A 538,376-nucleotide genomic window follows, 5' to 3' on the forward strand; every position below is an offset into this window, starting at 1 on the left:
TGCATGAAGTTTATCCATATCAATACTTTTTTAATTGATCACAAAGTAGTTAATTGAGATGATTTATTGGGCGCTGTCACAGGTACAGGAATGAAGGCGATGATTTAAACAAATTATAATGGTTATAACAAATCCAATGCATTTCCAGGATGATCAGTCCTCTTCATCGAGCATGATAAAACAAGAACTTAAATACGATTTAAAGCACATACATTGGGTGAGGTACAGGAATCAAATTGACCCTTTCAGGCCATGTACCAATACCATTCTTTACTATACACCTATTCACATAGAGATATAAGCACACACAATGGGTGTGGTACAGGGATCAAATCAACCCAGAGCATATATAAATACCATTCATACCATCTAGTCTCATGGGAATTCAAACAAACTGTAGGTTTTCTTTTAAAAAAAATAAATCTAAGAATAAAATAAAAATTTAAATGATTAAAGTTGCTTACTGGATATTTTTTGAAAAAACTTATGGCACCAGAGATCCTGACGTTAAAAAGTGGAATCAAATCCACAAGTTCAGGGAGTAACAATTAATTTGTGTTGTCTATGCATTCATTAACCCCTTCACGACCAAGTACGTCCTTGTCTTTCCGTTTAATGTGGGTTTGTGATGCAAGCCCGCATTAAGGTATGTCCGCATGCTGCAGTTTTGTCGTAACCACAAAAATGCACCCAGTGGCCAAAAAAGCATCTTGTGCCAAAAAAACGCATGGTGCGCTTTTGATGCGTTTTTTGACCATGCGTTTTTTTTTATCTCTTAATGGGTGAAAACTGCAGGTAAAAATGCATAAATAAAAGAATTGACATGCTGCATTTTTGTGATCACTACAAAAATGTAGCCAAAAAGAGAAATAACGTGCACACTGCAAATCTGAAATCTCAGATTTTTCTGGGGAACGAAAAGCATGCAGTTTGTGGTAACTAAAAAGTCACCACAAACTGCACCAAAAACTTATCAAAAACTGCATAGTGCGCATGGGGCCTTATTCTCCGTAGATATCTGCTGATCCATTCAGCAGACGTGTGCAGCTAACAGGCTGTTAACCCCTTAGATCGTGCTGTCAAACTCTCACAGCGCATTCTAAAGTGCTCCCACTTGAATTGCTGACATGACGTGTTTTCTGTGAATGCCGGCAGAGCGCCGGCAGTCATAGTAAGGCCCCCTTCACACATCAGTGATTCTGGAACCTATGTTGTAGTTTTAATACGTACCAGAATCACTGACATACATAGACCCATGAAAATCAATGGGTCTGCGCACACATCAGTGATTTCTCACAGATGTGTTTCCGTGTGGCACACACGCGTGTCCGTGTGTTCTCCACGGAGACAAGTCCATTTTTCTCCAGCATCACTTACACTACAGTTCAAAAGTTTAAGGTCACTTACAGTGCCTTGCGAAAGTATTCGGCCCCCTTGAACTTTTCAACCGTTTCCCACATTTCAGGCTTCAAACATAAAGATAAAACATTTTATTTTTTTGTTGAAGAATCAACAACAAGTGGGACATAATTGTGAGGTAGAACGAAAATTATTGCTTATGTTAAAGCTTTGTAAAAAATAAATAACTGAAAATTGGGGCGTGCAATATTATTCATCCCCTTTACTTTCAGTGCAGCAAACTCACTCCAGAAGTTTATTGAGAATCTCTGAATGATCCAATGTTGTCCTAAGGCTATATGCGCACTTTGCGTTTTTATCTGCGTTTCAGCAGCGTTTTGAACTGAAACGTTTTCATGCCAAAATGCATGCGTTTTGATTTTCAAGCAAAGTCTATGGGAAATGGGGATTACTTGTGTGCACTTTGTTGTTCAAAACGCTGCGTTTAATTTGCAAAATTTTGGGCAAAAACTCTGCGTTCAAACAAGCAGCATGTCAATTGTTTTTGCCATTTGGGCTGCGTTTTGGTAATATTGAAGTCAATGAGAAGTAGCAAAAAGCAACAAACATCAAAATTCCAGTGTTTTACCTGCTTTTTAGCTGCAGAAAGCATGCGTTTTGGACAACATAAACGCATGCGTTTCTGACATCAAAATAATGGAATGATATGTCCCTTTACAAAAACAGAGTCCGACAATTAAATTAATGAAAAATATTAATTTATTGTTAATTTAGCGATAAATAGTATAAAACCCGCTATAATTATATTAAATATAACTATTTTCGTTATGATTTAATTAATTATATTTGTTTTATTTTTTTTCCCCTTTTTTCAGTGTTTGACTGTTTAAACTTTATTTAGCAGTGTCTTTATGTTCAAAACGCATCTGTCTTTAAGCAATGGAAAAGCATGTAAAAAGCGGTAAAAACGCACACGTACTATCGCGTTTCTGTGCTCAAAAGCAACTTTGGCAAAAGCAATTTCTGCCAGAGGATGCGTTTAGAACTGCAACTTCGACGACGCAAAGTGCAAACATAGCCTAAATGACTGATGATAAATATAAGCCACCTGTGTGTAATCTAGTCTCCGTATAAATGCACCTGCTCTGTGATAGTCGCAGGGTTCTGTTTAAGGTGCAGATAGCTTCACGAAGACCAAGGAACACAACAGACAAATCCATGAAGTTTAAAGCCAGATTTGGTTACAAAAAGATTTCAAAAAATTTAAACATCCCAAGAAGCACTGTGCAAGCGATCATATTGAAATGGAAGAAGTATCCAAGATCCGGCCGTCCATCCAAACTTTCATCTCAAACAGGGTTCCCCAACTCCAGTCCTCAAGGGCCGCCAAAAGCAACTTGTTTTCAGGATTTCCTTAGTATTGCACATGTGATAATTTAATCACCTGCACAGTTGATGATTCCAACACCCATGCAATGCTAAGGAAATCCTCAAAACAGGCACTGATGGCGGCCCTCGAGGACTGAAGTTGGGGAACCTTGATCTCAAACAAGGAGAAGACTGATCAGAGATGCAGCCAAGAGGCCCATGATCACTCTGGATGAACTGCAGAGATCTACAGCTGAGGTGGGTGAGTTTCTCCATAGGACAACAATCAGTTGTTCACTGCACAAATCTGGCCTTTATGTAAGAGTGGCAAGAAGAAAGCCATTTCTCAAAGATATCCATAAAAAGTGTTGTTTAAAGTTTGCCACAAACCTCCTGGGAGACACACCAAACATGTGGAAGAAGGTGCTCTGGTCAGTTGAAACCGAAATTGAACTTTTTGGGCACAATGCAAAAAGATATGTTTGGCGCAAAAGCAACACAGCTCATCACCCTAAACACACCATCCCCACTGTCAAACATGGTGGTGGCAGCATCATGGTTTGGGCCTGCTTTTCTTCAGCAGGGACGGGGAAGATGGTAAAATTGATGGGAAGATGGATGGAGCCAAATACAGAACCATTCTTGAAGAAAACCTGTTGGGAGTCTGCAAAAGACCTGAGACTGGGACCGAGATTTGTGTTCCAACAAGACAATGATCCCAAACATAAAGCAAAATCTACAATGGAATGGTTCACAAATAAATGTATCCAGGTGTTAGAATGGCCAAGTCAAAGTCCAGACCTGAATCTAATCAAGAATCTGTTGAAAGTGCTGAAAACTGCTGTTCACAAACACTCTCCATCCAACCTCACTCAGCTCGAGCTATTTGCAAAGGAAGAATGGGCAAGAATTTCAGTCTCTCGATGTGCAAAACTGATAGACACATGCTCCAAGCGCCTTGCAGCTGTAATCGCAGCAAAAGGTGGCGCTACAAAGTATTAATTTAAAGGGGCCGAATAATATTGCACGCCCCAATTTTCAGTTTTTTATTTTTTACAAAAGTTTAAAATAAGCAATAAATTTCGTTCTACTTCACAGTTGTGTCCCACTTGTTGTTGATTCTTGTTCAAGGGGACTGAATACTTTCGCAAGGCACTGTATATACACTACAGTTCAAAAGTTAGGGTCACTTAGATATTTCCTTATTTTTGAAAGAAAAGCGCATTTTTTTTAATGAAGCTAACATTAAATGCAATAATGGGCAATCAAAATCTGTGCAAAATGGTTCCATTAAAAACGTCAGCTCGAGGCCCAAAAAATAAGCCATCACTGAGCCATAGATACCGAAAAATGAGAACGCTACGGGTTTCGGAAAATGGCACAAAACGTGCGCCACTTTTTTTGGACAGTCTTGTGAATTTTTTTAACCCCTTAGATACAAGTAAACCTATACGTTTGGTGTCTACAAACTCACACCAACCTGAGGCATCACACCGACACATCAGTTTTACCATATAGTGAACATGGTGAAAAAAAATCCCAAAAACTATTGTGCGATCACACTTTTTTTGCAGTTTTTCCACAGCTGGAATTTTTTTGCTGTTTTCCAGTACACTATATGATAAAACTTATTATTTCATTTAAAAGTACAACTTTTGCCGCAAAAAACAAGCCCTCATATGGCAAGATTGACAGAAAAATAAAAAAGTTACGGCTCTCGGAAAAAGGGGAGCAAAAAAACAAACAAACAGAAAAACGGAAAATGCCCGGGGGCTGAAGGGGTTAATACAATATCTACATAGGTGCATAGAGGCCCATTTCCAGCAACCACCACTCCAGTGTTCTAATGGTACATTGTGTTTGCTAACTGTGTTAGAAGGCTAATGGATGTTTAAAATCCCTTGAAAACCTTTGTGCAAGTATGTTAGCACAGCTGAAAACAGTTTTGCTGATTAGAGAAGCTATAAAACTGATGTTCCTTTGAGCTAGTTGAGAATCTGGAGCATTACATTTGTTGGTTTGAGAGGGAGGTAAGCACATCTGAGAGTGGCATGCATCAAATAAAGAGTAAATTCACAGATTTATTCCAACTGTACTATAATACAAAGTGAGATCTGTGAATTTACACTTTTATTTGATGCACGCCACTCTCAGATGTGCTGGCTCCCATCTCTCTAACCGGAGAAGAAAAAAAAGTGGGAGGCCCCGCTGCACAACTGAGCAACAAGACAAGTACATTAGAGTCTCTAGTTTGAGAAATTGACGCCTCACAGGTCCTCAACCGGCAGCTTCATTAAATAGTACCTGCAAAACGCCAGTGTCAACGTCTACAGTGAAGAGACGACTCCGGGATGCTGGCCTTCAGGGCAGAGTGGCAAAGAAAAAGCTTTACCTGAGATTGGCTAATAAAAGGAAAAGATTAATATGGGCAAAGGAACAGACATTGGACAGAGGAAGATTGGAAAAAAGTGTTATGGACAGACAAATTGAAGCTTGAGGTGTTTGGATCACACAGAAGAACATTTGGGGTGAAATATCTCCAGATCACCTCAGCAAATTAATAGCTAAAATGCCAAAGGTTTGCAAAGCTGGAGGTGCTGCAAAGGGAGCATTCTTTGACGAAAGCAAAGTTTGAAGGAGAAAATTATTATTTCAAGTAAAAATCATTATTTCTAACCTGTCAATGTCTGGACTATATTTTCTATTCATTATGCAACTCATTTGATAAATAAAAGCATGATTTTTCATGGAAAAGACAAAATTGTCTGGGTGACCCCAAACGTTTGAACTGTAGTGTGTATATAAGGGGTCTATAGACCTGTGGTGCGCAAGAAGCACTTCTCCATGGTCGCATCCCATACATGGGGCCGCTGATGGCACCGCAAAGCTTTCAACTGCAGTAAAGCCATGACGGCAGACAGCAGCCCCGTGTGTCAGATGCTATCACGAAGGGGTCTATGTGCCTTGAGGTCTACAAAAAGCAACTGAGGTCACTGAGGGAATGGAGGAGAGGTAAGAATAATGTTTATTGTGTGTAAACAACGGCATAATAGGGGACAAGAAGGGAACCGGTAGGAGGGCAATGCTAAACAATTGGTTCATTACTACAGGGGGGGACAGGGATGGGCACATTACTAAACAAAGGGGTCATTACTGCAGGGGACATTACTAAACAATGGGCACATTACTTAGGTCAGCTTACACTCGATTATATACAGTATATCCCAAACTCAATATTTTAACTGGAAAAGTTGGGGGTCGTCTTATACTCCCAGTCGTCTTATACGCCAGGCAATATGGTATATATATATATCTATATATATATATCTATATATATAGATATATATATATAGATATATATATATATAGTCATATGAAAAAGTTTGGGCACCCCTATTAATGTTAACCTTTTTTCTTTATAACAATTTGGGTTTTTGCAACAGCTATTTCAGTTTCATATATTCTAATAACTTATGGACTGAGTAATATTTCTGGATTGAAATGAGGTTTATTGTACTAACAGAAAATGTGCAATCCGCATTTAAACAAAATGTGACCGGTGCAAAAGTATGGGCACCCTTATCAATTTCTTGATTTGAACACTCCTAACTACTTTTTACTGACTTACTAAACCACTAAATTGGTTTTGTAACCTCATTGAGCTTTGAACTTCATAGGCAGGTGTATCCAATCATGAGAAAAGGTATTTAAGGTGGCCACTTGCAAGTTGTTCTACTATTTGAATTTCCTATGAAGAGTGGCATCATGGGCTCCTCAAAACAACTCTCAAATGATCTGAAAACAAAGATTATTCAACATAGTTGTTCAGGTTAAGGATACAAAAATTTGTCTCAGAGATTTAAACTGTCAATTTCCACTGTGAGGAACATAGTAAGGAAATGGAAGAACACAGGTACAGTTCTTGTTAAGCTCAGAAGTGGCAGGCCAAGAAAAATATCAGAAAGGCAAAGAAGAAGAATGGTGAGAACAGTCAAGGACAATCCACAGACCACCTCCAAAGACCTGCAGCATCATCTTGCTGCAGATGGTGTCAATGTGCATCGGTCAACAATACAGCGCACGTTGCACAAGGAGAAGCTGTATGGGAGAGTGATGTGAAAGAAGCCGTTTCTGCAAGCACGCCACAAACAGAGTCGCCTGAGGTATGCAAAAGCACATTTGGACAAGCCAGTTACATTTTGGAAGAAGGTCCTGTGGACTGATGAAACAAAGATTGAGTTGTTTGGTCATACAAAAAGGCGTTACGCATGGAGGCAAAATAACACAGCATTCCAAGAAAAGCACTTGCTACCCACAGTAAAATTTTGTGGAGGTTCCATCATGCTTTGGGGCTGTGTGGCCAATGCCGGCACCGGGAATCTTGTTAAAGTTGAGGGTCGCATGGATTCAACTCAGTATCAGCAGATTCTTGACAATAATGTGCAAGAATCAGTGTCGAAGTTGAAGTTACGCAGGGGATGGATATTTCAGCAAGACAATGATCCAAAACACCGCTCCAAATCTACTCAGGCATTCATGCAGAGGAACAATTACAATGTTCTGGAATGACCATCCCAGTCACCAGACCTGAATATCATTGAAAATCTGTGGGATAATTTAAAGCGTGCTGTCCATGCTCGGCGACCATCAAACTTAACTGAACTGGAATTGTTTTGTAAACAGGAATGGTCAAAGGTCCTTCATCCAGGATCCAGGAACTCATTAAAAGCTACAGGAAGCGACTAGAGGCTGTTATTTTTGCAAAAGGAGGATCTACAAAATATTAATGTCACTTTTATGTTGAGGTGCCCATACTTTTGCACTGGTCAAATTTTGTTTAAATGCGGATTGCACATTTTCTGTTAGTACAATAAACCTCATTTCAATACAGAAATATTACTGAGTCCATCAGTTATTAGATATATGAAACTGAAATAGCTGTTGTAAAAACCCAAATTGTTATAAAGAAAAAAGGTTAACATTAATAGGGGTGCCCAAACTTTTTCATATGACTGTATATATATATATATATATATTTATATTTATACCGTATATATTGTCTTACCTGTTCCTGGAGGTCCTTGAATGATAGAAAGCTCACTTGTTAGAGCCATTTGAAATGCCCTAAACTGAGATTGGTCAAGCTGCAGTTCTTCTTTTGTCGGCCAAGCACTGGAATCAAGGACATTAAATTGCTTTTTTAAAAACATGTTAAAAAACGGACGACGTGATTGATGTATAAGGTCTCTTGTATTATGATACTGTTGTACTGTAGAGTTGTCATTTTTAAGTAGCTCTTCCAAGGTGTACTCAGCAGGATTCTGAGAGATATATAAAGGTGGGGATATTTCTGTGTTACAGAAAACAATGTAATTCTTAAATGGAATTTCACTCTCTACCATTTCCTTCAAACCTTCCAACACATGACGATATGCTTCAAAGTAGGTTGTGGCTTCAACGATGAGAAAATTATCATCTACTGCATATTGAGCCAGCTGCTGACGACTTTCTTCTGTAAAGGTAAGGGATATTACTCCATTTTGGAGATCGGAAACACTTCTGTCCGCCACGGTGGCAAAAAGCATATTTTTGAAATTGTCATTAGAAAGGCAAACAAGAGATCCAAAAAGAAGACGCTTTGAGATTTCCCAACGAACATGTTTTAAATTTTTGGTACTGAAATGGACCTCGTGAACTATCCCCACACGAGTGCACAATGGAGATAAGATCTTAGCATCAAAATAAATTCGAATATCATCAAGTTTTGCTTTATTTAGTTCCTTTTTGTTCAGTGTAACAAGTCCAGAAATTCCATCTCTTAGAGGACGAATGAAATCTTCTCGCATTAGTCGGAAATGTGTCTCTAGGTAAGACCTAGCATCAGCATAGGATCCATCAATGATGTTTGGTCGCATTGAAGGCTTTTCAGACAAGCAGATGTCTTCATAGGTTGGATAAACTGATAGCTGTCTAAAGTCACTTTCTATGCTCTCCTTGTTTCCTACAATGTAAATGTAATTGTCTGATTTCAAAGTTCCTTCAGCTTTTTTTTCTTGCAGGTGTTGAAGGAACTTATCCAGATCCATCAAATTCTTCTTGATTTCTGTAGGCACGATATTCCCATTAACTGTCATGTCGAGGAATGCGTTTTGCAGAAGAGTCTTAATTATGGTTACTTCCATGAAAGAACTGGATGGGAAGATACTTGCCAGTTCCACAGCCAAGGTAATAATATGTTCAAAAAATAAGTATTTTCTGTGCTGCTGTGTTATAGTTTTATAACTCTCCAACATGTGAAAAGGAAGAACTTGCTTCAGGAAACCAGATCCTTGGACTTGACTAAGGATATATATTAAGTTTTGTCGATTTGTTGTATTTCTGATAATTGTATTCAAGATATTCAGAAAACCTTCAGCTATTTGAAAATCTATTGTATTTTCATTAAGAAATTCACTAAGTCCACTTCCCGGAGCAGCCAGTTTCATTATGATTTCAGATGGTTCCAATGTGGTTAGTCTGGAAATTGTTTGTAAATCGATTTTTTTGTTCTTGCCAGTTTTTTGGCTTATGGGCATGTCATGCATATTCATTCTATAGTTCTCTGTTTTGGACTCCATGGATGACTCTGATAGATTTTGCACACTTTTAGCTCTCACAGAAAATCCAGTGTTATTTGTCTGGAAGGCACTACGTGTATCCGACACTACAAGGAAAGACAAAAATAGAAAATCTAATTAATAGTTAATTAAAGGGAACCTGGCAGCTTCCTTATTCTGCCACTAGGTAGTAAAGAAACAAAATCATTTTAACAGTCTGCTACTGAAGGGTGAGTGAATTTTAGTTTTAGAGAACTTATAAATCAATCTCTGCAGTGCAAGGCCAGAAAAGAGTCCCTACTATGTTGCATTATTAAATGGTGAACTAGCGGTTCAGAAGCAGATTTCTACCGATTATATCCAGAGGGAGAAACTGCAATTATCATCTGAAGGGGTGTCCACAGCTCCTTTCCTTACAATAGGCTCCTTACTGCAGAGATTAATATGTAACACTGCTAAAGCTGCAACATCGAAACACTAAGATGGGTGTTTCAGGATCAGAATACTGATGACATTAGTATAGCCTAGCCATATAAGATTGGTGTCCAAGTTTCATCAGCACCAATGATAAGCTCTGTGAAGGGGCAGCAGTCCTCATGTTATCACCTCAGCCTCTCTAATGTTTACAGAGCTGTTCTACCTCCATATAGTTACTAACGGTAGCATTGCAATATATAGTCCTATATATTCATCACAATGAAAGCAAGATCAGCAGGAATCTGACATTGATGACCTTACAGTACCTTGTAAACTATTAACCCCCCCCCCCCCCCCCGGCATTTTTTATCTTTTGCTACCTCGCAACCAGGAACTTTACAGGGTTTTCTAAGAGTTTGCATCAGTTCCTGTTAAGAACTTGCCTACAAATGTGAAGATGTGGCTTTCATCTTATTATGAAGCAAACAACAAATAGGACAAAATAACTGAAAACGTCAGTATGCATACCTATTCACCCCAATACAATCAGTGCTTTATAACATCTCCTTTTGTGGCAATTACAGCTGAAAGTCGCTTTGGATAAGGCTCTATGAGCTTTCCACATCTTGTCAATCGGATTTTTGGAGATTCCTCAAGGCAAAACTACTCCAGCTCCTTCAAGTTAGATGGTTTCCACTAATGAACAGCAATCTTCAAGTCTAACCACAGATTCTCAATTGTATTAAGGTCTGGGCTTTGACTAGACTACTCCAATATATTTATATGTTTTCACTTAAACCACTCAAGTGTTGCTGTAGCAGTATGCTTTGGGTACTTGTCTTGTTGGCAGTTGAACCTCCAACCAAGTCACAAATCACTGATAGACTGAAACAGGTTTTGCTCAAGAATATCAGTATATTTTGCACCATCCATCTCCCCCTTGAATCAAACAATTTTCCCAGTTGCTGCTGCCGAAAAACCTCCCCATAGCATGATGCTGCCACCATGTATCACCATAGAGATTTTGTTTTTGGGGTGATTAGCTGTGTTGCTTTGGTGGCATACATAATGTTTACCTTGGTGGCCAAAAAGTTAAATTTTGATCTCATCTGACCACAGCACCTTCCTCCATACATTTGGGGAGTCTCCTACATGTCTTTTGGCAAAACAAAATTAATCCTTTCAAGTTTTGGCTGTAAGTAAAGGCTTTTTTCTTGCCTCTGTTCCATAAAGGCCAGAGCAATAGAGTGTAAAGCCTGCTTTACACGGGACGACCGATCGTGTGATTTCATGATCGATTGTACCCGCCCCCGTCATTTGTGCGTCACAGGCAAATCACTGCCCGTCTCGCACAAAGTCGTGAAACCCCCGTCACACATACTTACCTGTTGAGCGACCTCGCTGTGAGCGGCGAACGTCCCCTTCCTGAATGGGGAGGGACTTTCGGCGTCACAGCGACGTCATACAGCCGTGGGACGCAGGTAAGCAGAGTTCATCGCTCCCGTGGTGTCACACGGAGTGACATGTGACACCAACGACATGCCGTTGCGTGTGACACCAACGAGCGTCCGTTAACGATGGAAAATTCTCACCAAATCATCCATCGTTGACACGTCGTTCATTTTCAAAAAATCGTTGATTGTTGAGGACGCAGGTTGTTCGTCGTTCCCAAGGCAGCACACATCGCTATGTGTGACACCTCGGGAACGATGAACTACAGCTTACCTGTGGCCGCCGGCAATGAGGAAGGAAGGAGGTGGGCGGGATGTTACGGTCGCTTATCTCCGCCCCTCCGCTTCTATTGGGCGGCCGCTTAGTGACACCGCTGTGACGCCGCACGAACCGCCCCCCTTAGAAAGGAGGCAGTTTTCCGGCCACAGCGACGTCACTAGGCAGTTAAGTCCGTGTGACGGCTCCTAACGATATTGTGCACCACGGGCAGCGATTTGCCAGTGACGCACAAACGACGGGGGCGAGTACGCTCGCTAGCGATATCGCGTGTAAAGGGGGCTGCGTGTAAAGCCCCCTTAAGGGGACCTGCGGTCAGTACCAGCCTTCCTTGGGTGACCAGTTTCCAGCTTACTGTGGGCGGGGTGGTGCAGACCGGTCGGATAGGTGTCTCCGTTCTCCGGTGCCGGCGCCTCCTCTTTCGGCCATCTTTGTCCTCCTAATTCTGAAGCCTGGGTGCATGACACGTCTTACGTCATGTACACTAGCCGGCATTGAGGTCTTGTGCAAGCGTAGTACAATACTTTGATCTGGCTTGCTCAGGGCAGATCAAAGTGCACCTTTGTCTGGGCTCAGGGGTTTTTGTGGGCAGTCCTCTCTTGGCAGGTTTGTTGTGGTTCCATGTTCTTTCCATTTGATGATAATGGATTTGATGGTGCTCCGGAGGATCATCAGAGATTAGGATATTTAGTTTTAGAACTCAACCTTGACTTATATTTCTGAACAACTTTATCTTTGACTTTTTTGGAGATCTCCTTGGTCTTCTTGATGTTGTTTGGTTAGTGGCGCCTCTTGATTAATCTTGTTGCAGCCTCTGTGGCCTTTCAGAAAAGGTGACTATATACTGACAGACCCAGGGACACTTAGATTGCACACAGGTGGACTTCCTGTCAGTAAGCATGTGACTTATGAAGGTAACTGCCTTCACCTCAAATTTTTAGGGTCTTCATAGCAAAAGGGGTTAATACATATGCACATGGCAATTTTTATTTATTTTATCCCATAAATGTCATTTTTGCCTATGTTTTTCTCACTTCACTTTTCCAACTTACACTAGTTTGTGCTGATGCATCACACAAAATCAGAGTACAAAAATATGTAAACACAAGTTGTAATGTAACAAAATAAGTAAAAAGCCAAGGGGGTGAATACTTTCACAAGCCACCTTTAAGTGACAGAATTCTAATATCATTATGTCCATGATTACTTTATGGAAGTTGACAGAAGAACATGAACAATTAAGGGTACTTTACACGCTGCTATATCAGTACCGATATCACTAGCGAGCGTACCCGCCCCCGTCGGTTGTGCGTCACGGGCAAATCGCTGTCCATTGTGCACAACATCGCTAACACCCGTCACACGGACTTACCTTCCCTGCGACATCGCTCTGGCCGGCGAACCGCCTCCTTTCTAAGGGGGCGGTTAGTGCGGCGTCACAGCGACGTCACACGGCAGCCGTCCAATAGCAGAGGAGGGGCGAAGATGAGTGGCTGGAACATGCCGCCCACCTGCTTCCTTCCGCATTGCCGGTGTACGCAGGTAAGGAGATGTTCCTTGTTCCTGCGGTGACACATGCAGCGATGTGCGCTGCCGCAGGAACGACGAACAACATCGTACCTGCAGCAGAAACGATATTAAGGAAATGAACGACGTGTCAACGAGCAACGATTTTTCACGTTTTTGCGTTCGTTGATTGTCACTCATTGGTGTCACACGCTGTGATGTCGCTAACTGCGCCGGATGTGCGTCACTAACGACGTGAGCCCGACGATATATCGTTAGCGATGTCGCAGCGTGTAAAGTACCTTTTAGTTATAAGCATGCATTGCACATTGTGGTCAACAGTTGGAAGTTACTCAGAAAAACAAAGTTAATGCTGTTTATAGCATTTATACAATTATATGTTAATACCGATCAAATGACAGTCTTTGTCTTAGTAAATCAACAACTAAGCGCAATGTTGCATATTCTCAAAAAACTTAATTACTACCTATTTTATACTATTATGAACAAAGAGAAAAGAAGAAAAATGGCACAGAGACGTAATGCAAAAAATATTAAATTTTATTCACACCAATATACAAAGATGTAAGATAGCAAATGGTCGTAAAAAGGGCGAGGAACCTTGGAGATCTTCTCGTCAATAGTCACTACATCCCCCCCGTCTTAATCCATTTTGCTCCGGTGGTCCGATTCGTGGTTGCTATCCATGTGGCCATTGCGTGGCATGCCCTAATATCTTACGGACCTCTTCTTTTGTTTGTTCTAAGGGGAAGAGGACATTCTCCATTGACCAACGTATCACGTGTGCGTCTACGCACGTGGTATATTATGCGACCTGTCCGTGCTCCCTGATTTATATCGGTCTCACTTCACGCGAGTTGCGCGTACGAGTCAGGGAGCACGTCAGGGACATAACTGCAGCTGCGTCCGTGGAGGATGTTTCTCTTCTTAAAACCCTTCCCCGTCATTTCCGTAAATTTCACGGCTGTGATGCGAGGTCCTTAAGCGTACGTGGCATAGATATAATTCACGCGGGTGTTCGGGAAGGCAATCTGCGCAAGACTCTCGCACAGCGGGAGTCCAGGTGGATTGTCTCCCTCAACACTTTGGTCCCCCATGGTCTCAACGAGACAGTCAGCTACTCCCCATTTTTGTAGAGATCACGCATTTTCCACCTCCACACCTTTGTGTGGTGCATTTGGACCTCTTCCTGACGGTCCCTTTTCCCCTTCCCCTCCCTTTTACTGGTACATGTTGTTACATGGACCGCCTTTTCTTGTGCATTGGTCCATGCCGTTGGACTTCCAAGGGGCACAATTCCATATGAACACAATTAGTCTTTTACATTGTTTTTAATCTTTATCTGGTTTTTGTTTTTACTCATTTTTTCTTTCTTTATTTTTGTGCATGTTTTTTATATAGGTATTAGGTTGCTGTGGATTCGTATCTCCTTCATCTCTTCTCCATTTTTCTTTCATTGGTGGACAACTTGGATAGTGCAGAATGCCCGGATCGAAATATATTGGAAATCTGCATTCATTATTTTGCACATTTGTCTGTGTCTTTATCAAGGTATCTGTGCTATCCATCTGTTATATAAACTCACCCCCTTTTTCATTTTATTTTTCATTTTTTATTTTTCATTTATTTTTTCTTCATGCAATTTAATGTGCCTTATTGATTTATGTATTTCTATGTGCCATCATAATTGTTATATATTCTCCTCACTTTCCTTTCTATTATATCTGGTGTCCTTGCGCGTCTGCCGGTTTGCCGACTGCTGGCGTGGTGTTGCTTGGCCGTGTCCGCCTTGTGCGCATGCGCGGGAGTCATGGAGACGTCCGTTCTCCCGCGCATGCGCACTATTTCCGGCGGTCTCGGCCCGCTCCGCCCGCTGGCCTCGACTTCCGGCGCATGCGCAGTTCCGGACACTGTTCCCATCTGATTGAAAACATATGTGCTGACCCTTTATATAGTGGTCAGCCTCACTCCACTTTTCACTTCCCTCGTAAAAGCGTCCAGGCGAAACAGCTGTTGGGACCGTCCTCCTGCCGCCACCTTCCTCCACTCCTTCAGGTATTACTTGGTTTTTCATTCCCATTTACCAGCCATGCTTTACATAGCGTGTTAGCTCTTTTTGCTGGCATATCTCTATCATTTCTTTCTTCTGTCCATTTACCGTTCATACTTGCCTTCTTTCTACTGCCGTTGCCCGGTATCCTCTGCCCTGGGTTTACACTTCGGCACCGCTTCCTTTTCTCCACCTCTCTTTGGCTCCACGACTAGTCTGGGCATTGGGACTTAATTTCTTTTATTGGCCGCTATTGTGCTAATTGGCACCTCTCGGCTCCACGACTATATTTGTCTATCATACTTACCATTCCAGTCTCCTCTCCTTGCTCCACGACTAGCCCTTTCTACACTAGGGACCGTTCTAGGTACCTTCTTTCCTCTGTCCGTTCATACCTCCCCGTACAGGGGTTTGGGTTGTAATTTGTCCTTAACCAACTGTTTACACTTGCCTTCTCTTCACTGCCGTTGCCCGGTACTCTCTGCCCTGGGATTACACCTCGGCATCGTCCCCTTTTTCTCTACTTCTCTTTTGCTCCACGACTAGTCTGGGCATTGGGACTTGATTTCTTTTATTGGCCGCTATTGTGCTACTTGGCACCTCTCGGCTCCACGACTATATTTGTCTATTATATTTACCATTTCAGTCTCCTCTCTTTGCCCTACGACTAGTCCTTTTCACAATACTTTCTTGCACCTTTTTTTAATGACTACTGTTTACTCGTTACGTTCAGGTGTACCACTGTCAGTCCTCACCATCTACAATTATTCAATTGTTTTCACCATGGACTGCCACTGATACACCTGTTCTCTCTCCTTTCATCATTATTTCCTTCTCACCATTTGATTGGTGCTCTTCCCCAGCCCTTGTCCAGTCATTCAATTCCTGACTACAATTATTTGTGGAGGGAGCTCTGGTTATTTACTACCTTTTGAGGCTCAGGGGCTCTTTCTTGGACCTACATATTTTGGTGATATACCACCTTTAAACACCAGTTTTAACATCATTCTTGGGCCCTTTTCCTCCCCTCTAGGTTTTCTCTATAGCGGCGGTTAGGACTGTTTTTATACTTTTTGTGTTCTACATACACTTGCATCCATTGCCCTTAGGTGACTTCATCCCCCCTCTTCCTCAATTTTTTGTCTAAATTGACAATATATAACAAAATTTTTACGACCATTTGCTATCTTACATCTTTGTATATTGGTGTGAATAAAATTTAATATTTTTTGCATTACGTCTCTGTGCCATTTTTCTTCTTTTCTCTTTGTTCATAATGTTTTTTGAAGTAGGCACCTTTCCTGTGGGAACCTCAGGTTTGTTTCCCTCAGTGAACACATATTTATAGCCATGCAATTGTTGTTTACTATTTTATACTATAAGTTTCTTTCCCTTTTCAGTGCTGATATGCTAGCAAATAAGTAATACCCGATATTGTTGTGCCACTCCAACTGCACTATGAGCAGCAAAATTTCATTATATAAATTTTCACTTGGCAATCAGAAAATATTGTTTTATTTTAAAGCATCACTCCAGCGGGGATTTTTTTTTGGTGGTGCACTCAGGAAGTGGTGTTTTAAATACAGTCCCCTGCATCTACCCTTATAGTCACCCTCATCTGTAATCCGTGCAGATCCTGTCATTCTTCTCCAGTTTGTAACCTCCCAGCTGCTCCAGTGATTCATGGAGCGAGCAAGAAGTCACAACTCAATATTAGTCTATGAGAGCTTTGTTCTGGTTCTCATAGACTTGCAGTGACAGTTTGTGACATAACTTCTGACTTCCGGCCATATAGAAGTTGTGATCACAAGATGGCACCACGGGACTGGAGCGATTCTGAAAACAGATGTACAGTCATATGAAAAAGTTTGGGCGCCCCTATTAATCATAACCTTTTGTCTTTATAACAATCTGGGTTTTTGCAACAGCTATTTCAGTTTCATATATCTAATAACTGATGGACTCAGTAATATTTCTGGATTGAAATGAGGTTTATTGTACTAACAGAAAATGTGCAATCTGCATTTAAACAAAATTTGACCGGTGCAAAAGTATGGGCACCTCAACATAAAAGTGACATTAATATTTTGTAGTTCCTCCTTTTGCAAAAATAACAGCCTCTAGTCACTTCCTGTAGCTTTTAATGAGTTCCTGGATCCTGGATGAAGGTATATTTGACCATTCCTGTTTACAAAACAATTCCAGTTCAGTTAAGTTTGATGGTCGCCGAGCATGGACAGCACGCTTCAAATCATCCCACAGATGTTCAATGATATTCAGGTCTGGGGATGGGATGGCCATTCCAGAACATTGTAATTGTTCCTCTGCATGAATGCCTGAGTAGATTTGGAGCGGTGTTTTGGATCATTGTCTTGCTGAAATATCTATCCCCTGTGTAACTTCAACTTCGCCACTGATTCTTGCACATTATTGTCAAGAATCTGCTGATACTGAGTTGAATCCATGAGACCCTCAACTTTAACAAGATTCCCGGTGCCGGCATTGGCCACACAGCCCCAAAGCATGATGGAACCTCCACCAAATTTTACTGTGGGTAACAAGTGCTTTTCTTATAATGCCGTGTTTTTTTGCCTCCATGCATAACGCCTTTTTGTATGACCAAACAACTCAATCTTTGTTTCATCAGTCCACAGGACCTTCTTTCAAAATGTAACTGGCTTGTCCAAATGTGCTTTTGCATACCTCAGGCGACTCTGTTTGTGGCGTGCTTGCAGAAACGGCTTCTTTTGCATCACTCTCCCATACAGCTTCTCCTTGTGCAAAGTGCGCTGTATTGTTAACCGATGCACATTGACACCATCTGCAGCAAGATGATGCTGCAGGTCTTTGGAGGTGGTCTGTGGATTGTCCTTGACTGTTCTCACCATTCTTCTTCTCTGCCTTTCTAATATTTTTCTTGGCCTGCCACTTCTGGGCTTAACAGGAACTGTACCTGTGTTCTTCCATTTCCTTACTATGTTCCTCACAGTGGGAAACTGACAGTTTAAATCTCTGAGACAACTTTTTGTATCCTTCCCCTGAACAACTATGTTGAATAATCTTTGTTTTCAGATCCTTTGAGAGTTGTTTTGAGGAGCCCATGATGCCACTCTTCATAGGAGATTCAAATAGGAGAACAACTTGCAAGTGGCCACCTTAAATACCTTTTCTCATGATTGGATACCCCTGCCTATGAAGTTCAAAGCTCATTGAGGTTACAAAACCAATTTAGTGCTTTAGTAAGTCAGTGAACAGTAGTTAGGAGTGTTCAAATCAAGAAAATTGATAAGGGTGTCCATACTTTTGCACCAGTCAAATTTTGTTTACATGCAGATTGCACATTTTCTGTTAGTACAATAAACCTCATTTCAATCCAGAAATATTACTGAGTCCATCAGTTATTAGATATATGAAACTGAAATAGCTGCTGCAAAAACCCAATTGTTATAAAGAAAAAAGGTTAACATTAATGGGGGTGCCCAAACTTTTTCATATGGCAGTAAATGCTGGAGGGTGAGTATCCTACTACTGGCAGGGACCTTAGGCGAAAGTCACCACTCTAGCACTTTAAAAAAAACAGCAAAAACGTTTCTGCATATCTACATAACGTACCTTTCATCCCCATCCTAAACGATGCTGACAAGTTTTGGCTACCATATCTCAGAGGACTTTTGTGACGATTTGATAGACTCCCTGGTTGGCCATAATGCTGTTGCTGGCTTCTATGGCCTGATGTCTGACCTTGTGGACTCCCATTTCTTCTACCACCAGTTGTGTCATTCTGCTTTGTTCTATGTCTGTTATCTCCTTTAGCTGCACCTGAAAGATATATTATAGCACATTTTACATGTAACCATCGTCTTAATTTTTATTTCATAAATAGAGATGGGTGAGCACTAAAATGCTCGAGTGCGCAGTCCTTGAGTTGAGCAGGTCAGACGCTCTGAAAGGGCTCAACTAGAGTAAGGAGTATAATGGAAGTCAGTGATTGAGCAGTTCAGTTCTCTGCCCACATACAGCCAGTCATCAAAAGAGCATTTCCAAGGCAGGGAGGGTGTTGTTATTTTTTTCTTTTGATACAATACATCCAAAAATGTTGTTTCGACCCCATTGAGAGCCATTCAGAGACTGCAAATGGCTCTCCCAAGGGTGTCTGTGTGAGATGGTGAAAAAGCCCCCATTGTTCATGGCCAGAAATATGTACCCGGTTAAAGATGCGAATGGCAAGCCCCTGTACCACCTCACAAGCATAGTTTAAATGTACATATTCGTGTTGCATAAATGTGAACATTGTATTTATTGTAAGTAAATTTACCACCTCCTTGCTGTCTGTAAAGACATGATAATGCTTTATTAGGGACTAAAAATGTGGTTATTCAGCCATAAGAGGCCGCTGTTTCCCAGCACAGATGAAAGACTGCAATACATAACTCAAGATGGGGGCGGAGCTGATATAAAATGTACATCACAGGAAGTAAAGCAGCGGCCATCTTCGGAGCAGTGGACAGTTGGCAGTGACTAAACTAAACACAGAGACAGAGGACGTGCAGGACAGACTCAATAATATCTGCACATAAAAATGTATTATCTTGACCAGAGTCAGGACAGAGTGGAGTTGACCCTGTACCTATCCAAATCCTTACCAGATAAGAGAAAATTGCTGATAGGATGTTGCCGAGGAGTCAAGCCACAGTTACCAGCAGTATTGCTCACCTGTTGCAGAGGTTAGTCATCCATCTACGTACTTCAGCCGTATTGTTCAGAGGAGACCCGGGTCGTTAAGATAACTAAGGCCCAGTGCGCCATCGCAGTGGGTAACCATGCACGCACCTCACAACAGTTTGGCATCAAAAAGTTGAGACTGAGTCAGGGCCTGTAGCTAGTTTTGGTAGGCATTGTTACTGTGTCAGGCCGCAGTTACTGCCATGATGACCGTTTGGGATCACTGTTTCGACTACTACGTCATCTAACTCTTCGCCATTGAGGCTTCTGTGTGGACCACAATGATCTCGCCTAGGTGTTGCTAAGGCCTTACTTTTTGGCCATATTTGAGCTCATCCACGAGGGAGTTTGTGAAGAACATTATAAGTATATGCTATTTATTTATGTTTTTATACCTTGTTTCTGGCTAAGCAACCATTACATGTAGTCAGTTGTTTAGTCATTCCAGGTGAATCTCCGGAAGGCTTCTCAATTAAAGGAGTTGTCCGACAAACTTCAAAAATAATGTTAAGCTAATCTGTGCTGTATTGTCATATAAAACACCCCTACATTATTTTTTTTGTTTTCTAACTTTTGCTTCTCTTGAATTTATTTTAAGTTTGTAAGCTGTTGTGCTGTACCACAGGCGGCTTGTATTACACACCCATCCAATTGTTTCAGGTTCAAGGATATTAATAGGTAATTGGCGGTTGGCCTATCCAGGCATACCTGTAGGTAAGGTATAGTGTATATACTATAGCTGACCCATATTGTAAGGTGCCACGCTGTACAGCACAAGGGTCTCGGTCTCTTGGCTGAGTGTCTGTGGATTTTCCCTTAATGTTTTCCTTTATCCTAGTTTTGCTCTTATATATTGAAGTAGTTGATTGATCTAGTGTTGGAGCCGTTTATTTCCTGTTCGTGACTTTGCTGTCTTTGTCTGCCAGTACACTGACCAATTCTTGCAGAGAAAAAAGAAAATTTGCCCGATAAGATATAGCACAAAGTTGCTTTTTTTCATGTTTACTATTGATTTATAAAATAAAAAATTAAAACGACAGCTATGCTTTAATATATTTTCTTATCACAAACAAAACAAACGTTTTTTTAAATTTTCCATCCAGAACAATAAATACAAATATTCATGTAAAAAATTACCAGGCCTGGCTATATATTGCAGTGCAACTGTGCTAGAATGACGACCAGAGTCTTGCTTTGGACTACAGCTATAGCTTACTGCAAACATTTTTATTATAGCCCAGGCTGAAAATATACACAGTGCTCAGCATTAGTGAATACATCTCCTTTGAAAAGTAAGTTTTAATTAATGTCTCACAGAACACAACAATAATTTCCAAAATTTTGACGGGACCAAGTTTCATAGAACATTTTTTAACCCTTGACATGAAAGTAAGGTTAATAATATAACTCTCATTGCAAAATCTTAGGTTTTACTCAAATTAGTTAATCCAAAAATGAAAATATCCCACATCAAAACCAACTTCAAATAATATTTTGTATGATCTCCATAATTTTTAAAAACAGCACTAAGTCTTCTAGGCATGGAATGTACAAATTGGCGACATATTACAACATCAATCTTTTTCCATTCTTCAAGAACGACCTCTTGTAGAGTCTGAATGTTGGATGGAGAGTGCTGCTCAACTTGTCTCTTCAGTCTCCCCATAGGTGTTCAGGTGGATTCAGATTAGGAGACATACTTGGGCAGTGAATCACTTTTACCCTGTTCTTCAGAAATGCAAGAATAGCTGTAAGAGTGCAGTCATATTGCCAAAATACTTGCATGAGGATTGCATTGCAATCCTCAGACTGGCCATCTGCTCTCCTGAACTGAAATACATGCTCTCACACTCAGGACAGAAGAGTACATGGCCGAGCATTACAATGCGATTCTCGAACGAGTAATACGGCAGTCAGACTGCACCCAATACGTGTGTCTTGGATCATTGTCATTTTTCAAAAGTGAACAGCTACCAAAAGTACAGAGTGATGATAACATCTTCTTTTTCAATATACAGCAGTACATCTGTGAACTTATGATACTACCAATGAAATGTAGACACCTCCACTACCATGTTTCACTGTAGGCACCACACGTTTTTCTTTATACTCCACGCCTTTCTAATGTAATACAGTTTTGAAGCCATGAGTTCCAAAAACATTTATCTTAGTCTCATCACTCCAGTGTATAGACTCCCAGTAGTGCCCATATATTTCAGTATGGGCTTTGGCAAATTGTTGTTGGGCTTTTTTGTGAATGGGCTTTAGGAGAGACTACCTTCGTGGACAACACCCGTGCATGTCATTCACATATGAGTACCACATATTGAGTCACAGGAAACACACTGGTTTGGCTTTCTACTTCTTTAGCAAATTGCAGTGAACTTGTTTGTCAATTTTATTACCCTTCTCATCAAAAGATGTGCTCCTGCTTACCGTGTTTCCCCGAAAATATGACCTGACCCAAAAATTAGACCTAGCTGGAGTTTTCAGCGAGGCTTAAATATAAGACATCCCCTGAAAATAAGACCTAGTCGCGGTTCAATAATGAAGTGTCCATGCAGCGTTAAAAAAGTTAAAGAATCCTGCAGGACACTTCATTATAGAAAGCAGACACCCCCAAAATAAAGAAGAGAGAAGATCCCGCGATCATACTCACCAGATGCCGACCGGGAGCAGTGGAGCGCACCAAGGTCCTGCGGCTGAACACACACATCAGAACACATATACACACACACTACAGATCGCATCCACATACTCACATATCGCTTGCTTCTCTGTGCACGTAAGGACCTGCGACGCTGTGCACTGTGCAGTGAGCTTCTAGGACCTTGCATCACATGGCCGGAAGCACGTGGTATGTCCGGATGTTGTGAGTGTGTGCGCGCGATTGTACAGGTATGTGCGATTTTGTGAGTGTGTGTGAGTGTATGCGATCAGATGTGAGTGTGTGCTGTCTCATGTGTGAGTGTGTGTTCTGATGTGTGAGTGTCGGCAAGAGGCAGATAAGCACGGCGTGCAGCACACTGCCTGGAGCGCCCACCGGACATCACAGGGAGGTATGATGTGAAATCTGATGTGTGTGTGTATGTGTGTGTGCGTGTGTATACTATCTGATGTGTGTCTGTCAGTCAGATGCAGGGGAGGACAGAGTGCTGCACAGAGATCACAGGGAGGAATGATATGGAATCTGTTGTGTGTGTGTGTGTGTGTGTGTGTGTGTCTATATGAGTGCATGCTATCTGATGTGTGAGTGTGTGATCTGAAGTATGTGTGTCGGCCAGACGCAGGGGAGGCATGCAGCATACCTGCTGGGAGATCACGGGAGATCTGGGAGCAATGCAGACGCCCGTGGCTGGTAAGTATGACGATCCTGGGAAGGGGGAAGTTCTGCTTTTTATGGGGGGTAAACTTACCCCCAACCATGTCTCCTCGAGAATAAGACACCCCCTGTAAATAAGACCTAGTGCTTTTTTCGGGGCAAAAAAAATATAAGAAGGTGTCTTATTTTCGAGGAAACGGGGTAGGTGTTAAGTTCAGTAGTATGCCTTGATAACTCTGTGAGATAGTTGCGCCACTGGCTACAATGCCAGATTACCCTTTCCAACTTGGTTTGATGATTTTGATAATTCAGCTGCTCACCTGAAAACATTTGGCTGTGCTGGGCTGCTGTGGTATGATGTACCTCTGTTCCACCTCGGCACTCGGAATGTGCTCTTCCTCTTTGATTTTTATGTCCTTTGTTTTCCATACTTGAAATACCAGAAACGCCTCCAATTGCACCCAATAACTTAAATGGGTCATCTAAATGAAAATGTAATAAAAACAAGCAGTGTTACAGTCTTTGTCAGTCTAACTAGAGAGGCTACATGAAGAACATTTCAAATTGTTAATGCAAAAAATCTTATGATCACTTTGATCCTATTTAGGGAATTCTCTAACTGCATCACTCTGCTCCATTTGCTGCTTTGTTTTTGTGACACACCTTATATTACAATGATAGAGAAATATACAACACTCCGCTAAAAAATAGAGTATAGTGCTCGAGCAGGGGTCCAGTTCGTACAATGATGTGAAAATAAATGTGACACTCGAAGGACAGTGAATGAATGATTTTATTGGCAATCAAAGATAAAATCCTTACATTTTGGTCCTTAACCCCTTCAGCCCCCAGGCGCTTTCCGTTTCTTTTTTTTTATTCCCTTCTTACGAGAGCCATAACTTTTTTATTTTTCCATCAATCTTGCCATATGAGGGCTTGTTTTTTGCGGGATGAGTTGTACTTTTAAATGAAACCATACGTTTTACCATATAGTGTACTGGAAAACAGCAAAAAAAATCCAAGTGTGGAAAAACTGCAAAAAAAGTGTGATCGCACAATAGTTTTTGAGATATTTTATTCACCATGTTCACTATATGGTAAAACTGATGTGTTGTTGTGATGCCTGATCGGTGCGAGTTTGTAGACACCAAACATGTATAGGTTTACTTTTATATAAGGGGTTAAAAAAAAATCACAAGCTTGTCCAATAAAAGTGGCGTACATTTTGCGCCATTTTACAAAACCCGTGGCGTTCTCATTTTTTGGGATCTATGGCTCAGTGATGGCTTATTTTTTGCGTCTCGAGCTGACATTTTTCATGGTATCATTTTTGCGCAGATGCTACGTTTTGATTGCCTGTAATTGCATTTTGCGCAAAACTTGCGGCAACCAAAAAACGTAATTTTGGCGTTTGGAATTTTTTTGCTGCCATGCCATTTACCAATCAGATTAATTGATTTTATATTTTGATAGATCGGGCATTTCTGAACACTAATATGTGTATGTTTTATTTTTTTTTTAACCCTTTAATTTTCAATGGGGTGAAAGGGGGGTGATTTGAACTTTTAGGTTTTTGGGTTTTTTTATTTTTTAAAACTTAGGAGGAGGAGGGAGAGGAACACCAACGGCAGCCTGAGCAGTATGTCGATGCAGGAGGCCAGGATAACAAAAGAACCCAGAGAAATTAAAAGCGGTACAGAGACACTTTGCCTAGGGGGAGGGGGTGAGATCAATTACCCTAGGCTGACAAAAGAAGTGTCAGACCATCTGGCTGCAGATATACGGGAGGTACTAGCAGTCTCAGTGAAGGAGGCTATGGTGATGCTGCAGGAGGATGTGGATCATCATGACATGAGGCTAACAGAGGTAGAACAAAGAGTCTCTGATGCTGAAGAGAATCTGACAAGACTGGAGGGCAGATTTATGGAGCTAGATACTAATGCTCAGCTCATGAAGGATAAAACAGACAACCTTGAAAATAGGTCTATAAGGAATAACCTAAAGATGGTGGGCCTGCCAGAGTCAGTGATGGCAAGATATCTGGACTCAATCTGTGAAAAAGAATTACCCCAGGCTCTAGGTCTTCCCCACAGCTGCCATGTAGATAGAGTGGGACCCATGAGGGAGGAAGGAGAAGGAAACAGTAATAATGATAATACCTCCAGGCAAAGTGAAATATCCAAAGCAAGACAGGTTATTATTAAATACCTGGAATATAAAGATAAAGAAGAGATCCTATGGGCCTTCAGGAATAGGAGACAGAATCTACATATTCAGGGACACAAGATACTACTATTTGGTGATTATTCGGCAGAAGTCATACGAAAAAGAAAAGCTTTTAGCCAGATCTGCACTGCCCTCTATCACAAAAACATTAAATTTCAGCTTTTATACCCAGCAATACTAATAGTAAAGGGTGCTTTACACGCTGCGACATCTTTAACGATATATCGTCGGGATCACGTCGTTAGTGACGCACATCCGGCGCCGTTAGCGACATCGAAGAGTGTGACACCAAGGAGCGACGATTGCAAAAACGTCAAAAATTGTTGATCGTTCAAACGTCGCTCCTTTACATATTATTGTTGCTGCTGTAGGTACGATGTTATTCGTCGTTCCTGCGGCACTACACATCGCTACGTGTGACACCGCAGGAACGGCGAACATCTCCTACCTGCATCCACCGGAAAAGAAGCAAGTAAGGAGGTGGGCGGGATCTTCCGCCCGCTCATCTCCGCCCCTCCGCTTCTATTGGACGGCTGCCGTGTGATGTCGCTGTGATGCCGCACGAACCACCCCCTTAGAAAGGAGGCGGTTCACCAGCCACAGCGACGTCACTAGGAAGGTAAGTCCGTGTGACGGGTGTAAGCGATCTTGTGCGTCATGGGAAGCGATTTGCCCATGTCGCACAACCGACGGGGGCGGGTACGCTGCTAGTGATATCTATACCGATATTGCAGCGTGTAAAGTACCCTTTAGAGGAGCAGATGGGGTCACAAAGACTTTCCGGGATCCTTCGGAAGCGGAGAAGGGGATGCTACAGGAGGAGAGCACATGGAGACAGGAAAGAAATGGAAAAGAAGGGACTTCTACTGATCCGAAACATGCAGATTCTGCAAACATAACACCTGCAGGTAGACCCGACCACGAGTCAGAGTGGAGTCAAGTGGGAACCAGACCAACCAGTCTGAAGGAAAAGCGACAGGTGGCGACTTCAGCTGGAAAGAGAGGAGGAAGAGGTAGCGGCTTGTGAGCAAGCAGGACAAGAAGAAGACTTAATTTGGGATTGCTGAAGGGAGCCGTATGGTGATAAATGTGCCTTAAATCTCTAAAGTCTCACCTGTCTCCCTCTCTCTATCTCTTTTTCTTCTTTTTTCTTTTTCTACTTTTTCTCTCTTTCTTTTTCATGCATACTATTTTTTCCTTTCGATCATTCTCTAATGCTCTTTTTCTACCTCCCTTCTATTTCTTTTCTCCTGCGCCCCTCTTTAACATTTCACGTTTCCCCCTCTTGCCATCATCCTTTTTATTCTCTCAACTTCTTTTATCCACTCTTGCCCTTCTCTTGTACCTTTCCTTTTCTGACTCACTACTTTTTTTTTCCGACTGGTGTAAACGGTTTTAGGGATTTGATAAATTTATAAAGGTTGTATGTGGACAAGGAGCTGATGGCTGATAGAGGGGGAGGGATGACATAGTGGGGTGGCAACATGGAGAACTCGACCTGAAGCAGGGGTTTGAAAGGAGTTTAAATCATCTCAGAAAAATGGAAGACGTTAATGGTGTTTGTAAAGTTAGGGAAGGGAGAGGTTATATATAGTTGGATAGGGATATAGAAGAGAAAAGTCGGGCACTGCAGCGCTTAAGCCAGTCAGTGGAGCCGTACTCACAGTTCAGAGGCAGTCAGCTGTTTCAGCTGTTCCAGGACTTAACTATTCCCAGGCTAATGGTGCCGTGCTGGGTGGCGATCTGCTAGTAGCATGATCAAGATTACAAAGTCCAGGAGTAAAAAGAAAGCGGCAGCTCACTCAGCGTATGGCAAACATAAATCCTTTATTCTGCTATCGCAGACATAGACGCAGGAATAGTGGGGAGAGGAAGGAGTGCGGGGACAGAAGACGGACGACAGCCGTTTCGCGCTGTGGGTAGCGCTTTAACAAGTAGTTGATTGAATTAGACCAGGGGTGGGGAACCTGTTTTCTGCCGAGGTGCCATTTGGAATTTTCTTCGGGGGCCGCAAAAAATTATCAACTTGAAAATTACCCTGCTATGTTTGGTCAAACAATTAACTCACTGTGGCGGCTGGAGTTTCTACTCTTTGGTGCAGCTGTAATATTAGGTGATATTCATCTTGTTGCTTTTCACAACTGCTTTTCCAGGTTTGAGTTGGCTGGGACTGCTGTATATACATCACAGGAGGAGATAGGGGTATATACATCACAGGGGAGGGTTGGGAGGAATATAGATCATTGGGGAGGCTGGGGGGCATAGACATGACTAGGGAGGCTGGGGGCATAGACATGAAAGAAGATGCTGAGTGCAACTACATCACTTGGGAGGAGTATATATCGCTAGAGAAGCTGCAGGACATAGACATGGCTGTGGGCATTGACATCACTGGAGGGTACATACATCATTGATGGGGAGTACAGACATAGGTGGGGGGGGGCATAAACATTGCTGGGGAGGGCTGGGAAGAATATACATCACTAGAGGCGCAGTGGGGAATAGACGTCACTGGGGGTACATACATCACTGGGCGGCACAGACATCACTGGGGGTATATACACATCACTGGGTTGCACAGACATAGCTTTGGGGCACAAACATTGCTGTGGGCATAGACATCACTGGGGGGTACATACATCATTGATGGGGAGTACAGACATAGGTGGGGCATAAACATTGCTGGGGAGGGCTGGGAAGAATATACATCACTAGAGGCGCAGTGGGGAATAGACGTCACTGGGGGTACATACATCACTGGGCGGCACAGACATCACTGGGGGTATATACACATCACTGGGTTGCACAGACATAGCCTTGGGGCACAAACATTGCTAGGGTTATATACATAGCTGGGGACACAGACAGCCCTGGGGGATGCCAGAGGGGCACAGACAGCCCTGGGAAATGCCGGAGGGGCACAGACAGCCCTTGGGGATGCCGGAGGGGCACAGAAAGCCCTGGGGGATGCTGGAGGGGTACAGACAGCCCTGGGGAACGCTGGGAGCACAGACAGCCGTGGGGGCACAGAAAACAATGAGAGAGGCTGGAGGCACAGACAGACCTGGGGGAGGCTGGGGGCATAGAGAGCGCTGGGGAAAGCTAGGGGCACAGAGAGCACTTGGTGCACAGAGATCACTGGGGAAGGTTCGGGCACAGAGATCACTGGGTGCACAGAGATCACTGGGGAGACTGGGGGCACAGAAAGCGATGGGGACACAGAGAGCGCTGGATGCACAGACAGACGTGGGGGAGGCTGGGGACACAGACAGACCTGGGGGAGGCTGGGGACACAGACAGACCTGGGGGAGGCGGGGAGCACAGGCAGACCTGGGGGAGGCTGGGGACACAGGCAGATCTGGGGGAGGCTGGGGACACAGGCAGATCTGGGGGAGACTGCGAGCACAGTCACACCTGGGAGAGGCTGGGGACACAGACAGACATGATGGAGGCTGGGAGCACAGGCAGAGCTGGGGGGAGGCTGGGCGCACAGGAAGACCTGGGGGGGAGGCTGGGGACACAGGCAGACCTGGGGAAGGCTGGGGACACAGACAGACATGAGGGAGGCTGGGAGCACAGGCAAACCTGAAGGGAGGCTGAGAGCACAGGCAGACCTGGGGGAGGCTGGGGACACAGACAGACATGAGGGCGGTTGGGAGCACAGGCAGACCTGGGAGCACAGGGAGACCTGGGGGGAGGCTTGGATCACTGCCACCAGGCATAGACAGCGCTGCCGCCAGGCACACACAGCGCTGCCGCCGGGCACAGTAGGACCTTGGGGATGATGAGGGGCAGTCACTCTTCTGTTGGATTTTAGCGCACCTCTACCCCGCCTACAAAGTACGTCCTCACGTAGCCAGTGCCAGCGTGGGGACGTAGTCCTTCAGGTGCGTTCAGCATTGAACATGCTGTGCGGGGTTTTAAAGGGCCAGCAGCCGGGAACATGTGGTCCCCGGGAATTATCCCGGGGGCTGCAGAAAAAGTCTTTGCGGGCCACATACGGCCCGCGGGCCGGAGGTTCCCCACCCCTGGATTAGACGAGCAAACAGGTACTCTGACTGGGCTATATAAGCCGAATTTTGTAAGCCTTGGGACATGAGTTCAATTCTACTTACGTCCGTACCATATTTGCCATCTAACATTAAACACTCACTGATTTGTACAGACACAGTGATGACATGGAAGGCGGTTAGGAAAAAGTTCGGGTTAGCCTGGAACATCTCTAAATTCCTTAATATGTGGGCCTGTCCAGACTTTCCACAGGGAAGGGAAAATGATCTTTTTAAGGAATGGAGGGAGAAAGGGATTAGAGCTCTAAAAAAGCTGATGCATGATACAGAACGGAGATTGATGACATGTGAGGAGTTGAGAGCGAAGTATGAGTTATGTCCATTCCAGACTCTCCAGTTTGAACAGGTGAAACATGGGATAATGAAGAAACTACACCACATAAATAACGAATATAAGGCAAACCAGATAGATGCAATCATTTTAAGGGATATCAATGCCACAAATATTTCAAGTCTCTATGGGAATATAAGAGAAGTGTTAGTCCCTAACATATCAGGAAATACTTTGGAAGGGTGGTGGGCAAGGCAGTTGGGAGATCAAGAGGGGGAGGAGAAGATTTTGAAAGAATGTATGGTGTTGAGGAAGAAGATTGTGAATGAGAATTTAAGGGATACCCAATTCAGGATCATACATAGAGCTATCTATGGATTCAACTTATTGAACGCTAGACATCCAGACAAATTGATGAGCTGTCCAAAATGTAGTGTGGAGAAAACAGATTTATATCATGGGTTATGGCAGTGCGGGAGGATTGAAAGATTTTGGAAGCAAGTCCAGGGGGAGTGAGGAAAATCTGGAACAGAAACGTGGAGATAGATCCAATGGTTTGGGTATTTCACTATCAGCACCAGGAAGAGGGAGAGGAAGGGGGAGACAAGTTACCAAGTCTTTTCCATGATATAGCAATGGTAAGTAAATGGGCAATTCTTCGGAAGTGGCTGGTGAAGGAAATACCAACGAAAGAAGAACTGGTTAGTCAATTGAAAAAAAAAACCCACTTATGTTGGAGAAGGTGTTGGTGGAGAGGTGTAAAGAGAGGATGACAGGAATTTTTTTTAGTAAATGGAGAAAGTTTATAAGTGTTATATGTTCTAGAGAAGAAATAATACAAATAAAGTCCACAAGGCAGCACAGCAGGCCACGACACAGCGGAGTTCCCCAGCACAGAAGGTGCCAGTCGTAGCCGGCACAGGGGAACTCCGGCTGGGCCCAACCCCTGCGCAGAGGGAGCAAGAAGACGCTCCATACTGGGAGAGGCAGCAAAACCCGCTGGGCCGGGAGATCACGGCCCGTGAGAGACAGAAGGTGGAGGTGCTGGCCCGGACCATTAAGGAGAAGGAGAACCTCCGCAGCGCCACCTATCGGGTGCGGGGCCCGACCCGGGAAGGCCAAGTACGTCAGTTTGACCCCCGCCGTGGATGGGGGTTCATTTTCGAGCCCGGCCTGGAGGCCGAGATCTTTGTCTCCAGGAGGGATGTCTACCCTCACCTTCCTATGGGTCACCCGGACCGTGACCTAGTACCCGGTGAGCTGATCACGTACACCCGGCATTGTGGGGAGAGGGGCTGGTTCGCCCTTGACGTGAAGAGGAGGGAGATCCGCAGTGTTCCCAGGCGGCCCCAGTCCCCTCCCTCACCGTACAGCTCTGAAGTCACCGTGGAGGAGGAATATGAAGATGATGAGTAAGGGTAGCGGATTTCAGCTACCAAGTTGAAAAGTCCCCGTTGGGACCATACTGCCCGTCCCCGTTGGGACTTTGTTTTGCCCCGTTTTAAAAAAAGGACACGGCTGAGAACTTGCAGGCCACCCAAAAACTTTTGGGCTTGTAAATAATTACTGGACCGGCCTGTTGCGCTTCATAACCTCCGGAGAGGCGGATTGGAGGATGGGCCTGCGGGAAAGTGATGGCCGAGGCCCCATCACCAATGCAACCGGTGGCGATCCTCCGGGTCCGGGGGTCCCCTGGACGTGGGGCCCCTGAGAGACAGCCGAGTGTGGAACTCTGTACCCGTCCCGTAAAGCACAACTTGGGCCCGTTCCTGGACTGGGGAAAAGGGGTGCTGCCCGTTTCTTAGGGGCAGCATCAAGGCTAGGTTTGTTTGGGTGGGTGACTGAAGGACCCGGTCCCATTCCCGTTATTAATAAAACTGTTTTTTTTTTATGTTTGCAACAGTTAAAGAATGTGCCTCCTGTAAGGGAAGATTTGAAAACATGCTTGTATTGTACAAAGTTTATTATGCTTGTAAAAAATGTTTTATCTTTTTCAATTTAAAGCAACAAAAATAAACAGATGGTGGACGGGCAGCCCGCGGACAGTCTGCATTAAACCAAGGGAGAATGTGACACCCTGGACTAGCGAGGTGGTCACAGGTAGGCCCTTACACAAACAAATCCCCCCCTTAATAAGGTGACAGCAGCCAACCTTCAAAACCCTTGTCACCTCCCTCAGGGTTTGATGTACACACCAGGGGGCGGAGCCAGGCGGTTGGCCCTGCCCACCGAGGAGTGCGCAGGCCCTGAGGCAGGAAAAACAGTGTAGTTCCCCGTGGGGAGCAGAGAGTGAGCACAGTGTTAGATCAGTCTGTGTAGTACAGTGGAGTGGAGTTCAAGTGCAGACCTGTATCCAGGTCTGCCACAGTCTAACACCAGGTGTCTGGGTTGGAGCCCAGTCACCTGTGGCAAGGAGGCAGACGGTGGTGGCCGCCTGCAGGAGCTGGGATTACAGCCGGTGGAACTGTAAGGGACCGGGACTGGTTAGTGGCCCGCCGGTACCGAACTGGGGAACCGATTGGAAACCGGAGCACCAGGAATGGTACTCAGACCCAGTACGAGGCCCAGAAACCACTGGACCGAGTCGAATCAACTGATTGAGGACTGGACTTTAGGCCCTTTCCCACCTAAGACCTGACTGAAGACAGCAGCCCAACCATAGGGATAGAAAGCCACCACCCAGGCATCGAGATCCCACGGGCCAGCGTCTGCGGGCAACCAGGCTCTACCGACACACACAAGGCTGGGGAGCGGACTACCGTTGCTCAGGCATAGGAGTCATCATTTCTACCAAATGTGAGGTGCAGGAGAAAGGCGGAAACCACCAACCTGAAAAGGGAAAATGCGCAGCCGGCTGCGGGCACCGTCCACCATCTTGTTTGGTTTACCAGAGACTCCAGCGTTTTTGTAATAGTGAGTACAACAGTCCCTTCGGGCCGCGCACTGCGCCGCACCGTACCTACATGCCAGCACGCATCCATTCCCCCGCCTCAGCACCTCCCTCGGGTCCCCGGGACCATCATCCCCCTACCCATGGAGGGGTCAACACCAAGCTGCGCAACACCGTCTCCGGGAGCCTAGTCAACGGCAGCGGTGGTGTCCATTCATTCACTAAAAACCCCGTGGGTGGCGCCACGAACTTAATCCCCAAACAACCGCGGCCCCAGCCGTGGACATCGCCACTGAACACCACCCCTACACGTAGCGCCAGCTTCCCTTCAGAGCGACGTGACCCCCAGGTCCGGGAGGAGCTCGAGCCACCCACCGACGAGCACGGATCTGAGCGGCTCGGCAGTCGGCCGAGCCCCGGGGCGGTACAATACAATGAGTGACTGTACTTGGTTTGAAGAATCTTTATGTGTTGGCTCTTTAACACATATATTGCTTTGTTTCACACATCTTTTACTCCTTCTTTACTCGTGGAATTGCTGCCTTCAATCTGAATCCACAACGTTCATATTCAATATGCAATATTAGAGTACAATTACTCATCTCATAAAGTAGGTTTCCAGATTCCATGATAATGCTATTAGAGCCGTGTAATTGTATTGTAATGAAGAGAGGCAACTGCCATGTATCTTGGTAGAGTCAACCCCTTCTCTGTTTCCAACCTCTTAAATGCTGCTATCACAATTCCCAGTGGCATCTAAGGCTATGTGCGCACGTTGCGTACTGTCAGTGCAGAAATCCCTGCGCTTCAAATCCCTGCAGAAACAGTCCGTAATGAAAAAAAAAAAAGCCGATTCCATGCGCTCTGACTGCAGCCCCTCCCATAGACAGGGCGGGGGATGCAGGCAAAGCGCAGGAAAGAAGTGACATGTCACTTCTTAGAACGCGCACTTCAGGCTGCGCTCTAAGACGCCACGTACGCATGGCTCCTGCACATGGGATTGCAGACGCCATAGACACCCCTTATACAGCTGAATATAACTTAACAATAAAAACACAAAAAAAGCAACAATAAGAGGATAATGTCCTCCAAAAATCAAGTATTACTCACAGCAAGTTGGGCTGCAGTGTGTACATCGCCCTGGCCATATTTAGTGTAGGGACCTACAGACATGAGGTCCCTTGACGAGGGTGTAGGCTTACGTTTTATGGCCATAAATACCAACAAAAACCTCATATTTTTTTGTTTGTACAGGATACAGCCAGGCCCCTTTCTGTTGGGCCTTGCACTGTAGAGTGTCTGTCCGTGCATGATATACAGTGGAGTACGGCTTGGCAGCCCGCCTGATCTAATAGAAGGGCGTTACCTAATAGGCTGCGGGTTTGTGACTGTGTCATCTGCATGTGAACAGCGCTCTATGCAAGCCACTTGTGTGCAGTTTTATCATCTAGCAGTCACCTCCCCTCCATTCCATGAAGGTGTGTGTGTGATCTGCTTCTCCTGCACCTGTGATGCCTTCACTTAGTGGGGGTTTAGCTGTATCCTGCTAGAGCATCAGTTTTTGGCCAGGGCGATGTACACACTGCAGCCCAACTTGCTGTGAGTAATACTTGATTTTTGGAGGACATTATCCTCTTATTGTTGCTTTTTTTATATTTAGTGTAGGGACCTACAGACATGAGGTCCCTTGACGAGGGTGTAGGCTTACGTTTTATGGCCATAAATACCAACAAAAACCTCATATTTTTTTGTTTGTACAGGATACAGCCAGGCCCCTTTCTGTTGGGCCTTGCACTGTAGAGTGTCTGTCCGTGCATGATATACAGTGGAGTACGGCTTGGCAGCCCGCCTGATCTAATAGAAGGGCGTTACCTAATAGGCTGCGGGTTTGTGACTGTGTCATCTGCATGTGAACAGCGCTCTATGCAAGCCACTTGTGTGCAGTTTTATCATCTAGCAGTCACCTCCCCTCCATTCCATGAAGGTGTGTGTGTGATCTGCTTCTCCTGCACCTGTGATGCCTTCACTTAGTGGGGGTTTAGCTGTATCCTGCTAGAGCATCAGTTTTTGGCCAGGGCGATGTACACACTGCAGCCCAACTTGCTGTGAGTAACAATAAAAACACAGAAAACATATCTTGGTGAATAAAGGCCGCGGTGTTTATTAATGGGTTACATAATAATTTAACCATTAAAGTAGGATTTTTGTGTACTCACCGTAAAATCTCTTTCTCTGAGTCTTCATTGGGGGACACAGGACCATGGGTTATGCTGCTGTCACTAGGAGGCTGACACTAAGTAAACATAAAAAGTTAGCTCCTCCCTAGCAGTATACACCCCGAGCCGGAGGCGGGCTCAGATCAGTTTGGTGCACAAGCAGTAGGAGGAGTACCAGAATCACCATACATAAAACAAGTTATAACTAAAATAATGCAGCCGTGCGAACAAGAGGTCTATGAACATAAGACCGCTGAAAATAGCAGGCAAATGCAATTAAACAACCAAAAAACCAAGCAGGGTGGGTGCTGTGTCCCCAATGAAGACTCAGAGAAAGAGATTTTACGGTGAGTACACAAAAATCCTACTTTCTCTATCGTTTCATTGGGGGACACAGGACCATGGGACGTCCAAAAGCAGTCCCTGGGTGGGAATACCGAAGCCCGCAGATAGGAAGAAAACAACAACCTCCCTCGGCGGGCTTGTACTATAATTGAATGCTGTCACCCTATTACAGGTGTGCAACTGCTGCCTGCAAGACCTTTCTCCCAAAACTAGCATCTGCCGATGCTTGGGTGTGAACCTGGTAGAACCTAGTAAAGGTATGCAGGCTAGACCAGGTGGCGGCCTTGCAGACCTGGTCGGCCGACGCCTGATGCCTAATCGCCCAAGAGGCTCCCACTGCACGGGTAGAGTGCGCCCTTACCCCCCGCGGCGGAGACTTGTCCCGAATCCGATAGGCCTCTGATATGGCGGAACGGATCCATCTGGCAATTGTGGCTTTGGATGCCGATTCACCCCTCTTGGGACCAGAAGGAAGGACAAACAGACCATCCGACTTACGGAACGGCGCGGTTCTGGAGACATAAATTCTAAGGGCGCGCACCAGGTCCAGGGTGTGCAAGGACCTCTCCAAGCTGTGAGAGGGGCCAGGACAGAAGGACGGAAGAACGATTTCTTCGTTAAGATGGAACGGGGAGACCACCTTTGGGAGAAAGGCGGGATCTGGCCGGAGAACCGCTTTGTCCTGGTGAAAAATCAAAAAGGGAGCACGACAAGAGAGAGCTGCCAGCTCTGACGTCCTGCGAATAGAAGTGATGGCAACGAGGAACACCACCTTCCAAGACAGGTGAGAAAGGGAAGAATCCCGCAAGGGCTCAAATGGGGGACCCTGAAGCGACCCTAGGACTAGATTAAGGTCCCACGGTTCTAGAGGCCGACGATACGGCGGGGCCAGGTGGGCCACTCCCTGGATGAAGGTCTTAACCTGTGGACGAGAGGCCAGTGGCTTCTGAAACAGGATTGACAACGCCGATACCTGGCCCTTTAGTGTTGCGAGCGAGAGACCCGCATCTAGGCCTGACTGCAAGAATGCCAATAGGGAAGGAAGGGAGAAGGCGAGAGGAGAAGAAATACTGTGCTCTTCACACCACCTGAAGAAGACCTTCCACGTGCGGTAGTATATTCTTGATGAAGATGGCTTCCTGGCCCTAATCATTGTCTGTATCACTCTTGAAGAAAAACCAGCCTGAGCTAGAACCCAGGATTCAATGGCCAGGCCGTCAAATTTAGGACCTGTGAGTTCTGATGGAAAAGAGGTCCCTGCTGCAGGAGATCTGGACGGTCTGGAAGACGCCACGGAGCGTCTGCGAGGAGCTGAGTGAGTTCCGCGAACCATGCTCGCCTGGGCCAGTCCGGAGCCACTAGGATGACTGGTATTCCTTCTGCCTTGATCTTCTTGAGGACCCTCGGGATCAGAGGGAGCGGAGGGAAGATGTACGGGAGACTGAACTGGCTCCATGACAGGGTGAGGGCGTCGACTCCTAAAGCCAAGCGGTCGCGGCACCGCGCTACAAATTGCGGAACCTGACAGTTGAACCGGGAGGCCATTAGGTCCACATCCGGAACTCCCCATCTGTCGCAGATCTGGTTGAAGACTTCCCGGTTGAGGGACCATTCTCCGGAGGCGAGGCCTTCCCTGCTGAGGAAGTCCGCCGCCCAATTGTCCACGCCTGGGATGTGTACCGCTGAGATCAGGGAGTGATGACACTCGGCCCAGTGCAAAATCTTCTTGACTTCTCGTATCGCCCCGACACTTCTTGTGCCGCCTTGGTGGTTGATGTACGCCACCGCCGTCGCATTGTCCGACTGGATCCTGACCGGGCAACCCTGTACTAGGTGCCGAAACTGCTGCAAGGCTAGCCGGATGGCTCTTATCTCCAGAATGTTGATCGGGAGACAACTCTCCCGCGGTGTCCATCGGCCTTGCGCTGTGTGATGCCGAAACACTGCCCCCCAGCCCTGGAGACTGGCGTCGGTGGTCACTATCTTCCAGTGGAGCGGGAGGAATGACCTTCCTGATGCGAGGTTGCGTTGATTGAGCCACCAACGGAGGGAGTGGCGGGTCTCCGGCGAAAGATGAAACCTGCGGTCCAGAGAAAAGGGAGATCTGTCCCACTTCTTCAGCAAGGCCAGCTGGAGGGGCCGGAGGTGGAACTGTGCAAAGGGTACCGCTTCCATCGCCGCCACCATACGACCGAGGACTCACATGCCGAACCTGATGGAAACTTGGCGCTGACGCCGGAGAGCGCGGAGGCTTCGTTGCAGGGAGGACATCTTCTCCTGTGTGAGGAAAACTCGCCCTTGGGTGGTATCGAATACCATGCCTAAAAAGGTGATCCGACGGGCCGGGGTCAGAGAGGATTTCTTCCGATTGATCAGCCACCCTAACCGTGAAAGGGTGTCGATCGTGACCTGAACCCCAAGACGACAGTCCTCGAAAGAAGAACCTTTTATCAACATATCGTCCAAGTACGGGATGACCATAACACCCCTGGAATGTAGGACGGACATGACAGCCGCCATGATCTTCGCAAAGACCCTGGGGGCGGATGCGAGGCCGAAAGGAAGAGCCGTGAACTGGAAGTGATCTTCCGCTATCGCAAAGCGGAGGAACTGTTGGTGAGAGGTGGCTATAGGGACGTGAAGACAGGCGTCTTGAATATCCAGCGATGCCAGGAATTCGCCGACCTCCATGGACGCGATCACGGACCGGAGTGACTCCATTCGAAACGGCCGAGGCCTCACCGACCTGTTTAGAAGCTTTAGGTCGAGGACGGAGCGGACAGAGCCGTCCTTCTTGGGGACCACGAAAAGGTTGGAATAGAACCCCTTGAAACGTTCTGCGGGAGTGGAACCACGACTCCGGCTCGGAGGAGGGAGTCTATGGAGTGAAAGAACGAGCGAGCCCGCGCGGGAGACTCGGGAGGGCGAGATAGGAAAAAACGTCTCGGTGGCTTTGACTCGAACTCTATTTTGTAGCCTGATGTGATGATCTCTCTGACCCAGGCATCGGCGGTCAGGGGGGTCCACACATGCTGGAAACGAGACAGACGCCCTCCCACGAGTCTGGCGCTGTTGTGCGCCGACCGCGAGTCACTTGGAGGAACGTCGGCGGTAACCGGAAGAGGATTTCGTGGACTGGCGGGGATGTGAACGCCAGGCGGGATTGGTCTTGAATGACGGGGTCCTCCTGTCTCTCGGAGGAGAGCGGCTTTTTCGCGGCTGGGGAGTGGAGTTGAAGCTGCGAAAGGGCCGGAAACGAGCGGTGGGGCGCCGATTCTGGAAGCGCTTGGGGCGCAATTGGGGGAGAGATGTACTCTTTCCTCCCGTTGCATCGGAGATCAACTGGTCCAGCTTATCTCCGAAAAGACGTTCCCCTAGGAAGGGCAGGGAAGTTAGTGACTTCTTAGAGGCCGCATCCGCGTTCCAGGACCGGAGCCAGAGGGCTCGATGGATGGCCACATTGTTGCTGGCGGCCTGGGCCGCGCAATTTGCAGACGCCAGGGCTGCATTGAGCAGGTACTCACCCGCGAGGGAAATCTGCGAGGCGATGAGGACCAGGTCCGGATTGGCAGGAATGGCGTGGAGACCGCAGCGTAGCGTGTCCGCCCAGGACATCAGAGCCTTCGCAACCCAAACCGAGGCAAAGGCCGGTGAGGGGGATGTGCCCACTGCCTCGAAGGCGGAACGGGCCAACCTGTCAATAGTACGGTCCGTGGGGTCCTTGAGAGACGTACCGTTAGTGAGTGGAAGGACTGTGTGAGAAGACAGGCGGGAGATTGGGCGGTCGACCACAGGGGAGCCTGCCCAATCCTTTCGAAGACCCTCAGGAAAGGGATAATGCAAATCAATGGACTTACCGCTGGTAAATACCTTTTCCGACTGTTGCCTGTGGCTGCGCAGTAACTCAGCGAATTCTGGATGTCCGCTGAATGCGCTCTGGGCCCGCCTCATCCGCTTAAACGAGACCTGGGTGCTCTGGGAGGAGACGGGGTCCACCTGTACCTTTAGGGTATGGTTTACTGCTTCTATCAGGCTATGCACCATGCGCCGAACATCAGCCGCCTGCTCTGAGTCCAGCAGGGGTGCTGCATCGGAATCATCATCGGAGCGGTCAGAAGACTCCCTGGAGGACTGATGGTCTGGACCTGGGGATGAAGGTGAAACCTGGGAAGAGGCTGAAGACGAGACCTGGCGGGTCCGCTTCTGAGCAGTAGAGGAGGTCCCTGCGACGGGGCTCACCTGCTCCGGAGGCGATTGCGTCGGGTCTGCGGGAATCTGGGCGAGCGACGGCAGCAGGCGCAGTGCTTGCGCGATGGTCCGAGAAGCCTCAGAGAGGGAATCTACGGACTGGGACAGGGACGCTAGCCAGTCGGGGGGGGCGGGACGCAGGGCCCTGTAGCATCTGGCGCTGTGGCGTCTGCGGTATCAGAAGCGTCGGCCGCGGAGTCCTGCGGAGGCTGCGCGTCTGTAGAACAGACGGAGCATAGTGGGGCGTCCTGGCCCTGGGAAAATTTGGTCTTGCAGGAGGAGCATGCAAAAAATAAGGCAAAGGGGGCCTGCTTGGGTCGGGTGGACTTAGCATTAGGCATGGTGAAAACAAGTACTCTCCCTGGTGGCTGCTAGGAAGGAGACAGGAGAGGGTTAACTCGTCCCTAAACTCAGAGAACGATACCTAGTGAGGGCTACTCCTTAGGAGCAGAGCTTACCCAGGTCCTGCGTGCTGCCCACCAGTCCAGAAGAGGGAGTCCAGGAGTGAGCTGGCCAGAGAGAGAGAGAGAGAACGCTGGCGCGCTGCAGCCTCAGGGGACCAGAGACAGGCTAAAATGGCGAGGGGACGCTGGAGGAGGCTGGGGGAGGAGCAGCATTCCGGCGCGAAAAACCGGAGGATCCACAGCCCCCACCATAAGCCAGGAGGCTGAGCGGTGGGAGGAGACTGGGCCAGATGACCGGCGGCCAATAGCGCTGCAGCGGGGGCGTGGCTAGGACACAGGAGCGACTTGGCCGAGACCGGGGCCTAAATTTTGGAGAGGGCCGGGGGAAAGTGAAGGAGAGGAGCGGTCCTACCTGTTCTCGGCGGCGCCGGCCCAGCGATGGATGCGGTGCAGGCAGGGCGCCCTGCCCTTGCCTGTGCGCAGTGCCCTCAACCAGGAAGACTGAGGACTTCGGGGGAGAGCGTGCTGAGGCAGGGAAGTGGACATCATGATGGGGGAAGCAGCCCCCCTGCAGGTGAAGGCAGCGTGACAGGGCCCCATCGATTACACACGCGCTGCGGAGGTCCAATTCCTGCTGTACTCCCCTGTACGCCCTTTGGGGTGATACCGCAGGGCGAATCAGGGGTGCCCACAACAACCTGCCCACACGCGCAACCCCGGGAGTGGTACCACAGGGATGGACGGGGAGAGGGCCCGAAATCTCAAGCCCCTGCGACCCTGGGGAGTGGTACCCACAGGGCTGCGGAGGATGAGTGAAGCGAATACCTGCAGAGAAAAAGAAGACAGGTATGAGAGCGATGAGTGGCGCCGAAATAAAAGAAAAAAGCGAAAAACACAAATGGCTGAGGGGGGCCGAGACGGCCCACATCAGCCTCCTACGACACTAAGCTAAAACTGATCTGAGCCCGCCTCCGGCTCGGGGTGTATACTGCTAGGGAGGAGCTAACTTTTTATGTTTACTTAGTGTCAGCCTCCTAGTGACAGCAGCATAACCCATGGTCCTGTGTCCCCCAATGAAACGATAGAGAAATAATAATTTTAACCATTAAATAAATTAGACCAAAAAATAACCTCTTGTATAAATAATTAATCTTACAATATTTTAGAAAAAACACTGTCCACCCAGGCTTAGCTGGGTGACTACCCACAAGCCATGGATGCCTCAGGCATATATGGGCCCCCAAACCACCGCAGCCTTTTCAATGACATTCATTAATCCAACATTAAAAATATAAATGCCCTTATCAGACAAATGAACAATATCCTGCCTATACAACCCTCCGTCAAAACCTTCTAAGTTTACATGTTTATAAGAAACACCATTCATAGAAAACAAAAACTTTACCAAGCTCCTATTAATCCATTTACGAATCCTATCCAAGAAAGAAACTTGCTTGCTAGCCTAAACTAAACGAGGAATTATCTCAGAAAAACAGAACACATTGAGGAAAAAGGCTCCTTAACATCAAAAAACTGCTCTTCATATCTGCCAATAATGCTAATGTTTGCCTTCGCCCAAGATCATTTCCACCTAAATGAATCAGTATAATATCTGTTTTTTCCACAAAGTTGACTCAGTTGCCATACTACCTCACCCAGTTGATTCCATTTCATACCTCGAACACCCCACCATAATAAATGAAATGCCCAAGCATTCAAGGATAAATTCTCAGTATAGATTCAACTGGAAGCTCTTCTCTTGGCCCAAAAAACAAATGAGTGTCCTATTATCCAAACAACCTTCCTCTTGACACCTAAAAATAATCAAATACTTAGGTCTCACATAAACATTATAACGCTTAGAATGCCACATGCCAATGCCTTTGATAACACGGTCATCCAAACCCAACCTAGCTGCCTCAGTGGCGGCGCCAATCCTGAAAGAGTGCACTGTAAATCTCAAGTGATGCAGATGTAAATAAAATAAACATTTCTTCAACACTGCATCAAATTGATAAACAGTAAGAGAAGAACCATCCATATGCACCAACAATGGACCAAAAACGTTAGGCCTAACACGCATGAACAACCCAGTTTGAACCACAGGACAATAACGCTCATCCTTGAAAGCATTCAAACGAACATAACAACCCCTACCCAATTGATCAGTTTTTGACCGTTTCACATGAAAAACAACACAAACATCATCAAATTTAACGTTTTCAAAACCCAAATTGGAAAGCTTGCTATTACTTGCCGAAACTACTTCACCAATCCTAAATGCACTGAAGAAACTGATTATCAAGGCCACCTGGAATAACGGACATTCATAATAAGAAGAACATATAGCCAGGCAAGAATCAATCAGCTTATTCAAAAGGGAAAAGGAAATAGGATGACGCGAATCAGGTACACTGCTAACCTTACCGTAACCTTTCAATACTTGCTTTACCTGAAAAGAAGGGAATTTTGTTTACTTACCGTAAATTCCTTTTCTTCTAGCTCCAATTGGGAGACCCAGACAATTGGGTGTATAGGCTATGCCTCCGGAGGCCGCACAAAGTATTACACCAAAAGTGTAAAGCCCCTCCCCTTCTGCCTATACACCCCCCGTGCTCCCACGGGCTCCTCAGTTTTGGTGCAAAAGCAAGAAGGAGGAAAAGAATTATAAACTGGTTTAAAGTAAATTCAATCCGAAGGAAAATCGGAGAACTGAAACCATTCAACATGAACAACATGTGTACACACAAAAAAACAGGGGCGGGTGCTGGGTCTCCCAATTGGAGCTAGAAGAAAAGGAATTTACGGTAAGTAAACAAAATTCCCTTCTTCTTTGTCGCTCCATTGGGAGACCCAGACAATTGGGACGTCCAAAAGCAGTCCCTGGGTGGGTAAAATAATACCTCGTGATAGAGCCGTAAAACGGCCCCTTCCTACAGGTGGGCAACCGCCGCCTGAAGGACTCGTGTACCTAGGCTGGCATCCGCCGAAGCATAGGTATGCACCTGATAGTGTTTCGTGAAAGTGTACAGGCTCGACCAGGTAGCTGCCTGACACACCTGCTGAGCCGTAGCCTGGTGCCTCAAAGCCCAGGACGCGCCCACGGCTCTGGTAGAATGGGCCTTCAGCCCTGAGGGAACCGGAAGCCCAGCAGAACGGTAAGCTTCGAGAATTGGTTCCTTGATCCACCGAGCCAGGGTTGATTTGGAAGCCTGTGACCCTTTACGCTGGCCAGCGACAAGGACAAAGAGTGCATCCGAGCGGCGCAGGGGCGCCGTCCGAGAAATGTAGAGCCTGAGTGCTCGCCTCTCACCAGATCTAACAAGTGCAAATCCTTTTCACATTGGTGAACCGGATGAGGACAAAAAGAAGGTAAGGAGATATCCTGATTGAGATGAAAGGGGGATACCACTTTAGGGAGAAATTCCGGAACCGGACGCAGAACCACCTTGCCCTGGTGAAACACCAGGAAAGGGGCTTTGCATGACAGCGCTGCTAGCTCAGACACTCTCCGAAGTGAAGTGACTGCTACTAGAAAAACCACTTTCTGCGAAAGGCGTGAGAAAGAAATATCTCTCATTGGCTCGAATGGTGGTTTCTGAAGAACCATCAGCACCCTGTTCAGATCCCAGGGTTCTAACGGCCGCTTGTAAGGAGGAACGATGTGACAAACCCCCTGCAGGAACGTGCGTACCTGTGGAAGTCTGGCTAGGCGCTTCTGGAAAAACACAGAGAGCGCTGAGACTTGTCCCTTAAGGGAGCCGAGCGACAAACCCTTTTCCAGTCCAGATTGAAGGAAGGACAGAAAAGTGGGCAAGGCAAAAGGCCAGGGAGAAAAACCCTGAGCAGAGCACCACGACAGGAAAATTTTCCACGTCCTGTGGTAGATCTTGGCGGACGTTGGTTTCCTAGCCTGTCTCATAGTGGCAATGACGTCTTGAGATAACCCTGAAGACGCTAGGATCCAGGACTCAATGGCCACACAGTCAGGTTGAGGGCCGCAGAATTCAGATGGAAAAACGGCCCTTGAGATAGCAAGTCTGGTCGGTCTGGTAGTGCCCACGGTTGGCCGACCGTGAGATGCCACAGATCCGGGTACCACGACCGCCTCGGCCAGTCTGGAGCGACGAGGATGACGCGGCGGCAGTCGGCCCTGATCTTGCGTAACACTCTGGGCAACACTGCCAACGGAGGAAACACATAAGGGAGCTGAAACTGCGACCAATCCTGAACTAAGGCGTCTGCCGCCAGAGCTCTGGGATCTTGAGACCGTGCCATGAACGTCGGTACCTTGTTGTTGTGCCGGGACGCCATGAGGTCGACGTCCGGCACCCCCCAGCGGCAACAGATCTCCTGAAACACGTCCGGGTGAAGGGACCATTCCCCTGCGTCCATGCCCTGGCGACTGAGATAATCTGCTTCCCAGTTTTCCACGCCTGGGATGTGAACTGCAGAGATGGTGGAGGCCGTGGCTTCCACCCACATCAAAATCCGCCGGACTTCCTGGAAGGCTTGCCGACTGCGTGTGCCGCCTTGGTGGTTGATGTATGCCACCGCTGTGGAATTGTCCGACTGAATTCGGATCTGCTTGCCTTCCAGCCACTGCTGGAACGCTTTCAGGGCAAGATACACTGCCCGTATTTCCAGAACATTGATCTGAAGCGAGGACTCTTGCTGGGTCCACGTACCCTGAGCCCTGTGGTGGAGAAAAACCGCTTCCCACCCTGACAGACTCGCGTCCGTCGTGACCACCTCCCAGGATGGGGGTAGGAAGGATTTCCCCTTCGATAATGAAGTGGGAAGAAGCCACCACCGAAGGGAAGCTTTGGTCGCCTGAGAGAGGGAGACGTTCCTGTCGAGGGACGTCGGCTTCCTGTCCCATTTGCGTAGGATGTCCCATTGAAGAGGACGCAGGTGAAACTGCGCGAAAGGGACTGCCTCCATTGCTGCCACCATCTTCCCCAGGAAGTGCATGAGGCGCCTCAAGGGGTGTGACTGGCCTTGAAGGAGAGATTGTACCCCTTTCTGTAGTGACCGCTGCTTGATCAGCGGAAGCTTCACTATCGCTGAGAGGGTATGAAACTCCATGCCAAGGTATGTCAGCGATTGGGCCGGTGTCAGATTTGACTTTGGCAAATTGATGATCCACCCGAAACTCTGGAGAGTCTCTAGGGTAGCGTCGAGGCTGTGTTGGCGTGCCTCTTGAGAGGGTGCCTTGATCAACAGATCGTCCAAGTACGGGATCACCGAGTGACCCTGAGAGTGGAGGACCGCTACTACAGTAGCCATAACCTTGGTGAAAACCCGTGGGGCTGTTGCCAGGCCGAACGGCAGTGCCACGAACTGCAGGTGTTCGTTTTCTATGGCGAAGCGCAAGAAGCGCTGGTGCTCTGGAGCAATCGGTACGTGGAGATAAGCATCTTTGATATCGATCGATGCAAGGAAATCTCCTTGGGACATTGAGGCGATGACGGAGCGGAGGGATTCCATCCGCAACCGCCTGGTCTTTACGTGTTTGTTGAGAAGTTTCAGGTCCAGGACAGGACGGAAAGACCCGTCCTTCTTTGGGACCACAAACAAGTTGGAGTAAAAACCGTGGCCCTGTTGCTGAAGAGGAACAGGGACCACCACTCCTTCTGCCTTCAGAGTGCCCAGCGCCTGCAGAAGAGCCTCGGCTCGCTCGGGAGGCGGGGATGACCTGAAGAATCGAGTTGGGGGACGAGAGCTGAACTCTATCCTGTAACCGTGAGACAGAATGTCTCTCACCCAACGGTCTTTTACCCGTGGCAGCCAGGTGTCGCAAAAGCGGGAGAGCCTGCCACCGACCGAGGATGCGGAGTGAGGAGGCCGAAAGTCATGAGGAAGCCGCTTTGGTAGCGGCACCTCCGGTGGTCTTTTTAGGACGTGACTTAGACCGCCATGCATCAGAGTTCCTTTGATCTTTCTGAGGCCTTTTGGACGAGGAGAATTGGGACCTGCCCGCGCCCCGAAAGGACCGAAACCTCGACTGCCCCCTCCTCTGTTGGGGTATGTTCGGTTTGGGCTGGGGTAAGGATGTATCCTTTCCCTTGGATTGTTTGATGATTTCATCCAAACGCTCGCCAAACAATCGGTCGCCAGAAATTGGCAAACTGGTTAAGCGCTTTTTGGAAGCAGAATCTGCCTTCCATTCCCGTAGCCACAAGGCCCTGCGTAGTACCACTGAATTGGCGGCTGCAACCGCCGTACGGCTCGCAGAGTCCAGGACAGCATTAATAGCGTAAGACGCAAATGCCGACGTCTGAGTGGTTATGGACGCCACCTGTGGCGCGGACGTGCGTGTGGCTGCGTCAATTTGCGCTTGACCTGCTGAGATAGCTTGTAGCGCCCATACGGCTGCGAATGCTGGGGCAAAAGAAGCGCCGATAGCTTCATAGATGGATTTCAACCAGAGCTCCATCTGCCTGTCAGTGGCATCTTTGAGTGAAGCCCCATCTTCCACTGCAACTATGGATCTAGCTGCCAGTCTGGAGATTGGAGGATCCACTTTGGGACACTGAGCCCAACTTTTGACCACGTCAGGGGGAAAGGGATAACGTGTATCCTTAAGGCGCTTAGAAAAACACTTATCTGGACAAGCATGGTGATTCTGGACTGCCTCTCTGAAATCAGAGTGGTCCAGAAACATACTCGGTGTACGCTTGGGAAACCTGAAACGGAATTTCTCCTGCTGAGAAGCCGACTCCTCCGCCGGAGGAGCTGAGGGAGAAATATCCAGCATTAGATTGATGGACGCAATAAGATCGTTCACTATGGCGTCCCCGTCAGGAGTATCAAGATTGAGAGCGGCCTCAGGATCAGAATCCTGATCAACTGTCTCCGCTTCATCAACCAGAGATTCCCCCCTCTGAGACCCTGCACAATATGATGATGTCGAGGGAAATTCTAAGCGAGCTCGCTTAGTCGGTCTGGGGCTGGGGTCTGTGTCAGAACCCTCAGCCTGGAACCCATGAGATACCCCGGGAGGACATTGTTGGTCCAACTGAGGGGGGCCAGGGAACAAAGATTCAACAGAGTCCCTGTGCTGAGATACCGGCCTGGACTGCAAGGCTTCTAGTATCTTAGCCATAGTCTCAGAGAGTTTTGCAAACTCCGTCCCCGTCACCTGGACAGTGTCAGCAGGTGGCTCCCCCTGGGCCCCTCTTAGCAGAGGCTCTGGCTGAGTAAGTGCCCCAGGGGCCGAACAGTGCACACAATGAGGGTCAGGGGAACCTGCCGGTAGCGGGGTCGTACATGCGGCGCAGGCAGCATAAAAAGCCTGTGTTTTGGCACCCCTGCCTTTCGTGGGCGCCATGCTATTATCTTCCCTGAGCAACACAATAGGGTATATAGCCAGAAATCAACTGTGCACCATACAGTGTAAAATATATATACCATAAACATATGATGTTACACTACTGCACAATGGGGCTAGCACCACAGGTGCTGCTTACCACCCGCTTAAAGCGGTTGTGAGGCCACCAGAGTCCCTGCCTAGGTCTCCCAGACTTTGTCCCCCTCTGCAGCGTCCGAGGAGCTGACAGGAATGGCTGCCGGCGTCCTGAGGAGAGGAGGGAGCCGTGGGCGTGACCCAGAAAGTGCGGGAACTGGTGCCCGCACTGTGCACAGTGAGGGGGGTGGAGTATGCAAAGCATGCTCCAGCCCTCAGTGCTGCTCGTTCTGTGCAGCGTCCCGCCCTTCCCCTGCCTGTCAGGGCTGGGGGTGGGAAGAAAGGAAACTAGGCCGCAAAAAGCCGGGGACTCTAGTAATAAACGCGGCCGCCGTAAAAGCGCGGCCGGCGTGAAAGTCCCCGGCGCACTACAAGTCCCAGCCGCGCCGCGGTGTTTCCATGGCAGCGGCGGTCAGTGCGGCAGTCCCTATATATAAACACACTCAGCAGCGCTGAGTGTGTAATGGCACATATTAACCCGGTCAGCGCCGCGGTCCCCGGTGCACTAGCACACCCAGCAAAGCTGGAGTGTTGCTGTGTGCTGTCCCCACAGGGATACAGAGTACCTCCAAGTAGCAGGGCCATGTCCCTGAACGATACCCGGCTCCTATCCAGCAGGCTCCACAGGAGTTGTGGATGAAGCACGGTCTCAGTGCCTGGAGACCGATAGGATCCCACTTCACCCAGAGCCCGAAGGGGGATGGGGAAGGAAAACAGCATGTGGGCTCCAGCCTCCGTACCCGCAATGGATACCTCAACCTTAACCACACCGCCGACAAGAGTGGGGTGAGAAGGGAGCATGCTGGGGGCCCTATATGGGCCCACTTTTCTTCCATCCGATATAGTCAGCAGCTGCTGCTGACCAATCTGTGGAGCTGTGCGTGCATGTCTGCCTCCTTCGCACAAAGCAAAAAACTGAGGAGCCCGTGGGAGCACGGGGGGTGTATAGGCAGAAGGGGAGGGGCTTTACACTTTTGGTGTAATACTTTGTGCGGCCTCCGGAGGCATAGCCTATACACCCAATTGTCTGGGTCTCCCAATGGAGCGACAAAGAAAAGGAATTCACTGGTATCATGTTGAACCATTTTTGAAAAAAGGAAATTCCTGCTAACAACTCCCGTACATGACTAGCTGAAAGCCCTTCCTGACATAAACTAATCACAAAATCCTAAGCCACAATACTATCGTATTCATTCAGATTGATATCTTTTCTGTCACAACAAATGCACCAACTCCGCCATGCTGCTGAACAGCTCCTCCATGTCTTCTCTACCAGTGACTTCTTCAAAAATACCGAAGCTAGTCCCATACCAAGTCCCATTGATGCTTCGGGCATTCCAAGCCTTCTTCGTCGGCCGTCGGAACAAAAAACCGAAATCTCTCCATCTGGTGATGTGAGAGAGAATCAGCAATATCATTATGGATCACTTTTACTTGCCTAGCCTTAATTCATATGTTAAAACGCAACGACACTAACACCAAATGACGCAGAAGCTTAACAACCATCTCAGATTTCGAGGACAGATAATTAATCGCAAATACAACACCCATATTATCAGAATTAATAATTATGCGTTTATTCTTAAAAAACTGGCCCCATAACACTAAAGCCACGACCACTGGAAATAGCTCCAGTAAAGTAATATTTTTAGTCAAACCATTAACTATCCTTCCACTGCCCTGCACACCAATATAAAATTCCAGAAAAACTCCAAAGCCTGTTGCACCCAATGCATCAGAATAAAGACCAAGTGTCTCCGACTCCACAAAATCATCCTGAAAAATACTACTCAGCCAGTCCCCTCCCCCACTCTCCTCTGCTCTGGCAGCAATAAGGTGCAACAAATCCTCCATCCTGGTCCTGTGAGGAGCTGCTTGAATCCGCTTCCTGTCAGAACTGACACCTGACACCAGATGACAGTCTATATATAATTCACTTTTCCCGCCAAAAGCCAACAGCCAATCCTGTATCTGTTGCTCAAATCTGCCCAGTCAGCTGACTGGCTACAGAAGCACCTAGAAGGTAAGTACCATAAAACATAACAAAAACGGGGGGGGGGGGGGGGGGGAAGAAATAGTGCAGAACAGACCATACCAACCACAATTAATGTATAAATTAATGAATACAAAACCATTAAAAAACAAGCATTAACGTGTCAGGCGACGCAAACCCATGAGTCCCCCCACGCTAAACGCTCTAAAGGGGGGGCCTTTTCAATCTCCATAGATTGTGCAGGGGACGCAGGACGCATGCAGTTACGCTGCGGTGCAGATCGCAGCGTAACTGCATGCAATTACGCAACGTGCGCACATAGCCTAAGGGTTTATAGTACTGTGATTGGAGCTAGCTTAGATTACAACAGTTAGTTTTGTATGCCAACTGTACAATATCACTCCATGCAAGCAATATCCATATACATGTATAGTATCAAGTCACCCGGGGTTCAAAAGAATCTGGTCTGGAGATTCAAGCTGCATGAACTGTCTACACCACATCAAACAGACAGGCTCCTTCATCACAGGCAGCTGCTGGGTTTCTGAGGCTGCATAATTTTAATGACGAGCTGGGTGGGGGCGGTTTCTGAAGGGAAAACAATGCACTCTATGTACTAGATCCAACAATCACAGACAATCAATAAATGTGCAGAACAAAGATTATTTCACTTGAGGAACGAGCATTTGCTAATTTTTTGGTTAATAAACAGCCTATTTAAAGTGCAAGATTATAGTGAAACAAGTGTTCATCTGAACTCTCATTCAAGATCATTTTTCAGAGTAAATGCACTCTTTTTTTAATCAGCTAATTTTTCTTAAACTTTTTAAACATACAAAAATGTCAAGAAAATAAACAATCCACCCCTCCCATCCCACCAAACAGAAAAACAAATATAAGAGCTTAACTGTTTACGAGGTCATAGCTACAGATTTAGATTTTAGTACAAATTGAAATATTCAAATAACATCTGTTTTAGAATCATATCATGGAACAAACTTAGCAGTTGGGTTTTATGATTCGGAGTGAACAAAAGAGAGAATAGAGAGCCACCGTCTAGATAATAAGATTCCATTCTTTTTAGCTTAAATCAGCCATGAGGCTTCTTGACAACATTAGGGTCAGTGGGGCCAAATTTGGACTATATAACCATGGAGCCCATAAAGCTTCAGATTTCCTATAGGCCGTTCTTTTTTGATAAGTGTGTTTCTCCAATTTATGGCCTGTTTCACATGTCAGTGATTCTGATACACATGTGCTAGTTTTTATATGTACCAGAATCACGGACATACGCAGACCCATTATAATCAATGGGTCTGTGCACACATCAGTGATTTTTCACTGACCATGTCTCCGTGCGGCGTACACTCGTGTCCGTGATTTCCGCACGGAGACAAGTCCGTTTTTTCTGGGATCACTGATGTCTCACGGACTACATTATGGTGTGATCCGTGAAACACGTACCAGAAAAACACGGACATTGAAAATAAAAAAGCATTTTTAACTCACCTTCTCCAGCGCTGCTTGTCTCCTGCCTCTGCTGGCTGCTGCTTCAGAGCCGGCTGCTTATTCTCATACATATTCATGTATGCAGGCACAGCCGACCCGGAAGTAGCTGCTGCGGGGGCGGAAACACAGCAGAGCCGAAGAGTTCAGCACCACGGACAGCAGGAGCAGGGACAGGTGAGTTTATCACCATATGCAATCATGGATGACAGATCACATTTCACGGATTGCACATCGACAACCCACGTGTGCCATGAATGGCACATGGAGATACATATGCATTTTTAACACGTCAGTGAAAAACGTCTGTGTTTTTCACTGACGTGTGAAACAGGCCTAAAAAGTGTTATTGAAAATATCAATCACTTCCTTAATCACAGGAGATTTAGAGTTTTTTTCAGTATAGAGCTATAATTTTCCGTGCTTGATATAGAATACATGCAATGGTTAGTTTGTGGCTCTTTTGTACAGAAATTTCAACAGTGTAGCTCAGAACACATATCAGAGGGCTAGGAGCCAGCTGACACATATATACAGAGATTATCAGGCCAAATACATCTGTCCTATATCTCCTATGGCAAAGGCAGATCCATATTAAGTTCATCAGGTCTGCGTCACCGCATGTCACAGCCAGCGGCTCTCGCGCTACTTTGAGTGAGAACCGCGCGGACACTGACCTGTGGCAAACTCATGATGTCAAGTCAATGCCCTCGACGGGTCACACGCTACTATGTGAGCCACATGCTGTGATCTGGGGTGACCTCATGAGGTAATCGCAGTTCACAGCTGTGTTTCTCACACAGCGGTCTGTGGGAGCTGGCAGTGGCTGCTATTCCAAAATCTATAAGGAACATTCTGCTCTTCAGAAGCTGGAACAGTGAGTCTGCGGATGACGTGGGACCCCCCTTTTAGTGGATTACAGCGGACCTGGATTAGGGTTTTGAAAGGTAATAAATTGGTGAATGAGGGTATCTCTTGTCTTTTTTTCTTTAATAGTTCTCTCTTTTTATGTCTTTCAGGTTTGCTTTGGAGGAACGTTGTGGGACCTCGCTACGGATTACAGTGGACCTTAAAGGATTTCTTTTTTTTCTAATAAATTGGTGAATGAGGTCTGGTATCGGGGGTTTTATTACAAATAAAATATTTTGGTGTATTTTTTTAAATTTACAAATATTGGATTAGTAATGGGGGTGTATGATAGACGCCCACCCATTACTAATACCAGGGCTTGATGCCAGCTGGCAATTTGCCACTGCACCAGGTCAATGGGATGAGCCGAGGAGAAGTCCAGGAATGGCACATCTAATGGATGTGCCCCTTCTGAGGGGCTGCGGCCTGCTACTTTAAGGCTGGGGAGGGCCCAATAACCATGGGCCTTCCAAGCCTGAGAATAGATCCTCTCTGTCCACTTTATTTTGGTTGGTGATCCAATTTGGGGGAATCTTACGGGTATTATTATTATTATTTTTATTTAATTTTAAATAAATCATTTAAAACAACAGCATGGTGTGACCTCTGTTTTGGATTGCCAGCCAAGCTAAAGCTGCCAGCTACAGTCTGTATGCTTTAACTTGGTTGGCTATCAAAAATATTGTGGACCCCACGTTATTTTTATTTATTTATACTTTTTTTTTTTAAATTATTGATTATGGGCCTAAAACAAAGCTAAACACCCTTCAGTGCTACATGAAAGGCATTAAAGGGTGCAAGCTTACAATATGCACATCAAATATGTGTCCTCTATATGCCTATGTAATGTCTGTCCACTGCCTGGGTTATGATATAAATATTTGAATATATATTTACAGCGACTAGAAAAAAACCAAAGAGAAAATTGCATGAAAAATACCCTGACTATAAATAAATAAATTGCAAGTGCTTAATAACAGGGTACTTAGTGTATACATTTTTGCAAAAAGGTAAAAAGCTGTCTCACCTCGTCAAGGTGTACCCATCTGAGACAGTCCCTAACCTACTGAAGTTAAAAACATTATCAATGCCTGACTTGTGTCATGTCAAACTCCAATATGAATGGTGGCAAGTGGTCAGCTGTGTCCCAGATTAAATACACAGTGAAGTGAGACGCAATTAGTTGTTCAGTCTCAGTATTAGGAGGGCTGCGCCCCCAACTTGCAAAAAAGCAAGATAACATACAAAAAACACAAAAAACCTGAGCTGAAACAGTTGCTGAAAGTTTGACATGACACAAGTCAGGCATTGATAATGTTTTTAACTTCAGTGGGTTAGGGACTGTCTCAGATGGGTACACCTTGACGAGGTGAGACAGCTTTTTACCTTTTTGCAAAAATGTATACACTAAGTACCCTGTTATTAAGCACTTGCAATTTATTTATTTATAGTCAGGGTATTTTTCATGCAATTTTCTCTTTGGTTTTTTTCTAGTCTTAAGGCTGCAATTCACATGCTTAATGTTGCATGTTTACTGAACATTGTTTCAGCTCAGTTTTTTTGTGTTTTTTGTATGTTATCTTGCTTTTTTGCAAGTTGGGGGCGCAGCCCTCCTAATACTGAGACTGAACAACTAATTGCGTCTCACTTCACTGTGTATTTAATCTGGGACACAGCTAACCACTTGCCACCATTCATATTGGAGTTCTGACATGACACAAGTCAGGTATTGATAATGTTTTTAACTTCAGTAGGTTAGGGACTGTCTCAGATGGGTACACCTTGACGAGGTGAGACAGCTTTTTACCTTTTTGCAAAAATGTATACACTAAGTACCCTGTTATTAAGCACTTGCAATTTATTTATTTATAGTCAGGGTATTTTTCATGCAATTTTCTCTTTGGTTTTTTTCTAGTCTTAATATTTACAGCGACTGCAGGAAATTGTCCCCGAATTGAAGATATAATTGTAGCTGCCATCTTTAACTAATGTATTAGTGTCCCTATGCTTCACACATATATATATATATATATATATATATATATGCAATTTTGTATATATATATATTTTTTTCATTGCTTGACATGTGCGATATCCAGCAGGATATGATTATTGTTCATCACTCCACTGATTTTTATTGTGTGTATTCACCTACTGCTCTATATGAAATGATTCATTAAAAATAAAAAATATTAATATAATAAATACTGTTTTGCATGGAAATTGAACCTTGTTCGCCTTTTCCTTTTTCTTTTCACATCAAATATGTGTTGTAGATCTATCTATCTAAAGTATCTATCTAAAGTACTATCCATTCATGTATCTAGCTTTTGACAGTGTGTAAAACTCTATGTGAAAAACGCACGTCACACAGATGTCACACATACATCACACAGATAACACGGACGTCACATGGATGACACATGGATATTCACACGGAGACTAGGCGAGGGCGAAAAATGCACTTGCACATGACTTGCATGACATAAGTAATCACACTCGCAAGTCACTCACATCTCACTCCAAGATAATTCAGGAGCAACAAGGAAGCTATATTTTACACACAGATATGAGTGAATCCTAACACTGTGAAATGTTTACATCTAGTTTGAAAAAGATTTTAGCCTGCTAGCATAAAAGGTTGTAAAGGTTTGTCATCTGTGGGGTGTAGCTTTAGTCAAAATGCCTTACAAGTGTAAAAACTATGACAGATGGCCATGTTCCTGCTACAACCAGGATCAAACGATTATAGAGAATCCTATAACCCTGGTTGTTACCTCTTAGTTGCGATCAATAGCGACTACAGTACTGCAATCACAGGACACCAATGGAAAGATTCATTGTAGTATCACAAGACTTTTGATTTTAATCCTTTATGGTAGAATGATGTTTATGGACATGGTCTGTGGGGTGAGTCTACATTAAAATGCAAAACAAGATGATTGTGCAGGTACAGCTCCTGCTGTCCCAAATGGAATTAAAGAAACCTATGATTCTGACTGTTAACCCCTTAGATGCTCTCAATAGTGGCTGCAGCCGTCAATGGGTGGCCATATTTCAAGCATTTACTTATTACAGAAGACATGGTTCATACATTTTGAACATACAAACAAGCTTAGTTATAGTATTACAATGTTGTGAGGAGCCAAGGAACAAACACCTAATGAAAAAAGTGGAGCACTATACTCACCATGTACTCCCCTTCCTCCTGCACTTTGGCCTTGATTATGGGTGTTCTGACCACCTGCAGAGAATAGAGCCTGTTTTGTATGGGGTGTTTTTTTTTTTACATAGTTTAATGTTAATTTACTGCAAAATCACGTATATGAACATCAACTGTGGAGTGTAAATTCTGTTGAATTTCATGCACAAAAGTGACTGCTGGCCAGGCTTCTTCTGTCATAGATGGATTTCAGAGAAACTTTTGATTTTGCTCTTTACCTCCTAAGATGCTGAGATCAAGAGCGACCACAGCATCACAATAAAGAGCAGCCATTGTCATAAATATATAATATGCAAATATGTTTACACTGCTCCAAGACCTAGGACTGACCGCTTCCCTCTTAGGAACTGTAGGCACCAACGAATGTTCACCTAGTAGACATGTGATCAATGTAATTAAGGAAGCAAGTCTCATTGAAGCTCAGGACTCCTTGTGTCCACAAGTAAATTAAAACTGCTAACAAAGACAGTTAGGCTGGAGTTTGTGTATATGAAGTAGTGGCTTCCTTCAGAAATATAGATGCTGGGATGAAAACAGTTTTCACAGTAGATTTGGCACCTATGAAAAGGTATTAATATTGAGTCGTACATAAATAACAACAAATATGATGGGCACACTATCGGCCTCAGAATTTCGCCCGTAAGATATTTTAAATTAGTTGTGGAACGTATTTAAGAGCCCCAAATTAATATCTGCCAACTCGAAAATACCAGCCATATGATGTTTACTATCATTGATCTGCTAAAATCATCATAGGAAATATGACGGCAATATCTTCTGCGTAAGACACTCAGAGGTAGAGTTATGAGAACAGTAAGGCTTTCCTATTTCTCTGGAACCTGAAGCCACATCCCCTGCCCAGCCCTGTCATAGTTCAACAGAGGATGGGGTTCTGTGGGCGTGACATGGTGAATAAAAGCACATGCCACATTAGAATCTCTGTCAATGCCCAGAGGAATACATAGCTGTGTATAGGATTGTCCACAATTTTCTGGGGTGCTTCTCCCCCTATATGTGAGCCATATTCGTGACCAGGTATAGTAATTTTCTAAAATTTTTCCCTTTTATTTTATGTGATTGTCTATGTATATTGTAATGTTCCCTTTTGTAAAATAATGTATATTTTTATAAACACTGCCTATTCTTTTGGATTAAATCTATAAGATTTAATAGGTTTGTTCCTTTTGCTCTATATAAACCAAGAATCTGAACACAACTTATGCTATGTCCAGTGTCCAGTATACCTATAAACGATTGGTGGTGGCAGCAAGTATTTTGCCTGGGATTATTGTGGGGCTACCAGTGACTGTACCATGGTATATATATATATATATATATATATATATATATATATATATATATATATATATATATATATATATATTACAGACCAAAAGTTTGGACACACCTCATTCAAAGAGTTTTCTTTATTTTCATGACTCTGAAAATTGTAGATTCACAATGAAGGCATCAAAACTATGAATTAACACATGTGGAATGAAATACTTAACAAAAAAGTGTAAAACAACTGAAAACATGTCTTATATTCTAGGTTCTTCAAAGTAGCCACCTTTTGCTTTGATTACTGCATTGCACACTCTTGGCATTCTCTTGATGAGCTTCAAGAGGTAGTCACCGGAAATGATTTTCACTTAACAGGTGTGCCCTGTCAGGTTTAATAAGTGGGATGTCTTGCCTTATAAATGGGGTTGGGACCATCGGTTGTGTTGTGCAGACGTCTTGTGGACATACAGCTGATAGTCCTTCTGAATAGACTGTTAGAATTTGTATTATGGCAAGAAAAAAGCAGCTAAGTAAAGAAAAACGAGTGGCCATCATTACTTTAAGAAATGAAGGTCAGTCACTCCGGAAAATTGGGAAAACTTTGAAAGTGTCCCCAAAGTGCAGTGACAAAAACCTTGAAACGCTACAAAGAAACTGGCTCACATGAGGACCGACCCAAAAAGGAAGACCAAGAGTCACCTCTGCTGCGGAGGATAAGTTTATCCGAGTCACCAGCCTCAGAAATCGCAAGTTAACAGCAACTCAGATTAGAGACCAGGTCAATGCCACACAGAGTTCTAGCAGCAGACACAACTCTAGAACAACTGTTAAGAGGAGACTGTGCAGCAGACCTTCATGGTAAAATAGCTGCTAGGAAACCACTGCTAAGGACAGGCAATAAGCAAAAGAGACTTGTTTGGGCTAAAGAACACAAGGAAAGGACATTAGACCAGTGAAAATCTGTGCGTCGGTCTGATGAGTCCAAATTTGAGATCTTTGGATCCAACCACCATGTCTTTGTGCAACACAGAAAAGGTGAACGGATGGACTCTACATGCCTGGTTCCCACCATGAAGCATGGAGGCATGGAGGAGGAGGTGTGATGGTGTGGTGGTGCTTTCCTGGTGACACTATTGGGGATTTATTCAAAATTAAGGCATACTGAACCAGCATGGCTACCACAGCATCTTGCAGCGGCATGTTATTCCATGCGGTTCGCGTTTGTTTGGACCATCATTTATTTTTCAATAGGACAATGACCCCAAACACACCTCCAGGCTGTGTAAGGGCTATTTGACTAGGAAGGAGATTGATGGGGTGCTATGCCAGATGACCTTGCCTCCACAGTCACCAGACCTGAACCCAATCGAGATGGTTTGGGGTGAGCTGGACATCAAAGAGTGAAGGCAAGAGGGCCAACAAGTGCTAAGCATCTCTGGGAACTCCTTCAAGACTGTTGGAAAACCATTTCCGGTGACTACCTCTTGAAGCTCATCAAGAGAATGCCAAGAGTGTGCAAAGCAGTAATCAAAGCAAAAGGTGGCTACTTTGAAGAACCTAGAATATAAGACATATTTTCATTTGTTTCACACTTTTTTAAGTATTTCATTCTACATTTGTTAATTGATAGTTTTAATGCCTTCAATGTGAATCTACCGTTTTCAGAGTCATGAAAATAAAGAAAAATCTTTGAATGAGAAGGTGTGTCCAAAGTTTTGGTCTGTACTGTATATATATATATATATATATATATATATACATATATATATATACATACACACACACACACACACACACACACACACACACACACACACAAATTACAGTCACTGTGAGCACCTCCATAATTGATAAAGCCAAGTAGCCATGGTCTTATTTACTTATTTTAGCCAGAGGGCTGATTTCCTGACAACCATATTTATAGGAGATTCACTATTACAGACAGGATGGGTCATACATTTTTAACACACATAGAAGCTCAGTTATAGTATTTCAATGATGTGAGGATCTAAGGAGCCATCAGCCAATGAAAATAATTAGGAGCTATAACTCACCATACTCTCTCCTTCCTCCTGCACTTTGGCCTTGATGATGGGCATTCTGACCACCTGCAGAGAATAAATCCTGTACTGTGAGATTTTGTAGGGTTTTTTTTTACATAGTTTAAAAGGTATCTTTATTTTAACCCTTTAGTGTAAAATTAAACACATGAACATTATTGTTAGGTGTAAATTCACTTGAATGCTACACGTATTCAGAAAATGTGTATCACAGCCAAGCTCCAGCTGTTATGGCTAGAATTTCAGAAAAAACTTTTGATTCGGCTGTTACCCCCTGGATGCTGTGGTCATTAACACTAGAACTACTGAGGTAGTCATTTTGACTACTTTGCACCATGTATTTCTATATAGGTGTCACGAGTCCAGTAGTTCTAGTAATCACAGTATCACAATAATGAACTGCCAATAGGTGGCCATATTTAAAGGAGGTTCATTAGTAAAAAAGACATGATTCCTTGTTTATTAACATACATAGAAGCTCAGTTCTAACATTATAATGCTGTGAGTAGCCAAGGAGCCAACAGCCAATGAAAAAAGTGGAGCACTATACGCACCATGCCCTCCCCTTCCTCCTGCATTTTGGCTTTGATGATGGACGTTCTGACCACCTGCAGAGAAAAAAGTCTGAACTGTAAGATTTTGTAATTTTTTTAACATGGTTTAAAAAGTCTCTTCAATGTAAACATTTAGAGCAGAATGTCACACATTTATATCAACTTTGGAGTGTAAATTCAGTTGAACTCCACACATGCACAAATCTGAGTTATAGCGAAAATTTAAGAGAAACTTTTTCAGGGGGTTAGACATGGCTTAGTGAAGACGTGTGTCCCCTGAGCTCTTCAGCACCATGCACATAACCATCACCATCCACAATATAACATGGGTAAATAAACTGCAAAAAAGACCAGGACCCAGTCCCCCACCCGCTCTGTGTCCCTGTAAGGGGATATTGGATTATATATTGCCCACTCATAGAAGCCGACACAGACCTCCTCCTTATCAGCACCAATAGAGACGATGTGATGCATCTAACGAGCCCTTGGCATCAGAGCTTGTGAAGGAGACATTGCAGCATCAGGTAACCAGGTGGTCAGATGGGGAGGCTTCACAGAATTTTAACCATGGCAGGGACACCCAGAGAATCATGGCAGAGGAAAGATCTGAAGCAGCGGCTCCATTGCAAAATGGGGACTGCATAATGACAGCAGAAAAAGAGAGGCAGCAGCTAGGACCTCTCACCACTCCTACATCACTCTCTCCCAACGCTCCTTCTGGACAGCCTGACGAGCATTTGAGAGATGAGAGCCAGTTGAACAGGAGACTCCATGTATCATCAACAGAACTCGTGGGGTACTTCCCCACTCCAGCCTTCACTGAATTAGGTCCATAAAGAATCCTCACAGCCACCTGTAGGTTCCACTTTAATTAAAGGGAAGGTCACTGTGTACAAAATAAGAACCCCACAACCTGGTTCCCTCATACAGTCCCCTGATACGAACAGTGGTGGGTGTCCTCCACTCCATGTAAAAGGAGAGGAACAGCCCTGGACATTACCTTTTGTGTGGACTCAGCCCACATCACCATCCAGTTGGTCCACAGGCTCTTCATGGGCTTTCCCGCATTTATCACATTTATCGTTAAGTCCATATTGATTCTAGACACATCTCATAGTGCAAGCAGTATATTTGTATCCGCACCATCACAACCCACCATTGTTGAAGCAGCAGGAAAAGGGATCCCTTTGCTATCTATATAGTATATTACAGTATAGTATAGTATACCTATAATAGTGCCCTGCAGGGACAACACTGCATGGGAGGACCTTTGTCTCTGACATTTTGCTATATGGATGATGACACACAAGCCTTTCTGACTGACCTATCAGCTCTCCAACAAACAACACCTACCATAAGTGATATAACTGCCCTAGCTAACCAAGTGGTGGCATAATGTAAACAAGAATTTTCTCAGTTTTGATCTGATCTTTCTTCACTAGCTACAAGTGATGAAACTAGAAAAGAGAAGCGCTGATAGGGTCTTACCAGATAAACAGAGGGGTAATGTATAACAGTATACACTCACCTAATGTGGTTGTGAGAATCCCAACAACCACAGATAGCATAAGATAGCCCGACGTGGATATGTCTTCAAAGCAGGAGAGAGAGGGGGTTAACGCCGAGCATTTGGCAGAAAAAGATGAAGGTTTGTTGATTAATTCATATATCTTTTATTCCATAGGTCTACAAGTTTCGAGGTATGCAACCTCTTCCTCAGGACCAGAATATCAACAATGCATGATACAAAGAGAGATGACACACATATACATATGGTATATAAAGAAGACCACCCTCTGACCGTTTGAAAAAAATCGGAGGGCAAACAACATCTGCTTACATGACACAGCACTTCCCAGTAAAATAACAAATAATTGTCTAATGTTCACAATATAGATTATATTTATAATTGCATCTGAAGAAAAACTTATAAAAAGTTAAAATGAAAAAAAAAAAACAGGAAAGAAAAGAGAAAAAATATATATCTGTGAAGGGGCTAGAACCCCAAAGAAGTGGATATTTTTAGCCCAGAGGCATCAACACCTCAATGATCGACGCCATCGCAGAACATTGTGTATGTGCAGGTAACTAAAGGTGATATGTGTCCATATAAATAAAGATGAAAGCATATAATTGATTTTTTTTTCATCTTTATGTATATGGACACATATCACACTTTATTTACCTGTATATATACAATGTTGTGCAATGGCGTTGATCATTGAGGTGTTAATGCCTCTGGACATATAAAAATATCCACTTCTTTGGGGTTCTAGCCCCTTCACAGATATATATATATTTTTTCTCTTTTATTTCCTGTTTTTTCACTTTTTTTCATTTTTCAATTTTTATAAGTTTTCTTCAGATACAATTATAAATATAATCTATATTATGAACATTAGACAATTATTTGTTATTTTACTGGGAAGTGCTGTGTCATGTAAGCAGATGTTGTTTGCCCACCCATTTTTTTTCAAACGGTCAGTGGGCGGTCTTCTTTATATACCATATGTATATAAGTGTGTCATCTCTCTCTGTTTCATGCATTGTTGATATTCTGGTCCTGAGGAAGAGTTTGGATACCTCGAAACGCGTAGACCTATGGAATAAAAGATATATGAATTAATCAACAAATCTACATCTTTTTCTGGCGAATGCGCAGCGTTACCCCCTCTTTCTCCTGCTATGAAGACATATCCACGTCGGGCTATCTTATGCTATCTGTGGTTGTTGGGACTCTCACAACCACATTAGGTGAGTGTATACTGTTATACATTACCCCTCTGTTTATCTGGTAAGACTATCAGCTATGAAGTTCACTCGCTACAAGGGTAGACTAAAGGCCGCTTTACACGGTGCGATATCGGTACTGATATCGCTAGCGTAGGTACCCGCCCCCATCTGTTGTGCGACACGGGCAAATCGCTGCCCGTGCCACACAACATCGCCCAGACCCATCACACTACTTACCTGTCCGGCGACGTCGCTGTGACCGGCGAACCACCTCCTTTCTAAGCGTTTAGCGTCACAGCGACGTCACAGCTGCGTCACTGAACCGCCGCCCAATAGAAGCGGAGGGGCGGAGATGAGCGGGACGTAACATCCCGCCCACCTCTTTCCTTCCGCATTGTGGCCGGGAGGCAGGTAAGGAGAACTTCCTCGTTCCTGCGGTGTCACACGGAGCGATGTGTGCTGCCACAGGAACGAGGAACAACTTCGTTACTGCTGCAGTAACGATTTTTGAGAATGGACCCCCATGTCACCGATGAGCGATTTTGCACATTTTTGCAACGATGCGAAATCGCTCATAGGTGTCACACGCAACGGCATCGCTAATGCGGCCGGATGTGCGGCACCAATTCCGTGACCCCAATGAGTTCGCATTAGCGATGTCGTAGCGTGTAAAGCCCCCTTAACTATCCAAGATGCAAGAAACCAATGTATCTAACCTTCAGACTTTTCAAGATGCTATACGTAATCTTTCCACATACTCTACTTGCTCCAGCTAAACCTGGATTAATTAGAAACTAGAAATAAAAGGAATACCATCCACATTAGAGGCTTGCTCAAATCAATTAACACTACTAAATCGCTTTTGTCCTCCTAACCATTTTCAATAACCTTCTCAAGCTCCCCCCTGGCGATCACAATAAAAATCGCATAGAGCTTTTCACCTCCTGCACTAGATGATCCCCGCCCTCGGGATGTTATCTGCCATATTCATTTTTATGCCATCAAGGAGTCTATTTTTCAGGCAGCTTGTAAAAAAACAAAACTTTATGTACAACAACAGACAAAATTATGCCACATCTTTCCCACAATACTTTAGTGCAACCTCTACTGGACAGCCAGTGAGACAAAGGAATTCCCTTTCACTGGGGCTTCCTCTTATTTTTGTCAGTCCGTAAGGGATCATAGACCTTCATTATATGAGAGAACGTAGGCTGCTTTCACACTATGTTTTTTTAACATGCGTTATGAACGTTTTTTAACGCAAAAACGGATCCAGTGCAAATGCGTTTTCATTTCAATGCATTTGCAATGGACTCGCGTCAACATGCGTTCACATGCGTTTGCATGCGTTATAGTGAAGATCCAGCGACTTGCAGTTTTTTAACTTTTTTCAAAAACGCTACTTGTAGCGTTTTTAAGCTGCGTCCAAATACTGTTTTTCACTGGATCCTGACTATACTGCACGCAAACGCATGTGAACGCTGGCATGCTGATAGACAGGATCCTGCTTGCTCTACTGAGCATGCCCAGAAACCAGCCTGGCGTGATCAGTCTCTCTTCCCCTCCCTCTCTCTCCTCTCTCTCTCCCCCACCTGAGAGCGGCAGATGCTTGTAACCAAGGTAAATATCGGGTAACCAAGCAAAGCGCTTCGCTTAGTTACCCGATGTTTACCTTGGTTACGTGTGCAGGGAGCAGGCAGCCCGGCTCCTAGCAGCTTCGGACGCTTGTAACCAAGGTAAATATCGGGTATCCAAACAAAGTACTTCGCTTAGTTACCCGATGTTTACCTTGGTTACCAGTGTCTGCAGCTGTCAGATGCCGGCTCCCAGTCTATCACGTTCAGTTCCCCTCACTCCCAATCACATGACTTCAAAGCCCGCCCATAAACTTCAAGTGGCAGGATCCTGCAAAATAACACATGCGTTTGCATGCGTTTTTCTTTGTAAAAACAGGATCCACTTTCACAGCAAAAAAAAGTTCATGATGCATGTTAAAAAAACGTAGTGTGAAAGCAGCCTTACCAGCATTCCTATCTGGCTTGGAACTACAGGGGGTTTCTCTGACTCAACAGCCTAACTCATCACTACAAACACAGGTCCTTGGAAACTTCTCTGCCCCCTATACATGTTCACCTACTGTAGGTCTCCCTCTGAGAAAAGAACGTCAAAGAAGCAGGAGACATCCACATCCTACATCCCAGAGTCTGAAAGAGGTTTCCTGACTCTAGACTATACCCACCCAGGAATTCTTCAATTATTGTAGAGCTCTGATTAGACTCTTTATTAGAGTTGAGCGCGGTTCGTGGTTCGTGGTTCTCCAGTTCTAGGCTCGAGTGATTTTGGGGCCTGTTCTAGATCGAACTAGAACTCGAGCTTTTTGCAAAAGCTCGATAGTTCTAGAAACGTTCGAGAACGGTTCTAGCAGCCAAAAAACAGCTAAATCATAGCTTGGTTTCTGCTGTAATAGTGTAAGTCACTCTGTGAATCACACTATTATGACATTTCAGTGTATAGTGTGCGTGAACAGCGCCTTCAGATCACTGCTGTTTCTATAATCGCCATTTTTTTTTTTTTCCTTGTCTTCCTTCCCTAAGCGCGCGCGTCTTGTGGGGCGGGCGAGCATGTCAGCCAATCCCAGACACACACACAGCTAAGTGGACTTTTAGCCAGAGAAGCAACGGCATGTGTGATAGGATGTCCATGTCACATGTCCCTGCATTATAAAAACGGACATTTTCTTCCAGGACGCCATTATCTGCCTTCTGCGTCTTTGGTGTCAGACATCACTGTCGCAGCTCCGTCCTCCTCCTGAGTCCTATCGCCGATACAGCTGTATGCGCTGCATACACAGCGTTAGACAGCTTAGGGAGAGCACTTTATAGCAGTCCTTTTAAGGGCTCAAACCGGCAGGGTCAGAGAGCCATAGGTGACAGGTCCTGCAAACAGCAACAGCGTCTGTGTAGCCAAGGTCAGGGATTTCCTCCCTGCATTTCACCATTAGGAGGGAATAGAAAGGCAGGCTTCCATTCCTCTACCCAGAGCACCACAATCCTGCCACTGTACCCTCTTGTCCTCTGCACACTCCAACTCATTATAACTAAGCCATTATATTAGCAAACACTCAGTGTACCTAGTGGCATCCTATCTGTGGCTATTGGACTTTGCTATAGTCCCACTAGTGCAAAGACATTTGCAGAGCGCGTCTGCCTGCATTGCACACTCCAACTTTTTTAAACTAAGCAATTTTACTAGCAAACACTCAGTGTACCTAGTGGCATCCTATACGTGGCTATTGGACTTTGCTATAGTCCCACTAGTGCAAAGACATTTGCAGAGCACGTCTGCCTGCATTGCACACTCCAACTTTTTTAAACTAAGCAATTTAACTAGCAAACACTCAGTGTACCTAGTGGCATCCTAAACGTGGCTATTGGACTTTGCTATAGTCCCACTAGTGCAAAGACATTTGCAGAGCACGTCTGCCTGCATTGCACACTCCAACTTTTTTAAACTAAGCAATTTTACTAGCAAACACTCAGTGTACCTAGTGGCATCCTAAACGTGGCTATTGGACTTTGCTATAGTCCCACTAGTGCAAAGACATTTGCAGAGCACGTCTGCCTGCATTGCAGACTCCAACTCTTTTTAACTAAGCCATTATACTAGCAAACAGTCAGTGTACCTAGTGGCATCCTAAACGTGGCTATTGGACTTTGCTATAGTCCCACTAGTGCAAAGACATTTGCAGAGCACGTCTGCCTGCATTGCACACTCCAACTCATTATAACTAAGCCATTATACTAGCAAACAGTCAGTGTACCTAGTGGCATCCTAAACGTGGCTATTGGACTTTGCTATAGTCCCACTAGTGCAAAGACATTTGCAGAGCACGTCTGCCTGCATTGCACACTCAAACTTTTTTAAACTCAGCCATTATACTAGCAAACACTCAGTGTACCTAGTGGCATCCTAAACGTGGCTATTGTACTTTTGTCTATTCACACTATTGTAAACATATTTGCAGCACGTCTGCCTGCATTGCACACTCAAACTTTTTTAAACTCAGCCATTATACTAGCAAACACTCAGTGTACCTATTGGCATCCTAAACGTGGCTATTGTACTTTTGTCTATTCACACTATTGGAACGATATTTGCAGCACGTCTGCCTGCATTGCACACTCAAACTTTTTTAAACTCAGCCATTATACTAGCAAACACTCAGTGTACCTAGTGGCATCCTAAACGTGGCTATTGTACTTTTGTCTATTCACACTATTGTAAACATATTTGCAGCACGTCTGCCTGCATTGCACACTCAAACTTTTTTAAACTCAGCCATTATACTAGCAAACACTCAGTGTACATAGTGGCATCCTAAACGTGGCTATTGTACTTTTGTCTATTCACACTATTGTAAACATATTTGCAGCCCGTCTGCCTGCATTGCACACTCAAACTTTTTTAAACTCAGCCATTATACTAGCAAACACTCAGTGTACCTATTGGCATCCTAAACGTGGCTATTGTACTTTTGTCTATTCACACTATTGGAACGATATTTGCAGCACGTCTGCCTGCATTGCACACTCAAACTTTTTTAAACTCAGCCATTATACTAGCAAATACTCAGTGTACCTAGTGGCATCCTAAACGTGGCTATTGTACTTTTGTCTATTCACACTATTGTAAACATATTTGCAGCACGTCTGCCTGCATTGCACACTCAAACTTTTTTAAACTCAGCCATTATACTAGCAAACACTCAGTGTACCTATTGGCATCCTAAACGTGGCTATTGTACTTTTGTCTATTCACACTATTGGAACGATATTTGCAGCCCGTCTGCCTGCATTGCACACTCAAACTTTTTTAAACTCAGCCATTATACTAGCAAACACTCAGTGTACCTAGTGGCATCCTAAACGTGGCTATTGGACTTTGCTATAGTCCCACTAGTGCAAAGACATTTGCAGAGCACGTCTGCCTGCATTGCACACTCCAACTTTTTTAAACTAAGCAATTTAACTAGCAAACACTCAGTGTACCTAGTGGCATCCTAAACGTGGCTATTGGACTTTGCTATAGTCCCACTAGTGCAAAGACATTTGCAGAGCACGTCTGCCTGCATTGCACACTCCAACTTTTTTAAACTAAGCAATTTTACTAGCAAACACTCAGTGTACCTAGTGGCATCCTAAACGTGGCTATTGGACTTTGCTATAGTCCCACTAGTGCAAAGACATTTGCAGAGCACGTCTGCCTGCATTGCAGACTCCAACTCTTTTTAACTAAGCCATTATACTAGCAAACAGTCAGTGTACCTAGTGGCATCCTAAACGTGGCTATTGGACTTTGCTATAGTCCCACTAGTGCAAAGACATTTGCAGAGCACGTCTGCCTGCATTGCACACTCCAACTCATTATAACTAAGCCATTATACTAGCAAACAGTCAGTGTACCTAGTGGCATCCTAAACGTGGCTATTGGACTTTGCTATAGTCCCACTAGTGCAAAGACATTTGCAGAGCACGTCTGCCTGCATTGCACACTCAAACTTTTTTAAACTCAGCCATTATACTAGCAAACACTCAGTGTACCTAGTGGCATCCTAAACGTGGCTATTGTACTTTTGTCTATTCACACTATTGTAAACATATTTGCAGCACGTCTGCCTGCATTGCACACTCAAACTTTTTTAAACTCAGCCATTATACTAGCAAACACTCAGTGTACCTATTGGCATCCTAAACGTGGCTATTGTACTTTTGTCTATTCACACTATTGGAACGATATTTGCAGCACGTCTGCCTGCATTGCACACTCAAACTTTTTTAAACTCAGCCATTATACTAGCAAACACTCAGTGTACCTAGTGGCATCCTAAACGTGGCTATTGTACTTTTGTCTATTCACACTATTGTAAACATATTTGCAGCACGTCTGCCTGCATTGCACACTCAAACTTTTTTAAACTCAGCCATTATACTAGCAAACACTCAGTGTACATAGTGGCATCCTAAACGTGGCTATTGTACTTTTGTCTATTCACACTATTGTAAACATATTTGCAGCCCGTCTGCCTGCATTGCACACTCAAACTTTTTTAAACTCAGCCATTATACTAGCAAACACTCAGTGTACCTATTGGCATCCTAAACGTGGCTATTGTACTTTTGTCTATTCACACTATTGGAACGATATTTGCAGCACGTCTGCCTGCATTGCACACTCAAACTTTTTTAAACTCAGCCATTATACTAGCAAATACTCAGTGTACCTAGTGGCATCCTAAACGTGGCTATTGTACTTTTGTCTATTCACACTATTGTAAACATATTTGCAGCACGTCTGCCTGCATTGCACACTCAAACTTTTTTAAACTCAGCCATTATACTAGCAAACACTCAGTGTACCTATTGGCATCCTAAACGTGGCTATTGTACTTTTGTCTATTCACACTATTGGAACGATATTTGCAGCCCGTCTGCCTGCATTGCACACTCAAACTTTTTTAAACTCAGCCATTATACTAGCAAACACTCAGTGTACCTAGTGGCATCCTAAACGTGGCTATTGGACTTTGCTATAGTCCCACTAGTGCAAAGACATTTGCAGAGCACGTCTGCCTGCATTGCACACTCCAACTTTTTTAAACTAAGCAATTTAACTAGCAAACACTCAGTGTACCTAGTGGCATCCTAAACGTGGCTATTGGACTTTGCTATAGTCCCACTAGTGCAAAGACATTTGCAGAGCACGTCTGCCTGCATTGCACACTCCAACTTTTTTAAACTAAGCAATTTTACTAGCAAACACTCAGTGTACCTAGTGGCATCCTAAACGTGGCTATTGGACTTTGCTATAGTCCCACTAGTGCAAAGACATTTGCAGAGCACGTCTGCCTGCATTGCAGACTCCAACTCTTTTTAACTAAGCCATTATACTAGCAAACAGTCAGTGTACCTAGTGGCATCCTAAACGTGGCTATTGGACTTTGCTATAGTCCCACTAGTGCAAAGACATTTGCAGAGCACGTCTGCCTGCATTGCACACTCCAACTCATTATAACTAAGCCATTATACTAGCAAACAGTCAGTGTACCTAGTGGCATCCTAAACGTGGCTATTGGACTTTGCTATAGTCCCACTAGTGCAAAGACATTTGCAGAGCACGTCTGCCTGCATTGCACACTCAAACTTTTTTAAACTCAGCCATTATACTAGCAAACACTCAGTGTACCTAGTGGCATCCTAAACGTGGCTATTGTACTTTTGTCTATTCACACTATTGTAAACATATTTGCAGCACGTCTGCCTGCATTGCACACTCAAACTTTTTTAAACTCAGCCATTATACTAGCAAACACTCAGTGTACCTATTGGCATCCTAAACGTGGCTATTGTACTTTTGTCTATTCACACTATTGGAACGATATTTGCAGCACGTCTGCCTGCATTGCACACTCAAACTTTTTTAAACTCAGCCATTATACTAGCAAACACTCAGTGTACCTAGTGGCATCCTAAACGTGGCTATTGTACTTTTGTCTATTCACACTATTGTAAACATATTTGCAGCACGTCTGCCTGCATTGCACACTCAAACTTTTTTAAACTCAGCCATTATACTAGCAAACACTCAGTGTACCTATTGGCATCCTAAACGTGGCTATTGTACTTTTGTCTATTCACACTATTGGAACGATATTTGCAGCACGTCTGCCTGCATTGCACACTCAAACTTTTTTAAACTCAGCCATTATACTAGCAAATACTCAGTGTACCTAGTGGCATCCTAAACGTGGCTATTGTACTTTTGTCTATTCACACTATTGTAAACATATTTGCAGCACGTCTGCCTGCATTGCACACTCAAACTTTTTTAAACTCAGCCATTATACTAGCAAACACTCAGTGTACCTATTGGCATCCTAAACGTGGCTATTGTACTTTTGTCTATTCACACTATTGGAACGATATTTGCAGCACGTCTGCCTGCATTGCACACTCAAACTTTTTTAAACTCAGCCATTAAACTAGCAAACACTCAGTGTACCTAGTGGCATCCTAAACGTGGCTATTGTACTTTTGTCTATTCACACTATTGTAAACATATTTGCAGCACGTCTGCCTGCATTGCACACTCAAACTTTTTTAAACTCAGCCATTATACTAGCAAACACTCAGTGTACCTAGTGGCATCCTAAACGTGGCTATTGTACTTTTGTCTATTCACACTATTGTAAACATATTTGCAGCACGTCTGCCTGCATTGCACACTCAAACTTTTTTAAACTCATCCATTATACTAGCAAACACTCATTGTACCTATTGGCATCCTAAACTTGGCTATTGTGCTTTTGTCTATTCACACTATTGTAAAGATATTTGCAGCACGTCTGCCTGCATTGCACACTCCAACTTTTTTAAACTAAGCCATTATACTAGCAAACACTCAGTGTACCTAGTGGCATCCTAAACGTGGCTATTGTATTTTTGTCTATTCACACTATTGTAAACATATTTGCAGCACGTCTGCCTGCATTGCACACTCCAACTTTTTTAAACTAAGCCATTAAACTAGCAAACACTCAGTGTACCTAGTGGCATCCTAAACGTGGCTATTGTACTTTTGTCTATTCACACTATTGTAAACATATTTGCAGCACGTCTGCCTGCATTGCACACTCCAACTTTTTTAAACTAAGCCATTAAACTAGCAAACACTCAGTGTACCTAGTGGCATCCTAAACGTGGCTATTGTATTTTTGTCTATTCACACTATTGTAAAGATATTTGCAGCACGTCTGCCTGCATTGCACACTCCAACTTTTTTAAACTAAGCCATTATACTAGCAAACAGTCAGTGTACCTAGTGGCATCCTAAACGTGGCTATTGTATTTTTGTCTATTCACACTATTGTAAACATATTTGCAGCACGTCTGCCTGCATTGCACACTCAAACTTTTTTAAACTAAGCCATTAAACTAGCAAACACTCAGTGTACCTAGTGGCATCCTAAACGTGGCTATTGTACTTTTGTCTATTCACACTATTGTAAACATATTTGCAGCCCGTCTGCCTGCATTGCACACTCAAACTTTTTTAAACTCAGCCATTATACTAGCAAACACTCAGTGTACCTATTGGCATCCTAAACGTGGCTATTGTACTTTTGTCTATTCACACTATTGGAACGATATTTGCAGCACGTCTGCCTGCATTGCACACTCAAACTTTTTTAAACTCAGCCATTATACTAGCAAACACTCAGTGTACCTATTGGCATCCTAAACGTGGCTATTGTACTTTTGTCTATTCACACTACTGCAAATCTATGTGCAGCACCTCTGCATGACAACCTCCTGCTCTGTTTTTAATAAGCTATAATGATAGCACAAAATACTGCCATTTAGTGGCATCATAGAACTGGCTGTTGTATTCCATTAGTGCCCCACTGGTGACAAGCTATTTCTAGCACCTCTACATCACACCCTCATGCACATTTTGCTACGCTAATGTTATAGCAAACTCATGGAATTCATTGCTGCATTTCATAATTCGGAGGGATAGAAAGTCAGGCTTCCTTTAGCTTTTCCTTCTGTTCATAGACAGCATCTCCAAGAGCAATTTCCCCTCCACGTCTAAGTGTGGAGAGGCAGCTAGTGCGCATGCGTGTGCCGATGTACCCCAGCTGCAGCATAATTACAGTGTTTCGCGTAGTGAGTATGCTCAGCCTGACTGTGTTATTCCTGACGCTAAGTCTTCTTTTCGGGATACAGCGCATGCTCCCACACTAAGTGTGAAAAGCCTCTTTGCACAGGTGCTTGCATTCCGTGCCGGGTCTAAGTCCTGTTTTGTGCCTAGACACCATGCTAAAGCTGATAGTCTTTTTTCAGAGACTGTATTTCATGCTACTGAGCATGCTCAGGCACTTCCTGCATGTGAGACTAGGTCCGGTAATGAACTCTTTGGCCCTGGCCCTGATGTGGGGGTCCCATATAGACCACAGGGCATCAGGTGTCCTCCCAAATGGCTTGCAGAGGCCCACACCTATGACTTGTCACCGCATTATTGATGGTCAGACGATGACTGGTGAGGTGTTTGGGTCATGGCAGCCATGAGGTCATCATTGAAATTGCGGTTCCAAATAGGACGCTAGTTATGCCACTCATGACGTGTCACTCTACTTTTGTCTCCAGGAGGTGCATTGTGGTTCACCCTGGTTTGGGGCGGACCCAGGTTATAAAAGGGGCTGGAGCCAACAAGGAGGTGCGCAGTTTTCTATTATGCTCCGAAAGAGCACACCTCCATGTGTTGAACCCATTGCGGCTTTAGGCCAGAGGTAGGCAGGGATAGGGTGGTGGATGCAGGCCACCACCACAGTTGGTAACGCAGAACGGTTAAGACCAGCTCCTGTCCTACCAGTCCTGCTTGTGCAGCCCAGTGGCATTAACAGGCCTGCTGCTGCTGATGCGCCTGCTGTCCACAGGTGTGGCCCCTACGCACACGGTCAGCGTACTCAATGGCCCCTGTGTTGTTAACAGTGAGTTCCTGGGCTGGGTGGGCATGTGGACCCTGTGACGCTAACAGGGCTCACAGTCTCCAGATCCGAATGGCGTCTAACTCGGTTCAGGCTACTATTAGTTTCATAGCCACACAGCTCTGTATCCTCCACCAAACCTTCCAGTTGCCAACCTCTCCTTTTCCAACTGGGAGCACGGTGGACACTGACTGCTGATGGGGATATATACCTTTCTCTTTCTTTTCTTATTAATTTTCGTTATATAGCGGTCACAGATTATATACCACTTTATCCAAATCTGCCAGTCCCACTGTAACCGATGGTGTTTCTTCAGCAAATGTTACAGTTGCTTAACCACCAAATCCACGGACCAAAACTTTTTTCCCCTTTCCAACACACCTGTTCCCCTTTCCAACAGCATCTGTCCTTTTTCAACTCATTTTGGGATATGACCAAAAGTGCAACTGTGCAGGGACACCGTACTCAACGCCATCTCAGCACAGCAGCCATCCCTCGGTCCCTCCGATGTGGACAAGTAAAAGACCATTTCCTCCTATCCATGACAAAGCGTTGTGATTCACTCTGTGCAGCACTGGTGTTTAGTGGAAAAGTAGATCTAAGATTGCGTACCACATTCTGCAGATACTCCTGTATACGTGCGTACATTTCTATGGCAGGAATTAGTTCGCCAAATTTTGTCTTGTACCGGGGATCTAACAGTGTGGCAACCCAGTATTCAGGATTACTTCAAATTCATACAATCCGAGGGTCATGTAGGTAGTGCAGCAAGAAGGCGCTCATGTGTCTTGTGCATCCAGGAGGACCAAGTCCTTGGTGTGTTGGTGGCAGAGAGGTGAGAATCGTGCCTCCTTCCTCTGCCCTCTCCCCACAACCTCGCACAACCGAAATGTGAGCAAGCTCTCACTCATCTGCTGAGTCTTCCATGCCCATCGCCAGTTCGTCCTCCATTTCTTCATGGGCTCCTGCACTTTCATCAACACTTTTTGCTGATACTATGCGCCCTTGTTAATCCCTCTACCTCACCATGACTGCCGCATAGGTGCCGCTGACCATCTGGACCTCGTAGATCTTGTTATCCCTTCCGCATATGACTCCTCCTGTACTTCCTCCCCTTCCTCTTGTCCCAACACCTGACTCCGAATAATAATTACAGTGTGCTCCATCATGTAGATGACCAGAATTGTCACGCTGAGAATGACATTGCCAGTGCTAAACATCTTCGTCGACATTTGTGAACTGTGTAGCAGGGTGCATAGGTCCTTGATCTGACACCACTCCAGCAGCGTGATCTGCACCACCTCTTGATCAAGTTATCCCAGGCTATATGTCATAACGTATTGCAGCAGGGTTCGGCGGTGCTGCCACAAACGCTGCAACATGTGCAGATTCAAATTCCTGCGTGTGGGCACATCGCATTTCAGGCGTTTAACCACCAGACCTAAAGACTTCTGTAGCGACGAAATTTGTTGAGCTGCTGTGTGCGCACGATGGAAGTGAGCACATAGCGAGCGTGCCCGCTGCACAAGGCCATGTAGGCCGTGATGGTGTTTTAAAAATTGCTGGAGAATTCGGTTCAACACGTGAGCCATACAAGGCACGTGTGTCACATTGCCCTGAGGATGGCCCCCAGCCAGGTTTGCATCATTGCCGCACACGGCTGTTAAGTCACCAACGGAGTCCGCTCCGTCAATTTGTACTCCGGTCGCCAGGTGACAACGTGTTCCTTTCATGAATCGTGCTGATGATGGGAGAGTAGTCGATGCCAGCGGCGCAGGTGGACGCAGGTTATGCTCACCCACTGGGCTGCATTACCTTGACAGATGCAGAATCTCTGGCTGAATGTAGCTGGTGGGTATCTCACAGATGAAATACCATCATTCAGCTACAACCAATGGGAAGACACCACACCCTTTTTTATGCCCATCCTGTCTGCAGACCACTGCCAGACATAGCTATGAACCTCTGGTTAATTTTACCCCCAGTTCAGTTTTATGATTTTGTGTGCTTGTTACCTGACTACTTTTCCTGCTTGCTGTTTATGTACCTTGTTGGCCGATCCGCATTTCACCTCTGCTTGTTTTCTGATTAAGTCCTGGCCGTCCCATTCTGTTCCTGTTCCTCAATTAATGTTTTGACCCTGCCTGACTACTATTCTCTGGAATAGCGGTGTGACTCACATTTCCCATACATTTCAAAGTAAAACTTTGACCGCCTGATGGCATTGAGCTCTGCTGCCAGCATAGTAAGGAGGTGTGTGGTAGTCCTTGTGCGCAGTTGCAAGGAAGGGTGGCCTGACCACACAGGGTTTGCGCCAAGGTGGAGGACCCACACGAGGTTGAAGAGGCAGAAGCAGTGTATTAACTTCTACATACAGAAGAAGGATTGAAACAACTCGTGGGGACGGCAAGACTTGTACAGCAGACCCTTCTCCATCTCTCACCATAGTTTGCCAGTGCCCAGTCAGTGACATGTAATGACCCTGTCTATGCTTACTGGTCCAAGTATCTGTGTTGAAATGCACCCTGTCGCACACAGATTTTCTCAAGGAAGTGGTGATGTTGTGTGCGACATGCTGGTGTAGCGCGGGCATGCTTTTCTTGGAGAAGCAGTGGTGATTGGGCATCTGGTACTGGGGCACAGCGACAGACATAAGGTCTGTAAAATCCTGTGTGTCCACTAGGCGTAAAGGCTGCATTTCGGTAGCCAACAGCTTACAGAGTGATAGAGTCAACCACTTAGCTTTGTCATGGGTCGCAGTAAGTGGCCTTTTATTTGACCACATCTGAGGGACAGAGATCTGGCTGCTGTCTGTAGACGGTGTTGAGTAGGGTGTCCCTGGAAAAATCCAGGTTTGTGAGGAAAGTGCAGGCGGAGACATGATGTTGCCTTCATCTTGCCTTCAGATCTGTTCATCTTGTATCATTTTTAAAAAACACAGCAAAAAATTGGGCACACAGACACCCCATCAGTGGCAGCACTTGTGCCCTAGTTGCAAACAGGATGTTTTGATTTGCATCAAGCACATTCAAAAATACGCCATAATTAACCGTCCCCAGCATGACACCGGGGTAGGTAGATAAAGTCTTTGCTGAACCATGACTTGGTCATCTTGGCTCCTTTTAAAAACAATGTAAGCAAGGGTTACTCCAAGCGGAGCCTCCCTTTTTTCCAAAAATTGTGCCCCACACACACCCACCCATTCAGTGGCAGCAGTTGTGCCATAGTTGTACACTTCACAGCTAGATTTGCATCAAGCACATTCCAAATCCACAAGCATTTACTCTCCCCAGGATGACACAGGGGTTGTAAATTCCTTCTGGATCCATGACTTGTTAATTTTGATGAACGTCAATCTGTCCACATTGTCACTGGACAGACGCGTGCGCTTATCTGTCAGCACACACCCAGCAGCACTGAAGACACGTTCAGAGACAACGCTGGCAGCTGGACACGACAAAATCTCCAAGGCGTAACTGGATAGCTCTGGCCATTTTTCTAGATTTGAAGCCCAAAATGAGCAAGGCTCTATTTGCAAAGTCATGGCATCGATGTTCATTTGTAGATACTCCTGTATCATCCTCTCCAGCCGTTGACTATGTGTCAGACTTGTTGTCTCTGGTGGCCTTGCAAAGGAGGGTCTAAAAAAATTATGAAAAGATTCCATAAAATTGCTGTTACCAGCACCAGATACGGTCCTACTGGTACGTGTAGACTGTTGAAGATGACGAGACCGTCCCATGTTTGTCAAGTTACAACTGGGAGATTCCCTCCCTGCACCTGCACGATTGTTTGGTGGAAAAGCGGATCTAAGATCGAGTAACAGCTTCTGCTGATACTCCTGCATAAGTGCGTCCCTTTCTATGGCTGGAATTATGTCACAAAATTTGGACTTGTACCGGGGATCTAATAGTGTGGCAAGCCAGTAGTCATCATCACTTCTAATTTTGAGAATACGAGGGTCATGTTGGAGGTAGTGCAACAAGAAGGCACTCATGTGTCTTGCGCAGCCATGCGGACCATGTCCACGCTGTGTTTGTGGCATAGAGGTGCTAACCATTCTTTCTTCCTCTGACATCTCCCCCCAACCTCTTTCAACTGAAATTTGACCAAGGTCTCCCTCATCCGCTGAGTCTTCCATGTCCATGGACAGTTCGTCCTCCATTTCTTCATGTTCTCCTGCACCTTCCTCAACATTTCGCCTGCTACCATGCGCCCTTGTTGATCCCTGTCCCCCATGGTCCCATGCCTGCCGCGTTGGTGATGATGAATGTCTGGACCTTGGTGATGTTGTTGTCCCTTGCGCATATGAATCCTCCTGTAGTTCCTCCCCTTCCTGTTGTCCCACACCCTGACTCCGAATAGTGTTTAGCGTGTGCTCCAGCATGTAAATGACTGGAATCGTCATGCTGATAATGCCATTGTCAGCGCTAAACATATTCGTCGCCATGTCGAAACTGTGCAGAAGTGTGCCTAGGTCCTTGATCTGAGACCACTCCATCAGGGTGATCTGCCCCACCTCTGCATCTCGTTGGCCCAGGCTATACGTCATGACGTATTGCACCAGGGCTCTGCGGTGCTGCCACAGTCGCTGTAACATGTGGAGAGTTGAATTCCAGCGTGTCGCCACATCGCATTTCAGGCGATGAACCGGCAGGCCGAAAGACTTCTGGAGCGATGCAAGTCGCTCAGCTGCGGCGCTTGAACGGCGGAAGTGAGCAGACAGTTTTCGTGCCCTGTTCAGAAGGCCATCTAGGCCGGGATAGTGTGTTAAAAATTGCTGGACGACAAGGTTCAACACGTGAGCCATACAAGGTACGTGTGTCACCTTGCCCAGGCGAAGGGCCGCACCCAGGTTTGCAGCATTGTCGCACACGGCCTTACCAGGCTGCAGGTTGAGTGGAGACAACCATTTATTAAACTCGGACCGCAGAGCTGACCACAACTCCTCAGCTGTGTGACTCTTATTCCCAAGACATGTCAAGCTAAAGACCGCCTGATGCCGTTGCGCTCTGCTGCCAGCATAGTAATGAGGGGTGCGTGATTCCTTCTGCGCAGTGAGAACGCTGGTGGCCTGACCAGGCAGGCTTGGGGCGGAGGTGGAGGACCCAGATGAGGTGGAGGATGCAGAAGCAGTGGCGGAACTTGGACAGACAGAGGATTGACACACAAGTCGTGGGGACGGCAAGACTTGTGCAGCAGACCCTTCACCATCTATCACCATAGTTACCCAGTGGCCAGTCAGCGACATGTAACGTCCCTGTCCATGCTTACTGGTCCAAGTATCGGTGGTGAAATGCACCCGTTCACACACAGAGTTTCTCAAGGAAGCTGTGATGTTGTGTGTGACATGCTGGTGTAGCGCGGGCACATCTTTCTTAGAGAAGTAGTGGCGACTAGGCATCTGGTACTGGGGCACAGCGACAGACATAAGGTCTCTAAAATCCTGTGTGTCCACTAGGCGGAAAGGCAGCATTTCGGTAGCCAACAGCTTACAGAGGGATAGAGTCCACCTCTTAGCTTTGTCATGGGTCGCAGGAAGTGGCCTTTTATTTGACCACATCTGAGGGACAGAGATCTGGCTGCTGTGTGTAGACGGTGTTGAGTAGGGTGTCCCTGGAAAAATGCAGGTTTGTGAGGAAAGTGCAGGCGGAGACATGATGTTGCCTTCATCCAACGTTGGTGCTATCGATGTTTGAGAGAGCTGTACACAATCACTTGTTTCCCCTTCCAAACCAACTGACGACCTACCAAGCAAACTGCCTGTTGCGGTTACAGTGGTGGAAGTTGTGGGTGGAAAAACAGGTGTGACAGCTGTCCCCACAGTCCTAGAAGATGACGAGCACGCGGATGCACTGGAAGGGGGAGGCGGTGGATGGTTGGCTCCGCTAGGCCGCATTGCAGCACGGTGAGCTTCCCACCAGGCCATATGATATTTATTCATGTGACGATTCATGGAAGAAGTTGTCAAACTGCTGAGGTTTTGACCTCTACTAAGAGAACCATGACAAATGTTACAGATCACATAATTTGGGCGATCTTTTTTTATGTCAAAAAAGGACCAGGCTAGGCAAGGCTTAGAGGCCATGCGACCTGTTGATCCACCCCGAATAATGCTCAGAGGCAGAGTGGTGGCTGAGGATGCAGTTGTAGACGTGCTACCAGTGCTCCGACTGTGTCCAGGAAGGCGCAAGGTTACTTCGTCGTCGGTTGCATCCTCCTCCACCGCCTCTGTTGACCTCCTCGAGTGTCTGACTGTGGGTTGACAGTAGGTGGGATCTAGAACTTCATCATCAATTGTTGTGTTTGCACTCCCCTCCCCCTCAGACCGAGCCTCTTCTTGCCCTGACCGAATATTTAAGTTGTCATCCCAATCGGGTATCTGCGTCTCATCTTCATCAGTATGTTCCTCATTGTCTATAACCACAGTTGTTGGAAAGGCAGCATTTTGGTAGCCAACAGTTTGCAGATGATGAAAGTCAACCTCCAAGCCATGTCATGCCTTTCTAAAAGCATGTAAAACACAGCGAGGGGACTCCAACCACAGTCTCCCTCGTTTCCACTAACTGGGCCACACACACCCCACTTGACTGGCATCAGTTGACCCAATTTTCAAGATGAAAAAGATGCTTTGCATGAAGCACTCTCAAAAATACGCTTGCCTTTCCCGTCCCCTGGCTGACCCAGGGGAAGAAAAGTCATCTGAGAGCCATGATTTGTTCATTTTGGTTCTTTTAGAAACACAGCGAGGGGACTCCAACCACAGTCTCCCTCGTTGCCACTAATTGGGCCACACACACCCCACTTGACTGGCATCGGTTGAGCCCCCTTTTGAAAAAGAAAAAGATGCTTTGCATGAAGCACTCTCAAAAATACGCGTGCCTTTCCCGTCCCCTGGCTGACCCAGGGGAAGAAAAGTCATCTGAGAGCCATGATTTGTTCATTTTGGTTCTTTTAGAAACACAGCGAGGGGACTCCAACCACAGTCTCCCTCGTTTCCACTAACTGGGCCACACACACCCCACTTGACTGGCATCGGTTGAGCCCCCTTTTGAAAAAGAAAAAGATGCTTTGCATGAAGCACTCTCAAAAATACGCGTGCCTTTCCCGTGCCCTGGCTGACCCAGGGGAAGAAAAGTCCTCAGAGCCATGACTTGTTCATCTTGGTTCTTTTAGAGACACAGTGAGGGGACTCCAACCACAGTCTCCCTCGTTTCCACTAACTGGGCCACACACACCCCACTTGACTGGCATCGGTTGAGCCCCCTTTTGAAAAAGAAAAAGATGCTTTGCATGAAGCACTCTCAAAAATACGCGTGCCTTTCCCGTCCCCTGGCTGACCCAGGGGAAGAAAAGTCCTCTGAGAGCCATGACTTGTTCATCTTGGTTCTTTTAGAGACACAGCGAGGGGACTCCAACCACAGTCTCCCTCGTTTCCACTAACTGGGCCACACACACCCCACTTGACTGGCATCGGTTGAGCCCCCTTTTGAAAAAGAAAAAGATGCTTTGCATGAAGCACTCTCAAAAATACGCTTGCCTTTCCCGTCCCCTGGCTGACCCAGGGGAAGAAAAGTCCTCAGAGCCATGACTTGTTCATCTTGGTTCTTTTAGAGACACAGCGAGGGGACTCCAACCACAGTCTCCCTCGTTTCCACTAACTGGGCCACACACACCCCACTTGACTGGCATCGGTTGAGCCCCCTTTTGAAAAAGAAAAAGATGCTTTGCATGAAGCACTCTCAAAAATACGCGTGCCTTTCCCGTCCCCTGGCTGACCCAGGGGAAGAAAAGTCCTCTGAGAGCCATGACTTGTTCATCTTGGTTCTTTTAGAGACACAGCGAGGGGACTCCAACCACAGTCTCCTTCGTTTCCACTAACTGGGCCACACACACCCCACTTGACTGGCATCGGTTGAGCCCCCTTTTGAAAAAGAAAAAGATGCTTTGCATGAAGCACTCTCAAAAATACGCTTGCCTTTCCAGTCCCCTGGCTGACCCAGGGGAAGAAAAGTCCTCAGAGCCATGACTTGTTCATCTTGGTTCTTTTAGAGACACAGCGAGGGGACTCCAACCACAGTCTCCCTCGTTTCCACTAACTGGGCCACACACACCCCACTTGACTGGCATCGGTTGAGCCCCCTTTTGAAAAAGAAAAAGATGCTTTGCATGAAGCACTCTCAAAAATACGCGTGCCTTTCCCGTCCCCTGGCTGACCCAGGGGAAGAAAAGTCCTCTGAGAGCCATGACTTGTTCATCTTGGTTCTTTTAGAGACACAGCGAGGGGACTCCAACCACAGTCTCCTTCGTTTCCACTAACTGGGCCACACACACCCCACTTGACTGGCATCGGTTGAGCCCCCTTTTGAAAAAGAAAAAGATGCTTTGCATGAAGCACTCTCAAAAATACGCTTGCCTTTCCCGTCCCCTGGCTGACCCAGGGGAAGAAAAGTCCTCAGAGCCATGACTTGTTCATCTTGGTTCTTTTAGAGACACAGCGAGGGGACTCCAACCACAGTCTCCCTCGTTGCCACTAACTGGGCCACACACACCCCACTTGACTGGCATCGGTTGAGCCCCCTTTTGAAAAAGAAAAAGATGCTTTGCATGAAGCACTCTCAAAAATACGCTTGCCTTTCCCGTCCCCTGGCTGACCCAGGGGAAGAAAAGTCCTCAGAGCCATGACTTGTTCATCTTGGTTCTTTTAGAAACACAGCGAGGGGACTCCAACCACAGTCTCCCTCGTTGCCACTAACTGGGCCACACACACCCCACTTGACTGGCATCGGTTGAGCCCCCTTTTGAAAAAGAAAAAGATGCTTTGCATGAAGCACTCTCAAAAATACGCGTGCCTTTCCCGTCCCCTGGCTGACCCAGGGGAAGAAAAGTCCTCTGAGAGCCATGTCCACATTGTCAGTGGACAGACATGTGTGCTTATCTGCCAGCAGACCCCCAGCAGCACTGAAGACAGGTTACGAGAGAACGCTGGCTGCAGGACACGACAAGATCCCCAAGGCGTACGTGGCGAGCTCAGGCAATTTATCAAGATTGGAAGCCTAAAATGAGCAGGGCTCAAGTTGCACAATAATGGAATCGATGTTTCCTTGCATATACTCATATATCTGTGTCTCCTCCTCTTTTTCCTTGTCCAGCTCTTTTGTTTTCACATGAGTATATGTCCTTGTCACTTTCCCATGTGTTGTGAGTTGTTTGTGACCTTTTGGACACCTTTGAGGGTGTTTTCTAGGTGTTTTTCTGTGTTTGTGATTGCCTGCCATTGTTTCCTATGCAGTTCGAGTACGGTTCGTCGAACGTTCGACGAGCCGAACTCGAACGGGACACCCGTTCGGCGAGCCGACCTCGAGCCGAACCGGGACCGGTTCGCTCATCTCTACTCTTTATGTTTTTCTTTATAAATCGGGTTAAGAGAATACTTTCAGAAAGTTTAGTATTTTGATTAATCAAGTTTTATTAAATGATTAAATTATAATAATATAAGAAAATAATCAAGTAGGAAAATAAGGCTTGGACCGAGCAGGGTCCAGAAACAAATGATATATTGAAAAGTTGACATAGCTATTTCTACTTATTCATACCAGGCCGGTTCATACAATATCTATAATACAATGTAAAGAGATATGCAAGAATTTTGTAGCTTATGATCCTAACCAAACAAAGAAAGTGTCATAAAATCAACTTGGATATCCTCAGACAATGAGCAACAATTTATGTAACCTATCAGTCATGTTTTGAGTGTCACCAGAATAGTTTCCTTGTATTTGGAGAGTAGTGGATAAAAGATGGAAAAAGGAAGAAATGAGAGAAGAGAGAAAAGGGGAGAGAGATGAGAGAAGAGAGAAAAGGGGAGAGAGATGAGAGAAGAGTGAATAGGGGGAGAGAGAGAGAGGTTGGGAAAAGAGTAAAGGGAAGTATGGTTATAGATGGTATATGGATCACAAAAATAGTGATCCATATAATAGGGTGAATCTCTAAAGAGTATCCAGGGTTGCCATATTTTAACAAAGTTCTCATTAGTATCGCTAACTTTTGCAGAGAGATCTTCAATATTACATACAGTATATGGGAGAATTGTTTTTGACACTCTGCGAAAGGAGGAGTTTTAGTTGTACGCCAGTGAGAGAGAGTTTAGTTTCAATCTGTTTGTAGTCCTAAATATAGTTTAGGTTCTTTGTATATTAGAGTTCTGTTAGTACCCACATCCAATATCCATAAAATATTTCCTTAACATTGGGATGCCAATGACTATTATTATGAGTTTTCTTTGTTTAGGAGCTATTTTCAAACATGTCTTTTCTCTTTTTCCCCCAAATAGTATGGGAGCTTTTGTTGTGTCCCTTGAAGAAAAGCATACTCCTAAAATGTGATTATGTTTCAAAAGTTTCCTTTGCAGAAGCTGTCCCTCTGCTTTTGTTTACTCTGTAATCTTGAGGTTTTTCTCTTTTTTTAAGCTTTCTTTTTTGATTCATTCTTGACCATAAGGACCACAAAGTCTGAACACAGTCTACTGTAATCCTCTCTGAAGAATTTCTAATGAGACACAAATGGGGATCTAAATAACAATTCCTTCAATGCGAAAAAGAGAATTTTGTTACTTACCGTAAATTCTTTTTCTTATAGTTCCGTCATGGGAGACCCAGACCATGGGTGTATAGCTACTGCCCCCGGAGGACACACAAAGTTACTACACTCAAAACGTGTAGCTCCTCCCTCCTAGCATATACACCCCCTGCTAGCCAGTCCTAGCCAGTTTAGTGCAAAAGCTGAAGGAGGACATCCACCCACAAGAAGAGACAGAGTAAAATCCGGAAGAACCGGAACCTCTGTCTACAACAATAACAGCCGGTGAAGACACACGGAACAAGAAACCTGCCAACAGGCAATAGGGAGGGTGCTGGGTCTCCCATGACGGAACTATAAGAAAAAGAATTTACGGTAAGTAACAAAATTCTCTTTTTCTTTATCGTTCCTATGGGAGACCCAGACCATGGGACGTTCTAAAGCAGTCCATGGGTGGGAAAAAACAGACAACTGAGAAGCAGGCAAAACCTAACTTCACAAATGGGCGACAGACGCCGGAAAGATGCGTCTGCCCAAGCCCGCGTCTGCCAAAGCATGAGCATGCCTTGGGTAGTGCTTCGAAAAAGTATGCAGACTAATTCGAGCTGCAGTCTGACAGACCTACTGAGCCGTAGCCTGGTGCCTGAAAGCCCAAAAGGCGCCGACAGGTCTGATCAAATGTGCTCTGATCCCCGGCGGGGAAGGCACTTGAGTACACTTGTAGGTCTCGGAAATGGCCGACCTAAGCCAACGAACCAGGGTCGGCTTAGATGCCGAGAGACCGCTACGCTGACTAGCAGTCAGCACCAGAGAGAGGTGCACCGCCTAATAACGGCGGTGCGAGACACATAGATCCGGAGCGCCCGCACCAGATCCAGGATATGCAACGCTTCCTCAAAGCGATGAACAGGAGCCGGACAAAAGGAAGGCAGGAAAATTGCCCCGGATAAGGTGGAAGCAGTAACCACCTTAGGGAAAAAAGTCCGGAGTCGGACGGAGACCACCTTGTCTTGATGCAAAAGAGCAAAAAGGGGGGTGACTCCGAGAGAGCCAGAACTCTCTGACGGGAAATTATAGCCACTAGAAAGACTACTTTCTGTGAAAGATGAAACAAAGAAACCTCCCTAAGAGGCGCAAAGGGGGGTTCCCGGGAACCGGGAGGACCGGATTAAGGTCCCAGGGCTCCATAGGCCGCCGGAAAGGCGGAATGATGTGAGATGCGCCCTTAAAGGAGCGCACCGGAGCCAGCCGGACGATACGCCGCTGGCACATACTGACAGAGCCGAGACCTGTCCCTTAATGAGGGATAGTCCTAGCTGTAGACCGGACTGTGGAAGGGACAGGAGGGTCGGCAAGGCCAAAAAGGTCAAAGGACACTTTGGAGCTCGAGTCATAGCGGAGATGACTTCAGGAAGGATACCAGAAGTCGCCAAGATCCAGGACTCAAGAGCTACGCCGTCAATCTGAGAATCCAGAATTCTGACGGAAAAAACGGACCTTTTGAGAAAAGGTCTGGACGGTCCGGAAGATGCCATGGCAATCCAACGGACAGAAGGAGCAGGTCAGAGTACCAAGCCTGCCTGGGTCAGTCTGGAGTATGAGAATGACCCGACGGCCCCCTTTACTGATCTTGCGCAGGACTCTGGACAAGAGGTAGAGGGTGAAATACGTAAAGAGACGAAGCTGGGATCAAACATGAACCAGAGTGTCTACCGCAAAACCTGAGGATTGTGGACCACGGTTGGACAGCTGAAATAGTCTGCCTCGCAGTTTTCACATCTGGGATGTGGGCTGCGGATACGGTGGACTAGGAGTCCCTTGTCCACTGAAGAATGTTGAGCCGCCAAGATTGCCAGGCGGCTGAGTGTCCCGCCCTGGAAGCTGATGTAGGAAAACGCTGTCACGTTGTCCGACTGGACTCGAATGTGCCTAGCCGCCAACAGATGGTGAAGGCTTAGAGAGCTAGAAATACAGCTCTGATTTCCAGCACATTGATCCAGAGGGCTGTTTCGGACAGAGTCCAAGCGCCCTGCGCTCCACAGTGGAGATATACTGCTCCCAAGGCGGATAGACTAGCATCCTGGTGAGGATCACCCGGGACGGGGCCAGGAAGGAGCGTCCCTGAGACAGAGTGGCCGAAGCCACCACTGAAACGAGCCCCTGGTCAGTGGCGAAGCCACCACCCCGTGGAAGGAGGGAGTTCGCTTGTACAGCGGAAAACATCCAGTCTCAGAGGACGCAGGAGAAACTGGGCAAGGAATCGCTTCCATTGACGCCACCGTCTGAGCAGCACCTGTATATGGTGTCTGATAGAACGACGTCGACCGCCAGCGGAGGGACTACTGATCGACTAAGAGCAGCTTCACAAGTGCCGACAGAGTCTCGAATTGCGTCCCTGAGAACCTCTGGTTCGAAGTCAGAGTGGACTTGGACAGAATGACAAGCCACCCGAATAGGTTAGAGTGGCGAGAGTGAGCGAAGCACTCTGCTAAGAGTCAGCACTGGATGAAGCCCCGACAAGAAGGCCGTCCAGGGCAAAAGATCACTGCCAATCCCTAGGGGTGCAGGACCCTATCACAGCTGCCCCAATGAGAATACTCGAGGGGCCGTGGCTAACCCCAAGGGAAGAGCCACGAATTGGACCACTCCGATTGTCAAAACGTAGTCAACGCTGGTGTGAAACTGCGATTGACCCCTGCAGATAGGCATCTCTGATTCCGATGGCTGCTAGGGAATCTCCTTGGGTTCTTGATTGACCCGGTGAAAAACACACGGAACAAGACCGAGACTCCATGTGAAAACGCCACACCTGACCATGCTTGAAAAGCTAAAGATCCAGGTCGGAAGGCACCGCCCTCTTCGGGGACTAGGAATAGATTTAAGCAAAAATCTCAGAAACGTTCCCAGTCGGGAACCGGTACAATTACTCCATTGGCCTGCAAGAAATGCCACGGCCTGTGAGAAGGCGGCGGCCTTGGAGCCGGGAGGAGTTGACAGAAAAAATCTGTTTGGCGGGTGGACAGAATTCCATCCTGTAGCCATGGGAGATATAATCCCGCCCCCACTGAACGGAGACGTGTTAGAACCATACGTCGCCAAGTGGAGAGAGCCTGCTACCGACCAAGGAGGTTGTTGGCGTGGCTAGATAGCTCGGAGGAAGCTGACTCAGTGGCAGCATCTCCTGCGGTCTTCTGAAGACGCAGTTTCGAGCCATTTGGTTCTATGAACCTGGGCCGAGCTAGAGGACGATCAGATGGAGGAACGGAAACCACCGAAACCTCAACTGATTCCTGCCCTGGACAGGTTCCCTGGTTTAGGTTTGTGGCAAGGAAGAACACTCCCCGCCAAGAGCTTCCTTAATTTCATCCAGTTGGTTCCGAAGAAACTGGTCCCACCAAAGGGGAGCCCAGCAAGGAACCTCTATAGAGGCATCTGCCTTCCATTTCCGAAGCCACAGGAGCCTGCGGATAGCGAGGAAAATAGCCAAGACCACCGCCGTGCGGTGTCCAGCATGGCAGACCTGGCATAGGATGAAAAAACTGAAGTCTGGAAGTTCAGGCAACCGTTTTGGGCATAGAGTCCCTGAGAGGGAATGCATCTCCTCCAGAGAAGCAGAGAAAGTACAAAAAAAACGCACTGCTGTAAAGCTGAGGAGAACGAAGCTCCTGCCGCCCCCATACCGACTTGGCCAAAAGGACAACCGGGCGGACCGCAAAACCTTAAGTGAGGAGCCATCAGCCACTGACATAACGGTCCGGGCTGAGCCACCTGAGGTGAAAGAGCCCACTTCTTGACCACCCTTGGTGGACAGGGGAAACACAGTCCTCAGAATCACGCTTCATGGGAAGCGACTGTCAGAGCGGACCGTGAGCTTGGTCACAGGGGCCTGAAAACTGGAGTGGTTAAGGAACACACGTTGTGTTCTCTTAGGTAAGGTAACTCCGGCGGATTGAGGTCCAGTACAAAATTAATGTACCGTGGGATCCTTATAGAGGTGCCGTCAGCCACTGATACAACTATCCGGGCTGAAAGACTAGACACCGGAGTGGCCACCCTTGGCGAATGAGTACACTCCTTGACCACCTCTGATGGGAGGGGGAAACAGGCAGCAGAACCCCGCTGTGGGGTCTGCAGGACAGGCTGTGGGCTTGGACGCAGCGGGTTGAAAACTGGAGTGGTTAAGGAACACACTCCTCGTCCTGTTAAAAGTATACTGATGCCTTTCTGCCAACGGGGAATACTCCCCTGATACAGGCGGATGGAGGTCCAGTACAAGTATAATGGACGCAATCCAATCATTAGCATCTGCGTCACCTACGGACAGATCAGTGGTACATGAAGTAGCGTCCGAGCCCCTGGTAGAGACATCCTCCTCGTCCAGTGAGTCAGCTTGTAATCGGAGCTGCGGGACGGGGAGGACAGGGGACCCTGCGACTCCCTGTCAGGAGGACGGGGTCTGAGCCCAGAAGGAGAGTCCCTTGTGAGCTTTGCTGAGCGAGCTGAAGCAGAAAACGCCCTGAGAAGGGGGCTGCATGCTCAGCAGATGCCGGAACAGCCGACCCCTGGAAATAGGATTCCCCCAGGGGTCAGCCACCGAAACCGGAGCAGCTGGAGGGGCCACTAATGAGCCTCCAAGCTGAGGGGCCACAGTGGTTAAGAGCTCGGTACAGCCGTACGAGACTACCTGCAGTGGAATAATAAAAACAGCCTGCAGCCTCGCTCTGTGAGACATAATGCAGAGGTGGGGGCTCTGTCTAGAATGGCCCCCAGCATATATAAACGGATAAAATAAGCAGCTGCACAAACCGGAGGTCGTGGCTGCAGATCGTTTAAACAGACATGTCTGTGCCCTCTAGTCCCTCAGCCCCAGCCCCCACTTGTCACAATGTGGAATCTCTGTGCCTATGCAGGCACAGAGAACGCTGAGAAAATGGCGACCGGAGCGAAGAGAGGGGGCGGGGCCTACTCTGAGAGCGGCAAATGAGGTGGCCAGGGGAGGGAATCTTTCCTCAGTGAGGAGTGTCCCTTCCCTTGTGCTGCACAGCCGCTGGGCGGAGCCACACTGTCCCTCTTCTGACTGACATGCAGAGACAGTGGAAACCGAAACTAGGCCTCAGGCGAAGCCGGGGCCTAGAGTAAAACATGCGGCCGGCGTGCAGGCACCATCGGCGCGGTTCTCCAGTGAAAACTGGAGAACCGGCCGGAAACGTTAACACCAAACATAAAAACACACTCCCCCAATAATAAACATAAAGGACCCCTGGAAAGACCACTTTCTGTGGTAATAACGTCTCATATACTTAGCTTGTGAGACGCAGGTTGCCAGGTCCCTGGGGGGTGATAGCTCCTTCCAGCAGGATCCTGCAAAAGGGCTGCGGATGGAGACCGGTCTCCTGCAAAGCAGTGAGAATCGTGTTGGCTCCCACTTCAAGCCAGAGCCCCAGCATGGGATGGTGAAGGAGCGCGGCATGAGAAGGCTCTAGCCTTGGAAAATCAACCTTAACAGCACCGCCGACACAGTGGAGTGAGAAGGGACATGCCGGGAGTCCAGCTGGACCCGCTTTTCTTCCAAATCTTTGATCCAGAAGGAAAAAAATCAAAAATCAAAATCAGAGATGCATGTGTGTGTGATCCTCCTGAAACACAAAGCAATGAACTGGCTAGGACTGGCTAGCAGGGGGTGTATATGCTAGGAGGGAGGAGCTACACGTTTTGAGTGTAGTAACTTTGTGTGTCCTCCGGGGGCAGTAGCTATACACCCGTGGTCTGGGTCTCCCATAGGAACGATAAAGAAAGAACTCAACACCCCTGAGAAGCATGCACAGATCTTTCTCCATTTTCATAGGCGTAAGGTACATATTATCTGTTTTCAGGAGGCACATTTCAAAACTAATCATTCGCCAACAATAAGGAATAAGTATTACACAAACTTGTACTTTGCCCACAACCCCGACTCAGTCTAAAGGAGTAGCAATCACCATTTACAAATTACTGACACCTCAGATAACTGATTGAACGATAGATACTTATGCCAGATACATAATTCTTTCACTGTCCATAAGTGGTCAAATATTTATAATTATTAATGCATATGCCCCAATCAAGATCAGGCTAACTTCACTGTTAAGTTGGTAGATATTGCCCTCCCTTTGGTTCAGGGAAAAGTATTGCATTGTGGGGACTTGAATGCCACCTTTGATCCAGAGTTAGATCATTCCAAATGTCACTCTTGTCACTCCTACGCAATTATGAAATTAATTAAAAAAGCATAATTTCAATTACACTACTCTTGGAGAATTTAATATCCTCAGATAGGGACTACAGTTTTTATTCCCATCCACAGGAATCATATAGTCACCTGGATTATATTCTTCTTTAACATAGTGCGTTACCCTGGCTCACTAGTACTACGGTAGTATCAGAAATATTCTCTGGTCAGACCATGCTCCAGTATTTTGCGCCCTCAGGGTACCCTCCCTTACTTAAATAGCATGGTACTGGTGAATCAATGAATCTCTGCTTCTGGACATGCTATGTACCTCTAACATACAGCATAAATTAATAGTAAATTAATAGTAGCCAAAAAAATCTCAGGAAACAAGCTATATAATTGTTTCAAGGTGGTGTCGAGTCACCTCCGCCCTACACAGGTGGTGTCGTGAAGTCCATTGGGAAGTACACAAGCACACAATGTCTCACATTTAGGGATCCTGTCCAATTTAAGGGGCCTTTGGGGATGTAGTCCTCAAGGCCACCAGGAGATGACAGGGGTCATAATCCCCAAATGCCCTGAAGCTACTTTGTTATATATGTTTCCCATGTCTACAAATGCCTACAAAAAATTATTGTTAAGACACCTTCTTCAGGTGACCAAGACGGTGATTGCACACCACTGGAAGTCGGTGGACCCCCCCATCTTTGGAAAAATAGTTTGCAGAGATAGGCACAATTTACCTCATGGAAAGACTGATAGCCCAATCACAGACTGAAATTACTGTAACTGCTACCAAATGGTTCCACTAGGAATCCTTTCTGCCTATTTTGAGATAACCCTTATTACATTCTCCATTCGCACCCAACCTCGCCTTTACTTTTCTCTCAATGCTGTTAGTGGTCTAGATTGGTCCCAATGGTCCCTAAATGCTATAGCTCATCACTTTGTGCTTTCTACTCTTTCAGTCTTTCTTATCTTTTCTTTCTCATAAGTACATTGCTTCATGCTTAAATGATGAGATATAATTTCTTGTAATTGACATATTATTATTGATATCTCTAATTGGGGAAAAAAAAAGAAGAAAAAAAAAAAGAAGAAAACTTTGATTGTGGCTACTGCCCTCTTCGATTGTGCAGTCAATAGTGACCAGAGCGTAGCAATAATAACTTTCTAATATTATTATTGATTTTAATTCTTTAGTGTGGAATGACATACATGAATATAATTTGTGGAGTGTAATCTCAATGCCACACGTGCATAGAGAATAAGACTGACAGCCAGGCTCCTGCTGCAATGGCTGGAATTTCAGAGAAACTTTTGATTCTCGCTGTTACCCGTTTAGATGCTGTAGTCAATAGCGACTAAAGCAACTAAAACAATAATGGGCTGCCAATAGGTGGCCATAATTAAATAAGATGCATTATTAGAAAGACATGGTTCATAATTTTTAAGACACATAGAAGCTCGGTTATAGGAATACAATGTCGCGAGGAGCCAAAGAGCCAGCAGCCAATGGAAAAAATAGAGCGCTATAATCACCATGCACTCCCCTTCCTCCTGTACTTTGGCCTTGATGATTAGTGTTCTTACCACTTGCATAGCATAAAGCCTGTATTGTAAAACTTTGTAATTTTTATACACAATGTTTAATAAGATTTTAACCATTTAGTGAAGAATGCCATGAAAATATGACTGACAGACAGGATCCTGCTGCAATGGCTGGAATTTTGGAGAAACTTGATTCTGGGCCATTACTCCTGTAGATTCTGCAGTCAATAGTGACCACAGCATCACGATAATGGGTTGCCAATAGGTGGCCACATTTAAAGGATATTCATTATTAAAAACATAGTTCATATGCTTTTAACACACATAGAATCTGAGTTATAGCATTATAATTAGGGATGATCGAATACTTCGATTATTCGGCTTCGCGGATATTTCCCGAATACCTCGACGCTATTCGGCCATTCGATGCGCAATGTAAAGGGTACTTTACACGCTGCGATCTCGCTAGCGAGATTGCAAGCAATCGTACCCGCCCCCGTCGGTTGTGCAACACGGGCAAATCGTTGCCTGTGGCACACAACCTCGCTTACCCCCGTCACACGCACTTACCTGCCCTGCGACGTCGCTCTGGCCGGCGATCCGCCTCCTTTCTAAGGGGGCGGTTCATGCGGCGTCATAGCGACGTCACACGGCAGCCGTCCAATAGCAGAGGAGGGGCGGAGATGAGCGGGACGAACATCACACCCACCTCCTTCCTTCCTCATTGCCGGTGGAGGCAGGTAAGGAGATGTTCGTCGTTCCTGCGCTGTCACACATAGCGATGTGTGGTGCCACAGGAACGAGGAACAACATCGCTAATAAGCAGAGAACGATTTTTTGTTTCAGGACGACCTCTCCGCGGCAAACGATTTTGACCGCTTTTGTGATCGTTTAAGGTTGCTCAAACACTGTGACCCCGACGATAATTCATTAACGATATCGCAGCGTGTAAAGCCCCCTTAAGTCTATGGTAAGCCAGAATAGTTCTGAATAGTTGTTATTCGGGTTTCCCATAGACTTACATTGGGCATTGAATATTCGCAAATAGTTGAATAGCGGCGAGGTATTCGGAAAATATTTGCGAAGCCGAAAAATCAAAGTATTCGATCATCTCTAATTATAATATTTTGAGGAGACAGCAGCCAATGAAAAAAGTGGAGCACTATACGCACCATGCACACCCCTTCCTCCCGTACTTTGGCCATGATGATGGGCATTCTGACCACCTGCAGAAAGAAAGCCTGTACTGTAAGATTTTGCAGTTTTTTTTACTTTGTTTAAAAAGTCACTTAATTTTAAGGCTTTAATGATAAATGACATACATTAACATCAACCGTCGGGAATAAATTCAGTTGAATTCCACACATGTACAAAAGTGACTCATGATCAGGCACCTGCTGCCATGGTTAGACTTTCAGTGAAATATAGTTTTGTGAGAAAAGACTCAGTATACCCTTTTTTTAGTCATTGTGTCCTCTGCGCTTTTTGGATTTTTGATGCAGTACACAGGCCTATCAGTGACTGACAGCTTTCATTCTATAAGTATACACACATAGATAGCTGTCAATCAGTGATAGGACCACCCACTGGACTGAAAATCCCACAAAGAGCAGAGGTTTAAATTATTAAAACAGGTTATACAGAATCTTTACTTACAAAACTAAATAGCAATGTACTCACCTCCTCCTGCTCTATAACATGCTGCCTGCAGATAGCACTGCATTTTCATGATGTGGATAAAGATAGGAGGATATGCGTTTGATGATGACAGCGCTGCTGATGTGACGCCCTGGACTATTCAGGTCGTCACAGGGTTCTGCACAATCTGCCCTTCCCGTGCAGGACTTAAACCCCCATGGTTCTGGGAAACTAATCTGCAGTAATGCCTCCACCAGCATTCACAAATCCTAGATACACTTTGCACCACACCTGTCAAGCACACCAGTGGGATGCTTAAGCAGGAATAGGGCCGCCCACCTAGGGGTCAGGCAGGGAGGTGGGAGGTGTCAAGTGAGTCGAGTGGTTGCCCTCGAGCTGTGAGGAGCTCTGAAGAAGCTGGGAGTTGTAGCTCCCAGGGGAGAAGCAGACTAGGTCGCAGACGGTGGTCTGGACCTAGAGGAGTCGGAGCCCCGGTAGCAGGGGATTGAGGCTAGGTGCTTGGAGCCTGTCAAGGAGGACGGTCAGCAGCCTGGTCCTATCACCGGTCTGGGACCGAAGGCACGTCAGGGTACACGGACCCTTGGTTGGGGAGAAGCTTCAGGGACCTGGCAATTAACCTGAGGAGGACAGGGCCTTTATGGACTGTTCCAACCAAGCTCAGAGATCGGGTGCACTAGCGCAACGAGGGGGATAGGGCTTTCCAAACAAGCGTCCCACTGAAATCCCAAGCATGAGCTCTTGAGAGCAGACTCCTTCGCTTAGCCACAGTGGGGAGCAGGGCCCAGAAAGCTCCAAGCTACCGGGCCACAACGGACAATCTAAACTTTTGTGCAAGGAGGCAGGTTATGGACCACCAGGCAGTGCCGCAGGGGACGAGACCCGGACGAGCTCCCCCAAGTTTACCCTGTTGTCAGCGTCTGCTTCATTGCTGAGTGAGTACCCGAATGACCCCTGCACTGCAACCCCTCATCCCTATCCAGAGTCCCGGGGCCTACCCCTACCTGTGGATGGTAACGTCATCTTGCTGCCCCACTCCTTCGCCCCGGGAACTCCCAACGGCAGCGGCGGTACTCCCAATTACCTTACACCATGTGTGGCGTCACGAACTATACCTCTCCCCTGTAAATAACCCCTTTTTACATTTGAATGTGGCCCCTGGCCTCCGGGTCTGGAGACCCTTGAGCCATGAGTAATCCGGATCCGAGCGGTTCGATCCGCTGCAGGGGAGGCACACTGAGAGGTTCCACATTCTTGGTAAATTCGAGTAGTTTAGATTACGTGTTTAGATTACGTGTTTCTGGCTCGAGCCCAGCACTTTTCCAAACCAAACTACAGATATGGACTAGTACAGATAGATGGGGGTTTAAATACTGAAAAAGAGTGCCAATAAGTGAGGTAACGCATCTCTGGGCATGATTAGGGTGTGAAATGAAAAGGAACGGAAGGAATAAAAGATAGCATATAGCCTATGTGATCAATAATTATGTACTAGTGATCGATAAAAAGTTATCTTTTATTCTTTCCATTCCTTTTCATATCAGGGAAATAGCACCAGTGAGATTATATTAAAATGTAACCTTTATTTAATTCCTTAAAACACACAAAAAGCAATATTAAAATACCAAAGGTTTGACCATGCAGGTCACAAATCACACACTGCCCAGAGCTGTATATAAAGCTCAAAAGGGCTATAGATATGTCCCTTGGGCAAGGTAAACAATGGGACAGCTAAATCATGTGTTGAGAGCAAAGCGGGTTAACACTATCAGTGGATAGCACATAATCAAACGACAGTAGTTCCATTATGTTTAGACCAGGGTCATAAAATAACACAGGCAAAAGGATATATATCTACTTCCACTTCACTGAAGGTACGAAAAATATATACACACACCTATCACCTTTTGACTGTAGTCAACACACAAGTTAGGCAAAAAACAGGGAAGATCTCACCCATTCAGATGATCTTCTGTTGCATTTGCTGCATTTGGTGTGTGTGGACCTTGCAGGCATTACACCAGCACTGGCCCTGATACTTCTAACCCATGCTTGGTCCCCTGAGGAGTCACTAAAACGTGACGAAACGCGTAGGGAGGCATGTGGGGCTTTTTTGTACAAGGACATCAATAGGTTCAGTTGTGGACCGTCCTTGTAAGGACGGGAGTCAATGGGGTTTAGGGTGAGTTACATCAACCTGGAATCCAAGCCCCATCCTGGCCCTGTCAGCAAGAGATGCTGTGATAAGCAACAGAAGATCATCTTTGATCTAAGCAGCAACTGAGGTGAGTAGCGCGATCGGCTGAGCTGTCACTGTTGGAGGATCCAGCGGTGGCCGCGATTAACCTCAGTGACAGCTCAGCTGATCGCGCTACTCACCTCAGTTGCTGCTTGGAGGTGACCGGAGCGGCGGTGTCTTCTGCAGCTCCTGTCACCTTCATGCTGGAAGCGACGCTGGAGGTCCGTGGAGTACGCCGGATATGGAGGGCTTTTTGGGGCTTATTAAATTGGTAATGAGGGAATGTGTTTGTGTTTTTTATTTCTAATAAAGGATTTTTTCATGTGTGTGTGTGTTTATTTACTGTCACTTACAGATTAATCATGGAGGGTGTCTCATAGACGCCTGACATGATTAATCTAGGATTTAGTGGCAGCTATGGGCTGCCATTAACTCCTTATTACCCCGATTTGCCAACGCACCAGGGCAAATCGGGAAGAGTCGGGTACAGTCCCAGAACTGTCGCATATAATGTATGCGGCAATTCTGGGCGGCTGCTGGCTGATATTGTTAGGCTGGGGGGCTCCCCATAACATGGAGCTCCCCATCCTGAGAATACCAGCCTTCAGCCGTATGGCTTTATCTGGCTGGTATTAAAATTGGGGGGGACCGCACGCCATTTTTTTAAATTATTTAATTATTTATTTCACTGCACAGTATAGACCCGCCCACCGGCTGCTGTGATTGGGTGCAGTGTGACACCTGTCACTCAGCGTGGGGGCGTGTCTCACTGCAACCAATCATAGGCGCCTGTGGGCGGGGAAAGCAGGGAATACGAGATTGTTTAATGAGCGGCCGGCATTTTCAAAATAGTAAAAGCCGCCGGAGCAGTGTGAATGCCGTGCAGCGCGGCGCCGGGGATCGGTGAGTATGAGAGAGGGCTGCTAACTTCAGTCACTCGGGGGATTAGTGGTCACCGGTGAGCCCTTCACTGGTGACCGCTAATCAGGACGCGGCACAGACAGAGCCGCAGCATGACAATGAAGTCGGGTTAAGTTCACCCGAGTTCATTCTGATTGTGCGGCTCTGTCTGTGTCTGCTGTCATCTGCCATTCAGCTCTGCTACATGGCTGTCTGTGTCTGCTGTCAGCGGCCATGTAGCAGCGCTGAATGGCAGATGACATAGTAAAAAATACGCATTACACACGCATTACACACGCATTACACACGCTAGTAAAATCATTAATTTATTCAGAAATAGCATCGCACTTGCGTTGCACTCGCACCTAACGTGAACTAAAATCAGCCGAGTTTTTTTCAGCCCAGTCGGACCGATTTTTACTCGCATAGATGTGTTTCCAGCCTTAGGTAAGTAACATCTCACCGCCCCACCCTTCTTCTATCACAAAGTGTCACCTTATGGGTGGTAGTGTTTTTTTCTCTATTTTTTATGAGTTTTATGATGAAATTTTCCCTTTGAAGAAGACATGATTTACCGTATATGTTTTTAACACACATAGAAGTTCGGTTATAGTATTACAATGTTGTGAAGCGCCCAGGAGCCAGCAGCCAATGAAAATCTGGAGCATTATACTCACCATGCCTTCCCCTTCCTCCCGCACTTTGACCATCATGCTGGCTGTTCTGACCACCTGCATTCAATAAAGAAAGTACTGTAAGATTTAGCTATTTTTGCACATAGTTTTAACCCCTTCACCACCCAGCTTGTTTTCACCTTCATGACCAGGCCATTTTTTTTCAATTCTGACCAGCATTGAGTACCAGTTAGTATTGAGTTTTGTTTACTTCGGGTGTATGCGTCCTGGCTTCAAAGAGACTCACTGCCCATGATCGAAAGTCATACGAACTTATGGTCATGCGCACTATGCCTCTCTGAAGCCGGGGCGCATATACCGGGCTTCAGAGGAGTGCGTATGACCGAAAGTTCAGACGACTTCCAATCATGGTAAGCCAAAAAAGGAATTTCTGTGCAAACTCAGTTTTTGGGTTAATAGGTTTGAATCTGCATAACCATGGTGGTTTTTTGATGTTTATTAATTTCTGTGCAGACTCAGTTTTTGGGTTAATAGACGTCCGATCATGGGCAGTGAGCATCTCTGAGGCCGGGATGCATACACCCGACGTCAAGGGAACTCAATGCTGATGGATACAATGTCGTGCAAATGCATGGCTTTGTATCATGCTGCCATGACCCTGGGCATTGTAAAGCATGTTATCATGCCGACATGGGCATGATAACATGCTAAGTGGTCAGATTAGCTAGGGTACTAACACCCCTGCAACCACTCATTGCCTAAATGACCATCTCATAAACTATCTTTAGAAATACTTTTTCTAAAGATCTGTTTATAGATGCTGGGACTGTTAGAGAGAAATCCTAGATATACACCCAGAACTGCAAGTGGTCCTGACAGGTTTCCTTTAATAAATAACATCTCCCACATGTCCGCTTTACATCAGCACAATTTTTGAAAAATATTTTTTTCTGTTAGGAAGTTAAAAGGGTTCAATATTTCTCAGCAATTTCTCGTTTTCCAACAAAATTTATCAAACCATATTTTTAGGGACCACATCACATTTGAAGTAACTCTGAGAGACCTAGGTGGCAGAAAATAGCCAAAAATGACAATATTCTAAAAATTGCACCCCTTCAAATTGCTTAAAACCACACCCAAGTTTATTAATCCTTTTGTTAACAAGAACTAAAGCAACGCGGAAGGAAAAAATGAAATTGTCACTTTTTTCTCACAAAAATTTTATCTTAGCCCCAAATTTTGCATTTTCAAAAGAGTAACAAGAGTAAATGTACCATATAATTTGTTGCTAAATTTCTCCTGAGTACACTGATACCCTATGTGTGGTGGAAATCTACTGTTTGAGAACACAGCAACGCTCAGAAGAGAAGGAGTGCTATTTGAATTTTAGAACACAAAAATAGCTGGAATCGCTAGCGAGCGCCATGTCGCATTTGCAGATCCCCTGATGTGCCTAAACAGTGGAACTCCACCACAAGTGACCCCATTTTGGAAACTAGACCTCTAAAGAAATTTATCTAGATGTTTGGTGAGCAGCAGGTGCTTCACAGAATTTTATAACATTGAGCTGTGAAAAAGAAAACTACATTTTTCAATATTGCTTTAACCCAAATCTTTCATTTCACAAGGATGACAGGAAAAATGTGCAGTACAGTTTGTTGTGAAATTTCTGAGTAAGCTGATACCTATAATGCATGAAACCTATCCTCTAAAACAATTTTTATTAATGATTATTATTAAAACCACCAACCAAAGTGCATATGACCTAGTGCATATAAACTAGAGTGCACAGGTGAAAGAAGATTGCTGTCCCTGATTTAGATTCTGCCTCCTGTGCACTGCCTAACAGCGGAGGTCGGCACCCTAGTAATGATGTGGCACCCCCACTCACCTTAGGCTGTCCCTGCCTGACCCTGGAGTACCTGCCAGAAATAGTGCAAGTGCCTAGATAAAGTGCAGAGTGCAAGAAATCAAACAGAGGTTGGCAGATACAGAGTAGCAAACTGAATTAGGCTGTGTGCACACGTTGCGTTTTTTACCGCGGAAACGCTGCGTTTAGAACCGCAGCGTTTCAGTGGCAAATTGCATGCGTTCAGCTTTCCCAGCAAAGTGTATGAGAAAGCCGAAAAATCAGTGCACACGCTGCGTTTCTAAACGCAGTGTTTTGGATGTCAAAAATCGGTGCGGAAAGAAAAGCAGCATGTCACTTCTTTTGTGTGTTGTGGCTGCGTTCTCTCCCCCATTGAATCAATGATGTGGGGTCAGAACGCAGCTAAACCGCAGTGAGCTGCTTTTTTGTTGCGGTCCGCGGCCTTTGTCGGCACGCCAGAACGCAGGCATTTACCTGGAAGTGAGGTCAAGAGGTTTCCTGTTGACCTCACTTCCTGGCAAAGTCCTGGGAAGCCCCCGGTGTCGCCGAAGTGCCCGCCCCGACCCCCGACCCCCCTCCCGAAAATCCAACATGGCCGCGCGCACAGTAGCGCACTGGCCGCCCTGCTCCTATGATTTCTGTCGCATGTGCCTTGAGACATGCAACAGAAAAATGCCCCCCAGGCCCTGCTATTCCCCCCGGTATTCCCCCTTACCTGTCCGGTCGCAGCGCTGATCCCCCGCGGCCCCCTCCTCCTTCACAGCAGACGCCGGCCGGTCACATGTGCAGAGCAGCTGACAGCCAGCACAGTGTTCAGTGTGAGCTGTGCTGGCTGCTCGCACTCTGCAGCTGTGACCCGGGGAGAGTGGGTGCAGATTTTTGGCACCCACTCTCCTCAAATGGAGGGTCTGCCCTCCTAGAAAATGGGGGATACGTTCCCTGAACGTGCCCCCATATTCTAGAAGGTCCAGAGGCGACGTGGGACGTCCAAATGGATTTCTGCTGGCCCATTTTTTTCAAATTTTTTTATTAAATTGGAGAACAAGGGAATGATTTGGGGAGTGTTTTTTCTAATAAAAAATTTTGTCATTTTTTTTTTGCTTTTGTTTACTGTCAATTAGTTATGTCTGGTATCTGATAGACGCCGTGACATCACTAATTGCTGGGCTTGATGCCAGGTGACATTACACATCTGGTATCAACCCCATTTATTACCCCGTTTGCCAACGCACCAGGGCGCGGGATGAGTTGGGGCGAAGCGCCAGGATTGGCGCATCTAATGGATGCGCCACTTCTGGGGCGGCTGCGGCCTGCTATTTTTAGGCTGGGAAGAGTCCAATAACCATGGCTCTTCCCACCCTGAGAATACCAGACCCCAGCTGTCAGCTTCACCTTGGCTGGTGATCTAATTTGGGGGGACCCCACGTTATTTTTTTTTTAACTCTTTATTTATAAATAAAAAAAAAAGCCTGGGGAGCCCTCCAAATTGATCACCAGCCAAGATGAAGCTGCCAGCTGTGGTTTGCAGGCTACAGCTGTCTGCTTTACCCTGACTGGCTATCAAAAATAGGGGGGACCCCACGCCATTTTTATCTTTGTTTTTTTTTTTAAAACAAAGGTGCCAGCTTAGAATATGCAGGCGGGGGTGGGACGTTATATATATTTGACATCCCTTCATCCATTGACGCTTTTTAGGCTGTGTGCCCACAATCAGGGTTTGCAGCGTTATGGGCGCTGAGTGTTTTCCCTGCGTCCATAACGCTGCGTTGTGCAGTAGGAGCACAGTGGAAGGATTTTTGGAGATCCCATGCCCACTGTGCTTCTTTTCTCTGCAGCATAAACTGACCGGTGGCGTGGCTTCCCGAGCCTCAGCATGTCAATTTATGCTGCGGAGACGAGAGTGTTCTCTGCAGGTAGCATAGAGCTCCACAGCAGCCTGAACCCAAATCGTGGGCATGGGCAGCTGCAGGAAGGCTGACACTGTGTACTAGACGCCGTGTCGCTGGATCATGGCCACATAGCCTTAGGCCCCTTTCACACGTCAGTGATTCTGGTACGTTTGTGCTTTTTTTTAAACGTACCAGAATCACTGACATACGCAGACCCATTATAATGAATGGGTCTGCTCACATGTCAGTGATTTTTCACTGCACGTGTCTCCGTGCGACGTACCCGCGTGTGCGTGATTGCTGCACGGAGACATGTCCATTTTTTTCTGGCATCACTGATGTTCCACGGACCACGCAGTGGTGTGGTCCGTGAAACACGTGCCAGAAAAAAACGTGCTTTTAAAATAAAAATCATTTTAACTCACCCGGCGTCCAGCGATGTCCTCTGCAGCCCGTTGCAGCCTGCTGCTTCTGAGCCGGCTCATTATTGTCGCGCATATTCATGATGCGCGACACAGCCGACCCAGGAAGCAGCTGCTGCAGGGGTCACCGCCGGCCGGATGCTGCACCGCGGGAGCGATCAGCACCATGGAGAGCGGCAGCGGGCGCAGGTGAGATGATTACTGAGTGCAATCACGGGCCACGGAGAACGGAGCCCGGATTGCACTTAGACAACCCACGTGTGCCGTGATTCACGGCACACGGAGGGACATGTGCGTGTTTTACACGCCAGTGAAAAACGTCAGTGTTTTTCACTGACGTGTGAAACGGGCCTAAAAGTGAGAATATTGTTGCTACAGCAACATTTTGGGGGAAGTAGCTGTGGATTCAAAATGCTTAATATACTCCTGAATAAAATCCTTGAGGGGTGCAGATTCCAAAATGGGGTCACTTGTGGGGGTTTTCTGACGTATAGGTACCCAAGGGGCCCTGCTAATGTGACATGGTGCGCGCAATTTATTTCAACTTTTCCAAAATTCAAATGGTGCTCCTTCCATTCCAAGCCCTCCCATTTATCCAAACAGAATGTGGAGACGGAAATGACATCACAGGGTTTTTTTTCCAAAGGTCTGTGTTCAACCAACTTTATTAACACTGACAAGTCTTAAAAAACGCACCTAAAAAAAGCATGAAAACTGCATGAAAAACGCATGAAAAACGCATGCATTTTCGATGCGTTTTTCTCAAAAAAGCATTGTTTACAATTCTCCCCTCTGCCAGAGGGTGCGTTTTTTTCCGCGCTGAAAAAAAAGCAACGTGTGCACATAGCCTTAACCTATCTTGCTAAATAATGTAAGCAACTCAATAACAGTCATTGTATCAACAACATGAACTCTACTACCATATGGGAAACCAAAGGCAAATGAAGAAAAGTAAAATGCACTTTCACATTATTTATCATTCCATATTATCACTAACCTGTATTATATCTGTAGTTGCCATATGAATTTGATCTATGCGTCCTGTCCATTGTTACTTTGGTGGGTGGCGTTTTCACACTTGAAAACTGCTGGTAAAAGTTAACATTAAAAGTAAAAAATTACATTTATTTAATTACATTTATTTATTTTTTAAGTATTTAATTGAAGTTTCGTTAACTTTTTTTGACTTGTAATTTATTTTTATATAAATTTAAATCAAGGCACATACACATAAACAGTTAAAATTCAGTAATATTGGACATCCAAATGAATGAGCTCTGTAATATACAGTTGAAACCACAAGTTTACATACACTATTTAAAACACACATATACATGTTTTTCTCATTATCTGAAATCAGAATAAACCTTTCCTCTTTTAGGTCAATTAGGAACCAAAATTATTTATATTTTCCAAATGCCAGAATAATGAGAAAGAGAGAGAGGGAGAGAATGTTTTAAGACATTTTTATTACTTTCTGCAAAGACAAAAGTTTACATACACTTAAGGCCGCTTTACACGCAACAACATCGCTAACGAGATATCGCTGGGGTCACGGAATTCGTGACGCACATCCGGCCTCATTAGCGGCGTCGTTGCGTGTGCTGTGACACGTACGAGCGACCGCTAACAATCCCAAATCGTTGATTGTTGACACGTCGTTCATTTTCAAAATATCGTTGCTCGTTTGGGACGCAGGTTGTTCGTCGTTCCTGAGGCAGCACACATCGCTACGTGTGACAAACCAGGAACGACGAACAGCTTACCTGCGTCCTCCGGCAATGAGATGGGAGTGACGTTCATGCGGCTGCTTTCCGCCCTCCGCTTTTATTGGTGGCCTGTTGTGTGACATGGCTGTGACGCCGCACGCACCGCCCCCTTAGAAAAGAGGTTCGTGTGACGCGCAATACCGATATTGTTCGCCACTGGTTGCGATTTGCCTGTGACACACAAATGACGGGGATGGGTGCGATCGCTAGCGACATCGCTAGCAATGTCGTAGTATGTAAAGCGGCCTTTAGAGTACTATACCTTTAAACAATATGGGACAGCCCATAAGATGATGATATATCTTTGGAAGCTTCTGATTTATTGGTAACATCTGAGTTAATTAGAGACACACCTTGTGAGGTTCTAAGTGTATGTGCCCACGATCAGGACTAACTGCGTCCTTGACACAGCGGGTCCTGACCTGCGGGGTCACGAGTCTCCTCCACAGGAGAACGCAGGAGACCGCAGCTGCTCAAACCCATGATCGGGGTCAGTGCGCTGCGATCTTTCGCTTGTGTTATTCCTACGGAGGACACATGCGAATCCACAGCAAACAATTAACATGCTGCGGCTTGAAAAGACACACTGCAGGTCAGTATTTGCTGTGGAAAAAAATAAGCACAGTGGGCACAGGATTTCTAGATATCCATCCACTATGCTTGTACTGTACACCGCAGCGTTTTGGACGCAGCAAAAACACGCTACATCCAAAACGCTGCAAACACTGATTGTGGGCAAGCACATTAAGACTTTTTACCATGTCTGTTGTCATTTTTGTTTGAATCTGTTTTTCTCCGTTGGCCATCTTGTTTCCTAATAAACAGGAGTAAATTTCAGCCTAGCCGTAGCTTTTCGGCAGCATTTTGGAATGCACATGCAGTGACAAAATGCTGAGGAATATTTATCACGGTAGATCGCAGATATGCGCACATAGCCTTAAGGGGGCTTTACACGCTGCAACATCGCTAATGCGGAGTCGTTGGGGTCATGGAATTTGTGACGCACATCCGGCCGCATTAGCGATGTTCCTGCGTGTGACACCGATGAGCGATTTTGCATCGTTGCAAAAACGTGCAAAATCGCTCATCGGTGACATGGGGGTCCATATTCGATTATCGTTACTGCAGCAGTAACAATGTAGTTCGTCGCTCCTGCGGCAGCACACATCGCTCCGTGTGACGCAACAGGAACGAGGAAGCTCTCCTTACCTGCCTCCCGGCCGCTATGAGGAAGGAAGGAGGTGGGCGGGATGTTATGTCCCGCTCATCTCCGCCCCTCCGCTGCTATTGGGCGGCCGCTCAGTGACGTCGCTGTGACGCCGCACGGACCGCCCCCTTAGAAAGGAGGCGGTTCGCCGGTCACAGCGACGTCGCCGGGCAGGTAAGTATGTGTGACGGGTATGGGCGATGTTGTGCGGCACGGGCAGCGATTTGCCCGTGTCGCGCAACAGATGGCGGCGGGTACCCACGCTAGCGATATCGGAGCCGATATCGCAGTGTGTAAAGCGGCCTTTAGCCTATTGTCCTGCAGCCCATCCCAGCCTTGTGCAGGTCTACAATTTTGTCCCTAGTATCCTTAAACAGCTATTTGGTATTTTTTAGCATAGGCCCTGGCAAATTGTAGGCAGGGATTTATGTGCATTAGCTTTAGGAGATGCTTCCTTTGTGGACGACACCCAAATATGCCATTCCTTTGCAGTGTACGCCATATTTTGTCATAGGAAATACTCTAGTTTGGCTTTCTACTTCTCCAGCTGCAGCGAACATGCATGAAAATGTTCTTCAACCGTTCTCATTATAAGATGCTCCTTTTTAGGTGTTAACTTCCATGGTCAGCCTGGACGTCTCAGTGAGATGGTTGCAGTTCCATCTACGAGTATGTTGAATTTTGTATCGCTTTTACTTCAGTATCCTATTGTAGCCTTCACTATTCTTATGTAAAGAAATGATTTTATTTTTTTTTATTATTTTATTTCTCAGGTCTTGTGACATTTCTCTTCCATGTAGTTCCATTGCTGACAGCATGAAATGGGAAGTTTACTATGTATACTTTATTCAATTTTAAGGGGTTTACAATAACAGGGGAGGGGGTAATTGAAGTATTTAAAATGCATTCTTAAAAATATTGTTGAAATAACAAAGAAGGGGAAGAGGAAGGGAAGAAAGGGTAGGCTAAAAGTGGATGGGAAGGGGTATTGGAGGGGAAGTGGGAATGGAAGGAGTTAGGGAATATAAAGGGGGAGGAAGTTTACTTTGAAACTGATACGATTTTATCTCACTTGTCATCCATATGCAATCTGTGTGCAATCCGTTTTTTTACCCAGCGGCTATTAATCATGTACAGGTGCACTTACAGTTTCCTATTCTACCTACTCTGTAGTATTCTCGTGTATCCCTAAAAATTGGATGCCATACTTTGGAATCCAATTTTATTCTTGCACCCATAAACGTGAATGGGTGAGTCTCATTCAATTTCAGTGTCAAATCACACCATGATGTAATTATTTTCAGAGAGATTCTGGCAGTGAAAATAAGGCTATGTGTCCACGTTGCTTTTTACCTGCTTTTTACCTGCTTTTTTGCTGCTTTTTCAACTGCAGCGTTTAATGCCGAAATGGATGTGTTCTGCTTTTAAATCAAAGTCTATGGGAATTTGGGTTTCTTGTCCGCACTATGCAGTTCAAACTGCAGCCTTTTTCTGGCAGAAATTTGGGCAAAAACTCTGCTTTGCAGTTCAAAACGCAAATGGCGAAAACAATTGACATGTGTGTAAGGGGGGGACCGCACGCCATTTTTTTAAATTATTTATTTATTTCACTGCACAGTATAGACACGCCCACCGGCTGCTGTGATTGGGTGCAGTGAGACACCTGTCACTCAGAGTGGGGGCGTGTCTCACTGCAACCAATCATAGGTGCCTGTGGGCGGGGAAAGCAGGGAATACGAGATTGTTTAATGAGCGGCCGGCTTTTTCAAAATAGTAAAAGCCGCCGGAGCAGTGAGAAAGCCGTGCAGCGCCGCGCCGGAGATCGGGGAACGGTGAGTATGAGAGAGGAGGGGAAAATGACCGACAGACTGTGAGAGAGGGACAGAGATAGTGACGGACCGACGGAGAGAGAATAGAGACCGAGAGGGAGAGACCGACTGACAGAGAATAGTGATTGACAGACATTGTGAGACATTGCTCGTTTCCAGTGTTTTAGGAAACATGCGAGAAATGTATTTAGAAAATCGGATGACACTAGGATGGTGTGAGTGCCGTCCCGTGACATCCGATTATTTACACGCTCCCATAGACTTGCATTGGAGAGACTCGCAGTAGAAACCCGCAAAAAAGCAGCATGCTGCGATTTTTTTTTCTCAGTCCGATTTGGACTGAGAAAAAAAATCGCAGATGAGAGCTGAATCATTCACTAACATGTGTCCGATTCCAATGCGAGATTTTCTCGCATTGCTCTACTGCGAGAAACTCGCAAGTGAGAAGCAGCCCTTAAACATCCTTCTGCACTGCCTCTTTGAATAACATGGGTCAGGGTGCGTTCCGATCAGAAATCACATCTCTAATTTATACGCTTGTGTGCTTGAGTCCTTATAGTGAACTCGTTGCTGGACATATGTGTAATGAATAATTAGACTTAGGCTATGTGCGCACATGTGCGTAATTCATGCGGTTACGCTGCGCTTTATAGCGCAGCGTAACTGCATGCGTCCTGTGTCCCCTGCACAATCTATGGAGATTGTGCAGGAGCCGTGCGCACGTATCCTATTAGAGCGCAGCGCTTCGGCCGCTGCCCGAATCGCTGCGTTCTAAGAAGTGACATGTGACTTCTTCCGTGCGCTTTGCCGGCAGCTCCTGCTCTGTCTATGGCAGGAGCTGCAGGCAGAATGTGGCGCCCCTGACCTGGTCAGGCACCACTGGGTACTGCACCCGTGCTGGGGACAGTACAATACAGGTAATCCAGAAGGCTGACCGGGGTGTGGAACACAGGCGCATAGTGATCAGGTCTCACACATGTACCCATGAGAGGACCCCTGGGGGTCCCAGGAGGGGGCAAAGCCTATACCTCCACTGGAATAGTGGCAGGGGGTCAAAAGCCTCCATCTCCTCTCAAGGGGTGTGGTGGAGAGTCTGGTTGCTAGGTGGCGTAGGCAAGAACAGGAGAGGAGGAGCAGTGAGTCAGTTAGAGCAGAACTCCATAGGGCTCAGTGAGGAGCAGACCTGTGGGGCTGTTGCTGTCTAACAGCGCCCGCGCAGTGGCTACTGACGGGGGAGAACGGTCAACTAGGAGGGCTACCCGAAATCCATCTTCAGCTAAAGAGAGAGCACGGAGTGGGAAGTAAGGAGACTGCTAGAGAGCACCAGGCCCAACCGGGCGGCAGATCCCGAAGCGGAGATAGATCCAGCTTTCTTTTGCTAAACCTGCCGGTGTGGGGCTCTCAAAGCCCACGCCACAACACCACAAAAAGCCGCAGCCACGTAGCCACAGTTAGGGCCCATAGCTCACAGGAGGCAAGAAGCTGGAGTGATCTGGCCCAGGCGACAAGCACACGGCGAACGAAGGGGAGAGAGGCTGCAGCATCTTCCCTGGGTGACCCCCATAGGGACTCAAAGTCGGGGTTACCCCAAACCACCAAGGGCTAAGGAAGGCGAGTTGGTAGTCACCCTCATAAAGTCAGCCTGAAGGACACCTGGTTCCCACCTGGTTCATCCCAGCTACGCCCGGGTTACTCACCCTGCCACCTGAAGTGAGTAAAAACCCTGAAAGACATTCTGCCTGTGTGGAGTTATTCTGCGCCTTGTGGTACTACGCACCTACACAGGGCCCTGGGGCTTGCCTCACTCTCAGGAGGCTATTCCAACTAACTGCACTCACCATCAGCCCCAGGCGACCCTCAACCTGCAGTGGCGGTCCCTACTGGCCGCAATACTGAGAGTGGCGTCACGACAAGAAGAAGATCTCCTACCTGTGACCAGATCCAGCTGAGTGGAGTCCCTGAAGGTAATGCACCGACACAACACCGGTGGGGCTTCACATCTGGCGTCACGAACAGGATAAGGACTAGACCTGTTCAGACAGGTGACCATGTGCCTAGGCGGTCCGCTTGAAAAATTGGAAGCGCCGCCATATTGCCACCATGAAAAGCGCGCTGAAAAACAACAGCAGCCCGCGCTGGGAGAAGTTACCGCCCACGAAGAGGTGTGGCTACCCAGAGATCCCCTGCAGAGTTCTGACCTTGCCAGCTATGAGAGTGGAAGCGTCCAGAGACGTCGGGACAGAAAGGAAGCCAGAAGCCTGCTGCTGGGAGAGGAGCTGCTGAAAGAGGCAGAGCAGAAACTGAACAGCTTGCTATCAGAGGCAACAGCGAGTCCACAGCTGGAGAGTCGTGCAGAAGAGGGCGCAGAAGAAATGGCGTCTGACCGCAGAAATCCAGAACCGGGCTCCGCTGCCTGGTGGTATCGGGAGCTGGCCCAGTTCTGCGACCGACTGGAGACCCGGGTTGTGGAGCAGATCCGGGAAGAACGAATGGAAATGCTGGAGATGACCGCGGCGGTTCGGGCCTATGAAAGGAGAGCCGCGCGCCGAGTGCCAGACAGGACGGTGATGACGCAGACCCCGATGCTGCCACCGGTGGGTGAGTCGAGTGATGCCCCGGCCAGCGCCAGTGCCCCGACCCCTGCTGCCACGCCCGCGGTCCCTGAAGAGGCGTCCGGTGCGGCGACGCTGAAGCAGGCCGCCGCCACGCCAGGTGCGGCCTTCCAAGTCCCAGCGGCCGCAGCGATGCCCTGCTCGGCCCACCAAGACCCGGTCCCTGCAGCAACGCCCAGTCCGGCCCGCAAAGAACCGGCTGCCACCGCGACCCTCATCCGCGCCGCAGGCGTAACGCTGACCCAGGCCGCCGCCCTGCTAGGCCCGGCCCGCCGAGACCCCACCGCCGCAGCAACGCTCGTCCGCGCCGCAAGTGAGGTGCTGAACCAGGCCGCAGCCACGCCAGGCGCGGCCCGCCAAGCCCCGGCCGCCGCAGCGATGCCCTGCTCGGCCCACCAAGACCCGGTCCCTGCAGCGACGCCCAGCCCAGCCTGCACCGATTCCATCGCGACAGCGACGCCGATCCAGGCCGCCGCCATGCCAGGCGCGGCCCGCCAAGACCAGGCCGCCGCCATGCCGGGCGCGGCCCGCCAAGACCAGGCCGCCGCCATGCCGGGCGCGGCCCGCCAAGACCAGGCCGCCGCCATGCCGGGCGCGGCCCGCCAAGACCAGGCCGCCGCCATACAGGGCGCGGCCCGCAAAGAGATTGCATCACCGTTTACCCCGGCCTGCAAGGCCAGAGCAGACACCGCTCCCCAGTCCAAAGAGGTCCCTGCTAGGAAGACCCTGATAGGAGAGGACCCCGAATACTGGAAGCTGAAGGCTGACCTAGAGGCCCAGTTCCCACAAGAGATGGTGGATCGGTATCTGCTCCCTCCGCATACCCCCAAGGAGATTCAGGCAACCCCTGCAGCCGCGCCAGAGAGTCCACCGCCCAGACCAGCTGAAGAAAGCCCATCCCCAGCACTGCCACCAAAGGAGTGCCAAGAAGAACTAAGGGGGAGAGGAGGCCAGGAAGCTGAGGAGCTGACTCCGGAGCCACCGGCAGTGGAGCAATACTCAGAGCCGGAGATGTTACCCTATTCCCGTTGGGATGAGGAGGACTTGACACCGTCTGTTGATGAAGACCAGCCCAGAAACCTCACCTGGGGCCCTGCAGGCATTGAGGTAACAGCCCAGCAGAACCCAGCCCGCAAGACAAGGCGTCGCAACAGAACAACGCTGTCCCCTGCACCACAGTCTCCAGAGCAGAGAGAAGTCACAGCCAGAGACCTACAAGAAAAACGAGCCCTGAGAAGGTCCAAAGCCCAGGCCAGAGGACCCCTTTTCAGAGGAGTAGTGGAGGATTTTAATCTGAGAAGTGGATATGGATTCATCGTAGCACCTGGTATCAAAGAAGGGATATTTGTCAACAGAAGAGATGTGAGAGCTCATCTGCCTAGAGGACACCCTGGCAGAAATCTAAAGATGGGAGATTCAGTCCAGTTTACTATGCATCAAGGCGAAAGAGGATTGTATGCCCTGGACGTAACACAAAGTCCTAAAGAAAGAGAAGGAAGACAAAGCAGAGAAAAAGAACCTACGGATGAGACGACCACAGACGACGACAGAGATCAAGAAACCAGCAGGTGCCACCGCCATACAGGCTCAAGCCCTGGTAAAGAGGAGTAGAGTAAAGTAAAGTAAAGTAAAGAAAGAAGTACAGAAGTTAAAGTTTTGAAAAAGTTTGTTTTGCAACGTTCTCAAGTTCAAGTAATGTGCCCACAAAAACTATTGTGAGAAAACCGTAAACCTTAAGGCTATGAACTGGCTATAGCCACAAACTCTCGCAGTGTAAATAGTTACACCAAAAAGGCACCACCACCACCAGAGTCAGCCTGTTTAGGGGCTTGGCTCGTCTGCAACCAGGAGGAGCCCGTCCGTATATAGGGCCTTGGCTCACCTGCGACCAGAGAGCATGCCTGTTTATGGGGCCTGGCTCTCCACCACAAAGAGGGTACCTGGTCAGCACCAACTGTGGAGGCCGCCTCTGCATCCTGCCAGAAGAGGCTGAAGGCGCGGATCCACCAGGCCAGGTATACCCTGAAAACCACCAGCCCATGTAAGCCGCCTCTACATCCTGCCAGAAGTGGCTGAAGCCGCGGCCAACGTGAAAGGGTTTTGGGTGGGTTAACGGACTTGTGGGTGGAGGGTGGTGATGTATGGTACCTGGTGCTTTTAAAAATGTTTTTACATGTTTTAATGTTTTATGCATTTTAAAATGTTGTCTTGCAGCCCGAGGACGTGCTGGTGATAACTAAGGGGGAATGTGGCGCCCCTGACCTGGTCAGGCACCACTGGGTACTGCACCCGTGCTGGGGACAGTACAATACAGGTAATCCAGAAGGCTGACCGGGGTGTGGAACACAGGCGCATAGTGATCAGGTCTCACACATGTACCCATGAGAGGACCCCTGGGGGTCCCAGGAGGGGGCAAAGCCTATACCTCCACTGGAATAGTGGCAGGGGGTCAAAAGCCTCCATCTCCTCTCAAGGGGTGTGGTGGAGAGTCTGGTTGCTAGGTGGCGTAGGCAAGAACAGGAGAGGAGGAGCAGTGAGTCAGTTAGAGCAGAACTCCATAGGGCTCAGTGAGGAGCAGACCTGTGGGGCTGTTGCTGTCTAACAGCGCCCGCGCAGTGGCTACTGACGGGGGAGAACGGTCAACTAGGAGGGCTACCCGAAATCCATCTTCAGCTAAAGAGAGAGCACGGAGTGGGAAGTAAGGAGACTGCTAGAGAGCACCAGGCCCAACCGGGCGGCAGATCCCGAAGCGGAGATAGATCCAGCTTTCTTTTGCTAAACCTGCCGGTGTGGGGCTCTCAAAGCCCACGCCACAACACCACAAAAAGCCGCAGCCACGTAGCCACAGTTAGGGCCCATAGCTCACAGGAGGCAAGAAGCTGGAGTGATCTGGCCCAGGCGACAAGCACACGGCGAACGAAGGGGAGAGAGGCTGCAGCATCTTCCCTGGGTGACCCCCATAGGGACTCAAAGTCGGGGTTACCCCAAACCACCAAGGGCTAAGGAAGGCGAGTTGGTAGTCACCCTCATAAAGTCAGCCTGAAGGACACCTGGTTCCCACCTGGTTCATCCCAGCTACGCCCGGGTTACTCACCCTGCCACCTGAAGTGAGTAAAAACCCTGAAAGACATTCTGCCTGTGTGGAGTTATTCTGCGCCTTGTGGTACTACGCACCTACACAGGGCCCTGGGGCTTGCCTCACTCTCAGGAGGCTATTCCAACTAACTGCACTCACCATCAGCCCCAGGCGACCCTCAACCTGCAGTGGCGGTCCCTACTGGCCGCAATACTGAGAGTGGCGTCACGACAAGAAGAAGATCTCCTACCTGTGACCAGATCCAGCTGAGTGGAGTCCCTGAAGGTAATGCACCGACACAACACCGGTGGGGCTTCACAAGAGCGCACATTCTCGCCGGCACCATGCGCTTCAGAACGCAGCTTTTCAGCTGCGCTCTGAAGCGCACCTTTTCGGTGCGGTGCAGAGCGCACACGTGCGCACATAGCCTTACTTGTGGTTAAATTCTTGTTAAATTGGTCTAAACTTTAGCTTTGCTCCTAAGGCCATGTGCACACATTTAATATTTGGTGAGGCTTTTTTTTACCTGAGTATTTGTAAGCCAAAACTAGGAGTGGGTAAAAAATACAGAAGAGGTAGCATGTTTCCACTGTACTTTTTCTCTGATTGTTCCACTCCTGGTTTTGGCTACAAATACTGAGGTAAAAAACAAAACAAAAACTAAACTCAACGTGTGCACGTGGCCTCAGACTTTCATTGGGGTGTACTCCTTTTTCCCTCATGGTCTTGAATGAATTTGGTAAGAAAATGATTTGGGTGTGCAAAAAAACAAATCTTGTTTGCAATCAATGGCCCAGATTTGTGGGAATATTTTGTATCCCACCAAAAATGTTGATTCTGAAAGGAAACTAAAGTTCTTTTTCCAAATCTATTGAGGGTGTCTTCACTTATGCATTGTACATACTATTACACACAAATAAAGCCACACATAGAAATGTTCCTATATAATAATGATCCCTTACCTAGAAGCAAAGGAACAATTATGTTGCTAAGCTTGGGTAAATTCACAAAATTTCCCAGTACAAAATTTTATTATAGCAAAATATTAAAATTAAACGTTACCGTGCAAGAACACACTAAAACATATATAGACAAAACAGTGCAATCCTTATTTAATAATATGCAAAGGGTTCAGCTTATCAATTCATAGAAATTCAATAGTATATGGAAAACCCTATTAAGTCCAACCTTCCATCATATAGATTCCAATACCTATAACAACCAATATAACCAGATGGATAAAAATTATACTTGTATTGGTTATCCCGGCTTGGGTAGCCTGTGGATACTATGACTATTATTACCCAAGACACTGTTTATAGCTAGTGATGAGCAAATACCGTACTTTGTAATATTTGTGTATTGATTACTAATAGCGAGTATAATGCAAGTCAATGGGAAATGCGAGTAATTTTCCGCTGGACCCAACAAATAAGTCTGGGGGATGGGAAAGTGATGAAACTGAATGGGCAGAGCCTGAAGAACTCTCTCGATCTCGCTCCCGCACTGGTGAACAATAAGTATGAAGCGCGGCCAGCCAATTAAAGTAATGCAACTACCAACATGGCTGCGGCATTACTGTGATTGGTTAAGAAGCCCAGCATGTTTATTGGCTGCAAATCAGGCGCCAAACCTGCTGGGCGGGACATACGAATATAACGAGGTGAGTACTCAAAAACTTGCAATGTAACGAGTAACCCGAGTACCGTACTATCCGTGCGAGTAGCGAATAGTAATTATTACATTCGCTCATCACTATTTATAGCATTTAACAGGACACACCTGGTTAACAGCTGTATAAATCCCATAGCGCTCACTTAATGGTAATGTGTAATCTGGCCATCTGCACAGTTTCCAGTTCTCAGATGACGTCTTACCGCGTAGACATGTTGCCTGAACAGACACAAGCCTAGGTTCCCACGATGAGTATGTGCTGAGTATTTGATGCTGCAGATTTTCTACAGCATTTCCGCACCCACTGGCCAATTTATGTCGCTGTGGTTTTGAGTGGGTTTTTTTACATTTAGTTTTTTTTATGCTGCAGTTTTTGTCTCTTTATGATGTCATGTTTTAAATAAAGCTGTTTTGTTTTTGATACTTCCTTATATTTGGCATTGACAAACTTTACTGATAGTTATGTGCAGATTACATGCACTCTTAGGGCTATGTGCGCACACTGCGGGTTTTTTTTTTGTTTTTGTTTTTGTTTTTTTTTACTTTCTGCAGCGTTTTAAGCTGCAGTGTCACATTGTCAAAGTGCATGCGTTCTGCTTCCCTAGCAAAGTCTATGAGAATCATGCAACATCTGTGCGCACGTTGCTTTTTTGACCAAATCTCTGCGTTTAAAAAAGCAGCATGTCAATTCTTTTGTCCGTTTTGGCAGCGTTCTACACACATTGAAATCTATGAGTTGTAGAAAAACGCTACCAAAATGCTAGGCAGTGCGTTTCCACTGCATTTTTGTTGCGATCCGCATGTTTATTTGACATAATAAACGCAGGTCTCTCGGTCTCTCTCTGTGTCCATGTTGGCCTCTCCCTCTCCCCCCCTCTCTCATACTCACCGATCCCTGATCACCGACATGGCGCTGCACTTCGTTCACACTATGGCGGCTTCTCCTCTTTTGAAAATGACGGCCGCTCATTATTCCATCTCGTATTCCCTGCTTCTCCCGCCCATTGGCGCCTATGATTGGTTGCAGTCAGACTCGCCCCCATGCTGAGTGACAGCTGTCTCACTGCAACCAATCACAGCCGCCGGTGGGCATGTCTATATCGCGCAGTAAAATAAATAAATAACTAAAAAAAAAAACAACGTGCGGTCCCCTCCCAAATGATACCCAGCCAAGATAAAGCCACACGGCTGAAGGCTGGTATTGTCAGGATGGGGAGCGCCATGTTATGGGGAGCTCTCCATCCTAAAAATATCAGCCAGCAGCTGCCTGCAATAGCCGCATCCATTAGATGCGACAGTTCCGGGACTCTACCCGGCTCATCCCGAATTGCCCTGGTGCAGTGGCAATTGGGGTAATAAGGAATTAATGGCAGGCATCACTGAGACACCCCCATCACTAAACTGTAGAGAAAGTAAATAAACACAAACACCGAAAGACAAAAAAGCACCCTCTATCACCACTTTATTAACCCCTGAAAAACACCTCCAGGTCCGACATAATCCATACAAGGTCCTGCGACGCTTTCAGCTCTGCTACATTGGAAGCTGACAGCGAGCAGCCATAGAGAAGGACCGCTAGCTGTGAGCTCCACGCAGCAACTGAAGTGAGTCGCATGATGTCAGTGAACTTGGGTGAAGCTCTGACATCACTGCTGCGGACTCCTGTGTCCTTGCACAGACCTCGGAGGTGCATCTGAGTTCATTACAGCACACATGGACAGAGCCGCGGGATGACAATGAAGTTGGGTGAAGTTCATCCGAGTTCATTCTCATCGCCCGGTTCTGTCTGTGTCTGCTGTCAGCGGGCATGTAGCAGAGCTGAATTGCCGGGGGACCAGACGGACAAAAATGCATCCAAAACGCATGTAAAATGCATCCAAAATACATGCGTTTTGGATGCATTCTTTTTGTCAAAACGCAGCGCCAAGTCTGCCAGAGGGTGCATTTATTTCTGCACTGGTCAGGACGCAGTGTGCGCATCAGCCCTTAGTGTGTCTCCACAGCAGAAATGTACTAAAACAGATGTATGTGGTACTTACCGGTAAATTTCCCATATCTAGTGCAACTTTATGGGGAAAATGTGCACATAAAACTCGGCATACTCACAAATTGACATGTTGCGGATTTCAAAGCAGCTCCGCAAGTCAAAGCACATGAGCAGTATGTCAATTCCTTCAGCGTTGTGGCAGGTTTTGGTACAGAACAAAAGCAGCAAAACAGTAATGTGTGAACATACACTCAAGGCCCTGTCACACATAGAGATAAATCTGTGGCAGATCTGTGGCAGATCTGTGGCAGATCTGTGGCAGATCTGTGGTGATCTGTGGCAGATCTGTGGCAGATCTGTGGCAGATCTGTGGCAGATCTGTGGCAGATCTGTGGCAGATCTGTGGCAGATCTGTGGCAGATCTGTGGCAGATCTGTGGCTGCAGTGAAATTGTGGACAATCAGTGCCAGGTTTGTGGCTGTGTACAAATGGAACAATATGTCCATGATTTCACTGAACCACAGATCTGCCAAAGATTTATCTCTGTGTGTGACGGGGCTTTAAGTCTATGTTCACACGTTGTGTTTTTGCTATGTTTTTTTTTTTCTGCAGCAAAACCTGATCTCCTGGCAGTAAAAAAGCTGCATTTTGCCATGTTTTTGGTGTGTCACTTGTCTACAGTAAATATTTAAATTAAGTTACCATAGTTTCATTCACCACAAAAGCTCAAAAACACACCAAAAAAAAAAAATGCTGCTTTTTTGCACTTTTATTGCTCTAAATGGTGAAAAAAGCAGCAAAAATGCTGAAAAAATTGACACACTGCTTTTTTCAAAAACGCAGTAAAAAAACGCAGCAGTGTTCCAATAAAGTCAGGAATAAAAAACCAAGTGTATGTGTGTGCATGAGATTTCTGGAATCTGATAGGTTTTACTGACACTGTAAAAAGAAGCTGTTTATTTGCATGTATTTTCATAAACCCAATGAAAAAAACAGCAAAAACGCAACGTGTGAATATAACCTAAGATGCTGCATTTTGTGTCAAATACCAAAACTCGTTATTTGAACGTACCTTAAGGGCTCATGCGAACGTTGCGTACTTACATGCATTTACGCTGCGTATTGCACTGCAGCGTAAATGCATGCGTCCCCTGCTCAATCTATGAAGATTCTGCATGATACATGCACACGTTGCTTTTATGAATGCAGCGATTTGGGTGCTAAAATTTAGACCCAAAGCCGTGCATTCATAAAATGAGCATGTCAATTATTCCGTGCGCTATGGATGCAGCTACCACTGTCTATGGTGGGGGCAGCAGCCATAGCGCATGAAATCTGCTTTTTTTTTAACAAAAAAACTGCATCCATTACGCAGTCTTTCTGCAGCGATTTGACGCGCACATGTGCTGTCAAATCGCTGCAGAAATTTCAGCAGTTACGTGCGCATGAACCCTAAGGCCTTTATTCAGACATCCATTTTTATATACCTGTTTTATCTGTGTTTTTTATGGCTAGAACACATACCCAGTATAATCTATGGATATGGAAAAAAAAATTACAGACGTGTCCATTTTGATCTACGATACGGATCAAATTTGCCCATACAAGTCTGAATACCTGAATATCATGGACAGCATCCATGAGCAATCCATATGCGGATAAGAGGACTGCAATTTATTTTTTCATGAGTGAAAATCACTTACGGTAAAAACTGAAAGTCTAAATGAGGACAAAGCAGAGAGGTTTTGGCCATATTCCCAAGTGCAAAATCACTGCTTTATTTCCACTGCATGTTTTTTGCAAGTGATCATACAAAAATATGCAGTAAGAATCTGCTCTGATTATATCCTTTTTTCAAGCTGACACTCAGGGTACGGGATAGTGACGCTGACACTTGGTTCTTTCCCTCAACACTCAGGTTTCCCATGATCTGAAATCCCTCTATCAGCACCCAGCTTTCTAATGTTCTGATACCCATCTTGTCCTCAGCACCCAGCTTCCTCATGTTCTGCTATACATCTTTCCCTCAGCTTTCCCATGCTCTATTATACATCTTTCCCTCAGCACCCAGCTTTCCCATATCAAAGCATGGGAAAGCTGGGTGCTGAGGGAAAGAGCATTTTTCCTCAGCACAAACTTTCCAATCCCATACTTGTATTGTTGTCCCCTCTCGTATGTAGTTCTCTAAATACTATAATGGCCCCCACATAGCCTTCCATATAGTATAATAGGTCTCACATGACCCTTCAGAATGCACCCCCATAGTCCTCCATGTATTATAATGCATTTCCCGTAGTCCTCCATATATAAGGTAGTCCTCATAGCCCTCCAATTATTATAATGCAACTACCATAGTCCTCAGTGTATTATAATTCACCCCATAGTCCTCCATATATTATAATTCACCCCATAGCCCGCTATACATACACGCACACACACATTATGCTCACCTTACCTTCCGTTCCATCACCGGCCTCCTGGGACTTGCAGTTTGCCACTACAGGATGTGTATCGGGTAACCATCGAGACCGATGCCGGAACTTCCGCTGCCAGAGCGCTGATGTCAAAGGCAGGAGCCGCATGCCTCTGATTGGCCAGCGCGCTGCCTTTGAGTAGCGTCTGACAGGAAATTCCTCCCTCGTCGCGATGGTTACCTGATACATGTAGTTCGCCGCTACGTCGGAGTTGGCACCTGCGCATAGTGCTTATATCCGGCGCCATGCTTTTGAAGCCCGCATACAGTGTTTGGTGTCTGAGAGGGCGGCGCATGCGCCCTCGCTTCTTCGGATCAAGTTGTGACTGCGCGCGCTCCCATGGTCACAACAGGACTGGAGAACAGCTGATCTTATCGATTAGCTGCAGCAGTCTGCTACGATATCGTCTGCTGCAGCTAATTGGTAAGATCAGCTGTTCTCCAGTCCTGTTGTGACACCGCGCGCGCTCCCGTTGTCACAACTAGATATTAAGAAGCGAGGGCGCATGTGCCGCCCTCTCAGACACCAAACACTGTATGCGGGCTTCAAAAACATGGCGCCGGAGATAAGCGCTATGCACAGGCGCCAACTCTGACGCCGTGTAACTGAACATTAGAAATTTGCATACAGCCAGCGAGAGGGAGGAACAGGCGGCGGGGGGGGGCGGGAATCATGTGCACAACCCGCCCAGATATTATTACGAGCGCCCGTGGGCACATAGCCTAAACATCCGAGCTGCCCACTAATGGTATCTACAGCCTGTGCCTGATAGTGCCAGTACTGCACAGGCTTTACCTTATATACCAAAATCCTGATGTTTGGTTCCCTTTAACAAAACGTGCTAAGAAGGTGGCAAAAAAGCGGTAAAAAAGCAGCAAAATCGCATGCGTTTTTACAGCTTTTTTTGTCAAATGCAATGTTTACAGTTGTCAAAGTCTGCCAGAGAGTGCAGTTTTATTGTCAAACAAAAAATGCAGTGTGTGCACATACCCTAAAAAACCAGGATAATTGTGGTATACTCCGCGCTGCTGTACAAAGAATCACTCCAAGTAATAAAAGCTATGTGGATGGTTTATTCTACGCGTTTCGAAGAGATATCCCCTCTTCTTCCTCAGGAAAATCCACCGTTGTTATCGGTGGATTTTCCTAAGAAGAAGAGGGGATATCTCTTCGAAATGCGTAGAATAAACCATCCACATAGCTTTTATTAGGTGGAGTGATTCTTTGTACAGCAGCGCGGAGTATACCACAATTATCCTGGTTTTTGTTTTGCTTCTGCCTTTGGCACGTGGGATGGGCTGCAGCTGTTATATGTCTCTATACTGGTTGTGAGTCTCACAACCATTCCAGGTGAGCGGTTTTCCTATTAAAAAGTCATCATATTTTACACTGGTAAGACCCTATCGCGCTCCTTATATCCACAGCTTTTTCCTGTCCACATACCCTAAAAGCATAATGGCAAAGACTAATAACATGTACAAAAAAAGTAGCAGTGCATAGAAATGGCCAGTAGATGGCACCAAAATATCACAGATAAATATACCAGTGCAGTAATGAAAAATAATATTAACTAAGTGCTACATATTTATAATATTAAAATTATGGCAAAATCGCCCAAAAAATATAAGCATGGCTTATAAACAAAATTATCAATGGAGTCTCCCCTAGGAAGAAGGCAAGTGTTAGGAGAGAGGCACAACTACAAGTGGATCAGAGAATACTCCAAATAGTCTGCTTGGGGTATTTAGTTGTGGGCATGGAAAGTGCTTATGTTGTAAAATCATCCTGAATCGCAGTAAAACTTTCAAGTCCAAGGCTATGTGCCCACGGGCGCTCGTACCTGCGATTGTATCCGCTGGTACGAGCGCATGTTTCCCGCAGCTGCCCGCCGGCGTCTGCAGCTATTTTTAGCTGCTAGATTACAGCGGAATAGCTGCGGGAAACATGCGGAGATTCACGCGGCTTACCTGCGGACGTCCCGGCCTCTTATCTCCATAGCGGAGGTCCGGGACATCCACAGGTAATTCCGCATGAATAATTGACATGCAATTAAACATGCAGATGCCTACATCCGCAGCATGGTCGGCAGCCGCACTTTCCGCAGCGTGGACACAGCACTCCCCATGTCCCATAGGATAACATGGGGAGTGACTGTACATGTTAAAACCTGCGGATTTATCTGGAAAATCCAGAAAAATCTGCAGGTTTTCCGCGGCAAAATCCGCAGAAACAAGGTCCCGTGGGCACATAGCCAAACACCACAGGAGAAACATTTCATGTTAGTCAGTTTTTAAATTGCAATTCCACTTATATTATTTATATGTTGGAATGCAGGTTTGACCTACAATATGTAGGCCACACTATTCGAACTATGCATATATTCATGAACACGCATAGGCATAATATTAGGTATGGCATTATTACACATCCTAGAGCATAATAAAGATGCAGATTATTTGCAGCTCATGATACTAGATCCAATCCCCGAATTCCAACCTGAGCAGTTTAAAAGACTATAAAGAGAGTCACATTGGATTTAACTGGATACTTTGGTACCTGAAGGTTTTAACAGAAATACTGAATAAATAAAATAAAATAAAATGATTGCTCTGTATATATTTTTTAGATAAGATACATGATCCTGTGTAACCTCTAGATATGGTTTATGATCCTGTGGTGTTACATTTTGCATCCACATAGTATTAATTTTATTTCATTGACGTTTTGTAGTTTCTTGTAGTCTTTATTGATTGGTTATTTTTACTGTTTTTAATTGTCTACAATCTGTTTGTAATTTACTTGGTGTATATACAGTATAAGGCTCTGTGCGCACTGGGAAATGGAATTTTCTTGTGAAAATTCCGCATGCTCTCAAAGATTACCGCACCCGCGGTAAAAAAACGCGGGGAAACCGCACCCGAAAACCGCATGCGGTTTGCTGCGGTTTTACCGCGGTATTATTCGCGGTATTGCCGCGGTTTTGCCGCGTGCGGGTTGGGATGTGCTTTATTGCATTCAATGCAATAAAGCACATTGAAAAAAAAAAAAAAAGTCATTTAATTCTGAGATAGTAGATAGACAGAAGAATAGATAGAGGGATAGATAGAGAGATAGAGGACAGATCGCTGCATTTCCCACGGTCGGCAGTGAGTTCACATTACCGGCCGTGGGAAATGACCGGTAATTACCTCTGCTGTCTGCTGCTTTCATTCAGCGCTGTGTCTGTGACAGTCGCAGCTGGATGTAAGCAGCGCAGGACCTGTGGATTACGCCGGAGCGGTGGATTACGCCGGAGCTTTGGTGCGGGAGGGGTTAATAAAATGGTGAACGAGGCTTGTTTGTTTTATTTAAAATAAAGGATTTTTCTGTGTGTTTTTTTCACTTTACTTACGGGTTGATCATGTCAGCTGTCACATAGACGCTGCCATGATCAAGCCTGGAGTTAATGGCGGTGGTCCCCCACCATCATTAACCCCTTGTATTACCTTGCTGCCACTGCTACACGGCGTCAAGAAGAGCCGGGGACACGCCGGTACTGCCGCATAATGGATGCGACAGTGCCGGGGCAGCTGCGGCTGATATTCTCGGCTGCCGGAGGGGGAGTGAGGCGGGGGACATTATCCCTGCCCCTCTCCCTCCCCAGCCTGAAAATACCGGGCCGCCGCTGTGTGCTTACATCGGCTGGACGGTAAATATGCAGCGGAGCCCACGTTCTTTGTTTTCTATATTTCCGTTTTCTTTCTATGTGTGTTCTATATGTCTATGTCTATGTGTTCTGTGTCTGTGATGTCTGTGTGTGTGTGATCTGTGTTTGTGTTTACTCTCTGCACGGCTTCCTCTTCCTGTAATGACATCACTTCCCTGCAAACCGCAGATAAGCGATGCACATTACCGGAGGTAAACCGCGAAATGCCGCAGGGAATAACGCAGGAAAACGCAGTGAACCGCACAGAATTTGCTGCCTGCGTTATTCCCTGCGGGATTTCATGATTAACATTGGAGTCAATGGAGTGAAATCCCGCAGCGATGTGCGGAAAAGAAGTGACATGCACTTGTTTTTGCTGCGGGATTTTTGCAGCTGTTAAATTCCGCCCAGTGCGCACAGGATTTTTTTTCTCCATAGGATTTGCTGGTGATTCACTGCAGAGATGTTATGAACATTTTCTGCAGCGAAACATGCAGCAAATCCGCGGAAAATCCGCGGCAAAATCCGGTAAGTGCGCACATAGCCTAAGGCCTCTTTCACACATACGTGCCTCCGATACGTGTTTGGCAGTTTTCTCACGTACCGGAGACACATACAAACGTAAACCTAGGTATTCCTATGGTTTTGGACACACGTAAGTATTTGCGCACGGAACGTGTGTCCGTTCTGTACTTACGTGTGTCCGTTCTGTACTTACGTGTGTCCGTGTGTTTCTCACGCCGACATGTCCGTTTTCTCCGGCATCACGGGTGTCACACGGAACGCAAACGTGTCACATGTAATGCAAACGGACCACACGGATGTGTTCCGTGTGACACACACCGGAGAGAAGACATGTGTCTGTGAGAAAAAAAAAAAAAACTTTACTCACCTTCCCCAGCCCTCCTGTCTCTGCCGCTGCTGTCACTTGCTGCCAACCGCCACTCATTATGCTAATTGAATATTCACTTCACTGCGACCAGAAGCTGCAGCAGTGGGGAGTCAGCAGGACCAGAGACCGAAGATCAGCACCACGGACAGCGATGCCAGGGACAGGTGAGTACAAAGTTCCCGTTCTCCGTGTGTAATCACGGATAACACACGGATAACACACGTAGCCCATAAACACTGCTCATGGAGGGCAAAACGCACCTCTGGCACGTCCGTGAAAAACGTGCGTGGTTTTTCACGAACGTGTGAATGAGGCCTAAATTTAAGAGGGTCCATTAATCTACACTGGCACCTGAGGAAGGAGGCAGTGAACGATACACCTGAGTGGAATTCTTGTAGTAGTGTTCAGTATCAGGTTGGTGATCAGGTTGGTCAGCGCCCTGTTACAGCACAATTACTTTTTCTTTGCTTGATTTGTAATCCTAGGGGAGCGTGTGGCTGGAGAAGTGGCGATCCCACCTGTAACTGCACCACACCGGAGTAACGTCTCTACAGCCGCAAAGAGATCATTGTCGTACGGTGAGTCGCCGTGTGCAGGATCTTCCGATTAACCCACACTAGGATATAAGCATTCATTGCAAGCTGTCACAGAATGTAACAGGCTGGGGAGCGCTTACCTGGTCCGGCCATCTACCAGGTAGAGAAGCGGATGAACGGCTGCCAACCTTATTGGGAATGGCAATACTGAAGCAACATCTCAAGACATCAGCCAGGAACTTAAAGCTTGGGCGGAAATGGTTCTTCCTGAAGGATAACAAAGTCAATGTTTTGGAGTGGCCATCACAAAACCCTGATCGCCTTCCTATTGAAAATGTATGGTCAAAGCTGAAAAGGCCGTTGCCAGCAAGGCGACCTAAAAACATAGCTCAGTTACACCAGCTCTGTCAGGAGGAATGGGCCCAAATTCCTACCAACTATTGTGAGACGCTTGTAAAAGGATATCCAAAATGTGTGCCCCAAGTCATACAGTTTAAGGGCAATGGTACCAAATAATAATGAGTGTATGTAAACTTCTGGTTTCAACTGTACATAGTGATACCCCACATCAAACTTAGGACCCTCCAGGCTGGCACAAACTGGTTCTGAGCATCAGAACTGGCATCAAAGTGGGGAAATAGCCGATTTTCACAGATTTGAATAAGTAACGGGTGTCTTTAGGGGGTTAAATGACTTTGAGCCACTGATCTCTAACCACCAGTACACAAATAGTGATGCTCCGCATCAAACTCGGGTCACTTCAACTTGGTCCAAACGGGTTCTGGGCATCAGTGCTTCAAAGTGCGCAAATACTTATGCAAATCCTTGAAAATTGGCTGGGGTATTTTTAAGGGGTTAAATAACTTAAGCAGGTTAGGGGCAGACATATTATTGGTGCAACCTGTATAGCCGCACAGGTGCTCAAGAGGGCAATGGGCTCATTCCTATCTCCAAAGAAGGTGGAATTGTGTATTTTGTCGAGTTATTGGGGTGAAAAGGGCCCTTACATTTTTCCTGCCAAGAGATGCAGAAATGTATACACCAAATACTCAACGTGTGCACGTAACCTTAGTATAAGTGAAATCTGCAGCAAAAAAGAATTGACATGCTGTAGATTTAAATCTGCACCAAATCTGCACATCAAAAATAACCAACATGTGCATGACACTTCAGGATTCTCATTCACTTCGGTGCATCAGGAAACCCTTCAGGTTTTTGGACAAATCTGAGCAGAAAAAGATACATATCTGCGTCAAATCTGCAATGTGTGCACAGGTTCAAAATCTTCACAATAACAATAGCGCTACAGACCCCTATTCCCACTGTCAGATGTGACTGGAATATGGAATAGGAAATTGGACACTAATGTAAACAGTATCACTAAAGGCCCAGTCACACACAACGACTTACCAGCGATCCCGAAAACGATGCGACCTGATAGGGATCGCAGGTAAGTCGCTGGGAGGTCGCAGGTGAGATGTCACACAGCCAGATCTTACCAGCGATGCAGGAACGATACAGGTGGCAGTAGCGACCTGTATAACGATCTCAGCAGTCACTGTGACCCTGTCACACAGTGTCAAACACAGCGATGTGTCCTGCCCAGCAAGACATCACCTTTGAAGAAAATGGCCTGGACCATTCTGCAACGACCAGAGATCTCACAGCAGGGGCCTGATCGCTGGTAGATGTCACACATAACGAGATCGCAAACGGGATCGCTACTGCGTCACAGAAACCGTGACTCAGCAGCAATCTCGCTAGCGATCTCGTAATGTGTGACGGTACCTTAACACTTCAAATCTTCAGACCATAGTGGGACCCCAGCAACCAGAGGTGAGACCCCAAACGATAATGAAGTAAGGTGCTGCAGTAAGATTTCCGGTGTACCGTATTACACAGCTTGTGATAAATCAGAAAACCTTTGGCGTCGCGCCCCTATTCCTCACTGGAGTTGCAGCTTTAAAGAATCAAGAGTCAAGATATATTACAATCAATAAACAATGGTCGTTGCACATTTTGACGCCAGGTTAGTGCCAGGAGCTGATTTTTATACAAGGAATCTGTTTTTTGGCAAAGTTAAATCAGTAGCCCAAAGTCATTTAAAGGGGTTGTCCCGCCTTTGGCTACAAGTCTACAATCACCCTATGCATCTCCAGCCTTGTGAATCCTCACATCACACGCACTGCCACTGTGAGGATTGACGTGCATGTGACCACAACATTGTGATTTGCATAATTCCGGCCACATTCTGACGAGACAGGTCTGGCATCGCTCAATACTTTTGTATTGATCAAAGCTGCACCCATTTAGTTGGCACGTGACAGCATGTATGCAAATCATTACTTACGGTCACTCGCCAGCCGCGCCCTGCATTGGCACTGGAGAATCCTCACAGCGCTCAGTGCGTGAAATGTGAAGATTCACAGTTTCACAGTCACATAGACTGATTGCATAACATTTAGCTTAAGACCCTTTTAACCCTTAAAACATTTCAGTAACTTATTCAAATAAATACAAAGTTACAATTTGCTCACTTAGATCCCAGCTTTTTTGATCATTCACCCCTCCGGCCAGTCTGAAAAAAAACTACGGTAATTTTGATCTGGATGTTTGTGTTTGGTGCTATAACACCAGTGGCAGAATCTAATTTAACCCTTTAAAAATCCCATTTTATTCAGATCTGTTAAAATTAGCTATTTCCTCACTTTGATGCCACTTCTGATGCCCAGAACCTATTTGGGCCAGGCTGAAGTGACTCGTTTGATGCACAGAATCACCATATATGTAATGCTGATGTTAGATCAGTGGCCCAAAGTCATTTAATCCCTGAAAAACACAAGTTACTTATTCAAATCTGTGAAAATTGCCTATTTACCCACTTTGATGCCAGTTCTGAGGCCCAGAACCCTTTTGGGCCAGGCTGGAGTGACTTTCGTTTGATATGAGGCATTATTATTTATGTATTGGTGGTGTGAGATCAGTGGCTCAAAGTCATTTAACCCTCTAAAAACACCAGTTTGTTATTCAAATCCTGGAGAACTGGCAATGTGGCCACTTTGATGCCATTTGTGATGCCCAGAAGCCAATTGTGCCAGGCTGGAGTGATTCGTGTTTGATGCAGGGCACTTTGTATGGTGTGGGATCAGAGGCACAAAGTTATTTAACCCCTGAAAAACACCAGTTACTTATTCAAATCTGTGGAAATTGACTATTTCCACACACTGATGCCAGTTCTGATGCCCAAAACTTATTTGAACCAGGCCCGGAGTGACCACAATTAGATGTATGGAATCACTATCTGTGTGTCTGCATTGTGAGATCAATAACCAATAACCCAAAGTCATTTAACCCTTTCAATAACATACTTCAGTGCCCATTTTGATGCCCATTTTTGTGCAAGTTTTATAATTTTGTAGCTGCTTTTAAAGGGAACCTGTCAGGTCCAATTTGCATCCAGAACCACGAGCAGTCCTGGGTGGATATTTCTAATCTCTGTCTAACCGTCCTTGTATACACTAGCATAGATAAAGAGATCTTTAGACAAAGTATTTCTAAAGATCCCATATGATATGCTAATGAGGCCAGGGACTAGTCGCAAGGGTTTAAGTTCATTTGGCTAGTCGGCCCACAAAGCATGTAAGCACACCCCTGTGGGTGTGCTAACATGCTAATAAATGTGCAGCGTCAGAGGATGGTAGCGCTCACCTTTCTGCTGCCATCATGTCCAACTCCTGGATTTCGGCTCAGTGCGCATGATCCCAGACTTTCGGTCATGAGCACTATGAAGCTGGGTGTACATGTCCTGGCTTCAAACTCGTGCAGTGTGCATAACCAAAAGTCGGGGATCATGTGCACTGAGCCGAAATCCAGCCTCAGACGCGATGGCAGCAAGCAGAGAGGTGAGTGCGACCATCCTCTGACACTGCACATTCATTATCATGTTAGCAGGCCCCCAGGCGTGTACTAGCATGCTAATTGAACCGACTAGCCAAAGGAAGTAATTGCCTTGCGACTAGTAGCTGACCTCATTAGCATATCATATGGGATCTTTACAAATACTTTTTTTTAATTATCTATGCTACTAGATACAGGGACAGTTAGGCAGGGATTAGCAATATACACCCAGATCTGCTTGTGAGTGAGTGTAATAAAGGTGTTTTTCACATTATACAGAGCCTGGGCACTTATATACAGTAGTCTGGAATGCTGTGTATAAGAGCTTAGTGGTTGTGGCTGCAGTTTATAAGGGAAAATCCTGGTGACAAGTTCCCTTTAACTATGACGGGTTCATGTTTTATTCGGGAAAAACAGGATATATCACGCTCATGAAAAACAGATGTCGGAATAAAGCCTAAGGCTATGTCCGCATGCTGCGTTCTGGCTTGACAGCTAACCTGCACACTTTTGATAAATGTAAACATTGCGTTTGACAAAAAGAACATGGTCAAAACACATGCATTTTGACCTCGTTTTCATTGCGTTTTGGACAGTGCGTTTTGAGATTGAGAAGTCAATAGGTGGAAAATCTTCACAAAATGCAATGAAGAAGTGACATGCTGATTTTTTTAGGCAAACATATTGACAAATATTTGTCAAACAAAATGCTGCTGAACAAAAAGCGATGTGCACATGGAAATTTAGATTTCTCATAGACTTTGCTGGGGAAGCAAAACGCATGCATTTTGTCATTGACACAGTGCAGTTTAAAACGCAACCAAAACGCAAGAAAAACCGCAACGTGCGCACACAGCCTAAAGTAGACCTGTTTATTAGTATTTACATGTTTCTTGTTTAAATGATTTTTATTAGGTTTTGTAGTTAACAAATCTTGAAATCATGTGTTAGAAAATTTAAGGACATATAGATAGTAATAACAAGGCTAAGGGCGGCTTTGCACGTTGCGATATTGCATGTGCGATGTCGATGGGGTCAAATCGAAAGTGACGCACATCCAGCGTCGCAGTCGATATTGTAGTGTGTAAAACCTTTTTGATACGATGAACGAGCGCAAAAGCGTCGTTATCGTATCATCGCTGCAGCCTCCGACATTTCCATAATGCCGGTGCAGCGACAGGTACGATGTTGTTCCTCGCTCCTGCGGCAGCACACATCGCTGTGTGTGAAGCCGCAGGAGCGAGGAACTTCACCTTACCTGCCGCCGGCTGCAATGAGAAGGACGGAGGTGGGTGGGATGTTTACATCCTGCTCATCTCCGCCCCTCCGCTTCAATTGGCCACCTGCCGTGTGACGTCACTGTGACGCCGCACGACCCGCCCCCTAAGGAAGGAGGCGGGTCGCCGGCCAGAGGGACATCGCACGGCAGGTATGTGCGTGTAAAGCTGCCGTAGCGATAATAATCGCTACGGCAGCTTTCACTAGATATTGCACGTGCGACAGGGGCGGGACTATCGCTGCAGCATCGGTAACACATTGTTACCGATGTCGCAACGTGCAAAGCCCGCCTAAGATAATTCATATATTTTGACCCCCCAGTTTGTTAAGCGGGCTTTACACACTACAATATATCTAATGATGTGTCGTCGGGGTCACGTCGTAAGTGACGCACATCCGGCATCGTTAGTGACGTAGTTGCATGTGACAGCTACGTGCGATTCGGATTGTGCGAAAAAATGTTGATCGCATACACGTCGTTCATTTGCTAAAAATCGCACGTCCGGTTGTTCAATGTTCCCGAGGCAGCAAACATCGCAGTGTGTGACACCCCGGGAACGATGAACACAGCTTACCTGCGTCCTGCCTGTAATGCGGAAGAAAGAAGGTGGGCGGGATGTTACGTCCCGCTCAGCTCCGCCCCTCCGCTTCTATTGGCCGGCCGCTGTGTGACGTCGCTGTGACGCCGAACGTCCCTCCCCCTTCAGGCAGTGGATGTTCACTGCCCACATTGAGGTCGTATGGAAGGGTAAGTACGTGTGACGGCGTTTAATCGCTTGTGCAACACGGGCAACAAATTGAACGTGCCGCACATACAATGGGGGCGGGTACGATCGCATACGAGATCGCATATGTGATTGCAACGTGTAAAGCAGCCTTTAGTGTTGATACAGCAAGCAGTAAACAGTATGTTGTTAGTCAAATCCATTGCTTAAGAGTTAACCTTTTGTAACAAATAACTATATAACAAATAAAATTAACAACTTCCTGACATGGATTCCGTAGACAGTCCAGCAAATTTGTGAGATCAAAAACATATCATTCTATTGAGCTTTAGATCTAGAAGATATCAGACTAGAGCTTCAAGCCTGGAATTCTTGGAATGGAGTGAGCTTGTATGTCTCGGATATAGTCAGTGTTTCCCTATCGTCAGTTGGGCAGTATTTACATGTTTCTGCTGCTGGAACATTATAATATTACAGAATAAAGCCTCCCGCTCGTGAAGATGTAGGTTACAGCAAATTATCAATTTTGGTCACTTTTTATAGAACAAAAAAACCACAAGAGCCACAGTGAGATAATCAGGCTTCCAAGAAAGGTCCAACCGCTGAGTCCCCAAAGATAAGCACAGGACACATATTAACTCACATAATATTGGTTTTGTATTGCTGTGTAACATGTGTTTGATGAAGGCGTAAGAGAACATTGTGAGGCATACCAGGAAGATCTGGGCACAGCGGCCACCTCTGCATGTCCTACAGCTACAGCCCTGATCTAGAATAACAATGTAACCCTAAATAACTTCATATCAGTGATACTGTTACTTATACCTACCTACAAGCCTACAAGGTACAAGCCTACAAGCTTATGCCATACACAGAGGACTATGGGAAACTTCCCACCTCTTCTGCATGTTAGGGGCAAGTGCACACACAGCAGTACAGCCTGGCATTGGCTACTCTGTCCTCACCTTCCTCTTCACCAGTTCCTCGGTGTTTCCTGCACCAGCTGCTTGTACTTTGCAGTCACCTCCTGTGGATTTGGTCCTTTCATGAGCAGAATGTACACTAGCTGCGTCCTCATAGGACTTATAGCTGGAAACCTCCAGGAATATTGCCTGCACCCGCCATTGCTCCTGCAGACATGTTACTTTGCAGTTTTCTTCTTGTGTTTATGTCCTTACCTTACATATGCAGAGCTCCGGCTGCTTCTATCAGAGATGTCTGCGCAGTCACATCCTCCCTTGTACTGAGCTAAGTTTCATTTCTTGCTCAGGCCACTCCTCACCACGTCAGTATCTGGTCATGTCAGAAACCCAACAGCCTGGAAATGAATGCAGCCTTCTGGGCTCATGTCCCTGCTGCTGCAGGACTCGGTGCAGATGGAAAGCAGCCACTAGTGACAGTGTCACTCCAGTGTATTATAGATGGATTTAGCAGATGGAAAGCAGCCACTAGTGACAGTGTCACTCCAGTGTATTATAGATGGATTTAGCAGATGGAAAGCAGCCACTAGTGACAGTGTCACTCCAGTGTATTATAGATGGATTTAGCAGATGGAAAGCAGCCACTAGTGACAGTGGCACTCCGGCGTATTATAGATGGATTTAGCAGATGGAAAGCAGCCACTAGTGACAGTGTCACTCCAGTGTATTATAGATGGATTTAGCAGATGGAAAGCAGCCACTAGTGACAGTGTCACTCCAGTGTATTATAGATGGATTTAGCAGATGGAAAGCAGCCACTAGTGACAGTGTCACTCCAGTGTATTATAGATGGATTTAGCAGATGGAAAGCAGCCACTAGTGACAGTGGCACTCCGGCGTATTATAGATGGATTTAGCAGATGGAAAGCAGCCACTAGTGACAGTGTCACTCCAGTGTATTATAGATGGATTTAGCAGATGGAAAGCAGCCACTAGTGACAGTGTCACTCCAGTGTATTATAGATGGATTTAGCAGATGGAAAGCAGCCACTAGTGACAGTGGCACTCCGGCGTATTATAGATGGATTTAGCAGATGGAAAGCAGCCACTAGTGACAGTGTCACTCCAGTGTATTATAGATGGATTTAGCAGATGGAAAGCAGCCACTAGTGACAGTGTCACTCCAGTGTATTATAGATGGATTTAGCAGATGGAAAGCAGCCACTAGTGACAGTGGCACTCCGGCGTATTATAGATGGATTTAGCAGATGGAAAGCAGCCACTAGTGACAGTGTCACTCCGGCGTATTATAGATGGATTTAGCAGATGGAAAGCAGCCACTAGTGACAGTGTCACTCCAGTGTATTATAGATGGATTTAGCAGATGGAAAGCAGCCACTAGTGACAGTGGCACTCCGGCGTATTATAGATGGATTTAGCAGATGGAAAGCAGCCACTAGTGACAGTGGCACTCCGGCATATTATAGATGGATTTAGCAGATGGAAAGCAGCCACTAGTGACAGTGTCACTCCGGTGTATTATAGATGGATTTAGCAGATGGAAAGCAGCCACTAGTGACAGTGTCACTCCGGCGTATTATAGATGGATTTAGCAGATGGAAAGCAGCCACTAGTGACAGTGGCACTCCGGCGTATTATAGATGGATTTAGCAGATGGAAAGCAGCCACTAGTGACAGTGGCACTCCGGCGTATTATAGATGGATTTAGCAGATGGAAAGCAGCCACTAGTGACAGTGGCACTCCGGCATATTATAGATGGATTTAGCAGATGGAAAGCAGCCACTAGTGACAGTGTCACTCCGGCGTATTATAGATGGATTTAGTAGATGGAAAGCAGCCACTAGTGACAGTGGCACTCCGGCGTATTATAGATGGATTTAGCAGATGGAAAGCAGCCACTAGTGACAGTGGCACTCCGGCATATTATAGATGGATTTAGCAGATGGACTAGCAGCCACTAGTGACAGTGGCACTCCGGCGTATTATAGATGGATTTAGCAGATGGAAAGCAGCCACTAGTGACAGTGGCACTCCGGCGTATTATAGATGGATTTAGCAGATGGAAAGCAGCCACTAGTGACAGTGGCACTCCGGCATATTATAGATGGATTTAGCAGATGGAAAGCAGCCACTAGTGACAGTGTCACTCCGGCGTATTATAGATGGATTTAGTAGATGGAAAGCAGCCACTAGTGACAGTGGCACTCCGGCGTATTATAGATGGATTTAGCAGATGGAAAGCAGCCACTAGTGACAGTGGCACTCCGGCATATTATAGATGGATTTAGCAGATGGACTAGCAGCCACTAGTGACAGTGGCACTCCGGCATATTATAGATGGATTTAGCAGATGGACTAGCAGCCACTAGTGACAGTGGCACTCCGGCGTATTATAGATGGATTTAGGAGATGGAAAGCAGCCACTAGTGACAGTGGCACTCCGGCGTATTATAGATGGATTTAGCAGATGGAAAGCAGCCACTAGTGACAGTGGCACTCCGGCATATTATAGATGGATTTAGCAGATGGAAAGCAGCCACTAGTGACAGTGGCACTCCGGCATATTATAGATGGATTTAGCAGATGGAAAGCAGCCACTAGTGACAGTGGCACTCCGGCGTATTATAGATGGATTTAGCAGATGGAAAGCAGCCACTAGTGACAGTGGCACTCCGGCGTATTATAGATGGATTTAGCAGATGGAAAGCAGCCACTAGTGACAGTGGCACTCCGGCGTATTATAGATGGATTTAGCAGATGGAAAGCAGCCACTAGTGACAGTGGCACTCCGGCATATTATAGATGGATTTAGCAGATGGAAAGCAGCCACTAGTGACAGTGGCACTCCGGCGTATTATAGATGGATTTAGCAGATGGAAAGCAGCCACTAGTGACAGTGGCACTCCGGCGTATTATAGATGGATTTAGCAGATGGAAAGCAGCCACTAGTGACAGTGGCACTCCGGCGTATTATAGATGGATTTAGCAGATGGAAAGCAGCCACTAGTGACAGTGTCACTCCGGCGTATTATAGATGGATTTAGCAGATGGAAAGCAGCCACTAGTGACAGTGGCACTCCGGCGTATTATAGATGGATTTAGCAGATGGAAAGCAGCCACTAGTGACAGTGGCAGTCCGGCGTATTATAGATGGATTTAGCAGATGGAAAGCAGCCACTAGTGACAGTGGCACTCCGGCATATTATAGATGGATTTAGCAGATGGAAAGCAGCCACTAGTGACAGTGGCACTCCGGCATATTATAGATGGATTTAGCAGATGGAAAGCAGCCACTAGTGACAGTGGCACTCCGGCGTATTATAGATGGATTTAGCAGATGGAAAGCAGCCACTAGTGACAGTGGCACTCCGGCGTATTATAGATGGATTTAGCAGATGGAAAGCAGCCACTAGTGACAGTGGCACTCCGGCGTATTATAGATGGATTTAGCAGATGGAAAGCAGCCACTAGTGACAGTGGCACTCCGGCGTATTATAGATGGATTTAGCAGATGGAAAGCAGCCACTAGTGACAGTGGCACTCCGGCGTATTATAGATGGATTTAGCAGATGGAAAGCAGCCACTAGTGACAGTGGCACTCCGGCGTATTATAGATGGATTTAGCAGATGGAAAGCAGCCACTAGTGACAGTGGCACTCCGGCATATTATAGATGGATTTAGCAGATGGACTAGCAGCCACTAGTGACAGTGTCACTCCGGCGTATTATAGATGGATTTAGCAGATGGAAAGCAGCCACTAGTGACAGTGGCACTCCGGCGTATTATAGATGGATTTAGCAGATGGACTAGCAGCCACTAGTGACAGTGTCACTCCGGTGTATTATAGATGGATTTAGCAGATGGAAAGCAGCCACTAGTGACAGTGGCACTCCGGCGTATTATAGATGGATTTAGCAGATGGACTAGCAGCCACTAGTGACAGTGTCACTCCGGCATATTATAGATGGATTTAGCAGATGGACTAGCAGCCACTAGTGACAGTGGCACTCCGGCGTATTATAGATGGATTTAGCAGATGGACTAGCAGCCACTAGTGACAGTGGCACTCCGGCATATTATAGATGGATTTAGCAGATGGACTAGCAGCCACTAGTGACAGTGTCACTCCGGCATATTATAGATGGATTTAGCAGATGGAAAGCAGCCACTAGTGACAGTGTCACTCCGGCATATTATAGATGGATTTAGCAGATGGACTAGCAGCCACTAGTGACAGTGGCACTCCGGCATATTATAGATGGATTTAGCAGATGGAAAGCAGCCACTAGTGACAGTGGCACTCCGGCATATTATAGATGGATTTAGCAGATGGACTAGCAGCCACTAGTGACAGTGGCACTCCGGCATATTATAGATGGATTTAGCAGATGGAAAGCAGCCACTAGTGACAGTGGCACTCCGGCGTATTATAGATGGATTTAGCAGATGGACTAGCAGCCACTAGTGACAGTGGCACTCCGGCATATTATAGATGGATTTAGCAGATGGAAAGCAGCCACTAGTGACAGTGGCACTCCGGCATATTATAGATGGATTTAGCAGATGGACTAGCAGCCACTAGTGACAGTGGCACTCCGGCATATTATAGATGGATTTAGCAGATGGAAAGCAGCCACTAGTGACAGTGGCACTCCGGCGTATTATAGATGGATTTAGCAGATGGACTAGCAGCCACTAGTGACAGTGGCACTCCGGCATATTATAGATGGATTTAGCAGATGGACTAGCAGCCACTAGTGACAGTGGCACTCCGGCATATTATAGATGGATTTAGCAGATGGAAAGCAGCCACTAGTGACAGTGGCACTCCGGCGTATTATAGATGGATTTAGCAGATGGACTAGCAGCCACTAGTGACAGTGGCACTCCGGCATATTATAGATGGATTTAGCAGATGGAAAGCAGCCACTAGTGACAGTGGCACTCCGGCATATTATAGATGGATTTAGCAGATGGACTAGCAGCCACTAGTGACAGTGGCACTCCGGCATATTATAGATGGATTTAGCAGATGGAAAGCAGCCACTAGTGACAGTGGCACTCCGGCGTATTATAGATGGATTTAGCAGATGGACTAGCAGCCACTAGTGACAGTGGCACTCCGGCATATTATAGATGGATTTAGCAGATGGAAAGCAGCCACTAGTGACAGTGGCACTCCGGCGTATTATAGATGGATTTAGCAGATGGAAAGCAGCCACTAGTGACAGTGTCACTCCAGTGTATTATAGATGGATTTAGCAGATGGAAAGCAGCCACTAGTGACAGTGTCACTCCAGTGTATTATAGATGGATTTAGCAGATGGAAAGCAGCCACTAGTGACAGTGTCACTCCAGTGTATTATAGATGGATTTAGCAGATGGAAAGCAGCCACTAGTGACAGTGGCACTCCGGCGTATTATAGATGGATTTAGCAGATGGAAAGCAGCCACTAGTGACAGTGTCACTCCAGTGTATTATAGATGGATTTAGCAGATGGAAAGCAGCCACTAGTGACAGTGTCACTCCAGTGTATTATAGATGGATTTAGCAGATGGAAAGCAGCCACTAGTGACAGTGGCACTCCGGCGTATTATAGATGGATTTAGCAGATGGAAAGCAGCCACTAGTGACAGTGTCACTCCAGTGTATTATAGATGGATTTAGCAGATGGAAAGCAGCCACTAGTGACAGTGTCACTCCAGTGTATTATAGATGGATTTAGCAGATGGAAAGCAGCCACTAGTGACAGTGGCACTCCGGCGTATTATAGATGGATTTAGCAGATGGAAAGCAGCCACTAGTGACAGTGTCACTCCGGCGTATTATAGATGGATTTAGCAGATGGAAAGCAGCCACTAGTGACAGTGTCACTCCAGTGTATTATAGATGGATTTAGCAGATGGAAAGCAGCCACTAGTGACAGTGGCACTCCGGCGTATTATAGATGGATTTAGCAGATGGAAAGCAGCCACTAGTGACAGTGGCACTCCGGCATATTATAGATGGATTTAGCAGATGGAAAGCAGCCACTAGTGACAGTGTCACTCCGGTGTATTATAGATGGATTTAGCAGATGGAAAGCAGCCACTAGTGACAGTGTCACTCCGGCGTATTATAGATGGATTTAGCAGATGGAAAGCAGCCACTAGTGACAGTGGCACTCCGGCGTATTATAGATGGATTTAGCAGATGGAAAGCAGCCACTAGTGACAGTGGCACTCCGGCGTATTATAGATGGATTTAGCAGATGGAAAGCAGCCACTAGTGACAGTGGCACTCCGGCATATTATAGATGGATTTAGCAGATGGAAAGCAGCCACTAGTGACAGTGTCACTCCGGCGTATTATAGATGGATTTAGTAGATGGAAAGCAGCCACTAGTGACAGTGGCACTCCGGCGTATTATAGATGGATTTAGCAGATGGAAAGCAGCCACTAGTGACAGTGGCACTCCGGCATATTATAGATGGATTTAGCAGATGGACTAGCAGCCACTAGTGACAGTGGCACTCCGGCGTATTATAGATGGATTTAGCAGATGGAAAGCAGCCACTAGTGACAGTGGCACTCCGGCGTATTATAGATGGATTTAGCAGATGGAAAGCAGCCACTAGTGACAGTGGCACTCCGGCATATTATAGATGGATTTAGCAGATGGAAAGCAGCCACTAGTGACAGTGTCACTCCGGCGTATTATAGATGGATTTAGTAGATGGAAAGCAGCCACTAGTGACAGTGGCACTCCGGCGTATTATAGATGGATTTAGCAGATGGAAAGCAGCCACTAGTGACAGTGGCACTCCGGCATATTATAGATGGATTTAGCAGATGGACTAGCAGCCACTAGTGACAGTGTCACTCCGGCGTATTATAGATGGATTTAGCAGATGGACTAGCAGCCACTAGTGACAGTGTCACTCCGGCATATTATAGATGGATTTAGCAGATGGACTAGCAGCCACTAGTGACAGTGGCACTCCGGCATATTATAGATGGATTTAGCAGATGGACTAGCAGCCACTAGTGACAGTGGCACTCCGGCATATTATAGATGGATTTAGCAGATGGACTAGCAGCCACTAGTGACAGTGGCACTCCGGCGTATTATAGATGGATTTAGCAGATGGAAAGCAGCCACTAGTGACAGTGGCACTCCGGCGTATTATAGATGGATTTAGCAGATGGAAAGCAGCCACTAGTGACAGTGGCACTCCGGCATATTATAGATGGATTTAGCAGATGGAAAGCAGCCACTAGTGACAGTGGCACTCCGGCATATTATAGATGGATTTAGCAGATGGAAAGCAGCCACTAGTGACAGTGGCACTCCGGCGTATTATAGATGGATTTAGCAGATGGAAAGCAGCCACTAGTGACAGTGGCACTCCGGCGTATTATAGATGGATTTAGCAGATGGAAAGCAGCCACTAGTGACAGTGGCACTCCGGCGTATTATAGATGGATTTAGCAGATGGAAAGCAGCCACTAGTGACAGTGGCACTCCGGCATATTATAGATGGATTTAGCAGATGGAAAGCAGCCACTAGTGACAGTGGCACTCCGGCGTATTATAGATGGATTTAGCAGATGGAAAGCAGCCACTAGTGACAGTGGCACTCCGGCGTATTATAGATGGATTTAGCAGATGGAAAGCAGCCACTAGTGACAGTGGCACTCCGGCGTATTATAGATGGATTTAGCAGATGGAAAGCAGCCACTAGTGACAGTGTCACTCCGGCGTATTATAGATGGATTTAGCAGATGGAAAGCAGCCACTAGTGACAGTGGCACTCCGGCGTATTATAGATGGATTTAGCAGATGGAAAGCAGCCACTAGTGACAGTGGCAGTCCGGCGTATTATAGATGGATTTAGCAGATGGAAAGCAGCCACTAGTGACAGTGGCACTCCGGCATATTATAGATGGATTTAGCAGATGGAAAGCAGCCACTAGTGACAGTGGCACTCCGGCATATTATAGATGGATTTAGCAGATGGAAAGCAGCCACTAGTGACAGTGGCACTCCGGCGTATTATAGATGGATTTAGCAGATGGAAAGCAGCCACTAGTGACAGTGGCACTCCGGCGTATTATAGATGGATTTAGCAGATGGAAAGCAGCCACTAGTGACAGTGGCACTCCGGCGTATTATAGATGGATTTAGCAGATGGAAAGCAGCCACTAGTGACAGTGGCACTCCGGCGTATTATAGATGGATTTAGCAGATGGAAAGCAGCCACTAGTGACAGTGGCACTCCGGCGTATTATAGATGGATTTAGCAGATGGAAAGCAGCCACTAGTGACAGTGGCACTCCGGCGTATTATAGATGGATTTAGCAGATGGAAAGCAGCCACTAGTGACAGTGGCACTCCGGCATATTATAGATGGATTTAGCAGATGGACTAGCAGCCACTAGTGACAGTGTCACTCCGGCGTATTATAGATGGATTTAGCAGATGGAAAGCAGCCACTAGTGACAGTGGCACTCCGGCGTATTATAGATGGATTTAGCAGATGGACTAGCAGCCACTAGTGACAGTGTCACTCCGGTGTATTATAGATGGATTTAGCAGATGGAAAGCAGCCACTAGTGACAGTGGCACTCCGGCGTATTATAGATGGATTTAGCAGATGGACTAGCAGCCACTAGTGACAGTGTCACTCCGGCATATTATAGATGGATTTAGCAGATGGACTAGCAGCCACTAGTGACAGTGGCACTCCGGCGTATTATAGATGGATTTAGCAGATGGACTAGCAGCCACTAGTGACAGTGGCACTCCGGCATATTATAGATGGATTTAGCAGATGGACTAGCAGCCACTAGTGACAGTGTCACTCCGGCATATTATAGATGGATTTAGCAGATGGAAAGCAGCCACTAGTGACAGTGTCACTCCGGCATATTATAGATGGATTTAGCAGATGGACTAGCAGCCACTAGTGACAGTGGCACTCCGGCATATTATAGATGGATTTAGCAGATGGAAAGCAGCCACTAGTGACAGTGGCACTCCGGCATATTATAGATGGATTTAGCAGATGGACTAGCAGCCACTAGTGACAGTGGCACTCCGGCATATTATAGATGGATTTAGCAGATGGAAAGCAGCCACTAGTGACAGTGGCACTCCGGCGTATTATAGATGGATTTAGCAGATGGACTAGCAGCCACTAGTGACAGTGGCACTCCGGCATATTATAGATGGATTTAGCAGATGGAAAGCAGCCACTAGTGACAGTGGCACTCCGGCATATTATAGATGGATTTAGCAGATGGACTAGCAGCCACTAGTGACAGTGGCACTCCGGCATATTATAGATGGATTTAGCAGATGGAAAGCAGCCACTAGTGACAGTGGCACTCCGGCGTATTATAGATGGATTTAGCAGATGGACTAGCAGCCACTAGTGACAGTGGCACTCCGGCATATTATAGATGGATTTAGCAGATGGACTAGCAGCCACTAGTGACAGTGGCACTCCGGCATATTATAGATGGATTTAGCAGATGGAAAGCAGCCACTAGTGACAGTGGCACTCCGGCGTATTATAGATGGATTTAGCAGATGGACTAGCAGCCACTAGTGACAGTGGCACTCCGGCATATTATAGATGGATTTAGCAGATGGAAAGCAGCCACTAGTGACAGTGGCACTCCGGCATATTATAGATGGATTTAGCAGATGGACTAGCAGCCACTAGTGACAGTGGCACTCCGGCATATTATAGATGGATTTAGCAGATGGAAAGCAGCCACTAGTGACAGTGGCACTCCGGCGTATTATAGATGGATTTAGCAGATGGACTAGCAGCCACTAGTGACAGTGGCACTCCGGCATATTATAGATGGATTTAGCAGATGGAAAGCAGCCACTAGTGACAGTGGCACTCCGGCATATTATAGATGGATTTAGCAGATGGACTAGCAGCCACTAGTGACAGTGGCACTCCGGCATATTATAGATGGATTTAGCAGATGGACTAGCAGCCACTAGTGACAGTGGCACTCCGGCATATTATAGATGGATTTAGCAGATGGAAAGCAGCCACTAGTGACAGTGGCACTCCGGCGTATTATAGATGGATTTAGCAGATGGAAAGCAGCCACTAGTGACAGTGGCACTCCGGCGTATTATAGATGGATTTAGCAGATGGAAAGCAGCCACTAGTGACAGTGGCACTCCGGCATATTATAGATGGATTTAGCAGATGGACTAGCAGCCACTAGTGACAGTGGCACTCCGGCATATTATAGATGGATTTAGCAGATGGACTAGCAGCCACTAGTGACAGTGGCACTCCGGCGTATTATAGATGGATTTAGCAGATGGAAAGCAGCCACTAGTGACAGTGGCACTCCGGCGTATTATAGATGGATTTAGCAGATGGAAAGCAGCCACTAGTGACAGTGTCACTCCGGCGTATTATAGATGGATTTAGCAGATGGACTAGCAGCCACTAGTGACAGTGTCACTCCGGCATATTATAGATGGATTTAGCAGATGGAAAGCAGCCACTAGTGACAGTGTCACTCCGGCATATTATAGATGGATTTAGCAGATGGACTAGCAGCCACTAGTGACAGTGGCACTCCGGCATATTATAGATGGATTTAGCAGATGGACTAGCAGCCACTAGTGACAGTGGCACTCCGGCGTATTATAGATGGATTTAGCAGATGGAAAGCAGCCACTAGTGACAGTGGCACTCCGGCGTATTATAGATGGATTTAGCAGATGGAAAGCAGCCACTAGTGACAGTGTCACTCCGGCATATTATAGATGGATTTAGCAGATGGACTAGCAGCCACTAGTGACAGTGGCACTCCGGCATATTATAGATGGATTTAGCAGATGGACTAGCAGCCACTAGTGACAGTGGCACTCCGGCGTATTATAGATGGATTTAGCAGATGGAAAGCAGCCACTAGTGACAGTGGCACTCCGGCGTATTATAGATGGATTTAGCAGATGGACTAGCAGCCACTAGTGACAGTGTCACTCCGGCATATTATAGATGGATTTAGCAGATGGACTAGCAGCCATTAGTGACAGTGGCACTCCGGCATATTATAGATGGATTTAGCAGATGGACTAGCAGCCACTAGTGACAGTGGCACTCCGGCATATTATAGATGGATTTAGCAGATGGACTAGTGTCACGCTCCCCGGGTCCCCTGCGCTGCTCCCCGGCTCACCTGTCACGCTCCACGGCTCCCCTGCTTCGCCCCCCGGTTCTTCAGTCCGGTCTCCGCCGCTCCCCGCTCTCCAGCATCCATTGCCGGCGCTTCCCAGGCGTCCTGGTCCCCGCTCCCGGCGCCCGTCGGCGTCTCAGCCCCAGCCTGGCTCTGCTGCTTCCTCCTCTCAGCTTCCTGCTCTGGCTTCTGGCACCCGGGCCGCGCGCATGCGCATTAGGGCGCGCGCGCGGTCATTGACCCTTTCTTAAAGGGCCAGCGTCCATTGACAGGAAATGAAGCACACAGGTACAGGGTATAAAGGGGTTTAATGTTCAAGTGGGCGGGGCCTGATCTTCGTGTTTCTCAAGCTAGGAGTCAGGTCTCCTTGTGTTCCTGTGAGATACTCACCTCTCTCTCTTCTAGAGCCGATCCTGCCTCGCCATCCGGTCCTGCCGAATCCCGTACCCCGAACGCTGTCTATCTGCCATCCTGACAGTCCGTACCATCTCGGATCCCTGCGGTGACCCGTCATCTCGCTCCAAAGGTTCCGGACTCCGCCTGACATCATCTCGGCTTCCGAACCTGAGCTCCATCACCCGGACTACCATCAGTGACTCCGTGGTCCCAGGGACTTCTCCATTATACTCTTGTGCACGGACTGCTCTGCTACCTATAGTGCTCCAGCTACCGGACCCCTTACCATCATCAAGGAGTTCGGCCCAGTGGATCCACCTCCTGGGTCTACCCGTCCACCTGGCCCTAACAGTAAGATCAGGCCATGGATCCCGCTGAAGCACTAGCAGCCGTACAGGAGGAACTCACACGCCAGCGTGAGACTCAGACTCGCATGCTGCAATTCATGTCTTCTGTGGACGCCCGCCTGAACACGCTACAAGCGTCAGTTACGTCTTCAGCATCCCGGGCTTCCACTAGACAATCCACGGCTCCAGCTCCCGTGGCGGCTTCTTCGGATGCTTCCCGACTTCGTTTGGCCTCACCACCCCGGTACGCCAGAGATCCCAAGACCTGCAGGGGATTCATAAACCAATGCTCCCTCCATTTCACGCAGCTGCCGCATTTGTTTGCCTCCGACCAAGCCAAGGTCGCCTTCATCATGTCCCATCTAGAGGGTGAGGCACTGGCGTGGATGAACCCCTTGTGGGAGAAGGAGGATCCTGTGACCACGAACATCCAGGAGTTCCTGCAGGCATTCCGTGGCACCTTTGACGAGCCCGGACGCGCCTCCGCGTCTGCTTCATCTCTTCTCCGGTTACGTCAGGGGACTCTGACGGTGGGTCAATACGCAATCCGTTTTCGCACCTTAGCTTCGGAACTCGGCTGGAACAACGAGGCCCTGACCGCCGCCTTCTGGGAAGGACTCTCGGGTCGAATTAAAGATGAGCTGGCTGGTCGTGACGTACCGTCCACCCTGGATGCCCTGATTACCCTAGCGACTCGAGTGGACATTCGCTTTCAGGAGCGATCCAAAGAGGTGTCCCGTGAGAGACGTCCAGTACGGCATTCCTCTCCTCCGCAGAAGCCCGCCGTACTACAGTCAACGGCATCTGGTGTCTCCGTCCACGAGCCCATGCAGATCGACCGTGTGCGGCAGTCCGAACAACGTCGAGCAGAGCGGCTCGCCAAGGGCCTCTGCTTCTACTGCAGAGAGGGCACACACCTGTTACGCTCCTGTCCAGAGAGGCCGGGAAACTCCAAAGCCTAGGGTTGGTAGGAGAGGCCACCCTAGGTGCTGGGACTCTCTCAGACCCGGTTACGTGGACTGTGCAAGTGACAACGGGAGAGACGCGGTTCACGGCTGAGGCGTACCTCGATTCTGGGGCAGCAGGCAATTTCATCCAGCAGGCCACGGTGGACAAGTACCAGGTGCCTGTTACTCCACTCGACAAACCCCTCGTGATTGCCTCTGTGGATGGGAGACCCCTTTCTGACACCATCTCCTGGATCACCAGGCCGGTCGAACTGCGTATCGGTGCCCTGCACACCGAGAACATCGCTCTCTACGTCCTCCCACACATGTCCCATCAAATCCTGCTGGGACTTCCCTGGTTACGGACACACGAACCATCAGTCAGCTGGGGCACTGGTGAAATCACCCGATGGGGCTCTTCGTGCCATGAGAACTGTCTGAAGACCATACAACCCATCCGACGACCTCCGGTTCCAGAGAACCTACCGGGACTGCCCTCGGCCTATTGGTCCTTCGTGGACGTCTTTGATAAAAAGGAATCTGAGGTACTTCCGCCACATCGTCCGTACGATTGTGCCATCGACCTGCTCCCGGGAACAACACCACCTCGAGGACGGATATATCCATTGTCTCCAGCCGAAACAAGGGCCATGTCTACTTACATCACAGAGAGCCTGGCAAGGGGATTCATTCGGAGATCCTCCTCTCCTGCTGGAGCAGGCTTCTTCTTCGTTAAGAAGAAAGAAGGCGACTTACGCCCATGTATAGACTACCGGGGATTGAACCAAATCACCGTGAAAAACAAGTACCGTCTGCCGCTCATCCCCGAATTGTTTGACCGGCTTAGAGGAGCTCGTGTGTTCACCAAATTGGACCTTCGGGGTGCCTACAACCTGGTCCGCATCCGCTCTGGGGACGAATGGAAGACCGCGTTCAATACTCGCGATGGGCACTATGAATACTGCGTGATGCCCTTCGGCCTGTGTAACGCACCAGCAGTCTTTCAAGAATTGGTGAACGACGTTTTCCGGGACCTTCTTTACGTCTGTGTGGTGGTGTATCTGGATGATATCCTTGTCTTCTCTCCGGACCTCCAGACCCACAGAGAGAACGTGCAGCTGGTTCTACAAAGACTGAGAGAGAATCGTCTGTACGCCAAGTACGAGAAGTGTGTCTTTGAGCAATCTTCTCTCCCCTTCCTGGGTTACATCATCTCCGATACCGGACTGCAGATGGATCCAAAGAAGGTCTCCTCCATTCTCAACTGGCCTCCTCCTTCTGGACTGAAGGCAATCCAACGCTTTCTGGGATTCGCCAACTACTACCGCCAGTTCATCCCTCACTTCTCTGCTCTGACTGCTCCTCTCTCCGCCTTGACCAAGAAGGAGGCCAATCCAAAGGACTGGTCACCTGCGGCCGACGCCGCGTTTGGCTCTCTGAAGCGGGCATTTGCCTCCTCTCCAGTGCTCCACCGTCCGGAGTTAAACCGCCAGTTCACCTTGGAGGTGGATGCCTCCTCCTCGGGAGCCGGAGCAGTGCTCATGCAGAAGTCCTCCTCCGGGAAGATGGTGACTTGCGGTTTCTTCTCCAAGAGCTTCTCAGCGCCTGAACGCAACTACACCATCGGTGACCGAGAGCTATTGGCAGTAAAACTGGCTCTGGAGGAATGGCGCTACCTTCTGGAAGGAGCAGTGTACCCCGTAATCATTTACACGGACCACAAGAACCTGGAATACCTGCGGTCCGCTCAGCGACTGAACCCACGGCAAGCCAGGTGGTCCTTGTTCTTTGCCAGGTTCGATTTCCAGCTCCATTTCCGACCCGCGGACAAGAATGTACGCGCTGATGCCTTGTCCAGGTCTTTCATGCCCATGGAGCAGGAGGAGGAGACATCCCAACCCATCATCTGTCCTAGTAATATCATTCCGGTGGCCCCTGTCACCCTGGCCCAGATACCGCCCGGGAAGACCTATGTCCCTGAGACTGACAGGCAAAAAGTGTTACACTGGGGCCATGCCTCGAAAACAGCCGGTCATGCTGGTCAGAAGAGAACATGGAGTGCGATTGTACGTCATTACTGGTGGCCATCCCTTCGCACGGACGTCGCTGCTTTTGTCTCTGCCTGCTCCTCTTGTGCCAGGAACAAGACGCCCAAACACCTGCCATATGGCCGTCTTCTGCCTCTACCTATACCCTCAGTTCCATGGCAACACATTGCGATGAACTTTATTACGGACTTGCCATTGTCCTCCGGACACACAGTCATATGGGTCGTGGTGGATCGGTTCTCTAAAATGGCTCATTTCGTCCCTATGGCTGGACTGCCCTCTGCTCAGGAACTCGCGGACGCCTATATACATCACATCTTCCGCTTGCATGGCTTTCCATCACACATCGTGTCCGACAGAGGAACTCAGTTCACCTCCCGCTTCTGGAGGGCTCTCTGCAAACATCTGGGAGTGACTCTGGACTTTTCTTCTGCCTACCATCCTCAGTCTAATGGCCAAGTGGAACGAGTCAATCAGATCTTGACCTCCTTCTTACGACACTACATCAACGCCCATCACGACGACTGGTCCACGCTTCTTCCTTGGGCTGAATTCTCACATAACCACCACGTCAGTGAGTCCTCTTCCAGCTCTCCCTTCCATGTCGTTTACGGACTTCAGCCCTCCGTCCCATTGCCTGTATCTCCTTCTTCGAATGTCCCTGCTGCTGATGCTGTAGCCCGTGACTTTGTAACCATTTGGGACTCTGTCAAGGCGTCCCTTGGGCGTGCTTCCCTGCGGATGAAGAGACACGCAGACAAGAGACGTCTGGACCCTCCGTGTTTCTCTCCTGGAGATCTAGTCTGGCTTGCTTCCAAGTACGTCCGATTGAAGATACCTTCCTACAAGCTGGGTCCTCGCTACATCGGGCCGTTTAAAGTCCTCAGCAAGATCAATGAGGTCTCCTACAAGCTACAGCTCCCGGCCACGATGAGGATACCCAACTCCTTCCACGTCTCCCTGCTCAAGCCGGTTGTCCTTGGTCCCTTCTCCGCTGCTGCCAGTTCGGCTCCTCCTCCTATTGCCGATGACGACATCTATGCGGTAAGAGATATCGTGGCCATGAAAACCATACGGGGTCGACAGTTCTTCCTGGTGGACTGGGCAGGGTATGGTCCTGAGGATAGGTCCTGGGAGCCCCGGGAGAATGTGGGCACTCCGCTGATCCGTGCCTTCCTGTCCCGGTTGCGGGGAGGGGGGCGTGGGGGGGGGGGGTACTGTCACGCTCCCCGGGTCCCCTGCGCTGCTCCCCGGCTCACCTGTCACGCTCCACGGCTCCCCTGCTTCGCCCCCCGGTTCTTCAGTCCGGTCTCCGCCGCTCCCCGCTCTCCAGCATCCATTGCCGGCGCTTCCCAGGCGTCCTGGTCCCCGCTCCCGGCGCCCGTCGGCGTCTCAGCCCCAGCCTGGCTCTGCTGCTTCCTCCTCTCAGCTTCCTGCTCTGGCTTCTGGCACCCGGGCCGCGCGCATGCGCATTAGGGCGCGCGCGCGGTCATTGACCCTTTCTTAAAGGGCCAGCGTCCATTGACAGGAAATGAAGCACACAGGTACAGGGTATAAAGGGGTTTAATGTCCAAGTGGGCGGGGCCTGATCTTCGTGTTTCTCAAGCTAGGAGTCAGGTCTCCTTGTGTTCCTGTGAGATACTCACCTCTCTCTCTTCTAGAGCCGATCCTGCCTCGCCATCCGGTCCTGCCGAATCCCGTACCCCGAACGCTGTCTATCTGCCATCCTGACAGTCCGTACCATCTCGGATCCCTGCGGTGACCCGTCATCTCGCTCCAAAGGTTCCGGACTCCGCCTGACATCATCTCGGCTTCCGAACCTGAGCTCCGTCACCCGGACTACCATCAGTGACTCCGTGGTCCCAGGGACTTCTCCATTATACTCTTGTGCACGGACTGCTCTGCTACCTATAGTGCTCCAGCTACCGGACCCCTTACCATCATCAAGGAGTTCGGCCCAGTGGATCCACCTCCTGGGTCTACCCGTCCACCTGGCCCTAACAACTAGCAGCCACTAGTGACAGTGGCACTCCGGCGTATTATAGATGGATTTAGCAGATGGAAAGCAGCCACTAGTGACAGTGGCACTCCGGCGTATTATAGATGGATTTAGCAGATGGAAAGCAGCCACTAGTGACAGTGTCACTCCGGCATATTATAGATGGATTTAGCAGATGGACTAGCAGCCACTAGTGACAGTGGCACTCCGGCATATTATAGATGGATTTAGCAGATGGACTAGCAGCCACTAGTGACAGTGGCACTCCGGCGTATTATAGATGGATTTAGCAGATGGAAAGCAGCCACTAGTGACAGTGGCACTCCGGCGTATTATAGATGGATTTAGCAGATGGAAAGCAGCCACTAGTGACAGTGGCACTCCGGCGTATTATAGATGGATTTAGCAGATGGACTAGCAGCCACTAGTGACAGTGGCACTCCGGCATATTATAGATGGATTTAGCAGATGGAAAGCAGCCACTAGTGACAGTGGCACTCCGGCATATTATAGATGGATTTAGCAGATGGAAAGCAGCCACTAGTGACAGTGGCACTCCGGCGTATTATAGATGGATTTAGCAGATGGAAAGCAGCCACTAGTGACAGTGGCACTCCGGCATATTATAGATGGATTTAGCAGATGGAAAGCAGCATTTGATGCAACGTTGCAACATTGACTCATGCGTGATATATACAGTGCCTTGCGAACGTATTCAGCTCCTTTTAATTTTTAAACCTTTTCCCACTTTTCAGGCTTCAAACATAAAGATAAAAATTTTTAAATTAATGGTGAAGAATCAACAACAAGTGGGACACAATTGTGAAGTTGAACGACATTTTTGGCTTATTTTTTATCCTTTTTTAAAAATAAAAACTGAAAAGTGGGGCATGCAATAGGCTAAGTTCACACATCCGTTTTTTCCAATCAGGCACGGTTTGTGCCTGATGCAACGGATCCGTCTCAGATTGTGTAACAACTGATGCGACGGATCCAGTAAAAAAACATCCATTTTTTTTTTGGGGGGGGAGGTTTATGCTGAGAGAGAGACCCCATCATCACCGCACAAACACCGGCACTACCGCCCCGACCATCACCGCACACGCAGGCACTACCGCACACATCATCCCCGCAGACGCAGGCACTACCGCCCCCACCATCACCGCACACGCAGGCACTTCCGCCCCCACCACACACGCAGGCACTACCGCATGCATCATCACCGCACACGCAGGCACTACCGCACGCATCATCACCGCACAAACACCGGCACTACCGCACACATCATCACCGCACAAACACCGGCACTACACAGGCACTACCGCACAAATTATCACCGCACACGCAGGCACTACCGCACGCATCATCACCGCACACGCAGGCACTACCGCACGCATCATCACCGCACCAACACCGGCACTACCGCACGCATCATCACCGCACAAACACCGGCACTACCGCATGCATCATCACCGCACATGCCCCGGCACTACCTCAGCGACGTCACCGCTGACAGCGCGATTCACTTCAGTTGCTGCGTGGAGTGTCAGCTTCATGTAGCAGAGCTGAAACGTCCTGGGACCTCTGGATTACGTCGGACCTGGAGGGGTATTTGGGGATTTTAATAAAATGGTGAAAGAGGGTGTTTTTTTTTTCTTTTATTCCAAATAAAGTATTTTTTCAGTGTATCTGTTTATTTACTTTCACTTACAGGTTAATCATTGGGGGTGTCTCATAGACGCCTGCCATAATTAACCCCTTATTACCCTGATTGCCACCGCACCAGGGCAATTCGGGATGAGCCGAGTAGTGTCCCAGCATGGGGGCGTGTCTGACTGCAACCAATCATAGGCGCCAGTGGGCGGGGGAAGCAGTGAATTCAAGATTGAATAATGGGCGGCCGGCATTTTCAAATCAGGAGAAGCCGCCAGAGCTTTGTGACAGCCGTGCAGCGCCGCGCCGGTGATCGGTGAGTAGGTGAGAGTGAGTGAATGAGTCAGTGAGTCAATGAGTGAGTCAGTGAGTGAGAGAGTTTAAGAGAGTGAGTGAGTGATTGATTTTCTGACAAGCAATGAATTTATATCACTTCTGGGCATGCTCAGAAGTAAAAACCGGATCCGATACATGCTTCCGGCATTTGACGCATGCCACCAGATCCGGCGCGCATAGACTTTCATTATGCACCATGCCGCATAGCGCTGCACCCGGCGCTATGCAGTTTTTTGCGGCCGCCGGAGTGACAATTTTTTGCCGCATTCGGCAAAAACCGGATCAAATGCAAGTACATGCGGCACAATTCGGCGCTAATAAAAGTCTATGAGGAAAAATCGCACCCGGCGGCAAAGAAAACGGATGCGTTTTTCCCGCAAAGCGCCGGATTGTGCCGCACATCAAAAACCTGATGTGTGAACATAACCTTAGGGGTACTTTGCACACTACGACATCGCATGTGCGATGTCGGTGGGGTCAAATTGAAAGTGACGCACATCCGGCATCGCAGGCGACATTGTAGTGTGTAAAGCCTAGATGATACGATTAACGAGCGCAAAAGCGTCGTAATCGTATCATCGGTGTAGCGTCGGCGTAATACATAATTACGCTCATGCGATGCTCCGATTTTGTTCCTTTCCAGCAGCAGCACACATCGCTGTGTGTGAAGCCGCAAGAGCGAGGAACATCTACCGGCGTCACCATGCACAACCTGTCTCCCCCCTACATCTGTGACCTAGTCTCCCGGTACCTACCTGCACGCAACCTCAGATCCTCACAAGATCTCCTTCTCTGCTCCTCTCTTATCTCCTCTTCCCACAATCGCATACAAGATTTCTCCCGTGCCTCCCCTATACTCTGGAATGCTCTACCTCAGCATATCAGACTCTCACCTATCGTGGAAAGCTTCAAGAGGAACCTCAAGACCCACCTCTTCCAACAAGCCTACAACCTACAATAGCCCTCAGTCCAGTAGACCACTGCGCAACCAGCTCTGTCCTCACCTATTGTACCATCACCCATTCCCTGTAGACTGTGAGCCCTCGCGGGCAGGGTCCTCTCTCCTCCTATACCAGTCTGTTTTGTACTGTTAATGATTGTTGTACGTATACCCTCTTTCACTTGTAAAGCGCCAAGGCATAAATGGCGCTATAATAATAAATAATAATAATAATATGGGGTACTCGGTTCCAGGCAGTGTCCCTATTGGGAGTGTCACGGTGGTGGCCGTTCCCGGATCCGTGCACTGGGCCATTTTTGTAACGGGGGATATTTACAGGGGATTTGTGAATAAAGTTATTTGTGACGCCCCTTGCGGTGTTGCGGTTAAGTGTAGGGAGCCGCCGCTGCAGGTTTTGCTGGAGCTGATGGAATGTGCAGCTCTGATGACTTGGGCCCTCCGCAAGTAGGGTATTACCCCAGCAGGTGTTTGGTGCAGTGAGCGTTGGAAGAAGGAGTCCAGACAGGTATTCAGTGCAACTGGTTTACTCACTTTAGTTGTTAACTGGTTGCCCAAGGCCGGCTGGTTTCGCCTCCAGGTCCCCGTCGTCCCAGTGCCAGTCTGGTTCTCTGGTACCTTCTTCCCCTGCACCTGTCTCTAGTAAGTGGGTCCCCATGGTATGGAACACTGGGAGTCCCCAGTCTGTGGTTTGTCCACCTCTGTCCACCTGAGTGTAGTGTGAACCCTGTGGCATTGGAGTCTCTGGTCCTGTCCCCAGCTCTCTCTTTGCTACTGAGTCTTCAGATTCTTTAGGGTCAGCAAGGTCCTTGATGGCCCCCTTTGCTGTGCAGGTGTTAACAGGTTGGTTTGAAGCTCTTTCCTGTACTAGGGTACTGTACCCAGTCGGTGCGTAGTTCCGGGAGTACTCCACCGTACTCCACCGGCAACTACCTCTCCTGGGTACCAGGTCACCGTCAACCTGAGTCAGTGAGTAACTTCACTTCCACCTTTACACTGCGGCTGTCAACTCTAGACTGACTACTCTCCACAGTCTGCCCTTCCCACCTGGTCAACTAGTGGATTGGAGTGGCTCCACCTCTAGGCGGCCATCCATGGTCCCACCCTACTTAGGTACCATTGTATGGGGGGTTGTTAGGAAAAACTGGGGTTACCTGGGTTTTTGTTGGTACCAGCACCTGGGTTCTGGGTCCCGAAGGGGTAGGCCCTGCATCCTGGTGGGGATGCAGAACCTTGTAGCACCCTGATGGTCTCAGGGGTGCTACAATAGTCTGTGTTCTGTTTAAAGCACAGAGAGCATCATGAAGACCAAGGAACACAACAGGCAGGTCCGTGATACTTTTGTGGAGAAGTTTAAGCCAGATTTGGTTACAAAAAGATTAAACTTTACAAGGAGCACTGTGCAAGCAATCATATTGAAATGGAAGAAGTATCATACCACTGCAAATCTACCAAGACCCGGCCGTCCCTCAAAACTTTCATCTCAAACAAGGAGAAGACTGATCAGAGATGCAGCCAAGAGGCCCATGATCACTCTGGATGAACTGCAGAGATCTACAGCTGAGGTGGGAGAGTCTGTTCATAGGACAACAATAGTCGTACACTGCACAAATCTGGCCTTTATGGAAGAGTGGCAAGAAGAAAGCAATTTCTCAAAGATATCCATAAAAAGTGTTGTTTACAGTTTGCTACAAGCCACCTGGGAGACACATCAAACATGTGGAAGAGGGTGTGGAATGTTTAAAGTTGTGACATCTTTTTGTAACCAAATCCGGCTTTAAACTTCTCCACAACAGTATCAGGGACCTGCCTGTTGTGTTCCTTGGTCTTCATGATGCTATTTGCACTTTAAACAAAGCACTGAGACTATCACAGAGCAGGTGAATTTATATGGAGATTAGATTACACACAGGTGCCTTATATCTATCATCATCAGTCATTTAGGACAACATTGGATCATTTAGAGATCCTAAATGAATTTCTGGAGTGAGTTTGCTGCACTGAAAGTAAAGGGGCCAAATATTATTGCACGCCACACTTTTCAGTTTATTCTTTTTTACAAAAGCTTAAAATAAGCAATAAATTTTGTTCAACTTCACAATTGTGTCCCACTGTTGTTGATTCTTCACCATAACATTAAAGTTTTTATCTATATGTTTGAAGCCTGAAATGTGGGAAAAGTTTTAAAAATTTAAGGGGGCCGAATACTTTCACAAGGCACTGTATGTATTAACGCCCGGGATAGTAACTGTCTCTCTGTTTCTCTCCCATTCTCTGTCTGTCTCCCCCTCTGTATATATCTCTCTGTCTCTCTCTCTCTATCTTTGTCTGTCTGTCTCTTTCCCTGTCTGTCTCTGACTGTCTCGGTCTCTTTCTCCGTCTGTCTCAATCTCTTTCCTTGTCTGTCTATCTATCTATCTCTGTCACTTTCCCTGTCTGTCTCTTTCCCTCTCTTTCCCTGTCTCTTTGTCTGTGTCTGTCTCTTAACTTCTCTCTCTTTCCCTCTCTTTCTCTGTCTCTTTCACTTTCTTTCCCTGTCTGTCTCTTTGTCTGTGTCTATCTCTTTCCCTGTCAGTCTGTCTCTTTGTCTGTGTCTGTCTCTTTGTGTCTGTCTCTTACCCCATCTATTTCTTACCCTGTCTGTGTCTGTCTTTCCCTGGCTGCATTGTGACACGCCAACATTGCATATAAGGGCGTGGCTGCGCATTCTTCTGAAGTTCTGGCTGCACTGTGGCTCCCAGCTCCATTCGCTTTAATGGAGGCAGGTTTTTTGGCGATTAACTGTAAAGAGTGGGGTTAAGACTTCGTTGTGTATAGCACTGGTATTTAAAATTTAACCTTTATTAATTTCTCTATTAAAATTATAGGACCAATCAGGTGATACCACAAGGTAAAAAAAAAAAAAACACAAAATACAGATTGGATGCATACAATATATCAACAGGAGTTATATCCAATTCCCTCACGGTCCTCCCGGTTCAGATATATACATCCAAATGATTAAAGTGACATTGTGCAAAAAACCGTGATCCTCCCAGAATTGCACTCTTGCCCTTAGATTAACTCTCTTTTTAAAGTGGCTACGTGCAAATGCAAAGATTATCCACAGATCACAGAAAACACTGGGGTATAATCAGGGAGGAAAAACAATGGTTTTTGTAAAACTGGTGCTCAAAAAGTGCAAAATAGTGCAATCATTGGTGGTAGTGGGACTTATGCTCACCGTCTATCCCACTATTCACCAATGAAACCATATGTTACCTTACAATATACGTGGGGGGTGACTCACTAACGCACCACACAGTACCCCTAAGGTAACAAACTCAACGTCCTCCTTCCCGACGCGTTTCCTCAAAAGCGATTCATCAGGGGATAGGGAGGCTGTGTTGTCAGAGGCACATTGAGCTAAGAAATGAGAAACCAAGTGATAGCTTGGAGGTGTGAGACTTATAAAGTGCCTTGTGCCGCCCACTGCATCAATCATGCCACACCTGTGAGTCAGGTGAGCTTTAGATAACATGACGTCTATGTTAAACCTTAATTGAAAAGGGTGGAGCTAGCTCTATAGTGCTTGCATGATGCTCACATCCACATAAAGGGGTGGGGGCGTTTCACCCGGTCATGTGACCAAAACAAAACAACACGTCATCATTCCCTTCATCAAAGATTATCCATAATCATGTGAGCGAATGCTGTTCTGCGGGCGTATGAATAAATCAACAGCGGGATCAACGCTAGGTCACCCAGACAGAACATATCCTCATAGAGTAGGCAGGTAGAGGTAAAGACCCAGTGGTCACATGACCAAAACACGGACGCGTGTTATCGCCACACCCCAACCTGTTATTCATCACAATGCGGCCAATTACCGATTACTACCGCATGACGTACAGGGAGGAGAGGGGCGTCTCCAACGATCATGTGTTAGTGCGTCATCGTCACGTGACCCTATATGCCACACCATACATGGTGGCGTAGCTTAATAGGATATAATATAGAAGGGACATTCCATGCCATTAGGTGACCGGCAGACGACAATGCATCATTATCACATAACTGGTCGTACATTAGCCTTGCAAAAGACGTCCTCATATGGGGGGCAGTTAGGAGCGCACCACGCGGCCACGTGATCGGACAAGGAAGCACGTGACCGCCACATCCATCAGCCCGTCACTCATCACAATGCGACCAATCAGCAGTTCTCTACTGCGTGACGTGCAAAGAAGAAGAGAGCGTCCCCACCGGTCAGATGACCGACATGTATTAGCACACATAAAAACGCTGCCTATCACTCATTCTCCGCCGGCCCATCTTGCTCTAGCAAACAGGTTCCTTAAATTGATGATAGGTATATGTATATTGTTTATATATGCAGTGTTGTCAATAAGGAGATGATTACTAAGGTACGATAGAACCCCATAAAAAAGGGATCCATAAGTCTCACATCATGGTCAGGATTAATGTTAGAAGGACGGAATTTTACCGTCTGACTGACTGTTCTTATCAAAAGAACAGGATATTTTAGTATTTTTTGGTATTTTTGGCAGGATCTGACACGGGTTGGTGCCAAAAGAAGGCATCCAGAGATTTCGGAGCGTATATCATGTATTTACAAATGTAAATGGTCTATCCGAAAATGGAACATCGAGTAAGGGGATCTGATAGTCGATAGAAAGAAGGGGGGTGGGGGGGGGGAGGTTGGGGGGGGTTTCGAAGTCATCTCTTCCCAGCTATCCTTCCATACGCCCTACCTTGCCCTGCCTGACCGCGGAGGTTGGCACCCTACCGTCACGTCATGGCGCCCCCACTCGTCGTTGTCTTCCCCTATGTCACCCTATCTTGCCCTATCACAAGAAACACCCATAAGTGAGTGTTTCATTCAGACCCATAGGGGCCTGAGTTTTTAGAGTGAAAATCCAGTAGGCCTCCCTCTGCAAAAGGCGCTTATCCCAATTCCCGCCTCGGGCGGGAGGTGTGATGGATTCTATGCCGATAAAGGTCAGGCCTTTCGTGTTTCCCCCATGGATGGAATTAATATGTCTTGAGAGGGGGGTGTCCTTTTTGTTTACAATATCTCGTAGATGTTCCCCCACTCTGCGTCTCAGTTCGCGTTTAGTTTTCCCCACGTACTCAATAGAGCAAGAGCATGTAGCTTTATAGATCACTCCGATAGTGCGACAGTTAATGAACGATCTAATAGTGAAGGTCTTCTTCAGGTTGGTGCTTGCAAAATTCTTTCCAGTAAGTATTACGGGGCAAGCCACACAACCGCTACATCTGAAAGACCCCATGATTTTTGAGGTGAGCCAAGTAGTGGTTTTTGGTGGATCAAAATGGCTGTGTACGAGTCTATCTTGCAAAGACCTATTCCGACGATAAGTACAGTGGGGAAAATCGCCAACCAGATCACCAATGTCAGAGTCCATTTGTAGGATAGACCAATGTTTTTTCAGAATTTTGAATAAGGTGTGGGACCCATTGCTAAAGGTGGTAATGAAGCGAAACTGTGCTTCATCTGTTTTTTGGAGGGAAGGAATCAATAGGCTCGTCCTATCCCTTCTACTTGCCTCCTGGTAGGCCTTCCTCAGGATACTGTCAGGGTACCCCCTCTCTCTGAACCTTCTCTGCAGATCTGCTGATTGTTCCCTAAAATCTCTATCCGTGGAGCAGTTACGTCTTAACCTAAGGTACTGGCCTTTTGGGATACCACGTTTTAGAGGGACGGGATGGTTACTCTCCCACCGTAAGAGCGAGTTCGTGGCGGTTGGTTTTCTGTAGGTTTTCGTGCTGATGCCGCCAATTTCATCTCTGGAGATAAGAACATCCAGAAACGGGAGTTGATTAATATTACTCTCACTTGTAAAAGACAAGCCGATAGCATTATCGTTAAGACATGCGACGAAGTCCTCGAAACTCTGTACATCACCTTTCCATATCACAAAAACGTCGTCGATATATCTTGACCAAAATGTGATATTGTCGCAACCCGGTGGACCATTCTCGCCGAACACGCATGTCTCCTCCCACCAGCCCAGGAGCAAGTTAGCATACGTGGGGGCACAGGGGCTCCCCATCGCGGTGCCCCTGAGCTGGTGGTATACGCGTCCGTCAAAGAGAAAATAGTTGCGAGTGAGACAGAATTCGAGGATCTGCATCACAAACTCATTATGTTGCCGAAATTGGCATCCACGTGTTCCCAAGAAATAGCCAACCGCCTGCAGTCCCATTGAGTGTATGATGGAGGAATACAGGGACTCCACATCTATACTACAGAGAATGGTATCAGAGTCAAGGGTGATCCCTTCTAATTTACGCAATAGGTCCGTAGTATCTCGTGTGTAAGAATTGAGAGAGCTCACAAAAGGGCTAAGGACCTTATGGAGATATATACCTACATTTTGGCAAAGACTGTCCACCCCTGACACAATTGGCCTCCCTTTAAAAGGGTCAAGCCCCTGAACTTCCGGTTCCGGTCCTGGCTGCGGTGGAGGCTTGAGGGAGAAGCTCCTGCCACCCCCTGGAAAAACCAGTCTGAAAGAAGCCCCCCGCCTCCGGGAACAAGACAAAAATCACTCAGCAGGAAAGCGGAGGCCAGCAGCGATGGATCGCTACCTGCTGAGAAGCGCTGGCTGCAATGAAGGATCCGGGAGGAACGGCGACGCTGCGGCTGGGAGAGATGTGAATGCACTGATCATGGCGCCGGCAAGCATGTCGGGGGCGGAGCCAGAGGTGCAGGGGAGAGACGAGACGGATCCATGCTGGAAAGGCAGAGTAATGGAGGACACGGCTGAGGAGACAGAGGAATCTGGAGCTGGAGAGAGGTGGATGCAGGGGCCAGAGGAGGGCAGCTCACAGTGGGAGGATGAGGGAGACATGGAGGGTGGGCTGAGAGAGGAGGAGGCTGGCGATATGGAGGGGGGCAGTGGAGGATCAGGAGGGCCGGAGGAAGATGCATGCCAGCAGAGGAGGGAGAGAGGAGGCAAATGGGGGCAATCTCATTACAGGAGGAGATCATCCTCTGCCATTCCTGGTAAAGGAAGTAAAAAACAGCAAGACTCACTACCATCTCAGCCCTATAAGGCGACAGAGGGAGGCAGAGGCTCCACACTAACAAGAAGGTCTATGAAAACAGCACCACCTGCTGGTCACAATAAGCAAGTACAAGAGATACATGTGGACTATAAAAAATTGGCAATAGAAGTGACATCTCATCTATCTAAGGAGATAAAAATAGCCATAGAGGCAGCCATACAATCTTCACTAGCCGTCATGCAGAAGCAATTGACTGATCACTCAAATAGACTGACAGAAACAGAGCAGAGAATCTCTAATTCTGAGGAGGCAATCTCGACCATGCAAGATCAAATAGCAACTTTAATAAAATCTAATGAATACCTGAAAGACAAGGCAGAGGACCTAGAAAACAGATCGAGACGAAACAATCTACGTATTGTGGGGCTGCCAGAATCGGTATCATTGGGACAGCTAGACAACATCTGCGAGGTGGAACTACCACAGGCGTTGGGTATAAAAGCGAAATTCAGAGTGGAAAGGGCCCACAGAGTGGGACCATTGAGGCAACAAGAGATGAACAAAGGAGAAAAGAGCAGTAAATACCCGCCAAGAGCCAGACAAGTGATAGTCAAATACCTCGACTACAAGCACAAAGAAGAAATATTGAAGGCCTTTAGAGAACGTAAACGGCCCCTACAATACCAAGGAAATAGACTGCTGATCTTTGGGGACTATTCGGTTGATGTATCCAAGCGGAGGAAGGACTTCAGCAAGCTGTGCACATTTCTGTACAACAAAAGAGTAAAATGCCAACTACTTTACCCAGCCATACTAAAGGTCAGGAACTCCAATGGAACATTCTCATATTATAAAGACCACAAGGAAGCGGAAAACATCCTTATGTCAGATCACGACAGAAGTCGGGCAGAGGCTCTGGAGAGGAGATCTAATGAAGGAGGAAATTACAGAAAAGGCTCCTCTACAGGTTCAGGAAGAGGGGACGGACAACACAGCAGGCAAACACAACCTGAGACCAACGGAGAGGGGAATCGGAGTCCAGCTCAGCAACCCAGCCCCAGACCGGACTTCAGGGAGCAGCACTCTTGAGAGCCACCAAGACACGTGATGACTCTTGAACTGATTTTTACTGGTTTTTCTCTGAACCCCTTGACCAAAGAGGGGGAGCGGGCCGAGAGGGGGGGGTCGGTGTGAGGGGGACGGAGAGGGAATCAATCGTTTTTCCTACCTTCGGTGGCGGGGGAGAGGAGAAGATGAGAGGTCCTTTTTCTGCTTCCTCTCTCTCTTCTCCTTCCTCTTCTCCTTCTTTTTCTTTTCCTTCTTCTTCTACCTTCTACTTCTCCTTCTGCTTTTCTTTCTCCTTATACTTCTTCTCCTCCTCCCCTTTTTTTTTTTTCCTCCTCTTCTCTCTTTTTCCTCCCCTTTCTCTTCCTCTTTTTCTCTCTCTTCTTCTTCTCTCTCTTTTTCTTCTCTTCTCTCCTCTTCTTCTTCTCCTTTCTCTTCTTCTTCTTCTTCTCTTTCTCCTTCTTTTTCTCCCCTCTTCCTCTTTTCTCTCTCTCTCCTTCCTTTTCTCCTCTCTCTTCTTCTTCTCCTCTCTTTTTCTTCTGCTCTTTCCCCTCTTTTGTCCTCCTCTTCTTCTTCTTCTCTCTTTTCTTCCTCACCTTTCTCTTTTTCATCTTCACTCTCTTCTTTTTCTCTCTTTTCTAGGCTCTGCTTCTCTCTCTCTGGATTGTCTTTCAGATCTCAATACAGTGGATCCGACCGGGTTGAAAGGAAGGTCCCACAAAATCAGGACTAAGCCAGCGGAAGAACTCTCGCTAAGGTTCTACTATATATGACATATTGTTTTATTCCTTGCATAATACCTAAGGTTGTTGTGCGATACTCGGGGGAAAGAAACATAGAATTTGTTTATCAGGGGGGTGATTAGGGAGACTCATAATTTGGCCAGGAAGAAGGGAAGTCACTAACATGGCAAAAAGAGCCGAAAGTCCCTTTAAAGGGAAAACCTGTTTGATCGTTATAGGATTTATATTTTTCATATGTTGTATAGGGGTTTATTTACGAGTTGGGGAAAAGAAATGCCATTCTGTAGGAACCACTTGTGAGTGCATTGTCGACAGTCGTGTCTCTCTTACAGTCGAGGTCTTGAAGGACAGTATCACCAAGAGCAAACCGTTCAGACAAACATGGTGCAACTAATAACGTGGAATGTTAAGGGCCTTAGATCACCTAACAAGCGAGCAATGATACTAAGACACTTGAAAAGACTAAAAACTGATATTGCACTTCTACAAGAAACCCACTTAGGGAGGGAAGATTTTTTCCGCATGAAAAAATACTGGGTGGGTTCAGTATATGGGGCAGCGGCACAGGGAAGGAAGGCGGGCACAATGATTTTGATAAACAAACAGCTTAGCCATGAAGTGGTGGCTCAGGAAGAGGATGATCAAGGAAGATGGCAGCATTTAACAATTACCAGTCCAGCGGGAACACTCAGTATATATAATGTGTATGGCCCAAACTCGAAACAGAATCAGTTCCATGACACCATAAAATCCATAATTCTCTCAGATAGGGAACCTAACATCATAGTGGCGGGGGACTTTAATGCAGTGCCAGACTCAGCGGAGGACAGAAGCAAGGGAGAGGGTGTGGTGGGACACGGGGACAAGGGCTCAGCCCACAGAGAGGTTTCTTTGGAGGATGTAGGACTAAAAGACATTTGGAGATTAACTCACCCACATGACAGAGAGTATACGCACTTCTCTCACCCACATAACAGTTGGTCTCGTATAGATCAGATTTGGTTGTCTTTGGAACTGGCAAATGGTGTGCAGAACTGCATGATTGAGAGTATGGTGATCTCAGACCACAGTCCGGTGAGAGTGGGTCTTAGAGAGAAATTCAAGAGAGGATCAGACATTATATGGAGATTCCCGTCGTTTCTCCTAAGACAGGACAATTTTCACAAGATAATAAAGGAATGGTGGGAAGAGTTCTCAGAAAATAATAAGGAACATAGGGCGACGCCAGTATTATTCTGGGAAACGGCGAAAGCGGTCTTGAGAGGACGCTTGGTGGGGTATGCGGCCATGGTTAAACGAAAGACGAACGTGAAATACAATTTTCACAGCGAGGCAGTGCGACTAGCGTATACTAACTATCTGACAGACAGGTCTATCACGGCAAAAGATAGGTGGATGGCGGCCAAGAGAGACTTTGACGAGTGGGCAAAAAAAAAGGAACAACTATTCTGGTCACATAAAGAGGCGGATCTTCATAGATTTGGGAATAAGGCGGGGAGGATGTTGGCAAATTTAGCAAGGGGCAACAGAAAGATGACGGTAATCTCTAAAATGAAAATAAAGGGTGGAGGGGTGACATCGGATCCCAAGGAAATTAACAAGGTCCTGGAAGAATATTACAGAAAGTTGTACGGGCCAGGACATAACGACATGACTGAGGAGGCGGAGTGGCTAAGGCAAGCCCAACTATCTAGCTTAACGGGGGAGGAACTGGAAGTCTTAAACGCAGATATCACAGAGGAGGAGGTTTCAAAAACAATTGGGGAACTTAGTACTGATAAGGCTCCAGGGCCCGATGGTTTCAACAGCGAATTTTATAAAGTCCTCAAGGATCTGATTTCTCCGGACCTAACTTCAGTCTTTAACGCAATTCTGGGGGGAACAGAAATCCCTAAAAATGCCAATATAGCATACATCAAATTAATACCCAAGGGAACCAAGGACCTGGACGACCCTTCGAGTTATCGGCCCATCTCGCTCATCAACCAGGACTTAAAAATAATGTCTAAAATCATGGCGGACAGATTGGCCACGGTCTTACCTAGGTTAATTTCAGAACATCAGGTAGGGTTCATAAAAGGGAGAAATGCGGTGACCAAAATTAGGAAGACGATTCTAGTGGTAGACGCAGTGAGATTGGGGCGCACGAAGGGGGGGGCAAGTCCTGCATTAGTCACACTCGACGCCGAGAAAGCGTTCGACAATGTTAACTGGAGCTGGTTAGACAAGGTGATGGAGGCCGCGGGGATCCTGGGTAAGATGAGACTCTATATTAACAATCTATATGCCAACTCAGGAGCAAGGATCCACACCCCGGGTTTTTTGTCCGACGTGTTCCCCCTGAAGAAAGGGACGAGGCAAGGATGCCCGCTATCCCCATTGTTATTTAACCTGGCAATTGAACCCCTATCAAGAGTGCTGCAGGGTCATAATAGTTTTAAAGGGATCAACATAAGGGGTACAGAAATGAAGATAGCGCTTTTTGCTGATGACGTGATTCTATTTATGGGGGATCCTGGTGCGGACCTGCCCCGGACACTTAGCATGATAGAAAAATTTGGCACCTTTTCAGGTTTTAAATTAAATAAAAAGAAATGTGAGCTGCTATTCCTGAGCGGGGACCAAGGGCCAGCTGGGGGTATCTTAAGCGATGGGCATGTGAATGGAATTCCGGTAGCACAAACATCAGTCAAATACCTGGGAGTACATGTAGGAAGGACGGTGCAATCAATTTATAAAATGAACTATGGTCCACTGATCAGAAAAATCATAAATCAATTGAAGGGCTGGAAGGGACTACCCCTGCCATCACTGGCAAGATGTCACCTCATAAAAATGATGAGCTTCCCTAGACTGCTGTACCCCTTCCAAACGATTCCATTATTGTTAACACTAAGGGATGTCAACAGACTCAACTCAGCGTATGCAGATTTTATTTGGAGGGGAAGGAAACCCAGAATAAAGCTGCGCACGCTGATGAAGTCTGTGGAGGAGGGAGGGATAAATTTTCCGGACGTCAGAGGGTATAACGTAGTGTGCATCATGAGACACGTGATCGATTGGCTGAGAGGAACGAGTAGGCACTCGGATTATGGTATGGAACTCAAGTACGTTGAGCCATGGGATCTGACGTCTATTCTTCACTCCCCATTGTCCAAGGTTGAAGGTCACATAAGAAACTCCGTTATATTCCGAGACACCATGTTGGCCTGGAGATTGGTAAGACGGAAATTGGGACTTTCATGGAAGGTATCAAAATACCTAAATCCGTGGGCATCACCAAACTTCCCCCAGGGGAGAGAGAATAGACTATTCCTCAAATGGAAAGAGAAGGGTGTTAGGAGAATGACAGATGTAATGAATGTGGAAGAGAGAAGGTGGATGACAGGTCGGGAAGTGCTTGATAAATACAACCTCAATGGCTTCCACATTATTCAGTACGAACAATTGAAACATGGAATAATGAGAGAGCTGGGTGAGATTGGTAGGGAACTGAACAAGAGTATGATTGACGAGCTTATGGAAGGCAATGTAACAAATTTGAATGTCTCTCGAATATACCGAACATTTAGAGGTGTGCTAATATCCCGGGAAGATAGTCGTACACTTTTAGCATGGAAAAAACAACTGAAAGGGCAAGAAGTGGTGGAGGTCATATTGAAAGGATGGGTTCAGATGCGGAAACAAGTCACCAATGAGAGCTGGAGAGACACCCAATTTAGGATATTACACAGGGCAGTTTTGGGTTTCAACATACCGGGCAGGGAGGCACGGTGTCCTAAGTGCCATAAAGAAAAAACAGACATGTTACATGGCCTGTGGGAATGCAGGATGATAAAGAGGTTCTGGAATCAGGTCGGAACACTAGCCCAGACAACATGGAAAATTTCCTGCAAACCAGAGCTAATGGTGTGGATTTTTCACTTCTTTGAGGGCGGAGTGAGAGGGGGACTGAATTCTCGGGACAAAAAGACATTTGCAATCATACATGACATAGCTATGATAGCTAAAAGGTGCATCCTAAAGCACTGGATACAGGAGGAGGCTCCATCCACAGGGGAAGTCATCGGGGAATTACATAATCTTTTGAGGATGGAGAAACTAGAAGCAGAAAGGGACAAAGACAATAAGACTACCAAGTTTTTTAGTAGGTGGAAAACTTTTATTGAAGTTTATCTTAAACAGGAAGAAATAGATCATTTAGTGGCACCTTTTAGGAATACGGAGTGGTAGCTTCTGAGTGAAATCCAGGGCAGCTTGGGAAAATTGAGGATTACTTAGCGGGGACTAAGGTGAAGGACAAGGGTAAGATGGTATGACATGACCAAGGCACGGCGTCAACAGTAGAAATATTAAAGAGTGGCACAGGGACTTAAGGGTTTGTTTCATGTAAGTTAAGTTTGGATTCTATAATTTTGACTTATTTTATGTCAATGTAACCTGATAATACTTCGTATGATACGATATTGTGTAGAATATGTAAAATCAATAAAAACTGTTTGGAAAAAAAAAAAAAAGGGTCAAGCCCCTTATGAATTTTGGGAAGGCAGTAAAAAGTCGCTGTAACTGGATGGGTGGGTAACAAAAAATCATATTCACTCTTACTGATGAGATTATCAGCCAGACCATTTGAAAGCAGGGTTTTCAGTTCGCCCAGAAATAGTCTGCTGGGATTCGAATTCAGTTTGGTATACCCTGTACTATCACTAAGTAGAGCATAACACATGTCTCTATATTGTGTCCAATCCATGATCACGACATTGCCTCCCTTGTCAAGGTAGGGCGTATGGAGGGATAGCTGGGAAGAGATGACTTCGAAACCCCCCCCCCCACCCTCTCCCCCCCCCGCCCCCCTTCTTTCTATCGACTATCAGATCCCCTTACTCGATGTTCCATTTTCGGATAGACCATTTACATTTGTAAATACATGATATACGCTCCGAAATCTCTGGATGCCTTCTTTTGGCACCAACCCGTGTCAGATCCTGCCAAAAATACCAAAAAATACTAAAATATCCTGTTCTTTTGATAAGAACAGTCGGTCAGACGGTAAAATTCCGTCCTTCTAACATTAATCCTGACTATGATGTGAGACTTATGGATCCCTTTTTTATGGGGTTCTATCGTGCCTTAGTAATCATCTCCTTATTGACAACACTGCATATATAAACAATATACATATACCCATCATCAATTTAAGGAACCTGTTTGCTAGAGCAAGATGGGCCGGCGGAGAATGAGTGATAGGCAGCGTTTTTATGTGTGCTAATACATGTCGGTCATCTGACCGGTGGGGACGCTCTCTTCTTCTTTGCACGTCACGCAGTAGAGAACTGCTGATTGGTCGCATTGTGATGAGTGACGGGCTGATGGATGTGGCGGTCACGTGCTTCCTTGTCCGATCACGTGGCCGCGTGGTGCGCTCCTAACTGCCCCCCATATGAGGACGTCTTTTGCAAGGCTAATGTACGACCAGTTATGTGATAATGATGCATTGTCGTCTGCCGGTCACCTAATGGCATGGAATGTCCCTTCTATATTATATCCTATTAAGCTACGCCACCATGTATGGTGTGGCATATAGGGTCACGTGACGATGACGCACTAACACATGATCGTTGGAGACGCCCCTCTCCTCCCTGTACGTCATGCAGTAGTAATCGGTAATTGGCCGCATTGTGATGAATAAAGGCCCTGTCACACACAGAGATAAATCTTTGGCAGATCTGTGGTTGCAGTGAAATCATGGACATATTGTTCCATTTGTACACAGCCACAAACCTGGCACTGATTGTCCACAATTTTACTGCAACCGCAGATCTGCCAAAGATTTATCTGTGTGTGTGACAGGGCCTTAACAGGTTGGGGTGTGGCGATAACACGCGTCCGTGTTTTGGTCATGTGACCACTTGGTCTTTACCTCTACCTGCCTACTATATGAGGATATGTTCTGTCTGGGTGACCTAGCGTTGATCCCGCTGTTGATTTATTCATACGCCCGCAGAACACCATTCGCTCACATGATTATGGATAATCTTTGATGAAGGGAATGATGACGTGTTGTTTTGTTTTGGTCACATGACCGGGTGAAACGCCCCCACCCCTTTATGTGGATGTGAGCATCATGCAAGCACTATAGAGCTAGCTCCACCCTTTTCAATTAAGGTTTAACATAGACGTCATGTTATCTAAAGCTCACCTGACTCACAGGTGTGGCATGATTGATGCAGTGGGCGGCACAAGGCACTTTATAAGTCTCACACCTCCAAGCTATCACTTGGTTTCTCATTTCTTAGCTCAATGTGCCTCTGACAACACAGCCTCCCTATCCCCTGATGAATCGCTTTTGAGGAAACGCGTCGGGAAGGAGGACGTTGAGTTTGTTACCTTAGGGGTACTGTGTGGTGCGTTAGTGAGTCGCCCCCCCCGTATATTGTAAGGTAACATATGGTTCCATTGGTGAATAGTGGGATAGACGGTGAGCATAAGTCCCACTACCACCAATGACTGCACTATTTTGCACTTTTTGAGCACCAGTTTTACAAAAACCATTGTTTTTCCTCCCTGATTATACCCCAGTGTTTTCTGTGATCTGTGGATAATCTTTGCATTTGCACGTAGCCACTTTAAAAAGAGAGTTAATCTAAGGGCAAGAGTGCAATTCTGGGAGGATCACGGTTTTTTGCACAATGTCACTTTAATCATTTGGATGTATATATCTGAACCGGGAGGACCGTGAGGGAATTGGATATAACTGTTGATATATTGTATGCATCCAATCTGTATTTTGTGTTTTTTTTTTTTACCTTGTGGTATCACCTGATTGGTCCTATAATTTTAATAGAGAAATTAATAAAGGTTAAATTTTAAATACCAGTGCTATACACAACTTCTCATATTGGTATTACCCCCTCATGGGGTTAAGACTTCCCCTCAAAACATAGCCTATGACGCTCTCGGGGTCCAGAAGTGTGAGTGTGCAAAATTTTGTGGCTGTAGCTGCGACGGTGCAGATGCCAATCCCGGACATACACTTCGCCCGGGTTAATAACTGCTGTTAACAAAATAGAATGTATTAACAAAAATTTATTCTGCACACAAACACCACAAAACAAATAGATAGAAATTTAATTATTAAAAGGCAAAAACTAAGCTAATAGAAGCATTTCACAACATATATTTCAACACCACAGATATTCCACACAGATTTAACATCCTATGATCTCACACATACTGAGAATGTCCTTTGTTGCCTATATTAACCAATCAGAGCTCAGATTAATTAACTGTAGCAAAATAGAAGCTAAACTGTGATTGGTTGCTATTGGCAGTCTGATAAATCTCCAGTCAACAGAAAGCTCTCCTCCTGACAGTATATATTAGAAGCTAAACTGTGATTGGTTGCTATTGGCAGCCTGATAAATCTCCAGGCAACAGAAAGCCCTCCTCCTGACAGTATATATTAGCTCACACATACACATATAGACAGGTCATGTGACTGACAGCTGCCGTATTTCCTATATGGTACATTTGTTGTTCTTGTAGTTTGGCTGCTTATTAATCAGATTTTTATTTTTGAAGGATAATACCAGACTTGTGTGTGTTTAGGGCGATTATGTGGCGAGGTTGGTGTATGTGTGGTGAGATGTGTGCTGAGGGTGGTATGTGTGTTCAAGCACGTGGTAGTGTGTGGCGCATTTTGTGTGTGTGTTCATATCCCCGAGTGTGGTGAGTATCCCATGTCAGGGCCCCACCTTAGACACTGTACGGTATATACTCTTTGGCGCCATCACTCTCATTCTTTAAGTCCCCCTTGTTCACATCTGGCCGCTGTCAATTTTCCCCCAACACTTTTCGTTTCACTTTTTCCCCAATATGTAGATAGGGGCAAATTGCTTGGTAAATTGGAACGCGCGGGGTTTAAATTTTGCCTCACAACATAGCACCCAGCGCTGCCCGGGATAGTAACTGTCTCTCTGTTTCTCTCCCATTCTCTGTCTGTCTCCCCTCTGTATATATCTCTCTGTCTCTCTCTCTCTTTGTCTGTCTCTTTCTCCGTCTGTCTCAATCACTTTCCCTGTCTGTCACTTTCCCTGTCTGTCACTTTCCCTGTCTGTCACTTTCCCTCTGTTTCCCTGTCAGTCTGTCTCTTTGTCTGTGTCTGTCTCTTTGTGTCTGTTTCTTACCCTGTCTGTGTCTGCCTCTTTCCCTGTCTGTGTCTGTCTCTTTCCCTGGCTGCATTGTGACACGCCAACATTCCATATAAAGGCGTGGCTGCACATTCTTCTAAAGTTCTGGCTGCACTGTGGCTCCCAGCTCCATTCGCTTTAATGGAGGCAGGTTTTTTGGTGAATAACTGTAAAGAGCAGGGTTAAAATTTGCCCTCGAAACATAGCCTATGACGCTCTCGGGGTCCAGAAGTGTTAGTGTGCAAAATTTTGTGGCTGTAGCTGCGACGGTGCGGATACCAATCCCGGACATACACACACACATTCAGCTTTATATATTAGATAAAAAGGCCACGCCCTTATATGGAATGTTGGCGTGTCACAATGCAGCCAGGGAAAGAGACAGACACAGACAGGGAAAGAGGCAGACACAGACAGGGTAAGAAACAGACACAAAGAGACAGACACAGACAAAGAGACAGACTGACAGGGAAACAGAGGGAAAGTGACAGACAGGGAAAGTGACAGACAGGGAAAGTGACAGACAGGGAAAGTGACAGACAGAGAAAGTGATTGAGACAGACGAAGAAAGAGACAGACAAAGAGAGAGAGAGACAGAGAGATATATACAGAGTGGAGACAGACAGAGAATGGGAGAGAAACAGAGAGACAGTTACTATCCCGGGCAGCGCCGGGTGCTGTGTTGTGAGGCAAAATTTAAACCCCGCGCGTTCCAATTTACCAAGCAATTTGCCCCTATCTACATATTGGGGAAAAAGTGAAACGAAAAGTGTTGGGGGCAAATTGACAGCGGCCAGATGTGAACAAGGGGGACTTAAAGAATGAGAGCGATGGCGCCAAAGAGTATATACCGTACAGTGTCTAAGGTGGGGCCCTGACATGGGATACTCACCACACTCGGGGATATGAACACACACACAAAATGCGCCACACACTACCACGTGCTTGAACACACATACCAACCTCAGCACACATCTCACCACACATACACCAACCTCGCCACATAATCGCCCTAAACACACACAAGTCTGGTATTATCCTTCAAAAATAAAAATCTGATTAATAAGCAGCCAAACTACAAGAACAACAAATGTACCATATAGGAAATACGGCAGCTGTCAGTCACATGACCTGTCTATATGTGTATGTGTGAGCTAATATATACTGTCAGGAGGAGGGCTTTCTGTTGCCTGGAGATTTATCAGGCTGCCAATAGCAACCAATCACAGTTTAGCTTCTAATATATACTGTCAGGAGGAGGGCTTTCTGTTGACTGGAGATTTATCAGACTGCCAATAGCAACCAATCACAGTTTAGCTTCTATTTTGCTACAGTTAATTAATCTGAGCTCTGATTGGTTAATATAGGCAACAAAGGACATTCTCAGTATGTGTGAGATCATAGGATGTTAAATCTGTGTGGAATATCTGTGGTGTTGAAATATATGTTGTGAAATGCTTCTATTAGCTTAGTTTTTGCCTTTTAATAATTAAATTTCTATCTATTTGTTTTGTGGTGTTTGTGTGCAGAATAAATTTTTGTTAATACATTCTATTTTGTTAACAGCAGTTATTAACCCGGGCGAAGTGTATGTCCGGGATTGGCATCTGCACCGTCGCAGCTACAGCCACAAAATTTTGCACACTCACACTTCTGGACCCCGAGAGCGTCATAGGCTATGTTTTGAGGGGAAGTCTTAACCCCACTCTTAACAGTTAATCGCCAAAATACCTGCCTCCATTAAAGCGAATGGAGCTGGGAGCCACAGTGCAGCCAGAACTTCAGAAGAATGTGCAGCCACGCCCTTATATGGAATGTTGGCGTGTCACAATGCAGCCAGGGAAAGACAGACACAGACAGGATAAGAAATAGACGGGGTAAGAGACAGACACGAAGAGACAGACACAGACAAAGAGACAGAGACAGACACAGGGAAACAGACAGACAGGGAAAGAAAGTGAAAGAGACAGACAGAGAAAGAGAGGGAAAGAGAGAGAGGTTAAGAGACAGACACAGACAAAGAGACAGGGAAAGAGAGGGAAAGAGACAGACAGGGAAAGTGACAGAGATAGATAGACAGACAAGGAAAGAGATTGAGACAGACGGAGAAAGAGACCGAGACAGTCAGAGACAGACAGGGAAAGAGACAGACAGACAGACAAAGATAGAGAGAGAGACAGAGAGATATATACAGAGGGGGAGACAGACAGAGAATGGGAGAGAAACAGAGAGACAGTTACTATCCCGGGCGTTAATACATTCTATTTATACATTCTATCCCGGGAATGTTAATACATTCTATTTTGTTAACAGCAGTTATATATATACTAGCTGTAGTACCCGGCGTTGCCCGGGATAGTAACAGTCTCTCTGTCTCTCTCCCAGTCTCTTTCTGTCTGTCTCTGATGTCTGTCTCTGTCTGTCTGTATCAGTCTCTGTATGGAAAAAAACTCCGGCACTCATGATAGGTGAAAAAATGTTTTTGTTTTATTTTAATCAAGCATTCATATTCAGTAATTTATGTTGTGGCTGATGCCTTCTTCAAAAACATACAATTAATACCTTGGATATCCATATATATTATTTCATATCGTTATCCATATCAATATATACGTGTAATATCAAATGATAATATGATTACCAAGAGTGATGATTTGTTAAAGGGAACCTGTCATCAGAAATTTTGCTTTAACCTAAAAGTTTCCCCCTCTGCAGCTCCTGGGCTGCATTCTAGCAAGGTTCCTGTACTTTTTGTGGCCCCTTTTAAACCAAATTAAATACTTTATAAACTTGTACCTTTTGCTATGTAAATTTTGTAAATCGTCCATGATGGCGGGCTCTCTGCTGACCGTTGCTGTTCCTCCAGCAGATTTACGCCGCCCCCCAATGCTGAATTTCATATCTCAGGACGCCGCCCCTGGGTGCCCGTGGTCCCGCGCATGCACTGTGCGACTGTAGCGGGACTGTGCACTGTGTGTACGTGTGACCGCTGGTGACGTTTTGCGCAGGCACGAGGTTATGGGCGGCGCTGTGAGTGTCATCAGCAAGTGCCGCCCATAACCTCATGACCGCACTTTCTCCTCTTCCTCCAGCGTTCTGCGCAAGCGCTTGCTGGCCAGGTGACCCGACGTCACCTCTTTCCCATATTGCCCTGCTGCAAGGTCAGGTCATTTGGCCGGCGAGCGCTTGCGCAGAACGCTGGAGGCAGTGGGGGAAAGCGCGTCCACAAGATTATGGGCGGGCACTTGCGATGCAATCACAGCGCCGCCCATAATCTCGTGCTTGTGACACACTTCACCAGCGATCCTGGCGTGGGCGGCACCTTGGGCGCAGTGGGCGGCGCCCTGATGGATGAAATGGAGCGTGGGGGGATGGCGTCAATGTGCTGGAGGAACAGCAATGGTCAGCAGAGAGCCCGCCCCCATGGACGATTTACAAAATTTACATAGCAAAAGGTACAAGTTTATAAAGTATTTAATTTGGTTTAAAAGGGGCCACAAAAAGTACAGGAACCTTGCTAGAATGCAGCCCAGGAGCTGCAGAGGGGGAAGCTTTTAGGTTTCAAGTTAAATTTCTGAAGACAGGTTCCCTTTAAATACAAGAAGAACATCAGGCGTACTTCAAATCAGGATATATCTATAAGAATGATGCCCACATATAAAGATCAAAGCTATCATGTGTATAAAAGAGAACTGAAATGGTAATAACATACCTATTAGATGTTCTTTTGGGCAAAAGGCTCCGTTTTAATAAAGAAACACAAGACTATTCATTGGATTGCAGTATCTAGTCCTATGGGAAACAATCCATGTGTATATGAAAATAAATAAAACATCATGCAACAATAAAAATCATAGAAGTTCTTTTGTATAAAGATTACTTGCCTACCTCTAATGAAAGAGATAAAACTGACAATTTGTTTAAGGGATTCCAAAAAGGGGAGTGTTGTTAATGGAAACCGCTATAAGAGGCTAGTAGTAGAAGAAAATAAACATAGGATTATACCTCACTTTTTATATATAAAAAAGGGATCAGGAAGAGATGTCATATTTACCCATAGAATAAGATCTTGGTTTCAGACTGAAAAGGTATATATATTAATAACATACCATTAACGTGTCTAGTAATCAAGGAGAAAAGATAAAGATGAATCGAAAGCATTACCTGTGTGGCCGGTGATCAGCGGTGAAGTGTGCGAGTATGTGAACGTGGTGGGGTTTAAATGCTGAGGATGGGCGGGCATTACTAACGATTTCCTGCTATTTGGACCGCAAGTTGCTAGAGTGTATGGAACGCACGCTACGCGCGGGCAGTGACACCCGGAAGTGCGCGCATGCGCTGTCACAGTTTCTGTGTGCTAGTGAATTAGAACTGCAGAGGCTCTGGTGAGAAGCGGTGCTTTTTGTCACTGTGTCTGAAAAGAGAAAGGGGGAGAACTTATCAACATATGAGCGTATTGAGAAGTTTCCTACATTATAAAATCACTCTATAATCATGACTATTAATACAAGAATTATCGTAATAAGGTATCTACACATAAATCGTATCTCCTTTTGCCAACATTGTCCTAACCATTTATCAAGCATAATATGATTAATGAATTTAAATGTATACATACAGTCATATGAAAAAGTTTGGGCACCCCTATTAATGTTAACCTTTTTTCTTTATAACAATTTAGGGTTTTGCAACAGCTATTTCAGTTTCATATAGCTAACAACTGATGGACTGAGTAATATTTCTGGATTGAAATGAGGTTTATTGTACAAACAGAAAACGTGCAATCCGCATTTAAACAAAATTTGACCGGTGCAAAAGTATGGGCACCTCAACATAAAAGTGACATTAATATTTTGTAGATCCTCCTTTTGCAAAAATAACAGCATCTAGTTGCTTCCTGTAGCTTTTAATGAGTTCCTGGATCCTGGATGAAGGTATATTTGACCAGTCCTGTTTACAAAACAATTCCAGTTCAGTTAAGTTTGATGGTCGCCGAGCATGGACAGCACACTTCAAATCATCCCACAGATTTTCAATGATATTCAGGTCTGGGGACTGGGATGGCTATTCCAGAACATTGTAATTGTTCCTCTGCATGAATGCTTGAGTAGATTTGGAGCGGTGTTTTGGATCATTTTCTTACTGAAATATCCATCCCCTGCGTAACTTCAACTTCGTCACTGATTCTTGCACATTATTGTTAAGAATCTGCTGATACTGAGTTGAATCCATGCGACCCTCAACTTTAACAAGATTCCCGGTGCCGGCATTGGCCACACAGTCCCAAAGCATGATGGAACTTCCACCAAATTTTACTGTGGGTAGCAATGTGCTTTTCTTGGAATGCCGTGGTTTTTTTGCCTCCATGCATAACGCCTTTTTGTATGACCAAACAACTCAATCTTTGTTTCATCAGTTCACAGGACCTTCTTCCAAAATGTAACTGGCTTGTCCAAATGTGCTTTTGCATACCTCAGGCAACTCTGTTTGTGGCGTGCTTGCAGAAACAGCTTATTTCGCATCACTCTCCCATGTAGCTTCTCCTTGTGCAACGTGCGCTGTATTGTTGACTGATGCACATTGACACCATCTGCAGCAAGATGATGCTGCAGGTCTTTGGAGGTGGTCTGTGGATTGTCCTTGACTGTTCTCACCATTCTTCTTCTCTGCCTTTCTGATATTTTCTTGGCCTGCCACTTCTGGGCTTAACAAGAACTGTACCTGTGTTCTTCCATTTCCTTACTATGTTCCTCACAGTGGAAACTGACAGTTTAAATCTCTGAGACAGCTTTTTGTATGCTTCCCCTGAACAACTATGTTGAATAATTTTGTTTTCAGATCATTTGAGAGTTGTTTTGAGGAGCCCATGATGCCACTCTTCATAGGAGATTCAAATAGGAGAACTACTTGCAAGTGGCCACCTTAAATACCTTTTCTCATGATTGTATACACCTACCTATGAAGTTCAAAGCTCAATGAGGTTACAAAACCAATTTAGTGCTTTATTAAGTCAGTAAAAAGTAGTTAGGAGTGTTCAAATCAAGAAATTGATAAGGGTGCCCATACTTTTGCACCGGTCAAATTTTGTTTAAATGCGGAAAGCACATTTTCTGTTAGTACAATAAACCTCATTTCAATCCAGAAATATTACTGAGTCCATCAGTTATTAGATATATGAAACTGAAATAGCTGTTGCAAAAACCCAAATTGATATAAAGAAAAAAGGTTAACATTAATAGGGGTGCCCAAACTTTTTCATATGACTGTAAATATATCATTAAGAAAGGTAAGGATGATGGACCTCATAATCTCCACATCCTATCTAAAAGATATCATATTCTCTGTTGAGACCGTAAGGGGAGAGGGTGTTAAGTGTGTGAATCCAAAAGGATTCCCTTTCTTTGAGTTTTTTAACCGTATCCCCTCCACGTCTCAACGGTGGAATGTGCTCTAAAACTTGAAATCTCAGTTGGGAAATCATATGTCCACACTTAATGAAATGTTGGGGAATGGGTAACATGACCAATTTACATCTAATCATAGACTTATGTTTTCCAATGCGGTCTCGGATATGTTGCCCTGGTCTCGCCAACATACCCGAGACCGCACGGACACTTAATCAGATAGATAACATATGAAGTATCCCATTGTGAAAAAAATCCTTTATGTAAAAAAACTTTCTGGTTCTTGGATATGTAAATTGGTTTCCCTTGATTATATTGGAACAGTGAGGACAATGGAGACATGGATAATTTCCTTGTTTTGGTGTGGATAAAAATGTTTGTCTAGATTTAAGGGCCGTCGACCCAATATCAGCCCTCACCAATAAATCTCTAAGATTTGGAGATCTTTTGTGACTAAAGAGGGGAGGAGAGGCAAATTCTTATATATGAGGATAGGATCTATGTAGTACCTGCCAATGTTTCAGGATGATACCTTTTATAATAGGATGATAAGGATGATAGGTGTTTACACAGGTAATGAATGGTCCTTCTCTTTTGTTCTTATGAGAGATCCATTGATTTTTATAATAGGCAGAATTAACTACAGGTAAAGGATAACCTCACTCTAGAAATTTATCAGTCATTTTTTTATGTCTTAATTCACGTTGATCATATCTGGAAACTAACCTTCTTACCTGTTTATGTTGGGAAATAGGCAATGAGTTCTTCAAGTGCTGCGGATGGCTACTCGTGTAGTGCAGTAAACTATTCCTGTCCGTCGGTTTAACGTATAGATCAGAAGTAACGTTCCCTAAGGGGTCTATCTTTATAAGCGTGTCTAAAAATCTTATACTGAAAGTGTCAATATGTTGGGTGACGGTTAAACCTTCTACCCTAGTGTTCATGTAATGAAATAAATCATTAAATACTGTCTGAGATCCTGTAAAAATTATAAAAATGTCATCTAAGAACCTTTTATACATCAAAATGTGATTCTGAAAAGTGAAATGAGTATATACGTGCACCGATTCGAAATACGTCATAAAAATATTCGCATAAGGTGGTGCGACATTTGAGCCCATCACTGTGCCCTTTTTCTGGATATAAAATTGATCTTAAAACATGAAAAAATTATAATGTAACACTACGTTCAATAAATCCAGACAAAATTTCTTTTGCATCGATGAAAAATCACTGTATGTGTCAAGGAACCAGGCAACACTAAACAAGAAAATTGGAATGCACAGCTGATATAACCATTATATGGCAATCAGTGAGGGCGCTAGTCCATAATGGCATAACAATCAAGAAGAAAAAGCATGGACCCAAAAGCACTCAACTCACAGAATATTAATAAAAATTACAAAATGTTATTGATTTTAAGCATAAAAACATTTAAAATCAGAAAAGCCACCCTCACAATAATATTGTGCACAAAAATGTTAAATCTCATATCAAGGCATACAAGTGCAAAATTAGTGCAGGTTTTCAATCCGCAAAAATATCCTAGTGTTGAGCGGACCCAGACCGGCAAAATCCGGATCTGCGCGGTTTGAGCGGCAGATCCGAGTCCGACCCAGACACGATGCCGGACCCGGATTATTGGCAGTCCGTTCAACACTAATCCTAATCCAAATACCTTAGTTGCTGCAAAGAAATATGCCCTTGTGCACTATGCAGACCTGGCCAGGGTATAGAAATATAGCAGCAATCAAATAGCAGCAAAATGCATAAGAATAATCAATTCCAATAAGGTTATATATAGAATACATCAGTATATACATCAGTAGATACAGCAACCCTATCCAAAAATATACCTGGGAGGAGATAACCCATAGAAAGCAGCCATATATTCTCAGCTATTAAATCACCCAGGATAAACAGAGCCTGCAAATAGTGGTGGTGATTAAAACACCAAGCCCTACGCATGTCGTTCAATAAAGAACTTCATCAGGGGATGGAGGTGTATAGAGCAGTTACTGACATACATATATATAGACAGAAAAATCAAAAGTTTAAACAATACCGGTGTGTAATGCTGTCCTCCAGCTAATCGGCGTCAGGAAATCCCCCATACACATGTGTTGGAAACATCTACCTACTGCGCATGCGTGTATCTACGCAATATGATTAATAGTGGAATTCACAAAGGTACTTTACATTCACAATATCCAGACGAGTACTAAGCAGCGCTCTTTTCCTTTCACTTTAATTTCCTCTATTTACAGCCCCGTGTGCCCATACACTTATATCCAGATCAACATGTAAAGAGTAATACAGGATATTTTACAAAGTATTTCACCTTAGATGTTTATATTTTAGATTATTAGAAATATAATTTAAATCATCTCATTTGTGTTTATATCACTGAAACCATGGTAATACTTATTATGAACACATGGTGGCGATCAAGGAAGTCCTCAAATACACCCACTTATATATACAGTAAATAGATGTAAATATACGTTCACCATATATCAGAGCATGAAACCCCAAGATAAAAGATTCACATTATCTTATTGAATAGAGCTCTTTTACAAAATTTTCAGAACAGACACCTTCAATTTTAACATTCTTAAACCAACTTAACAATTATAGAAGATATGCAGATATTAATCTATGAAGTAAAGGGGGCTTTACACGCTACGATATCGTTAATGTTTGGTCGCCGGGGTCAAGTTGTTAGTGACGCACATCCGGCGTCATTAACGATATCGCAGCGTGTAATACTTACCAGCGACCTTAGGCGACCTCAAAAATGGTGAAAATCGTTCACCATGGAGAGGTCGTCCCAAAGTCAAAAATCGGTAAGGGTTGTTTAGCGTTGTGGTTCATCGCTCATGCGACAGCACACATCGCTATGTGTGACACCGCATGAGCGAGGAACGTCTCCTTACCTGCCGCCGGCCGCAATGAGGAAGGAAGGAGGTGGGCGGGATGTTACGTCCTGCTCATCTCCGCCCCTCTGCTTTGATTGGCCGGCCGCTTAGTGACGTTGCGGTGACGTTGCTGTGATGCCGAACGTCCCTCCCCCTTGAAGGAGGGATTGTTCGGCAGTCACAGCGCCGACGCCGACCAGGTAAGTATGTGTGACGCTGCGTAGCGATAATGTTCGCTACGGCAGCGATCACAAACAATCGCATGCGCGACGGGGGCGGGTACTTACACGCTCGCTATCGCTAGAAATTGCTAGCGATATCGCTACCGTGTAAAGCCCCCTTTAGTACCGTAGTTCCATATATTTTTTTTTTCAATCATCCAAAAGAACCTCCTGCCTGTCATGACGTAAAAACTAAATTAGTATTAGTATTTTTCTACCTTTTTATATGTACATATAGATATGAAAAGATTGTAATTATTCAAAAGGTTTTGAATTTTTAAATTTTATTAGTTTTTCCGTATAAGACCTCTATTTATAGATATCATGAAACATCATAAAGAGAAAGATTTTTTCTATGAAACCTCATAAATAAGAAGATTTTTTCTATTGTTACCCCTATATATGTATAATCCACCAAGACAATAAATTGTTATTGTTACAAGAAATTTATATAAATTAGTGTATACAAGAATAGATGATTATTATCAATCGAGATACGAATAATTGTTGTTGGTTATACGTAATAAACCATTTTTTAAAGATGACTTCCAAAAGGGGAGGTTCCCATCTTCTCCCAGTAATATTTTTTATATATGTATACATACATATCAAGGGGTCAGACATATATATCTAATAAACAGACATGTATTAAATCAGAGTTGGTTTTTGTAGACGGAAGTGTCTTTTGTTCCATCAAATTCTGTGCGAATCTTCCATCCCAGAGGTCTCATCCTCAAAATATACCTCTTCACTTATTTTCTTATGTAGGTTTTTCACTGTAGGAAAAAAGAGGGAGGGGGGAGGAAAATGGGGGGATTTTTAGAGAAAAAGATTGGAGAAAAGACGTCATCACCAAGAAAGATATAGGGCGAATCAAATTCATCATCCCAAAAAGCCTGTGAATAACAATTCTTCATTCAGGCCGCTTGGTGAAACACTATTTAAACCCCAAATCCAGCGGGATTCTAGTCTAAGTATATAACGAGGCGAACAACTCTCACTGTGTTGTGGCTGAAAAAGACATGGAGACTGATATTACACAGGATGGTGCTGCCACCTTGTGGACAAGTGCTGAAATTGCTCGAGGGGCGGACGCTGTAAAATCTGATCCCCCTCCCACAGGGACTGGTTGTACAGGAAAAAAGTGCGGGGAAAAAGACACTGAGCTACTGGAGCTGTACCTGAACAGACCTGCCTCGGACTGCCCTCATCGCTGACGTGTGAGGGATTGCCAGAACTGCTGCAGAGGTGATCCTGGACTCAAGGGACCTCTGGACCATCTCCTTCCTCCATAACAAGAGACTGTAAGCTAGTCCTCTGGCGAGAGGGCTGAAGATTTCCCCATCTCTGCTCCTTGGAGTCGCCGCTGTTTACCCGGAGTCCAGGCCTGCTACGTGGGAGCCCTCCCTCCTTGTGTTTTGGACTGGTAATATAACCCATAGGGCAAGTCAGGGACAGAATTCTTGGTTACCATTGCTGTTTTTTTTGTGTTCTGTGCCGTGTGTCCGAAGTTAGAGACCCGTATAGCAAACTCTGATTATGTGTGCTGCTAAGCCAGCTGCGTGTGTCATTGAAATGTTTACCAGTAAAGAAATGTACCCTTGCATAAAATCTGAGCGTGGGTATTTTGTTGGCGCAGATTATGGGAACTCAGCTGCGGTCAGACCTGCGGCCACTTCATCTGGCGTAGTCGGCAGGATCTGTGACCAGCAAAATCCCCTTCCGGTGGTAGCTTATAGTCAGACAGCTCCTCTGGCGTCTATTGTAAATCAAGTGAGAAAGTTTAATGGACGGAATTACCCTGTACCTGAATGGGCGGAACAACTTAGGTTAGTGGGGGAAATGTATAATGTTGATCCTAAGACCTTAGCAGAAATGGCTATGCTAACGCTGGAGGGGGAGGCATGGACGACGGTCAGACTGGAGACGGTTAGGGGCCAGCGTACATTAGATGACTTGGTGCGGGTGCTAGAGAACACCTATGGGACGACCAGATACCTGGGAACACTGCGCTACATGTTCTTCCAGCGTACACACTCGAGTGGGAGGACATTCCCGATATGCGAACGCCCTCCAAGTACTGCTGGAACAAGCCTGCAAAAATGGAGAAAATCTAGCTGGTACATCCTCCCGCGACCTGGTGCTGAGGGACCAATTCGTAATAGGACTGAGAGATCCGTATCTCAACCGCTCATTGCAGGACTTACTCCGGATAAATTCAGCCCTTACGTTTGCTGAGGTTAAACAAGAAGCCATAGAACGTTCTAGGGGACCTGTTATGGGAACAGAGACTTATACCGCTACTTGCAGATCCATGTACAGTACAAATACTCCGAACAGCGACACGGAGGAACTGAAGCAGATGGTGGCGGATTTACAGAAGCAGGTGCTGCAGCTCACATTAGACCAACAGGCGGATAGGCAAGTGAGACGGCAACCTAGCCGGCCTATGGGAAAGTGCTGGACATGTGGTGACCCCCATCACAGAGCAAACCGTTGCCCCCAGAACTCCTTCCAACCCGACCCGCAGCCGTTCCATCGAATGGACTCTCAAACACCCCAGCAAGTGGAGTTTCACTCGAAACAGCGGATGGAACCCCAGGCCTATTCACTAGAACCGCCAAGCCATGCCTCTCAACAGCGGGCACCTTTAAACTAGACACCCCGGCTGAGGAGGCTCACTCGACCGGGAAGACCACGGAGAAAAGGAGCCAACAAAAGGAGCAAGCTTGCATCAAACAGCCCTACACTGAAATCAATGCTAGAGGGGGTTGCCGAGCAAGGACTAATGGATACTGGATCCCAGGTGTCCACCATCTCTAATCTACCCATTCCAGTAACGGGAGTAGCTTGGATGAGCACCGAAATGTGTGGACAGGACACGGGAAGAGGGGGATAATCGTGGTCAAAGAAGGCTTCGGTTCGGAAACGCCCATGATTATTGGGATGAACATCCTGAAAGACCTGGACCTGGTATTGTTTACCAAGCGGGGACCCAAGTACTGGCAGGAAGTTACCACACACGGGGCCACCCGCCGAGCATTCCGAAGAGTGGTTCGGGCCTGCAGCCTACAGCAAATGGCAGAGGAACAACGGCCCATAGCCACTATCACCGTGCCTCGCCACACTAGGATCACCTTACCGGCTGAAAAGGAGACAATTATCTCGCTACCCCTTAGCACCACAAGACCGCTTGAAGGCGTGGAGGTACTGATTGAGCCGCAAACCCCGAGGGAGGGAAAACTGAACCCATTAGTCGCTCGCACTCTGGCTGTCGTGAAGAGGGGAAGGATCCCTGTCCGTCTGAGCAATACGGCTAGAGTAGGCGTCGACCTAGAAGCAGGGACACAGCTCGCCAGAGTCTACGCCCTACCTACAGAGGTGAATCCCAGGGGCCCCCTCCAGTTTGCCCCATCGACAGAGGGAGACTGGACAGTGACTGTCTCCGCCATGGCCACCACCACAGATGACACTGAAGCTGGAAAGGAGCTGCTAGAGAAGTGTCAGCTGGATACATCCCAATACTCTAAACAGGAAGTGTCACAGGTGGAAAAACTACTACAGGAACATCAGGCGTCCTTTGCCCGGCATGACACCGACTTTGGATGCACCACCAGTATCCAACATGAGATCCCTACGGGTAACGCTTCTCCTGTCCGTGAGAGATACTCGCAGATACCACCCCAGCAATACCAAGAAGTGAAAAGCCTCCTGAATTCCATGCTCCATGCCGGAGTGGTACGAGAGAGCCAGAGCCCCTGGGCTGCACCGGTGGTAATAGTTAAAAAGAAAGACGGATCCCTGAGGTTCTGTGTGGACTACCGCCGCCTGAATGCTTGCACCACCCGGGACTCATACCCTTTGCCGAGGATCGAAGAATCCCTGACTGCTCTGAAGAAAGCCAAGTACTTTTCCTCCCTGGATCTGGCCAGCGGCTATCGGCAGGTACCCATGAGCGAAAAGGACAGAGAAAAGACCGCTTTCATCCTACCCATGGGCCTGTACGAGTTTGACAGGATGCCCTTCGGCCTGAACAACGCGCCGGGAACTTTCCAGAGGCTGATGGAGCGCTGCTTGGGAGACTTCAATTTCGACTTCACCCTCATCTACCTTGATGACATTGTGGTCTATTCAGCAACGTTCGAAGAACATCTACAGAACCTGAGCCGCGTGTTCCAGAGGTTAAGGGAACATGGCTTGAAGTTGAAACCCAGCAAGTGCCGTCCTCTACAGCAGGAGATTGATTACCTGGGCCACAGGATCTCGGCCGAAGGTGTACAACCATCGCCGGAAAAAATAGCCGCCGTACGGGACTGACCCCAGCCCACAACTGTCAAGGAGGTCAGGGCTTTCCTGGGACTGGCAGGCTACTACCGTCGGTTCGTCAAGAACTTCGCCCGGCTTGCCGCACCACTGCACGACCTGCTTCGAGGGACCACCAACAGTCCCAGAGGACGCCGCATCAATTGGGGGCCTACCCAAGAAGAGTCCTTCCAAGCTCTAAAGGGTGCCTTGACGTCATCCCCCATCCTGGCATATGCAGATTACACCCTGCCCTTTCAATTACATACTGACGCCAGCCTACAGGGTCTGGGGGCAGTACTCTCACAGGTACAAGAAGGCAAGGAACGCATTGTAGCCTATGCCAGTAGGTCCCTACATGAAGGTGAAAAGAATCCCACCAATTACAGTTCATTCCGGCTGGAGCTGTTGGCCTTGATGTGGGCAATGACTGAGAAATTTGCCGGATATCTGACGGGGACAGAAGTACTAGTCCTGACGGACAACAACCCTTTGGCCCACTTAGAAAATGCGAAACTTGGGGCTATAGAGCAGCGATGGGTGGCTCGGCTCTCCAAGTTTAACTACAAAATTAAATATAGAGCTGGGGCTGAAAATCAGAATGCGGACAGCCTGTCCAGAAGGACATCCCCCTCGCCCACTTAGGACCGGGACGAAGAGCTGGAAGGAGACGAGATGCCTGACTTCGCAAGATTAGCCCGGCAGATGATGGATTGCCGCCAGTGTGCTGTGGATGAGGCTGGCACTCCAGTAGGGTCCCCACTGTACCCACAGGAATGGTGCAGAATCCAGGACCGGAATGCTGAATGTGCCCTACTCAAACAATGGGTGAAGCAGCAGCAGAAGCCGTCCTCTGACACGTGGTCACGACTGTCCACCAGTACCCTGACCCTGCTCAGCCAATGGGATCATCTGATTCTGAGGGAAGGAGTGCTATACCGGAGGATCTTCCTATCCCACATGCTGGCGGAGTGCCTACAGGTTGTAGTGCCGGCCCAAATGGCCCGTGAGATGGTGGGAGAAGCACACAAGAGGAACGGCCACTTTGGAATAGACAAGACCTTCCGGTGGGTCCAACAGTCCATCTACTGTCCGGGACTCCGCAAGCTGGTTGAAGATGTCTGCCAAGCCTGTCGCACCTGTGAGCTTTACAAGTCCGCTGAACAGCGTGCACCTGTCCAAACAGTTGAGACATCCCGGCCCCTTGAGCTGTTGATGGTGGACTACCTGTCAATTGGGACGGCGAGTGGTGGCTGCCAATACTGTCTGGTTATGGTAGACCATTTCACAAAATTCGCAGTTGCTGTTGCTACCAAAGATCAGACTGCCGAGTCAGCTGCGCGGGCCATCTGTCGACAGTTCATCCAGGTCTATGGGTGTCCGGAGAGGTTGCACTCTGATCAGGGGGCTTGTTTTGAAGGTCAAATTATCGAGGAGCTGCATCGGATGTATGGGATCCAGAAGTCCAGAACCACCCCTTACCACCCACAGGGGAATGGTGCGTGTGAGCGCTTTAACCGGACTCTACTCCAGTTGATCTGCACCTTAGCCGATGACAAGAAAGACCAATGGCCCCAATTCCTCCCGGATCTAGTGTGGGCCTACAACAATCAAGTCCACTCCGTGACGGGTTTTACCCCACACACCCTTCTCTTTGGCTGCCCAGGAAAAGGGGTCCACGACCTAAACCTGACCAGTCCTGAAAAAAATACCGGCGGTACCTATCCATCCTGGCTACACACTCATCGTCAGAAGATGGAAACTGTATACCGACTGGTAGGCCAACAAATCCGGGGCCAGAGACATGCTGACCCGCTCTCCGTACAGGAAGAACCCTTAGAAGTAGGACAGCTAGTCCTGGTTCGTATTAAGAAGCCTCAAGGAAAACTCCGAGCTAAGTGGGAAGCTGAAGTCTATCGGGTAGTTGAGCGCCCCTACCCTGATGGTCATGTGTACAGAGTCTGTGGCGAAGATAGCGGCAACTCTCGCACCTTGCACCGGAATATGTTGCGCCCCTGCCGATCCCAGCCTGACTCCCTGACCACAGTACCCGGTGAGGACGACACTGCTGACATGACTGACACCATTGACATTACTCAGCATAGTGACCTTGTTGACTCCGGGACTGGTTACCCGCCTGCGCAGACTGGCCCTCTCTCTAGGGAACTGACGGAGGTAGAGAGTGTAACCGGTGATAGAGTGGAGGGAAATCAACCTCTGCGGCGTACTACCCACACCACTGCCGGGGTTCCTCCTGGGCAGTCTTATAGGGACCAGTATGTATGGCCCGCTTCTCAGCCTCCCCCTGCCACAGCCTCAGTCCTCGCTGCCCTGGAGCCTGTAAATGTTGACAGGGACTGCCAACCTTTCAGTGGGGGGATATGTAACGAGGCGAACAACTCTCACTGTGTTGTGGCTGAAAAAGACATGGAGACTGACATTACACAGGATGATGCTGCCACCTTGTGGACAAGTGCTGAAATTGCTCGAGGGGCGGACGCTGTAAAATCTGATCCCCCTCCCACAGGGACTGGTTGTACAGGAAAAAAGTGCGGGGAAAAAGACACTGAGCTACTGGAGCTGTACCTGAACAGACATGCCTCGGACTGCCCTCATCGCTGACGTGTGAGGGATTGCCAGAACTGCTGCAGAGGTGATCCTGGACTCAAGGGACCTCTGGACCGTCTCCTTCCTCCATAACAAGAGACTGTAAGCTAGTCCTCTGGCGAGAGGGCTGAAGATTTCCCCATCTCTGCTCCTTGGAGTCGCCGCTGTTTACCCGGAGCCCAGGCCTGCTACGTGGGAGCCCTCCCTCCTTGTGTTTTGGACTGGTAATATAACCCATAGGGCAAGTCAGGGACAGAACTCTTGGTTACCATTGCTGTTTTTTTTGTGTTCTGTGCCGTGTGTCCGAAGTTAGAGACCCGTATAGCAAACTCTGATTATGTGTGCTGCTAAGCCAGCTGCGTGTGTTATTGAAATGTTTACCAGTAAAGAAATGTACCCTTGCATAAAATCTGAGCATGGGGATTTTGTTGGCGCAGATTATGGGAACTCAGCCGCGGTCAGACCTGCGGCCACTTCAAGTATTTGCTTTGTTATGTTCCCTCCCCTAATGTCCGGTTTTATCCAATCCAATCCAATCACCCTCAGCCCATTTGGTTTACCCCGATGACAGGAGAGAAAATGTGAAGCAATGGGCGTGATCTTTTTGCCTTTCAAAAGGTCAGTTGAGGCTAAATTAATTGTTGAGATGTGTTTTTGTATGCGTTTTCTTAACTCCTGTGTCATTTCTCCCACATAGATATTATGACAGGAGCATATGATCGCATAAATTACACATGTCATCTTACAATTAATAAAAAACCTCAACCTATGTTCACTTCCATTATTCGGGTGATTGAATGTTTCTCGGGTAGGGGGCATATAGGGGCAGACATTGCACTCACCGGATGGAAATGAGCCTTTTGTGGTAAATCCTCATCCCAAACAATGGGTAGGCCTGACAAAATGGCTGTTCACCAAGCGGTCTCTGAGGTTCGGTATTTTTTTCGCCGTGATTAATGCTCGATCGCCCACAATGTCGCGTGTCCTAGGGTCTACTTTAAGGATCTTCCAATGGTTCATGACAATATTGCCAAACTCCTTCCATTGGTTATGGAAATTGGTTGTTATCCTGATTTCTTGGTCCTCTCGTCATGTCCTGGGAATAAGCAAAGACTCCTGTGAGTGACCTCTAGCACCCTCATATGCACGTGACAGAGTTTTCCTGGGATAACCACGTTGGATAAATCGGTTTGTAAGTTTACGGGCCTGTATTTGGAAATTTTGTTCTGATGTACAATTACACCTAACCCGTAAATATTGCCCCACAGGGATACCTTTTTAAGATGTTACGGGTGAAAACTTGTAAAATTTAACAATCCATTTGTCGCTGTGGGCTTCCGGTAGAGATCTGTTTGCAATTGTCCATTATTGACAGTTAAATTTAAATCCAAAAAAGTTCCACCTGTTGACAAAATTGTAAAGGTAAGAAAGATGTTATATGGGTTGTTATTTAAGGACAACAGAAATTCTCTACACTCTTCCTCAGTACCACGCCATAAAAAAGCCACGTCATCTATGAATCTCAGCCATCCTAGTATGTTATTGGAGAATTGCGCCAAGGGGTAGACAATTTTAGCTTCCCACCATCCAAGGAATAAATTTGCCACTGAAGGTGTGCATCGCGCACCCATGGCCATGCCGATACCTGTCGATAGAACGTTCCATCAAATACAAAATAGTTGTGTAGAAGCACAAAATTCAGAAGATCCACTAGGAACGAGTCATGTAGTCTGTCCGAATTTACCTGAAGATCTAAGAAATATTCCACCGCTTTAATCCCATCCTGATGTGAAATATTTGAGTAAAGGGACTCCACATCACATGTAACAACTCCAGAAGGTTGATGTTTTTAATACTCTGGATAAAGTGTGTTGTGTCTCTAGTGTGTGATGGGAGCCCCTGTACTAGAGGTTGCAGGAAATAGTCCAGGTAAGCTCCAGCTTTTTCGCACAAACTACCAATGCCTGAAACTATCGGGCGCCCAGGTGGATGGTGCAGGTCTTTTATGTACCTTGGGTAAGAGGTAAAATGTTGCCACGATTGGTTTAGGGACCCAGAGAAACTCCTTTTCTTTCTTCGTGATAGTGCCCATCTCCATAGCTGCGTCCAATAATTTCACAAATTTTGTCTGGAATACTGAGGTAGGATCAGAAGGTAGTTTGCAATAAAAGCTTGTATTTGTCAGTTGTTTTTTGCCTCATCAAGATACATTTCCATGGGCCACAATACAACATTACCACCCTTGTCCGCTTCTTTGATTACAATTGTTCTATTTTCACTCAATTCTGTTATAGCTCTTCTTTCACCAGCACTTAAATTGTGGCCCATATGTGCTCCATCGGGCAGTTTCATTATATCTGCCTTGATCAATTTAAAGAACAATTGTACAGATGGTATCATGGACAAGGGTGGCGAAGTTGTGGACTTGTTTCTGAGTGGGCAAGGTTTCATACCTGAAGATGGTTCAGCTTCATTCAGCAGATCCAGGAGATCCTCCAGGACCTGACAGTCCAGATCATCAAAAGTACCCATTATTTTTCGTTGTTGATACATTACCCGAAACACAAGCCTTCAACAAAACAAATACACATCTTTTATAAGCATACATTTATCAACTTTATTGGTTGGTGAAAATGTTGCTCCTTTTTCTAGTACCGATTTTTGATCTTTGGTGAGTGAGATGTCAGATAAGTTAATGACACATAACCTACCTTCCGACTTGTTGACCATACCACCATCAATCACTTCAGTTTCCCCTTGTTGATATTCCTCCAGGCTGGATTCCTGTATCCTCGTCCTGTTCTCATTGGATTTCTTCTTACTCCGTCTGATGCGACGTCGGTGTCGCTGTTGTCCGATACTAAAAAAATCGCTATCACTAGTAGTAGCACTGCTAATATGACCTGTGGTAGTTCTTTTTGGACAAGTACCCCTTTTATTACCCTTATGTCTCCACTTAAAGGCAGTCTGGTTATTAAAGTCTTCTTGATCTCTATGAATTTTTTTCTTTTTGCCCTCAATTACTTCTGTGACGCCCTGGCCGGGTCAGGTAGTCACAGGTAGGCCCCACACAACACCATTCCCTCACTAGGTGACAGCAGCCGAATATAAAACCCTAGTCACCCCCCCTTGGGGACAGATAGACACACCAGTGGGCATGACCAGGCGGTTGGTGAACGCCCACCCAGGGGTCTGGACAGCCCAGGGCGGGACAAGCAGCAGATAGCTTGAGAGTCAAGTTCAGTGAGGATTGGAGAGAGGAGCAGGCCTGTTTGTCAGGCCTGAAGCTGACTGACCGATACCAGGGTAGGAGCCCTGGTGCCACTGGCTAGGAGGCAGACGGCGGTCTCCGTCTGCTGGAGCCGGGAAGACGGCTCGGTGTAACCGAGGTGGACCAGGACAGGGTTGTAGCCCACAGGTACTGACCCGGGGAACCGACTCGGAAATCGGAGCACACAGGGGGTACTCAGACCCTGAAGCCAGGACCAGAAGCAACTGGAACTGGTTAATTAACCGATTGAGGCCAGGACTAGAGGTCCCAAAGTCCCTCATAGAAGACAACAGCCCACCGATTCGGGATAGAAGGTCACCGCCAGGGCCTATAGATCCCACGGGCCAGCATCTGCGAGCACGGCTCCTTAGCCAACATCCAGCCGGGAGTGGACTCCTGAAGTTTCACACACAGGAAATCCACCTTACTCAAGCAGTGCAGGAGAAAGACAGAGACCACCAGCCGGGTGGGGGACCAGAACGCAGCCGGCTGCGGGCACCGACCACCATCAGCTTGGTTTACCAGAGACTTGTTTGTTTTCTTAAAATTGAGTACACCAGCACCCTCTGCGGTCGCCCTTCTCCCTGCATCAACCCATCAGGTCCCGGGGCCACCATCCCTGCCCACGGAGGGGTTAACAACTTGCTGCACAACATCTCCCCCCTGGGTGCCCCGTAAGAGCAGCGGTGGTGTCCAACCTCACCACACACCGTGGGTGGCGTCACGAACTTAATACGGCTCAGCCCGTACAAATGCGTCCTATCCCCTCATTTCATTCGTAGTGTCCGCAGGACGCCCAGGTCCGGAGACCCTCGAGCCACCACCCCGGAAGGCCCGGATCCGAGCAGCGGCGGCTGCTGGCACGGGGGCAGCACACTTCTCTTTCAAATTTATCTAAATCAGTGTTCAATTTTTCTTGAAAGGGCCGTACTTGTTGTTCTAGATCAAAATCCACCAATTTGGATTCCAGAGTTTTGATGTTAGTTCGGACTTTATCTAATTAAAGTTCTATCATGTTCTAGAAGCATTGCAATGATAATCTTAGAGAATTGTATAAGGCCCTTCTCCCAGGTATCCTTAAAGCCTCCCTCTGGTTCCCAAGCTGAGAAAATCTGAACCCTGAGACCTCTTGGGACTAGTGACTAGAGATGAGCGAACCGGTCGCGGTTCGGCTCGAGTTCGGTTCGCCGAACGGAGGTCTTGTTCGGCGAACCACTCGAACCGCATAGGAAACAATGGGAGGCAATCACAAACACATAAAAACACCTAGAAAACACCCTCAAAGGTGTCCAAAAAGTGACAAACAACTCACAACACAACACAAACACATGGGAAAGTGACAAGAACAAATTTTCATGTGAAAACAAAACAGCGTTACAAGGAAAAGAGGATGAGACACAGATATAGGCATGGCATGCCCTTCTAAAATCATGTAAAACACCGCAAGGTTACTCCAAGCGGAGTCTCCCTTTTTTCCAAAAATTGGGCCACACACACACCCACCCCTTCAGTGGCAGCACTTGTGCCCCAGTTGTACACTTCACAGGTAGATTTGCATCAAGCACATTCAAAAATATGCCATACTTAACCGTCCCCAGGATGACACCGGGGTAGGTAGCTAAGTCTTTCCTGATCCCAGCTCTGTTCATCTTGAATCATTTTTAAAAACAATGTAAGCAAGGGTTACTCCAAGCGGAGTCTCCCTTTTTTCCAAAAATAGGGCCCCACACACACACCCACCCCTTCAGTGGCAGCACTTGTGCCCCAGTTGTACACTTCACAGATTTGCATCAAGCACATTCAAAATCCACAAGCATTTACTCTCCCCAGGATGACACAGGGGTAGTAAATTCCTTGTGGATCCATGACTTGTTCATTTTGATGAATGTTAGTCTGTCCACATTGTAACTGGACAGATGCGTGCGATTATCTGTCAGCACACACCCAGCAGCACTGAAGACACGTTCAGAGACAACGCTGGCAGCTGGACACGACAACATCTCCAAGGCGTAAGTGGAGAGCTCTGGCCATTTTTCAAGATTTGAAGCCCAAAATGAGCAAGGCTCTATTTGCAAAGTAATGGCATTGATGTTCATTTGGAGATACTCCTGTATCATCTTCTCCAGCCGTTGACTATGTGTCAGACTTGTTGTCTCTGGTGGCCTTGCAAAGGATGGTCTAAAAAAATTATGAAAAGATTCAATAAAATTGCTGTTACCAGCACCAGATACGGTGCTACCGGTATGGGTAGATGTTGAAGATGACGAGACCGTCCCATGTTTGTCAAGTTACAACTGGGAGATTCCCTCCCTGCACCACGGTTGTTTGGTGGAAAAGCCGAGCTAAGATCGAGTAACAGCTTCTGCTGATACTCCTGCATATGTGCATCCCTTTCTATGGCTGGAATTATGTCACAAAATTTGGACTTGTACGGGGATCTAATAGTGTGGCAAGCCAGTACGCATCATCACTTCTAATTTTGACAATACGAGGGTCATGTTGGAGGTAGTGCAGCAAGAAGGCACTCATGTGTCTTGCGCAGCCATGCGGACCAAGTCCACGCTGTGTTTGTGGCATAGAGGTGCTAACCGTTCTTTCTTCCTCTGACATCTCCCCCCAACCTCTTTCAATAGAAATTTGACCAAGGTCTCCCTCATCCGCTGAGTCTTTCATGTCCATGGACAGTTCGTCCTCCATTTCTTCATGTTCTCCTGCACCTTCCTCAACATTTCACCTGCTACTATGCGCCCTTGTTGATCCCTGTCCCCCATGGTCCCATGCCTGCCGCGTTGGTGATGATGAACGTCTGGACCTTGGTGATGTTGTTGTGTCTTGCACATATGAATCCTCCTGTAGTTCCTCCCCTTCCTGTTGTCCCACCCCCTGACTCCGAATAGTGTTTAACATGTGCTCCAGCATGTAAATGACTGGAATTGTCATGCTGATAATGGCATTGTCAGCGCTAATCATATTCGTCGCCATGTTGAAACTGTGCAGAAGGGTGCATAGGTCCTTGATCTGAGACCACTCCATCAGGGTGATCTGCCCCACCTCTGCATCTCGTTGGCCCAGGCTATACGTCATGACGTATTGTACCAGGGCTCGACGGTGCTGCCACAGTCGCTCTAACATGTGGAGAGTCGAATTCCAGCGTCTCGGCACATCGCATTTCAGGCGATGAACCGGCAGGCTGAAAGACTTCTGGAGCGATGCAAGTCACTCAGCAGCGGTGGTTGAACGGCGGAAGTGAGCAGACAGTTTTCGTGCCCTGTTCAGAAGGCCATCTAGGCCGGGATAGTGTGTTAAAAATTGCTGGACAACAAGGTTCAACACGGGAGCCATACAAGGCACGTGTGTCACCTTGCCCAGGTGAAGGGCCAAACCCAGGTTTGCAGCATTGTCGCACACGGCCTTACCAGGCTGCAGGTTGAGTGGAGACAACCATTTATTAAACTCAGTCTCCAGAGCTGCCCACAACTCAGCCGCTGTGTGACTCTTATTTCCAAGACATTTCAAGCTAAAGACCGCCTGATGCCGTTGCGCTCTGCTGCCAGCATAGTAATGAGGGGTGCGTGATTCCTTCTGCGCAGTTACAACGCTGGTGGCCTGACCAGGCAAGCTTGGGGTGGAGGAGGAGGACCCAGACGAGGTGGAGGAGGCAGAAGCAGTGGCGGAACTTGGACAGACAGAGGATTGACACACAAGTCGTGGGGATGGCATGACTTGTGCAGCAGACCCTTCACCATCTATCACCATAGTTACCTGTCAGACTTCCGGGATTTCCAGTTCTCTTTTGAAAGAGCTTGCCCTCGGTTAACATGGAGTTTGCTGTTCTGTTGCCCTACTTCCTGTCCAGCTGTTTAAAAGGCCGCCTCTAAGCTTAGTCCAGTGCCTGAGTATACTGCTTGCTGTGTACTCCTGCTTTGCTGCTCTTGGTTCCTGATTGACATTTTGGATCCTCCCGAAAAACAACCGACACCGACTTTGGACTTCACTCGGACTCATCAAGCTGTGCCCGGACTCCGTCTGCCGTCTTTGGTCAGCACTTCTGCCCGGTTCCTTCCGGTTCGTAACCACTCTGGACTCTCATCTCGTGCGGACATTTTTGGACTATACCTCTGGCCCTTTGTGTCCCGGCTGCTGCGCATTTAGGCCTTCTGGGGTGATTGCCAGACAGTCCCCATATAGGGGTTCGCTCTTGGTGGTCTCCCTGGGGGAGTCCGGTGCGTGGCCCCGGGAATTCCCTTCGCTCCGATCCTGGAAGGTATTTCCGGTGTTTATTGTTCTACTGTGTTTTGTTCCGTTTATGTACATATCGTTGGTTACCTGTTATATACATTTCTGCACCAAGAACTCGTCTCTGATTGTCATTGCCCTAACGCAATCGAAATCCTCAGTACATACAATAGTATTACATTATACTCAGGCCATAAAAGGATTTCGCTGGGGCAATGACTGAGACACGAGTAGATCAGCTTTTTTCCATGATTAACTCCTTGCAGCAGGAGATGGAGGCGGTGCAGACTAAACTTAGAGATGTGGAGGCACAGCTGGGCCATGATCACCAGGTACTGGCTATTCAGGATTTGCAAGTCAGAGTGGAGGCTCAGGAAGCCGTCCCCACTACGTCCGTATCAGCTGCCGGTATGCCTAGGTTACCCCCATTTCGTTTCAGTGGTGATCGTAGTCAGTTTCGTGGATTTGTTAACCAGTGTATACTGTTTTTTGATGTACATGCTGATTATTACCGTTCTGACCGGTCAAAAGTGTTATGTATAATCATGTTATTAACCTCACGAGCACTGGCTTGGGCTAATCCTATGATAGAGAATCGGATATCCGTTTAAATCACCTGGATGACTTTCTGACCGCAATGGCGCAAATGTTTGATGATCCGAATCGCCGTGCTACCGCTGAATCGGCTCTCCTTTCCTTACGTCAGGGAAAGCGGTCTGTCGTTGAATACGCCACTGAGTTCAAGAGGTTAGTGGTAGACACCGACTGGGGAAACAATGCGTTATTGTCAGTTTTCAGAAAAGGTTTGTCCGGTACCATCAAGGACGAGTTAGCTCGTTCCGAATCTCCAGGGGATTTTGAACTGTTTCTCCAACACTGTGTGCGTATTGATACCCGCTTGACGGAACGTAGACAGGAAAAATGGGCAGCTGTAAACCGGGTAACCAACTTTGCGTTTCCTTCCAGAGAACCCGCTCTCAGGACGCCACGGGAGGCCGAGGACATTCCTATGCAAGTGGACTCTCTGCAAAAGCGAGAGACCAACGAACGTCGTGAACACCGGCTCCGTGAGCTTTTGTGTTTCTATTGCGGTCAATCGGACCATTTCTTGATTGACTGCCTGAGACGTCCAAATCGGCCAAATAAGGTATTGGCAGCCATGGCAGAGTGTGACAACACGGACGCAGAGTCCGATATCTCTGAGGCAAGTGGACACCTGGATGCGGTATTTCCCTTGACTGTAATGTCAACATCACCTAAGGACTCAGAAGGGAAATACACCCATTGCTCGCTTCCCATTCAGATTCGGTGGGAGGGACAGTTAATACCTACATCTGCTATGATAGACTCTGGGGCAGGGGGTAATTTCATGGACTCTTCTTTTGCCAGGAAACACGGTATCCGGACTCAACAAAGATCCTCACCGGTTACCATGGAGACGGTAGACGGATCTCCGTTAGTTTCTGGACCAGTTGATCGGGAAACAGTACCCCTAGAATGTGTGATGAAGCCAGGTCAGCAGGAGACCCTTGTTTTCATGTTGATTTATTCTCCCCATTTTCCGATTATTTTAGGAATTCCGTGGCTACGGTCTACAAATCCAGTCATCGATTGGGAGACTAAGGAAATATCCTTCCCACCGCAGAGTGGTCCGACCATTAGTCCAACTGTACCGGTTCCAGTAACACCGAATGCGGAGGGCACTGTACAGGTACCTGTTCTACCCCCGGTTTATCATGACTTCGCTGATATATGCGACAAAAGAAAAGCAGATCGGCTTCCCCCGCATAGACCGTATGATTGTCCCATAGACTTACTCCCAGCGGCGGAGATCCCGTTTGGTCATGTCTACCCGTTGGCGGCACCTGAGCTAGAAGCACTAAAGGATTACATCGATGAAAGTCTAGCCAAGGGATTTATTCGCCCTTCTACCTCACCAGCAGGGGCACCCATCTTTTTTGTGAAAAAGAAAGAGGGGACTCTGAGACCTTGTATTGACTACCGGGAACTCAATAAGATAACCATCCGGAACCGGTATCCGTTACCGTTGATTCCTGAGCTATTGGAGAGAGTCCAACAGGCAAAGATATTCACTAAATTGGATCTCCGTGGGGCATATAATCTACTCCGCATACGTCCCGGAGACGAGTGGAAGACAGCGTTCAGATGTCGGTATGGACATTATGAGTATCTAGTGATGCCTTTTGGACTTTGTAACGCTCCTGCGGCTTTCCAACACCTAGTCAACGATATTTTTAGGGATATAATGGACCAATTCATGGTGATTTACCTGGATGATATCTTGATCTTTTCTGATTCTCTACAGGAACACCAGGAGCACGTCAAGACAGTACTTACCCGTCTGAGGGATAACCACCTGTACATTAAACTGGAGAAGTGCGAATTCCATTGCTCACAAATACAATTTTTAGGATATGTCATCTCTCCTCAGGGACTGAACATGGAGTCTGGCAAGATACAAGCAATTCTAGACTGGCCGGAACCGGGAAACATCAAGGAGGTACAATGCTTTGTCGGTTTTGCCAACTTTTACCGACGCTTTATCCGTAACTTTTCAGAGATCGTCCGTCCCATCACTCTGTTAACCAAGAAAGGACAGACGTTTGTGTGGTCCGCCCAGGCCCAGGAAGCTTTCAATCATCTCAAGGTTTGCTTTACCTCAGCGCCAATACTAGTACACCCGAATCCCGCACTCCCCTTTATTGTGGAAGTCGATGCTTCCGATTATGCATTAGGGGCTATCCTTTCCCAAAGGACTGGGGACAAGAGTCTCTTGCATCCGTGTGCTTTCTTTTCTCGCCGGTTGTCCCCTGCAGAAAGGAACTATGACATTGCGGACAAGGAATTGTTGGCGATTATTTCAGATTTTAAGGAATGGAGACACCTCTTACAGGGAGCTGCGCAGCAAGTGATAGTACTCACAGATCATCGTAACCTGGAATTTCTTAAGTCTGCCAGGTGCCTGTCTCCACGGCAAGCCCGTTGGAGCTTATTCCTTAATCAGTTCAATTTTATCGTTACATACCGTCCAGGTTCACGTAATGGGAAAGCCGATGCCTTGTCCCGAATCCACGCCATGGACTCCGTGCCTGGAACCCCGTCTCAGACCGTGTTATCAGATGCCAATTTCGTTGGAGTAATCCAGGACCAGGACTTGTGGAAGGACATCAAGCTGGCCTATGATGGTGACGTATTTCTTGCTGCCCCCCCGAATGATGTGACTCTTGTTCTTCGGAATGGTGTGTGGTTGAGAGAGCGACGTATTTATGTCCCGGAGGCCGTAAGACTTCGGGTTCTCAAGTTGGTCCATGACTCCGTGTTGGCTGGTCATAGGGGGGTACAGAAGACGCAGGAATTTCTGAGTCGTTTTTTCTGGTGGCCTACCTGTTTAAAGGATGTAAAAGACTATGTCCACTCATGTGTGGTTTGTGCCCGGTGCAAGGTCCCTCGTGTGGCTCCTACGGGACTCCTCCAACCGTTACCCGTTCCATCTCGCCCTTGGGGATGCTTCTCAATGGATTTTATTGTGGAGTTGCCAGTCTCAGGCGGTCACAATACCATTTTAGTGGTGGTGGATCGGTTGACAAAAGCTGCTCACTTTATTCCGTGTACCGGTCTTCCCTCAGCCGCAGAGACAGTGGATTTGGTTATCCAGAATATCTTCCGATTGCATGGGGTACCAGATGAGATCATCTCTGACCGGGGCGTGCAGTTCACGTCTAAGTTCTGGAAGGGGTTTTGTTCGGCACTCCAGATTGATGTCTGTTTATCTTCTGCATACCATCCTCAGACAAATGGGCAAACCGAACGGACTAATCAAACCCTGGAACAGTACCTCCGATGTTATGTCAGCCATCTGCAGGACGATTGGTTGAAGATGCTTCCTTTGGCGGAGTTCTCGTATAACAACACTCAGAGCAGCTCCACTAAGGTAACGCCCTTTTTCGCTAACTTGGGTTACCATCCGAATGTTTTGCCTAGGTCACCGGTTTCGGTGCCAGCGGTGGAGGACCGATTGACGGAGCTACGACAGAATCTGGAGGTTCTAAAGGACACTGTGGCTTCGGCTCAGGAGCGTTACAAGAGGTCGGCAGACACTCACCGGAAACAGGCACCCATGTATAAGGTAGGGGACTCGGTGTGGTTATCCACCAAAAACCTGAGATTGGGTGTTCCTTCGCAGAAGCTGGGACAGAAATTCATCGGTCCGTTTAAGATCACCGGGATCGTGAGCCCTGTGGCCTGTCGGCTGCGGTTGCCGCACCATTTAAAGGTACACCCGGTCTTTCATGTTTCTCTCCTCAAACCCGTTTCCCCTAATATGTTTCATGGTCGTGTCGTGCCTCCTCCTCCGCCTGTGATGGTTGACGGCGAGGAGCAGTTCGTGGTTGAGGACATTATTGACTCCCGGCTCCATCGTCATCGGCTTCAGTATCTGGTACGTTGGCAGGGTTACTCCCCCGAGGACGATTCCTGGGAACCCGCGGGTAACATTCGTGCGCCCCGGAAGGTTGCTCAGTTTCATCGGCGGTACCCGGACAAGCCAGGCCCTGATCCGTCCTGAGGCCGTTTCTGGGGGGGGAGTACTGTCAGACTTCCGGGATTTCCAGTTCTCTTTTGAAAGAGCTTGCCCTCGGTTAACATGGAGTTTGCTGTTCTGTTGCCCTACTTCCTGTCCAGCTGTTTAAAAGGCCGCCTCTAAGCTTAGTCCAGTGCCTGAGTATACTGCTTGCTGTGTACTCCTGCTTTGCTGCTCTTGGTTCCTGATTGACATTTTGGATCCTCCCGAAAAACAACCGACACCGACTTTGGACTTCACTCGGACTCATCAAGCTGTGCCCGGACTCCGTCTGCCGTCTTTGGTCAGCACTTCTGCCCGGTTCCTTCCGGTTCGTAACCACTCTGGACTCTCATCTCGTGCGGACATTTTTGGACTATACCTCTGGCCCTTTGTGTCCCGGCTGCTGCGCATTTAGGCCTTCTGGGGTGATTGCCAGACAGTCCCCGTATAGGGGTTCGCTCTTGGTGGTCTCCCTGGGGGAGTCCGGTGCGTGGCCCCGGGAATTCCCTTCGCTCCGATCCTGGAAGGTATTTCCGGTGTTTATTGTTCTACTGTGTTTTGTTCCGTTTATGTACATATCGTTGGTTACCTGTTATAAACATTTCTGCACCAAGAACTCGTCTCTGATTGTCATTGCCCTAACGCAATCGAAATCCTCAGTACATACAATAGTATTACATTACCCAGCGCCCAGTCAGCGACATGTAACGTCCCTGTCCATGCTTACTGGTCCAAGTATCGGTGGTGAAATGCACCCGTTCACACACAGAGTTTCTCAAGGAAGCGGTGATGTTGTGTGCGACATGCTGGTGTAGTGCAGGCACACCTTTCTTAGAGAAGTAGTGGCGACTGGGCATCTGGTACTGGGGCACAGCGACAGACATAAGGTCTCTAAAATCCTGTGTGTCCACCAGGTGGAAAGGCAGCATTTCGGTAGCCAAGAGCTTACAGAGGGATAAAGTCAACCTCTTAGCTTTGTCATGGGTCGCAGGAAATAGCCTTTTATTTGTCCACATCTGAGGGACAGAGATCTGGCTGCTGTGTGTAGATGGTGGTGAGTAGGGTGTCCGTGGAAAAATGCAGGTTTGTGAGGAAAGTGCAGGCGTAGACATGATGTTGCCTTCATCCAACGTTGATGCTCCATGCCGGAGTGGTACGAGAGAGCCAGAGCCCCTGGGCTGCACCGGTGGTAATAGTTAAAAAGAAAGACGGATCCCTGAGGTTCCATGTTGACTACCGCCGCCTGAATGCTTGCACCACCCGGGACTCATACCCTTTGCCGAGGATCGAAGAATCCCTGACTACTCTGAAGAAAGCCAAGTACTTTTCCTCCCTGGATCTGGCCAGCGGCTATTGGCAGGTACCCATGAGCGAAAAGGACAGAGAAAAGACCGCTTTCATCCTACCCATGGGCCTGTACGAGTTTGACAGGATGCCCTTCGGCCTGAACAACGCGCCGGGAACTTTCCAGAGGCTGATGGAGCGCTGCTTGGGAGACTTCAATTTCGACTTCACCCTCATCTACCTTGATGACATTGTGGTCTATTCAGCCACGTTCGAAGAACATCTACAGAACCTGAGCCGCGTGTTCCAGAGGTTAAGGGAACATGGCTTGAAGTTGAAACCCAGCAAGTGCCGTCCTCTACAGCAGGAGATTGATTACCTGGGCCACAGGATCTCGGCCGAAGGTGTACAACCATCTCCGGAAAAAATAGCCGCCGTACGGGACTGACCCCAGCCCACAACTGTCAAGGAGGTCAGGGCTTTCCTGGGAATGGCAGGCTACTACCGTCGGTTCGTCAAGAACTTCGCCCGGCTTGCCGCACCACTGCACGACCTGCTTCGAGGGACCACCAACAGTCCCAGAGGACGCCGCATCAATTGGGGGCCTACCCAAGAAGAGTCCTTCCAAGCTCTAAAGGGTGCCTTGACGTCATCCCCCATCCTGGCATATGCAGATTACACCCTGCCCTTTCAATTACATACTGACGCCAGCCTACAGGGTCTGGGGGCAGTACTCTCACAGGTACAAGAAGGCAAGGAACGCATTGTAGCCTATGCCAGTAGGTCCCTACATGAAGGTGAAAAGAATCCCACCAATTATAGTTCATTCCGGCTGGAGCTGTTGGCCTTGATGTGGGCAATGACTGAGAAATTTGCCGGATATCTGACGGGGACAGAAGTACTAGTCCTGACGGACAACAACCCTTTGGCCCACTTAGAAAATGCGAAACGTGGGGCTATAGAGCAGCGATGGATGGCTCGGCTCTCCAAGTTTAACTACAAAATTAAATATAGAGCTGGGGCTGAAAATCAGAATGCGGACAGCCTGTCCAGAAGGACATCCCCCTCGCCCACTTAGGACCGGGACGAAGAGCTGGAAGGAGACGAGATGCCTGACTTCGCAAAATTAGCCCGGCAGATGATGGATTGCCGCCAGTGTGCTGTGGATGAGGCTGGCACTCCAGTAGGGTCCCCACTGTACCCACAGGAATGGTGCAGAATCCAGGACCGGAATGCTGAATGTGCCCTACTCAAACAATGGGTGAAGCAGCAGCAGAAGCCGTCCTCTGACACGCGGTCACGACTGTCCACCAGTACCCTGACCCTGCTCAGCCAATGGGATCATCTGATTCTGAGGGAAGGAGTGCTATACCGGAGGATCTTCCTATCCCACATGCTAGCGGAGTGCCTACAGGTTGTAGTGCCGGCCCAAATGGCCCGTGAGATGGTGGGAGAAGCACACAAGAGGAACGGCCACTTTGGAATAGACAAGACCTTCCGGTGGGTCCAACAGTCCATCTACTGTCCGGGACTCCGCAAGCTGGTTGAAGATGTCTGCCAAGCCTGTCGCACCTGTGAGCTTTACAAGTCCGCTGAACAGCGTGCACCTGTCCAAACAGTTGAGACATCCCGGCCCCTTGAGCTGTTGATGGTGGACTACCTGTCAATTGGGACGGCGAGTGGTGGCTGCCAATACTGTCTGGTTATGGTAGACCATTTCACAAAATTCGCAGTTGCTGTTGCTACCAAAGATCAGACTGCCGAGTCAGCTGCGCGGGCCATCTGTCGACAGTTCATCCAGGTCTATGGGTGTCCGGAGAGGTTGCACTCTGATCAGGGGGCTTGTTTTGAAGGTCAAATTATCGAGGAGCTGCATCGGATGTATGGGATCCAGAAGTCCAGAACCACCCCTTACCACCCACAGGGGAATGGTGCGTGTGAGCGCTTTAACCGGACTCTACTCCAGTTGATCCGCACCTTAGCCGATGACAAGAAAGACCAATGGCCCCAATTCCTCCCGGATCTAGTGTGGGCCTACAACAATCAAGTCCACTCCGTGACGGGTTTTACCCCACACACCCTTCTCTTTGGCTGCCCAGGAAAAGGGGTCCACGACCTAAACCTGACCAGTCCTGAAAAAAATACCGGCGGTACCTATCCATCCTGGCTACACACTCATCGTCAGAAGATGGAAACTGTATACCGACTGGTAGGCCAACAAATCCGGGGCCAGAGACATGCTGACCCGCTCTCCGTACAGGAAGAACCCTTAGAAGTAGGACAGCTAGTCCTGGTTCGTATTAAGAAGCCTCAAGGAAAACTCCGAGCTAAGTGGGAAGCTGAAGTCTATCGGGTAGTTGAGCGCCCCTACCCTGATGGTCATGTGTACAGAGTCCGGGGCGAAGATAGCGGCAACTCTCGCACCTTGCACCGGAATATGTTGCGCCCCTGCCGATCCCAGCCTGACTCCCTGACCACAGTACCCGGTGAGGACGACACTGCTGACATGACTGACATCATTGACATTACTCAGCATAGTGACCTTGTTGACTCCGGGACTGGTTACCCGCCTGCGCAGACTGGCCCTCCCTCTAGGGAACTGACGGAGGTAGAGAGTGTAACCGGTGATAGAGTGGAGGGAAATCAACCTCTGCGGCGTACTACCCACACCACTGCCGGGGTTCCTCCTGGGCAGTCTTATAGGGACCAGTATGTATGGCCCGCTTCTCAGCCTCCCCCTGCCACAGCCTCAGTCCTCGCTGCCCTGGAGCCTGTAAATGTTGACAGGGACTGCCAACCTTTCAGTGGGGGGATATGTAACGAGGCGAACAACTCTCACTGTGTTGTGGCTGAAAAAGACATGGAGACTGACATTACACAGGATGATGCTGCCACCTTGTGGACAAGTGCTGAAATTGCTCGAGGGGCGGACGCTGTAAAATCTGATCCCCCTCCCACAGGGACTGGTTGTACAGGAAAAAAGTGCGGGGAAAAAGACACTGAGCTACTGGAGCTGTACCTGAACAGACCTGCCTCAGACTGCCCTCATCGCTGACGTGTGAGGGATTGCCAGAACTGCTGCAGAGGTGATCCTGGATTCAAGGGACCTCTGGACCGTCTCCTTCCTCCATAACAAGAGACTGTAAGCTAGTCCTCTGGCGAGAGGGCTGAAGATTTCCCCATCTCTGCTCCTTGGAGTCGCCACTGTTTACCCGGAGCCCAGGCCTGCTACGTGGGAGCCCTCCCTCCTTGTGTTTTGGACTGGTAATATAACCCATAGGGCAAGTCAGGGACAGAACTCTTGGTTACCATTGCTGTTTTTTTTGTGTTCTGTGCCGTGTGTCCGAAGTTAGAGACCCGTATAGCAAACTCTGATTATGTGTGCTGCTAAGCCAGCTGCGTGTGTTATTGAAATGTTTACCAGTAAAGAAATGTACCCTTGCATAAAATCTGAGCATGGGGATTTTGTTGGCGCAGATTATGGGAACTCAGCCGCGGTCAGACCTGTGGCCACTTCAAGTATTTGCTTTGTTATGTTCCCTCCCCTAATGTCCGGTTTTATCCAATCCAATCCAATCACCCTCAGCCCATTTGGTTTACCCCGATGACAGGAGAGAAAATGTGAAGCAATGGGCGTGATCTTTTTGCCTTTCAAAAGGTCAGTTGAGGCTAAATTAATTGTTGAGATGTGTTTTTGTATGCGTTTTCTTAACTCCTGTGTCATTTCTCCCACATAGATATTATGACAGGAGCATATGATCGCATAAATTACACATGTCATCTTACAATTAATAAAAAACCTCAACCTATGTTCACTTCCATTGCTCAGGTGATTGAATGTTTCTCGGGTAGGGGACATATAGGGGCAGACATTGCACTCACCGGATGGAAATGAGCCTCTTGTGGTAAATCCTCATCCCAAACAATGGGTAGGCCTGACAAAATGGCTGTTCACCAAGCGGTCTCTGAGGTTCGGTATTTTTTTCGCCGTGATTAATGCTCGATCGCCCACAATGTCGCGTGTCCTAGGGTCTACTTTAAGGATCTTCCAATGGTTCATGACAATATTGCCAAACTCCTTCCATTGGTTATGGAAATTGGTTGTTATCCTGATTTCTTGGTCCTCTCGTCATGTCCTGGGAATAAGCAAAGACTCCTGTGAGTGACCTCTAGCACCCTCATATGCACGTGACAGAGTTTTCCTGGGATAACCACGTTGGATAAATCGGTTTGTAAGTTTACGGGCCTGTATTTGGAAATTTTGTTCTGATGTACAATTACACCTAACCCGTAAATATTGCCCCACAGGGATACCTTTTTAAGATGTTACGGGTGAAAACTTGTAAAATTTAACAATCCATTTGTCGCTGTGGGCTTCCGGTAGAGATCTGTTTGCAATTGTCCATTATTGACAGTTAAATTTAAATCCAAAAAAGTTCCACCTGTTGACAAAATTGTAAAGGTAAGAAAGATGTTATATGGGTTGTTATTTAAGGACAACAGAAATTCTCTACACTCTTCCTCAGTACCACGCCATAAAAAAGCCACGTCATCTATGAATCTCAGCCATCTTAGTATGTTATTGGAGAATTGCGCCAAGGGGTAGACAATTTTAGCTTCCCACCATCCAAGGAATAAATTTGCCACTGAAGGTGTGCATCGCGCACCCATGGCCCTGCCGATACCTGTCGATAGAACGTTCCATCAAATACAAAATAGTTGTGTAGAAGCACAAAATTCAGAAGATCCACTAGGAACGAGTCATGTAGTCTGTCCGAATTTACCTGAAGATCTAAGAAATATTCCACCGCTTTAATCCCATCCTGATGTGAAATATTTGAGTAAAGGGACTCCACATCACATGTAACAACTAGATCCCCCTCCAGAAGGTTGATGTTTTTAATACTCTGGATAAAGTGTGTTGTGTCTCTAGTGTGTGATGGGAGCCCCTGTACTAGAGGTTGCAGGAAATAGTCCAGGTAAGCTCCAGCTTTTTCGCACAAACTACCAATGCCTGAAACTATCGGGCGCCCAGGTGGATGGTGCAGGTCTTTTATGTACCTTGGGTAAGAGGTAAAATGTTGCCACGATTGGTTTAGGGACCCAGAGAAACTCCTTTTCTTTCTTCGTGATAGTGCCCATCTCCATAGCTGCGTCCAATAATTTCACAAATTTTGTCTGGAATACTGAGGTAGGATCAGAAGGTAGTTTGCAATAAAAGCTTGTATTTGTCAGTTGTTTTTTGCCTCATCAAGATACATTTCCATGGGCCACAATACAACATTACCACCCTTGTCCGCTTCTTTGATTACAATTGTTCTATTTTCAGTCAATTCTGTTATAGCTCTTCTTTCACCAGCACTTAAATTGTGGCCCATATGTGCTCCATCGGGCAGTTTCATTATATCTGCCTTGATCAATTTAAAGAACAATTGTACAGATGGTATCATGGACAAGGGTGGCGAAGTTGTGGACTTGTTTCTGAGTGGGCAAGGTTTCATACCTGAAGATGGTTCAGCTTCATTCAGCAGATCCAGGAGATCCTCCAGGACCTGACAGTCCAGATCATCAAAAGTATCCATTATTTTTGGTTGTTGATACATTACCCGAAACACAAGCCTTCAACAAAACAAATACACATCTTTTATAAGCATACATTTATCAACTTTATTGGTTGGTGAAAATGTTGGTCCTTTTTCTAGTACCGATTTTTGATCTTTGGTGAGTGAGATGTCAGATAAGTTAATGACACATAACCTACCTTCCGACTTGTTGACCATACCACCATCAATCACTTCAGTTTCCCCTTGTTGATATTCCTCCAGGCTGGATTCCTGTATCCTCGTCCTGTTCTCATTGGATTTCTTCTTACTCCGTCGGTGTCGCTGTTGTCCGATACTAAAAAAATCGCTATCACTAGTAGTAGCACTGCTAATATGACCTGTGGTAGTTCTTTTTGGACAAGTACCCCTTTTATTACCCTTATGTCTCCACTTAAAGGCAGTCTGGTTATTAAAGTCTTCTTGATCTCTATTAATTTTTTTCTTTTTGCCCTCAATTACTTCTGTGACGCCCTGGCCGGGCCAGGTAGTCACAGGTAGGCCCCACACAACACCATTCCCTCACTAGGTGACAGCAGCCGAATATAAAACCCTAGTCACCCCCCCTTGGGGACAGATAGACACACCAGTGGGCATGACCAGGCGGTTGGTGCACGCCCACCCAGGGGTCTGGACAGCCCAGGGCGGGACAAGCAGCAGATAGCTTGAGAGTCAAGTTCAGTGAGGATTGGAGAGAGAAGCAGGCCTGTTTGTCAGGCCTGAAGCTGACTGACCGATACCAGGGTAGGAGCCCTGGTGCCACTGGCTAGGAGGCAGACGGCGGTCTCCGTCTGCTGGAGCCGGGAAGACGGCTCGGTGTAACCGAGGTGGACCAGGACAGGGTTGTAGCCCACAGGTACTGACCCGGGGAACCGACTCGGAAATTGGAGCACACAGGGGGTACTCAGACCCTGAAGCCAGGACCAGAAGCAACTGGAACTGGTTAATTAACCGATTGAGGCCAGGACTAGAGGTCCCAAAGTCCCTCATAGAAGACAACAGCCCACCGATTCGGGATAGAAGGTCACCGCCAGGGCCTATAGATCCCACGGGCCAGCATCTGCGAGCACGGCTCCTTAGCCAACATCCAGCCGGGAGTGGACTCCTGAAGTTTCACACACAGGAAATCCACCTTACTCAAGCAGTGCAGGAGAAAGACAGAGACCACCAGCCGGGTGGGGGACCAGAACGCAGCCGGCTGCGGGCACCGACCACCATCAGCTTGGTTTACCAGAGACTTGTTTGTTTTCTTAACATTGAGTACACCAGCACCCTCTGCGGTCGCCCTTCTCCCTGCATCAACCCATCAGGTCCCGGGGCCACCATCCCTGCCCACGGAGGGGTTAAAAACTTGCTGCACAACATCTCCCCCCTGGGTGCCCCGTAAGAGCAGCGGTGGTGTCCAACCTCACAACACACCGTGGGTGGCGTCACGAACTTAATACGGCTCAGCCCGTACAAATGCGTCCTATCCCCTCATTTCATTCGTAGTGTCCGCAGGACGCCCAGGTCCGGAGACCCTCGAGCCACCACCCCGGAAGGCCCGGATCCGAGCACACTTCTCGTTCAAATTTATCTAAATCAGTGTTCAATTTTTCTTGAAAGGGCCGTACTTGTTGTTCTAGATCAAAATCCACCAATTTGGATTCCAGAGTTTTGATGTTAGTTCGGACTTTATCTAATTAAAGTTCTATCATGTTCTAGAAGCATTGCAATGATAATCTTAGAGAATTGTATAAGGCCCTTCTCCCAGGTATCCTTAAAGCCTCCCTCTGGTTCCCAAGCTGGGAAAATCTGAACCCTGAGACCTCTTGGGACTAGTGACTAGAGATGAGCGAACCGGTCGCGGTTCGGCTCGAGTTCGGTTCGCCGAACGGAGGTCTTGTTCGGCGAACCACTCGAACCGCATAGGAAACAATGGGAGGCAATCACAAACACATAAAATCACCTAGAAAACACCCTCAAAGGTGTCCAAAAGGTGACAAACAACTCACAACACAACACAAACACATGGGAAAGTGACAAGAACAAATTTTCATGTGAAAACAAAACAGCGTTACAAGGAAAAGAGGATGAGACACAGATATAGGCATGGCATGCCCTTCTAAAATCATGTAAAACACCGCAAGGTTACTCCAAGTGGAGTCTCCCTTTTTTCCAAAAATTGGGCCACACACACACCCACCCCTTCAGTGGCAGCACTTGTGCCCCAGTTGTACACTTCACAGGTAGATTTGTATCAAGCACATTCAAAAATATGCCATACTTAACCGTCCCCAGGATGACACCGGGGTAGATAGCTAAGTCTTTCCTGATCCCAGCTCTGTTCATCTTGAATCATTTTTAAAAACAATGTAAGCAAGGGTTACTCCAAGCGGAGTCTCCCTTTTTTCCAAAAATTGGGCCCCACACACACACCCACCCCTTCAGTGGCAGCACTTGTGCCCCAGTTGTACACTTCACAGATTTGCATCAAGCACATTCAAAATCCACAAGCATTTACTCTCCCCAGGATGACACAGGGGTAGTAAATTCCTTGTGGATCCATGACTTGTTCATTTTGATGAATGTTAGTCTGTCCACATTGTAACTGGACAGATGCGTGCGATTATCTGTCAGCACACACCCAGCAGCACTGAAGACACGTTCAGAGACAATGCTGGCAGCTGGACACGACAACATCTCCAAGGCGTAAGTGGAGAGCTCTGGCCATTTTTCAAGATTTGAAGCCCAAAATGAGCAAGGCTCTATTTGCAAAGTAATGGCATTGATGTTCATTTGGAGATACTCCTGTATCATTTTCTCCAGCCGTTGACTATGTGTCAGACTTGTTGTCTCTGGTGGCCTTGCAAAGGATGGTCTAAAAAAATTATGAAAAGATTCAATAAAATTGCTGTTACCAGCACCAGATACGGTGCTACTGGTATGGGTAGACTGTTGAAGATGACGAGACCGTCCCATGTTTGTCAAGTTACAACTGGGAGATTCACTCCCTGCACCACGGTTGTTTGGTGGAAAAGCCGAGCTAAGATCGAGTAACAGCTTCTGCTGATACTCCTGCATATCTGCATCCCTTTCTATGGCTGGAATTATGTCACAAAATTTGGACTTGTACGGGGATCTAATAGTGTGGCAAGCCAGTACGCATCATCACTTCTAATTTTGACAATACGAGGGTCATGTTGGAGGTAGTGCAGCAAGAAGGCACTCATGTGTCTTGCGCAGCCATGCGGACCAAGTCCACGCTGTGTTTGTGGCATAGAGGTGCTAACCGTTCTTTCTTCCTCTGACATCTCCCCCCAACCTCTTTCAATAGAAATTTGACCAAGGTCTCCCTCATCTGCTGAGTCTTTCATGTCCATGGACAGTTCGTCCTCCATTTCTTCATGTTCTCCTGCACCTTCCTCAACATTTCACCTGCTACTATGCGCCCTTGTTGATCCCTGTCCCCCATGGTCCCATGCCTGCCGCGTTGGTGATGATGAACGTCTGGACCTTGGTGATGTTGTTGTGTCTTGCACATATGAATCCTCCTGTAGTTCCTCCCCTTCCTGTTGTCCCACCCCCTGACTCCGAATAGTGTTTAACATGTGCTCCAGCATGTAAATGACTGGAATTGTCATGCTGATAATGGCATTGTCAGCGCTAAACATATTCGTCGCCATGTTGAAACTGTGCAGAAGGGTGCATAGGTCCTTGATCTGAGACCACTCCATCAGGGTGATCTGCCCCACCTCTGCATCTCGTTGGCCCAGGCTATACGTCATGACGTATTGTACCAGGGCTCGACGGTGCTGCCACAGTCGCTCTAACATGTGGAGAGTCGAATTCCAGCGTCTCGGCACATCGCATTTCAGGCGATGAACCGGCAGGCTGAAAGACTTCTGGAGCGATGCAAGTCACTCAGCAGCGGTGGTTGAACGGCGGAAGTGAGCAGACAGTTTTCGTGCCCTGTTCAGAAGGCCATCTAGGCCGGGATAGTGTGTTAAAAATTGCTGGACAACAAGGTTCAACACGGGAGCCATACAAGGCACGTGTGTCACCTTGCCCAGGTGAAGGGCCAAACCCAGGTTTGCAGCATTGTCGCACACGGCCTTACCAGGCTGCAGGTTGAGTGGAGACAACCATTTATTAAACTCAGTCTCCAGAGCTGCCCACAACTCAGCCGCTGTGTGACTCTTATTTCCAAGACATTTCAAGCTAAAGACCGCCTGATGCCGTTGCGCTCTGCTGCCAGCATAGTAATGAGGGGTGCGTGATTCCTTCTGCGCAGTTACAACGCTGGTGGCCTGACCAGGCAAGCTTGGGGTGGAGGTGGAGGACCCAGACGAGGTGGAGGAGGCAGAAGCAGTGGCGGAACTTGGACAGACAGAGGATTGACACACAAGTCGTGGGGATGGCATGACTTGTGCAGCAGACCCTTCACCATCTATCACCATAGTTACCCAGTGCCCAGTCAGCGACATGTAACATCCCTGTCCATGCTTACTGGTCCAAGTATCGGTGGTGAAATGCACCCGTTCACACACAGAGTTTCTCAAGGAAGCGGTGATGTTGTGTGCGACATGCTGGTGTAGCGCAGGCACACCTTTCTTAGAGAAGTAGTGGCGACTGGGCATCTGGTACTGGGGCACAGCGACAGACATAAGGTCTCTAAAATCCTGTGTGTCCACCAGGTGGAAAGGCAGCATTTCGGTAGCCAAGAGCTTACAGAGGGATAAAGTCAACCTCTTAGCTTTGTCATGGGTCGCAGGAAATGGCCTTTTATTTGTCCACATCTGAGGGACAGAAATCTGGCTGCTGTGTGTAGACGGTGGTGAGTAGGGTGTCCGTGGAAAAATTCAGGTTTGTGAGGAAAGTGCAGGCGTAGACATGATGTTGCCTTCATCCAACGTTGATGCTATCGATGTCTGAGAGAACTGTACACACGCACTTGTTTCCCCTTCCAAACCAAATGAGGACCTACCAAGCAAACTGCCTGTTGCGGTTACAGTGGTGGAAGTTGTGCGTGGAAAAACAGCTCTGCAGACTCAGCCATCTCAGTTCCACCATATTGTGCAGGGCGGATGGAGACTTCAGAGCTGGGAGAAAGCAAGTGTGATTGGGTTGACAACTCAGAGGACTGGTGTTTTTTGGATGCGGTAGTTGAGGTGGCAGAGAGGGCACTTGTTGGACAACTTGAGATCCATTCAAGCATTTTCTTTTTTTGGCCATCATCTACCTTTGTTCCAGTTGTTCGTGTCCGTAAAAAAGGGAGCACATCGGATTGTCCACGGTAAGTAGTAGACATCTTACTTTTGCTGGAAGATGGTCTATCTTCAGCAGATGTTAATGGAGCTTTGCCACCTTCCCCATGGACAAACCCTTTTTTTCCTTTTCCAACACGCCTCTTCCCCTTTCCACCAGCATCTGTCATTTTGCCACTCATTTTGATTGCGACAAGATTGTGCACTTAAAATGTGGTAGTAAAAATTAAGAGGTGGTGTAGATTGCAGAGGTGGTCTAGCTTTATTAACAGCAGAATAAACAACAATAACTATCCCTTACAATGCAACTATGGCCCTTAAACTGGCAGCATAGTTTGCTAGTATAATGGCTTAGTAACAATGAGTTTGAGTGTGCAATGCAGAGGTACTGCAAATAGATTTGCACTAGTGGGACACTAATGAAAGTCCAACAGCCACTTTTAGGATTCCACTAAGTTTACTCAGTGTTTGCTAGGATAATGGCTTAGTAACAATGAGCTTGAGTGTGCAATGCAGTGGTGCTGCAAATAGATTTGCACTAATGGGACACTAATGGAAGTCCAACAGCCACTTTTAGGATGCCACTAAGTTTACTCAGTGTTTGCTAGTATAATGGCATAGTAACAATGAGCTTGAGTGTGCAAAGGGCAGGAGGGTACAGTGGCAGGGTTGTGGGTCAGTGTACAGGAAAGGAAGCCTCACTTTCTATCCCTCCTAGTGGGGAAATGCAGCGAGGAAGTCCCTGACCTTAGCTACACAGACGCTGTTATCTGTAGCTTTTAAAATCTGTTTCCACGGACCTGACTGTCACCTATGGCTCTGAGCCTGCTGTTATTAGCCCTTACAAGGGCTAATAGAAACTTCTATCACACATGCCGTTGCTTCTCTGGCTAAAAGTCCACTTAGCTGTGTGTGTGTCTGGGATTGGCTGACATGCTGGCCCGCCCCACTACACGAGCACGCTTAGGGAAGGAAGACAAGGAAAAAAAAAAAATGACGATCGCCATTATCCCAGCAGCAGTGATCTGAATGCGCTGTTCCCGCACACTATACGCTGAAATTTCATAATAGTGTGAGTCACAGAGTGACTTACACTATTACAGTGGAAAGCCAGCTAGTAATTAGCTTGCTTTTTGCTGCTGGAACCGTTCTCGAATGTAACTAGAACTATCAAGCTTTAGCAAAAAGCTCGAGTTCTAGTTCGATCTAGAACAGCCCCCAAAATCACTCGAACCGCGAACTGGAGAACCGCAAACCGCGCTCAACTCTACTAGTCACAGTTTAAGACCCACAACACACATCCGTTTTTTTTTATACGTGTGCGGTACGTATTTGCACGTACCGGAGACACAGAGACACGGAGACCCATGTTATTCAATGGTAGATGGCACACACACGTAAAATCACACGGAACGTGTGTTCGTGTGGTAAGTACGTGTGTGCGCTTTTCTACACGGACGACATGTCCGTTTTTGGTCGGCAGCACGCAGGCACGGACCCGCTTTAGTCTATGGGTCCATGCCTGCACGGACCGCACACGGAGTATGTCCGTGTTCAGTATGTATCGTCTGTGTCCGTTTTTCATCACAAAATCTGAAACACTTGTTACCAATCTATCAGGTCAATTGATGGCCATTAATTCTGGCGCCAAACATACATTTCCTGTCTCATTTGTACGCCAGACAGCAGCTGGGCACCTGTCCTCTTACTGCAGGGGAACTTTGAGCACAGAGAACAACACAGGTACTGAGCATGGCGCCCAGAATCGATACAGAGAGGCTGATTGGAGGAGTAGAGAGGCATCCAGAGCTGGGGGACACACGTGTTGATGGCTACCATGACAGGTTAATGGTGGAACGAGCATGGATGTCTGTGGCAGAGCTAGTCTACCCTAGGAATGGATGGTCTCAATGTACCCCTGGAAAGAAAAATAGATATGGTGAGTACAGATATTTGCATTGCTTCTGTCTTTACCTACATGTGCTCATTCTGTAGGCAGATTATATCCATATTTGTATAGTTTGTTTGGCATGTATTAATGGGCCTGACTCATTTTGAGCTACACTGGAGACTCACAAACAGGAGAGTGTAGTTTTTTGGCCTTTTGAACTATTCATTGCAGTTTTCTAGTAATGTCAGCATGTGTATATGTGGTCTGCAAAGCATTTTATGCATGTACAAAAGGCATTTCAGGGTGGTCAAGCAACAATTAAACATATATATGTATATTTCTTTATATTCTATTCCATTTTTATATTGGTGTTCATCTGACTGCCACATTGCAGGATGATGGTGCCGAATCTGCAGCGGCTGTTGTACGTTCGCGTTTTCGTGCCTGTGGGCCGCTGACCGGCTAGTGGCGTCTGATTGAGTCACCTGACAGGGAGTTTCTTGGTCATGTGGCTCTGACGCGGCCGCCGCTTGGCGTCCCGCTGTGTCGCGGCAGCGCGAACGTCATCACGCAGTCCGCTTCTGATTGGTCGCCATATGGGTTATAAACCTGTCACTTCCTTACCTTATCACCGCCCTGTGACAAAGGTGTTCGAAACGGCCATTGGGCTGTCTCCTGCCGCATATCTGCCATGTGTTTGTTCAGCTATCTAGGTATGATGATTATGACACTCTGTTTAGCTATATAATTATAGTATCTTGGGATGCAGTAATTCTTGGGAAGTCCTTATTCAGCTCCCTGCTAATCTTGTTTGCCAATTAGCTGTTCAGCCATTGTATGCTAATTATTTGAAGCTAGGGATCACTTTAAGGCCCCGTCACACTAAGCAACATCGCTAGCAACATCGCTGGTAACGAACAACTTTTGTGACGTTGCTAGCGATGTTGCTGTGTGTGACATCCAGCAACAACCTGGCCCCTGCTGTGAGGTCGTTGGTTGTTGCTGAATGTCCTGGGCCATTTTTTAGTTGTTGCTGTCCTGCTGTGAAGCACAGATCGCTGTGTGTGACAGCGAGACAGCAACAACTAATGTGCAGTGAGCAGGGAGCCAGCTTCTGCTGAGGCTGGTAACTAATGTAAACATCGGGTAACCAAGAAGCCCTGTCCTTGGTTACCCGATATTTACCTTTGATACCAGCCTCCTCCGCTCTCACTGCCTGTGCTGCCGGCTCCTGCTCTGTGCACAGATAGCTGCAGCACACATCAGGCAATTAACCCGATGTGTGCTGTAACTAGGAGAGCAAGGAGCCAGCACTAAGCATTGTGCGCTGCTCCCTGCTCTGTGCACATTTAGCTGCAGCACACATCAGGCAATTAACCCGATGTGTGCTGTAACTAGGAGAGCAAGGAGCCAGCGCTCAGTGTGCGCTGCTCCCTGCTCTGTGCACATTTAGCTGCAGCACACATCGGGTTAATTAACCTGATGTGTGCTGTAACTAGGAGACTGGGGGCTGGTCACTGGTTGCTGGTGAGCTCACCAGCAACTCGTGTAGCCACGCTCCAGCGATCCCTGCCAGGTCAGGTTGCTGGTGGGATCGCTGGAGCGTCGCAGTGTGACATCTCACCAGCAACCTCCTAGCAACTTACCAGCGATCCCTATCGTTGTTGGGATCGCTGGTAAGTTGCTTAGTGTGACTGGACCTTTACTATGCAATTCAGGCTGTAGTATCTTTGTAGTTTCTGTATGTTATTGTTATCCAGGTTGTGGGTGGTTGTCCATTTAAATTTAATGGGTCATTGTACCAATAAATCAGATGCTAGTGGTTTGTGTAATATACGTATGTAGTGTAATGTATGCTGATAATTGTGTACACTTATTGTATATGGGCATCCATTAGACCTTGCTACCACACTAATATGGTTAGTCATGTATCATTATATCCAAATTGACCTTACTGATTATATTAATTAGCATTATATGCCCCATATTGGTGGTTACAATAGTCTTCTGTATGCCTATGCAACTTCTGTCCATTGCCTGGATACTGATACATATATCTGACTATATACTTATAGCGACTGCAAGGATTTTGTCCCTGAACTTGAGATACAATTGTGGCTGCTATTTTTAATCACTGAATTCTATTAGTGTCCCTATGCTCTACACATATATATAAATATATACATTTTTCATTGCTTGACACGTGCGATACTTAGCAGGATATGATTATTGTGCATCACTGATCTTTATTGTGTGTATTCACCTACTGCTCTATATGAAATCATCTCTATATAAAATATACTATTATAATAATTACTGTTTTGTATGGAAATTGGACTTTGTTCGCCTTCTTCCTTTTCTTCTTTTAACAATTAAACATGTATGAAATATATTTGTGTTTTCAATTTTGTGCTTTTTCTATTGTAAATGTGCTGTGAAATGTCTATACATTTTGAGTTGTATTTCTATGTTTGGTTTATTATGCATGTCCCTTGGTGTCACCATGTCTGGAATGGTAACAGTAATGTGTAGTGTATAATGGTAAATCTTTGAGGAACATATGGCACTTCATGGGTTTATAGACATTTTGTTTATCATGGCTTCCTGAAGGTTTTTTTTATTTTTGTAAGTAAAAAAGGAGATAAATGATTATACAGTGGTTTAATCTTTTTACTGGAGATCTTGTTTATTTTGTCATGCTTATTGTGTTATTATGTCACTATATGAGTGTCATGGCTTGTTGTTTTCATACACATGGATGTGTGTTCCAATTTATTTAAATTGCTGCAATACAAGAATAATGTGTTTGTTTTTATTGTTCAATTGTTATAATTTGTGACCTTATTATATTTGTTTTTAAACAGTGGATCTTGTTAAACGGCAATGGCGCTCAGCACGTGACCAGTTCAGAAGAGAATATAACCCAGTGGCCACCACAGCTGCCGCAGCCAAAAAGAAAAAATATGTCCATTATGAAAGACTCAGATTCCTCATGCCCATTATGGAAGTACCAAAGTAAGTTTAAACCATTACATCACATGGCGGTTTTTTTTTAAATGCACACATTAATTGTTTTTTTTTTCTTTCTTCAAAGTACAGAGGATAATCTAGAAGATAGTGAGAAAGCCCAGTCAGCAGTATTAACAGCGACCTCTGCTTCCGAGATGGAGCCTACCTCATATCAACCACCAACAATCCCCAACACCAGCCAGCCAGACGCAGAAGAAATGTCCTCTGATTTGGGTTTGGGAACAAGTCAATCCACTAATGTAATTCCAGGCCAGTCTACAGGTCAACAAAGTGGTCCTTCACCAGTTCTTGCAGAGAGTAGTCCACAGCAACATGCAGGCACACAGCCAAGAATATCAACTAATACCATGCGCACAGTAGCACAATCTATCCGTGGTCGCAGACATAGGCGTTATGAAGATTTACGTTCCCTGCCAGATATCATTGATACCAGAATTATACACATGATGAATTCACTGATACCAGAGAGTGATGGAGAGAGATTTTGCCGCTCCCTTTCTCCCTCTCTTGCATTGGTTGCACCTGATAGGCAGGACAGATTGAGGGCGTCCTTAATAACACTAATATCTGCTACCCAACGTGAGCCAGAACCCATATATTGTTTTGAAGTGATAGAGCAATGGAGAGCTAATCCACGTGGTCCACACACAAACACAACCCAACAAACTGTGGGAACCCAAACTGATGAACATTACTCTAATTTTCAACTAAATCCTGTAGTGTTACTCACAGCAAGTTGGGCTGCAGTGTGTACATCGCCCTGGCCAAAAACTGATGCTCTAGCAGGATACAGCTAAACCCCCACTAAGTGAAGGCATCACAGGTGCAGGAGAAGCAGATCACACACACACCTTCATGGAATGGAGGGGAGGTGACTGCTAGATGATAAAACTGCACACAAGTGGCTTGCATAGAGCGCTGTTCACATGCAGATGACACAGTCACAAACCCGCAGCCTATTAGGTAACGCCCTTCTATTAGATCAGGCGGGCTGCCAAGCCGTACTCCACTGTATATCATGCACGGACAGACACTCTACAATGCAAGGCCCAACAGAAAGGGGCCTGGCTGTATCCTGTACAAACAAAAAAATATGAGGTTTTTGTTGGTATTTATGGCCATAAAACGTAAGCCTACACCCTCGTCAAGGGACCTCATGTCTGTAGGTCCCTACACTAAATATAAAAAAAGCAACAATAAGAGGATAATGTCCTCCAAAAATCAAGTATTACTCACAGCAAGTTGGGCTGCAGTGTGTACATCGCCCTGGCCAAAAACTGATGCTCTAGCAGGATACAGCTAAACCCCCACTAAGTGAAGGCATCACAGGTGCAGGAGAAGCAGATCACACACACACCTTCATGGAATGGAGGGGAGGTGACTGCTAGATGATAAAACTGCACACAAGTGGCTTGCATAGAGCGCTGTTCACATGCAGATGACACAGTCACAAACCCGCAGCCTATTAGGTAACGCCCTTCTATTAGATCAGGCGGGCTGCCAAGCCGTACTCCACTGTATATCATGCACGGACAGACACTCTACAATGCAAGGCCCAACAGAAAGGGGCCTGGCTGTATCCTGTACAAACAAAAAAATATGAGGTTTTTGTTGGTATTTATGGCCATAAAACGTAAGCCTACACCCTCGTCAAGGGACCTCATGTCTGTAGGTCCCTACACTAAATATAAATATATTTTTTTGTTTGTACAGGATACAGCCAGGCCCCTTTCTGTTGGGCCTTGCATTGTAGAGTGTCTGTCCGTGCATGATATACAGTGGAGTACGGCTTGGCAGCCCGCCTGATCTAATAGAAGGGCGTTACCTAATAGGCTGCGGGTTTGTGACTGTGTCATCTGCATGTGAACAGCGCTCTATGCAAGCCACTTGTGTGCAGTTTTATCATCTAGCAGTCACCTCCCCTCCATTCCATGAAGGTGTGTGTGTGATCTGCTTCTCCTGCACCTGTGATGCCTTCACTTAGTGGGGGTTTAGCTGTATCCTGCTAGAGCATCAGTTTTTGGCCAGGGCGATGTACACACTGCAGCCCAACTTGCTGTGAGTAATACTTGATTTTTGGAGGACATTATCCTCTTATTGTTGCTTTTTTATATTTAGTGTAGGGACCTACAGACATGAGGTCCCTTGACGAGGGTGTAGGCTTACGTTTTATGGCCATAAATACCAACAAAAACCTCATATTTTTTTGTTTGTACAGGATACAGCCAGGCCCCTTTCTGTTGGGCCTTGCATTGTAGAGTGTCTGTCCGTGCATGATATACAGTGGAGTACGGCTTGGCAGCCCGCCTGATCTAATAGAAGGGCGTTACCTAATAGGCTGCGGGTTTGTGACTGTGTCATCTGCATGTGAACAGCGCTCTATGCAAGCCACTTGTGTGCAGTTTTATCATCTAGCAGTCACCTCCCCTCCATTCCATGAAGGTGTGTGTGTGATCTGCTTCTCCTGCACCTGTGATGCCTTCACTTAGTGGGGGTTTAGCTGTATCCTGCTAGAGCATCAGTTTTTGGCCAGGGCGATGTACACACTGCAGCCCAACTTGCTGTGAGTAATACTTGATTTTTGGAGGACATTATCCTCTTATTGTTGCTTTTTTTATATTTAGTGTAGGGACCTACAGACATGAGGTCCCTTGACGAGGGTGTAGGCTTACGTTTTATGGCCATAAATACCAACAAAAACCTCATATTTTTTTGTTTGTACAGGATACAGCCAGGCCCCTTTCTGTTGGGCCTTGCATTGTAGAGTGTCTGTCCGTGCATGATATACAGTGGAGTACGGCTTGGCAGCCCGCCTGATCTAATAGAAGGGCGTTACCTAATAGGCTGCGGGTTTGTGACTGTGTCATCTGCATGTGAACAGCGCTCTATGCAAGCCACTTGTGTGCAGTTTTATCATCTAGCAGTCACCTCCCCTCCATTCCATGAAGGTGTGTGTGTGATCTGCTTCTCCTGCACCTGTGATGCCTTCACTTAGTGGGGGTTTAGCTGTATCCTGCTAGAGCATCAGTTTTTGGCCAGGGCGATGTACACACTGCAGCCCAACTTGCTGTGAGTAATACTTGATTTTTGGAGGACATTATCCTCTTATTGTTGCTTTTTTTTAAATCCTGTAGTGCAACAAACACATATACAGTGTCCATCTTCTTCTATGGGAAGTGATGTACAAATTAGGCCAACAATTGTCCCACACCAAACAGGTACATTAATGACACAAAGGCCATCTCAACAGCCATCATTTGTCCCACAAGTACCCCAACAAACACCAATGCAAACCTCTTTTAACTATCCTAGTATTGTTAGTAATGTTCATAGACTACCTCAAATGTTTCAACAACCAACATCCTACCAGGTTCCTAATAATCCACAACAACAGTACTTTCAACAACAGACTTACCCAACTAACTTCACATACACACATACTCAGCCTCTTCCAACACATCAATATGTACCACCTACACTTGGTCTTCCAGCTGCTCAAACAATTGCATCAATATTTGTTCCAAGTACAACAACTGTTACTAGTGGAAACACTGATCAGACACTCACTACAACATCTAGTGTTGTGCAGCAAACATATTCTGTAGGTGTCAATGCAATGGAGACTACACAGGAAAGCATCAGTAGCCTAGGGGATTTAGTTGAATCATAATGTAATATTGTATGTATCACTTTACATTTTGGTATGTTTTCTAGGGTATTGCTGGTCGGAAAACATTTCAAAATGTAACACATTACATACTCTATATGCATGGGGTCATATTTGTGTTTTCCTTTCCAAAGATTCAATAGAAATTACTCTATCACTTCAAAAACATTACCTGCCTGTTAGAATGTTGCCTTGCTCTGGACATGTTGTTTGGACCATCCATTAGAAAAAAACTGGATTTAGGGAAAAAATGCATGCACATAAACTACTACACTAACATTCAGACACCTTTATTATTAAAAATCCAGCCACTATGCAGTATCTGCATATGGTCTGGTCCCATACTTGTATTCCAATAGTGTCAAACAAATTATGTTTGCGTGACATTATTGCATAATAAAGTATGGTGTTTTGTATGGGCTAATGTCCCTGACAAAATTCTTAAAAAAAAAAAAAAAGAATACAGGGTGTTTTGCAAAAGATAACAGACATACATAGGTTCAATAAAAAATCTGGACTAATTTTTTCACATCCAATTTGCCATATTTTTATTAGTCATGTTTATTCAGTAGTACTGTTACTTGCAAAACAAAAATTCCTGATTTTATAGCAATAAATTTAAATCCCAATAGCTTATTGGGACCACAAACACAACCAACCAACCAAAAAAAACACAAAGTATATCTATGTATGGTCATTTTCTCTTTTGTATTACATATGTGTTTGTGCTTATGTAACCAAGTGATAAAAAACTATAACAATGTCAAATTTATACATGACTATGGCAATTTAAACGAAAATAATCTTTAAACTGATTCCTCACTTGTAGACCAGAAGTGGACACATTGGTTCTAAGACTACCATTCTCTACAAATGGTGCATTTAAAGCTGACAACTCCTCAATGTCTTCGTCATTGCTTTCATGTAATCTACAGTAATTATGTAACACTACTGTAGCTTTAATGACAGCCTTGATGGTGGTTGGTTGGAGTTGGATGGTGGTTTGATAAATGCGCCATCTTGAGGCCAAAATGCCAAAGGCACGTTCAACATAGCAATGTGCTCTGGCCAATTTGCTATTAAATAGGGCTTTTGATCTGTCCATCCCTCTTCTGGGATATGAACACATCAAATGCCTAGACAATGCAAACCCCTGATCTGCAACCATGACAAAAGGAACAATAGGGCCATTATTACCAGGCAATGGTCTTGGTGCAGGCAAACTTAAACTATCAGACATTAATCGTCTTGCTAAACGTGAGCTTCTGAAAATGTGTACATCTGAGGCACTGCCATAGGCCCCAATATCAGCAAATAAAAAGCAGTAGTTTGTATCTACCATGGCCAAAATAACTACAGAAAAAAACTTATGATAATTAAAATATCTTGATGCAGAGTTAGGTGGTTTCTATACTCTAATGTGCTTTCCGTCAATGGCGCCAATACAATTAGGGAAAGCTGTTTTCTCAAAAAATTCATCTGAAATGTGCATCCATTCCTGTGTTGAAGGCAGCTGCATGACATGATGTCTAAGGGTCTCCCATAGCACAGTGCAGGTATGCAGGATAATCTTGCCAATTGTAGACCTTCCCAATAAGAATTCGAAATGTAGACTGCTGATGGATTGCCCAGTTGCAAGGTAACTGAAATATAAAAAAAACATGACCTTACTTTGACTATTCATGAAAGGTTTTTTTTCAAAACAAATATTTGTGTCATCCAATGACTGGCGAGATGCTGTGTATGACTATTATTTTATTGCTTTTGTTGGAAAAACATATGTGTTGATATTTACTTTCCATATTGGAAAAATAATTACTTTTCTGTTTAATAAACAAGATTGTTTGATTTATGACTCTTGTTTCTTTAATTTTGGTAGAGATAGAATGGTAGATGTGAGCACTCAGATCATATTTTAAGATTACAATGAGGTTATGTGATCTATATAAGTTTTCAACAAATACCTACATTTAAAATTACATAATTTCTACAAAATGATGCCTTTGAGATTTAACATGTATTTCAAAATAACAGATAAAGCATGAGTATACATGACAACACCTACCGTAAAGTCACCAACAGTCGTTCCTCAGGGGAGATGCTGAGGCGCATACAGGTGTCCTGATGCTTCAAACTAAGGTACACAAGGCCAAGGATGTTGTCAAATGAATTCATGGTGAGATGGCAGTAGGCTTGGAATTTGGGTGGAAATTTCCGCATTTCGCCATAGAGAATATTAAAATGCCCATGTGTTTTCCTGAGCTTCACAAGGGGGTGAATCCACATCCTTCTCTCCAGTAGTGGCTCAATCATATGTCGCCTAACCCCAAATCTCTTAGATATCAACCAGAGCAAATACATGGTTGCTTCGTTGGAGATAGACATTTTGGAGTGTGTATAATGTGAGAATTAGCTCAGAAGCCATGTTTTTAAAGTTTTTTTAAGCAAACTAACCAAATTGGGTAGTTAATTGACCAATTTAACACACCAGGCACACATTATGATGGTCTAACAAGGTTATTTGTGTGAAAATACGGATCCAGAAAAACGGACGGCACACGTACGTATTTTATGTCAATACGGACATTCCACACGTGCACACGGCTCGCATACGCCATCACACGGATGCCATACGTACCGGAGAAACGCCCCTAAAAAACGGAACACGGACCCGAAAAACGGACCGTGAGACACGTATTTTTTTTTGCGGAAGTGTGTTTTAGGCCTAAGATATTCTTTCAGACTTCTGATATTCCACCAGAGTCGTATTCCTTGCTTCTGAGTAGAAACAATATCATTAGCCAACTGTGTAAAATTCATATCCTCAGGGTTCTTATATGTAGATCCAAAAACATTAATGGATTCATTATTCCAGGATGCAACTCGTGCATCCCAACCCGAGGCCATATTATAGGAAAAAAACAAAACACACCAGTATTTAAAATAATCAAGAGTAATCAGATCAATATATTTATATCAGAACCGCAATGCGTGCGTGCAAATTCCAAGAAACCCGACTAAAGGCCGCTTTACACGCTGCGATTTCGTGACCGATATCGCTAGCGTGCATACCTGCCCCCATCGGTTGTGCGACATGGGCAAATCGCTGCCCGTGGCGCACAACATCGCGCAGACCCGTCACACTACTTACCTGCCTACCGACGTCGCTGTGACCGGCGAACCGCCTCCTTTCTAAACGACGTCACAGCAGCCTCACTGAACCGCCGCCCAATTGAAGCGGAGGGGCGGAGATGAGCAGGACGTAACATCCCGCCCACCTCCTTCCTTCTTCAAACAGCAAACTGTTTCTGTTATAGATCCACTGGGACCCTCCTGGTGGACCTGGTTGGGAGTGTCCTTCTCTAGCCTTTGCTGACCTGACCCTGTGGAGCTAGGCCATCTAGAGGCGAAGATCTGGGCCTTTTGAGAAACCAATCCGAGACCCATGAGATCTTTCTTGTTTTTTGCATATTACTAGAATGTACAACCACAAAAAGGTGGGGAGAAAGATGACCGTGATTGGATGCAGGGCTCGCGTGATGTCCCAATGTCACATAAGCCCTGAACAACGGTTACTGACAGCGCTAGAACTGCACCAGAACAGGAGGTGAGTACAGGCCCAAAAAATGTAATTCTGGCTTTTTGATTTTTTTTTTCTCATTACACCATTTGCCAATCAAATTAATTTATTATATATTTTGATAGATTGGACATTTATGAATGCAGCTATATCAAATATGTGTATTTTTTATTTCTTTTAATTGCTTTATTTATAATGGGTCAAAGGGGTAGTGAGTTGAACTTTTTTGTTCAAGTCAAAGTTTATTAGAATAACAGAAGAGAATCAAACAATTGCACAGCGCACAGGCTGAGGGTATATGTTCCAGGCTAGCTGCTGAAAAATCACAGTTCCGTGTCTACACCTGCGCCACTGGCGACCAAAAATAACAAGTACAATTCGTATTTATGTGGAATAGGAAGAACAAGTTGAAAAATAAAGAGATAAAGAAGAAGAGCTGGAAGAAGGATTTAGAGACAGTAAAGACAACAGAAACGTGGGAAAGTAAGATGAAAGGGGAAGGGTACAAAGTGTTCCCACCCGAACGGACTCACCCCCCTACATCAAAACCACAATTTCAAGGTTAGCCTTCCAGGTACAGAAATAAGAGAATTAATAGAAGATTACCCAGATACCTGCCTCCCGTGAATCCATAGACCCATATCCGTTGAGTCCCTGAACATAATCCAAGGGGCCCACGTGGTATCAACTTTGTCCTTGTTGCCGAGTGTCTGACCTATCAAGGTCTCCATCCTGAGGATTTTGTTGCACTCTACTATGAATTCATCCCATGACGGAATTCTAGTTTGCTTCCAATATCTTGGAATTAGGTTTCTGGCAGCTGTTAAAAAATGTCTTAATAAACCTTTCCTAAACCCTGAAGCAGAGACATCCCCGAGGGACAGGAGAGCTAACTCTTTTGTGGGCTGGATCTGCCTGAAGGATAGTTTATTGAGTAACTGGAAGATGCTCTCCCAGAATGATCTCACTGGGTATATGACCACCAGATATGAGTGAGGGTTCCCCTCTCCTTTTGGCATCTCCAGCACACATCAGAGGCTGATGGAAAGGCAGCATGGATACTCACAGGACACCTATACCACCTAGATAGAACCTTGTAGCACCTCTCCTGTGATATCACATTCAGCAAAGATTTACCAATAAATAGAAGGATTTTTGTCCACTCCTCAGCCGAGAATGACCTCCCCCACTCTCTTTCCCACTTGCCAAAGTACCCAGGCAAGCCATCCCTCGCACCTCTGCCTCTGAGAAACAAGTCATACAAGGTTGAGACGGTATGACCTGGAGGATCCTTCTCTAGGCAAAGGGTCTCAAAGGGAGTGAGTGTCCTATAGATGTGTACTCTCCTAGCCATAGACACTATAAAACTTTTCAGCTGTTCATAGAAGAACCACATATCTTGAGAGCTGTTCATATCTGAGTAATTATGTAGGGGTGTAATACCTGTATCTGAGATAAAGTCACAAATAATAGGATAGTCACTCTTCCTTTTATGGAGAAATATCGATCTATGGAAACCCTCCTGAAAATCTGGATTACTATGGGCTGGTGTCAATGGGCCTGGGATGGAGGATAAGTCAAGTTAAGATATTTATTACCTCGGGACATAAAATTCTGAAATTGCTTAGTGATAAAGGGTACTGTGATGGAGCTGGAGCTAGAGCTGGGTGGTGCTCTGGTCCAAATAACTACCTTCGGATCAACATCAGATTGCGTGCTTTCGGCTTCCACCCATCTTTTTGTTTCCCCTGAATGAAATAAATCCAGAACACACGTCCCCAGAGAGGCATAGCTATACAAAAGGAGATTAGGGAGTCCAGTTCCTCCCATATCTCTTGGTCTACTCAATATTTTGTGGAAAATACGTGGGCGTTTATGTGACCAGACAAATTTGGTTATACTAGATTTCGGACGTGATAAGAAAGAGGTCGGCGACACTAAGGGGATGATTTGGAAGTAATAAAGCAGCCTTGGTAACAGGTCCATTTATCCTGCCAAACCATGAAAGCTGGAGTTTGTTCCAGCTATTGAGGTCTAATTCTAACTTCCTGGAGATGGGATGGTGATTTGATTTAAAGAGGTCAAGGGGATCTGCCATAAGTTTAATTCCTAGGTATGTCAATGAATCCACCTGCTATTTGAAGGGGAGAGAGGCTTTGAGCTGAGTCACCAGCATTGGAGGAAGAGATATACCATATTTTTGGCGTTATAAGACGCACCGGATTATAAGACGCACCCCAAATTTAGACATAAAAAAGGTAAAAAAAATAAAAATGGGGTCCGTCTTATACTCCGATGTTGTCTTACCAGAGGGGGGCAGCAGTGGTGGTGAAGCGAGGTCACAGGAGGCAGAGTTGTGCTAGGAGGCAGAGGTTGTGCTGGCAGGCACGGTGGGTCAGTGGCGGCGGGGTCCGTGGTGGCAGGCGCGGCGGGTCAGTGGTGGCGAGGTCCGTGGTGGCAGGCGCGGCGGGTCAGTGGCGGCGGGGTCCGTGGTGGCAGGCGCAGAGGGTCAGTGACAGCGGGGTCCGTGGTGGCAGGCGCGGCGGGGTACCTGGTGCCTCCGTGGTGGCGGCAGCAGCGGCGGCGGGTGAGTCGTGCAGCAGGCCAGTGTGGTGAGTGTCCCAGTGTCCACAGTCCCGGTTCAAATGATGGCACCTGGAGCGGCGCATGCGCAGATGTCTCGTTCCCCCTCTGTCTATTTCCCCCTCTGTCCCTGTCTCTTTCCCCCTGTCTCTTTCCCCCTCTGTCTCTTTTCCCCCGTCTCTTTTCGCCCGTGTCTCTTATCCACCTCTGTCTCTTTTCCCCCTCTGTCTCTTTTCCCCCTCTCTCTCTTTCGCCCTCTGTCTCTTTCCCATTCTGTCTCTTCCCCCCTCTGTCTCTTTCCCCCTCTATGTCTTTCCCGTCTGTCTCTTTCCCAGTCTGTCTCTTTCCCAGTCTGTCTCTTTCCCAGTCTGTCTCTTTCCCCCTCTGTCTCTTTCCCCCTCTGTCTCTTTCCCCCTCTGTCTCCGTCTCTTTCCCAGTCTGTTTCTTTCCCCCTCTGTCTCTTTTCCCCCTGTCTCTTTTCCCCCTCTGTCTCTTTTTCCCCTCTGTCTCTTTCCCCCTCTGTCTCTTTTCCACCTCTGTCTCTTTTCCCCCTCTGTCTATTTTCTCCCTCTGTCTATTTCCCCCCTCTGTCTCTTTCGCCCTCTGTCTCTGTGTCTTTCCCACCCTGTCTCTTTCCCCCTCTGTCTCTTTCCCAGTCTGTCTTTTTCCCTTTGTCTGTTTTCCCCCTCTGTCTCTTTCCCCCTCTGTCTCTTTTCCCCCTCTGTCTCTTTTCCCCCTCTGTCTTTTTCCCCCTCTGTCTTTTTCCCCCCTCTGTCTCTTTCCCCCTCTGTCTCTTTCCCCCTCTGTCTCTGTCTCTTTCCTAGTCTGTCTCTTTCCCAGTCTGTCTCTTTCCCCCTCTGTCTCTGTCTCTTTCATAGTCTGTCTCTTTCCCCCTCTGTCTCTTTCCCCCTCTGACTCTTTCCCCCTGTCTCTTTTCTCCTTTTGTCTCTTTCCCCCTCTGTCTCTTTTCCCCTCTGTCTCCTTTTCTTTTCCAGTCTGTCTCTTACCCCCTCTGTCTCTTTCTCCTCTGTCTCCGTCTCTTTCCAAGTCTGTTTCTTTCCCCCTCTGTCTCTTTCCCCCTGTCTCTTTTCCCCTGTCTCTTTTCCCCTCCTGTCTCTTTTCCCCCTCTGTCTATTTTCCCCCTCTGTCTCTTTTGCCCTCTGTCTCTTTCCCAGTCTGTCTCTTCTCTCCTCTGTCTCTTTCCCCCTCTGTCTCTTTCCCCATCTGTCTCCGTATCTTTCCCAGTCTGTCTCTTTCCCCCTCTGTCTCTGTCTCTTTCCCTTTCTGTCTCTTACCCCCTCTGTCTCTTACCCCCTCTGTCTCTTTTCCCCCTCTATCTCTTTCCCCCTCTGTGTCCGTCTCTTTCCCCCTGTCTCTTTTCCCCCTGTCTCTTTTCCCCCTGTCTCTTTCCCCCTCTGTCTCTTTCCCCCTCTGTCTCTTTTCTCCCCTGTCTATTTTCTCCCTCTGTCTCTTTCTCCCTCTGTCTCTTTCGTTCTCTGTCTCTTTCCCCATCTGTCTCTTTCCCCATCTGTCTATTTCACCCTCTGTCTCTTTTGCCCTCTGTCTCTTTCCCAGTCTGTCTATTCCCCCTCTGTCTCCGTATCTTTCCCAGTCTGTCTCTTTCCCCCTCTGTCTGTCTCTTACCCCCTCTGTCTCTTTCCCCCTCTGTCTCCATCTCTTTCCCAGTCTGTTTCTTACCCCCTCTGTCTCTTTTCCCCCTCTGTCTATTTTCCCCCTCTGTCTATTTTCCCCCTCTGTCTATTTTCCCCACTCTGTCTCTTTCCCCCTCTGTCTCTTTCACCATCTGTCTCTTTCCCAGTCTGTTTCTTTCCCCCTCTGTCTCTTTCCCCCTCTGTCTCTTCCCCCCCCTCTGTCTCTTTTCCCCCTTTGTCACTTTCCCCCTTTGTCACTTTTCCCCCTTTGTCACTTTTCCTACTCTGTCTCTTTTTCCCCTCTGTCTCTTTCCCCCTCTGTCTCTTTTCCCCCTTTGAATATTTTCCCCCTCTGTCTCTTCCCCCCTCTGTCTCTTTCCCAGTCTGTCTCTTTCCCTCTCGGTCTCTTTTCCCCCTCTGTCTCTTTCCTCCTCTGTCTCTTTCCCAGTCTGTCTCTTTCCCCCTGTCTCTTTTTTACCCTCTGTCTCTCTCCACCTCTGTCTCTTTTCCCCCTCTTCCTCTTTTCCCCCTCTGTCTATCTCTTTCCCTGTCTTTCTGTCTCTATCCGTCTCCCCACCAACATCATATTACCTCACACAGAAGCTTCTTATACTAACAATTTATTTAGTTCCTATAGCAACCAATTACAGCTCTTATTAATAACCTGTAGCTCCTATCTCCATTGACTTTAATGGAGACAGGATTTTTGGAGTGTAACTGTAAAGCGCGGTGTTAAAGTTTCCTGTCAAAACATAGTCTATGATGTTCCCTGAGTCACATGGGGTGTCTGTGTGAAACATTTGTGATTGTAAATGCGACGGTGCGGATTCCTATAGCGGACATACACATATATACACACATACATACACTCAGCTTTATATATTATATGCGCAGGGAACAGCAGCCAAGAATGATTTGACTGTTATGCTCTGCACACTGTAAGTAGTGTTGAGCAGTCGCAGCAGGTTGGGCAACAGAGCTGTGGTGATGACTTTATCCATTAGTGAGAATAAGATGGACAGAATGCCATTGTACTACTAATGCAAGAGTGCCCAACGTGTCCTCACAGCTGAAGGAAGTAACCACTGCAATCCTGGTACCCAACCTGTCACCACTACTTTAGTCTGCAGAGCGCAGCAGCTATTGTGGATTTAATTGTTGCACTCTGAACACTGTAAGTAGAAGAGGGAAATTGCTGGTCAGTGCATAGTGCTGGGCTAGAATAATATGGTGCTTGGCTCCAAAAACAGCTGGGAACTACTGATGACAGGGGGGATGCACAGCTAATGGTGCCACGGCAATGGACATTGGGTCGGAGACTGAGGGGCACTTTGCACACTGCGACATCGCAGGTGCGATGTCGGTGGGGTCAAATTGAAAATGACGCACTTCCGGCATCGCATGCGACATCGCAGTGTGTAAAGGCTGGATGATACGATTAACGAGCGCAAAAGCGTCGTAATCGTATCATCGGTACAGCGTCGGCGTAATCCATGATTACGCTGACACGACGGTCCGATGTTGTTCCTCGCTCCTGCGGCCGCACACATCGCTGTGTGTGAAGTCGCAGGAGCGAGGAACGTCTCCTACCGGCCTCACTGCGGCTTCCGTAGGATATGCGGAAGGAAGGAGGTAGGCAGGATGTTTACATCCTGCTCATCTCCGCCCCTCCGCTCTGATTGGCCGCCTGCCGTGTGACGTCGCAGTGACGCCGCACGACCCGCCCCCTTAACAAGGAGGCGGGTCGCCGGCCACAGGGACGTCGCACGGCAGGTGAGTGTGTGTGTGAAGCTGGCGTAGCGATAACTTTCGCTACGCCAGCTATCACCACATATCGCTGCTGCGACGGGGGCGGGCACTATCGCACTCGGCATCGCAGCATCGGCCTGCGATGTCGTAGTGTGCAAAGCCCGCCTGAGTCTACTCGCCTGTGGCCTGCTTCCGAACCAGTCTATTCTAAAAAGTGAGGGGAGCAAAAAGAGATGTGGCCAACTTCTGTTTCATAAATTTTATATTATGTATGATATCAACTCACATAAATTATTCATTTTCTGATGAAAAGGCTGCCAAACTACATGGGACATTTATTGTCAAAGGGCAATATCTCATGAACTGTGAGCCAAAAACAGATTGGACATTGATTTTGTTGTAGAGGAGTTGAAAAAGGAAAAATGACAGAAATAACATGGAACAGGAAATTTTTTAAGCAAAACAATGTTTATTACATAAAGTTAGTATACAATGTTTATAATTATGGTGAATACAATGGTGGCTATTTGAGTAGAGTTTAATTTCTTACAATGAAAGATAGAAAACTTAGCACCCCAATATGTAATACTGTACCATAGTATTTTTCCTAAATCAAGAGAAAGAAGGAATCTATTGAACAGCATTACATATTGGAAGCCATTACTTTGTATTAGCATTTGTATTCAAAATATATGTACTCAAACTGAGAACAACTGAGACTAATTGAGTAAATAACTTGCTGCAGAATGCAAACTAATGCGAGCTTTACACGAGACGAGCTATCGTGAGATGCATCGTCAAGGTCACGGTTTTCATGACGCACATCCGGCATCGTGCCCGACATAGTTTCGTGTGACACCTCCGAGCGACGCTGAATCGCTCACAAATTGTGAGTCGTGTACTCGTCGCTAAGTTTTAAAAAATTGTTTATTTAACATGGCGCCGGATGTTCATCGTACCCGGGGCAGCACACTTCGCTCCGTGTGACACCCCGGGAACGATGAACACAGCTTACCTACGTCCCGCGGCTCCCGCCGGTAATGCGAAAGGAAGGAGGTGGGCGGGATGTTTACGTCCCGCTCATCTCCGCCCCTCCGTTTGTATTGGCCGGCGACTGTGGGACGTCGCTGTGACACCGAACGTCCCACCCCCTTCAGGAAGAGGATGTTCGCCGCCCACAGCGAGGACGCTCAGCAGGTAAGTACGTGTGATGGCGGTTTAACGACTTTGTGCAACACGGGCAGCGATTTGCCCGTGACGCACAAACGACAGGGGCGGGTACGATCGATCGTGCAATCACACGATAGATCGTACCGTGTAAAGCCTGCATAAATTGAAGAGAAAGAAGGAATCTATTGAACAGCGTTACATATTGGAAGCCATTACTTTATATTAGCATTTGTATTCAAAATATATGTACTCAAACTGAGAACAAGTGAGACTAATTGAGTAAATAACTTGCTACAGAATGCAAACAGTTGCTATTTACACGACATTGAGATTCACAGAGTCAGTACTGGGCTTATTTGATGCAAGATGTATACTATTCATGATCCTGTAGAAGTGTTCTGGATTATTGCACTAACTGCGGCTTATACTAAACTGGTAAGGAATTAGAGGCTATCTGCCAGCAAGTTTTACCTTCCAACTTGTAATAATTTTTAATTAGAAGACCTGGAAAGCTGTTTAAAAGGAACATTGTTATGTCTAAAAACACAAAAACACAGTTTCTTGCAGATATAGGGTTAATCTGCAGGTAGTGTTAAAATGATAGATTGCCTTACTAGGACAGAGGCAATGGGGAATAATAAACTGATACCCTCCCTGCGGCTGCTCGTTTACAGTCAATAGGCGGTAGAAGGAGCGATTACAGTCACTACTTACTATACAGTGAGCACACGGTTATCACTGACATTTGATTGACAGCCTGCTATGTACACACTGTAGAGCACAATGTCAATCAATGTGTAGTAAGCAGTATAGTTCTGCACCGTCACTGTAACTGAAAGCATAATATAATATAATACAGGAAAAAAGAAATCATGCTCATGCTTTTTCCTAAGGAGACGGAGATGTCTCTAAAATGCGTGGAACTGTAAAAATAAAAGGAAATCTTTTTAATCTACAGCATCTGTGGTCTTTAGCGTGGCATTAAACCCGTTCCCTTTTACCTATATATTATATTATCTCTACGGGGCCGCTGCTAAACCACCAGACACTGACAAGTGTAAGAAAGGGGTTGTGACTGGCACAACCTCACCAGGTGAGTGCATTTCTCTCTTGTCTCTCTACCCTCATACCGGGTAAGACCCTATTTGTGCTTTTTCCCTCCTACAGTGTGACTGAAAGCAAGCAGCTGCAGGGAGGATACAAGTTTATTTTTTACCCTGTATCTTCTGCTTATAATTTTAACACTAGAACTACTGAGGTAGTCATTTTGACTACTTTGCACTATGTATTTCTATATAGGTGTCACGAGTCCAGTAGTTCTAGTGTTAATGCAGATTAACCCTATAAATATAAATAGCATTTTTTTTGTTCCCTGTAAGCATACCTGTATGTGGAGTTTAGCAGCAGCATGACGAAGAAAGTGAATTATTATTTCAGTATGCCTAACTACCCTGCATACACAATGGAAATAGTCAAAATTGCTGATAACACAGACGTTGACTTTGCTATTGATAGATAGATAGATGGGTTTGGAGAAACTGAAAAGTAGTATATACTGTTTAACTCAGATAAAAGTAAGAATGGAATCTGAGATAAGAATACATAAGTTGCCATTATATACTAAGTAGGCAAAAACTACATAAATTTGACAATCACCCCTGGAAGAAGCAGTGGCCAAATACTCACTAACACGAAGGTATTCTATAGGATGCTATCATTATGGGTGGTTTTTTTTACATATATTTCATACATTTGTCAGCTCTGGACTTGTGACGCCCCAGGGCTGTGGGGTACTCGGTCCCAGGCATGTGGTGCGCAGGGGGAATAGTCATGGTCGCGGCCGATGCCCGGTTTCGTGACCCTGGGGATCGCTCCAACAAAAGGGGTGAAAAATGGAAAAAATAAAAGAAAATAAAATGAAAGAGTTTTCGACTTTGCCACTTATTGAAGCTGCAGGGTCCTGCTGGGGCTGGTAGAGTAATGCAGCTTAGGTGTTTTGGGCCCTCCGCTAGCAGGGCTAGGGCCCAGCAGTGGATGATAAGGGGGCTATAGTAAGGGACAGTCAGTGTATGTGTACGGAGGCGAGAAAGAAACAGTCCACACCGGTATTGCAGTTTCAACTTGCCTTTTTACTTTGGCTTGGTACCTGGACCCACTGGTGCTGGTTTCAGGTGTTCCCACTCCCCTTTTTCTCCGTGCCAGTTGTGACCTGAGGTAGCTGTCCTCCGTGAACACTTGTTGATATTAGGCTCCCGTAGCTTAGAGCTTATGGGGAAGCCCCTCCGTTTCAGTCTTGGTCCTATTGCAGGCAGCCTGGACTATTTAGTGGGTGGACCTCTGTCTCTGATCCCAGGTCCCCATTTTGCTGCTGATGCTTTAGACTCTTTGGTTGGTGAGGGACCCTGGAGATCCCCTCACCTGGCAGATTTAAAATTTGACCATAAAGTATCCCGCTGTCCTAGGGTCTGCACCTCGCCTTGTGCTGAGTCCTGTGAGCCTAGGTTCCGTACTTCCACTGGCGTCTCGAGGTTCTTGGAGTCCTATACTTCCACAGGTAACCCACGGTTCCTGGAGTCCCGGTTCTTTACTCCACAGTCCTTGTCTCCTTTACAGCGTCCCGTTCTTACTTTAGGTCTTTACACCTTTCCTTCACTCCTCACTCTCACTCCTTCACTTCCTCCCGCCAACTTCCCAACTGACCACTCACCCCTCCCCCTTGCTGGGTCTCTCCCTACAGATTGGGTGGCAATTTGCCAATAAGTGCCCATCCCTTTTACCTGTTGCTAGGCAGTCTCCCAGTCTGGAATTGGGGTTTTGTATGTGGCCTGAGAGTGCTGGTGTGTTGATTGGCATGGATAGATTGGCATGGATATTCCGGGTTTGGGTTTTCACAGGTTACATTTTGTGGCACCTGATACCTCAGGGGTGCTACAGACTTATGAGTATATATTGCACAAAAAGTTGATGTTTTGCATCTTATACTACAATATAAGATTAGACGCACAATGCAGAGTATGATTTTAGTCTAGAGGAATAACTGAATAACCTATATAATCATTTGCACGCAACACTTAGGATTAATATAAATATATGAATAAATCTAATTTATCATCATTTCATGATTTTTTTACATTTGTCACATTAATAACTTAATAATTGTCTCTGTCTTGGTTTGATATCACTTATACCCAGACAGCCTGTTTAGGCCTTGTATACTCATCTATGGGCACACTACTACTGTAATATTATGGAATAATGAGCTAGAATTTACTTGAAAATAGTTGCATGCCCTAATATTTCTCTATGAAGGATTAATCTGGATGTGATTTATGTATTTTTGATGTTACCTTCATCCTCCTTAACCCCTTAACGACCCATGACGTACTGGGTACGTCATGGATCGTGTGCCGGTAAGCCCCGCCCCCTGCAGGCGGCCGCGATCCGCGCACATATCAGCTGTTATCAACAGCTGACATGTGTGCCTGCTAGCCGCGGCCATTAACCCCTTACATTTCGCTGCCAAAATCTGGCAGCGATATGTATATGGGCGCTGCCATGACAGTCACTTACCCCGCCCCCACCGGAAGTCACGTGACATGATCACGTGACTTTCGGCAGTTGCCATGGTAGCACAGGGTCATATGATGACGCCTGTAGCTAACATGACTCACTTCCTCTCAATGCCGGAATACAGTCGGCATTGAAAGTGAAGCAGCAAATCTGCAGTTCTCAGCTCTGTAGCTGAGATCTGCAGATAGTGCAAAGCGATCGGAATGCTGATCTCAATAGCCCCCTAGGGGGACTAGTAAAAAAAAAAAAAAAGTAAAAAAAAAAAGTTTTAAAAAATTAAAAAGGCAACTACCGTCCAGTAAGCCTGACATCAGTAGTATGCAAAGTTTTTGAGGGCATTTTAAGGGATGACATGCAAAAATATATTGCAGAAAATAATATGATAACTGACACAAAGCATGGATTCATGAAAGATAAGTCGTGTCTAACCAACCTGTTGGGGTTCTATGAGGGGGTAAGTTCAAACCTGGATATTGGTAATGCAGCTGATGTGATTTATTTGGACTTTGCAAAGGCATTTGATACTGTACCACATAATAGCCTTATACTAAAGCTCCAGAAGCAAGGACTAGGGGACACAATATGCAACTGGGTAAGGAATTGGCTAAGAGATAGGAAACAAAGAGTAGTCATAAATGGTACATTCTCTAAATGGGCTATAGTCAGCAGTGGGGTGCCGCAGGGATCTGTGCTTGGACCGATTCTTTTTACTCTCTTTATTAATGACCTTGTGGATGGGGTTGATAGTACAGTGTCAGTCTTTGCCGATGACACCAAACTATGTAGGATATTAAAAACTGACCTGGATAGTACAATATTACAAAAAGATCTAGATAAGATGTCAGAATGGGCAGATACTTGGCAAATGAGATTTAATGTTGATAAATGTAAAGTAATGCACCTAGGACGGAGTAATCCTATAGCTGCGTATACATTAAATGGAAGTAAACTCGGGACTACAGAACAGGAGAAGGACTTGGGTATTCTCATTACAAATAAGCTGAGCAGCAGCACTCAATGTCAAGCAGCAGCTGCTAAAGCAAACAAGATTTTAGGGTGTATAAAAAGAGAGATTAGATCCCGTGATCCCAACGTATTGTTACCCCTCTATAAATCACTTGTAAGGCCACATCTGGAATACGGGATCCAGTTTTGGGCTCCACATTTTAAAAAGGACATTCAGAAGTTAGAGTCAGTTCAAAGGCGGGCAACTAGACTATTACAAGGAATGGAAGGCCTCCCATATGATGGCAGGTTGAAAAAGTTAGATATGTTTAGCTTAGAAAAAAGACGTCTCAGAGGAGATCTCATTTATATGTATAAATACATGTGTGGTCAATATAAAGGACTGGCACATGACTTATTTCTTCCAAAAACAATACTAAGGACCAGGGGGCACTCACTGCGAGTGGAAGAAAAGCGATTCCGACACCTAAATAGGAAAGGGTTCTTTACAGTTAGACCGGTCAGACTGTGGAATACACTACCACAAGAGGTTGTAATGGCAGATACTATAACAGCTTTTAAAAAAGGGCTGGATGATTTCCTCAGTACACAAAACATTGTTGGTTATAAATGACTTAGTGACTAAATGTAGAACTGGTGGAGGAAGGTTGAACTAGATGGACCTAGGTCTTTTTTCAACCTAAGTAACTTTGTAACTATGTAAAAAAAATAAAAAAACCTAAAAGTTCAAATCACCCCCCTTTCACCCCATTGAAAATTAAAGGGTTAAAAAAATAAAAAATACACACATATTTGGTATCGCCACGTTCAGAAATGCCCGATCTATCAAAATATAAAATCAATGAATCTGATCAGTAAACGGCGTAGCGGCAAAAAAATTCCAAACGCCAAAATTACGTATTTTGGTCGCCGCAAATTTTGCGCAAAATGCAATAACAGGCGATCAAAACGTAGCATCTGCGCAAAAATGGTACCTATAAAAACGTCAGGTCGAGACGCAAAAAATAAGCCATCACTGAGCCTCAGATCCTAAAAAATGAGAATGCTACGGGTTTTGGAAAATGGCGCAAAACGTGCGCCACGTTTTTTGGACAAGCTTGTGAATTTTTTTTAACCCCTTAGATACAAGTAAACCTATACATGTTTGCTGTCTACAAACTCGCACCGACCTGAGGCATCACATAGATACCTCAGTTTAACCATATAGTGAACACAGTGAATAAAATATCCCAAAAACTATTGTACGGTCACACTTTTTTTGCAATTTTTCCGCACTTGGAATTTGTTTGCCGTTTTCCAGTACACTATATGGTAAAACTTATGATTTCATTTAAAAGTACAACTCGTCCCGCAAAAAACAAGCCCTCATATGGCAAGATTGATGGAAAAATAAAAACGTTACGCCTCTCGGAAGAAGGGGAGCAAAAAACAAAAACGCAAAAACGGAAAGTTCCCGGGGGCTGAAGGGGTTAATATCTTCTTTGATATTTTATATGGAATAGCCCACTTTTTAAATTTACTGTTTTTATCATGTATACTTTAATTTTGTGATTAAAGCATGACTCCAGTGGTTTTCTTTTTTTAATTGTGTCACTGGAGTGGTGATTTAAATGTAAGTCCCCTGACTCCTGGCTTACCTTTTCATCTTTTTTAGAGCATCGTTACGGCCAGACTATAGCGATTTGTGACTTTCTGGCTGCGCCAGTGCTTCATGGAGTGCGTCGTAGGTCACAACTCAATACAAGTCTATTAGACCCTTGTTCTGGCTCTCATAGAGATGCATTGGGAGCCTGTGATGTAACTTCTGACGTCCGATCCACCCTTGCCTGTTAGCTGTAGATGTCGGCTGATCAGATCAGCCAACATGTGCGGGGGACTGTGGGTTCGCGGACAGCCACGGCCTTGGATATACAGGTACGTCAAAAGTCGTAAAGAGGTTAATAAAATATATTGCTATCTTACACATTTTTAAGTCATTTTTTGCAGGTTTAGGTAGGTAAATCTGATAAGTAAAAGGACTTGAGTTATTAGTGAAAAGTGAACTGTAGCAACCTGTGTCAGGCAGCTGCTGTCAAAGCAAATATCAAGTATGCACTAAAAGGGGTTAAAATGGATCAAAACATGCTTCCACCTCCACAAAAATCACTAATGAGATCAAACACTTTCTCATGTACAGTTTTGCACCAGTGTAGAATAAGGAAATGTCAGTGTCTAAATATGAATAGCCTAATTACTATAAATAAATATTTCAAAAGTTAACACAGTAATGTCTCTCATGGTCTGTTTATTCTGTAAGTTTACATCTGCCACATCTAGAGGAAAGAGTTTCTGTAACAAAGGTATTCTTTACAGTAACTGCAGTGTGGCTCTGGATCTCGCTGCAAGAAACTGCGGTGAAGGTGAAATTGTTGGGAGAATTCTGAATCCCTTTCTCGAAAACAATAATATTGCAAGCTATATGTACTAGATTACTGCAGAGGGGTAGACAGGGAGTACAGATTTTAAGAGAGCCCCTAGTTTTTACCCTGAACTTTTGAAATCAAGCATTACTTTTGACACAGAAAAATTTCGAGGTTGCGGTCCCCAGAATGGTCCCCAGAATGGCACATCAGAAGTGAAAAAAACGTTTTTTGTGCCTTCGATTTAAGTGAAGAAAAAATGAAGCTGATGGCCTAGAACGAACCCAGCGGTCGGAGTCATGGCTGATCGGGGGAGGGTCTGGGGTGCGGTGAAGAACAAGCCTGTCCATGGTAAGAATACTGCTTTCATTGCTTAATATAGAAATAAGCTCCTTGTTTCCTGCTACCACCTCAATCTTTTTCATTTTGACATAGTCCTTTATTATTTGATAATTTTTGTAATCACTGTATGTAAATGTGGGCACATGAGCATGTGACACATCCAGACTGAGATCTGTAAGTCTGCCGTCACAAGCTCCGATTTTAAATAAAAGTTTGAGTTTTTCACCTGCGACTATCATCTGTGCAATGGTCTTGGGCATGCGCTCAATTGCATTTATCATTTGTTTGGAATCACATACCCGAGAAAATATATCTCCATTTGTTTGGACAAAATCTTTCAACTCAGGCTGCCATTTATCAACTACATCAGATTCCTCTTTGTGCAGGCAACATTTCGTATGCTGGTAAGAGCTGGAAAATCTGGTTACACCAAGTCTGCCTTCAAAACACGTAACATGGGGTTCCTTATTACGCAGTAGATTTACATACACACTTTTTTCTATAGTTATTCCAAGGCATGTATTGCAGGGTCCAACAAATAAATTATCTTCTTCTAAGCCTTCAATTTTTACAAAAATATTAGATTTCAGAAAGCATTCACTCCTGAATGTGTGACCACAAATGAGAGTTATAGGGACATCTGTAATGCACCTTACAGGACAGGGAGTCCCACAAAAACTGCTACAGGGATGGCCGCAAGGAAAGGTTTTAGCCTTACAAGGTTCTCTGCAATCTCTTTTTAGTGGTATCTCTGAACATGCTAGATCTCGAGTGTGTCCACATACAGGAATTGTTTTTGGCACCAATTCCTGACAGTCCCCACATGGCTCACTACATATTTTCTTACACTTATGACCTTTCTTACAAGGAGTCTTGAGACAAGGTTTTTCACACTTAATTTGTAAATGTTTAGGATCATAAGGATGGCAATAAAGGGCACAAACATGCCCACAGTCTAAACGATAATCACAAGGAACCATGCATCCACCTTCTGGGACATTAGCAAAGTCTTCAGAAGACGACAAGTAAGTTGTGGTGTTTGGATGATTGACACATTGCACCTTAAGTTCTTTCCCAATTTGTCCATTTTCCGTTAACACATCATGGATTTTTTTCCAGAGGGGAACTTTCGATAGCATCTGCATGTTTCCTATACAATATAACCCTATTCTTGCTCTTGATAAAGCAACACAAACCCGGTTTGGGATTTTAAGGAAACCAACATTGCCAACCAAGTTACTTCTTACGAGTGAGAGGATGATGATATCATTTTCTTCGCCTTGGTATTTATCAACCACACATACCCTGACACCCTGAAACTGAGCTTTGGGCATCATTTTCTGTAAACAATGAAGCTGTCCAGAATAAGTAGTGAGTATTGTTATCTGGGATGGAGAGTAGCCTTGTTGTATAAAATACAGGCAAAGTGACTTCGCAAAAGCAGCTTCATGGACATTCTGACGACTCTTGCCTTCACTGATGTGGTGCTCAGGATGGCTGTGATCCACAAAAAAAAGATTTTGGCAAACACCCTATTAAAGATAAAAAATGGGTAAGTGATTGTAAGTATCTTGAAAAGATAATTGTGCATGTGAAAAATAAACTATACACTATTAACATGTAAAAGAACTGAAAATGAATTTGCCAAATTGTAAGTACTTTTGCCACCAAAACCCAATTTTTACGATATGTTCTGACCTATCCAGGTCTGATAGTACTAACTTATCATTTACTGATTGCTATGGCTTCAGGTACCGTCACACATAACGAGATCGCTAGCGAGATCACTGCTGAGTCACGGTTTCTGTGACGCAGTAGCGATCCCGTTTGCGATCTCGTTATGTGTGACATCTACCAGCGATCAGGCCCCTGCTGTGAGATCTCTAGTCGTTGCAGAATGACCCAGGTCATTTTCTTCAAAGGCGATGTCTTGCTGGGCAGGACACATTGCTGTGTTTGACACTGTGTGACAGGGTCACAGTGACTGCTGAGATCGTTATACAGGTTGCTACTGCGACCTGTATCGTTCCTGCATCGCTGGTAAGGTCTGACTGTGTGACATCTCATCTGCGACCTCCCAGCGACTTACCAGCGATCCCTATCAGGTCGCATCATTTTCGGGATCGCTGGTAAGTCGTTGTGTGTGACTGGGCCTTTACCATGGAGCCTTTTGTGGTAACTGATTGGTTGTCATACTAATGTCATACTGTGTTATCACGTGCTATGCAATATATAGACTACAACATGAATATAATATGAATGACTAGAACAATGAAGGCCCCTCGTCAGTCACAATATATGTTAAGTATTTTACATGTGACTGCATTGATCAGTACTGTTTATCCTTGTATAGCTTGACGATAGAGAAAAACTGGTAACAGACCACTATAGGGTCACTGTGAGATAGTATTATTCGACACATAGCTCTATCTATAGTGATATCATATATTTGTTCCTGATTGGAAGAGTAATTGTATTCCTGTCTCTGAGATTGTGATTAGATTTTTGCTTTCCAGTCCTGCCACTCCACTTTTTTTCTGTCGTAAAACCCCTAGATTCCAAGCCTTTATCTGTCCTTGAGTCTAAAGGTAGCTGAGAAACTGTGGAAAAGAAGCGCACATAGGGTTTTACCCGATATAGGGTTAACGCAGGGAATGGGACAGGTACTCACCTGCTGTAGTTGTCACAGGCACAACTACTTAAAGGCACAATAGGAATAGAACGGTGGTAAGCAGCAGCCCCGATGCAAGCGGTGAAATATAAAAACTGGTTTTAAGAGAAAACGGGTTAAATGCTGCGCTAAAAAACACAGATCCAGGATATATGGTGAATTCTTTTTTCTTATTTTCATAGGTCAACGCGTTTCAAAGACATATCCGTCTTCTTCATCAGGACAAACATAAAAGGAACGACATCTTACGACATTTTATGTTTATCCTGATGAAGAAGACGGAGATGTCTTTGAAAGCGTTGACCTGTGAAAATATAGAAAAAGGAATTCACCATATATCCTGGATCTGTGGTTTTTAGCGCAGCATTTAACTTGTTTTCTCTTAAAACCAGTTTTTATATTTCTTGAGTCTAAAGGGCACAGCGTTAAGCAAGAGCTTTAAAGACTGCAACTTTTATTGATTATTAGGAAAAAATATTACCTTTACGTTGTCATATTTATATACGGATTCATGATTCTCCAGTTTGTCATAAATGTGTGGTGTTAGTAGCTTTGCTATTTCTGGCCTCATTCGATGCTACAAAAAGAGAAAAATGAATAGTTTGAGAGACGCATAAAATAGAACAGAATTGCTACTTTTCTCTTAGGCTTCAGTCACAAGGTAGTAGATTTTCTCATGCGATATGTTAATGACACTCGGCTCAAATTCTACTGTGAGCGTGATCCAAGTGTCATCTACTGTGCTCCGATTCTCTCATATGGAAGAATGAGTGGGCTCACACTGCATAGAGGGCTATATGAGGGCTCATACTGTATATAGAGAGGTTATGTGGGGGCACACACTGTATATATGGAGCTATGTAAGGGCTTATACTTTATATAGAGGTCTCACACTGTATATAGCGGGGCTATCTGAGCACTCATATGGTATATAGGGGAACTGTGGTGGCTTCTATCTGTATATAATGGGGCTCTCTGTGGACTCAGATTTTATATTGGGGTTGCTCCATTCACTCAAAGAATAACCATCAATTACATTTTTATTTAAAAAAACAAAAAAAAAACCAATAGTACACATGAAAAGTGGCAACTTTGTAATATATATCATCAGAGAAATTTGCATCTTTCATGTCCTGGACTGTTCTTTCACTCTCAATTCATAGGTAAAATCTGTATTCAGTGAATAAAACAAATTTACAAGCACCAACTGTCATCTATGGAAAGCGGAAAAGGAAGAAAAGCTAGAAGCAGCCAGCCATTCTACTAAAAGTTCTCTTGCAACGCATGTTACAGTTCTCCATAGACCATTATAAGCACCAACTGTTATTTCTTATCTTAGTAATAGGAAATTCTGAGCTTACCCTTGAATTGAGAATTTTGAGACTGAATGATCAGTTCAGGAGTCACATGTACTATTGATTCATGAGAAAAATTAAAACAACGGTCACTTTTTTTTATAGGGCCAACAGAGATAGTCTTTGGATCTGCCATATGAATTAATAAGCCGCAGTACGCATGATTGACCATTGCGCCATTCACATGGGCTCTGTATAGGCAGAGTTGTCAGAATCTGTGGAGGTCCCTGCGATCGGATAGGGAATAACTTACTAACTTGGGAAAACCTCTTTAAGTTATCATACGCTACCCCATATTGTCACATAGAACTTACTTGATAGTTCAGGCGCACGTATGGTATGTTCATTCTTATCAGCCTCTCAAACATTGAAACTTCCAAATTAAAATGTTTTGCCAGTTCGTACACGGTTGTTGCTGGACGGAGCTGCATAGAAAAACATTTCATAATGAAAAAATGATGCATATAATATATTATACCGTTACTATTATGGAAAGTGTGCCTCTTTTTGATCCAAGTGATGACGAGAGGCCAACATTCTCACTACTATTCTATTACGATTGTGAGCCCCAATGGGGACAGTGATGATAATGTCAGTAAAGCGCTACAGAATATGATGTATGTAAGCAAAGCATAGTGAATATATATAGACCTACATTAAAATTAATTTTAATGAATATAGCTGAAGAGTCAAAAAATGTAGCTCCCAATTACTCTGTCATTACTCTGACCTTTCAAGCTGATATTCATTTTCCAAAAGGCTGCAAAAATTAAGCCTTCTGAAGCCTCTTCCTCGGAAATCTAATTAAGAATTGGCTGTACTGTTTGAGGAGCATGCAGTGTAATATACAACTTACTGCCCATATCAGTTCTTTAAAAAATGTATAATCATAAAGAGTCTACTGTGCTCCAGACCGACTGATGAAACCTGGAAAAGCATTTGTGAGAGGCAACATCTTCAATACCACCAAACATCACACGTCACGCCAAATAGAAGCAGTTCTGACATCACATTAAGGGTGAGTTCATTAAATGTTTGACCAAATATAGCAGGATCATAAATTGTAAGTTGATAATTTTGCATCATGTTATAAATATTCCTTGGAAAAAAAAGATTAATCTAATCACCAATAAGATTTTTAGTTTTCTTATTTCTTTTCCCTTATATAACAATGACATTTAAAGGGGTTGTCCACTACTAGGACAAGAAGTTCTAATTCCACTTCTTTCTTCCAGTTAAAATAAAAGACCCTGTACTCACGTTCTGGCACTGTTCGAGTGCTGTCAGTAACCGCGGTATGAAGTTCATGTGATATTGTGATGTCACGAGAGCCCGGCATCCAATCACTGCCAGCTTCTTTCTCCTCACCTTTGGATCAAATGAGGAAGTATGAGGAAGTGACTCTGTGGCTGCAACTCACTTCCTGTTGATTGCTCATTTGGTCTCAGGCGGGCTTTGCACGTTGCGACATCGCAAGCCGATGCTGCGATGTCGAATGCGATAGTCCCCGCCCCAGTCGCATATCGAAAATTATCGCTACACCAGCTTCACATGCACTTACCTGCCCTGCAACGGTCACTCTGGCCGGTGACCCGCCTCCTTCCTAAGGGGGCGGGTCGTGCGGCGTCATAGCGACGTCACACGGCAGGCAGCCAATAGCGGCGGAGGGGCGGAGATGAGCATGATGTAAACATCACGCCCACCTCCTTCCTTCCGTAGAGCCGCCGGCGGCAGGTAAGGAGATGTTCCTCGCTCCTGCGGCGTAACACACAGCAATGTGTGCTGACACAGGAACGAGGAACAGCATCGTACCTGTCGTAGCAGGATAATTATGGAAAAGTCGGAGCCCCGATGATACAATAGCGACGCTTTTGCGCTCGTTAATCGTATCATCTAGAATTTACACACAACGATGTCGAAAGTGACGCCGGATGTGCGTCACTTTCGATTTGACCCCACCGACATCGCACGTGCGATGTTGCAACGTGCAAAGCCGCCCTAAAGGCATGTAGAGATAAGCTGGTGGACACGGGGCTCCTGTGACGTCACTGACTCGCCCACCCCAGGGCTTTGGGACACCCGGTGCCGGGCCGCACTAGTCCGGGGGTAGTCAGTGGTGGCGGGGCCCGACTCCGTGACCCTGGCGGGGTCAACTAATATGGCTTCAATGGGGGTGGTGATTATTAAAGTTTGTATGTGTGACGCCACCTGTGGTTTGCGGCTATTAAGCCGCCGCTGCTGTATGGGGCCTCCGGGGCTGGTGGAATGGCAGCTTGGATGGTCCTGCTCCCCACAGGTGGAGCGGTACCCCGGGGCAACCGTTGGTGCTTGTAAGAGTCTATGATGGTTTTGTGTGAATGATACGGTGCAGGGCCGACAGGGCAGTGAAAGAAACAGACACAAACAGTAGTCTCTTTACCTTCTTTTCTTTTACTTGGCAAAACAGTCCAGTCCTGGGAGACCGTCACAGGTGGTGAAGGGGATCCGGTCGGCCTGGAAGTAACTGGGGTGATCTTCTTGGCCAGTCGAGTATTGAGGCCTACTCCTGTTCTTCCTTCACTTCTACAGGACCCTGCACTTTGGGTTTAGCAATGGCCCTCTTGCTGCTGGGACCGGTGGTTCGTCCCTTTCTCCTAGGATAGGCTGCGCAGGCCCTCTCTGATGCTCCCCTGCGGGGGTCCACACCGGGCCCTGGTGATGCAGCTGTACCTTCGGATGGTTTTAGGGGCCAGGAGACTTGCAGTCCTCCTGCTCTTTGGATTCGGCTACCAGGAAAGGGTTTTACACCCTGGCAACCACAGACTCCGATGTCTAAATCTTCTTCTGTGCCTCTTTACAGCTCTTGCTTTCCTGGGTTGAGCTAACCTAGCTCCAACCCCAGCTCACAAGACTGCACTACTCCACGTCCTCTCTCTCCAAACTTCCCTAACAGACTGAACACTAACTCCTCCCTCAGGTCAGACTTAAGGAAGTGCTCCCTGGAGCTCCAGGTTCAGAGCTCCCTCTGCTGGCCTGAGAGAGGAACGGCATTGGATGTTGGTACTTATAGAATAAGGGGGCACCTTTCCCCTATTGGGATCACCATCAGCAAAATTGGGGCAAATTAAGACAGGAGAAAAAGAGTTGCTGTATATAGGGATCAACCAATGCGTTTTTGTTCAATTCAAAAAATTATTTTATTGGTACAAAAATTTGTGCATACATAGAATCCACACAAGACAGTGAAAGGGTTAAAAACATTAAAAATATGTATAATTAACGAACACCCCAATACAAGGTTCCATGTCAGGAACCTGACGCCGAAATTCCGAATACCACTATACTAGATGTACCATATAATAATAAATCCAGGTGGGATACAGATCATAAATGTCATCAGTTACTGCAATCATATACCCAATAGTACATAAAAGTATAGCATACTATCTGACACCACCATTGTTAAATACAATGTAATAATTATAGACCACCAGCAGGACAAAAAAACCTTATATAAAGGAAATCAGCGTACAACAGACACCGATTTAAGTAAGGTAAAACACCAGCTAACCAAAGGCGTCCGAGATGAAACACCAGGTTATATTACCACCTGCTGAGGTCCGAATTTAAAGCAGTGCAAGGTCCCAGGATCGGTGTGGGTATGGGGTGTTTCCCCACGCGTATCGCCACAGAGAATGTGGCTTCCTCAAGAGCCAAAAAATAAATGATACCATCACTGATCGTAGTGCAATTTATCCCCTGAGCTGAGCACTTACCAGCTGTGTCTAATCCTGCTGGAATGCCATGTGAGGCATTACATCAGGGTCCAGAAGCAACTGGATGTAGGTACTTACTGACCAATGGACCTCCCAATTACCTCCAATTTCTGCATTAACCCTTTGGAGGGGCAATGCCGTTGTGGCAACCAGATCCTGGGGCGCCACACTCCCCCTTAGTTAAAACCAGTACTCCCGAACTGAGGAAAAACATAAACAAGACATAACATTTTAACATTTCATCCCATTATGGGAGGCGCATTACTTAAACGTTACAAACTTAAATAATAACTATTATGAGTCTAGTGTGGCTCCCTGCCGGGTGTCCATTACACTGCTCCATGGGGGACCCGCCGCGATAAAACCCCCAACGTAGGCTCTGGGCGTGCGTCAGAGCATTGATGACCCCAATGTATGCACGCCGGACGGGTTTTTCTTCTGGGGTGGTGAGCACACTGGTGCTAACTATATACAATTAAAGTTTTGGCCACTCATAGTCCGGTGACCCAGTTGTCCATATACTTAATCACCTAAAACAAAAAGCATTTTTATACAAGACATTTTCACATAACTATATACACTCTGATTGGTACTTTTTCTTTCTGATCTCTATACTTTGGAGGGGGCTGTCCCCGTGTGCTACGTTGGGACCTGCATAGTACCGGTGTTTGTTCCTGACTACTTGGAGTGTCTGCTACCTCAGTGTTACTGGTAGGCCTAACCCTGATAGGTATGCGTGATTGCTGCCTACGGGGTCTGAGATTCACCAAGGGTACGACAGGTTCACCACTTGCAGGGGGTTGATTTTCCTGTTCCACTGCTGGCGTGACATCTTGTGTTGGGACTGATAGTTCTTCAGGTGGATCTGGAACCTCTTCTGTTTCTGGTACGACTACTTGCGGGAATGTCGATACTGGCACCACTATAGCCTTATTTACTTGGGTCCATGTTTTGGGGAATTTTCCTAGTATTGTTTGGATCATTTCTTCTCCTTTTTCTTGAGGTTGGGGACTTTCTTGAACTTCTTCTTGGATTTTACACCATTCAGGGCATACCTTCAGACGATCTCTGGAAACTGCTTGATATGTTTTGCCTCTTTACTTATTAGGCATACTTTTCTGTTGTCAAAATTTGAGGGAATAATTGTGTAGGGCTCATTTTCCCACTGGTCATCTAATTTGTGCATTTTCCGCTTTTTCTTGAGGACCTGTTCTCCAGGTGCTAAGGGAGTTGCTGGGCCTGTTTGATTGTAGTTCTTTTCTTGTCTCATTCTGGCTTGCAACAGGTTCTTTTCCACACATTCTTGAACTTGGCGGTATTGTTGTTGTCACTCTGTATTCCAATCTTCTGTCTGTTGAACCACTTCAGGTGACACAGTTCCCATTTCAAAGTCTACAGGTAACTTGCCAGGTCTGGCTCGCATCAAGTAAGCGGGGCTGCAGTTGGTGGAATTTACTGGAATATGATTGTACAAATCCACTAGATCTGGCAACTTCTCTGGCCATTGGTTTCTTTCTTCTAGAGGTAGAGTCTTGAGCAAATCAATAACCACATGGTTCATCTTCTCGCACAATCCTTTGGTTTGAGGGTGGTACGGTGTTGTTCTTATTTTATTACAGCCGTACATGTTACAGAATTCTTGGAACACTTCTGCCTCGAATGCAGGGCCTTGATCAGTCAGTACTCTTTCAGGATAACCGTGGGGGTCGACAAAAGTATGCTTGAAAGGCCCTAGCTGCTTTTCTGGCTGTCTGGTCTTTCACAGGCACTACTACCAGGAAACGAGAGTAATGGTCCACTATGGTAAGGGCGTAGACATAGCCTGACCGGCTTGGTGTTAGTTTCCCGTGGTCCATGGCCACTAATTCAAGGGGTTGCTTCATGATGATTGGCTGCAGGGGCAACCTTTGGCTAGTATCATCTTTTCGCCTCAGGTTACAAGGACCACAGTCTCGGCACCACTTCTCGATGGCCTTTCTCATGTGTACCCAGTAGAACCGATCACGGAGTAGGACCTCCAACTTCTTCCACCCGAAGTGTCCTGCTTTACCGTGGTAAGCGGCTAGGACCATAGGGGCATCCCTCTGTGGAACCACTATCTGCCAGTCGAGTTCATTGGTACGCCAGTTAACATATCTCTTGCATAACTTGCCTTTGTAGAGAAACAGTCGTTCCCTCTCCTTCCACAGCTGTTGGGCTTCTTGTGGAGCATCTGGACCAAGATGGGTTTCAGCTTGTGCTAGCTTTTCTTTGACTAATCGGATGGCTGGGTCACTGTTCTGGGTTTCTTCCCATTTATGGTGGAGTAATGGGTTGACCGAGACCTTGTGCTGGCTCGAGTGCTTCCCTCTTACATCATGCTCACACTGGGAGACACCTTGGTGATGGAAAGCTGGTAACTCTATCTCTTCGAGTTCATCCAGGTCTTCTCCAGACTCAGGTAAGTGAGGCATTCTGGACAGCGCATCAGCATTGTTATTCTTTCGGCCAGCCCGGTACTTGATGGTAAAGTCAAAGTTGGACAGTCGAGCCATCCATCGCTGTTCTAGCGCACCTAGCTTGGCTGTTGCCAGGTGGGTCAACGGATTGTTGTCCGTGAAGATGGTAAACTTGGCCGACGCCAGATAGTGCTTGAAGCGTTCAGTCACTGCCCAGACAATGGCGAGGAACTCCAGCTTAAAGGAACTGTAGTTTTCTGGATTCCTTTCTGTGGGACGAAGTTTTCTACTGAGAAATAAAGAAAAAAGTTCAGCTCACCGAGTTGCTGTTCACCGCTGTCTTTGTGGACCTGGCGCAGGGAAAGCTTGGCAGCCAATTGTACGATGTAGGAAAGAAATCCAGCACAGTCCTCAGGATGTAGGCTTTAAAATCATCAATATTTATTTGTGAAATCCGATAAAATCCATAAAGTATAAAGCGGTCAGCAAATAATACTGGGGATACAGATATGGAGACCCCACCTGGGGTCTCCATATCTGTATCCTCTGTATTATTTGATGACCGCTTTATACTTTATGGATTTTATTGAAGTTTTCTACTGGCATAGGCTATCACCTTCTCTCTGCCTTCTTGTACCTGGGACAGAACTGCGCCCAATCCCACATTGCTGGCATCCGTGTACAGTACAAACGGTTGGCCGTAGTCAGGGTAAGCCGGAATTTCCTCTCCAGTGAGGGCCATCTTCAACCAGACAAAGGATGTTTCTACTTGACTGTTCCATTCGAATGGAGGACTCTGCTTCTTAGCCTTCTTTGGCTGACCCACCAGGAGATCTTGAAGAGGCGCTGCTATTTTCGTGAAACCGTCAATGAACCTTCGGTAGTAGCCCACCAGTCCAAGGAACTGCTGCACCTCCTTTATCGTGGTGGGTCTTGTCCAGTCCTTGATTACTGTGACTTTCTCTGGATCAGGTGCCACACCTTCTGCGCTGACTACATGACCCAGGTACTGTACCTTTGGCTTCAAGAGGTGGCATGTTAACGGCTTTATCTTCAGGCCATACTTGGACAAGGACTCAAACACTTCTGCCAAGTGCCTCAGGTGGTCTTCATAGGTCTTCGAGTAGACTATGACGTCATCCAGGTACAATAGCACTGTTTCAAAGTTGTAATGGCCCAAGCAGCACTCCATCAATCTTTGGAATGTTCCTGGGGCGTTGCAGAGCCCGAATGGCATACAGTTGAACTCGCAGAGGCCCATTGGTGTAGTAAATGCAGTCTTCTCCTTGTCCGCCTCTGCCACGGGAACCTGCCAATACCCACTGGTGAGATCCAAGGTGGAGAAATAGTTAGCTGATTTTAAAGCTGCTAATGACTCTTCTATTCTGGGTAGTGGATAAGCATCTTTATGTGTAATGCAGGTAATTTGCCTGTAATCAATACACATTCTCATTGTGCCATCTTTTTTTTTTACGAGCTCTAGGGGAGCTGCCCAGGGGCTACAACTATCTCTGATCACCCCAGCCTCCTTCATGTCCGTAATATTTCTTTGGCACACTGATATTGAGCTGGGGGTACAGGGCGGTATCTCTCTTTAATGGGATGATGGTCACCAGTGGGGATTTGATGTTTAACCCCTTTTACCTGCTAAAGTCTAGAGGGTGTTTGCTGAAGACCCGCTCGTATTCCTGTACCACCCGGTAAACTCCATGCTTTTGGTGGGAAGGGGTGGAGTCGGTGCCCACATGTAATCTTTGGCACCAATCCTCCAGCTGTCCCTTGGAGCCATTGTCTTCCGCCTGGTCGGATGGGATCAAGGGTTCCATGGCTCTTATGGTATTATTACTGACAGTGTACAGCTTAGCTACAGTGGCGTACCGGGGCAATTTGGCTTCCTCCTCCCCACAATTCAGGACGCGGACGGGTACTCTTCCCTTGCGGACGTCTGCTACCCCCCCTGGCTATCAGGACTCCAGGCCTACTGTCTGAATACACAGGTTCTACCAGGGCCTGGTAATCTTGACACCTGAGGCCTATTGCTGCCCGACACCATATCAACATTTCACTTCTTGGGGGTATTGCAATAGGGAGGGGGTCATTTACCCTCACACTGCCAATTTCTCCTCCGGCCAGCTCTACCTGCTGCCTCCTCATCAGGGCTCTAATCTCCCTCTGTAGGGCACGCTGCTGCCCGGAGCTGGCAGTTTCAGCCACCTGCTGCAACAAAATTATCACTTCGGCAAGACAATTTTCCATTACATTTGTACCGATTGTTAGCAGTGGGTTAGATTCTTTGCGATCAATATCCACAATTATCATCCCCTGAGATGGCAATTCTACCCTCCCCACTTTAATGGTTACTTCTTTATACCCAATTTGAGGCACGGGTTGGCCATTACTGGCTACAATCATTAAATCATCATCTGGGCCTCGCGCAATGTCTGAATCAGCCCAGTATCTTTTGTATAGTATATAAGGTATGGTTGTTACCTGGGACCCTGTATCCAGTAAGGCAAACAAAGGGATCCTGTCCAGCACAACAGGAAGGACCGGTCGTCTCCCCACAAACTTGTTGCACCAGTCAGTCGAGCCGGGATTTCTTACACCTGGCGGTTGGCTCCTGGCCCCAGGTTCGGCCCGTTTTTACTGGACAGTGCCATGCGTAGTGGCCCGCCTGGCTGCAGCGGCGGAAGATCGGTTGTCCAGCTGAATCATACCGGTCTGTGTCTTTTCCTCGGGTCGGCTGAATCCTCCTCTGTCGCATCCATGGGACGTCATCTGGACTGGAGGCCAACTCTATTCTCGCCGGCGATGGGGTCACTTGTAGAGACTGCACTGTTTTTGCGAGGGCAGCCACAGTCATGGTCAGTTCTTGGACCTGATGTCTGAGATCTGCAGAGGAGTCATTATCTAGAGTCTGCGCCTCAGCCCCTGCAGTGGCTCGGGTTGCAGGCACCACCTCTGGGTATGTGATAGCAAGGGGCCGGAGGGGTACTGTGTCATTTGGTGTAGATTCTCTCAGTACCCGAATGGCCTGGTCCTTAAACTTTGCAAAGTCCAGGGCAGGATTCTGCAGGACCAGGATACACAGCTGTGTCCTGTGAGCATCTGACAGGAGCGTTTCTATAAATTGCTCAGTCAGTAGCTTATCTTCACCACGCACACTCTTTGGGTCCACCTGTTTAACTGCTTTCAGGGCTTCCTGCAAGTTTAAGGCATAGTCCCGTATGCTGTCTTTAGCCCTTTGTTTGCACCCAAAGAATTTATTTTTTATCTCTGCTGCAGTGCGGGTGTCAAAAGTACTCTTCAACTTAGCCAGTATCTGAGTTACTGTCCCTTTATCTGTATCAGGCCAGGACTTTACTTCACGCTGGGCTGCGCCAGTTAACTGTCCTATTATTATGCCCACTTTCTGGCTCTCAGTTAGAGGATACACTTTAAACAAGCTATGCAGTCTTTCTCTGAAGTCGCTCAGGGTATGTGATTCCCCGGAGTACTGCGGTAACTAGTCCGCTCCCGGGAGGTATGGCATGGTGAGCAGCATTACGGGCGCTGCAACGGGAGCTGGGGCGACGGGGATTACATTTGCCGCTGCTGCTGCGTCTTGGGCTATAGCAGCCCCCTGTTCTCCCTCGGTGTCGGACATCTTCCTTCCCCCTTAGTGGACCTTACCAGGCTCCGCTCCCTTTTCAAAATCTCTTCAGAGGTGCGCGGGGTTAACGAACCTCCACTCTGATGGCGCGCTCTCTTTGCGCTCTTTTCCGGACACGCCCCCTTTCTTCCTGCGCTCAGCAAGCTAATGGCGGCGGCAGCTTTTTCACACAAGTTAATCACAGTCTTATTAAATGAAGTTCTTTCAGGCACACAGTACCCGGTGGGACCGGGCACGAAATCCTGTTCGTGACGCCAAGGTTGACTCGCCCACCCCAGGGCTTTGGGACACCCGGTGCCTGGCCGGACTAGTCCGGGGGTAGTCAGTGGTGGCGGGGCCCGACTCCGTGACCCTGGCGGGGTCAACTAATATGGCTTCAATGGGGGTGGTGATTATTAAAGTTTGTATGTGTGACGCCACCTGTGGTTTGCGGCTATTAAGCCGCCGCTGCTGTATGGGGCCTCCGGGGCTGGTGGAATGGCAGCTTGGATGGTCCTGCTCCCCACAGGTGGAGCGGTACCCCGGGGCAACCGTTGGTGATTGTAAGAGTCTATGATGGTTTTGTGTGAATGATACGGTGCAGGGCTGACAGGGCAGTGAAAGAAACAGACACAAACAGTAGTCTCTTTACCTTCTTTTCTTTTACTTGGCAAAACAGTCCAGTCCTGGGAGACCGTCACAGGTGGTGAAGGGGATCCGGTCGGCCTGGAAGTAACTGGGGTGATCTTCTTGGCCAGTCAAGTATTGAGGCCTACTCCTGTTCTTCCTTCACTTCTACAGGACCCTGCACTTTGGGTTTAGCAATGGCCCTCTTGCTGCTGGGACCGGTGGTTCGTCCCTTTCTCCTAGGATAGGCTGCGCAGGCCCTCTCTGATGCTCCCCTGCGGGGGTCCACACCGGGCCCTGGTGATGCAGCTGTACCTTCGGATGGTTTTGGGGGCCAGGAGACCTACAGTCCTCCTGCCCTTCGGATTCGGCTACCAGGAAAGGGTTTTACACCCTGGCAACCACAGACTCCGATGTCTAAATCTTTTTCTGTGCCTCTTTACAGCTCTTGCTTTCCTGGGTTGAGCTAACCTAGCTCCAACCCCAGCTCACAAGACTGCACTACTCCACGTCCTCTCTCTCTCCAAACTTCCCTAACAGACTGAACACTAACTCCTCCCACAGGTCAGACTTAAGGAAGTGTTCCCTGGAACTCCAGGTTCAGAGCTCCCTCTGTTGGCCTGAGAGAGGAACGGCGTTGGATGTTGGTACTTACTGGCCAATGAACCTCCCAATTACCTCCAGGCTCAGCATTAACCCTTTGGAGGGGTAATGCCGTTGTGGCAACTAGATCCTGGGGCGCCACATCACAATGTCACATGAGCCCCATAACACGGTTACCGACAGCACTGGAACAGCACCAGAATGGGAGGTAAGTACAGTACCTTTTATTTTAATTGGGGTAAACAAGTGGAGTCAGATGGTATTGTCCTAGAAGTTGACAACCCCTTTAAGGAGTTTAACATTCCTTATAATTTTGTTTCTAGAGCAGCTGAGCTGCAAGTTACTTCTCTCACTGTTATTTACAATGTGCAGAGAACAGCAGCCAGCAATGGACCACATGAGCAATCAACAAGAAGTGAGTGTCAGCTCAAAAGGCAGGGAGAAAGAAGCCGGCGGTGATTGTGACGTCATGGGTGCCCAGATAACGATAGTGCTCTAATGGTGCCAGAACGGGAGGTGATTACAGGTTTTTTTTATTTTAACTGGGGGAAACAAGTGGAATCAGAAAGGGTTGTCCTAGTAGTGGACAACCCCTTTAAACTGGTAGTCTGCTGTTATATCCCATTCATGGTAAGGAACAACAACTTATGGATTCAACACTTTTGGAGAACCAGCACTGTATACAGTGGAACCTTGGATTACGAGCATAATTGGTACTGGGAGTCTGCTCTTAAACCAAGTTACTCTTATATTAAAGCAAATTTCCCCATAGGAAATAATTGAAACACAGATAATTCGTTCCACAACTCAAAAATATTTACTGTATTTATACAAACTTATTACAGTAATACAATATAATTTCTTGTATTCATATAAAATCATTACAGTACACTAATACAAAATACTGTACAGTACAGCAAAATCATATAAAACAAATTAAACTGTACGTTAGCTTATAATAGTAGTGTTGGTGTGCGGGAGGTACAATACAAGCAATGTGCTGCACTGGTTATCAATAAGAAAGTACAATACTATATCCACAAATGCAAATTAATAGATATGCTGTATAGTATATACTGTACTGTACAATGGTATACAGTGTACAGTATACAGTACATATATATAGAAAGTTACCTCTAGAGCAGGTCGGAGTGGGGTGAAAGGACAGAAGCGGAAGTGTGCATGGTGAGTATTTGCTCTTATTGCAAAGCATTGCTCTTAAACCAAGTTACACATTTTTAGAAAGCTTTGCTTGTCTTGCAAAACGCTCTCAAACCAAGTTACTCTTAAACCAAGGTTCCACTGTACAACTGACATTTACTTCACTTTTCTTCAGAATGATTCTTGACATCCACCTCTGACTGTGAGGTCTTTATGTCCACAGGAAGCCTTTTCTCTATATGTTATCAATCATGCAATTCTTATTATGTTTGACACAGATGCGTGAGAAATCCCCTCTAGGTGGCAGTATTTGAAACACTGTCACTGTCTAGTCTAGAACTTGACCATGCCTTGTTTGGAGACACTCTGATCTTGATTTTACATTTGGTCTTATGTGTCTTGTTCCCATGGGCATAACTCCAATACTGAAAGAGCTGACGTCTTCAATAAACTGGCTATTCAGTGTATACATTGACAAACACTGATTCATTTTAAGAATATCTTGAACATGTTCTTCAATTGGTTAAATATTAAAACATTGCTATCCTGTTGTGCAGTGCTGTACATTAGCAAATGACAAGTTGCAGTTAATACACTTGAAAACATACTTGCTGATGGTCTCCAATTAGGATAAGGTGTTGGCAACTGCGGCTCAGCGTTGTTATAATGTGTGCTTCCAAAACCTCAGCCGCCTCTTCAACAACGACAATCTTTGGTTGAACAACTTGTAGAAGTTTCCTGTATTTTGCTGCACCTATACATTTTTATATTTCAAAAAGAAACACATTAATGGCCTTATTTTAGTCGACTATGTAATTACTAGTAAGGTGGAACGTACATTCAGTTTTACATTTACAAACTAATAAATTGCACAAAGTCTCTAAAATTTCTTAAACCATATCTGATGAAGAGCCCGTCCCCTGGGCAGTTTCTAAACCTTGTTATTTATTACCATCTTCTCAGTCAACCATTAAGAGGTATCAACCACTGAGGACTCACAAAATGTAATAATGTTGAAGTGTATGAAGAATATGTATTTCATTATCACATAGGACCATATGGTATTTTCTGTTATTTGCAAACTCTTCTTCCTAACATTTATAGCCAAAAGCAGATCTGGCCAAACGTATGCCCATACAGAGACAAAAATCATCACTCAACTGCCTCTATGAAATACACAAGAACGTTAGGAAGTACACCTATAAAAAATGCTAGACACATTGTCCCCAAGAATGGTTAGTCACACTGTCCCACAACAGGGGTCACATACAGCCATGGCCAAAGTGGTTGTCAACCTTGAAATTGTTCAAGAAAATTAAGTATTTTTCCCAGAAAATTATTGCAATTACACGTTTTGTTAAGCACATGTTTATTTCCTTTGTGTATATTGGAACAACACAAAAATCAGGAAAAAGGCAAATTGGAGATAATGTCACACAAAACCCCCAAAATGGGCCAGACAAAATTGTTGGCACCGTCAACTTAATATTTGGTTGCACCTTTAGTATAAATAACTGCAATCAATCGCTTCCTATAACAATCGATAGGCTTCTTTCTCCTCTCAATTGGAATTTTAGACAACTCTTCTTTTGCAAACTGCTCCAGGTCTCATATTTGAAAGGTGCCTTCTCCCAATAGCAATTTTAATATCTCTCCATATGTGATCAATGGGGTTTAGATCCGGACTCATTACTGCCACTTCAGAACTCTTTAGTGCTTTGTTTCCATTTACTTCTAGGTGCTTATTAAAGTATGATTGGAGTCGTTGTTCTGCTGGAAGGCCCATGACCTAGGATGCAAACCCAGCTTTCTGACACTGGGCATTAAACTGCCACCCAAAATCCTTTTGTAATCTTCAGATTTCATTATGCTTGGCACACCACTATCATAGCACCCATGGCCAGAGGCAGCAAAACAACAAAAAAATATATTTGAACCTCCACCATCTTTGACTGTATGTACTATGTTCTTTTCTTTGTAGGCCTCTTTTTGTTTTCGGTAAACAGTAAAATGATGTGCTTTACCAAAAAGCTCTATCTTGGTCTCATTTGTCCACAAGGTGCTTTCCCAGAAGGATTTTGGCTTACTCATGTATATTTTGGCAAACTGCAGTATAGCATTTTTATGTCTCTGTGTCAGCAGTGGGGTCCTCCTGGGTTTCCTGCCATAGCATTTCATTTAATTCAAATGTCGACAGATAGTTTGTGCTGAAACGAATGCACCCTGAGCCTCCAAGACAGCTTGAATATCTTTAGAACTTGATTGGGGGCTTATCCACTGTTAGGGCTATCCTGCTTTGCAACTTTTCATCAATTTTTCTATGCCAACGACATCCAGGGAGATTAGCTACAGTGCCATGGGTTGTAAACATCTCAATTATGTTGTGTACCATGGACAAAGGAACATCGAGATCTCTGGAAATGGACTTGTAACCTTGAGATTGTTGATATTTTTCAACCATTTTGGTTCTCAAGTCATCAGACAGTTCTATTCTCTTCATTCTGTTTTCCATGCTTAGTGTGGTACCCACAGCATACAATGCAAAAATTAAGTTAAACTTCTCTCCTTTATATTTGGTTTCAGATGTGATTTTCATATTGCCCACCTGTTATTTGGCACACGTGAGTTTGAACGAGCATCACATGCTCGAAAAAAAAGGTTCTTTACCCCCAATTTTGGAAGGTGCCAACAATTTTGTTTGGCCCATTTTTGGAAATTTGTGTGAAATTATTAGCCTCTTTTTCTCACACACAAAGGAAATAAACGAGTAAAACAAAATGTGAAATTTTAATACAGTTCAGGGAGAAATACTTAATTTTCTGAAACAATTTCAATGGTGCCAACACTTTCAGCCATGAATGTATAGTATACCTGTAGGTGACGAATAAGGTCATTTTTCCCCCCACACTCAGTGAGAGCCATTCAAAAATTGTAAGTAACTCTTACTGGAATGCCTGCTCCCATAATTTACACAAAGGACCCCTCTTTTGTAATGGATTGGTTGCAGACGAATTATAACTAGCACTTTAGAATGTTTAAAGTATACTTACTACTTGTATGTAATGAGAATTTGTCATGTTTAAAATGGCGTCTGATCCTCAGGCAGGATGTTATAGAGCAGGAGAAGCTGATCAACAAGCATTTTATTTATTGGTGTTTATATGAATAAAGGGGGCTTTACACACTACGATATCATTAATGTTTTATCGTCGGGGTCACGTTGTTAGTGACGCACATCCGGCGTCATTGACGATATCGCAGCGTGTGACACTGACCAGCGACCTAAAAAATGGTGAAAATCGTTCACCATGGAGAGGTCGTCCCAAACTCAAAAATCGGTAAGGGTTGTTTATCCATGTTGTTCATCGCTCATGTGGCAGCACACATCGCTATGTGTGACACCGCAGGAGCGAGAAACGTCTCCTTACCTGTCGCCGGCCCCAATGCGGAAGGAAGGAGGTGGGCGGGATGCTACGTCTTGATCATCTCCGCCCCTCCTCTTTGATTGGCCGGCTGCTTAGTGACGTTGCGGTGACGTCGCTGTGATGCCGAACGTCCCTCCCCCTTGAAGGAGGGATTGTTCGGCAGTCACAGCGACGACGACGACCAGGTAAGTATGTGTGACACTGCCGTAGCGATAATGTTCGCTACGGCAGCGATCACAAAAAATCGCATTCGCGCGACGGGGGCGGGTACTTACCCGCTCGATATCGCTAGAAATTGCTAGCGATATCGCTACCGTGTAAAGCCCCCTTAAGAGTCCATTGAATGATCGCTGTATGACTGTGCATGTAGTGATAGCTGTGATTCACTAGTTGGACTGCCCGCTGGACATTTGTTGAGTGACTTACAAGTTATACTAAGTTCTTTCCCATCAACCTATATATCATTCTGCTCTGCTTCTCCTTTTCTATACCATATTGTCCACAGATTGGTCTGCATGTACAATGTGACAGGTTCCCCTTAAGAATATAGGAGTCTGTGTTAGGCTATGTGCACACGCTGTGTTTTTTTCTGACCACAAAGATGCAGCGTTTTTGGCCCCAAAAAAACGCACAAAAACGCACCCACAGAAAAACCGCATAAAAAAATGCATTCGTTTTTGTGCGTTTTTTGCTGCATTTTGATGCTTTTTTTGCTACATTTTTGTCCAATGCATTCAATGGGTGAAAAACCCAGTGAAAAACACAAAAAGAATGGACATGCTGCATCTTTGTGGTCACCACAAAGACGCAGCCAAAAAACCTGCACTGGGGAGACAGCCAAAATAAATTTCATAGACTTTGTTGGGGAAGGAAATTCATGCAGTTTTGAGACCAAAACTGCACCCAAAAAACATGCAAAAACGCGACAAAAAACTCAGCGTGTGCACATAGCCTTACATATCTTTCTTGTTGCAGCTTTCCAGCAGCATGTACTGTAGATAATTCGCCTTCCACTGCCACCAGGCTTTCAGGAAATGTTCAGGAAAAAACTTACTCAATTTATCCTTCTAGTGTTAAGTATCGAAAGGAGATATGAAAGAGGCACATCTAGCTCCACTTTATAGTTCTCAATGTTTTCTTTTCAGCTGGAGGATAAGAAGGGAGTTTGGAACAGCAGGCGGCAACTTAAAAAACAGGATGAGCCTGCCCATTCAGCCAGTATGGAAAGCGGACATATGCAGAAAGGGTTGTCCCATGAACAAAGTTAATTTTAATCAATAGATCTTGGAATAATGAAAAGTTCTACAATTGGATGTTTTTAAAGAGACTGTCACCAGATTTTTGCCACCTAATCTTAGAGCAGCATAATGAAGGAGCAGAGATCCTGATTCCAGCGATATGTGACTTACTGGACTGCTTAGTGTAGTCTGGATAAAATTTAATCAGCAGTAGATTATCATTAGAGGACTACTTGGTCTGCTGCCACTATGCTGTTCTCAAATGAGGTAACAAAAACCTGGTGACAAATTCCCTTTAAAAAATTGTCTCTATGCTGAGATAATCTTATAAATGTGCCCCTGCTATGTACTGTGTAATGGCTGTGTCTGACCGTACAGGGACATGGTCTGATCATACCACATCTCCTGGGCAGGGGAGGAAGTAAAAAAATGTATACAAACATTACAGCACAGGACAGAAAATAATTATTTTTTTGTGGTAAAACATTTTTAACCCCTTCAGCCCCCGGGCACTTTCCGTTTTTGCGTTTTTGTTTTTTGCTCCCCTTCTTCTGAGAGGCGTAACATTTTTATTTTTCCATCAATCTTGCCATATGAGGGCTTGTTTTTTGCGGGACGAGTTGTACTTTTAAATGAAACCATAAGTTTTACCATATAGTGTACTGGAAAACGGCAAAAAAATTCCAAGTGCGGAAAAATTGCAAAAAAAGTGTGATCGTACAATAGTTTTTGGGATATTTTATTCACCGTGTTCACTATATGGTAAAACTGAGGTATCTATGTGATGCCTCAGGTCGGTGCGAGTTTGTAGACACCAAACATGTATAGGTTTACTTGTATCTAAGGGGTTAAAAAAAATTCACAAGTTTGTCCAATAAAAGTGGCGCACGTTTTGCGCCATTTTCCGAAACACGTAGCATTCTTATTTTTAAGGATCTATGCCTCAGTGATGGCTTATTTTTTGCGTCTCGAGCTGACGTTTATAATGGTACCATTTTTGCGCAGATACTACGTTTTGATCGCCTGTTATTGCATTTTGCGTAAAACTTGCGGCGACCAAAAAACGTAATTTTGGCGTTTGGAATTTTTTTGCGACTACGCCGTTTACCAATCAGATTAATTGATTTTATATTTTGATAGATCGGGCATTTCTGAACGCGGCGATACCAAATATGTGTATATTTATTTATTTTTTAACCCTTTAATTTTCAATGGGGGGAAAGGGGGGTGATTTGAACTTTTAGGTTTTTTGTTTTTTTTTTTATTTTTTAAAACTTTTTTTTTTACTTTTTTATTTTATTTTACTAGTCCCCCTAGGGGGCTATAGCGATCAGCAATCCGATTGCTGATCGCTATCTGCTGATCACAGCAATACCGCTGTAATCAGCAGATTCAGTCACTTTGGTTTTCCCTCTGTTCTCGGCCGAGGGAAAATGAAAGTGAAACATCGTAGCAGCAGGCGTCATCACATGACCCTGTGCTACGATGGCAACCACCGATAGTCACGTGATAACACACGTGACTTCCGGTGGGGGCGGCGGTGAGTAACAAACATGGCCGCGTGCATTTAAATCTTGCTGCCAGACTTTGGCAGCAAGATTTAAGGGGTTAATGGCCGCGGGTGGAAGCGATTCCACCCGCGGCTAGCAGGCACACATGTCAGCTGTTGAAAACAGCTGATATGTGTGCCGATCCACGCCGCCTGCCCGCGGCAGGGGGCGGGGCTTAACGGGACACGATCTATGACGGATAGATCCGTCCAAGGTCGTGAAGGGGTTAAAAATAGGAAGGGAAAAGTTTTACCTCACAGAAAGAATCAGTTATGATCCTGTTCTGTAATGTTGTCACGTTTCCCAGTCCCCGTGCCCCGCTCTCCGGTCCCCATGGCCCGCTCACCGCTCCCCGGCGGCGTCCCCTGCTCACCACTCTGGTCCCGGCCTCCTCTTCCTCGCCGGCGCCCTCCATGCGTCCAGCTCCCCGCTCCCGGCGCTCCTCTGCGACGTGGGACACCCAGCCGGGCACTCCTGCTTCCTCTGCACCGCTCCCTAGACTGGCTTCTGGTACACGGGCCTCGCGCATGCGCATTAGGGCGCGCGCGCGGTCATTGACCCTTTCTTAAAGGGCCAGCACCTAGAAACAGGAAATTGCATAGACAGGTACAGGGTATATTAGGATTCTCTTTCCTGGTGGGCGGGGCCTGTTCTACGTGTTTGATAGACTAGGAGTTCCGGTCCCCATATTGCTTTGCTCTGTATTAACCCTGTCCTGTCTCGTAGAGCCTGTCCTGCCACGCCAGCCGCTCCGAACCACGTCCATTACAGTACCCTGACGGTGACTTCGGCGGATGTTCCACCACCTCTGCAGCTCCGCCAGTCTCCAGTCCCTGGCTCCGTTGGGTGACCTGTCCCATCGCTCAGCAGGTTCCGGATCCCGCCTGACCCTTCAACCCGGCCTTGGACCCTGAGCCTCGTCACCCGGACTACCGTCCAGGACTCCGTGTGTTCAGCAACGCCCGTCTTTCCAGCTCCCCTACGGACTGTCTGACTACCAATAGTGCTTCGGCTGCCGTGCATCAAGACCCTCTGGCGGGGTGACCAGCCTGGCTGCCTCCTCAAGGGAAACCGGTGTACGGTCCAGAGTTTCCACCACCCGGACGTAACAAATGTCTTTATACTCCGTCTCTGTCCAGGAGCTGTGGTATGATCAGATCATGTTCCTGTATGGTCATACATGGGCATTACACAGTAATGCACAGAAGATTATCTCAACACAAGAACATTTTTTTTTTAAACACATCCCATTGTGGAATTTATTTTTATTCCAAGATCTTTTCATTAAAATTAACTTTATTCATGGGAAAACCCCTTTAATCTCTTCATGACCAATTATATATACACATATACACACGTCATTGGTCATGTATGGCCCCTTAGTGCGGGCTCGCATTATTCCCCACACACGTGAACTAGTCTGTTCAGGGTCAAGTTTGGCTGCCACTTGATTTTTTTGTGATCCGTGCTGGTTTGGTGAACCCGAATATCAAAGATTCGCTCATTACTAGTCAGGATTCTTCAGTGCCAGCACTGGGAGCAGGCCACATACCGACCAAATGACTGCCAGGTCTCACAGTCCGCACCAGAGAATCCTGACAAACTGCGCTGGGTGTGCTGTGAGGATTCACAAGTCTGCAGTCATATAGCATGGCTGCAGTCTTTTGTGCCAAACCTGGACAATCCTTTCAATGGTTGATATTGGCTTTTAGGATTGCTACTTCCAATAGGTGGCACTAGAGCTCCTGTTCTCATCCTTGCTGAAGTGGATGTCAATATTTAAATTAGGCTGCTTTCACACATCCGGCTTGAGCTGTGCGGCCCAATCCAGCTGTCCAAGCTATACAACGGATGCGGTGAAAACACCGCATCCTTTGCATAAGTTTTTCCCATGCGGCCCGTCCGTTTTTTGCCGCTTGCGGCATGCTATTGAGCATGCGCAGTGGCAAAAACCGCATGCGGCGGCCGGATGCAGTTTGTGCCGCATCGCGCCGCATACGGCCGCCATAGGCATGCATTGAAAAATGCGCCGCATCGGCCGAATGCGGCGCGATGCAGTTTTTTTTGCCGCACGAAAAAACGTGCCAGGCAACGTTACATCCGGCCTCCGCATCGGCTAAATCTGCCACATGCGGCAAAAACCGGATGGAACGCAAGGCCATGCGGCACAATGCGGCACTAATTAAAGTCTATGCAGAAAAACCGCAACCAGCAGCAAAAAAAAAACGGTTGCGATTTTCCTGCAAAGTGCCGGATTGTGCCGCATTGCAGAAACCGGAGGTGTGAAAGCAGCCTTACCAGGGGAGAATCTCATGGCCTACCTATGCCAACTTGGAACACTCCACAAGGAGAAACTTTACCCCTTAGAACCTCTAACAGGAACTTGTGAACAGATAGAAAAATACACTCAACACAATTCATGGATGTACTGGATCTACTAAATAAATATACTTCTACATATTTCTATATAACGCACACCAAGGTTTGAAAATCCAATACAGCCCCTACTAGAGATATAAAATTCAACTTCTGAAATGATAACAAACACATACACTAAATTATATTGACGTAACCGGGAGGAGAGTGTGAGACTGTATGCTGAAAGTAACTGTGAATCACCTGTTGTGGTCATCCCTATGACATCAGCTCGTTGCAGTATAGCACAATCCGTCTGATTTCTTACTTCAGCCAGCCGGTTGATTAGTATTTGGTAGTCATCTTCTAGTTTAAAGATCTCTGAGGGAATTGCTTCCATGACTTTCTGTCTCCACATTCTAAAGGAGAAATAAAACATGACTGATGCAATCAAACTGAAAATATAGTTAGCTCTAATTAGAATTATGGTTAGAAGTTCTACATTGGGGCATTTACAAACCCCAGCCTAAATAATGAATGCAGGAAGGTCTTAATTACAACAGTCTAATGCTGGTCATAAACATTTAATGGCCATCGGCCGAACCCGTCTAATGCTGGCTGTACACATTTAACCCCTTCAGCCCCCAGCCTATTTTGACCCTAAAGACCAGGCCATTTTTTGCAATTTTGACCAGTGTCACTTTATGAGGTTATAACTCTGGAACGCTTCAACGGATCCCGGTGATTCTGAGATTGTTTTCTCGTGACATATTGGGCTTCATGTTAATGGTAAATTTATGCCAATATTTTTTGCGTTTCTTTTTGAAAAAAATGGAAAATTTGCGAAAATGTTGAAAATTTTGTAATTTTCAAACTTTTAATTTTTATGCTCGTAAACCAGCGAGACATATGACACAAAATAATTAATAAATTACATTTCCCACATGTCTACTTTTTACATCAGCACAATTTTGGAAAAAAAAAAATTTCATAAGGAAGTTATAGGGGTTCAAAGTTTATAAGCAATTTCTCATTTTTACAATAAAATTTTCAAAGCCACTTTTTTTAGGGACCACATCACATTTGAATTGATTTTGAGGGGCCTACATGAAAGAAAACACCGAAAAGTGAACCATTCCAAAAACGGCACCCCTCAGACTACTCAAAACCACATTCAAGAAGGTTATTAACCCTTCAGGTGTTTCACATGACCTAAAGCAATGTGTAAGGAAAAAATGAACATTTTACTTTTTGCTACAAAAATGCAAATTTAGCCTCAAATATTGAATTTTCACAACGGTAGCAGGATTAAATGGACCCTAACATTTGTTGTGCAATTTCATCCGAGCACACCGATACCTCATATGTGGCGGAAAACCACTGTTTGGGCACACGGCAAGGCTACGAAGGGAAGGCACGTCATTTGACTTTTTGAACGGAAAATTAGATGAAATTGTTAGCCGCACCATGTTGCGTTTGGAGAGCCTCTGATGTGCCAAAACAGTGGAAAATCCCCACATGTGACCCCATTTTGGAAACTAGACCCCCCAAGGCATAAATATAGATGGGCAATGAGCACTTATAACCCTCATGTGCTTCATACATTGAGCTGAAAAAACAAAAAAGTACTTTTTTTTCCACAAAAATGTTATTTTGGGCTCAATTTTTCATTTTTACATGGGGAACAGGATAAAATAGACGCTAAAATTTGTTGGGAAATGTGTCCTGAGTAAGCCGATACTTCATATATGGCGAAAAAACACTGTTTGGGCGCACAGCAGGGCTTCGAAGGGAAGGCACGTCATTTGTCTTTTTGAATGGAAAATTAGATGAAATTGTTAGCCGCATCATGTTGCGTTTGGAGAGCCTCTGATGTGCCGAAACAGTGGAAAATCCCCACATCTGACCCGATTTTGGAAACTAGACCCCCCAAGGCATAATTATAGATGGGCAATGAGCACTTATAACCCTCATGTGCTTCATACATTGAGCCGGAAAAAAATAAAAAAGTACTTTTTTTTCCACAAAAATGTTATTTTGGGCTCAATTTTTTATTTTTTACATGGGGAACAGGATAAAATAGACCCTAAAATTTGTTGGGAAATTTGTCCTGAGTAAGCCGATACTTCATATATGGCGAAAAAACACTGTTTGGGCGCACAGCAGGGCTTCGAATGGAAGGCACGTCATTTGTCTTTTTGAACGGAAAATTAGATGAAATTGTTAGCCGCACCATGTTGCGTTTGGAGAGCCTCTGATGTGCCGAAACAGTGGAAAATCCCCACATGTGACCCCATTTTGGAAACTAGAGCCCCCAAGGCATAAATATAGATGGGCAATGAGCACTTATAACCCTCATGTGCTTCATACATTGAGCCGAAAAAACAAAAAAGTACTTTTTTTTCCACAAAATGTTATTTTGGGCTCAATTTTTTCATTTTTACATGGGGAACAGGATAAAATAGACCCTAAAATTTGTTGGGAAATTTGTTCTGAGTAAGCCGATACTTCATATATGGCGAAAAAACACTGTTTGGGCACACAGCAGGGCTCCGAATGGAATGAGCGATGTATTTTATCAGGGACCTGGTATGTCAATTTTATTTGTGTTGTGTAGGTTTTGTCAAGTCGCCGTCTTTTCAATAAAGATAGCTCTGGCACACTAAAAATTGATAACACGGAGAAATAATTCTTCAACTGTTGAATATTCTTTTATTAGTGCGAAAGGACAAATGATAAATCATCCAACGTTTCGACCATTTAGGTCTTTGTCAAGGATAATGTTATCTATGACAACAAAAAAATATTGTTTTGTTACAGAAATTAGAAAGACACAACTTAGTACATGATATCACATCATCAATGTCAAACAAAATATCTTACTTCCACATCGTGCAATCGGTCAGTCGACCTTACAATGTCGCACATAATATCAAAACGGAACAAATTTCACGTAATGTTTTACATAATAATCACATAACATTCACCTATCTGAAGAACAGAGTCCAGAGGAGATACATATGAGAACCATCAAGAAAAAATAAAAATAAGTCAAACAGATAGATACCCACCTATATGAGTATCAGGATAATGTGCATTCAGTTGTATAAGGTCATCACCAACATGAATAAATAGATGAAAATGTAGTCCTAAATCATAAACAAAATATATGAGTATCTTATCAAAAAATCACATGAACATGCGTATGAGAGAAAAACACCTCACGCATCACCTAGATGATCACGTAACCTTCGTGATCATCTAGTCAGAGCGGATATTGGTTCCAATAAAATCATTCAGAGGCAGACTTTCTTAGGTACTCCAAAAAAGGGCAATTTCCCATGTCATCACTGTGTGCAGTGTAATAATCTTACCAAGGGGGACACCTTCACCCACCCTTTGTCAGGCCGTGTTTTTCCCATTCATGGGTTTTTTACTTGTGATTCTTCATTTGTTGTTTACCTGATCAAATGCCCCTGCGGTCTCGGATATGTTGGGGAAACTACTCAGCATATCCGGGACCGCATTAGTAAACACAAGTCGACAATAGGATGCAAGCAGATTCTATTACCCATTCCATACCACTTTATTACATACGGTCATACAATTGCCCAGTTAAAGTATCAAATATTAGAACATGTCCCTCTTCCCCGACGGGGTGGTAACCGAATATGTACTCTTAAAGAAAGAGAATCCTACTGGATTTTCACCTTGAACACACTGGAACCCAGAGGCCTCAACAGGGAACATGACATGTGTTTATAACATCTCCCTTGGAAGGGTAGCTTATATGTACGGTCTGATTTATCCTTATGGTTTTATGGATGTATTAAAAGGGTCTAACATCTATGATTTCTTGGGGTCCAGCTGTTTGTTTCATAAAGGCATATTATATCTTTCATAATGATATTGCATTTCTTCCATATATGTGATTGTACAACTCCAGTATAAGGACTAGTGGGGTTTTAACCTTGATTTCATTTTGTTCTAATCAATTCTCTTTTTGCTTTTAGGCACTTTCCTCCACTTGATCCCTTCACCACCTTGCACTGACGTGACCACTCATCAGCAGTTTGCCACGCTCTTGAAACAGGATTTTCACCTGGCATGTTAATTACCTCACTGTATTGACCGTAGATCTCACTGTATATTATCACTTTTTTTACACACTGGCTTGTGTTCTGTGCCCGGCTCGTGCGTCATGCAAATAGCTGTGCACGGCGCGCGTGCTACGTGCAATTCACAGTCCAGTTGTTAGTATGGTCTCACCCATCGTATTCACATAAGCCCTCGACATCCAATCACAGCACCTTACGTCACTGTGCTGGTGTCTCCCCGCGCCTGCGCAGTCCATGCAATGGTACTGCGCATGCGCGGCGTGCGCTCCACCAGCCCCACACTGCGTTCCACCGTCCAGGAAGACAGACGGTGCACGCCTATCGGGATGGGATATAAATAATACCACCACTGTAGCAGGACGCACTTCTCCCTGGGGCCTTTACCCTGAATCACCATTGAGAGGTACGTGTATTCACTTGGTCCCTGCCGATCTCTTAGCAGATCACCACTCATCATCCTCCTTTATGTCTTTCACTAGATTTCCATCACAGTATTTTCCTATTGTGTGACCCCATATTATCACTACTACATACCAGGTATGTCAGCCCACCCATGTTGGTTAAATCAATTTGTGCACTGGGTACAAGGTGACTGATTATTCACTTTTTACAGGGTCCCATATAGAGCCCTATTGGGACAAGTCGCTTTCCCTGCTCATTGCATCAGTGCCTATATGATATGTTCTCAGATTTTATGAAGGTAATACATATAGGATAGGTCATATATTAGATGTGCCTTATACTGGTGTTATTCCCCTATGTATGATTACTCTTTATTCCGGTATCATTTATCCATAGTACATTCATATGATCCCATAACGTGTTGGGACCCTCCAGTGAAGGAATTGCCTCTCCTCCTTTAAACTTCTATTTTGATTATCGTATAACAACTCAGGTAGTATTTGCTTTTGTCTGGTTGAAAGCCCAGTATAATATTGATGTAACACCGTTTATAACATATGTACCCTATATGGTTGATATATTTTTTTGTATATAAGTATCACTGATCCTGGTATCATTTGTTTATAGTACATCTGAGATTTTGAGGCAACTGAGAGCCCTTCAGTGAGGACATCACATTCTCTTCACTTAGTTCAGGGTAATATTGATATGATACACCCAATATCGTATATATCATCAGAGCTTCTCTTCCTGCTCATGTACACGTCCTTTACTTCTATGTCATTTTTTCTATAGTTTTAAGGGATCCTGAGGCAATCCAGAACCCCACAGCAAAGGAATTGCATCATCTCCTTTAAAAACCTTGAAAAGTATTTTTCTGATTAATTTTGGTGAGGACCTTGTTCTTGTTTATTGTCCATCTTGTTATAATCCGTAAGTGATGTTGATACATGCTCTCATATTAATTTCATATCTAGAATCAGTCATTTACTGCCTTCAGTTCTGGAGTAGATCTCCGCCATCTCTCTACTATTACTGATAAAGTGCATAAGGTACAGATATTGAGTTATGTCTATACTACCGCAGTGTATAAGTGGAGAATATAGAAAGAGGTGTTTTTCTCTCATACGCATGTTCATGTGATTTTTTGATAAGATACTCATATATTTTGTTTATGATTTAGGACTACATTTTCATCTATTTATTCATGTTGGTGATGACCTTATACAACTGAATGCACATTATCCTGATACTCATATAGGTGGGTATCTATCTGTTTGACTTATTTTTATTTTTTCTTGATGGTTCTCATATGTATCTCCTCTGGACTCTGTTCTTCAGATAGGTGAATGTTATGTGATTATTATGTAAAACATTACGTGAAATTTGTTCCGTTTTGATATTATGTGCGACATTGTAAGGTCGACTGACCGATTGCACGATGTGGAAGTAAGATATTTTGTTTGACATTGATGATGTGATATCATGTACTAAGTTGTGTCTTTCTAATTTCTGTAACAAAACAATATTTTTTTGTTGTCATAGATAACATTATCCTTGACAAAGACCTAAATGGTCGAAACGTTGGATGATTTATCATTTGTCCTTTCGCACTAATAAAAGACTATTCAACAGTTGAAGAATTATTTCTCCGTGTTATCAATTTTTAGTGTGCCAGAGCTATCTTTATTGAATTGACTACTTCATTTTTCTGTGCACCTACTATATACACAGTGAGCCAGACATATTCATTTGCCAAGTCGCCGTCTTTGTCATGTAGTGTGCCTCAGGTCACCGTCTTTGTTGTGTAGTGTGTATCAGGTTACCGTCTTTGTTGTGTAGTGTGTGTCAGGTCACAGTCTGTTGTGTAGTGTGAATCAGGTCAGTCTTTGTTGTGTAGTGTGTGTCAGGTCACCGTCTTTGTTGTGTAGTGTGTCAAGTCACCGTCTTTGTTGTGTAGTGTGTGTCAGGTAACCGTCTCTGTTGTGTAGTGTGTGTCAGGTCAGTCTGTCGTGTAGTGTGAATCAGGTCAGTCTTTGTTGTGTAGTGTGTGTCAGGTCACAGTCTGTCGTGTAGTGTGAATCAGGTCAGTCTTTGTTGTGTAGTGTGTGTCAGGTCACCGTCTTTGTTGTGTAGTGTGTGTCAGGTCACAGTCTTTGTTGTGTAGTGTGTCAGGTCACAGTCTTTGTCGTGTAGTGTGAATCAGCTCAGTCTTTGTCGTGTAGTGTGAATCAGGTCACCGTCTTTGTCGTGTAGTGTGTGTCAGGTCACCGTCTTTGTTGTGTAGTGTGTGTCAGGTCACAGTCTTGAGGCTATGTGCCCACGGGAGCTTGCTTCTGCGGAATTTGCAGTGGAAAACCTGCGGATTTATCTGGATTTTCTAGATAAATCCGCAGGTTTTACCATGTACAGACACTCCCCATGTTATCCTATGGGACATGGGGAATGTCTGTGTCCACTATGCGGCTGCGGAACATGCTGCGGATGTCCCGCAGCCGCACGTAATTGAATGGCAATTCTTCCTGCGGAATTACCTGTGGAATCCCCGGCCCTCCGCTATGGAGATATAGGCAGGGAGATCCGCAGGTAATTCGCAGGTATGGCCGCATGTTTCCCGCAGCTATTTCGCTGGAATCTTGCAGCTAAAAATAGCTGCGGATGTCGGCGGGCAGCTGCGGGAAATATGCGGCCGTACCTGCGAATATATCCGAAGGTACGTGCTCCCGTGGGCACATAGCCTTAGGGTGCTTTACACGCTGCGACATCGCTAGCGATCTCGTTAGCGATGTAACACGCCAGATCGCACATGCAACCTGCCGAGATCGCACATGTGACCGCGCTACAAAAAAAATGACCTATGTATGATCTCGGCAGATCGCATGTGCGATCTGGCGTGTTACATCGCTAGCGATGTCGCAGCGTGTAAAGCAGCCTTTTGTCGTGTAGTGTGCCTCAGGAATTTTAGGTTGGCATATATCAATTTAGTACCCGGACGAATGATAGACTTTGAAGCAGTCACTCATACAAAGTCCGGGTTTGTCGGGACAGGTATCGCATTGATACTTGCTTTCCCGCCTCACCCCTTTTTTATAGCACACCCGACACCTTTTCTGCGTTGTTCCTCTTCCGGTGGTTTGTGGTACCTCACCAGGAAAATGTTGCCCTGGTACCACACGGGAACCTTCAGTTCTAGAGGTAGTAGGAACTGCTGCTGCTTCTTCTTCTCCTCCTCTTCCAAAGATCATGGTCTTGATTACTACCTCCTGGAACTGAAGGAAGGTGTTGGTCTGGCCTCCACATCGTCAGAGCACGAAGGCATTGTATAGTGCCATCTGCACGATGTGCACGGCCAGCTTTTTGTACCACACCTTAACCTTCCGCATGGCACTATAGGGTTGGAGGACTTGATGAGAAAGATCAACTCCTCCCATATGTTTGTTGTACGCCAAGCCACAGTCCGGTTTGCGAACCTGTGCTGATGTACCTCGAACATTGGTTGCAGAGGTGCCGGGACCATGTATTGTGGTTAAGAAAAGGACATCCCTTTTGTCCTTGAACTTAACTACAACCATGTTGTCGCTACATTGGGCTCTGCTCTCACCTTTTTGGAGCAGCTGCCCAATTAGCGTAACAGGGAGGCCCTTCTGGTTTTTCTGGATCGTACCGCAAGCTGCGGTACCTCTGGAAGAGAGGGATTGGAAAAGTGAGATGCTTGAATAGACGTTATCAACATACAGATGATAACCTTTATCAAGCAGTGGGTGGATCAAACTCCACACAATTTTCCCACTCACCCCCAGAGTAGGTGGGCATTCTGGGGGTTGGATCCGCGTGTCCTTGCCTTCGTAAACACTAAAGCTGTGAGTGTACCCTGAGGTACTCTCGCACAGCTTGTAGAGTTTAATGCCGTACCTTGCCCTTTTACTGGGCAAGTACTGGCGGAACTTCAGTCTCCCCTTGAAGTGGATGAGGGACTCCATGGGGGATGGGGAAGGGGAAGCAGGCACTGGCCTGCGATTACAGGCAGCCAGCGGAGCGGGGCAGCGGCGGAGTGGTGGCAGTGATGGAGCGGGGGCTGCGGCAGAGCGTTGCGGGGGCAGCGGCGGAGCGTGGGCAGCGGCGGAGCAGCGATGGAGCCTGGGGAGCGGCGATGGAGCGGGGGCAGCAGTGGGGGCAGCGATGGAGCGGGGGCAGTGGCAGAGCAGCGATGGAGCGGGGGCAGCGGCGATAGAGCGGTGTGGGGGCAGCGATGGAGCGGGGGCAGTGGCGGGGTGGTGCAGAGATGGATGGGGGAGGGGAAGCAGGCACTGGCCTGCGATTACAGGCAGTCAGCGGAGCGGGGCAGCGGCGGAGCGGTGGCAGTGATGGAGCGGGGGCAGCGGTGCGGAGGCAGCGGCGGAGCGGTGCGGGGGCAGCAATGGAGCGTGGGCAGTGGCGATCGAGCGGGGGCAGCGGAGGAGCAGCGATGGAGCGTGGGCAGCGATGGAGCGGGGCAGCGGCGATGGAGCGTGGGCAGCGGTGGAGTGGTGCGGGAGCAGAGATGGAGCATGGGCAGCGGTGGAGTGGGGGCAGCGGCGATGGAGCGTGGGCAGCGGCGGGGTGGTGCGGGAGCAGTGATGGTGTGGGGTCAGTGATGGAGCGTGGGCAGCGGCGGTGCGGGGACAGCGGCGGAGCGGTGCGGGGGTGGGGGGAACAGCAGTGGATGAGTTGGGCAGCAGCAGATGGGGGGCGGGGTAGCAATACTTACAGAGGATCGCAGGCTGGCTCGGCGAGGATCACGGCGGCAGGCACGGCTATGATCACGGCGGCAGGCACGGCGAGGATCACGGCGGCAGGCACGGCGAGGATCACGGCAGCAGGCACGGCGAGGATCACGGCGGCAGGCACGGCGAGGATCACGACGGCAGGATCGCTCTCCTCAGTTTCCACGGATGGAATGAACCGGAGGTGAGCGGTCACCGGCAGTTCACCGGAACCCGATTCACGGTGATTGGAGGGTTCGATCACGAGGACGATCCCTCCAATCAGAGTTTGGGGGGTTGAAACAAAGGTCAGCCAATGAGCAGTGCTAGAGAAGCACCGATCAGGGCTGGATTGCAATGTTTCAGCTATGTTTATTAGCTGAAACATTACAATGCCTGTGATTGGCTCATTGTCACAAATCAGCCAATCACAGGCACCATAGGTCCGGGGTGGAGAAACCACGCCTTGGGAGGTCAAGCAGAGGTCCCCTCCTTCTAGGATACATCCGTCATGGGTCTTTAAGTACCAGGGCACCATGACGGCTAGATCCGTCCAAGGTCGTGAAGGATGGCTATCGGCAGAACGATGCTTCTGTTGATCATTTGGCCGATAACATCTCAGCCAATATACTCATATACTGGAGCATTGGTTCAACTGAGCCCTTCTGTGTTTTTTATGAGAAAGCCACCAAATGGGACGTCAATCTACGTTTGATCCTTAGGAGAACAACAAGTGATCGGCATTCCAAAATCGAACACACATTTGCTATCTCCCCCGGCTGTTAGTCGTCCGGCGCTCGGACAAACTTTAGACTGTCGGTCAAACCTATTGGTGGGTTTGGCAGACATTGGGTACATGTTAGCATTTTGAATTTCAATATTCTGTTCCATATTAGGAAGAGAGTAATAAACTTTATCCCTGAGATGGAACTGCCACATAGTAGACACCAATGGACTCCATTCCTTTATAATGTGGGCTTTCAGATTTTAGTCATGAATGATACCTATAATTAAAAATAACACAGCATTATGCACTATTAGCTCTAATGAGTATGTTGAGTCTCTTAACAGACACTATCATGAGTCAATGCTGCACTGTTTATTACAGTAAAAATACAATCTACTTTTGCACCTGTAAAGGCCGCTTTACACACAACGATATTGCTAGCGTTCTCGTTAGCGATGTGACACGCCCAGATCGTTGTTACGATTTGCCGAGATCGCACATAGGTGGTTTTGTAGCGGTCACACGTACACATCTCACAAACGACGCTACATCGTTCAACGATATATTGTTTGACCAAGGTGGTCGTGTGGATGTTGTTTGTCGTTGGCAGGGTGTCAAAAGTAGCAATATGTCTGCTGCGTTCCAAACGACAAACAATATTTTGAAACTGAACGACGTGTCAACGATCAACGATTTTTACCCTATTTGCGATCGTTCGGAGTCGCACATAGGTGTCACACGCAACGACGTCGCTAACGATGACGGAAGTGCGTCACGAAAACCGTGACCCCAACAACATATCGTCAGATAAATCATAGCGTGTAAAGCGGCCTTAACTTTCAGAGTGTTCTAGATATTACCAGAAATGGCCCTTGCTGTGTAACCCCCTAACATCTTCTGTGTTGGTGTCGCTAACTGAATAAGTTCACAAAACAGTAATTTTTAGGCTATGTTCCCGTGCTGCCTTTTTGTGTTAGCTGACTACACCAACATATGCAAAACTGATTATCTTGGTGAGGCCTGAAACACACTTCCGTTTAAAACACGCACGTTTTGCGAGACACGTATTTACCCTGCGTGTTGTGTGTGGTAAGTACGTGTCTCTGGTACATGTGGTCCACGTGTGTTCTACGTGTGCTATCCGCGATAGCACACGTAGAACCGGTAATTTGCATACTCACGTGGTCCGCGCTGCTGTCCGTGGTGCTGATCTTCGGTCTCCAGCCCTGCCATCTCCCCGCTGCTGCTGCTGCCGGCCGCAGTGAAGTGAATATTAAATGAGCATAATGAGCGATGGTCGGCAGCAAGTGGCAGCAGCGGTAGAGACAGGAGGGCTGGAGAAGGTGAGTAAATGTTTTGGGGTTTTTTCACTGACACGTGTGTGTTCTCCGGCGCGTGTCACACGGGACCGCATCCACACTACATCCATGTGGTACGGGTGCGGGCCGTGTGACACCCGTGCTGCCGGAGAAAACGTGGACATGTCAGCGTGCAGAAAAACGCACACACGTACAAACGCACACGGACACACATTCCGTGCGGTTTTACGTGTGTGTGCCTGCTACCATAGGGTAGCATTGGTGTACGTGTATCCGTGCCGCCGGGACATGCAAAAAATGGCAAACACGTACCGGCGGCATGGATGTGTGTCGGAGGCCTGAGATAGAGTATTTTTATGCATTCTTAATTGCAGAAACGTTGGGATTCTGAAAAAAAGAAAATGTCTATAGGGGAAAAAGGCACCAAAAATGTTCAATATCCTCTTTTCTGCACAGCCGGCAGATCGAGTTTTCACTCAAAGTGTCTGGGTTTGATTACAACCGTGCTCCGGTATACTGAGCGGTGACATAATCACTCCCCTGATCCGCCTAGTGCCATTATACGAAGAACACAACGTTATTACAAATTCAATTTCTTTGTGTAGCCGCACTTTAAGTCAGCCTGCTACCCATTGCTTTAACAATATTTACCTGAAGAGTAACCCAATATCTGCATGTTTGATTATATAGTAACATATTAATCAGCCCATTCAAATAATTGATTATTAATTCCAGCAGCTACAATGAAAAAATAATTGTCTTCTTCCCAACTTCTTCTACTTTAGAATATTTGATGCCCTTAAATGTTTCAGATTATCAGACTACCTTTAGTAATACATAAAGATTGCCCAAGTAAGTACAAAATAATTTAATTTATTGAAGGAAAATGCTGTTAACCCTATGGGAAGAAGTTAGTGGCTGGGACATGTGTAAAAATGATAAAATTTGGCACAATTTCCAGTTGTGCCCAAATTTTGTGACATTTTAAGCAGTTTTACGCCAGAATTCTGACAAAAACTGCTTGATGAATGTGCCCCTATACACTATACACTAATATTGCTTCATACAAATTGGTGTTAGAACCAAATCAGTCAAACCTGTAAATTTTCCAACGCTTATAAATCGGAATAACATAAATATCTGAGATGTTTTTATATTCCTCTTCACTCATGTAATCCATTTTTTGTAGCTCTTTATTCATTATTTCACGGAGTTTCTTTTGTTCTTTCTTTCGTACCTAAAAGAGAAAGGTAGATTAATTGGATTTAATAAAAAATAAATATTATTAGACCATTAAGCACAGGGCAGTGGGGATTTTTCCACATTACTGTCAGAAGCTGACAAATATAGGCTTTGTGCACCAATACAGTATATTGCCCATTAACATTTGCCAAGGAGTGTTTTAATAAAAGGTATGTCATAAAGTCAACCCCTGTCCATTTGCCTTATTAACCGCATAGTAACAGAACCAATTTATGGCTTTATGGCCAAATCCCATTTTTCAAATCTGACGTGTCGCTTCATATGGTAATGACATCTACATACCCCTGTGATTCTGACACTATTTTATTCCTGACCTTGTATTAGTGATACATTTAGGTTGATATATTTTGCTTGTTAATAAATGAAAATATCTGAAATTAGACATCACACAAAAAAGTTAATAAATACTATTTACTGATTCACTGAAAAGATTAAAAGGGGATATCTCCAAAGTAGATAAATTATTAATCCTCAATGACTAATCCAATTGGATTAAAAATTACTGTGAAAAATTATTTTGAAACGTAATCTTTATTGGGTTTACTAACAAATAATGTGAAAATAGTGATCACCTACAAACAATATGTACATATCACTTAAAATACTAAACAAACTAACAATTTCATGCTGTTACGCATTAAATGATCAGATATTTCTCTAACTTAATGTTTTCTAACTTATATCGCTGTGCCTTATTAATTCTGTATGTGTTCTTTGGAATCCTTATTGACACTGCTGGTTTGGTAACATTTATCTTCTATCTAATCTTTCTCTAGATTAAATGTGTGAATTGTTGTTCCTTCTTGTCCATTATTATTTTTTATTATTATTAAAGAAGTGTCTGGACCTATATTTCACCTCAGTTATTATTGGAACTCTTTATTGTCATTTATTAATTCTTTAAACAGATCATGATTTTATTTATATATTGCAATGAATCATTAATTAGTCATTGTTTCTTTATTGATTATGCGAATTATCCCATGGTATTATACGACCTGTATGCAGTAATCATCTATTATTTGATTATAAATATACTAGAAGGTGGCCCGATTCTAGCTTATCGGGTAGTCTAGAATGTGTATGTAGGTTAGCAGATTGAATAATAAGGTAATGAATGGACTGGATGGGTTAGATTTAATTTAGTATTCTTATAATTGTTTATTGGTTTTAAAATGACAAACAACAGAAGGAGCAGTTTTAATAGATGAGTCTAATGGCTTGTAATGAAAGAAGGCCATGAACAGTGTAAAGTTAAGTAAAAATATTTTTGTACACAAACAGGGCCATGTTTGCGGGTGGGGCGGAGCCAAGTGGGGCCATGGCGCTGGGGACGTCAATGCCGGGGACTGCATGGCTGGGGACAGGTCACTATCCAGGTGTGTGTGTGTATGTATGTGTTCAGTGTATACATGCAGAGGGTGGAGTGTGGGGGGGAGGTGGAGCCGAGCGGTGGGTATGTGTCGGCTGGGTTCCCGGTGTGTGCTCCCGGGGGTGCAGCACTCACCGGGAAGTCGGGGCTCCGTGTTGGTGCAGGGGAAAGTGTCAGGCGTCATCCTGTCGGCTCATAGTTTGGACTGTTCAGTTAGCTGAGCCGTTGGTCGCAGGCTCTTTAGCGCGCACGGTGTGGCGACGGTTGTCACTGTAATGACGTCATTTTGGAGCAAGACAGACAGACAGAGAGATAAACAGAATAAGGCAATTATATATATAGATTCCCTTATCAGTAATAGATATATATATATATTTTTTTTTTGCTAGATGTTTAATATAGTTATTCAGCTCACATTGCCTCTATCATATTTTCTGTGAGCTCATTTTTAGACACATTCAATATAAACTTCCCTATTGTTTAGCTAAGGTATTGGCTGCTAATTCTATTATGAAATTGATGTACTGTATTTTCTGGCATATAAGACGATTTTTTAACCCCTGAAAATCTTCTCAAAAGTCGCGGGTCATCTTATATGCCAGGTGTCGCCTTATACGGCGGTGCACGGCGCCATCATGGCTTTACACATAATAAAAGATATTCTCACCTCTCCTCCATGCCCGCAGTGCCTCCAGCTGTTTCTTGCAGTCCACAGGCACACAGACCCCTCCTTGATAGCGTCCGTTGTACGGGGTGGTCGCTGCAGGATGTCATCATGGTTTTACTACAGTTGAATGCTTTACAGCGCCACAAAGCATTCAACTGCAGTAAAGCGCTGACAGTACCAGCGGACCTGTGTATTGGATGTGCTTTACTGCAGTTGAATGCTTTGTAGCACCATAAAGCATTCAACTGTAGTAAAGCCATGACGACATCCTGCAGCGGACACTCCGTTCACGCTATCACGGAGGGGTCTATGGGCCTGCGGACTGCAAGAAGCAGCTGGAGGCACTGCGGGCATGGAGGACAGGTGAGAATATCTTTTATTGTGTGTAAACAACTGCATGATAGGGAACAGAAGGGAACCATGGGCTCATTAATGCATGGGACATTATAGCAGGGAATATTACAGCAGGGTACATTACTAAACAATGGGGACATTACTGCAGGGAACATCACTAAACAATAATAATAATAATAATTTTATTCATTTATATAGCGCTGTTAATTCCACAGTGCTTTATATACATTGGTCAATGAGGACATTACTCGGGTCGGCTTATACGATATATGCCAAACTCTATATTTTAACTGGAAAAGTTGGGGGTTGTCTTATACGCTCAGTTTTATTCGTCGGAAAATACGGTACCTTCTTTGTGAAAAGGGTGTTCTGTGTAACTATTCAGCTGTTTACACAACTGATGTGGATTTCAGTGAGCTCTGTAGCACTGTGGCATATGAAGATTTATTCTCTTAATAGAGTTGAACCTGGATAGCGGGCAGCTATTTCCACTTGGATGCCATCCGTACGTATCTCTCTGCTAGGGCTCGGTTCCACTTGCGTTTTGCATTGACGAATGCAATCCGATAAAACATCAGATTGCATTTGCACCAGTATAAAACTATGGGGCAGTGCCTATCTGCAATTGATTTCTCATACCATATCGGCATGAGCAATAAATCGCAGCATGCTGTGTTTGGCAGTGAATCTCGGTTCACATGCACCCATCCAAGTGTATGGGAGCATGTGAAACATCGCACTGCAGTCACATGGCATCCAAGTGCAGTGCAATGTACGCAGAGACAGGCTGCGGAAGAGGGGGAGAGAGTGTTTCCCCTGTTCTCCTCAGCTGTGATCAGATTGCAAGATTGGATCACAGTCCCATGACCGTTGTGTCACACTCGCAGCAGAGGGTCATTAGCATATTGCTTCCAATGCTCTCACATCACAAGCTATGCACAAGTGGAATCGAGCCCCTAAGCAGTGACTATGTGAGGCATTCTAAGGATGTTGCCAATATCACTGTCACCTGTGTCGGCTGCAGTTAAGGAATTACATTTACATTTGTTAAAATAACTGTTAATTGTATATTTTCAAGACAACCGCTATGAATGTTATCAAAGTATGTTAGTGATGTGCCGGTAATTACCCTGGCTCTAATAAAATCCTAGCGTGCTAACCATTCAGCATTGTTACTGAGTAGAGAGAAATAGCTTGATTGTCGCTTTCATTCATCTATCTGCACTGTCATAAGGCACTTATATGCGATATTATTTTATTTTGGCCCTACGTGTTTCATCTTTGTCATTTATTATCCGCTGCCCAGATTCATTAGAGGCCGACAGTGTGTAGTTTGTAGTGCTATCTCAGTTTTTCATGTCTATAGATGTTGCAAAATGCATGATTGCTAGCCGCTGGTGGCGGCCACACTAGTCTCTTTTTATAAGTCCTAATACTCCTTCTCCCCCTTTTTTTATTTTTTCCTCTATTTTCTTTCTAGTATGCATAATCTCTAATCAGAAGTCACCATTTACAGAGGATATAATGTCTATTCTAAATAATACAGTACATCCATACATCAGATGATTTGATCGTAATGTTACCCAGGCAATCAAAATATAGATCGAAAGCAGGAGTACCCATGCAATTTCTCATGATGGAGAATATAATTTAGTAGCCATCAGTGACAGCTCCTGTCGCTATATATGTAACATAATTTGTTCATTTTAATGTTACTCATGCCAGGTTATCAAGGACTGGGGTATTTAAACATTAGTCTCCTATTTTGTCCATTCATTGTAATGCTCCCAATAAAAAAATATGCATTTATCTTTTCACTTCTCGCCTTCTCCTCCCCGGCCTGTCTCTGCATACATAGCACTGCTGTCGGATGACATACGAGGGCAGTGCGATGTTTCACACACTCCCATAGACCTGTATGGGGGTGTGTGAGCTGAGATTCACTGCCAAATGCAGCATGCTGCGATTTATTGCTCATGCTGATATGGCATGAGAAATCAATTGCTGATGGACACTTCCCCATAGTTTTACACTGATGTTTTATTGGATTGCACTCGTCATCTGTGCAAAATGCAAGTGGAACCGAGCCCTAGCAGTGAGATACATACGGAGGGCATCCAAGTGGAAATAGCTGCCCGCTATCCAGGCTCGACTCTATTAAGAGAATAAATCTTCATAAGCTACAGTGCTACCGAGCTCACTGAAATCTACATCAGTTGTGTAAACAGCTGAATACACAGAACACGCCTTTCACAAAGAAGGTCCATTCATTTCATAATAGAATTAGCAACCAATACCTTAGCTAAACAATAGGGAAGTTTGTATTGAATGGGTCCAAAAATGAGCTCACAACAAATATGAAAGGGGCAATGTGATCTGAATAATTTTACTAAACATCTAACAAAATATATATATATATATATATATCTATATATATATCTATATATAGATATATATATAGATATATATATATATATATATCTATATATATATATCTATATATATATATAACTGATAAGGGAATATCTTTATAATCAAATAATAGATGATTACTGCATACAGGTCGTATAATACCATGGGATAACTCGCATAATCAATAAGAAATAATGACTAATTAATGATTAATTGCAATATATAAATATAATCACGATCTGGTTAAAGAATTAATAAATCACAATCAAGAGTTCCAATAATAACTGAGGTGAAATATAGGTCCAGATAATACCTACCGAAATAATAATAAAAAAATAAAAAATAATAATAGACAAGAAGGAACAACAATTCACAAATTTAATCTACAGAAAGATTAGATAGAAACTAAGGCCCTGTGTGCACTAGGAAATGGAATTTTCTTAAGAAAATTCCACACCCTCTGAAAGATTACCATACCTGCCGTAAAAAAAACCACAGCAAACCGCACTCAAAAACTGCATGCAGTTTTACCGCGATTTGCCACGGGTTTTACCTCGGTTTCACCGTGGTATTGCTGCAAATTTTCCGCAGTTGTGCAATTTTTTACCATTATCTATGGCAAAAAGAAGTGACATGCACATTATTTTTGCTGCAGAAAACATGCTGCAAAACCTGTAGGTGAAAAAAACCGCAGTTTGCGCACAGCATTTTTTTTTTACCATAGGTTTTGCTGGGGAAGGACTGCAGAAAGGTTATGAACATTTTCTGCAGCAAAACCGCGGTAAAAAACGTAGTGTGCACACAGGGCCTAAATGTTACCAAACCAGCAGTGTCAATAAGGATTTCAAAGAACACATAAAGAATTAATAAGACCCGCAACACACATCCGTTTTTTTTGTACGTGTGCGGTACGTATTTGCACGTACCGGAGACACGTACACACGGAGACCCATGTTAATCAATGGTAGATGGCACACGCACGTAAAATCACACGGAACGTGTGTCCGTGTCGTAAGTACGTGTGTGCACTTTTCTACACGGACGACATGTCCGTTTTTTGCCGGCAGCACGCAGGCACGGACCCGCTTTAGTCTATGGGTCCGTGCCTGCACGGACCGCACACGGAGTATGTCCGTGTTCAGCACAAAATCTGAAACACTTGTTTCCAATCTATCAGGTCATTTGAAAGCAAATAACAACACCAGGATCTCATGATGAATGATTAACAACGTTAATTGGGTAAGAATGCGGGCCTTTAAAAACGGACAGCACACCGACAGCACACGTACGTATTTTATGTCAATACGGACATTTCACACGCACACACGGCTCACATACGCCATCACACGGATGCCATACGTACTGAAGAAACGCCCCAAAAAAACGGAACACGGACCCGAAAAACGGACCGTGTCATACGGACGTTTTTTTTGCGGAAGTGTGTTTTAGGCCTAAGGCACAGCGATATAAGATAGAAAATATTAAGATAGAGAAATATCTGATCATTTCATGCGTAACAGCATGAAATTGTTAGTTTATTTAGGATTTTAAGTGATATGTACATATTGTTTGTAGGTGATCACTATTTTCACATTATTTATTAATAAACCCAATAAAGATTATGTTTTAAAATAGTTTTGCACAATAATTTTTACGCCAATTGGATTAGTCAGTGAGGATTACTAAATACTATTTACCTCTATTTACATACAGTATATCTACTATTCAAAAGAATCATTTTTCAAATATCCTTTTATTTTCTTAAGATGTTAAAAATTTAACACAAATTTTATTTTTTTCAACAAATTTTACAAAACCTTCCAATTGTATGGATATGCTTACTTTTGAAGAGACTTTAAAGAGGCCAGTGAAGAAGCATGTTTTCCCCGGGTGCAGCCAGCAAAGAGGCGCAATTGTTAATAAACAGTGTGGTGGTTATAGCTAATGTGAGACAGTGTGATGATTACACTGACAAGCAAAAGGGTAACAATATTTTGAACTTTTGACTTTCAGGCTCTATATTTCACCATCCACTACAGCTTCGAACATGGACTACCTTCATTTTATAGCCAATCATTCTGGCTATCTCTTACAGTAATTAAACTTGCAACTATTAAGAATATGATTTGTCATGCAGATTCTTGTAATGTCACTGCATTGTTACTGTTTTGCTCATTGTGGTGTTCCCACATTCCCTAAAAGCTCAGAGTGTTATTGGGTTGATTCCCAATCAAAAGGTCAATGGTTCAAATTGAAGAGCAGCCATGAAGAAGATTTCTCAAGTAAAGAGAAACAGCATCATCCAGCTAATCAATATTGGTCTGTCAGCCAAGAAAATTACCAAACTGTATTATGTGAGTGCCATGACAGTTAGAAGAATACAAATTGAAATCTGTCCATTCATTCAAAATTCAAAAGGTTGACGTCTAGGCAAAATAACGGAGTCAATAAATCGGCTCATCACAAGGACTATCAGTTCTGGTGCGACAAATATGGCAGTGGAGGTGGCTCATATGCTTCGTAATAGTGAGATGACAGATGTCCATGCAAGCGCTGTGTGACGCATGTTGCACAAGTCTGAAATGGTGTCCCAAAAAAGTGAAGAACCCTCAACTTCTATATCATCATAAGAAGTGTTGGCTCGAGTGTGTAAAAAATTACAAAACGTGGACAGTAGAAGATTGGAAATGGGTGATTTGGAGAGATGAGATGAAAGTTAATAGACTAGGCTCTGAAGGGTGCAAAAGGGTCTGGAAGAAACAAGGGAAAAATGGGCTAATGGACTGAAGCATCACTCTAATCAGAAGAAGCCATCAGAGTGTAAGGCATAAAGTCACCTAGGTGGACTAGTGAAATCATTAAAAAAAAGTTTTAAAAAATCTAAAATAAAACAAAAAACCTAAAAGTTCAAATCATCCTGTTTTTGCCCCCTTGAAAATAAAAATAAAATAACAAAAAATACACAGATTTGATATCATCGCTTTCAGAAATGCCCGATCTGTCAAAATATAAAATCAATTAATCTGATCAGTAAACAGTGTAGTGAGAAAAAAAATCAAAACACCAGAATTAAATTTTTTTGTTTCCGCAACATTGCATTAAAATGCAATAACAGACAATCAAAACATCGTATCTACCCAAAAATGGTATAATTAAAAACATCAGCTCAAGGCGCAAAAAATAAGCTGTCACTGAGCCCTAGATCCCAAAAAATTAGAACGTTAGGGGTCTCAGAAACTGGCGTCAAAAGCACAATTATTCTTTTCAGTATAACATGGGGCGCAATGAATGGTGTCTTTCAAAAGTTCAACTCGTCTCACAAAAAACAAGCCCTCATATATCTATATTGATGGAAAAATAAAAAAGTTATGGCTCTTGAAAGAAGAGGAGGAAAAATCTAGAATGAAAAATGGAAAATCCCTGGGTGTGAAGGGGTTAAGGCCTGCGTTCTTTTCTTGAAAAATATAATATTAAAAGTTACGGTATGTGTACTAGATTCTGTGATTGGGAGTTGATCCTAGGAGCTAGGAGTCGAAAAGGAATTTTTCCCATAATATGGAGCCATTAGTGTCTGCCCCATGAGGTTTTTGCCTTCCTCTGGATCAACATGTTAGGCTATGGGTTGAACTCAATGGACTTAAGTCTGCCTTAAAAACTATGAAAACAATCAATATTGGATGCTTGTGATCTATTAAAAACAGGCATGATTCAGTTGTGCAAATTCACTGCTTGCGTTCAGGAAGATTTCCAGAAATCATTGTGTGAATACAATTTGCCATGCAATCTACAAATATAAAGCCCGCTTTACACGCTACAATATATCTTACGATGTGTCGGCGGGGTCACGTTGTAAGTGACGCACATCCGGCATCGTAAGGTACATTGTAGTGTGTGACAGGTACGTGCGATTGCGATTGAACGTTAAAACGTTCATCGCATGCACGTCGTTCAATTCCTAAAAATTGAACGTCAGATTGTTCATCGTACCCGGGGTAGCACACCGGCATTGTGTGACACCCTGGGAACGATGAACAGATCTCACCTGCGTCCTGCGGCTCCCGGCCAGCAATGCGGAAGGAAGGAGGTGGGCGGGATGTTTACGTCCCGCTCAGCTCCGCCCCTCCGCTTCTATTGGACACCTGCTGTGTGACGTCGATGTGACGCCGAACGTCCCTCCCACTCCGGAGAGTGGACGTTCGCCGCCCACATCGAGGTCGTATGGACGGGTAAGTACGTGTGACGGGGGTAAATCGTTTGTGCGGCACATTCAACAAATTGAACGTGCCACACATACGATGGGGGCGGTTACGATTGCATACGATATCGTATGCGAAATCGTAACATGTAAAGCAGGCTTTAGTTAAAGATCTATTATGCAAAGAATCCACATATCAACACAACCCAGAAACTCTCTGGGTCGAAGCTCATTTACAATGGACTGAGACAAAAGGAAACAGCGACTGTGGTCAGATGAATCTAAATTTGAAATTCTTTATGAAAACCATGGATGCTGTGTCCTGTGTCCTCTAGAGGATAGGGAACCAGCTTATCAGCACCCACATGAAATTATTTATTTTCTCTTATGATATGGGGTTGTATTAGTGCCTACAGCATAGCAGCTTACATATCTTGAAGGGCACTTTCAAAGCTGAGCATTTTATAGAGGGTTTAAAAAAAACACATGCGCCCATTTAGACAATGTCTATTTCATGGGATCCATCACAACAGCATTTTTGCGCAAAAGAAGAGTTTGGATGATGAACCTTTCACCAATAGAAAACATTTTGAGCATTATGAAACGACAAAAGAGCCAGGACTGTTGAGCGTCTGATATCCGACATCAAACAAGCATAAGACAACATTCCTCTCCCAAAATTCCAGTAACGGTTCTCTTCACTTCCAGGAAATTTACAGACATTGAAGAGAGGATGCTCCATGACGGTAGACATGCTCCCATCAAAACCTTTTTGATTTGTGTTGCTGCCATCAATTTTTTTATGAGCAAATTTTTTTAAATGAAGTGAAAAAATGTTTACCATATTTTTCGGACTATTAGACGCACTTTTCCCCCCCAAATGTTGGGGGAAAGTAGGGAGTGTGTCCTATAGTCCAAATGTATGTTACAGGGAATGAGGGTGTTGCGGTGGAGTGGGTCATCGGCAGCATGAGCAGGCTGTAGCAGAACTATCATGACCACGTGGGTCCACTCATTAGCCTCTTTTCATATGCACTGCTGGATGATGGGCGGGGGATGCGAGCATAATTAACAGCCGGCCCGCATGATCATCCCTGGCAACTACAGCCTGGAGTGATCATATGTGGCTATATTAACTGCCCCTTGCGCATCATCATCAGAGTGGGGGGGGCAGTGAATAAGTATACTCACCGGCCACCGATACCTGCAGCATTGCGATGTCCTCCTGTCTGCTGGCCGCGGCTGTGTGTGGAGAGCAGTGTGCACAGCGATGACGTTATCGCTGTGCGCACAGCTCCACACAGGTCAGCGGCACTGCTGCTGGCATAGACAGGAAGACGAGCGATGCTGTGTGGAGCGACGAAAGGTGACTATAAACGTGTATTTTTTGTGTGCCACAGGATACAGGCCATATACGAGGATGAGGGCATATTCCAGGATGGGGGTATTTATCAGGATGGGGGCACATATCAGGATGTGGGCATATACCTGGATGGGAGCATATAAGGTACCTGGATGTGGGCATATACAAGCATGGGGATCATATACAAGGCAGGAGGATCATTACCAGGATGGGGTACCTTAGTAGAGAATTTGGGGACATTACCCCCATAAGAGTGTCAGCAGCAGATCCTCGCCCCATAACAGTGTGTCATGACCCCATTTTTTGCTTAAAATTTTATTTTTCTATTTTCCTCCTCTAAAACCAGGGTGCGTCTTATGGTCCGGTGCGTCTTATAGTCCAAAAAATACTTTAATTTATAACATCTGATCTGTGTTCTGTTATAAATAAAATATGGCTATAGTGGATTTCCAAATCATTGCATTCTTTTCTTTGCATTGTACACTGTATCTCAGCTTTTTTGCAATTTGCGTTATACAGTAGATCATAAAAGTGAGTACACTTCACATTTTTGTAAATATTTTATTTGATCTTTTCATGGGACATTACTGAACAAATGATACTTTGAAACAATGTAAATAAGTCAGTGTGCATCTTGTATACCAGTGTAAATTTGGTGTGCCCTCTAAATAACTCAACACATAGCCATTAATGTCTAAACTGCAGGTAACAAAAGTGAGCACACCCCTTATTAAAAATGGCCAAATTGTGTCCAATTAGTCATTTTCACTTCCCGGTGTCATGAGACCTATTAGTGTTACAAGGTCTCAGTTGTGAATGGGGAGCAGGTGTGCTAAAGTTGGTGCTATCGTTCAGAGTTCACACACTCTCTCATACTGGTCACTGGAAGTTCAACCTGGCACCTTAGGGCAAAGAATTCTCTGAGAATCTGAAAAAATGAAAAAATGAAGATTGTCAACAACCTGAAACAGAGCTGCAGCATGGTGGCCAAGCCCATATAGTGGTTTGTGCAAGACAAGTTCATCTCAAAATAGGCCTCGCAATGGTCGATCAAAGAAGTTGAGTGCACGTGATCAGTGTCATATCCAGAGGTTGTCTTTTCAAGAAACAAGCAGAAGTGTTGCCAACATTGCTACAGAGGTTAAAGAGGTGGGGGTCAGCCTGTCAATGCACAGACCATTTGCAGCACACTGCATCAAATTAGTTTGCATGGCTGTTGTCCCAGAAGGAAGACTTATCTAAAGATGATGTACAAGACAAACAGTTTGCTGAAAACAAGCATACTAAAGCTGGTGTCACACATAACGACGACGACAACGACGTCGCTGCTACGTCACCATTTTCTGTGACGTTGCAGCGACGTCCCGTCGCTGTCGCTGTGTGTGACATCCAGCAACGACCTGGCCCCTGCTGTGAGGTCGCCGGTCGTTGCTGAATGTCCAGCTTCATTTTTTGGTCATCACTCTCCCGCTGTGACACACACATCGCTGTGTGTGACAGCGAGAGAGCGACGAAATGAAGCGATCAGGAGCCGGCACTGGCAGCTGCGGTAAGCTGTAACCAGCGTAAACATCGGGTAACCAAGGGAAGACCTTTCCCTGGTTACCCGATGTTTACGCTGGTTACCAGTGTCCGTCGCTCTCGCTGCCAGTGCCGGCTCCTGCACTGTGACATGTGGCTGCAGTATGCATCGGGTAATTAACCCGATGTATACTGTAGCAAGGAGAGCAAGGAGCCAGCGCTAAGCAGTGCGCGCGGCTCCTTGCTCTCTGCACTGTGACATGTAGCTGCAGCACACATCGGGTTAATTAACCCGATGTGTACTGTACCTAGGAGAGCAAGGAGCCAGCGCTAAGCGCGGCTCCCTGCTCTCTGCACATGTAGCACAGCGACGTTATGATCGCTGCTTCTGCTGTGTTTGACAGCTAAGCAGCGATCATAACAGCGACTTACAAGGTCGCTGTTACGTCACCGAAAATGGTGACGTAACAGCGACGTCGTTGTCGCTGTCGCTTAGTGTGACACCAGCTTAAGGACATGGATTGCTGGAACCATGTCCTGTGGTCTGATGAGATCAAGATAAACTTATTTGGTTCAGCTAGTGTAAAGGGTGTGTGGCGGCAACCAAGTGAGGAGTTTAAAGAAATGTGTCTTCCCTATAGTCAAGCATGGTGGTGACAGTGTCATGGTGTGAGGCTGCATGAGTGTTGATGGCTGTGGGGAGCTACAGCTCATTGAGGAACCATGAGTGCCATCATGCACTGTGACATACTGAAGCATGATCCATTCCCTTTGGAAACTGTGCTGTAGGGCAGTATCTATATATATAATTGCCTTATTCTGTCTGTCTGTCTGTCTATCTGTCTGTCTGTCTGTCTGTCTTGCTCCAAAATTGTGTCCTTACGGTGACACAAAGCTGATTGGCTGCTGGGCTCGCCATGGCCCCGCCCCCCCGCACGGATTGGCCGATCGCCTTGCCTCCGCCCCCCCACGGATTGGTCGCTCGCCTCGGCCTGGCCCCGCCCTCCGCATGGATTGCCCGCTCGCCTCGGCCCTCCGCACGCATCGCCAGACATAACCTTGCGCTGCTGGGATCGTGACGGAGCCGGTGTACGCTGGTAACCATTATACACATCGGGTAACTAAGGTCCCTTGGTTACCCGATGTGTATCATAGTTACCAGTGTACACCGGCTCCGTCACGATCCCAGCATCGCCAGACATAACCTTGCGATGCTGGGATCGTGACGGAGCCGGTGAACGCTGGTAACCATTATATACATCGGGTAACTAAGGTCCCTTGGTTACCCGATGTATATCATAGTTACCAGTGTACACCGGCTCCCGGTACACATGTGCAGGGAGCCGGCATTATACTCCTCTCCCCCCAGGACTACTCCTCCTATTATAGTCCTCCTAATAGACTCCTCTCTGAGTATAATAGAAGAACTATTATAGCATGGGGGATGGAGCACGATGGGGGGTGCGCAGCATGGGGGATGGAGCACGATGGGGAGTGCGCAGCATGGAGGATGGAGCACGATGGGGAGTGCGCAGCATGGGGGATGGAGCACGATGGGGAGTGCGCAGCATGGGGGATGGATCACGATGGGGGGTGCGCATCATCGAGGATGGAGCACGATGGGGAGTGCGCAGCATGGGGGATGGAGCACAATGGGGGGTGCGCAGCATCGGGGATGGAGTACGATGGGGAATGCGCAGCATAGGGGATGGAGCATGATGGGGGTTGGGCAGCATGGGGGATGGGGCATGATGGGGGATGCGCAGCATGGGGGATGGAGCACAATGGGAGGTGCACACCTCCCCCCAACACACACACACACAACACACCACACACACACTGGGAACCTCAAACACCGCCCTACACAGACACCCACACACACAGACAACACCCAACACACAAACACCGCGGCATACATAAATATACGCACATACCGCCCAACACACACATTGCACAAAACATACCTCCCCCCAAAACACACCACACCCACACAAACCGCGCAACACACACACAACGCGACAGACACACAGCGCTCCACAAACAACGCAACACACGCAACACACATACAACACCGCTCTCACCCCCCGCCACACCCAGACAACACCCAAAACATGTACAGCACCCTACACAAACACTTGGTAACTACACACAACAACATCTATATATATATATATATAACAAAAATCATACATGAACTACACAATACATAAATTCTAGAATACCCGATGCGTAGAATCGGGCCACCTTCTAGTTCCAAAATAATGATCCCCAAACACACCTCCAAGATGACCACTGCCTTGCTAAAGACACTGAAGGTAAAGGTGCTGTACTGGCCAAGCATGTCTCCAGACCTAAACGCTATTAAGCATCTGTAGGGCATCCTCAAATGGTAGATGAAGGAGCACAATGTCTCTAACATCCACCTTGATATCATCATGCAAGAGTGGAAAATGATTCCTGTGACTCCAATGAAGCTCTAGTGAACACCATGTGAAAGAGAGTTAAGGAACAATTGAGAATAATGGTGGCCACACACTTTGGGAAAAAAAATAGCCATTTTCACTTAGGGGTGTACTCACTTTTGTTGCAAGTAGTTTAGACACTAATGGCTGTGTGTTGAGTTATTTAAAGGGCACACCAGATTTATACTGTTATACAAGTTGTACACTGACTACTTTATATTGTATTAAATTATCATATCTTCAGTGTTGTCCTATGAAAAGATATAATCTTATAAAATATATCAAAAAATGTGAGGCGTGTATTCACTTTTGTGATACACTGTACATACACATATATACACACTCACAAGTACTTTCAGTAGATATCAAACTATTAAACTAAACAGAACTAAAAAAAGTTAATACTTTGAAATTCATGTGTATGCTCAATGCTTGACAATCGAAAATGGATTTTTTCAATTTAATTCTCACCCTTAACCCTCCCAACTATATCCATAGTAAGTACTGTATATCCACAGCAGCAAACAGACCTTTTTAGGCTGCTTCAATGCAGATACAGACACCCTCAAATCCTCCAATTTAATGTAAGCCTACAATCCTTCACTATCATGTCGATCTCTATTCCCAAAAAATGAAGCACTGTTTCATTCACTGTTTCACCCTCAGTTTTATCTGGAGCCAATGGAATACTGAATGCGCACACTACCTGTTGCAATGTGAACAGCAAAACTTAAACAGTGGACCCCGTCGAACAGAGAAGAAGTCATCAAATATTGAATTATGGGTGTGATACCTGACACGTCCCGAACCACCCACTCTACGAAATAACTAAAAACCTCAAAGTAAGAACACGAGCGAGCCACCCATGGACAAACAATGATCAACATAAAACTCACCATCCTACATGCACCCTAACAAATGAAGACTGTCTGGGTGAACTGGTCGCAAATGCAAACCCGCCTCTATGTCGGACTTCGCCATCAGGGCCCCTGAACCCTTATTCCACACCAAATCCAGTGACTTATTAAATGATTCATACAACACTGCTGATAATTCTGGGGCAATACCTTAATTAACCGAATCCCCTTGCGAGTAGGACAAGTGGTGAATGAGTCTAAACTTATTAGACTCCCGCTTTGGAACAACCCCGAGAGGGGAAATTCTCAAGTTAGAACATGGCGAAACCTTAAATGAACCCTACCATGCAACCCAACTCTACCTCTTCACTTAGTCTTTCCCTCACCACCTGTGAGTGCTCTCTTACCTACTTCAAATTACCTGGATGACTAATAGAAGCCCTAGGATCAAACGGAATTGTAAAGCCCTCCGAAAAAAAAAAATACTGCAAAAGTGGCGCTGATTCCAAGTCTGGGTATCTACTTAAAAATGGAAGCATCATCACGACCCTCACTGGGGGTCTTCCCTTTTTCCAATGCCCTCTTCTGATTTCCATTTTGCCCTTGTAAAAACACTTGGAAAGGTTATGACTGTCCCCACGATCGTAAAACGTATACTTAAACTTGCATGATACCTCGAGTTTATATTGTCCTTCACTAAATTGTCAACAAAAACCTATTTTGTGACCCGCCAAAGACCCGCTTACAGAACTACAGCTCCCGGCCTCCTCCAAAAAGGGCTGAGCCGGGAAAGCCATCAGACGCATCCACAAGGAAATAGCCAACACATACCAGGCCTCATAGCATTTCTCTGCCTAAATTGCTTGTCATACCTCAACTACGATAAACCACCATAAAGCTGATACCCTTCCTTTATCATGTCCAAGTAGCAATGCTCAGGCTCTTTGTTACTAATCACACTTGTCAGGATTTCAAACCCTTATTAGTGATGAGCGAGCATGCTTGTCACTACTCGGTACTCGCACGAGTATCGCTGTACTCGGGCTGCTCGGCGGGGACCGAGTAATCTCGCGATACTCGTGCTGTACTCGTGGTCTTCATTTCTGCATGTTGGCGCTCTTTTGAGAGCCAGCCCTCATGCAGGGATTGGCTGGCAGACCACTGCAATGCCACAGCCCTGTTAGTTGTGGAATTGCAGTGATTGGCCGGCCTGCACAGCGTGACCGAGCCTTTATATCGGCCGGCGCGCTGTGCTCTGCTCACAGCTATCCAGACAGTGAGTGCAGGGAGAGTGTCGCTGATTCAGGGAAAGCTTTGCGGCCCTTTATAGCTTTTTCAGTTGCAGGGCTGCAAACAGTGTGACCAAAAGTCCTTCTCAGGACTATTCTAGTTGTATACAGGCAGGCAGGGTATAGCCAGGTCGGAGTACAGTAGCAGAGTCCTTCTCAGGACTATTGTTGCTATATACAGGCAGGGTATAGCCAGGTCTGAATACAGGCTAGTGACCAAAAGAGTCCTTGTCAGGACTATTGTACCAGTATACAGGCAGGCAGGCAGGGTAGTGGTGACCGTATACCAGCCTTCATCATATCTGGGGCTGGTGTACACAGTGTAAAACAGTCCAGATAGTGTCTGACTTGTCTGTAATTGTCGCTCCCCAAAAAAACCTGTTAGGTTCTTATTGCGTCCGTGCTTGGTTTTTAAAACCGCACGTGTGTGCCTATTGGTGGCAGCGTACAGGTGCACTTGTGTGCAATTTCCACAAACTTTGATATAACGCACAAGTAGTGAATATACACGTCAGCAGTGCACAGCATTGCAAAATGCGCAAGGGCATTGGCAAGGAACAAGGAAGTGGACGTGATGGTGGTGCAGGCAGAGGCCGAGGTCGTGGGCAAGCTCTAATTTCGCCACAACAAAGGGCCACATCTAGTCGCTCGCACGTCCTGTCCCAAATTCTTGGGGACCGCAGCAGTACACCGCTCTTGAGCCAAGACCAGTGTCAACAGCTTGTTAGTTGGATAGCAGATAATGCTTCCAGTCAGATTGGCACCACCACAAACACTCTGTCTTCCACACGGTCAAGTGTCAGTAGCCGTGATACTGCACCGCACATTTCTGAACCTGATCCTCCTTCCTACCACCAGGCTGAGTACACGTCCTCCTCGGACATTAATGATCCCACACTTGGACACTCGGAAGAGCTGTTCACGTTTCCATTCACACATTCTGGCCTCTCGCCAGCTCATATTGAAGTGGGTCATGAGGAGATCGTCTGTACAGATGGCCAAATATTTGAGCAGCCACGTTCTCACGAAGTTGGCAACGTGTCTCAACAAGTGGTGGACGATGATGAGACACAATTGTCAGGAAGTCAGGAGGAGGAGCAGGGTGCGGAAGAGGAAGACGACGTGGTGGATGATCCAGTAACTGACCCAACCTGGCAGGAGGATATGCAGAGCGAGGACAGCAGTGCACAGGGGGAGGGAGGCGTAGCATCACAACAGGCAGTAAGAAGCAGGGTGGTGGCCCCAGGCAGAAGTCAGGCAACCGTTCCCCGGAACAACACGACGACACAAGGTGCCTGTACAAATGTTAGGTCTTCCCGAGTCTGGCAGTTTTTTAAGTTGGATCCAGATGATTCAAAAAAGGCCATTTGCAACACCTGCCGTGCCAGCATCAGCAGGGGTACCAAAACTAGCAGCCTGACCACCACCAGCATGATCAGGCACATGTCAGCCAAGCACCCGACTTTGTGGGAAGTACAACAGAGTCGAGGAGCAGTGCTTGCTGATGTCACTGCTACGTCTTCGCTGGTTGTGCATGCGAGCCAATCCTCTGTCCATGCTGCCTGCGAACAAGCCTCCTCCACTCCTGCACCTGCAGTTGCCTACGCAGAAAGAACACCATCATCAAGCACGTCCTTGTCCCAGCGCAGCGTTCAGTTATCCATTCAGCAAACCTTTGAACGCAGGCGCAAATACACTGCCAACACCCCACATGCCACAGTTCTAAATGCTAACATTTCGCGACTGCTTGCGCTGGAAATGTTGCCTTTTAGGCTGGTGGAGACAGAAGCATTCCGTGACCTGATGGCGGCAGCTGTCCCACGTTACTCGGTCCCCAGCCGCCACTATTTCTCCCGGTGTGCCGTCCCCGCGTTGCATAACCACGTGTCACAAAACATCACACGTGCCCTGAACAACGCTGTTTCACCCAAGGTCCACCTAACCACAGACACGTGGACAAGTGCTTGTGGGCAAGGCCGCTACATCTCGTTGACGGCACACTGGGTTAATATTGTGGAAGCTGGGACCCAGTCTGAGCGAGGGACGGAACACGTCCTTCCCACACCAAGGTTTGCAGGCCCTACCTCAGTCAGTGTTTCACCCACACTCTACAGCTCCGGAATGTCATGCTCTTCAGCCTCCTCCTCCTCCTGCGCATCCTCATCCACTGTGCCCTCCACACCAGTCACAAGCTGGAAGCACTGCAGCACTGCCTCGGCGAAGCGGCAACAGGCTGTGCTGAAGCTAATCTGCATAGGTGACAAACCCCACAATGCAGAAGAGCTGTGGACAGCTCTGAAACAGCAGGCAGATCACTAGCTCACACCTCTGAACCTAAAGCCAGGAAAGGTCGTGTGTGACAATGGCCGGAACCTGGTGGCGGCTTTGAGGCGAGGCCAGCTGACACATGTTCCATGCGTGGCCCATGTGCTCAACCTCGTGGTTCAGCGGTTTATAAAGTCATACCCAGAGCTGTCTGATCTGCTGGTAAAAGTTCGCCGCCTGTCTGCACATTTTCGAAAGTCACCTACTGCTTCAGCCGGCCTTGCCGGCTTTCAGCGCCGTTTGCATATTCCGGCTCACAGACTGGTGTGTGATGTCCCCACGCGTTGGAATTCAACTCTGCACATGTTGGTCAGGATATGTGAGCAGAAGAGGGCAGTTGTTGAGTACCTGCATCACCTAAGCCGTCGGGAAATGGGTCAAACTCCACACATAACACCTGAGGAGTGGAGATGGATGTCAGACCTATGTACCATCCTCCAAAACTTTGAGGACTCCACCAAGATGGTGAGTGGTGATGACGCCATTATTAGCGTCACCATACCGCTACTCTGCCTTCTAAAACGGTCTCTGCTGAAAAACAAACATGATGCATTGCAGGCGGAGCGCGATGAGTTGCAGCAAGAAACAGTAGTGGGTGTGGGTGATAACACACAGCCCAGCCTTGTCTCATCACAACGTGCAGTGGAGGACTATGACGAGGAGGAGGATGAAGACATGGAGCAACTCTCCGGCCAAATTGAGGATATGACATGCACACCAGTCATATCCTCGGTTCAGCGTGGCTGGCCAGAGGACAGGGTAGATGAGGAGGAGGAGGAGGAGGAGGAGGAGGAGAACAGCATGTTCAGTCATCTTGTTGGTCAGGCTACTGAAGTCCTGGCTGTTAAGAGTCTGGCGCACATGGCTGACTTTATGGTAAGCTGCCTGTCTCGTGACCCTCGCGTTAAGAACATCTTGGCCGACAATCATTACTGGTTGGTAACACTGTTAGACCCACGCTACAAGGAGAACTTTTTGTCTCTTATTCCCGTGGAGGAGAGGTCAACCAAAATGCAGCAGTTCCGGAAGGCCATACTCACGGAAGTAGGCAAAGCATTCCCCTCACAAAACGCTAGCGGCATAGGTCAGGAATCAGTGGACAACCGAGGCGTACAGCCGAGAGAGGCACAAGTCCAATCCGCCAGAGGTAGGGGAACAGTCTTTAAGATGTGGGACAGTTTTCTCAGCCCCTCACGTACCACAGCCCCTGAGTTGCGGGGTAGTGCCACAAGAAATCCTAAGTTTGCCCAGATGCTGAAGGAGTACCTTGCAGATCGAACAACTGTACTCCGACATTCCTCTGTGCCTTACAATTATTGGGTATCCAAGCTGGACACGTGGCATGAATTGGCTCTCTACGCCTTGGAAGTCCTGGCCTGCCCTGCTGCTAGCGTTTTGTCAGAGCGTGTTTTTAGTGCCGCAGGTGGAATCATTACAGATAAACGCACCCGCCTGTCAACTGAAAATGCTGACAGGCTGACTCTGATCAAGATGAACAAGGGTTGGATTGGGCCAGACTTCACCACACCACCAGCAAATGAGAGCGGAATTTAAAGTTTGCCATGTACCTCCACTCACCCATGGGTACACACTTCTGGACTTTGGATAATCGCTGGACTGCTCCTCCTTCTCCTCATGCGCCATCATGATGACCGTTACAATAGTTAGGTCTTTGTTTCAGGTATACCCCCAGTGGTAAATTTTTTCGCCCATTCTTTGCAGAATGGACATTACAACGACAGGAGACCCGCTCCTTTGCAATGGGAACAATGTTTTGAGGCCCTCATGCACGTCTCTACCCAGGGACAACGTGGAGCCTCCCAATTTTTGGCTGCCCTGCCTAAGGGCTATACTATAATACACCCACTTCCTTAAAATGGACACTTAATGTTTTGAGGCCCTCATGCACGTCTCTACCCAGGGACAACGTGGAGCCTCCCAATTTTTGGCTGCCCTGCCTAAGGGCTATACTATAATACACCCACTTCCTTAAAATGGACACTTAATGTTTTGAGGCCCTCATGCACGTCTCTACCCAGGGACAACGTGGAGCCTCCCAATTTTTGGCTGCCCTGCCTAAGGGCTATACTATAATACACCCACTTCCTTAAAATGGACACTTAATGTTTTGAGGCCCTCATGCACGTCTCTACCCAGGGACAACGTGGAGCCTCCCAATTTTTGGCTGCCCTGCCTAAGGGCTATACTATAATACACCCACTTCCTTAAAATGGACACTTAATGTTTTGAGGCCCTCATGCACGTCTCTACCCAGGGACAACGTGGAGCCTCCCAATTTTTGGCTGCCCTGCCTAAGGGCTATACTATAATACACCCACTTCCTTAAAATGGACACTTAATGTTTTGAGGCCCTCATGCACGTCTCTACCCAGGGACAACGTGGAGCCTCCCAATTTTTGGCTGCCCTGCCTAAGGGCTATACTATAATACACCCACTTCCTTAAAATGGACACTTAATGTTTTGAGGCCCTCATGCACGTCTCTACCCAGGGACAACGTGGAGCCTCCCAATTTTTGGGTGCCCTGCCTAAGGGCTATACTATAATACACCCACTTCCTTAAAATGGACACTTAATGTTTTGAGGCCCTCATGCACGTCTCTACCCAGGGACAACGTGGAGCCTCCCAATTTTTGGCTGCCCTGCCTAAGGGCTATACTATAATACACCCACTTCCTTAAAATGGACACTTAATGTTTTGAGGCCCTCATGCACGTCTCTACCCAGGGACAACGTGGAGCCTCCCAATTTTTGGCTGCCCTGCCTAAGGGCTATGCTATAATACACCCACTTCCTTAAAATGGACACTTAATGTTTTGAGCCCCTCATGCACGTCTCTATCCAGGGACAATGTGGAGCCTCCCAATTTTTGGCTGCCCTGGCAAAGGGCTATACTGAAATAGACCCACTTCCTTACAATGGGCACTTCAGGTTTACAGGCCATCATGCACGTCTCTATCCAGGGACAATGTGGAGCCTCCCAATTTTTGGCTGCCCTGGCAAAGGGCTATACTGAAATAGACCCACTTCCTTACAATGGGCACTTCAGGTTTACAGGCCATCATGCACGTCTCTATCCAGGGACAATGTGGAGCCTCCCAATTTTTGGCTGCCCTGGCAAAGGGCTATACTGAAATAGACCCACTTCCTTACAATGGGCACTTCTGGTTTACAGGCCATCATGCACGTCTCTATCCAGGGACAATGTGGAGCCTCCCAATTTTTGGCTGCCCTGGCAAAGGGCTATACTGAAATAGACCCACTTCCTTACAATGGGCACTTCAGGTTTACAGGCCATCATGCACGTCTCTATCCAGGGACAATGTGGAGCCTCCCAATTTTTGGCTGCCCTGGCAAAGGGCTATACTGAAATAGACCCACTTCCTTACAATGGGCACTTCTGGTTTACAGGCCATCATGCACGTCTCTATCCAGGGACAATGTGGAGCCTCCCAATTTTTGGCTGCCCTGGCAAAGGGCTATACTGAAATAGACCCACTTCCTTACAATGGGCACTTCAGGTTTACAGGCCATCATGCACGTCTCTATCCAGGGACAATGTGGAGCCTCCCAATTTTTGGCTGCCCTGGCAAAGGGCTATACTGAAATAGACCCACTTCCTTACAATGGGCACTTCTGGTTTACAGGCCATCATGCACGTCTCTATCCAGGGACAATGTGGAGCCTCCCAATTTTTGGCTGCCCTGGCAAAGGGCTATACTGAAATAGACCCACTTCCTTACAATGGGCACTTCAGGTTTACAGGCCATCATGCACGTCTCTATCCAGGGACAATGTGGAGCCTCCCAATTTTTGGCTGCCCTGGCAAAGGGCTATACTGAAATAGACCCACTTCCTTACAATGGGCACTTCAGGTTTACAGGCCATCATGCACGTCTCTATCCAGGGACAATGTGGAGCCTCCCAATTTTTGGCTGCCCTGGCAAAGGGCTATACTGAAATAGACCCACTTCCTTACAATGGGCACTTCAGGTTTACAGGCCATCATGCACGTCTCTATCCAGGGACAATGTGGAGCCTCCCAATTTTTGGCTGCCCTGGCAAAGGGCTATACTGAAATAGACCCACTTCCTTACAATGGGCACTTCTGGTTTACAGGCCATCATGCACGTCTCTATCCAGGGACAATGTGGAGCCTCCCAATTTTTGGCTGCCCTGGCAAAGGGCTATACTGAAATAGACCCACTTCCTTACAATGGGCACTTCTGGTTTACAGGCCATCATGCACGTCTCTATCCAGGGACAATGTGGAGCCTCCCAATTTTTGGCTGCCCTGGCAAAGGGCTATACTGAAATAGACCCACTTCCTTACAATGGGCACTTCTGGTTTACAGGCCATCATGCACGTCTCTATCCAGGGACAATGTGGAGCCTCCCAATTTTTGGCTGCCCTGGCAAAGGGCTATACTGAAATAGACCCACTTCCTTACAATGGGCACTTCAGGTTTACAGGCCATCATGCACGTCTCTATCCAGGGACAATGTGGAGCCTCCCAATTTTTGGCTGCCCTGGCAAAGGGCTATACTGAAATAGACCCACTTCCTTACAATGGGCACTTCTGGTTTACAGGCCATCATGCACGTCTCTATCCAGGGACAATGTGGAGCCTCCCAATTTTTGGCTGCCCTGGCAAAGGGCTATACTGAAATAGACCCACTTCCTTACAATGGGCACTTCTGGTTTACAGGCCATCATGCACGTCTCTATCCAGGGACAATGTGGAGCCTCCCAATTTTTGGCTGCCCTGGCAAAGGGCTATACTGAAATAGACCCACTTCCTTACAATGGGCACTTCAGGTTTACAGGCCATCATGCACGTCTCTATCCAGGGACAATGTGGAGCCTCCCAATTTTTGGCTGCCCTGGCAAAGGGCTATACTGAAATAGACCCACTTCCTTACAATGGGCACTTCAGGTTTACAGGCCCTCATGCACGTCTCTACCCAGGGACAACATGGAGCCTCCCAATTTTTGGCTGCCCTGCCTAAGGGCTATACTATAATACACCCACTTCCTTAAAATGGACACTTAATGTTTTGAGGCCCTCATGCACGTCTCTACCCAGGGACAACGTGGAGCCTCCCAATTTTTGGCTGCCCTGCCTAAGGGCTATACTATAATACACCCACTTCCTTAAAATGGACACTTAATGTTTTGAGGCCCTCATGCACGTCTCTATCCAGGGACAATGTGGAGCCTCCCAATTTTTGGCTGCCCTGGCAAAGGGCTATACTGAAATAGACCCACTTCCTTACAATGGGCACTTCAGGTTTACAGGCCATCATGCACGTCTCTATCCAGGGACAATGTGGAGCCTCCCAATTTTTGGCTGCCCTGGCAAAGGGCTATACTGAAATAGACCCACTTCCTTACAATGGGCACTTCAGGTTTACAGGCCATCATGCACGTCTCTATCCAGGGACAATGTGGAGCCTCCCAATTTTTGGCTGCCCTGGCAAAGGGCTATACTGAAATAGACCCACTTCCTTACAATGGGCACTTCTGGTTTACAGGCCATCATGCACGTCTCTATCCAGGGACAATGTGGAGCCTCCCAATTTTTGGCTGCCCTGGCAAAGGGCTATACTGAAATAGACCCACTTCCTTACAATGGGCACTTCAGGTTTACAGGCCATCATGCACGTCTCTATCCAGGAACAATGTGGAGCCTCCCAATTTTTGGCTGCCCTGGCAAAGGGCTATACTGAAATAGACCCACTTCCTTACAATGGGCACTTCTGGTTTACAGGCCATCATGCACGTCTCTATCCAGGGACAATGTGGAGCCTCCCAATTTTTGGCTGCCCTGGCAAAGGGCTATACTGAAATAGACCCACTTCCTTACAATGGGCACTTCAGGTTTACAGGCCATCATGCACGTCTCTATCCAGGGACAATGTGGAGCCTCCCAATTTTTGGCTGCCCTGGCAAAGGGCTATACTGAAATAGACCCACTTCCTTACAATGGGCACTTCTGGTTTACAGGCCATCATGCACGTCTCTATCCAGGGACAATGTGGAGCCTCCCAATTTTTGGCTGCCCTGGCAAAGGGCTATACTGAAATAGACCCACTTCCTTACAATGGGCACTTCAGGTTTACAGGCCATCATGCACGTCTCTATCCAGGGACAATGTGGAGCCTCCCAATTTTTGGCTGCCCTGGCAAAGGGCTATACTGAAATAGACCCACTTCCTTACAATGGGCACTTCAGGTTTACAGGCCATCATGCACGTCTCTATCCAGGGACAATGTGGAGCCTCCCAATTTTTGGCTGCCCTGGCAAAGGGCTATACTGAAATAGACCCACTTCCTTACAATGGGCACTTCTGGTTTACAGGCCATCATGCACGTCTCTATCCAGGGACAATGTGGAGCCTCCCAATTTTTGGCTGCCCTGCCTAAGGGCTATACTGAAATAGACCCACTTCCTTACAATGGGCACTTCTGGTTTACAGGCCATCATGCACGTCTCTATCCAGGGACAATGTGGAGCCTCCCAATTTTTGGCTGCCCTGCCTAAGGGCTATACTATATAATACACCCACTTCCTGACAATGGACACTTAATGTTTTGAGGCCCTCATGCACGTCTCTATCCAGGGACAACGTGGAGCCTCCCAATTTTTGGCTGCCCTGCCTAAGGGCTATACTACAATAGACCCACTTCCTTACAATGGGCACTTCAGGTTTACAGGCCCTCATGCACGTCTGTATGCAGGGGCATTGGTGAACCTCACAATTTTGGACTGCCCTGGCAAAGGAAAATACTACAAAGACTCACTTCCTCAAAATGGGCACATTAGACTCAAGAGGCCTTCATGTACGTCTCTTCTCAGGGACATCGGAGTGCCACACAATGTTTTCACGTAAAATCTTTCATGTATTAATCTCAAAAAGTAACATACACCAGCTCTATCTCACTATTGGGTATGTGCCCTTAACATTTCTGCCATGAAAAATCATTTTGGGGTCATTTTGGAAGGTTTTCTGGTGAGTCCGTAAAAATGGCGTGAAACGCGGACAAAATTGTTCACAGCTGTGACTTTTGAGTGATAAATGCTTCAAGGGGTCTTCCCCATGCTGTTGCCATGTCATTTGAGCACTCTTCTGAGACTTTTGTGACATTTTTAGGGTTTCTCCATGCTGCCGGGGGGTCATTTCACAAAAATACTCGGGTCTCCCATAGGATAACATTGGGCTCGTTGCTCGGGCCGAGTACACGAGTATCTTGGGAGGCTCGGCCCGAGCTTCGAGCACCCGAGCTTTTTAGTACTCGCTCATCACTAACCCTTATAGCAAATTTGCAAAGTCCACGGAATTAACCTGCATTTGTCATCATCATCTTTCTCATCTTGGAATGGCTGGGTTTGTCCTTGTCCAAATTAAACTTTTCCAGCAAAAGTAATGAACATAGCTCCATATTCTATCCCTTCCAAATCTTATCCATAGCCTTCTTTTTTAGATGTGCCCACATTGGCCCCTCAAAACAAACGTAAACCTCGCTCCTGGCCCTAGCATCCAAATGCACCAGCTCATCTTTTTCCTTTTCCATGGCGCTCTTTTTAACCACAACACCTGAAGAGTTACCTTGTTGTACATCCTCCCTATCGTGTGATACTACTGCATACTGTCCAACAGCCAACCCGGAACTCACCGGGCCTGACCACGCCCCCACTGGAGACCACGAATTCCTAGATAATGTGTTGGCTGTGGCTCTGGGAAAGATTTTTCCCAGAGACCGGAGAGGGCAGAGAAGTATACTGACCCCTACATCCCAGAGGGTTCCATGAGGGGGCTCCTAGACTGCCTCCTGCTCTTCTCCCCAAGGCACCATAGGCCTTGAACAGCGATCGATTACTGCAGGGCTAGAAGGGACGCATAGCCCAACTGTACCTGCTCCCATACAAGCTGCGACCCAAGCACTGCTGTGGTGACCCTCACCAATTTCAACAGGGACGTCAGATCTGCCATCTCTCTGCCTGACCCAATGTGTCCTGCAGTAACTGGGTCCTGAAGCAAAGAGGAGGTAAGCACTCCCTTCTAACTCCTTTATACCTCATAACCCTGCCCCCAAAACCTTCCCATCCAGTCACAATCTCCGACATGTACACCTTAAACCCCTTTCAAATACTTTAACCCCCTTCACTCCCACTCTGGATTGTCATGGGCTTGTATGCCCTAAAGGGCTCCCCTGCATTTCTGACTGTGCTGAACTGATGAACTTACATTCCAGTCATGATTATTAACATTGTGCTCAGGTGTATAATGAGCTGTTGTAGGTTCAGAAGTTGGGTCTTTATTTTTACTAGCTCTTATTTGTGCCAACTCATCACTTATATTGTCACCATCAAGTTGACGCTCAAGTAATGCAATTTCAGATTCTTTTATAATCTCAATGTGCTCTTCTTTATTTTCAGGGCTCTCAATGTTGTTTGTAGAATCTATCATTTTTTCTAAAAAGAGAAACAAAAAAATCATAGTTTTATTTTGGCTATTTCTGAACATTTATGGAATTTTGTAAAATTGAGGGATGTAGCAGCTCAATATTTGCTTGGTTACATAATAAGTTCTCCATGAAGACATAATAGATTGTGTATAAGCAATATTACGCCTTTATGGTGTAGCACACTATGTCTGACCCTTAATAGCCTCAGCATCTCCAAAAAAAGATATAGAATTCTAAATTGCTAATGTTACAGGTTATGTTATCACATAGCAGTTTGGTTTTAGTCCACACCAAAAACTGTAACATCTGCTTGTGCGTCAAAAAATGAGCTCTACATTGCCTTGAAAAAGTATCTATACCCCATAAACTTTTCCACATTTTTTCATGTTATACTCAAAAACCTAAATTTTTATTTTTGGGATTTTATGTAATATACCAATACAAAATAGCAAGTATTTGTGAAGTATAAAGGATACATGGTTTTTTAAACATTTTAAAAAATATAAATCTAAAAATTGTGATAGCATTTTTATTCGGCCCCCCCCTGTAGTCTGATACCCCTAAATATAATCCTAAGTGATGAATTGCCTTCAGAAGTCACCTAATTAATGTATTGAGTCCAACTTTGTGTAATATATTCTTAGTGAATTCTTAGTGAGTTATTCTGTGAAGGCCTCAGAGGTTTGTTTGAGAATATTAAGGATCAAACAGCATCATAAAAACCAAGGAACACACCAGACAGGTCAGGGATAAAGTTGTGAAGAAGCGTAAAGTAGGGATAGTTTCTGAAAAAATACCCAAGCTCTGAAAATCTCACAGAGCACTCTTCAATCCATCATCTAAAAATTGAAGGAGAATCGCACAACTGCAAACATAACAAGACATAGCGGTCAACCTAAACTGACATCCCAAGTAGTGATGGGCGAACCCCCCAATGTTCATGTTTGGGAGCCTCACCTGAATGTTTTGTAAAGTTCGAGTTTGGGTTCAGAGATAACGCAAACTTGCATCCGAACACCGACCTTGGACTTTACAGTTATGGGATGGGGCGGGGGAGGGCTGTAAAATAAAGAAGATAATTAATAATAAACATTGTCATTATACTTACAGGTCCCGCGACGCATCCTGAAAACTCTGTCTCCCAGCCGCTTCTGCTTCCGGCTATAATCATTGCTGTGCCCCCGGGTAACCACCACTGACTTACAGGACCTTCCATGACATCATAGACATGTGACCAGTCTGGTGTGAATGTTGTACAGACATTGGGTTACAGACTAGTCACATGACTATGACGTCACGGAAAGTCCTGTAACACACGAGGTAACAACATTCACACCAGACTGGTCACATGGCTATGACATCATGGAAGGTCCTGTGAGTCAGATGTAGCAAAGCTGAAGATGCTTGCCCGCCTTTGGACTATGTTGGAGGGTTTTATTTTTAGTAACAAAGATGGAGTCCTAAATGTTTTCTGTTCTATTTCTAATAAAATATTTTTTCTTTGTTGTTTTATTTTACTGTTAAAATAACAGACAATCACAGACGCTGTCACAGAGTGGGCATCTGTGAATGAATGCTGAAGTAAACTGAAACCAGCCCATACATTCTAGCATCTAGAATGCATGGCCAGATTTCAGGTTACTCCAAGAGCCAATCACAGATACCCATTCTACGTGACAGCATCTGTGATTGGCTGTTGGGTCCCTCACACATATAGTAGTGTAAAAATAAATAAATAACTAAAAAAAATGACAGCGCTCCACGGTATTTTTGATTCTCAGCACAGATAAACCAGATGGCTATGGGCTGCCACCCCCATCTGCCTGGCTTTACCTTAGCTGGCAATAAAAATACAGGAAGCCCATTACTTTTTTTTAATTATTTAAAAAAAAATAAAAAAAAATGTGTGAGCTCCCGCCATATTTTGATCGCTAGGTAAAGCCAGGCAGCTGGAGGCTGGGATTGTCAGTGTGGTAAGGACCAAGTGTTCAGGGGTCCTTATGCTAAACACTGCAGCCCGCAGCTGCTCCTGTAAATGGCGCATTGTCTCTTAGTGCCATTTCCAGGCACTTTACCCAGCTCGTCCAGCAGCCCTGATGGCGGTGGCACGCTGGGTAACAAAAGGAGTTAATACCAGCTATGTATTCTCAGCTGGTACTAAGCCCAAAATTCATGGTGTCTCACCAAATTAGACATGGCCACCATACATTTCCAGTAAACAGTAAAAAAAACAAAACACAACACATAGAAAAACATTTTTTATTAGAAATAAAACTAAATATATTTAGAGACTTCATCTTCATTATAAAAAAATCCTTAGTCCGACGTAGTCCACAGGTACAGCAATGTCAGCTCTGCTTCATCACTCTGTATAGACAAGTGTCTCTACAATGCAAGAAGCAGAGAGAGCAATGTCAGGTCTGCTGCATCACTCTGTACAGACAAGTATCTCTACAGAGCGAGAAGCAGGTAGAGCAATGTCAGCTAAGCTTCATCTCTCTGTAAAGACAAGCGTCTCTACAGAGAGGAAAGCAGGCTGAAACTGAGGGTATGACTCCAAATGTGTATGACTTGTGCGAGTCTCGCATTGCATCACCCCACATGGCCTGACACTCTCCTGACAGGAGCGCCTCAGCTGCATGTATTTTCATGCAGCTGACCCGCTCCTGTCAGGAGAGTGTGCGCCGTGCCGGGTGATGCGATGCAAGACTCGCACAGTGACAGTCAAAGTTCAATCGAGTCCTGAGCCATGGACTCGGGTGGACCATGAAATCCCCGTGAACACGTCTGAAAACAGCTAAAGACTGCCGAGTGACAAACAATGCAATGAATACCCCCGGAAGTTAACAGGACCTTCCGTGATGTCATAGTCATGTGACCAGTATGTAAACCAATGTCTGTACATTCACACCAGACTGGTCACATTGGTTATGACATCATGGAAGGTACTTTAGTCAGTGGTGGTTACTTGGGGGCACAGCAATGATCGGACACGTAAGCAGAAGTGGCTGGGAGACAGAGTCTGCAGGACGCATCGCGGGACCTGTAAGTATAATCATAATGTTTTTTTAATATTGTGCTTTTTTTTTTACAGCCCCTGGACCTGAACTGGACTAGAATTGGAACACGAGCTTCCCAGGAAAGCTTGTGTTCAGGATCGTGTGCACGAACACTATGTGATCAGTACGGACCCCGAACTTTATAGTTTGGGTTCGCCCATCACTAATCCCAAGCAATGAGAGCACTAATTATAGAAGCAGTGAAGAGATCTATGGTCACTCTGAGGAGCTTCATAAATCCACAGTTCAGATGGGAGAATATGTCCACAGGACAATTATTAGTCATATTCTCCACAAATCTGGCCTTTATGGAAAAGTGGCATGAAGAAAGCCATTTTTGAAAGCAAGTGATAAAAAGTCCTGTTTGCAGTTTGCAAAAAGCCATGTAGCAGACACAGCTAGCATGTGGAAGATGAGACGAGTAGACATTTTTGGGCTAAATATAAAACAGTATGAGTGGTGGAAAACTAACACTGCACATCACCCTCAAAAAATACCATCCCCACATCACACATGGGGTTGGCAGCATCATGCTGTGGGGAAGCTTTTCTTCAGCAGCGACATGGAAGCTGGCCAGAGTTGAAGGGAAGATGGCTGGAGCTATATATTATGGATCCTGGAGGAAAACTTTTTGTACTCCACAATAGACTACAAGAGCTACCATGGAATGGTTAAGACCAAAGGTTATTCATCCTTAGTTTTCGTGTTTGATTTTGTGTTTGAATGGCCCATTGGTAGTCACAGTCCAGACCTAAAGGCCACTTTATAAATTGAAGTAAGAAACTCCAGCACTTAAGCAGAGCCTGGATGCCTTTCTTGAAAAATTTAATATAACCAGTTATGTATATTAGATTTTATGACAGGGTATTGATCCAGGGAACTAGTCTGATTGCCGGATGTGGAGTCAGGAAGGAAATTTTTTCCCCATTGGAACTTGTTTGCCACATTGGGGTTTTTTGCCTTCCTCTGGATCAACATGTAAGGCTACGGGTTGAACTAGATGGACTTAGAGTCTCCCTTCAACCTTAAAAACTATGATACTATGATACTCCGCCAATACACCAGTCCAGAAACCAGCACACACTTAATCCTGCATGGAACGTCCAAGGCAATGGCTTCAATTGTAGAATGAATAAAAAAATCCAGCGGATCACAGGCTTTAATAAAATGAACTTACGTCTTTATTGCTTCATTTAAAAAGTTTCCACAGCGCAGGTGGGATCCACAGACAAGGTATTTATAATATCAGTTTATCAAAAAAATAAAAATAATCAGGATAAACTGATGTTATAGATACCTTATCTGTGGATCACATCCGGCCGCTTAAGCAATGTCGTTGCGTGTGACACCTATGAGCGATTTTGAATCGTCGCAAAAACGTTCAAAAACGCTAATCGCTGACATGCCCCTCTAATCTCGATTATCGTTGCTGCTGCGTGTATGATGTATTTCGTCGTTCCTGTGGCAGCACACATCGCTATGTGTGACACCGCAGAAATGAGGAACCTCACCTTACCTGCGGCGGCCGGCAATGCAAAGGAAGGAGGTGGGCGGGATGTTACGTCCCGTCCATCTCCGCCCCTCTGCTTCTATTGGGCGCCCACTTAGTGACGTCGCTGTGACCCTGAATAAACCGCCCCCTTAGAAAGGAGGTGGTTCGCTGGTCACTGTGACGTCGCTAGGCAGGTAAGTAGTGTGTTGGGTTTTGGCGATGTTGTGCACCACAGTCAGCGATTTGCCCATGACGCACAACCGATGGGTATGGGTATGCACGCTAGCGATATCGGTAATGATATCGCAGCGTGTAAAGTGGCCTTTAGTCTTATTCAGAATCTGTGACAAGTTTCAAAATTTGCTGTTCACAGACTCCTCTATCCAATCTCACTGAGCTAGAGCTACTTTGCAAAGAAGAATAGCCAAAAATGTCAGCCTCTACATGTGCAAAGCTGGTAGAGACATACTCCTAAAGACTTGTAACTGTAATTACAGGGAAAGTGGTCCTACAAAGTATTGACTCAGGGGGCTGAATATAAATGCACATCAAAATTTTCAGATTTATATTTTTAAAATATTTTGGAAACCATGTATCATTTCCTTTACACTTTGCAAATGTGTGCTGCTTAGTATTGGTATATCACATGAGATGTAGAAACGTTGATGGGGTATAAATACTCCTTCAACATAACATAAGTTAGGAAGCAGCATAGATTTCAGCTACAGTTTAAGCCTATAAATGTCCCTTGCATCAAATTTACTCACTTTTCGATTGCAGAAAACTGGCATAGTGAATTTTCCTCTTAAAAGTTTATCAAGTGAAATGTTACCTTTTTCTTTTCTTTCGGTTTTGTCATTCTCGGTCTGATGCAGGAGTGCTAAACCCAGCCAGTTAGATAGGCTATTAAATTTCCTTCTGTATTCCTAAAACAATAGAGCATTATACGAGACACTCTTAAACATAGTAGAGCATTTAGAAGAACATCTTTACAGGTTGCAAATATGTTTTATTGCCTTAGGCAGATTAAATGATCTACCTATCTGTCCACAGTATCTACCGTATTTGTCAAGGGCAGGGTCTAGATTCCAACACATTATCCGCTTTAGCAATAGTTCAATATTTCAAGTACCCCAAGAGTTTGTGATATTACCGTATATACAGGATATGGATCAGTATTAGAACAGTTTGACACTATTTTGCAATGATCCTATGCAGTATTATGACTGTACAATGCTGCGATTTCAAGTGGACAACATTGGCGCTTAGACAATTGTCAATTTGTACCACTATGGCTGGGACTGCATCTAGAGTTTTGTAGTAGTTTTCTAAGAGAATCCTACAAAATGACAAGTCAATCATAAAGGAAAGCGTGATATGCCTCCTGTGTAAGCCTTAAAGCTAATGTGGGGATTATATACAGGGAGGGCTATTTATATGGATACACTTAAAATGGGAATGGTTGGTGATACCAACTTCCTGTTTGTGGCTCATTAGTATATGGGAGGGGGAAATCTTTTCAAGATGGGTGGTAACCATAGTGGCCATTTGGAAGTTGGCCATTTTGGATCCAACTTTATTTTTCCAATGGTAAGAGGGTCATGTAACACATCAAACTTATTAAGAATTTCACAAGAAAACAATGGTTTTCTTGGTTTTAACGTAACTTTATATTGACTCCAATAAAATAAAAGTCTAAGGGGCTCAGATCGGGACACCTTGGTGGCCATTCAACTGGCGCACGATGACCAATCCACTTCCTAGGACACTGTTCATGTAGAAATGCTCGGACCTGACACCCATAATGTGACAAACACATTATGGCAGACTTCGAAATGGTCGCCATGGTCACCACCCATCTTAAAAAGTTTCCCACCTCCCATATACAAATGAGCCACAAACAGAAAGTTGATATCACCAACCATTCCCATTTTATTTAGGTGTATCCATATAAATAGCCAGAGGCGTATCTAGGGGGTGGCTGGCGGGGCATCTGCCCCAGGCGCAACTGTCAGGGAGGTGCTGTAAGGCTGCTTGATGCAGCGCTCTGACAGTCTCCCTGGCGGCTGTGATTTATTGCCCTCCATAGTGGGAGCTATCCTTGGAGATTGGCAGTAAAGCTGAAAGTGTGGCGGGTGGCTCCCTGTGATTAATTGCATAGCACAGGGCGCCGGCGACAGACTGTACTCGGGGGACTTCCCTCTGGCTCCTGCACGATCCCCTGTCAGACTGTAGTTAGAAGAGTGATGGGGGAGGGGCCTCCATGGCACTGAGGAGGCTGCATAGTGCCATGTGCTCAGCCTTTCCACCTCCCGTCCTGTGCACTCCGGCCTCTGTGCTTTATCATCGCACGCAGAGGAGACAGGAGACGAGAATGAAGCCAGCGCTGATTGGCCGCACATTAACCATTCAGTGCCCGGCTGCTGCATCCATCTAACATGAGGCAGGAGTGTCAGTCAGGAACTTGTGCTGCACCTGATCTTACAGGGGAAACTAAGCAGTAGGTACTTATATCTTAGCTAAGTGTGATTATATTTAATATATACAACCATATATCTAATGTATTAGTGACTTCAATGTTCAGTGTATGTGTGCCATATATGTCCAGTGTGTCAGTGCTGTATATGTGGTGTGAGTGCTGTACATGGCCAGGATGTGAGTGCTGTACATGGCCAGGGTGTGAGTGCTGTACATGGCCGGTGTGAGTGCTGTACAGGGCCAGGGTGTGAGTGCTGTACATGGCCGGGATGTGAGTGCTGTACATGGCCGGGGTGTGAGTGCTGTACAGGGCCGGGGTGTGAGTGCTGTACATGGCCGGGGTGTGAGTGCTGTACATGACCGGGGTGTAAGTGCTGTAGATGGTCATGGTGTGAGTGCTGCACATGGCCAGAGTGTGAGTGCTGTACATGGCCGGGGTGTGAGTGCTGTACAAGGCCGGGATGTGAGTGCTGTACATGGCCGGGGTGTGAGTGCTGTACATGGCCAGGGTGTGAGTGCTGTACATGGCTGGGGTGTAAGTGCTGCACATGGCCGGGGTGTGAGTACTGTACATGGCTGGGGTGTGAGTGCTGTACATAGCTGGGGTGTGAGTGCTGTAAATGGCCAGGGTTTGAGTGCTGTACATGACCGGGGTTTGAGTGCTGTACATGGCCAGGGTGTGAATGTTGTACATGGCCGGGGTGTGAGTGCTGTACATGGTTGGGGTGTGAGTACTGTACATGGCCTGGGTGTGAGTACTGTACATGGCCTGGGTGTGAGTACTGTACATGGCCTGGGTGTGAGTACTGTACATGGTCGGGGTGTGAGTGTTGTACATGGCCGGGGTGTGAGTGCTGTACATGGCCGGGGTGTGAGTGCTGTACATGGCCGGGGTGTGAGTGCTGTACATGGCCGGGGTGTGAGTGCTGTATTTGGCCGGGGTGTGAGTGCTGTACATAGCCGGGGTGTGAGTGCAGTACATGGCTGGGGTGTGCGGCATACGGCTAGTGTGTCAGAGCTGTGTGCAGTATACGGCCAGTGTGTCAGAGTTGTGTGCGATATACGGCCAGTGTGTCAGAGCTGTGTGCGGTATACAGCCAGTGTGTCAGAGCTGTGTGCAGTATACGGCCAGTGAGTCAGAGCTGTGTGCAGTATACGGCAAGTGTGTCAGAGCTGTATGCAGTATACAGCCAGTGTGTCAGAGCTGTGTGCGGTATACGGCCAGTGTGTCAGAGCTGTGTGCAGTATATGACTAGTGTGTCTAATCAGCCGGGGTCCGGCACCAGGCACCCTCACCATTTGGCTGTTTTAGGTGGCTGTAGATGGTCAGAGTGCTCAATGGCTGGGTACTGTACATCCGCTCCAATCCAAATCAATCAAGCGGATGTGCAGTACTCGGCATTCTTGTGCTCACATGACTGTCCACTCTTGTCACTGGTATGGAAGATTCAGGGGGCAGAGCATGTGCTGTGAGAATTCAGAAGCCTTCAGTCACCTACAGTGACTGCAGACTTTCATTATAAACCTGAACAACCCCTGTAACTATAAAATTAAGCACTGCAGCCCAATTCTTACAGTGTGTAATATACTCCCTGTCAGGATTCAGCTCTGCTCACTGGTTTCAGCAGTCATCACATGGTCGCTTTACTCATGTGATTTTCATATTTAGTCATGTGACAATTATCTTGTCTTTCTACTTCTTTTTTTTCATTGAACATTGAGAGAGGAAAAACAGCTCGTCTGCACGTGACTAAGGCTATGTTCTCACAGGGTATCTTTTGCTAAGTGAGTTTTAAGTGCATCTTGAGAATGCATGTGATTTTCTGAAAACGGCAAAAACGTGTCAAAGAAGCATGTATTTATGACGCGTTTTGCCCAATGCGTTTTGTAAGTGTAATCTATTGACTGGAACAGCTCAAAAACTCAAAAATGTAAAAATAATTGACATGCTGCATCTTGAAAAATGCAGCCAAGATGCAGCCAACAAAAGATGCTCAATATTGACAGCAAAATCGAAATCTCATAGACTTTGCTGGGAGAAGGAAATGCATGGATTTTGGTGCATCTTTGTGACCTCAAAAACGCAGTAAAAGATGCCGTGTGTGAACTTAGCCTAAGGGCGGCTTTGCACACTACGACATCGCAGGTGCGATGTCGGTGGGGTCAAATCGAAAGTGATGCACATCCGGTGTCACTTTTGACATCGTTGTGTGTAAATCCTAGATGATACGATTAACGAGCGCAAAAGCGTCGTTATCGTATCATCGGTGCAGGCTCCGACTTTTTCATAATTACGCTGCCGCGACAGGTACGATGCTGTTCCTCGTTCCTGCGGCAGCACACATCGCTGTGCATGAAGCCGCAGGAGCGAGGAACATCTCCTTACCTGCCGCCGGCGGCTATACGGAAGGAAGGAGGTGGGCGGGATGTTTACATCCTGCTCATCTCCGCCCCTCCGCCGCTATTGGCCACCTGCCGTGTTACATCGCTATGACGCCGCACGACCCGCCCCCTTAGGAAGGAAGCGGGTCGCCGGCCAGAGCGACGGCCACAGGGCAGGTGAGTGCATGTGAAGCTGGCGTAGCGATAATTTTCGCTACGCCAGCTATCACAAGATATCGTACCTGCGACGGGGGCGGGGACTATCGCGTGCGACATCGCATCATCGGCTTGCGATATCGCAACGTGCAAAGCCCGCCTTAGTGTGCAAATCATATATGAATGAGTTGTCATATGACGACTACCCAAACCGCGGGAGGGAGGGGGGGCGCCAAACAGAATTCTTGCCCTGGGTGCCAGAAAGCCTAGATACACCCCTGTAAATGGCCCACCCTGTATTATCATGTGGCGCCCCTGACTTGGTCAGGCACCACAGAGTATTGCACCCATGCGGGGACAATGCCTCCAGGTAATCTCCAAAGGCCAGGATGAGGTGCACATACAAACACATAGTGACCAGGTCTCCCACATCACTAGAGGGGACCCTTGGGTAGCCAGTAGGGGTTAACTTTCAATTCCCAGCAAGGGGTGTGCTCCGAGGCTGGTTGCTAGGAAGCAGGGCAGAGAGGAAGTGAGGGAAGTCGGGAGCTGGAGGTTGAGGTGTGTGGAAGGGAGCAGAGGGGCTCTCGTGTAAGACAGGTCCTGAGGAGTGCAGTAGCTGAAAGCGGGGGAGAAAGGGCACCGTGGGTCGGCCTGAAAGACATCCAGAGAGAGGGGTGGCTGAGTACGGAGATCCTGGTATCCGAGCACGCAAGGGGAAACAGATCCCCAGTACGGGCAGCAAATCATCCAGAGCTGCTTAACCTACAGGTGGGGGGGTACTTCATGCCCTCACCACGACTACACAGAGCTCGAGCCAAGCAGCAATCACCAGGCCCATAAGGGGACAGGGCCAGAAGCCATCCCACCAAGGCCACGCTGCCGGCAGACGGGCCAGAGAGAGGGGAGCAGGGTAGTAACAGCTTCCCTGGAGGAGTCCTACCACGCTTCAGGCAAGGGGTCCTCCCAAACAGAAAGAGTGCAAGGAGGGCGAGTGGACAGCTACCCTCAGAACGGCCTCCTGGAATTCCTGGTTCCACCTGGTTATCACAGTGTCGCCCGGGCATCTCACCGTGACCTCTAAACAGTGAGTAAACACGTTAAAAGACTACTTGGACTGTGTTTGAGTCATTATGCGACCTGTGGTCCCACACACATACACAGGGGCCTGGGGCTTGCCTCATTCTCAGGAGGCTATTATACTGACTGCACCCACCATCAGCCCCAGGCATCCCTTAACCTGCAGTGGTGGTCCTCAATGACCGCAATTCTGAGAGTGGCGTCACGGCAAATCCCAAAACGAAGGTTCCCTACCTGTGACCCGACCGTTCCATCCCGTGGAGTCCCTAAGGGTAGTACCCTGCTGCACCGCACCTGAAGGGCTCCACAGATCTGGCGTCACGAACAGGATTTGGACTAGACCTGTTCAGACAGGTGACCGTGTGCCTCAGAGGTCCGACCGCAAAAATTGAACCGCCGCCATATTGCCATCTTCAAAAGCGCGCGCTGCAGCCCGCGCGAGGGAGAAGAGCACCGCCCACGAAGAGGTGTGGCCGCCCCAGAATCCCCACAATTCAGAGAGCGTACTGACCCCGGAAGTGGAAAGGGAGCGCGCAGATTTTTTTGAAGAAAAATGGACGCTGCAGGAGGTAATGCCCCTGGTCAGGGCGACGCAGCCCAAGCGATGGCAGCCCCCGTCGCGCTGGACGCAGCAGCGCCTGGTGCCGGTGCCGCGGTCGCAGCTGCGCCGGCCGAAATCTCCCCCATAATGCCAGTTTCCTTACTGTATGTCCCAGGAGCGCAATGGCTGCCCCAATACGCCGGTAAAATAGACACGCTGACCGGGTTTAAGAAGAAGATCAACACCCTGCTAGACATGCACGCGATGACTGGTAAGCAGAGGGCCGCTGTGGTGCTGGGACAATTGACTGGAGCCGCAGAATTGGAAGCTGAGTCCTGGACCAATGATGACCGGGGCTCTGTTGAGACCATCTTTGCCAAACTAGCAGCTGCTTTTGAACACCGCACAGAGGGAGAGCTGAGGACGGACTTCTATAACTGCCGTCAGAAGCCCCAAGATAGTATAAGAGACTATGCCCTCAGGCTGCAGGCTGCACTACGGGCTCTCAAGCTGGTGGACCCTGTCAGTGATCAGGAAGGAAACCGGATGATGAAGGAACAATTCTTGCGGGGCCTGCGCTCTCCTGAGGATGGGAAGCAGATGAAGCTGTGGTCCCTGGAACACCCTGACGTGGACTTTGCCATTCTGAAAGACAGGGCAGTGAAAGCACTCCAACCTCCTGTGGACGCAGACCCCGTCGCACCAGCATGGCCTGCCAGTTCCACGGCTGCAGGAGCGGAATCCTCCTCGCAGGCCCTGATAACTGCAAAAGGACTCAACACGCCAGCAGAGACCATAAATACACTATCCTCCCAGGTGCAACAGCTCACTAAGGACGTCGCACAAATCCTGAAAGCAATGCAGTTGCCCTCAGACACCAAAGTCCCTCATCGGATCCTGCTAGCTGACAGCCCAGAGGACGTCCCGTGGATGCGGAGGAGAAGAGGTCCTACAACCCGAGGCAGGAGCAGTGATCGCTATGACTCATCTGGACAACCCATCTGTCGTCGTTGCCAGGAGGCAGGTCACTATGCAAGGGCTTGCCCTTTAAACGAGCCAAACCTGGGGCCGAGGGCCAGTCCTCAGGATTAAGAAGATCAGGCCCAGGTCGCTGCCGTAATCAGTACGTGGGTGGACGTCCTGTCCTGTCCATCGTCCTGGATGGGATCCCTACCCCGGCATTATTGGACACCGGCTCTCAGGTAACCACGATCCCGTATGTCCTTTATCGTAGGTTTTGGTCGGACGACGAACTCCGACCCCCGGACCCCTCCCTCACCATCTATGCTGCCAACGGACAACCTATAGGCCAGATTGGAGTCAAGGAGGTAACCATAAAGGTGGGAAGGCAGGAAATGAAGGGACAAGGACTGATTGTTGTGGACACTGATATTAGAGAAAGGAACCCGCAAATGATTTTAGGCACTAATGTCATAGAAAATTGCCTAGGGGAAGTGTTGTTGTTGCTTCACCAGATTGTTGAAGGTGCTGAGGGCGGGTCGCAAAGAGCCTTGCAAAAGGAGATCCGAATCATTCTGAGGAAGCAACAGGTAAAACAGACTGGCGGTGAGATTGGTAGTGTACGGGTGATGGATGCTAACCCCATTGTGATACCCCCACGGAGTGAAATGATGATGTGGTGTAGAGCAGCGGTAGGTCTCAGAGGACAAGATTACCAGGCTGTACTAGAGCCCACTCATTCAGACCACTGGCCCACGATTCTGACAGCCAGGGGGGTAGTTGATGTACACAAGGGACGAGTGCCTGTACGAGTGTTGAACTGTGGGGAGGAGGAAGCCAGACTACCAAGGTACGCTACCATAGCCAAACTGTTTACATGCTCAGATGACGCCATAACACCTGTAGGTCCCCTGACACAAGCTGACTCAACAGAGGACGAGACCTCCCAAAAGCAGTTAGAGGACTGGTGCCAGAATTACACGTGGGGACTGACTCTACACCCGTCTACCAGAAACATGGGGTTTACAGGGTCGTGCAGGAATACGAGCAGGTCTTTAGTAAGAACCCACTAGACTTTGGTAGGATCAAAGGGGTGCAACATCACATACCCACAGGCAGTCATCCTCCCATTAAGGAAAGACATAGGCCTATTCCACCAGCCCATTACCAGTGCACAAAGGACATGCTGAAGGACATGAAGGAGGCGGGAGTCATAAGGGACAGTTTCAGCCCCTGGGCGGCTCCCCTGGTCCTGGTGAGAAAGAAGGATGGCACGATGAGGATGTGTGTGGATTACAGACGGATAAATCAGATAACACACAAGGATGCCTACCCTTTGCCAAGGATAGAGGAATCCCTCGCTGCCTTAAAAACCTCCAACTACTTTTCTACCCTAGATCTTACTAGTGGCTACTGGCAAGTATCTGTAGCAGAGGAAGATCGGGAGAAGACGGCCTTCACCACCCCAATGGGCCTCTGTGAGTTCAACAGCATGCCATTTGGACTCTGCAATGCCCCCGGGACCTTCCAGAGGCTTATGGAATGCTGCCTAGGGCACCTCAACTTTGAGACCGTCCTGCTCTACCTGGATGATGTCATCGTGTACTCCAAGACCTACGAGGACCACCTGAAACACCTGGCTGAAGTCTTTGAAGCGCTATCCCGATATGGAATGAAGCTGAAACCATCCAAGTGCCATTTACTGAAGCCAAAGGTCCAGTACCTAGGTCACGTGGTCAGTGCAGAAGGAGTAGCACCGGACCCAGAGAAGGTCACAGTCATCCAGGAATAGCCCACACCTACTACCGTTCGGGAGGTACGCCAGTTCCTTGGCTTGGTAGGCTACTACAGAAGGTTCATCAAGGGCTACACGAAAATGGCAGCGCCTTTGCAAGAGCTCCTGGTAGGCCACCCAAAGAAGAAAGGAAAGATCTCCGGCCCGCCATTTCACTGGGGAGAAGCAGAAGAACACTCCTTCAGACAAATGAAAGGGGCCTTGACGGGTGAAGAGATCCTAGCCTACCCTGACTACGGTCTGCCATTCGTACTGTACACAGATGCCAGTAATGTGGGACTGGGAGCAGTGCTTTCACAGGTGTAGGGAGGCAAAGAGCGTGTGATTGCTTACGCCAGCAGGAAGCTCAGGCCTACTGAAAGAAACCCAGAAAATTATAGCTCATTTAAGCTAGAGTTCCTGGCCATGGTATGGGCTATCACAGAGCGGTTCAAACACTACCTGGCAGCCACCAAATTCACTGTCTTCACGGACAACAACCCCCTGACCCACTTTGATACTGCTAAATTGGGTGCCATGGAGCAGCGTTGGGTAGCCCGACTGGCGAATTATGACTTTACTGTCAAGTATCGAGCTGGCCGCAAGAACGGCAACGCAGATGCTCTGTCCAGGATGCCTCACCTAGCAGACGAGGGTGAAGATGTAGATGATCTTGAAGAGATTGAGCTGCCAGCGTTCCATCGCCATGGAGCAAAACAGTGTCGGCAGTTGCGTGCCAACCGCCAAGAGGTGACCCTGAACCCACTACCTCACTACAACTGGAAGGAGACCCAGGAAAATGATCCAGCGGTAGGCTTGGTAAAGAAACTGATCAACCAGCCTGGCGCCAGCCTTGACAAAGGAGCCCCACCTGAGGCACAGTACCTATGGAAGGAGAGGGGTCGATTATTCATCTATCAAGACAAACTTTACAGGAGCATCATTGACCCGAGGACGCATGAGAAGGTGTGGCAAGTGATTGTACCACAGAAGGATACGAGGATGGTGCTAGAAGCCTATCACAATGGTGCAGGCCACTTTGGTTGGAAGAAACTGGAGGCCCTACTTAAAGTAAGATTCTACTGGGTGGGCATGAGATCTGCCCTAGAGAAGTGGTGTCGAAACTGCGGGCCCTGCAATCTTAGAAGAAAAGACCAGCCCAGCCAGAGAGCCCCACTCCAGCCAATCCAAACTAAACGGCCCCTGGAGATCGTGGCCCTGGACCATGTAAAGTTGGCACCCAGCAGACAAGGCTACAACTACGCTCTCACTATGGTTGACCACTACTCCAGATTCCTGGTGGTAGTACCAGTCAAGGACTTGACCGGTCAGACTGCAGCCAAAGCGTTCCAGACACATTTCTGTCGACCACATGGCTATCCAGACCAAGTGCTCACTGACCAAGGACCAGCCTTTGAAGCTGAAGTGTTTAAGGAGTTTTGTAACCTTTACGGCTGCAAGAAGATCCGTACCACGCCTTACCATCCTCAGACCAATGGCATGTGTGAGAAAATGAACCACATCATTCTCGACCTTCTGAAGACTCTCCCATTAGAAGAACGAAGTCGGTGGCCGGAAAAACTGCCCGATCTAGTGGACATGTATAACAACATCCCTGTGAGTTCCACGAACTGCACACCGGCATACCTGATGAGGGCCAGACCAGGGAGATTGCCAGTAGATCTGGAAATGGGAGTTGAGACCCCTGAAGACCATCAACAAGGTGCTGATTGGGATTCCAACCGCCAAGCCCAATACAAGAAAGTACAAGAGTGTGTGGAGCGAAGCCTGACTCAGCAGCGTGAGAAACAAGAAAAGGCCTACAATCGAAAAGCACCTGCTGTTCCTTTGATGCCAGGAGATATAGTTCTCAAGAGAAAGAGAAGACATCATAAACTTGACAATCACTGGGAAGAAGAACCCTATACTGTGTTACCATCGACGCTTAGCAATGAAAAGACATGCCGTATCAGCAAGGATGGAGGAAAAACAACAGCTGTCGTTTCTAGAGATCGCTTAAAGAAATGTCCCGAACAACTAAGAACCCCTGAAGAAAGTCCCAACCCTTTGCCAGTTCAAGAACCAAAAGAAAAGATGATCCATACTGTACTTGGAGATTTTCCAGCAAGTTGGCCTCAATACAATGGAGCAGTAGTTATTCCGGTTATTACATTCCCTCAATCTGGAGAAGTAAGAGCCCCAGAAGAACCTGTTCAGAACCTGGAAGAGCCAAATGTAGCTGAAGCAGAAGACCATGCACTGGTATCAATACCTAGTACACCTATTATTCACATTGAGACACATACATCGGGTGGGAGGATACAACCTCAGACAGGTGACAGTATAGTACTGCGTAGGTCAACCCGCAGCAACTTTGGTCAGCTCCCATTACGCTATAGAGAAAGTACAGTTTAGTTCAAAGTGACGGTATGAAATGTAATGTTTAACCTGTTTACAGTTAAGTAACGTTTAAGTGAAATGTGCCCACAAGGACTATTGTGAGACCTCTTTAAAATGTTTTCTTTGCACTAGTTCACGTGCACTTAAAAAAAAAAAAAAAAAAAAAAAGAAATGGACCACCGGTTATGAACTGGCTTTAACCACAAACTTTTGCATTGTAAAAAGTTGCCTCCTTGGTATCAACCACAGAGTCTGCCTGTTAGGGGGCATGGCTCTGCACCAACAAGGGGGCACGCCTGTTTATGGGGCCTGCCCTCCAACACTCGGAAGCGGGTACGCCTGTTTATGGGGCCTACCTGACACCACTCTCCTCAGGAGAGGAAGATTGGAGGAAAGGTCTGGGGAATGTGATGGCCCAGCCCTGGTCACCAAAAGGACCGGCGACCTACCTCCTGGAGGTTTTTGGGTGGGGTTCGGACATGTGGGTGGTTGGTGGTGGAATGGTACCTGGTATGTTTAAATGTAAATAATTGCCTCTGTGTGGGAAAAGTTTGTATTTACCTTTTTTTTTCTTTTCTCTTGTCTTTGCAGCCCGAGGACGTGCTGATGATAACTAAGGGGGAATGTGGCGCCCCTGACTTGGTCAGGCACCACAGAGTATTGCACCCATGCGGGGACAATGCCTCCAGGTAATCTCCAAAGGCCAGGATGAGGTGCACATACAAACACATAGTGACCAGGTCTCCCACATCACTAGAGGGGACCCTTGGGTAGCCAGTAGGGGTTAACTTTCAATTCCCAGCAAGGGGTGTGCTCCGAGGCTGGTTGCTAGGAAGCAGGGCAGAGAGGAAGTGAGGGAAGTCGGGAGCTGGAGGTTGAGGTGTGTGGAAGGGAGCAGAGGGGCTCTCGTGTAAGACAGGTCCTGAGGAGTGCAGTAGCTGAAAGCGGGGGAGAAAGGGCACCGTGGGTCGGCCTGAAAGACATCCAGAGAGAGGGGTGGCTGAGTACGGAGATCCTGGTATCCGAGCACGCAAGGGGAAACAGATCCCCAGTACGGGCAGCAAATCATCCAGAGCTGCTTAACCTACAGGTGGGGGGGGTACTTCATGCCCTCACCACGACTACACAGAGCTCGAGCCAAGCAGCAATCACCAGGCCCATAAGGGGACAGGGCCAGAAGCCATCCCACCAAGGCCACGCTGCAGGCAGACGGGCCAGAGAGAGGGGAGCAGGGTAGTAACAGCTTCCCTGGAGGAGTCCTACCACGCTTCAGGCAAGGGATCCTCCCAAACAGAAAGAGTGCAAGGAGGTCGAGTGGACAGCTACCCTCAGAACGGCCTCCTGGAATTCCTGGTTCCACCTGGTTATCACAGTGTCGCCCGGGCATCTCACCGTGACCTCTAAACAGTGAGTAAACACGTTAAAAGACTACTTGGACTGTGTTTGAGTCATTCTGCGACCTGTGGTCACACACACATACACAGGGGCCTGGGGCTTGCCTCACTCTCAGGAGGCTATTATACTGACTGCACCCACCATCAGCCCCAGGCATCCCTTAACCTGCAGTGGTGGTCCTCACTGACCGCAATTCTGAGAGTGGCGTCACGGCAAATCCCAAAACGAAGGTTCCCTACCTGTGACCCGACCGTTCCATCCCGTGGAGTCCCTAAGGGTAGTACCCTGCTGCACCGCACCTGAAGGGCTCCACAATCATAGGCTTGCTTCATAATGATTCAGAGCTCTCAGCCTTGTGTTCCCAACTAATCTCCAGATAAACAATATCATTTCTGTCAGAGCAGAAGATACATTGTTCTTCTGATTAGTTGGAATTATGAAAGCTGAAGCCAATCAGCGGCAGATGATTGGCTGCAGTGGTTATGTGACATCGTTTATCTTAGCAGAACAGCAGGAACATACAGTAGGGCTGAGATTGGAGGGGCAACACTGGTAAGAAAGTTAAGTAGATTTTTTTATTATTTATGCAAAACCCTGGAGCCATTAGTAAGAGGTTATCCAGTAGTGAACAATCCCTCTACACTCATAACAAAGTATAGATAGCCAAATGTGCACAGCTATATAAAGCATCCCAGGGACGCTGGATACAAATTAGGCTGCATTCATACTAGGTTTGGCCTATATTCCATGTTTTTAGCCACAAACATACGTATCTTCAAACACATTTTCATACATTTATCTAATTTCGGTCTGTCGTCGCTTTGGAATTTACCCTGTGCTCCATTGCACTATATATCTCTCTATAACCACACATGTCCAATCATTTCCATTGCAATATAATATACAATGTATGTCTAGGGGATTGCAAAACATTGCATTTTTACATAAGATATCACGAGTGTGCGATTTTTGGAACTGCAAATAGTTTAAATGTATCCAATTGATGTATCTCCTTCCAGAAGGTATGAAAGGAGGACCTGGAGCCTTAGGGGTACTTTACACGCTGCGACATCGCTAGCAATTGCTATCGATGTCGAGCGCGATAGCACCCGCCCCCGTCGCTCGTGCGACATTTGGTGATCGCTGCCGTAGCGAACATTATCGCTACGGCAGCGTCACACCCACATACCTGTGCAGCGACGTCGCTGTGACTGCCGAACAATCCCTCCCTCAAGGGGGAGATGCGTTTGTCATCATAGCGACGTCACTGCAGCGTCACTAAGCGGCCTACCAATAGAAGCGGAGGGGGCGGAGATGAGCGGGACGTAACATCCCGCCCACCCCCTTCCTTCCGCATTGCCGGTGGACACAGGTAAGGAGATGTTCATCGCTCCCGCGGTGTCACACACAGGGATGTGTGGTGCCGCAGGAACGACGAACAACATCGTACCTGTGGCAGCAGCGATATTAAGGAAAGGAACGACGTGTCAACGATCACCGTTTTGGAACGATTTTGCGATCTTTGATTGTCGCTCATTTGTGTTACACGCTGCGATGTCGCTACTGGTGCCGGATGTGCGTCACTAACGACGTGACCCCGACGATATATGTAGCGATGTCGCAGCGTGTAAAGTACCCCTTAGATTATGTGCGCACAGTGCGTTTTTCGCAGTGTTTTTGTGCGTTTTTCGGGTGCGTTATTGTGCGTTTTTCGGCTCAAAACTGCCTGACTTTGCTTCCCCAGCAAAATCTATGAGTTTTCATTTTTGCTGTCCGCACATAACTTTTTTTTTTTAAGCTGCGTTTTTGAGCTTAAAAAAAAATGGACATGTCAATTCCTTCCTTCATTTTTCTGCGTTTTTCCCCCATGCAATGCACTGGAAAAAACGCAGAAAAACGCAAAGATCAAAAATGCAGTGAAAAACGCACCAAAACGCAGTGTCAAAAAAACGCATCGGGCGCACATAGCCTTAGGCATAAAACACAGTCTGAATAGTCCTGACCAAAGATGCCTAGAATTGTCATTAGGCAAAAGTGCTAAAAGAAAAGTTAGGGAATAAGTTCAGGATGAGTGCTACTTATTTAAAATAACATTTCAATGAATATCAATGATAAATTTTATTATCATTGTGAATAAATCTTAAAGTTATTGCCCATCCTTTATCACCAAATCACTTTCTAGACTGATGTATAATATATCTTTATTATGGTTATTTGTGACACAGAGCTCAAAACGTTTCCAGTGTTGACACAAAGTTACCTGGTGACATTCTTGCTCTCTGTTAGGCCCGTTTCACACGTCAGTGAAAAACACAGACGTTTTTCACTGGCGTGTAAAACACGCAAATGTCCCTGCGTGTGCCGAAAATCACGGCACACGTGGGTTGTCTAAGTGCAATCCGGGCTCCGTTCTCCGTGGCCCGTGATTGCACTTAGAGATTCACTTACCTGTGCCCGCTCCCGCTCTCCATGGTGCTGAATCCTCCCGCGACGCAGCATCCGGCCGGCGGTGACCCCTGCAGCAGCTGCTTCCGGGTCGGCTGTGTCGCGCATAATGAATATGCGCGACAGTAATCAGCCGGCACAGAAGGAGCAGGGAGAACGGGCTGCAGAGGACATCGCTGGACGCCGGGTGAGTTAAAATGTTTTTTTTTATTTTAAATGCACGTTTTTTTCTGGCACGTGTTTCACGGACCACACCACTGCGTGGTCCGTGGGACATCAGTGATGCCAGAAAAAAATGGACATGTCTCCGTGCAGCAAACACGCACACGCGGGTACGCTGCACGGAGACACGTGCAGTGAAAAATCACTGACGTGTGAGCAGACCCATTCATTATAATGGGTCTGCGTATGTCAGTGATTCTTGTACGTTTAAAAAAAGCACAACCGTACCAGAATCACTGACGTGTGAAAGGGGCCTTAGGCCCGTTTCACACGTCAGTGAAAATCACTGACGTTTTTCACTGGCGTGTAAAACACGCACATGTCCCGCCGTGTGCCGTGAATCACGGCACACGTGGGTTGTCTAAAGGCCCCGTCACACTAAGCAACATCGCTAGCAACATCGCTGCTAACGAACAACTTTTGTGACGTAGCAGCGATGTTGCTAGCGATGTTGCTGTGTGTGACATCCAGCAACAACCTGGCCCCTGCTGTGAGGTCGTTGGTTGTTGCTGAATGTCCTGGACCATTTTTTAGTTGTTGCTGTCCCGCTGTGAAGCACAGATCGCTGTGTGTGACAGCGACAGAGCAACAACTAAATGTGCATGCAGCAGGAGCCGGCTTCTGCGGAGGCTGGTAACCACAGTAAACATCGGGTAACCAAGAAGCCCTGTCCTTGGTTACCCGATATTTACCTTTGTTACCAGCCTCCGCCGCTCTCAGCTGTCAGTGCCGGCTCCTGCTCTGTGCACATGTAGCTGCAGTACACATCGGGTTAATTAACCCGATGTGTGCTGTAGCTAGGAGAGCAGGGAGCCAGCGCTAAGCGGTGTGCGCTGCTCCCTGCTCTGTGCACATTTAGCTGCAGCACACATCGGGTAATTAACCCGATGTGTGCTGTAACTAGGAGAGCAGGGAGCCAGCGCTCAGTGTGCGCTGCTCCCTGCTCTCTGCACGTGTAGCTGCGTGCGCTGGTAACCAAGGTAAATATCGGGTTGGTTACCCGATATTTACCTTAGTTACCAAGCGCAGCATCTTCCACGCGTCACTGGGGGCTGGTCACTGGTTGCTGGTGAGCTCACCAGCAACTCGTGTAGCGACGCTCCAGCGATCCCTGCCAGGTCAGGTTGCTGGTGGGATCGCTGGAGCGTCGCAGTGTGATATCTCACCAGCAACCTCCTAGCAACTTACCAGCGATCCCTATCATTGTTGGGATCGCTGGTAAGTTGTTTAGTGTGACTGGACCTTTAGTGCAATCCGGGCTCCGTTCTCCGTGGCCCGTGATTGCACTTAGAGATTAACTCACCTGTGCCCGCTCCCGCTCTCCGTGGTGCTGAATCCTCCCGCGGTGCAGCATCCGGCCGGCGCTGACCCCCGCAGCAGCTGCTTCCGGGTCGGCTGTGTCGTGCATCATGAATATGCGCGACAGTAATGAGCCGGCTCAGAAGCAGCAGGGAGAACGGGCTGCAGAGAGCGTCGCTGGAGTCGGGTGAGTAAAAATGATTTTTATTTTAAAAGCACGTTTTTTTCTGGCATGTGTTTCACGGACCACACAACTGCGTGGTCCGTGGGACATCAGTGATGCCAGAAAAAAACGGACATGTCTCCGTGCAGCAATCACGGACACGCGGGTACGACGCACGGAGACACGTGCAGTGAAAAATCACTGATGTGTGAGCAGACCTATTCATTATAATGGGTCTGCGTATGTCAGTGATTCTGGTACGTTTAAAAAAAAGCAGCACAAACGTACCAGAATCACTGACGTGTGAAACAGGCCTTACGAAGAGCGCTCATAGGGAATCTGTCAGCAGGTTTTTGCTATTTAATCTAGGAGAAGCATCATTCTGAGAGCCTTATTTCAGGGTGTGTGCTGTTTCAATGCAAGAAAAATATTACGGCTACTTGCCCACAATACATAGTTACATAGTTACATAGTTACTTAGGTTGAAAAAAAGATCTAGGTCCATCTAGTTCAACCTTCCTCCACCAGTTCTACATTTAGTCACTTAGTCATTTATAACCAACAATGTTTTGTGTACTGAGGAAATCATCCAGCCCTTTTTTAAAAGCTGTTATAGTATCTGCCATTACTACCTCTTGTGGTAGTACGCTTTTGTGCATGTCTGAAGAAGGTCTTATAGACCAAAATGTCACATATATTTTTGCACCTTACACAATAAGTTTCAATATTCTCTTGAATTAGACAGCCGTACTTTTCTCTAGGAATATTATGGGGTTAGACCCTATCTGAGCACCCATACACCCAGCAATGCCGTCCTTACCTACTATATGTAGTTTCAATACAATCAGTGTTTTATCAGCAGGAGATTATCACTGCAGAACTTGCTGTCTCCTGCAGGCCAGTCAGGCTAATGAGTGTAATCCTGCCCCTTCCACTGATTAACAGCTTGTTCAAAATGCAAAGTGTACACAGGAAGCTAACAGTCAGGATTGTAGATGAGGTTATACATACAGCAGAAGATTTAGCTCTGCTACATCAGACTAACAGGGATTCTATCAAAACACACATCTGTCTCTACATTATGCTGCTATCACATTCCATAGCAAAAACTTGCGACAGATTCCTTTTAAAAGCATATTGTGTAGTGTTTAGTAACTGCATTCAATACATGATCATGCAATGATATAAGCACCTAATCTCTCAATAATATAACTCTACTTGCTGTAGTACCCAGCATTGCCCAGGATAGTAACTAAGTATCTCTGTCTCTCCCACTCTCTCAGTCTCTCTCCCTCTCTCTCAGTCGTCCTCTGTCTCTCTCTGTCTCACTGTCTGTCTCTCTCACTATCTCTGTCTGTCTGTCTCTCTCTGTCTGTCTCTATCTCTGTCTGTCTCTCTCTGTCTGGCTCTGTCTGTCTGTGTCTGTCTCTCTATCTCTGTCTCTCTATGTCTGTTTCTTTCTATCTGTATCTCTCTCTCTGTCTGTATCTCTCTCTGTCGCTCTATGTCGGTCGCTCTTTCTGTCTCTCTTTCTGTCTGTCTCTTTGTCTGTCTCTCTGCCTCTCTCTATCCATCTTTCTCTGTCACTCTCTTGGTCTCTCTATCCATCTCTCTCTCTGTCTGTCTTACTATCTGTTTCTCTGTCTGTCTGCATCTCTCTCTCTGTCTCTCTGTCCGACTCTATCTCTCTCTGTGTCTCTGTCTGTTTTTTTGCCTGTCTGTCTCTCTGTCTCTTTACCTGTCTGTCTCTCTCTGTCTGTCTCCATCTGCATTTCTCTCTCTCCTTCTATTTCTCTCTCAGTCTCTCGGTCTGTCTGTAGCTCTCTGTCTCTCTCTCTGTCTCTCTTTCTACCGATATCATATTAACTGACACATAAGCTTCTTATACTAAGAATGTCCTTCATTGCCTATAGCAACCAAGCAGAGCTCTTATTAATGACCCGTAGCTCTCAGTTCCATTGACTTTAATGTGAGCAGTTTTTTTGTCAAATAACTGTAAAGCGTGGGGTTGAATTTTCCCTTCAAAATATAGTCTATGACGTTCCCTGAGTCATATGAGGCGTCTATGCAAAATTTTGTGATTGTAAATGCGACTGTGCGGATTCTTTTAGCGGACATTCACAGACACACACACACACACACACACACACACACACTCAGCTTTATATATTAGATGTCTATGTATGAGACTTCACAAGATGCACTAACTACCATAACAATAAAAAGGAATTGTCAATCTATCCCAAATGAAAAACAAAAGGGTGTTTAATAGTGAACGATCGTTATAAGACCATCAGTAAAAGAAGCAAATGTGGAAAAACATAATGAAGTAATGTGCACAACAATACCTGGTCAGAGATGAGTTTATGGAAAATGTCATCATTTATATACTTCTTCATGTCGTATTCTTGTAGAAGTGTATTATAGGCGCTTTTCATGATATCTCTTTTGGACAAAATTTTACTCTTTACAATCTCTGCTTCGTTCTCCAACTAGGGAATGTTAGGACAAAGATAAATAATACAATTCTCGATTAGTAAAATATCACCTTAAAGGATGGACATAATCCAGATCTCATCAATGTCCCATTCCATCCTGCCTAAAATCTAGCTATTCTCAGGAACCTTGGTCTGGTATATAGGTATGCCTATCTGTGGCATACAATCAGTTCATTTCCACCGAATAGAGTTGTTTCTGCAGCATGTGAACACATTTCATCCATCAGATGATCAGTGAGTGAATGTAGTAGCCAAGCTTGTATTCAGACATGTGAACTAGTCATGTCTCCAATTCCACTGACTGAACAAAGGTGGGCTCCATGAAACATAGAGTGACCAATCTATTTAGGTTGGACGTTTAATAGAACTGGGTAGAACGTAATTGTCAGCTTACGTTACTTCCACCCTTTGGCCCATTGAATAGTAACGTGGAAATGTTTTTTTGGGATATGAAATGTAAAAACACATATACCGTACTTGCTAAATATACAGTAGATATCTAAGATGCTTTTATTATAGATGTTTATACAGAAAATATAATAAGAATTTGTACTAATATATCTCCAACATATGCCGCAGCATTTACAATTCAGATTGGACATGTACAGACAATATGAGACTTTACAGAGTAACACAAATCAACAGATCCCAGAGGAGTGAGGTTCCTGCTCACAAGGTTACACTCTATGAGGGAATAGGGGAGGCGTAAAAGGTAAATAGTAAAAGTGTTTGTATTGTATGGTCCCGTCATCAATATAAATAGGGTATCAAAATAGCTCTGCATGATCCGGTGACCAGCCAGTATGTGTACAAGTACAGCAGGTACAGAGTGCTATTAAGTGTATGGAGGATGTGTAAACAGATGATATAAGGGATCAGATTTTGAAGAAAAATTATTATACAGTATCATAAGGACAGGAATAGTTAGATAAGTGAAGTGATAGGCCAGTGTAAAGAAATGCGTTTTTAGGGCACAGTTAAAACTGTAGGTATTGTGAACTAATCGAATTGTCCAGGGTAGTACATTCCAGAGAATTGGTGAAGCTTGCAATAAGTCTAGGAGACAGGAGTGGGAGATTCGGATTATAGAGGATATCAGTCTTGGGTCATTAGCGAAACAGAGAGATCTGGCAGGGTGATGGATAGTGATGAGGGAGGGGATTAGAGTTGAGCGCGGTTCGCGGTTCTCCAGTTCGCGGTTCGAGTGATTTTTGGGGCTGTTCGAGATCGAACTAGAACTCGAGCTTTTTGCAAAAGCTCGATAGTTCTAGATACGTTCGAGAACGGTTCTAGCAGCAAAAAGCAGGGCTTTTTACAGCTACAGTGTGCAGGAGCCATCGCTGGCAGCCTGCCAGAAGCTGGTAACCAAGATAAACATCGGGTATCCAAGCAAAGCGCTTTGGTTAGTAACCCGATGTTTATCCTAGTTACGTGCAGGAAGCCCACACTTCCCCGCTCAGCTCGCTCCGCCCCCTCCTGCACGCGGCATGTACACACGTACACACACACACACACACACACACATGGTCCCGCTCGGCTTACCTGCGGTGATGAAGTCCCGCCATCCCGACCTCAGCGCTGTCACTGTCCTCCATGGCCGCCGCTTGTCACATCACCTTCTCTCGCTTCCGACCCGAGACTGACTAGCGGTGACGTCACGGGCCTCTCACGATACTTGGTGTGAAGGCGGCAGTCATTGAACTCAGTGACAGGGGCTGTCAGTGTGCTGGAGATCAGCGCAGGTAATGTACCTCACTGACAGCAGCACTTGTCATGCCCTGCAGTGACCTGGGCTGACCCATTGATGTTAGCTCAGGTCACTGCACTGCTCTCCCAGCCAATGGGGAACATCCTGCTCTTCATTGACTGGGACAGTGTGGATCGTCATGGCAACCCCTTGGATTACAGCAGACCTGGATTTGTTTTTCATTCTAATAAATTGGTTAAAGAGGGAATGTTTTGGGGAGTGTTTTTTCAAATAAAAATGTGTTTGTCGTCTATTTTTTTTTATTACTGACTGGGTTGGTGATGTCGGGTATCTGATAGACGCCTGATCTCACCAACCCCAGGGCTTGATGCCAGGTGACATTACACATCTGGTATTAACCCCATATATTACCCCGTTTGCCACCGCACCAGGACGCGGGATGAGCTGGGGCGAAGCACTAGGATTGGCGCATCTAATGGATGCGCCACTTCTGGGGCGGCTGCGGCCTGCTATTTTTAGGCTGAGGAGAGTCCAATAACCATGGACCTCCCTAGTCTGAGAATATCAGGCCCCAGCTGTCTGCTTTACCTTGGCTGGTGATCCAATTTTGGGGGACCCCTACGTGTTTTTTTTTTAATTATTTATTTAATTTAAAATAACAGCGTGGGGTGCCCTCAGTTTTGGATTACCAGTCAAGGTGAGGTTGCCAGCTGTTGTCTGCAGGCTGCAGCCGTCTGCTTTACCCTAGCTGGCTACAAAACTAGGGGGAACCCTACGTCATTTTTTTTTTCATTTTTTTGGCTAAATACAAAGCTAAGCACCCCTTAGTGCCACATGAAAGGCACCAAAGGGTGCTCCACTTTTTCTCCACTTTTTCTCCACTTTTTCTCCACTTTTTCTCCACTTTTTCTCCACTTTTTCTCCACTTTTTCTCCACTTTTTCTCCACTTTTTCTCCACTTTTTCTCCACTTTTTCTCCACTTTTTCTCCACTTTTTCTCCACTTTTTCTCCACTTTTTCTCCACTTTTTCTCCACTTTTTCTCCACTTTTTCTCCACTTTTTCTCCACTTTTTCTCCACTTTTTCTCCACTTTTTCTCCACTTTTTCTCCACTTTTTCTCCACTTTTTCTCCACTTTTTCTCCACTTTTTCTCCACTTTTTCTTCACTTTTTCTCCACTTTTTCTCCACTTTTTCTCCACTTTTTCTCCACTTTTTCTCCACTTTTTCTCCACTTTTTCTCCACTTTTTCTCCACTTTTTCTCCACTTTTTCTCCACTTTTTCATCCACTTTTTCTCCACTTTTTCTCCACTTTTTCATCCACTTTTTCTCCACTTTTTCTCCACTTTTTCTCCACTTTTTCTCCACTTTTTCTCCACTTTTTCTCCGTTCTTTTTCTATGGTCGGTCTACCCATTAGCTCTGCCATGCATACTGTAGCTCTACACCTACTGCACATGTTACTTTATGATTGACATCTCTTTCGTACCAGAGCTGTCTAAGCCTACTCTGACCCCATATTTGTCATTACTATATTGTCCTTGTACTGTATTATGACATTTGTATCATGTGTTTCATTTCTTGCTGTGTTGCAATTTTTTTGCTGCATCCCAATTGTACCTCTACATTGTTCGAGTTTATGTTATTGTTCTCTCACTCTTATGTGATACTGATTATTGTCATTTTTCATAATTACATGCAGATAAGTCCAATCTGACGAAGGCTCAGGCCGAAACGTCATTTGTAACTTGTTTTGGACAAAAACATATATGCTTATGAAATTTTTTTTTTTCTTAATACGGACCAATAAAGAGTGATTTTGCATTACTATCCGTTGTGACTTACTGACTTAGTCTGAGAGATTTAGAGTGCCGAGGTTACTCACTAATTTTATCTATTATTACCTCTGAGCACCTATATACCAGTGAGCAGAGCTTCCTCTACAGTAGTTCTCCTGATTAGGCATGCCCTTACCTCATGAGCAGGGCATTGCAGCTTTGGTAGCAACCATTACGACATGGACTCTGCTGCTGTGGACCCGAGAAGAGTGAGTGCAGATTCATTGCACCCACACTCCTCACATGAAGGGTCCGCACTCCTAGAAAATGGGGGATACGTTCCCTGAGTGTCTCCCCCCCATATTCTAGAAAGCAAAAAGGCTGTGGGAAAAAAAGGCGCAAATAGGGTCTTACCCGATATAACAATGTGGGGTGAATGTAAAAAGGAACACTCACCTGGTGTGGTTGTGACAGTCACAACCCCTTTGTCAGCATGAAAGTGACGTGGAAGGCAGCAGTCCCGCAAAATGGAGTAAATTTCAGGCAGCAGGAGAAAAGCAGGTTTAATACCGCGCCAAACCACAGGAATGCAGATGAAATTAATAGATCTCTTTTCTTTATTTTCACAGGTCTACGCGTTTCAAGGACATATCCGTCCTCTTCCTCAGGACAAATGCAGAGAATACTATCCTTGATAGTATTCTCTGCATTTGTCCTGAGGAAGAGGACGGATATGTCCTTGAAACGCGTAGACCTGTGAAAATAAAGAAAAGAGATCTATTAATTTCATCTGCATTCCTGTGGTTTGGCGCGGTATTAAACCTGCTTTTCTCCTGCTGCCTGAAATTTTTCCCCCCCGTATTCTAGACGGTCCAGAGTCGTCGTGGGACCCCTTTATTTTTTTTCTTACAATAAATTGGTGAAAGAGGAAATGTTTTGGGGACTGTTTTTTCAAATAAATTTCTTTTGCCGATTTTTTTTTTTTTGTTAGTACTGACAGTTTATGATGTTGGGTATCTAATAGACGCCATGACATCACAAACTGCTGGGCTTGATCTCAGGTGACTTTACAGCTAGTATCAACCCGATTTATTACCCCGTTTGCCACTGCACCAGGGCACGGGATGAGCTGGGGGGAAGCGCCAGGATTGGCGCATCTAGTGGATGCGCCACGTCTGGGGTGCCTGCGGCCTGCTATTTTTAGGCTGTGAAGGCCCAATAACTATGGACCTTCCCACCTTGAGAATACCAGACCACAGCTGTCCGCTTTACCTTGGCTGGTGATCCAATTTGGGGGGGCCCTACTTTTATTGTGTAATTATTAATATTTATAAAATAATTATAAAAAAGAGCCTGAGGGGACCTCCACATTGGATCCCCAACCACGGTAAAGCTGCCAGCTGTGGTTTTCAGGCTACAGCCGTCTGCTTTACCCTAGCTGGCTATCAAAAATGGGGGGACCCAACGTCATTTTTTTTTTTTAACTATTTTTTAAATAGAAAAAATTAATGGGCTTCCCTGTATTTTGATTGCCAACCAAGGTAACGGCAGGCAGATGGGGGTGGCAACCCATAGCTGTCTGCTTTATCTGCGCTGAGAATCAAAAATACCGCGGAGCGCTACGTCATTTTTTTAAAGATTTATTTTTTTTTCAGCACTGTGATGACCAGCAATCAAAATACAGGGAAGCCCATTTTATTTTTAGTTATTTAAATAAATAATTAAAAAAAATATATATGGGCTCCCGCTGCATTTTTTGTATTGCTAGCTAAGGGTAATCCAAGCAGCTACTGGCTGCTAACCCCCACTGCTTGGTGTTACCTTCACTGGCAATGGAAAATCCAGGGAAGCATTTTTTATTTTTTTTGCCAAAAAACTACAAAAAAAGGACGTGAGCTTCGCCATATTTTTGTATGCTAGCCAGGTATAGCAGGCAGGTGCTGGAAGAGTTGGATACAGCGCCAGAAGATGGCGCTTCTATGAAAATGCCATTTTCTGAGGCGGCTGCAGACTGCAATTCGCAGCAGTGGGGCCCAGAAAGCTCAGGCCAACCTGTGCTGCGAATTCCAATCCCCAGCTGCCTAGTTGTACCTGGCTGGACACAAAAATGGGGCGAAGCCTACGTCATTTGTTTTCTAATTATTTCATGAAATTCATGAAATAATAAAAAAGGGCTTCCCTTTATTTTTGGTTCCCAGCCAGGTACAAATAGACAACTGGGGGTTGGGGGCAGCCGTACCTGCCTGCTGTACCTGGCTAGCATACAAAAATATGGCGAAGCCCACATAATTTTTTCAGGGGGCAAAAAACTTCTGCATACAGTCCTGGATGGAGTATGCTGAGCCTTGTAGTTCTGCAGCTGCTGTCTGTCTGTATGGAGAAGAGCAGACAGCAGCTGCAGAACTACAAGGCTCAGCATACTCCATCCAGGACTGTATGCAGAAGTTTTTTGCCCACCAAAAAAAATGACGTGGGCTTCGCCATATTTTTGTATGCTAGCCAGGTACAGCAGGCAGCCACGGGCTGCCTCCAACCCCCAGTTGCCTATTTGTACCCGGCTGGGAACCAAAAATATAGGGAAGCCCGTTTTTTTTTAATTATTTCACTTATTTCATGAAATAATTAAAAAACAAATGACGTGGGCTTCGCCCCATTTTTGTGTCCAGCCGGGTACAACTAGGCAGCTGGGGATTGGAATCCGCAGCACAGGTTAGCCCGAGGTTTCTGGGCGCCTCTGCTGCGGATTTCAGTCCGCAGCCGTCCCAGAAAATGGCGCTCTCATAGAAGCGCCATCATCTGGCGCTGTATCCAACTCTTCCAACAGCCCTGGAGCCGGGTGGCTTGTTGGGTAATCATGAGTTAATACTGGCTTTGTTTTACTAGCCAGTATTAAGCCAGAGATTCTTAATGTCAGGCACGTTTGACCCGGCCATTAAGAATCTCCAATAAAGGGTTAAAAAAAAACACCACACAGAGAAAAAATACTTTAATAGAAATAAATACACAGACACATTAGAGACTCCATCTTTATTACCCCCTGTCAGCCCTCCACGATCCTGCTCTTCTGTCTTCTTTCTTTCTAGTGTAGTAGTAGTGACGATTGTAGTGAGGATGAGGTTCCCCAGCTCATCACTTGGGGCTGGGGAACCTCATCCTCACTACAATCCTCACTAGTGTAGTAGTAGTGGCGATTGTAGTGAGGATGAGGTTCACCAGCTCATCACATGGGGCTGGGGAACCTCATCTTCACTACAATCCTCACTACAATCGGGAAGCAGCGTGCAGCCTTCACTCCGTGAGTGATCAGTGCTGGCTGTCAGCGGTAACAGCGGTAACGCTGACAGACGCGTTACCATAGCAACGGTGCTCTCGGAGCCGCGGTTAGTGGTGACGTCACCGCTAACTGCGTTGCTATGGCAACGGTGATCTCCGTTAATGACCGGCTGTGTCAGCCGGTCCCTAACGGAACGGGGAGTCGACCGTGTGCTAGAGCATGTCGCCGGTACACGGCGATACACATATGTGCACCGTGTACCGGAGAGATGCACTCGCAGGTCCTACATGACGCGTCATAGTCATGTGACCAGTCTGTAGCCAATGAGATAATAGCCACGTGACTGGTCACATGGCTATTTTGACGTCACGATAGGTCCTGCTTCTCTGCTGGCAGTGGCGGTCACCGGGAGGATTCAGCGATCATCGGATGGAATAGCGGCAAGAGACAGAGTGCAGGAGGGATCGCGGGGACCGGTAAGTGTTATGGCAATGTTTATTAACTGTTTGTGTACATTTATCATGCATTTTTATATGTTTGTGATTGCCTCCCATTATAGCCTATTGGTTCGAGTTCGGTTCGTCGAACGTTCGACGAACCGAACTCGAACGGGACCTCCGTTCGGCGAACCGACCTCGAGCCGAACCGGGACCGGTTCGCTCATCTCTAGAGGAGATGTAGAGCGGAGCAGAACTGTGGAGAGCTTTGTGGATGAGAGTAATAAGTTTATATTGTACTCTGCGGCAAATAGGTAATCAGTGCAATGACTGGCACAGGGCAGAGGCATCGGTATAGCAGCAGGAGAGAATATGATCCTGACTGCTGCATTCAGTATGTATTGGAGAAGGAAGAGTTAAGTAAGAAGGCGACTGATTAGTAGAGAGTTGCATTAGTTCAGACAAGAATGAATAAGAGTGATAGTAAGAGAGATTTTGCAGTCACCGATAAGAAAAGGTCGAATTATAGAAATGTTTTTGAGGTGACATGAGGGACCGAGTGATCGGATGTGGGGAGTGAAGGAAAGACCTGAGTCAAATATAACTCCAAGACAGCGTGCGTGCTGCTGGGGCGTAATGGTAGAACCACATATGGAAATGGCAATATTGGTTTCTGAAGGTGAATAGAGGGAGGAAAGACATGATATTGGAGACAGCAGACAGAGAATCACTGGTATTTTGAAATAATGCAGGGGTGATATCAGGAGACTGTGCATAATTGGGTGTCATCAGCATACAGGAGGTACTGAAAACGAAGTCTAATGCGGGCGTCACACGGTACGTAAATCGCTGCCCGTGTTGCACAAAGTCGTTAAACCGCCGTCACACGTACTTACCTGCTGAGCGACCTCGCTGTGGGCGACGAACATCCTCTCCCTGAAGGGGGAGGGATGTTCGGCGTCACAGCGACGTCACACAGCCGCCGGCCAATAGAAGCGGAGGGGCGGAGATGAGCGGGACGTAAAAATCCCGCCCACCTCCTTCCATCCGCATAGCCGGCGGGTGCCGCGGGATGCAGGTAAGCTGTGTTCATCGTTCCCGGGGTGTCACACGGAGCGAAGTGTGCTGCCCCGGGTACGATGAACAATCGGCACCATGAAAAATAAACGATTTTTTTAAAAATAAGCGACGTGTACACAACTCACGATTTGTGACTGATTCTGCGTCGCTCGGAGGTGTCACACGAAACGACGACGCAAACGATGACGGATGTGCGTCACGAAAACCGTGACCTCGACGATGCATCGCACGATAGCTCGTCTCATGTGACGCCCGCATATTGATGGTTCTTCAAATACGGTAAGTATATAGAGAGAGGAGGAGGGGGCCTAGGGCTGAACCTGACGGAACCCCGACAGTTAGGGCAAGAGGATAGGAAGAAGAGCAGGCAAAAGATACAGTGAAGAAGCATTAAGAAAGGTAGGAGCCAAACCAAGAGAGAGCGGTGTCCTTGAACCCCATATAGATAAGCATAGTGAGGAACAGCTGGTGATCCATGGTGTTGAATGCAGTAGAGAGATCCAGGACTATCAGCAAAGATATTGGATCTTCAATCTGGAAGCCTTCCAACCAGGGCTGGATTAAGGTTGGTGGGGGCCCCTGGGCAGAAAATCTGGTGGGGGCCCCATAACGTTAACATTTTTAGCCATAACAGTAGAGCGCGAACTGTAGCATTTAGATAGAAATCCAATGAACATTTATCCTGTTCTGCCACATTCAGATTTACAGTACTACAATACAGACACAGTCCAGGATCACTCACAGCCGTCACTCATACACGGAAAGTAGAGTTAAGGCTGCTTTACACATTTCGATCTCGTATGCGATCACACACGCCCCCATCATATGTGCGGAACAGGCAATTTGTTGCCCGTGTCGCACAAACGATTACCCCCATCACACGTACCTTCCAAACGACCTCGCTGTGGGCAGCGAACATCCACTTCCTGGAGTGGGAGGGACATTCGGCGTCACAGCAACGTCACACAGCGGCCGGCCAATAGAAGCGGAGGGGCGGAGATGAGCGGGGCGTAAACATCCCGCCCACCTCCTTCCTTCCGCATTGCCGGCGGGACGCAGGTAAGCTGCAGTTCATTGTTCCCGGGGTATCACACGGAGCGACGTGTGCTGCCTCAAGAACGATGAACAACCAGACGTTCAATTTTTAGAAAATGAACGACGTGTCAGCGATCAACGTTTTAACGCACAATCAGGGTCGCACGTAGCTGTCACACACTACAATATCACTAACGATGCCGGATGTGCGTCACTTACGACGTGACACATCGTTAGATATATTGTAGCGTGTAAAGCTTTACTCACATTTTTTACTGATCCCAATGTTAAGGCAGCCAGGGCCGACTCCAGGTTTTTGTGGCCTCCGGGTGAAAGAGTCTCAGTGGACCCCATCCACACACAGACACGCACATACACATGTATTGCAAAGTGTGCACAGTACCAACATTCCAAGCTGTACTATTGAAAAAATGAGATTTTTGGCAAAAAATTGCAATTTTTCGAGCCACCCCGCCAACGTCACGGCAAATCTCCTGGGGCAGTCCTAACACTAAAACATTTTTATTTAAAGTGTGCCATGTGGCCTCACATATGCAAAATTAGGACTGCACAGCACGTACCTTGTGCTTTTCAGTCACCGTCTCCATGACTGATTCATGGTTGTGGGCGGGACAGGCCCGAGCACATGCTGCTTAGAATAAATAGCCAGTGGACGGGGTTGGATGGCAAGTGTGAACAGCCACCAACCGCCAAAAATCAGGACAGATGGAAAAATAAACATGAGGTGCACTGCAAGATGAGAATCAACTGGGACCCTATATAACAAGAAAAAAACAGCATAAAAACAACCTCCACTTAAAAATATTATGTATTGCAAAGTGTGCACAGTACCAACATTCCAAGCTGTACTATTGAAAAAATGAGATTTTTGGCAAAAAATTGCAATTTTTCGAGCCACCCCGCCAACGTCACGGCAAATCTCCTGGGGCAGTCCTAACACTAAAACATTTTTATTTAAAGTGTGCCATGTGGCCTCACATATGCAAAATTAGGACTGCACAGCACGTACCTTGTGCTTTTCAGTCACCGTCTCCATGACTGATTCATGGTTGTGGGCGGGACAGGCCCGAGCACATGCTGCTTAGAATAAATAGCCAGTGGACGGGGTTGGATGGCAAGTGTGAACAGCCACCAACCGCCAAAAATCAGGACAGATGGAAAAATAAACATGAGGTGCACTGCAAGATGAGAATCAACTGGGACCCTATATAACAAGAAAAAACAGCATAAAAACAACCTCCACTTAAAAATATTATGTATTGCAAAGTGTGCACAGTACCAACATTCCAAGCTGTACTATTGAAAAAATGAGATTTTTGGCAAAAAATTGCAATTTTTCGAGCCACCCCGCCAACGTCACGGCAAATCTCCTGGGGCAGTCCTAACACTAAAACATTTTTATTTAAAGTGTGCCATGTGGCCTCACATATGCAAAATTAGGACTGCACAGCACGTACCTTGTGCTTTTCAGTCACCGTCTCCATGACTGATTCATGGTTGTGGGCGGGACAGGCCCGAGCACATGCTGCTTAGAATAAATAGCCAGTGGACGGGGTTGGATGGCCAGTGTGAACAGCCACCAACCGCCAAAAATCAGGACAGATGGAAAAATAAACATGAGGTGCACTGCAAGATGAGAATCAACTGGGACCCTATATAACAAGAAAAAACAGCATAAAAACAACCTCCACTCAAAAATATTATGTATTGCAAAGTGTGCACAGTACCAACATTCCAAGCTGTACTATTGAAAAAATGAGATTTTTGGCAAAAAATTGCAATTTTTCGAGCCACCCCGCCAACGTCACGGCAAATCTCCTGGGGCAGTCCTAACACTAAAACATTTTTATTTAAAGTGTGCCATGTGGCCTCACATATGCAAAATTAGGACTGCACAGCACGTACCTTGTGCTTTTCAGTCACCGTCTCCATGACTGATTCATGGTTGTGGGCGGGACAGGCCCGAGCACATGCTGCTTAGAATAAATAGCCAGTGGACGGGGTTGGATGGCAAGTGTGAACAGCCACCAACCGCCAAAAATCAGGACAGATGGAAAAATAAACATGAGGTGCACTGCAAGATGAGAATCAACTGGGACCCTATAGAACAAGAAAAAACAGCATAAAAACAACCTCCACTTAAAAATATTATGTATTGCAAAGTGTGCACAGTACCAACATTCCAAGCTGTACTATTGAAAAAATGAGATTTTTGGCAAAAAATTGCAATTTTTCGAGCCACCCCGCCAACGTCACGGCAAATCTCCTGGGGCAGTCCTAACACTAAAACATTTTTATTTAAAGTGTGCCATGTGGCCTCACATATGCAAAATTAGGACTGCACAGCACGTACCTTGTGCTTTTCAGTCACCGTCTCCATGACTGATTCATGGTTGTGGGCGGGACAGGCCCGAGCACATGCTGCTTAGAATAAATAGCCAGTGGACGGGGTTGGATGGCAAGTGTGAACAGCCACCAACCGCCAAAAATCAGGACAGATGGAAAAATAAACATGAGGTGCACTGCAAGATGAGAATCAACTGGGACCCTATATAACAAGAAAAAACAGCATAAAAACAACCTCCACTTAAAAATATTATGTATTGCAAAGTGTGCACAGTACCAACATTCCAAGCTGTACTATTGAAAAAATGAGATTTTTGGCAAAAAATTGCAATTTTTCGAGCCACCCCGCCAACGTCACGGCAAATCTCCTGGGGCAGTCCTAACACTAAAACATTTTTATTTAAAGTGTGCCATGTGGCCTCACATATGCAAAATTAGGACTGCACAGCACGTACCTTGTGCTTTTCAGTCACCGTCTCCATGACTGATTCATGGTTGTGGGCGGGACAGGCCCGAGCACATGCTGCTTAGAATAAATAGCCAGTGGACGGGGTTGGATGGCAAGTGTGAACAGCCACCAACCGCCAAAAATCAGGACAGATGGAAAAATGACTGTGACTGAAAAGCACAAGGTACGTGCTGTGCAGTCCTAATTTTGCATATGTGAGGCCACATGGCACACTTTAAATAAAAATGTTTTAGTGTTAGGACTGCCCCAGGAGATTTGCCGTGACGTTGGCGGGGTGGCTCGAAAAATTGCAATTTTTTGCCAAAAATCTCATTTTTTCAATAGTACAGCTTGGAATGTTGGTACTGTGCACACTTTGCAATACATAATATTTTTGAGTGGAGGTTGTTTTTATGCTGTTTTTTCTTGTTATATAGGGTCCCAGTTGATTCTCATCTTGCAGTGCACCTCATGTTTATTTTTCCATCTGTCCTGATTTTTGGCGGTTGGTGGCTGTTCACACTTGCCATCCAACCCCGTCCACTGGCTATTTATTCTAAGCAGCATGTGCTCGGGCCTGTCCCGCCCACAACCATGAATCAGTCATGGAGACGGTGACTGAAAAGCACAAGGTACGTGCTGTGCAGTCCTAATTTTGCATATGTGAGGCCACATGGCACACTTTAAATAAAAATGTTTTAGTGTTAGGACTGCCCCAGGAGATTTGCCGTGACGTTGGCGGGGTGGCTCGAAAAATTGCAATTTTTTGCCAAAAATCTCATTTTTTCAATAGTACAGCTTGGAATGTTGGTACTGTGCACACTTTGCAATACATAATATTTTTAAGTGGAGGTTGTTTTTATGCTGTTTTTTCTTGTTATATAGGGTCCCACGCACATACACATACAGGCATACATATACATATTTGAAGACAAATTCAGAAAAATACATATAAACAGACAAATATATGCACAGTCATATACACTGACATACATGCAGACACAGACGCATTAGGGCTCGTGCGCACGTTGTGTAATTCCATGCATTTACACTGCGTATAGCACTGCAGTGTAAAGGCATGCGTTCTGCGTCCCCTATACAAGCTATGTAGATTGTGCATGATACGTGCGCACGTAGCTTTTATGAACGCAGTGATTTGGGTGCTAAAATGTTGACCCAAATCTGTGCGTTCATAAAATGAGCATGTCAATTATTCCGTGCGCTATGGATGCAGCTCCCGCTCTGTCTATGGTGGGGGAAGCAGCCATAGCGCATGAAATCGGATTTTCTGTACAGAAAAACTGCATCCATTATGCAGTGTTTCTGCAGCGATTTGACGCGCACATGTGCTGTCAAATCGCTGCAGAATATTCAGCAGTTACGTGCGCATGAGCCTTTACAGGTATTAATATGGGGAAGTCGCCAGCAGCCTCACTCACCTCTCCCGCTTGTTTCCGTCCAGCTCCTTCAGGACATGTGGCTGTGTTTCACGATGGCTGTCACTAACAGACATGACTGCACACTGACAGCACTGCTGTATATACATCACAGGAGGGGCAGGGGGCATAGACGTTACTGGAGTGGCAAACAGCTCTGGTGGTGTACTCATTACTGCGATGGGTGACATAGCGCTCTGGGGGACCCATATAGTTCTGGGGGGGCCGCACAGACTGCTCTAATTCATATATACACACACACAGTACTGCTTCTTACACACACAGCTCTGACACACACACTACAATGCACCCTCTACACACACACACACACACACACACACTACAATGCACCCCCTACACACACACACACACACACACACACACACACAATGCACCCCACATCACCTCCTACACACACACAATGCACCCCACATCACCACACACTACAATGCAGCCCCCCACACACACACACTGCACCCCACATCACCTCCTACACACACACACACACACACACACACAATGCACCCCACATCACCTCACACACACACACACAATGCACCCCACATCATCTCACACACACACACACACACACACACACACACACACACATAATGCACCCCACATCACCTCACACACACAATGCACCCCACATCACCTCACAAACACACACAATGCACCCCACATCACCTCTCACTCACACACACACACACACACACACACACAGAATACAATGCACCCCCCCATTACGCCTCCCCCCACATACAATACAATGCACCCCCCCATTAACCCTCCCCCACAGACAATACAATGCACCCCCCCATTAACCCTCCCCCACACACAATACAATGCACCCCTCATTACCCTTCCCCACACAGAATACAATGCACCCTCCATTACCCTTCCCCACACACACGATACAATGCACCCTCCATTACCCCTCCCCACACACACGATACAATGCACCCTCCATTACCCCTCCCCCCACACACAATACAACCCTCATCACCCCCTACACACACAAATTACACTGCCCCATCACTACACACTCCTCCCTCCCTCGGAATACAGTACTCCTCCTCTGTCTGTCACAGAGCTGTGTTCCTTCACAAATGTTCCCCGTTGTGTCCTCAGCCCCTTCCCACTCATCATCATTAATTACACCTGTCTCTTCAGCTCCTTCATGGAGCGCTCGCTTCCTCTTGTCCCCTGTGTGGCGCCTGCAGCACTGTGATGACGTCAGCAAGGTGCTGATCTCATCACGTTGCTGCACGTCGGGGGCGGGGCCGGGTCCCGGCGCGCTGTTCAAATGTATTTACGTCTGAAAGATGCAAATACATTTGAATAGGAACGGAAAAAGGAAGCTGCGGTCATCTGCTGCGCTCCTCTACACTGGGTGCATGCCGAGCACAGCACACAGAGCCGACAGAGCACAGCGCGCTGCCTCCTGCTAGTGTGCCTGGCATGCACACAGTGTAGAGGAGCGCAGCGGGGACAGCAGATACAGCGGCGCACCACACCGTGCCCCTGCTTCTAGGGAGGGGGAGGGAGGGGAGGGGAGGGGAGAGTAGGGGAGGGGAGGGGGGGGGCAGCTGCCCGCCCCTCGCTGGGTACGGCCGCAGCACATAGCAGGGAGCATTAGCACACCTGACCCCGGAAGTACAAGCGGCCGCTGGTACTTCCGGTGTCAATCAGCGTCCTGTGCCCGCAGTTTGATTTTGCGTCTTAAAGACGCAGATACAAATAAATAGCGGTGCTTCAACACCCCGGGCACCCCCCCCCCCCCCCCCCGAAAACACAGCTGATTTATTAGACTGTCTTTACGGAGGGGGAGAGGGTGTGAAGAAAAAAAAATGCTGACAGGTGCCAAGTATGGTGGGGGCCCCCTTAAAAGCTCTTTTGGTGGGGGCCCCTGGGCTGGAGCCCCGTCTGCCCCGCCTATAATCCGGCCCTGCTTCCAACAGGGTCTGACTGAGGCAGTAATAATCCAAAAGCAGCATGATGTACAGCCTATATCCCTCTCTCTAAGTCTGCTAGCACATAATTACTTCTCACCAGCAACAAGAGATTGACACAATGGGGATGATTCATCATGATCTGATTCTTATTGAATCAGGTGAGGAAGGTAGTGGTGTGTGTGCTATGTGCGCCTCACCACAATTCTTAGTTTAGCCTCTGCTGGAGTAAGATTTATGGCAAAGCAAACATCGCCACTCATCATGAATTTCACAAAAGGGGGTTGCCATGTTGAGGAGGGCCTTTCCATCAAATACTTGATTAACCTCTTGACATAGGGGATTGTGGGAAGTATGTCCAATGAAATCAATTCTCTGAACATAAGTCAGTTTTTAGACACACACACAAGGCAAGATGGCCTCCAATGACATCATAGTCCCTCCCACCAGCGTAACCATGGATCCGCCCCGATTACATCATAGACCTGCCCACCAATGGCACCATAGATCCGCCCTGATGACATCATAGACACGCCCATCAGCATCACCGCAGATCTGCCCTGATGACATCATAAACCTGCCCATCAGCATCACCACAGATCCGCCCCAATTACATCATAGATCTTCCTATCAGCATCACTACAGATCCACCCATTGGTTAACCCATGGACTGTCCCATTGACCAATGAGCATATCCCAACATAACCCCGCCTCTAGCCTATATAATATAGAGTATAACAAATAAAAGGTCTCTTGGTGCCATTTTGCTCTGATCAGAAGAGAGTTCACATCTGACCCTTTGTCTGGTGTTGATTTTTCGTAAGCATGCACTGTATCTGTGACGCCCTGGCAAAAACAGGGTGTCACAGAGCGTGCAGACATCCAGCAAAGTGCAGGCCATTTTCCTCCTTGGTAACCTGATCCCACACCAGTGCAGCAGGACAGACACCCCTCCCCCCCCCCCCAGTGTAAGAGCTAAACAGAGCAGGAGGGGAGGGGCTGGAGCAGAGTGAGTTTGGAGTGTGAAGAGAGCAGACCAGGAGAGATAGCTCCTTGCTGCTATAAGGAAGGGAAGTGTGAGGAAGGGGCCCGAGGTGGCCGGGGCAGGGTAGTGGCCCGCCAGCATCCAGGGGTGACCCGGATCACTGCAGGGGGAGTGGGCTACCCGTTCCCGACTGAGGAAGGAGAAAGAAGCGTCTGTCTGCAAAACAAAACCAGGATCCTGCTGTACTGTGTGTGGGACCCCAAATACCCTCCGCACCGAAGGCTGCAGACACTGGCAATTTCTGGTTAATTCCTGACTCTGTGTGAATTTCCTTGAAAAGCGAACTGTGAGTAACAACATCCCCCGGTCCAACCGGACACACAGCTCTCAGACGGTCTCCATCTCCTCCCTGCACCACCTCACCGGGGTCCCGGGACACCAACACCCTACCCGTGGAGGGAAATCAACACCTTGCTGACCACCACCATCCCCGGGATCCATTTACCAGTAGCGGCGGTGCTCCGTTACCTCACCGCACACCACGGGTGGCATCACGGACAATCTCCCTTACCTAATCCCCTTCTTACTGTGGAGCCTGGGATCACAGACCGGGTCACGCCACCGTGATACCCACAGAAGTGGCCCAGATCTGAGTACCCCTTATCCCCGGGTGACACATATCCTCATTAATTACGTCAAGCAGCAGGCAACTCTTGAACCTTTATAAGAGTTCACCTTAACAGCCATGCCAAATCATAAGATGCTGACAATATTGCCAACAGTTTGGAAGGAGAGGGAAAGTGAGTGATCTTTCTTACCAAACCATCACATAATTGCAAGAGGTAAAAAAGCACCAGTTCACTTTCTATATCAACAAAGACTATGAACTTTCTTGTGTAAATGGACTTAAATAGACTGATAGATTTGTGAACTCCTAAAGTACAATGTTTATTTTGTAGAGCCCTCTTAGCTTTTCGTTTTTTTCCACCATTAGTGCATAGTGTATGGTTTGTATAGTCTTAAAGAGATTGTCCCTTCTTTTGTGCAGTCTCGCATTTGTGTAAAAAATGTGACTTTACTATGATTTTTCCAATATTTTCTGTCGAAAAAAGTTTTAATGAACCACCCGCTATGTTTCAACACTTGAATCTGAGTTACTACATCCTATACAACATCGACAGTTAGTGGTTGAAGAAAAAGATAGCCTTTTTATAAAAAATACCTAGCTTTCCTGGGATTCTGCACAGATATGAAAAACAAGAACAGATACAAGCATAAAACTTATTAAATATCTATATTTAGCAATTATATCTATTGTTAAACTTTGATCCGTTATTTTTTACAGTTCAAATACCCATCCAGAAAATAATTTCCACATTACTATGAGATAAACATGTCGTGTAACGAAGCTATACAGACCCTTTTAACCTTGTAGCCCAAATATTTGGCATAAAAAACTGCAATTAACCTGGGAACTGGAGGCAGCCCAATATGAACCTGAAGAAGATCCCAGTACCAGATCAAAAATGTGTTCGCTCACATCTTCCTTGTTTTGTATTTTAAGCATTGTCTTTCATCAGGGGTTTAAACTACCTTTAATAAATGTAGTGGATTTTATTCTGTTCTCCACGGACAATGCTACAGAATGCCATTTTTTTCTTATCCATCCCTTTCACCTCGGAGCGGCAGCAGACCTCCAACGCTAACTATCCTCCATATCTCAAACTACAGTATATTACCTAGAGAGAACCCTGGTCTCTCTGATTAACCAACAGTATTTTTCTGTTTTTATTTTATAGAATTTATTAATGTTTCATTTAATATAAGCATTTGGATAAAACACTAATGATAATATAAAGACTCATCTTACTGTTGTTTCTGTGCCTTCCTCCTCATATTCATCTTCATCCGATAGCTCATCCGCTGTCAGAAACTTGTACTTCCGCCGAACACTTCGAATGGGTCTTTCTGATCTTCGCAGTACATTCAGAGAACATCTCTGCATGAGTTCACTGTTGCTCCTTGATCCGACTCTAACAATTTTGCAGTGGCTGGATTTATATATCCCTAAAAACAAACACAACGTTGATATCTGAGTACTGCCCCTAGGCTTTTCATTTGGGGCAACATTATGTTTACTATGATTTTTTTATTTGGTATTGTAATTAGTGTGGCGCCCTGGACAAGCCAGGGGCCACAGAGAACAACACCTACACACCCCACACTCCCGGTCAGGCACACCGAAGTCAGACACAAACCCTTGTTGCCTTCCTCCAGGGGCTGATGTCCACACCAGGGGGGTGGGCCAGGCGGTTGGTCCCGCCCACCGAGGAGTTCACAGTCCTGGAGGCGGGAAAAGTGGGAGAGATCAGTTTGAGAGTGAAAAGTGTAAGGAAGGAAAGTGGTAGTAGAGCAGACTGAAGTTGGTCCGGGTGTGTGGCCCGGACGGATCAGCAAGGTTGGCAGACGGTGGTGACCGTCTGCAGGAGTGGCCTATTGGAGCTTGCCGTAAAGGACCGTGGACGGGCGGTGGCCCGGCGGTACCGGACCGGTACGCAAAGAGAAGCCAGCACCATCCGGCAGGGGCTTACGGACCCCGGCAAGGCTAGGAGTCGCCGTGAATTTGCCAAATCCGTTAGCGAAGGGAACCTCTTGGGTTTCCCAGCAGCCAAGTCCCGACAGAAGGCAACCGTCCAACCGAGAGAGGGAAACACAGTCACCGCCAAGGCTAAAGTCCCCAGGGCCAGAGCCTGCGGGCAAAAGGGGCTCCTCCAGCACCCATCCAAGCTGGGGAGCGGGTTACCGGTGAGAACCCATTGGAACCGTTACACTACATAGGTGCAGGGAAAGGCAGTCACCATCAACCTGCCGGGAGGAACAACACCGCAGCCGTCTGTGGGACCCGTCCATCCAGCCGAGTGTTTTACCGAGAACTGTGTCCTCATCATTGGCTGAGTGAGTACCACCGTGCCGTGCGGCACAGCGCTGCCCCCGCGACCCTGCACCTCGCCAGGCCCCGTAACCCGCCTGCCATCCATCCCTACTCCATCACCGGGCCCCGGGACAACCAACCCCCCTACCCACAGAGGGGAGAACTAACATCAAAGCTGCTCCCTGTCACCGCTCCCGGGATCCCCGTCCAGAGCAGAGTTGGTGTCACCAACTTCACCACAACAGTGGGTGGCGTCACGGACAATAACCAAATGCCCACCATCCAATCCCCACCCTTTTCACTCACGGGCGAGGAGCGCCGCTCGAGTCCCTGGGATCCGGCCCACCGCTCGAGCCACCACCGAGCAGCCGCAGCCGCAGCAGCCGCGGCCGGACCCGAGCAGTGGGAGAGCGCAGCGTCCCCTCCTCCGCCCGCGACAACTTGGCGTCACGAACAGGATCCTACCGCTCTGCCGTCTGGTAGAGGTGTGCCTTGTTACCGCCGGAGGTGTCCGGCCGGAAAATTTGAGAAGCTGCCATCTTGGGCGCGAAAAGTTCCCGCTCGAGCGTCTCCTCGAGTAGTGGAGGCGTGAAGGCCAAAACCCCGCCCCTGTAGAGGAGGAGCCGGAAAGAGACTAAGGGGGACAGAAACAAGATGTCTGCGCCCGACGGAGCCGCTGGAGGAGCGGCGGACGCAGTCGTGGGAGCACCCGTAGATGGGAATGGGCCTGCCCAGGTCCCGGCCGCGCTGGCAGGGGGCGTCGCGGCCCCAGCTCTCGCTCAGGTGATGCCGTTCTTTTTGCCCTATGTGCCTGGAGCTGCCTGGCTACCGCAGTACGATGGGAAACCTGATGCCTTGCAGGTTTTCCGGAAAAAGCTTAGTCCGCTGCTAGAACTGTACCCCCTGACTGATAAGCAACGTGCAGCGCTAGTGCTGGGGCAGCTAACCGGCGCGGCTGAGCAAGAAGCGGAGACCTGGGCCGAGGGGGACAGGTCCTCTGTAGCCACCATCTTTGAGAAGCTGCAGACTGCATTTGAGACCCGTACCGAGGCGGAGTTGCAGATGCAGTTCTATCAATGCCGGCAACGGCCCGGAGATAGCATTCGGGACTATGCCTTGCGCCTGCAAACTGCACTCCGCACACTGAAGCGGGAGGCCACCATCAACAGTGCGGACAGTAACAAAATGTTAAGTGAGCAGTTTGTGCAGGGGATGAGGTCCTCAGAGGACCGCAAACAACTTCGGCTCTGGGCCCTAGAACACCCTTATGTGGACTTTGCCGTATTAAAGGAACGGGCCATCAAAGCTCTGCAACCCCCCGCATCTGAAGCCCCTGAGCCAGCACCATGGCCGGTTGAGACTGCTCCCATTGTGGTGGCCCCTACCCCATCAGCACCTCCAGTGCCTGTAGCCCCAAGCGGAACGATGGAAGAACTCGCTGCTCAAGTTCGCCGCATGGATGGGGACCTCGCTAAGATCCTCGCCGCACTCCAGCCTCCGGCCAGATCCCAGGCCCCGGCGAAGATGCAGCTCGCCAACAGCCCGGAGGACGTCCCCTGGATGCAGCGGAGAAGGGCCAATGACTCACGGTATGGACCCCCAATCTGTTACAGGTGCAGCAAACCCAGCCGCTACTCCCGACGGTGTCCGTTAAACGAGCAACCCCTGGGGCCACGGGCCAATCCTCAGGAGTAGAACCCCATGGCCCCCCAGACTGGCGGGACCGGTACATCGGGGCCCGGCCCATCATCCCCGTGGCTGTGGACGGCATACCGGTGATGGCTCTCCTGGACACTGGATCACAGGTAACCACTATACAATACACACTGTATCAACGGTATTGGGGAAAAGATGAACTGGCTCCCCCAGATGCCAGTATGACACGGATTGATGCTGATGGACTCCCATTAACCCAAGTGGGGTACAAGCAAGTGGCCATGACTGTGGGACGAGCTGAACTACAACACCAGGGTATGATTGTGATAATCAATGAACCCAGTGATCATAACCCGAAGGTAGTGCTAGGGACTAACGTGATGGAGCACTGTATGAGTGATGTGCTGACCCTACTGCAGCAGCTGGCCGCTACGGCGGTGGGGAGCCGACAGAGAGCTGTGCAGCGTGAGATCCGAGCCCTGATGTACCGTCAGCATGTGAACTTGACAGGAGGAGAGATTGGTGGGGTGAGAGTGATGGATGTTGCCCCTTTGATTGTGCCTCCCAGGAGCGAGATGATGATTTGGTGTAGGGCAGCGGTAGGACCCCAGGGGCGTGACTACCCCGCCATGATAGAACCCATGCCCTCTGAACACTGGCCCACAGTAATGGCCACCCGAGGGGTGGTAGACGTAAAGAAGGGGAGAGTGCCCGTGAGGGTGCTGAACTGCGGGGAGGAAGAAGTCAGGCTTCCCCGGTACGCTACCCTTGCCAAGTTGTTCACTCTGGATCCCCACACCATCCGCGAGGCCGTTCCCCCAACCTCACCACCTACTGCCAGCACTCACCCATCACCAGGGGAGTTAGACGAGTGGTGCCGACAGTAGGCACTGACGATACCCCTACACATCACAAAGAAGGGGTATACCGGGTGGTACGGGAGTATGAGCGAGTTTTTAGCAAACATCCCCTAGACTTTGGGCAGATTAAAGGGTCCAACACTATATCCCCACCGGTGAGCACCCCCCTATCAAAGAGAGGTACAGGCCTATTCCCCCTGCACACTACCAATGTGCCAAGGACATGTTGAGGAACATGAAGGAGGCAGGGGTTATTAGGGACAGTTGTAGTCCCTGGGCCGCCCCGTTGGTACTGGTTAAGAAGAAGGATGGTACCATGCGGATGTGTGTGGATTACCGGAAAATTAACCAGATAACGCATAAGGACGCTTACCCTCTGCCCCGTATTGAGGAATCTCTGGCTGCGCTGAGAACCGCTAACTACTTTTCCACCCTTGACCTCACCAGTGGGTACTGGCAGGTGGCTGTGGCTCCAGAAGACCAAGAGAAGACTGCCTTTGCCACCCCTATGGGACTCTGCGAATTTAATAGTATGCCGTTCGGGCTGTGCAATGCCCCTGGAACCTTCCAACGGCTGATGGAATGCTGTCTGGGGCATCTAAATTTTGAAACCGTCCTGCTGTACTTGGATGATGTGATTGTATACTCCCAGACATATGAAGCCCACCTGGAGCACCTGGCCGAGGTGTTCGCGTCCCTTGCAAAATATGGGATGAAGTTGAAGCCCTCAAAGTGTCATCTGCTGAAACCCAGAGTGCAGTACCTAGGGCATGTGGTCAGTGCAGAGGGTGTTGCCCCTGACCCTGAGAAGATCTCCGCCATCCAGGACTGGACGAGGCCGACCACGGTGAGAGAGGTGAGGCAGTTCCTAGGCCTAGTGGGGTATTACCGTCGCTTCATCAAGGGGTACACGAAGATGGCTGCCCCCATGCAAGACCTCCTCGTGGGACAGACCAAAGGTGGTAGACCCCTAGGAGCCCCATTGGTGTGGGAAGAAAGGCATGAGGAATCTTTCCGTCAGCTGAGAGCGGCCCTGACCGGAGAGGAAATCCTAGCATACCCTGATTACAACCACCCCTTCATCCTCTACACCGATGCCAGCAATGTAGGCTTGGGGGCAGTCCTATCCCAGGTCCAAGACGGAAAAGAAAAAGTGATTGCTTATGCTAGCCGAAGGCTTCGACCGACTGAGAGGAACCCTGAGAACTACAGCTCTTTCAAGCTTGAACTCCTGGCACTGGTGTGGGCTATCACCGAGCGGTTCCGCCATTACCTGGCAGCGGCTAAGTTTACTGCTTTCACGGATAATAACCCGCTGACCCACCTGGACACAGCCAAGCTGGGCGCGTTGGAACAGCAGTGGGTGGCTAGGCTAGCCAACTACGATTTCACCATCAAGTACATGGCCGGCCGTGCCAACGTTAATGCCGACGCACTCTCTTGGATGCCCCACCTGTTGGAAGAAGGGCCTGAGGATGACGACCTCGAAGAGATTGAGTTGCCCGCATTTCATCAGCCACCGACTGAGAAGGTGCATGTTCATCAACAACGGGTAAACCTAGACCCGCTGCCCAGCCAGGAGTGGCAAGAAGCCCAGGACCAGGCACCCGCTGTCCGCCTAGTCAAGATCTTGGTGGAACAGGGCGCTGCTGGGATAGACCCTGCCGCCCCAGCTGAAGCCCAACGCCTGTGGCGGGAACGGACCCGGCTGTATCTGCACCAGGGGAAGTTGTACCGTGAGCTGATTAACCCGAAGACCCATGAGAAGATCCGCCAGTTGGTGATTCCCCAAGCTAACGTGCCCACCGTCCTGCAAGCATACCATGATGGTGCTGGACACTTCGGATGGAAGAAACTAGAGATGCTGTTGAGAGAGCGGTTCTATTGGAGTGGAATGCGGGAATCTGTAGAGGCCTGGTGCCGAGAGTGTGGCCCTTGCACGCTGAGAAGGAAGGATGAGGCCAGCCAGAAGGCGCCCCTACACCCGATCGTTACACATCAACCGCTGGAGCTGGTTGCCCTGGACCATGTAAAGCTCACCCCCAGCCGAAGTGGGTACACCTACGCTCTAACCATTGTAGACCACTATTCAAGGTTCATGGTGGTTGTCCCAGTCAAAGACCTAACTGGCCGTACCGCCGCTAGAGCGTTCCAGGCTTATTTCTGCCGACCACATGGATACCCTGAGAAGGTGCTTACTGACCAAGGCCCGGCCTTCGAAGCGGAGGTATTCCATGAATTTTGTCAGTTGTATGGCTGCAAGAAAATCCGGGCCACGCCTTATCATGCCCAAACCAACGGCATGTGTGAAAAGATGAACCACCTGGTCCTGGGCCTCCTCAAGACGTTGCCGCTAGAAGAGCGGAACCTGTGGCCGGAGAAGCTACCTGATTTGGTCGATATGTACAACAATATCCCTTCCAGTTCAACGAAATGCACCCCAGCATACCTGATGAGGGCACGCCCCGGCCGGCTACCGGTGGATCTGGACATAGGATTGGAAGCCCCAGAAGCACTCCCTTCGACAGCTGAATGGGACACTCGGCGGACGGTGCAGTATCGACAAATTCAGGAGTATGTTGAGAAGAACTTGAGTCGGAGTCGGGAACAACAGGAGCAGCGCTTCAACCAGAAGGCGTCTGCTGGCCCTTTCCAGCCTGGAGATGTAGTGCTGAAGCGAAAGAGGAAGACCCACAAGCTGGATGATCAATGGGAGCAGACCCCATATGTCATACAGCCCACAGGATGGGAAGATGGGGATTCCTACCAGATCAGTCGTGACCAAGGGGGCACTTTGGCCATGGTTTCCCGGGACCATCTAAAGAGGTGCCCACCAGCATTGAGGGCAGCAGCTGAAGCCCCGGTTCCTAGACCGGCGGAGAAGGCAAAAGAGGTAATCCACACCGTGATGGGTGACTTTCCAGCAGACTGGCCTACACAGAATGGCGCGGTGATTCTTCCAGTGATACTATTCCCATAACCCATGGATGAGGAAGTAATGGAAGTGGTCAACCATGAGCCAGTGCCCAGGGATGAACCTGTACCCAGCTCCCCTATGCCCCTGCCTGCCCCACACGATAGCAGGGAAGAGGAACTGATTGTTCCCTCTGTCCCACTGCCTGTCCCCGCTGATACCGGACCCCGGAGGTCCACTCGTCCTAACCTAGGTAGACCCCCACTTAGGTACAGGGAAACTACTCTTTAAAGGGGGGGGAATTGTGTCTATATGTGTTAAAAGTACCGTTTAAAAGAATGATAAGTAGATGATTAACCGAAGATTTACCTGATTGTCAGCCTGATTGAGACCGGTCATTGCCGGCACCGTTGTCCCCGTGGGGACTGCTTACAAGTTTTGCATAAGGGACTCCTTATGGACAAGCCTGAGAACTAGCAAGGCAACCACGAACTTGTGGCTTGTAAATAATTATGTTTGTGGCTTTCACCGTTACCGCCTCCGGAGAGGCAGATTGGAGGAAGGGCCCGCAGTGGAGCAGGTGGCGATCCTCTGGAGATTTCAGGGGTTCCCCATGGATGTGAATCCCCTGAAAAGGACAGAACCCGCTCGGGTAACTTGTGCTGGACAGGGGTCAAGGGGTACTGCCTGTTTGCTTAGGGGCAGCATCAGGGCCAGGTTACTTGGGTGGAAGAGAGCGGAAGCCGTTACCGTTTGCAACGTTTAAGTAAGAGTACCTCCCGATGTGGGAAAATGTTATTATGCTTGTAATATGTTACCGTTTTATCTTTTCCAGTTTGTGAACATAAAACCGGTGATGGACGGGCAGCCCGCAGACGGTCTGCATTTTACTAAGGGGGAATGTGGCGCCCTGGACAAGCCAGGGGCCACAAAGAACAACACCTACACACCCCACACTCCCGGTCAGGCACACCGAAGTCAGACACAAACCCTTGTTGCCTTCCTCCAGGGGCTGATGTCCACACCAGGGGGGGTGGGCCAGGCGGTTGGTCCTGCCCACCGAGGAGTTCACAGTCCTGGAGGCGGGAAAAGTGGGAGAGATCAGTTTGAGAGTGGAAAGTGGAAGGAAGGAAAGTGGTAGTAGAGCAGACTGAAGTTGGTCCGGGTGTGTGGCCCAGACGGATCAGCAAGGTTGGCAGACGGTGGTGACCATCTGCAGGAGTGGCCTATTGGAGCTTGCCGTAAGGACTGTGGACGGGCGGTGGCCCGGCAGTACCGGACCGGTACGCAAAGAGAAGCCAGCACCATCCGGCAGGGGCTTACGGACCCCGGCAAGGCTAGGAGTCGCCGTGAATTTGCCAAATCCGTTACCGAAGGGAACCTCCTGGGTTTCCCAGCAGCCAAGTCCTGACAGAAGGCAACCGTCCAACCGAGAGAGGGAAACACAGTCACCGCCAAGGCTAAAGTTCCCAGGGCCAGAGCCTGCGGGCAAAAGGGGCTCCTCCAGCACCCATCCAAGCTGGGGAGCGGGTTACCGGTGGGAACCCATTGGAACCGTTACACTACATAGGTGCAGGGAAAGGCAGTCACCATCAACCTGCCGGGAGGAACAACACCGCAGCCGTCTGTGGGACCTGTCCATCCAGCCGAGTGTTTTACCGAGAACTGTGTCCTCATCATTGGCTGAGTGAGTACCACTGTGCCGTGCGGCACAGCGCTGCCCCCGCGACCCTGCACCTCGCCAGGCCCCGTAACCCGCCTGCCATCCATCCCTACTCCATCACCGGGCCCCGGGACAACCAACCCCCCTACCCACGGAGGGGAGAACTAACATCAAAGCTGCTCCCTGTCACCGCTCCCGGGATCCCCGTCCAGAGCAGCGGTGGTGTCACCAACTTCACCACAACCGTGGGTGGCGTCACGGACAATAACCAAATCCCCACCATCCAATCCCCACCCTTTTCACTCACAGGCGAGGAGCGCCGCTCGAGTTCCCGGGATCCGGCCCACCGCTCGAGCCACCACCGAGCAGCCGCAGCAGCCGCGGCTGGACCCGAGCAGTGGGAGAGCGCAGCGTCCCCTCCTCCGCCCACGACAATTAGTTGCTGAAGTTTTACAATACAGCTTTTGTTCCACTAGTTAAGTAATTTTAAAAACGCTTGTTTTACCCATACAAGCTGCATGCCATCTTTGTTGCACTTTGTTGCACTGCATTTGGCAGCTCAGCAAACTACAAGTGCAATTTGCCATGTAAATGTGCACCTTATAGTGTTCATTTCCAACCATTGTTTAATGAAAACTTATCCGTTGATCAGATATCAAAAACAATACACTATTATGTCTTTAAGTAATCCTGTGTGGAAGAACTGAAAGGAAGGCACTCACCATTCATTGCAGTATTTAATAGTCTTGTTTGGAAATGTTAGATGTTTGAACATCATACAAACTAAGGAAAGGGGGAATGGGGCACGCATGGACTATGGCCGTTTTGCGCACAAGTAGGTCTCCAACAGGTCTTATACGCGCTATTTGTGCGCGAAAAGGCCATAGTCCACATGTCCCCGATCCCCCCTTCCTCCGCTTGAACGTTGTTTTGAAGACTATTTAATACTGAAACAAATGAGTGTTATCCTTTCATTTCTTCCACACTGGAATAATTTGAGACGTCTGAATCTGGATTGAGCAACACCAACACACAGTGAGTTTTCGTTACTTGATCTTGGTCTAGACCTGCTCCACTGCAGCAAACTATATGAGCTGTGCCTATACCTTCTTTATATGTTTCAAATGATACGCTATTATGCCTTTGACTGCATCTTTTACACTGACATAAAAATCATCAGTGTCCTGAACAGTGCCTTGTGTTAACACGTGATAAGCTACTGTCTGACGCTAGTCACTACACGGTCAAGTCATGAAGCACGATAGTTGAGTGTTCCGGGGTCAGGCATCAGGAGATCATGTCAAGATTAAGGGGATAGATAGTGGTCTAGTCAGGTCACAGTCTGGAGTCAGTGTACCTGGAGGGTAACGGATCAGAGCAAAGGGACAAGGCAAAAAAATTGGTCAAACAAAGTCAGAAATGAGGCAGCAAAAGATTCTTCCACAGAGCACAGATAACTGAGGCCAGCAAACACCACTAAATAGAAGGATAAAGCCTGCTTTACACAAGTCGATCTATTTGTTGATTTGAAACAAAGAGTGAAACATTTAAAGGTGTCTGAATACTTTCCGTACGCACTGTAAGCCTGCCCTGGGTCTTCATTATACAGGATTCCTCCTCTTTTTTTCCTCTTCAGTGTCCCTTTGATATAAAATGAGCGTCCAGAAAGCCAGCATCTACGCGTTCTGCTTGCCGTCTCGTCTCTGAACCATGAAGGAGCAGTGACTCCCCGGCGACTGCGCATATCAAAATTGAAGACACCGACAGAAGGTACAGTGCAAGGAGGGACGGCAGGCATAATGCGCCGCTGCAAATTTTCCAGCCATGAACTTGATATCACAGGGACACCAGGGAAGAGAAGAGGAAGAGGAATCATGTATAATGAAGACCGGAGGCAGTCTTATCTTCCGGGTAGCACACACTCATAGCCCGGAAAATAGAAGATATAAAAGAGGATTTTTACAAAACAACCTATCATCCAGGATGCATACAGGAATGGCTAATGTCACCTTTATGCCACCTGTATGCACATATTAGTAACTAAAAAAAACTCAAAAGGGTGACAGATTGGCTTAAAAGATATTATCCCTTTTTAATTTTATTGTACCATAGATTTTCAAAAGTGTGAAATAAAAAGAGCTATTAATTACCCTTCCCTAGTGCAGCGTTACTTCTGCTCCAGCATTTGTTGACAATGCTGGTAACTGCTGCAGCCACTCAGTGACTCTGCAGCTCATACTGTCTATGTTAGCAGAGCCTCTGAGCACAGTGATTGGACTGCTATACACTGAATCTTCTTCCAACTCTTTTATGGTTCAAGATTATTATTATTATTATTATCATTATCACTATATGTAAATTTGTTGAACTACTTTTTTTTTATTTTAACCTAACCCCCACCTAGTGATGTAATTATTACCATAGGATTTGTATCAGCATAATTCATTTTACCTTCCAGAAATTGGTCAAGGGCATGGTTGGTGTAACAGACAATCAGTATTGGATTGCGTCTTTTTCTCCAAATGTTTCCATTTTTCAAAAGAGTTTGAACAATTTTCAGTCCAACATATGTCTTTCCTATATGCAAAGGTAAAAACGTAGAAAAGTGTAAATTTAAGTGGACGATTGTATTGCTTTGTTATTTTCTAGAAACATACTACAAGACAATATAGGAAAATGAGAGCAGTAGAGTGTAAGCATGCAGCTATAAACATAGTAGAATATATGCTACATACCAAGCTAAAAGGAAAGTTACAGACAGTCATATTGTCGATAATTCCATCGGGAACAAAAGGAAGCCAGGGTGCGCAAGTACTGACAATTGTGCTTCTAAATGCCGCTGTCAGAGATTGACAGCAGCATCTAAATGGTTAACAGAGCTCAACTCTGACTGTGGCTGTTAAGCGGGCTTTACACGCTGCGATATCGGTCCCGATATCGCCAGCATGGGTACCCGCCCTCATCTGTTGTGCGACACGGGCAAATCGCTGCCCGTGCCGCACAACATCGCCCAGACCCGTCACACATACTTATATGCCCGGCGACATCACTGTGACCGGCGAACCGCCTCCTTTCTAAGGGGGCGGTCCGTGCGGCGTCACAGCGACGTCACTGAGCGGCCGCCCAATAGCAGCGGAGGGGCGGAACTGAGCGGGACGTAACATCCCGCCCACCTTCTTCCTTCCACATAGCGGCCGGGAGGCAGGTAAGGAGAGCTTCCTCGTTCCTGCGGTGTCACACGGTGCGATGTGTGCTGCCGCAGGAATGAGGAATAACCTCGTTACTGCTGCAGTAACGATTTTTGAGAATGGACCCCCATGTCACCGATGAGCGATTTTGCACGTTTTTGCAACGATGCAAAATCGCTCATCGGTGTCACATGCAACGGCATCACCAATTCCGTGACCCCAACGAGTTTGCATTAGCGATGTCGTAGCGTGTTAAGCCCCCTTTAGACTCAGAAGCTGGCTATTTAACTTAGCTGGCATCTGCTGCAAGAACGTAGCTTCTGAGCCTGGTCCACACCCCCTAGCTGCTCCTTAACAAATACATCCATCATGAGCAGGGGTGGGATTTAAATTTTTAACAACAGGTTCTCTGTAAACCTCGCCCATTTGAAAACCCACACCCCTTATGTAACCACACCCATTTTTTTGTCACACCCATTTTGATGTACTTCACTTGGCCATTTTTTGCAATTCTGACCAGAGTCAATTTATGAGGTTATAACTCTGGAACGCTTCAACAGATCCCAGTAATTCTGAGACTGTTTTTTCATGACATATTGGGCTTCATGTTATTGGTAAATTTAGGACAATATTTTTTGTGTTTGTTTGTGGAAAAAAATTGGAAATTTGGCGAAAATTTGGAAAATTATGCATTTTTCAAAGTTTGAATTTTTACGCTCTTAAACCAACAAGACATATGAAACAAAATAATTAATAAATAACATTTCCCTCATGTCTACTTTACATCAGAACAATTTTGGGGAAAAAAAACGATAAGGAAGTTATAGGGGTTCAAAGTTTCTGAGCAATTTCTCATTTTTAGAACAAAATTTACAAAGCCACTTTTTTTTTTTTTAGGGACCACATCACATTTTGTCTACAGTGACGCCATTCCAAAAACGTCACCCCTCAGGCTACTCAAAACCACATTCAAAAAGGTTATTAACCCTTCAGGTGCTTCACAGGAACTAAAGCAATGTGGAAGGAAAAATGAACATTTTACTTTTTGCAACAAAAATGTTAATTTAGCCTCAAATATTGCATTTTTGCAAGGGTAGCAGGATTATATGGACCCCAACATTTGTGGGGCAATTTCTTCTGAGCACGCAGATACCTCATATGTGGCGACAAAACACTTTTTAGGGCGCACAGCGGGACTCGGAAGGGAAGGAGCGTCATTTGACTTTTTGAATGGCAAATTAGCTGGAATCGTTAGCCGCACCACGTTGCGTTTGGAGAGCCCCTGATGTGCCGAAACAGTGGAGCTCCCCCACATGTGACCCCATTTTGGAAAGTAGAAACCCCCTTGGCAAAAAAAAAAATCAGGACACACGCACGGATGTGCTGCTAAAAGGAGGGGGACTAGGTGGCATGGAAAAAAGAAGTCCTGTCCAAAGTCGAGTACGGCTGCAGGACGCTTGCTGATCAGGTAGCAAATTGTTCAAGTTTTGTCTTTTTTTTTTCTTTGAGGTACACAAAAAAAAAGCAAAAACTCAAGCAATTACGTAAATGATCAGCCAATCACGTAGAGCTGATCAGCGCTTGGCGGCAAGCGGGCGGGGGGGGGGTGGAGAGGGAGTGGGAGGTGGGATTGGGGATAGTTAGAAAAAGGCCACAAACAATAATAATAATAATCTTAATTTCTATAGCGCCAAAATATTCCGTAGTGCTGTACAATTCAGGAGGATCATATACAAACAAGTAACAGTTATAGAAAATACAATATTTAGAGGGAAAAAAGACAACCCTGATCGTGAGAGCTTACAATCAACAATGAGATGGGGGGGAGGGCAAGGTACAAGTGCTTATTTACAATGACAATCCAGCCATCTCAAGGAAATGGGGGATAGATAATGGCTTCCTGGAGCAGTTGGCCAGAACCTTGAGATGCATTTGGGTGCCATTGAATTTCACGTGGAGTTATGTTCTGAGAATTTGTGGAGGGACTATGTGAATTTAGTTCGGCTAGGGAGTGTGATAGCCTGCCTTAAATAGATGCATTTTTAGGGTGCGTCTGAAGCTGAGTTAGTCATGATTCATGCTAACTTCTTTGGGTAGAGCGTTCCAGAGGATTGGTGCAGCTCGTAAGAAGTCTTGGATCCGGGAGTGGGAGGTTCGAATTATTGTGGATGTAAGTCAAAAGTCATTTACAGAGTGTAGAGAACGTGTGGGGTGATAGACAGAGACGAGGGCGGAAATGTAGGGGAGTGCCGCACTGTGGAGAGCTTTGTGGGTGAGAACAAGCAGTTTGTATTGGATCTTGTGATATATGGGCAGCCAGTGCAATGACTGGCACAGAGCCAAGGCATCTGGTTGCCAGGTAGGTGACCCTGGCGGCTGCATTAAGGATGGACTGTAGAGGAGAGAGTCTAGTTAGAGGGAGACCAATTAATAGAGAGTTACAGTAGTCAAGGCGAGAGTGGATTAGGGCCACGGTGAGGGTTTTTGTCATTTCCATTGTGAGAAAGGGGTGGATTCTAGAGATGTTCTTGAGGTGCAAGCGGCAGGAGCGGGCAAGAGATTGTATGTGGGAGGTGAAGGAAAGATTAGTGTCAAGTATAACACCCAAACATCGGACCTGCTGCCTAGGACTTGTCGTTGTGCCACACACAAAGAGGGAGATGTCAGGTTTAGGAAGGTTGAAAGACGGAGGGAAAAGAAGAAGTTCGGTTTTGGAAAGGTTAAGTTTCAGATAGAGAGCAGACATGACGTTGCAAACTACAGTCAGGCAGTCACTTGTGTTCTGTAGTACAGCAGGAGTGAGCTCAGGGGATGAGGTGTATAGCTGTGTGTCATCAGCATTAAAATGGTACTGAAAGCCAAATCTGCTGATGGTCATTCCAATTGGGGCAGTGTAGAGGGAGAAAAGAAGAGGGCCAATGACTGAACTTTGAGGGACCCCAACAGTGAGAGGAAGAGGAGAGATGTGGAGCCAGCAAATGATACACTGAATGAGCGGCCAGAAAGATAGGAAGAGAACCAGGAAAGAACAGTGTCCTTTAGGCCGATAGAATGGAGCATAGAGAGAAGGAGATGGTGGTCAACAGTGTCGAAGGCGGCAGAGAGGTCAAGAAGGATAAGCAGAGAGTGGTCACCATTACATTTTGCTGTCAATAGGTCATTGGTCACTTTGACAAAGGAAGTCTCTGTTGAGTGTAAAGGGCGGAAGCCAGACTGTAAAGGATCTAGAAGCGAGTGAGTGGAAAGGTAGTGGGTGAGGCGAGAATAGACCAGGCGCTCCAAGAGTTTGAAGATGAAGGGGAGATTGGAGACTGGTCTGTAGTTGCTTGTGCAGGACAGATCAATACTTACGGGATGGATCAGAACAGCAGCAAGATCACAGGAGAGACGGAGGCAGATCGGTGAGGCAGCAGATGGAGGGGCAGCGGCAGATAAAGGGGAGCAGCAGATGGGTGGAGCAGTGGTGGATGTGAGAGGGCGGCGGCGGATGGGGGGGCGGCCGTGGATGGGAGAGGGCGGTGGCGGATTGAGGATGGGAGAGGGCGCAGCGTATGGAGGAGCGGCGTTGGATGGGAGAAGGCGCAACTGCAGGAGCGGCGGAGGAAGGGGGCAGAGTGGGGAGGGTGGAAGGGGAGTGGGAGGTGAGATTAGGGATAGCTACCTTACAGGATCGATCTAGGCAGCAGGATCACAGGAAAGATGGAGGCCGATTGATGAGGTAGCAGCAGATGAAGGACAGCAGCAGCTGGGTGGAGCAGCGGTGGATGTGAGATGGTGGCGGCGGATGGAGGGGCGGCGGCGGATGGAGAGGGCGGTGGTGGATGGAGGATGGGAGAGGGCGCAGCGTATGGAGGAGCGGCGGAGGACGGGAGAGGGCGCAACTGCAGGAGCGTCGGAGGAAGGGGGGAAGAGTGGGGAGGGTGGAAGGTGAGATTGGGGATAGCTACCTTACAGGATGGATCTAGGCAGCAGGATCACAGGAAAGATGGAGGCAGATCGATGAGGCAGCAGCAGATGAAGGGATGCAGTAGATGGGTGGAGCAGCGGTGGATGTGAGAGGGTGACGGCAGCTGGGAGAGGGCTCCAGTGGATGGAGGAGCGGCAGAGGATGGGAGAGGCCGCTGGCGCATGGAGGAGCGGTGGAGAATGGGAGATGGCACAGCGGATGGAGGAGCGGCGGAGGATGGGAGAGGGCGCAGCAGATGGAGGAGCGGCGGAGGAAGGGGGGAGGATGGAAGGGGAGTGGGAGGTGAGATTGGGGATAGCTTCCTTACAGGATGGATCTAGCCAGCAGGATCATAGCAGATGGAGGAGGCAACAGATAAAAGAGGGAGCAGATGGAGGAGGCAACAGATGAAGGAGTCAACAGATGAAGGAGTCAACAGATGGAGGAGGCAGTAGATGGAGGAGGCAGCAGATGGAGGAGGCAGCAGATGGAGGAGGCAGCAGATGGAGCAGGCAGCAGATGAAGGAGGCAGCAGATGGAGGAGGCAGCAGATGGAGGAGGCAGCAGATGGAGGAGGCAACAGATGAAGGAGTCAACAGATGAAGGAGTCAACAGATGGAGGAGGCAGCAGATGGAGGAGGCAACAGATGAAGGAGTCAACAGATGAAGGAGTCAACAGATGGAGGAGGCAGCAGATGGAGGAAGCAGCAGATGGAGGAGTCAACAGATGGAGGAGTCAACAGATGGAGGAGGCAGCAGATGGAGGAGGCAGCAGATAGAGGAGGCAGCAGATGGAGGAGGCAGCAGATGAAGGAGGCAGCAGATGAAGGAGGCAACAGATTAAAGAGGCAACAGATGAAGGAGGCAACAGATCGGGGACTGTGAGAGGTGGGAGAGGTGGCAGTAGATGAAGAGAATGGGAGAGAGCAGGCAGCAGATTGGGGGAGGGGGGCAGCGGCTGATGGAGGAGAGCGGTGGCGGATGGTGGGGGGCAGCAGATGGAGGAGGGTGGTGGTGGATTGGGGGCAGTGACTGCGGTGGCGGCGGCTGAACGGTGGCAGTTGCGGCAGCTGAAAGGGGGCAGTGGTGGCTGAAAGGCGGCAGTGGCTGAAAGGGGGCAGTGGCGGCGGCTGAAAGGCGGCAGTGGCGGCGGCAGCTGATTGGGGGCGGAGGCTGATTGGGGGCAGCGGTGGATCGGGGGCAGTGGCTTACCGATGGAGCATGCACAGGGATCGCTCTCCTCAGCTTCCCCGGACAGACTAAAGCTGATGGGAGCAGTCACCAGCCCCATATCCACAGTGATTGGAGAGATCGGTCACAAGGTCGGTCTCTCCAATCAGAACTGGGGGAGGGTGAAATAGAGGTCACCCAACTCCAGCCAATGATCAGTGCTATAGCTACACTGATCATGGCTGGATTTCAATGTTTCACATGAGCGGCGTTCATCAGCCAATCATAGCCTCTGTAGGTCCGGGTGGAGACACCACCCCTCTTGAGTACAGGCAGAATCTGCGGTTTGTGTACACCTATCGCAGACACCAGGGCTCTGGGGCCGCGTTTTCGCCATGACGTACTGGGTACGTCATGGGTCCTTAAGTACCAGGGAGCCATGACATACCCAGTACGTTATGGGTCGCTAAGGGGTTTTTAACACTAACACAAATGAATACAGAGAACCGGATCGCCAGAGCCATTTATTGCCGGTTCGGGGAACCGGCTGCTATTTTAACAACCGGTTCTCCCGAACCGGCCAGAATCAGTTGAATCCCTCCTCTGATCATGGGGCTTTAATGGGTTAAAAAGGTGAATTGTGGAGCACACAAGTTAGTTGTTTGTACCTTGGGGGAGATATACTCCTTGCGGAGACTGGCACACCATTCCACCATGTCAGTCATGCTGCAATAGTGTTAGGGGGGCTTTACACGTTGCGACATCGCTTCCGAAATATCGTCGGGGTCACGTCGTTAGTGACGCACATCCGGCGCCGGTAGCGACATCGCAACGTGTAAATCCTAGATGCGACGATAAATGATCGCAAAAGCTTCGAAAATCGGTGATCTGTGTAGCGTCGTTCATTTCCATAATGTCGGGGCGACCGCAGGTACGATGTTGTTTGTCGTTGCTGCAGCTCCACACATCGATGTGTGTAAACCCGCAGGAGCGACAAACTTCTCCTTACCTGCATCCCGACGGCAATGTGGAAGGGAGAAGGTGGGCGGGATGTTATGTCCCGCTCATCTCCGCCCCTCTGCTTCTATTGGCCGGCTGATTAGTGACGTTGCGGTGACGTTGCTGTGACGCCGAACGCACCTCCATCTTGAAGGACGGATAGTTTGTCAGTCACAGCGACGTCGCCGAGCAGGTATGTGCGTGTGAAGCTGCCGTAGTGATAATGCTCGCTATGGCAGCAATCACCACATATTGCATGTGCGACAGGGGTGGGTACTATCGCGCTCGGCATCACTAGCCGATGCTAGCTATGTTGCAACGTGTAAAGTACCCCTTAGTTTCCACAAGAGAATAGCTTCCCTTTAGACCCCATCTTAGCTTCTCATACAGCCAGATCAGATCTCATATTTTGCACTGATGTGTAGCAATCACCCCAAAACACTGTGTCTGCAAATTGAGGTTCTGATCTTGCATAAATCCTAATACATATGACAAGGCTCATTAAAGGGCCACTTTTGACTTCTAGGATTGCTACCTCCAATAATCGTCACTAGAGTTTCTCTACTTTCTCACTGAAGAGACAATTTGCATATTCCCAGAGGAGCATTGCGTCTCCTCACCAATGGCATGCTGCAATGGTGTATCAGTCTTCGTAAGGAGAATAGCTTCCCCTTTAGTCCCTTGTCTTAGCCTTTCATACAGTCAGATCAGATTTCATACTTTGCACTGACGAGGGACAACCATCCCGAAACACCGTGTTTGCAGACTTGAGGTTCTGATCTGGCATAGATCCTAAGGGGTACTTTGCATGCTGCGACATCGCTAGCCGATGATAGCGATGCCGAGCGCGATAGTACCCGCCCCCAGTCGCCCATGCGATATCTTGTGATAGCTGCCGTAGCGAACATTATCACTACGGCAGTTTCACACGCACTTACCTGCCCTGCGACATCGCTCTGGCCGGCGACCCTCCTCCTTCCTAAGGGGGCGGGTTGTGCGGCGTCACAGTGACGTCACACGGCGGGCGGCCAATAGAAGCGGAGGGGCGGAGATGAGCGGGATGTAAACATCCCTCCCACCTTCTCCCTTCCGCATTGCCGGTGGATGGCGGGCGCAGGTAAGGAGATGTTTGTTGCTCCTGCGGCTTTACACACAGCGATGTGTGGAGCTGCAAGAACGACAAAGAACATCGTACCTTCGGACGCACCGACATTATGAATATGAACGACGTGACACAGATCATCGATTTTTGACTGTTTCAAGCTCGTTCATCTTCTCTCCTAGCTTTAAACATTGTGACGTCGTTACCGGCGCCGGATGTGCGTCACTTTCGATTTGACCCCGACGATATCGCAGTAGTGATGTCGCAACATGCAAAGTACCCCTAAGTCTTATGACAAGGCTCATATAAAGGGCCACTTTGGACTTTTAGGATTGCTACTTCCAATAGGTGGCACTAGAGTTTGTCTCCTTCCTCCACCTGAAGACATAATTTGCATTGTTTGTACCCTAGTACTTATCAAAAATTAAAATTATTTTATATATTATACTAAAAGAAATTACCTGTTCCTGGAGGGCCTTGTATAATGGACAGCTCACTTGTTAGACTTTTCTGGAATGCTTCATACTGAGAATCATCAAATTCAAGCTCTTCTTTTGTGGGCCAAGTGTCAAAGTCAAGTACATTAAGCTCCGGAATACTTTTATTTTTATTAGTGTTGGGGTATGATCCTTCATCTGAAGAGTCTGAGGATAATTCGTGTTGAGGCTTGATTAAGGTGAATGATGAGTGATTATGTAATAAATAGTCAGGAGGATTCATCATTGTTTCACAGCGTACAATGTAATTCTGGAATGGAACATCACATTCTTTCATTTCTTTAAGCCCCTGTAGGGTATGACAATAGGCTTCAAAATACACAGTTGTCTCAGCCATTACAAACAAATGTTCATCATCCACATACTTTGCTATCTGTTGACGGCTTTCTTCCTCGAACATCAAGGTTATGATTCCCCGACGGAGATCATCAACACTTCTTTCTGCTACAGTAGCAAATAACATGCTATTGAAATTGTCATTTGACAGACAGACAAGGGAGCCATAAAGCAAACGCTGTGAGTTTTCCCAAACAATATGTTTCAAATGTTTAGTTGAGAATTTAACGGGATAAACTATTCCTGATTGGACAAAAATAGACTCCAAAATAGATACATCGAAGTATAAGCGTATGTCATTGACAAACTCATCACTCTCGGCACTTAAATATTGAGAAATACCATCTCGTAGTGGACGGATGAAGTCTTCTCTTAATAAAGAAAAGTGAGTGTTGAGGTAGGACGTGACATCTGCATAAGATCCATCAATGATATTTGGGGCCAACTGAGGATTGCCTTTCATATAAATATCATCATATGTTGGAAATACTGAGACTCCACGAAAGTCGTCACCAAGAACAAGACTCTTTTTTCCAACTGCATAGATATAACTATCAGATTTGAGGGTCCCTTCTTGCTTTTTGCCCTGTAAGTGCTGTAGAAAGAGATTTAGTGTCTCCAGGTTTTGTGTTGTCTTCTCCGAAATGCTAATACTGTCTGCTTCCATCTGTTTCACAACATTTTCCAGGACGATCTTGATTATTGTTACATCTGCAAAAGAACTAGATGGAAAAATGCTTAGAATCTCAGTCAGCACGGTAAGCGAGTGATCCACCACAGCGCATAGATCTTCTCTCTGTAGAATACTACCACACTGCATAATGTAGGAACAGAGGACATGCTTTAGAAAAAGGGAATCAAGGATGTGACTTAAGAAATGGATTAAATTTTGACGACTTGATGTGCACTCAATGGCTTTACTTAATACTTCAAGAAGTTTCTTCACCAACTCAGGATTCATAATTGCTTCATTTACAAGTTCCTTGAGACCACTCCCAGGTGCCGCGAGTTTCATTATGATCTCAGAAGGTTCAAGCTTTTCCATTTTGCCAAGTTCCAGAAGGCCGAGCGTTCTCGTCTTATGTATTCTGGTTTCATTTTTATTCTCTTCAGCATAGTTTGCTGTGCTATGGCTTTCAAGCATTGAATATGTGTTAGCCTTGTCTTTATAATTTCCTAAAGATTAACAAAGACAAAATGTAATTTGTTAGTATACTACAATTACCAAGCTATATAGGTTTTACTGTAGCATTATACATCTAGTTTGACCTTCTAGAACTGACTACCTTTCACAGACCGCCAGTGATATTGTCATTAACACTTTTACAACCCAAAACCACCAGAAACGCTAGCATTGCATCCTTTACTATCACTTACTGTTTGTATGGATTAATGGATTTTATACCATTTTTATGTGCTAAATACAGTCTCTTACACCATGTCATAATTTTCAAGTTTTGAGTAAATTATTGAGTTATTGAGTAAGTTAGCATAAAAAAAAATCCATTTCTGCACTGAGCCATAATATTATGGTGTGGTAATTGGCTATAGGATATACTATAATTAATTATAATAATATTTATTCATTTATATAGCGCTATTGACTCCACAGTGCTTTACATACAATGGCAACACTGTCCTCATTGGGGCTCACAATCCAATTTCCCTATCAGTATGTTTTTTGGAATGTGGGAGGAAACTGGAGTACCCGGAAGAAACCCACACAAACATGGGGAGAACATACAAACTCCTTGCAGATGGTCGCCTTGGTGGGATTTGAACCCAGGACCCCAGCGCTGCATGACTGCAGTGCTAATGACTGAGCCACTGTGCCACCCTGGATTGTACAAGCTCCACAGCTGTGCAAGTGTCATCATCACCAGGTCTAAGCCAATTGGCATCCCCACCCTATGGATTGACCTGGAAGCGGAAACTTTAACAAAGGCGCTTCGGTCTGCCATGTATATGAGCCTCCTAAGATTACTGGTAAAGGAGTTGTCCACTACATGGAATAAATAGGGAACAACCCCTTTTCATTCTCCATTTTCTCCCCATAAAAATAAGCCTATACTCACCTTTGTTGTTGATGCAGTTCTAGCGGTGTCAGAACTCTCATTCCCCGAGGTTTATGTGACATTGTTGGGATAGACAAGCCCGCGTGACCAATCAGCACCAGCTTCACTGCCCCCACCTTTGGAGATGCAAGTAATTAACAGGAAGTAGGAGGCCAGCCGCAGCTCTTGTAGCGCCCCATGGGAGATGCAGGGTTACCCGTCACCGGGCCAGTGGTATTTTGGGGTTGCTGTGACTGGCCTGATCTGCATCCTTGGCCCCGTCGGCTACATGAAAAGAGGATGAAAGGGGGCTAGGGGTTTGCTTTGCAGCGCCACCCGTGGTGCACAGTCAGGGATTAGCCGCCGCTGCGAGATGTTCCTCTCCTCTGAGGCGTATGTTACCGCAGCTCAGATAGTCCAGCTCCCCCCAGGGAGGATGGTGGCGACAGTGGGAAAGGCCGTTGGCGCCGAAGCGCGGGGCGCCGGTGCCGTTAATAACAGGCTAAGGTAGTGGTTGCGGGTTCAGGTCTTTTATTCACAGTTCTTAGGATGCTACCCTCAGGGTACCGGTCACCACCATGCTGGGCCCCAGCCAATCCCGGATGAATCAGAGGTCACTACCGGTGTTGTGGAGTGTGTGAGACCTTCCTCCTTGCACCTTGTAGTGTGGATCACCATGGCGTGAAGCTACTTGGGGACCCCAGTTTCCTTGGCTTTAGTTACCATCCTGGTCGCAGGCAGTGTGAAACAATTATGGGCCCGACCGGGGTCTTGACTCCTGTCTCTATATGCTGCTGTGCCCTGGGATCTCTGTGGTGGTGGGCAATGGGACATGAAATCCCCCTTCCCTGCAGATTCTTGTAGTCCAACGTGGAGTATGTTCTACCCCAGGGCTCTGCACCCTGACGGCACCGGTCCCGAAGAGGCTGTTGGGGCTCACCCTCCGGCTACCGTGTTGCTCCTCTGTCTCACCAGCTCCACCCGTTCGTCTCCTGTTTCTCCCAGTCTGTCCAGTCCTAACGGAGGGAGCTCTGAAGCATACCCCTCCGCCGCCGTGGTCCTACGAGGTCATGATGTCCTAGTACTCTCCTTCTCTTGGATAGCTCTGAAGCACTCATCCAGGGCGGTCTTTCTGAGGGGAGCTGTGAAGCACACCCCTCAGCGACCTGGCTTCTCCTGCGTCCCAGACTGATCTGACGTGATTTCCGGTGTGTTCTGTAACTTTCCCAGTCAGCCCCCACCTTCCTGATGACTCACCCTGCCCGGGAAAAACCCATTGCTATAGTGACCACCTGTGTTGTGTAACTGCTGGCTGGTTGAGTTGTGTAAGCCATCAGCACAGGATGTTGTCTAAGCTATGAACACCAGTGGTTAACCTCTTCTTACCTGGGATAAGTACTGCACCTTAAGGCAGATGCAATACCCTGTGGCGACTGAAACCTCCGGGGCGCCACACTCTCACTTCCTATTAATTACTTAACCATACAAAGGTGGGGAGAGAGAAGCCTGATTGGTCACGGGGTTCGCGTGTCATAACAATGTCACATGAACCTCAAGAACATGCGTTCTGACACTTAAAACTGCACTGGCAGCAGAGGTGAGTATAGGCTTTTTATTTTTATGGGGGAGAACATGAGGAATGAAAAGAGTTTGTCCAAGTAGTTGCAACCTCTTTAATGTAGCAGATGTATTGCAGGATATTATAACAACAATCAAAGGACTGCATGCTTAAGTCCTCTAACCAAATAAAAAAGTTCATAACTCGTAAAGAAAAAGAAAAATACTTAGAGTATATAATGACTCAGATAATAAAATCACTAAGAAAACAATAATGAAAAGTTAATCAATAATGGCTATGTAAAGTACAAATTTTCTTACAACCAACAAGCCCTCATAAGGCTATGTCAATGGGAAAATAAATAAAAAAGGTATGGCACTTCAAAATGGATACACAAGTTAAAGTGTTTTTAGAGTACAAAAGTAGTAAGATGTAAAGATATTATATAAATGTAGTATCATTCTAATTAGACACGGCACGACACAACATGGCAATTAGGGTGGCACGGTGGCTCAGTGGTTAGCACTGCAGTCTTGCAGTGCTGGGGTCCTGGGTTCAAATCCCGCCAAGGACACCATCTGCAAGGAGTTTGTATGTTCTCCGTGGGTTTCCTCTGGGTTCTCCGGTTTCCTCCCACACTCCAAAGACATACTAATAGGGAATTTAGATCGTGAGCCCCAATGGGGACAGTGTTCCTGATGTATGTAAAGCACTGAGGAATATGTTAGCACTATATAAAAATAAAGATTTATTTATTTATTTTTAATTAGAGCAAGCAACATAATACTGTTAACATGTTACTAACATCACATGGTCAATGCCATAAATTTAATTCTATAAATAGCAAAATTGCTGTGTTTTTTTCTATTCATCTTCTTGCTTAAAAAAGAAAGGTGTTTTGTACAGTTTTGTACTACAAAATGGTGGCATTCAAAAATACAACTAATCCTGCAAAAAACATAATAAATGCAGATTGCTTAAGGCCTAAATTTTGGTTGAGCCCAAAACATGGTAAACAGTTCCCCTAAATAATAATCCTTTTCTAATAAGATCTTTCTGTGTCTCCTATTTGTTTTCTCACTCTGTTCCTCATTTCTCATCCACTTTCCATAGAAGATAATAGGCAATTTAACGAGGCAATTTACTATGCTGGCAAATTTGCAATCCATCTATCTCAAGTTGAGTTTTTGGGGGTTTTTTTTCAGGATGGCTGATAAGTTCAGGAGGCAGGAAAGGAGAGGTAGAAGTGGCTCATAAGTGGAGAAAAGAGCACATTTCTTTGATAACATATATTTCAAAGTTACTTACATTGGCCAATATAATTTAACTTTGTTGAAAGTACAGTTCTCTTAACTAGTGAACATCCAAACAATTGTACCTAGTGGCAAGAAAATCAGTAATCAAAGCAGCTCACGTACCTCTAGTATCTCTGCTACTGAAACCAGTTTGTGATGAAAATCGTGATCCTTTGCTTTGTCTTGTAAATCCATACCTTAATTTTTGTTCAGATTCTTCATTATATTGGTTTTCTGTAAAAAAGTAAAAATAAAAAGTGACATCATCAATATACGTATTCATAGAGATATTCTAATCCAGGTAGGGCTTTGTGTAGTCTGTCCTTTTTGATAGGGAAAAGAGTACATTGGGTGCACAATTATTAGTGAAGGAGTATTTTGATCAGTTTATGCAGATTTCCACCTCCAAGCTCTATAAACTTGAATATCAGGTCATGGGTATTTGTGTAATGATGGAGGTTGTAGCCTCAAAGATATCACCACCTTTATTAAGGTGTGCAGAATTATTAGGCAGCTTGTTTTCTTCAGGCAAAGTGGTCCAAAAGAAGGGAATTTTGTTTACTTACTGTAAATTCCTTTTCTTCTAGCTCCTATTGGGAGACCCAGACAATTGGGTGTATAGCTTCTGCCTCCGGAGGCCACACAAAGTATTACACTTTAAAAAGTGTAACCCCTCCCCTCTGCCTATACACCCTCCCGTGGATCACGGGCTCCTCAGTTTTGGTGCAAAAGCAGGAAGGAGAAAACTTATAAATTGGTCTAGGGTAATTCAATCCGAAGGATGTTCGGAGAACTGAAAACCATGAACCAAAAGAACAATTCAACATGAACAACATGTGTACACAAAAGAACAACCAGCCCGAAGGGAACAGGGGTGGGTGCTGGGTCTCCCAATAGGAGCTAGAAGAAAAGGAATTTACGGTAAGTAAACAAAATTCCCTTCTTTGTCGCTCCATTGGGAGACCCAGACAATTGGGACGTCCAAGAGCAGTCCCTGGGTGGGTAAAAGAATACCTCAATAAAAAAAGCCGAAAAAACGGCCCCCTCTTACAGTTGGGCAACCGCCGCCTGAAGGACTCGCCTACCTAGACTGGCGTCTGCCGAAGCATAGGTATGCACTTGATAGTGTTTCGTGAAAGTGTGCAGACTAGACCACGTCGCTGCCTGACACACCTGCTGAGCCGTAGCCCGGTGCCGCAATGCCCAGGACACACCCACGGCTCTGGTAGAATGGGCTTTCAGCCCTGAAGGAAGCGGAAGCCCAGAAGAACGGTAGGCTTCTAGAATCGGTTCCTTGATCCACCGAGCCAAGGTTGACTTGGAAGCCTGCGAACCCTTACACTGGCCAGCGACAAGGACAAAGCGCGCATCTGAATGGCGCAGGGGCGCCGTGCGAGACACGTAGAGCCGGAGTGCTCTCACCAGATCCAAAGAGTGCAAATTCTTTTCACATTGGTGAATTGGATTAGGGCAAAATGAAGGCAAGGAGATATCCTGATTGAGATGAAAAGGAGATACCACCTTAGGGAGAAATTCCGGGACCGGACGCAGAACCACCTTATCCTGGTGAAACACCAGGAAGGGGGCTTTGCTTGACAGCGCTGCAAGCTCAGACACTCTCCGGAGTGATGTAACTGCCACTAGAAAGGCCACCTTCTGCGAAAGACGTGATAAAGAGACATCCCGCAGCAGCTCGAAAGGTGGTTTCTGAAGAGCCGTTAGCACCCTGTTAAGATCCCAGGGTTCCAGCGGACGCTTGTAAGGTGGGACTATGTGGCAAACTCCCTGCTGGAACGTGCGGACCTGCGGAAGCCTGGCTAGGCGCTTTTGAAAAAATACGGAGAGCGCCGATACTTGGCCCTTGAGAGAGCCGAGTGACAATCCCTTGTCCATTCCGGATTGAAGGAATGAAAGAAAAGTGGGTAAGGCAAACGGCCATGGAGGAAAACCGTTATCAGAACACCAGGAGAAGAAGATTTGCCAAGACCTGTAATAGATCTTGGCGGACGTTGGCTTCCTGGCCTGTCTCATGGTGGCAATGACATCCTGAGATAACCCTGAAGACGCTAGGAGCCAGGACTCAATGGCCACACAGTCAGGTTGAGGGCCACAGAATTCAGATGGAAAAATGGGCCTTGTGACAGCAAGTCTGGGCGGTCTGGAAGCGCCCACGGTTGACCCACTGTGAGATGCCACAGATCCGGGTACCACGACCGCCTCGGCCAGTCTGGAGCGACGAGAATGGCGCGACGGCAGTCGGACCTGATCTTGCGTAACACTCTGGGCAGCATCGCCAGAGGAGGAAACACATAAGGCAGTCGAAACTGCGACCAATCCTGAACTAACGCGTCCACCACCAGAGCTCTGTGATCCTGAGACCGTGCCATGAATGCCGGGACTTTGTTGTTGTGCCGTGACGCCATGAGATCGACGTCCGGCGTTCCCCAGCGGCGACAGATCTCTCGAAACACTTCTGGGTGCAGAGACCATTCCCCCGCATCCATGCCCTGACGACTGAGAAAATCTGCTTCCCAGTTTTCTACGCCCGGGATGTGAACTGCGGAGATGGTGGAGGCTGTGGCTTCCACCCACTGCAGAATCCGTCGGACTTCCTGGAAGGCTTGACGACTGCGAGTGCCGCCTTGGTGGTTGATGTATGCGACGGCAGTGGCGTTGTCCGACTAAATACGGATCTGCCTGCCCTCCAGCCACCGATGGAAAGCCAATAGGGCTAGATACATTGCCCTTATCTCCAGAACATTGATCTGAAGGGAAGACTCTATCGGAGTCCAGGTTCCCTGAGCCCTGTGGTGGAGAAAAACCGCTCCCCACCCTGACAGGTTCGCGTCCGTGGTGACCACAGCCCAGGTTTGGGGTAGGAAGGATTTTCCATGCGATAGAGAATTGGGAAGGAGCCACCAGTGAAGTGACGTCTTGGTTGCAAGGGAAAGAGAGACGTTCCTGTCGAGCGAAGCCGACCTTCTGTCCCATTTGCGGAGAATGTCCCATTGGAGTGGCCGTAGATGGAAATGCGCGAATGGCACTGCCTCCATCGCTGCCACCATCTTCCCCAGGAAGTGCATGAGGCGCCTTAAGGGGTGTGACTGACTCCGAAGAAGTGATTGCACCCCTGCCTGCAGAGAAAGCTGTTTGTCCTGCGGTAGCTTGACTACCGCTGACTGTGTATGAAACTCCATCCCGAGATAAGTCAGTGATTGGGTCGGTGTCAACTTGGATTTCGGGAAGTTGATGATCCACCCGAACTGCTGGAGAGTCGCCAGAGCGACGGTAAGGCTGTGTTGACACGCCACCCGAGAAGGGGCCCTGACTAGGAGATCGTCTAAGTAGGGAATCACCGAGTGGCCCTGAGAGTGTAGGACCGCCACGACGGATGCCATGACTTTGGTGAAAACCCGTGGGGCTGTCGCCAGGCCGAAAGGCAATGCCACGAACTGAAGGTGTTCGTCCCCGATGGCGTTGATGTTCGGGTGCGATCGGCACGTGGAGATAAGCATCCTTGATGTCGATCGATGCTAGGAAGTCTCCTTGTGACATCGAGGCGATGACCGAGCGGAGAGATTCCATCCGAAACCGTCTGGTTCTCACATGTCTGTTGAGCAGCTTGAGGTCCAGAACAGGACGGAATGATCCGTCCTTTTTTGGCACCACGAACAAGTTGGAGTAAAAGCCGCGACCAAGGGGAACGGGGGTCACAACTTCTTCTGTCTTCAGAGCGTCCACTGCCTGAAAAAGTGCATCGGCCTGAGCGGGGGGCGGAGAGGTTCTGAAGAAACGAGCCGCAGGACGAGAGCTGAACTCTATCCTGTAACCGTGAGACAGAATGTCTCTCACCCATCGGTCTTGAACATGTGGCCACCAGGCGTCGCCAAAGCGGGAGAGCCTGCCACCGACCGAGGATGCGGCTAGGGGATGCCGAGAGTCATGAGGAGGCCGCCTTGGAGGCAGTGCCTCCTGCGGCCTTTTGGGGGCGTGACTTGGACCGCCATGCATAGGAGTTCCTCTGGCCTTTCTCCGGCCTGCTGGACGAAGAGGATTGGGGCTTGGCGGAGGGACGAAAGGACCGAAACCTCGATTGTATTTTCCGTTGCTGAGGTCTCTTAGGTTTGGACTGGGGTAAGGAGGAGTCCTTTCCCTTGGATTCCTTAATAATCTCATCCAATCGTTCGCCAAACAAGCGTTCGCCAGAAAACGGCAAACCGGTTAAGAACCTCTTGGAGGCCGAGTCTGTCTTCCATTCGCGCAGCCACATGGCCCTGCGGACTGCCACAGAGTTAGCGGATGCCACAGCTGTACGGCTAGCAGAGTCTAGGACTGCGTTCATGGCGTAGGAAGAAAAAGCTGACGCTTGAGAAGTCAAAGACGCAACTTGCGGAGCAGAATTACGTGTGACAGCATTAATCTCAGCCAGACAAGCTGAGATAGCTTGGAGTGCCCACACGGCTGCAAAGGCCGGGGCAAAAGACGCGCCCGTGGCCTCATAGATGGACTTCACCAGGAGCTCTATCTGCCTGTCAGTGGCATCCTTTAGCGATGAGCCATCTGCTACCGATACCACAGATCTAGCTGCCAATCTAGAGACTGGAGGATCCACCTTGGGACATTGAGCCCAACCCTTAACGACTTCAGAGGGGAAGGGGTAACGCGTGTCAGTGAGGCGCTTAGTAAAGCGCTTGTCCGGAACCGCTCTGGGCTTCTGGACAGCGTCTCTGAAGTTAGAGTGATCGAAAAACGCACTACGTGTACGTTTGGGGAACCGAAACTGGTGTTTCTCCTGCTGAGACGCCGACTCCTCTACAGGAGGAGGCGGGGGTGAGAGATCCAACACCTGGTTGATGGACGAGATAAGATCATTCACTAAGGCGTCCCCTTCAGGTGTATCAAGGTTAAGGGCGACGTCAGGGTCAGAGCCCTGAGCTGCGACGTCCGCCTCGTCCTCCAGAGAGTCCTCAAGCTGGGAACCCGAGCAGCGTGAAGAAGTCGGGGAAGATTCCCAGCGAGCCCGCTTAGCCGGTCTAGGACTGTGGTCCGGGCAGGAGTCCTCCACGTGGGACCTAGGGCCCAACCTGGGAGCGAGCTGCGGCGCGGACCGAGAGGGGCCTGGAGGCGACGATCCAACAGGGGCCGGGGCCTGTGTAAGGACCGGTCTGGACTGCAAAGCTTCTAGCAGCTTGGCAGACCATTTATCCATAGACTGAGCCATGGATTGTGAAAGTGACTCAGAGAGTTTGTCAGCAAAAGAGGCGAACTCTGTCCCTGCCGCCTGGACAGGGGGAGCAGGGGGGTCTACATGAGCCGAGGGGCCCACTAGTGACCGAGGCTCCGGCTGAGCAAGCGAAACAGGGGTCGAGCATTGCTCATAGTGAGGGTAGGTGGAACCCGCAGGTAACATAGCCCCACAAGAGGTACAGGCCGCAAAAAAACCCTGTGCCTTAACAGCTTTGCTCCTTGTGGACGACATGCTGTTGTCTCCTAGGAGAATGATCACTGAGGGTATATGGGCAAAAAAGGGTATACAGCCCGACCGAACAGAAATATATATATATAAATATGTATCTATTCCGGCACCCTAGGGGGGACCAGCACCGGGTGACCGGTGTGGCTTACCGACCGCTAACAAGCGGCGTGTGTGTCCTCCAGATTCCCTGCCTTAGGTCCCCCGGAGCTGCAGAGCTGTTCCTGAGAATCCTCCACCGGCAGAATGCCCAAAAAATGGCTGCCGGAGCTCTCAGGGGAGGAGTGGAGCCGTGGGCGGCGCCAGGAAAGTGCGGGAATCTGGGGTCCCCACAGTGATCAGTGAGGGGGGAGGAAACATGCAGGATGCTCCAGCCCTCACATCCGACGTCAGGTCGGCAGTCCCGCCCTTACCCCTGACAGGCAGGCCCGGGGGCGGCATTTTTGCGACTAGGCCGCGATGAAGCCGGGGACTAAATTTGAGACCACGCCCGACAAGCGGGCACGGTCGGCGCGGAAGTCCGCCGGCCTTCTCAATTCAGCAGCTGCCGTAGCGTCCGGGAAGAAAGGTGCACTCCCTGCACAGTCCCCAATGGGGACACAGAGTACCTTAGAGTTGCAGGGCCCAGTCCCTGAGGTTGAATAGACTCCGGTCCGGCAGATTCCCACAGGGGCTGCGGAGGGAGCAAGGTCCCAGTAAATGGATGACCGCTCAGGATCCCACTTCTTCCAGAGCCGCTAAGGGATGGTGAAGGAGACGGCATGAGGCTCCGGCCTTTGTACCCGCAATGGGTACCTCAACCTTAACAACACCGCCGACGTAGTGGGGTGAGAAGGGAACATGCCGGGGGCCCCGTGGGGGCCCTCTTTTCTTCCAACCGACATAACTAATATGAGAATGCATGAGTGGATGTGTGCCTCCTTCCACACAAAGCATAAAACTGAGGAGCCCGTGATCCACGGGAGGGTGTATAGGCAGAGGGGAGGGGTTACACTTTTTAAAGTGTAATACTTTGTGTGGCCTCCGGAGGCAGAAGCTATACACCCAATTGTCTGGGTCTCCCAATGGAGCGACAAAGAAAAGACTGATTCTCAAGAGTCAACAATTAAATGCCAAAGATTTGAGAAAAATCAAACTCTAAAGGGGGCTTTACACGCTACGATATCGTTAATGTTTTATCGTCGGGGTCACATTGTTAGTGACGCACATCCGGCGTCATTAGCAATATCGCAGCGTGTGACACTTACCAGCGACCTTAGGCGACCTCAAAAGTGGTGAAAATCGTTCACCATGGAGAGGTCGTCCCAAAACCAAAAATCGGTAATGGTTAATTATCGATGTGGTTCGTCGCTCCTGCGGCAGCACACATCGCTTTGTGTGACACCGCAGGAGCGACGAAAGTCTCCTTACCTGCCGCCGGCCGCAATGCGGAAGGAAGCAGGTGGGCGGGATGTTAAGTCCCGCTCATCTCCGCCCCTCCGCTTTGATTGGCCAGCCGCTTGGTGACGTCACTGTGATGCCGAACGTCCCTCCCCCTTGAGGGACGGATTGTTTGGTAGTCACGGCGACGACGACGACCAGGTAAGTGCGTGTGATGCTGCTGCAGCGATAATGTTCGCTGCGGCAGCGATCACACGAAATCGCATGCACGACGAGCGCTTTTGCGTACGATATCGCTAGCAATTGCTAGCAATATCGTAGCGTGTAAAGCCCGATTAAGTAACCTAGAACCCATTATCCTCCAGTGCTGTCATATTCAAGAACTGCAACCTCTCTAGAGGGCCCAGAAGTAAGGGAGGCTGACACTTGACCACTATTGAGCAAGACACAGAAGTCCAAGATGTTCAGTGCTCAGAGACATGGCCAGGTAAGGTAGGCTGCAACCCAACCGTCATTGAGCAAGATACAGAAGTATAAGGTGTTCAGTGCTCAGAGACATGGCCAAAGTAAGGAAGTCTGTAACCAATACACCACTGAGCAAGATACAGAAGTACAAGATGTTCAGTGCTCAGAGACAAGACCAAGGTTAGGAAGGCTCAAATCAATAGACCACTGAGCAAGACACAAGTACAAGGTGTTCAGTGCTCAGAGACAAGACCAAGGTAAGGGAGGCTGACAGTTGACCACCGCTGAGCAAGACGCAGACGTACAAGGTATTCAGTAGTCAGAGACATGGTCAAGGTAAGGGAGGCTGAAACCCGACCACCACTGAGTAAGACACAGAAGTACAACGTGTTCAGTGCTCAGAGACATAGCCAAGGTAGTGAAGGCTGAAACCCAACCACCACTGAGCAAGACACAGAAGTTGAAGCATCAGATGGAAGACACATTTTTCAAAGGTTTCATGAACTGATGAGATGAGACTGAGGGGTACTTTACACGCTGCAACATCGCATCCGAAATATCGTCGGGGTCACATCGTTAGTGACGCACATCCGGCGCCGGTAACGACATCGCAACGTGTAAATCCTTTGTGCGACGATAAACGATTGCAAATGCGTCGAAAATCGGTGATCTGTGTAGCGTCGGTCATTTTCATAATGTCGGGTCGACCGCAGGTACGATGTTGTTTGTCGTTCCTGCAGCTCCACACATCGCTGTGTGTAAACCCGCAGGAGCGACAAACATCTCCTTACCTGCGTCCCAACGGCAATGCGGAAGGGAGAAGGTGGGCGGGACATTACGTCCCGCTCATCTCCGCCCCTCCGGTTCTATTGGTCGGCCGATTAGTGACGTCGCTGTGACTGCTGAAATATCCCTCCTTCAAGGGGGAGGTGCGTTCGGCATCACAGCGACGTCGCCGAGCAGGTATGTGCGTGTGAAGCTGCCGTAGCAATAATGTTCGCTACGGCAGCAATCACCACATATCACATTTGCGACGGGGGCGGGTACTATCGCGCTCGGCATCGCTAGCCGATGCTAGCGATGTCACAACGTGTAAAGCACCCCTGACTCTTAATGGACCAGATGGCTGGATTACTATGGGCACAGATCTTCACTTCGACTCAGACACCAGCAAAGTGGAGGTGGGGTATTGCTATGGGATGGCTTTATTAAAGATGAGCTGAGCTAGCTGAATCTTTTTGGGTTGAAGATGGATTTAAAATCAACTCCTAAGCCTACTGTCAGTTTTTAGAAGACACTTTCCTCAGGCAACGAGCATGGAAAAATAATTCTCGGCTGTGCCAAAACTGTGTAGTGAATTATTGGAAGTGGTTAGCATATAATAGCAGCTGAATGAATGGAAGTAATGAAACAGTCCACAGTGCACAGCTCCTAATCGCAGATATCAGGGAGAGACAATAGAGATACCTATGGATCAAGGTCTTCAATTAGACATGTATCTAGGTCTTCATTTGTACAATAAAGGGGTTCAGGATAATAAACTAGTAGGAAACGTTATTACCCTGCTACTCCATTCCCCAATTCAAGATACTCCCCTCAAGTCTTTGATCATTTTCCTGAAATGATGTATTAACTATTGCAGAAAATCACTGGTCAGTAATTGGTGCAGTTACGTGCTGAGTTGATATATCAGTGTTCCATCAATGTAAAGAAAGACCAAGACCATCGGATGACTTCCTGCAGCTAGTTCCATTTTTTAAACTATGGACAGCCCATCCACGCCTTCTAATAATGAAATAACTCTGCTGACATTGTCTAAAATGATTATTTATGGGAAAGGCCCCCTTTACAAAGTATCCCCTTTTGATAACACATTCCCTTTATTAATTTCCATGTAATTGAAAGATATTTAACAAGACTAGTTTGCATTCAACCAACAATGATTGGGGCCAGGAAAAAAAAAGTACCTTTAGTTGTCTTACTTTTATTGTAGCCAAACTGGGATGAAAACCTTGCTCCTCTACTTTGTCTTGTAGAATCGTATATTGGCTTGTCAGTTTCTTCAGACTCCTCATCCTGCTCCTCGGTAACAGCTATGTAAAGGAAATGTTCATGTTTACAAGTGTTAAATGTATAATAGATTTCTTAAAAACGTCAAAAAATTGGAAAAAAAACAAAAATGGTGCATAATAAGGCCTCTGCCACACTCACGTGAATTTCACGCACGTGCCGAGAGACACGTATTTCCCCTGCGTGTTGCGTGCAGGTAAGTACGTGTCTCTGGTACGTGCGTGACACGTGTGTTCTACGTGTGCTATCCGCGATAGCACACGTAGAATCAGTAATTATTATACTCACCTGGTCCTTCCTGATGTCCGCGCTGCTGTCCGTGGTGCTGATCCTCGGTCTCCAGCCCTCCCGTCTCCCCGCTGCTGCTGCTGCCAGGCAGTGAAGTGAATATTCAATGAGAATAATGAGCGGCGGTCGGCAGCAAGAGGCAGCAGCGGCAGAGACAGGAGGGCTGGAGAAGGTGAGTTAATGTTTTTTATTTTTTTCCCTGACATGTGTGTTTACTCCGGCACGTGTCACACGGGACCGCATCCACACTACACCCGTGTGGTGCGGGTGCGGGCCGTGTAACACCCGTGCTGCCGGAGAAAACACTGACATGTCAGCGCTTTGAAAATCGCACACACGTACAAACGCACACGGACACACGTTCCGTGTGGTTTTACGTGTGTGTGCCTGCTACCATAGGGTAGCATTGCTGTACATGTCTCCGTGCCGCCGGTACGTGTAAAAAATGCCAAACACGTGCCGGAGGCACGGATGTGTGGCAGAGGCCTAAGGCATAGTATTGCAAGACAGAGTAATTGTCACATCTCTACGAGGACCTGCTCCAGCAATGTCTGACCCTGCCACCAGCTTGTGCCCCTGACATAGTTTTGTAGTCCCGTTTGACTCTGACTCTGGTAAGCCTTACTTTTCTGTCACTGATCACTTGGCATCTGACCCCAGTTGGTTTTTTTACTACGTTTTTGTTTACTCATTAACTTTGTCTCTGGTTTTGACCTTCCTGATATTGGCCCAGCTTCATTTGACAATCATTGCTTCAAGCTCGCGCCTACAGCCAGCATCTACTCCATGGACTCAACCCTCGAAGCCCTGTAGTAAGTTAAGATTTCTTCATAGAGGTTAAAGTGTGAAGGCCAAGGTTCCTAGGACATAGTAAACAAAATTGTTAGCACTAAGTCTGTGTCTATGTCTGTGGTGGCATTTTTGCACTGTCAGCTTCTGACAAAGTTAACAGATAATTTTCCTATCTGTATTGCCTGCAAACCGTTGTCTACCAAATATAAATCCAGGTTCAAACGGACCAGGATCTTGCAGAACAGCTATCAATCATGTTCCAGAATTCTCCATAGCTGACTCATTATTTGTGGTCCTTGGGTTACTGTATGATGCCTGTGCCCGCCTCTGCCCATGTAGTAGTAGCATAAAGTAAATTAGCAGCCCTAGGCCAAGGATAATGTACTGCTGAAGAGTGTTGTCCTGGGAAATAGGGTTGGGGTTCGTCCATGTGTGCCGCCCCTGTGCCAGCAGCCGACCTGCTCGGATCCGGATCCTTTCGGCTCGAGGGGTTTCCGGACCTGGGGGTCATGCGGCCACTCAAATGAAGGGGGTTATTTACAGGGGATGTATTAGAGTTTGTGACGCCACCCGTGGTATGTGGTAATTAGGAGTACCACCGCTGCAGTTGGGAGTACCCGGGGATGATGGAATGGGGCAGCCAGGTGTGTGACCCTCCACGGGTAGGGGCAATGCCCCGGGGCTCGGTGTTGGTGTGGGAGAGTGCCGTTGGATGCAAAGGGGTCACTTGCGTACTCACTCAGTCCATTAAGCTGACACCAACAACTGGATAAACCAAAGTTCTGGATACCGCTGCCGCTGAGGGGAGCTAGTTCGGGTCCCGTCCCCAATGGTGCTGCCTGGTGATCCATGACCTGCCTCCTGGCACTAAGTTTACTTCTCTGTTGGTCCCGGTAGTGTGGAACTTGCTGGGTCCCGCTCCCCACTATGGCTAAGTGTGGGAGCTTGCTCTCAGGGTTCACGCTTGGGATTTTCTGGACCTTTTTGAGTGGAAAGTCATATCCCCATTGTTGCGCTTGTACCCCGATTTTGGAGCGGGTGGAGAGCGGATCATAAAGGCTCCACTCTCGTCGGGTGAATTGTCAGGTTGCCAGAAGCTACTCCCTGTCCACGTACCCCGTCGTGCCCTGGTACCATCCCGGTGATGGTGCAAGGCTGCCGGCTGTCCTCTTTGACAGTTCCGTGCCCCCTGCCACGATCCCCTGTGACCGGGGGTCCAGCTCCTCTAGGCCCAGACCACCGTCTGCCACCTAGATAGCTTCCTATGAGCTCTGCTCCTGACCTCCTCTCTCTTTCACTTCTCAAACTCAGCTCCCCACTCCTGACACTCCTGATTTCCCCTCTCCAACCCCCCAGGTGGGCGACTCTATTCCTCTCAAGCCATCCACTGGTGTGTTTGGTGGGTGTGGTGCAGAGTGTACCTAGGATTTTGATTAGCTGATGTAGGCAACACCATATAGTTGGAGACCCATAACCAAGAAGGAGGTGGATACTGCACGGGAGGGCAGATTGTGCAATACCCTGTGACGACCTGATAGTCCAGGGGCGTCACACATGAACTTTCAGTAGAATGACTCAGTCCTTCAATATCAATTCCATACTGAACTTTCTGACCAAATCAAAGAAATGAAGGGGTACGTGTCACTCCTGTCTATTCGTGGGTGCCCAAGTAGGAAACCATTCCAACAAGTATGCAAGCATTCCAGAGTGCCAAGTCTTTGCATTATAAAGCAAAGAAATGTTAGTACAGGTTCCTCATCCAGATTGCCTTGAATCAACCTGGTCAAGCAATACATCTGGAGTGGCAATTGTGAGAACACAGACTGGAGCGCATGACTGTGCCTGCATCTCTACCTAAGACTTGTGTACCCACTATAAATACTGAAATAGCCATGCAGATTGTGCTGACTCAGTCACGTCAATAACAAAAAGGGATGTGACAAGATTTGACGTGGATCTTTGTTTCTACAGTGGAGAATCTTGACATCAGATATGTGCTTCCCCAAGACAACCACCACCAAAAATTTCCAGTGCTTAGGTGAGTCCAGAGATGTCTACAGATGTTTTCCTATGATTCTACAAAATTGGGTACCAGCCCAACCCTACAATATAAATATAACGTAAACCCATAGCGTTGTAGGGGACAAGCACCAGTGAGGCAGGCAGGAATATACAAAACCAATGGGCATATTGGGACACTTAAGGTCCCTTCACACATAGCGACGCAGCAGCGATCCCACCAGCGATCTGACCCGGTCAGGATCGCTGCTCCATCGCTACATGGTCGCTGTTGAGCTGTCAAACAAGCAGATCTCAACAGCGACGCCGCAAGGATACGGCGACCTTCACAGCGATCTCAGCGGTCGCAGGGACCATGTCACATAGCACGATTCTAATCTTGAATCGTGCACCGTTTCCGCGCCCCCTCCAGTCCTATTGGTGGTTGTAGGTGCGTTGTGACTGGGCGGTCACTTAATATTCAACTGCACAGAGTCACTGATTTTCAGGGATCCCGTAGAGAACGCAACTGCGTCACGCAAGTCCCTTGCGTCGACGTTATAATTCTATTGGACGACGCTGATTTTAGGGCGGGTTTTCCCAGTGTTGTTGTTTGGGTTGGTGTGACCTGCAAAAATATGGCGTCCAGAAGCCGATCTACACCATGGGGAGAGGCAGAAGTGACCTATCTTATTAGAACCATGGACAGGAGAGATTATCAGTGTGCTGGACACCATGACCATCCTGTCCTCCACAAGAAGGCAATTCTGAGGAGGATTAGTCGGGGCCTTTTTAAAAAATTCAGGGTGCAGCGTTCAACAACGCAAATAAGGAAGAAGCTGGCAGATCTGCGGTACAGATCAAGCAACCGCATTGCCAGCATCCGTTCTCAGAGCCAGCCCCAACCCGGTGAGTGGTGTTAACTATAGTTGATCGAACAGCCAATAATACGTGGTCGGCGAATCAATGACCGATTTAAAAAAAAAAATTCAAATCCGCTCCGTAATCCGGTGCCCATAAGTCAATGTGGTCCGGCCATGGGGATATTACTGACAGATTTACTAAAAGAGTACGATCCGCTCCGGAATACGTTGCCCATATAAGTCAATAGGGTCTGGCCCCAGGGATAGCGCAAAAAACTAGCGGATACAGACGTTTACAGTCCGGGTCCGCTCAGCACTAGTGTTAACATTGGTTGCACAGTATATGGCGGCTATTTTACATGAGTAGTACCACATGAGTAATTCCGCCCACATGACACACAGCACATGAGTTGTACCACAAGAGTACTTCTTGTGAGTTACCCCCACGTGAAAATATTATAAGGTATAATTTTTTCCAGACCCGCAGCCACAGCAGGAGCCACCTACAGACCAGCAGCCCCAGCAGGACCCACCTCCAGACGTGGAGCCACAGCTGGAGCCTCTACCAGACCCGGAGCCACAGCTGGAGCCTCCACCAGACCCGGAGCCACAGCTGGAGCCTCCACCAGACCCGGAGCCACAGCTGGAGCCACCACCAGAGGCGGAGCACCAGCAGGAGCCACCTGCAGTCTCTCCCTCCTCACTCAATGTCATGGGAGCAGGCTTGCCTGGTAATTTTTGAAGATAAAACTAGGGGCATATAACTTTGACTGGATAGAGCTATCTTACCCACAGCACCCAGATTTCCCATGAACTGAAATCCCTCTATCAGCAACCAACTTTCCTATGTTGAGATATCCATCTTGTCCTCGGCACACTGCTTCCCCATGCTCTGCTATATATCTTTCCATCATCACACAGCTTTCCCATATCAGAGCATGGGGATGCTGGGTGCTGAGAGAAGATGTATAGCAGAGCATGGGGAAGCTGGGTGCTGAGAGAAGATGTATAGCAGAGCATGGGAAAGCTGGGTGCTGAGAGAAGATGTATAGCAGAGCATGGGAAAGCTGGGTGCAGAGAGAAGATGTATAGCAGAGCATGGGAAAGCTGAGTGCTGAGAGAAGATGTATAGCAGAGCATAGGAAAGCTGGGTGCTGAGAGAACGACCCTTTCTCCCTCACCACAAAACATTCCCATCCCCTGGTTGTATCTTTGTACCCCCTTGTATTTAGTTCTCAAAATACAATAATGGCCCCCACATAGCCTTCCATATAGTATAAAGGGTCCCACATAACCAATCATATATTAGAATACACCTCCATAGTCCTCCATGTATAATATTGCAGCCAGCCTCTCCAGTCCTACATGTATAAAGCAGCCTCTTCAGGCCTCCATGTATAAAGCAGCCTCTCCACCTATCATGTACTATGAAGTGTTTTGTCTCTCCCTAGACATTGATGCTGATGCTAGAAGTTTCGGGTGGAACATCAGCCCATCCTTATCGGACGAGGAGGAACAACCGAACCGTAAGTTTTAACAACAAACATGTACCTCTAATTTATATGTCTACATATAATTAGCCTTTTTAAGTGGTACCATTCCTTCCACAGAAATACCAACATTGGAAGACCTTCAGGCCTCTCACCGGAGGATTGTAGCAACGCAGCGCACCCTGGCAGCGGCACAGCGCACACTGGCCTTAGCGGTGAAGCAGCACGGAGTGCAGATCGCCAAATATGTGGCGTCCCAACAACAGGGCAGCAGCCGTTAATTTTTTTTTCCTTTGTTCAAAATAATGTTTTTGTTTTTTTTTTTTAACAAATGCATGATTGTCTTTGTGTTTGTGGCCGTAGCCACGAGAACAGTTAAAATAAAAGTTTATTCTTTCCTCATTTATGCGTTCTCCTTGAAGAGTTGCAGCAGCACTGCATTATGCTTGGAGGAATTGATCTGTTTGAAGTTTTGCATGTATATCCATACTCACCAGGAGCGAAACACTGATGCTGCCAATCCATGTCCTACTCGAAGAAGACAAGATTCCCACCATGAGTTGGACATGAATCGGTAGCATCGGTGGATGTAGAGTATGGATGTATGTGGTTGTGTGTATGTATGTATGTATGTACCGGTTAAAGTATGTTTGTGTGTGCGCGTGCAAAACTGCAGCAGTACAAACACACCAAAAAACAACACAAAAGTACAATATTTTCTGTTGTTTTTTGCAAATAAGATATGGTAGGCTCCGTCAAGCAGGCTCATAGGCGACGGCGATTGGGTTGCGGTACACCTTAAAGTGGTTGCCGTCAAAACCCACAGAGATCCGGAGGCTCTGATTGGGCATGCCGCAGCTCACTACATACGTAATGGGAGTGGACTTGCATGTTCCAAGCGTATTTGTCCCAGTGAAGACACAAACACTGAGTGCAAGAGGAAGGGACCCCTGTTTACTACACGGGACTGTGTGTGTAATTCTTGAGAACTGTGAGGACAGCATTTAGCGCAAGTCCAACTCTGCATGTCACCTTCCACTGCAATTTATGCCATACAACAGGAACTACACCTCCCTAACCGTCTCACCATCAGTCACTGCAACACACGGGTGGTCTCATCAACAACACACTCTCCAGTACGTATGAGCACGGGGATGGGTGGGTCCATGTATACAGATGGAAGATGAAAGCATGGAGATCTGTAGTAAGATCAGAAAAGCAAAGACGCAGTCGTGACCACAGATCAGGATTGAAGAGAGCGTTAGATCCGCAAATCAGCACACAAGCCTGGAGGTCTCTAGTACGATCCAAAAAGCAGTATGTGCTCATGAAAAAAGGACGGAAGTGCGACCTTGTTGCCTTCTTTGAAAGCAAACCTGTAATTGCAAAGCTGTGGTCAACTTGGGCAATAAGAAACCGCACCTCAGCATGCATGTTTGGACGCCATATTTTTTGCCTAGGCCACAGTGAAAATATTGAACCCACCCGCCAGAGACCTATCAGCCAATTGTATTTTAGCGTCGCTATAATAGACTTGCGATCGCGTTGGCGACGATACTGCGTCGCTGAAACCCGTTTGTCTCTCCTCAAAACCCCTACAATGTTAAATACTGGTGCCCGCAGGAGACGCTTCTGCGTTCTCTAAATGATTTGCTTCCGCAATAAATAAAGCGTCTCATAACTGTAGCGATCAATATCTTTACATTTATAAATATAGCAGTCTCCAAACTGTTGTTGTGTGACGGTTTGTTTATTTAGGTGATTTAATTGTTGGCCACTAGTGCGTTGTCCTTCTCTGATTGGATAGCAACTGCTCAACAAGTCTTTCTGTGATTGGGCTATAGCATGTCAATAAATAAAGGCAACGCAGTAGGGCTTCCATTCTGTTTTCTAGGTGCCTTTAGTTCAGCAGCGTTCTCTTTCAAGTCGCTATTGTGTCCCGTAATTTGTGGCTCTACACACCAACAATTTTGGAAGGTAGGTATTTATTGAGTTCTCTAATTATCTTTGTAGCTTTCCTTTAATATCTAGAATCTGTTTTTCATTTTTATAATATTAGATTTGATATATTTGTAGCTATCATTTACTTGTAATCATAGCTCAATTCTAATTTGTGTCCATTCTTTATATGTAACATTGTGGCCAGGATTTCATACACTTTGAAGCAGTGTACATTGTTTATTTGCATGGCCAGCAAATTTACAGGGTGGGGTAGGGGGTTTTATTGTCGTGTGCAAATCTCCATTTTGGGCTTGCTTCAAATACATGTAGAATCACCTGTACTCGTGGCCTGTATTTGCGAACATACTTGCATCATTAGTTGTGTACTTTTATTGACATGTTTTTTTTAATTTTTTTTTATATAAATTACAGATGTCTTACAATAGCCAAGAATTCATACGAGAACTGATTGAGCTGTATCGCTCCTTTCCCTGCCTTTGGCTAGTTAAATCGCCGGACTATTGCAACCGGAACAAGAAAAGGGAGGCATATGCAAAATTAATTGCCCTATTTCAGCAGCATGACCCATCTGAGAAGGTGGATGAGACGATGGTGCGCAAAAAAATTCAGGGCCTCCGCACTGTATTTAAGAAGGAACTAAACAAGATTGAGAGGTCCAAAAGGTCCGGATGTGGTACAGATGACATTTATGTCCCCTCCCTGTGGTACTTCAACTTAATGGACTTCACCCGCAACCAGGAGTTACCACGGGCATCTGTATGTTCGTTTGGGCCCACCAACACAGAGGCACTGACAGATGCCATAGATGAAGATGTAAGTACCTTCTGTTCTTTTCGATGAAAAGCATGTAAGCTTTGGATGCAGGTCATTAATTTATTTCGTATTGATTAATTGTGATTAATTGTAAATATACAGACTTGTACAATTTTCAAGTTTAGCCGCACTCTGTTCTCATACTATTTAATGTCATGTAATATCTCGTACTACTTGTGCCACCACACTCCTGTTTACCATTGCATGCTAACTGTATATCGCTACTGGGGTATCATTTTCGTGATGCGGTGGTGAGTTCTAGTTTGTGAAAATCGATGGGTTTATCTGAAACTTAAATTTTCTGTTATTTTGTCCAGCAGGACTGTTCCCAAGTTGAGACACTATCTAGTGGCGACATTCCGGGTGTGGCGGAAAGTAGAGGGGAGGCAAATGTCGATGAAAATTCGCCCTCCACTGAACAACAACCACAGCGGCAGCGAAATATCCGAAGAAAGGCTGCCACACCATCATCATCCGAACAATTAATTTCTTTGGCAAGCCGTTTTTTAGAAAGACAGTCCAATACCGGTATGGACTTCTTTGCAAAGATGACAGCAGATCGACTGCAAAAGTTGGACGCCAGTCAAAGAAGTCGTGCGGAAAGACTTATACTGGAAACGCTAAGTCGAGCCGCAGCCGGTAACCTGGAAGAGACAACTTCGCTGACCCCACCAACCAGGCTAGACCGTGGACCAGGTCCACAACCCTTATGGCCACAAATGCCAGATACATTGCACAGCACACCTGTGCGGAGGATGGGGCCTCCAGGAAACATTCTTGGGCACCCCACTCCAGAGTGCTCTTTTATGCCCCAGTCCTTTCTAGCCCATCTAAATTCCACAAACAACCACTATGAAACCTGATGCTTCTTGTCGGTGTACTTTTCTTTTTCCATAATTTTTTGGAAAAAGTTAATTTCAGTTTTGTTTTGTTAATTATTTAATTTCTTATACTTATATATATATATATATATAGAGAGAGTTTTATTTTTGTTTTGGTTTGTAATAAAATGTGTTTGGTTTATCAATTGACGCACGTTCTGCTTAATTCTTGAGATAGTTATAAGCAGGCCTACTTGGTTTTGTATTGGGCTGTGTCCATCTATACACATGCATAGATATAATGGGTGTCAGCAGGGTCGGTCTGGGGAGTCTGGAGCCCACCATGGTTAGGGGTCCACCTTTCAGTTTTCCACACACTGTAGCCCCATGCATAACTGTGGTACATAGAAATACTGCTGGGGGGGGACACACTGAAGGAGTGCTACAAAGCACAAGGGTACCTTCACATAGCGACGCAGCAGTGATCCTACCAGCGATCTGACCCTATCAGGATCGCTGCTGCATCGCTGCATGGTCGCTGGTAAGCTGTCAATCAGGCAGATCTCACCAGCGACCCAGTGACCAGCCCACCAGCCAGCAGCGATGTGGAAGCAATGCTGCGCTTGCACGGAGCCGTGGTCTGGAAGCCGCGGAAACTGGTAACCAACGTAAACATTGGGTAACCAAGCTCTTGTTACACGATATTTGCGTTGGTTAACAGCACACAATGCTTAGCGCTGGCTCCCTTGCACTCGTTGCCTGAGTACACATCGGGTTATAATTTTACCCGATGTGTAGTCTGGCTGCGTGCAGGGAGCAGGCGCTGGCAGTGAGAGCGGCGGATGGTGTTAACAAAAGTAAATATTTGGTAACCAAGGAAGGGGATTCCCTGGTTACCAGATATTTACATTGGTTACAGCAGGCTGTCAGACGCCGGCTCCTTGCATCCTGCACATTCCGATCTTTGCTCTCTCGCTGTCACACACAGCGGCAGTGCAAAGATTAAAAAATGAAACAGCAGTGTGTGCAACGAGCAGCGATCTCACAACAGGGGCCAGAACGCTGCTCAGTGTCATACACAGCGAGATCACTAATGAGGTCACTGCTGCCTCAACCAAACCGTGACTCAGCAGAGTGCCCACAATCGATCGTAAAATGAGACATTTTACGGACTCTCATGTTTGAAAGTCGTTCAACAGGGCAACTAGAAAATCAAATCCCTCCATTTGGAAAAGTATTATAGCTCTCCTGATAAACTATGTACCTTTTTACCTCAAGCGCATGGGCTGGGGAATAGTTTTCGGTGGAATGTGTCATGGCACATGCAACAGAAATCAGTGACCATAGTGGACCGGGGAGGACATTTATCTCCCATCTGACACGTTCATGCCAGATGGGAGATAAATATTTTTATAACAGCGCTGTCATTTACTGTAACGTGATCCTCGTGCTACGGTGCATACCGGTGATCATGTGAGCGCGGACAGGAATACGGCCTGAATCATGATATCCCTTATCTCAGCTACCCCCTGAAACCAACGAGATTTTCAGACGCTGGGGGGCACTATTCACTAATTTCTGCATGCTGTTTATAAACGGCAGTGCAGAGGAAAAGGAAAGAGACCACCAGCCCTGGAGGGGGAAACGAATGGAACTGCCCGAGGCTGCTGACACGGGGCCGGTAACTAGTAATGTATATCAATATGTATGTGTAACCGTGTCTATCTATTAAGCGCCTGTGCAGGAGTGAATGCTGTGTGCATAGTCGTACTAGTAAAAGAATAAACAAAAATTTTTAAATCTCCTCGGTATTATACTTTATTTCAGAAACAACACACACTCACAATATAAATTACATCAGAAGGCCACTATATGATCTGATGCTGCCAACTAACAGCACCAGGGCCGTTAAAATAGTCACAGTATTTCTCTCGGCAAGTCTTAGCATCATCGGGGTTTCTGCCGTGTGCACAAGGCTCAAGTCCTGCAATCGCAGGACCGTCTGAGCGCCAATTCCCGAGCAGCACTTCCCCACTGGTTAGGTCCACAGTGTCCACGAAGCCAGACGGACAGTAGCTATCAGTATCTCGACGACGAAGGAAATTATGCAGCACGCAACATGCCAAAATAACAGAGTCTATTGAGTCTAGTTTCATGTTAATGGGTGTGTGAAAAATTCTGAACCGATTGGCCATTATCCCGAAAGCATTTTCCACTACCCGCCGTGCCCGTGACAATCGGTAGTTAAAAATGCGCCTTTGCTCTGTAAGATTTTTTTGAGGATACGGTTTTAGAAGATTTGAATGAAGTGGGAAGGCTTCATCCCCAACAAAAACAAAATTAAATTCGCCAGTAGTCTGTGAGTTGGGAGGCAAGTGCAGGTCACAGTTGTTCAAACGATCGCCAAAACGTGTTTGCTCAAAAACACCCCCATCGGAAACTCGGCCGTTCATGCCGACATCTACAAATATAAACTCGTAATTGGCGTTCACCAAAGCCATCAGGACGACACTGAAATAGCCCTTATAGTTAAAAAAGTATGATCCGCTGTTAGGTGGTTGAGTTATACGGACATGTTTCCCGTCCAACGCCCCTCCACAATTAGGAAACTGCCAGAGGTGATCAAAATCTGAGGCAATCTTTCTCCATTCCTCCTCCGTGTTGGGAAATTGAATGTAGCTGCGCAGACAGTTGTAAATTGCATCACATGTCTCAGGAATTAATACGCTGAGCAGGGGCCGTGAAATGGCTGAAGAAAAGTGTAAATCCTGCAGCGAGCGACCGGTGGCGAGGAAACGGAGCGTGACGGCCAGTCTTTCATCTACCGGGACAGCAGCACGCATTGCTGTATCCTTCCGTTTAATGACTGGTGTTATTGTTTCCAGCAAAAATTTGAAGGATTCCTCCGACATCCGGAGATAGTTCCTGAAATCGTGAGGATTCTTCTCCTGAAGCTCTCTAACCAGTTGCATGTGCGTGAATTCAGACCGCTTCTGCAGCCACTCTCTTGTCCACATGCGCCGTTTTTGTTTGGAACGCCTCCTCTCTGCCTTATTTTCTAGCTGAGCTGCCTCAAGCAGCAAAGCAGCCACCACAAGATTACACTCCTCATCGCTCATGTTGTGTAATCTAGGAAATGACAATGAAATGCAAAAAATTAGAATAGTAACCAAAAAATATCGCTATTATTACTATACATAGTAAAATTTAAGGAAAAATACGTTTAATTACATTTGTAAGTGTGCCACAAAAGGTACTGTATATGGTTGTATACACATGAGACCCCCTTAACCCCTTAACGACCACAGGCAGGCAGTAATATTACATCATAAATGTCATAATGTTAATGCCTGCGGTCCGCCGGCGGCAGCATGCCGAGTTCACCGCACATCTCAGCTGATTTTCACAGCTGAGATGTGTGCCTGCCAGGCACAAGCAAAATCGTTATCTGTTTGTGCCGATTAATCCTTTAAATGGCGATGTTGGCGATGTTAATACGCCAAATCTAAAATTAAAAAATAAAAATTTGAAATATACACACATTTGGTATCGTTCAGGAATGGCCGCTCTATCAAGCAAAAAAAAAAAAAAAATTAATCTGATCACGATACGGCATAGCGGCAAAAACATTTCAAACGCCAAAATGACATTTTTATGTCATCACAACTTTTGTGCTAAATGAAATAATAGGCGAGCCAAACATATCATATGCGCAAAAATGGTTAGCGGTAAAAACATGTGATTGAGACGCTATCGCACTTATTTTACAATTTTTCTTCATTTGGAATTTTTGGACGGTTTACAGTACACTATATGGGAAAACTTATGGTTTCATTTAAAAGCACAGTTATTTCCGCAAAAAAATGAGCCCTCACATGACCATATTGACTGTAAAATAAAAAAATTACGTCTCTCAGAAAAAGAATGGCGAAATAAAAACGTAAAGCAAAAAAAAGGTCAGTCTTGAAGGGGTTAAAATGTCTGCCCATAGAAAAGCATGTGTACAGATAGTAGCCAAGCCCTCTCACCATTTGCTTGCAAGTGTAGAAGCATGAACACACAATGTTCTATAGCACAATGATAGATACTTATAGAAATGTAATAATATTATGGAAATGTATTTGCGACCTCAAAAAAATTCCTACCTTGCAGAGTACAACGCCCAGAATATCTGATGAACGGATGAAGCGATGCAGAATGGACTGTATTGCGATCTGCTTGCTACACGCGGTCAGGGACAAGTGAACTAGCCCTACCAAACAATGGAAGACGCCCAATGAGACGTCCAATGAGAACGCAGTAGCGATCACCAATCAGAACAGAGAGGGCGTGGAAACCAACGAAGATGCACGCCTACGTAAGTCGTCAACAAGGTCGCTGTCTAGGAGTCACACACAGAATTGCGTCCTGCACAGCAGGACATCGCCTTTGAAGAAAACGAACCAGCACTGTGTGTAACGAGCAGCGATCTCACAGCAGGGGCCAGATCGCTGCTCAGTGTCACACACAGCGAGATCGCTAATGAGGTCACTATTGCGTCACCAAAACCGTGACTCAGCAGCGATCTCGCTAGCGATCTCGCTATGTGTGAAGCACCCCTTAGCCACACCAAGGGTTCACTGAGCAATCTAATTAGCATATTTCATTACTTCAGTTTCTGCTGAACAGAGGCAGCGACTAGAAGACTTACAGTGCAATTTTTATAGAAGCTACAGTATATCCTCTACACTATGTGCTTATTTTTTTATTGTCAACTTGGACTAACAGACTTTAAGGTATGTTTTGATTTTGGTGCAGCTGCAAATTTTATTGATGCCAGGGTAACAAAAGGTGCTGGTTTACCTTTGTTAAAAATTTTCCTATGAGTGTCACTGCTATTAACAATATCATGCTATGGTGAAGCATATTACTAAGGGGTACTTTGCACGTTGCGACATCGCTACTGCGATATCGTCGGGGTCAAATCAAAAGTGACGCACATTCGGCTCAGGTAACGACGTCGCAACGTGTAAAGCCTAGATGCGCCGATAAACGATCGCAAAAGCGTCGAAAATCGGTGATCTGTGTAGTGTTGGTCATTTACATATCACTGCAGCGACAGGTACGATGTTGTTCCTCGTTCCTGCGGAAGCACACATCGCTGTGTATGAAGCCGCAGGACCAAGGAACATCTCCTTCCCTGCCTCCAGCAGCAATGCGGAAGGAAGGAGGTGGGCAGGATGTTTACGTCGCGCTCATCTCCGCCCCTCCGCTTTTATTGGTTGCCTGCCATGTGACGTCGCTGTGACGCCGTACGACCCGCCCCCTTAGGAAGGAGGCAGGTCGCCGGCCAGAGCGACGTCGCAGGGCAGGTAAGTGCATGTGAAGCTGCCGTAGCGATAATGTTCGCTACGGAAGCTATAACAAGATATCGCATGTGCGACGGGGGCGGGGACTATCGCGCTCGGCATCGCTATCATCGGCTAGCAATGTCGCAGCGTGCAAAGTACCCCTAAGGCTTGAGTCACACTAGCATATAATCTCAAGAGAATTGGATTGATTATGGTGACACAGCTTAAACTCTGATCAGAGATTGAGATGAGTGTCATTTACTATCATTCGATTCTCTGGCATACAAGATTTGGAACACACACAGTGCACCATTTTTGGACACCCAGACGTAGTCTACTATGTCTGGGTGTGCGCCTGTCTGTCTGCTCTATTATAGTCAATGGCCCTGTCGGCGCATGCATCCCAAACATGTTTTGCCGGGGTGTTTGGACGGAAGCTCCGACGGGACCACTGAACAGAGGTAAAAACGAAATGTTTTAGCAGCCTTACAAACCGAACTGTCAAAATTGTAAAAAAAAAATTGCAAAAATAATTTTTAGCAAAAGGGTATAATACATGACAAACATTACAGCAGAAATACAGGAGTGTGTATATGTAAGACATTGAGCCTTATGCCCCAGTCGTGATATAGATGAGATGAGAAGGGTTTAACAATATGAAATATCTGATGTACCTTTGACTCTCCAGTTGCTACTCAGATCTCCTCTGGCAGTTTGATAGTTTGTTGAATACTTTGGTTCATTGGACTGTTTCTCGTCATCGTTATGCTGATCCCCTGAAATACAAATAGTGTGATAAAAAGGCCTGGAATACAATAAGAGGCGTAATGCAGGGAAGGAAGAGATGATGGGAAGGGAGGGTAGTATGTATAACTAAATAGATACACACTTTATATTTGTATGTATATATACATTTTTATATTTTGAATACGCTGGTCAGTTCAACAGCTAAACAATATATTTTGGGGTTTATTTACACTAGCAGTCTCTTATTTTATTTGGAAATGGGCTGTCACGTGTTATCTTTGTAATACCCTTGCCACATAACAGTTTTCTATGGCGTAGGCTCTTAGGTTGTGGTATCACAAAATCTTTATGCTCTGTGCTCATGCTTTGCTTTCAATAAGTAGAAAAAAGATATTCTCATAGCATTGAGCTACTTACTGATAGGGCTTGTTGAGGTCTCTTTCACATGTACGTGCCTCCGGTACGTGTTTGGTCAGTTTCCCCATGTACCGGAGACACGTACACACGTAGACCTACGTATTCCAATGGATTTGGATTCACATATGTATTTACATACGGAACGTGTGTCCGTTCCGTACATACGTGTGTCCGTGTGTTTCTCACGGCAACATGTCCGTTTTCTCTCCGGCATCACGGGTGTCACACGGAACGCAACGTGTCACATGTCACAACGTGTCACAAACGGACCACACGGATGTGTTCCGTGTGACACGCACCGGAGAAAAGACATGTGTCTGCGAGAAAAAAAACTAAACCTTTACTCACCTTCTCCAGCCCTCCTGTCTCTGCCGCTACTGTCACTTGCTGCCGACCGCCACTCATTATGCTTATTGCATATTCACTTCACTGCAGCCAGAAGCTGCAGCAGCGGGGAGTCGGCAGGGCTGGAGACTGAAGTTCAGCACCACGGACAGCGACGCCAGGGACAGGTGAGTACAAAGTTCCCATTCTCCGTGTGTTATCACGGATAACACACGGAGAACACACGTAGGCAATAAACACGTCTCACGGAGGGCAAAAACACCTCTGACACGTCCGTGAAAAACTTGCGTGGTTTTTCACGAACGTGTGAAAGAGGCCTTAAGTAGAGAGTACATGACTTGGGATTGTTGAGAATCATTGGTCTAGGATATTCTTTCAAGGGCTCATTCACACAGTAGTTTTTCTAGTATGTATACTGTCAGTGTTTGTCACTGACAGCACACTGACCTATTATGGTCTATGGGGTTAGTCACAAGTCAGCATTTTTTTTATTGCTAATCAATATTCCTCATAATAATAATAATAATAATAGCAATAATAATAATTTTACTAGCCTGGTCCATTTTCCAGACAAGACTCACCTATTGAAGTGAAAGGGGACAGCACTTGGATGCCTCTTATGTTACATCTGTGTACTGCCTGTTTTTTGCTGTTTGCTAGAAGAAGGTTGGGTCTGTACCACTGGACTGGCACATGAATGAATGAAAGCTAAGCCTGGAAATTATAGACCAGTAAGTTTAACTTCTGTAAGCAAAATCTTGGAGGGTTTTCGAAGTGATGCTATTGTGGATAAGATGCTATCTCTATAAGAATAACCTCATGACACAACATTAACTTGGATTTATGAGGAATCATTCCTATCAAACTGCTATGGTCAGCTTCTATAAGGAGGTAAGTTCCAGACTAGACCAGGGTAACACCATGGAGTACTCTATCAAAAAAACAAAATTTTGGCATTTGGAAAAAAAAAATTCCGCCACGCCATGTACTGATCAGATTGATTGATTTTATTCTTTGATAGATCGGGCATTTCTAAACGCGGCGATACCAAATATTTGTATATTTTTTATTGTTTTATTTTCAATGGGGCGATTTGAACTTTTATTTTTTTTTTATTTTTTTCAGATATTTTAAAAACTTTTATTTTTAATTTTTTTTATTTATTTTACTAGTCCCCCTAGGGGATTTTATCACAGTCTGTTCGCGTGTTCATTTCTGCTGATCAGAGAAGCATGGCTCTGATCAGCAGAAATGCAGCATTCCTATGAGAGACGGCGTTCTGTCGGCTCTCACAGGAAATAAGTCATGGTAGCATCATCAGGGGTCATCAGCTGACCCAGGGCTACCATAGCAACGCATTGGCATTCCATGATTGCGTCATCTCTGATCCAACCGAGCCTGTTAGCCGCACGTCTGATGATTGGACGATAGATCGTATCGTGTGACGCCCGCATAACAAAACTGTTTCAGAAAAGCCTAAAAAGGCCAAAATGTTATATTTGAGGAGCTGTCACCAGATTTTTGTTCCTCCATCTGAAAGCAGCATAATATAGAGACAGAGACCCTGATTCCAGCGATGTGTCACTTACTGAGCTGTTTGCTGTCAATTTGATAAAATCACTGTTTCTCTGCTGTAGATCTAGGAGTTATTTTAATGTGGAGCTCTATAACCCTGCTCACACCTCTGATTGGTAGCTTTCTGTCCATGTACAGTGTATATAGAAAGCTCCCAAATAGTGGGGGGCCTATATAGAGCTCATGAACAAGCTGAACAACCTGGCACCCAGCACACCAAAACAGTCCACTAATGATAATCTCTTGCTGATTAAACAGTGATTTAATTAAAACTACACTAATTAGCCCAGTAATTGCCACTTTGCAGAATCAAAGTCTCTGCCCCTACAATATGCTGGTCTCTAATTAGGTGGGAAAAACCTGGAGAAAGATTCCCTATGACAGATGAAAATATTTTATCTACCTTTTGCTCTCCAATTGTTACTTAGTTCTCCTCTAGCAGTTTGACATTCTGTTTCATCAGGCAGTTTCTCGTCTGCATTATGCTGATCTCCAGCAAAACAAATAGTACTATAAAATATCCCTAAAATATAAAAATAAACAAGAGACGCAATGTAGGGAAGGGAAAAAGAGAATCTGGAAAAGAAGAAGGAATAGTAAATATAACCGGATAGATATGCACTTTAATGTATACTCTCTCTCTATATATATATCTATCTATCTATATATATATATATATATATATATATATACTGAATATATATTTTAACTTACCGCTAATTTTAGTAGCTCAACACTACATTTTTCAGTGTTACCTTCTACTTAGCCTTTTATTGTATTAGGGCGTTGGGTGTAACATATCACCTTGGACCTTATGATCTTCCTGGTTGTAAAGTAGATGTGAAAGGGTTAATAGATGAAAAACACGTTATTTACTTCTGACTCTCCAGTTGTTACAAGTGTTGTTTCTATATAGTAACGAAAGGATCCAGCTGGACTCCAAGGAATAAATAAAAAACTTTTCTTTATTTCATCTTGATTTAAAAAATATCCATATTGTTGTGGTATACATATTGTGTGGTATACATCTGCCATCTATCAGTGTGTACAAGCCGGTGTCATTACATTCAATATGGATATTTTTTAATCAAGATGAAATAAAGAAAAGTTTTTTATTTTTTCGTTGGAATCCAGCTGGATCCTTTCATTGCTCTGTTCCATATATTCAATCGGCTTGCTGCAGTGCTGGACTATAGGACTTACTTGGAGGACTTATACAGGCTTATTCCTGCAGTGGTGAGTGGTTTTGTCTCTTTTTTTGAATTCTCTTCTATATAGTAACAGTGTAATAAATGGTGTCACCAGAATTTTGCCATGTAAGCTGAGGACAGAATGCTGCGAGGGTTATAAAAGTAAAAACATCTGTGCTCCTCTTATCTGTGTTGGAGCTATAGTTTACCCATACTAAAGGGTTTATTGATCTATGATTAACATTGGTGTTACTTGGTGCCTTATGGAGAGAAGTCAGGCATGCCCCCTGCTGTGATTAATACCTCACAGTCAATGCTCAATCTCTATTGAGAGCCTAGTGTGGATGGGGGCATGTTGTGAATACGTTTTCCAGTTTGGGGCTCCCTCTTGTGGTCAGTGCTGGCGGTGCAGTTGATTTGTGGAATGAAAGCCACACACCTGTGGAGGACTGGCAATCAGGGTCAGACTGGGACTATATAACTGAGTAGTTTTCTCTTGTTTCTTGACGGTGGTCAATGTCTCCTGTGTGTTAGGCTTGAAACACACATCCGTGAAACACGTGCGTGTTTGGTCCGTTTCCGTGTATACTGGAGACACGGCCAAACGTGCACCAATGTTACTATATCTCAGCGGTTACAATTGCGTTTTTGGTTATGTCCGTTAGTCCGTCTCCGTGATGCGTTTTGTGGGCCGTGTCTCACGCCAGCATGTCCGTTTTCTGCACGCAACACGCAGCACGGACCCAATGAAAGTCAATGGGTCTGTGCGCACGTCCGAGTGACACGGACGCATCTCTGTTTGCTCCCTGTACGTTTTGTGCTTTTTTCATGTGATGTCGGTCTTTTTTCTTTTTCTGTTTCGTTCTCTCCCTCAGTCCGTCGGTCGGTCTCTATGTCTGTCGGTCGGTCTCTCTGTCTTATCTGTCCCTCTAGCTGTCTGTCGGTCAGTTCCCCCCCCTCTCTCATACTTACCGCTCCCCGATCCCTGGCGCGGCGCTGCACTGCTGTTATAAAAACTTCGGCGGCTTTTACTATTTTGAAAAAGCCGGCTGCCCATTAATCAATCTCGTATTCCCTGCTTTACCCGCCCACCGGCGCCTGTGATTGGTTGCAGTCACACACACCCACCACGCTGAGTGACAGCTGTCTCACTGCACCCAATCACAGCAGCCGGTGGGCGTGTCTATACTGTGCAGTGAAAAAAATAAATAAATAATTAAAAAAAACGGCGTGCGGTCCCCCCCCATTTTAATACCAGCCAGATAAAGCCATACGGCTGAAGGCTGGTACTCTCAGGATGGGGAGCTCCACGTTATGGGGAGCCCCCCACCCTAACAATATCAGTCAGCAGCCGCCCAGAATTGCCGCATACATTATATGCGACAGTTCTGGGGCTGTACCCGGCTCTTCCCGATTTACCCTGGTGCGTTGGCAAATCGGGGTAATAAGGAGTTATTGGTAGCCCATAGCTGCCAATAAGTCCTAGATTAATCATGTCAGGCGTCTATGAGACACCTTCCATGATTAATCTGTAAGTGACAGTAAAAAAACACACACACCCGAAAAATCCTTTATTAGAAATAAAAAACACAAACAAATTCCCTCATTACCAATTTATTAACCCCGACAAACCCTCCATGTCTGGCGTAATCCACGGACCTCCAGCGTCGCTTCCAGCTCTGCTGCATGGAGCTGACAGGAGCAGCAGAAGACACCGCCGCTCCGGTCACCTCCACGCAGCTAATGAGATGAGTAGCGCGATCAGCTGCTGTCAGTCAGGTAACCTCAGTGACAGCAGCTGATCGCGCTACTCATCTCATTAGCTGCGTGGAGGTGACCGGAGCGGCGGTGTCTTCTGCTGCTCCTGTCAGCTCCATGCAGCAGAGCTGGAAGCGACGCTGGAGTCCGTGGATTACGCCGGACATGGAGGGTTTGTCGGGGTTAATAAATTGGTAATGAGGGAATTTGTTTGTGTTTTTTATTTCTAATAAAGGATTTTTCGGGTGTGTGTGTTTTTTTACTGTCACTTACAGATTAATCATGGAAGGTGTCTCATAGACGCCTGACATGAATAATCTAGGACTTATTGGCAGCTATGGGCTGCCAATAACTCCTTATTACCCCGATTTGCCAACGCACCAGGGTAAATCGGGAAGAGCCGGGTACAGCCCCAGAACTGTCGCATATAATGTATGCGGCAATTCTGGGCGGCTGCTGACTGATATTGTTAGGGTGGGGGGCTCCCCATAACGTGGAGCTCCCCATCCTGAGAATACCAGCCTTCAGCCGTATGGCTTTATCTGGCTGGTATTAAAATGGGGGGGGGACCGCACGCCGTTTTTTTTAATTATTTATTTATTTTTTTCACTGCACAGTATAGACACGCCCACCGGCTGCTGTGATTGGGTGCAGTGAGACAGCTGTCACTCAGCGTGGTGGGTGTGTGTGACTGCAACCAATCACAGGCGCCGGTGGGCGGGTAAAGCAGGGAATACGAGATTGATTAAGGAGCGGCCGGCTTTTTCAAATTAGAAAAAGCCGCCGGAACAGTGTGAACGCCGTGCAGCGCCGGTGATCGGGGAACGGTGAGTATGAGAGAGGGGGGGACACTTCAGTCACTCGGGGGATTAGCGGTCACCGGTGAATCCTTCACAGGTGACCGCTAATCAGTACACGGCACACAGACAGAGCCGCAGCATGACTATGAAGTCGGGTGAAGTTCACCCGAGTTCATTCTCATCCCGCTACTCTGTCTTCCAACATGTAGTAACGACATTTTGCATCACACACGTACATTTCACACGGACAACACATACACATGTCAGTTATTTCACTCACGCACACACGGACATTCCACACGCACATACGGCTAGCATACGGGATACGGACCCGAAAAACGGCCCGTTTTACACGGACGTGGTTTTCACGGATGTGTGGCGGAGCCCTTAAGGACATTCTGTAACCAGCTTTGCTCACTATCAGAACTCCTCTCAGATAAGTGGTCTTTGTACCTCTGCTGTTTACTTTCCACTTTCTTGTTGTTTTTTCTGCTTTAATACTAAGGCTTGATTCCTATTTTGTCTGTGTGGAGTTCTTGGTGGAATGGGATCATTCCCTGCTGGGAGTGTCTGTATACATAACTCCATGATTCTGCAAGGTATGGTGTTTGTCATGCTTGGTATTAATTCAGTCTCTCATCTGTATTAGTGTTTTTGGATCCCAGTAACATCAGAGTGCTGATACAGTGGGGTAGAGGTTGCGTGACCTCAGGATTTTTCCATATCAGAAGTGCTGGTATATATTAGGGTTTTTACGGCTGCAGACAGATGGTCTTTCCTATCCTTTCCTATAAAGATAGTTTGGGCCTCACCTTTGCTGAAATCTGTCTTTTCTGGCTTTGTATTGTGTTTTTCTATATCTTTGTAGCCTTTACATGTGGGGGGCTATCTATCTTTGGGGACTGCTCTGAGGAAGATTAGCTTTCTTAGATCTCTATCTGTGAGATTATTTAGTTCTCCGGTTTTGTCGAGGCTTCCAGGTCATCGTAGGCTCGTCCCATGGCTACTTCTAGTTGTGTGTCAGGATTAGGTCTGCAGTCCGTTAAGTTTCTAGCCACTCTGTTACCTTTTTGGGATTACGCATTTTTTGATCCTCCTCGGTCCCAGAATTATAACAGGGGCAACTCCCAGCTCTGCTACACTCAATTCTGAGATAACCATGGTTAGTTTCAGGATTTCTGCTGCCCCTACATTATGCTGTTCTCAGATAAAGTAGCAAAAACCTGGTGACAGATTCTCTATAAGAACTTTCCCTTGTGAATGACATTTTTTTGCTATATTTTATACTATTATTACATTTCATGTATGTATCAGGATACTGAGATACTAAATTATGATTGAATCTAAAGTTATTGTCATTGATCCTGAAATGCAACTTGAAGCTCTGGAGTCTTCATTCCAAATTTGTAACAGGATCCCATCTGGCACGTGCCGTAATAAAGTTGTTTTTAGGCCCCAGACTTTGTTGCCACACAGTACAAACTGTATTTTGTTCTGTGCAGGAAATCTGCTGCTTTTAACAATTTAAGTAAAGTGATGTGATTTAATGAAAACTCAGTGTATGTTTAACCCTATCCTGACATGGTGATTTTTCATTTGTACGTTTTTGTTTTTTTTTTCTCCACTTTTTCCAAGAGACATAACTTTTTTGTTTTTACATCAAAATAGTTGTGTGATCTCTTTTTTTTTTTGTAGGATGAGTTGCACTTTTCGAATGACACCATCCATTTATCATCTTATGCACTGGAAAGCATGAAAAAAAATCAAAGAGCGGTGACACAGAGGAAAAAGCTCAATTCTGAAATTGTTCTTGGGTATTCATTTACAACATTTGTTATATGGTAAAATTGACTGGGGGGAAATATGATTTTCAGGGTTAGTATGATTGCGGTGATACCAAACATGCATAGTTTATTTTTATTAAAGTAGTGAAAAAAATGGAAATTTAAAAAAAAAGAAAAAAGAAAATTTTCTTGTGTCACCATTTTCCGAGAACCGTAACGTTTTCAATCTTTGGTCGTTGGGGCTGTGAGACTTTGTATGTTGCACCTTGAGCCAATGTTTTTACTGATACCATTAGTGGGTATATATTATGTTCTTACCACCTCTTATTGCATTTTATTGCGCTGTTGCAGTGGCTGAGAAATGCAATTCTAGCATTTTCATTTTTTTCTTGCCGTTTACTGATGGGGTTAATTAATTTTATATTTTGATAGATCAGATTTTTATGAATTTGGAGATACCAGATATGTGTTTTTTTAACATTTTTGGTAATTCATAATTTTTATGGGGAAAAAGACGGGTGATTTGAGCTCTTATATATTTTTATTCTTTTCGGATTTTTTTTACATTTTTTTTACACTTGTATCTGATAGTCCCCTTAGGGACTCTGATCATCGTGCTATATACAGCAATGCTACAGTATTGCTGTATATAGCAAAAAAAGAGAATTTTGTTACTTACCGTAAATTCTTTTTCTTATAGTTCCGACATGGGAGACCCAGACAATGGGTGTATAGCTTCTGCCTCCGGAGGACACACAAAGTACTACACTCAAACGTGTAGCTCCTCCCTCCTAGCATATACACCCCTTGGTAGCCAGTCCTAGCCAGTTTAGTGCAAAAGCTGAAGAAGGACATCCACCCACAAGTAGAGACAGAGCAAAAGCCGGAACAACCGGAACCTCTGTCTACAACAACAACAGCCGGTGAAAACACACGGAACAAGAAACCTGCCAACAGGCATTCTCTTTTTCTTCATCGTTCCTTATGGGAGACCCAGACCATGGGACGTTCCAAAGCAGTCCATGGGTGGGAATAAACAGAAAAACTGAGAAGTAGGCGAAACCTAACTTCACAAATGGGCGACAGCCGCCTGAAGGATGCGTCTGCCCAAGCTCGCATCTGCCGAAGCATGAGCATGCACTTGGTAGTGCTTCGAAAAGGTATGCAGACTAATCCAAGTGGCAGTCTGACAGACCTGCTGAGCCGTAGCCTGGGCCTGAAAGCCTAAGAGGCACCGACAGCTCTGGTCAAGTGTGCCTTGATCCCCGGCGGGAGAGGCACTTGAGTACACTGGTAAGCATCGGAAATGGCCGACCTAATCCAACGAGCCAGGGTCGGCTTAGATGCCGAGAGGCCCTTACGCTGACCAGTGGTCAGCACAAAAGAGAGGTGCACCGCCTAAGAACAGCGGTGCGAGACACATAGATCCGGAGCGCCCGCACCAGATCCAGAGTATGCAACGCCTTTTCAAAGCGATGAACAGGAGCCGGACAAAAGGAAGGCAGGGAAAATGCCCCGGTTAAGGTGGAAGCAGCAACCACCTTAGGGAGAAAGTCCGGAGTCGGACGGAGAACCACCTTGTCTTGATGAAAAACCAAAAAAAAAAAAAAAAAAGGGGTGACTCCGAAGAGAGTGCAGCCAAAACAGAGACTCTCTTGAGGGAAGTTATGGCCACTAGAAAGACCACTTTCTGTGAAAGACGAAACAAAGAAACCTCCCTAAGAGGCTCAAAGGGGGGTTTCCGGAAGCCATGAGGACCGGATTAAGGTCCCAGGGCTCCAAAGGCCGCCGGTAAGGCAGAATGATGTGAGATGCGCCCTGCATGAAGGAGCGCACCTGAGCCAGCCGGGCGATACGCCGCTGGCACAACACTGACAGAGCCGAGACCTGTCCCTTAAGGGAATTGAGGGATAGTCCTAGCTGCAGACCGGACTGTAGAAGGGACAGGAGGGTCGGCAAGGCCAAAAGGCCAAAGGATACTTCCGAGCTCGAGTCATAGTGGAGATGACTTCAGGAGGGATACCAGAAGTCGTCAAGATCCAGGACTCAAAAGCCACGCCGTCAATCTGAGAGCCGCAGGATTCTGGCGGAAAGACGGACCTCGTGAGAGAAGGTCTGGACAGTCCGGGAGATGCCATGGCACCTCTACGGACAGACGGAGCAGGTCAGGGTACCAAGCTTGCCTGGGTCAGTCTGGAGTAATGAGAATGACCCGACGGCCCTCCTTTCTGATCTTGCGCAGGACTCTGGGCAAGAGCTAGAGGGTGAAACACGTAAGACAGACGAAGCTGGGACCAAACTTGAACCAGTGCGTCTGCCGCAAAAACCTGAGGATCGTGGAGCCACGGTTTGACGGCTGAGATAATCTGCCTCCCAGTTTTCCACGTCTGGGATGTGGGCTGCGGATATGGTGGACTAGGAGTCCTCCGTCCACTGAAGAATGCGTTGAACCTCCAACATTGCCAGGCGGCTGAGTGTCCCGCCCTGGAGGTTGATGTAGGCAAACGCTGTAGCGTTGTCTGACTGGACTCGAATGTGCCTGGCCGCCAACAGATGGTGAAAGGCTTAGAGAGCTAGAAACACAGCTCTGATTTCCAGCACATTGATCCAGATAGCTGATTCGGACAGAGTTCAAGTGCCCTGCGCTCCATGGTGGAGATATACTGCTCCCCAGCCGGATAGACTAGCATCCTGGTGAGGATCACCCGGGACGGGGCCAGGAAGGAGCGTCCCTGAGACAGAGGGGCCGAAGCCACCACTGAAACGAGCCCCTGGTCTGTGGTGAAGCCACCACCCCGTGGAAGGAGGAAGTCCGCTTGTTCCAACAGCGGAAAATATCCAGCCGCAGAGGATGCAGATGGAACTGGGCAAGGGAATCGCTTCCATTGACGCCACCATCTGATCCAGCACCTGTATTAGGTGCCTGATGGAACGACGTCGACTGCCAGCGGAGGGACTGCTGTTTGACTAAGGGCAGCTTCACAAGTGCCGACAGAGTCTCGAATTGCGTCCCTGGGTACGTGAACTTCTGGGTCGAAGTCAGAGTGGACTTGGACAGAATGACAAGCCACCCGAATTGGTTAGAGTGGCGAGAGTGAGCGAGGCACTCCGCTAACAGTCTGCACTGGATGAAGCCCAGACTAGAAGGCCGTCCAGGACAAAAGGATCACTGCCAACCCCTAGAGGTGCAGGACCGCAATCACAGCTGCCCCGACCTTGAGAATACTCGAGGGGCCGTGGCTAACCCCAAGGGAAGAGCCACGAATTGGACCACTCCGATTGCAAAACGTAGCCAACGCTGGTGTGAAACTGCGATTGGCACATGCAGATAGGCATCTCTGATGTCGATGGATGCTAGGGAATCTTCTTGGGTCATTGATTGATCGCAGAGACTCCATGCGAAAATGCCGCACCTGAACATGCTTGAGAAGCTTGAGATCCAGGTCGGAAGGCACCGCCCTCTTCGGGGACTAGGAATAGATTTAAGCAGAAATCTCAGAACCATTCCCAGTCGGGAACCGGTACAATTACAATTACTCCATTGGCCTGCAAGAATGCCACAGCCTGTGAGAAGGTGGCGGCCTTGGAGCAGGGGGGAGTTGACAGAAAAAATCTGTTTGGCGGGCTGGATAGAATTCTATCCTGTAGCCGTGGGAGATGGTATCCCGCACCCACTGATCGGAGACGTGTTAAAACCATACGTCGCCAAAGTGGGAGAGCCTGCCACCGACCAAGGACGTTGCTGGCGTGGCCAGATAGCCAGGAGGAGGCTGACTTAGTGGCAGCATCTCCTGCGGTCTTCTGAGGATGCGGCTTCGTGCGCCATTTGGGTTTACGATCCTTGGCTGAGCTAGTGGACGAGGCCGAGGGCTTAGAGAACGATCAGATGGAGGAACGAAAGGAACGAAACCTCGACTGATTCCTGCCCTGGACAGGTTTCCTGGTTTAGGTTTGTGGCATGGAAGAACTCTTCCCGCCAAGAGCTTCCTTAATAATTTCATCCAGTTGTTCCCGAATAGTCTGGTCCCAGCAAAAGGGAGCCCAGCAAGGAACTTCTTTAGAAGCATCTGCCTTCCACTTCCGAAGCCACAGGTGCCTGCGGATAGCGAGGAAATTAGCCGAGGCCACCGCAGTGCGGTGAGAGTCTCCAGCATGGCAGACATGGCATAGGATGAAAAGACTGAAGTCTGGAAGTTAAGGCAACCATTTCGGGCATAGAGTCCCTGTGAGGGAATGCATCTCCTCTAGAGAAGCAGAGATGGCTTTGAAAGCCCGCACTGCTGCAAAAGCTGGGGAGAACGAGGCCCCTGCCGCCTCCATACAGATTTGGCCAGAAGGACAACCTGGCGGACAGCAAAACCTTAAGTGAGGAGCCATCAGCCACTGATACAACGGTCCGGGCTGAGAGTCTAAACACCGGAGGGACCACCTTTGGTGAATGAGCCCACTCCTTGACCACCTCTGGTGGAAGGGGAAAACTGTCATCAGAACCACGCTTTGGGAAGCGTTTGTCAGAGCAGACCCTGGGCTTGGTCACAGTGGCCTGAAAACTGGAGTGGTTAAGGAACACACTCCTTGTTCTCTTAGGCAAGGTAAACTGGTGCCTTTTTGCCAGAGAGGGTTGCTCCTCTGATACTGGCGGATTGAGGTCCAGTACAGAATTAATGTACAGTGGGATCCTTAGAGAGGTGCCGTCAGCAACTGATACAACTATCCGGGCTGAAAGTCTAGACACCGGAGGGACCACCCTTGGTGAATGAGCCCACTCCTTGACCACCTCTGGTGGAAGGGGGAAACAGTCATCAGAACCACGCTTTGGGAGCGTCTGTCAGGACAGGCTCTGGGCTTGGTCACAGTGGGCTGAAAACTGGAGTGGTTAAGGAACACACTCCTTGTTCTCTTTAAGGTATACTGATGCCTTTCTGCCAGAGGGGGATGCTCCCCTGATACAGGCGGATTGAGGTCCAGTACAAATATAATAGATGCAATCAAATCATTAGCATCTGCATCACCTTCGGACAGATCAATGGTACATGAAGTAGCGTCCGAGCCCCTAGTAAAGACATCCTCCTCGTCCAGTGAGTCAGCTCGTGAATCAGAGCTGCGGGACGGGGAAGGACAGGGGATCCTGCGTCTCCATTTTAGGAGGACGGGGTCTGAGACCAGATGAAGAGTCCTCTGTGAGCTTTGCTGAGCGAGCCGTAGCAGCAGAAGCGCCGTGAGAAGGGGGCTAATGCATGCTCAGCACCACCGGAGCCGGAGCAGCTGGAGGGACCACTGATGAGCCTCCAGGCTGAGGGACCACTGTGTTTATGTGCTCGGTACAGGCAGTACGAGTCTACATGCAGTGCATATTAAGAACAGCCTTGCAGCCTTGCTCTGATGTGAGACATGCTGCAGAAGTGGGGGCTCTGTCCAGAATGACCCCCAGCAGAGTATATAAACAGAGAATATAAGCAGCTGCACAACCGGAGGTTGTGGCTTGCCAGACCGTTTAACATACATTTCTGTGCCCTCCAGTCCCCCAGCCCAGGCCCCCATTTGTCACAATGTGGTATCTCTGTGCCTATGCAGACATTGAGAACGCTGAGAAAATGGCGACCGGAGCGAGGAGAGGGGGCGGGGCCTACTCTGAGAGCGGGCAAATGAGGTATACAGGGGAGGGAATCTTTCCTCAGTGAGGAGTGTCCGTTCCCTGTGCTGAACAGCCGCTGGGCGGAGCCGCACTGTCCCTCTGCATGACTGACATGCAGGGGCAGTGAAACCGAAACTAGGCCTCAGGCGAAGCCGGGGCCTAGATTTAAACATGCGGCCAGCGTGCAGGCACCATCGGCGCGATTCTCCAGTGAAAACTGGAGAACCGGCCGGAAATGTTAACACCGTCATATAACACACTCTCCCCAATAAATAAAGTACAAGGGACCCCTGGAAAGACCACTTTCTGTGGTAAAAACATATCAGTACTTAGCTTGTGAGACGCAGGTGCCAGGTCCCTGGGAGGTGAGCGCTCCGTCCGGCAGGATCCTGAAAGGGCTGCGGATGCAGACCGGTCTCCTGCAAAGCAGTGAGAACCGTGATGGCTCCCACTTCAAGCCAGAGCCCCAGGGGATGGTGAAGGAGCGCGGCATGTGAAGGCTCCAGCCTTGTAAAATCAACCTTAACAGCACCGCCGACACAGTGGGGTGAGAAGGGACATGCCGGGAGTCCAGACTGGACCCGCTTTGCTTCCAAATCTTTGAAATCCAAAAAATCAAAAATCAAAAATCAGAGAATGCATGTGTGTGTGTGACCTCCTGAACACAAAGCATTGAAACTGGCTAGGACTGGCTACCAGGGGGTGTATATGCTAGGAGGGAAGAGCTACACGTTTGAGTGTAGTACTTTGTGTGTCCTCCGGAGGCAGAAGCTATACACCCATGGTCTGGGTCTCCCATAAGGAACGATGAAGAAATGACAGTCACCTAGGAACGCCAGCCACAGGCTGGCTTTTGAAGAAGTAATGTCAGGTCAGGGGGGTTCTTTAGCAGACCCAAGAGTGTCATGATCGGTAACTCATCAGCTATTGTTTTGCAGGTGCGCCGATAAGGTGTTAGAACAGCATTTTTCATATCTAAAGTATAAATGAAAGGTCCATGCTCATAGTGAAGTTGTATTAATGGACCATGTGCAGAAGCACATACAGTTACCAAGGATAGTTTGCTAGGCAGTATGAAGGCATTTATCAATAATGATGTTTCATATACCAGAACCAAACGCTCACTGCAGAACAGTGGCCAAATTTATGAAGAGGCGTATGTAATTTACTTTGCACCGGATTTTCTGTAAGCCATGCCCAATTTTATCAAACGTGGCCAGTGTAAATGGGTAAAAAGTTGCAAAATTTGTTATCCAAATACTTTCCTTGTGACTTAAGGCCCCGTCACACTAAGCAACATCGCTAGCAACATCGCTGGTAACGAACAACTTTTGTGACGTTGCTAGCGATGTTGCTGTGTGTGACATCCAGCAACAACCTGGCCCCTGCTGTGAGGTCGTTGGTTGTTGCTGAATGTCCTGGGCCATTTTTTAGTTGTTGCTGTCCCGCTGTGAAGCACAGATCGCTGTGTGTGACAGCGAGACAGCAACAACTAATGTGCAGTGAGCAGGGAGCCAGCTTCTGCGGAGGCTGGTAACCAATGTAAACATCGGGTAACCAAGAAGCCCTGTCCTTGGTTACCCGATATTTACCTTTGATACCAGCCTCCTCCGCTCTCACTGCCTGTGCTGCCGGCTCCTGCTCTGTGCACATGTAGCTGCAGCACACATCAGGCAATTAACCCGATGTGTGCTGTAACTAGGAGAGCAAGGAGCCAGCACTAAGCAGTGTGCGCTGCTCCCTGCTCTGTGCACATGTAGCTGCAGCACACATCAGGCAATTAACCTGATGTGTGCTGTACGTAGGAGAGCAAGGAGCCAGCGCTCAGTGTGCGCTGCTCCCTGCTCTGTGCACATTTAGCTGCAGCACACATCGGGTTAATTAACCTGATGTGTGCTGTAACTAGGAGACTGGGGGCTGGTCACTGGTTGCTGGTGAGCTCACCAGCAACTCGTGTAGCCACGCTCCAGCGATCCCTGCCAGGTCAGGTTGCTGGTGGGATCGCTGGAGCGTCGCAGTGTGACAGCTCACCAGCAACCTCCTAGCAACTTACCAGCGATCCCTATCGTTGTTGGGATCGCTGGTAAGTTGCTTAGTGTGACTGGACCTTTATTCATTGCAGCAGGGCTGGCTTCAAACAAAGCTAAAAGTCAACCGTTAAAAGTGGAGCCCCAAATGCTAACATATTACTCCATCACATAGAAACACTAAGATTGCATACATAGTGGGGAAAAGAAGTAATTTATACACTGCCGCTTTTGCAAGTTTTCCTACCTACAATGAATAGAGAGGTCTGTCATTTTTATTGTACTTTAACTGCGAGAGTCAGAATAAAAAAATCCAGAAAATCACATTGTATGATTTTGAAATAATTAATTTTCATTTTATTGCATGACATAAATATTTGATCACCTACCAACCAGCAAGAATTCTGGCTCTCACAGACCTGTTATTTTGTTCTTTAAGAAGCCCTTCTACTCTGCGCTCATTACCTGTATTAATTGCACCAGTTTGAGCTCGTTATCTGTATAGAATACACTGTCCCCACACTCAATCAATCACACTCCAACCTCACCACCATGGCCAAGACCAAATAGCTCTCTAAAGACACCAGGGACAAAATTGTAGACATGAACAAAGCTGGGATGGGCTACAGGACAATAGGCAAGCAGCTTGGTGAGAAGACAACAACTGTTGGCACAAATATTAGAAACTGAAAGAAACACAAGATGACTGTCAATCTTACACGTTCTGGGGGTCCATGCATGCTTTTGCAAAGTGGGGTAAGGATTATTCTGAGAAAGATCAGGAATCAGTAAAGAACTACATGGGAGCACCTGGTCAATGACCTGAAGAGAGCTGGGACCACAGTATCAAAGATTACAGTTAGTAACACACTAAGATGTCATGGAGTAAGACCATGTAGGGAACCCACACATATGTATAGACAGCAGAGCACTTACACAATATTTCTATACAGTACAGACCAAAAGTTTGGACACACCTTCTCATTCAAAGAGTTTTCTTTATTTTCATGACTCTTAAAATTGTAGATTCACATTGAAGGCATCAAAACTATGAATTAACACAGGTGGAATGAAATACTTAACAAAAAAGTGTGAAACAAATGAAAATGTGTCTTATATTCTAGGTTCTTCAAAGTAGCCACCTTTTGCTTTGATTACTGCTTTGCACAGTCTTTGCATTCTCTTGATGAGCTTCAAGAAGTAGTCACGGAAATGGTCTTCCAACAGTCTTGAAGGAGTTCCCAGAGATGCTTAGCACTTGTTGGCACTTTTGCCTTCACTCTGCAGTCCAGCTCACCCCAAACCATCTCAATTGGGTTCAAGTCTGGTGACTGTGGAGGCCAGGTCATCTGGCGTAGCACCCCATCACTCTCTTTCTTAGTCAAATAGCCCTTACACAGCCTGGAGGTGTGTTTGGGGTCAATGTCCTGTTGAAAAATAAATGATGGTCCAACTAAACGCAAACCGGATGGAATAGCATGCCGCTGCAAGATGCTGAGGTAGCCATGCTGGTTCAGTATGCCTTCAATTTTGAATAAATCCCCAACAGTGTCACCAGCAAAGCACCCCAACACCATCACACCTCCTCCTCCATGCTTCACGGTGGGAACCAGGCATATAGAGTCCATCCGTTCACCTTTTCTGCATCGCACAAAGACACGGTGGTTGGATCCAAAGATCTCAAATTTGGACTCATCAGACCAAAGCACAGATTTCCACTGGTCTAATGTCCGTTCCTTGTGTTCTTTAGCCCAAACAAGTCTCTTCTACTTGTTGCCTGTCCTTAGCAGTGGTTTCCTAGCAGCTATTTTACCATGAAGGCCTGCTGCACAAAGTCTCCTCTTAACAGTTGTTCTAGAGATGTGTCTGCTGCTAGAACTCTGTGTGGCATTGACCTGGTCTCTAATCTGAGCTGCTGTTAACCTGCGATTTCTGAGGCTGGTGACTCAAATAAACATATCCTTCGCAGCAGAGGTGACTCTTGGTCTTCCTTTCCTGGGGCGGACCTCATGTGAGACAGTTTCTTTGTAGCGTTTGATGGTTTTTGCCACTGCACTTGGGGACACTTTCAAAGTTTTCCCAATTTTTCGGACTGACTGACCTTCATTTCGCAAAGTAATGATGGTCACTCGTTTTTCTTTACTTAGCTGCTTTTTTCTTGCCATAATACAAATTCTAACAGTCTATTCAGTAGCACTATCAGTTGTGTATCCACCAGACTTCTGCACAACACAACTGATGGTCCCAACCCCATTTATAAGGCAAGAAATCCCACCTATTAAACCTGACAGGGCACACCTGTGAAGTGAAAACCATTTCCGGTGACTACCTCTTGAAGCTCATCAAGAGAATCACAAGAGTGTGCAAAGCAGTAATCAAAGCAAAAGGTGTCTACTTTGAAGAACCTAGAATATAAGACATATTTTCAGTTATTTCACACTTTTTTGTTAAGTATTTCATTCCACATGTGTTAATTCATAGTTTTGATGCCTTCAATGTGACTCTACAATTTTCAGAGTCATGAAAATAAAGAAAACTCTTTGAATGAGATGTGTCCAAACTTTTGGTCTGTACTGTACATAGTACATACACACATACGTATACATGGAGCACATGCTCACAGATGTATATACAGAGCACATACATAGATCAGATACACACATACCAGCCTGTCTCCTCCTGTCCAGTTCCTGCTGCACTTCTAACATCGGAAACTGCACTGATAAAGCAGCAATACTAATATTACACTGTGTGCAGAGTTATTAGGCAAATGAGGCACATGATATCTTTTATACATGTTGTCCTACTCCAAGCTGTATAGGCTTGAGAGAAAACTACCAATTAAGTAAATCAGGTGATGTGCATCTCTGTAATGAGGAGGGGTGTGGTGTAATGACATCAACACCCTATATAAGGTGTGCTTAATTATTTGGCAACTTCCTTTCCTTTGGCAATATGGGTCAGAAGAAAGATTTGACGGGCTCTGAAAAGTCCAAAATTGTGAGCTGTCTTGTAGGGGGATGCAGCAGTCTTGAAATTGCCAAACTTTTGAATCGTGATCACCGAACAATCAAGCGTTTCATGGCAAATAGCCAACAGGGTCGCAAGAAGCATGTTGGGCAAAAAAGGCGCAAAATAACTGCCCATGAATTGAGGAAAATCAAACGTGAAGCTGCCAAGATGCCATTTGCCACCAGTTTGACCATATTTCAGAGCTGCAATGTTACTGGAGTATCAAAATGCACAAGGTGTGCCATACTCAGGGACAGGGCCAAGGTAAGGAAGACTGAAAAACCACCACCTTTGAACAAGAAATATAAGATAAAACGTCAAGACTGGGTCAAGAAATATCTTAAGACTGATTTTTCAAAGGTTTTATGGACTGATGAAATGAGAGTGACTCTTGATGGGCCAGATGGATGAGCCAGAGGCTGGATCAGTAAAGGGCAGAGAGCTCCACTCCGACTCAGATGCCAGCAATGTGGAGGTGTGGTACTGGTATGGGCTGGTATCATCAAAGATGAACTTGTGGGACCTTTTTGGGTTGAGGATGGAGTGAAGCTCAACTCCCAGACCTACTGCCAGTTTCTGGAAGACAACTTCTTCAAGCAGTGGTAGAGGAAGGAGTCGGTATCGTTCAAGAAAAACATGATTTTCATGCAGGACAATGCTCCATCACATGCATCCAACTACTCCACAGGGTGGCTGGCCAGTAAAGGTCTAAAAGATTAAAAAAATAATGACATGGCCCCTTGTTCACCTGATCTGAACCCCATAGAGAACCTTTAGTCCCTCATAAAATGTAAGATCTACAGGTAGGGAAAACAGTACACCTCTCGGAACAGTGTCTGGGAGGCTGTGGTGGCTGCTGCACACAATGTTGATCGTAAACAGATCAAGCAACTGACAGAATCTATCGATGGTAGGCTGCTGAGTGTCATCATAAAGAAAGTTGGCTATATTGGTCACCAATTTTTCGGGGTTTTGATTTTGCATGTCAGAAATGTTTATTTCTAAATATTGTGCAGTTATATTGGTTTACCTGGTGAAAATAAACAAGTGAGATGAGAATATATTTGGTTTATATTAAGTTGCCTAATAATTCTGCACAGTAATAGTTACTGCACAAACAGATATCCTCCTAAGATAGCCAAATCTAAAAAACCCCACTCCAACTTCCAAAACTATTAAGCTTTGATATTTGAGACTTTTGGGTTGATTGAGAACATAGTTGTTGATCAATAATAAAAAAATCCTCAAAAATACAACTTGCCTAATAATTCTGCACACAGTGTAGTCAATTTCTACTTGTAATCACTCAAGTCCCCTAAGGAGATGGGGACCCTGAGCAATTGCCTAGTTTCCCCTCTAAAATTGGCACTATATGCCAGGAAACTGACATACAGCGAGCAATAAATTATATGGGAGAATAAAGGGGGCTTTACACGCTGCAACATCGCTAATGCGGAGTCGTTGGGGTCATGGAATTTGTGACGCACATCCGTCCGCATTAGCGATGTTGCTGTGTGTGACACCGATGAGCAATTTTGCATCATTGCAAAAACGTGCAAAATCGCTCATCGGTGACATGGGGGTCCATTCTCGATTATCGTTACTGCAGCAGTTTGTCACTCCTGCGGCAGCACACATCGCTATGTGTGACGCCGCAGGAACGAGGAAGCTCTCCTTACCTGCCTCCCGGCCGCTATGAGGAAGGAAGGAGGTGGGCGGGATGTTCCGGCCGCTCATCACCGCCCATCCGCTGCTATTGGTCGGCCGCTCAGTGACGTCGCTGTGACGCCGCACGGAGATGTTGTGCAGCACGGGCAGCGATTTGCCCGTGTTGCACAACAGATGGGGGCGGGTACCCACGCTAGGGATATCGGGACCGATATCGCAGCGTGTAAAGTAGCCTTAAGTCAAAAATATTTGACGATGTTAAATCTGCTACAATTTATTTTATATGAATTCTGGATAGTTATCATTTTCTTTCTAATGGCAGCCTAAGCTTCGATTAAAAAAGAAAATGACCAAACCCGCACTGGGTGATCAAGACTTAAAAGCCATATATGGAGGAATGCAAATGATGAATACCGCAATGATGTGCTATATCAGTAGTATTTTTTACTCCTCATTTTTTAACGATATATATGTACATATGAACTGGTTTGTTTCTACTGTGCCCCAGTGTTTAGCCTCATGCTCTGGTATTTGTAGTCCTCTATTCAGAGAGATTGATTTGTACTGTCTATTTATTTTTAGCCCATTTTTTTCTCATTCCATTTATTATTGCCATCTGCGGGGATACTGAAGTGCAGCCTTGGTCATTTGATATCAAGTCCAGCATTTTATTCTTCATCTCCGTGTGCACGACTGGTATTTAGCTTCAGCAGGGACTTAGCACTGTGGTCTATGATTATTAATAGCAATACTGTATATGTTATTCCATAGTATAGATTTTACTATATTTTCATTACCTGCACTTCTCCAGTTGTCAATTGAGTCTGCATCTGGCAAATCACTCCTGTCTGTGCCTCCTCTTGTCGGACGGTACCTACATTTTTCAGGTCGATCGGTGTTATCAGTGTTGACATTCTCTACAATAAAGGTGAATTTACTCACGTTATACAGTATTGTAACATGGATGCTGCATTCTCTTGCAGAGAACACTGGGGATCTAAAATGCAGCATTGGCTGATCGTTTACCATGACTCCGGAATGTCTGACTGAAGGCCTTTGACCTTCCCCAACAACCCCCTACCCCCTAGGGTTCTTATCTAAAATAAACACAAACACTGTGTGACGTTGGATATAAAGGCCACAGCAGCCCCATTTATTCGTAACAGAAACATCAGCCATGTAACAATACAATTCTTCATTGAAGAACCCGAAAAGGAAGGGGGGGTACCTGTCACGCTCCCCGGGTCCTCACCCCCGTTCCCCGGCTCACCTGCCACGCTCTCCGCTCCCCAGTCACCGGATTCCGTCCGTCCCAGGGCTCCGGGCCCCCGATCCCGGCGCCCGACAGCTTCCCTGGACCTGGCCGGCTCCCCTGCGTCCTCCTCGCAGCCTCCTTCCCTGGCTTCTGGCACCCGGGCGGCGCGCATGCGCATTAGGGCGCGCGCGCGGTCACTGACCCTTTCTTAAAGGGCCAGCGTCCATTAACAGGAAATGAGGTTGCACAGGTACAGGGTATATAAGGGGTCATTGTCCAAGGGGGCGGGGCCTGATCTTCGTGTTCCCTGAGCTAGGAGTCAGGTCTCCTGGTGTTACTGTGCTCGTACTCACCTATCTCTCTTTGTAGAGCCGTGCCTGCTTCGCCATCCAGTCTGCCGTATCCTGAAACCCGAACGCCGTCCATCTGCCATCCTGACAGTCCGCACCACCTCGGATCCCTGCGGTGACCCGTCTTCTTGCTCCCAAGGTTCCGGACCCCGCCTGACATCATCTCGGCTTCCGAACCTGAGCTGCGTCACCCGGACTACCACCCGTAACTCCGTAGTCCCAGGGACTTCTCCGCTATACCTGTGTGCAAGGACTGCTCTGCTGTTTCTAGTGCTCCAGCTGCCGGACTCTTTGCTACCATCTAGGAGTTCGGTCCAGTGGATCCACCTCCTGGGCCTGCCCGTACACCTGGCCGTGACAGTAAGATCAGGCCCTGGATCCCGCTGCAGCACTATTGGCCCTGCAAGAGGAACTCCAACGCCAGCGTGAAGTCCAGACCCGCATGCTGCAATTTATGACCTCCGTGGACACCCGCCTGTACACGTTACAAGCATCCATGACGCCTGCGGCACCCAGGTCCTCCAATGGACAATCCACGGCTCCCGCACCAGTGGCAGCCTCGTCGGGTGCTTCCCAACTCCGGTTGGCTTCACCACCTCGTTATTCTGGAGATCCCAAGACCTGCAGGGGCTTCATCAACCAATGTTCCCTTCATTTCACGCAGCTGCCACATCTATTCGCCTCCGACCAAGCCAAGGTCGCCTTTATAATGTCCCACCTAGAGGGCGAGGCACTGGCGTGGATGAACCCCTTGTGGGAGAAGGAGGACCCCGTGACCAAGAACCTTCGAGAGTTCCTGCAGGCCTTTCGCAGTACCTTTGACGAGCCGGGACGCGCCTCTGCGTCTGCTTCATCACTTCTCCGCCTACGTCAAGGAACACTGACGGTGGGCCAATACGCCATCCGTTTCCGCACTTTGGCTTCTGAACTCGGGTGGAATAATGAGGCCCTGACAGCCGCCTTCTGGGAGGGACTCTCGAGTCGCATCAAAGATGAGTTGGCGGGTCGTGACTTGCCCTCCACCCTAGATGCCCTGATTGCCCTGGCTACTCGAGTGGACATTCGTTTTCAGGAGCGCTCTAAAGAGCTGTCTCGTGAGAGACGACCGGTACGGCATTCCTCACCTCCCCAGAAGCCCTCCGCACCTCAGTCATCAACAGCTGGGATTCCCGTCCACGAGCCCATGCAGATTGACCGAGTACGACAGTCTGAACAGCGTCGAGCAGAGCGGCTCGCCAAGGGCCTCTGCTTTTACTGCGGAGAGGGCACACACCTGCTACGCGCCTGTCCAGAGAGGCCGGGAAACTCCAAAGCCTAGGGTTGGTAGGAGAGGCCACCCTAGGTGCTGGGACTCTCTCAGACCCGGTTATGTGGACTGTGCAAGTGTCAACGGGAGAGACACGGTTCACGGCTGAGGCATACCTCGATTCCGGGGCAGCAGGCAATTTCATTCAGCAGGCCACGGTGGACAAGTACCAGCTGCCTGTTACTCCACTTGACAAACCCCTCGTGATAGCCTCTGTGGATGGGAGACCCCTCTCTGATACCATCTCCTGGGTCACCAGACCGGTCGAACTACGTATCGGTGCCCTGCACACCGAGAACATCTCTCTCTACGTCCTTCCACACATGTCCCATCAAATCCTGCTGGGACTTCCCTGGTTGCGGACACACGAACCCTCAGTCAGCTGGGGTACTGGCGAAATCACCCGATGGGGTCCTTCTTGTCATGAGAAGTGTCTGAAGTCCATACCACACATCCGACGACCTCCGGTTCCAGAGAACCTACCGGAACTGCCCTCGGCCTATTGGTCCTTCGCAGACGTTTTCGACAAGAAGGAGTCTGAGGTACTTCCGCCACACCGTCCCTACGATTGTGCCATCGACCTGCTCCCAGGAACAACACCACCTCGAGGACGGATATATCCGTTGTCCCCAGCCGAAACCAGGGCCATGTCTACCTACATCACAGAGAGCCTGGCTAAGGGATTCATCCGGAGATCCTCCTCTCCTGCGGGAGCGGGCTTCTTCTTCGTTAAGAAGAAAGAGGGTGACCTACGCCCCTGCATCGACTACCGGGGTCTGAATCAGATCACCGTAAAGAACAAGTACCCTCTGCCGCTCATCCCCGAATTGTTCGACCGGCTCAGAGGAGCCCGTGTGTTCACCAAACTGGATCTTCGGGGTGCTTACAACCTAGTTCGTATCCGCTCTGGGGACGAATGGAAGACCGCGTTTAATACTCGCGATGGGCACTATGAATACTGCGTGATGCCCTTCGGCCTATGTAATGCACCAGCAGTCTTCCAAGAATTGGTGAACGACATCTTCCGGGACCTCCTCTACGTCTGTGTAGTAGTGTATCTGGATGACATCCTTATCTACTCTCCGGACCTCCAGACCCACAGAGAGAACGTCCAGCTGGTCCTACAACGACTGAGAGAGAATCGTCTATACGCCAAATATGAGAAGTGTGTCTTTGAGCAGTCTTCTCTCCCTTTCCTGGGATACATCATCTCGGGTACTGGACTGCAAATGGATCCTAAGAAGGTGTCCTCCATACTCAACTGGCCTCCTCCTTCTGGACTAAAGGCAATCCAACGGTTCCTGGGATTTGCCAACTACTACCGCCAGTTCATCCCTCACTTCTCTGCCCTGACTGCTCCTCTCTCCGCTTTGACCAAAAAGGAGGCTAATCCAAAGGACTGGTCACCTGCGGCCGACGCCGCGTTTTGCTCACTGAAGCGAGCATTTGCCTCCGCTCCTGTACTCCACCGTCCGGAGTTAAACCGCCAGTTCACCTTGGAGGTGGATGCCTCCTCCTCGGGAGCCGGAGCAGTGCTCATGCAAAAGTCCTCCTCCGGGAAGATGGTTACATGCGGTTTCTTCTCCAAGAGCTTCTCTGCACCTGAACGTAATTACACCATCGGTGACCGAGAACTATTGGCGGTCAAACTGGCTCTGGAGGAATGGCGCTACCTCCTGGAAGGAGCAGTGTACCCCGTGATTATCTACACGGACCACAAGAACCTGGAATACCTACGGTCCGCTCAGCGACTGAACCCACGGCAAGCCAGGTGGTCCTTATTCTTTGCCAGGTTCGACTTCCAGCTCCATTTCCGACCCGCAGACAAGAATGTACGTGCGGATGCCTTGTCTAGGTCTTTCATGCCCATGGAGCAGGAGGAAGAGACTACCCAGCCTATCATCCCTCCTAGCAAGATTATTCCGGTGGCCCCTGTCACCCTGGCCCAGATACCGCCCGGAAAGACCTATGTCTCTGAGACTGACAGGCAAAAGGTGTTACACTGGGGTCATGCCTCGAAAACAGCCGGTCATGCAGGCCAGAAGAGAACATGGGGTGCGATTGTACGCCATTATTGGTGGCCATCCCTTCGCACGGACGTCGCTGCTTTTGTCTCTGCCTGCTCCTCTTGTGCCAGGAACAAGACGCCCAAACACCTGCCCTATGGCCGTCTTCTGCCTCTGCCGATACCCACAATTCCGTGGCAACACATAGCGATGGATTTTATTACGGACTTGCCATTATCCTCTGGACACACAGTCATATGGGTCGTGGTGGACCGGTTCTCCAAAATGGCTCACTTCGTCCCTATGGCTGGACTGCCCTCTGCTCAGGAACTCGCGGAAGCCTATATACATCACATCTTCCGCTTGCATGGTTTCCCATCCCACATCGTGTCCGACCGAGGAACTCAGTTTACCTCCCGCTTCTGGAGGGCGCTCTGCAAACATCTGGGTGTGACTCTGGACTTTTCTTCTGCTTACCATCCTCAGTCTAATGGCCAAGTGGAGAGGGTCAATCAAATCTTGACCTCCTTCTTACGTCACTACGTCAACGCCCATCACGACGACTGGTCCACGCTTCTACCTTGGGCTGAATTCTCACATAACCACCACATCAGTGAGTCGTCCTCCAAATCTCCCTTCCATGTAGTTTACGGACTTCAACCCTCCGTCCCGTTGCCTATATCCCCTTCATCGGATGTTCCGGCTGCTGATACTGCAGTTCGTGACTTTGCTACCATTTGGGACTCTGTCACAGCGTCCCTTGGGCGCGCTTCCCAGCGGATGAAGAAACACGCTGACAAGAGACGTCTGGATCCTCCGTGTTTCTCTCCTGGTGACCTGGTCTGGCTTGCTTCCCAGTACATCCGATTGAAGATACCTTCCTACAAGCTGGGTCCTCGCTACATCGGGCCGTTTAAGGTCCTCAGCAAGATCAATGAGGTATCCTACAAGCTACAGCTCCCGGCCACGATGAGGATACCCAACTCCTTCCACGTCTCTCTGCTCAAGCCGGTTGTCCTTGGTCCCTTCTCCGCTGCTGCCAGTCCGGCCCCTCCTCCTATTGCCGATGATGACATCTATGCGGTAAGGGATATCGTGGCCATGAAGACCGTACGAGGTCGGCAGTTCTTCCTGGTGGACTGGGAAGGGTATGGTCCTGAGGATAGGTCTTGGGAGCCCAGGGAGAACGTGGGCACTCCTCTTATCCGTGCCTTCATGTCCCGGTTGCGGGGAGGGGGGCGTGGGGGGGGGGGGTACTGTCACGCTCCCCGGGTCCTCACCCCCGTTCCCCGGCTCACCTGCCACGCTCTCCGCTCCCCAGTCACCGGATTCCGTCCGTCCCAGGGCTCCGGGCCCCCGATCCCGGCGCCCGACAGCTTCCCTGGACCTGGCCGGCTCCCCTGCGTCCTCCTCGCAGCCTCCTTCCCTGGCTTCTGGCACCCGGGCGGCGCGCATGCGCATTAGGGCGCGCGCGCGGTCACTGACCCTTTCTTAAAGGGCCAGCGTCCATTAACAGGAAATGAGGTTGCACAGGTACAGGGTATATAAGGGGTCATTGTCCAAGGGGGCGGGGCCTGATCTTCGTGTTCCCTGAGCTAGGAGTCAGGTCTCCTGGTGTTACTGTGCTCGTACTCACCTATCTCTCTTTGTAGAGCCGTGCCTGCTTCGCCATCCAGTCTGCCGTATCCTGAAACCCGAACGCCGTCCATCTGCCATCCTGACAGTCCGCACCACCTCGGATCCCTGCGGTGACCCGTCTTCTTGCTCCCAAGGTTCCGGACCCCGCCTGACATCATCTCGGCTTCCGAACCTGAGCTGCGTCACCCGGACTACCACCCGTAACTCCGTAGTCCCAGGGACTTCTCCGCTATACCTGTGTGCAAGGACTGCTCTGCTGTTTCTAGTGCTCCAGCTGCCGGACTCTTTGCTACCATCTAGGAGTTCGGTCCAGTGGATCCACCTCCTGGGCCTGCCCGTACACCTGGCCGTGACAGTACCTGAAGGTTAACCAAAATGTTCTTTGCAACATCAGCCCGTCTCCTGACCCTCAGCCGCAACACACCGACTCGAGAGCCCAAGCCAGATGTTGCCCCCACTATGTCCCGCTGAGACTCAACCCAGCAAGGACCCGTTTACCAAACAATTGCACCGCTAGAGGTAACCCGCTCCGGCACTGGGTTCCGTCCTCTCCTCTGTGCAAACCCCCACCTTCAGACACCCCCCTCCTTTCCGCCGCTGCGACAAATACGATCTTCCTTCTTTTCTTCATTGATGTCGAATCCACAATCAGGGCGGGCGGGCGGGAACGATTCCAGTCACCGTCCAGGTAGGAATGGCCCACCCCCCCTCTGACCTGCCCTATATACTACCCCCTATAGCACCACCCCCTAACCAATCACACTGACCCCTGATCCTAACTGCCCCTTAGCACCACCCCCAAATTTCGCGCCCAAACTGACTTCTCCATTAACACCTTATTAACCCTATGGCCTGGCATCCCTCCTAGTCATGTAGCCCTCCCTTAAGCCCCTTCGGGTCAGCAGTCCGGGCTCTTCCTTGACTCCGGAATGTCTGACTGAAGGCCTTTGACCTTCCCCAACAACCCCCTACCCCCTAGGGTTCTTATCTAAAATAAACACAAACACTGTGTGACGTTGGATATAAAGGCCACAGCAGCCCCATTTATTCGTAACAGAAACATCAGCCATGTAACAATACAATTCTTCATTGAAGAACCCGAAAAGGAAGGGGGGGGTACCTGAAGGTTAACCAAAATGTTCTTTGCAACATCAGCCCGTCTCCTGACCCTCAGCCGCAACACACCGACTCGAGAGCCCAAGCCAGATGTTGCCCCCACTATGTCCCGCTGAGACTCAACCCAGCAAGGACCCGTTTACCAAACAATTGCACCGCTAGAGGTAACCCGCTCCGGCACTGGGTTCCGTCCTCTCCTCTGTGCAAACCCCCACCTTCAGACACCCCCCTCCTTTCCGCCACCGCGAGCGCGCATGACCCCTTGTGCGCGCGAGTCCTCCCACACCAACAAAGCCTTCTCAACCCCCTCCATCAGCCCTAAGGCCCAAATATCATTTCCCACCGAATTTAAATGGACCCCGTCCCGGCGCAACAAGTCGGCGGACGCCGCTTCCAACTCCGGGTGCCGAACAGAGACACCCCCAACCCGGGAAATGAACCGCCCAATCTCCCGATTCACTTTACTTCGCGCCCTGTTTACTGCCTCCACCGACCTGGCGTGCCGCCATGTCAGCCGCGCAACTATATCCGACCAGACAATTATTAGACCCGGGTGGGAAGACAGGAGCCGCAGGCAGTCACATTTTGTGTCTTGTATCAGGTCCCTGGAAGCCCGGAGACCCAGGTCATTCCCACCCGCGTGTAGTACTACCACGTCCGGTGCTCTGTCCAGCTGTGAATGGTGGCGCCAGGTAGGCAACACCTCACTCCACAGCATGCCCCTGACCCCGATCCATCGCACCGTAGCCTTTTCCCTGGGAAGCCCCAACTGGCGGCCGTCCGGTCGTATTCCCGCACGAAACGCCCCCCAATACACGTATGAGTGGCCGAGCACCCACACCAACAACGGTAAACCTACAAAACAAAAGGTGACAACACAAGGAGGGGTGGGGGGGGGGGGCACGAGGAAGAAAAGATGGGTAATGATTACCAAACAAATACCGCCCCCGACCCCCCCCCACCAATATCTCACAACAAGTTCGGCCGGACGTAAGATCTAAACCTGGCCGAGTCCCATCGTCCAATCTTACGGAGAGCCTGCGCGCCCAGACCCCAACGAGCCGCCTGAGTCGCAGCCCCAATCCGAAAGGAATGCGACGCGAACTCAGCCTCGTTGAGACCGCAACACTGCAGGCACCTCCGAAAGATGCAGACAAATTGGTAACTAGACAAGGCTGACCCGTCCTGGTGGGACAAAAGGGACCCCGGGCGAGCTCCCCTCACTTCTAAAAACGCCGACAGCCATCTGACAGGGCACTCCGCTAAACCAGGTACACCCCATAGTTCCACCATCCGACCTCTACCCAGCTGGTCCGTCTTTGACCGTCTCAAGCAACACCGTACCACATCCATACCGCATTCCACGTCCTCCAACAACAAACCTCCGTGACTCCTCGTGTTTCTGCTCACCAGTTCACTAATTCTAAACGCCCCAAAGAAGGCCAAAATAAAAGCGGTCCCGAACAACTGGCATTCATACTCCGAACAGCACACCCGAGGCAAGGCCGACAACAGCTTGCCCAGCAGCTCAAAAGATACCGGGCGCCGAAGGTCTCGGCGCGCCCCCGCCCTCCTGTAACCCTTCAGCGCCTGGCGCACCCAGAAATCCTTCGTAACATCCTTCCAGCCCAGTAACTTGAAAAAGAAAGCAATGCCCGCCAACCTGCCCGCCACGGCCGACCACGACAGGCCTTCTTCCTTAGCCCTGCCCAACATGAACAAAACTAAATAAACTCTGTCACCTTCAGATACATGACCTCCCACCTCATCAACCAACTCGAGCCAACGGTCCCACGCTGAATTATAGCTGCGCCACGTACTGGGTGCCACCGAATGTCTGATCAATTCCCAGGCCGGCTGCAAACCAGGTCCCACAACCAGACGGGCCACACGGTCTCCTGCTGCTCCGCGTCCGGCGCCAGCATTCGAAAGCGGTCCCACTGGAAGCGAGATAAAGCATCAGCCACAGAATTCAGCACCCCCGGCACATGTACAGCACAGACCCACAAATTCAACTCCAGACATTTCAGCACCAAATGACGCAAGAGATCCACCACCGGGGGGGAATCAGCTGTCAACTTGTTAACACACTGAACGACCCCCAGGTTGTCACACATGAAACGCACCTTCCTGTCTTTCAAATCCTGTCCCCAAACCTCTATGGCCACGACAATAGGGAAAAGTTCCAACAGGGCCAAATTCCTAGTCAGACCGCAAGCCCGCCACGAATCAGGCCACCTGCCGGCACACCATCTCCCCCCAAAATACGCGCCAAAACCACTGGATCCCGCCGCGTCCGTATACAGTACCAACTCCTCATTTGACACCACCTCGCGAAGCCACAATGACCGTCCATTATACAGCTGCAAAAAACGGGACCACACTCTCAGGTCCGCCTTATGCTCCACCTTCAAACGCACAAAATGCAAAGGGTGCAACACACCGGTGGTGGCTTGAGCCAAGCGACGGGAAAAAACTCTCCCCATCGGCAAAATCCTACACGCAAAATTCAACTTCCCCAACAGGGACTGCAAGTCCCGTAAACGAATCTTCTTGGCCTCAATGGCCCCTTGAACGCAACGCCTCAAATCCACCAGCTTGTCCTCCGGCAAGCGGCACTCCATGGCAACCGTATCCAGCTCGATACCCAGGAATTTCAAAACCGTGACCGGACCCTCCGTCTTCTCCGGCGCCAACGGAACGCCAAAGCGGCGAGCAACCTGCTCCACTGTCCGAAGCAAAAGGGAACACTGCGAGGATCCAGCAGGTCCCATGCACAAAAAGTCGTCCAAGTAGTGCAACACTGAATCCAGACCCGCCTCCTCCTTAATTACCCATTCCAAGAAACAACTAAACTTCTCAAAATATGAACATGAAATTGAACAGCCCATAGGCAAACAACAATCTACATAAAACTTGTCCTCCCACCAACACCCCAACAGGTGAAAACTGTCCGGGTGCACCGGCAACAGGCGGAAGGCCGCTTCTATATCCGTTTTCGCCAAAAGCGAACCACAACCCAACTTCCTTAACCATTCCACAGCCTTATCAAAACGGACATACGATACCGAAACCAGCTCAGGATCAATACCATCGTTCACCGACCGGCCAGTAGGATAGGACAAATGGTGGATAAGCCGGAACTTGTTAGGTTCCTTTTTCGGGACCAACCCCAACGGGGACACAACCAAGTCCGGCAATGGAGGGGCATCAAAAGGCCCCGCCATCCGTCCTAGTTCCACCTCCTTCTGTAACTTATCCGCAACAATCTCACCATGTAGGCGAGTCGACTGTAAATTTTTTAAACGAATCTCTCCCGTCTTAACCACTGACGGTATCTTGAAACCAAAACTAAAACCGTCACTCAACAATTCAGCCGACCCCCGATCCGGGTATCTACTTAGAAACGGCGCCATCCGATCTACCCTCACCGGGGTCCTCCCTTTTTGACGAAGACTCAGCGGCCTTTCCTTTTCCCTTCCGGAAGCACTTAAGGTGACTATGGGCGCCACCACAGCCCGAACACTCGTGCTTGAATCGGCAGGAGGAACCAAACCGGCATTCCTTCTCATTGAACTGCCAGCAAACGCCCTTTTTGGGCCCCGGCGAGGTGCCAAATGATCCCCCGCCGGTGCCCCCTGGAAAGGACTGCGATGCCGACTTCGGCGCAGCCATCAGCCGCATCCATAGACTAATCTCTTTGTGGTCCCACCGTAAACTGGGTCTGACCGCCTTCCTCTGGCGAAACTGCTCGTCATATCTTAGCCAAGCAGTCCCCCCATAGGTCCTATACGCCTCACAGATAGAATCCAGATAACAAAAAAGCGCCGAACAGTTATCCGGAGCCTTTTCCCCCACCACACTGGCCAGTATCACAAAGGCCTGCAACCAGTTCTGAAAAGTGCGAGGAATAAGGCGATAACGCCGCCGTTCTTCCTCGTCCTTCTTGCTCTCATCCGGTTTAACCCGATCCAGATTAAACTTTTCCAACGGAAGCAATGAGAATATTTCAACATATTCATCCTTCCATATTTTTTCCCTGGTCTCCTGCTTCAGATGCGCCCCCAACGGGCCATCAAAGCAGACATACACTTCCCCTCTCGCCTTGTCATCCAATCGAACAATGTCCACTGCAGCCGCAGCTGCGGCCGCGGGAGCCGCAGCTGCGGCCGCGGGAGCCGCCACCACCGGCTCACCAACCCCATTGCCACTAGCAACCCCTCCAACCGCAGGAGTCGCAACCTCCTGCCCCGTCGCTCCCTGCCACACCAAGCTAGGGCCCCCCACAGGGGCAAACAAACCCCTGACCAACCTCAACAACTCGGATGCCACACTGCTGTCACCCGTCACCACATTCATGACCTGCCCACCACTCGGGCCACCAAGCAAACCACCCGTACCACCAACCACATTCACGCCCTGCACGCCATCCATAGCACCAGACACACCATCCATAGCCAAGCCAGGTGCACGAGAAATAGGAGAAACCGTGGTCTTACCAGGCTGACTCCGAGAAGATCCCGAAACAGCCGTCACATGTCCTCCGCGTCGCCCTCCAGCCGCTTCGCCGACCTCCACGATCTGGTCCCCGGTGTCGTCCTCCGCGGCGTCCTCCTCCAAGGTGGCCTCATCTTCCTCACTGGACCCAGGCCCAGGGAGCCCGCCGTCCGGCAGACTCGACCTTAGGCCCCGTCCGCCCGCAGCACCGTCCATCCTCCGCGACGATCCAGACGCTGGCGCCGCCACATAATCACCGCCTGAGGCATGCCGTCCGGCATCCCCGCGTGCTCCAGCTGATCCCGACGCCGTCCCATCGCTGTCCCTCCGCTGTGATCCCAGGCCGGGCCCCGCTGATCCGGGCCGTCTCCGTACGGACTCCCCCGCCGACACTGGGACCCCATGCTCCTGCATGGGCCCCGCTCTGCTCCTGGCCCTTGCTGCCGCCGCCACTGTGGCCTCATCTGTGCCCCGCGGTCCCGCTGGCCCACGCAACCCAGCCGGCCCCCGTGACCCCGCTGGCTCATGCGACCCCGCCAACCCACGCGACCCCGCCGACCCACGCGACCGCGCCGGCCCACGTGACCGCGGCGGGTCAGGTGACCGCACCGGGTCAGGCGAGCCTGCCGGATCGCGGGGACGCGCCGGGACGGGTGAGTACGCGGGGTCACATGACCGCGCCGGGTCAGGTGACCGCGCCCGGTCAGGTGACCACGCCCGGTCAGGTGACAGCGCCCGGTCAGGTGACCGCGCCGCCCCACGTGACCGCGCCGCCCCACGTGACCGCGCCGCCCCACGTGACCGCGCCGCCCCACGTGACCGCGGCGGGTCAGGTGAGCGCGCTCGGTCAGGTGAGGCCGCCGGAGCACAAGGGGACGCCGGGCCATGTGAGCGCAGCGGGCCACGTGACCGCGCCGGGTCAGGTGACCGCGCCGGGTCAGGTGACCGCGCCGGGTCACGCGGCCGCGACGCGCGCGTCACTGCCGTGCGCCGCGAACCGGAAGAGGAGGGGAGGCCGGCCGTGTCGCTCACCGCCCCGCTGCCTTGGCGCCCGCGGCCCGACTTCCGGCCGGGGCCTCGCGACGTCCCGGCTCCCGGATCCACCGCCGCACGTCCACTCGGGCTCCGTCTCCGCTGCCGGCTCCTCGGCGTCATCTCCGGGCTGAGGCGCTCCGGGGGCCGTGTTCTTCGCTGCCGCTTCGGAGGCAGGGGGGTCCCATCTTCCTCGCCGACGCCGGACCATCGCTGGAGCTGCTCGTCCATCCAACGCTGTCCACGCTGCTCCGCCATCCTCTTCATCTGTGCCATGAAGTCCTCCATCTTCGGGATCCAGCCACAACGATTCCAGTCACCGTCCAGGTAGGAATGGCCCACCCCCCCTCTGACCTGCCCTATATACTACCCCCTATAGCACCACCCCCTAACCAATCACACTGACCCCTGATCCTAACTGCCCCTTAGCACCACCCCCAAATTTCGCGCCCAAACTGACTTCTCCATTAACCCCTTATTAACCCTATGGCCTGGCATCCCTCCTAGTCATGTAGCCCTCCCTTAAGCCCCTTCGGGTCAGCAGTCCGGGCTCTTCCTTTACTGTGACCGTTACAGTGCAGGCCGCTCTGGAGGTGACAATACTAATAATTTTATGTTATTTTTCAATATTTTTATATATAACATGCATTTTAGTGGCAAAGCATTATCTGTTTTTTTTTCTTGCTTTCTTATTTTCTTACATACAGTTGAAACCATTGAAGCTGCTCTAGTTTCTCCCTGTATTTGCCCTGAATTATAAATTACTATAGTCTAACAGGACAGAATAAAAACTTATAAATCTGTTGAGACGCCTAGCCAAGATAATATTAGTGAGTTACATCATTCCAGTTCTTGAATTAAAAAATCTTTTTTTTTATATCTACGGTAAATTATAAAGGAAATAATTAGGATTCATGCACATGGTTCATGCTTTCCAGGAACTCTGATTCATCAGGAATGGTGGTTTCCATGCTGGTCCTGATGAAGGTGCGGGATACAGTTCAAGGCTCTTGACTCATTAATAGGGAAAAGCCATGTAAATCAGCCAAAGCACAAAGTGGTGCGTGCGTACGTGAGCTCCTTGCCACAAATATTACTTCAGCCAAGATTTGTGGCCTAATGTAAACCATCACTCAACATGAGTTTGTCAAGCCTCGGTCCCTACACCCAGTTTCTCCTGCGTCCAACCTACTTTATCGGAGTTGGGTAAAAATGGCATGGAAACACCAAAAGACACCAAATTCTGGCGCAGCTCTGAGATGGCAAAGATTTCATTTACTCTGTTTGTGGGTTTGCTGATGAACATTTTAGTCGATTCACATTTTCACACTTTCCCATTTTCATTAAGCCGTGCTTGTTTTGCTAAGCTCTGCCCTCTTTTAGGAAAGGAAGCCAGTGTAAAATTGCAAAAAAGTTGTAAAACTGTTGTGCAAATATTTCGTTTGACTTTTTACTGCTAGGAAACTGATGTAGAGAGACAAATAAATTCCCTAAATCAATTTATTTTATATAAAACTTGCACAGTTATAATTGTATTTTATTTTTAATCTAACCTAATCTTTAATTAAAGTGATTCTGTCGGCAGTTTTTGCTGTTTAAGGACAGAGACCCTGATTCCAGCTATGTATCCACTTAGTTTACTGGTTGCAATAGTTGTGGGAGTCACAGTTTTCTTTGGTTTGGATCTAGCAGACTCCCATGTTGAGCTGTGTATAACCTCGCACCACCACAGCTTTCTGTGTACATTGTATAGTGACAGAGAGATGTTAATTAGTGCTGGCGGCATGGTTGGACCAGCAGGTACAAGGCAGTTTTTTCCTCTAGTGATAATCTTCTTCTGATAAAACACTCATTCTATTGAAACAGCAACACATACCCAAGAAAGTGACAAATAAATGGAATCAGGATTGTTTCCCCTACATCATGGTGTTCTCAGATTACATAGCAAAAATCTGCTGACAGATTCCCTTTAAAAAAAAAATCACCAAAACAACACTTCTAACAATATATATTATTCTAGCATACGGATTGTACTATATTTTCATTACCTGCACTTCTCCAGCTGTCAATTGAGTCTGCATCTGGCAAATCACTCCTGTCTGTACCTCCTCTTGTCAGACGGTACCTACATTTTTCAGGTCGATCGGTGTTATCAGTGTCGGAATTCTCTACAATAAAGTTGAATTTACTCACGTTATACAATATCATTAATACCTCTATTATTAGAGGGTAAAAGGGTATTTTCCAGATTTAAGCTACATTTCTGAACTCACACTTTGACCATAGATTGTGCATAATGCACACTGTCAGAATGCTACTCTGTGGCCTGATCGATTGTTTGTCACTTGTGTATGTGATTTGCATATTTTCTTTACTTCCCACCAACAGAGCTATATGAGGACTTGTTTTCTGGGGAAAGAGATGACACTTTCAATGATGCTATAGTTTTGGTTTTTTTTTAAATATGACTTTTTAGCACTTCCTATTCTATTTTTTGTGCGTCTATTTTGTTGTAACTGTATCATCATATTGTGCGCACTTAATTTTATTTTTATGATTTGGCAGTGTTTACTGGATTGATTTATTAGAAAGTGCACAAGATCAGTGGATGGGATTTATAGAAATCTCCTGTCCACTGGGCTTCTTTTCTATACAGCTTAAACTGACCTGCGGAGCGGCTTTTCAAACCACAGCATGTCAATTTATGCTTGTGCAGGTGCAAGTGCTGTCACTGGGAGAACACAGCGAATATCCACTGCGCCCAGAATCCTGATTGTAGGTATGGATGCTGGGTTCTCTTGGGGAGAACACTGGGGATCTAAAATGCAGTATCTCATGATCCTTTGCACCTACCCTTAATGTAACATTTTTGCAGTGCAGGCCGTTCTAAAAGTGGCAATACTAATTATGTGTACGTTTTTTATTTTGTTTTTACGTAAAACATGCATTTTAGTGGCAAAACATTTGTCTGATTTTTTTTCTTGCTTTCTTTTGTTTTTACATACAGTTGAAACCAAAAGTTTACATACACTATGTAAAAAGACACATATGCATGTTTTTCTCACTATCTGACATGAAATCAGAATAGACCTTTCCTGTTTTAGGTCAATTAGGAACCAAAATTCTTTATATTTGCCAAATGCCAGAATAATGAGAGACAAAAAATATTTTAAGGCATTTTTATTACTTTCTGCAAAGTCAAAAGTTTACATACACTAAAGGCCGCTTTACACGCTGTGATCTCGCTAGCGAGATCGCTAGCGTGCGTACCCACCCCCATCGGTTGTGCGTCACGGGCAAATCATTGCCCATGGCGCACAACATCGCTCGGACCCGTCACACTTCTTATATGCCAAGCGACGTCGCTGTGACCGGCGAACCGCCTCCTTTCTAAGGGGCGGTTCGTTCGGCGTCACAGCAACGTCACTAAGCGGCCGCCCAATAGAAGCATAGGGGCGGAGATGAGTGGGACGTAACATCCCGCCCACCTCTTTCCTTCCTCATTGCCGGCGGCCGCAGGTAAGGTGAGGTTCCTCGTTCCTGCGGTGTCACACATAGCGATGTGTGCTGACACAGGAACGACGAACAACATCGTACCTGTAGCAGCAACGATATTTGGGAACTGGACAGCATGTCAATGAGCAACGATAAGGTGAGTATTTTTTGCTCGTTCGTTAGCGGTCGCTCGTACGTGTCACACGCAACGACGTCGCTATTGAGGCCGGATGTGTGTCACGAATTCTGTGACCCCAACGACATCGCGTTAGAGTATATAGAGTACTATGCTTTTACGCAATGTGAGACAGCCCATATGATGATGTCATTGGAAGCTTCTGATAAGTTTACTGTCAACACCTGAGTTAATTAGAGACACACCTGTGGATGTATTTTAATGCACACCTGGTAGCATCATGGGAAAGTCAAAAGAAATCAGCAAAGATCTCAGGAAGACAATTGTGGCATTGCACAAGTTTGGTTCATCCTTGGGTGCAATTTCCAGATACCTGAAGGTGCCTTGTTCATCTGTACAAACAATTATATGCAAGTACAAACAAGATGGAATGTCCAGCCATCATTCAGCTCAGAAAGGAGACTGGTTCTGTGTACCAGAGATGAACGTGCTATGGTCAGACATGTGCATATCAATCCAAGAACTAAAAGAAAAGACCTTGAGATGATGCTGGTGGAAGCTGGTAAGATTGTGTTATCCTCAGTGAAACAAGAACTATATCAACATGGGCTGAAAGGCCACTCTGCCAGTAAGAAGCCATTACTCCAAAAGAAACATAAAAAGCCAGATTAATGTTTGCAAATGCACACAGGAACAAATGCCTTAATTTTGGAGACATGTCCTATGGTCTGACAATACTAAAATTGAACTGTTTTGCCATAATGACCATCAATAAGTTTGGAGGAAAAAGGGAGAAGCTTTGAAGTCTAAGAACACCATCAACATTGAAACACTGGGTGGCAGCATTATGTTGTGGGGCTGTCTTGCTGCAGCAGGAACTGGTGCACTTCATTCATGAGGAAAGAAGATTATGTGGCAATACTGAAGCAACATCTCAAGACACCAGCTTGGGTGGAAATCAGTCTTCCAAATAGACAATGACCTGAAGCATACTGCTAAAATGGTTACAAAGTGGCTTAAGGATAACAAAGTCAATGTTTTGGAGTGGCCATCACAAAACCCTGATCTCAATCCTATTGAAAATGTATGGGCAAAGCTGAAAAGGCTGGTGTGAGCAAGGCGACCTACAAATATAGCTCAGTTACACCAGTTCTGTCAGGAGGAATGGGCACAAATTCCTACCAACTATTGTGAGAAGCTTGTGGAAGGATATCCAAAATGTTTGACCCAAGTCATATAGTTTAAAGTAAATGGTACCAAATACTAATGAAATTTATGTAAACTTGTAAACTTTTGACTTTGCAGAAAGAAATAAAAATGCCTTAAAACATTCTCTTTCTCTCTCTCTGTCTCTCTCTCATTCTGGCATTTGGCAAATATAAATAATTTTGGTTCCTAATTGACCTAAAATGGGAATGGATAATTCTGATTTTATGTCAGATAGTGAGAAAAACATGCAGATGTGTTTTTTTAGATAGTGAATGGAAACTTGTGGTTTCAACTATATTTACAAATTTAATAGATCATTGTTTTACTTTATTACTTTGCACCATTATGGGAATTGAACATTTGCCACTTTCATAGCTGGTCTAACACATTTCAATACACTCCAATACTTCTGACAGTTTTAGGTTGGGGCTACATTGCAACTTTGTCTGAGGATGCACTGACCTTGACAAGCAAGTTGCAAAAAGTCCAACTGCGACTGGAATTTTTATCAACTTGCTTATCTTGACTGCACTACTCTTGGTGTTGCAATGTGACCCAATTGACTTGTATCTTTTACTGCGATGTAGCAGCAACATATAGAAAACGTTTGTCAATATCATGCCCATATGTTGTGCAACGGTGATGCTCAGACAAATCATGTGACCAAAAACATCTAAGAATTTGTTGGCTGTTGTTCAACTATATTAGGCTGTGATTTTGCTGCAAAATTAAAGCCAAATCGCAGTTAAGTTGCACTCAAGTCACAGTCACATATGACTTGCATTAAAGTCTATGACAAGTCAATCACATGAGACTTGAAAAATCTAACATATTTGGAAAGATTTGCTAGTCTGTGTTGCAGGATGTCTCAGGTCGCAATGCAACACAAGCAAATAATTAGATGTTATGTTGCAATGTGGCACTGCGACTTCAGTGTCAGATATTTTGCCAAGTAGGCCTAACCTTATAATGACACAGACTGTCAAGATACTGCTTGCGGCAGGGCCTATCAGGCCACTGTAGCTGGCAAACCCTGAGGCCATTGCAACTATTGGTACCCCACAATTCAGGTGCAGGTATGCCAATCCAGTCAAAGAGGTAGCCCCTTCCCTTTATTAACCAAGATGCTAATGTTGCTATTGATAGCATCAACTAAGGGGTTAAACAAACATAATTTCTATACTGATGCCACTTTAAGAAAATGAAATGTGTATTCTGATGAGGTTTGCAAAAATAGATTTTAATTTACATTCTGTCTAAAACTTTAAAGGTTTATAGTCCTCTCCTTGTTCTTATATGTAACTTTTTGAAATTTCACTACTTCTCACTGTGACTTTGGTTAACAGCAGTGCAACTGCTTCCCCTCTGGGATGCTATGTCATTGATAAGTGTGCGTGCCTTTCATCTTGTTGCTCATGTAAGCAAGACCCCTTCAACAAGGTTTTTCACAGTCTATGTGTTGGTTGGAAGCCCCCCAGCTCTTACCCTCTTTCTGCATTGCTTGCACCGTCACAGCTTGTATATGAACTGTCAAGTAGTGCGTAGTGAGAGTAACAAGTTATTTGCCCAGTATCAAAAGGAAGGTGACACCCTGTTACAGTTTGGTAATAGTCTACATGAATTGGTTACCATGCTTAAGAACACAGTAAAGTGCAGGACTAGGTTTCTCATGTATTCTGAAGTTGTGCTACGTTATCTTTTTGTATGAGGCCTCAGTCACCAGTCATTGCAGAGAACCCTCAGAGAGAGACTCAAGCTTGAAGCTGACATGACATTACACTAGGTGCTGAAAGGAGTAGTCAACCTAAAGAATAATAACAGGTTGGCATAAATCAAGTGGACCAGAAAGTGAAATCGGTGCCAGAGCGAAATATAGGCCTAACACCCCCAATTTCAAAATTGGAGAGTTTGGTAAAAGACATGTTTTTAGCCAGAGAAGAATCAGTAGAGACTTCAGCACCAACATCTCACAAGGCCGAGCAGGTGTCCTTGTAGAAGGAATGACAAATGGCAATGCTGGAATTGCAGCCAAGAAGGACATTTTGCCAGGAACTGCATCAGCTAGTCGGTGATTAGTAGTAAGAATAATTTAATCTAAGTTTTTCTGCATTTGGGGTGCAAGCCATAGAAGGTAAAAACCTTTGCTAAAAGCCAGAGACTTGGTGGGAGAGTGCCTTGTGGTGGTGATGAAGTTTAATGGTGGCAGAGTTAACCTGTCTGGTCGACATGGGATCTAAAGTAACCATCATGGAAAAGTTGATGTTTGAAAAGTACTTTTCCTCCTTACTCTAAGAGGGCAGTGCCACCTGTCTACCCTTCAGAGCAGTTCACAGTCTGCCCATACCTGTGGTTGGTCTAATGCAGACAGACATGTTGATATAAGGAAGAAAATTACCAAAGAATAATAGTGGTAGAGTATACAATGGTAACCGAAGTTCCAGTTATGCTTGGCATTAATGTGATGCAAGATTTAGATGGACTAATGGCCTGTGAGTTGAGGCCCACCTATTGGAAGAATGTTTCAAGTCAGAAACATCCACAAACTGCCTTGCAGAGACATCTGAAACAATTGTGGATCCAGAACGAGGTTTGAAACTTAAATAAGATGGTGGGTTGTGTTTGACTGCCCCCATTCAAACCAATAGCAGTCCCAGGGGGCAAGAAGTATTGTTGTTGTTGCCAGTGCCACAGACCACTAAGGGTTGAAAGAGCTACTGTCCTAGGAAAGCCAATATTACAACAAGAAGGGGTAGCTGTGGTTCAAAAACTGGGAACCGTTCAAGGCAGACAGGTATTATGGAGATTGAACAACCTTAACAAGCATGAGGTGATTCTCACATGCAGGGAGGTGATGGCAGAAGTGTTTCCTGTCAGGGTTGGTCAAGTCATTCAAGGGTCCGACTGGCATACCCAGTTGGAAGTTGCAATAGTTGCCACACTCGTACTGTGCATAGGTACTCCAGGGGCAGCAGACAATACTGGAGAACAACTCATGGGAGATGTACAGATGGATGGGTCCGCATTGTCTTCAGGCAAATTATGTTAGGTGGCGCACATGCTAGGGATACATCCAAATGCCTTTTCCAGAAATTAGATTGATTTTTGGGCTGGCTGAAGCATTGGGACATGAGATTTTCACTGGAGATGCTAGACCCATTTAGCAGCAGTACTGTCCCATGGTAGCACAAGGCATACCTTAATATAATACTCCTATGACTTAACAACTAAATAATAATAAATAAAAAACCGCAGAGTCAATAATGGTGAAAAATGGCCGTGATGATTTATTAAGAGTTTCGTAAGAATTAAAACAACTAAAACTCATAAAAATATAATATATTCACATACTTTAAACTGAATTAATAAAAACCTTTTTAATCAACCATACTTATATTTAATAAAAACCAAATCCACCCAGCAAAAAACTGGGTGATTTTCCCACCAGGACACGACTAAACAGGCGTGACCCCCCCCAACAAAACCACACAGCCACTTTTCCACCATTGATTGTAGCCCCAGATTAAAAATGTCCATTCCTATTTCCGACAAATGAACCCAATCTTGTCGAAATAATCCCGGCGTAAAGCCTTCAAGATCAAGGTGTCTATATGTAAAACCACCTAACAATTTAAAAAACTTCTCCAAATCTCTATTCACCCTCTTGCGAATTTTATCCATAAATTGTACTCCACCCAATTTCCAAGCTAAACGCGGGATTATTTCAGAAAAAACTAAACATGCATTGGGAAAATAATTCTTTATCGCTAACAGGTCTCTATGCATTTCCCATAACAAGTTTACAGTATTTACTCTCCCTATATCATTCCCACCAAGATGAATAATGATCACGTCAGGGGAAGGATAATACAATAACAACTTTCGCAATTTTTCCATTAACTGTGACCAAACCATCCCTGTATAACCAAACCACAAAACCTGAATAAAGTCCAAATCAAACGACAAATTTTCAGAATATTGCCGCTGACTCGCTCTCTTCTGTGCCCAATGAACGTAAGAATGTCCCATTATCCAGACGATTATTGGGCCTGAAAGAATGAGGATCAATTACAGTATTAGATCAGGCCTAACATATAACTTAAAACTTTTCGACTGCCACCGCCCTAACGCTTTAATACTGTCCTCACTGAGACCAAACCTTGCAGCCATTGTAGCTGCACCTATTCTAAATGAGTGTGATGAGATGTTACACTTACCCATGTTCAGCTTCCATAAACATTTCTTCAACACGCTATTAAATTGAAAAACCGTCACAGGGTCACCTCCAGTATGTACAAGCAATGGCCCCTTACCAACAGGCCGTACTTGAAGCCACCTCTTTAAATTAGCAATGGGGCAAATACATGTATTAAGAAAAGGATTCAACTTTATTATTGACCCTTTACCCATCTGATCCGTTTTAGATCTTCTAATATTAATTAATAACTGATTGTCAACTAAAGACACATCCTCCACTCTCAGCCCTGAAGGACGATTTTTACTAGCACTCATTAATTCACCCACCCGCAATGCTGCAAAAAACATTAAAATGAATGCCGTCTGAAACAAACACGTTTCAAACTCATTTAAACATACCAAATTCAAGACCTCCCATAAGTGATATAGCAATTCTATAGATATAGGTCTTCTTGAATCCGGCTGACGATTCAATCTTTTTAGCCCTTTCATCACTTGAACAATTGGAAACAAACCACTCAAAGGCCTACTGCCACCAAGCTTCAGAAAAAAGGAAATACCTGCGATCAATTTCGCTAATGAAGCATAAGTGACACCAGCCCCGAGCAGCTCGTCAACAAATTGTAAAGCTGAAACAGAATTAGTCACGTGTGGATTGAAATTGTTAATAGCGCAAAATTTTGACCATTTAACCCATGCTGACGCATAACCCATCCATGTACTATGCGCCAATGAGTTCTGAATAACGACTGGAATCAGTCCCATAAAACCTGCCAAAGGTGTGGCGGACAGGCTGTATTGTCTTGATCTGCCTCTGGGCACAACCGATGAAACTCCTCCCACTGCTGACAAGAAAGAGATTCCGCCATAACATTGGACTTACCCACAATGTACTTTGCTTTAATCCAAATATTAAATTTAAGACAGCATAACACTATCTGCCTTAAAATCCTAACCGTCCACAGACACTTGGACCCCAATGTATTCACACTAAATACCACACCCTGATTATCAGAAAACAACAATAACCTCTTATTTGCCAAAAGACTACCCCAAAGCACTAAAACCACTAAAACTGGAAACAATTCTAATACTACCATATTCTTGAGAATGCCTAACCTAACCCAAGACTCATGCCAGCACTCTGCTGACCAATGAGTACGAAACAATACTCCATACCCCACCCCACTAGCTGCGTTAGAAAATAACTCCAAAGCCTCTGACGACTGAAAATCATCCTGCCAACAATTAATCCCATTGAAATTTTCCAAAAATTCCAACCAAACAACTAAATCATCCCTCATATGCTTCGTCACTCTAATATGACACCTATTAGATCTAACCCCTTTTGTTGCCTCATACAAACTCCTAGAAAAAACTCTTCCCATTGGAATAATTCTCAAACTAAAATTCAACAATCCTAGCAATGACTGCAACGTTTTCAATGTCACTTTCTCACTCCCAAGCAAATTCAACACCTGTTCCTTCAACTTCACAATCTTTTCCATTGGCAATCTGCATTCCATTTTCTTAGAATCAATCAAAACACCTAAAAATTCCAAACTACTACAAGGAAAAACCGTTTTTTCCTCTGCTAACAGGATCCCAAATAGCTCGCAAATCGCCATAAACTTCAACAGCAGATCTTGACAACACGTAGTACCGGCCTTACCTACAAACAAGAAATCGTCAAGATAATGAACAATTCCCCCTATAGGTAACTCACATTCAACTACCCATTGCAAAAATGAAGAAAAAGCCTCAAAATAATAACACGACATGGAGAAACCCATGGGGAGACAACGATCAAAATAAAAATAACCATCAAACGAAAAACCTAAAGAACTAAAACCAACAGGATCCACAGGCAACAACCTAAATGCCGATTTAATGTCAGATTTTGCAAGCAGAGCATCCTTACCAAACCGCCTCACCAAATCAACCGCCATATCGAATGACGCGTATTTTACTGCGGCCAAGGATGAATCTATCTCATCATTCAAAGAAAAGCCATTCGGATAAGATAGATGATGTATAAGCCGAAAAGTACCTAATTCCTTCTTCGGCACCAAGCCCAAAGGAGACACTCTAAAGTTAACAAACGGAGGCCCCTCAAAAGGCCCTGCTACTCTACCAGCTTCAACTTCTTTTGCTATTTTTTGTCTCACTATTTCCTTATTTTCATTCACTGAACGCAAATTTTCAAACATTAAACAACCAACCCCATTAAATTTTGGCACGGGAAAACCTGACCTGAAACCATTCAAAACTAAACTATGCTTCTCCTTGTCTGGGAACATTTCTAACCATGGCAGCATGTTTTCCCATTTCACTGGAGTCGGTGCTTTTTGAAATGTGTTCCTTAGTGTTATGCAACTGCTGTGTGGATTGAGCTTGTTTCTTAAAACATTTTGACATGGAGTGTGCTCCACCGCAAAACGAACACTCGTGCCGAAAACGACAATTATTTAACCAGCGACAAGCGGATTCGTTAAAGGCAAAGCACACTCCCTTCTTTATTGTCTGATTAGATGTTTGTCTCAATCCAACATTCCTTTGAGGAAGCATTAGATTGAGCCAAAGCCCAACATCCTTTACACCCCATGTTAAACCATGATGAATCGCTATTTTTTGTCGAAAAGATTCATCATAATTTAACCAGGCCATACCGCCAAAGTTACGGTATGCCTCCAAAATTATATCCAAATGTTGAAACAGTCCGCTGCACAATTCCGGACGTTTCTCACCAAGAACAGCAGCATAAATGGCAAACGCTTGAACCCAATTATTAAAAGATTTGTACACCTTCCTACCCTCCAAATCCTGTTTTTCATCTCTCTTATCAGATTTATGCTGCTGTTCTCTAGTACACGGCAACAGGGAGAACAAATCAATGAACTCCCTGTTCCAAATTTTTTTTTTTCAAGGAGGCACTCAAATGGAAACCAAGAGGGGAGATTTCACACGTAAGTACCTCCTTAAAAGAAGTATCAGCTACACCTGAGGGTCTGTCCTTACGCAAGGCAGACGACCCAGATGGCTGACTAGCACACACCTTATTCTGCAATATCTGCACTACAGCATTATTAACTAACTCCCTAAACTCATCAGCATCGAAAACAGAATTTAACACATTAGGCATTGAATGGGTGTTCTTACCCCTTCCGCTTGGCAGCAGGCCATGGACCTCTTCACCCCTATTCTCACTGGGGGCCGCGTCCAGGAACACCGGTTCTTCATCCTCGCTCTGCTGTCGCCCTGCGTCCGACCGGCGGCCGCTCTCCGCTGCTACAGGCACACTGCCTGCCCAGACCCTGAGCGCCGCCGCTGCCCCAGAAAGGCTCTTTTGCATGGGCAGCGGCGCAGTGCTCCGGTCTCTACAGCGGCCGCGTTCACCGGCCGCCGCCATCTTCTTCCGGTCCGCGCTGCCTGATGACGTCGCACTTCCTGTTGACACGCCGACTGTCCCTCTTCCATGACGCCGCTGTTCACGCGATACTTCGTCTTGATCTCGCCGCCTCACCGACGTCTTCCGGCTTGATCCCTTCCTCGCTGGCAACGGCGGAGGTGAGTACACATCCCGCCAACTTCTTTTCTTCCGCAGGTTCTTGCCGGCAGCTGCTTCCACTCGCGGCGCGACCTCCTCTTCACCGCTCCTTTCATCCGTCGCCGCTGCATCGAGAACTTCGGGCTCGGGTACCGGTGCCGCAGTAGAGAGGCACGCCCGCAGCCAGTCTTCGCCGCCTTCTTCCCCCGCTCTCCGCACCAGCTCCTTCAGCATCTCTTCCATGCTTCTTGCTTCAGTCAGCTGGAACTGCACAGCTGACCCACGGACACCGTCTTAAATATAGCTCAAATTCGCGCACTTTTTGCGCACAGCTAATCAGGAACCTAGAATAGACAAGCACGCAACAGCTGGCCAAAACCAGTTAATTCCAGCTGTCCGTGTTACCAGCTGGACCACTCCATGTTATGACACGAATTAACCCCTAATGAACCATGAATATGTAAAAAATTAACCCCAGGATGCCCGTGCGACCATGGAAAACCCACTGCTAGTCGCTGTGTGGGTTTTTAGCAATATCCCTGCTTTGTATCAGGATCAAAGGTCTTTTTAAGGCATATGCTATATGGCAATATTATTCAACAGGGCAGGAGTCCGTGGTGATGAGCAATGAGGGAAGTTTAAGGTTTCGTTAGACTATCGAAGGTTGATGCATGTACTCTTTGGGATGTGTATCCCATTCCTGTAATAAGAGATTCTATAGTAGCCTCTGACCATGCCAAGTTATTCCCCATCCCTAATCTGGCAAGTTTGTATTGCAAAGTGCCTGTAGGTGGGCTCAGTTTTAAAACCTGCATCATAGTCAACAATCCGACATATGATGTACTAATACACCATAGGTCGGAAAGGGGTTAAACACACTGCATAACTGCATTTTTTGTTGCATTTTTTCCCTACAGACTTCTAAGGGGAGCCTTTAGAAATGCATTAAAAATGCTAATGAATTTTCAAGTGCAGTGTTTTTGTCCTAAATAACATATTACAGACACTGCAACTAATATAAAAACATACATAAAAAAACAGAGAGAGTGCATAAAAAATGTTATGAAATGTAATCAGAGCGATTGCTATTGCCTATTTTGGAGCAGACACCTGGAAAACAAAAAACACAGGAGAAAATGTAGCTTTTCTGCACATGTGAACATGGCCTAAGGTTTTAGGGACAGGAGGTGACTGCTATCCATTCAAGCTGCTCTAGTTTCGCCACTATATTTTCCCTGAACAGGACAGAATAAAAACTTAGAAATTTGTTGAGACGCCCATTGAAGATAATATTAGTGAGTCACATCATTCCATTTCTTTCATGCAAACATCTATTTTTTTTTTATATCTAAATTATAAAGGAAATAATTAATGCACATGGTTCATGCTTTCCAGGAACTCTAAAGCGGGCTTTACACGCTACAACAAATCTAACGATGTGTCGGCGGGTCACGTCGTAAGTGCCGCACATCCGGCATCGTTAGTGTTGTTGTAGCGTGTGACAGCTACGTGCGATTGCGATTGAACGTAAAACCGTTCATCGCATACACGTCGTTCATTTCCTTAAAATTGCACGTCGGGTTGTTCAGTGTTCCCGAGGCAGCACACATCGCAGTGTGTGACACCTCGGGAATGATGAACAGATCTTTCCTGCGTCCCGCGGCTCCCGCCGGCAATGTGGAAGGAAGGAGGGGGGCGGGATGTTTACGTCCCGCTCATCTCCGCCCCTCCGTTTCTATTGGCCGGCTGCCGCGTGACGTCGCTGTGACGCCGAACGTCCCTCCCACTCCAGGAAGTGGATGTTCGCCACCCACATCGAGGTCGTATGGAAGGGTAAGTACGTGTGACGACAAATAATCGTTTGTGCGACACGGTCAACAAATTGAACGTGCCGCACATACGATGGGGGGTGTAAAGCAGGCTTTAGGCCCTGATTCGTCAAGAATGGTGGTTTTCATGCTGGTCCTGATGAAGGTGCGGGATAAGTGCAAGGCTCTTGACTCATTAAGAGGGACAAGCCACTTAAATCAGCCAAATCACAGAGTGAGTATGTGTGCTCCTTCCCACAAATATTACTACAGCCAAGATTTGTGGCCTAATGTAAACCATCATTCATCATGAGTTTGTCAAGCCTTGGTCCCTACACCCAGTTTCTCCTCTGTCCTACCTACTTTATCGGAGCTGGGCAAAAATGGCATGACAATGCCAAAAGACACAAAAATCTGGCGCAGCTCTGAGATGGCAAAGATTTCATTTACTCTGTATGCGAGTTTGCTGATTAACATATTCAATTTTCATTAAGCCGTGCCCATTTTGCTAAGCTCTGCCCTCTTTTAAGAAAGAAAGTCAGTGTAAAATTGCAAAAAGTTGCAAAACCGTTGTGCAAATTTTTTATATGCCAGGAAACTGATGTAGAGGGAGCAATAAATTCTCTAAATCAATTTATTTTATATACTTGTACAGTTATAATTGTATTTTATTTTTAATTTAACCTAATCTTTAATTAAAGGGAATCTGTCAGCAGTTTTTGCTGTGTAATATAACAGCAGCATGTGGTAAGGACAGAGACGCTGATTCCAGCTATGTATCACTTAGTTTACTGGGTGCAACAGTTGTGGGAGTCACAGTTTTCTCTGGTTTAGATCTAGCAGACTCACATGTTGAGCTGTGTATAACCTCGCACCACCACAGCTTTCTGTGTACATTGTATAGTGACATAGGAATGCTAATTAGTGCTGGCGGCATGGTTGGATCAGCAGGTACAAGGCAGTTTTTTCCTCTAGTGATAATCTTCTTCTGATAAAACACTCATTCAATTGCACATACCCAACTAAGTGACAAATCAATGGAATCAGGCTTGTTTCTCCTACATCATGGTGCTCTAAGATTACATATCAAAAACCTGCTGACAGATTCCCTTTAAAATAGAAAATCACCAAAACAGCACTGTATGTATAAAGCTTAATAGCCATATATATTATTCTAGCATACGGAATTTACTATATTTTCATTTCCTGCACTTCTCCAGTTGTCAATTGAGTCTGCATCTGGCAAATCACTCCTGTCTGTGCCTCCTCTTGTTGGACTGTACCTACATTTTTCTAGTCGACTGGTGTTATCAGTTTCTGAATTCTCTACAATAAAGTTGAATTTGCTCACATTACACATCATTGTAACATTATCATTACCAACATTATTATTAGTGGCATTTTCCAGGCGTCAGTTATATTTCTGCAATCACTCTTTGTGACTACAGATTGTGCATATTGCACACTGTCAGGATTCTCCTTTGTTGCCTGCTGGAATGATTGTCACTTGTGTATGTGATTTGCATAGTTGCTGTTATGTTCTGAATAGCTTCTAATCTGTTTCATCCAGGTGTACATCTAAATCCTGAAAACACCGGATTCAGAAGGAACCGCCTGATATAACCATTCACTCTATCACTTTGGACTCCATTTAGCCTCTGTTCTAGCAGTTTCCCGTTTATTGGGGGGCATACAGAAAATCATGGCCGACAATGCTTTTTTGAACCCCTAGAAAGACACATCCAGAAAAATGGCTACGAAAAATCCAAAGTGATTCCTTCTACCTTATTACCTAGAATTTTTCCATCAAGAGTTTAATCATAATCACCTTTTTTGCAGATTTAGCAGTAAACCTAGACACTGTACTGAGCGTACAGCACAGGATAAATGTGAACCTAGTCTTATTCTGATGTTTGTAACGTAGAATGAACAAATAAACATAGGACAACCTCTTCTTATTCCGCATGTTTCTCCCAGCCTATACTCACCTTAGGTAAAATAAAAAATATTATTCAAGGCCCCCATGCTGGCACTGTTCCAACGGTGCCAGGACTCACGTTCCTGGAGCTCACGTGACAATGGGATGTCACAAGAGCCACGCGTCCAATCACCACTGTCTTCTCTTTTTCCACCTTTGGACACAGGAGTAATAAACAGGAAGTAAGCAGCAGCTGCAATGCCAACTTCCTGCTGATTAAGTCATTTGTCCAAAGCGGGTATAGAAAAGCCGGTGGTGATTGGACACATGGCTCTTGTGATGTCCCATTGAAACGTAGGCCTCAGGAACCCAAGTCCTGGCGTTGTTGGGACAGCACCGCACTGAAGGTGAGTATAAGCGCCTGTATTTTACCTGGGATAAACATGAGGCAATCAGAACGTGTTGTTGTAGTAGTAGACAGCCCCTTAAGGAGTAGATTGTGTGTGTATATATATGTATATATGTGTCTATCTATAATATATATATATATATATATATATATATATATATATATATATATATATATAAAATTAATTAAAGGTCCAGCCTAACAGAATAAATAGGAAAATAAAAGAACAATCAGTGTGTCCAAAATATATTGCAACAATGTGCACTATCCCTGTACTCTGTTGGAGTAATGTGATGATTCATGGCTATGTATTACACAATTCATCCCATTCACACAAAATAAGCCATCACAAAGAGTATTTTTTATAAAGTATAAAATATAACTTTTATTGAATAGTGATAAAAATATCACAGGGTGAAAAACCGAATTTATACACAAGGTGGCAGCACATAACAACAGGAATGTCTACAGGTCTGTATTCTTTTTTTATGCACCATGTCTATAATCCTGCCCAAGTGACTCACACCTTATGTTTATAGATTACACTCTATTCTTGGACTGATATACTAATCTCCTCTCATTGTATGTGCTCCAATTCCACATTTACTTACCTGTTTAGGAGTACCTCATTGCCTCTTGTTATGTGCTGCCACCTTGTGTACAAATTCGGTTTTGCACTCTACTATATTTTTATCACTACTCAATAAAAGTTCTATCTTATAGTTTAGAAGGTTATAAAAAATGTTTTCTAATGGCTTATTTTGTGTGAATGGGTTGAAAATATATATATATATATATATATATACATATACACATATCACAATGTGATCAGCATAATAGGATCAATTCTATCAGATGAGAGAAAATACAGTTGTGTGCCCCTGATTGTAGTAGAACACTCCAGCAGCTGGAACTCCATCAACAGCTTATTTTCAGGTGGCTCATTCAACAAAAATAAAATGTGAATTCAGCCAATCCTTTACATTCAAATTTGATGAAATTACAATGGGTTTCAAATCCTCCTCTAGATAAGTTTTTTTCTCCACCAAAAACACTGTAAAAACTGATAGCAGCGCTTTTGCTCTGTTTTTGCACTTGTTTTCTATGGGTGAAATAACACTGCAAAAACGCTGAAAGAATTAACATGCAATAGAGTGCTATTTTGGCTTGCTGGGCAAAATGCTGTTTTTGTCAGCACCATTTTTGGGTACATCTTAATTTTTGTCACTTTTCATTCCAGTTTTAGGAGGAATGCAAATTGACAAAAAAATTCCAGAGTTTAGATTTTTTTCTTTCTTGACCATATGCCGTTTCCTCCGCGTTTCCTCCATACAGGTTCATTTAACATCTGCTGTATATGTACGGCAGATGTTGGGAAGTGGTTACGATAAAAAATGTGATACTAGGAGATAAAAATGACCTGAAAAGAATAGAACATAAAAAGAAATAAAAAAAAAAATACACCTGGGCAAATTAGCAAATCCTCCATTCCTTCCTCCATTGCTTTAACAGGAAAATAATTACATTAATAAAATCACAGATTTGGAATATGGTGGATTCTAGTCCCACTAAGGACCACATCTGGAAGGAGTTTGTATGTTCTCCCCGTGTTTGCGTGGGTTTCCTCCGGGTACTCCGGTTTCCTCCCACACTCCAAAGACATACAGCTAGGGAATTTAGATTGTGAGCTCCAATGGGGACACTGTTGCCGATGTATGTAAGGCCTAAAACACACTTCCGCATAAAAAAACGTCCGTGTGACACGGTCCGTTTTTCGTGTCCGTGTTCTGTTTTTTTGGGGCGTTTCTCCGGTACATATGGCATCCGTGTGATGGCGTATGCGAGCCGTGTGTACGTGTAAAATGTCCGTGTTTGTGTGTAAAATGCCCGTGTATGAGTACGTGGAATGTCCGTTTGTGTGTTGCACAATGTCGTTGATACATGTCGGCTGACAGCAGACAGAGTTGCGCGATGAGAATGAACTCGGGTGAACTTCACCCGACTTCATTGTCATGCCGCGGCTCTGTCTGTGTGCCGCGTACTGATTAGCGGTCACCTGTGAAGGATTCACCAGTGACCGCTAATCCCCCGAGTGACTGAAGTGAGCGGCCCTCTCTCATACTTACCGCTCCCCGATCACCAGCGCGGCGAGGAACAGCTGTGCAGAGAATACGCGGCAACAATTACTTTGAATATGCCGGTGGGCGTGTCTATACTGTGCAGTGAAATAAATAATAATTAAAAAAAACGGCGTGCGGTCCCCCCCAATTTTCAAACCAGCCAGATAAAGCTGTGTCGCCCTGGGCAAGCCAGGGGACACGGGTCACAACACCACCACACCCCACACTCCAGGTAGGCACATCAAGGCTAACCAGAAATCCTTGTTGCCTTCCTCCAGGAGTCTGATGATGCACACCAGGGGGTGGGCCAGGCGGTTGGCTCCGCCCACCGAGGAGCTCACAACTCTGGAGGCGGGGAAAACCAGGCAGATAGCTCAGGGACGAGCTTGAGGAAACAACAGAGTCCAGCTCAGGGAGGAGTAGGAGTGAGGAGCTAAGTAGAGGAGTTAAGAAAGTGAAAGTGAAAGTAGTAAAGGAGGAAAGCAAGGGAAGTGACAGTGAAGAAAGACAGCCTGAAGGGTCCAGCTTTGTGGAGGGCCAGAACAGCAAGGTCAGCAACGGCGGTGACTGTCTGGAGGGGGACCGTTTGGAAGTTCCTGGAAGGACCCCGTTGGCTGTGTGCCCGGTGGTCTGGAGCAGTGTTCCGAAGGACAGTCAGCACCAGGGCAGGTGCCTCTCTGACCCCGGCAAGGCTAGGAGTCGCCAGATTTGCCAAATCCGTCAGTGACGGGGACGCATATCCCCCAACAACCAAGTCCCGATTGAAGGCAACAGCCCAACCTGAACCGGGGAGACACCGCCACCGCCAGGGCACCAGTTTCCCCAGGGCCAGCGCCTGCGGGCAAAGTGTAGAGCTCCTCCGGCCCAGATTGCAGTCGGGGAGCGGGTAACCGGAGGGAATCCACCGATACCACAAGTCCAACATAGGTGCAAGGAAGAGGGACATCACCGTCACCTACCGGGAGTGCAGGTGCAGCCGTCTGTGGGACCGTCCTACCAGCCGTTTGGTTTACCATACAAACTGTGTCCACGTCTCAGGCTGAGTGAGTACCACAGTGCCGCAAGGCACAGCGCTGCCCCCGCGTCCCTGCGCCCTCCAGGCCCTACACTTTACATCTCATCACCGGGCCCCGGGATCACCAACCCCTACCCACGGAGGGGCAACACAACACCTGGCTGCTCCGCATCACCATCCCCGGGACCCCCATACTGAGCAGCGGTGGTGCAATCACCACAACCGTGGGTGGCGTCACGAACTATAACAATCCCCACAACCACAAACCCCCCTTTTCACTTACGGGCGAGGAGTGTTGCTTGAGAAACCCCGGGATCCGGCCCACAGCTCGAGCCACCAGGAGCAGCTGCCGGACCCGAGCAGAAGGGGTGAGCGCGGTGTGCTGACACCCTCCTCCCCGCTCGCGACAACTTGGCGTCACGAACAGGATCTTACCGCTCTGCCGTCTGGTAGAGGTGCGCCTTGTTACCGCCGGAGGTATCCGGCAGAAAAATTTCAGAAGCCACCATCTTTGGCGCGAAAAGTTCCCGCTCGAGCGTCTTCTCGAGCAGTAGAGGCGCGAAGGCCAAGACCCCGCCCAGAGAGAGGAGGGGCCGGAAAGAGCTAAGGGGGACGCGATGGCGGCTGGACGCATGTAGCTGCGGCTATAAAAGCAGGGACGCCAGGACCTTGCAAGAATACCGTTCCTGGAAGCAACCAGAGAAGCCATCATGTGGATGCCGTCCCGCGACACCGTAGCCCCCGCGCCTGGAACCGCGGCGTGGGTGGAGGTCCGAACCGCGCAGCTCTATCAAAGGCTGCAGGTGAAGATGCAGCTCCTCATGGAGGAGTGGGAGGCCGACATGGCGGACGTTGTAGCCACCGTGCGGAGACGCGAGGCAGAAGAGGATTTGGAGGAGCGGGTAAGCGACCCACGCCCCTGTATTCCGGAGGGATCGGCCGTTGGAGCTGAGGGGCCCGGCCGGCTTCCGCTCACCCTGCCTCTCTCCCTGCTACCCGTAGTAGCTGCTGCCGCCCCGCCATTAGGCCCGCTACCTGCCCAACCGGTAGCGATACCCTGCCCAGCCGCTCCGGCGGACCAGCCGGCTGCAGACGTCCGGGACGTCCCTGAAGCATACCAGGGGGAACCGCTGGAACCGCGACCCCTTTACAGCATGGTGCCGGAAGTCCCAATAGAGACTGTGCCAGACCCTGAGCCCGAGACCGTGGCCTGGATGAAGGCCCGGGTGATGCAATTCCACCAGCGTCAGCAGGATCAGATCTTCCGGATGATGGAGCAGTGGACCAACGAGGTGGAGGAGCTGCTTACAACTGCCCCGAGGTACGGAGGGGGAATGGATGTAGCAGAACCGACTGGTGACCCACGTCCCTATGTCCTACCAGGACCGGCCGCTGCGGCTGAGGGGCCCAGCCTAGTCTCGGCCTATGCATCGCCCTTGCCGTTACTTATGAGGCGCCTTAATGTCAGCTCGCCAAATCTGCTGCTCCGTGCTACCGCAGAAGGGGCTGAAGTGCTGGATGTGGGAGGCCAGGAGGCTGCGACAGCTGGCGGCAACCCGCCTGACGCAGAAGCACGAGATGACGGCTCCGGCCCTAGTCCCGGGTCTGCTGCTGAGTTTGAAGAGGCAAGTGAGCGTTCCCGCTATGTGTGGGATCCCGTGGTTGTCCATACCCCGTGTGCCGGTAGAAATGGGTATCGGGTGCCCCTGTCACCGCAGGCATGTCAGTGCATGTTTGATGTGCCGGTGGCAGAGGATGGGTCCGCCTCAGCAGAAAAGTACGAGTAGGGCAGTGGGTGCCCGTAGCAGCAGTCCCCGTTGGGACCACCAGTGAGTTAAGTTTGTTTGAGAGTTTGCAAAAGAATGATAAGGAAAATGAAAATTACCGAGTTTTTCATCTGATTTGCTGATGTGATTTGAACCGGCAGGAGCCGGCACCGTTGTCCCCGTGGGGACCGTTAAAAGTTTTGCATGGGAACTATCCATGGACAAGCCCGTGAACTTGCAGGGCACCACAAACGTTAAGTGGCTTGTAAATATGTTGGTTACCGTTACCGTTTCCGCTATTCCGCCTCCGGAGAGGCAGGTTGGAGGGAGGGCCCTGAGCAGAGCAGGCTAGGGCCCAGCCACCAAAGGAACCGGTGGCCACCCTCTGGAGGGGAAGGACAGATCCCGCTCGGGTAACTTGTGCTGGACTGTGGGTCAAGGGGTGCTGCCTGGGTTTTAGGGGCAGCATCAGGGCCAGGTTGCTTGGGTGGGAGAGAGCGGAAACCGTGACCGTATACCGTTGCAACGTTTAAGTAAATGTGCCTCCCGTCTTGGGAAGAGTTTTGATTAAAAATGTTATTCATGTTTTCTTAACCCTGTTACCCCCTTTTACAGAAAAATAAAACCGGTGTAGGACGGCAGCCCGCGGACGGTCTGCATTTTGCTAAGGGGGAATGTGTCGCCCTGGGCAAGCCAGGGGACACGGGTCACAACACCACCACACCCCACACTCCAGGTAGGCACATCAAAGCTAACCAGAAATCCTTGTTGCCTTCCTCCAGGAGTCTGATGATGCACACCAGGGGGTGGGCCAGGCGGTTGGCTCCGCCCACCGAGGAGCTCACAACTCTGGAGGCGGGGAAAACCGGGACGAGCTTGAGGAAACAACAGAGTCCAGCTCAGGGAGGAGTAGGAGTGAGGAGCTAAGTAGAGGAGTTAAGAAAGTGAAAGTGAAAGTAGTAAAGGAGGAAAGCAAGGGAAGTGACAGTGAAGAAAGACAGCCTGAAGGGTCCAGCTTTGTGGAGGGCCAGAACAGCAAGGTCAGCAACGGCGGTGACTGTCTGGAGGGGGACCGTTTGGAAGTTCCTGGAAGGACCCCGTTGGCTGTGTGCCCGGTGGTCTGGAGCAGTGTTCCGAAGGACAGTCAGCACCAGGGCAGGGGCCTCTTGGACCCCGGCAAGGCTAGGAGTCGCCAGATTTGCCAAATCCGTCAGTGACGGGGACGCAGATCCCCCAACAACCAAGTCCCGATTGAAGGCAACAGCCCAACCTGAACCGGGGAGACACCGCCACCGCCAGGGCACCAGTTTCCCCAGGGCCAGCGCCTGCGGGCAAAGTGTAGAGCTCCTCCGGCCCAGATTGCAGTCGGGGAGCGGGTAACCGGAGGGAATCCACCGATACCACAAGTCCAACATAGGTGCAAGGAAGAGGGACATCACCGTCACCTACCGGGAGTGCAGGTGCAGCCGTCTGTGGGACCGTCCTACCAGCCGTTTGGTTTACCGTACAAACTGTGTCCACGTCTCAGGCTGAGTGAGTACCACAGTGCCGCAAGGCACAGCGCTGCCCCCGTGTCCCTGCGCCCTCCAGGCCCTACACTTTACATCTCATCACCGGGCCCCGGGATCACCAACCCCTACCCACGGAGGGGCAACACAACACCTGGCTGCTCCGCATCACCATCCCCGGGACCCCCATACTGAGCAGCGGTGGTGCAATCACCACAACCGTGGGTGGCGTCACGAACTATAACAATCCCCACAACCACAAACCCCCCTTTTCACTCACGGGCGAGGAGTGTCGCTTGAGAAACCCCGGGATCCGGCCCACAGCTCGAGCCACCAGGAGCAGCTGCCGGACCCGAGCAGAAGGGGTGAGCGCGGTGTGCTGACACCCTCCTCCCCGCCCGCGACAAAGCCATACGGCTGAAGGCTGGTATTCTCAGGATGGGGAACTCCACGTTATGGGGAGCCCCCCAGCCTAACAATATCAGCCAACAGCCGCCCAGAATTGCCGCATACATTAGATGCGACAGTTCTGGGACTGTACCTGGCTCTTCCCGATTTAACCTAATGCTTTAGCAATTCGGGGTAATAAGGAGTTATTGGCAGCCCATAGCTGCCACTAAATCCTAGATTAATCATGTCAGGCATCTCCCCGAGATACCTTCCATGATTAATCTGTAAGTGACAGTAAATAAACACACACACCCGAAAAAATCCTTTATTAGAAATAAAAAACACAAACATATACCCTGGTTCACCACTTTAATAAGCCCGAAAAAGCCCACCATGTCCGACGTAATCCAGGATGGTCCAGCGTCGCTTCCAGCTCTGCTGCATGGAGGTGACCTGAGCTGCAGAAGACACCGCCGCTCCTGTCAGCTCCACTCAGCTAATGAAAGGAATAGCGCGATCAGCTGTATTCAGCGTTGGCAGCGAGTAACCTCAGTGAAAGCTCAGCTGATCGCGCTATTCCCTTCATTAGCTGCGTGGAGCTGACAGGAGCGGCGGTGTCTTCTGCAGCTCCGGTCACCTTCATGCAGCAGAGCTGGAAGCGACGCTGGACCATCCTGGAGTACGCCGGACATGAAGGGCTTTTTCGGGCTTATAAAATTGGTGAACAAGGCAATTTGTTAGTGTTTTTTTTCTAATAAAGGATTGTTCGGGTGTGTGTGTTTATTTACTGTAATTTACAGATTAATCATGGAAGGTATCTCGGGGAGACGCCTGACATGATTAATCTAGGACTTATTGGCAGCTATGGGCTGCCAATAACTCCTTATTACCCCGATTTGCCAACGCACCAGGGCAAATCGGGAAGAGTCGGGTACAGTCCCAGAACTGTCGCATATAATGTATGCGGCAATTCTGGGCGGCTGCTGACTGATATTGTTAGGCTGGGGGGCTCCCCATAACGTGGGGCTCCCCATCCTGAGAATACCAGCCTTCAGCCGTATGGCTTTATCTGGCTGGTATTAAAATTGGGGGGGACCGCACGCCGTTTTTTTTAATTATTTATTTATTTTACTGCACAGTATAGACACGCCCACCAGCTGCTGTGATTGGGTGCAGTGAGACAGCTGTCACTCAGCGTGGGGGGCGTGTCTGACTGCAACCAATCACAGGCGTCTGTGGGTGGGGAAAGCAGGGAATACGAGATTGATTAATGAGCGGCCGGCATATTCAAAGTAATTGTTGCCGCGTATTCTCTGCACAGCTGTTCCTCGCCGCGCTGGTGATCGGGGAGCGGTATGAGCTGGGGGAAGAAAAAAACCGAGCGCCAATGTAAGTATGACTGAGAACAGCAGAAAAAAAGGTAAGTATACGGAATTTAATTAAAAAAAAAAAAATAAGATCGCTAGTGTAACAACGCACACGCACGAAACGTGCTGAACACGGAGATACTCCGTGTGCGGTCCGTGCAGGCACGGACCCATAGACTAAAGCGGGTCCGTGCCTGCGTGCTGCCGGCCAAAAACGGACATGTCGTCCGGGTAGAAAAGCGCACACACGTACTTACCACACGGACACACGCTCCGTGTGATTTTACGTGTGTGTGCCATCTACCATTGAATAACATGGGTCTCCGTGTGTACGTGTCTCCGGTACGTGCAAATACGTACCGTACACGTACAAATTAAACGGATGTGTGTTGCGGGTCTAAAGTGGTATGGAATTAATAGCGCTATATAAATGAATAAATATATTATTATTATTATTCTACTATCTTTAATGACAACGCACCTTTACTTTGCCCGTTAGTTTGGTCAGTATCCGTCAAATTCTCCACATCTGTATTGTCTCCCATATCCTGATATCTGTGATTTTCTGATGTGTCTGAATCTATATTGCTGGGATGCTCTGAAAGAGAAAAACATTAGATCTATTGATTAAAATCAACTTTAAAATTAACTTTATTCATGGGAAAACTCTTTTAATCTTTGGATTCTCTTCTGGATGATCTCTTTTAAAGGGATTGTCCAGTCAGAATATATTGGTGACATATCTGCAGAGTAGGTCATCAATATCAGATTAATGGGAGTCCAACATCCCACACATCCACCAATCAGCTGTAATAAACACTGGCGGGAACCGGATACAGACACATGGAGCGGGGATACACTGCACAGCTCCATTCAATGTGAAGTTGTAAGAGGATGGACTGCTCCGGTCGTGTTCCCATCCCTGAAGGCACCAATCACATCAATGTTGTGTATTGTGAATAATGTCTTGTTTGAATGTGTTGTGTCTGTGTATTAGGTAATGTGTTCCTGTAGGATGTACAGTAATATAAGGCATGAGGTATACAATGTAGGATGTGATAGTGCAAGTTATAGGTGATGTAATGCATAATAAGGAATAGTGTAATGTATATGGTATAGCAGTGCTGGTAATGGAGTGTAGTATTGGATAAGGTTTAGTATAATCTGTAAGGTATAATGTATAATCTAAAGTAATGTGTATTAGAAATGTATGATGCATAACGTAGGTGAAAAGTTAGGGTATGCCCTTTACCAGACTGCGGGAACAGACAGAGTTAATATTGTGACTAGCCCACCCTGGAAGGGGTCAAGTGGAAGAAAGGATGACAGTTCCTGCTAGACAGTGTAGCAGTAGAGTTGAGCAGTGACCTAGTGTGAAGTAACATCGGACAGATAGACTGCTGGCTGTCGAGGCCACGTGCATTGGGTGTCATGTGGTAGGCGGAGAGAGAGAATGGATGGGAGATAGCATGAACCCTGTTAGTGGTTCGAGAACGGATGAGAACATCGAGAGGAGTAAAGATTGACCCTCGGACAGAACAGTTCAAAGTAATTGGAGCCAAAGTGCAGTTAGAGCCAGGCCCTTTGAACTGTAATGGAATTGAGTGCACTTCACTGGCTTGTGAGTGTAGTCCCCAACTTGAGCAGACTTTCTGTCGATGACGACGCGCTTAAGGCCAAACTCTGGGGATAGCCAAACCCACTTAGAGACTGGACGTGGAGCTGTTGTAGGGAAAAGAAATGTCACTACTGTACTGGTGTGTTGGACTGGATTACGCTGGAACTGTCTGGATCAGGAATAATGGAGGTGACTCAGTGGAAGGTTAATACGTGTTTGATGATGTGTGCTGAATCTGTAAAGTACTGGAAGAATTGTTCGTGATACCTCTTGAAGAGATGCTGAGACTGTCTAGTAAAGAACTGTTACTGAAAAAGAACTGGTGGTCTCTTGAGTTGTGTTTGGGTCCTGGCCAGCCGATAACAGCAGCAACATGTGGCCTGCAGCTTTACGCAGCCTACACTACTAAAGTCCATACACTCAGCAAGGACTATGTCCTCTGTGTAGTGTGGCGGGGCGTCCAAAATAAATCCCTTGCCCACCCGCAACAACCACCCCGCACCCTCTTACAAAGTGGCCACAACTGAGTACTACAGAACAGATCTTATTCTTTTGAATAGGAACTGTTCTGCAGTAACCGGAAGCTGATTGGCTGTGCCAGTCAAGTAAAAATGTTTATCTAATGAGACTGACAGAGGACACAGAACTAAATAAATATTTTTTTATATTTTTATTTATGCTGCTCTTTGGGATATTAAAGGGAATCTGTCACCAGCTTTTTCATCATTTAATCTGAGAGCAGCATAATGTAGGTTCAGAGATCCTGCTCCAAGTGATGTGTCACTTACTGGGCTGCTTAGCGCAGTTTTGATAAAATCACTGTTTTATCAAAGAGATTATCACTAGAGAACTAGTAAACCTGCTGCCCAGTAGTCCTCCTTATTCATGAGCTCTGTATAACCCCACCCCCACTGAGTGCCATCTTTCTGTGCATGGACAGAAAGCTGCCAATCACAGTGGTGTGGGTGGGGTTATAGAGCTCAGCATTCTGAGAACTGCGAGATCTGCAGAAGAGAAAACAGTGATGTTATCAAAATGACAGTATGCATCCCTGTAAGTGACACATAGCTGGAATCAGGGTCTGTGTCTCTACATTATGCTGCTCTCAGGAGGGGGGGCAAAAACCTGGTGACAAATTCCCTTTAATACACTGGTGTCCAATAGTGAACAAGTCCTTTAAGATGCTGTAAGACTTGAAAAAAAGGTGAAAAATAGTGTAGGGGTCTATAAATGTGGACAAAAAAATTGTTAAAGTTGTAAAATTATCACACTTAAAAAAGTGCAGCTTTCAGCATTGAAGCCGCTGAGGTAAAGTGAAAGCTGAGCTCTGATTGGTTGCTATGAACAAGTAGAACAGTCTGACTGTGAGGCAGTTTTCCTAACTGAGATTTGAGATCCCTCAAAACCCAAATTTTTTACTGTATATATATATATATATATATATATATATATATATATATATATAATTGCCTTATTCTGTCTGTCTGTCTGTCTGTCATGCTCCAAAATTGTGTCCTTACGGTGACACTAAGTGTCCTTACGGTGACACAAAGCTGATTGGCCGCTGGGCTCGCCATGGCCCCGCCCCCCCGCACGGATTGGCCGCTCGCCTTGCCTCGGCTCCTCCCCCGCATGGATTGGCCGCTCGCCTCGCCTCGGATCCGACCCCCCCGCACGGATTGGCCGCCACTCACACTCAGACGCACACTCAGACGCACACTCAGACGCACACTCAGACGCACACTCAGACGCACACTCAGACTCAGACTCAGACTCAGACTCACACTCACACTCACACTCACACTCACACTCAGACTCAGACTCAGACTCAGACTCAGACTCACTCAGACTCACAATCACAATCACACTCACACTCAGACGCAGACTCAGACGCAGACTCAGACGCAGACTCACACTCTCACTCACACTCTCACTCACACTCTCACTCACACTCAGACTCACTCAGACTCACACTCAGACTCACACTCAGACTCACACTCAGACTCACTCAGACTCACTCAGACTCACTCAGACTCACACTCAGACTCTCACTCACACTCAGACTCACTCAGACTCACACTCAGACTCAGACTCACACTCAGACGCACACTCAGACGCACACTCAGACGCACACTCAGACGCACACGCACACAGACTCACACTCAGACACAGACTCACTCACACTCAGACTCAGACTCACACTCAGACTCACACTCAGACTCACACTCAGACTCACACTCAGACTCACACTCACACACTCACACTCAGACTCACACTCAGACTCACACTCAGACTCACACTCAGACTCACACTCAGACTCACACTCAGACTCACACTCAAACTCACAAGCACACTCAGACTCAGACTCACACTCACACTTACACTCACACTCACACGCACACTCACACGCACACTCACACGCACACTCGCACGCACACTCAGACTCACACGCACACTCAGACTCACATGCACACTCAGACTCACACGCACACTCACACTCAGACTCACACGCACACTCACACTCAGACGCACACTCACACTCAGACTCAGACTTACACTCAGACTCACACAAACACTCACACTCAGACTCAAACGCACACTCACACTCAGACTTACACGCACACTCACACTCACTCACACTCAGACTCACACGCACACTCACACTCAGACTCACACGCACACTCAGACGCACACTCACACTCAGACTCAGACTTACACTCAGACTCACACAAACACTCACACTCAGACTCACACGCGCACTCACACTCAGACTCACACGCGCACTCACACTCAGACTCACACGCACACTCACACTCAGACTCACACGCACACTAACACGCACACTCAGACTCAGACTCAGACTCACTCGCACACTCAGACTCACACGCACACTCAACGCAGCAGACACACAACACCCAACACACAAACACCGCGGCACACACAAATATACGCACATACCGCACAACACACACATTGCACAAAACATACCTCCCCCCAAAACACACACACACACACACACAAACCGCGCAACACACATACACAACGATACAGACACACAGCGCTCCACAAATAACGACACACAACGCAACACACAAACAACACCGCTCTCACCCCCCGCTACACCCAGACAACACCCAGAACATGTACAGCCCCTACACAAACACTTGGTAACTACACACAACAACATATATATATATATATATATATATATATATATATATATATATATATATATATATAACAAAAATCATACATTAACTACACAATACGTAAATTCTAGAATACCCGATGCGTAGAATCGGGCCACCTTCTAGTATATATATATTCATTCAAATATTTGATCTCTGATCAGTGTGAGGTGATTTCTAAGGACTGTTTTTTAGAAAGTCAAATGAACAACCGAGTTCAGGTTTGAAAGGGAACAGAGAGTAAATTTTAATATACCATAAAAATTTCTTTAAAAAGGTATTTGATGTTCACCTCACTGTTACAACAAATGTGTAAAAATAAACAACTGTTAGCACCTAACTAACAAAAAAGAAGAGTCAAAAAAATGTAACCTCTGAAGATGTCAACTTTAGGGTGAAAGTGTAAGGCTATGTGCCCACGCTGTGGAAAATGCGTGGATTTTGCAGCGGATTTCTCGCGGAAAAGCCGCGGATTTTCCAGAAATCTGCAGCACAGCTACTCCCCAGCCATTTCTATGGCATTTAGGAAATGCTGTGCCCACGCTGCGGATTTTTCCACAGCGGAAATCGTGCGGATTTCCGTGCGGAAAAATCTGCAGCATGTCAATTATTGTTGCGGATTTCTCCGCAGGGTCCCATATACTTACCTGCCTCACCGGAGTCACTTTCTCTGTCCGGTGTACAGGAGCGCGGTGAATCCAGGTACAGGAAGGAAGAGGTGGGCGGACCCTGCACGAGCTCCAGTTATGTGACAGCCGGAGCTAGTTCAGGCCCGCCCACCTTCTTCTGCAGACGCTGAGAGAGTGACCCGGCTGCCGGAAAGCGAGGTGCTGCATGATGGAGGTAAGTATGAACTCCCCCGATCACTGCAGCACTTGTTCTGCATTGAGGATGCAGTGCCAAAGCCATGGTACTGTATCCTCAATGCAGAATGCCCGCACTATATCCGCAGGACATTCCGCAGCATGGCAACAGACAGAAGTTGTGGTGCGGTTTCCTGGGAGCACCTGCGGAATGTCTTGCGGATATATCCGCAGGACACTGTCCCCGTGGGCACATAGCCTAAATGTGATGTTACTAAGCGTAGCTAACTATATAACATGGCATTTTCCGTAGGGTATTTTTCTAGTAAACTATAATTTACAGAAGACCTTTCACAATTTTTTTTAATTTAAAAGAAGTACCTCCCTCAATTATCACTGCTGCACTCTAGAAGAGGTTTTCTTTTTTACTGTGGCCCTCTGTTCCAAAATTATGCCCACAGTGATAGAGATACAATTTTTTTTCATTTAAAGGGAACCTGTCACCACTTTTTTGGCCTATAAGCTGCGGCCACCACCACCAAGCTCTTATATACAGCATTCTAACATGTTGTATATAAAAGCCCAGGCCGGGGATATAACATAAAAAACAGTTTATAATACGTACCTAACGGTCGCGCGGTGGGCCTAATGGGTGTCTCTGTTGTCCGGTGCCGGCGCCGCCTCTTTTGGCCATCTTTGTTCTCCTTCTTCTCTAGCCGTGGTGCATGACGCGTCCGACGTCATCCACACTCACCGGCATTGAGGTCCTGAGGAGGAGCACTTTGATCTGCCCTGAGCAGGGCAGATCAAAGTATTGTAGTGCGCCTGCGCAGGACCGACGAGTGTGTATGACGTAGACGCGTCATGCACACAGGAGTCAGAAGGAGGATGAAGATGGCCAATAGAGGAGGCGCCGGCACCGGACAACGGAGACGCCCATTAGGCCCACCGCACGACCGTTAGGTAAGTATTATAAAGTGTTTTTTATGTTATACCCCCGGCCTGGGCTCTTATATACAGCATGTTAGAATGCTGTATATAAGAGCCTGGTGGTGGTGGCCGCAGCTTATAGGGCAAAAAAAGTGGTGACAAGTTCCCTTTAACCAACTCTGCATGCTTAACTAAGGAGACTGACAGTGGACACAGCACTACATAAATATTTTTTTTATTTGTGCTGCTCTTCGGGACATTAAAGGGAATCAGTCACCAGCTCTGCATGCAGACCTTCTCTGTGGAGGTTTTCTGTTTCTCCTCAATTACAGCAACCATTTGGTTGAAGGAAAACTTTGCACCATTATTATTGGGGGAGAATAACTTGGCAACACAGGGGCACATAACATAAAAAGCTGTTCCATTATAAGTGAAAATGTGGCAATTGCAGGATGTACTCAGTATAAATGTAAAAATATAGTGAATGGGTCAATTTTAAATATACTTGGAAATGTTAATGTCTCTAAAATGTTTTTAATTCTCATGGAAGAAGGTAATGGCTTCTAGTTAAAAGAAAAGAGGAGAAAAGAGTGAAAGGAATATATTTACTCCTTAGGGAGTGATTTATGAAGGTACGGTAAACAGGCTTCATACAGTTCAATTTGTAAAGATGTGGCTGGACTTAATAGTGACATTATGATAAGCAGCCAGAAGGGGGCAGCATTGTTATTAAACAAATGACAGGAATCTGTCGATAGGATAGGGGTTTTCCCTATGCGTCATGCAGACATTCAGCTAGATCATTTCTGAAATTCCCTAGTGTGAAGCGTATTCAAATTGTCTCTTCAGGGAGGAAGGAGACGATCTCTAGTGCCACTTATTGGAAGTAGTATTGAAACTTTGCACTGAAGAGGGGCAATCACCCTGAAACAGTGTCTGCAAATTGAGGTTCTGATCTGGTATAAATCCTAAGTCATATGAGAAGGCTCGTTAAAGGGCCACTTTTGACTTTTAGGACTGACACTTCCAATAAGTGGCACTAGAGTTCGTCTCCTTCCTCCCTGAAGAGACAATCTGTAGATTTCCCAGAGGAGCATCGCAGCTACAAGACTCCTCATCGCTGACAGCCAGATTGGTTTGTCAGTCTTCGCAAGGAGAAAAGATTTCCCCTTAGAGCCCAGTGTGAAGAGGGCAGCTAGGAGCCAAGGATGGAAGCCTGAGGGAATGTGCGAAATGGTAGAAGTAGAAATGGTAGAAGTAATGGGCATGTTATCCTTGAGGAAGGGAGAACTAGCTTACCCTCCCCTCGAAACATTGGATGGTAACCGCTAATGCTTCCGATTTCAATATTTTTCTGTAGAAAATAGTAAAAGGAGTTGATCCCTTACTTAGTAGTTAGAAAACAAACTGTGCTTTATTCACCCTCCCTGAGTCTCTGTCGGTGCTCCCAGTGTCTGGTATTGTCAGCAGAGTTGATGTCACATTGAGGCTCTGTGCGCACTAGTGCGTTTTACCCGCGGATTTGCGGCGGAAATTTCTTGAGAAATGTCTGCAATCTTTGTGCAGACATTTCCCAGCAAATTCTATGAGAAAAAAAAATAGCTGTGCACACTGTGCGGATTTTTCTCAAGAAATTTCCTTGAGAAGAACTTCTCGAGAAAATTTCTTGAGAAAATGAGCATGTCAATTCTTTTCCGCAGGTACCCTGCGGATTTCGGCAGTACAGCCTTCAAAATCCGCAGGGAACCACCCGCGGGAAAATTGCGGCAAATTCGCGGTTATTCCGCGGCTAATCCACGGCAAATCCACATGCGGATTTGGTGCGGATTTTTTCCGGAGGTCCGGAAATCTTTCACTCCCAGAAGTTTCTCAAGAAATTTTCTTGAGAAACTTCACATTTCTAGTGCGCACATAGCCTGACAGTGTTGGAGCCAATCAGTCAGCTGCAGGGCTCTAGGCTGGAGTTTCCAACTTTATTTTTTATTTTTTATGGACAGTTTATCAAAAAATCATGGGCAGACAATATTTTTAATAGACATTGAAAATCCAAAATAAAACATAAAAAATATAAATGATAAATATCTACAGCCAATAATTCTGATATGGAAACATCAGCTGCATTCACTGTAAACTAGTGATAGTTACAGTCAAAATAATCAGTATAAGCTCCTTCAGCTTAAAAAAAAAAAATCACAAAAGGTCTTACATTATTTTAACGGACAGAGCAAAAAAGTGCCCTATTTTTAATGGACTGTTCTGGAATGTCTGGACAATTGCCAACCTTGCTGTAGGCAACTGGGATAGTCTACATCAGCAGAGCTGATTGGTTGCAGGTCACCGATTGGCTGCAGCTCTGTCGATATGATGTCAACAGTGCAGATAAGAACAGACACACACATAAGGGGCAGCAGCAGAAACTCAGAAATTGTGTTGCCATATATAGTACCAGTGATCAGATGATTGCATGTTAAAGTCCCCTAAAAAGACTGAAAAATGAAGAGGGAAAATTGAAAAAATCTAAATAAAGAAATAAAAAATAAATTTGATTTACCCTCATTTTACCCAAATTAAAAAAAGTCTTGAAAAAATATTTTCGCCTCATGCTTAAAAGTCTGATCTGTTAAAATATAAAATCAATCAACCCAATCAGTAAAAACTGTAAAGAGAAAAAAATCAAAGTAGCAGAGCTGCAGTGGCTTGGTCATTGCAACAGTGCAAAAAAAATGCAATTTACCAAAAAATATTTTCACAAATGTGCTTAGATTTTTGGTCTTTATTCATATTCTACCCTCCATAGTAATACATATTGCTCGCAATATTGTGCCCGTGTCCAATACTAATCAGCGACAGGTGGACCAGATCTCAGGACTGTGCAATGACGCTGTGGGAACTCTGCTGGCGTTACCGGCACAGGGCGGATGCCAACACAGGAATTAATTGTGTGCATGTACAGTTGTTATTGTTTTCTTCTTTAGAAAATAAGAGGACTAAACAGAATTGGTAAATTCTAGAAAACCATTCAATGATCATATGACAAGTAGACATATGTGTTGGCAACTCCCCCATACGTGCCTCCCCATACTCTGGAATGCGCTGCCACAACATATCAGACTCTCGCCTACCTTGACAAGCTTCAAAAAGAACCTGAAGACCCACCTCTTCCGACAAGCCTATAACCTGCCGTAACCCTCAGTCTGATACAGCGCCGTACGACCAGCTCTACCCTCACCTACTGTATCCTCACCTATCCCTTGTAGACTGTGAGCCCTCGCGGGCAGGGACCTCTCTCCTCCTGTACCTGTCTGTGCCTTGTATTGTTTATGATTATTGCACTTGTCCCTATTATGTATACGCCTTTCACATGTAAAGCTCCATGGAATAAATAGCGCTATAATAATAAATAACAATAATAATTATAAGATATGTGTATCAAATCCAGAATTTGCATCAACGATCACGTGAAGGCTCACAAGTAAGATCTTTAAACCCCTAATCAACCTGCTCTTTCCCCCAGAAACACATTGTTTCAGACTGCAGTAAAACAGGTCAAACATTATCAACTAACCTTTTCAGAGACATGCTGATATAGAGAGTGTAAGGAAAAACAGTGGGGGCAGGACAGTCGTGGTATAGGTCATGGTTCATAAGGAAGACCATGTGGTGGTTATAGCTGAAAATGGCAGACAGTGTGGTGGACAATGTGGAGGCCATATACCGTAGGAGGCTTATTTAGGGCACCTATCTGTGTCTGTGGGGTGGTGTGGCCTGGAGTTTTGGGGGCTCAGCTCTTCAGTATGGATGCTGTGAGACATCAAGTCACCTGCAATGCTGGTGCACTGTCACTGCGGTGGTGGTTGGCACACGGCACATCACCTTTTAAGCATAAATAATGTAGGGACCCACTCAGAGGTTTGCCGTGACGTGGCAGTGGGCTTCATACAGTCTGATCAGAATATTAAACTAAGAACCTCATGTTCAGTTATGCAAATTTTTGCCTAGCGGCATTAGATCGACTGATGATTTTTGGATGTGCAATCCATGTCTTTTTCTTCAGCTATTGCATACTGTTTATGGGCGGAAAGCTGCCAATCAGTAGTGTGGGCAGGGTTATCAAGCTCCACATACAAATAACTGTTAAGGTACCTTCACACTTTAGCGATGCAGCAGCGATCCGACCAGCGATCTGACCTGGTCAGGATCGCTGCTGCATCGCTACATGGTCGCTGGTGAGCTGTCAAACAGGCAGATCTCACCAGCGATCAGTGACCAGCCAGCAGCGACGTGCAAGCGACGCTGCGCTTGCACGGAGCCGGCGTCTGGAAGCTGCGGACACTGGTAACTAAGGTAAACATCGGGTATGGTTAACCGATGTTTACATTAGTTACCAGCGCACACCGCTTAGCTTAGCGCTGGCTCCTTGCTCTCCTAGCTACAGTACACATCGGGTTAATTAACCCGATGTGTACAGCAGCTACATGTGCAGAGAGCCGGAGCCGGCAGCACAGGCAGCGTGAGAGCTGCGGAGGCTGGTAACTAAGGTAAATATTGGGTAACCACCTTGGTTACCCGATGTTTATCTTGGTTACAGCTTACCGCAGCTGCCAGACGCCGGCTCCTGCTCCCTGCTCGCTTCATTTGTCGCTCTCTCGCTGTCACACAGCGATCTGTGTGTCACAGTGGGAGTGCGTCTTTGAAGAAAATGAACCAGGGCTGTGTGTAACGAGCAGCGATCTCGCAGCAGGGGCCAGATCGCTGCTCAGTGTCACACACAGCGAGATCGCTAATGAGGTCACTGCTGCGTCACAAAAAGCGTGACTCAGCAGCGATCTCGGCAGCGAGCTCGCTGTGTGTGAAGCACCCCTTAGATCTGCAGCAGAAAAAGCAGTGATCTTATCAAACTGACAGCAAACGGCTCAGTAAGTGACACATTGTTGGAATCAGGGTCTCTGTCTCTATATTATGCTGCTCTCAACAATCTGGTGACAGATTTCCTTTAACCCCTTAGTGACGGAGCTAATTTTCACCTTAATGACCAGACCAAATTTTGCAATTCTGACCAGTGTCACTTTATGAGGTTATAACTCTAGAACGCTTCAACGGATCCCGGTGATTCTGAGATTGTTTTTTCGTCACATATTGGAGTTCATGTTAGTACCAAATTTAGGACAATATTTTTTGCGTTTATTTATGAAAAAAATTGAATATTAGCAAAAATTTTGAAAATTTTGCAATTTTCAACTTTTGAATTTTTATACCGTTAAACCAGAGATTTCTGTGACACAAAATAGTTAATAAATAACATTTCCCACTTATCTACTTTACATCAGACCAATTTTGGAAACAAAATTTTTTTTTGTTAGGAAGTTAGAGGGGTTCAAAGTTTATCAGCGATTTCTCATTTTTACATCAAAATTTACAAAACCATTTTTTTAGGGACCACATCCCATTTGAAGTGACTTTGAGAGGCCTAGATGATAGAAAATACCCAAAAGTGACACCATTCTAAAAACTGCACCCCCCAAAGTACTCAAAACCACGTTCAAGAAGTTTATTAACCCTTCAGTTGCTTCACATGAACAAAAGCAATGTGGAATGAAAAAAAGCAAAAATTAAATTTTACCTAAAAATGTTGCTCTAACCCAAATTTATTCACTTTTAGAAGAAATAACACAACAAAATGGACCCCAAAACTTGTTCCCCACTTTCTTATGAGCACGCCGATACCCCACATGTGATCAGAAACCTCTGTTTGGACAAATGGGAGGGCTCGGAACAGAAGGAGCAATATTTGAATTTTGGAAAGCAAATTTGGCTGAAATAGATTGCGGGCACCATGTTGGATTTACAGGTCCGCTAAGGTACCTAAACAGAAGAAATCCCTCACAAGTGACACCATTTTGGAAACTAGACCCCTCAAGGATTCTATCTAGGGGTATAGTGAGCATTTTAGATCCACAGGTACTTCACAGATTTTGTTAACGTTACGTTGTCATATTGAAAATTTTAATAATTTTCTCAAAAATGTTGCTTTAGCATCAATTTTCTCACTTTTTCAAGAGGTAATTCCAAAAATTTGACCTCAAGGTTTGTTAACCACTTTTTTATGAGCGTGGTGATACCTCACATGTGGTCTGAAACCTTTGTTTGGACAAATGGGAGGGCTTGGAACGAAAGGGGCAATATTTGAATTTTGGAAAGGAAATTTGGCTGAAAAAGATTGCGGGCACCATGTCACATTTGGAGGACCCCTAAGGTACCTAAACAGCAGAAACCCCGCACAAGTGACCCCATTTTGGAAACTAGGCCCCTCAAGGAATTTATCTAGATGTTTGGTGAGTACCCTGAACCCCCAGGTGCTTCACAGAATTTTATAACGTTGAGCCATGAAAAAAAAAAAATAAAATTTTACCACAAAATTGTTATTTCAACCAGGTAGCTTTTTTTTTTACAAGAGTAAAAGGAAAATATTCAGCATAACATTTATTGTGCAATTTCTCCTGAGTTTGGCGATACCTTATATGTGGTGGAAATCAACTGTTTGGGTGCATGGCAGGGCTCGGAAGGGAAGGAGTGCCATTTGACTGCAAAATTGGCTGGAATCAATAGCGGACGCCAGGTTGCATTTGGAGAGCCCCTGAGGTGCCTAAACAGTGGCTGTCCCCCACAAGTGACTCCATTCTGGAAACAAGACACCTCAAGGCTTTTATCTAGGTGTATAGTGAGCAGTTTGAATCCACGAATACTTCACAGATTTTGATAAGCTTAGGTTGCCATATTGAACATTTTCATTTTTTTCACAAAAATGTTGCTTCAGCATCAAATTTCTCACTTTTTCAAGAGACAACAACAAACCGTGGACCCAACAGGTTGTTATCCAATGTCTTATGAGCACAGGGATACCCCACATGTGGCCAAAAACCTCTGTTTGGATAAATGGGAGGGCTTGGAATGGAAGGAGCACCATTTGAATTCTGGAAAAGTTGAGATAAATTGCGGGCACCATGTCACATTTGCAGGGCCCCTTGGGTACCTATACATTAGAAACCCCCCACAAGTGACTCCATTTTGGAAACTGGATTTTATTCAGGAGTATAGTAGCATTTTGAATCCACAGGTACTTCACAAAAATGTTGCTGTAGCAACAAATGTCTCACTTTTAGGCTATGTGGCCATGATCCAGCGACACGGCATCTAGTACACAGTGTCAGCCTCCTGCAGAGATGTGAGTGTTGTCCACGGGAGAACGCAGCTGCCCATGCCCACGATTTGGGTTCAGGCCGCTGTGGAGCTCTATGCTACCTGCAGAGAACACTCATCTCCGCAGCATAAATTGACATGCTGAGGCTCGGGAAGCTGCCGCCACAGGTCGGTTTATGCTGCGGAGAAGAGAAGTACATTGGGCAAGCACATTGGGCATGGGATTTCTAAAAATCCTTCCACTGTGCTTCTACTGCACAATGCAGCGTTATGGACGCAGGGAAAACACTCTGCGCCCAAAACGCTGCAAATCCCGATTGTGGGCGCACAGCCTAAAATGCTACAATGGATGAATGGATAGATGTCAAACAATTATAACGTCCCACCCCCTGCATATTCTAAGCTGGCGCCCTTTAGTGCCTTTCATGTGGCACTAAAGGGTGCCTAGCCTTGTATTTAGCCCCCCAAAAAATGAATAATTAAAATAAACGACGTGGGGTCCCCCCTATTTTTGATAGCCAGCTAGGGTAAAGCAGACAGCTGTAGCCTGCAAACCACAGCTGACAGCTTCACCTTGGCTGGTGATCAATTTGGAGGGCTCCCCAGGCGTTTTTTTAAAAAAAAAAAAAAAAACGTGGGGTCCCCCCAAATTAGATCACCAGCCAAGGTGAAGCAGACAGCTGGGGTCTGGTATTCTCAGGGTGGGAAGAGCCATGGTTATTGGACTCTTCCCAGCCTAAAAATAGCAGGCCGCAGCCGCCCCAGAAGTGGCGCATCCATTAGATGCGCCAATCCTGGCGCTTCGCTCCAGCTCATCCCGCGCCCTGGTGCGGTGGCAGACGGGGTAATATATGGGGTTGATACCAGCTGTAATGTCACCTGGCATCAAGCCCTGGGGTTAGTGATGTCACGGCATCTGAACAGATACCCGACATCACTAACCCAGTCAAGAAATAGAAAAAAATAAAGACAAAAAAAAAATTTATTTGAAAAAAAACTCCCCGAAACATTCCTCTTTTACCAATTTATTGTAAATAAATAAATTTCGGTCGCTGTAATCCATTTTTGAGGTCCCACGCCGTCTCTGGATCTTCTAGAATATGGGGGGCACGTTCAGGGAACGTATCCCCCATTTTCTGGAAGAGCAAGCTCTCCATGAGCAGTGTGGGTGCAGTAATCTGAGAATACTGCACTCACACTGCCCCGGTCCAACCTAGGGCAGAGTGACCTGCAGTAACCTCATTCTAGAATATGAGGGGCACGCTCACAGAACGTACCCCCCATTTTCTAGAACAGCAGGCTCTCCATGTGAGGAGTGTGTCTGCAGATTACTGCACTCACCCTCCCCCGGTCCACAGTGGAGCAGCCTACTGCAGCAGCGACGTCAGCGTCCCTGCTTGCAGGGATCCAGCTGACAGCCGCTGTCTGCGCATGCGCCGCCAGCATTCAAGAGAAGGAGGCGGCGTGATCGCGGGGCCGGAGCACCAGCAGCCAGGTAACGTATGACCGGGGGCTGGGGGGGGTGACGGGGGGTGACGGGGGGACCTGGGGACAACTTTCTGCCGTATGTGACGTGTCACATGCGGCAGAAAGAGTAGGATGAATGCGGCCGCCATTTTCCACGCTCCGGAGGGGAGAGGGGGGAGGCGGCTCTGGAGAACCGGAGGGGGCTCCGGGGACCAGAGATCTCCGGTGTACCGGAGGAGGGGTCAGGGGGAGGACATTTCCCTCCGATCTGAAATGTTTGATCATTTCAGATCGGAGGGAAATGAATGCAGAGCCGACGGCGGCGGCAGTTTTCAGCGCGCGTCGGCGCCATCTTGGATTTTCCGGAGGGGGGGTAGGGGTGGTGGGGGGACTCTCCGGTACCGGGGGTTTTGGGGGCACTAGAGGATTATATTTATTTCTCATCTGACATGTTTGATCACGTCAGATGAGAAATAAATCAATTTTACCGTCCATTTTTTTTTTTTTAATGTTGTCGCCGGTATACGGTGTATACCGGCGATCGCATTAACGGGGTCCAAAAAAAACACCCCGATTCATAATCTTGGGGGTCTCAGCTACCTCCGGTAGCTGAAACCCCTGAGATTTTTCGTCACTGGGGGGCGCTACAAGCTTTTTCCGGCCTGACGTCTCAAGACGTCGGAACAGAATAAGTACCCTGTTTTTCCGACGTCTTGAGACGTTAGGCCGTCGCTATGGGGTTAAAGAGGACCTGTTACCAGGTCAAAAGTGACCAGTGTTTACTCTTATTCTACTTATGCTTCTCCTGAGTATTCCATTTTATTTTTATTTAGCTCCACGATTCCTTGGAGGTGTCTTTAGGTTGCTTTTCATTACTACCCTGTGAGCAGCGCAAACTTGATAAAGACCATAATAAATAAACGCTAAATAAAAAGGCTTAACTCTCATTACCCATATCACAGGTTAAAAGACAACAACTACAAAAACTATTTGTCACCCAGGGAAACAGCCGAAGCAAAATAAGAGAAAATATTGAGGTATCGGAGGCTGAACTCTCTTGAGTGTACTTGTACATACAATAAAAAATTTTAAAAAAAAGTTAAAAAATGGTGAAAAAAAAATTTTTAGTTGACACAACCATAAAAATCTTAAAGGTATTTTAAAATAAAAATTTACTTTAGCTGATCATTAAAAACCATAAAGAGAAAGACTGAGCTGCCAGTTTTTTTGTCAATGTAACTTTGAAAGAAATTAATGTAACAAGGTATCATAAGATCATGTCCACCCCCAAATAGTATGAATCAAAATGTCTATTCCCCATGCAAGAAAAAACCCTGACCCAGCTCCACTTTCCAAACGAAAAATAAAATGTTACGGATCTTGTAAAATGCTACATAAGCCAATATTATTTTTTTTTAATAAATTTCTGATTTTTTTTCATTATTGAAAGTACAACCTTGGTATCGCCATAATTGTAGTGACCTGGAGAATCACATTGCCAGATCACTTTTACCACTCAATAAGAGAGAAAATGGCTAAGTGGACACAGTTTGGGCATTTTCACTTAGGGGTGTACTCACTTTTGTTGCCAGTGGTTTACACAATAATGACTGTATGCTGAGTTATATAGAAGGCACACCTAATTTACACTGTCATACAAGCTGTACACTGACTACTTTACATTGTATCAATTTGTCATATCATTAGCGCTGTCCCATGAAAAGATATAATGTGAGGGGTGTACCCACTTTGGTGATATACTGTATGTCACAAAGCTGGTCAGATAAAATGAACCGAAAAGGCAATGTCCAATAAAGAAAGGTTTATCTGAGAACAAAAAAAACTAATGATATTGTAAATATGTAAATTTCACATGAGTTAAACTTTACCGCACAAATTGTCTTCTTCCTCTTCCATGATTGATTTTTTGATGATTTGAGCTACAATTAAAACAAACAATTTTAGATATAATATAAATGCATCTTTTAATTTAAGAACATTCATTTGAATATTGGTCCACTATAAGAAAGAAGAGTATGCATGGCTAAAATAACAATGCAGACAATCAATTCGCACTACCAATTGAGGTCCCAAAGGCTGGACCCTATCTGATAAAGTGATTGCCTATGTCATAACCTAGAATTATGCCATATGTTTAGAAGAAGGTAAAAACTCTTGAAGAATGGACTACAATGACAAAGCTGGCATTATTTAAATATAGACAATCACATGACCACTTTGGATAGCATTAGACCAAATAGTAACACTGGAACTAATGCAAGGCATTTGGTGGTCTAAGTTTTGCCTTTTTAACACCTTCAGCCCCCGGGAACTTTCCGTTTTTGCATTTTTGTTTTTTGCTCCCCTTCTTCCAAGAGGCGTAACTTTTTTATTTTTCCATCAATCTTGCCATATGAGGGCTTGATTTTTGCGGGACGAGTTGTACTTTTAAATTAAATCATAAGTTTTACCATATAGTGTACTGGAAAATGGCAAAAAAATTCCAAGTGCGGAAAAATTGCAAAAAAAGTGTGATCGTACAATAGTTTTTGGGATATTTTATTCACTGTGTTCACTATATGGTAAAACTGATGTATCTATGTGATGCCTCAGGTCAGTGCGAGTTTGTAGACACCAAACATGAATAGGTTTACTTGTATCTAAGGGGTTAAAAAAATTCACAAGCTTGTCCAAAAAAAGTGGCGCACATTTTGCGCCATTTTCCAAAACCCGTAGCGTTCTCATTTTTTGGGATCTGAGGCTCAGTGATGGCTTATTTTTTGCGTATCGACCTGATGTTTTTAACGGTACCATTTTTGCGCAGATGCTACGTTTTGATCGCCTGTTATTGCATTTTGCGCAAAATTTGCGGCAACCAAAAAACGTAATTTTGGCGTTTGGAATTTTTTTGCCACTACGCCGTTTACTGATCAGATTAATTGATTTTATATTTTGATAGATCGGGCATTTCTGAACACGGCGATACCAAATATGTGTGTATTTTTTATTTTTTTAATCCTTTAATTTTCAATGGGGTGAAAGGGGGGTGATTTGAACTTTTAGGTTTTTTTTTTTTTTTAATTTTTTAAAACTTTTTTTTTACTTTTTTTTTTTTATTTTACTAGTCCCTCTAGGGGGCTATAGCGATCAGCAATCCGATCGCTCTGCACAGAGCTGAGAACTGCAGATTTGCTGCTTTACTTTCAATGCCGGCTGTATTCCAGCATTGAGAGGAAGTGAGTCATGATAGCTACAGGCGTCATCACATGACCCTGTGCTACCATGGCAACCACCGAAAGTCACGTGATCATGTGGGGGCAGGGTAAGTGACTGTCATGGCGGCGCCCATATACATATCGCTGCCAGATTTTGGCAGCGAAATGTTAAGGTGTTAATGGCCGCGGGTGGAAGCGATTCCACCCGCGGCTAGCAGGCACACATGTCAGCTGTTGATAACAGCTGATATGTGTGTGGATCGCCGCAGGGGGCGGGGCTTACCGGCACACGATCCATGACGTACCCAGTACGTCATGGGTCGTTAAGGGGTTAAAATCCATCTTTACTATAAGAGGAAACTTAATCATTCTCACAGTCTGAAGAGAGGAGACTGTGTGGGCAGACTTAAGCTGAGTTCACATGTCCAGTAATCATCCGTTAGATCAGATGCTGCAGAGATCCGTTGGGAAAGAAGTTCTGCAAACACACCTCTTTATCCGTTTTTAAATACCTGATATCTGCCAGATCCGTTATGTTTTATCATTGGAGTCTATGAAGAACGGATCCATTAACGGATTACTATTTAGTCATGCGTTATTCTTGCATTTACAACTGATCCATTTTTTTCGTACAGGATCCATAACAAATGGAAGATAAATAGCAATCCACTAATAATTCCCTTCTCCATAGAGTCCAATGTTAAAACAATGGGTCCCGCAGAAATAATTTTGCCAACGAACCGCTGCAGGATCTGCTCTAACAGATGATTAGAGGACATGTGAACTATAATTGGTAGTGTCCTTGCTAGGTTTATCCATTTAATTACATGACTAATATATGATATGTAGTGGTATGCTAAAGTTTGGGTACCCCTGGTCAAAATTACTGTTATTGTGAACAATTAAAGTAGTTGTCCGACATTAGCTTACCAAAAAATGTTGAGTTTATCTGTGCTGTATTGTCATATAAATCACCCCTACATTGTTATTTTTTGTTTTCTAACTTTTGTTCCTCTTGAATTATCCCTTTATTCTCTGCAGCTCTCTGTTTACATTCAGCTCCAGCAAACTGACCACTTCCTGTGCTAAACCTCCCAGTCAGAGCTGGCACCGCCCGGCCTCAGTGTCCAGGCTCTCCCCAGTGTCCAGCCCCACCCCCTGCCAGCCTCGCCCCCTGCCCGCCCTCTGCACACACATTCCCTGTCAGTATTCTGCCCCAGCACCTGACCTGTTATCACTACAGCATTGGAAATAACAGCCCCACATCGGGCTCTGCACTACACACACACACACACACACACACACACACAACGCACGCACGCATCGGGCTCTGCGCCACACACACGACGCACACATCGGGCTCTGCGCCAAACACACACACGCACACATCGGGCTCTGCGACACACTCACACACACACACAACATACGCACGCACACATCGGGCTCTGCGCCACACACACACACACACACATCGGGCTCTGCACCCCACACCAAATCAGGCTCTGCAACCCTCCCCCCCTTCCACATAAGCACACACAGCGCTCTGTACCGACCCCCCCCCTCACCATCGTTCTGTACCGACCCCTACCCCCATAGGGAACACATGTAGGCTACATTCACATGACCGTTCCGTTTTTGCGGTCTGCAAAAAACGGTCCATTTTTTCGTGGATGCATCCGTGTGTCATCCGTGTGCCTTCCATTTTTTTGCGGACCGCAAAAAATGGAAGCAGCAAGAAAGATAAATAGATGAGTAGATATAGAGATGAATAGATAGATATAGAAACAGAGAGATAGAGGGATGAATGAATGAATAGAGGGATAGATAGAATTATAGATAGATAGAGAGAGAGATAGAGGGATAGATAGATAGCTAGAATCATAGATAGATAGATAGATAGAGAAAGAGATAGAGGGATAGATAGATAATGGATAGATAGATGAATAGATAGATAGATGAGAAAGACATATAATGTCCTACCCCCCTGCATATTCTAAGCTGGCACCCTTTAGTGACTTTCATGTGGCACTAAAGGGTGCTTAGCCTTGTATTTAGCCAAAAAATAAATAAATAATTAAAAAAAAAAAAACGACGTGGGGTCCCCCATACTTTTGTAGCCAGCTAGGGTAAAACAGACGACTGCAGCCTGCAGACCACAGCTGTCAGCTTCACTTTGGCTGGTAATCCAAAACAGAGGGCACCCCACGCTGTTATTTTAAATTAAATAAATAATTTAAAACAAAAAACACGGGGTGCCCCCCAAATTGGATCACCAGCCAAGGTAAAGCGGACAGCTGTGGACTGGTATTCTCAGACTAGGGAGGTCCACTGTTATTGGACACTTCCCAGCCTAAAAATAGCAAGCTACAGCTGCCCCAGAAGTGGCGCATCCATTAGATGCGCCAATCCTGGCGCTTTGCCCCAACTCATCCCGTGCCCTGGTGCGGTGGCAAACGGGGTAATATATGGGGTTGATGCCAGATGTGTAATGTTACCTGGCATCAAGCCCCGGGGGTTAGTGATGTCACGTGTCTATCAGATACCTGACATCACAAACCCAGTCAGTAATAAAAAAATAAACAAAAAAAAAAGTTTTATTGGAAAAAACACTCCCCAAAACATTCCCTCTTTCACCAATTTATTGAAAAGTAAAACAAATACAGGTCCGGTGTAATCCAATAAGGGGGTCCCACGACGATCCATACCATAGTCTATGTATCAGTCAATGAAGAACAGAATGTTCTCCATTGGCTGGGAGAGTAATGCAGTGACCTGAGCTAACATCAATAGCCCAGGTCACTGCAGGGAATAACGAGCGCTGCTGCCAGGAGGTTAGATGAGATCATTACCTGCTGTGACGATCTCCTGCACTCCTGACGTCAGCGCTGTCACTGACTTCTATGCCCGCCGCGTTCTCAGCAGCATCGCCCATGACGTCACCGCTAGTGACATGAGAACGCAGCGGGCATAGAAGGCAGTGACAGCACTGACAGGAGTGAAGAGAAGATCGTCACAGCAGGTAATGATCTCATCTGCCTCCTGGCAGCAGCGCTCATTATCCCCGTGACTGCCAGCACTGCAGGGTGAGAATCTGCATGCGGGCAGACACACACTGCAATGAAGGCAGCCGCAGGGCTGGAGCGGGACACAGACTGCACGGGCAGTGATGAAGCAGAGCTCGTCATCCCTGCGGCTGCCAGCACTGCAGGGTGAGAAGCTGCTGAGCCTGCAGTGCGAGTAGTCGCGGGACTGGAGCGGGACACGGACTGCACGGGCACTCCTGCTATCCTGAGCCGGGGGGCCGGTGCTGGCGGTGACACCATGGGCGGGGAGAGTACGGGGTGCGGGGGAATGTGTGGGAAGGTGCAGGGAAGGGGGGTGGGGACACACGCACTGTACAGCCCAGCAGGGTGGCAACAAGCTGTTCCAGATTTGAATGTCAACATGGTCCTGCCCATGTTGACATGAAATGACCGGAAGCAACAAAATCGCGGCAGGAGCGGTCACATGACCACTCTGAGCCGGGGGAGAGGGGCTGAAAGCAGGGCAGGTAAGTGCTCACTATCTAGTTACCTGCCCCAATGTAGCCCAATAGGGTAATAATGAAAAAAAGTCAAAATAAGCCGGATAACCCCTTTAAGCGAGTTGAAGATGAAATGATTTCTAAAAGGTATGAAGTTAAAGATGACACATTTCCTTTGTATTTTAGGAAAAAAAATATGAATTTTCATCTTTTACATTTTAAAATGAATAAAAAAGGAAAATGGGCTAATGCAAAAGTTTGGGCATCCTGCATGTTTACTACCTAGTAGCACCCCTTTAGCAAGCATCACAGCTTGTAAATGCTTTTTGTAGCCAAGAGTCTTTAGATTCTTGTTTGAGAGATTTTCATCCATTCTTCCTTGGAAAAGTCTTCCAGTTCCGTGAGATTCCTGGTTTGTCTTGCATGCATTGCTCTTTTGAGGTCTAGCCACATATTTTCAATGATGCCATTGCAAAATCTTCAGCTTGCATCATTTGAGGTAGTCTATTGTGGATTTTGATGTCTGTTTAGGATCATTATCCATTTGTAGAAGCCATTGTCATGTGCTGTCCAGATTAGCACACGCGGACTACTACTATGGCATCAGACTTTGTTCATATTGCAGAGTCCGACATACAACCTGGCCTCTCGTGTTCAGCTTTGCTGGGCATCGGCTGAGTTGTTTCACTGCTCCCAGCCATGCAGCAGTTAATCCTTTTTGGAGCAGTGTGCAACTCTTCTGAGAGCCAAGGAAAAACAAAATGTTTGCCAGCTTACGCTGCTTTCACACTACGTTTTTTTAACATGCGTCCTGAACGTTTTTTTAACGCAAAAACGGATCCAGTGCAAATGCGTTTTCATTTCAATGCATTTGCAATGGACTCGCATCAACATGTGTTCACATGCGTTTGCGTGCGTTATAGTGAGGATCCAGCGAGTTGCAGTTTTTTAACATTTTTCAAAAACGCTACTTGTAGCGTTTTTGAGCTGCGTCCAAATACTGCAAATTGCTGGATCCTGACTAAACTGCACGCAAACGCATGTGAATGCTGGCATGCTGATAGACAGGATCCTGCTTGCTCTACTGAGCATGCCCAGAAACCAGCCTCGGGTGATCAGTCCCTCTCTCCCCCTTCCTCTCTGTCTCTCTCCTCCTTCCTCTCTCACCCTCCCTCTCTGTCTCTCTCCTCCTCCCTCTCTCCCCCTCTCTCCCCCTCCCTCTGTCCCTCTCTCTCCCCCGCCTGAGAGCTGCGGACACTCGTAACAAAGATAAATATCGGGTAACCAAGCAAAGCGCTTCTCTTAGATACCCGATGTTTATGTTGGTTACGTGTACAGGGAGCAGGCAGCCCGGCTCATAGCACCTGTGGATGCTCGTAACCAACGTAAATATCAGGTATCCAAGCAAGTTACCCGATGTTTACTTTGGTTACGAGCCTCCGCAGCTGTCAGAAGCCGGCTCCCAGTCTATCACGTTCAGTTCCACTGACCCCGATCACATTACTCCAATGCCCGCCCATAAACTTAAAGTGACAGGATCCTGCAAAATAACACATGCAGGATCTGCTTTTACAGCAAAAAAACGTTCATGACACATGTTAAAAAAACGTAGTGTGAAAGCAGCCTTACCTCAGACTTGTTCCATTTGCAGGCTCATATCTTTACAATCTCTTGGAGGACCATGCACAGAGACAAAGTGGAAGCTCACCACAGTGCAATGACAGAAAGCAAACTATCCAGCGATAGTCCACCAAATCCAGGTTTTCTTAACATTTAACTTTTATTAAGTCCATAAATTTGAGCCAACCATTAACAGTCAGACAGCATGGATATTTTGCTTTTTCTTCTGAGAGCCGAGTTGCTAATTAACATCCACAGCTGGTCTCTTCCTATTTAAGGCTGGGAAGTGTAGTAGGAGGTCGCCGAAGATAGCTTCAGCATAGCTCCAGGAATCCCAATCTCAGTGGTTATTCTATTCAGGGTGAACTACAGTTGCTATTCTGCCTGTTATGAACGCTCCCCTGTTGTGAGTTTATTCCCTACCTTTTTCTTTATTTCCATGTAAACATATTATCTCCGCTTTGTGTTTGAGTGCAGTGTGTACAAGGTTTTGTTCTCCCTTGTCTGTGTTTTTTCTGTGGGATTTTGCTACTGTGTTTACAGCTCACTCCCAGTGTGGGGGGAGTAAGATCACGGCTTGGAGTCAGGGTCAGGGTAATGCAGGGGACTCGGTCCCGTCTACCATCAAGCTTACCTCCAAGATTCGGGACAGCGCAGGGTCTCGAGTCTGAGGGTCAGCTTAAGAGCACCTGTTCCATCAGTACATTATGACAGAGATCGTGAAATAACTCATCCATTACATCCATTGACATCTAAAGAACGACAGATCAGTCATTCAGTCAGTCGCAACAACGGACCTGGCGGATTTGAAATGACTGAAGTGTGAAAGTAGCCTTATTTAGATGTTCTTTTGCATACTGCTGAAACTAAATTTTATGATAAGGACGCAAGAGAGGTTTTCTTCTGATGACTTTTCCATCTGTCTGTCTGCTAAATCTTCTTGAAGGTCTTTTGCCGTCAAATGGGGGTTCTAATTTGCAGTTCTATGAGCAGCTCTCAAAACATGTTTGCTTGGTCTTTGAGACCTTATCTTGACTTCCATTGCTCCTGTTAATTGCCATTTCATAATTACATTTCAAACTAAAGCTGGTGTCACACATAACGACGACGACAACGACGTCGCTGCTACGTCACCATTTTCTGTGACGTTGCAGCGACGTCCCGTCGCTGTCGCTGTGTGTGACATCCAGCAACGACCTGGCCCCTGCTGTGAGGTCGCCGGTTGTTGCTGAATGTCCAGCTTCATTTTTTGGTCGTCACTCTCCCGCTGTGACACACACATCGCTGTGTGTGACAGCGAGAGAGCGACGAAATGAAGCGATCAGGAGCCGGCACTGGCAGCTGCGGTAAGCTGTAACCAGCGTAAACATCGGGTAACCAAGGGAAGACCTTTCCCTGGTTACCCGATGTTTACGCTGGTTACCAGCCTCCGCTCTTGCTGCCAGCGCCGGCTCCTGCACTGTGACATGTGGCTGCAGTATGCATCGGGTAATTAACCCAATGCATACTGTAGCAAGGAGAGCAAGGAGCCAGCGCTAAGCAGTGCGCGCGGCTCCCTGCTCTCTGCACTGTGACATGTAGCTGCAGCACACATCGGGTTAATTAACCCGATGTGTGCTGCAGGAGAGCAAGGAGCCAGCGCTAAGCTCGGCTCCCTGCTCTCTGAACTGTGACATGTAGCTGCAGCACACATCGGGTTAATTAACCCGATGTGTGCTGCAGGAGAGCAAGGAGCCAGCGCTAAGCGCGGCTCCCTGCTCTCTGCACATGTAGCACAGCGACGTTATGATCGCTGCTTCTGCTGTGTTTGACAGCTAAGCAGCGATCATAACAGCGACTTACAAGGTCGCTGTTACGTCACCGAAAATGGTGACGTAACAGCGACGTCGTTGTCGCTGTCGTTTAGTGTGACACCAGCTTTAGGAAAGAGCAACTTGAAAATGATCTGCTATCTTTTATAACTTTCTCTTGCTTTGTGAGTCTCCACCATTTTCATTTTCAGAGTGCTAGGCAGCTGCTTAGAAAAACCCATGGCTGTTGTTTTTTGGCACATGGTTAGAGAAGCCTGGGTTGTTATAAAGCTGTGAAATTTGCATCACCTTGCCTTTCCTAACAATGATATTGAACAAACCATAACCCTAAGAGACTAATTAAGGTCTGAAACCTTGGTCAAAGTTATCCGAGCAACGAGAAGAAAAAGGCACTGCCATACATGGCAAGCACAACCAATGTACCCATAAAAACTGAATTTAGTGACTAAATATTAAAAACATTAGAAACAATAACACAACACCCCAGGGTACATACAACTCCCACCACAAATGTAAGGAACAATATCAAGTATGTGACCAAAGCACAGCAGGTATGTACGGAACAAAGACATGGTAAACAGTATACTTTTAAATAGATAATGTGATCCTATACAGAAACTACAGCCCTATACAAACATACTCCAGAAATGCAGTCAATCAAATTTGTATCAGTGAGATTATTCTCCATTTAAATATGACCAATAAGTGTGCCTCAGTAGGAGCAGTATACAGGCTAACCAAAAACTGTATGTTTATAATCCAATATGAAGTAAGAACCCTGTACTATTGGACTCACGTATGCTAAATAACCTGCTGAGTGGTCATAGATAAGATCTTGATGCCAGTCTATAGGGGGGAAGAGTATGAAGAGAATCCTGGGGCAGAACCCCACACATATCACTGTGAAAACGGCTTCATCAGGAAAGGTCTGTTGATAGACCTCCAAGTCTAGGCTTATACAATATATGTATATAACAATAAACATAATTGTGGGTCACCTGTGTGAAGTCAGGTGCTCTATTCACGTATTTCATATTTTCTTCAGCGCTCTATTGGGAGACCCAGACGATTGGGGTATAGCTACTGCCCTCCGGAGGCCACACAAAGCACTACACTAAAAAGTGCAAGGCCCCTCCCCTTCTGGCTATACCCCCCCGTGGTATCACGGGTACTCCAGTTTTCAAGCTTTGTGCGAAGGAGGTCAGACATTCCATGCATAGCTCCACAGATTTTAGTCAGCAGTAGCTGCTGACTATTTCGGATGGAAGAAAAGAGGGCCCATATAGGGTTCCCAGCATGCTCCCTTCTCACCCGTGGATGGTGTTGTAAGGTTGAGGTACCTATTGCTGGTACAGGGGCTGGAGCCCCACATGCTGTTTTCCTTCCACATCCCCTTGTAGGGCTCTGTGGAAGTGGGATCCTGCCGGCCTCTAAGCTCTGACGCCGGGCTCCATCCACAGACCCATAGCACCTGGTGGATGCCGAGCAGGAGTACCATCAGGGACAAGGCCCTGCATCATACAGGTACTCTGTGTCCCCGGCAGGCACAGACACACTCCGGGCTGGCTGGGTGTTGTAGTGCGCCGGGGACCGTAACGCTAGAGCTAGTGTTCCTACAGTTTACTGGGGGACTTTTTTCTGTGTTGTGGGAACGCAGCGCCGACCCCCGCTGGACCGGCGGCGCTGCTGTGACTTTTAGTTCGCCGGGGACACGCCGACCGCGCTTTTACGGCGGTGGCGTTTATAAATCTAGTCCCCGGCTTTTGCGGCCTAGGACGCCGGCAGCTCCGATTCGTTCCCGCCCCCACCCTGTCAATCAGGGTAGGGGAGAGACGCTGTTTCACGGCAGCGACGAGGGCTGGAGCCTGATTTACATGCTCCAGCCCTCTCACTAGGCACAGAGGGAAGCAGGCTTCCCGCTCTTAGTCAGGAACGCCCAGGGCCCGCCCCCCCTCCTCTCTCAGGACGCCGGCAGCCATTACATGCATGTCTGGCTGGAGGAAGGACGCAAGGCTCTGGGAGACCTGGACTAGGGGGCTTTGGAGATCACACACCCGCTCTTAAGCGGGCGGTAAGCGGCTTTTCAGCTGGCCCCTCTAGTGCCTCAGTGTGTATTAGTGTACTGTGTCACTGGACATATATATATTTCCTTATTGCTTGCACTGTGAGGTCGCTTCCTGGCTGTATACCCAGATCTCTCTGAGGAGGCAGCAACATGTCATCCACAAAACGCAAGGCTGCCAAGGCTAGGGCTGTGTACACTGCGTGTGCTGCATGTGGGGCTGCTCTACCAGCAGGCTCCAAGGACCCCCATTGTGTGCAATGCTCAGATCCGGTGCTGCTTCGCCAGCCGGAGTTAGGAGAGATAGTGACCCAGGCTGAGACGCCTGTAAGTCCTGCCCCGGTGTCAGGGACAGACTTTGCAGTTTTTGCTGATAATATGTCTGTGACTATGGCAAAAATCCTTGAAACTTTGCAATCCATGCCTGGGGCTCAGTCTATGGACACGGCGAGGTCTCTGTCCTCTAATCCCCCTCAGTTGGAATTAGTCCAGACTGCAAGGGGGTCCCCGGCTTCACAGGCTGAGTATTATGACTCAGATGATAGCCCCAGCCACCCTAAGCGAGCTCGCTGGGAAAGACCCTCAACGTCATCACACTGCTCAGGGTCTCAGCGCAATCAGTCGCTCTGTGATGCGTCTGATGAGAGTGATCAGGAGTCTTATCCTGGAACCCCTCTCAATCTGGATACCCCGGATGGGGACGCCATGGTAAACGATCTTATCTCAGCCATCAATAGACTGTTAGATATTTCTCCCCCAGCTCCTTCAGCAGAGGAGGCAGCTGCAGAGCAGGAGAAGTTTCGTTTTCTCTATCCCAAGCGTAAATTAAGTGCTTTCTTGGATCACTCTGACTTCAGAGAGTCAATCCAGAAACACGACGCTCATCCAGAAAGGCGTTTCTCTAAACGTTCTAAGGATACACGTTTTCCTTTCCCCCCTGATGTGGTCAAGCGCTGGACCCAGTGTCCAAAAGTTGACCCCCCGATTTCCAAACTTGCAGCTAGATCCATAGTTGCAGTGGAGGATGGCGCTTCACTTAAGGATGCCAATGACAGACAGATGGACCTCTGGTTAAAATCTGTCTATGAAGCTATCGGCGCGTCGTTTGCTCCAGCATTCGCAGCCGTATGGGCACTCCAAGCTATTTCAGCAGGGTTAGCAAAAGTGGATGCTATCTTACATCCAGCGGTGCCGCAAGTGGCGTCCCTTACCTCGCAGATGTCCGCGTTTGCGTCTTACGCTATCAATGCGGTCCTAGAATCTACCAGCCGCACCTCAATGGCGTCCGCCAATTCGGTAGTTTTGCGCAGAGCCTTGTGGTTAAAGGACTGGAAAGCAGATGCTGGTTCCAAAAAATGTTTAACCAGCCTGCCTTTATCTAGAGATAGACTGTTTGGCGAGCCATTGGCTGACATCATTAAACAGTCCAAGGGTAAAGACTCTTCTTTGCCCCAGCCCAGATCAAGCAAACCTCAGCAGAAAAGATGGCAGCAGAAGTTTCAGTCCTTTCGAGGTTCGGGCAAGACACAATGCTCCTCGTCCAAAGGGACTCAGAGGACGCAAAGAAGCTCAGATTCCTGGCGGGCTCACGCGCGCCCCAAGAAAGCAAATGGAGGAACCGCTTCCAAAGCGGCTACCTCATGACTTCCAGCTCCCCCCCTCCGCATCTCCGGTCGGGGGCAGGCTCTCCCGCTTTTCCGTCATTTGGATGTCACAGGTCAAAGACCGGTGGGTGACAGACATTTTGTCTCGCGGGTACAGAATCGAGTTCAGTTCTCGTCCTCCAGCTCGGTTCTTCAGAACCTCCCCACATCCAGACCGAGCAGATGCCCTGCTGCAGGCGGTGGACTCCCTAAGAGCGGAAGGAGTAGTGGTTCCTGTACCGCCTCAGGAACAAGGGAGAGGGTTTTACTCCAATCTCTTTGTGGTTCCAAAAAAGGACGGCTCGTTCCGTCCTGTTCTGGATCTAAAGCTGCTCAACAAACATGTGCACGCCAGGCGGTTCCGGATGGAAACCCTCCGCTCTGTCGTGGCCTCAATGTCTCAAGGAGACTTCCTTGCCTCAATAGACATCAAGGATGCTTATCTCCACGTGCCAATTGCTACAGAACATCAACGTTTTCTACGTTTTGTGATAGGAAACGAACATCTTCAGTTCGTAGCTCTGCCATTCGGTCTGGCGACAGCCCCACGGGTTTTCACCAAGGTCATGGCGGCAGTGGTAGCGGTCTTGCACTCTCAGGGACACTCGGTGATCCCTTACCTAGACGATCTACTTGTCAAGGCACCCTCTCTAGAGGCATGCCAACTCAGTCTACATGCTACACTGCAGACTCTACAGACGTTCGGATGGATCATCAACTTTCCAAAGTCGAATCTGTCTCCGACACAGTCACTAACGTATCTTGGCATGGAGTTCCATACTCGAGCAGCGAGAGTGAAGCTTCCGCTGAACAAGCAGCGGTCACTACAGACAGGGGTGCAATCCCTCCTTCAGGGCCAGTCGCACCCCTTACGGCGCCTCATGCACTTCCTCGGGAAGATGGTGGCAGCCATGGAAGCAGTTCCCTTTGCGCAGTTTCATCTGCGTCCACTTCAATGGGACATTCTCCGCCAATGGGACGGGAAGTCAACGTCCCTGGACAGGAAAGTCTCTCTTTCCCAGACGGCCAAGGACTCTCTACAATGGTGGCTCCTTCCCACCTCATTGTCTCAGGGAAGATCCTTCCTGCCCCCATCCTGGGCAGTGGTCACGACAGATGCGAGTCTGTCAGGGTGGGGAGCAGTGTTTCTCCACCACAGGGCTCAGGGGACGTGGACTCCGCAGGAGTCCACCCTTCAGATCAATGTTCTGGAAATCAGAGCAGTGTATCTTGCCCTACTAGCCTTCCAGCAGTGGCTGGAAGGAAGGCAGATCCGAATTCAGTCGGACAACTCCACAGCGGTGGCATACATCAACCACCAAGGGGGGACACGCAGTCGGCAAGCCTTCCAGGAAGTCCGGCGGATTCTGATGTGGGTGGAAGCCACGGCCTCCACCATATCCGCAGTTCACATCCCCGGCGTAGAAAACTGGGAAGCAGACTTCCTCAGTCGCCAGGGCATGGACGCAGGGGAATGGTCCCTTCACCCGGACGTGTTTCAGGAAATCTGTCGCCGATGGGGAGTGCCGGACGTCGACCTAATGGCGTCCCGGCACAACAACAAGGTCCCGGCATTCATGGCGAGGTCGCGCGATCAAAGAGCTCTGGCGGCAGACGCATTGGTTCAAGATTGGTCGCAGTTCCGGCTCCCATACGTCTTTCCACCTCTGGCACTCTTGCCCAGAGTGTTACGCAAGATCAGATCCGATTGCAGCCGCGTCATACTCGTCGCCCCAGACTGGCCGAGGAGATCGTGGTATCCGGATCTGTGGCATCTCACGGTCGGTCGACCGTGGTCACTGCCAGACCGACCAGACTTACTGTCCCAAGGGCCGTTTTTCCATCAGAATTCTGCGGCCCTGAACCTGACTGTGTGGCCATTGAGTCCTGGATCCTAGCGTCTGCAGGATTATCTCAAGGAGTCGTAGCCACAATGAGACAAGCTAGGAAGTCAACGTCTGCTAAGATCTACCACAGAACGTGGAAGATTTTCTTATCTTGGTGCTCTGCACAGAGAGTATCCCCTTGGCCATTTGCATTGCCCACCTTTCTTTCCTTCCTGCAATCGGGGTTGGAAAAGGGCTTGTCGCTCAGCTCCCTTAAAGGGCAAGTCTCGGCACTGTCGGTGTTTTTTCAGAAGCGTCTAGCACGTCTTCCTAAGGTGCGCACGTTCCTACAGGGGGTCTGTCATATTGTGCCCCCGTACAAGCGGCCGTTAGATCCATGGGATCTGAACAGAGTACTTGTTGCTCTGCAAAAGCCGCCCTTCGAGCCTCTAAAGGACGTTTCCTTTTCTCGCCTGTCACAGAAAGTGGCGTTTCTTGTCGCGATCACATCGCTTCGGCGAGTGTCTGAGCTGGCAGCTTTGTCATCCAAGGCTCCTTTCCTGGTGTTCCACCAGGACAAGGTAGTGCTGCGCCCCATTCCGGAGTTTCTCCCTAAGGTCGTATCCTCGTTTCATCTTAATCAGGATATATCCTTGCCTTCCTTTTACCCTCATCCGGTTCACCGGTATGAAAAGGACTTACGTTTGCTAGATCTGGTGAGAGCACTCAGAATCTACATTTCCCGAACGGCGCCCATGCGCCGTTCCGATGCTCTTTTTGTCCTTGTCGCTGGTCCGCGCAAGGGATTGCAGGCTTCTAAAGCCACCCTGGCTCGATGGATCAAAGAACCAATTCTAGAGGCCTACCGCTCTGCGGGGCTTCCGGTTCCTTCAGGGCTAAAAGCCCACTCAACCAGAGCCGTGGGTGCGTCCTGGGCATTACGACACCAGGCTTCGGCTCAACAGGTGTGCCAGGCAGCTACCTGGTCGAGTCTGCACACTTTCACCAAGCATTATCAGGTGCATACCTATGCTTCGGCGGATGCCAGCTTAGGTAGAAGAGTCCTGCAGGCGGCAGTGACATCCCCGTAGGGGAGGGCTGTTTTTTTGCAGCTCTAACATGAGGTATTTCTTTACCCACCCAGGGACAGCTTTTGGACGTCCCAATCGTCTGGGTCTCCCAATAGAGCGCTGAAGAAGAAGGGAATTTTGTTACTTACCGTAAATTCCTTTTCTTCTAGCTCTTATTGGGAGACCCAGCACCCGCCCTGTTGTCCTTCGGGATTTTTTTGTTGTTTGCGGGTACACATGTTGTTCATGTTGAACGGTTTTTTCGGTTCTCCGATGTTTCTCGGAGTTAATTTGTTTAAACCAGTTATTGGCTTCCTCCTTCTTGCTTTGGCACTAAAACTGGAGTACCCGTGATACCACGGGGGGGTATAGCCAGAAGGGGAGGGGCCTTGCACTTTTTAGTGTAGTGCTTTGTGTGGCCTCCGGAGGGCAGTAGCTATACCCCAATCGTCTGGGTCTCCCAATAAGAGCTAGAAGAAAAGGAATTTACGGTAAGTAACAAAATTCCCTTCGTTCCTTACATTTGTGAGTGTTGTATGTATTCTGGGCCATTATGTTATTGTTAATGTTTTTAAAATTTAGCCAATAAAGTCAGTTTTTATGGGCGCATTGATTGTGATTGCCCTGTATGTGCAGTGTCTTTTTCTTCTCATTGCTTGAATTCTATTCACTGCACTGGACAGCACCCAGTTTGTTACAAATATTATACATATTAACTAGCTGTAGTACCCAGTGTCCCTCTGTCTCTCTCCCACTCTCCGTCTCTGTTTCCCGCTCTCTCTGTCTCTCTCTCTTTGTCTGCCTGTCTCTTTCTCTGTCCCCCTGTCTGTTTCTCTCTGTCTCTGTCCGTGTCTCTCTCTGTATCCATCTTTCTCTCTATCCACCTCTCTGTCTCTCGTTCACTGTCTCTGTCTCGCTCTCTCCCTGTTTGACTCTCTCTCTGTTTGTGTCTATCACTATCCATCTCTCTCTGCCTCTGTCTCTCTCTTTGTCTCTCTCTATCCATCTTTTTATGTCTGTCTCTGTCTGTCTCTCTGTCTCTGTCTCTCTCTGTCTGTATGTCTCTCGCTGTCTGTCTCTCTCTGTGTATTTTGCTATCTGTCTGTCTGCCTCTCTCTCTGTCTGCCTCTGTCTGTCTCTCTGTTTGTCTCTCTGTCACTCACTGTCTGTCTCTGTCTCTCTCTGTGTCACTCACTTTGTCTCCTGTCTCTCTCTGTAGGTCTCTCTCTGTCTCTTGCTGTCTGTCTCTATGTCTCTCTGCCTCTGTCTGTTTGCCTCTCTCTCTGCCTGTCCTTGTCTGTCTCTCTCTGTCAGTCTCTGTCTCTTTCTGTCTGTCTCTCTCTGTCAGTCTCTGTCTGACTCTCTCTATGTCTCTGTCTGTCTGTCTTCCTCTGTCTCTCTTGGTGTCAGTCTGTCTCTGTCTGTCTCTCTTTGTATGTATCTCTCTGTTTTTCTCTGTGTCTCTGTCTCTCTATCTCTCTCTTTCCCTGTCTATTTCTCTCTGACTGACTCTCCCTCTATCCATCTTTCCACCAAAATCATATTACCTCACACATAAGCTTCTTATACTAAGAATGTCCCTCATTGCCTATATTAACCAATCAGAGCTGCTATTAATGACCTGTAGCTCCCAGGTCCATTCACTTTAATGTAAGCAGGTTTTAAGGCAAATAGCGGTTAAATTTTCCCTTCAAAACATAGTCTATGACGTTCCCCAAGTCACTGGATGTGTCTGTGGAAAATGTCATGATTGTAAATCCGACGGTGCAGATTCCTTTAGTGGACATATACACACACACACACACACACTATCTCTCTCTCACTGTCTCTGTCTGGTTCTCTCCCTTTTTGACTGTCTCTCTGTTTGTTCTATCACTATCCGTCTCTCTCTGCCTCTCTGTTTCTGTCTCTCTCTCTGTCTCTCTCTCTCTATCCATCTCTCTATGTCTGTCTGTCTCTGTCTGTCTGTCTGTCTCTGTCTGTCTGTCTCTCTCTGTGTATCTTGCTATCTGTCTCCCTGTCTGCCTGCCTCTCTGTCTGCCTCTGTCTATCTCTCTGTTTGTCTCTCTCTCTGTCACTCTGTCAGTCTCTGTCTGTCTCTCTGTCTGTCTCTGTCTGTTTCTCTCTGTGTCTCTTGCTGTCTGTCTCTCTCGGTCTATATGTCTCCCTCTGTCTGTCTCTCTCTGTTTGTGTCTCTGTCTGTCTCTGTCTGTCTCCCTTTGGATGTCTTTCTCGGTCTCTCTCTGCCTGTGTCTGTCTCTCTATCTGTCTCTCTGTCTGTCTGTCTATCTCTCTCTATCCATCTTTCGACCAAAATCATATTACCTCACTTTTTCTCTCTGTGTCTCTGTTTGTCTGTCTCTCTGTCTCTTTCCCTGTCTATCTCTGTCTGACTCTCTCTCTCTATCCATCTTTCCACCAAAATTACATTACCTCACACATACGCTTCTTATACTAAGACTGTCCTTCATTGCCTATAGCAACCAATCAGAGCTGCTATTAATGACCTGCTCCATTCACTTTAATGTAAGTGTTTTTTTGGCAAATAACTGTAAAGCGCAGGGTTAAATTCCCCTCAAAACATAGTCTATGATGTTCCCCAAGTCACAGGAGGTATCTGTGGAAAATTTCATGATTGTAAATGCGACGGTGTGGATTCCTTTAGCGGACATACACACACACATACACACACACACACACATACATACACACATACTGTACATATACACTCTCGCACACACACACACGCGCACATACATAATACATACACTGACACACACGGCTTTATATATTAGATTGCTATGCACCTGTTTCTCCGTTATCCAAAGTTATCAGAGCACACAAATCTCCAAGGGTGTCCAAACTTTTGCATAGCTCAAATTTCATTTTTGTTATTTTTTAAAATGTAAAAGATGTATATATTTTTTTGCCTAAAATACAAAGCAAATTTGTCATCTTTAACTTTATGCTTTTGAAAGATCATTTCATCTTCAACTTGGTTAACGGTTCAATATTACAGTGAGTTTAACCAGGGCTGCCCAAACCTTTGCATGCCACTGTAGCACAAGTCTGGATAGGCTGTAAACCAGTGAATATTTGATATATCTAAACTATTTACACATATGTTATTAGGCACTGCACCTGAATAAACAGAAAATGCAGTCTGTGTATATGGAATGAGTTGTATTTGTTTTACTAATATAGATAAAAAGCGAGCAGCTTAGATAAATAACCTGAAAGCGTATACTATGATCCAATCTCAGCATTTCTTCTCACATACCTTAGTGATGGTCAGCCCTCTGTTACAGAACGCCATACGCCAAGTGCTGGGCAATGGGGACGGCTCAGCTATTCTACACTGGTGGGTGGTTCCCTTGTGCTTTTGTTTCGTTTCTTCATGTCTAATACAGTTTTGGTTTCTGTAAATAGAAAGTCTTGCTGTGATGACTTGCTGTTTTGAAAGTGATGATAGAAAGCTTTCTATTCTTCCCATCTTCATAAGCTGGTAATATTTAATAGACTGAATAGAACTGCAATAATGTATAAAAAATTGTTTAAAAGAACTGAGAGTCCTCAGTGGTTGATACCTTTTAATGGCTAACTGAAAAGATGGTAATAATTGCAAGCTTTTGAGACTACTCATGTCTCTTCATCAGGCATGGTATAACACAAAATCTGAAGAGTCACATATTTATACACAACAGGACTTAGGATAGTGCAGTAAAAATAGAAACAAAAAAAAAACAAGTTATATAAAACAGAACTATCTCTATGGCAGGGGGGGGCAAACTGTTGTGGCCATAAATTTTGCTGCAGTTCAGTGTGAAAGTTTTATTGTCCTCTGATCAGGGTCTGGTCCAGGCTGTGACACGCTCGGATGGTCAGAGGAGCACATCTTTTAACTGATGTAAAAAGACATGAATCCATGAGGTGGCGCTGTGCTAGAGTTTGTCTCCTTTACTGGAGAGACAATTTGAATATTTCCCAGAGGGGCATTGCAGCTATAAGTCCCCTTACCTGGCAGCCAGACTGGCTTGCAAAGTCTCCTTAAGGAGAATAGTGTTCCCCCGTGGAATTTTAGGGGCATTGCAGCTATAAGTCCCCTTACCTGGCAGCCAGACTGGCTTGCAAAGTCTCCTTAAGGAGAATAGTGTTCCCCCGTGGTCCCCACATAGCTTTCTCATGAGCCAGATCAGACACCCCCATACTTTGCACTGACGAGGGGCAAGCACCCCGAAACACCGTGTCTGCAAATTGGGATTCTGATCTGGCTTATATATCCTGAGTCATATTGCAAAGGATTGTCGAAAATCCACTTGTGACTTTTAGGATCGCTACTTCCAATAGGTGGCGCTGTGCTAGAGTTTGTCTCCTTTACTGGAGAGACAATTTGAATATTTCCCAGAGGGGCATTGCAGCTATAAGTCCCCTTACCTGGCAGCCAGACTGGCTTGCAAAGTCTCCTTAAGGAGAATAGTGTTCCCCCGTGGAATTTTAGGGGCATTGCAGCTATAAGTCCCCTTACCAGGCAGCCAGACTGGCTTGCAAAGTCTCCTTAAGGAGAATAGTGTTCCCCCGTGGTCCCCACATAGCTTTCTCATGAGCCAGATCAGACACCCCCATACTTTGCACTGACGAGGGGCAAGCACCCCGAAACACCGTGTCTGCAAATTGGGATTCTGATCTGGCTTATATATCCTGAGTCATATTGCAAAGGATTGTCGAAAATCCACTTGTGACTTTTAGGATCGCTACTTCCAATAGGTGGCGCTGTGCTAGAGTTTGTCTCCTTTACTGGAGAGACAATTTGAATATTTCCCAGAGGGGCATTGCAGCTATAAGTCCACTTACCTGGCAGCCAGACTGGCTTGCAAAGTCTCCTTAAGGAGAATAGTGTTCCCCCGTGGAATTTTAGGGGCATTGCAGCTATAAGTCCCCTTACCTGGCAGCCAGACTGGCTTGCAAAGTCTCCTTAAGGAGAATAGTGTTCCCCCGTGGTCCCCACATAGCTTTCTCATGAGCCAGATCAGACACCCCCATACTTTGCACTGACGAGGGGCAAGCACCCCGAAACACCGTGTCTGCAAATTGGTATTCTGATCTGGCTTATATATCCTGAGTCATATTGCAAAGGATTGTCGAAAATCCACTTGTGACTTTTAGGATCGCTACTTCCAATAGGTGGCGCTGTGCTAGAGTTTGTCTCCTTTACTGGAGAGACAATTTGAATATTTCCCAGAGGGGCATTGCAGCTATAAGTCCCCTTACCTGGCAGCCAGACTGGCTTGCAAAGTCTCCTTAAGGAGAATAGTGTTCCCCCGTGGAATTTTAGGGGCATTGCAGCTATAAGTCCCCTTACCTGGCAGCCAGACTGGCTTGCAAAGTCTCCTTAAGGAGAATAGTGTTCCCCCGTGGTCCCCACATAGCTTTCTCATGAGCCAGATCAGACACCCCCATACTTTGCACTGACGAGGGGCAAGCACCCCGAAACACCGTGTCTGCAAATTGGGATTCTGATCTGGCTTATATATCCTGAGTCATATTGCAAAGGATTGTCGAAAATCCACTTGTGACTTTTAGGATCGCTACTTCCAATAGGTGGCGCTGTGCTAGAGTTTGTCTCCTTTACTGGAGAGACAATTTGAATATTTCCCAGAGGGGCATTGCAGCTATAAGTCCCCTTACCTGGCAGCCAGACTGGCTTGCAAAGTCTCCTTAAGGAGAATAGTGTTCCCCCGTGGAATTTTAGGGGCATTGCAGCTATAAGTCCCCTTACCTGGCAGCCAGACTGGCTTGCAAAGTCTCCTTAAGGAGAATAGTGTTCCCCCGTGGTCCCCACATAGCTTTCTCATGAGCCAGATCAGACACCCCCATACTTTGCACTGACGAGGGGCAAGCACCCCGAAACACCGTGTCTGCAAATTGGGATTCTGATCTGGCTTATATATCCTGAGTCATATTGCAAAGGATTGTCGAAAATCCACTTGTGACTTTTAGGATCGCTACTTCCAATAGGTGGCGCTGTGCTAGAGTTTGTCTCCTTTACTGGAGAGACAATTTGAATATTTCCCAGAGGGGCATTGCAGCTATAAGTCCCCTTACCTGGCAGCCAGACTGGCTTGCAAAGTCTCCTTAAGGAGAATAGTGTTCCCCCGTGGAATTTTAGGGGCATTGCAGCTATAAGTCCCCTTACCTGGCAGCCAGACTGGCTTGCAAAGTCTCCTTAAGGAGAATAGTGTTCCCCCGTGGTCCCCACATAGCTTTCTCATGAGCCAGATCAGACACCCCCATACTTTGCACTGACGAGGGGCAAGCACCCCGAAACACCGTGTCTGCAAATTGGGATTCTGATCTGGCTTATATATCCTGAGTCATATTGCAAAGGATTGTCGAAAATCCACTTGTGACTTTTAGGATCGCTACTTCCAATAGGTGGCGCTGTGCTAGAGTTTGTCTCCTTTACTGGAGAGACAATTTGAATATTTCCCAGAGGGGCATTGCAGCTATAAGTCCCCTTACCTGGCAGCCAGACTGGCTTGCAAAGTCTCCTTAAGGAGAATAGTGTTCCCCCGTGGAATTTTAGGGGCATTGCAGCTATAAGTCCCCTTACCTGGCAGCCAGACTGGCTTGCAAAGTCTCCTTAAGGAGAATAGTGTTCCCCCGTGGTCCCCACATAGCTTTCTCATGAGCCAGATCAGACACCCCCATACTTTGCACTGACGAGGGGCAAGCACCCCGAAACACCGTGTCTGCAAATTGGGATTCTGATCTGGCTTATATATCCTGAGTCATATTGCAAAGGATTGTCGAAAATCCACTTGTGACTTTTAGGATCGCTACTTCCAATAGGTGGTGCTGTGCTAGAGTTTGTCTCCTTTACTGGAGAGACAATTTGAATATTTCCCAGAGGGGCATTGCAGCTATAAGTCCCCTTACCTGGCAGCCAGACTGGCTTGCAAAGTCTCCTTAAGGAGAATAGTGTTCCCCCGTGGAATTTTAGGGGCATTGCAGCTATAAGTCCCCTTACCTGGCAGCCAGACTGGCTTGCAAAGTCTCCTTAAGGAGAATAGTGTTCCCCCGTGGTCCCCACATAGCTTTCTCATGAGCCAGATCAGACACCCCCATACTTTGCACTGACGAGGGGCAAGCACCCCGAAACACCGTGTCTGCAAATTGGGATTCTGATCTGGCTTATATATCCTGAGTCATATTGCAAAGGATTGTCGAAAATCCACTTGTGACTTTTAGGATCGCTACTTCCAATAGGTGGCGCTGTGCTAGAGTTTGTCTCCTTTACTGGAGAGACAATTTGAATATTTCCCAGAGGGGCATTGCAGCTATAAGTCCCCTTACCTGGCAGCCAGACTGGCTTGCAAAGTCTCCTTAAGGAGAATAGTGTTCCCCCGTGGAATTTTAGGGGCATTGCAGCTATAAGTCCCCTTACCTGGCAGCCAGACTGGCTTGCAAAGTCTCCTTAAGGAGAATAGTGTTCCCCCGTGGTCCCCACATAGCTTTCTCATGAGCCAGATCAGACACCCCCATACTTTGCACTGACGAGGGGCAAGCACCCCGAAACACCGTGTCTGCAAATTGGGATTCTGATCTGGCTTATATATCCTGAGTCATATTGCAAAGGATTGTCGAAAATCCACTTGTGACTTTTAGGATCGCTACTTCCAATAGGTGGCGCTGTGCTAGAGTTTGTCTCCTTTACTGGAGAGACAATTTGAATATTTCCCAGAGGGGCATTGCAGCTATAAGTCCCCTTACCTGGCAGCCAGACTGGCTTGCAAAGTCTCCTTAAGGAGAATAGTGTTCCCCCGTGGAATTTTAGGGGCATTGCAGCTATAAGTCCCCTTACCTGGCAGCCAGACTGGCTTGCAGTCTCCTTAAGGAGAATAGTGTTCCCCCGTGGTCCCCACATAGCTTTCTCATGAGCCAGATCAGACACCCCCATACTTTGCACTGACGAGGGGCAAGCACCCCGAAACACCGTGTCTGCAAATTGGGATTCTGATCTGGCTTATATATCCTGAGTCATATTGCAAAGGATTGTCGAAAATCCACTTGTGACTTTTAGGATCGCTACTTCCAATAGGTGGCGCTGTGCTAGAGTTTGTCTCCTTTACTGGAGAGACAATTTGAATATTTCCCAGAGGGGCATTGCAGCTATAAGTCCCCTTACCTGGCAGCCAGACTGGCTTGCAAAGTCTCCTTAAGGAGAATAGTGTTCCCCCGTGGAATTTTAGGGGCATTGCAGCTATAAGTCCCCTTACCTGGCAGCCAGACTGGCTTGCAAAGTCTCCTTAAGGAGAATAGTGTTCCCCCGTGGTCCCCACATAGCTTTCTCATGAGCCAGATCAGACACCCCCATACTTTGCACTGACGAGGGGCAAGCACCCCGAAACACCGTGTCTGCAAATTGGGATTCTGATCTGGCTTATATATCCTGAGTCATATTGCAAAGGATTGTCGAAAATCCACTTGTGACTTTTAGGATCGCTACTTCCAATAGGTGGCGCTGTGCTAGAGTTTGTCTCCTTTACTGGAGAGACAATTTGAATATTTCCCAGAGGGGCATTGCAGCTATAAGTCCCCTTACCTGGCAGCCAGACTGGCTTGCAAAGTCTCCTTAAGGAGAATAGTGTTCCCCCGTGGAATTTTAGGGGCATTGCAGCTATAAGTCCCCTTACCTGGCAGCCAGACTGGCTTGCAAAGTCTCCTTAAGGAGAATAGTGTTCCCCCGTGGTCCCCACATAGCTTTCTCATGAGCCAGATCAGACACCCCCATACTTTGCACTGACGAGGGGCAAGCACCCCGAAACACCGTGTCTGCAAATTGGGATTCTGATCTGGCTTATATATCCTGAGTCATATTGCAAAGGATTGTCGAAAATCCACTTGTGACTTTTAGGATCGCTACTTCCAATAGGTGGCGCTGTGCTAGAGTTTGTCTCCTTTACTGGAGAGACAATTTGAATATTTCCCAGAGGGGCATTGCAGCTATAAGTCCCCTTACCTGGCAGCCAGACTGGCTTGCAAAGTCTCCTTAAGGAGAATAGTGTTCCCCCGTGGAATTTTAGGGGCATTGCAGCTATAAGTCCCCTTACCTGGCAGCCAGACTGGCTTGCAAAGTCTCCTTAAGGAGAATAGTGTTCCCCCGTGGTCCCCACATAGCTTTCTCATGAGCCAGATCAGACACCCCCATACTTTGCACTGACGAGGGGCAAGCACCCCGAAACACCGTGTCTGCAAATTGGGATTCTGATCTGGCTTATATATCCTGAGTCATATTGCAAAGGATTGTCGAAAATCCACTTGTGACTTTTAGGATCGCTACTTCCAATAGGTGGCGCTGTGCTAGAGTTTGTCTCCTTTACTGGAGAGACAATTTGAATATTTCCCAGAGGGGCATTGCAGCTATAAGTCCCCTTACCTGGCAGCCAGACTGGCTTGCAAAGTCTCCTTAAGGAGAATAGTGTTCCCCCGTGGAATTTTAGGGGCATTGCAGCTATAAGTCCCCTTACCTGGCAGCCAGACTGGCTTGCAAAGTCTCCTTAAGGAGAATAGTGTTCCCCCGTGGTCCCCACATAGCTTTCTCATGAGCCAGATCAGACACCCCCATACTTTGCACTGACGAGGGGCAAGCACCCCGAAACACCGTGTCTGCAAATTGGGATTCTGATCTGGCTTATATATCCTGAGTCATATTGCAAAGGATTGTCGAAAATCCACTTGTGACTTTTAGGATCGCTACTTCCAATAGGTGGCGCTGTGCTAGAGTTTGTCTCCTTTACTGGAGAGACAATTTGAATATTTCCCAGAGGGGCATTGCAGCTATAAGTCCCCTTACATGGCAGCCAGACTGGCTTGCAAAGTCTCCTTAAGGAGAATAGTGTTCCCCCGTGGAATTTTAGGGGCATTGCAGCTATAAGTCCCCTTACCTGGCAGCCAGACTGGCTTGCAAAGTCTCCTTAAGGAGAATAGTGTTCCCCCGTGGTCCCCACATAGCTTTCTCATGAGCCAGATCAGACACCCCCATACTTTGCACTGACGAGGGGCAAGCACCCCGAAACACCGTGTCTGCAAATTGGGATTCTGATCTGGCTTATATATCCTGAGTCATATTGCAAAGGATTGTCGAAAATCCACTTGTGACTTTTAGGATCGCTACTTCCAATAGGTGGCGCTGTGCTAGAGTTTGTCTCCTTTACTGGAGAGACAATTTGAATATTTCCCAGAGGGGCATTGCAGCTATAAGTCCCCTTACCTGGCAGCCAGACTGGCTTGCAAAGTCTCCTTAAGGAGAATAGTGTTCCCCCGTGGAATTTTAGGGGCATTGCAGCTATAAGTCCCCTTACCTGGCAGCCAGACTGGCTTGCAAAGTCTCCTTAAGGAGAATAGTGTTCCCCCGTGGTCCCCACATAGCTTTCTCATGAGCCAGATCAGACACCCCCATACTTTGCACTGACGAGGGGCAAGCACCCCGAAACACCGTGTCTGCAAATTGGGATTCTGATCTGGCTTATATATCCTGAGTCATATTGCAAAGGATTGTCGAAAATCCACTTGTGACTTTTAGGATCGCTACTTCCAATAGGTGGCGCTGTGCTAGAGTTTGTCTCCTTTACTGGAGAGACAATTTGAATATTTCCCAGAGGGGCATTGCAGCTATAAGTCCCCTTACCTGGCAGCCAGACTGGCTTGCAAAGTCTCCTTAAGGAGAATAGTGTTCCCCCGTGGAATTTTAGGGGCATTGCAGCTATAAGTCCCCTTACCTGGCAGCCAGACTGGCTTGCAAAGTCTCCTTAAGGAGAATAGTGTTCCCCCGTGGTCCCCACATAGCTTTCTCATGAGCCAGATCAGACACCCCCATACTTTGCACTGACGAGGGGCAAGCACCCCGAAACACCGTGTCTGCAAATTGGGATTCTGATCTGGCTTATATATCCTGAGTCATATTGCAAAGGATTGTCGAAAATCCACTTGTGACTTTTAGGATCGCTACTTCCAATAGGTGGCGCTGTGCTAGAGTTTGTCTCCTTTACTGGAGAGACAATTTGAATATTTCCCAGAGGGGCATTGCAGCTATAAGTCACCTTACCTGGCAGCCAGACTGGCTTGCAAAGTCTCCTTAAGGAGAATAGTGTTCCCCCGTGGAATTTTAGGGGCATTGCAGCTATAAGTCCCCTTACCTGGCAGCCAGACTGGCTTGCAAAGTCTCCTTAAGGAGAATAGTGTTCCCCCGTGGTCCCCACATAGCTTTCTCATGAGCCAGATCAGACACCCCCATACTTTGCACTGACGAGGGGCAAGCACCCCGAAACACCGTGTCTGCAAATTGGGATTCTGATCTGGCTTATATATCCTGAGTCATATTGCAAAGGATTGTCGAAAATCCACTTGTGACTTTTAGGATCGCTACTTCCAATAGGTGGCGCTGTGCTAGAGTTTGTCTCCTTTACTGGAGAGACAATTGAATATTTCCCAGAGGGGCATTGCAGCTATAAGTCCCCTTACCTGGCAGCCAGACTGGCTTGCAAAGTCTCCTTAAGGAGAATAGTGTTCCCCCGTGGAATTTTAGGGGCATTGCAGCTATAAGTCCCCTTACCTGGCAGCCAGACTGGCTTGCAAAGTCTCCTTAAGGAGAATAGTGTTCCCCCGTGGTCCCCACATAGCTTTCTCGTGAGCCAGATCAGACACCCCCATACTTTGCACTGACGAGGGGCAAGCACCCCGAAACACCGTGTCTGCAAATTGGGATTCTGATCTGGCTTATATATCCTGAGTCATATTGCAAAGGATTGTCGAAAATCCACTTGTGACTTTTAGGATCGCTACTTCCAATAGGTGGCGCTGTGCTAGAGTTTGTCTCCTTTACTGGAGAGACAATTTGAATATTTCCCAGAGGGGCATTGCAGCTATAAGTCCCCTTACCTGGCAGCCAGACTGGCTTGCAAAGTCTCCTTAAGGAGAATAGTGTTCCCCCGTGGAATTTTAGGGGCATTGCAGCTATAAGTCCCCTTACCTGGCAGCCAGACTGGCTTGCAAAGTCTCCTTAAGGAGAATAGTGTTCCCCCGTGGTCCCCACATAGCTTTCTCGTGAGCCAGATCAGACACCCCCATACTTTGCACTGACGAGGGGCAAGCACCCCGAAACACCGTGTCTGCAAATTGGGATTCTGATCTGGCTTATATATCCTGAGTCATATTGCAAAGGATTGTCGAAAATCCACTTGTGACTTTTAGGATCGCTACTTCCAATAGGTGGCGCTGTGCTAGAGTTTGTCTCCTTTACTGGAGAGACAATTTGAATATTTCCCAGAGGGGCATTGCAGCTATAAGTCCCCTTACCTGGCAGCCAGACTGGCTTGCAAAGTCTCCTTAAGGAGAATAGTGTTCCCCCGTGGAATTTTAGGGGCATTGCAGCTATAAGTCCCCTTACCTGGCAGCCAGACTGGCTTGCAAAGTCTCCTTAAGGAGAATAGTGTTCCCCCGTGGTCCCCACATAGCTTTCTCATGAGCCAGATCAGACACCCCCATACTTTGCACTGACGAGGGGCAAGCACCCCGAAACACCGTGTCTGCAAATTGGGATTCTGATCTGGCTTATATATCCTGAGTCATATTGCAAAGGATTGTCGAAAATCCACTTGTGACTTTTAGGATCGCTACTTCCAATAGGTGGCGCTGTGCTAGAGTTTGTCTCCTTTACTGGAGAGACAATTTGAATATTTCCCAGAGGGGCATTGCAGCTATAAGTCCCCTTACCTGGCAGCCAGACTGGCTTGCAAAGTCTCCTTAAGGAGAATAGTGTTCCCCCGTGGAATTTTAGGGGCATTGCAGCTATAAGTCCCCTTACCTGGCAGCCAGACTGGCTTGCAAAGTCTCCTTAAGGAGAATAGTGTTCCCCCGTGGTCCCCACATAGCTTTCTCATGAGCCAGATCAGACACCCCCATACTTTGCACTGACGAGGGGCAAGCACCCCGAAACACCGTGTCTGCAAATTGGGATTCTGATCTGGCTTATATATCCTGAGTCATATTGCAAAGGATTGTCGAAAATCCACTTGTGACTTTTAGGATCGCTACTTCCAATAGGTGGCGCTGTGCTAGAGTTTGTCTCCTTTACTGGAGAGACAATTTGAATATTTCCCAGAGGGGCATTGCAGCTATAAGTCCCCTTACCTGGCAGCCAGACTGGCTTGCAAAGTCTCCTTAAGGAGAATAGTGTTCCCCCGTGGAATTTTAGGGGCATTGCAGCTATAAGTCCCCTTACCTGGCAGCCAGACTGGCTTGCAAAGTCTCCTTAAGGAGAATAGTGTTCCCCCGTGGTCCCCACATAGCTTTCTCATGAGCCAGATCAGACACCCCCATACTTTGCACTGACGAGGGGCAAGCACCCCGAAACACCGTGTCTGCAAATTGGGATTCTGATCTGGCTTATATATCCTGAGTCATATTGCAAAGGATTGTCGAAAATCCACTTGTGACTTTTAGGATCGCTACTTCCAATAGGTGGCGCTGTGCTAGAGTTTGTCTCCTTTACTGGAGAGACAATTTGAATATTTCCCAGAGGGGCATTGCAGCTATAAGTCCCCTTACCTGGCAGCCAGACTGCTTGCAAAGTCTCCTTAAGGAGAATAGTGTTCCCCCGTGGAATTTTAGGGCATTGCAGCTATAAGTCCCCTTACCTGCAGCCAGACTGCTTGCAAAGTCTCCTTAAGGAGAATAGTGTTCCCCCGTGGTCCCCACATAGCTTTCTCATGAGCCAGATCAGACACCCCCATACTTTGCACTGACGAGGGGCAAGCACCCGAAACACCGTGTCTGCAAATTGGGATTCTGATCTGGCTTATATATCCTGAGTCATATTGCAAAGGATTGTCGAAAATCCACTTGTGACTTTTAGGATCGCTACTTCCAATAGGTGGCGCTGTGCTAGAGTTTGTCTCCTTTACTGGAGAGACAATTTGAATATTTCCCAGAGGGGCATTGCAGCTATAAGTCCCCTTACCTGGCAGCCAGACTGGCTTGCAAAGTCTCCTTAAGGAGAATAGTGTTCCCCCGTGGAATTTTAGGGGCATTGCAGCTATAAGTCCCCTTACCTGGCAGCCAGACTGGCTTGCAAAGTCTCCTTAAGGAGAATAATGTTCCCCCGTGGTCCCCACATAGCTTTCTCATGAGCCAGATCAGACACCCCCATACTTTGCACTGACGAGGGGCAAGCAACCCGAAACACCGTGTCTGCAAATTGGGGATTCTGATCTGGCTTATATATCCTGAGTCATATTGCAAAGGATTGTCGAAATCCACTTGTGACTTTTAGGATCGCTACTTCCAATAGGTGGCGCTGTGCTAGAGTTTGTCTCCTTTACTGGAGAGACAATTTGAATATTTCCCAGAGGGGCATTGCAGCTATAAGTCCCCTTACCTGGCAGCCAGACTGGCTTGCAAAGTCTCCTTAAGGAGAATAGTGTTCCCCCGTGGAATTTTAAGGGCATTGCAGCTATAAGTCCCCTTACCTGGCAGCCAGACTGGCTTGCAAAGTCTCCTTAAGGAGAATAGTGTTCCCCCGTGGTCCCCACATAGCTTTCTCATGAGCCAGATCAGACACCCCCATACTTTGCACTGACGAGGGGCAAGCACCCCGAAACACCGTGTCTGCAAATTGGGATTCTGATCTGGCTTATATATCCTGAGTCATATTGCAAAGGATTGTCGAAAATCCACTTGTGACTTTTAGGATCGCTACTTCCAATAGGTGGCGCTGTGCTAGAGTTTGTCTCCTTTACTGGAGAGACAATTTGAATATTTCCCAGAGGGGCATTGCAGCTATAAGTCCCCTTACCTGGCAGCCAGACTGGCTTGCAAAGTCTCCTTAAGGAGAATAGTGTTCCCCCGTGGAATTTTAGGGGCATTGCAGCTATAAGTCCCCTTACCTGGCAGCCAGACTGGCTTGCAAAGTCTCCTTAAGGAGAATAGTGTTCCCCCGTGGTCCCCACATAGCTTTCTCATGAGCCAGATCAGACACCCCCATACTTTGCACTGACGAGGGGCAAGCACCCCGAAACACCGTGTCTGCAAATTGGGATTCTGATCTGGCTTATATATCCTGAGTCATATTGCAAAGGATTGTCGAAAATCCACTTGTGACTTTTAGGATCGCTACTTCCAATAGGTGGCGCTGTGCTAGAGTTTGTCTCCTTTACTGGAGAGACAATTTGAATATTTCCCAGAGGGGCATTGCAGCTATAAGTCCCCTTACCTGGCAGCCAGACTGGCTTGCAAAGTCTCCTTAAGGAGAATAGTGTTCCCCCGTGGAATTTTAGGGGCATTGCAGCTATAAGTCCCCTTACCTGGCAGCCAGACTGGCTTGCAAAGTCTCCTTAAGGAGAATAGTGTTCCCCCGTGGTCCCCACATAGCTTTCTCATGAGCCAGATCAGACACCCCCATACTTTGCACTGACGAGGGGCAAGCACCCCGAAACACCGTGTCTGCAAATTGGGATTCTGATCTGGCTTATATATCCTGAGTCATATTGCAAAGGATTGTCGAAAATCCACTTGTGACTTTTAGGATCGCTACTTCCAATAGGTGGCGCTGTGCTAGAGTTTGTCTCCTTTACTGGAGAGACAATTTGAATATTTCCCAGAGGGGCATTGCAGCTATAAGTCCCCTTACCTGGCAGCCAGACTGGCTTGCAAAGTCTCCTTAAGGAGAATAGTGTTCCCCCGTGGAATTTTAGGGGCATTGCAGCTATAAGTCCCCTTACCTGGCAGCCAGACTGGCTTGCAAAGTCTCCTTAAGGAGAATAGTGTTCCCCCGTGGTCCCCACATAGCTTTCTCATGAGCCAGATCAGACACCCCCATACTTTGCACTGACGAGGGGCAAGCACCCCGAAACACCGTGTCTGCAAATTGGGATTCTGATCTGGCTTATATATCCTGAGTCATATTGCAAAGGATTGTCGAAAATCCACTTGTGACTTTTAGGATCGCTACTTCCAATAGGTGGCGCTGTGCTAGAGTTTGTCTCCTTTACTGGAGAGACAATTTGAATATTTCCCAGAGGGGCATTGCAGCTATAAGTCCCCTTACCTGGCAGCCAGACTGGCTTGCAAAGTCTCCTTAAGGAGAATAGTGTTCCCCCGTGGAATTTTAGGGGCATTGCAGCTATAAGTCCCCTTACCTGGCAGCCAGACTGGCTTGCAAAGTCTCCTTAAGGAGAATAGTGTTCCCCCGTGGTCCCCACATAGCTTTCTCATGAGCCAGATCAGACACCCCCATACTTTGCACTGACGAGGGGCAAGCACCCCGAAACACCGTGTCTGCAAATTGGGATTCTGATCTGGCTTATATATCCTGAGTCATATTGCAAAGGATTGTCGAAAATCCACTTGTGACTTTTAGGATCGCTACTTCCAATAGGTGGCGCTGTGCTAGAGTTTGTCTCCTTTACTGGAGAGACAATTTGAATATTTCCCAGAGGGGCATTGCAGCTATAAGTCCCCTTACCTGGCAGCCAGACTGGCTTGCAAAGTCTCCTTAAGGAGAATAGTGTTCCCCCGTGGAATTTTAGGGGCATTGCAGCTATAAGTCCCCTTACCTGGCAGCCAGACTGGCTTGCAAAGTCTCCTTAAGGAGAATAGTGTTCCCCCGTGGTCCCCACATAGCTTTCTCATGAGCCAGATCAGACACCCCCATACTTTGCACTGACGAGGGGCAAGCACCCCGAAACACCGTGTCTGCAAATTGGGATTCTGATCTGGCTTATATATCCTGAGTCATATTGCAAAGGATTGTCGAAAATCCACTTGTGACTTTTAGGATCGCTACTTCCAATAGGTGGCGCTGTGCTAGAGTTTGTCTCCTTTACTGGAGAGACAATTTGAATATTTCCCAGAGGGGCATTGCAGCTATAAGTCCCCTTACCTGGCAGCCAGACTGGCTTGCAAAGTCTCCTTAAGGAGAATAGTGTTCCCCCGTGGAATTTTAGGGGCATTGCAGCTATAAGTCCCCTTACCTGGCAGCCAGACTGGCTTGCAAAGTCTCCTTAAGGAGAATAGTGTTCCCCCGTGGTCCCCACATAGCTTTCTCATGAGCCAGATCAGACACCCCCATACTTTGCACTGGCGAGGGGCAAGCACCCCGAAACACCGTGTCTGCAAATTGGGATTCTGATCTGGCTTATATATCCTGAGTCATATTGCAAAGGATTGTCGAAAATCCACTTGTGACTTTTAGGATCGCTACTTCCAATAGGTGGCGCTGTGCTAGAGTTTGTCTCCTTTACTGGAGAGACAATTTGAATATTTCCCAGAGGGGCATTGCAGCTATAAGTCCCCTTACCTGGCAGCCAGACTGGCTTGCAAAGTCTCCTTAAGGAGAATAGTGTTCCCCCGTGGAATTTTAGGGGCATTGCAGCTATAAGTCCCCTTACCTGGCAGCCAGACTGGCTTGCAAAGTCTCCTTAAGGAGAATAGTGTTCCCCCGTGGTCCCCACATAGCTTTCTCATGAGCCAGATCAGACACCCCCATACTTTGCACTGACGAGGGGCAAGCACCCCGAAACACCGTGTCTGCAAATTGGGATTCTGATCTGGCTTATATATCCTGAGTCATATTGCAAAGGATTGTCGAAAATCCACTTGTGACTTTTAGGATCGCTACTTCCAATAGGTGGCGCTGTGCTAGAGTTTGTCTCCTTTACTGGAGAGACAATTTGAATATTTCCCAGAGGGGCATTGCAGCTATAAGTCCCCTTACCTGGCAGCCAGACTGGCTTGCAAAGTCTCCTTAAGGAGAATAGTGTTCCCCCGTGGAATTTTAGGGGCATTGCAGCTATAAGTCCCCTTACCTGGCAGCCAGACTGGCTTGCAAAGTCTCCTTAAGGAGAATAGTGTTCCCCCGTGGTCCCCACATAGCTTTCTCATGAGCCAGATCAGACACCCCCATACTTTGCACTGACGAGGGGCAAGCACCCCGAAACACCGTGTCTGCAAATTGGGATTCTGATCTGGCTTATATATCCTGAGTCATATTGCAAAGGATTGTCGAAAATCCACTTGTGACTTTTAGGATCGCTACTTCCAATAGGTGGCGCAGTGCTAGAGTTTGTCTCCTTTACTGGAGAGACAATTTGAATATTTCCCAGAGGGGCATTGCAGCTATAAGTCCCCTTACCTGGCAGCCAGACTGGCTTGCAAAGTCTCCTTAAGGAGAATAGTGTTCCCCCGTGGAATTTTAGGGGCATTGCAGCTATAAGTCCCCTTACCTGGCAGCCAGACTGGCTTGCAAAGTCTCCTTAAGGAGAATAGTGTTCCCCCGTGGTCCCCACATAGCTTTCTCATGAGCCAGATCAGACACCCCCATACTTTGCACTGACGAGGGGCAAGCACCCCGAAACACCGTGTCTGCAAATTGGGATTCTGATCTGGCTTATATATCCTGAGTCATATTGCAAAGGATTGTCGAAAATCCACTTGTGACTTTTAGGATCGCTACTTCCAATAGGTGGCGCTGTGCTAGAGTTTGTCTCCTTTACTGGAGAGACAATTTGAATATTTCCCAGAGGGGCATTGCAGCTATAAGTCCCCTTACCTGGCAGCCAGACTGGCTTGCAAAGTCTCCTTAAGGAGAATAGTGTTCCCCCGTGGAATTTTAGGGGCATTGCAGCTATAAGTCCCCTTACCTGGCAGCCAGACTGGCTTGCAAAGTCTCCTTAAGGAGAATAGTGTTCCCCCGTGGTCCCCACATAGCTTTCTCATGAGCCAGATCAGACACCCCCATACTTTGCACTGACGAGGGGCAAGCACCCCGAAACACCGTGTCTGCAAATTGGGATTCTGATCTGGCTTATATATCCTGAGTCATATTGCAAAGGATTGTCGAAAATCCACTTGTGACTTTTAGGATCGCTACTTCCAATAGGTGGCGCTGTGCTAGAGTTTGTCTCCTTTACTGGAGAGACAATTTGAATCCATGAGACACATTCATTCCTGCTCTGAATGTGTCAAAGGTCATCATAAGTTTGTACTCCCAGAGTCTCCTAGCTCTCTGGGACTTGAAATTACCTTTCAATACCAGCAATTTCATGTCCATGATGCTGTGGTCTGAGTTACAAAGATGTTTGGCCACAGGTAGAGCCATTCTTTTTTCTCTAATTGTGTGGCGGTGAGAATTCATCCTTGTCCTGAGCTGTTGTTTGGTCTCCCCTACATACAGACCCCCAGTTGGACATTTGGTACATATAATTAAGTACACCACATTGGTTGTGGTGCAGCTGAAGGTACCTGGGATCTTGTAGTCCTGATGTGATCTGGGAATCTTTATCTTGTCCGTTGTCAATATTAATGGACAGGTCTTACATTTTTTCTGGTTGCAGGGAAATGTTCCTCTTGTTGTTGGAGAGGACAGGGAGCTTCTGACAATGATGCTTCTTAGATTTGGGGGCTGTCTAAAACACAGAAGTGGGGGGTCTGGAAAAATAGATTTTAACCGGGCATCTTTTTGCAGTAATGGTTGTATTTTCCGTGCAGCTCCTCTAAACACCTCCAGATGTGGATTGTAGGTGACTACAAGAAGGACCCGGTTGTTTTCTTCTTTAGTTTTATAATGTAAGAGATGGTTTCTTGATATTCTGGTGGCTCTTGTAATCTGGTTTTCAATTGTTCTTGGGTGGTAGCCTTGATTCAGAAAGGTCTTTCTGAGGCCCTCAAGGTGATTGTCTCTATCTGTACTGTTGGAACATATCCGATTGTACCTGATAGCCTGGCTGTATAGAATAGAGTTTTTTATGTGTTTTGGATGAAAACTGTCCCATTTCAGGTATGTTGGACGGTCAATTGGCTTCTTGTACAGGGATGTCTCTATTTCATTGTTCCGTAGTTTAATGATGGTGTCCAAGAAGTTGATTTCCGTGCAGGAGTAGCTGAGTGTTAAGTTGATGGTGGGATGAAACTGATTAAAGTGTTCATGGAAGGTCTTCAGCTGCTGCTCCGACTCTGTCCAGATGATTAAAATATCGTCAATGTAACGGTAGTAGGCTAGAGGCCTGATAGGACAAGAGGATAAAAAGTCACTCTCAAGCTTGGCCATGAAAAGATTTGCATATTATGGTGCCATTTTGCTTCCCATTGCAGTCCCAGTCTCCTGTAGATATATGTCATTGTCAAATGCAAAGTAATTATGGGTGAGGATGAAATTTGTAAGCTTCACCACAGAATTGGCATCAGTTCCTGTATTTTCCAGGAAAATTTTGCAAGCATTTAATCCATCCTGGTGTGGAATATTCGAGTACAAGGATTCCACATCCATGGTAGCAAGGATGGTTCCCTCTGGAAGAGGACCTATTGCTGATAGTTTTTTCAATAGGTCAGTAGTGTCCTGGATGTAGCTGGTTGTATCCCTTACCAAGGGTTTAAGGATACCCTCTACCCATCCAGAGACTTGTTCAGTGAGGGTGCCCACACATGAAATGATGGGTCTTCCTGGGTTTCCAGATTTGTGAATTTTGGGAAGCATGTAGAATGTGCCTATTCTTGGACTCACCGGTATCAGTTCATCAGTTCTTATGGATATGTCAGGCAGACAAGAGGCCAACTTGTTAAGTTCCTTATCCAAGGACAATAAAACTTTCACACTGAACTGCAGCAAAATTTATGGCCACAACAGTTTGCCCCCTGCCATAGAGATAGTTCTGTTTTATATAACTTGTTGTTTTTTTTGTTTTTTTTTTACTGCACTATCCTAACTCCTGTTGTGTATAAATATGTGACTCTTCAGATTTTGTGTTATACCATGCCTGATGAAGAGACCTGAGTAGTCTCGAAAGCTTGCAATTATTACCATCTTTTCAGTTAGCCATTAAAAGGTATCAACCACTGAGGACTCTCAGTTCTTTTAAACAATTTTTTTATCTCTACTGGCTAACACGGTACAAAGATATATTTTACTTGTAAAAAAGTACAGGAACAACACACATCACAGTAACAACACAAGAATGTTAAAGTGTTTTTATTGCTAAATTAATTAGCAATCCCTGTTTGTTAAATAGGTATCCTAATAGGAGGCTAATCATGGGGCTCAGCAAAATAGCCCTTATTCAATTTCACTGCACCAACACCAGAACAGAGAGCAGTGCAAATATACTAACATCAAAGTTAAAAGTGTTCGCAGCTGCTCGAAAAACAACACAGGGGCGGACAGACCATTGATACCACCAAGAGGTGAGAGGTCCACATCTACCTCCGAAGCAGGCGAAGTTGTGCATTATGAACTAGGTTTCCAACCGTTTGTAAATTTACAGATAGTCCATAAAAACCCAGTACTTTTCTCTGCCGTCTGTAGCGTCTGGCATAAAAAAGCACCGTCCGTGATTTCTTTAAATTGTCCTACAAGGTTTGTACTGAGCATGTGCTAAAGACGCTGTTGTGCTCAGTGAAGTGGCCGCGGGTAAGACCGCGGCTGAGTTCCCATAATCTGCACCAACAAAATCCCCACGCTCAGATTTTATGCAAGGGTACATTTCTTTACTGGTAAACATTTCAATAACACACGCAGCTGGCTTAGCAGCACACATAATCAGGGTTTGCTATCCGAGTCTCTAACTTCGGACACACGGCACAGAACACAAAAAAACAGCAATGATAAACAAGAATTCTGTCCCTGACTTGCCCTATGGGTTACATTACCAGTCCAAAATACAAGGAGGGAGGGCTCCCACATAGCAGGCCTGGACTCTGGGTAAACGGCGGCGACTCCAAGGAGCAGAGATGGGGAAATCTTCAGCCCTCTCGCCAGAGGACTAGCATACAGTCTCTTGGTATGGAGGAAGGAGACGGTCCGGAGGTCCCTTGAATCCAGTATCACATCTGCAGCAGTTCTGGCAATCCCTCACACTTCAGCGATGAGGGCAGTCCGAGGCAGGTCTGCTCTGATACAGCTCCAATGGCTCAGTGAGTTTTTTCCCGCACTTTTTTCCTGTACAACCAGTGTTTTTGGGAGGGGATCAGATTTCACAGTGTCCGCCCCTCGAGCAATTTCAGCACTTGTCCACAAGGTGGCAGCACCATCCTGTGTAATGTCAGTCTCCATGTCCTTTTCAGTCAAAAAACAGTCAGAGCTGTTCGCCTCATTACACTCAGTACAAGTGGGACCTTACTGGAAGAAAAATGACGTCACCACGAGGAGAGAAGATCAGCCAATCAGTGCAGAGCTCACCAGGACACCATTTCAATTTTGTCTCTTCAGCGTCGGCGGTGTCCGTTGCTGGTGAGTATAAGGGTACTTTCACACTTGCGTTCAGCACAGTCCGTCACTATGGAGAATAGCACAGTCCGTTAACGCACTGCGCTATTCTCCATAGACTTGTATGGTTGACGCACTGTAACGCAAGTGTCAGCGTTGCATCCGCTGGACGACGCAGCGTCGTTATTTTGACGCTGCGTCGGGCGGAAGGAACGCAGCATGTAACTTTTTTTGAGCAGCGCAATCCGTAGGATTTCACTGCGCATGCTCTTTTTTTTTTTATCACATAAACTTTATTTTGTCTCTCGGTGGCCGAACGTTCAGCTGAGCGCCCGGCCGCCGGCATGTGAGAGCGCTCAGCTGATCGCTTCCGGCCGCCGGCATGTGATAACTCTCAGCTGAGCGCCGCCGGCATGTGAGAGCGCTTAGCTGAGCGCCCGGCCGCTGGCATGTGAGAGCACTCAGCTGAGCGCCCGGCAGCCGGCATGTGAGAGCGCTCAGCTAAGCGCCCGGCCGCTGGGTGATCAGCTGATCGTTTACAATAGTCTGCTGCCGGTAAAACTATATAGAAGAAAAAAAATAAAAAAGCTTTCCGTTGTTTTGTACAATCCGTTGCATCCGTTGTGCCATTATATGCAACGCATCCGTTGCATCCGACACACAACGCAATGCAACGGATGCCGTTCAATGCAAGTGTGAAACTGCCTTAATCTGTGTGTTTCTGTCGCGGGCGGGGAGGAGGCCGCCGCTGCTGCGCTCTCGCTAACGCTCGGGTCCGGCGCTGCTGCTGCCTGCTGCTGGCTGCTCGGTGGCTCGAGCGGTGGGCCGGATCCGGGGACTCGAGCGGCGCTCCTCGCCCGTGAGTGAAAGGGGTGGTTTTGGGTTTGGGGAGTTGGTCCGTGACGCCACCCACGGTTTGTGGTAAGGTTGGGGCACCACCGCTGCTCTGGACGGGGATCCCGGGAGCGATGACAGGGAGCAGCCGAGATGTTTCTTTCCCCTCCGTGGGTAGGGAGATTTGGTGGTCCCGGGGTCCGGGGAGGGAGATTGGGGAGGCAGGGTTGGCGAGGTGCAGGGTCGCGGGGGCAGCGCGGTGCCAGACGGCACGGAGGTGCTCACTCAGCCAATAACGTATACGGAGTCTCCGGTAAAACAAACGGCTGGATGGACGGGTCCCACAGCCGGCTGCGGTGGTCACTCCCAGACGGTTGGTGGTGGCTGCCTTTCCCTGCACCTGTTGTGTATTTTCGATCCCGATGGCTTCCCACCGGTAACCCGCTCCCCAGCTTAGATATGGGCTGGAGGAGCCCCTTTTGCCCGCAGGCTCTGGCCCTGGGAATTTTAGCCTTGGCGGTAGCTGTATTTCCCTTCTCAGTTTGGACGGTTGCCTTCTATCGGGTCTTTGCTGCTAGGAAACCCCGGAGGTTCCCGTCGCTAACGGATTTGACCGGTTTAACGGCGACTCCAAGCCTGGTTGGGGTCCGTAGGCCCTGCCGGTTTGTGCTGGCTTCTCTTCGCTCCCCGGTTCGGTACCGGTGGGCCACCGCCCGTCCCCAGTCCTACTGTTCCGCATCAATCGGCCTCTCCTGCAGATGGCCACCACCGTCTGCCAACCTTGCTGTATGTGCCCGGGCCACATACCCGGACACGGTCAGTTTGCTCCTCACTTGCCACTTCACTCCTCCACTTTTCACTCTCCCTAACTGACTGCTTCCTTTTCCCGCCTCCAGGACTGTGAACTCCTCAATGGGTGGGGCCAACCGCCTGGCTCCACCCCACCTGGTGTGGACATCAGCCCCTGGAGGAAGGCAACAAGGATTTGTGTGTGACTGATGTGCCTATCTCGGGGTGTGGGGTGTGTTGTTACAGTACCTGTGACGACATGGCTTGTCCAGGGCGCCACATTCCCCCTTGGTTAAATGCAGACCGTCCGCGGGCTGCCCGTCCATCACCGGTTTTATTTTTGTTAAGCTGTAGAAAAAAGGTAGAAAACATGTAAAACAAAGCATTTTTATGTATCTTCCCTTAACGGGAGGCACGGCACTTAAACGTTACTAACGGTAGTCATTTTTATTACAACATACGGCTTCCGCTCTCTCCCGCCCAAACAACCTGGCCCTGATGCTGCCCCTAAGAAGTGGGCAGCACCCCTTGACCCCAGTCCATTTCCAGGCTGCCCGAGCGGGTACGGGTACGGTATTTCATACCCTACAGTCACTTCAGGGGACCCACGTCCATGGGGAACCCCTGACCACCGGAGGATCTCCACCGGTTCCGGTGGTGGCCGGGCCCCAGCCTACACCGCTGCGGTCCCTTCCTCCAACCTGCCTCTCCGGAGGCGTTTACAGAATTAAGCCAACAATTATTTACATTCCACAAGTTTGTGGTTGCCCTGCAAGTTCTCTGGCCTGTCCGTAAGTAGTTTCTTACGCTCGGTGCAGAGGGTCCCGACGGGGACAACTTGCTGGCAATGGCCGGTTCAATCACGGTTGATAATCAGGTAACAGTTCGGTTGATTTGTTCATTTATTTAACTCATTCACACTCTCAATGTGTCATACCCCTAAATGGTAGTTTCCCGGTACCTAAGCGGGGGTCGACCTAGGTTGGGACGTGTGGACCTTCAGGGCCCAATGTCAGTGGTGGTAGGCAGGGGGACAGAGGGAACAACTGGTTCCTCTTCCCGTCTATCGTGTGGGGCAGGCGGAGGCATAGGGGAGCTGGGTACAGGTGCATCCCCGGGCACTGGCTCATTATCAACCACTTCCATCACTTTCTCATCCACGGGTTGTGGGAACAGTATCACTGGAAGAATCACTGCGCCGTTCTGTGTAGGCCAATCTGCCGGGAAATCACCCATCATGGTGTGGATTACCCCTTTTTCTTTCTCCTCAGCCGGTCTGGGAACCGGAGCTTCAGTTGCCACCCTCAACGGGGATGGGCACCTCTTCAGGTTGTCCCTGGAAACCGTGGCCAAGGCCTTCCCCTGGTCACGACTGATCTGGTAGGCTTTCCCATTCTCCCATTCGGTGGGTTGGATAACGTACGGGGTCTTCTCCCATTGATCATCCAGCTTATGGGTTCTCCTCTTTTGCTTCAGCACTACATCCCCAGGCTGGAAGGGACCTGCAGGGGCCTTCCTGTTGAAGCACTGCTCCTGCTGCTCTTGACTCCGGCACAAGTTCTTTTCTACATATTCTTGAACCTGTCGGTAATGCGCCCTCCGCTGAGTGTCCCATCTAGCAGTCGAGGGGAGGGCTTCTGGGGCTTCCAGACCCATTTCCAGGTCCACTGGCAGCCGACCGGGCCGAGCTCTCATTAGGTACGCCGGTGTGCACTTTGTAGAGCTGGACGGGATGTTGTTGTACATATCGACCAGGTCAGGTAGCTTTTCTGGCCACAAGTTCCGTTCTTCCAGCGGTAATGTCTTGAGGAGGCCCAGGATCAGGTGGTTCATCTTTTCACACATGCCATTGGTCTGGGCATGGTAAGGCGTGGTCCGAATTTTCTTGCAGCCGTACAACTGGCAGAATTCCTGAAACACCTCCGCTTCAAAAGCCGGGCCCTGGTTGGTAAGCACCCTCTCCAGGTATCCGTGCGGTTGGCAGAAATAAGCCTGGAATGCTCTAGCGGCGGTACGGCCGGTCAGGTCCTTGACTGGAACAACCACCATAAACCTTGAATAGTGGTCTACTATGGTCAGGGCGTAGGTGTACCCACTTTGGCTAGGGGTGAGCTTCACATGGTCGAGGGCAACCAGCTCCAGCGGCTGATGCGTAATGATTGGGCGCAGCGGAGCTTTCTGGCTGGCCTCGTCCCTTCTTGACAATGCACAGGGACCACATTCTCGGCACCAGGCCTCCACAGACTCCCGCATCCCACTCCAATAGAACCGCTCCCTCGACAGCATCTCTAGCTTCTTCCACCCGAAGTGCCCGGCACCGTCATGGTATGCTTGCAGGACAGTGGGTACGTTAGTCTGGGGAATCACCAGCTGACGAACCTTCTCGTGGGTCTTCGGGTTGATCAATTCCCGATACAGCTTTCTTTGATGCAGTTACAGCCGGGCTCGTTCCTTCCACAGTCGTTGGGCCTCGGCGGGGGCAGCAGGGTCTATCCCGGCAGAGCCCTGTTCCACCAGAGTCTTGACCAAGCGGACGGCAGGTGGCCCGATCCTGGGCTTCTTGCCACCTTTGGCTAGGCAGCGGGTCTAAGTTCACCTGTTGTTGATGGACATGTAACTTCTCGGCTGGCGGCCGGTGGAAAGCAGGCAACTCGATCTCTTCGAGGTCATCATCATCCGGCCCTTCCCCCAACAGGTGGGGCATTCGGGAGAGTGCATCAGCATTAGCATTCTTACGGCCGGCTCGGTACTTGATGGTGAAATCATAATTAGCCAATCTGGCCACCCACCGCTGCTCCAATGCACCCAGCTTAGCTGTATCCAGATGGGTTAATGGGTTGTTGTCCATATAAGCGGTGAACTTGGCCGCTGCTAGGTAATGGCGGAATCGCTCGGTGATGGCCCACACCAGTGCTAAGAGCTCAAGCTTGAAAGAGCTGTAGTTCTCAGGATTCCTTTCCGTAGGTCGGAGTTTCCTGCTAGCATAAGCGATCACCTTCTCTCTTCCGTCCTGGATCTGGGACAAGACTGCTCCCAAGCCTACATTACTGGCATCAGTGTAGAGGATGAATGGGAGACTGTAGTCTAGGTACACCAGGATTTCTTCCCCAGTCAAAGCCGTCTTCAGCTGACAGAAGGACTCTTCATGCTTTTCTTCCCACACCAACGGGGTTCCAGGGGACCTGCCACCCTTGGTCTGTCCCACGAGGAGGTCTTGCATGGGGGCAGCCATTTTCGTGTAGCCCTTGATGAAGCGGCGATAGTAGCCCACCGAACCCACGAACTGCCTCACCTCTCTCACTGTGGTCGGCCTCGGCCAGTCTTGAATGGCAGTGATCTTTTCGGGGTCTGGGGCGACACCTTCCGCGCCCACCACATGCCCGAGGTATTGCACCCTGGGCTTCAATAGATGACACTTTGAGGGCTTCAATTTCATCCCATACTTGGCAAGGGACGTGAACACCTCAGCTAAGTGCTCCAGGTGGGCCTCATACGTCTGTGAGTACACAATTACATCGTCCAGGTACAACAGGTCTCAAAATTCAGGTGTCCCAGACAGCATTCCATCAGCCGTTGGAAGGTTCCAGGGGCATTGCACAGCCCAAACGGCATGCTGTTGAACTCACAGAGTCCCATGGGGGTAGCGATGGCGGTCTTCTCACGGTCTTCAGGCGCCACGGCCACCTGCCAGTACCTACTGGTGAGGTCAAGGGTAGAAAAGTAGTTAGCGGTTCTCAGCGCGGCCAGGGACTCTTCAATGCGGGGCAGAGGGTAGGCATCCTTATGCGTTATCTGGTTAATCTTCTGGTAATCCACACACATCCTCATGGTGCCATCCTTCTTTTTGACCAGCACCAACGGGGCGGCCCAGGGACTACAGCTGTCCCTAATAACCCCTGCCTCCTTCATGTTCCTCAACATGTCTTTGGCGCATTGGTAGTGTGCAGGGGGAATAGGTCTGTATCTCTCTTTAATAGGGGGATGTCCACCAGTGGGGATGTGGTGTTGGACCCCTTTAATTCACCCAAAATCTAATGAATGTTTGCTGAAAACTCGCTCATACTCCTGTACCACCCAGTATACCCCTTCTTTGTGATGTATGGGGGTATCATCAGTGCCTATGTGTAACTCTTGACACCACTCATCTAATCTCTCCGGGGATGGGTGAGGACTGGCAGTAGGCGGTGAGGTCGGGGGAACGGCCTCCTGGATGGTGTGGGGATCTAGAGTAAGCAATTTGGCGAGGGTAGCGTACCGGGGAAGCCTAGCCTCCTCCTCCCCACAGTTCAACACCCTTATGGGCACTCTCCCTTTCTTCACGTCTACCACCCCTCGGGCGGCCATTACTGTGGGCCAGTGTTCAGAGGGCATGGGCTCTACCATGGCGGGTTAGTCTCGCCCCTGGGGACCTACCGCTGCCCTACACCAAATCATCATCTCGCTCCTGGGAGGCACAATCAAAGGGGCCGCATCCATCACTCTCACTCCTCCAATCTCCCCTCCTGTCGAGTTCACTTGCTGTCGATACATCAAGGCCCTGATCTCACGCTGCACAGCCCTCTGTCGGCTCCCTGCCGCTGTGGCGGCCAGCTGCTGCAGGAGGGTCAACACCTCACTCATACAGTGCTCCATCACATTAGTCCCTAGCACTACCTTCGGGTTATGATCACTGGGTTCATTCATTATCACAATCATCCCCTGGTGTTGCAGTTCAGCCCGTCCCACGGTCATGGCCACTTGTTTGTACCCCACTTGGGTCAATGGGAGTCCATCAGCTGCGATCAGTATCCTGCTACTGTCTGGGGGGGCAAGTTCGTCCTTCCCCCAATACCGCTGATACAGTGTGTATGGTATTGTGGTTACCTGGGATCCAGTGTCCAGGAGGGCCATCAGCGGGACGCCGTCTACGGCCAGAGGGATGATGGGCCGGACTCCAATGTACCGGTCTCGCCAGTCTGGGGGGCCACTGGGTTCTACTCCTGAGGATTGGCAGGTGGCCCCAGGGGTTGCTCGTTTAACGGACACCGTCAGGAGTAGTGGCCGGGCTTGCGGCACCTGTAACAAATCGGAGGTCCATACCGTGAGTCATTGGCCCTTCTCCGCTGCATCCAGGGGACATCCTCCGGGCTGTCGGTGAGCTGCATCCTCCCCGGGGGCTGGGATCTTGTCGGAGGCTGGAGTGCGGCGAGGATCTTGGCGAGGTCTCCATCCATGCGGCGGACCTGGGTAGCCAGTTCCTCCATCATTCCGCCTGGGGCTGCAGGCACCGAGGGAGTTGGGAGAGAAGGGGCCACCACAATGGGAGCCGTCTCAGCTGGCCATGGGGCTGCCCCAGGGACTTCGGATGCTGGGGGCTGCAGGGCTTTAATGGCCCGTTCTTTTAACACGGCAAAGTCCACATTAGGGTGTTCTAGGGCCCACAGCCGGAGTTGCTTGCGGTCCTCCGGGGATCCCATCCCCTGCACGAACTGCTCGACTAACATTTTGTTGCTGTCCGCATCATTAATGGTGTCCACCTGCTTCAGTGTGCGGAGGGCGGTTTGCAGGCGCAAGGCATAGTCCCTAATACTATCTGCGGGCCGCTGTCGGCATTGATAAAACTGCATCCGTAGCTCAGCTTCGGTGTGGGTCTCGAAGGCAATCTGCAGCTTCTCAAAGATGGTGGCCACAGAGGCCCGGTCCCCCTCGGTCCAGGTCTCCGCCTCCTGCTCAGCCGCGCCGGCTAGCTGCCCCAGCACTACTGCTGCACGTTGCTTATTGGTCAGGGGATACAGTTCTAAGACCGGGTTAAGCTTCTTCCGGAAGACCTGTAAAGCATCAGGTTTCCCGTCGTACTGCGGCAACCAGGTAGCTCCGGGCACATAGGGCAAGGAGAACGGCATCACCTGAGCAATGGCGGGGGCCGCGACCTCCCCTGCTTGTGCGGCCAGAGCACGGCCAGGCCCATTCTCATTCGCGGGCGCCGCTGCGACTGCGACCGCCGCTCCTCCAGCGGCCTCGTCGGGCGCAGACATCTTGTTTCCGCCCCCCTTGGTCTTTTCTCAGCACCTCCTCTTTCAGGGCGGAGTTTCGGCTTTCGCGCCTCCACTGCTCGAGAAGACTCTAGAGCGGGAAAATCTTCGCGCCCAAGATGGCGGATTCTGAAATTTTTCGGCCGGACTCCTCCAGAGGGACACAAGGCGCACTTCAACCAGCCGGTAGAACGGTAAGATCCTGTTCGTGACGCCAAGTTGTCGCGGGCGGGGAGGAGGCCGCCGCTGCGCTCTCGCTAACGCTCGGGTCCGGCGCTGCTGCTGCCTGCTGCTGGCTGCTCGGTGGCTCGAGCGGTGGGCTGGATTCGGGGACTCGAGCGGCGCTCCTCGCCCATGAGTGAAAGGGGTGGTTTTGGGTTTGGGGAGTTGGTCCGTGACGCCACCCACGGTTTGTGGTGAGGTTGGGGCACCACCGCTGCTCTGGACGGGGATCCCGGAAGCGATGACAGGGAGCAGCCGAGATGTTTCTTTCCCCTCCATGGGTAGGGGGATTTGGTGGTTCCGGGGTCCGGGGAGGGAGACTGGGGAGGCAGGGTTGGCGAGGTGCAGGGTCGCGGGGGCAGCGCGGTGCCGGACGGCACGGAGGTACTCACTCAGCCAATAACGTATACGGAGTCTCTGGTAAAACAAACGGCTGGATGGACGGGTCCCGCAGCCGACTGCGGTGGTCAATCCCGGACGGTTGGTGGTGGCTGCCTTTCCCTGCACCTGTTGTGTATCTTTGGTTCCGATGGCTTCCCACCGGTAACCCGCTCCCCAGCTTAGATATGGGCTGGAGGAGCCCCTTTTGCCCGCAGGCTCTGGCCCTGGGAATTTTAGCCTTGGCGGTAGCTGTATTTCCCTTCTCGGTTTGGACGGTTGCCTTCTATCGGGTCTTTGCTGCTAGGAAACCCCGGAGGTTCCCGTTGCTAACGGATTTGACCAGTTTAACGGCGACTCCAAGCCTGGTCGGGGTCCGTAGGCCCTGCCGGTTTGTGCTGGCTTCTCTTCGCTCCCCGGTTTGGTACCGGCGGGCCACCGCCCGTCCCCGGTCCTACGGTTCCGCGTCGATCGGCCTCTCCTGCAGATGGCCACCACCGTCTGCCAACCTTGCTGTATGTGCCCGGGCCACGTACCCGGACACAGTCAGTTTGCTCCTCACTTGCCACTTCACTCCTCCACTTTTCACTCTCCCTAACCGACTGCTTCCTTTTCCCGCCTCCAGGACTGTGAACTCCTCAGTGGGTGGGGCCAACCGCCTGGCTCCACCCCACCTGGTGTGGACATCAGCCCCTGGAGGAAGGCAACAAGGATTTGTGTGTGACTGATGTGCCTATCTCGGGGTGTGGGGTGTGTTGTTACAGTACCTGTGATGACCTGGCTTGTCCAGGGTGCCACATTTCTGTCTTTCAGCTTCTGTTTCCAGCTCATATGTGAAGCCCCACAGGTGTTGTGTCGGTGCATACCTTCAGGGACTCCACTCGGCTGGATCTGGTCACAGGTAGGAAATCTTCGGTTTTGATCGTGACGCCACTCTCAGTATTGCGGCCAGTAGGGACCGCCACTGCAGGTTGAGGGTCGCCTGGGGCTGATGGTATGTGCAGTTAGCTGGAATAGCCTCCTGAGAGTGAGGCAAGCCCCAGGGCCCGATGTAGGTGCGTAGTACCACAAGTCGCAGAATGACTCACACAGGCAGAACTGTCTTTCAAGGGCTTTACTCACATTTGATGGCAGGGTGAGTAGCCCGGGCGTAGCTGGGATGAACCAGATGGGAACCGGGTATCCTTCAGGCTGACTTTATGAGGGTGACTACTGACTCGCCTTCCTTAGCCCTTGGTGGTTTGGGGTGACCCCGACTTTGAGTCCCTATGGGGGTCACCCAGGGAAGATGCTGCAGCCTCTCTCCCCCTTTTGGTTGCCGTTTGCTTGTTCCCCGGACCAGGCCACTCCAGCTGCTTGCCTCCTGTGACCTATGGGCCCTCACTGCGGTTACGTGGCTGCGGCTTTTGTGGTGTTGTGGTGTGGGCTTTGAGAGCCCCACACCGGCAGGTTTAGCAGAAGAAAGCTGGATCTATCTTCGCTTCGGGATCTGCCGCCCGGTTGGGCCTGGTGCTCTCTAGCAGTCTCCTTACTTCCCACTCCGTGCTTTCTCTCTAGCTGAAGCTGGCTTTCAGGTAGCACTCCTAGTTGACCGTTCTCCCCCGTCAGTAGCCACTGCGCGGGCGCTGTTAGACAGCCTCAACCCCACAGGTCTGCTCCTCACTGAGCCCTAAGGAGTTCTGCTCTAACTGACTCACTGCCCCTCCTCTCCTGTTCTTGCCTACGCCACCTAGCAACCAGATTCTCTTACCACACCCCTTGAGAGGAGATGGAGGCTTTTGGCCCCCTCCACTATTCCAGTGAAGGTCAAGGCTTTTCCCCCTCCTGGGATCCCCAGGGGTCCTCTCATGGGTACATGTGTGAGACCTGATCACTATGCGCCTGTGTTCCACACCCCTGTCAGCCTTCTGGATTACCTGTATTGTACTGTCCCCAGCATGGGTGCAGTACTCAGTGGTGCCTGACCAGGTCAGGGGCGCCACATTCCCCCTTAGTTATCACCAGCACGTCCTCGGGCTGCAAGACAACATTTTAAAATGCATAAAACATTAAAACATGTAAAACATTTAAAAGCACCAGGTACCATACATCACCACCCTCCACCCACAAGTCCGTTAACCCACCCAAAACCCTTTCACGTTGGCCGCGGCTTCAGCCACTTCTGGCAGGATGTAGAGGCGGCTTTCATGGGCTGGTGGTTTCAGGGTATACCTGGCCTGGTGGATCCGCGCCTTCAGCCTCTTCTGGCAGGATGCAGAGGCGGCCTCCACAGTTGGTGCTGACCAGGTACCCTCTTTGTGGTGGAGAGCCAGGCCCCATAAACAGGCATGCTCTCTGGTCGCAGGTGAGCCAAGGCCCTATATACGGACGGGCTCCTCCTGGTTGCAGACGAGCCAAGCCCCTAAACAGGCTGACTCTGGTGGTGGTGGTGCCCTCTGGTGTAACTATTTACACTGCGAGAGTTTGTGGCTATAGCCAGTTCATAGCCTTAAGGTTTATGGTTTTCTCACAATAGTTTTTGTGGGCACATGCTTAAACGTAAACGTTGCAAAACAAACTTTCCAACTGGTCAAAACTTGCTGTACTTTACTTAAACTTAGGCAGATTCCTCTTCACCAGGGCTTGGGCCTGTACGGCTGCGGCACCTGCTGCTTTCTTGCTCTTTGTCGTCATCGGAGGTAGTTTCATCTGTAGGTTCCTTGTCTTTTCTTTCTTGATCTTCATCTGTTTCTTTATCTCTGTCTTTTCTTTCTTCTTTGGGACATGGTGCTACATCTAAGGCATACCATCCTCTTTCTCCTTGGTGCATGGTGAACTGCACTGTGTCTCCCATTTTTAAGTTTCTGCCAGGGTGTCCTCTGGGCAGATGAGCTCTCACATCTCTTCTATTAACGAATATCCCTTCTTTGATACCAGGGGCTACAATGAATCCGTATCCACTTCTCAAATTGAAATCCTCTACTACTCCTCTGAAAAGGGGTCCTCTGGCCTGGGCTTTGGACCTTCTCAGGGCTCGTTTTTCTTGCAGGTCTCTGACGGTGACTTCTCTCTGCTCTGGAGATGACGGTGCAGAGGATAGTTGCGTTCTGTTGCGGTGTGTCTTACGGGCTGGATTCTGTAGGGTGCAGCTCACAAACTCCCAGGTAAGGCTTTTGGGCAGTTCTTCTTCTGCAGATGGTGTCAGGTCTTCCTCATCCCAGCGAGAATAGGGCAGCATCTCTGGCTCTGGGTATGGCTCTGGAGTCAGCCCCTCAACCTCCTGGCCTCCTCCCCCCCTTAGTTCTTCCTGGCACTCTTTGGGTAGCAGTGCTGGGGATGGACTTCTTTCTGCCGGCCCAGGTGGGGAACTCTTTGCCGTGGTTGCTGCAGGAGCTGTCGGGATACTCTTCGGGGTGTGCGGAGGGAGCATGTACCGCTCCACCATCTCCCGTGGGAACTTAGCTTCCAGGTCGGCTTTTAGCTGCCAGTATGCGGAATCCTCACCTACCAGGGATTGCCTAGCAGGGACTTCCTGAACCTGGGGAGCCTGATCTGCTCTGGCCTTGCAGGCCGGGGTAAATGGTACGTCAGCCTTGTCTTGGCGGGCCGCGCCTGGCATGGCGGCGGCCTGGTCTTGGCGGGCCGCGCCTGGCATGGCGGCGGCCTGGTCTTGGCGGGCCGCGCCTGGCATGGCGGCGGCCTGGTCTTGGCGGGCCGCGCCTGGCATGGCGGCGGCCTGGTTCGGCGTCGCAGCTGCGATGGGGTCTGTGCAGGCTGGGCTGGGCATCGCTGCAGGGACCGGGTCTTGGTGGGCCGAGCAGGGCATCGCTGCGGCGGCCGGGGCTTGGCGGGCCGAGCAGGGCATCGCTGCGGCGGCCTGGGCTTGGCGGGCCGAGCAGGGCATCGCTGCGGCGGCCGGGTCTTGGCGGGCCGAGCAGGGCATCGCTGCGGCGGCCTGGGCTTGGCGGGCCGCACCTGGCGTGGCTGCGGCCTGGCTCAGCGTCGCCGCGCCGGGCGCCTCTTCAGGGACCGCGGGCGTGGCAGTAGGGGTCGGGGCACTTGCGCTAGCCGGGGCATCACTCGACTCACCCATCGTTGGCAGCATCGGGGTCTGAGTTGTCACCGCCCGATCTGGCACTCGGTGCGCGGCTCTCTCTTCGTAGGCCCGAACCGCCGCGGTCATCCATAGAAACTCCTCGCGTCCCTCTCTGATCAGCCTTCCGACCCTGGCTTCCAGTTGATCGCAGAACTCGGCAAGCTCCCGACACCACCAGGCAGCGGAGCCTGGCTCTGGGTCTCTGCACTCAGACGCCATTTTCATTAGCAAGCTGCTGGCTTCTCTTCTGCTCCGCCGTCTCCGGACGCTTCCGCTCTCATAGCCGGCAAGGTCAGAACTCTGCAGGGGATCTCTGGGTAGCCACACCTCTTCGTGGGCGGTAACTTCTCCCAGCGCGGGCTGCTGTTGTTTTTCAGCGCGCTTTTCATGGTGGCAATATGGCGGCGCTTCCAATTTTTCAAGCGGACCGCCCAGGCACATGGTCACCTGTCTGAACAGGTCTAGTCCTTATCCTGTTCGTGACGCCAGATGTGAAGCCCCACAGGTGTTGTGTCGGTGCATACCTTCAGGGACTCCACTCGGCTGGATCTGGTCACAGGTAGGAAATCTTCGGTTTTGATCGTGACGCCACTCTCAGTATTGCGGCCAGTAGGGACCGCCACTGCAGGTTGAGGGTCGCCTGGGGCTGATGGTATGTGCAGTTAGCTGGAATAGCCTCCTGAGAGTGAGGCAAGCCCCAGGGCCCGATGTAGGTGCGTAGTACCACAAGTCGCAGAATGACTCACACAGGCAGAACTGTCTTTCAAGGGCTTTACTCACATTTGATGGCAGGGTGAGTAGCCCGGGCGTAGCTGGGATGAACCAGATGGGAACCGGGTATCCTTCAGGCTGACTTTATGAGGGTGACTACTGACTCGCCTTCCTTAGCCCTTGGTGGTTTGGGGTGACCCCGACTTTGAGTCCCTATGGGGGTCACCCAGGGAAGATGCTGCAGCCTCTCTCCCCCTTTTGGTTGCCGTTTGCTTGTTCCCCGGACCAGGCCACTCCAGCTGCTTGCCTCCTGTGACCTATGGGACCTCACTGCGGTTACGTGGCTGCGGCTTTTGTGGTGTTGTGGTGTGGGCTTTGAGAGCCCCACACCGGCAGGTTTAGCAGAAGAAAGCTGGATCTATCTTCGCTTCGGGATCTGCCGCCCGGTTGGGCCTGGTGCTCTCTAGCAGTCTCCTTACTTCCCACTCCGTGCTTTCTCTCTAGCTGAAGCTGGCTTTCAGGTAGCACTCCTAGTTGACCGTTCTCCCCCGTCAGTAGCCACTGCGCGGGCGCTGTTAGACAGCCTCAACCCCACAGGTCTGCTCCTCACTGAGCCCTAAGGAGTTCTGCTCTAACTGACTCACTGCCCCTCCTCTCCTGTTCTTGCCTACGCCACCTAGCAACCAGATTCTCTTACCACACCCCTTGAGAGGAGATGGAGGCTTTTGGCCCCTTCCACTATTCCAGTGAAGGTCAAGGCTTTTCCCCCTCCTGGGATCCCCAGGGGTCCTCTCATGGGTACATGTGTGAGACCTGATCACTATGCGCCTGTGTTCCACACCCCTGTCAGCCTTCTGGATTACCTGTATTGTACTGTCCCCAGCATGGGTGCAGTACTCAGTGGTGCCTGACCAGGTCAGGGGCGCCACACATACACACCACCATACTATATGTGCAGGTCCACACTATATCCTGTATTACAGTATCTGTATATACTATACATATTGTGGACCTATGGGTACAGTATAGTGCTGTGTATACACAATATGCAGCCGCCAGCCTATATCCTCTATATTACATGTGCAGCTAGCAGCTTCCTGTATCCTCTATATATACATGCAGCAAGCAGTCTGGGTCCCCTATTTTATACATACATGCAGCCAGCAGTCGGGGTCCCCTATGTTATATATATGCAGCCAGCAGCCTGGGTCCCAAATATTATATACATGCAGCTAGCAGCCTCCTGTATCCTCTATATTACAGTATATACATGTAGCAAGCAGTTTGCGTACCCTATATTATATACATTAAGCCAGCAGCCTGGTTTCTCTATATTATATATACACAGCCAGCAACCTGCATCCTCCATATTAAACATACATGCAGCCGGCAGCCTGGGTCCCATATATTATATACATACAGCTAGCAGCCTACGTTCTCTATATTATATATATGCAGCCAGCAGCCTCCTGTATCCTCTATCTTATATATACAAGCAGCCAGCTGACAGTGTACCCTATATTATATTTATGCAGCCAGCAGCCAACCAGTAGCCTGTATCCTCTTTATTATACAGTATATGCATGCAGAAAACTGCTCGGGTAGGCTATATTGTATACATGCAGCCAGCATTCGGGGTACCCAATGTTATATGTTAAATATATGCAGCCAGCAAGCTGTGTCCCATATATCATATACATGCAGCCTGAGTCCTCGGGATTTCCTTATGTATTTTTCTACAATAAGAACAATCCATTAAATTATTATATGTTTTTTGTAAGAATTATCATGATATTTTGATTGGAGTATCACATCTGGTAAATAAGTCCTTGAATTTAAAAATATGCTGTATATACAGAAAGTATGTTTAACACTCCGTTTCGAGGTGTTGGCAACCGTCGTGTAGCCTAGTCCATCATTATGTAGAGCAACAATTCTTTTTTTTCAGATCCTCAAAAAAGTATTTGCTATGAGGCGCCATGTTGAATTTCCAGTGGCCAGTATGAGAGTGTGTAAGCGATAACACAAAATTTATCACACCTGCTGCCCATTCACACCTGCATTGGAGAGGGAAAATGGCTAATTGGGCACAATTTGGCAATTTTAACTTAGGGGTGTATCCAGTTTTTTAGCCAGTGGTTTACACAGTAATGGCTGTATTGAGTTATTTAGAGGGCACAACAAGTTTACATAGTTATACAAGCTGTACACTGACTACTTTACATTGTATCAGTGTCATATCTTCAGTGTTGTCCATGAAAAGATAAAATAAAATATTTACAAAAATGTGAGGGGTGTACTCACTTTCGTGATATACTGTATCACACAAACACAGTGCATATAGCATACAGGCAGAGCACATGTCACATGAGCACAGTGCACACAATCCACATACAGCGCACACAACACAGAAACACAGCACAAAAACACAGTGCATACATCATACAAGCACTACCGTACATGCACACCACAGAAGCATAGGGCATATTTCATGACAAAGGGTATTGGCTAGTCATGTGTGATGTTACCTCCCCCAAAATAACCAGACTACAAACTGCAATGGATTATATTGGACACATCAACCATAAATTAAATGGAGAATGGTCCTTGAAGACTCTGACGGGAAGTATATCCACATCTGCTCAGGTTATATTTACCGCTAGCCACTTTGGCACGAGTTTCATCTATTAAACCAACCTGGTATTCAACAGTAATTCACTACTCACCGGCCCTTACAGCTCTTAACTTGGGAGTTCCACTACCCACCATTACTTAATTGAGTCCTCTTGGGATCCAGAACCTTGCAGACTCCACCTCCAACAATCCGCCATTAACCACAGTCCAACTTCAAGGCCATTCATCCCCCTTTGCCCACACTGCTTTGACAGAAAAAAAATGAAATTTTCCAATTAATCAATACATAATAAAAGATGCCTTGTTTCTGAATTTGAATCCCCAAGCAAATTTTCCATTACTAACAGAGAGGGTGGGTGGGATATTGAACTTCTCTGAGCTTTGCCTAAAATGGCTTCCCCTCCACCAATAGTCTCACCTTTTAAAAAAAAAAAAACAAACAAACAAAACCTTCTCTACCTCCATGTCAATCCCACTCTGATGTTGTTCCTTCACCGACCCCCTTTTTTAACCTTGTTTGACCTTAATCCCGCCTTTCCTCCTCATTCCTGCATCAAACACTGTCATATTGCCCTTCCTTTTATGCCAGGACCAGTGTGGCCTCTCTGACATGGCAACCAAGTACACATCATACCACTGGCAGACACAGACAGAAAAGGGCCCCTGTGCAGAAACTGTATATGGCCTTTTCAGTCCAATGACTCATCAAAGTTCAAAATGTAACCTGTTTTGAAAGTAAACATGGGCCCCCAACCTCTTTGGTCCCTGTGTGGCTGCACAGGTTGCACCAATCAAATGTCCGCCCATATATCATACACATCAGGCATATATGGCACACATCCCACATAGGCATATTGCACACATCACATAAGCATATGGCATACTTTAAACAATCCAGCATAGCACAAAACTAATAGGTCACACCTCACAGCGCACAGGGCATGCAAGCACAGTGCATATGTTATATACAGCAAAAAAGCAGCACACACAGTATACAAGTGCAGCGCACTCAACATAAATGTCATAAAGGCACAATGTACACATCACACAAGCCTAACCGCACATCATACACAGCACAAAAGCACAGTGCACATCATACACATCACATGTGTAAAGAGGGGAGCCAAGGGATGGCCGGCAGGGCTCCTCTCTACTCTAGTAGACTGAACATGTTTGTGTTCCGCCCCAGCCTTTCATGGTCGTAGACGTAGCAGGGCAACTCATCACACAGAGTTTCTTTGCAACACAACTCTTTTATTTGTCTTTCAATCTTCTGGACAGACATTGTCGCGGGCGGAGGAGGGGACGCTGCGCTCTCCCACTGCTCAGGTCCGGCCGCTGCGGCTGCTGCTGCTCGGTGGTGGCTCGAGCGGTAGGCCGGATCCCGGGGACTCGAGCGGCGCTCCTCGCCCGTGAGTGAAAAGGGTTGGGATTGATTGTGGGGGAATTTAGTTATTGTCCGTGACGCCACCCACGGATGTGGTGATATTGGTGACACCACCGCTGCTCTGGATGGGGATCCCGGGAGCGGTGACAGGGAGCAGCTTTGTTGTTAGTTCTCCCCTCCGTGGGTAGGGGGTTGGTTGTCCCGGGGCCCGGTGATGGGGTAGGGATGGATGACAAGCGGGTTACAGGGCCTGGTGAGGTGCAGGGTCGCGGGGGCAGCGCTGTGCCGCACGCCACGGTGGTACTCACTCAGCCCAATGATGAGGACACAGTTCACGGTAAAACAAACGGTTGGATGGACGGGTCCCTCAGACGCCTGCGGTGTTGTTGCTCCCGGCAGGTTGGTGATGACTGCCTTTCCCTGCACCTATGTATGGTAGATGGTTCCAATGGGTTCCCACTGGTAACCCGCTCCCCGGCTTGGATATGGGCCGGAGGAGCCCCTTTTGCCCGCAGGCTCTGGCCCTGGGAAACGGTTGCCTTGGCGGTGGTGGTGTCTCCCTCCCTTGGTTGGACTGTTGCCTTCTGTCGGGACTTAGTCGTTGGGAAACCCAGGAGGTTCCCTTCACTAACGGATTTGGCAAATTCACGGCGACTCCTAGCCTTGCCGGGGTCCGTAAGCCCCTGCCAAATGGTGCTGGCTTCTCTTCGCGTACCGGTCCGGTACCGCCGGGCCACCGCCCGTCCACGGTCTTTACGGTAAGCTCGGATAGGCCACTCCTGCAGACGGTCACCACCGTCTGCCAACCTTGCTGATCTGTCCGGGCCACACACCCGGACCAACTTCAGGCTGCTCTCTTGCTACTTTCCTCCTTCCACTTTCACTTCTCAACTGTCCTCTCTCCTCTCCAAACTCTATCTGCCTGGTTTTCCCGCCTCCAGGACTGTGAACTCCTCGGTGGGCAGGGCCAACTGCCTGGCCCACCCCCCTGGTGTGATCATCAGCCCCTGGAGGAAGGCAAAAAGGGTTTTTGCGTCTGACTTCGGTGTGCCTGCTGGGAGTGTGGGGTGTGTGGGTGTTGTGCTCTGTGGCCCCTGACTTGTCCAGGGTGCCACAACATCGCCATACATTCCTGTTCTGCTGCAACTTTTCTTTCAGGTACTTTTCCTGTCTAAACCTAGCCTGGGTATTAGCTTTCCAGCAGCCAAGTCTAAACTTCTGCTTTTCCAAGTTTCTTTTTTCCGTGGCTTCCCTGGTCTGCTCCACTACCTTGTCCGGCTTCTAGTCTGTCGAACTGTATGTGATACACTTGCCCCAACACCCGACTAGTCCCCGGACTCTCCTAAGCCCATAACAAAGTGAGCCATAGGCTCCGGACTGTTGGAGGATACCTCCTGGTTCCGCAAAGGACTCTAGTACAGAGCTTATATAATTATTATTATTATTATTATTTATTATTATAGCGCCATTTATTCCATGGCGCTTTACAAGTGAAAGAGGGTATACGTACAACAATCATTAACAGTACAAGACAGACTGGTATAGGAGGAGAGAGGACCCTGCCCGCGAGGGCTCACAGTCTACAGGGAATGGGTGATGGTACAATAGGTGAGGACAGAGCTGGTTGTGCAGTGGTCTACTGGGCTGAGGGCTATTGTAGGTTGTAGGCTTGTTGGAAGAGGTGGGTCTTGAGGTTCCTCTTGAAGCTTTCCACGGTAGTGGAGAGTCTGATGTGCTGAGGTAGAGCGTTCCAGAGTATGGGGGATGCACGGGAGAAATCTTGTACACGATTGTGGGAAGAGGAAATAAGAGAGGAGCAGAGAAGGAGATCTTGTGAGGATCTAAGGTTGCGTGCAGGTAGGTACTGGGAGACTAGGTCACAGATGTAGGGAGGAGACAGGTTGTGCATGGCTTTGTATGTCATGGTTAATGTTTTGAACTGGAGTCGTTGGGCGATGGGAAGCCAGTGAAGGGATTGGCAGAGTGGCGAGGCTGGGGAGTAGCGAGGGGAGAGGTGGATTAAGCGGGCTGCAGAGTTTAGGATAGATTGGAGGGGTGCAAGAGTGTTGGAAGGGAGGCCAGAGAGCAGGAGGTTGCAGTAGTCGAGGCGGGAGATGATGAGGGCATGCACTAATGTTTTTGAAGATTCTTGGTTAAGGAAAGCACGGATCCGGGAGATATTTTTGAGTTGTAATCGGCATGAGTTGAAGAGGGCTTGGATGTGTGGCTTGAAGGATAGAGCAGAGTCGAGGGTTACTCCAAGGCAACGAGCTTGTGAGACTGGGGTGAGTGAGCAACCATCAAGTTTGATGGAAAGGCTTGTTGGAGGAGGTGAGTGAGGAGGAGGAAAGACAATAAACTCTGTTTTGTCCATGTTAAGTTTTAGGAATCGTGCAGAGAAGAAGGATGAAATAGCAGACAGACATTGTGGTATTTTGGTTAGTAGAGAGGTAATGTCAGGTCCAGAGAGGTAGATCTGTGTGTCATCGGCATAGAGATGATACTGGAAGCCGTGGGACTCTATGAGCTGTCCCAAGCCGAAGGTATAGATAACTCTGGCACACTTATAGAATGAAAACACGAGAAAAATGTTTCACTGCTTGTGTAATTTTTTTTATTTTGTGTTTTTTGTGCAGAATAGATTAAATCTCATCACCCAACGTTTCGACCATATTTATTGTGGTCTTTTTCAAGGGTATGATTTATCTAGGATAATAAAGAAATACATAGTGAATTTACAGTAAATGTACAGTGCTATTATATACAAAGCATTATTATCCAAACGTCTGTTCACAATATTACATTGACTGGTCAGATACGTTTGGACTAATCGTCGTAATCTCAACATACAGATATACAGGTTATATGTACATAGTAGTGAAATATTTTCCATTGAAGGAAGGAGCAAAAATCGCCTCTAGGTAAAGACATAATGGGCTATGAAATTGACTGAGAGTTCAGAAAGCAAACACACACCCACCTATAGAAGACAAAAAACAGGCTAATGGATAATTTTAGTCAGATGATCGTCACAATATGACAGTATATAGGTTCCTAGTCCTGTACAAGGGACAAAATTGATTCATTTAACTTATGTGGCATCTGAATCATACAAAAAAAAGGAACAAAGAAAATAACAATAATATGTTTCCGTTCTGACTACCTTATGCATCAGTGCTATCAGGTTGTAGTTAACAGGATCCGTGTCCAGGAATAGGACGTAGTCTTGAGTCTAATAAAGAGCTGAATATTATATAGATCACTGTTAGTATTTATAACCATCAATGAGAACAATAGTTGTAGTATAAAAAGAAAAAATAATTTTTTCAAGGGATCCTATATCATCAAATAAAACTCCTTCATAAATGATGATGGTATCTTAAAAGGTTTAAATCAGAACTACATATGAAAAACAAGACATCTGGGGTCAGGGAAACACAAAGCACTGTATACCTAATGCACTCTGCTTAAATGGAAAATGCAGCAGGTATTGAATTCATTCAGAAACCTGGTTATTTCTTTAATACTTTCTGATCTGTGTGATATAAATCAAATGAGTCGTATAGACCGAATCAACAAATCATGTGTGATTCAACGACAGTATAAGGCACTTCTGACAATGAATGTATTAACCGTATGGAACATAATGGTAAGTATTACCTTTGTATAATGACAGGAGACAATGCATGGACTGTTGTTATGCAACAGTGCTTGTCAAGAAGTCTCTACTGGGAACCTGATAAGTATATAAATGCCCATAGTGAATGCACATAGTGAGAGAGTACAAGTAGTCGATCATTACACACGCATTGGTACTATAGATCTAAAATTGGCCGATTACCTCATAAAAATGTACCCAATCACCCCGGTGTTTTACACTTTACCAAAAATTCACAAGAACATGCAGAATCCTCCCGGACGCCCGATTGTAGCTTCTACCGAGTCAATTTTATCTCCTCTAGCCATTACGGTTGAGAAAATCTTAACTCCCTTAATTCCTAATGTTAGGTCTTATCTGAAAGACACTTCAGATTTTTTGAAATTAATACATGACATCAAAACACCTTCATCACGATATCTCTTAGTAACGCTTGACGTCAACAGCCTGTATACAAGCATTGAACACCAACAAGGAATTCAGGCTATAGATTGGTTCCTAACTAAACACAGTTCATATTCTGATTCACAGAACAAATTCTGTATTGATCTCCTTCAACTGGTCCTCGATAATAATTTCTTTTTATTTCAGGACCAATTTTACTTACAAAAACGAGGTACCGCGATAAGTTCGAATTTAGCGCCTCCATATGCTAATGTGTTTATGGCACATTTTGAGGAAAACCATATCTACAACCATTCTATGTGGTTGGAACACGTAGTGGTATGGAAACGATATATAGATGACATCTTTATGACTTGGCAAGGTGACCAGCAGTCCTTAAATACAGTTAGGTCCAGAAATATTTGGACAGTGACACAATTTTCGCGAGTTGGGCTCTGCATGCCACCACATTGGATTTGAAATGAAACCTCTACAACAGAATTCAAGTGCAGATTGTAACGTTTAATTTGAAGGTTTGAACAAAAATATCTGATAGAAATTGTAGGAATTGTACACAATTCTTTACAAACACTCCACATTTTAGGAGGTCAAAAGAAATTGGACAAATAAACCAAACCCAAACAAAATATTTTTATTTTCAATATTTTGTTGCGAATCCTTTGGAGGCAATCACTGCCTTAAGTCTGGAACCCATGGACATCACCAAACGCTGGATTTCCTCCTTCTTAATGCTTTGCCATGCCTTTACAGCCGCAGCCTTCAGGTCTTGCTTGTTTGTGGGTCTTTCCGTCTTAAGTCTGGATTTGAGCAAGTGAAATGCATGCTCAATTGGGTTAAGATCTGGTGATTGACTTGGCCATTGCAGAATGTTCCACTTTTTTGCACTCATGAACTCCTGGGTACCTTTGGCTGTATGCTTGGGGTCATTGTCCATCTGTACTATGAAGCGCCGTCCGATCAACTTTGCGGCATTTGGCTGAATCTGGGCTGAAAGTATATCCCGGTACACTTCAGAATTCATCCGGCTACTCTTGTCTGCTGTTATGTCATCAATAAACACAAGTGACCCAGTGCCATTGAAAGCCATGCATGCCCATGCCATCACGTCGCCTCCACCATGTTTTACAGAGGATGTGGTGTGCCTTGGATCATGTGCCGTTCCCTTTCTTCTCCAAACTTTTTTCTTCCCATCATTCTGGTACAGGTTGATCTTTGTCTCATCTGTCCATAGAATACTTTTCCAGAACTGAGCTGGCTTCATGAGGTGTTTTTCAGCAAATTTAACTCTGGCCTGTCTATTTTTGGAATTGATGAATGGTTTGCATCTAGATGTGAACCCTTTGTATTTACTTTCATGGAGTCTTCTCTTTACTGTTGACTTAGAGACAGATACACCTACTTCACTGAGAGTGTTCTGGACTTCAGTTGATGTTGTGAACGGGTTCTTCTTCACCAAAGAAAGTATGCGGCGATCATCCACCACTGTTGTCATCCGTGGACGCCCAGGCCTTTTTGAGTTCCCAAGCTCACCAGTCAATTCCTTTTTTCTCAGAATGTACCCGACTGTTGATTTTGCTACTCCAATCATGTCTGCTATCTCTCTGATGGATTTTTTCTTTTTTTTCAGCCTCAGGATGTTCTGCTTCACCTCAATTGAGAGTTCCTTAGACCGCATGTTGTCTGGTCACAGCAACAGCTTCCAAATGCAAAACCACACACCTGTAATCAACCCCAGACCTTTTAACTACTTCATTGATTACACGTTAACGAGGGAGACGCCTTCAGAGTTAATTGCAGCCCTTAGAGTCCCTTGTCCAATTACTTTTGGTCCCTTGAAAAAGAGGAGGCTATGCATTACAGAGCTATGATTCCTAAACCCTTTCTCCGATTTGGATGTGAAAACTCTCATATTGCAGCTGGGAGTGTGCACTTTCAGCCCATATTATATATAGAATTGTATTTCTGAACATGTTTTTGTAAACAGCTAAAATAACAAAACTTGTGTCACTGTCCAAATATTTCTGGACCTAACTGTAGATTCTATGGAGACATCAATTCCTTCAGGAAAGGCCTTACTTTCACTATACACTTTGATAGCCATCAAATTAACTTCTTGGATACCATGGTTATAGTCTCCGAGGGCAGATTAAGTACGGACCTATATGTGAAGCCCACCGATCGGAACAACCTGCTCCATTATACAAGTTGCCACCCCAAACATACCAAGATGAGTTTACCCATTTCTCAACATAAACGAGTAGAACGGATCGTATCCAACCCCACACAGCGTAACCTCAGATCTCTAGAAATGAGTGATAAATTTCTCTCAAGGGGATATCCCTCCTCCATTGCCAATAATAGGACATCATCGAAACCAGCGATTAACAATAATGACCCTCGTATTGCATGTATTAATAGATACCATCCCTTTTCTCCTTTAAGAATGTTGTCAACAGACATTGGCCGCTCCTGGAAAAGGCATACCCAGAAGTGAGTGAGTTCAAACAGCCCCCATTGTTCTGTAATAAGAGACCGAGAAATCTAAAAGATAATCTTGTCAGAGCCGACATCGGCTCCAATAAAACCACACTCCGGCAGACCTTTCTGGGAACCCCTAGAAAGGGTAATTTCCCCTGTCATCATTGCATACAGTGTAACAACCTCTCTAGAGGGGATACTTTTACTCACCCATTATCTGGTCGCATTTTTCCTATACACGGATTCTATACGTGTGAGTCCACATTTGTGATTTACCTGATTAAATGCCCTTGCGGTCTCGGATATGTTGGTGAGACCACCCAACATATCCGAGACCGCATAAGTAAACACAAGTCGACGATAAGGTGTAAACAGATATTATTACCTATTCCCCAACACTTCATATCACATGGCCACACGATTGCTCAACTTAAATATCAAGTTATTGACCACGTACCCTCCTCTAGGAGGGGAGGAAACAGAATACGTGCCTTAAAAGAAAGGGAATCATATTGGATTTTCACTTTAAACACACTTGAACCCAGGGGCCTTAATAGGGAATATGATGTATATGTATGATCATGAACGTATTTGTTTTTATTGCTTCCGGTTTTTCATATAATCCATCATTTCCTGTGTTGCCTTTAATTGATCTGCGGATTCTGTTGGTCTCTATGACACAAAACAACTTTCCATTTCCATTGGATGATTTTTGGTTGTAAAACTACAGTATAAGAAACCCTTATGAATGTATTTGAATATATTTAGATGTCATATTTCTCCCATTAATCACATTTCTTCTTATTTTAGGCTTCCATTGTCACCTGATTCCACTGTCACCTATGCCAGCAACCTGTCACTTCCACTCCATTGGGATCAGCACCTGGCACCTTCCAGAATCTACAACACGGCCATAGGTCAGCTGTCACACTGACCATTTAATAGATCACCCAGTTCCATCACACAGGCTTGTGCTCCGCGCCCCGTGTATGTGCTTTGCAGAATGATTCCTGCACTGCGCGTGCATAGTGCGCGCTCCACGGGCATGTATACTATGGCCACAACAGACTGTTATTGACGTCACCGCATCAGCGCGTCACGGCCGCCACCGCCCCCTGGTCCCTCCTACACCTTGGCCTGTGTTGCGTGTCCTGCGCATGCGTGGTGCGGAATACCCGCGCTGCGCATGCGCGGCGTGCGTTTCACCGGCCAACACACTGCGTTCCACAGCACAGGAAGCAGGATGGAAGGCTCTGCACAGCCACACTATAAATATTGCCAATGCCATAGACTTAGTGCACACTCTCCTGAGGGCCTATACCCTGAATCACCAATGCTAAGGTATGTACCATGGTTATCAGTCCCTCACACTTATATTTTAGTGAATGTCACTCACTCCCCCTTCTTCTGTTTAATCAGGATCCTTATAGGCCTCGATCCAAGAACAACTCCTCTGATCCACAAACGACAACGCATCCGATCCAAGAACGTAACTGCACAACACCGACTTCTCCGCACTCCGACAAGTACAAACCTACAAGGGCCTCCCAGTCAGCTCGGCCCTTATATAGGACCTGCGGTTCGCGCCAACGGTGACCTCCAATCAGAAGCTGTTTGCCGAATGTCCCTGAACACGTCATGGGCCTGACAACAGGTTTAAATGTGTCGCCCTGGGCAAGCCAGGGGACACAGGTCACACCACCACCACACCCCACACTCCAGGTAGGCACATCACAGCTAACCACAAATCCTTGTTGCCTTCCTCCAGAGGTTGATGATGCACACCAGGGGGTGGGCCAGGCGGTTGGCTCCGCCCACCAAGGAGCTCACAGCTCTGGAGGCAGGAAGTAACCAGGCAGATAGCCCAGGCAGGGCAAGAGTAAAGAGGAGAGTTCAGTTTGGGAGTTAAGGAAAGTGAAAGTGAAAGTAGAGAAGTGGAAAAGGAGGAAAGGAGGAGAAGTGACAGAAGAGAAAGACAGCCTGAAGGGTCCAGCTTTGTGAGGGCCAGAACAGCAAGGTCAGCAACGGCGGTGACTGTCTGGAGGGGGACCGTTTGGAAGTTCCTGGAAGGACCCCGTTGGCTGTGTGCCCGGTGGTCTGGAGCAGTGTTCCGAAGGACAGTCAGCACCAGGGCAGGGGCCTCTCGGACCCCGGCAAGGCTAGGAGTCACCAGATTTGCCAAATCCGTCAGTGACGGGGACGCAGATCCCCCAACAACCAAGTCCCGATTGAAGGCAACAGCCCAACCCATATTGGAGAGACACCGCCACCGCCACGGCACAAGTTTCTCAGGGCCAGCGCCTGCGGGCAAAGTGTAGAGCTCCTCCGGCCCAGATTGTAGCCGGGGAGCGGGTAACCGGAGGGAATCCACCGCTACCATCAGTCAACACAGGTGCAAGGAAGAGGGACATCACCATCACCTACCGGGAGTGCAGGTGCAGCCGTCTGTGGGACCGTCCTACCAGCCGTTGGTTTACCGTACAGACTGTGTCCGTGTGTCAGGCTGAGTGAGTACCATAGTGCCGCAAGGCACAGCGCTGCCCCCGCGTCCCTGCGCCCTCCAGGCCCTACACTTCACATCTCATCACCGGGCCCCGGGATCACCAACCCCTACCCACGGAGGGGCAACACAACACCTGGCTGCTCCGCAACACCATCCCCGGGACCCCCACACTGAGCAGCGGTGGTGCAATCACCACAACCGTGGGTGGCGTCACGAACTATAACAATCCCCACACCCAACAAACACCCCCTTTCACTCACGGGCGAGGAGTGTCGCTCGAGAAACCCCGGGATCCGGCCCACGGCTCGAGCCACCAGGAGCAGCTGCCGGACCCGAGCAGAAGGGGTGAGCGCGGTGTGCTGACACCCTCCTCCCCGCCCGCGACAACTTGGCGTCACGAACAGGATCTTACCGCTCTGCCGTCAGGTAGAGGTGCGCCTTGTTACCGCCGGAGGCATCCGGCAGAAAAATTTCAGAAGCCGCCATCTTTGGCGCGAAAAGTTCCCGCTCGAGCGTCTTCTCGAGCAGTAGAGGCGCGAAGGCCAAAACCCCGCCCCGAGAGAGGAGGGGCCGGAAAGAGCTAAGGGGGACGCGATGGCGGCTGGACGCATGTAGCTGCAGCTATAGAAGCAGGGACGCCAGGACCCTGCGGCCATTGACTGGTTCCTGGAAGAGGCCGCTGCTAAAGATGCTGAGTCCGACCAACAACACCGTGGTCCCCGCGCCCGGCATGGCGGCGTGGGTGGAAGTCCGGACCGCCCAGCTAAGCAGCCGTCTGCACGTCCGCATGCAGCTCCTCCTGGAGGAGTGGGAGGCCGACATGGTGGAAGCGGTGGCTGCTATGCGGAGATGCGAGGTGGAGGAAGATTTGGAGGAACGGGTAAGAGACCCACGTCCCTGTATTCCCGAGGGATCGGCCGCTGCGGCTGAGGGGCCCGGCCTACACCCGTTCACCCTGCTGCCTCGCCCGCTACCCGCGTTAATTGCTGCTGCCCCGCCACTAGGCCCGCTACCACCACCACCGGTAGCGGTACCCTGCCAATCCGCCCCGGCGGACAGACCTGCAGCAGAAGATCGTGACCACCCTGATCCGCTTCAATGGAAGAAGCCGGAGGCTGAGGCCGTCAGCAAAGATGCACCGGAGGCACGGCGGGGATGCAGCTGCCAGAAGGCAGAGCAGGCCATGTCACAGCGGGGTCCCTCATTACTGAAGGTGCCGGTCGTAGCCGACACGGAGGGACTCTGGCTGGGCCCGTCCCTCGCACACGCTGAACCGGACCAAACAGAAAGTGCTCCCGGCTGGGAGCGACGGCAACAGCAGCTGCGCAGGGAGATCGATGCCCGAGAGGGGTGTAGAGCGGATGTGCATGCCCGCGTGAATTTGGAAGAAGACCGCCTGCAGCGAGCTACCATTGGGGTCCAGAGCGGTGCACCATGTGAGGGTGGCACTAGAGCCCCACGATTGAGGATGGACTGCTAAGCCGGCGGTCCTCCGCCTAAAAGTTGTCCCCGTTGGGACCACCACTGAGTTTGTGTGAACTGTTGTTTGAAAAAGTTTTGAAAAAGTTGTTGAAAGAATGATAAGTGAAATGATACCGAGTACTTCACCAGATTTGCTTTGTTGATTTGCAACCGGCTGGAGCCGGCACCGTTGTCCCCGTGGGGACCGTTTAAAGTTTATATGCATGGGAACTATCCATGGACAAGCCCGTGAACTTGCAGGGCACCACAAACGTTAAGTGGCTTGTAAATATGTTGGGTACCGTTACCGTTTCCGCTATACCGCCTCCGGAGAGGCAGGTTGGAGGGAGGGCCCTCAGCAGAGCAGGCTGGGGCCCAGCCACCAAAGGAACCGGTGGCTACCCTCTGGAGGGGAAGGACAGATCCCGCTCGGGTAACTTGTGCTGGACTGTGGGTCAAGGGGTGCTGCCTGGGTTTTAGGGGCAGCATCAGGGCCAGGTTGCTTGGGTGGGAGAGAGCGGAAACCGTGACCGTATACCGTTGCAACGTTTAAGTAAATGTGCCTCCCGTCTTGGGAAGAGTTTTGATTAAAAAATGTATTTATGTTTTGCTTAACCCTGTTATCCCCTTTTACAGAAAAATAAAACCGGTGTAGGACGGCAGCCCGCGGACGGTCTGCATTTTGCTAAGGGGGAATGTGTCGCCCTGGGCAAGCCAGGGGACACAGGTCACACCACCACCACACCCCACACTCCAGGTAGGCACATCACAGCTAACCACAAATCCTTGTTGCTTTCCTCCAGAGGTTGATGATGCACACCAGGGGGTGGGCCAGGCGGTTGGCTCCGCCCACCAAGGAGCTCACAGCTCTGGAGGCAGGAAGTAACCAGGCAGATAGCCCAGGCAGGGCAAGAGTAAAGAGGAGAGTTCAGTTTGGGAGTTAAGGAAAGTGAAAGTGAAAGTAGAGAAGTGGAAAAGGAGGAAAGGAGAAGTGACAGAAGAGAAAGACAGCCTGAAGGGTCCAGCTTTGTGAGGGCCAGAACAGCAAGGTCAGCAACGGCGGTGACTGTCTGGAGGGGGACCGTTTGGAAGTTCCTGGAAGGACCCCGTTGGCTGTGTGCCCGGTGGTCTGGAGCAGTGTTCCGAAGGACAGTCAGCACCAGGGCAGGGGCCTCTCGGACCCCGGCAAGGCTAGGAGTCGCCAGATTTGCCAAATCCGTCAGTGACGGGGACGCAGATCCCCCAACAACCAAGTCCCGATTGAAGGCAACAGCCCAACCCGTATTGGAGAGACACCGCCACCGCCATGGCACAAGTTTCTCAGGGCCAGCGCCTGCGGGCAAAGTGTAGAGCTCCTCCGGCCCAGATTGTAGCCGGGGAGCGGGTAACCGGAGGGAATCCACCGCTACCATCAGTCAACACAGGTGCAAGGAAGAGGGACATCACCGTCACCTACCGGGAGTGCAGGTGCAGCCGTCTGTGGGACCGTCCTACCAGCCGTTGGTTTACCGTACAGACTGTGTCCGTGTGTCAGGCTGAGTGAGTACCATAGTGCCGCAAGGCACAGCGCTGCCCCCGCGTCCCTGCGCCCTCCAGGCCCTACACTTCACATCTCATCACCGGGCCCCGGGATCACCAACCCCTACCCACGGAGGGGCAACACAACACCTGGCTGCTCCGCAACACCATCCCCGGGACCCCCACACTGAGCAGCGGTGGTGCAATCACCACAACCGTGGGTGGCGTCACGAACTATAACAATCCCCACACCCAACAAACACCCCCTTTCACTCACGGGCGAGGAGTGTCGCTCGAGAAACCCCGGGATCCGGCCCACGGCTCGAGCCACCAGGAGCAGCTGCCGGACCCGAGCAGAAGGGGTGAGCGCGGTGTGCTGACACCCTCCTCCCCGCCCGCGACATAAAAAAAGGTCATAGAAAGTTCACAGCGTTAAAGGGGCCTCGCTGCAGTGAGTGTAATATGCAATATCTAGCTGTCTTTCTGTCTATTATCTACTATCTATCTATCCCTCTATTATCTATCTATCTATCTATCTATTATCTATCTATTATCTATCTATCATTCTATCCATCTCTCAATCTATCTATATCCATTTATTTAATAACAGATGTAAATCCATCTATCTATCTATTCCTCTATCTACATATCTATCTATCTATTATCTATCTATCCATCCCTCTATCTATCTATCTATCTATCTATCCCTCTATCTATCTATCTATCCCTCTATCTATCTACATATCTATCTATTTATCTATTTATCTATTTATCTATTTATCTATCTATCTATCTATCTATCTATCTATCTACAGTTAGGTCCAGAAATATTTGGACAGTGACACAATTTTCGCGAGTTGGGCTCTGCATGCCACCACATTGGATTTGAAATGAAACCTCTACAACAGAATTCAAGTGCAGACTGTAACGTTTAATTTGAAGGTTTGAACAAAAATATCTGATAGAAATTGTAGGAATTGTACACATTTCTTTACAAACACTCCACATTTTAGGAGGTCAAAAGTAATTGGACAAATAAACCAAACCCAAAAAAAATTTTTTAGTTTCAATATTTTGTTGCGAATCCTTTGGAGGCAATCACTGCCTTAAGTCTGGAACCCATGGACATCACCAAACGCTGGGTTTCCTCCTTCTTAATGCTTTGCCAGGCCTTTACAGCCACAGCCTTCAGGTCTTGCTTGTTTGTGGGTCTTTCCGTCTTAAGTCTGGATTTGAGCAAGTGAAATGCATGCTCAATTGGGTTAAGATCTGGTGATTGACTTGGCCATTGCAGAATGTTCCACTTTTTTGTACTCATGAACTCCTGGGTAGCTTTGGCTGTATGCTTGGGGTCATTGTCCATCTGTACTATGAAGCGCCGTCCGATCAACTTTGCGGCATTTGGCTGAATCTGGGCTGAAAGTATATCCCGGTACACTTCAGAATTCATCCGGCTACTCTTGTCTGCTGTTATGTCATCAATAAACACAAGTGACCCAGTGCCATTGAAAGCCATGCATGCCCATGCCATCACGTTGCCTCCACCATGTTTTACATAGGATGTGGTGTGCCTTGGATCATGTGCCGTTTCCTTTCTTCTCCAAACTTTTTTCTTCCCATCATTCTGGTACAGGTTGATCTTGGTCTCATCTGTCCATAGAATACTTTTCCAGAACTGAGCTGGCTTCATGAGGTGTTTTTCAGCAAATTTAACTCTGGCCTGTCTATTTTTGGAATTGATGAATGGTTTGCATCTAGATGTGAACCCTTTGTATTTACTTTCATGGAGTCTTCTCTTTACTGTTGACTTAGAGACAGATACACCTACTTCACTGAGAGTGTTCTGGACTTTAGTTGATGTTGTGAACGGGTTCTTCTTCACCAAAGAAAGTATGCGGCGATCATCCACCACTGTTGTCATCCGTGGATGCCCAGGCCTTTTTGAGTTCCCAAGCTCACCAGTCAATTCCTTTTTCCTCAGAATGTACCCGACTGTTGATTTTGCTACTCCAAGCATGTCTGCTATCTCTCTGATGGATTTTTTCTTTTTTTTCAGCCTCAGGATGTTCTGCTTCACCTCAATTGAGAGTCCCTTAGACCGCATGTTGTCTGGTCACAGCAACAGCTTCCAAATGCAAAACCACACACCTGTAATCAACCCCAGACCTTTTAACTACTTCATTGATTACAGGTTAACGAGGGAGACGCCTTCAGAGTTAATTGCAGCCCTTAGAGTCTCTTGTCCAATTACTTTTGGTCCCTTGAAAAAGAGGAGGCTATGCATTACAGAGCTATGATTCCTAAACCCTTTCTCCGATTTGGATGTGAAAACTCTCATATTGCAGCTGGGAGTGTGCACTTTCAGCCCAGATTATATATAGAATTGTATTTCTGAACATGTTTTTGTAAACAGCTAAAATAACAAAACTTGTGTCACTGTCCAAATATTTCTGGACCTAACTGTAGAATAGATAATAAGAACGAACATATAGAATAGATAGAAATAAATAACAGAATAGCTTAATAGCTTAAGGGATAGCTATTTTGGCCAGCTGTTTTTTGTTTTTTTTTAAATTTAGTTAAAAAAATGACGTGGGGTCCCCCCATTTTTCTTGTCCAGCACAAGAACAGAAGCTGCTGCGTTTTGCAACCATCAGCTGTCTGGAAAACTTTGGTTATGAAAAATATAGATCCCTCACTTTTTTTTTTTTTAATTATTTGATTTATTTATTTTTTTTAAAATGATGTGGGGTCACCCCCATTTTTCTAAAACCAGCCAAGGTGCAGCAGACAACTGGGGGCTAATATTATTAGGGTAGAAAGGGTCATGGTTATTTGGCCCCTTTCCAGCCTAACAATAGCAGCCCACAGCCACACCAGACGTGGCGCTTCCATGAGATGCACCAATTCTGGAGCTGGACCTGGCTCTTCCGTTGCCCAGGTGCGGTGGCAATCGAGGTAATAAGGAGTTAATGGCAGCCCACAGCAGCCACTGGATTAGTGATGGCAGTCGTCTATGAGACCCCGCCCCATCACTAAGCTGTAAGTGAAAGTAAATAAACACAAACACCCCAAAAAAATCCTTTATTTGAAAGAAAAGACAAAAAAGCGCCCTCTTTAACCACTTTATTAACCCCCCAAACAACTCTCCAGGTCTGACGTAATCCACAAGAGGTCCCATGATGCTTCCAGTGCTGCTACATCTGATGCTCACAGCGAGCGCCATGGAACATGACTGCCCACTGTGAGCTCCACTCAGCAAGTGAAGTGAGCCGCATGATCAGCGGTGACTTCACTCAGGTTACCCACGTCCGCAGCTGGAGTCCTCCACCTATGATAGCAAATCACCCAAGTTATTGAAGTGAGCAGCACAATCACTGGGATGTCACTCAAGTGATTTGCTGTCACAGGTTTAGGCTGTGGCCATGCTGTTGCCACAGCTAACATGAGTGACGTCACCGCTGAGTGCGTGGCTCACTTCAGTTGCAGACTGAACTTCACAGCAGGCAGTCCTGTTGTATGGCACTCGCTGTGAGCTTCAGATATGTACTAGTGCTGAAATCGTCATAGGACCTTGTCTGGATTACGTCGGACCTGGAGGGTTGTGTTGGGGTTAATAAAGTGGTGAAAGAGGGTGGTGTTTTGTCTTTTATTCCAAATAAAGCATTATTTCGGTGTTTATGTTTATTTCATTTCACTTACAGATTAGTGATGCAGGGTGTCTTGGGTAGGCGCCTTCCGTGACTAATCTAGGACTTCGTGGCAGCTATGGGCTGCATTAACTCCTTATTATTCTGATTGCCACCGCTTCAGGAAAATCGGGATGAGCTAGGTAAAGTCCCAGGACTCTCGCATCTAATGGATGCGTCAATTCCGGGCGGCTGCTGGCTGATATTTTTAGGCTGGGGGCTCCCAATAATGTGGGTCTCCCCAGCCTGAGAATACCAGCCCTCAGCTGTGAGGCTTTATCTTGGCTGATATCAAATTTGGGTGGGACCAAATGCCATTTTTTTAAATTATTTATTTATTGTACTGTGTGATATAGACCCGCCCACTGGCGGCTGTGATTGGTTGCAGTCAGACAACTGTCACTCAGCTTGGGAGTGCACCTCACTGCAACCAGTCACAGCCACCGGTGGGCAGGGGAAGCATTGCATATTGAATGAAGGTAATGAGCAGCCCGGGAAGTGAATGACCGGCCACGGGAGCAGTGGGACAGCCGCATCGGTGATTTGGTAAGTGTGAAGTGCTTGCTCCTACCCCTTTGCCCCAAATTCTGGACCCCATTGACTTTATGGGAATTGGCATCTAACCACATACCAGAGATCAATCCCCCACCGACCTCGAGTCAGTGGGGGATTGTTCTGCCAGTCCTCTGAAACGCAAGGACAAGATGCAAAAAGAATTGACATGCTGCGTCTTCAAAAACGTAGCTAAGATGCAGTCAAAAAAAGATGCGCTGTGCAGACAGCAAAATAGAAATCTCATAGACTTTGCTGGGAGAAGGAAATGCATGCATTTAGGTGCATCTTTGTGACGTCAAAAATGCACGAAAAATGCAGTAAAAGATGCAGCGTGTGAATATAGCCTTATCCTCCAGTCACTTCCAGAGCTGCAGTCACTATTCTACAGTTGCGTTTTTTTCTTGTGTATTGGTTGCTTTTTAAACTGCACTGTGTCATTGACAAACTGCATGCTTTTGCTTCCCCAGAAAAGTCTATGAGAAATCAGAATTTCCGTGCGCATGTTGCTTTTTTTTAGGCATTGTTTTGTTTGTCAAATATTTGTCAAAATCTTTGCCTAAAAAAAAGCAGCATGACACTTCTTCATTGCGTTTTGGTCACATTTTGTCACCCATTGAAATGAATGAGGTGTGTCAAAACGCAACCAAAATGTTAGCTGTGCGTTTGCACCAAGTTTTGGTTGATTTTTGGATGCATTTTTGTCAACCAAAACGCAGGTCACCAACTTTTCTTCATTCTCACTCTCTCTCTGTCTCTCTTTGCCTCATACTCGCCAATCACCAGCGCAACTTTCACACTGCTCCCATGGCCTCTCCTGCTACTGAATGTGGCGGCTTCTCATTAGCCTCATTTCGTATTCACTGCACCAGCTCATTAGGCTCATTTCATATTCACTGCTTCCCTGCCCACCGGCACCTATGATTGGTTGCAGTCAGAAGCACCCCCACGCTGAGTGACAACTGCCTGACTGCAACCAATCACAACCGCTGGTTGGCGGGTCTATATCCTACAGTAAAATAAATAATTTTACAAAACGGCCTGCGGTCCCCCTTAATTTTGATACCCAGCCAAGATAAAGCCCCACAGCTGGGGGCTGGTATTCTCAGGCTGGAGAGACCCACGCTATTGGGAGCCCCCCAGCCTAATAATATCAGCCAGCAGCCACTCGGAATTGCCGCATCCATTAGATGTGACAGTCCCGGGACTTTACCGGGCTCATCCTGAATGCTCGTGTGGTGGCAATCGAGGTAATAGGAAGTTAATAGCAGGCCATAGCTGCCACTAAGTCCTAGCTTAGTTATGGCAGGCGTCTATGAGACACCCCCTCATTACTAAGCTGTAAGTGAAAGTAAATAAATACGACCACCAAAAAATCCTTTATTTGAAATAAAAGACAAAAAGCCACCCTTTTTCACCACTTTTAAACCTCCCAAACACCCCTCTAGGTCCGATGTAATCCACACAAGATCCCACGACACTTCCACTTCTGCTTCATCTGTCACTCAGAGCGAGCACCATAGAACAAAACTGCTCACTGTGGGCTCCATCCAGCAACTGAAGTGAGTCGCTCTATCAGCGGTGACGTCACTCAGGTTACCCGCGGCCACGGCTGGAGTCCTCCTGTGACATCAAATCAACGGAGTGACTGAAGTGAGCAGCGCAATCTGCTGTGCGGTCACTCTGGTGATATCCGATCACAGCTGGAGTTCTTCACCTGTGACCTCAAATCAGGTCACAACACAGAGACAGCCGCACTATGTGAATGAACTCGTGTGAACCTCTGACGTCACAGTTGCGGGCCCCGCACTACTCCCTGTGTCGCAGCACTGATGTCAGAGCTCATTCTCATCGCGCCACTGTTTGCTGTTAGCAGGCTATGGTGCTCGCTGTAACAGGACAGGGATGTAGCAGTGGTGGAAACATCGTGGGACCTCGTGTGGATTACGTCGGCCTGGAGGGGTGTTTGGGAGGTTAATAAAGTGGTGAAAACGGGCGCTTTTTGGTCTTTTATTTCAAATAAAGGATTTTGGGGTGTTTATTTATTATTATTATTATTTATTACTATAGCGGCATTTATTCCATGGCGCTTTACATGTGAAAGGGGTATACAAAATAGGGACAAGTACAATAATCATAAACAATACAAGGCACAGACTGGTACAGGAGGATGGAGGTCCCTGCCCGCAAGGGCTCACAGTCTACAAGGGATGGGTGAGGATACAGTAGGAGAGGGTAGAGCTGGTCGTGTGGCGCTGTATGAGACTGAGGGTTACGGCAGGTTGTAGGCTTGTCGGAAGAGGTGGGTCTTCAGGTTTCTTTTGAAGCTTGTCAAGGTAGGCGAGAGTCTGATATGTTGTGGCAGAGCATTCCAGAGTATGGGGAATGCACTTGAGAAATCTTGGATGTGATGGTGGGAAGAGGAGATGAGAGGGGAGTAGAGAAGGAGATCTTGTGAGGATCGAAGGTTACGTGTAGGTCGGGGAGTAGCGGGGGGACAGGTGGATTAGTCGGGAGTCATAGTTTAGAATAGATTGTAGGGGTGTGAGACTGTTAGAAGGGAGGCCGCAGAGCAGGAGGTTGCAATAATTCCAGGCGGGAGATAATAAGGGCATGCACTAGGGTTTGAGTTGGAGGTGGCAGGAGGTGGAGAGGGCTTGGATGTGTGGCTTGAAAGAGAGAGCAGAGTCTAGAGTTACTTCCAAGCAGCGAGCACGTGGGACTGGGGAAAGTGAGCAGCCATTGACATTGATGGATACATCAAGTGGGGGGGTTGAGTGAGGAGGAGGAAAGATAATGAATTCCGTTTTGTCTATGTTCAGTTTTAGGAATCGAGCAGAGAAAAAGGATGAAATAGCAGACAGACATTGTGGGATTCTGGTTAGTAGGGAGGTGATGTCAGGTCCAGAGAGGTAGATCTGCGTATCATCAGCGTAGAGGTGATACTGAAAGCCATGGGACTCTATGAGTTGTCCCAGGCCGAAGGTGTAGATGGAGAACAGCAGGGGTCCTAGAACTGAACCTTTGGGGACCCCAACAGATAGGGGGTGGGATGAGGAAGTGGTATGAGAGTGGGAGACGCTGAAAGTTCAGTCGGTTAAGTATGAGGAGATCCAGGATAGGGCCAAGTCTGTGATGCCCAGAGATGAGAGAATTTGTAGTAGAAGGGAATAGTCTACTGTGTCAAAGGTAGAGGACAGGTCTAGGAGGAGGAGGACAGAGGAGTGTCGCTTGGCTTTGGTCATTAGTGACTTTAGTTAGGGCAGTTTCAGTGGAATGATGCGGATGGAAGCCAGATTGTAGCTGATCAAAGAGGGAGCAGGAAGAGAGGTATGAGGTACATTCAAGATGGACATGTTGTTCCAGTAGTTTTGAGGCATAGGGAAGAAGTGATATGGGGCTATAGTTTGACACAGAGGAAGCGTCAAGGGAGGGCTTTTTGAGGATGGGTGTAATGGAGGCATGTTTAAAGCATGAAGGGAATACACCAGTTGTTAGTGATAGGTTGAAGAGATGGGTTAGGGTTGGGATGGAGACTGTGATGAGATTGGGGATGAGGTGGGATGGGAGTGGATCAAGCGGACAGGTGGTGAGATGTGATCTTGA

At 47.1% G+C, this 538,376-nt stretch overlaps 2 protein-coding genes across 2 annotated transcripts in view; both read right to left on the bottom strand.

Moving 5' to 3' along the window:
• Positions 1 to 128,876, bottom strand: part of LOC142243896 (NFX1-type zinc finger-containing protein 1-like) — a 285,549-nt gene extending 156,673 nt beyond the window's left edge. The window contains exons 1-10 of the mRNA XM_075316093.1: positions 128,806 to 128,876; positions 100,984 to 101,074; positions 95,848 to 95,901; positions 91,548 to 91,601; positions 58,757 to 58,810; positions 58,197 to 58,250; positions 54,826 to 54,879; positions 23,410 to 23,571; positions 18,658 to 18,864; positions 7,793 to 9,430 (exon numbers count right to left, since the gene is read on the bottom strand). Of these exons, the coding sequence (XP_075172208.1) occupies positions 7,793 to 9,430; positions 18,658 to 18,864; positions 23,410 to 23,571; positions 54,826 to 54,879; positions 58,197 to 58,250; positions 58,757 to 58,810; positions 91,548 to 91,601; positions 95,848 to 95,901; positions 100,984 to 101,035 (2,329 nt within the window). The 5' untranslated portion in view covers positions 101,036 to 101,074; positions 128,806 to 128,876. The remainder of the gene's footprint in view (positions 1 to 7,792; positions 9,431 to 18,657; positions 18,865 to 23,409; positions 23,572 to 54,825; positions 54,880 to 58,196; positions 58,251 to 58,756; positions 58,811 to 91,547; positions 91,602 to 95,847; positions 95,902 to 100,983; positions 101,075 to 128,805) is intronic.
• A 41,015-nt stretch (positions 128,877 to 169,891) lies between these two features.
• Positions 169,892 to 482,563, bottom strand: LOC142243898 (NFX1-type zinc finger-containing protein 1-like). Its single transcript, XM_075316094.1, has 32 exons — positions 482,494 to 482,563; positions 464,333 to 464,383; positions 447,722 to 447,838; positions 437,960 to 438,073; positions 437,107 to 437,172; positions 434,552 to 435,214; positions 432,852 to 433,064; positions 431,953 to 432,021; positions 431,602 to 431,727; positions 391,688 to 391,807; positions 388,875 to 388,976; positions 373,741 to 373,866; positions 364,579 to 364,689; positions 359,177 to 360,724; positions 350,762 to 350,887; positions 340,156 to 340,352; positions 321,637 to 321,780; positions 302,826 to 302,919; positions 297,223 to 297,449; positions 269,971 to 270,110; positions 257,830 to 257,984; positions 249,606 to 249,751; positions 237,097 to 237,207; positions 235,909 to 236,004; positions 232,699 to 234,288; positions 201,017 to 201,027; positions 200,815 to 200,930; positions 199,642 to 199,753; positions 184,392 to 184,507; positions 183,950 to 184,074; positions 183,584 to 183,721; positions 169,892 to 169,900 (listed from the first exon to the last, which is right to left on the bottom strand). Exons 2-32 carry the CDS (start codon positions 464,358 to 464,360, stop codon positions 169,892 to 169,894), a joined length of 7,056 nt encoding a protein of 2,351 aa, XP_075172209.1. The 5' UTR covers positions 464,361 to 464,383; positions 482,494 to 482,563.
• Positions 482,564 to 538,376: the final 55,813 nt, after the last annotated feature.

Source organism: Anomaloglossus baeobatrachus, chromosome 6 (assembly GCF_048569485.1).
Source record: "Anomaloglossus baeobatrachus isolate aAnoBae1 chromosome 6, aAnoBae1.hap1, whole genome shotgun sequence".
Classification (NCBI taxonomy): Eukaryota; Metazoa; Chordata; class Amphibia; order Anura; family Aromobatidae; genus Anomaloglossus; species Anomaloglossus baeobatrachus.

Coding starts and splice junctions, on each gene's coding strand:
- LOC142243898 (XM_075316094.1), bottom strand. CDS start 464,360: ATGGAAGAGGAAGAAGACAATTTGTGCG. Junction 438,074..447,721: donor AACTAACGGGCAAAGTAAAG/GTGCGTTGTCAT, acceptor ACTTTATTGTAG/AGAATTCAGAAACTGATAAC. Junction 297,450..302,825: donor AACCGAAAGAAAAGAAAAAG/GTAACATTTCAC, acceptor TTCTCTTTTTAG/AAAAAATGATAGATTCTACA.